The sequence below is a fragment of the Pholcus phalangioides genome, unplaced genomic scaffold (genome assembly GCF_987345545.1).
Source record: "Pholcus phalangioides strain wild (caught in Gottingen) unplaced genomic scaffold, Ppha-v1.0 ptg000013l_1, whole genome shotgun sequence".
Lineage (NCBI taxonomy): Eukaryota > Metazoa > Arthropoda > Arachnida > Araneae > Pholcidae > Pholcus > Pholcus phalangioides.
The window spans coordinates 10246764-10734212 of record NW_028301606.1 but is presented as its reverse complement, the minus strand read 5'-3'; the positions used below and the strand labels follow the sequence as shown (position 1 = coordinate 10734212).

Below are 487449 nucleotides of genomic sequence, written 5' to 3'. Positions count from 1 at the left end.
ATTGTCTGGAAATGGCTAAAGTCACTGAGGGATCTGTTTAACCCTTTTTTTACAGCCAGAGCCATCTTAACAGCATCATAGAGTGGGACGTAGGCTACATAACACAACTCCCGTCTAACATATTTGGCGAACATAAACCAAGATTTTTCACTGCCCCTTCACAGTAAATTTCTTTGAGCAAAAAAACAAGATAAAATTAATCTCTCATCGGCTTCCCCAAACTCAGTTTGTTGGTGTCATACCCCCCCCCCCCCCAGGACCATCTTAAAAACATCTTGCTGGGGCCTCGAGACCAAGTGGTTTTTCTGAGGCCCTTCCTGGCAAATATCATGCTCTACAAAGCTTTTGACAGCTGGTTGATGGGAAGATAAATCCAGGAAAGAAAACTGGCTTTTTGGGGAATCGAATTCACATCCTCTCACTTGTCGGGTAAGCTCACTACTACTACTATACCACACATGGACCTCGTCCATATTCCTCTGCAGAATTTCTAACAAATTTGTGCATGCTGGGATGTGCATGTCCGTGTTGTGAACCTAACGTGAAGCTTATTTCTGTGTAATGCTTGTTATAGTGCCGCCATGTACCACATATTTTTTTAACTATGAGTCAAGTGTAATATTTGAAGATTTTGAAGTGTGAAATTTGTAAAGCTTACAGGCAGCAAAAGCATAAATATACAGTGGCAGAGGATGCTCAAGCACTTTTTTGAGGCATGGGGCCGAGCAACCCCTGGCCTAAGCTTAGAATTTATTCTGAATCCAAAATATTCTCTTACATAAGGGGGAAACAAAAGTTTTAGACTTACAGGGTGCTCTGTTGAAAACTTTATGTACGAAATTTTAATTTCTAAATTTATCCTGTCGGGTTGCTCGGTTGAGGCTCGCAGCTGGGGGGGAGCAAGTAGGTCTGGTGCCTGGACGCTGGACCAGAAGTGGCACAGAATTCCCTTTTAACTGCTTGTTCTACATGATAATGGGTGTCAAAATGCCGGTTAATATCATGTAGTCAATCAGGATGGTATCAGAAGGCAGGGCCTTAACTAGAGGAGGCAGCAGTTTTAGGTATGTAGAAACAAACACCATTACAAAATTAATCAAATTTCAAAGTTGTGAGGGTGGCAAAAAATCCTAGCTACGGCCCTGTCAGGTGCTTGAGCACCTCAGAACTGATTCAGCAATCAAAATTCCTGATGTTAAAGCTTAAGACAAGCGCCCATGGACCTGAAACACTTTCAAAATGCCCCAGATCTATCATAATGAATCTCTAAAAAGAAATCTCTAGTAATTTTATCCTCCCCCTCATTGGAGTTACCATCTGGTGTAAAGGTACCAATAGTGCGCACAATGTGTAGTTTCATCCGGTGGTGCCTCCATTAGCCATAGTAGCCTGTGGCATGGACATCTCTAGATGACGACTGCCCCGGAGTGAGGTAACTTCGGAGTGTTAATTGCATACCTTCCTGGGAACTGTCATGGTGTTTTCCTATGGAGCAAAGCCGTAGTGTGCCTTTCTGGGGCAGGCTTTTCCTTGGAGCCCTTCGGAAAGGTTTCTATTAAGCAAAAAAAATTTAAATTTTTTGGAGTTTCCCCTTATTACGCTCGGGGCCTTGGGGCAGTGCCCCGGTTGCCCCAACCTAGTTACGGCCCTGCTAGGGAGGCTTGAAAAATTCTTTGAAATTTCTTAACACTACCATCTGAAATCATTCTCTCATACATTCCGGAAGGCGGATGGGCGGATATACAATGTATGAATTGAATTTTTGAATTTAGAGTTTGAATATTCAAATATTGAGATTACAGTCTTGGATATTATTTGTGGCAATTGGTTTTAAACAAGTAATAACATCGGAGTGCTCATATATGCCACATATGCCCCCCCCCCCCAGGTGCGAATCCAGAGTGATGTGTCGGAGGAGGTAAGTTTTGATAGTCATTACTGTCCCGTAAAATACAGGACATATTCATTCTACCATATTATCAGACTCGGTGTGTGGTGATCGTCCCCATCACCCCCCCCCCCCCCTCTTGGTTGGATATTAAGGGACGAAGAAGTCGGAAAAGCTTTCTTCCTAAAATGGGGTTACCACCATTTAACTTGTAAACAAGAATAAAAACCCAACTTGTTTGATTTAAAAACATTAAAAACGTCACACATTTATGCAGGGTACTCATCACAAAGGATCTATCTTCTTCATACTTATTTTAATTGAATTTTATGGTAAAATAAGTATAGTTTCACGCGTAAGGGTTAAACTGATAATAAAAGTGGTTAAATGAAAGTGATATTTTCGTATGATTACTTTCATATTTATAAAACTCATGTGAACTTCATTTAAAATTATCCCTTTCAGACCCAGTACTAAGAAACGGAAGGGGCAGGCAAACACCAGCTAAAGCACCAGGCTCTGCAACTTGGGCAGGCCCGTAACTATTCCGAAGCAACTTGGACTGTGACCCGAGCAGAATGGGAGGGGGCACTTGTAACTCCTTTTTCTGAGCATAACCATTTCAAGAAAAGTCTGTCCCTGAGAAAGCACGCTACGGACCTGGGGAAGGAGCAGGGTCATCTTAAGCCCCCTAGCCAAGTGGTTTTTCTGAGGCCCTGCCTAGTAAATTCTAGATAATTTTAACTAGATCTCATTTTCGTGAGGGCCCCTCTACTTTTGAGGATCCCGAGCAGCGCCCGGGTGAGTCCATGCGTTAAAACGGCACTGAGAAGGGGTTATTTTTCTCTCTAGATTTTTTTTTAACCTCAGGGACTTCGGCTTTAATCTCAACGATAACGTGCAATTCTCTTCCACCTAGTACCTTAGAAAGGTGTAAAACAATGCCGTGAAGCATATTTTAGGGACAACGATCCCAATGGAATAAAGCAATTTTTGCACCTCACTTTTTTTTAGTTTAAAAAACAGAATGGGGGGGGGGGGGGGTCCATGATTGTAGAATCTGGTTTACAAAGCTGTTTAAAAAAATAAATTGAACTTCCAACATATGTTCCTCATTAGTTTCTTGAAAGCACACACCTTACCAGAGATACTGTCTAGGAGCCTCATAGAAAGCTTTACCGTTACTCACCTGGTATCTGGAACAAGATCCACGAAACTCCGAAAAGATGTGTATGTACGGTTTGTTACAATTTTCAAGTCCACACACACACACACGCAGGGCCGTCTTAAGAGCATCGTGGGCCCCGGGCCAATTGGTTTTTCTGAGGCCCTACCTTGCAAATTCTAGAAAATTTCAATCGGATCTCATTTTTGTGAGGCCCCTCTTCTCCTGAGGCCCCCGGGCCGTGCCCGGGTGGGCCCATGCGTTAAGACGGCACTGCACACACGTTGCACTTAGTGGCGGTTCAAGACAAAATCTCTACCCGAGCGAGACCTTTTTATGTCCCTGACTTCCCCTAATTAAAAAAACTTTTGTTTCAATCTTTTCGTTTTGATGCGTTCAAAAGAACAGCGATATTTTATGTCATAACATATCATGTCAAATTTTTTTTCTGCCCTTTTACCTTGGATTTGGCGCTCCTCCTAGAGTGGGTAGAAATCATTTTCCCATTTTTCGCCCTTGTCATGTTTCGCCGCCCCTTCTCATTTAGCGCCCGGTGCAATTGCACTGCCCTAAGACCGCCCCTGTATATAATGAATCATACTTAAAGCGTTTTTCAAAAACTCGTCATAAAAAACGTTATAGATGGGGAAATGCTCTAAACGGGGAAATTTTAAGTGTTAGTAAAAGGTAGAATTACGAAAATATATATAAGTCGTACTCAGCAAGAACTTTGCAAGTGGGAACGTTAAACGGAATACATTTTATTTTTGTGAATCCCAGTACTCTCTTGATTCCTTTACTACTATTATATACATTAGTTGAGCAAAAACAACAATAAAAGATTTGAAAAATGATCAAAGTTATCGAATTGTAACATATCTTTGCGAAAGATGATGCAACGCTTTAAAAGTATGTCAGAAATGCATGTCTGTTCAATATGATTCGAGCCACGAAGAAGTGTAAACAGGTGGACCACGACAATTATTATTAGTCATTTATAAATTTTGTCAAATTAATTAAAACGACATTTCCATTCAATATATTTTGTTTGATTACGATCTCAACTATCAATGCGTTCCTGAAATAATTAAAAAATAAGCGTAATAAAATGAGTTCTTCCTGAACAATTTTTTCCCCTTCAAGATTTATGTTCGTAAGTCTAAAAATTTGCAAGTTGGGGAGCGACTGCATAAACTTTTTCTTAGAGGGGCCGCAAAAATTTTTCTTGCACCGGGCCACGAAATTCCTAAGCCCGGCCCTGCTGGCAGGCGTCCCTAAGGGCATCCCAACCTTTGTTAAAGACTTTGTAGCTAGTTGATATTTTTGAGTGCCTTTTCAGGAATTTGATGCAGTTCTTCATTAGATTATTCTCTAGAGCAGTGATTCCCGACGTTGGGAATCACTGCTCTAGAGTTTCAGATAAACATTTGCAAAGACAAAAAAGCCGCGGGTGACAAAAGTTTGTCACCACTGTCCTAGTTTCTGCTTTGCCCTGGTTGTCTTCCTCTCCCCCCCCCCCCCCATGTCAGAGTTATGACCATAGGCGGAGATAGACTTGGAAGTCTGGGGGGGGGGGACGATGATGATGTCAATTCATATATATGCATATACATTAGATCTATCGACTCCACCTTTGGCGGGGGGCATTGCCCCCCCCCCCCGTATCTCCGCCCATGGTTAGGACCTACAATGCAATACAATAATTATACAGGGATTTTGGCTAGTATGACCATTCCCTGTATGATATATATATGTGTTATGGTAAATGTGTAAATTATTTGTTATATATAATAACCATTTGTGCATACTTACCAATCATCTTGGTAAGTTTGATAAATTTATCACTTTTTACCTGCAAATATGCATAATACACAAGTATCGTTGATGAATTTCTTGAAAAAATTATTACCTTTACCAGAGATTAGGGGTCATTCAAGTATTGCGTCAGCATCGATGGGGGGTTTCCGATTTGTGGACTTTTGATGACGAGGGAGGTTTGGATGATGCTTACGTCATCAACCACCCTTTATGAAGTTTGTTCTTATATGAATAATATTCTTAATGGTCTTATTACACACATATAAAGGTATTTTCTTTCGCAATTTTAATTTTTTTTTAAAATATTTTTTACATTAAAAAAATTTTTTTTTTTTTGTCAGGGAGGCACACGAGCCTCCCCCCGCATGCGTTTCTGATCCCCAATAATGTGTTAGGAGGTAGGGGGTTGCAGTGCTGACGAAATTTTGCTGACAAGGGGGGAGGGGGTCAGAGTTTTGCTTACTTTTGCAGTGGGGGGGGGGGTAAAAAATTGGCTAAAAATTTGCTTATGTAATACTTGAACGGCTCCTTATGTATAATACCAATGATCCAAGCATCATTGGTAAATTTGATATATGCCAAAAACATTATCACTATTACAGGTGATTATGCATAATAACCAAGTGTCAGACCCCAATATAATGGTTACTAAATTTTACAATAGTCTCCCGATATGACGATAGAATACATGTATGAATTATCATGTGCAGTACACACCATATGGTATGATTTACCATGTTTCATGGGCGGAGATACGCAGCGTCAACTGATCTAATGTATATATGAATTGACATCATCTTGCCCCCCCCCCCAGCAATAATGACTGTGCCCCCCAGACTTCCAAGTCTATCTCCGCCTATGCCATGTTCACCAACGAACAGGCGTTTGGGTATTATACATAATCACCAGTAAAGGTGATTAATTTATATGGAAATTTATAAAACTTACCAGAATGCTGTGCAATTATACATAATAACCAGATTTATCACATTTATCATAATGTTATGATAAATGTGATATACATCATATACATGAAAGACCAGTCATTAATTTAAAAAACAGACGAAAACTAAAAATGTATGTCGTTTTATTGAGCAATTCAAAATATGACAGATTACGTATTTATTTATTTATTTATTTTTTGTCAAATCGATTTCATTTTGAAAATACTGTCATACCTGTCGAAGATTGTACTTTATCGAACATATTTACATTCTTATTTACAAGTTTGTGAAAACTGTGGAATGATTTTTATGCACAATATGACTGAAATATATATATGATATGTGGCACCAAATTAAAAACAAAAGTATTAGAAACATTTTCTAGCAAAACAAAAAAAAGGACCAAATACTTAATAACAGTAAACCCTTTTTTTAAAACCCAAAATGATCAGCTGGGTGTGGGGGGAGTTCAGTTAACAAATTGTTGCTCGTTCAAGCTACCAAGAGTAATCAATGGTTTAGTACTAGAGAGAGAGATTAAATAGACACTCCTATTGAAACATCTTAGTAAGGATCAGCATTATGCTATTGTTGCCGTATGAGTATATAATAGTCTTATAATAGTAACATGTATAGACACACTGTGTCACACAGGACTCAAAAGAGGTTCAAGATTTCTTAGTTTACAGCAGTGCTTCTTAACCTTTTTCAGCCCACTGCCCCCTTTTCGGACCAAAACTTCTTCTCGTGGATCTCTGCCCTCATCAAGGAGCAAGACCCTTTCTCTTTATTGAACAAAAATTTTATAAATATGGTGGATGTAGACTCTTGAGCTAGGCGTGGATTCAAAGGAAGGAGAATCCTACCTCCCAGGAGCTGAACTATATGGAAAAAATTAGTAAAGAGAGAGAGATTCCAGTGAAATACAGAAAGATTCAACGGGCCTACACAATCAATCGCCCCTCCCGAGACAACACCCTGTATTTGCACCCTCCTGAGCTAGAGCTCAGCAAGCTTTCTTGTGTGTGTGGGGGGGGGGGGGGGAATGGTTCTGTGTAGAGTTGTCGTCTCTACATCCACGGTCTTCAGCTGGAACTTCAGCATACTTAACTGGAAGTAATAGGTTACATTATAGGCATACTTCATGGGCTACCGAAAGGGTAGGACTAACAGAGCTCCACCCCAGGGAAGCAGAGGATTATTTTTTTTCGTACCATAAATTTACCATAGCAAAGCAAATGAAAGATCCTAGCCTAAGGGTCCTGTGGCAGTATGTTGGGGCATGCTTACTCCTGAAGATCCTAGTACTAGATTTCATCTCACGTAGGACTTCTATGACCATAAAGTCTCGGGTCATGAACAAATGGACCCATGCATTAAGATAGTTCAGATTCTATGGGCAGCAAAGATTCTGGAAGTAGTTAAATTTTTCCCCCCACCATATTTCACTTAAAAGCTCCATTTCTTCGCAGCAGAATTTTTCATCATGGATCTCTGTGGTCCCCTTAACGACTTGTCATGGCTCCCCTTTCACCTGCGGATCCTTAGAATACTCGAGAACTACAAGGAAATCATAAGCCTCTGGTTGAGAACCAATGGCGCACAGGATAGATTTTACACAAACATTTAAATGCATGAAAATACGACAGTATGAAAAAAATATTTTCTTTAAAAGCACTTTTTTTGGTAATTGCTTTAATGGAATATCTTTTTGTTTATTGGAAATTCCCTCGATGTCCCACTTCCCCTAATTTATTCCACGATTTTTTTCTAAAATTATTAATACTTGTTAAAGATGTGTTTGAATAAGGCACAAACTATGATGTGCTTTGGGTTCATTCGGATCAAAAAAGGGTTTACTGTATCATTTCAATAACATATACCTACAAATGGCAACGATGTTAATGTAAAAAAAAATTAAACAAAAAAAGAAGGCAAAAAAAAACCCTTACACAAGAAAAAAAGCATTTTTTTTTTTTTTTTTTTGACTAACATGATTTATGTCGCACAATTTAAACTATGAGTTATTGAATTGTATAAATTCTATCTTCCAAAAATAAAATTTTCACCATCATGAACGAACGAATAAAAATTTCAATCAAACAGCAAGCTTTGTCTTTATTGCATCATGTAGCACCTACTTTTTTTTTCTATAACGGAGGTAGGTGTTGGACAATGGTCAGTCTTGCAGGATCTTAGTCGAAGCAAGATGATTTCTCGATTTTTCTCGCACTTCAACAAGATTTATAGTCAGATCAAAATTTCACAGGCTTATCTAAATTGATGCAATTCAACATTTTTGCAATATACATAGGTGAGATAAAATAATATTTTGGCATCCTCAATATATATAAAAAATTTTCGACACATACATGAGATTCCAGCAAAAGGTGGGAATGGGGGGTGGGGAAATTACACAAATCCTTCAGGAATACAAAAATGCAAATTTCTTAAATAAAAAAACACAGTAGAACCTCATTTTAACCTAGAAATGACAGTCAGAGAATTAAAACTTTACTAAGCAAAAACTCAAAGTGTTTCATGTTTTCATCAGCGAGTGCACGTTAAAGAAAACCAAGATTTGATGAATTTAATGATGCTGTTTGGGTCGGACAGCAACTTGCTCATGGAACTTCTATATCTGATGGCAAACACTGTTCCCTTTAACCAGCCAGTTGTCTGCCCAATTAATTTCTCCTTGTGTTATCCGCAGTGCTCCTTTTTATGAAGATGCACATGCTTTTTTAACAAAGTTCTCGTTATCTGAGGTGATTCCTGACACATTACTCCACCTGCAGGTTAATTGAGGTTCTACTCTATTTGCTTTTCTAACAAAATACATGATCAGAAAAAGAAAAATTTTGGTCTAAGTTGGCAAAACTTTGAAAAATAATTGGTGTTTCACTCAAGAATAGATTATCTGCTTTTCTAGAAGTTGTTTTCACAAGAGCACATAGTAGAAGGAAAAGATGTTAATTTAATAGTAATGTAAATTATCTAAATACTATTTACGATTCCAGGTGGTTGAACGATGGATGAATGAATGGGCTAGTAATTACATTGAGTATATAAAGTCTAGTCTGGTTGAAGATTTCATTGAATCCATGCAGCAATTTAAAATTATTTGATTATTTTTAAATTATGTGGAATTGATCTTGGCGCCCATTAAAAATACCAGTTTTATATTTAGCTCCAAAAAAACGGCACATGAATGTGATCACCGGGCATTATATGACCTACAAATACACATTTTGCAACAAGGACAAAAACCTCATGAAGTATACAAATATATTCAATATAAAGATACAATGATGGGTAGCTTTTGGTTTGCTTGCATTTGATTGTACATCTTATATAGCAATTGAATGCTATTATTATTGTTTCTAACATGCATGTCCAGGGCATGCCATTTTAAAAGAAATCCTAACTGGGGGGGGGGGGGCAATTTGAAGAAAGGGCATCCAACAATGTGGCGGGATGTATAATCATTGATAGAAATACAATAGGTCATACACTAGACACGAGTGAAAATCTTTTCTTTTTTACTGGTGGGCCAAAAACCCCACCAGTTAACTTGCTGAAAAAAAGCTTGGTCCAGGGCCTATTTTACATGAGTTCGGGCCCTGGACAAATATGAGGTTTTTGGAAGCCCTTATACAAGAGTGCTCATTGAAGCGAAGGCATGGGAGGAAGAGGTGGGCCTGTGCCTGTAATACATAAGGCAGCCAATTTCTGGGCACTGGGCACAAGCTATGTTTGCCCATGGGAGAAACAGGCCCTGTGCATGTCTATTTTATAACATTCTCTATTTAAATATGGGTTCCTTAAGAGTATCTCTTGCCTAATTAAGATTTTGAACATAGTTTGGTAGAAGGACCTATATACTAGCTGTACACTTTGAAAGCAGATATTCTCAAAGTTGTTGCAAAAAATTAATTCTTTCGTTCTTTTTCTACACATTTCAACTATTATTTAAAGTTCTGAAAACTTGCACCAAAATTCTACTTTTGACATAATAATAATAAGTGCCTACTTTGCAAATGCTATAAGGGTGGATCTGGAATGAAAATGAAAAAGTTATTATAATTTGGTTTATTTTTGTATGAAGATGTGGCAAAACTTTGTGTAGAGATAGAGTACAATTCTGCTGTATGGATTTACCCAAGGTAATCGTGCGGAATCTCACATGATATGTGCTGGCGGTCTGCTGAGAGTATCATCCAACAGGCAATCGGTTGCTTCTTAATCTGCGTCATGTTTGCAAGTGAAGAAGAGCAAAGCAGTGTTATTCGTTTTTTAGTGGCATCGGCAAATGAAAGCATTGTATGGTGAATGTGCTTGTCACTGACTTGTGTGAAGGACTAGCGCAAGCATTTCCATTCACTTTCCTGTAGTGGAATTTATAATGATGGCATCAATGGAACCAAAACGCATTCCCACCTTCTGGCCAATGCCCCTTATTGTGTATCGTCTGTTTGGATTGATTATCGAATCGACTTCTTTCACCAAAGGGTCTGATATGGCAAGATGGCTTGTACCCGGTCACATATCATCATTCAGATTCCCATCTCTCACGGAAAAGCTTGTGTCAGTCCTGTACATGAGTCAATGACAGTGCATATTCCCCATATAATGCCTTCATTTGTTGATGCACTTCCCAAACTGATTCCTTCTGTTACTAAAAAACAAACAAAACCATGTTGCACTTTATCACAAACATTCCCCAGAAGTAGATGAAAAAACAACTGATTGTCTGTTGAATGATACTCTCAGCCGACCGCCAATACACATCATGTGATTCCGTGCAACTACCTAAGGCAAGTCTATTCTGCAGTAGGGGTTGCCCTTACGCTCTATCTCTATGCAAAGTTTTGCCACACCCATACCAAAATAAGCCAAACTAAATCAACTGTTCTTTTTCATTTGATCCACCCTTATATTTTGAGGTTTAGATTCAAGTCCAGTATGACAAGAACAAAAATAGAGTTTTCTTCAACTTATAGCACCATGAAAAATGTATAAATACTGTATTCACTCAAAGGTAATGCACCATTTTTTCCCCTCCAAAAGCAAACTATTTTATAGGTACAATTGTCGAATTGGTGACACTATTAAAGAACAATATACATTTTCACAACTGAGAAATGCATCTTAGATTCAAGTAAATACAACGTGTTTAAAGAGATAGACAAATTCATGTTATATTTTTCCCCATCTGTAAATGCTTATACATTTTGCAATAATAAAACATGTCAGACAGAAAGTAAAATGGCATCACAGTTTTTTTGATAAATTGGTACTCAACCCACAAGTGATTCAAGTTACGAATGAGAAACACAGTGGTACTCTACCCAGGGCTGTCTTAAGAGCATCATGGGTCCTCGGGCCAAGTGGTTTTTCTGAGTCCCTACCTGATAAATTCTAGAAAATTTCAACCGGATCTCTCTTTTTTGTGAGATCCCTCTTCTTTTGAGGCCCCCCAGACCATGCCTGGGTGAGTCCATGCGTTAAGGCGGCACAGACTTTACTCACAAGTCATTCAAGTTATGAATGAAAAATACAGTGGAACCTGTACAAATCAGAACATCAAGAGACTGAAATAATATCCCATTTTAGATAGGTAATAATATTCCATTTTATGAAGGTGCAAATCAAAGCAATAATCATCTATGAAAGTGTTTATCAAAGTGTGCGTCACAACTCGTAGGGGGCATTGCCACCTTTGTCACGGCTGACACAAAACTGAAAATATTTTGGTGTGTGAGCTTATTTATGCTTTGAAGTGCTTCTTTTATGAAAGCACAATATCTACTAAATTATATTGGAGTCGTAGATGAACCATGCATGGACAAGGGAGTTGCGAGTGTCAAAGGTTTTTGAGAACCACAGATCCATGGGACTATCTTTTGATACCATTCAAGAAAGGATTCTGTCTCTTACAGTGACCAGGGGTGGCTGAAGTGTGTCAGATCTGTGGGTGCTGGTCTTGAACTTTATGTATGAAACTTTGATTTCTGTCTGGGACTATGCTACAAAATACTATGTGTGCACCAGGCTCCAACACCACTGACAATGTCTGGTTTAGACTGGTTTCACTACCACTACTTAACTGCACATGCATTTTGTAAACATTCCTCTGCGGAATTTCTAACAAATCGATGCATGCTAGAATGTATTGTGTGTGTGTATAAGTATGCGCATGACCCCAACATATTCATGTTATCAGAGTTGTGCTTGTTTAGTGTTCTTGGTGGTGCTGCACTATGTCTTTCATATTTTGAAATGAAAATGACAAATGCCTGAAATTCCATGTTATGTAAGCATCACATTGAAAATCTACCTGCTTTCTGCAAACAGACTTTTTCATGGGAGATCAGCTCACATCCATGTCTTGAAGTTAGAAAGCTGCATGAATGAATGAACCCCAGAGCTCTACCACTGAAGACATTCTGCAGTTTTTTAACTGCAGAAAACTAATTTCAGCCAACCACCAGTGCTGTCTTAACGCATGGATCCACCTAGACATGGCTTGGGGTCTCAAGAGAAGATTTTTTTGAAAGAGCTTCTAAAAAATGAGAACTGGTTGAAATTCTTGCGAATTTGTCAGGTAAGGCCTCATAAAAATCACTTGGCCCAGGAGCCAATAATGCTCTTGAGACTGCCCTGCTGACCACCACAGTGCTGCCAACAGCAGGGTTCTAACATGGATCCTCATGGTGAGCGTCTAGCATCACTGTAGTCACTGAAAATGCCCCAAATTGTGAGAAAGTATTCACCTATCAAGCATGAAATGACAAAGCTCACAGCACTGTGCTATGGGAATTTATTTTCATATGCTCAGGGTATGAAAGAAACCAATAGGATTTTCATTTCAGATACGAAAATTTGATACTGGGTACCAAATTTTTTATGATATGCATAACTTTTAGAAAGGACTTCTCACAAGTCAAGTTACCATTGTATTTAAAATGACATTTAATGTTTATATTTTATTAAACATAGATATTAGTAGCCAAACACATAAATGCGAGTATCCCTGGCAATTTGCTAACTTAGTGAATGACAACTTCCCCAAAGGAATCAAGGGTAACATAAAATTGTAGAGGCATTTCGACACGGCAAAGTGACTGGAGATTTAAAAAATAAAAGTGTTTTTTATGCATGTTAAACCATAATTTGCAGTGAGCAAAAAATCATACACATATATACAATGTAAACACAGATAAAATCACATGCAAAAATAATAACAAAATGATCGAATGAGCAAAGAACTGAAACAAACATGGTAAACGAAAATTGCACAAAAAAATTTGATTTTATAAATGGGAAACAAAAAAAACATAAGACAACAAAAACGGATAAAAGGCAAAAAAAAAAAAAAAAAGGACGATAAATGTAACTTATAATGTTAAAATGTACATTGCACACTATCACAATTTTTTCTATGACACAATGCACAAAAAATAAAATGTGTAAAATGAAAGGGTTTTTTTACATGACTAATAAAATTTACACATTATATACGCACCACATAAATAATTCGTAGATAATACATATGATGATAATTTCAATTTAAGGGAAAAGTAGATTAACTAGGTTCAAAATGTGCAAACACATATGACAAGAACATAATTTGATCTTATGCATAAAAAAACCACAGTTATAATATAATATGCTGACAAAAAAAAAACATATACATGAGCGAGAATCAAGTCACCAGGTGGCTACATCGAACTGTTTTAACTTCAAACATTAAGCCTGCATAGATAATTGAGGTGGGATAACTACATGTAAAACTGATTCCAAAAATTCCCTGTTCAGCGCAAGTTGTGCTAGACTAAATGCAGCCATGGTGGTTGTGTAGATCAGGCATGATTCGCAAGATTTTTTATACTTTTTTATCAAATGTGACATACAAATTGGAAATAATCCATTTCCAATGAATGTTCCTCATTTGCCAGCACATAAAGATGGGTCCACATCATCTATCTCAAGCTCATCAAGGTACTTGTCTAGTTTTTCTTTGTTTGGTCTATCTTCACACCATGTTTTTTGATTGTAAGTTATGCACAACGCAACCTTTTTAGTCAGATATTGGATAAATATGAGAGTTTGTTACCACTTGTGGGCCATGAACTAGTGTACTTGTCATGTCATGTGTATTGATACTTTACAGACGTTTACAGGCTGCATAGAGCCCCCTCCCCCAATGTTTAAAGACTACTGCTACTTTACTAAACCATGCATGCACCTCTCTCCTCGTCTATATTTCACAGAGGAATATGGACGAGGTGCATTTCTGACGAATTGGTACATTTTGGAATGTGTGTGTACATGTTGTGAACCTAATATGAAGTTTGTTTCTGTGTAAATGCTTGTTACACTGCTGCCATCTATTTTTCAAACTATGAGTGGAGTGTAATGATTGAATATTTGTGCCATTGTAAGCCTGTTGCTCTTAGTGGCAGGACTTTTTAACAGGGAGGTGAGCTTGCATTTGCACCTTGAAGTTGGGAACTACAGAAAATCAAGCTACCACAAAACCCAGCCGAACACCATGGAACTGGTAGGGTTCAAACCTAAATCCCCTCACGACAAGGGCGTAGCGAAGGGGGGGGGGGGACTTGGGGGTTTGCCCCCCCCCAAAATGTGAGAAAATGACCGAAAAAGGGGAAAAAGATGGCCAAATCCATTGTTCTGCCACTTTGGTCCCCTTCCCCGAACGAGATTTCTGGGTACGCCCCTGCCTCACGATGTGAGTCACTGTAACCACTCGACCACCACAGTGGTGTGGCTTTTGTTTAGAGACTGGAGGTTGTGCACTCATGGCTTGAAATTTTTCTGGGAAGTTAATTTTTGAAATGGAAGTATATAGTATGAGCTATGTTGCCGCCTGGCAGTCGAGTGGTTAGGGAACTAGCTTCTCGCTGTGCAGGTCTGGGTTCGAATCCCGGTTCGGGCATGGATGTTTACTAACACTAACAAATTCCCTGGACGGATCATGCTGATCCCTTGGGAATACGTGAAGATCACAAAAATTTCTTCTTCAATATAGTATGAGCTTCTTAAAAATGCCTTTGATAGCTGAGGAACATACAGCTGAACACTCTGATTTCATACCACCATTTATTTTTATAAGAATTTTGGTATAATACAGAATTATATATGGTTGAACCCATTGTATCATTGTTTGATTTCCATCACTAGTCAACAAAAATTTCTAGTGATTTATTGGGAGAGGGTGCTATATTAGAGTTCAACTGTACATTGCTAAAGGAAAACCTCTGCAGGGAAAAAAACACAGATTGTGAATATCTCTGTGCTGAGTGTGATTTTCTCAAGTCAAAACATGTTAACTAGAAGTGGTCTCTTAAGAGACGACTCAAAAACTCATCTAAAAACATGTTTTGTTGTATGTTCTTATATGAATCTTTGCTCCAGTATCAATTTTTCCATCACCTCCCATAATGGGCTGCTTATCCATATGCACATGCAAGTATGAGATTCAAAAACTTAATTTGATGGAACCCTAGGTAACAAAATCATGGCCCCAACAAAGAGCGGTAAACAGGACTTTAGCCCTGGGGCCAGGGACAGTTGTCATAATTTTTTTGCTTTTTCACGCAATAAATTAACTACAGAAGGGGCCCCCGCTCCAGTATGTGGGAGGCCATGAACAAAATTTGGCAGAAAATTATGGGAAGCTGTTACCCAAATTGGCATTACTTGACTCATATAGAGTGATTTGCTGTGCATGAACATGAAGAGGATGGGATTATGAGGCAAACAAAACATATGAGGTGAGTTGGTAGATCATAAAGGCATCCATTTTTGTGCATCAAAGAGGTTTGGGTCAAGCCACACAACCCAAATAGACAACTCAGAGCCTTATCAGTTAACTCCTTCTAAATGCTTGACTTACAGATCCTCCTGAGTCTGAACCCGACAGTTGGACCAAAGAAAAATGTAGACGAGCATAAATGAAAGATACTGTTTTCCCGGCGAGCATTTGAGCACATTTGTTTTCCAACAAATTTCATATAAAGTTGTCCTTCCTAGTGTCATATGCTGCTCATTTGATCATTTTTGTCACACCACGGTCGTTTTATACACACAAGGGCTAATTAAACCAAGACCTACAATGAAATAAGCTGTCTGGTGAACTTTTGGTATGCACCCACACTGAAACTACCAAAAGACAAAAAAAAAAAATCTGCCATACTTTTGATTTCAACATGTAAATCTGAATTCGAAAAATTTGAGAAACATTTAGGAGCAGGGCCGTCATTTCAACTTTTTTCAGGGGGGGGGGGGACAAAGCACATATACTCAATGTATGTATGTATATATACAAATACAAATACAAATACAACGCCACAACAGGCAAATTGCCCAACGAGGTGGCTGACTTAAGAACATCATGGATCCCCGAGCCCCTACCTACTACTGCTACCCCACACATGAACCCCCCCCCCAACGAATCGGTACATGCGGGAATGTGTGTGTACGTGTAGTGCAACCTGACGTAAAGTTTGTTTCTGTGTAATGCTTGTTATGTGTAGTGCTGTCATCTGCCCCCAGTTTTACTAACTATGAGTGAAGTGTTATGGTTGAATGATTTACCGTTGTAGGACTGTTGCTCTCTGTGGCGAGACTTTTTAACGGGGAGATCGGCTCGCATTTGCGCCTTGAAGTTGGGAACCACAGAAAACCAACTTCAGCCGACCACCACTGTGGGGTTCGAACCCGGATCCTCGCATCACGAGTCCGGCACTATAACCACTCGACCACCACAGCGGCCCTGTATATATATATCATTTTTAGTGCATTTTTGAAAGCGGGGGGGGGGGGGCCCAATGGCCCTACCCTGCCCCTCCTAAATGACGGGCCTGTTTAGGAGTAATATTATAAATAATATTACACATAAATCATAGAGCAAAAAGTGAGCTAAGCCTGTTTTTGTTTTTTCAAGAAAAACGATCGTAACTAATTTTTTACTTTTCTGGGACTTTATGACACTCTTTCCCTGTTTGAAGATATACTGTCATGAAATCAGAAATTAGACTTCAATTCAACAATTTTGAAAAAAGCCCTGTATAAAAAAAAATTGGGCACCAATTTGCTATGATGACTTGCCGCCTGGGATTTGTTAAGCCCTTTTTATTTTTTAGACAAAAAGTTAAAAAGCAATCACAGCTATGTCATTACCTTACAAATCGAGAGTAACTCACAGGGTTGAGTTAAAATTTTCAACAGCTGATAACAGAATTTCAACTGAGATTGAATTGAAATTTTCAACTATTTTTCATTTTTGATAATGTGCGTAAATTTGATTATTAAATAAAAAAAAATTTAAATGGCTGATACTCACAAATAATTTCACAACACAAACGTTAGGATTATCAGCTAATGCTGAAATGCAATCAAGAATCACATGCTTTAAGCAATCAAAAACCAATTTCAAGAAAGAAAAAAAACAACAGCCAATTATCATTAATTACATGCATATCAGGGCTTGACAAATCTGAAAAAAAAATAAATCAGACAGCAATCAGATACCTTTGGAGCCAAGTCAGAGGCACCAACATGAAAAAAACATTGGGGGACGGGAGACTGAAAGTTGCTGGTCGTCCCATATACACAGTACTCAAGCGCGTAAGCAGCAGAAGGAAGGTGCATTGCATTTGCAGAAATTAATAGGGGCAGGGCTCAGCCAACCCCCTTACAAAATTTATTGGGGGAGGTACTCAAATGGTTCCAGCACCTATGAGCCAAGTATTTTTTCCCCTGTGAAAAACAAAGGAAACAGATTTTTTCTAGGATTTAGAGACCACACTTTTCATGTTTGTAAACACAGTGACATAAATTCCAAACACTTTATGCTGTACTTAGACTTCACTTTAATAATCACACACGTTTTATATATATATATATATATATATATATATATATATATATTTTATATATAATTAAAAAGGGTTCACTTCAATTTTTTCTTAGCTGCTATGGTGAGCAGATGCATGCATTTGGCGTACACACAAAAAGTGGGTTTTCTGGTTCCCACCCCCCAGAAAAGGATTATGGTGTTATTTTGCAGGAAAAAACATCAAAACCCCCTTCTTCAGAAGAAAAAAAATTTGAAACAACCCCCTCCCTCAAGAAAATTCTGCGTACGTCTATGAATGCATGTGATTTTTCGAGCCCTGATATATGCAAGCATTGAAATATGAAAAGCGTGCAAGTGGTTTGAAAGTTCACAAAAAAATGTCTTAAAAGCAAATGAGGTATAGTGTAAAAAAAATCTATAAGTAGGACACTGTTTATCCATACCATTCTAATCTGTTTAGTTTTCAGTCACAAGATTTTTGTCATGGGAAACATTGAAGATTCGCAACAGCATACGTTTGTGCATCAGATTTTGTTTAGAATCTGACAAGACATTAACAGAACCTCTGAAAATGCCATAAGAAGGCAATTTAAAACAACATACACAATGTTATGAGTGCTATCAGTGGTTCAAGTCACCTAAAGAAATGATGAAAAAACCAGGGTGGCCATCAATATCCATTGACAATGTTCATGTTGAGAAAGTGCGTTGCAGGGCTGGACAAATATCCAAAAATGTATATGCCAGAATCTGCATTTTATATGGCAGTGTCAGGTATGTGGTGCCAAAAAATACACACCCGTTCAAAATTTTTTACATGCATGTCAAACGATAGATTTGCATATAGCCTCAGGTAAATCGAAGGATGACTGTCCAAGAAATAATAGATGATGTCAGAATTTGGTGGCTTTTTTCCCTTTCATTCCGAGCACAATGAGTCTATTGCTATGAGGCAACTCATACTACTACTGAATTAGTTGTGCTGGAAGTGTGCACATGTACCTAACAGTCTGAGTGTGTATCTAATGCTGTGCAAGAATTTTTTCAGTGCTGCAACTTATTTTTCAAACTATAAGTGAAATGTAATAATTTAACATTTGTACCATTGTAGGCATGTTGCTCTTTGTGGTAAGACTTTTCAACAGGGAGATGGGCATGCATTTGCACCTCAAAGTTGGGAATCACAGAGAACCAATTTCAGTCACCACCAACCGAGCTGCCAGAGAGATTCAAACCAGAGTCCCTACGATGCAAATCTATCACCATGACCACACGACTGCACAGCGGCCGAGTCAGGTGGCTACAAAATCTGATGCGCACATCTATTGCTCTTTGAGAATCTTCACCTTCTTTCACAACAAATCTCCAGAGGACTAAAAACTTCACTTAAACGTCTGCTACCTGAACACTTAATAACACAGAATAATGCAATAAATACACTTTTACTTCTAAAGTAATGTTGCTCGAAGTGCTGGTAAACATAGACTCATTTGTAAGCTAGTTTAAAAGTTTGATTTTTTTTGACAAACCTTGTTATGATGCTAAAATAAATTTACATAAAGGTTTTTCATATCAGATCTATTTTCCATTTGTTGATTTTCGAGGAAAATTATAATTGATAAAGCTTTTTTTCAACTTGATGGTAAATCTTGGCACGTGAATAATATACCTGTTTTCTAACAATAGATCAGATCTATAACACGAAATTCGTGCTTGAGTGGTACAAAACTGATTATTAGAATTAAAAACTACATAAAATGAAAGTCACATCATGCGTATGTAACTCTAATGTATGCATTAAAAATGAAGCTGTGAACATATGAGACCAATGTGTCTGATGATGATTTGTGAATATTTATACATATGAATTCTTAAAAAAATGAAATTAAGTACATTCAGTCATACTTTCCCAGTCCGCATATCACGCTCTCTGTGCATTTTAGCTGCACGTGTTTTCACTCCATGGGACATCCTGGCACTTCAGTCTTGAGCTTTTTTATTGTGTTTTTGAGAGCTTGTCTCTTATTGCAGAACCAAACCCTTACAACTTCCCTGTCATAATTCAAATGTTCGGCTAAATCTGTCATTTCGAGTCCTGTAAATGGATTGAAAAACAAAAGCATTTTCACAAAAATTTTTCGAAAAAAAGAAATTGATTTTATGAGGTAATAAAAATGTCCATTCAAATATTTCGGAAATGAATTAATTATTGAGTATTTTAATATTACTCAAACCTGTGGGATGTGTGTTTTTCTCAAAAAACTGATTCAGGATGTCTAACGCAGCAGGTGTGAAAGAAGTCCGCCGTTTTCTTTTCTTCGTTGGCTCGCTTCCAATAAATTCTGTAAGTGTATGAGCACCATTTTTATACCTTTCTTCTGCCTCTTTCATCCACCTCTCTAAAACTGGTTTGATTTTCTGAGCACTCCTTGGCGTTATGTCCAGTTTCTCAAACCTGAAAAAAAGTTAATAAAAGACAATATTTCTATTGCTAGTTATGCACAATGACACTGATCTAATTCTATTAGTGAACCTATAGTCTAAAGTCAATTTCAAAGTGAGTACTTAGGCACTACAATAAACAGGGCCTGATCTCTGCAAGGCTAAGTAGAGCATTTCCCGCAAGCCCCAAAATTTAACAATGCATACATATTGACTCACCAAAGATCCTCCTTGACTTTAGTCACATGGAGAGACTAATTATTGCATAAATTCATTCAATTGACCTGTGTTTTACAGAATAGACCAATTTTTTTCTATATTATCTTGCTCTTGAGAGGTGCAATTCCCCCCCCCCCCTCCCTTTTTGGATCAGTGCTTGGCAGGGTTCCCTAAATTTTGCTTTGCCCAGGGCTCTGTCATGTCAGTCAGGCCTCTGACAAATAAACATGCACATCCATAAGGCCAAAAAATGATATTTTTCCAGTTATTGCAACCCAAAACAAGAAAATTTTGGCTACCATCAGATGGATTGTGCTAAGATAAACTCATGAAATCATTTTGAAAGCAAGAGACTGAGCCAATAGACAAAATTCTGAAGAGCACTCTGGTCACAGACAGAAATTTATTTGGAGGAGGGGGGGACAAAGTGATAGAGCATTAGATTTAACTATATTTTTCCTTAGAGAAACAAAGAAACCAGTTACTGGAAGGTACCATTTTGGGGAAGGTACAAGCGCCTCCCCCCCCCCCTGCCTGACCTTGGCTCTGGTCTTAAAAAGCTTATAATGGCAAAAAAATTCTTCAAAAATCAGGAGAAAAATTGGTCTCTGCAAATAATTTTGTTTTAGGAAATTCTAACAATACCCTACATTTGTACACCAATATTTAATTCAATTGTATGTGCTCACTGACATTGGTAAAATGCATCATGAATTCTTTGTAAAATAGCAACTCACAGTGAAACTTTGTTGAATGTATGTTGGCAACATACCTAATGTTATTAATATTACCCACATAAAATTTCTGCAAAGGGATAAATCAACAGAAAGATTTTCTTCCACACCTTCAAGACATTTGAATAGCACAGAGTGTCTTTCAACACGGAAACATAGCTCCGTGAGTGTGATTTTATTTTTTAGAAGAAACTATGCACTAATCACTACTCACCTACATATGGCACTTTGGCTGTATGAAGGGCCTTCAGTAGCACTTAAAGCCTGACCAACCTGAGTCTGTGTAAGTCCTAAGGAAAGCCGCCTTATTTTGAAGGCTTTGGCAAACTCTTTGATCTCTTCCAGATTGATGCCATCAACAACATTTGCTTCTGTGTTGCTGATTGTTCCTGTTGAACAAGAAATGCAATCAATATCAAACACTAAGATATAAATCATGAACTACAATAATCTCAATACTATTTCATTTGAATTAAAAGTTGAGTACAAACCATTGTCTGAATCATTATCTGACGGAGAAACAGAGGGCTGTGGATGAATAGTCTGTGTTAAAGCAGAAACAGTACCAGGTGAGATTGGAAGTTTGTTGACCAGAGTACAGTTCTTTAAAAGAAAAAGGGGTTAAATAATTAAATCATCTTTTAAATTTAAAAGCATATACTTTTAACTAGTTACTATAAATGTGAGCATTTTATAATATTTGTTCTTGAAAAACAATAGTATCAGACACAAAGGCATAAACACAATTTTATTGGGGAAAGGTAGGTTTTTTACTGCAAAATAACACTATAATCTCTGCTTAGAGGAGAGGGATATTGAACCCCCAAACATCCCCCACCCCCCAAATTCCAATGGTTAAGTCAACAACAACCAATCGTGACACAGCAGCACCCGATACTGTGATCTCTACCTGTTAGAAAACCCCAGTAGCACATTCAGCACGTTATATCATTAGAATATATATATATTTAGTCAGCTATTAAAATGTAATAGACTTATAGCTAATTCAGCAGCATGTTTATTAATATGACTTATACACTTCCTACTTCACCAACCACTAGTTTAGGAGACCTCGCTGTAAAACCCTTACCGATGCCAGCCTTTTACTCATAGAAACTCTCCTTCTATTATGCAAGAAAACAATAAAATATGAACTCACACACCTGGCCATTAGGTAATGATTTCTGTGGACTAGAAATCTGAGTTGCCACCATTGTGACAGGATTTATGGCGATATGAGTTGGTTGTGTGTTGATTTGTTGCTGAGTTTGCTGCTGGGATTGTGAATGATGATGTTGTAATTGCTGCTGCTGCAATGCTAATGCTTGAGTGATGGCGTTTAGAGATGAATTCTGTGAATAAAACAGGTTTGACAATAAATAAGGAGTTTTAAAATATGACATTACAGTTTCATTCAACATATTAAATTGGCAGAAAAACAAGTCAAGTAACGAAATTTTTTGAAAAGTAACTATGGAACAATATATACAGGATGTCTAAAAACTCTGCACTTAAAATTTAGTGGTAAGCAGAGAATGTTGACATGAACCATTTTCACGAGGGAAAACATGATTGAAAATGCCAAACGCAGGACACAGCAAGAACACATAATACAGGAATCAATAAAAAGTTTTATTATGTGAAACTTAACAGTATAACAACTGATAGATAATAAATGCCAGTCGCAGATAAAATAGATTATACAAATACAAATACAAATACAAATACAACGCCACAACAGGCAAACTGCCCAACGAGGTGGCTGACTTAAGAACATCATGGATCCCCGAGCCCCTACCTACTACTGCTACACCACACATGCACCCCCCCCCCGCGGAACCCCCCAACGAATCGGTAAATGCGGGAATGTGCGTGTACGTGTAGTGCAACCTGACGTATAGTTTGTTTCTGTGTAATGCTTGTTATGTGTAGTGCTGTCATCTGCCCCCAGTTTTACTAACTATGAGTGAAGTGTTATGGTTGAATGATTTACCGTTGTAGGACTGTTGCTCTCTGTGGCGAGACTTTTTAACGGGGAGATCAGCTCGCATTTGCGCCTTGAAGTTGGGAACCACAGAAAACCAACTTCAGCCGACCACCACTGTGGGGTTCGAACCCGGATCCCCGCATCACGAGTCCGGCACTATAACCACTCGACCACCACAGCGGCAATATATACAATATTACTATACGGCGGATTCATATACTATTTTGAGATACCATTACTGCAACCACAACTGCACATAAACTTGAGCGTAGACTTACTTTCCACAGCGCACGCAACACATTCACTCTTATGACTATGGCCCACACACACAAATAATGGGGCAAGGGGCAAGACTGTACACACAGGATCATATTGGAAGAGTGCAGATGTTGGGGACATATGATTGAAATGTTTAAAATTTCCAACAGAATGGATAAAATGGACCATTAGTTATTAATACATTGTCAATTAACTGCTTTGACAAGGGTACATCAGTATCAGTTGGTAAAGGATAATCTCGCAGGGAATTTTTCTCTGATAAGGTTGTGAATAATTGGAATAACTTACCTCCGGGCGTTGTGAATTGTAACATAATTAACAAGTCACATTTAAAAAAGAAATATAATAACATATTGGGATAAATCCAGAAGCTATCCATACTTAGATGAGACAACCATAATTTTTTATGGGCAGTATATTTATATGTTATCATAATTACTGGTTTTTTATTGCTCTAATTGGGAACAGGATAAGTCCAGTGGCAAAGTTCTGCCGTTCATTTATTCATTGCTCTTATTGTGCTGCAGTATTTTTGATATAATTTATATGTATCATATATAATATGATATAATTTATACATATATATTCAACATCCATATTTTTTACGGGCATCTTTTCAGTCATCTCATGGGGCCTTTGTATGTCTGTTATGGCCTTAATATTTGTGTTTGTATAAGTTTTTGAGTTTCCACGTAGGACCTCAAAAAAAATCCCTTGGTCCAGGGCCTGCGATGCTTTTAAGATGGCCTTGGCACCCCCTGCATATGCCTTAGGGGAAGGGGGTACACAGAGCTCGAACACAAGAATCCAGGATGAATCTGAGGAGAATCTGGGATGAATATGAATGCTAGGGAGAGGCCCTTGAAAAATCCTGGTGGTGTGCTCATCATACACTGAAATCACATTACGAAGAAATTATAATTCAAATGTATATATTACCAAAGACATCAAAACTTTTTCCCTACAAAAAAAAACAACTTAATAGAATTTTCAATTACTCACAGGTGGCCTTGACATGGAATTTGCTATTCCATTCATATGAGCCATTGGAGGAATTCCTGAGTTTTTATCATCATGCTGATGTTGCTGCTGCTGCTGCTGTTGTTGTTGTTGTTGCTGCTGTTGCTGAGAAATTTGCTGCAACTGAGCTGTAATTTGGGGATTAACCACAACGCCAGAAGCTTGATTAGCAGCCATCATAGGATGTGCTATTACCTGATAAAATGAGACATAAACATGTTGATGTGAAGGAAATATTCCATATAATTCACTATGCAAAATTCAGCATAATCAACGGTGTTAAATATATATACATAGTTAAAACAGGGATATCAAAACCTATGTGCTGCTGTCCCCATGAAACAATAATCATTTTAGTAGCATTAACAATACGAAACTATGCTAAAAGATAAGCAGTAAAGCCGACCACAATGGCCACATTTTCTTGAAACAACCCATTGGATTAGCATTAAGTTTAACCTCTGAACAATAATTTCCAAACAATCGCCATTTTTAGTAATTAAAATAAAAGAATAATCATGCATTTTCTTATAAAAGAAAAGTATCCCCCAAGATTTACGTTTAAGGAGTTTTTTTTTTTTTTTTGCTTTGAGCCTTTGAACATAAAAATAACTATGGGTTCTTTCCTAGAAATTGATTTCCAAAATGTGGTCAATAGACCCCAGGAGATCCTCAAGTTGATGCTAACAAGTGCCCTAGATGCTTTTCATAAAGAACAAAGCAGAAATTAAGAATAAAATTTAGCAAGTGGCAATGTCATAAGCCAAAAACTAAACTGGTTAGGTAAGCACTAATTGAAAATACAGCCCTAGATCAGTGAAGGGCAAACTTTTTAGATGCAGGCCAAAAAACAGGATATAATTTTGGCAGGGCAGGGCAGACATATTCAGATATTAATCCACAATTGGAATCTTTATGCTGAAAAATGAAGTGGCAGGATGTGTTGTATACTTTGAAGACTGCCAGGGTTTTATTGAAAATGACAGACAATGGTTTATCCTTCCCAACTGTGAAAAAATAAAATATTTTTTATAAAATATATGTATATAATAAAAAATAAGTTTATTTTGATAACGTTATGCATATTTGTTGCATATGTGTTACATTTTTAGCATATATAGAAGTTTTATTTAAAAAATAAATTTCCATTTAAATTCTCACAAAATTTTCCACACGCAAAAAAAAGTATTTCTATACTATTATTTAGTAATCTGTGGCGGGCCATAGTTTGCCAATCACATTTGTTAATAACAAAAAATAGCTGATTGCATCAGAGGATGAATCTGAAGAATACATGTCCCACATTACAAGGATTAGGGCACAGCTGTACACATTTTTCCTTCTGAAATTTTTGAATGAAGTTAACAAATAGAAAATCACAAATAAAGTTCTTCATGAAAAATTCACGTATCTTTAATACAAAATGTCTTGTGCAACAAAAACAAGCTTTTTGTAATTACTTATATAGCATGGGCTGTTATAGATATTATGTTAGACACATAATTCTACAAGGAACCAAAAAATTTAGTCCATGTTTCAAAAATACTGAACCCGTATCAGTAACCTCCCAATAACAGCAAAATTTGCTCGGTTCCATTTTAATTATTTTGATTTTCAAGACTCTTGAATCAAAATTTTTTTTAATTCTTCCAAAAACCCCCATAATTTTTTGCTCCTCAAGAAAATTTATCCCATTATTCACAATCACTGAATGAAAACATCACGATTTCTAGCAATAATAAATCTAATTCATGACCTATTAATTATTTTATAAAATAATTTTATAAAATAATTAATACTAAGTAATAAAAAATATAATAAAACCAAATTCGATTCTAAGCTTAAATTAAATCACTTTTTTTTTTCCTTTTGATGCTTATAATTTTTTTCCATCCAAAAATACATATATTTCCCCCAATCGCTATTTTTACTGGTACCTATGATATGAGACATTAATTTCAATTTTGAATTTATTTTACAATTTGTGTGAATACATATTATATGATATTAATGGCAACCAAAGGGAGATGATGTTCCTTACTCTGGTTGTTACAATAAATAGGTTTATAAAATGTGGTACAGTAATATTATTTTCAGATATATGGTGGAAAAAAGTACAATAGAGAAAGATAGTAGTTACAATAAAAATAGAATTTTAAAATAAACATTTTAAATTAGTTTCTATCCTCATCAATTTTATTGCCAAGTAAAAGCTTTAATATTTTTTGAAAATTTAAAAATAAATTTGGTTCTTATAACAAATGTGAAGTAAACCTTTAAAACTTTAATACAGTAATCTTTAACTTATGTGTGAGTGCAAGGGAACAACAAGAAAAAAGAGACACATAAGTAAGAGAGAGACTTATAGTGGATAACATTATTTAACTACATCTTTGATTGGGAGTGCAGAAAATCATCTTATAATTGAGAGAAATGTGTAAGTGAGAGATTACTGTATTTCAATACTGCTAATGTTCTAATAGGTATGCAGAGAATTTATCAACAGAAAATTTTTTAATTCCATTAAGAACTTTTGAAAGAATACCTGAGGACCTACTGCAACCAGTTGACCAGCTGGATTAGTAAATATTTGGGGCAAAGCTGCCATCTGTCCAGCCATATTTGCATAACCTGCAGCAGCGAGCATTGGATGAGGTTGTGGGTTTGCTGAAAAGTAAAAAATGTGAATTAAGCTTCTACATTGAGTTGGAACAGTTCTGAATGTGCAATTTTTTTTAACCTGTACCCAATTTTCTTAAACTGTTGTACGTTCATTTCAAATCATTGCATCCTACTTAATTACATTAAATTTTACACATAGGGACAGAAAAGACATAGCCTCACCTGGCACACTAGCAGGAGCAATACCGGGTACAGGAACAGGTTGAGAAAGAGCTTGAAGATTTGCTAGGGTTGTTGTGAAAATTTGACCATTGGAAGCCACTAGCTGAACAACCTGATTCCCAGCCAATTGGGAAACAGGTATGGTGATGACCTGCTGCGTAGCCACACCTGTGAGCAAGAAAATTTATCCCATCAATCAAAATCAAAGAATGAAAATATTTTGATTTGCTAGCAATAACAGATATACTTATTTACAAATAATTTTAATACTAAATAATAAAAATATAATAAAACAAATTTGATTCTAATTCTAAGCCTAAATTAAATCTTTTTTTTTTTTCTTTTTTCATGCTCATAAATTTTTTTCCCCTGCAAAAATACATATATTTTCCCCAATCACTATTTTTACTGGTACTTACAGTAAGAGACATTTCAAATTAATTTTTATCCCCATCAATTTTATTGCCAAGTAAAAGTCTTAATATTTTTATTTATTGACAGACACTATATTTTACAACAATCAAATACACACATTCATGGTATAAGCATAAGTTAAGCAAGCGTCTAAAACTATGTTTTAAATGCTGCACTTACAGGGTGGCCACCAGGGGCGTAGCCAGAAATTTCGTTCGGGGGGGGGGGGGGGTGACCACTTTCATTTCGGGGGGGGGGGACCAAAGTGACAGAACAATGGATTTGGCCATCTTTTTCCCTTTTTTCGGTCATTTTCTCACATTTCGGGGGGGGGGGGGGACCAGACCCCCAAGTCCCCCCCCCCCCTGGCTACGCCCTTGGTGGCCACATGGCTAATGTTTGAAACAAATCGAAAATTAAAAACAAATAAGAGTGATGAAAATATTTTAATGATGCATATAGAAATTGCATAGTTGGCAATTAATGATAAAGAGGGTCGAGAAGTGACTGCTTTCTTTAACAAGGACAGCAGTGAAGCAGTTCTGTAATTCATCCATTACGTGTGAACAGACCTCACTGTCAATCATGTCGACAGCAGTTGTAACGGCAGCTTTCAGTTCAGACTATTTCTTGTTGTGAAACTCCTCTTGCCATGCTTGTTGAAATGCCTTAGCATTTGCATAACATCCGGCCATTTCTAGCCCAATAAACACTCAAAAATCTGTTGAATATTTATTCATTTTTGCTTATGAAAATCACAACTGAAGAGCATTCTTAAAATCACTGCTTTTAATAACGAAACACACAACCATACATACACAAGCATACAATTGCCCTCTTGATAATACACATCAAGTTTGGTAGCACTTGCTCACACCTAGCGACATCTATTAGACTTTTTATTCAAACATTACCCACTGGGCTACTCTGTGTATTTAAATGTCAAAGAGTACTAAGTATTGCAGGGCTTGACAAATCATAAAAAAAAATTACGTTACCAGCAAAATTTATCAAAAGAACAGCATAGTCTTTTTCACGCAGAAATGATCCAGAATAACTTTTTTGATGTTTCCAGGACTTCATAACATCTCCCCTTCCATTTTGGTAGATACTTTGACATAAATTACAAAAATACATGGTGTTGTCTCTAAACTCTAATTTAGTAATCACATGAAAAATTTAAGATGTCAATACCAATTTTGTCATTGCCATAGTGACCCGTGCCTGGGATTTCCCAAGCCATGTGTGGTATTGTGTGTATTTCTTTCACGAGACATGGGTAATTAAAAACTTCTTGAATATAAATAACTTAAGGTATAAAAAAAATCCAAAAATATTGAAAACTGAAAAGTCTTTCTTTTCTTTGGACACCAAGCACAACTCAGGTCTATCACTATCTATGGGCGATTTACGACATAGTGAGTTGAGCCGGAGGTGTAACTGTGTGTGTACCTAACAGTCTGAGTGCATATGTAGTGTTTTGTTTGATTATTCAGTGCTGCCATCTATATTTCAGAAGGGAAGTGAGTGATGTGTTATGATTGAATTACATTTGTGCTGTTTGTAGGTCTGTTGCTCTCTGTGGTGAGACTTTTTAACAGGGAGATCGGCTCGCATTCGCACCTTGAAGTTGGGAACCACAGAAAACCAACTTCAGCTGACCACCACTATGGCGACGGTGGGGTTAGAACCCGGGTAAACTGAAAAGACTGAATGGTGCATTAAATCAATTACAGACACTAACCAGATGACGTAGGAATCAACAGTTGTGCACCTTGAATTCCTTGTATCGGCTGACCAGCTGCAAGAATAAACTGAGGTGTATTTGCTAGCTGTGCCTGAAAAAGATAAAAGTTACATTAAAAGAGCATATCAATTCATGAAAAAGATTTAAATATATATATATATATATATATATATATATATATATATATATATTTTGCAGACATTGATGAACTCCAAGTATGAAATTGTTTATATTAAAGCTAATGTGAAAAAAAAAAACCTAATTATTTCAGTTTCAAACGTTCTGTAGAGACAGAAATGAACTGACCACATCACATAAGAGGACACATATGAACCCAACTCGGTTGTGCACATAGTGTGTAAAATGCAAATGTCATCAATTTCTCAACTTCTTTTAAATTCTCAAATATTCCATTGAGAAGCTGTTCATTTCAACCTTTGGCGAGTCTCAGTATTTTTTTAATAGTTCTTTTTGGTGTTTTAAAAATGTACCTTCGAATCACGAGGTGCATCTGGAACAAATTAAACTACTTGTTATAGAAACCGATAATAAATCATGTTTCAGCTAACAAAGATTTATTTGGATTGCAAACTTGATTCCAAAATGAATTATTGTTGCTAGCCGAGGTATCACTGTAGACTAAAATCTAGTCTATTTTTCCAATTGTTGTTGTTGCTATCCTGTAAATCCTATTTATCCAATGGCTGTTCTTGGTTATATACTCAACTAAATTACTTCTTACTTAATGCTGGGACAGATCTTGAAATACTTGATGACTTAAAATTTAGTTAAATACTAAACTGTGTACTCAGGCCTTCAGACACACAAGCAAGTAGCCACTCAACTGCTAGATGGCAGCATGCTGCTAAAAAAAATGTGTAATTATCAAATCACCTGTTGGACAGTCTGTACAGCCTGTGGTTGTCCATTCATTGACACAGCAAGGCTTTGTGCAGCAGCAGCAGCTGCTGCGGCCTGCATCTGAGGATTTGGAATACAAGTAGCACCAGCAGGATTAGCTGCCTGTTGTTGAATAACCTGAGGTTGAGCTGCAAGTTGCTGAACAACATTGAGGCCAGGAATTCCATTCATCCCAGCAAGAGCAGTAACCTGAGGCAGACCAGCAAGACCCATCATACCAGCTAGTTGTGCGGGAGCCAACATATGGCCTGATGATGTCATGTGCGCAACACAGTTTGTGCTTGCTGGGGCATTGCTTAGCTTTGGCATCTGGATGGAATTTGATATTGTACCTGAAAAAAAAAAGTCCCCAATAATACACTAATATTGAAATTGGAATTTGAATATTTAAAAAAATCAGTTTGATAAGTAAATGTACATTTGATAAGCATATATTTCCTATTTCCTAGTCATTTTCAATGATCAAGCTAATATGCCTGATGACAAAAATTAAAATTATGTAACCCTCTCATGCGCACTGGCCTGATATGAGAACACACACACACACAGGTAATATATTATATTATCAAAAAAAAAAATAGCATACTGTCACAAACTCAGCAAGTGCTCAAAAGCTTCACTTAAATTACTGAAACATGCCAGAGCTTTGAATTTACTCATTTCCGAATCCATTAAGAGAAAGAGAAGACCTTAGAGTATGGTTTTCAGCGAATGGGTCAGATCAGGCCAGTAGCCAGAAATTTCGTTTGGGGGGGGGGGAGAAGGACCACTTTCATTTCTAGGGGGCACCAAAATGATAGAACAATAAATTTGGCCATCTTTTTCCGTTTATGGTAATTTGGCACGAAAGAATAAAATTAAACATACCTGAATTTCCAATAGATTTTGGGTCGACATCTTCACCAGTGGAAGCACTATTATTTACATTTTGTACAGCAACAACCATTTGTTCTGTAAGGTTCCCAGAAGGTTGCTGTGCAGAAACCATACCTGTTTGTACAGCATTGCCTTGGTTCAAGATAACATTATTGAATGGATTCATGGGAGAACAATGTACAAGCTGATTTTCCTAGGAATAGAATATAGGTAGAATAAATAAGAAATAGGACAAACTCTTCAGCACCACAAAAATTATCTGATTGACAGTTTTCTTATAAAAATTCAACAATTCAAGAAATATCTTTGAATATATGAAAGAAAAGACAACACAACTGGCAAATAATAAAAAAATATAAAAATTTTAAATAAATTTAAAACACATGGGTGCCAAAACATATGCTAGTGCTTCAAATCTTCAGTTTGCCATATTGCATAATATTTTCTATCTTCTCTAATCTCGGGCAAAAAGTTATTGATTCAATCACACATTTATATGAGAGAGTTAAAGTCAGAGTGGTGAAAGTCACATTTTCAACAATTCTGACTTTAGTCCAGAAATGTAATTTAAAAATGCTAAATTGTTGAAAGAAAAAATGAATTAAGTTTCAGCTTATTTAGTAGTTCACCACTAGATTGTGAAATCACAAAATCTTTACCTGGGAACCTATGATAGCAATCTCATAAAAGCTTCTTTTCTCAAAATGAGTGTTAACAAGACCTCTAAGAGTTGGACACAACTGATGATAATTGCTATGCAGGGTCATCTACAGTCCCTGCACTTTTTGGGCACAACAGGCTAAACCCACAATGCTCAGGCGAGCCCCACGCATTAAGGCAGTTCTGCTTGAAAAAGGCCTTTTCAAAAAATAGTCTATCAATCCACATAACACCATTAGTACATGAGTTTATGGCCTGTGTACTGTAGATCATGTGACATCTGCAGACAATATTGTACATCCATAGCTTCTTGCCTTTGTGGTAAGCACTGGTATGACAGAAAACATATTATTGTGGTCTTGCAAATTGTTGGCCGAATCAATGGGAGAATTATTTTCAAAAATAGCAGCATATATGTCTTAAAAACATGCATTTTTTCCTCAAACATGCCTAATTCTCTAGAGGCAGCTGGTGAGTCATGCATCTTCTCTAGAGAAACCAGTCTTACTGGTTTAAATTTTTTGTTACCGTTTTGATGGTCCTCAAGTAAAGGGGGGGGGGCATCGGCTTATACAGGAGTACATATGGTACTTATGCAAAGCTATGACTATATTAAAAAGTTATAGTACATATGTACTTATAGACTGGCATGTTTTGATACACACTAACTTTGTGGACAAGAAAATATCTTCATAAAATAATATTGCACATAAGGATTTACAATCATAAAGGACATCTAACTCACCTTGTATATCCTGTACTGCTGAGACAGGGCCTATCATTTAAAAAAATTAAACAGGAAGGGAAGAAAAAATAAATATTAAGAAAATGAAATCAAAATATTAAAATAAAAAAAGGTTTTGAACATAAAAGTTTGGTGGAAAAAAATATGAATTTGAACATATATTACAGAACATAAGTTGAAATATCTGAATTAATAAAAACTTGAACAAACAGGATAACATAAATTTAAAGGTTGTTGGAGGAGGTGATTCGAAATTTAACAGAAACTTATCATTTGAAATATAGTAATTGTGGAAAGAAAAAGAAACTCACCTGATGGTAATCATTGCAAGATGAGAAGACCTATTCAAAAAAACATGAATAATGATTTTAAAAAAATCAACTTAATCGAATGACAGAATCAATTCAGAATTAACAATATTCTACATAAAGCTCAGGCAGAGCTCTCATAGGTCTGAGACAGCCTTGCTTATTAATTAAAAAATTAAGATCTAATTAAAAAATAATTTTTTAAAATATAATGAAATCAATTACAATATTTTTTGATCTAATTCAGAGTATTTTTGAGCGAATGAGAACTTTTCTGAACATGCTGTTATTTAATTTTTATACTTTTGGTAAAGAACACAATGAAACAGTTTTGAAAAATTTGGAAAGTAAAGAAATTAGGGCCAGTATTCTTGAGAAAAAGTTACATGTGCCTATAAACAAATTTGGCTGGCACTTCTTTTTTTTCTTGATTTGTCAAGCCTTGAAATACAGTCGATCCTACTTATAATGTTCCCACTTAGAAAGTTTTCCAGCTCAGTACAACCTTTTTTTTTGGTCCCAACTCTAATTATCAATATTTCCTGTTTAAAAATTTTTCATGCTTACAACATTTTTTCATGACAGTTTATTAAAAAACATGTGAGATCCACTCTATACTAAGACTCAAGGTCTGTTCGCATACGTTAAGTGATTTAGTAGTTAAAGTTTAGTTAAGTTGGAAAGTTCTCAAAAAAGTGTCCACACGTAACGTGGATTTAGTAAACATTGACTAAATGATTATCATAAGAAGCCTACTGGCACATGCGCATAGGTCTACTTAACCGAAAAAAAATAGAATCTCGTCTTTATTTAGAAACAACTAAATTAATAAATCACTTACTAACTAAACAGCTTGTAAACACCTCTTATTGTCTGTATACATTTTAAAGTATTCAATAATTTAAAATTTAGTTAACTATTAAATCCTTTAAAGCATGTAAATGGGCGGAGCCCTTTAATTTCCACAATCATTTTGGTATTTTACATACCTGTTCAGCTTTTAATGCCCCATTTGGAAGAGCTGTGTTAGATCCATTGCATTCAATTTCCTCCATCTCAAGACCGTCATCACTATCTTCAGCTGCTGCCGTCTCCATAACTGAAAGTATATGAGTGCTTTTGTTTGTAAAATGCTAGCTTAAACTATATTCTTTCATGGCTTCCACCAAGATTCTCTAAAAATATATAAAATTATATATATATATATAAATTAGTACTTGAATAATACATCTCCTGCTTAATTCATCGAAATGTGTAAAAGAAATGGATATCTTCCTTTTCTATACATCTACAACACTTTATTTTTGCATCAACACAATATCTTTCCAAAGTATTTCTAATTTACTGCTCTTAAATTAATGAATTCATTTCAGTCAAAAAAAACCAACTACTACTAATACTAACCACAAATATGAAATTTACATACGTGAAAAAAGCATTCAAAATTATGATGACATGTTCAGAAACTGTTCATCGAAAAGCTAGATAAGTATAAAATTAACAATATTTTTTTACATATTTGAGCTTAAAATTATATGTTTTTATGTGTATTAATGTTGTACCCAGAATATACTTGCATCATCTTGTTTAAATTTCACTAAATCTGATGTCATTTTACATTGAACTGTTATACATCATGTCAGAAATTTTTTATATATAGGCCTATGTTCTTTTTTTTATAATTATACTGCGTACTTGGCGGCTCACAGTGGGGGCGAAATAATGTAATATAAATTCTCTTTGGCTTCCTGAAAGGACTTGGTGTCCTTTGGGGCCACATAGTGTATAGTCGTTATATGTGTATGGCTTTTTTCATTTGTGTTCCTTTTCATTTTTTATTGTCCACTATTTGTGTAATGTTGTATGTGTGTGTGTATTTGTTTAGAATAAAAAATAAATAAAAAGTATTCTTTTCCTCTTGGTATGCAAATATTGCTTGAATGAAGAAGATACTTGGTAAATAATAAAGAGAACTCAGAAATTCAGTAGAAAGAAAATTATGATAGGATCACCATGAAAATAAAGATGTAATTTCTTGGGATGAAGCCATGATAAGAGTTGCATTTAAATTTTGTTCATGCAATAAAAATTGAATCCAAAAGAAGAATATAAAATTATAAAGGAACAGTTAAAAATCTTGATTAATTGAATGTGTAGTAGCAACTAAAAACTTTTGAGTTATTTTGATTCAGTAGTTTGAAATTGAATTATCGCAAATCAAATGTATATACATTCAGATAAATGAACAAAGAGTTATATTTAAGAGATTAAAACAGAGCTATTTTTTGAGTTTATTAAAAAACATTCAAAAGAAAACAATATACTTTCATATGAAAAAAGCCCTAAAAAAATTACTACTTTTATAGCAGCATACTATTTAAAAATATATCTCTCATTTTTTTGCAATTCTTTTGATGATTGAATTCACTTGACCCAACAATCACAAAGAGAAAAAATTCTTATGTATAAAAAGTTATTATTAAAGAGTTTATTGTCATAATTTCATTTTTAAAACAATACTTTTACACACAGAGTAAAAAGATTATTTTCACAATTTTTCTATTTTAAAAAAAAATCTCTTTTTTTTGTGGTTCTTTCAAAATATGTTTGAATTCACTTGATTTATTGTTCATTGAGAGGAAACATTAAAATTGGCTAATGCATAAAAAAAAGAAAAGAATAAATTAATGGGAGAGGAAAGTAACCTAATAAGCTATTCAGAAATATATCTCTCATTTTTTGGTTATTTCAAAATATGTTTGAATACACGTGATTGCTATTGTTCATTGAGAGGAAACATTAAAATTAGATAATGCATAAAAGAATGGAAATTAACAGGATAATCAAAATATCTGACATGTTATTTATCTTATATTTCTTTAAAAGCATTTCATGTTGAGATACATATTTGCAGTGTATCTGCCCACAATTATCCTAACAGTTTAACAAAGCTACTAAAACAAAGTGGTGCATTTAATAGCTGAGAAAATAATATGATACTGATAATGTGGAAAATTTTATATGAGTCATGAAAGAAAAAAAAAATCTTAAATAAAGAGGATATTATTAAAGATATATTATTTTCACAATTTTCCATTTACAACACCAATACTTTCATACACACAAAGAGTAAAAGGATTATTTTTTCATACTATTTAAAAAGACATCTAATTTTTTGTGATTCTTTTACTTGATTGCTATTGAGAGAAAACACTAAAATTGGATAATGCATAGAAAAAAAGAAATTATGGGACAAATATACATGGCAAAAAATAATACAATCTTTGCAATTCTCATTGTTATTTCAACACAATCCAACCCTTTGTTCCCGAAAAAAAAATTTTTTTTTTAGTAATCCTACCTTACTATCCGGCTTTCAACCGCTTCTTTTTCCCACAACTATTATTCCTGGTAGCTTGACAATAACAACAAAATCCACAATTGATGATATTTGAAGGATGCATATTCCGGAGGCACGGATCCGCACGTGAACGAAGAGGAGAAAAATTATTAATTAGATTCCTAATAAAGACACTGGGATTTCCAACGGAAACAACACCTCCCGTTCAACAATCGCCATCACTTTTTCTCGATCCTCTATCCACGAAATTCATCACAGACCTCCCACGGGAAGACCTCCTTCACAAAGAAAACAGAGGAAAAAAATCCCACATCAACACAAAGGACCACCACAAAGATATCTCTCACAATCACACACGCATCGTGTTGTTGTCTAATAATAAAGACCAACAAAAAAAAAAAAACCACCCTTTTTTCTCTATAATATTTACATATGCAAATAAGATCTATGCCTTAATATTAAAAGGAATCAAACAATAAATTATGTAAATAAACGAAACACCCCGAAAAAAAAAAGAATATAATCCGGGATTCTAGAAGTTATAATAATATGTAATCCGTGCAATATTCATAGTAATGAAATGTAATTAGTCCCATGGCCGTGAATTGCTAATGGCTCCGAGAGCATCAACTGTTAAGAATGGGAAGAACCAATCAACCTATCAGATGGGGGAAAAAAAGAAATTTTCTCCTTCTCTTTGCTTGCGGATGTTTATTTGCAAGATATGCTTTTATGACACACATGCCTATAAATTATGCTAATAATTAAGTGATTCTTTTTTTTTTCCTTAATAAAAACATACGCGGATTTCTCTCTTCTTTTATTAATCTTCTCTAGATAACCAATAAAAAAAAATGTGATAAAAGTTATTGTTGTATACTCACTTGCAGGTATGCAACATGACATGTGATGATGAGTATTTTTATGCTTGGCTCGTGGTGTGGTGGACGCTTTTATTTTCTCTCTCTCTCTCAAAGCAGCAGTAGTAGAAAACGCTGCTGAGGGAGTCGCTGCTGGGGGTGTGCGTGTGTGCAATGTGCGCTGCTTTCTCTCTCTCTGTACATGCCCACAACATTATAAATTATGATAAATAATATTCACTATAGCACGGAAAATATCAGTGAAAAACCACGCTGATATTATAATCGTGATTTTGATACAATCCACTACTGGATTAAGAAATTACCAATTAATAACGAGATGTAAAAAATATTTTCTTAATTATAAATTATACCTTCCCCCCCTCTATAATCCGTGAATGTAGCATAGCGCGATTTTTCCCCCTCTCGTATCATAACTATAAATTTTATATATTTTACAGTATATAAAATGAGAAAATATCTTTGATTTTAATAAAACTATAAATGTTTCAATTCTATAGGATTTGTTTAATATTTTATTCTTTCCTTTTATATAATGAATATTAACCGCATCGCAACGTATCAATGATCGTGTTCTTCCGCTGTTGTGTGGATATAGTTACGGATATAATTCGATATGTATAATTAATTAATTTTTTTTTATCCGGATAATAATTCGAGATAATCACGAGTGATTATAAATTCGATGTGCGCGTTGGTTTTTGTGCTTGTACATGGAGTTAAACGAGCGGTCAATTTATTAATAAGTTTTAAGTATGGAGGCGGGTAGCTGTTGTAAACAAATAGCGAGGGGCGGTCGATTCGGCTTTTAATCTTGGGTGTTGCGAGTGTGTGTGTGTGTGTCGTGTGCTGTTGCGTGCATGTGTGTATGTTTATATCGCATACAATTATTATGATGATAAAGCTTTTATTTGTCGTCTGACCAACTGGAATAGTTTTCGGTGCAGCGCTGTTGACATTTTATAAAGTGCCATTTCTGTGACGTGACTTTGTGATCGGGTGTAGAGAGCTGTTCGGCTGCGTTTTAAATGGAAGCGATTCAGTCCGAGGTACGTACGTTACGGTAATTTTTAGTCTCTGTTGATGTTTATTTATTTATTGTTATTAGAGAAATAACTCGTGAATGCATTGAAAGTGTCTTGAACTGTTATCTATTATCACTTATGTTTAAACGTAACCGAAGACACAAAATACGAATATAAAATTACAAATTCATGGCCGCAACAGGCGATAAGGTAGCCGATATATGTATGAAAATCCCGTATTATGATACTCTTAATTGAGATATGGGTGGGGGGGGGGAAAGAATAACTATGCCCCCCCCCCACAAGGGTGGGGGCCTTTTTGTGTTTTATTCTATGAATTTACAGAAGGGCCCGCTAAAGACCTCAGCCTAGGGGCCCTGCTCCAGGGTGTGTATGGGGGGAGGGAAGCAAAGGCCATTTGAAACCCCCAATAAATTGTGTGATGGGGTTGTGCTCCCCCCCCCCCAAAAAAAAATCCATGACTCTACAAAGGAACGCAGCAGCATTCTGTTTACCGTGTAGGGGTTCTGTCTGGTGATTTTTAGCCCCTCTCAATGTTTTCTTTATGTTGAGTGCTCTGGTTGGGGCCATGGGGTTAACAGGGATCTATGCAGGCCGTCTTAAGAGCATCATGGCCCCCCCCTGGCCAAGTGATTTTTCTGACGCCCTACCAGGCAAATTCTTGAAAATTTCAACCACATTTATTTTTTGTGAGGCCCCTCTTCTCTTGAGGTCCCCTGGTCCCGTGTAGGACCATGCATTAAGACTGCACTGGTTCTATGCAGAGGGATGGATTTATGGTTTGCCACCCTTTTCCCATTTTCATCACATTTTCTTTACCACAAATTCTTTTGCTTTAAAAAGACATTTGGCAATAAATCTAGCATAAGCACCTATTGTCAGAAGTATATTTATAGTTTTGTCACCTGTGGGTTACGTGAATTTTGTCACCCTTCTCCATTCTAATCTAGTTTTCCTGACTACTCTTTTCTTGAATTCGCTACCCTGTGTTTTAAACCGCTTAACCTTCCCCTATTCCTGCAAGTACACCCGTGTCTCTAAAGTCACTCTTTTAGTCATTCACAAACTTGTATGATTTTTTAATCACTCACAAGCTTGCACATTGTTTTGGTCATTCACATGCTTCCACATTGTTTTAGTCATACACATACTTGCCCATGCTCTAAGTCACTCTGCTCACTCACGTGCTTGCAAACTCTCTAGGGCAGTGGTTCTCAACCTTTGGAAGCTTGCGGCTCAGTTGAGTTTTTTTTTCTAGTGGAAGGCCCGGTCAAAAGCACAACTAATGAGAAGTAAATGGGGAAAAATCAAACTTGTGGCCCGGTTTGACTGATACCATTGCCCAGTACTGGGGCGCGGCCCGGCGGTTGAGAAACACTGCTCTAGGTCACTCACTGACTTGCTGTCTGGGCAGCGAGGAAGATTTATTCAGGGTTCTCTCATTCTACTACTTTTCTTGGCCACTGATTCCTCAAATTTGCCACCCTCGGCTATATCCCGTCAGGTCCCAGTGTAAATATGCCTCTGCCCTTGGAGACAAATCGTTAGCGTTGGCCCCTAGTCCGTCCGTCCCTGTAATTCAATCATACACATCACTCACTTCACTTCTGAAATATAGATGGCAGCACTGGAAAATCAAAACATGGCACTACACATGCACTCAGACTGTTAGGTATACATGCAGTTGCACTTCCGGCACAGCTCACATTTGGAGAAATTTCAGAGAGTGAGCTTTGATAAAAAGACAATTCATTGATGTTATATTGCTATATACAGGAATGCATTGCCATGTGCAAAGCAGGGGGCAACAAGATAATAATGTTATTTTTCAGGAAAAACGACTCCCTTCAGAGGAAAAGAAATTTTGAAACTCCGAAAATTCTGCAATTGCCTGTGCAGGCTTGAATCCAAGATGATATGTTGTGAGGGGCAATTTTGTAGGTTCATAAGATTATGCGGAGTTTTATGGGATAGACAGATTTTTTTTTCCGTTATTATCTGGTTCTTGGGATTGCTCTTTCTTTTGATCTCCACCTGAATGAGGAAATAGCATCAGCAGATGGTGAAATATATATATATATAGACAGTGAAAATTAAAAATTCGCTTGATTGGCTCGTCATTTTCTAGTCTTTCAATTGCTATTTCTTTTTCCATTGACACAACTCTTTTTTCATTTGTTACAAGGACTTGTCACAGTGTTGCAACAGTCAGGACCACAACTAGATGCTTGGTCACCCAGGACAAGTGTGCATTTTGGCGCACCCTGTAATGTTGAAGGTAAGGTTTGAGAATGAAATTTGAGCCCCCTCTGGTCCAGCTCCTGGGACACAAAATCCTCCTGCTCCCCCTTAGTTGCGGCCCTGGCAATAAATAGTAAAAAGGTATGCAAACCAACATAGGTTTGGCTACTTACCTTATTGATAGAGGTTATACAGTATAATGTGGTTGAATTTTTGTAATTTAGCTTATGTTATCATTTTGAAAAAGAATATAAAATACTCACACTCATCTCATTGATTTTTGTTTAATTTGTCAAAATTTTTAGATTGAAGCAGAGAAAAAAGCAGAGACAGAAGAAATGGATGGGGAAGAAGATGAAGGTGGAGACGGCGATGATGAAGAATCTGGGTCAGAGACAGAAGAGGTATTGACATATTATTCTATGTTACCTTGATCTAACTGTTTTGTTATCGTGGTTCAGAAATAACGTCTGGTTGTGCTCATTTTGGATGGAATTGGTAACAGAAATAAGATGCTAATTGTAGCAGTCTGGTGTCATGAGCCTTTCTATTTATCTATCTATGCTCATTTACTATTGATTCAGAATGCCTTCAGTATTTTAAAAGAAAGCAAGCTGTGTGAAGTTAGTATGCAAACTAGGAAATGGATACCAAGTGGAGATAAAATCATGTGCCTCTGCAGAGAATTGAATCACTAACCTCTCACAGTCCAAGCAAGTGGTTGGTTCATCTCTGCTTCGCATCCGGTGTCTTTTTTCCACTTTGTATGAAACTGCTGAGAGTGACATTGTTTCTCTCTATGAAGTTAGTATTTCAACTTTGAGACACGAATGCTAGCCTGGCTCCCATTCGAAAAGTCTCTCCAGCACTAGAATCTTTATTGGAGTTTTATTCCGAAGAAAAATAGTGAAAAGTTTGAAACATTTATTATTTAAATGTTGAGAGTAAGCTTATGCAAGTACAATAAAAAAATTTTTTTTGTTTAATAAAATAAATTTTTATTTGTTTACAGATATTCGTAGGCACAAAAATGTATAAAATTGGTTTTTTTTTGTAGAGAGAATGTTTAGAAATGAGTATATGTTATCTTTTTTTTATTGATTTTATTATTTCACAACAGGAAATAGAACCCAAACTAAGATATGAAAGGATTAGAAATGACATCCCAACAATTTTGAGTTCTGATGCTGCTAGTTGTGTTGCTATCCATGACAAAGTAAGTCAGAAAATTTAATTATGAACTTCACGTATGCCAATACATGCAGGGATTATTTAGTATTTGTGTATAAAGGTCTGTTCACCCATGTTCTTAAACAATAAAACAGGTGCACAAAATTGCCTGTTGGTCTATCTGGTTGTTTCCATAATTTTATCTGGCACCCAAAGAGATTCTAAAAATACTTTATTATTCCAAAATATGATATGGGTCATTCTCACAAAATTGGCCTAAAGTTGCCCCCCCCCCCCCCAGAAAATGCTGGCAGTATACATTAAGCCCCAGTCCCACGATTCTTGGTACGCGACACTGGGCAAGATAATTGAAGTAAAATATAATAAAAAGTCTTTGTTGGACATAAACTGCAAAAACCACATCCGGCATAAAGGAAATCCCACACTTGTTCAGAACAAACACAGGGTGGGATACAGTTTTTGCGGTTTTATGTCCAACAAAGACTTTTTATTACCTTTTACTTTAATTACCTTACCCTGCGTTGCGTACCAAGAATCGTGGGACAGGTTTTTTAACTATATTTAGCATAGAACTTTTTTTTCATCACTTTCCATTTATATTCTTGTCTCTGACATGTCACAACTCTATAATTTTTTTATCAATAGATTTTTAGAATTTACTTAAACAAATTTCCATTTCTTAAAGAAATATTGTTCTTCTGACTCAGCCTCATCCCATTTTTCAAATTTTACAATGATAACTTTCTATCCTAAAACAAAAATATATTGTTATTTAAATAACATGTATTTTTAGGACCAGTGTACTTTCATATTTTTATAATTTGAAATATTTTTCATCAATTGTTTATAGCCCAGTGATAATTTTCCCCAGCTTTTTTTTTATGCATTTGTGACATTTAGGGTACTGGATGAAAACTACAACTAGTGTTGCAGGACTAAAACCAATCAAATTTAGTCTTAGGTTAAGAAGAATGTAGCCATTGAACTTTTTGTCAGATCATTTGGAACTGCAAAGTACAAATTAGATTTATTTGGAAGAAATGTGGCAATTTGTTTTTATTAAATATCCTCCTCCCTGCTACTTTTTTTGTGAGAACTATGTAATTGAAAATTATTTTCACTCTTACACATTTCAGTTCAGAGACCTATTATTTTTAAAAACACACGTTTTCAACATGCTTATTTTTTATGAGTTTCACAAACCATAAAAAAATGTCTTTCTCCTGGCATTAAGTAACTAGAAGGATAATTTGATTATACGTTAATAAGTTCTGCTGGGGATAAGAATTTTAAAAAATCCTAGCGAAAAATGCTCCAGCAAAACAAAAACAAATTAAACAAATCTTTAAGACCCATGAAATTGAGGAAAAAAGAGCCAGAAACCCAAATAAAAAAGTGAAAATGTGATTAACAAAGTAACTGTTCAGAGTATGAGTGCGTGCCGAAGTTGAAAATGAGTCACCAAAATGAGTGTGTGGAACATGTTGCAAGTGTCAATCAAATATCTAGTCAAGTGCTGAAACAGGTAAAATGCTGCATCGGATCTGCCTATTCCATAACACTGTTAAAATTAAATTGTTTTCACCATTGATTTTGGATAAACATTGCTGCTGGCTAAATTTCATTTTAAGTGGGGAATTCTTAGGGACTTTTCCTGCTGAAAAGTCCCTAAGAATTTTTTTTTTACTTTTTGGTGGACATTTACTTTTGATAATTTTTTTGTCCAATTTCTTGAGAATGAACCATAATGGACACAGGGTTAATGTGATATGTTGGCCTACAAAAATAACTATGCAGAAAACACCACTGCACATATCAGCAACAAGTATGATCATGATTTCATTAAATTTTTTTATTCATATTTGATTCTTGAAGTAATTTAGCTTCTATATGGCTCACAAGAGTGATCTTGGACAAAATATTGCCAGCAAGCAGGAAAGTTTGTGCACACTCATGGTTTAAAAGTTGTTTTTTCAATTAGTAGACATTTTTTTTTGTTTTATATTCTTGAAAAAAAAACTTGTTAGTTTAATTGTATTTTCCATAAAGAGCAAAAATATGTGGATTAAGTTTTTTTTGTTTCTGGGCTGTTGAGTTATATTTTGGGCTTCAATTTTGAAGTTTTTTTATCAGTTCGTAGCTCTGGGGACTCATCTTGGTGTGATTCATATTTTGGATCTTCAAGGAAACAAGATTCGTTCCAAGGAGCTTGTTCTGGTATGTTTACTGGTTAAATTATTTTGATATACATATGATATAGTCTATATATATAAAATTGACTTTTCGTCTGCATGAATGTTCTTATATATATATATATACCTATGGAATATATATAATCAGTCATTTTCCCACATTTTGTGTACTCTCTGGTTCCCCTTCTTTCACTGTGATTTTCACCCTTTAAGTGGTTTTTGAAATTTCAGTGATCCACGCATTATTACTCACATAGTGGTAATCACTAAACTCTTTGTAAAATGTCACCTTTTTTTCATGATATTTTTTTTTCCAATTGTGCACAGCCAATAAGTGTGTTCTTACCCAACACGAGAATAATAATAGTGAAAAAACAAGGAAGAGAAATACTCTTTTTCCATTATTTATACTGTAGACATATACAGTACTATATATGCATATACTATACTACCTTGAAGGAAAATAAAAAACAGTCTCTTTCTCTCCTTTGGTTATCAAACTTTGAATAAAGGTAGATTCTGCCCACTGTCAGTTGATCTGACACATTGGGAGACAGAAAACATGTTAGCAGGAAAAGAAAACTTACAACAGTATCTGGGCTCAGCATTGCTGAAATAAGAGGGTTTTAAGGAAGTGGGGAGACATCTCAGAATTGTAGAAACACAAGGCATCACGTTAGGTTAGGTAACTTGTCATTGCCACTGTAAGAGTTAAGGTGTATCATAACAGCAGAGATGAGAACTGAAACTAAAAGCTTGCATCTATGATTGCCATGTAAGGGCAGATCATCCAGACACCAAGCCCACACAAAGACTAGATTGTCATGTCACTTTCAATGATGTAGCTGTGTTATTTATTGGCCAAGGTGTGCCTATAGGAAATTTTCTTACATTATTACAAATATTTTGATTTCTTCATAAGCGAATGCTTGGAACTGAGTGTAAATCAGGGCTTGACAAATCCCAGGTGCTGAGTAGCCTTGATAAATATAAAATTAATGTTAATGCTTAATTTTATTTTATGTATGATGACTGAAGTCTGAGGACAGCATAAAATTATTAGATATTATGTTGACGTCTCTGTTGGTATCCTAATGCATGAGCACAGCCTGATTGGGGGGGGGGGGGGGGGGGTAAGTATTGCTGCCATACACACATAAGACACTACCCTTTCTAAAAACATTTAAAACCTAAGGTATGAAATACATCCACTTTTTCATTTCTACTTAGTTTTTCTGTCTTATAGTATAAGGGAAGTTTAAATTGTCCATAGATGGTGATAGACCTTAGTTATGCTCGATTTGAAAGAAATGAAAGTATTAGCCAAAAATTTGATACGTTTTAAATTTATGGAAGAAAATATATTTGTGCCATAGTGTTTTCTCGGTTCATCTTCTATTTTGTTATGGGAACTTCATTGAAGAGGAGATAAAAAAATTAGTTTATAGAGATTTAGAAAATAAAAAACAAATATATATACTCTGTATTTTAGTTTTTTCAGTTTCATTGGCAATAATTTTTTAACTTTGACTTTTTTTTTTCTGCAGCACATTACATCAGTAAATCAAATAAGCATTGATAACAGTGGAGAATACATTGTATCGTGTTCAAATGATGGAAAGGTAGAATATTCTGTTACATCAAAATCAGCGTTACTCATATATTTTCATATTTCATAATTGGTACACATGATTTTTTTTTTGTAACCATAAAATTAAAATCCTAATATTTTTTGTGCTTAATCTATTTGTTCAACAGGTGGTTGTTCACAGTATATACACAACAGATATGCATTCTGTAACAATTGATTCACCTGTTCGAGCAGTAGCTTTGGACCCTTACTTTGTCAAATCTGGATCTGGTAGAAAGTTCATTTTAGGTTGGGACAAGGTGAAAAATATTTAAAATATAATAAGACACATAGATATACAATCTCTCTTAGAATGTAATTCTGCTTTCTATCAAATATTTTAAGTTTCACTCAGCAGAGGCTGCACATTTAAAAAATCAATTTGATGTCATAGTTGTTTGTTCAGAATTATGAGTTGATCTTTCTGTAAAGAAAGATTAAAATTTCAGTATATCTTTCAGGTAGTACTATATGAAAAAGTATTTCTTGGACGGTATAAACCAACTGTCTTATATCAAGGAGAAGGACCTATTCGCAATATAAAATGGAAAGAACAATTCATTGTGTGGTCAAGTGATAAAGTAGGAATTCTTTTCAATAATGTATTTTGATTATTTTATCTATAATATTGTTATTAATATTAGTTATGACAAAATAATTAGGGCCACCATGTGTTGATATCCAATACAGAGCCTTGATTTTGATTTAAGGAGGCCCTTGCAAAGTAAGAATTTGGCAAACAGCACCACATAAAACATTCTTCTGAGGAACTTCTAACAAATTTTTGCATGTCTGAATGCAGGGCCGCAACTAGATGCTTGGTCATCTGGGGCAAGCGTGCATTTTGAGGCCTTCTTCTAATGTTGAAGGCGAGGTTTTAGAATGAAATTAGCACCCTCTCGGGTTTAGCACCCACGAGATCGGCCTGCTCTCCCCTAGTTTTTAGTCCTGCTTTTTCCTACTTTTTCTAATCTTTTGAGTGGGAGCCCTGGATAGAACTAGGAAGACTAGACTTAAGCATGTTATTCCCTATATATTAGCCACTTTCTTATATTTACCAAAATTTCTGCTCGAGTCACTTGGGTGTGCTTGTAACCATGTGTCTTCTCAGGCCCATCATTTCTGGGAGTCTTGCCCCCCCCCCTCGGCTTTAGAAAATACACTATAAATAGTATATATATATATACTTTGAGTACATGTTCTGTGTCTCCCTTCCCCCCCCCCCCCCAGAAAAAGTTGAAATGACAGCCGTCTCTTGTGTTTTGGTTCCAAATTGTGATCTTTTTGCCGGCAAGAATTTTGCTTTGATATGTACTTTAAGAAACTGCTTTGCTCCCATAGGTTAGTTAGTTTTTTTTTTTTTTTTGTGAAATGCAATAGACCTCTTATATCTGTATTTTGAAAGTTGAAAATGTGGTAGCAGAGATGTTACTATGTTGAGGTAACTCTAACCTCTGAGGTTGCAGAGGATCACATGGTGAGCTAATCTCTGCAAATTATATGCTATAAAAACATCTGAATTTATGGATACCCTAATATGATGCTGCTATATGCAATCTTTAGCTTTTTCCCCCCTAAAGCCCCATTTAAATTTGAATAAAAAATCCAGTTTCTTTTTGCAAAGGATTGTGGGAAAAGGGTATACATCACAAAAATTCTCGTAGAATAAGGCATAAATGTATTTTCCCCCCTTTCATCTGAAGGGGGAAAAGTAGTAAAGCAGGTGTCAGAATTTTACCAATTTTACTGCAATATTGCACATATAAATGGGGCTTAATAGTGTAGAATTTAAATAAATATTTTTTAAATAATTTTTATAATTTTTCGAAAATTTCTAGATAGTGTTTTTATAAACAAGTAGAAAAACAATTTTTTTTTAATGTAGTCAATGATCCCTTAAAGAGTTTTCTCATCCTAAACTTTCCCCGAGGGGGCCTTTGAAAAAGACCCCTTGGGTTGACTTTGTGAAAGTGGCCCTGCATCTAATTAGTTCTTGTATGCAAAAATTAGTGCATTGTAAATGATCAAATGCCAATTCGTGTATTTAATTCTAGAAAATGTTTCTCATCCATACAAATAAAAAAATATGATCTTCAATGAAAGGAATATATTTTATTTATAATATATTTGCTTTATTTATAGACTATCAGAGTGTATGATTTATCTGCAAATATTACAATCTCTGTCATTAAGAGGGATTGTGACCCTAAGTGAGTTACTGCTAAATTATTAGTAAAATATTTATTGTGTATTTGTTTATAAATATTGTTGTGCGAATAGTTTTTCAATTCATCATGGGTGGACAGACCTTTGGGGTTGCTGGTCATAATTTTTGCCTAGGATAACTATTGCAAAAGGTTGTAAAAGATCTAAATATGCACCCATGCACAAACATCACAAAGAACCAGTCCACTTGATAGTTATCAGATGTGGGCTGTGTTCAATAATATTCTATGCATATGCAGGCTGCACTAAAACATTAGCCCTTTAAGTGGCAATTAGAAATCACTGAACCCTTATTTCGAAAGACCATATTTTTTTTCATGAAGTAGGCTTTCTGCCGATTTTCAACAAGCATAATCTAAGGGGTGTAGGAAAAGGTTTTCCATTGAGTGAAATCATTTTCACAAAATATCTGGGCTTGTCAATGCTAAAATAAGATGCTTTTATGGAGGCGAGGCATCTCATCATTGCCGGTCAATGGGTTAACTGAAAAGAAATTACTTTAAATAGATACTTTTAGTGTCTGGGATTTCCATAATGATTTGAAGATTTGTGACATCATTAAAATTTTGAATTCATTGCTATTTCAATACAGTACAGTGATACCCCGACTTATGTCAGTAATTAATTCCAAGACTGATGTCAAAAAATATATAAATCAGGATAAACATTTCCAAAGGCCCAACCCTTCTTAAAAGAAGTATAGTCGATTTCAGGTTAACTTTGCAGTGCAGAGAAAGGTAGAGAGTGTATTCCTTCGCCGCAAAATATAGTTCCCATATATCGGAGGCTTACGATGATCATTTGTGCAGAATATTTCAATTTTTCAATGATTAAAAAAAATACTGAAAAAATATTGTTGTGAATCTATCTTTATATTCGTTTAAGAATTTTAAATTAGAGAAATATTAGTTACCATTATACGTAAAAAAAAAATTTTCTCAGTGAGATTGGCTAGAATCAGCCCCACGACCGCGCATTGATACATTGGTTGAAAGGCTTTTGCTGTCATAGCAGCATGTGATGTGGTTCCCTCGTAGCTTCCCCCTTCACTGCAAAGTTAACCTGAAACAAACTATAGGAAAGAAAATTTTCTGTTCTATTTGTTTCTTTTATGCAAATTTCTCTTGGGAAAAAATTTCTCTCTAACAACATGACATGAAAGTGTTCCAGCTTTGTTCAAAATGCATCTAATTGGAAAAAAAAATTGTTTTTAGGATGAGAGGGTCCCTTAATTATTGAAGACTTTATTCATTCTGAAATTATTTCTTTATTATGTTTTTATCTATGAAAGATAGATGACACTCAAACTCAGATGTTGCAATGGAAAAAAAGGGTGATACAAATGCAAAATCTAGGTTGGAACCCACAAACACTGACACACTAATGACTGGAGGCAGACACCCTACTCCTACACTATTATATGTACCCAGCTCATACAGTACAAGCAAACCTATCAGAGGATAGAGAAGTAATAAAAAAATATATAAAAAACTACTATATATATGTCGTTTTAAAAATTTCATCTTAAACAAGTATTTACGAGTAAAATCATCACAGAAGGATTAAGCAGACTACTATGTTCATCTATGGATGATGAGAGTGCTTTGAGGGTTAAATACAGCTGAATCCCTAAAGCTGAATAGGTTTTTTTCCAAGTCTTTTGAGGAATCTTGTATTAACAAGTGGAGAGGACGTTTCTACATATATAGAAATCACTGAACCCTTTTCAAAATGTCATACCTCTTTTAATTAAGTAGACTTTCTTCTGGTTTTCAGCAGATGCAAATTAAGGGGTGTGTGCAAGACCGTAGTGAGAGGGGAGGACTTGGGGATCTGGTCCCCCCCGAAATGTAAGAAAATGACTGAAAAAAGGGAAGAAGATGGCCAAATCCTTTATTATTCTTTCACTTTGTCTCCCCCTTCCCACCCGAACAAAATTTCTGGCTATGGGCCTGAATGTGTGTATACAGGGTGATTCAAAACTCAATATCAAACTTTTAAGAGAAGTAGGAAACACAAAAAACAAAACAGAATTACATAGGAATGTATGAATAGAAACCCGAACCTGATCAGCTGGAGGATAAACAAAGATGCAGAAATGACAAGCCAATAATGGGTAGAAAAGTTTTTTATTTAGATACTTATAAGAGGACTACATGTACACGTTTAATTTCACAACAAGTGCTCAAAGTTCATACTATCTACAGTTATGCATGCTTGACAGCACTGTTCACCAGCGCTGTTGTTAGAATGCCCTGTTTATTTAGCTTGGATTTCTTGGGGGGGGGGGGACCCTGAAAGCCATGGTCTACGAGATGCCCATTGACTGTGACACTGACCTCGTCACAAGAATCTCTGTCGCAATTTCAAACGTACATGAAATGCCAGGTATTTTTAAAAGGGTTTGACAATCAATGTGTCACCATTTTGAGGCGTGCATAACCATGGATGGTAAGAACTTTGAGCACTTGTTGTGAAACTTAACATGTACACATATGGTCCTCGTGTGAAGTATCACTAAATAAAGAGTTTTTCCACCCATTATTGGCTTTCCATTTCTGCATCTTCGTTTACCCTCCAGCTGATCAGGTTGGAGTTTCCAGTAATATATTCCTGTGTAATTCTGTTTTGTTTTTGTGCTTTCTACTTTCTCTAAAAGTTTGTATGTTGAGTTTTGAATCACCCTGTATATATTAAGGGGCAAAAAATGTTTGAGAAATCAACTTTACAAAATATCTGGTTTTGTAAATGTTAAATATGTTATTTTATGAGGTGAGATATCTCATTAGTGTCACTTAAAGGATTAAATTATCTCTTTTATTGATTCCTGTAATTTTTAGCATAATATCTATGTTTTTTATCTATGTTTAATATCTATGCTTTTTTTTTTTGGATGCCAACTTTTCTCTCTCTTGAAAAAAAGGAAATCCCCAATTTAATTTATGAGTTCCCCTGGCCCATCATTTATATACATACAAATATATATACATTGATGTCTGTGTCCTCTTTTCTCTCAGAAAAAGTTAAAATGACGGACCTGGGTTTCCGTCACTCTGAACTTGTTAAGACAGCTGAGCATTTTGGCGCACCTCGGACGATAGTTTCCAAGATACACTACTATACCCATTTCGTAGAGAGGTTATTGAAATATTCAAGCACCACAAAATAAATCAAAAAGAGGAGGAAATGAAGGTGCATCCCACTTAGGTCTGCTACTTCAGCAGTGCAGAGAGCCAAGATGTGCCCCCAACGTGAGCCAGTGAGGAAATGATCTAGACAGCTAATTGCTACTGGATGCCACACACATCCAATCAGTGCATGACACATCCACACAAGCCAGCTAGTGGGGTTCTTCTGCAGCCGATAAGCCTCAAAAGTGTATATGTAGGGAGAACAAGTGCCCATGACACTGGATGTACAAAGCCTTTCTCGTTTGCCACAGACACCCACATCTGTTTAACCTCAGAAGATGCCTGTCACAGATGTAGGCGAGTCAGAGCTCAATCAATTCAGACAGTAAATCATCAGGGATGATAGAAAATCTCACAAGTCACAGACTAGTAGTAGGATGGAGTCAATGGGATCAACCCCTCTAATTATCCCCAAATACAATGTTAGAGTATTCATAAAAACGCCTGGTCCTGCTGCTGTGTGCCTAGGCACAGACAGACGACTATTATTAATTCATTTTGGTTTAACTTTTAATGCCAATGGCCAAATGCTGTATATGAGGGTACACCCGAAGTAAAAATAAAACTCAAGACACGAGAAGAAGTGAATGAGAGGAGGAGAGAAATCCTGTTACAGGCCATAATTATACCACAATATACAAATACACTGCTGGCCACCCAAATTGCAACACCAAGAAAGACAAGAGATATCGCAACAATATTTATTTTGTAGATAACATGTTGACCAAGCATCAAATGATTAAATTTATAGACTTCTGTGAAGTGTGGTTCCTGCCAAAATCAGTAGCCAGAGTAGCCGCCATTGTTGGAGATCACCGCTGCCACACGCCTCGGCATTGATTCAAAGAGACTTTGGATGTGTTCTTGGGGTACAGCAGACCAAGCAGCTTCCACGCGTTGCCAAAGTTGATCTGGTGTGGCAGCTGGGGATGTAATCTGGGTCAATCGTTGAGCAACCATGGACCACATGTTTTCTATCGGCGAAAGATCCGGAGAGCGAGCTGGCCAGGGAAGCAATTCAATCTGGCGATTGACGAAGAACCTTTGGACAATGCGTGCCACGTGTGGTCGCGCATTATCCTGTTGAAATATGGCTGTGGGCAAGCCCTGAAGGTAAGGAAGTACAACTGGCTCCAACACCTCTGAGATGTAGTGCTGGCTTTTTAAAGTACCGGCAATGCGTACTAGAGGAGTGCGAGAGTGATATCCAATACCGCCCCATACCATAATACCCGGTGCAGGACCAGTGTGGCGGTGCATAACGCAGCTGTTCAGCATCCTCTCTCCACGGTGTCTCCAGACTCGAATCCGACCATCGTGGTGTTGCAGACAGAAGCGTGACTCGTCAGTAAAGACAATTTCATTCCATTGTGCCGTCCACATCCTTCTTTCATCGCACCATTGGCGGCGGAGACGTCTGTGGTTCTGCGTCAAGGGTAGACGAAGCAATGGACGTCTTGCGGACAGACCACTCTGCTATAAACGGCGTCGAATGGTACGCGCAGACACTGGATGATGCGGTACAGACTGAATGTTCTGTGGTATGGTTCGTGATGTGGCTGAGCGATCCGTCACTGCCATACGCACAATATGCCTATCATCACGTGAAGTGGTGCACTGAGGTGGATGCGATCGAACACGTCGGTCCGTCGTACCCTCCTGCATCCAACGATCACATATCCGCATTACAGTTGTTTGGTTTCGTCCAACACGACTACCGATTTCCCTGAAAGATAATCCACAATCTCGGTAGGCCACTATCCTTCCTCTGTCGAACTCGGATACTTGATCAAAAGATGATCGCTGTTTTCTACGAGGCATAATTGATCGTTTTTTTGAAAAAACCACAAGAAAAACACAATTGCCGTACTTCAAATCGTTGAAATCTCCAAGCCTTAAATAGCGCTTTGAAGTGGCGCCACAGGCGCGCGTGATGTGCGTCTGCGCTGAAATTCTAATCATTTGCATATCTCACCTCCGCTAATGCATGTTGTAAATTTCATATTATTTGCATGCTTCCTTCAGGGTGTTGCATTTACGGTGGCCAGCAGTGTAATTTTTTAGTGCAAATGATTTACTGAAACACTCCATCTCAAAATACCAAAAAAAGATAATTTACATATTCTTACATTACTGAAACATTATAATAAAATACTTTAGAATGGCAACAAAATAACAAGAAGGATGAACTTTCCAGCTTCACAAAATTAGTTAAATAAGCCTATTGCATGGTGAAGAAAACATCAACAAAAATCCAAATTTCCAAGGCAGAAGTCCGCGGCCCAAGAAAGAAATTAGTATGCCAGGGGTTCCTAGACTTTTCCACCTATGACACCTCTGACAAAAGTTGGATGCACACATTTTGAGAACCCCCCAGAATAAGCCAATATTGTTCCGACATTTCAATAGCATATACAAATAATGTAAAAAAAACACAACCATCAATGAGAACCAACCAAACATTGAGACCAAAAACCATGTTTCACTGGGGTCTCTATAATGATTTCAAAAAGGAAAAAGAAGGATAGAGGGAGAGCGATTATACAATTTAGACGGGACACCAGCAGCTTTACCTACAGTTCCATTCTCATCTAATGACTGGAAGACCCCACCCACCAGCCAGCATCGGATTTTGAATCCTGCAAACTGTGCTGCCGTGATGGCAAAAACTGAGGAGGGGCTGACTTTTTATAGGGTGCCAACTGAAGGGGGCTATTTTTCATCACCAAAATATTATTCACTCACATTTGAAAAATGTGAAGAACTGGTCCTGCCTCCAGTTGAGAGACTGAATGAACAAATTAGCCCTCTATATTCATGGATTACCTCCATGTGCATAATGGTTTTTCCCAATAGACAAATATTACAAGTAAGGTCTATGAACATTATGTATAAAACAGGTATAATTTTCATAATAGAATACTTTAATAGCATGAAATTACTTTTACGCGACCTCAAAATCATGGAAGTACTGGTTAATCTACAGGGTGGTGCAAAATGAACGTTATGGTTTTAATGCTTTATAGCTTATTTATTTTTGAATAAATTGTTAACATTATTTTGTCAAAATACAGCATATGAATGGAGAATATTGTTAACTTAAACGTGAAAAAGTATGTCTCGCAGGTGTCGCCTATTTTCCGCTTCACAAAGTCGTGCTCTTTCCAACACATTTCGCAAAATTTCAAGGATGGCACGGATTTCATTGCGAATATTTTTTTTCAGTTCAGGTATGGTCTGTGGCTTATTGACGTATCTCTATCTTTCAAATAGCCCCCAAAAAAAAGTCTGGAGCGGTCAAATTCGGCAAACGCGACGGCCAGTTGAAATCACTCCTATGCGAAATAATGTGTTTGCCGAAGATCTCCCGTAACAGAACCATTGTGTCCCTTGCAGTATGGGGCGATTTATTGTTGCCACTGAGGGTCCAGTCTGCACATTAAAATATTGACAATATACTGCGTCAGAATAACTGAGTTTCCATTTGAAAAATAAAATTCAATGATTTTTGTTCTATTGTGTACTGTTCCATTTCAAATTCCCCAAGCCGTCTTTACAAAATTCTGAAGCAAAAGAAAAAATGCAATATTAAATAAAAAAATTATTAAAGCATATAAGCCATAACGCTAATTTTGCACCACCCTGATGCAATTAAACTTGAATTTTACAGTTAAATCATACTAATAATATAAAATCTCATTCTTCAAAAAAGAAAAACTTTATATGTGAATTATTAATAAACTCTTGCTTCATTCTTATTTTTAATTCTAGACTCAGACCGGAACTGTACAGATGTAATTTCTTTTGGAAAGATGCTCGCACGCTTCTAGTAGGTTGGGCCAACACTGTGAAAGTCTGCAAAATAATGCATTACGAGTCCACCAAAACACTTCCTCCTGTATCCAGAGATCAGATTGCACCTCCTCGATATTATGTTTATGTTTGTAAGATTTCAATTATCTTGCTTTAACCATGCAGGGTTTTTTTTCCTTAAAGCACTAATACGCATGTGCTTGAAATTTAACCTTTCATTTTGAAATTATTAGTTTTCCCTCCCTCGGTACACTGAAAAAAGAACAGTTAAGATTTAAATGGTATCTTAATCATGATTTTTCTAAATAGAAAACAGTGTGAATCAAAGTTTTCAAGTAATGTAATTCAGGAGGGGACAAATCTATTGCCCAACGTAATACATTGGGCAATAGATATAATACATACCTGAGACGTAAACATTTTGACTGAGTACAGGGCCGGATCTTGAATCCTGCAAACTACGCAGTTGTAGGGAGCGCCAACTGAAGGGGGACAATTTATTCGGTTTTGTTTCAAAAGTGAATATTTTCAGAGAAAACATTACTATACAATATAGCAATAAGAATAACAAGGTCGAATCTGGTGATGTAACATTGGTCCATTTGGCGCCAAATGTGGTGAACTGAGCCAAGACAACACCATCTATAGCAGATATATAGCAACTATATCTGCTATAGATGATGTTGGCTGAAAGTGATAGAACATTGAATGGACACTCCCCTTTTCCCTCTAAAATAGACTCATCCATCAACCGGCAGACTGGCTCTAACGCCACAGCCATAATCCCTCCTCTGTAGGGTTTCTCTCCCAGAATCCTGCACTTAAAATGCACCCAAGTTTCGCGGAATCTTATATATATATATAGATACTGTGTGTGTGTGTGCTGTCATCTTTGAAAGAAGCAGGCATTCTCATGAACATATGCATTACTCATTATTGTATCCTTCTGGGGTATATTGTTACTACAGGATGTGTTACATTTCTATGGGGCATAGACAGGTTTTTTTTAAGGAAAGTATAGGAAAAAAAACGATGGATATCTGAAAGAATCAGAGAAAGAAAGATGGGTTGATCTGTTAAAAACTTGCTCTAAACACACTATTGACGAAAGAGTGGGGCGGAGAAACATCTGTATTCATATATAAATGAGAGATTCTTCTGTAGATTTCCGACAATGAAGAAGTAGAAATATATTTGAGGAAAGACAATCAAGCCTCACTATCCTGAGCAAATTTATGATGTTGTGTATGAAGACTCCCAAGATAAAAAAAATTGACACTTTTTGGCAAAAACTGGCAGAAAAATCTCTTTATAACATGGATGTTGGAGTAACAACAGAAACAAGAAGTTTCAACTTATGTTTCAGTTGTAATTATCAAAATAAAATTTTTGATACACCTTTCTTATTTGATATACACATTCACCCTATTAATTTCTATTAAACTCAGTGGATGACAGTCAAGAGACCTTTCTTGTTAGTGGTGTGTATTTAATAAAAATTGCTCACATATAATTATTAAAACGAACTTTTTTTGTTCTATATTCATCAATAGTTATGCTTTTGTCATTGGCCGTTAATATTACAAATACACAGGGGCATAGCCAGAAATTTCGTTTGGAGGAACCAAAGTGATAGAACAATAGATTTGCCATCTTTTTCCCTTTTTCCAGTCATTTTCTCACATTTCAGGGGGACCAGACCCCCCCCCCAAGTCCCCCCCTCCTCGCTACGCCCTTGCAAATACAAGGCCACAATAGGCAAAATGCCCAACGAGGTGGCTGAAAAAAAGCTGCTCATAATGTCTAGTTTTGCTGTGGGTGGGTTTGAACCCATGCACCGCTGAACTCTTCCAATTTCTGACATGACTTACTACCACAACAGCTCTTAGAACTACAAATTGCTATGGAGTTTGTATTCAAACCCATATAGTCAAATGGTACATGGTCCCATAGGTACTGTATTTGACATAATGCCTCTACCGATCACACTATCATAACAGCAAATTCTTGGGGGAACCTACAGATATTTAAGGAAATTGTAATTATGATTTTTTTTGCAGAATATTTGTCCATTAACAATTTCCTATATACTTTCATTGGGGGGGGGGGGCACAAAAATATTTTATTTCCTTACACTTAAATGTCAAGATCCGGCCTTGACTGAGCATGTATGTATTTTTTCAGTCACATCACAGATATTAGCATATAAAATATTGATTCGGGCATGTAAATTTTTGAAGATTTGTGCAGCCCTGATCTGATGATAAAGTTAGAGTAAGTGAAAAGTTTATCGATATGATGCCAGTTAAATATATTATCAATTCTTTTGGAAATTAATATTCATTAATAATTGTGGAAACGTATTATTTTTTAAATAGTATTTCGTTTTTTTTAGCATCCATATTCCCTACTGACTTTTGTATAAGTGGCATATCAGCTATGGGTGATATGATTGTTGCACTCACCGTTCTCAAAGACACTGAAGTATTTATATTTTTTGGGCATTTTTTTGTCCTATTAAAAAAATTCCATAGTTTATGAAGTCTATATGAATGTTTCATTGTTCATAGTGTTTTCAACTTGATCAAGAATAATGAAATATTAATCATAAAGCAAATCTATCTGTGTCTCACAAAATTTTGTTATAGTGATAAATATTTTATTGTTTTATACACCTATCTGTCTTTAAAAAAAATGATAATGAAAATCCTATGTTTAAATGAGAAAGACCTGTTGATTAAGGATACCAAACCAGCTTTCCCCCCCCCCCCAGCATATTGTGAATGACATGAATGTACTATAATATGAATATTAAAAAATTGAGATTATCTTCTCTATAAAATATAACTGCATAGGGCCCCTAATTATTCCAGCCTCAATTTATCAAGTTTTGGGTTATCCGAAATATTATTATATTCACAGGGCTCGGCACGGGTCACTTTTTCCCCTAAAAGTCACTTTTTTAGAAGCTGGTCACTTTTATTACCTATTTTCGGGCCCAGGTCACTTTTTCCACTTTTTTTAGCAAAAAAACCTCGGTCTCGCGCGCTTTTCGGGTGTCAGTGTTTTTCTTTTCTTCAAGGACGAACTTTACCGGTTCAAGGTCGCTAATTTTCTCCCTCCCTTCATTGAACTACGATCGTACAAGGAACCCATATATATATATATATATATATGAAGGCGTCTTTATCTTCCCGGGAGCATACCGTGTGACGTCAGCATAACTTGATTTCAAGGCGCTTGGAAAGAAAGCTCCTTATAGTTAAGAGTCGTCATTTTATGGAAAAGCCGATCGGAAAAAAATAGCGTATTTACAACAAAGAATTTTTTCCCCTCCTCTACTACCATTCTTTCTTATTTCCCCACTCGTTCTTTCATTTTCATCTTATTTTAAAATTGATCCTTTATTTTATTAGTTTTAAAAAGTTTGTCCTAAGGGCCGAATTCCTTTCTTGGAGCATCGAGCAAGTTACATTTGTTGTTTGTTCTATCGTTACTTTTATTAATTTTTTTTAACATTTGAAATGACGATTTAAAGGCTCATTTACATTGAGCGAGTTTATAAAGAGAGCCCGTGCAGAAACTAACTTACGCGCAGCGGGAGAATACCAAAGCGCGCATATTAAAGATGCATACTATTAATACGTATTAAGCGTATTATTAGTACGCTTTGGAGAATACTCTTGTAGCTGGCCAACGTTAAAGAAGCTCGCAAGTATTTTGAATTTACTTAGAATAAAAAAAAAAATCATCCGACTGAAAATCGCGATCTATCTAGAAATAAAATTCGTACTATTTTTCTAACTGGATTTAAATCTCAGCAAGAAACCGTAGCCCCAGATATGATCGAAAGGAGAACTGTTTATAAGATCACAGAATCCTGCAATTCAACGTTTATGGAAGGATGACGTCACTCTCTGCTACCATACGATGGTTTTTAACAACTGGCTGTTGCGAAGATATATTTTGGAAAGAGAGAAAATTCAACTGCCCCTGCTGGGAATCGAACCCACGTCCTTTCACTTTCCGGTTGAATTTTCTCTTTCCAAAATATATCTTCGCAACAGCCAGTTATTAAAAACCTTCGTGTGGTAGCGGAGAGTGACGTCATCCTTCCATAAGTCTCCATCTAGTGGCAGCGTCAGCAGTTGTGAGCTTGGCCTGAGTCTGGTCTGGCCGTCCATGTACGGTCCTTTTCAGTGTACACGAGCTCCAAGGAAAGATTGAGAGATTCGTTGCCTCTGTAGTCTAGTGCGTTCACCCGGAAAGTGAAAGGACGTGGGTTCGATTCCCCGGAGGGGCAGTTGAATTTTCTCTCTTTCCAAAATATATCTTCGCAACAGCCAGTTGTTAAAAACCTTCGGATTCAACGTTTATTTAACCAAATCAGATGAAAATTGGTCATCAGGCTGATGAAAACTCAGTTAACGTGCATGCGAGCCGTACATAGAGGTGGATTTAACGGTGGGCACAGCGACCGCGCCTTTGGCCCCTACTTTATACTTTTTTCCTAATTTAAGGGGCGTAATATTAATTTTTTTTTATGCCCGGGGCCGTCAACAACTGACCTTTATCCGCTTCTGGCCGTAACTTAATTTAGAGCATCTTCACGATGCTGATTGTTGACTTAATATCGACATATTGCGCTCCATTCTCGGTGTTGTGTAAAAAAAATCCCCTTTTCAGACCTCGGAAGTTATTACAACGTTTTTGTCTCGAGTCGCTGTTATGACCGCAATAGGAGAGGGCGGGGTCTGGTTCCACGGGTGTTGAACGAGGAAAGGTGCCGAGTTTACTCTTTTTTCCGTTATTAAAAATGGATACCGGCCCCGGGCGATAGTAAATTTTCGTTCGTACTTGCGGCCCGGGTTGCTACATACCGTGATCAAATCCAAAACTAGGGGGGGGGGGGCAATGCCTCGAATGGAATTTTTGATGGAATGGTATATTTAAGAAAAGGAAATAAATTCCTTTGCAAAATTATCGAATTTCACAGTCAAGGGGCAGTAAAATTACATTTCCCCTCCAGAAAAAATATCGTATTACGGCCATGGTAAATCGGGTGCCCCGGGTGGGGGCGAATTCACTGTTTTTGTTCTTTGAAAATTACGGGAGGAGTCCGAGCTAACGTGGCGACTTTTTTTCGCGCTAAAATAAGTAGCCCTGACAGCAGCATCCATAAACTCTATCAACCGCATTTATAAACCCCGTATGTCGTTGATTCGATTTTTGTGTTCATTTTATCCTAATTTTCCGTATTTCCCGATATATTTCTATCGATTTGTTTGTTTTCTCCCTCACCCAAGGGCAGTATTATTTTGGAGCCTCCTTCGCCTGTAAAAGAGTAGACCCACCCACCCTTCCCAGTCCAGCCATAGGTGCAGATAGACTTGAAGGTCTTAGAGATGCGGCAGATGACAATTGATATACATCATTAGGCTCTGCCATTGACGTTGGGGGGGGGGGGGATGGATTGCCCTCCCTCAACGTATAAGGGGCCGTTCAAGTATTACGTAAGGAAATTTTTAGCCATTTTTGACCCCCCCCCCCTTGTCAGCAAAATTTCGTCATCAGCTCTGCCCCTCTGAATCCTAACTCATATTTTCATAAAGGGTGGTTGATGACGTAAGCATTATCGAAACCCCCCTTGTCATCAAAAGTCAGCAAGTCAGAAACACCCCCCCCCCTCCATCGATGATGACGTAATACTTGAACGGCCCCTAACAATTAAAATAATTTAGTTAATTTAAATAATTTATTTAATTCAGTAGTTTAAGTAATATTTTAATTTAATAATTTAAAATAATATTGTTAAAAATGTAATTTTAGTTTTTTTTTTAAATCAATCATTATAGTAAATTTCTTAAAATTTGTTGGAAGATGTTATACAAACCTAATTATGTAAATCAATTTGTACTTAGTTAAAAAAAAGAGTTTGAGTACATTTTGTATACTGTCATTCATAGCATAACATAATGAAAAATCGACTAGGATGTAGATGGGACAAATTCTCTCATCAAATTTTGTGTTATTTCATTTTTTTTTCTTTCTTTGAATGTGAAAATTTTTTCCCGTTTTGAAGTTTTTCCTGCTTAAATTGATTTTAAGATGGGTTGTGGATAGCAATATGGGGCCATTCAAGTATTACATAAGCAAATTTTTAGTCATTTTCGACCCCCCCCCCCCCGTCAGCAAATCGGAAACCCCCTCCCCCCATCTATGTGATGACATAATACTTGAACGGCCCCTATGGGGGGGGGAAAGGCATTACTACTGTTACTTAGAAAGGATGTAATGTTACTCTCTCACACATAGTTGTTGATAAATTTGATAAGTTATTCAAAACTTTTCTGGTTAGCAGAATGCATTCGAGTTTGATTTATTTCACACTGCTATATGTAAAAAAAGCAATTTCGATGAGCTCCATTGAAATACAAAGTTTAGTGAAAACTGAATTCATTCAATTTGGTAATAATCAAAATTCATTGTCCATTTGGTCTCTTTCTAAAATTATTTTGGTCACTATTGGGTCACTTTTCAAACATTTTGGTCACTATTTGGTCACTTTTTTAAATATTTTGGTCACTATTTTCACTAGTTTTGAGGCCATGATCCGTGCTGAGCCCTGTATTCATAAATTCATTTTATAAATTATGGGCACCAGAACTCTGCTGCCAGACTTCTCCTGTTGCCAAGATCTTTTCCAGTCACGCTTATTAAATTATAGGCAGTAAAATAATGTGCTAAATGCTTAATATGAGATGAATGTCGCTCTCCACTTGTTAATACAAGATATACAGAAGACTGGATGTTGTGAAGATATTTATTATTAAATAATAAATATCTTCACAACATCCAGTCTTCTCTATATCTTGTATAAATGCTTAATGTTGTAACGAACTGGTTCACAGAATGCTGTAGCATGTAACTAGAACTATACGGATTGTGAAGGTAGAGACTTAGTAGTTTAGAAGATTTTTGTTGATACAAACCATAACGCACCACCCTGAAGCATTTAAGAGTGCTCAATGACAGAAGACACTGAAAGACTACTTTTCAAAGCACTGCATGAAATATTTGAAATGTTAATACAAATACACACAAGGCCACAATAGACTGGCTGAATTCATATGGATTGTTATCACATAACGTATCTGAATTTTTGTTTATTTGTTAGCTAACTGGAAATGTTGGATTGAGACCACAACTGAGAATTATAGAACCTTTGGAAAGTGATTTCAAGCCTGTTGCAAAGGACATTCTGACACTTTATGGATACGAGTCATATCGTTGCAATGATTACCATCTGGGTATTTTGTTTTTATTTTTCTGTTTATTATTTTATATTTTGGATCATTTCACCAATTTTTGTTTCCTTTTGTGTTCATATATTCTTGGGGATACCTTTTAATTATGAAATTATGATGAGTAAATCATGGCTCTCAAATCCTATAGCAGGGTTTCCTAGGCTAGGATATTTAGCAGGCCCTCTTTGCCCCCAACCTTCAGAGAGCAGGCAGACCTTCCACGCGATAACCAAACTCAAAAATTCAAGCATCCACCATTTCATTAGAAAATTTGGAAAGCAGATGGAATCACTAGTATAACACAGAACAAGCATAACTCTGACAACATAGATACATTAGGGCCATGCATATTACACACACATACAACTCATTCTTGCATTACCAATTCTCTAGAAATTCCCAGAGGAATGTTTACAAAGTGCATGCACAATTAAGTAGTAGCCCCACTCTTGTGTGTGTGTGGGGGGGGGGCACGACATAAATGTCTTAGGTTCATTTTTTTATGACGTATATTTTAAATATTTGTAGATAGCTTATCAGAAGAAGGGCTATATTTCATCTTGAGTCCAAAAGATTTTGTGGTTGCCCGTCCGAGAGATGAAGATGATCATGTTGCTTGGCTGATACAGCAAGAAAAATTCAAGGTAGTGTTCAGTTTTTTGTAACAAAAATTGAATAATTTTGTTTATACACAGTTTTGTTAAACACAGTTTTTCATAACAATGTTAAATTTCTTGAACTGCAAATCTCTTTTGAAAGCTAATTAATTGCTTAACATGTATCTTTAAAAATGTTTCCATTCATTATGTCAAATCAGAAAAATATTTTAAATCCCGTAATCAGTGGCGCATATCTAGAAAGTTTTTTTAAACAAATATTCATGTAATATACAGTTTTTTTTAAATGCATGCAGGAAATGAAATCACATATTAATAATAATTTGATGCAACCTAATTGCAGGAGGCTGTAGATGCTGTCTTGATTGCAAAAAAGTTGAAAAAGCATGATCTTGTTGTAAGTATTGGCGTGCTTAAATTTCTTGTTTTTTCAATGCACTGTTTTATTAGTAAAGAATTTGTTTATACGAACAGTCAAATGTTTATAGGTGTAAAATAGCGTTTCTCTCTGAGTAAGCAATATTGCCCTTCCCCCCCCCCCCCCAGAAAAGCTAAAACAAACCATAGAATGGCTTAACAATAAATCAACAGAAGTAGTCATCTCGGTCACAAAGTTACTTTGCCATGTGATTTCTTCTAAACAGCTCAACTCAAGTTACCAAAATTTGATAACTTTTCTCATCATCTTGAGATTTATGAAATTCTTAAAGATAAATATTCAGCGTATGATTTGTCAAACATTCTATCCTGAATGAAAGCCGCAGTTTTTTTTTGGCTGTAGTACGACCATAAGACATGCCAAAAACAATGATTCTGCATGCAATCAGAAATTTTGAATGAAAAGAGGTTCTATTCTTTCAGTTGCTGTTTTGTTCCCATCTGTTTGTTCAATTAGTGTTGAACCATTCAAAAGTGCGTCTTTGAAGGAGTTAATCATTAATTGAAATTTGTTCTTGAAGTGTTTTTACTGATCTAGATGTATTTATTACAATATTATATTTAGCATTATTTTAGCAAGAGATTTTTGAGATCTTTGTGGCATGTCACCAAACACTCCTATCTTCAGGTGTGAACAAATAAAGCCTGCCTTTTGAATACCCTATTCAGAAGAGTCTATTTCAGACAAAGCAGGAAATTAATCCCAGAAACTAATGTAACTACTATGTAATGTAATGTACTACTGAAGTTTTATACTTCTACCAAGATTAATATTCTCAAGCAAATTAATCATCTGTGCACATTTGGCATAAAAATTTCTTAAATAAGACATCTTTGTGTAAAATACTCTCTAATGATCAGGATTTCATTGCTATAAAGATATAAACGCGTACATTTCATTTAACATATGCAATCTCTTTGCAAATTTTTTAATGGTGTTATACTTTGAATCTCTTGTCAATAAACTGTTACTTAACCGTACATGCACCACATACTCATTCCTCTTTTGAATTTATTTTGTCAATAAACTGTAAAATAAAAGGGAAGCAATATGTCACAGGAGCACAAAAAATCATAATCTCACTTGTGTGCTGTGTGAAGCAACGATAAAATTGGTTTTTAATAATTTGGTATAAACAAAGAGAGACACATGATAGGGGGTATGATACGAGGAAGTAACCAAAAGTAAGAAATTGCCGTACGGTAAGCAAAGTATCCGTAGTACACTGTTCTCCTAAGTAAGCAGAAAAACACTTTTCCTGAGTCTATGCCAAGTGGTGTTGCTTGGTAAGATTGAGAGGTTGTGTTTGGCATCTGTGAATTTTTTTATAGAAGCTGTTTAGCCTGTTCCTTGTTTTTGGACATGGCAGACTTACAGGAACAGTGCGGGGCTGTGAAATTTTTTGTCCTGTTCAGAAAATAAACATCAGCAGAAACTGTTGGGATGTTAGAAACAGCTTACGGGGATGCTGCTATGGGTAAAGCTGAAGTGTATGGATACTTTTTTACAAGCTAAACTGCTAGGAAAATGGCACAAGTCCTTCACAAATCAGGATTTGTGAGAGACGGTTGACTGGTTTTTGCATCATGACAATGTTCTGTTTCACACATTCTTCAGTGTACTAATTGTTAGCAGACTATTCACTTGATTAGCTCAGTGTGACCTTTCCTTATTCCTATAAATGAAGGACTTGAAATGAAAGTGTCTTGCCAACATGAATGAGGTGTAAACAAAAATGATGATGGCGCTGTTCGTCATCATAACATATGAATTTCAAAATGTTTTCTGCAATAGAAGAAAAGACTCGACAAGTGTATTAGCTCTAATGGAGAATACTTTCAAGGTAATTGAAGAATTTAAAAAAAAAATTGAATAAACATACTTTAAAAAGAAATTCCAGTTAGTTTTGGGTACCCTCTCTTTACCTTCCCTCCTTTGCTACGGACCTGATATAGCCTGCATTTGCAGGTTTTTACCATTTCTTCCCTAAATTTTTTTCTCAGGCAGGTTAGGATAGGTGGGGGAAAACAAACCTAATGAAATAGCAATTAGACATATACCATTTCTTCTAATCCTGTTTCTGTGGTGAAATTACATGTTATGTGAGAAAAAATTTAATGAAATTTTTTGCTTAGTTTTAAAATTTAAAAAAAAAAAAAAGCAGCAAACATTGTGGTATCGTCCACAGAGCAACTTTTTTCTTAGATTGAATGTATGTTACACACAGGAAATTATGGTAATTTTTTTTCATGATATTCATTTTCTTACTGTTTATATCATGCTTAGCTATAGGTTTTTTAGTAACTTACATAGAAGCTAATATAATTATCAGTTTTTTTTTAAATCCATTAATTTTACTGTTGTCTTTCTCAGAGGACAATAGTAAAATTCTTAATGTTCATTAATCTTGTTCATAATTTTAATGTTCAAATTAATTCATCAGGTGGATGTATGGTTTAGCAGTAGTATACATATTAACTCTTACGATTTTTTGTGTAATTTACTTAGAATTTTTCACATATTATACTGTCTTATTTTCTAGACTGTAGGTCAACTCTATCTGAATCATCTGCTCAGGTCAAAAAAATACAATGAAGCTGCAGAATTATGCTCCGTCATTTATGGATCGAACAATAACTTGTGGGAGGAGGAAGTTTATAGATTCCAACAGCTTCATCAGCTGCGAGCTATTGCACCTTATTTACCGATAGAAGTTCCCTTGAGACAAACAGCATATGAGTTGGTATTGAACGAATTCTTGCAGACAGACCCAAAGGTGGATATTTCATTTCTTTGTCTTAATCATATAAATTTACACCATTTCAATATAACTTCTGGAAGAAGGTAATGCTTATGCTCACTGAAGATTGGGAGTGAATGGTGATACATAATATATGTCAAACTTCTTCTAAGTTTGTGAATTAGATTACAGAAATTACTGCTCTCATATAGAAACCTTATAATTCCTAATATGTCAAAAAATGACTCCCTATTTTAACTTTGGTTGGTCCCAGGAACACGGGTTGTTTAAGAACATAGGTGCCCTTATGGGTTGGTGGGGGGATAAAACTATGATGTTCGATTTCATAAATGAAATTTTTACACTTCCTTTCTAGAAATTTTAGGTCTTTGACACACTATCATTAGCATACGCAAAGGGGGGGTTCTAACCCCCAAGCCAAGATAATAATTTTATTTTGCAGTGAAAAACGTCACCCCCCCCCCCCCAAAAGAAAAAAATTTTGAAACACCCGCCTCGAGAAAATTCTGCATACATCTATGTACACTATAGGTTATTAATGCCTTCACTGTGTGTATCAGTATCTTCGGCGTTATGGAAAATATTTTGTGGAATATATATTTTTGCCTGATTTTTATGCTACAGTAGAGCAATTAGACACTATGCTGATTTTGTGTGTTTCTATTGTGTAGATGATTTATTAGTAATTATATTGGTTCTCTTAGAAGAAAAGAATAGATATTCATTTTGCTACTTTTTCTTCTCAATTTCTAGGGACTTCTAGAATTGATTCGTACTTGGCCAAAAGAATTATATGACATTTCAACCATTGTAACAACAATCAAGGCCTACATGAGTGAACAGCCATATCCAATTCAAGAATTGAATGAAAGTCTCTGTGAGCTTTACATCCATGATGAGAAATATGATAATGCTCTTGCATTATACATTGAGTAAGTTGAAGAATACATAATTTTTTCCTCCAATTTATTGCATAGATATACAGGGTGGATGAGAAATTCTGGATACATTTTAAAAATAATTAACAAATCAACTAATTGAGATGAAAAGGTGCAGTTTGAACCAAAATACTTATGATTGCTTAATGTTTTTTCCAATAAATTAGAAAAAAGTTCCAATTTCACTCACAGTTAGCGCTGTCGAATGAAAAACTTAACGTAACACTTATATATAAATGCAATACAAAAACATAATTTTATGTCTATGATAATTTGTGGGTTCTATAAAACTACCATATTTCAACATGAGAACCCTTTAACTCATGTAGATGCAGCCTGAGCTAAATATGGCCTTTTACAGTCGATTTATAGTGTGGAAAAATAATAAAAATTGTCTGGGGCTGGATCCTTGTCAGTCCCACCCTCACGACTTAACCCAACAATTCCTAATAAAAAAACTTTTTTGTTAGGAAAACACGTGCAGCCACAATGGATCACATGGCTTAAAAGCCATCCCTGTACAAGGTGGCAAGTGTGCATTTTTATTTCCTCACCTTTCCAAAACAGTCAATGGAGGCAAAAAAAAATTGTCTTCTCACTTGTCCGGTCCCTGGAGCACCAGAAACACCTTTGAAATAAATTTCTTAATAAAAATCAACCTCATTATGTAATACATCAAAAGGATAAGTGCTGTTTTGAGGATTAAGTTATCTTGGCATTATTAAGAACAATAAATTAATACTCGACCTAAGAGGAGAAAAATCAGCTTTAACCCTTTAAGCCCAAGCTCAAATGATCGTGTGGGTGAAATACTTAACAGGTATTCATGTTATTAAGAAGACACCAACGAATAAGGCAAATACACGAAAATAAAAAGTCCTAATGCATTTCAACACCGATGGGTGCCGTCTTTAGAGGAAAATTTAACCATTAATCACGCTGACCGAGTTTCCCACTTGGGTTGAATAACAAATCTTAACGCTCGGTTGCTCAGTGGACGAAGTACGTCTGTTCACTTCAAACGTCGTGGTCAGAATGAAGCTGTGAGCCTGCGTGAGATACTAATGCAACATCCTGATTGGATACTTGCGGAATAGTGCTATCCAATTGGTCTATTCGAATTTTCTTATAATTCACGCTCGAAATGAATTTAAGCCATGGTGTTGCGATCGGGGTGTCGATTTATTATCGTTAACTTGTGTATTTTTGAAGGCTCGAATATATGTGCCTTCGTAGAAATCTACTGCTTTTATGGGTCTCCTTGTCTGTCCTATATAACCAAGAGAACAATCACCACATGGAATGTAATAAATGCCCCATTGTTTATTCTGCGGTATAGCATCTTTACGGGGCATGAAACCCAAGGTTTTTAGTGGGCACATCTATGGTTGTTAGATTAAACTTTTTAAGAATTGGTTTGATCTTCAGTGAGAGTATTGGATCGTAGGGTATGACTACACTTTCTTTGAGTGGTCTCTCTGTAATATTTTCTAGCGTGGTTCCTCATGCCGGTTTCAAGAATTTTCTACTTATTTCGTCAACAATCTTGGTGTTGAACCCCCTGTCTATCGCAATTGCTCTGATGGTTTCATGTTCATTGTGTGTGTTCTAACATGTCTGTCTGTGTGTCTAATGTGTTCCGATCTGAACAGATATTAAATGCTCTCGCTACATAAGTGCGAAAAGCCGAAAGTTTCTGTTGCATGGGATGGCAAGATCTTAAATGAGGTGGTAATGAGACCGCGAAAGGCTTACGATAGACAGAGGTTTGGAACTGTGATTTCTGTTTCGTTACTAATACGTCCAAGAAAGAGTCCAAACCTCTGTCTATCGTGAGCCTTTTGCGGTCTCATTACCACCTCATTTCAGATCTCGCCATCCCATGCAACAGAAACTTTCGGCTTTTCGCACTTATGTAGTGAGAGCATTTAATATCTGTTCAGATCAGAACACATTAGACCATGGTAGCAGGCAAGCTCGAGCTGCCTCGGTTAAAATGTGTTGAGGGTTCATACACCCTGAATTTAGAGTTTTATTTATTTTTCAATCTCTTCTCCCTACACTAAGAGTTGATTGGTTGGCATATAAATCTCTGGTTTGACAAGCCTGGTTGATACTCAATGAGAAACATAGCACACATAAACCAAATAAGACTATTTGTCTAACTGATTGCAGACAATATATCGATAAAACATCAAACCACACCTCCATGACGAAAAAAGAAAAAAACATCATTCTTATAAAACCCTCATTCATGTTGCCCAGTAGTTTTAACTACTAACTAATGTTTACATGGCTAATGTTTAATAAATTAACTAATATTTTAATTTCATCCACCTCAATGAAGAATCAAATCACCTAAACTATGCTCTTAAACCAAACGAATATACATCTCATGAACAAAGAAAATCCCCCCTCCCAGATGATCAAACACAAGACTCAGAATCCCTCAAACAAGCTGAAGAGAATCAATCTCCTGTACTTAAAAAATCTTGCAGACTAAATAGAATGAATATAAAGAGATTAAGTTTTCCCGATCTTCAAATCCTGAGAAAAATAGGCATCTTTCTCTGACCAGCCGAGGATTCTGAGCCTCATTCTTGTTAAAGGTCTGTATACATTCACACTACCTTATGCTTTTATACAAGCAGTACCTCTGATCACCAATGCCATTATAAAATAAGATAACTTAAATTTTTCAGTGTTTTAACTTCTTCTTAAACTTTGAGACCCAAATGAGAGCCAGGCACCTATTTGACAGAATATATCCAGAGGTAATGATACATGCATTTTATTGTTTCTCATCACCAAGTGCAGAATAGTCTTTAAAAGAGTAATTGCCAGGGATGGTGTAAGCGAGGGTGCAAAGTGTGCCGTGTTCCCAGTTAGCAAGTTGTAAGGGCTTTTGTCTAGGTATATAAATTTAAAAAATTTTGGAATAATGAAAATTTGCAAGACACCATATGCTATCACTCATTTGAGGCATACCTTGGAAACGAAGATGTTGGGAAAAACTTGAGGGAACCATCAGGGACTGGGGCGTATTATCAGAAATAAGAATGGACTCTCTCCAGAACAAACTGCTTCGCTTGGCCTCCTAGTCATATCAAGATTTATGTATACACAAGAGCCAACGGGAATAACTTATAATAATTATTTACATAGTTGCCTAAACCAGAGCTTTCTATGTGCTCTCTTGTTGAACAGTCAACAACCTATCTCTCTGGCTCCGTAGCCTTTTCACCAGATTCAATTGTCATATATCACTTCATCTTACTTCTGACGTATCCACCCTTTTATGTTTATTTTTTGTAAAAATCACGCTAGTTCATAGTGTCAGTCAGCGGATAGTTTCAGGGCTTTCGTACTATGCGACCATCTTATTGCTCTGATGGAGATAGACGTTTGTCCTCTTGATGACTGTCCAGTTGGCTTTCTGGGCACAGTGCCGTCATCTTGTACCAGAAGGTGGGAGCTTCACAACTATCCTGAAACATCCACAGGCTTAGGACGTTAGTCTTGTTCAAGTGAAACAGATTTCTTCTCACAGATCCCCTTGACATCTTGATGCCGAAGGATCTTGGGAAGGGGGGGTGGGTATCTGCCCTGCTCTCGATTTCACTCTGCGTCTTCATGTCTGCTCCTACATTCAGCTGCTCTTGAGGTCGGCCACCGTAGCGATTTATGTAATTTTTTTTGTCTCTCAATTCTTGCCTTCTCCACCATACTTCACTTGGCCTCATAGTCATATCGCAATTCATGTATACACAAGAGCTGTGATGCAAATGGGTTAATAGTCTCTGCACCAGACGTGGCAATAAATTGTAAGTTCCAGTTTAATTAGCTCTCGTGTGCGGAAAACAACCGTAATGTGACAAAAATAATCAAATGATGATTCAAGAGATAAGTGATAGCACTTTAAGTACATCGCACCTCCAATAATTATTAAGTTTTTGGGAACATACAGATATTTCTGGCTTGCATTAATTTGTTGAATTTATCCAGAGAAATTTTTGTAATCTGTTTCCAACATGTAAACAGGGAAACCAGTTTTTGAGATTTATTGCTATTACTTTAAATACAGATCTTATAAATTTGTTGTCAAAAGCCTGTCCATGAAGGGGGTTAATTTTTCATGTAGTGTTCTAACTGTGCCTGTGTGTAAAAAAATATTAAATTTTTTTTTTTTGACTGTAGAATCAACAATAAAACAAAAGTATTTGAACTGATTGAGAAGCATGGGTTATTTACTGGTATCCAAAACTACTTGGAGAAGCTTATGGAATTAAATCCCGCCTATGCCACAAACTTGTTAGTGAAGAACATGGATCGAATTCCATTGGAGTTGGTGGTTGAGAAAATTAAAGACAAACCAAAGTTGTTGTTTCAGGTTAGTTGCAAATGTTTTTTAGCTACGACATCAAGAACTGACAAAAACAAAGAAGGTAGCTGTATTCAAAGATATTATTTTTATAATACAGTAATTGTTTCAATTTCAACAATAACATCAGAAGGCATGAAAAATTTATATCTTGTAATAATTAAATTAAACCTTTTAAAAGTAAAATTGCTATTTTATTCAACTTTCTTAAAAAGTTTTTTCCTTAAAAATTGATGTAATTAATCTTGCTACGTTACTGAAGTATTGTAATAAAAAGCTGTGTGCTCTGTGGGTGTTGTGATGAGCTCGCATCAGTAAGACCCATGATTAGTTCCAACAGGAGGCACTATGTGTCAGAGTGGCAAGATGTTCGTCTTCCACTATGAAGGTTATGTCAAGGTCCATGGGTTCAAATCTGGGCAAGAACATCTGAAAAAGTTCTTTACTTACTGGGCCTAGGCCAATCATGGATAGATAGCACTTTCATTTCCCATCTAACTTCACCTGTTGAAAATTGTTGTCTGGCGATGTATGACAAAAGTTGGTATACAGTAAAATAATAGGAGGCACTTCTGTGGTCAGCTGCAGTTAATATTCTGTGGTTTTCCAACTTTGTTATGTGAGCCAGCCACCAATTGAAAGAAGTCTCTACACAAAGAACTAACAGACCATCAATGCAATACTTACATAATACGAAAATTCAGGCATCTGCCACTTTCCACTTTTATGCAGAAGAAAGATGACGGCACCACTAGAACACAAAACAGGCATAACTCTGATGTTATAAATACAACAGGGCCACACACAGGCCTGTGCTCACACACACTCTCTCTCTCTCCTTCTCTCCATTAAAAATTCCATGGAGGAATGTTGATAAGGTGCATGTACTATGTTTAAGTGATAGTTAGTAACCAACTTGCATAGCACAGTTTTTATTATGGATTGAACCTATCAAAAAGAACATGTGCCATCGCATAGTGATAAAAGTATGCAAATAGAATGCTGTGGTCCTAGATGGTCACCCTCCCAAGTACTAACCTTACCCAATGCTGCTCAACTTTGGGGTTTAGGAGAGAACAGATGTTATGGCTGAATGAACACCAGAACTTTGCCACTGGACTTATCCCGTTGTCAAGATTTCTTCTAGGCCAGCTTCTTGGGAGAGTCTGGCACACTTTATTTTGTGTCAAAAAAAAAAGAAAAAAACATAAAAAAGTTTTACAACATATTTTCCCTGGACAATTGGGTACTGTCGCGATTAACAAATTTTGTGGTAATTACAGACGAGATAGGGTTGGGAGTTGGAGAAAAGTTTCTGGGTTTCGTTAAGATGGATGAATGTACGCATATTAGGATGGAGGTATATTTTAAAGCGATTGGGCCCCCCCCCATTCCATCTAATCTGTTATCTTACATTTGTCATATTATATGCACAGGATACAAAAAAAAAAAACGAAATGAGAATCTTATTGGGAAATATAAAATATCCATCGGAGCGAGTCATCTCACTTAACACCTTATTGGTGAGCAAATGGGTTTTATAACTTGTGGACTAGAAGCCAGGATGGCTACATCCCTTACTTGGATTGCTCTTAAAAAGCAAAAAGCTGACTTGTACAGAGTTTGCAGTTTTCATTTTTAAAACTGAAAAAGTTGAGTCTCCATGTAACAAAACTGCTTTGTTGCTCTTAAATGTTTCCTGTCAAAAAAAATTTTTTTAAAGAGATGATTCTCAATGTAGAGTTGATGAAAATGTGAGTGTTTTAGTAAAAATTTCATTACAGTGATCTCACTTACAAACTTTGTCACTTATACATTTCTCTCAGTTATAAGACAATTTTCTGCCCTCCTGATGCATAAGCAAGATGGTTTACGGAAAATTCACCGACAACAATTCACCTCCGGAAAATTCACTGCTAGGAAAATTCATCGCCATGAAATTCACCGTTAGGAAAATTCACCGCGAGGAAAATTCACCAACAAAAATTCGATGAGAGTCAGAAAGCGAGGGTGTGAGCGATTGAGTTACTGAGTCAGTGAGTGAGCTACTGAGTGAATGAGTGACCCAGTGGGTGAGGAAAGTTTTAATGACTTTATTAGAAGAATTGAGATGATACGGAAGAAATTACAAATTGATGTTGCACAAGAGAATATATTAACTATATATATTCAGAATCTTCTAACGAAATGTTAAAAGGAATAATAACAGAAAATTAAAAGATAATAAAGTAAGTGGATACACGATGAATTAACTCCATAAAATGTTTAAAATCATCTCCTGTTATCACTTTAATGTTATAAAAAACATTGTTGATGTAAGCAATGGATTATTTTTTCATGATGAACTAGCTGTTACCAGCGACTTCATTGGTGTGGATTCTGCAATCTCAAATTTACTCAGCAATGATCCCCCCTATACCACTTTAACACCTCATGATCCCTATGGGTGATGAACTTTCAGAAATCCCGTCTTATTAGTGCGTATCTACATATACACTCATTGCCATAAAAATTTGCGCACCCAGAAGAAGTCGTCAAAATGAAATGAAATTTTACACATGTAAGTACTACGTTGATATAAGTAAGTGATTAGAAAATCCAAGAAAAAAGATCATTTATTGCAGAAAAAAGTACAGATGAACAGAAGTTTTAGTACTCTGTTTGACCCCCTGTAGCGCGAATGCACGATGCGATACGAGCGGGCATTGAGGCATACAAGTTCCGTATGATGTCCTGAGACATCTCGTTCCACAGTTGCTGTAAATGCGCCTCTAGTTCGACCAACCTCGTAGGGTGTCCAACTTGCCGTCCCAAATGATCCCAGATATGCTCGATTGGTGACAAATCTGGGGATAGAGCAGGCCAGGGAAGGGTGGTAATGTGGCGGAGGCAGTCTTGTGACATCCTTGCTGTGTGTGGCCTAGCATTGTCTTGTTGAAAAATGGCTCCTGGGAGCCCTGCCATGAGTGGCAACACATGTGGCTGAAGGATGTTATGGACGTACCGCTGGGCTGCCATTGTGCCATGGATCAATATTAGGGGTGACTGTGTATCGTAAGCAATGGCACCCCCATACCATGACACCAGCTGTGGGAGCGGTGTGTCACTGTAAAGCGAAGGCAGGATTGAAGCGTTCACCACGGGGTCTCCACACACGAACACGATTGTCATCACTGCTCAAGTTGAATCTCGATTCGTCGCTGAAGACGACCTGGTTCCATTCCGTTGCAGTCCAATCCCGTCGTGCTCGACACCACTGCAAACGGAGGCGTTGGTGGGTGGGTGTCATTGGCAGCACACGTAATGGGCGCCGCGATACCAGATGTCCTTCAGCCAGGCGCCTTGCGATGGTTCGGGAAGACACAGGGGCCCGTAGTGAAGCTGCTGCCTGTGTCTCGATAGCGGCCAATGAGGCAGTTGGCTCTACGCGTGCGTTTCGGATGATGTGACGGTCTTCTCGATGACTGGTCTGTCGAGGGCGTCCTGAACCTGGTCGCCGTGTAAATGACGTCTCTTCTGTCCACTGGTCCCTCACAGTAAAATCAGAACGGCCTAGTTGACGAGCTAACCACCCAGCTTCCATCATTCCGATGATTCTTCCCCTATCGAACTCTGACAACTGCTCATATGGTCTTCGACGACGGCGGCGTAATGGCATGTCTACCTCAGCATTTCCTTTGCAAACGATTAAATACACTCCAGCAAGCTCTGCTTACTTGTTTTATACTCCAAGGAGAACGAAGTTCAACGCCCTCTAGTGGCATTATGCAATGCGCAATCACGCTGCATTTCTAATCATTTGCATATCTGCCCGACATGTACCTTCAGGCCAAATTTCGTTTCGATCCCACAATTATTTCTTGGTGCGCAAATTTTTATGGCAATGAGTGTATATACTGTATATAAAATAACATGTCCTGGCTGATTCATCATCGCCGAGCCAAAACCACTGAAGCTATAAATATCAAATTTTGTGAATAGTTTTGTTTCACGACGTGAACTGACTAAGAAAGGTTTTTCCATATTCGACTCCTAAGGGGGGGTTCAATAATGGTGGGGGTCATATGTTGGAATCACGATGAGCTGAAACCGTTGAAGCTATAAATATGCCATTAGGTCCATATTGTAATTATAACATAGAACAATCAGATTTTTAAATCATTTGTGACACTACTAGGTTAAAACGGACTAATTCACTCACTCACTCACTTGCTCAATCACTCACATACTAACTAGGTTACTCACTCACATACTTACTAGGTCACTCACACATACTCACTAGGTCACTCACTTAATCACTCACTCCACATACTCATTAGGTCACTCGCTCACTCCTCTCTCACTGACTCAGTAACTCAATCGCTCACTCCCATGCTAACTGACTCGCATCGAACTGTTTTTGGTGAATTATTAGTCTGTGAATTTTCCTAGTGGTGAATTGCATGGCAGTGAATTGTTGGTCGTGAATTTTCCTAGCGGTGAATTTTCCAGACACGAAGCATGATATCACTGTATTATGCACCAGTTCATTATATAGGGACTGCAATTATTGTTTTTCAGTATCTATCGAAAGTTACTGCAAAGGATCCAACGTTAACTACAGATTTTCATGGTCAGTTAGTGGAGCTGTATGCAGAGTTTGATCCAGATAAATTGCTATCATTTTTGAAGAGCTCAAACCATTATGTTTTGGAGCGTGCTTATGAAATATGTGAACAAAGAAATTTCATAAAGGAAAAAATATATCTATTAGGTGAGTGTCACATGGCGTATTATTAACATTCATATAGATGAGTATTGATTACTTTATGTGCTATATAACTTTTATGTTGGGTAGTTACTGAATGCCTAACATTACTACTAATACTCAATATTTTTTTTAATTCAGTACAGAGGATTATTAATGTAGTGTTAATTTGCTAAGGTATTTTTGTCATTAATTTTTTTTTATCAATTCCTTATTCTCTTTATGTCAGGAACCATGGGCTATCTCAAATTAGCTTTAGAACAAATAACTCATGTTCTTGGAAATATTGATCAAGCCATTGAATTCTGCAAAGAAAATAATGACCAAGAGTTGTGGGAAGATCTTATCAATTACTCATTGGACAAACCTGGTTAGTGAGTAGTCCATATTTTTTCTAATAAAAATAATAAAGTATGTAAGTTTAACAGCAAGCAGCTACAACCTTAGACTTCAGACCATTATCTTGTATTTTGAAATTTTGATTCAGATGGCAAGATCTTCATTCAAATTGCTTAAAATTAACCATGAGTTTGCAAAATGTAGTATATCAACATTATAATTATGAAGAGAGACTTCATTTTTTGAATGTGTTTACATTGGATGAACGCAGGTGTCGAGGAGATATGATCGAAGTGTGAATTTTCAATGGGATGGATAGGATGGACCATGAACTTGTAATATACCGCCAATCGACTGCTTTTACAAGGGGACACCAGTATCGATTGGTAAGGGACAATGCAAGGTTATGGTGTCGCAGGGAATTTTTCTCTAATAGGGTTGTCAATAAATGGAATAGCTTACCCCCGGAGGTTGTAAATTGCAACACAATTGACACGTTTAAAAGGAAATACGATAAACATGTTGGGGTAAATCGAGAAGCTATCCATACTTAGAATAACACAACCATAATATTCTTTATGGACATTGTATAATATTTTATCATGTGTATATATTGTTTATAATTTTTGTTAATTGCATTTTTAATTGGGTTGCTGTATTTTTAAAGTATATGACATCCATATTTTTATGGGCATCTTTTTCTCAGCCACCTCGTTGGGCATTTTGCCTGTTGTGGCATTGTATTTGTACCCATGATAATGTGAGTAAAAAGGAGTAATACAGTCAATATTCGTTATAACAGCCCTCCTTTGTTCTGCAGAAAACGAATATTATATTGGGAAGTCATTATATTGAACGTTTAAAAAGGAGAAACTCTACAGAAAATTGTATATATATTTTTTTAAATAAATGTGATCCTCACATATTCCCAAGAGATATATATCTGTCCAGGGAATTTGTTAGTGTTAGTACACATCCATGCCTAAACCGGGATTTGAACCCAGACCTGCACAGTCAGAGGCTAGCTCTCTGGCCACTTGACTGCCAGGCGACATATATATTGCAATACTGCATTGACGTAATAAAAAATTCTGTATTTTGTCATAAAGTTGAAATGGAAATGCATGTGGCTGAAAAATAATGAAATACATAATACAGTATAAATATTGTACTTACGGAAATAGTGCATGTGTGTAGCCAAAACCTACATTTATTTTTCATTACATTCAGCAAAATACAGTTATAAGTTCACTTGCCTGTATATTCTCTCATTGAGAAATTGGGCAATGAAATTTAGAATAAGATAAAAAAATCAATCATATGGGAAGCGGGAGAGAGCTATCATGTGAGAGAATAAAACAGAATGGAGTGCACATAGTTTCTAGTGATTGCACTAATCATCATTGGGGTTTTGATGTTAAAAACTGGTTTAAACTGTCAAAAACCTAAATGAATGCTTTTGAATAATATTTTTGAACACAATAGATATATAACATGATGAGAAACTTTCGTATATTTTCGTATATTGCATTTTATTTTTAAACATTAATTTATTACAAAAATTAAAACTAAATATTAATTCGAGTTTGCAATTTTAAATTTTTCGACATACAAAGAGTCTAGAATAGATAATATATAATTTTATGGTCCATTTTATCTAAACTACTGTGATTATACCTGTGTTCAATTTGTCAAGTGAAATAGAGCTGTTTATTCTAAATACATGCAATAGAGCATCAGGGTTAGGTTTTTGACCTCGAATATTAATTAGCTCAGTATTAAAACAGTGAAAAACTTATTGTCAATATTGTTGTCAAATAGCTTTTTTAACCTGATGGATAGGTTAAATAGCAAAACACTTACTTTTATGTAGGTTAACATGTTTTTTATAATTTCAATTGTGACTACTGAGAAAAATTACCTGTTTTGATATTTTAAATTTTCTGATCAGTCTAAAATTTCATTACAAATAATTTTTTTGTGAAGCGCATCTGTTAATACACCAAACTCATTTATTCTCACTTAAAAATTTCATGGCATAGGCCGTATAAATCCAAATTTTTAAAGAGTATTTTCAATCAGAGCTGAAGGAGAAGCATTGTTTTATGCGTTTAGATCAGGGTTGTTTGGCTTAAACCACGTTGGTTTCAACCAAATGGTTTTTTAAAAAACTCAGCCTGTTTTTTTCCACAAAATCACATAAAAATGGCCTAAATACAATTTTTCCCCTTTAAAAATATCATATTGGTTCATTATTAACCAAAATGTTTCATTATTAACCAAAATGTTTCATTCTTACGACATTTCCCATTCTTGGAGTACATTCCAATGGTATATATCTTTAAATGGTGTAAGATGATATAAGTGTGTGTATATAAGTATAAGTGTATTGTGTATATATTGTTTAAAATTTTTGTTAATTGCATTTTTAATTGGGTTGCTATATTTTTGAAATATATGACATCCATATTTTTATGGGCATCTTTTTCTCAGCCACCTCGTTGGGCATTTTGCCTGTTGTGGCGTTGGCCGCTGTGGTGGTCGAGTGGTTATAGTGACGGACTCGCATCGCGAGGATCAGGGTTCGAACCCCCACAGTGGTGGTCGGCTGAAGTTGGTTTTCTGTGGTTACCAACTTCGAGGCGTGAATGCGAGCCGATCTCCCCGTTAAAAAGTCTCGTCACAGAGAGCAACAGGCCTACAACGTAACAAATATTCAATCATTACACTTCACTCACAGTTTGAAGTACAGATGGCAGCACTGAAATACCAAGTACGACACTAGCTACCCACTCAGACTGTTAGGTGCACTCACTTTGTTCCAGACTCTGCCACGAAGCTGGGCTGGAAGAGATCTCGGCAACCAGATAAGTCCAGTGGCAGAGCCCCTGGCGTTCATTCATTCATTCATGTTGTGGTGTTGTATTTGTATAAGTGGTTTTTTCAAAAAAAAACTCATAAGGAAACATGAAATCATGTATACCTTATAGTATGAATTCATATAATTTTAACCCTCACTTGTCATTGACAAGCCTAGATATTTTGTATAGATGATTTCTCATTTGACCACTTTTCCCTATACTTTTTACTTTGGACCTGTTGAAAAATCGAAGAATGCTCACTTCATTAAAAAACATGGCATTTTACAGAAGATTTCATGATTTTTAGATTGCTGCAGAAATGGTTAAAATAAACAGAGTATTAATGTAAAACAGAGGCTTAAATCTTAAAAAAGTTATTTTAACTTATTTTATTAATAAATGATTACACAAATAGATTACACTTGCAACCCCTTGGTAAAGTAAATCATTATCATTTTATTATGGAGAATTATAATCAGATTTTTAATCAACTTCAATCAACCAGGCTGGATAGTATGGAGTCTGGTTAGTTGCGAGTCTACTGTATTTGCAATAAATATGAAAGAGAGGAATGGTTTTCTGATGAAATTTTTCTGCTCATTTAGGATTTATAACGGTAATGCTGCAAAATATTGGCACCCATGTTGATCCAATTATGTTCATCCAGAAAATTCCTAATTCTTTAGAAATTCCTGGATTAAGGGATTCACTTGTAAGAATTTTACAAGATTACAATTTACAGGTAAGTACCATAAATATTTTTGCATAAGCTAAACAATTTTGTTCGGAAATTCTTTCTGGTATTGTGGAGGTGGGGGAGTCTGCTTAGTCTGGGCAGTTTTGAAGATTAATCTGTGTGATATTCACAAATCAGAACTTTATTTAGCATAACTGAAAATAGGTGATAGATTTTGGAATAAACATCGAAGTGAGGGAGATATTAACTATGCCATTGTCAGTATATGAACATATGTTGCCAACTAAGAAAATTATCACATAGCTTACTACATGCCATCTATAGGGGATTATTATAAAACAATAATAAAGATACAAAGGGGGGGGGGAATAAAACCAAGGGTTATATCAACACCCTAATGGTTCTGTCTGGCTTATGAAAGCAGGGTCATATAACAGCATTGTGGGATCAATGTACTGAGGCATTACAATTGATGTGATTTAAATCTATTCTTTGACTCTCTTCTTAAATTTAATGAACATAGCAGGAATTTTAACAATAAGTTTTTTTGTGTGTTTCATGTAAATTTTGTAAATTCATGTTAATTTTGAACTTTCAAATCACATTATTCATTGGATCTCATCATAGCATTTATATGGATTATTAGATATCGGTTCGAGAAGGATGTGAGAAGATTGTTGTAGCTGATAGTTATAGCTTACAAGAAAAACTGAATCGATACCAGAGAAGAGGAATTCTGGTCAGAGGTAATATATTTTACTGTCAACACAATGTATAATTTTGAAAATATACAGACATCATAATGCACAGCCTATTTTTTAAATTTTAGCTATTGGATCATTTTATCATAATATGGCCTTTTTTTTTAACACGAGTAATAGACAAAAGGCCCTCAAGTTTATAGCCCATGTCAAATGGTTTTTATTTAACTTCTCTAATTGAGAGGTTGATGTGCTGAACAAGGAAAGTAGGTATTTCCTCCTGCAGTAGCCTCCTTATTTTTATCTAGTTTTGATGTCACCACCTCTCTTTAACATGTACATATCGTACCTCTGTCTAAAAAAAAAATCTTGCCACACAGCAAGCAATAGACCTTACAATATTCAAATTGTAATCAAAAGAATATTCATTTATTGCTATTTTAATCTTTAAAAGAAATATGGTAGCACCTTAACACATAGATGCATGAAATTTACATAAATGCAAAGTTAGGTTCCCCAATAGTTAATTTTGACACTGCCTTCCTTTTGCGGTAAAATGGTAGTAAATTGCGACCATGTGCTGTTAATAATTAAGTACTTATATGTCAGAAAATAACTGATGGCAACAAAACGGCTTTCACATCTGTGAACATTGGAATGTTCTTTTGTACAGAGGTTGGATGTCTTATTGACTTGAGCTCCCCTTAAATTGTTTATACTAAAATCGCAAGTTTACTGCAAAAATATGTTATTTTATTATATATTTTATATATATATTTTAGACATTTTTAAGAATGGAACAAACCATCCTATTCATGTGACCCCAGTTGCATCCTTTTTTAAATGATTAGGTCTTTGACTTTTAAAGGAAATATCGGCTTGCACTTGCACCTCGAATTTGGAAGACCATAAAAAAACCTCTAATTGACCATAACTGTGTTGTCACAGATTTCATGATGCAAGGCCCACTGGCCTTACAGCTGGCTTTGCTAAAATGCATTGATGGAGAAATATTTCTTGTCTTTTATCTCTCACCCGAATTTGAGTTGAATAACTGTTATTGTAACAAATTTCATTAATTTACTTATTTTCATTGTCAGTTTTTTTTCCATTTGGCCCTGTTTTTTTTTTTTGCAGGAGATCAAATCTGTCATGCATGCACAAACAGACTTATTGCCAATGGTAAATCATCTACTTGTTCAAATGTATTGAATAAATGTGATAGATTGTCATTTGTAGAAATACGTTAGAAAGCATATTTTTCCATAAAATGAAAAATTGGACTGTGCGTAACTTGGTTCATGAGTTTTGCAAGACATTTTTGGAAAAAAAATTAATAGAAATTTGGCATTTATGTGTTGTCTGTCAAGCATACATGAACAAAACTCTTTTTCTGACTATGGGCAGGGTCCTAAAACTATCTCCTTGAAGGATTGATTCTTCTGACAAAGTACACAATTTATGAGGTATTGGTAGGCCAGACTAGCCAAAGGGTTTAAGAGTATGGCTTCAATGAATTCATCTTACTTAAATAATATATATAGTGATAGTGGATAATATTGTGGCTTATAAATTTTTTGCTAACAATTTTTTTCAGTCTTTTGGCTAACAGACATTTTAGGTCACATGGATACAGACACTCACACAACACAGCCACATTGTGAGCTGAATGTTCACACAATCATCATCAGAGTTAAGTCTTTCAAGCAGATTAATTTATAACCCCCTCAGAATTACTTTACCATAAAGCTTTTGAACCATTTTGTGTAAAATGAGTGATTAAGCAAAGCAAAAAAACGCACTGCCAAGGATAAACGCCTATATCTGGATGTTTTCAGTGCACATGCTCTCTGGTGAAAAACTTTGTATCAAACTGAATAATATATCTGGATATTCTAGGAGATTATTTTTATAATTCTGCATAAGTATGAGACACAGAAACGAGTTAACCACGTCACATGAGGACACACCTACAAACAAATCGGTTTTATACATAGTGTAAAATAGAAATATCTTTATCTCATTTTACTTAAAATTATCCTTCTTTCAACCATAAAATTGTTTATTTTAGCCAGTTTTTTTTACAGCAGTGCTTAAATGTTTTATAAAGCTCATTTTCTAATTTGGGGGCTTACCTGGAACAAATTAAATAATTTTGCATAAAAACCTAGGAGCAAATTATCTTTGTAACTTAAGATATATCTAAGTGTTACGAATATATATATATATATAATATATATGTTGAGCATCACAATAGTTTTGACAGTTCAAACCGTGTCTGTCATCCACAAGTGGCAAACTTTTAGCAGAAAATTTTAATTTATTATTTAATTCTTTTAACATGATGTTTTGAAATATAATAATTCTTTTGCTGAAACTCGCCTATAAAATATACTAAATACTCATATCATAATTGAATGATTAATAAAGATAAATATTCTATGAAAATATATGTTGCCACATGTTTTGTTTTTTAATCATATATCATAGAAGTTGCATGTATGTTTTTCTTACCTCTAATGTGACATAGAAAAAAAACACGACTTCCTATGTTTTTCCAGATTCTAATTTTTTTGCATGAACATTTTATGCTTGATTCCTTGTTTTATTTTGTAATTTGTTTGTTTGTTTTTTTTATGTAGATGCGAGACAGATATTAGATATTTATGTATTCAATTGCAAACATGGTTTTCATAAAGAATGCATGAATGGCTTAGTAAGTATAATTAGCTTTGATCCGAGATCAAAAATATCAGTTGAGTACAGTTGATTTTATCACCAGGTTTTCACGAGGCAGTGGTCCCAGCCGATTCCTATCCAGATTTGAAGTTATTCTACTTTGTTTTTAACCCTTTGAGCAGCAGAAATCGTTAAACCACCTGCAAAATGTCATACTTTTTTTAATGAATAGACTAAGGGGTACAGACGTCCCTCACTTTAATTGGTTCCACAAAATAGTTGCGCAAGATGAAATCGTGTGAAGCGAGTTGAATTTAACATGGGAAAGATAGGGAGTTGGTTTTCTTCAGAAGGATTAAAAAAATTGAACCCTACAGCAGAAAAGGAACTTTTTTTAAAGAATGAGTTATTCAAACTTATGAATAAATCCCATAAATTTAGGCAATATGAATTAAATTAATACTTTTTCTGTCTTCATTACTTCTGAGTGTGGATGTTTTCTTTTCCTGAAAAGCCTGGAATGATAGGCTGATAACTTTTTTTTAATGAAACAGTCAAGATTTGGCTGACAAGCAACATTTTTTGTTTCCTTACAAAAACTTTAGTAGCAAAGCCAGAGGATTTCTCATATTTGTTGCAAATATGAAAATACTAGTTTCACTGGAACTGTTTTTTTTTTCAATTGAATTTCTCATAGCATTGTCAATGTGTTACCAATGAGATCTGGGGAATTTTACCTGTGAATTTCTCTCATATTTGTCTCAGCTACATCATCAAATTCAAAGTATTTCATTTTCAAAGGATTTAACTGTGTTATATATATATATATCTTCAATTTTTGCAAGCTCAAGATTAAAGTTAAACTGCAAGCCAAATTTTGCGGGTTGAAATTCCTAAAATCAACTTTTAATAATTGCGTTATAGTGAATGTGTGTGTGGATAAAAGCGTAAAAACAATCTGCTCAGTTGTGATAATGTGAAAATAAAATAAAGGGCAAAATCTTTGCTCATAATATGAATCATCGCTCATTAACAGTCAAAATTTGTTTAAAATGTTTGCTCATTAACTGAAGTTCCACTGTATATATGTTATAGTAAACATAATAAATCAGTACCTTTGTGTAATCACCATTCCTCTAAGTGAGTTTGATCAATTTTATTGCATTTATCATTTTTACTAACAATCGTGCGTAATTCTTAAATGAAATTGGTGAGGTTGATAAATATGAAAGGTAAGTCATATGGAAATATCACTTTAATTCAAGCATTTATCAGCTTTGCCTTTACATAATGCATGCATTTTTCCATAAAAATTAAATTGGAATAAGTGTAAAAAATATAGAAAAACTAGTTATAATACCCAGGTTTTTCTCCATATTTCTGGGTGTAGTGCTTAGAAATTCTGAGATCCCCGCATTATCAGTCAATCAGAGTCAAGCAACTGTGACGTCATAGAAACATCACAGCAGACTGCGAGACTACCGCAACTTTTAATCCATTTGCTGCCACCATATTTCCTGACGACATTTAATAATGGATATATTAAATTCAACTTCAGCTCGGCAACCACCATTGGTACAGTGGGATGTTCGTGGGACGCTTAAAACGAAGGTTATGAGTTCGAGTCCCTTCGAACCCGTCTAATTTTTTTTCCCTAACATCTTCGTTTGAGAAATTTAATTTCTTTTAACCATTACACAGGATAAATATGATTTATTATATTATAATTCACCACAAATTGTCAGATGCACGGTAATGGGTGGGGGGTTGGTCCCAAACAGCGAACTTGGGAGTGAATGGGGTGCCACCCCCGTACAATAAGTTATCGTTTATTGAATCACTAGACTTAGACTTATGGGTGGGTGGTTTCATAGAACCTAGCACTGTGACCAGAGGTCTATTGTACTGTGTTGAATCACTAAAAAAAGTTTACATTTTTTTCTAATTTAATCCAAAAGTGGTTTAGTTGCATCAAGTTGACAATAATAACGGCTCGCAAAGCTGGACCCTGCTATCATTTATTGATTCATACAGTGCCGACCCATTACTTTGTAATTGGTTCATAATGATAATAAATTCATTAGGAAACCAAACATAGAACTTGTGTTTTGGCAAGCCACTGTATTTATTGCATGTCAATATAATTATTATTATATAATATATATATCATTATTATTATGATCGTTATATTATAGTATTGTTAAATTATATCATTGTAATATTATCGTGTGAGCAAATGAGACGTAATGACAAAATAATAGCGAAATCGTTAATAGATGCTGGTGTTTGGCGATAAGTTGCCAAACAGGACAGAAGGAGGTACACTTTACAACGTCATAGCGTGATAATGTGGTAAGAGAATAAAAACTTTTTTCTAAGCATTAGTATTTCTGGGAGCATCAAAGCAGCGACAAACCATTGTAAAGAGTAAAACTTGTTTGGGAACCACAGTAAACATTTCAAAAGTCATTGTTGAAGCCCAAAAACCATTGTTGCCCAACCGTTTTTTGCCCATTTCATGCATTTACCCATCTCTGACAAATTTTAAAGTAACCCATTGTTCAAGTCGCATCCTGTTCAGTGTATATACAAAATTTGGGTAGTACTGCTATCTACCTTTCGTATTGGAAGTAGTAATGGCTAAAGATGCGTTAATTTTCATGTTATGTAAATAAATGAAATTACTACTTCATGTTGGTATTTGATTTTCTCTTGAATGCCCTTATAACAGTTTGGCAGAAGTGTGTTTCATTATTATTTATGGCAGTGGTTCTCAAAGTGTGCATTGTGGCTCCTAGGGGTTTTGCTGTAAGCTGCCTTATTAATGTGTGCCTATTCAATATCATAAAACAGTTTTTTTGTTAAACGATTCTGGGAAGCCACAGATACATGCTCACTAGGGTAAGGGCATGGCCCCCACATCCTGAAGCAGGGCCCCTCGACCAGACTTTCACGAGGTCCCTTTATGATGAATTTATAGCGTGAAAAACAAAAAAAAATGATTAAAATCACCCCAGGGCTGGAGCCTTGTCAGCCCACCCCTTGTGGGGGACATGGATAAGGGTGCAGTGGAAGACAAAAATTTGAGAACCATTGAGATTTATGGGAATCGGCTGGGACCAGCAATTTTTGGTATTATATTTAAATTTTTGTAATAACTGAGTTCAACAGTAAAAATTTTTTCTCATGTGATAGGAGTCATAGCAACTCCATTGTCACCACAGTGATCGGCTGAAGTTTGTTTTTGGTGGTTCCCAACTTCAAGGAGCAAATGTGAGCCCGATCTCCCCATAAGTCTCTCCACAGAGAGCGACAGACCTACACTCATCAATCATTACGCTTCACTCATAGTTAGAAAAATTGGCGGCAGATGACAGCAATACACATAACAAGCATTACACAGAAATGAACTTCACTCATGTTAGGTTCATAATGCATACACATTCCAGCATGTACCAATTCGTTAGAAGTTCCGTAGAGGAATACGGACGAGGAGTGTGTGTGTGTGTGGTTTAGTAGTGGTAGGAGCTATTGTGCATTTCAAACATGAAATATTGCAATCCCTAATTTTTAAGTATTGAAAATCAGTTATTTTGTGAAGTTTTGTCTAATTATTTTGAACTTTGATCATGCAAGTCTGAGTCATTCAGATTTTACAGTTGCTACAGTATTTTGATAATCTTTGCAGGATACCTGCAGCATTTGCAGTACAAAGAAACGAGGACCAGGCTCTACACAGATTCTTAAATGATGTGTTGGACCCAATTGCTAACTCTGTGATATTACATAATGTGCGTAAATAAAACTTGAATATTAAAAAAGTAAGAATGCTCTAATCCTTATATCAGAGCGGACGTAACTCTGTATATGCAAATAATATATATAAAAATAAAAATTACTTTATTCCTTGAATTGAAACTAGACTCATAAAACATACTGTTTGGCATTGCTGAGAGTTTCTTTATGAAAAGAGCCAATGTTGATGCAATTTTTCTGTAGTACTGGTATCAGGTCAGGGCCTGAATTATAGGGAGTGCTAGGGAACAACCACCGTGGGTGGCAAAATTTGTGGGGGTGGTCGCAAAAGTCCTCGTTACGGCCCTGATTATAGTACAGTAGAACGTTGCTTGTTAGAATTGTGGATAATGTTATTGGGGTTTTTTATCACTTTAGCAAATTATAGGAAGTTTATGTATAGTTATTAGAACTTCAGTCTGGTTTATATCATTTTTCCCATTCAACAACAAAGTCCAGATAACTATAAGCAAATTTTTCCTTTATGATATTGGTTCTTTTCCTATTTAAGGAAAATCACACTATTGGTGATTCTAATAAGCAGCATCTACTGTACATTAAAACACTGGCTTATATTGCAATAAAGTTTATTTTAAACCAACAGTAGTGTACATCAATAAGGGGGGAAAAGACACATGATGATGAACTATAACAGACTAAAATATCACAGGATACCAAACCATAGTTAAAAAATCTATAAAATATTAGACTATTTGGTATCACACAGTAAGGCAACGCCTCGAAGTACCCAATGTTCGGGAGGATGGTTAGAAGACTTTAACCACAAAGCAGTAATATATGTGAGATCTGTGCGCCTAGGTTTCTTATATACCGGACACATATACAGCTTCGGGTCTTTCGGAGCCTGCGTGTTTTCTGCAGAGATGTGAACAACAGGAAGAGCAGTGAACAGGATTTTGGGAGATGGTTCTATCAATGAGCAAGCTTTCTTATCCCAAGAAGCTCCATCCAGAAATAAACCATAAACATACACCCCTTCCTGAAAAGGAAAAAAATTCTATAGCACACACGAGTAAGAAAAAATTTGAAAATAATGCTGTATATGACTAACCACAGATTATTTTATGATGGTGACATCTGCTTATTGATTGATCTATTATACAGACTGTCCTGTGGATCGTTCGCACAGTGGGTATCTTTGCAACCATTCACTTTAGAAACATACAATTATAAAAAGTTTTGAAATTACTTGTCATTACTCAAAATGTTTTAAATATTCCAAAAGGGTCGTATACATAAAAAAAATACAAAAATAAACTTTTCATGTTGACCCCAATGCTGTCTTAAGGGATGGGTCAACCCAGGCATCACAAAAATGAGATTTGGTTGTGAATTTGTCCGGTAGGGCCTCAGAAAAATCACTTGGCCCTGGGAGGGGGGGGGGGGGGCTCATGATGCTCTTAAGAGGGCCCTGGTTGACCCTATTAATAGTGTATACTAAATTGTCCAATTAGTGAAATGTCTATGCCGCTCTGAAAAGTCGTTTACAAAAAATTCCATAATTTTAAATGCAATATTAACCACTTTATGATAAGACAAAATATTTCCTCCAAATGGCAGTGGAAAAAATTCAAACAAGTTCTGTGTTTTTTCTTACCTCTCTCTTCATCATCAGAAGCTTTATTGTAACCTTATGACTAAATTATTTTTTTTTACCCCTCTATTATTTCTATACTCCTATTAGTGATTTTTTTCCTCGCACATATCTTTCTACCATATACATGTTTAAGCAAAAGAGAATAAGCAGGGTGAGAGTGAAAACAGGGCTGTCGCAAGAGCATCCTGAGCCCCCAGGCAAGGTGATTTTTCTGAGACCATACCAGGCAAATTCTCAAAAATTTCAACCAGATCTCATTTTTGTGAGGCTATGCCATGCCTTAAGACAACACTGGGTGAAAACGTAAATTTACTGTGTACTCTCTTATCTATTATACTCTTTTTTCTCTCCTTCATTTATCTTTCTCCTTCTCCCTTTTCTGACATGCAGTTAGGTTAAATTAAGACAAGGTTACTAGATTTATCCCCAATTCGTGAAATAGAGATACCAAAAGCTTGTGAGCAAAGGGGTCAACAGAGATATTCAACTTGAAAGCTTTCAGCGTTTGTCACCAATGTTTGAAAGTGCAGCTCACAAACAGAAAAAATGAAAATTAAATTCAAAGCATGAACAATGTAATTTTATATCATTGTGACTAAAAAAAATAGAATAATTTCACACTATAATAATTTTGCTTATTATTTATCAGCCAAGTTGTTTCACAACAAAATTACTTTTAAAAAACACAAATGAAAAAAAAACGTCTTTTCATTTGCGTTTCTCAACTGATCAGTCATTTGAAGTGAAACTGCCAATGTTTCCTGTGTTAAGCTTCTATCTGCTGAGATTTGCAACAGATGTTTTTTTACAGAATTATTTCACTTTTTGGTCCAGAAAAAAGTGGAAACTTTTTCATAATTCAAAATATATTTTGTCCAAGAAAGAGAAGTATTTGGAACAGTGAAAGATTAAAATAATTTATCTTTTAAAATACATAATGTAAAATAGTCTAAATAAAATAATAATTGAAATTATTCTGTTTCAGTAGTGTCTATAAAAATGATGATTTTCAAGCCAATGAAAACTGCCCAAAACAGTGATATGTTGCCAAAACAAGTGAATGAATTCATTGAATTTTTCCCATCTTTCATACAAAGAACTTAATTCAAATTTTGGATGATTCAAACTTTTACCGAACTCCCCCTTAGTTTTCTATGTAATTTAATGTTAAAATTTCTCGTTTAATTTGAATTTTTTGAAGCTGGAGATGGAAAAAAAAAATCATGATTTTTGTATGCTCAAAAGCTTCCTCTTAAGCTTCTATGCTCAATAGCTCTTTAGGTCATTCTTTGACCTAGTTGCTCGCACTCTAGGTCACTCTTTTTTGTTATTCACTTTTACACTATTATGGTAGCTTACAAACGTTCTAGGTCACTCATTTGTTTACTCACTCTTTAGGAAGAAGCATATTTATGGTTTTACTCCCTGTAGACTATAAAAATTTTGCTACTGTTCTCCCATTCTACAGAATTTTTTGACCACTCATTCAAATTTACTAGTTGTTTAAGGGCTAAACTTTCCGGTAAATTTCTATATTCCAAGCACAAGTAAGGATTTAAAAACCTTTAATTTACCATTTTCGTTGTTTTTAGGGTCAAGGCAAAGTTTGGGATAAACTTAGAAATGTATACCATAATTCACAGGGGTGGGAACTCTGCGCCACACTGTGCCAAAATTAGCATCTTGTGCCATCCTGCTCCAATAGTGTATTTCTCTGTGCCAAATAGCAAATTTTTTGCTCCAGTAAACTGGAATTTCAGAAAGGACAGCAAAAAATTTTGGTTCCTGCTTGCCGCTAAATGATTCTTTCTGAAAAGAATGTGTTTTATTCCTCTGTACTTTTCAGCATCATCCCCTCCCATCTGTAGTCGTGATGACCTTGAAAAACTAAGTGTGTCTGTTGGAAAGTAGTTTGATTACTCTGTAAAATACAGTGTTGGGAAAAACTCGCAGGCTAACCATGTGTGCTTTTCGCACTTTGTAAGCACTACAGAGGTATTTTTCACATTTGAACAAAAATCTTCAATCAAAAAATATTTAATTTTTATTTACCCTTCGTAACTTTACACCTAAACTTTTTTTAAAACTGGGACAAGAATGTTGAACAGATAATCCATCTGGTCTTTCGTTGAAAGAGTTGCCTTTCATTGAGAAAAGTTTGTGAAATTAAAAGAAGGTAGCAGATATTTTTTCGAATCAATTTTGGAATTTTCCTGGCAAGTTTCTACGCTCGACTTTACCCCGAAAATCGGACTAGCATAACTGCGACCCCTTATTTAAACTAGCGGCCCCTCATCTGGTTGTCCATCATGAAACCCGATAATATCCATGATCGTGCAGTTGAAGATGGTTAGCAATGGTCTAGCAGCTTTGGAGTGCAAATGTGAGTCAGTTTCTGTTTTAAAAAAAAAACAAAAAATCCCCACTGCATACAGCAGAAATTACTATAGTTGATCGTCATTGCGTCAAATCCTAATGTTCCACGAAAAATATTTTCATTTCGTGAATAAAAGAGTACGTCTGCCGAATTACAAATGGTAATTAGTAACTCATATAACGATCATAGTAAGCCAAATAACGATTGTTAAATCACCAATGTTGCAAAATATTGAGTGTTAAATTGCCAAATAACGAGTGCTGAATCACCAAACATCGTCTTGAATCTTCTGAAATTCTCTCCCATTTTGCAACAATTCATTCAGAGTATAAAAAAATAGAAAATTTAAAATAGGCCAAAAATTTTCTATTTTTTTTAAATTTAAACTGCTCCTGTTCCAAACAGTAACTAGTGTCCTCAATAAGCATAAAGTGTAATTTAAATAAACTGGTGTGAAAATTTTTATGACAGCCGCTCTTTTAAACAAGGTGTCAAAAACCTGAAAGACCAAAAACAAGCTGATTAAGACATGTATGATAACAAAAGACTGTGCTCAGACCAGTCATTTGGGGGGGGGGGAGAAAGCGATCCCCCCCCCCCGCCCGCCCGCTTGGAAAAATACACTAGAAATGTATAAATGTATAAAAAATACACTATAAAGTATATATATGTATATACATTCATTGAGTTCATGATCTTTGCCCCCAGAAAAAGTTGAAATTTCGGTCCTGACAGCGCAGTTCTTTTATTTTGAAAAAAAGCGGGGTTAATGAAAATATTCTTGTAAGTCAATATTTCGCTGCTCCAATTTACAAATATCTGCTTAAAAACTGCTCAGAATCCTATATTTTCCTGCTTCAAAACTGCTCTGAAATGGACTTTGCCACTTCCCACCCCTGAATTCTTGTACATACATAAAGCCATTGTTCTTGCGCATGGTTTCCATAGCAATATTAATAACCTAATAGCTATAATACCTGGTTCTGCCCAGGTTTTCTCTATATACTGGAAGCATTGAAGAAGTGACAAACCAGTGAAAAGGAGTAAACATGTCCGAAATGCATTGTTTGGCCCCAATAACTAAAGTACATTTCAAAAGTCATAGTTGAGCCCCATAACCATTGTGGCCCAGCAGTTTTTTGCTTATTTTGGGCATATTTGCCCAGCTCTGACAAACTTTTAATGCAGTCTATCATTGAAGTTGGGTTCTATTCTGTATTTATATGCAAAATTTGGTGCAGATCAGCTTAAAATTGTAGATTTGCTTGTAGAGCATACACACAGAGACTTAAAGAATTTATATATATATACAGTCGAATCCTGTTATAACGAACTCCAAAAGATTGGAGAAATCACTTCGTTACAATGAAATTTTGTTATGAAGGAATTCCAGGTTTTTACATTGTTCCTATGTAAACTTACCCGAGGGATTAGAAAAGTGTGTGTTAAAATGAGATTTTTCCTATAATGGTATACGTTAAAATGGGATTCGACTGTGTATATATATATTTATTTATATTTATCAGAGTAATATGACAGAAAAACATTAAGATGTCTATTCAATGAGTGAAATTTCTGGCATAAAAGAATTTACAAGAATTTTGAAGCAAATTTGATACCTTTGGCGATTCCTTGACTGTGTCTCGAACATACTGAGTGACTTCATTTGTGAGAGTAACGGAATCCAGGGGCCACTTATGAGCACGGCTAACATCTTGTCGCATAGCAGTCAAGAAACCTGATGAAACAACAAAGCTGTCAGTCAACTTTGATATTTTTTTTCTATACACCTTTTGCAACTTTCAGATGAAGTTACATTGTACTAAAACCTCCAGCGTTATACTTATAGAATTGATAATAACAATACAGAAAAACACAAACTTGAGATAACAACATTGAGCAGATTTCACTTATTTTCTTTATCATAGTTCCCCCCCCCCCCATGCATTTTTGATTTTTTAATTCTTTTTTTTTGGGATAAATATGAACTGAAACCAACAAGATTGTGACTAACCCACCACAAAGTACAACTGAACCCTCAAAATCCACAGGATGTTTATACAAACAAAGTCACAGTTAGAGGTGTAAAATTCTCGATAATATTTTGGAGAATATTCTCTGGAAGGGCTAAAATAACAAATAACTTCATATTAAGGATTTAACTTGTGAAAGAATATCTAAAAAATGCTAATAAAATGCTTGCTACCTGATTTAGTAGTAACTTTTAAAAAACAATTAACAGTAAATTGCTTTACTTTATTTTTCTGCAACAACTGTGCAAAAAATAAAAGTTGAACATCTCTGTTCTCAGAGGACACAGAACTGTTCTGAATGGGCACCCTGATTATACACTGCTGGCCACCCAAATTGCAACACCAAGAAAGACAAGAGATATCGCAACAATATTTATTTTGTAGATAACATGTTGACCAAGCATCAAATGATTAAATTTATAGACTTCTGTGAAGTGTGGTTCCTGCTAAAATCAGTAGCCAGAGTAGCCGCCATTGTTGGAGATCACCACTGCCACACGCCTCGGCATTGATTCAAAGAGACTTTGGATGTGTTCTTGGGGTACAGCAGACCAAGAAGCTTCCACGCGTTGCCAAAGTTGATCTGGTGTGGCAGCTGGGGATGTAATCTGGGTCAATTGTTGAGCAACCATGGACCACATGTTTTCTATCGGCGAAAGATCCGGAGAGCGAGCTGGCCAGGGAAGCAATTCAATCTGGCGATTGACGAAGAACCTTTGGACAATGCGTGCCACGTGTGGTCGTGCATTATCCTGTTGAAATATGGCTGTGGGCAAGCCCTGAAGGTAAGGAAGGACAACTGGCTCCAACACCTCGGAGATGTAGCACTGGCTTTTTAAAGTACCGGGAATGCGTACTAGAGGAGTGCGAGAGTGATATCCAATACCGCCCCATACCATAATACCCGGTGCAGGACCAGTGTGGTGGTGCATAACGTAGCTTTTCAGCATCCTCTCTCCACGGTGTCTCTAGACTCGAATCCGACCATCGTGGTGTTGCAGACAGAAGCGTGACTCCTCAATAAAGACAATTTCATTCCATTGTGCCGTCCACATCCTTCTTTCATCGCACCATTGGCGGCGGAGACGTCTGTGGCTCTGCGTCAAGAGTAGACGAAGCAATGGACGTCTTGTGGACAGACCACTCTGCTGTAAACGGCGTCGAATGGTACGCGCAGACACTGTATAATGCGGTACAGACTGAATGTGCTGTGCTATGGTTCGTGATGTGGCTGAGCGATCCGTCACTGCCATACGCACAATACGCCTGTCATCACGTGAAGTGGTGCACTGAGGTGGATGCGATCGAACACGTCGGTCCGTCGTACCCTCCTGCATCCAACGATCACATATCCGCATTACAGTTGTTTGGTTTCGTCCAACACGACTACCGATTTCCCTGAAAGATAATCCACAATCTTGGTAGGCCACTATCCTTCCTCTGTCGAACTCGGATACTTGATCAAAAGATGATCGCTGTTTTCTACGAGGCATAATTGATCTTTTTTTGAAAAAACCACAAGAAAAACACAATTGCCGTACTTCAAATCGTCGAAATCTCCAAGCCTTAAATAGCGCTTTGAAGTGGCGCCACAGGCGCGCGTGATGTGCGTCTGCGCTGAAATTCTAATCATTTGCATATCTCACCTCCGCTAATGCATGTTGTAACTTTCATATTATTTACATGCTTCCTTCAGGGTGTTGCATTTACGGTGGCCAGCAGTGTAATTATTCACAATAGTATGAATAGAGATGTAAAATTCTTCGTAATAATCTTTTGGAAAATATTCTGATTGAGGAGGATATTTGAGAATAATCTTTTTTTTTGGAAAGGATGTAAGAATAATTATTTCCACATCTTAACAATTTAACTTTTGAATTAATATCTAAAAAATATGTTTTGGCATAAATTTAAAAATATTAACCTGATTTCATTAGTAAAAAAAACTATCTTGTACAGTCAGTTTTGCTTGTAGAAAAATTAAAACATTTAAGTTGAACGTCACCCTTTGCAAAGGAGACAGAACTGTTCTCAATGGGCACTCTGACGCAATTATTCACGATAGTAATTAATTTTTCCATTCTATAGATTAAGATATATTTTTGCCTCCTGTCATGCTATTCATGATTTGCTGTGAAATGTATTAGAATTGTGAAATGTATTAGAATCTGCCAAACTGGCAATCAGTATGGTTGTCAAAACATTCTTTTTAAATCGACAAAAGCTTGAAAAGCTTCCATTAACTTCACTCCTGAAAAATGAAGAGAAAACTATTCCATGTATGTAAAAAGACTATGTAAAGAGTATGCAAAAAGATACCATGTATGTAAAAAGACTTTTTTGGAAAACAAAACCTAAATTTTTCTATTGAACAACTTGCAAAGAAATATGAGTGATAAAAAATTTGAGTGCTCGTACATTGAAGAAAATAACTTCTGCATCTTCTTAAGAATGAAGGTGATTATATAAGAATAATGCCCTTTGCCAATCAACTTTGATTTTATTTTTCGCTTTTAAGGTATCCAACTATGTTGAAATTTCCTTTTGGAAGAAAATATGGATTTTCATTTTTTAATTTTTTATAAAAGCCCTATTTGTTGTGATTCCAAAACGGGCCTTTTTTTGTTTATATGATGCTTAGAATCAAAGTTACGTTCACTTTACTGTTGCATTTTTACATACAAGTAATACGAGTTAAAGAATAAAGTATTTAAACGTATTTTACGAAGAATGCTATTTTTGACATTTTACGTGACTTTGTGACATGATTTGTAAAAATTAATGCATTGCATCCGTACGAAATTTTAATGTGATATTTTGCTATATATTGTTGAGGTTATGAACCAAAATCTAATGTAGGATGAAATTTCAAAAAATTCACACGTACTTAAACCTATTTTGGTGTAACTTATGAACATATCATGCAATCCTTTAAATTTTGATTCATAACCTGCAACATTACTAGCTAAATGCACTGTGAAAATCACAAAGCATTTCATTAATAAACTTTTGTGAACGTGTTTTGAATATCACATGAATTTTGCCTAAAATTTGACATAAAAACGACTTTTTCATAGAAAATATAATAGATAGACCAAAATTTGTCACTGTTTTCACCATTTCGAGACACTTTCTATCAAAAAATGTATTTAAAGTTCACTCCAGAACCATTTTAAAGAAAAGTGACGAGAAAGGTAGTCAGATACCTTAATTTATTTGTCAAAATTTATCTAATTTTGAAAATTTTTCATAACCTTAAATGTTTTCAAAACCTTCTTAACGAAAACTTTTGGAACCTCTACTCATGACCAAGAGAATACTCTAAGGATGTTTTCAAACTAAAAGTTGCCATTATGAAGTCATTTTGCCAAAAATGGTATTGTTTCAAATGTTTCAGGCAATGAAAACTGAATTATACTTCATAATATAAACAAAATTAGTATTTTCTTTCATTATTTTTAAAGGAAGAAAAATATATTCTTCAATTTTTACATCCCAGAGAATACTCTTGTCTTACGTCTTCAGTCACAGTGAATATAAAACCAAATCTGTGAATGACCCAAGTCACCACTATGATAGCATGACTTTGACCTTTAGCTTTCTCCACAGTCTTCTGTCATTGCCATGTGGAGTCTGGTTAGAGTAGCAAGTGGTTTGTGAGTGGATATTCACAAAGAAATTATTAAAAGAATTGTTAATGAACTGGATCAAAATTTAAAAAAAAAAAATATATATATATATATATATATATATATATAAAAGCAAAAATTACCAGCAATGGCACCATAAGCATTCATCAACAGCCAAGAAATTCAAAACCTTAATTATCTGTAAAAAAAAACCCTTCTAAAACACAATTGCAGTTTTTTTTGGCAGGGCCATCTTCATAGCACCAGGGGCTCCTGAGCAATGTGATTCTATTGTTCCTTCTTCTAGCTAAAAGCATCTACCTACACACTCAAATATTTACTTTTGAAGAAAATGACAGTACCAAATCTAATTATCATGAGGCTCCCAGACTATGCCTATGGGTGCCCCCCCCCCCCCCACCTCAAGATGGCAATGGCATCCACAGTAATTTTCAGCATGGGTCTGAGCACCCACTAAATTGATTCAGAAATCAAAATTTCCTATGTAAAGATCAAGATGAGCACTCACAAGTTCCAAACACTTCTGATGTCCCTGTAAGATGGCCATGGTTTTTCAAGGGCATATATGTACTTAAGAGTATCGTGGGTCTCAGGATCATCACTGACGCCATCATGTGTCAATGACCGAGTCGATTAATCTAATGTACATGCAATTGTATGACATCATCAATGAATTGACATCATCATCATGCCCTCCGCTTCCATTATTGTGCTCCGCCCCAGTCTATCTCTGTGTATGGGGGAACATGATGGTTTCCCCAGGCAACTAGATTTTTCTGAGGCCTCTACCTGGTCAGAAACTACTACCAGCAATAAAAAATGAAGTTACAATGTGGTTCTTGTAGTGGGTGGCAGAGAGATTTCTATGACTCTAAAATACAGGAAACTAATGCCTAGACCTAACAAAATGTTAGAACAATGGCGGAAATTAGCTAGAAAGATGAAAATTTACAACCACTGATTTAGATACATCATGTGATCATTCACTTTTTTTCCTAGAAAATATTCAGAAATACTTACCCTGAGGATTGAAGAATCCTGTCATCCAGAAACAATCAGGCCTTCCTTTGAAGACCCATGTGGAGAACTGCTTATTCCTCTCAATAAGCTCAGAAAACCAAAAGCCGATAGAGCTTGAATCCCATGAAATCTTTGCCCATGTAGCAGGGATACGCCCATCATACAGACTGTCCAAGGCATCCCTTAAATTCTGTCATGGAAAAAGTTTTCATCATCATCATCATGAAATAACAAGGGAAAAAAATTGAATGTTAAATTTCTCATAACGTTAAATAAGAACTTTCATGGTCAGAGGCCTATTTATGTGGGGAGAAGAGACTAAGCGGGCTGCTGCTCAAGCAGGGCTAAATTTGGTCATTTAGCAGCCCGGTGCAAGAATATTTCTGCGTCTCTCTTCAATATTACGAGAGATATTGTGTTGCCGTTACGCCCAGAGATGAACTCATTTTTAATTAAAACATCCATTAAAATTCAATTTAGGAAGCCAGTAAAAGTCTAAAAATTTGGATCAATCAAAAAACCTTTCCGAGGAGGTTCCAGAAACCAGGGCCATCTTAACGCATGGACATACAGTATAATGTAGGTTGATAAGAAGCTTCACATTAATGAAACATATACAAAACAGAATAATGCCTAATACATTGAATAAGATTTTAAATCGATGTGACTGGCACTTCAAGTCTGATAGAATGACAGGCCCAGAGAATCTCTTTCCCACAAGACTCATGCTCATGGTGCTGTTAAAACCATGCCCCCATCCTCCAGTTTGGAAATGCTGACAGGGCTCTGGAAACCTCAGGTACAGGCAGGGCCGGGCTTAGGAATTTCGCGGCCCGGTGCAGAAAAATTTTTGCGGCCCCCCCCCTCCAAAGCATTTTTATGGAGCCGCTACCCAACTTTTTGAGTTACGAACATAAATCGCATAGGGGAAAGAGTTGTTTAAAAAAAATTAATTACACTTATTTTTTCATTGTTTCAGGAACGTGTTGATAGTTGAGATCTCAATCAATAGAGCCCAGAAGTTTAGGCACTAAAAAGGCATTTATAATTTTTGGAAGGAAAGAAATATAACTAAAAACTTAGGTATTAAGGGTCCAAAAACTAGCTTAAAAATTGGTTGTGCTCAATCCATCATTATATTATCCGATAATGATGGAATAATATAATAACTGCATTATATTATCCAAGTTAAATTGATTGCAGGCCCATAATACAGGGCCGTAACTGCCCCGGGTGGAAAAATTTTGGGGGGGGGGGCGGCAATTTTAGGTGGAACAAAGAAGTGACCAAAAAAGTATGCAAACATTTAAGCCACCAAAAGAGTAACTTAAGAGACAGAGGCTAATTTTATAGTGTCAGCGTTAAGTGGTCCCAGGAAAGCCGATTTGAGGAATGAGGTCAACAAAATTAGACCAGAATGGCTGAGTGAATGAACGCCAGGGGCTCTACCACCGGACTTATCCCATTGCTGAGATCTCTTCCAGCCCAGCTTTGTCGCAGAGTCTGGAACAAAGTGAGTGCACCTAACAGTCTGAGTGGGTAGCTAGTGTCGTGCTTGATATTTCAGTGCTGCCATCTATACTTCAATGTGTGAGTGAAGTGTAATGATTGAATTTGTTACGTTGTAGGCTTGGTGCTCTCTGCGGGGAGACTTTTTAACAGGGAGATCGGCTTGCATTCATGCCTTAAAGTTGGAAACCACAGAAAACCAACTTCAGCCGACCACTACTGTGGCGCTGGTGGGGTTCGAACCCGGATCATAGCGATGGGAGCAAGGAGAATGGCTGTAAAATTTGTGTAGCCCACAGCCAGCAAAACCATAAATCCGTCTTTGTTCATGTTCAACAACATTTAACTGGATATATTGCATTGAAACCAGTAGAAGATATCAAGATGAACTATTTTCTTTTTGTCAAAGTTTCCTTGTGATTATCATTTGTAATTAAAATAGGCCTATTCCATATTTATTAAAAAAACCACTTTTTCCAGCTCAAAAATGAGACTGTATTGGCAAAAAATTCTAAATTACAGTGAAATCTATCCATAGGTAGTCCCAGAATTCTAGCCAGAACCACCAAAATGAGAGCTTTCTGTGGCAAAATTTCACGATGAGATCGGTTTGCATTCATGCTTCAGTTAGAAACCACAGAAAACCAATCTCAGCCCACCACCATGACGCCATGGTGTTTGCGGAACCTGGATCCTCACTATGTGAATTTGTCATTTGAATCACACAGCGGCTACATGTAGTAGTTCTATAAGAGAAAAAGGGACACTATTTTTTTCTGTCTGTAATTGCCTGTGACTGGAAGGAAGAAACTTTCCCTGTTGTTCCTAGCGATGTGAGCAAGGTTACCATATTTTTACTGGCTTTTTAAATGGGGGTTATATGCATATCCCCTAAATAAGCATCTTGGGTTCTATTGCAAAACCTATTTGTTTTGACCTGTACTATCATTCCTCTCGCTTTAGTGGTAGAATCCTGGGAAAACATCTTGTGTATTTTTATTATATTTGTTTAGAAAATTAGTTTCTTAGCATGTATTCCTACAACTCTTCGAAAACTAAGACAATTGAATGAACAACGTATTTGAACTCAAAATTGCAAAAAAGAAACACGGCTATACACGTTTCAGAACTATAGGAAGTTCCTTCATCAATAGCAAAAACAAAACAACATAAGAAAATCAAAGAAAAATAACGAAGAATTACTCCTTATAGCAGGAGTTACTCGCTGTTGTAGACAAAAGAGTCAAATTCAAAATTTTGCCTACGACAGCGAGTAACTCCCGCTATAAGGAGTAATTCTTTGTTATTTTTATTTTATTTTCTTATGTTGTTTTGTTTTTGCTACTGATGAAGGAACTTCCTATAGTTCTGAAATGCTTATAGCCGTGGTTCTTTTTTGCAATTTTGAGTTCAAATACGTTGTTTATTTATAATTGTCTTATCTAACCCAAAAGGTAATTCATTTTATATTTCTCTTCGAGTTTTTTTTTTCAGTCAAAAAATTGTGGAAATAAAAATGTCTTGCAAATGGCACATAAAAAACATACACAAAAGCGGTATAAAAGTACCATAATTTCGGGTGAATGAGCAGCATCCAGAAAAAGAATAAGTGGAGGAAAAAGTTTTCATAGAGATGACGTAGCTTTTTTACACTCTGCAGCTTTATACAAAAGTCGCACATTATCTTCATTCAAGAGTTGATAAAAAAACACTAACATTTGAATAAAACTTGATTTTGCACATTTAACTTACCTGTTTAAATGCTAATTTAAATGATATAATATGGTCAACATTCTTTATAATAGCCCACATCATTCCACGGAAAACTGATATTATTCTGAGAGATCGTTATATTGAAAGTTTGAAAAAAATCAACTTCTTAACAGAATTCCATAATTGGGTGAAAAGTAAAAAAATTTATATTAATTTCTTGCAATAAAAATGCATCAGGTTAGAAAACGCAGTAAAGTCTCAATAATTCAAGCCTCAAAAGTTCAATGTTCTGGATAATCTGAGGTGCTGGAATTTTTGAGAATCTCTCTCTCTCTCTCTCTCTCTCTCTTCTAAAACCCCTCTTTTTCACGGCATCCTTCCAGAATTAGCCAGCATGCCATGAAATTCTAGTCACCCATTCTGAGAAATTCTGAAATATCTTTACTCTAAAAATCCTTCAAATTGGCTAAATGCCTATTTGTATTATCAAACCTTGATTTGCCCAGCATGTTGAGAATGGATCAGATCCGAAGCTAATGTCCCTGGAGTTCCACTGCAAGCCGGCAGAGGCCCAGTCATGAAGAAAACACATTGGGGGAGGGGACTGGAAGTTGCTGGTCATCCAGGGGGATATATATGGGACTCAAGCACGTACACAGGAGGGAAGGCACATTGCGTGGTTTTTTGCAGAAATTATTGGGGGGGGGGGGTGTTTAGCTCTCTTACAAAATTCATTGGGAGAGAGCAGTGCCATCTTAATGCATGGGTCCACCCGGGCACGGCCCGAGGGCCTCAAGAGAAAAGGGGCCACACAAAAATGAAATGTGGTTGAAATTGCAGAGAATTCATCACGTAAGGGCCTCAGAAAAATCATTTGGCCCGGGGCCCACGATGCTCTTAAGACTGCCCTGGGAGAGAGGGGGGGGGGGCTCAAAGTGCCTTAGCCCCTGTGTTCCAGTGACTGTGTATGCCAGATAATGTGGAAGGGGGAAATATGGCATAACGATCCCGAAGGATATGAGAGCCTCTATCAGACTACCTTATAAAGAGGTCATTGTCTTGACAACCCTAATTTAATAAACTAAGCTATTGAATTAAGAACAAAATAGGTCAGAGTAAATATGAATATCTATGTCTAAAGGCCCCTCTTCTGAAAGTCGATTGCTATTGTTTTTAAGATACAGTTTTCAGTAATGTATGGTAGCTCAAGTCCCTTTCATGTCAGATTAGTGAGACACACACTCTGCTGTAATAATAAAATAATAATAACTGCATGCACTTTTGAATTTTGCAACGTCAACGCCAAGCATAATTTTGGTAAAAAAAAACATGGAGATTCTCTATACCAGCGGTTCTCAACCAGTGCTCTGTGGAGCCCCAAGGGCTCCCTGTGCAACTCCCAGAGGCTCCGTGTCGATTCGAGGAAAATAAAATGAATCAGTAAATTTGATAGATAAATAAATAAGAGAGGCCTACAAGGTTCTGCCATAAAAATTATGTACGAAAAAGGGCTCCTCGAGTCAAACAGGGCTCCGCCATAGAAATTATATACTGAAAAGGGCTCCGCGAGTCAAAAAAGGTTGAGAACCGCTGCTCCACACACTTCTTTACAAAAAAAAAAGGGGGGGGGGGAGCAAAACTGAGTTCGGGCATTGTATTGGTTTGGTCTATGTAGGTCTTTATATTTTACATGGAAAATAACATTAGATGAATATGAACAATTTGGGACTTTTATCAGTTGTTATAATAGCATGAATAGTTACAATAATGCATGGTCCTTAAAACAAGCATAGACTGTATTACAGATCAAACATTGGACATTATGCAGGAGTAAAAAACCATAATGAAAGAAAATACATAAAAAAATATAAGAAAATCAATTGGAGGTCAGAACATTAGTCGGGTGGGGGGAACCGGTGCATCGGGTGCTGCATCAGGAAGGGTGCCAAGTTCTTTCTTTCAAACCAAGCACAACTTTGGTCGTATCACCATGGGCAATTTACTATTGAGTGAGCAGTGCTGTCTTAAGGTATGGGCCCACTAAGCCAGTAAATTTTCCAGGTAGGGCCTCAGAAAAATCACTTGGCCCGGGAGGCCATGACACACTTAAGACTGCCCTGATTGTGTGTACCTAACATTCTGAGTGCATATCTAATGTGTCTGATTTTTCAGTGCTGTTTGATTTTGATTGATTTTTCAAGTTGTGTGTGAAGTGTGATGATTTAATATTTGTACCATTGTGGGCCAGTTGCTCTCTGTGGCAAGACTTTATAATAGGGATATCAGCTAGTGCCTTGAAATTGGGAACCACGGTAAACCAACTTCAGCTGTGGGGATGGAACTCTGGTCCTGGTGATAAAAATCTGTCACAATGATCACTCAAGAAAATTTTTGCTTCCAGTTGCCGCCCTGTGAATAGGCTACAGCTTTGAATTAGCCACAAGAACTAAAAGTTGACTTCTAAAGCCGTGTAAGCCAATGCTTTTTCAAGGGATATTAGGGTGATTATAATGAAAGAACTGATCATTTTTGCTACATTAGATAACCTGAAAAATAAGGGTTTTTTTTTTCAGATCGCATAATAGAATAATCAAAAACATCAACTCACCTCATTCATGACTATAGTACCATCGATAGCCAGCTCCAAATCACTGAGAGTTAAACGAACATTCGTTATCACCTTCTGCATTCTATCAATTTCTTGCTTCAAAAAAATATTCATTGGCGATGCCAAGTCACCCATTGTCTTGAGTCTGTCTCTAACCTGAATTGTAAAAAAAAATGGTTGAACTGACTGTTAATATTGCAATACCCAAGGAATGTCATCACATTTTTATCAGAATGATACAGACATCAATTCAATTAAAGCGAACATTCTTTTAGAGCAAATGTAGGCAACCTGACTTGAATAACATGCTAATTGAGAACTTTTTTCTTAAGCCAGGTTTTCCTAGAAGTATAATTTCAGTGCTAGGTGCAGCGCTAAAGCACTGATTGGTTAAAAACCTGAAATTCAGGTTTTTTGACCAATCAGTGTTTTCATGCTGCGCACACCATAGAAAATCTGCTCCTAGGAAAACCCGGATTTAATCAAAGATTCACTCCCATGTATGATGCGTGTCTTTACACAATTTCATCTACCAAGAAAATTTCATCAGGTCAATCCAAAAATTACTTTATATTCTGTCTTTTATGAAACTGTTTGAGTATAATACCCTTTCAAGTGCAACTGCAAATATCTTTATGATTCTATAAATTTTTATTGTTAAGAGATTTTAAAATATAATTGTCAAAAAATTATCTTGTGTTTAGCAAAAATAGATGGTGAACGGAAAATTGACTACTGCTGAACACAGTCAAATATGCAGAACAGAATGGACCAAGCTCTATTGCTTCCATGATATAAGTTCATAGCCCAGGAATGTGTGATCGTGCATGAGGAAATTCTGACTTACATAAGAAAAAATATATATAACCGTGGTCCCTATCATGGGTATGGTAGCCCTGGTCAATAAGCTACTCACCTAAAGTACCAAAGGTGACTTGTTGGCCTGGGGACAGAGGCGTACGCAGGGAGGTGCTCAGGGGGGGATCAGTGTTCCCCCCCCCAAGCCAACCAACAATTAGAAAAAATTTAATATTTTGGTGAAAAAAATTGAAATATCAAAAGAAAATACCCTTTATAACCAATTTCTAATCATTTAAATGCTTTTTTTAAAGGGTGGTAACTCAAAACTTCTCAGGAAGTAAATTTTTGTGCTCCTCGACCCTTTGATACCCCTCTAAAGGATGACCCTGCATATGCCTTTGCGTGCTGGGTACATTTAGAATTTTAATTTGGCCCATAATACCTGAAAGGTTGATGCCCCTGCTCTAAACTGTTTTTGTACTCATTTAAAGACAATATTTATTTTGAGTATATTGATATTGCATCAACTTTTTTTTCTTATAGCAAAGCGATTTCTTACTTCATGAGGTACATAGTTCTTGGGAAGTTTTTCCTTCATGTCTTTAGCCATGCGATAAACGATCATTTCGCGAGTTTCACCTTCTCCGCCACCAGTATCTTTAGGCTGAATGTTGAGGATGGTCTCAAGAACAGACTTGCTTGTATTTGTTTGGTACCTAGAAAGTAAGATGAAAGGTAAAAAAAATGCTGGGGGTTGGGGGGGAGAGAAAGAAACTCATTGATATTAGAAGCTATCAACTTATGAATTTTTTTCATTAATCCATAAAATTAGTATACAGGGTGCATAGGGAAGCCCCTTCATCCTGGAATAATCCACAAGCTGTTGATCCTAGAAGCAGAAGCATACTTTCAATTAGAGAAAAAGTGTTGACCTGGCGTAGACCAAACAGCATGTAGACCTGAGATACATCATTAATATTGCACGGGGTTGTATTGATAATTGCAATGAAAAAATTAATTTTTTATTTCGTCACCATGTCCTTACTGCATAAACTAATGGACAAATTCATTCCATGCTTCATACGCTATTCCTTCCCTCATTTACAGCGATTTTCAAATTCAAATATTGCAACGAATATTACATTTAAAAACGTGTAATTTTTTTCTTGAGCTTAGGAGAGACATGGCAGCAATTTTTTAATTGGGTTTTTGAGCACAGGGTGTCCGTATAAAAATGTAGTTTTTTTATTATAACAACTACACAACCCTTTGTAGTATAAATGATGTATTTGAGGTCTACGTGTTATTTGGATATTTTTCCAATTGTACACATGTATGATCAACGGTTCGTTGTTATTCAAGAATGAAGGGACTTTCATATAGACCCTGTATACATGCTCACAGTAACGTACAAAGAGAAGTCCCTTGATTGATAAAACAATCGAATAGCAATTAGATTAATAAATTCATCTAACATGTACGTATTTAATTTTATATAAACCTATCACACAACAATTTTGATTAGTGAAATTGGTATAGCATACATACAAATTTCCAGATTTTAAAAATCTGTAGTTTATTACATAATGAAATAATTCGCACAGAAGAAAACATGTTATACAAATGAAAGGGAAAACTGGGGATTTTTTTACGATTGCATACAGGGTTAACATCCCAATTTTTTATTTTTTTTTAAATTTAATTTTTTCCCATATTTTCAATGAAGCTTACTTGAATTTTTTACTGTTCGCTGAAGTCAGGGATTAAAATTATTTTGCCAACTTATAAAAGAACAATATTCATATTTATAGTCATAATTTATCTCATATATATTTGTCATAAAGTTTTTTTCTTAGAATTCTCTCATTTTAATCCACCGTGATTTGTAGCAGCCGGTGCACTTCATTTCCTGCCATTGGTGATTTTAGCAATAACTGTCAATTTTGCTTTACTTTGCATCATATATTTGGTGACAATTGCCAATTTCCCATATTTGAAATCCCAATTTCACATATTTTTCTTGAGAGCATGGTCAGCCTGGGATTGCAACAATTGAAAGAGACTCTTCAGACATTTTTCCATTGGAGTGATGAACAATTTACAGATTTTTATACATTTTTCTATAAAGAGATACGAAATTCAGAGAATCTGGTTTCCGACGGGAAGATAAAAATTGAAAGGCTTCCAGGTAAATTGGAAGCATTGACACTTATGGTAAAAGATTGTTTACCAAGGATGGAAGTTTTCGGTAGTCACAAATACTATTACACTCTAAAAAAATGTGGTAGACACAACACAAAACATTACATGTTACATGTACTGAAAAAAATTACATTTTGCATTTCTCACTTTCAATTTATTGGCAGTACTTCAAACATATAAACAGACACAATGGACATGTCAGGATTATCAACAAAGTGCTCTCTGGTGTGTCCCACTAATCTTTAAACTTATCAAAAAGGGATGTTAACAAGGAGCATGTGCAGTCCACAAAAGATGCAAAAAATTAGCAGGTCTATGGCTATACAAAAAAAGAGAAAGAAAAATTTGATTAAGACATACATGCTAAACATCAGCTGATTGTTTTTTGAGAATGTATATGTCAATTTTCCATCAGTGGTAGTTCACTTTTGTGTGACACGAGTAATAATAATGAGTAGGGGGGGGGGATTACCCTACCAACTAAAAAGACATCTGAGTAAGAGATGGTATTTTTTTGGCCTGAATTATATTGAGAAATCAAATTTTTCTAGATGTCCTGCCGAAACTAATATTTGGAAAGAAAAGTGATTTGTTTCCTCTGGGAATTGAACCAGGGTCTCCTTGCATACCAGGCAAGTGCGCCAACCAATACACCAGAGACACACTTTTCAATTCCTTATAACATGCATTAGTAGCATGAAGCTCTGAGTGGAGACAGCAGCCTCCCTTAACTACAGCAATTTTCTCCCAGACAAAACACCAACTGGGAGAAAAACGCCAAACATTAAGGAATTGAAAAGTGTGTCTCTGGTGTATTGGTTAGCTCACTTGCCCGGTATGCAAGGGGGGCCAGGCCACTGGTTTGATTCCCAGAGAAGACAAATCACTTTTCTTTCCAAATATTAGTTTCAGCATAACATTCAGAAAATTCTACCTTTGAGTAATTTTCTGAACATAAAATAAAAGGAAGAAATTCTACAAAACCAATCTGCTCTCAAATAAGTATAGCAACCTGGAACACACCTTATATTGTCATCCTACTACATAGCTGCCAACTTTGCAGAGTGAGAATTAAAGAGGTTTTCATGCAGATTCAAATACCAAACAGAAAAAATATAAAAGGGATTTTTTAAAAACAATATAGGGAATTTTCATTAATAAAAGTGATCATGATAGGAACCCAGAGACACCCAGGCTCTGAATTAATAAAAGATAAATTATATAGAGATTTTTTTCCCCCCTGTATCAAAAATGTGACATTGTGCAAGCCACTGCAGATAAGTTCCAAGTCACCAATCACAGCCAAACAATAGATTAAATTACCTGTCATTAGTGCTCTTAAATCAAATTAAGCCAAAAAAAGAAAATCACTACAGAGCCCAAAACGGGATGTACAGACTTGACCAGACTTATGGTGAAAGCAGTAGCATTGTAAGTAATGGAGATATGCAAGATTTTGTACTGGCATAGGATAGTATACTCAATCAAATACACTCATGTCCATAAATTAAGGATAATTCAGAATCACACGAAACTCGAAATCTAAAGTAAAAATTTCACCTGTAGAATTATCACACACATCTGCAAGAATGATATGCAAATTTCAGGACGCCACCAGATGATGCCGATAGTACGTCACAATGACGAGAGTGTAAGAGGGGAGTATATAAGGAATGGTGGCAAAGAAGTAAAATTGTTCACAAGAGTTCTGTAAAGCGCTCAGTGCCATAAACGAATAGTTATGACACAGAGGACGCATGTTGATGATTTTTTATGTGGTAGAATTATCAGCCGCCTGGAATGTGGGCATACTCAGATGGAAGTATCCGAGGAACTTGGAATTGCCCAAAGTGTCATCTCTAGGCTTTGGCAACGATTCCAAGATAACGGAAATGTCAGTAGACGTTACAGTACAGGTCACCCCCGAGTTACAATGCCGAATGAAGACCGGTATTTGGCAGTAACTGCCAAAAGAAGCAGACGGAGCACAGCATCCGACCTGTCTCGTCAGCTATCTGCAGCCACGGGTCACACATATACTTATATAACCACAGTTTCAAGGCAAACCATGTACAGACGTTTGGGAGATATTGATCTATATGCTCGCAGGCCTGTCAGATGTGTTCTGCTCACGGCAACTCACTGTCGGCAGCGATTAGCCTGGAGTAGAGAACATGCAATGTGGACATCTTCACAGTGGGTTTGTGTGATGTTGTCCGACGAGTCCAGGTTTAGTCTGCAATCTGATTCATGTTGGACTTTCATATGGAGAACGCCAGGTACCCGTTACCACCAAGACAACATCATTGAACGACACCGTTACGGTGGTGCAGCATTGCTCGTTTGGGGTGGAATTATACTGGGTTCCAGAACAGATCTGCATGTTCAAACCGGAACCATGAAAGCCCAAATTTATCAGGACATCATTCTGGAACAACATGTACGTTTGTTTAGGGGTGCCATGGGTACAGAATTTTTGTTTATGGATGACAACGCCTGTCCTCACCGAGCAAACATCGTAAACGAATGCCTTGAATCTGAGGATATAACCCGTATGGAATGGCCAGCATTCTCACCTGACTTGAATCCAATAGAGCATGTGTGGGACATGCTTGGCCGACGAGTTGCAGCCCATCAACCACCTCCTACATGTGTACCGGAACTTCGGAGAGCATTGCTTGCTGAGTGGAGTGATTTTCCCCAAGATCAGATCGATAATTTGATACTCAGCATGCCTAGGCGTTGTACGGACTGTATTTCATCGCATGGGAGGCATACAATGTATTAACCATCATACCAACCATGTAATAGTAAGTTTTTGTAAAGGAGATCTTTTTTACAATTGCTCCAGGGAGCAAAAATCATAGTTTTTATGAATGGTATCATACATACACCATCGTTTTGGTTCTTTATCTTTTGTTTAATAAATGGGCTTTATGAATAAGTAACGTTTGTTTTGTTTCTGAACCTTTATTTGCCGGAGCTGGCATCATCCTTAATTTATGGACATGAGTGTAGATGTGGTAACACTTTGAAATAAATCAATGGATAAATAGCATATTTAATAATATTTAATAATTTAATAATATTTTATGATATTTTTACATTAGAAAGTTTTTACCATGTTAAAAGGTAGGAGACCCATTAAAATTTTTAACTGGTTAATAGAAAAATTTTGGTGAATCAATTGAATTTTAATTAAAAATGTTCAATTACTAATCATTTATAACAAATGTAGTATTTATAACTATATGATATTAATTAACAATTTAAAAATACAGGGTGTAACATAATTCCCTCCAGGGTTTGGAAAGGTCACATCACTTCCCAATCAACCTTCTCCAGCAGGATATGACATGCGAACTTTGAATAATCTCATCCTGAGTATCGGCAATGTGTCTCAGTTTCGGTTCATCAGGAGTAGAAACTGGTTGCTGTTCGAGGAAGGTGTTTATCAGGAATGAAATTATGACCTCCTTCTGATCAAAACAAAGCAATAATTTTCCCCACGTCTCTATGTATGTTGCCTCTGACACTGGTATGTGTTTGATCAGTGCCGTTGCATCACCCTTCAAGTAGCTGAATTTCTGGACGTTTGTCAAATGCTCATTTTTGTGAATTAAACTCGTAAAGGTCCTTAAAACTGTTCTAGTTTATATACGACCCCGCAAATGATTTTTGTATGTACAATTTTGTATGTTGCCTCTGACACTGGTATGTGTTTGATCAGTGCCGTTGCATCACCCTTCAAGTAGCTGAATTTCTGGACGTTTGTCAAATGCTTGTTTTTGTGAATTAAACTCGTAAAGGTCCTTAAAACTGTTCCAGTTTATATACGACCCCGCAAATGATAGAATGTTTATGCGAGGCAAATAAATGTCTCTTATCTCAGTAGAAGTACAAGACGGTGAACATGCCATAAACTGTGAAAGCACTCATTGCTGTTCCTGCAGCTGTAGCAAAATTCTTTCAGTACGGGTGTTCACATCAGAAAACTCAACCGTTGTTGTGGGCACCTCCGTCACAGCAGTAAGAGTTGTCTCAATTTCGATTTTGTTGAAAGATACTGTTCTTCCACCAGGCCCATTTTTGATAATTCCTCGTCCAGGCATCCATCAAGGTGAACAAATTCATCAAAGACATTCTCGAGCCTTTCCAATCTTGTCTTGATGTCCTCGTTGTCGAACTCGGTTGCACTTTCGACAAAATGTTGGATTCTTGCGATCGAGGTCTTAGCTTAACGAAGATGTCCTTAGTTGACATGATATTAGGGCTACTATATGCAGTGGGTCTCTGTTCGGGCGCCAAAAAATGTATGTGAACGACGAACGCTTTGTTATATACAAAGAATGCAAAAGTTATTTAAACATGAGCAAAGGAATGACTCGAGCCGATACAAAAAACATCTGCCTCAAAAGGCGGGAAAAGTAACATAGGTAATAATTGTGTAAGCGGTGTCATCTAGTGGCGATAGAGAAAAAGAACACAATATGAAATACCACAGCTACCTACACAAACAACGACCAGTGGACTTTCTCTGGATCATCTACTATTGGCTGGGCCAAGAAGGCAATCTGATGTGTTGCTATTGAGGTTCAGAATACACAAGATAGCCATTGCAGCTGATATAGAGCAAATGTTTAGGCAAATCAACATTCATCTGGAAGATGCAGATTTCCAGAGAATTCTGGGAAATAAAATTCTGGAGAAATAAACCTGGGGATCCGATATCAGAGTATATTGTACACTTTCAACTGTGACGTATGGTGCTACATGTAGTCCATTCCTTGCCACACGAGTACTGAAACAATTGACGATGAGCACTCATTGACCTTAGAACAAATTATTGATGCAAGTTGGGGATATCACTCTATACAATTTTATATTTAGCAATGTTATATCATATTTAAAGAATATAAATTGATACAGTAAATTATCATAAACACAATAACTGAGATGGATAAGGTACATACGTTATATCAGCATTTGGATGCAAGCCAAAGACTTCTGGAGAGTCTACACCAGGCATATTATCAATATATTCCATATACTGTTCGATTGTAGCATGCTTAGGTATTCCATATCCCTTGTAGAACATAAAACTATCTTGGAACATGTGCTCACCAAACCATACCTGTACAGTGATACATGCAAAAAATGAACAATGCATTGAAATAGCAGAGGCAAGTAAAATAAAAGCAGCTCACAAACATACCCTGGGTGAAAGTAGAGAATGCTTTGCTCAGGATTCAATTCCTGGTAAAGAACTGAACTTTAAATACAATGGAACCTCCAGGGCCATCTCACGAGAATAGTGGGGCCGCCAGGGAAAAATGTTCACTGGCTGAAATTAACAGACTGCCAATTTAAACATTTACCACTGAAAATCATAATTACAGATCTCATAATCGTAAGGCCCTCCTATACACCTGAGACACTGTTCAGACACCTATACACCCACCAGACATGGCCTGGGGCTTCAGGTATGTAGGATGCCTTAATGGCACTGAGAACCTCTCATAGCGGAGCTTTCTGTTAGCAGACACCTCCCATTAACAGACACTTTTTTTGAATTCCAACAATGAACTTTGCTACCTATTAATGGCACAGGGACAAACTTAGTCATATATTTAATAATCTTTAATATTTATGTGTATGTCACATCCTTCATGAGAAATGTGACAGTGATTATGTTCGCAGAGATTAACTTGCATTTTTGCTCTATAAATTCACCGAAAATCAATTCATGGGGCCCTCCAAAAGATTCAGAGAGAGAATTTGGGTTCGCCAAAGAATATTTCCGAGGAGATTCCAGAGTGCATGGCAGTCTTAATGCATAGGCATAGCCTTACTGGGTAGTTAAGGTGGATAAGGAGCCTCATGTTAACAAGAGAAACATATGCAAACATATATTTTGAATTGGGGCAGCTGGCACCTCAAGTCTGATAGGGAGACATGCCCAGAGAATCTCTTTTTCCAAGGGCTCATGGTGCTGTTAAGACCATAACCCCCTATGGGAAAAGCTGATAAGGCTGTTGGGACTTAGGTAATGATATTAATTTTTTTCCAATAATTAAAACTAAATTGTCTTGAAAATAAATGTAAAGAGTCTGATAAAAATCTCAATCTGGGGTCCTGTTAAAAATCAAGGCTCTATTCAAGGATGATGTGGGAGCCATGTATGCAGGGTGTTCTGTTTTTGGACCAGCAAACTTAGAGGATTGTTAGTAGACATCAAGAGGAACAAAAATAACAATGAAACATGGCATCACAAACCACTTTGAGATGGTGAAAATCGCAAAAAACCCATGCTGGTTTCGACATGACGCTGGAGCAACAAAATGTACAATAACTACAAAAACGATTTATTTGATTAATTATTACAAGAGTTGTTGGAAGTGGCAGCTGCTGACGTCATTGCAGTCTACAACAACATAAAAACGATTCCCTGATGCGCTCAAAGATGCCAGGTATGCCTTTGATGTCTGCCGCAGCAGCGACGATCCGCGCCATGAGATCCTCTGGTGTGTCCACAGGTGTCGTATAAACGAGTGATTTAAGGTGACCCCATAGGAAGAAGTCACATGGATTGAGATCCGGCAAACGTGGAGGCCAAGCAACAGGTCCCGTGCGTCCAATCCACCTCCTTGGGTATGTAACATCGAGGTGATTATGCACCTTGTGCAGGGGCACCCTCATGCATGAACCACATGGCTCGTTGCACTGTGGCCAGCACACTTTGCTACAGTTCTGGAAGGACGTGTTGCAGAAAAACAAGGTACGTTGCAGGCTAATTTAGGTCATCCACAGCTCATGATCCTACCCCAGCACATGCGTTTCATGATGCTGCTTACGTCAGATATGGTGAGCAAACCCACAAACACATTCAGTGATCAACTAAAATCCACCTTTCGTCTCCTCTGGACTCAGAGCCTGCATGTGTTTTTCATGATTTTCACCTCTCAACGTGGTTTGCAATACCATGTTCCACTGCAATTTTTGTTCCTCTTGGTGCCTACTAACAACCCTGAGGTTTGTCGGTCCATTAACAGAACACCCTGTATATAGATTCAATGTCATAGGCCTCTGTGTCTGTTAATAAATTATCATATTTTTCACCAATAGATTGACAGAACTTCCTGGTTTTGTTTAAACAGTTGAGTTGAGTGTAATACATAATTAATGTAATAAAATTCAGTTTTATGGCCTTTAACATTTTGTGGCTCAGTGTGATCACACCCTTTGCACCTGCTCAAGTGTGGCCTTGATCAATGGACACTCCTGGTTAGCGGAAAAAAACTTTTTGATCCTATAGGTGTCCGTTATCGAGAGGTTCCACTATGATCAGATATATCAGGCACTATGGTCCAGGAAAAAATAATTAAATTTACCCTGCTTGATTTTATAAAGTTTATAGACAGGTAAAAATGTAAGTTCATCTGTTTATGTCATGCATACTTTTGAAAAAGTGTTGAGAAGTCGCTTGTCATAATCATCAGTAACTCGTCCTCCATACTGTACTTCTCCAAGCATGTAGCGAACCGTATTCCAAGAGATGCCCTGGATGAATGAAGGAAATAATTTCTTAAAATTTCTAGTGCATGCTTGAAATTGGTTTATAGAATTATATGAAGTTTCGAAACTCTACATTAGTTTAGAACAGATTAATATGAAATTGTTAAGCACAACTATTTATATACGATTCACTTACGATTTTGGGATTCATGTCATCCAGGTGCTTTTGAATGAATTGGACACTCGCTCCCCAATCTGCAGAGTTGAACTCATAAGGAATATTCCATCCCAGTGGCCCATATTTTCGCCTTTCCTATTAATAAAACTTTTTTGTGACTAACCAAGATTAAGCTTAGGCCTATAATTTATTGAAACAAACAATTGATAGCCAAAAAATAATTTTATGCTAATAAAATCTTCTCCCAAAATCAAAATTTCATTGCATAGCTGCAAATTATGGAGATCGAGAATTAAAGAAAACTTCACGTGGATCCGAATACCATATAAAAACCATACACTGCAAATATAAAAGGAATTTTTGAGAAACAGCGATTTTTTTTAAATAAAAGTAAAATTGAAGGTATTTTTTCTTTGTCGTAAAAAAGACATCATGCCAGCAATTTCAAACTGTCGCAAAGTCACTAATTATCGCCTAACAGTGACTTAACCCTTTCCAGCACAATGTCCGTATAGTGAGAACACTTGTTTACATTGTTTTCCATGGGTTTTAGAAAACATCTGCTCTTCAAAGGGTTAAATATAACCTCTCATTACCACACTAAAGTCAAAGATCACCAATTAAAAAAAATCACCATTGGGCTCTAAAACAGCTCAGACGTGTCATCTCGCCGATTTGACTGTAGAGATCAAACTAATGCTGACAATAATGGCAAATTTTGTACTTTCCTCACCAAAATGAAACCTTTGAGACAGGGTTGGTAAAAAAACCAAAAAACAGGGTTTTTTTGGTTTAAACCGGTTTTTTGTTTCAAATAGTATTAACATTAAAAACAATGAAATTTCTGAAAAATCATTCAAACTTCTAATAATTAACTAAAATAAAATAGTTATTAATGTAATTAACACTATTCCCATACTAAATCAATAAATATTTCTTACATTTTAACAAAAACCAACTTTTGCAATTTAATTATTTTTTGCTTAACTCAATGGATTACTGTGTGTTTGAAAATTCTTTCAATGTTATTATCAATCATATAGTATATAAAGGTTTTTCTCCAGTTACTTTCAGTATACTTAATTAGGAAGCTATTTTGCAAAAAGTAATAAAAATTAGGTGAATATAATGTATTTAATGAAGCATAAATAATGCAGATTAATTAGCAATGATTTATGATATACAGGGTGATTATAACTAAGGTTCTGATTTCAAAACACTGTAAAAAAAGAACGATTGTCAAAATGACTTGAAAATTGACATGAATATTCCTGAAAAAATGCAATTTTATTTGGTAAAGGGGAAAAAATACTTAAAAATGTAAAATTAATGACATCATCCAACATGTGGGAAATTTGCTCGCAGAATGGAAACGATAGCCAGTCATGGCAAAATGATACCTTAATTATAGCATTCCACGATTTCATAATTCATGGAAACATCACAAAAAACGAAGTAATTGAACAAATAACTACAACTTACTTAAGAAATGTTAAATATGTTGTCCAACCTGAGGTTGAAAGCACAAAAATTGTTGTTCAACAACAGAATCGGAGTATGTGGATGTGCTTGCAATTCAGCTTTATTAAACCAAACGCGCCCCCATGTTAATATTCCTAAGGAACTTCTAACATATAGGGGATGTGCTGGAGATTGCAATTCACTATATTTTGCAATCTGACCACAGTTTATGACATTTTGAGGTAACCCCCACAGCCAGAAGTTAAAAGGGTTAAGGTGCATCCTGTCAAAATGGGTTTTCAACAGCTGCTTTGCTGGTATTGCAATGTGCATCTTGATAGAAGTTCTATCCACACACTGATGCTGTGGAAGTGCCAAAATGATGTGGTTGCACAAAATAGATTATACTGCTGGCCAAGTACAGCATCATCTACCTGCACATTTTGCACCACTTGCATTTTTTTTTTCCTTTTGCGAAAGAAACTTCCATTGCTTCAGGAATATTCATGCAAATTTTCAAGTCATTCTGACCAGTAGTTCTTATTGAATAGTTATGGAATCAAAACTTCAAATTATAATCACCCTGCATATAGCTGATTATTTTTCATAAATCTGTTATTATTCAGTAGAACCCTGATTAACTGGGCTTAACAGTGTGAAAGTATAAAAAAAACTACTATTGAATATTAAGACTGGGAGATATACAGTAGGAGATGTGCTACTTCTTATGGGGAAAAAAATGAAAATGTATGTGAGGTAATGTAACTACTAGTACACTGGTCTTTGTCCTTTAAGGACAGCTGATGTCTTTATTGGATTATAGGACCACCTGCCCCTAGCATGATGGTGTCACTACTGTTGCTGCTTCTTTGTGAAGGGAAAAAGAAACCATGTGAGATAATACACCACTACATTTAGATGTGTGATGCAATCCTTATTCATGAATTTGCTAAAGATAGAGCATCAGAATGTAGCCAAAGGGTAGAAAATGTTGTAAGAATGAGAAATTTTGGCTTTTGTATATAACTTTAAATAACTAAGATACTTCATATGAAAAATATACATATATTCTGGCCACTTTTATGAGACTTTTTGAAAAAAAACGCTTATAAAATCTTATGTCATTTAAAGATATACCATCAGAATGTACCCGAAGGATATAAAATGTGGTAAAAATGAAACATTTTGGCTAATAATGAACCAATATGATATTTTTCAAGGAAAAAAAAACTATATTTAGGCAACTTTTATTTGATTTTTTGAAAAAAACCAAACTGGTTTTTTTTAAAAAAAACCACTTGGTTAAAACCAAGGTTTAAACCAAACAACCCTGCTTTGAGATTTGCGCAATGTTTGCGATTCACTTGAAGCATGTAATGCTGTTTTTAAGAGAGAAAAAACGAGTCAACAAATTTCTTTCTGTAAATTTTTTTGGGAAAATTTTTCCCTCTAAAAGTAAAGCATTCACGGTTGAAGTTTGTCTCATGAATTTAGAATCACCCTGTATAATATGATACAAATAAAATGAATTATTCTGATGCATAAAACAAACAATAGCCAAATGTGCTTCATTAACGACTGATTTTAAGGAAAATCAGCCACGAAAAGTAAGCGTAAAATCTATGAAAAGCTACCCCCCTAAAATTCTGATCTATATTCATTTTTAAATAAATAAATAAAAATTATAAACATGCGAAAAATAGAGTTCTCAATATTATTTTGTTACTACCAAAAAACTTACCTGCACAACACTATGTAGGAAAGACACAGCATACAACATGGGCTGCCACTGAGGATAAGAAATAAGATCCAAGTACTGCTGCGTTACTCCCGAGTAAGTTCGCTTCAAACCTGCACGCATACCCTGTGGTGGCTCATTAGTGAACTTGATGCCTGACTGTAGTAATGAAATGGGAAAGTTTTCATGGGGTTCAGTTGTAATCCAACAGCGAAATGTTTCATGGATACTCTCAGTTGTTAGAAGTGCATCTAAAAGCTCGTCCATGAAATTCAAACCTAAGTGACAGTTTTGTAAGAGCATCCATCCTCCCTGAAATGAGAATTTGAACAAAAAAAATCATGAGTGTGTGGGTAAAAGAGTTAAAAAACATTGGATAAATTGAAACTGAATTTTTATTATTCCCTATCACGCCCGATTTATATACTCAGATATGCAGGGCCATCTTAAGAGCAACATGGGCCTCTAGGCCAAGTGATTTTTCCGAGGCCGTAACTGGAAAATTCTCAAAAAATTTTACTTTTTGTTTTTTGGAGGCCCCCTCTTTTCTTAAGGCCCGGATGAGCCCATGCGTTGAGACAGCAGATATATTACACAGACCAAGAGCTGGAGTTTAAAACTGATCCTTAAGATGTGCATCCATGTGTACGGAACCAAACAAATACATTAAACTATCCAGTAGTTGATTTTTTTTCTCTCCAGCTATTCAAAATTTATTATTTATAATTTAACAGATTATAAGTATCATTTTTGGTGCCTGAGCAAAGCTGTATATATACAACATACATTTGACAGAATTAACAACATTTGTTCGGAGGGGCCACAAATTTGACAAATGATTAGTTTAGAGAATTAGTAGAATGGGAGAAGGGTGGCAAAATTGTAGCCACAGTTGGCAAAACCCTAAATCTGCCTCTGCCTAGGTCAGTGAGTGAACAAAAGATTGGCCTATAGAGCAAGACATTACATCAGTAAATGAGCTAAACTGTGTGCAAGCACATGAGTGACCAAGACAATGTTCAAGGACGTGATATAACAAAACAGTGACCTAGAGAAAGAAAGAATAGGTTGGTGAATGACCTTGAGAGTGATGAACCCATGGGTGGAGATACGAGGGGGCATGAGGCATTGCCCCTGACTGATAGAATGCATATGTGTACATATAAATTGATATAATCATCATCATCATCATGCCCCCCCCCCCACCCCATCAGCAATCATCATCGTCTTTCAGAGGCTTTCAAGTCTATCTCTACCTATGGATTGACTCTCTAAGTGAGTAACCAAAAGAGTGACCTAGAGATTTTGTGAATATGGGAATAACCAAAAGAATGATCTGAGAGCAAGGATCAGGTTCGTCTCTATCTCAATGACCAAACCAAAAGAGTGACCTACAGCATGTGAATGACCTAGACAGCAAGGGACCTGGAGATTTTGTGAGCATTGGAGTAAGCAAAAGAGTGACCTAGAGAGCAAGGGAATCATGTCAGCGAGAAGCAGATTATTCCATGCTCACTAGGTCATTCTTTTGCTTACTCCAATGCTCACAAAATCGGAGTAAGCAAAAGAGTGACCTAGAGAGCAAGGGAATCATGTCAGTGAGAAGCAGATTATTCTATGCTTAGAGATGAGAATGGGCAAGCATTCTCCACTCTCAGGTTATTCAGCTTTCAGATGGGTTAAAATGATCAGAAGCATAGGCGTACGCTGAATTTTCTCAAGGGGGGGGGGGGGTTTCCAGATTATTTTCCTTCGGCGGGGGGGGGGGGGGGTTAAATTTTTTCCTGTAAAATAACACTATAATATTGGCATGGGGCCAATATGTCAATATTGGATCTGATCATATGCCAATGATCAGAAGCAATGAACTCTTTAAAAATTAGAATTTAATCAAAATAAATGCAAATGTATCTTTCAAAATTCATGAATCTGGAATATGAGTTAAGTAGTTCCCTCATTAATATATATTTTCACTGCATACTTATTTCATTTGCAGTGAAACCTCTCTTTTGCAGACACCGGTGGGACAAAAAAATTATCTGTAAACGACATGGGTGACCATTAATCAGGGGGATTGAAATGCATACTTTTGTTATACAAGGGGAAATTATTATTTGGCCATAAAATAGAGATGACCATAGCCCCCACAAGGGGTGGGCTGACAAGTCTCCAGCCCTGGGGCCCGTGAGGATTTTAATAATTTTTTTGTTTTTTCACACTATAAATTCATCATAAAGGGGGCCCTGCTTCAGGATGTGGGGGCCATGGAGATGACCATATGCTGTCCGTTTACAGGGGTTTTACTGCACTATATTGTGATGGATTATAAACAATCACAAGGATCATTAAGGGTACACAAGATTAATATAAGAGACTAAGAATTTTTTTTCACAATTGTAAAAGACATGTGGACAAATAAAAACATAATACAAAACTCACAGAAATAAAATATTTATGTTAAAGCAGATCATTAAATGTGATTAGTCACATAGGCAGATACCCGTCCACCATAGAAGGGCATGCCCCCGCCCCTCCTTAAATGAAAAATATTATTTGAATAGGTGGGGAGAGGGGTAGATCTTTGCCTCCACCCCTCTCCCTTTTCACTATACAACCTCCCTGTGATTTCTCTCTGTCATTCAAGGAGTCTGTACCAGCTTTTGCTTGGATGACATGAATGAAATCAATAGATACGATTGCTTTGTGAATAAAAGTGTCAGATTATGATGCACAATCAAAACAAGTCTATTAAGGAAATAGAAATGAACCTCTGCAATATTTCTATGCATCAACTTTCTTGCATGCACCTCTTGACCTTGTCCCATGGATATGGCACTGCAGCTAACATCTTTCTGCTTGGATAAAGACTCTATTTGTTGGGTAGGATCAGAACCCATTGTCAGTAAGCCAATGAAGGGACATCTAGGATTGCTCTCTTCATACATAGCATTCATATTCAATATAACAGGATCAGCATAGCGTTTGCCAACAGAAGAAGTTACATATTTGCGAGCTTGTGCCAAGGTGCGATCTGGACACCAACAACTAAAAAGGAATATATATATATATATTAATATTCCAAATAGAACAACAATAAAATGAATCAAATTTTTTTGCAATAAATTTTTAATTTACAAATTTCTTGCTTTGCAGTAAATATTTTAATCCGCGCAAACTGTGTATATACATCCATAAAGAAATTCTGACTGTTTTCTACATAGTTGAATTAATAACATGATTCAGCTGTTGAAACTTTCTTGACATTGTATGGCCACATGGTTATTATGATGGGGCTTTGCATAGTGGTGAACAGGGGCGTAGCCAGAAATTTCGTTCGGGGGGGGGGGGACCCACTTTCATTTCGGGGGGGGGGGGACCAAAGTGACAGAACAATGGATTTGGCCATCTTTTTCCCTTTTTTCGGTCATTTTCTCACATTTCGGGGGGGGGGACCAGACCCCCAAGTCCCCCCCCCCCTGGCTACGCCCTTGGTGGTGAACTATAATCCCAGTAACATAGTAACATCCCAGTAACACAGAGTTTGGGTAGCAAAAATTGGCTTCCACACCTCAGAGACACTAATATGAGCAAGCTTGTCTATGGAAGATAAACTTTGCTTAATAATACTCTGAAAATCACTAACGATTAAGGCAAATACAAGGAAGATACAAAACTCCTAATGCATTTCCACATGCTATGGGTGTAGTCTTCAGAGGATAAAAATATCATACTGACCGAAGAATTCCACTTCAATTGAAAGAAAAACATATGTCCGTCCAAGTCAAATGTCATGACCAGAATGCAGCTGAGCATCAGTGGGTGTCTTCTGTATTGCCCTGATTGGCTGCTTGCAAAATGGAGCTATCAGATTGGTCTATTCAAATTTTCTTGCAATTCCTGCTAGTAATGAATTTAAACCATGGCACTGTGATTGGTGATGTTGATTTAATGTTCTTTACTAATTTATTTTTGAAGGCCCCAAATATATGTGCCTTTGTAAAAGTCTAAATCAGTTGCTGTCTTTACTTTGTTGAAAACTTCTGCTTCCTGAAATTTAAATCTATGGCCTTCTTCCTAGCAGTAAGAGACAATGGTTGATTTTTCACATTCTTGATTTTTAAAACATTCGGTATGCTCCTTTAATCTAGTTTTTATGGGTCCTATTGTTAATTTTATTTTGTGGTATAGCATCTTTAGAAGGGTTTGAAACTTAAGTTTTTAGTACGCACATCTATAGTTGTTAGGTTGGTTTCTAGTTCATGGTCTTACGTGTTCCAATCCGAACAGATGTTAAATGTTCTTACTACATAAGTGAAATGCCAAGAGTTTTTGTTGTATGGGATGACAAGACCTAAAACAAAATGGCAGTGAGACCAAAGCCCTGTTCACATGTGGAAACATTGCGGTAGCATTGGGAGATCTAGCACCTGATTGATGACTTTTTCCTTCGTAAGGAAAAAAATGGAGAGCAGTTATTAGTGAAAATTGTTGAAGCGGGTTTTAAACCCGCTTTCTCTATTTCCCATGTGAACGGGGCTCAAGAAAGGCTTATGATAGAATAAGGTTTGGAAACTATTTCTGTTTAGTTACTAATACATCCAAGGAAGATAGTTCATTATTTGTTTTGGATTCAGCTGTGAACAGAACATGAAGGTCTATATCATTCATAATGAGTAGCAATTGTTATAAGTCATCTTTGGAACCATCTCAAAGGACAAAAGCATCATTCACATATCTCTGGTAAAATGAAAAGGGCACAATGTTCAATAACTTATCCTCAAAGTCATCCATATGTATATCACATAAAATCGAGGAGAGGGTAGAGCAATGGGTTGATTACCCATTGCTGTTTGGGTGTAAAACTTACTATCACACACACAAAACTGAAAGTTGTTTGCGAAACACGTGTATTATGGCATATATCCTCTACTTCAAGCTGTGAAAAATTGTGTGTTTTAAGTCATCTTTCTAGACATCTAATACTACCAGTTATGAGAATGTTAGTGAACACTGAGACTACATAAAAAGACACCATGTTAAGCTGTTTGGGTTCAACTGTAAGTATGGTTTGAGCAAAACTCGATGAATTTGTGATATTATTTGATTTAGTGAATGGAAAGAAAGAATCAGAACAAGGAACTTACAAAGGTTATATGAAACTGTACCTATACGCTAGAGAGTAAGCGAGGGAGGGATTATGTGGATTTGTGCACTTTGGCACTAGAGCATGGGAAATTGGGTTTGATGGAATTATAGTCCTTTTTTTTAAAAAGAGTTTCATATTTTTTTCAATTTCAATTTATTTTATTAAATAACAGTTACATTCGCAAAAATAACATTACCCAAGAGGCAAATGGCTGCCAATACTGAGGTTATGATCATGAAAAAAATTAAAAACTGATACAAACTTTTCATGGGAAAAATACATATATACATATACATAAATTCAAACACACAAATAATCATAAATACAAAATCAACTTAATTAGTAGTACAAGTATTCTGAAATTAAATAGCAAATATGTATAATGTGTTCATTATGTTGAAGTAAAAAAGAAAAGGGGGGGGGGGAAGAAATGTGTGTGCACATTTTACTTGTATTTGTTCCTTTAATGATTTTCGGGCTGACTTGTCTAGTTTGACCACAATGTCTGTGCAATCTTGTAATGTTTCAAAAGTACATTTATTCCAATGTTATGCATGCTCGAGGAATGAATTTAAATAGTTATTTAAATTGGTGAGCTTGATTGTTGCACCTTTAGTTTTGGTAATAGGAGGCAATTTGACTTTTTTGATGATTTATTGGTGGCAGCTGGCTTCATGTCTCATTTTAGTTTCAATGAAATATGGTTGCGCCCACGGGTATCAATGATTTGCAATATCAATAATTTGTAAATTTACAGGAAAAACCGCCATTTATCACATAACATTTTTGTAATACTTCTTACAACACAAATACAATGCCACAACAGGCAAAATGCCCAGTGAGGTGGCTGAGATCATAATCACGCTTTATATTTATTTGACCTCCAAAATAACAAAAATTTGCTCTCCCGAGTTCAAAAGCAAATTTTAAAACATAAAATACTTGTTTTCTGCCCTTTTTTAGTCATAGGGAAATAAGGCCGATAATAAAAGGAAAAAAAAGGTGTCACATAGTGTAATAGATACCAGCATACACAAAATAAAAATCACAGACATACATTCTTTAATGGAATTCATTAAAAAAAACTTGGGACATAATTGAACCCTTGTGATGCAATGGCAATAATTGGCATGCTGATAGAATGAGTTAGCAAAATTTAGAAAACTAAAAGAAAAGGTTGGCACTACCAAAAATCTTTAAACATAAGATCAATATATATGATCTTTCTCACCGTACTAATAAGAGCTTTTTGAATGGATTCAAATTATCATAACCATCTGGAATCACTTCATCTTCCGGAGCATCTTTCTCATACCATTTCTTCCACTGTTTATCATTTCTCTTGATCTGCATAAACAAATAACAGCTGTTAATTGAGCATGGTAAAAATATAATTTCAAAAAAGTATGATCTCAATAATGCATTATGATGGTCAATAACTAAAATCCATTTTTGAACATCTCTTTCAAGTGAACAATGTTAACTGATTTTATCAAGTCTGTAAATTTATTCTTTGATTAATTTTATCAATCCTATCATTCAATGATTACTCAGAAACTAAGTAAACCAAGTTGCTGAAATATTTATTGGCATTAAACAATATATATATATATAGAGATGTGAAGATATCGAAAATATTCTCCTGGATGTAAAAATGGGAGAATAATCGAGAATATTCATTTTTCTTTTAAATAATTTAAATTTTTTTATTAATTTTGTTTATATTGTGAAATATATATCAGATTTCATTGCCTGAAAAATTTACAACAAAACAATTTTTGGTGTAATCACCCCCCAATGGCAACTTTACTTCAAGAATATTCTCAGAATATTCTCTAGGTCATGATGAGAGGTTTTAAAAGTTTGGTTATAAAGATTCTAGAAACCTTTAGATTAAAACCTTAAAAAATTATTTTAAAATTAGATAAATTTTCAGAAATACGTTCACAACAAAAGAAATTAAATCAAAGGTGATTGATAAAGGAAGCTATTCTTATATAATCACCTTCATTCTAAGATGCATAACTGTTGTTTTCTTCAATGCACATACACTTGAATTCTGTATCATTCGCATTTCTTTAAAAGTTGTGCAATTCAGGTCTGTTGGTTTAATTTTCTTGCTTTCGAACTTTAATATTGTGGCCTACAAACTTCAATATACCCATCTTCTCGACGGGAAAAGCGATGGGAGAGAATATTCTTGAAAATGTTCTCTCAAAGGACTACTATTATAAATTACTAGAGAATATTCTTACCAAAAATAATAATTATTCTCAAGTTATTTATCGAGATTATTTATTATAATACATGTTATTACATATATTCTTGATAATACTCTTTGGAAAGATTTCGGTAACTGAAGAATATTCTCATCGAGGAGAATATTCTCTGGAAGGACTATTATTAATAATTTCAGAATAATTCTTATTATTTTCTATAAGAATATTCTCCACTAATTTATGAAAGTAGTCCTTCCAGAGAATATTCTCAAGGATATTATATGTAACTATAGTATAAATAACAGGAGCATATTCTCATCAAGAACTTATGAGAATATCCTGAAGTTATTTATAATAGTAGTCCCAGAGAATATTCTCGAATATTCTCCGAAAGATTATTCTCGAGAATTTTACATCTATATATAGGCTGTTGAATAGTCTTTACTTGTTAACTAGGAGAAGACCCTTTAATTGCCTCATTATGAGGACTTGAAGGAATCGACTAGGAGTAGAGGCTTAAAGCCGAATCCCCAACTTCTCGTGCTGCAGCCTGTAAGTAGTCATGTTTGACACATGGTGAACGGACGCGGATGGGCTTGTTCCAACCTGCACAGGCCAGCGTGGAGGATTGCGGCCAAAAATCCTCTAAAAAAAGGAAAAAAAAGAGAGAAATATGAACTCTGTCAATAAACTAAGGCCCTCAGTCCCTAGCAGTCTGAGTGTCCCTGGTTACAGCAGCAACCAGCAAGACATGAAGACAGAGGGTGCTAAAAATCCCTGGGTTGGACCAGGCTGCCATAAGATGACCTTGGCCACGTATAATGGACGATCTCTTTCTTCAGGAAATCGTTTGGAAGAACTGGAAAGAATAAATTGGGACATCTTAGGCATCTGTGAAATAAGAAGAAAAGAAGAGGAGAAAATCGAACTTGCCAGTGGACATGTATTTTACTACGGGGGAACAGATAATGGAAGAACCAGTGGAGTAGGATTTCTCATTCATAAAAAGTGGGAAAATCTCATTGTTGAGTTAGATAGTACATCTGATAGAGTTGCAAAGCTGGTTATGCAAATATCAAGCAGATACAAGATACAGATTATACAAATCTATGCACCAACAACAAGTTATTCTGAGGAAGTAGAAGACTTTTATGAAGAACTAGACGAGCTGCATAGTAAAGGAAACCATCATATCAAGACAGTAATGGGTGACTTAAATGCCAGAATTGCAGAGAGAAGAAATGGTGAAAGCTCAGTTGGAAGTCATGGTTACGGTGTACGAAATGACAGAGGAAACTGACTTGTCGAATTTGCAGAGAGCGAACAGTTATGCATCATGAATTCATTTTTTAAGAAGAAACCCCAAAGAATGTGGACCTGGAGAAGCCCAACTAGAACAACTAGTGAGATCGACTACATCCTATCTAATAAGAAGCATATGATCCAAGACTGCAGTTTTCTCAACAAATTCAATACAGGAAGTGATCATCGACTGGTTAAATGCAGAATAAGGCTTAACACTAGAATGGAAAGAGCGAAACTTATTAAAAATAGAAAAACTGTCATCGATATGGTAAAGCTTCAAGAACATTGGTATAAATTCCAGTTAGAGCTGAAAAACCGATTTGATTTGCTGTATAACACCACTGACGATGAACAAGATGTCACCATGACGAATAAAACTTTAATCACTACCCTAAAAGAAGTAGCAAAAGAAGTCGATGGAGAAAAAGAAATCAAACCGGTGAATAAAATAACAGAAGAAACAAAGAAACTTATGAAAGACCAGAGAGAATTTCGGATTGAGAAAAATGACCCTAAATCAAAAGTGGAATATGCAGAACTTTGCAAGACAGTACGAAAGCGGATTACAGAAGATGTCAGGAAGTTTAATTGCGATATTGTAAAAGAAAGCATTGGAAAATAATAGGAGCTTAAAATCAGCAAAACGAGAACTGTGTGTTGGGCGAAAGGAAATTTTTGCACTAAAAGGGAAAGATGGAACCATCACAAAAGATGGAAATGAAAACATTAATATTGTTGAGGAATTTTATAATACTCTACACAAACATGAAGAACAGGATTGGAATAAAGGAAAGGGAGCAGAAAGAAAAGAAAGTGAAGCCAAATTTGTAAAAGTAGCACCTGTGCTGAAAGAGGAAGTCTACAAGGCTATAAGATGTATGAAAAAAAGGAAATGCCCAGGTGAAGATGGGATTTCAATAGACATTATTGAAGAAGCAGGAGAAGAGTTTGCCAGTATGAAAGCTGCTTTGTTCACAAATTGTCTCACAAAATCGGATGTGCCTGAAGATTGGAATAATGCAATGATGGTTCTTCTTTACAAAAGGGGTGAAAAAGAGGATATCAAGAATTATCGACCAATCAATCTCTTATCAGTAATTTATAAAATCCTCACCAAAATGTTGACATGTAGGCTTGAATCCAAATTGGACGAAGACCAACCAAAAGAACAAGAAGGATTTTGAAGTGGATTTAGTACAAGGGATCACATCCAAGCAATCAGGGAACTCATAGAGAGACACAAGGAATACGAATTACCATTGTGTATGGCCTTCGATTGACTCTGTTTTCACATCTGCTGTTGCTAAAGCTCTAGATGTAATTAGGGTAGAGAAGACTTACATCAATATCATCAGGAAAATACATGACAAAGCAACTGCAACGATTCATTTGGATAAAAGAAAAGCAAAGATTAAGCTTGAGAAAAGAGTCAGGCAGAGTGCTACTATCTCACCAAAACTCTTTACCGCTGTTTTAGAAGTATTCAGAAAAATGGATTGGGGTGAGAAAGGAATTAAAATAAATGGAGAATTTCTCAACCATTTGTTTTGCAGACAACATTGTTGTTATCAGCAGTAATCCAGAGAACCAGAAGAAATGGCACAAGAACTGGCAAAGGCAAGTATTCAGGTGAGCTTGAAAATTAATCTGCAAAAGACTAAAGTTATGTTCAACCTCTCTGCACTGATCTTGCTCAACAACACAGAGATAGAAGAAGTAGAAAGTTATGTATACCTGGGACAAAAAATTACCATGGACAACGGAATCATTAATGAAATAAAAAGAAGGATCAGGATTGGATGGCAAAAACTAATTCGGAAGAGCCACATGCCATTATGCCTGAAAAGAAAAATGTTTAACCAGTGTGTGCTATCAGCAATGACTTATGGAGTTGAAACATGGACACTCACAAGCAAGATGATGCAAAGGCTACAGACAACACAAAGGAGCATGGAAAGATGCATGTTAGGCATCACAAGGAGAGACAGAAAACGAATCACTTGGATAAGAAACCACACAAAGGTATATGATATCATGGAAAGAATCAAACGTTTGAAATGGAAATGGGTTGGACATATTGCAAGAAGACCGCACAACAAATTGACCACAAGTATTCTAGAGTGGTACCCCAGTGGTGTTAAACGTCCAAGAAGGCATCCCCAAGTAAGATGGATTGACGAGATCAGGAAAGTGGCAGGAGTCAACTGGATGGCTAAAGCATCAGACAGAGCAGGATGGAAAAATTTAGAGGAGACATTCATCCAGCAGTGGATTGAAAATGGATGATGATTATGATGATGATATATATATTACATATATATATTTTAAGTTATTATATAAGTTTTGGAAAGTCTTCAGTCCACTAAAATTTACATTTTAATATAGAAACATTGAAATAACGATACATCATAATGAGATTTGTTCATTAAATTTATGCTGTTGTTAGCACCTCTTCTGAATTGGTATTGTTACCACATAAAATGGATTTGTGATTATTTATTTGAGGCAAAAATTCAAATTGATTAGTTGATAAATAAAATTTAGTTAATTGTTTCATCCTGTGAAATATTTTCCCCACACAGCACTGTCTTGTAATACACCCCAGGCATCTTCGATCCTCGTGTCCGATTTCGTGCTCACGAGCACTTGATAAATTAAACACTTTGTACAAATTTAATTCAAGGATTATAATCATCCTGATTCCATGCATTCGTATGTAAAACTTGCTGTAAAGGTGCTTTTCTTTTGATAATGGGTGCAGGCAGTGCTAGCAAATTGAGAAAGGATGAAGACCTCTGTACTACACAGAAAGTAGATTCACAGCAACTTCATTAACACTTTAGGGGGTGGGTTGATAGCACAATATACTAATGTTAAAACACCCTCAAAACAACAAAAACTGGTGAAAACTTTTAAAATATATTAAAGGTGATTTATTTTGAGTGAAGTATAAAAAAATGTTGTAGCAGTTACAAAATCTCCTAAAAAATATTCTTATATAGGGATTTATCATAGTAAAGGACATCATTGCATAGACAGGATTTTAACATTAGATAATAGGCAATTCCAAACAAGATACAAAAAAAATAGATTATAGAGGAGATTAATCATTATATACAGTATCAGTATATATAGTATTTCACTGTATCTTCATTAGCCAAGGTATGACTGTAAATGTTACTTTATGTCATTATGTCTCTAAAAGCGTATTTATATCTGATCTCAACCGTTACGACTTGGCAGAACATTTGAAATAACAAATACCCTTGTTAATATACCTTTACATTATAAATGCTCCATTGAACATGTAAAGAATCTTGTTTACAGCAATTCATTACCGTATCTAGCACCTACTCTACTGAACCCCCTTGTGATTTCTCGTGGGATCCAGTTGAGAAATATTGCTCTAAACAATAAAAGAAGTCCTCCTTTTTTCATTTAACCAAGGGAATGTACATACACACACAAAAAGAAGAAACTGGTAATCCAAAGTGAACATATAATGTTACATATACTGGATAATATGTCTTTTTCATAAAAAGGTAAAATATGAGGGAGGGGGGAAATGCCTGTGGGTGTTAATTAGCCAAATATTTAAATGTAAGATTTTTAAAAAAGAAAGACATTATGATAGAATGCAAGGCCATGCTGAGAGGGTGGGGGATTGACTAGGAGGCTAGAAATCCCCCGAAATGTTAGGAAATTACAGATATATATAGAATACCATACATGAGTTTATTGTTCCATCAATTCCCCCCTCCTCCAATAAATTTATTGCTACAGTCCTGATAGAATGGTATTTTAAATTCAAGAGGTGGATTTTGATTATTATTCACCATAGAAAAACAACAAGTATACATATTGCATGGATATGAGTAAAACCTAAGATGCAAACATCAAACAGAATTTCTAAGTTAAATACATTCGAATGTAAATAATCAGATTTAGAATTTAAGAAAAGAAAAAATAATTCATAAGAACAAAATCAAGCCTTTACAGTTGAACCTTGTTTATACATAGTTCGGTTATCTTTTCAACACACCTTCACAAGTATCTCACGGAAATGGTCGAGCTTGGAAAGTTCCACTAAATTCAGCCATGTCATATCTGTGACCCAACGACAAGATTTCGGTTCTACTTCATTAAGATTGAGAGCAGCACCTCCTGTTATCAAAGACAAAGTCATTAAAAGCACTGTAAAATTTTAATCATTAGAAACTAAGCAATAATATTGGTTGCATTCATTTAATTGTATTTATAAACATTTAAACTACAATGAGAAATTAAAATTTTCAACACTTGCATACATTATTGACAAGTGCAAAAAAAAACTGCTATTAGTTTTTTTTTTGCTAGCTTACATTGGCCTAACCTAGCGGTTCTCAACCGGTGCTCCTTGTGCACTCTCCAGGGGCTCCGCGGCCACTCAAAGAAAATTTAAAAAACTAAAATTAAAAAAAATAATTGGAAATATTTTTAAATAGTAAAAATAAATCAGTAACTTTGATAAATGATTCAAAAATTGGCCTACAGGGCTCTGCCATAGAATTTCTTTACTTGAAAGGGCTCCACGAGTCACAAAAGGTTGAGAACCGCTGGCCTAACCAAATAAAATAACATACTGCGTATTTTCCTTTTCAATCCCCCCAGTGCATGGGTGCAAAAGTTAATTAAAAAGACAAGTTGCCAAAAAATTAACAAGCTGACAAAAAAAACAATCATCTCTCACTAATACAACCCCATATCGCTTATATGCTTCTCTCACAGTTATAAGATTTTCTGCATTTCTGGTCAAAGATATAGCTATTCAAAGGTAAAAAAAAATAATGCAATGGATTCACTTATATGCATCTCTCAGTTATGTGTCTTTTTTTCTTGTTCCCTTGCACTGACACATAAGTGAGAGATCACTGTAATAATAATTAAATAAATGAATTATCTTGAAACACTTGAAAGACACATTATTTCTCTGAATGGAAAAATTGCAGAATCTGCATGAGAAAAAGGATGAAATGACTCCAATATTTTAAAACTTTCTATTTTAAGATGAAAGATCAAGTTAATGATATGAAAGGGTTTTTATGTTTTTCAGACTAAGGAGAAAGTTAAGAAACCAAACTCAGGAATGCGTGATATGCACAGAGGATACTTCTAATCTTACCTTTCAACAGTATTTCAAATTCTTGATGACTTATGTTCCCCTCGGACAAATCAATTTTCAGAGTAAGCAATAGTGTAAACAAGACCTTGTCAACTTCATAAAGGCCACGGCTGGTGTATTTGAACACTTCGAAAGATAAATACTCAATTATGTTTTTGATCCGAGTTGGGGGATTGGGAGATTTTTCAGATCTAAAAATAAATATACTCAGATATTTCAATTGGCACATGAGAGTGAAACAAGAACAAATAATTGTAAATTACACAAAAGATATATATTAAGCCAGATCTAGCATCTTCACATTCACTGAATTTTTTTTTTCTTCATCTATACTCTACATACAGTAAAAGTATGATATAAGTAAAACAGTTTTTATTGAGAATCTTGCTACACATTACAAGTTACAGTGAAACTTCCGATAATTGCCTCCTCAAAATAATGGTAACCTCTGGACAACGGTCACATTTCCACTGAACGGAGCATATTGGATTAACATTGAGGTTAACTTATAAACGAGGACATATGAACAATAGCACTTTTGATTCCTTGGACATGCAAACAAAAGAAAAATGATACATATCCTAATAAAAGTAGACAAGATGATTTTCTCTCTCAAGGAAAATTTCTTCTTTGAACCATAGAAAAATACGAATGTGCATGTTTTCTTTCCATACATTGTGATTTTCAAGAAATGGTATGAGGAACTTCTGAGGGCTCATGATGAATTTCTAAGGGGAAATATGAATCAGAAATTATATTGAAAATATAACAAGTGGTTATGGAATATAGCCCTTAGAGTCCTCGACTTCCTTGTTGTTTGACCAAGAGATCCTCGAGTAATTACTAATCATTCATATCTGAAGATTTCGACAACATGTTGTAAAAACAGAAACAGGGTCTACCCAGTTTTTTAGCAATTGGAAAAAATTTGCAGCTGCAAATCTCTCAAATGTACAGTAGATTATAATAGATGTGTTATAAAACTGCTTCTTTATTAATTATAGTATGGATTGTTGTAATTTTACATGCAATTCAGAAATTTTTTAAGGCATGTAACCTCACAACAATGGTAACAACCCAATAACGGCCACATTTTCATGGTTTCACTGGGGAACATGGTTTTCACTGTAGGGAAGTTTCACTATTTGCAATGCATCATCAATGCTTATACTGAAAATACTCATCACTTATAATGAAAAGTAAATTTTTACTACCTTTCTGTTAGTGTAAGGTTTTTAGTTAACTGCATAGGCGTAAACATGTATAAGGCCCATGGGTCCTAGCCCCAAAATTTGCCATTATCTCCATAGTAACCTGTGGAAATATTAGGTTTGAGGGCACCCTCTAATAATTCTGAGCTCTCCCAATATTTCCAATAACTTTACACATATGATAAGGAGTAATGTTAGTTAGCACAGTGGCTACTTGCATCAATACATTTATTTTACTTCAAAATCAATGATATGAATGTACAAAAAAGCACTTCAAAATGTATCAAACATATGAGACATTCACTAGATAATAGAAAAAAAAAAATTACACATAATGAGTAACATCACAATAAGGCTGGTTGTCCTCTGGAAGATACTAAGAGCAATAACAAGTCATGAGACTGCTAAGTAGTCTTGCACACGTACGCAACTTGTTATCGCTCATTTATTTATTTATGCAATATTGTTGGCCCAAGGCCTATATAAGAGGATGCTGTAGATTTCTACACATATACTTTGAAACATTTGACAAGAAATCAGAGATCGTGGGGGAGTTAACAATAGTAGAGAAGAGCTTGTTCCATTCAACTATGGTATTGAGAAAGAAACTGAATTTAAAACAATCTGTAGAAGCAAAAATAGATTTCAATTTTTTGGGGTGGTCAAGTCTATTGGAAACATAGAAAGGCTCAGTCAGAATACTGGACGTATCGAAATTTAAATGACCATGAATAATCTTGTAAAGCATGGCTAACCAGGAGATAAGTCGGTGAGTAGTGAGTGGGTGGAGATTAAGTTCAAGTTTAAGATTGGAAACAGACCTCAGCTGCATAAGAAAGAATGGGAGAAGTATAAGTTTGGTAGCAGAGAAGTCTGACGTCACGAGTAGAATGTTTGAGGTTGCAGTGAAGGAAAAAAAGTTGTTTGTTGAGACATTACTAGTAGACATAATCGGTATGATTATTCCAATAGAGATTATGACTTAATCAGCCGAGATTATGACTCCCAGATATTTAAATTGAGAAACTTTGGATATGATTACATTATTGATCGAGTATGAAAATTTGAGGGAGAAGGAAGGGGCATTCTCGTCTTTGCTGTGGTTGGGACCGGACGTGCTTTTATTGCGCTCCACTCACCGACCCATAGCAGCAGTTTTATCTGAAACCGTTGATGGGGGATTACCGAAGGATTATTCATCACGTCGGTGCTCCATTTTGTGTCTTTGTGTTTTTCTTTGTTCTCCTGAGTCTTACTTAGCATGTTTTTCATTTTTGGGTCATATTTTCTGCTGTGTTTCCTTTTTTTTTTTTCTAGCACATGTTGGATTTGAGAGATAAGTGGTTTTCTAATTGCTCTTAATTTTTTTCATTTTCGTTGTGTATTTAAGATCAACTTAAATTTTTTTTTTGCTCGCATTTCATTTACATTGTATTTTCACCAGGTTTGTGTTTTCTCCCGCTTCTTTGATATAAATTAGTGGGTTTTTTTGGACGTTAGTGTTAGAAAACAAGGTATACTTTTTCCCGGGTACTCTCAATAACTGTTTTTCTTCCACTTGTGCCTATTGTTGTAATGTTAGTGATTTGAGATAGTTAGCTAATTCTAATAAGTATAAATTGTACTTTGTACCCTAATACTTTTTTCAGAATGTGTTTTGTATCCTTTATATACATATATATTTTCTTCGTGATTTAATGTTGACCATTCTATTTTACTTAATTTTTTTTTGAGCTTGGGTAATAAGAAAGATTTTTTAGAAACTGTGATAGTTGTGGAGGGCATGGATCTTATAGCCATTACAGAATCTTGGTCAAACGATGGGGATGAATCTTTCTTACACATCTCACGATGCAATACTTTTTTAAGAAATAGATCTGATAGGAAAGGGGGTAGGTGTTGATATACGTGAAATCATGTTTGAAGGCTAGAGAGTGTAACGTGCAGAGAAGTGATATTGAAACTATATGGGTTGAGCTTGAGAACAAAAGATGTCATAAACGTTGGGGTTTGTTACAATCCACCGAATAGGGATCCAAACTACATCGCCAAATTTCATGATGAAATTTCCTACATGTGTAAGCGTAAGAGAGTTCTCATACTAGGGGATTTCAATTACCCAGGTATTTATTGGGAGAACCTTTCATCTAGAGATCAGTATGAAAGAGACTTTCTTAAGTTGGTGCTCGAAAATTTTTTGTATCAGCATGTTTCAGAAGCCACTAGGGTTACTGCTATTTTGGATTTAGTTATTACTAGTTCTGAGGATCTTGTTGAACATGTTTCGGTGGGGGAAGAGTTTTCTTCCAGTGATCATCGTATAGTCATCGTATGGCAGATAATATTGGCTCTGATCCAAAATCATTTTTTCGATAAGTCAATAGGCCTAATGGATGTAAGGGGACAGCTGGCCCCCTCTCGATAGGAGGGTCTAGGTTAAAGAGCAATGTAGATATGTGTAGTGGTTTCAATGACTTTTTCGCGTTGGTTTTTAATAGAGATAATGATATTCAATGTACTGGTATTGCATGGGGTAATAAAATCCTCAACGATATTCAAGTTGAAGATGTGGAGGTCCTAAATCTTCTAAAAAATGTATGTGCAAGCAAAGCACCAGGACCAGATGATATGTATTCCAGGGTCCACAGGGAATGTGCTATTGAATTGTTGGGGCCAGTTGCACATATATACAGGAGTAGTGTTGCCGAGGGTATCCTCCCAAGGGATTGGAAACTTGCTAATGTTGTTCCGATATTTAAGAAGGGTAGTAGAGAAGCTGTGTCCAATTATCGTCCAGTGAGTTTGACGAGCTCCCTCTCGAAAATTTTGGAAATTATTATCAAAAGGCAGTTGGATACACAAGAATAATGTATTGTCGGATAATCAGCATGGGTTCAGGAAAGGGAAGTCATGTGTAACTAACCTCCTTTGCTTCTATGATCACGTCACTAAGGTTTTGGGTAGGAGCAAAAATGTAGATGTTGTTTATCTTGATTTCCAGAAGGCATTTGATCGGGTCCAACATGGTAAACTCTTGAAGCGTTTACATGAGATTGGGATTGGGGGCAACTTGTTGAATTGGATAGAATCGTGGTTAAGAGATAGGCTGCAACGAGTTATGGTGAACAGGGAATGCTCTGGTTGGACAGACGTCACAAGTGGAGTTCCTCAAGGAAGTGTCCTTGGTCCCATACTTTTTCTCTTTTTATTGATTAACTCGATTAGGGTATCGATGGGATTACTAGCGAATTCGCAGATGACGTGAAGCTAATAGGGGTAATCAGGAATCAAAGCAATAGGGAGCCGCTCCAGAGAGACCAACCTAAACAGGATTGCAGCATGGGCAAATAAATGGAGCATGATGTTTAGCGTTGATAAGTGCATGGTCGCTCATTTTGGTTCGAACAACCCACGGTTCTCTTACGAGTTGAATGGTGTCACTATCCCGGATGCAACTAGGGTCACCGATTTGGGAATTCTCATTGACGAGCGGCTTAGGTTTTCTGAACATTGTTCAGCGGTGGTCAAAAAAGTGAATAGCATGCTTGGTCTCATTTTCAAAAAAGTCTCTTTGCGTTCTCCTAAAGTCATTCTTCCGCTTTTTCGAGGCCTAGTTCGTCCTGGACTGGAGTATCCTGTAAGGTTTTGGAGACCATACCTACTGAGGGACATAGACTTGGTTGAAGGTATGCAGAGAAGAGCTACGCGTGTCCTTATTGGCACACGGGGCTTGAGTTATGAAAAGAGACTTGATTTTTTGAATATGTTTACATTGGATGAACTCAGGTGTCGAGGAGATATGACCGAAGTGTTCAAAATTTTCAATGGGATGTATAGGATGGACCATGAACTTTTAGTACACTGCCAATCGACTGCTTTTACAAGGGGACAACAGTATTGATTGGTAAGGGACAATGCGAGGTTATGGTGTCGCAGGGAATTTTTCTCTAATAGTGTTGTCAATAAATGGAATAGCTTACCCCCGGAGGTTGTAAATTGTAACACAATTGACATGTTTAAAAAGAAATACAATAAACATGTTGGAGTAAATCGAGAAGCTATCCATACTTAGAATAAGACAACCATAATATTCTTTATGGGCATTGTATAATATTTTATCATGTGTGTATATTGTTTATAATTTTTGTGATTGTGTTTTTAATTGGGTTGCTGTATTTTTGAAATATATGACATCCTTATTTGCTATGGGCATCTTTTTCTTAGCCACCTCGTTGGGCATTTTGCCAGTTGTGGCATTGTATTTGTATAAGAGTTTTCATAACAGCTTCCAGTGGACAAGAAGCCTTATGTGTTCATTTTTTAAATAGAATCTGACAGCTCACCTTTCTAAGGATATGTCAAAAATTCCTAAAAACTGAACCAGGGATGTCTGGTACATGATGTTTACAAAGCTCATATCACAGATCAGGAAATATAGAATACTTCCTCGATGAGCCACTAAATGAAGAAATTATGATAACATCAATGAGAGAAAAATATCAATCGTAAGTTGAAATAATAAAGGAAAAATTGTTCATTTTTCACTTTTAAAGCTCTCATTAAATGATAATTTAGCTTAATAAATGAAAAATTAATAAAAACTTAATAAATGCATTAAATTAGCTAGCTATAGGAACAAAAATTACACAAAATAATCAAATTCAATGAACTCAGATGTATTCAGCTTCAACTTTAGATTGGGGTAAAAAAAAGTGTGAAGATGAAATGCTGGAATGAAAATTTATCATGATGTAAACCTTTCTATGTCTGTACCAATATTATCATTCTCTGCACACAAACTTTTTTCCCAAATTAACTACTTTTTTGTCAAACCATAAATACCAACATTTCAATAATAATCAACCAGTGAAATCAACCTATTATTGCCAAACTTGGAACATAAATAGTTGTAATTTTTACCATTCAAAACTGTTTTGAAGAAAATTTGAATCTTACATACGAGAGGTAAAAAATTAAGAAAGTCAAGTCATATAGATAGTATAATTGATTAAACACTGAAACCATTGTTGCATTCTATAGATTAATTACATAGATTAACTAATCTTTCAAGCATAAAACAGCAATAAGCTATTCAACACTATAGCGAAGAGCGAGTTAATTTATTTTTTGATTATTTCTCTTACCAGGTCTATACTCTTCTCTAGCCAGATTGATCATGATTTCTGTTGAGGCTGCTTCTTTCAACTGCTTTGCCACATCAGCAGCAGTCTCTTTTGTGACTTTTAACACATCAATCACAGACTCATCATCAACTAGAGATCCCTAAAATGTAAGTCACATAAGATTTCAAAACACAATCTATCACCTTGAAAATATTTTTTTTTGCATTTATTTTATTCAATAAACTATAAATATGAGAATGGTTTCTGAGCTATGAAAAATGGAAAGCTATAAGTTTTCATTACATAAATTATTAAACAGATAATTAAACAGATACGTACCTTTGTAGTAGCCAATTTATGGAGTAAATTATCTTCAAGCTCTTTAGTTTTTCTCTTATTGTTTGCAACATTTTCCATTAACTTGACCCTTTCTCCTTCCAGTTCCTAGAAAATATGTTATAGATAGGAAGATATTAATCTTTGCTTAGGAATGCTTGTTCCAGAGTATCTGAGTAACTAGGATTTATATGGGGGAGGGGGGGGGCGAGACAAACGTGAAATTTTCTCCCCTCCAACTATAAATTTGATTTTAAAACAGTGTACCAGTGCTTTTATTTCCACTTAAAATTAACTGCTCCCTCCCCAAATTTTACCACCTTGGGCAGTTCCCCCCTCTAGTTCCAGCCCTGGCTTGTTTCCTAAGCTTCAAAATATGAGAAATTCAAATCAAAATATGAGCAAAGAACTATGTTTAACCAAATATCACAAACTTTTGGCTACAATTTTTACTCTAAACTTATAAACAATCAGTATCTAAATTTTAAATCATTTCCCACAGTAATTAATACACACAAATACAAATACAAGGCCGCAACAGGCAAAATGCCCAAGCAGGTGGCTGAAAAAAAGGTGACCATAACAAAAATAGTGATGCCATATATTTCTAAAATACAGCAGCCCAATCATCACTCTGATATGAAACCATAATTTAGTGTCCATAATTTTCAGAGCCATATAATACATAGTTTGCTACTCTGAGAAAAATATATTATTTTATAATGATTGATATCAATGGTGAATAATCTTCATGTGAAAATCAATCAATAATTTTTTTTTTTTCAGTTTAGAACATAGTTTCCCAAACTTTTTGTTCTATAGCCCCTTCCACAGAATATTTTCTCTCTTATCGCCCACTAACTTAAGTCGATCTATAGGATCCCATGTTACACCTGTAGTTTCTATCGCCCTCTTCCTCTGAAATACTCCATCATCCCCCCCCCCCTCGAGGGAGACATTACCCACTTTGGGAAACACTGGATTAGAAAGAAAGGGGAAAGAAAGCTCAAATGTATTTCTTCTACCTCTCAGGACCGAGATAGCCCCTCCTCCACATTAAAAAAAATTAGATACAAAAATATAAAATTTTTACCAATTTATTTAGAAAATACTTTTTCGACCTATCAGAAAAAAAAATTGCAGATAAAACACAGCTGTCGTACTAAGAAATTCGAAGGATCCATCAATTCCATGAAGGAAAATATGGTGATCTCCTAACATAGTTTTAACTTTCCCTAGCAAGTAGCTGGGTTAGTCTTTCAATTTCTTAAACGGCTTTGTTAAGAAAATTTAAAAGGCAATTAGTTTGGTAAGGTAATTAGAATTTAGGTAATTTTTGTAAAAATAATTAGGGTTTGGTCAGATAAAAATAAATAAATAAATAAAAAAAAATATATATATATAACAAAAATATATATTAACAGGAAATTTGTAGATTGAAATAAAAAAATCTAATGATTCCAATTTTTGATGATGCTAGGCAAAAATGGCATAAATAGAGTAAAAATGGGGACATGAAAATCCCTCGTCATGACAACAGACACTTGAGCCATGAACTCAAAGCACCTGTGATGAATTATGTAAGCATTTGCAAATATTTCAAAACTGTCCTATAAAAAATTGTGCATAGATATAATCTGGAAACTAAATTATTAAATTCTTTTGAGCCTATGATTCAAGAGTTGCCGTATACCCCCAAAGTAGAATATGCCAAAAACTTCGACGAACAGCACAGAACAATCTGTCGAAAATTTTAAGAAAAGTAAAGGGCACCAAAATGCTGTATTGGGAATTTTTATTGCACAGCATTTTCAGCTGAAGGCTCATTGCAGAACAATACAAAAGATTCTGCTTTGGGGTCATATACTGTATATACATGTAGTGGTGTACAATGATTGTATTCAATTCTCAAATTGAAAATATTAGATTTATTTCATTATAGTAAATTAAGTCAGTATATAATAATGTTAAATTGTGAAGAAATTTAAACCTAAATTAAAAATATAATCAAATATTCACAATCTAAGCTTTTTATGAATTTTTGTTATTTTGCAAAAAATGTACCTGTTTTTCAGCAAGAATCACACGTCCCAACAACTGATCTTCCAAACCTTTCATGGTGACTGTGAAGTCAATGGTAGAGGTTCTAGCAGAAACCTGCCAAGAGTCAAAGACAATAAATTTACACAACATCACATTTTATATAACCATCGGTTAAACATTAAAAATTCCAGCTGAAAATGTGAGCAGCTTACCTCAGGCGAATACGTTGGGTTTGGCAATTTAGTAGTTATGTATAGCCTGAATGCTGGCATGAAATCTACATCTTTGTCACCAATTTTTACCTAAACAAATAATTGACATTTAAAAAAAATGGAATTTCAAATAAAAGAATCTATGCAAAGCATGTGTTTATGTAATTCCAAGATTTATAATGAAATATTGAGATTTTCAAACAACACTGGATAGCAATTAAATTATGCCTGACATGAAAATATACAATTCCAAGTGGTTAAAACCTGCTGTACAAGACTATTGCTATGGCAACGTTTTATTTGCTCATTTTCTAGATATACACTGTAAACAGCTAAAAAATTCTTTATGAGCATATGGAAAAAAAAGAGCACAGAACAATGCTAACCAGGGAGAATAGTCAACCTCTATGCTGGTTGACTACTCTTCGACAATAGTAAGAGATGCTCCTTATGTCCAGTACAAGTGCAATGCAAAATGAAGTAACCTGTCAGACGCCGAAAAATGCATAGAAACATTTGCACATTTTCATGTATTTTTTGTGAATATTAATGCTGTGCCTCTAAATTTTGATGAAGTTTCTATATATTTGTGTTATTTTTCTGTATGTTTATTTTGGTTTCTATATACTTATATTGTACTCCACACAATGTATTATACAGTAAAACCTTGATTAACTGTCACTCATTTAACCATCAGTTTCTGTTAGCTATCATCATCTAAAAAAATTTGTGATTATCAATGATAATAATCGATATAACGATAAATCCTTGTATAATGATATTTTTTCATATCTTGTTTAGAATTGTGTTTATACCATAAAAGTTTGATCAACCATCGCTCGTTTAACTGTCAGTTTCTGTTCCCCTTCGTCATCTAAAAAAAATGTGTGAGTATCAACAAACAGACATTTTTAAAACTCTCCACTGATTACTTTTACACCATTCTGTATAAAGCTGGAAGTGATTGTACTGTATGATGATGGAAGTGACTAATCGTCAGTGGCAGAGAAGTTGAGCTTGATCTGGCGAGCCACAAAACCCATCATTAACCAGTCGCTATTGTGTTACATATTGTTAAGTCGTGGCTCAGTCGTGACAGAGTAGCCTGTGTGTTCAAATGAATGTTTCGTTGTAGTTGAATGTAACAAAATGGATGGAGGCTTTGAAATTTCGAACAATGATGAAAGTGTTTCTAGTGTGACTACCATTGAAGAAATTGATGATGATGATGAAGGATCAGTTCTTGACCAAAAACGTACAACTAGCCACTTAGAAGAGGAAACAATATTATCAAAGTGCATCAACTGGTATATATATAAATGCAAGAAGAGGCAAATGCAACACAGATCCTACTTCTACATAAGATACAGAACAATGTCGAACAGAAAGCTCAAGCCTCAAAGACACAAAAGGAGATGACAGATTATTTTAAAGTACTGTAATGTAGGTTCATACTATTACAATACATTTCTGTACATTATTCTTATATTAAAGTTAATATTGATCCTTTTGCAAAATTAAATACAATATCTATGTATTATTTGTTTTAAAGGATTTTATTTTAATTTTCATCCCAAGCCCGTAGGGAAATCACGTTACTGTACATATGTATTAAGAGATTTCTGTTATCCATTGCAGCCCTGGTCCGGATGATGATGTTTAATCAAAGTTTTACTGCATTGTGTTATTATATGCATGTTAAATGTGTAATGTCAAAGAAAACCATAACCAATCCAGCCTTTTCCATGGTGAAATTCATGTTTAGCGCATCATATTACATATGAAATGACTATTTTTGTTTTGAATGTAGAAACTTTGTCAAAATTTGTCGCTCAGTACATTCTAAAGCATTATAAAAAAAACATTGGCGTATTTCTTGATAACACCATCAATGTTGAACTCGAAGAAATGCTGCCATTTACACAGGGCTCCATGGTGGACTAAAAAATTTATATCGGGGCTTAAAATTATCCGTGCGTGATTAATAGCTTGCGCAAAAGAAATGTGTTTTACTCCTAAAATATTTGATTGCCACCTAGATTTTTTTCTTGATTTGATAGATACCAGAGGTATATTTGGTGATTTTCGGTATAAGGCTTTGTACATTAACATCTTAAAGGGAACATTGATCTGACATCTAAAGATTATTCCTGAAAGGTATTTGTATCATGCCAAACTTGTACATCAAAGCAAAATTTCCCGTTTAAAATAATGGAGATCTTGTTAATTTTTTCTACATTCTCCTCCCTAAATGTTAATACTTGAAATCATTTGGCCTGAACAGTGTATTCTGATAAGAGTAACAGTATTTCTGTATACACGACAAGACCTAATATAGCAAACTATATAAAGCAAACATTACAGAACAACAATAATTATCTATTTTGTACAAAGCACCCATGCTTTAATGTGTCAAATGAGATTTTTCTCATACATTTCAAGCTCCAGGTCAATTGGATCGCTCATAAGTTGACACACTTGCAACTCGAGATATCACTATGTGTTCTTAAGAAAAGATATGTAATCATATAAAATAAGGTATTATCTGAGTTGACTTCTGGAACAAGTTAAAATCTTACATATCCAATTTGTCTGATTCTTACTTTTATTTTGGCAATACGAACACAATAATTCACATCAAAGCTATGGAAATTCCAGTGAAAGAGATTTTAATTCATCGCATGGAGGAATAAAGCAAATAATGCAGGAAATAAATAAATAAAAAATTTCCAATCTTGGTTATATGTATCATGACCCTGAGCTAGTAGTGAGTGTGATCACTAAGAAAGTCTTGAATATAAATGAGGAGAAAAAACATTTTTAAATCTCAACAATGTGCTCTTCAAGTTTGAATCTTTGTTACAATTACAGTATAATGACCACAAAGATAATCTCACAAAAAACGTCTCAAATTTATATCATTTCTGATGATCTAGTTCTCTTGAGTACTATAAGGAAATTTGTTATTTACCTCAATGAGGTATTAAGTGGTTTTACGAGTGCCAAAACATTTTTATCATAAACAGCTTAAAATAAACATTTCTTGCAACTATCCTGAAATGTACCCGGTATCGAATACAGAAGAATGCTCAGAGTCATAGTGAAATACCTTTAGTATGGTGCCAGACTTGACAAAGTTTTTATCCAAAACGTTATCTAAAACTGGGTCAAGCTCATTCCCTACATCTTCAATAAGCATAGGCAAGCCTTGGGAGAGACAGTCTTCAAAAGTTTGTCGAAAGTGCTTGTGGTTTAAAGATGTCACCTAAAAAAATTTAGCATATATATGCGATATAACGATCAATTATTTTTCAGACAACATGATTTGTTTGAAAGATTTGACAAAACAAAATAAAAAACATATATACATACACGTAGATTGTTATGACTTTCTTTTTTGATTAACCAACTTCTTCCTTGTCCTTGTGGATCAATGAGTAGAGGATACCTTTCAGACTTGGTAACTATTATACCATTTTGAAGAGAAAGTTCATCATTAGGAAGACCCTGCACACCCCATTCAGCAATCTAGAACAAAATATAAACGTGCATATATTTTTATGTATAACTTTTACATTTCATTCGGGAGAATAATTATTGAAATGTATGCTTCTTAATTTAAAAGATACAATGGCAGCACATATAAAGGTGGCTTTACACCGGTTGACCACTTGATCAACAGGAGGTTGAAATTCAGACAAGCACAAAGACTTCCAAAAATTCTAGATGTGATCGGTTTTTATTTTCACTAATGCTCATAACAGAAAAACTGGATTAGCATGAATGTTAAGAACTGAAAAAATGTTTTTTTTGTATTGTCTTGAATCCCTACACCAGTTATAAAAGTTGAAGCAATTATTGATGAAATCTCAAAAATGTCAGACCATTTTGATAATTATTGTTCAAAATTTATCAATAAAATAAAAACAATTAATTTTATGATATCTTTGCAATCAAATTTATTGGATGCTAAAAGTCAGACATCATAAACAATATCAGTAGATTCATCAAACTGCATTGCCTACATGTTTTGTTCTTTTAGGTGAAATATCACTCTTGGGTGAACATTTTTAGATAAATACTTATTATGTGTGTCAAAATTATCTAAGCATTATCCCCCATCATCTCAAAAAATAATTATATCAAAAATTTCCTTTTTATATTCTACTAAAAAAAAATTTTAATTCCAGAGAAGACTGGTATAAAATAATGGATTCTGTAAAACAAAAGTATGAGGCTTAATTTTCTTAGTTACAACTTCTAATACATAATTATCCCGTTTCTTGACCTTTATATCGCTGCAAACTGTGTTGGCTAATTTTTTTTCTTTTTTAAATACTACTGAGAGTAATGTTGCAGCGGCCAACTCATTATCATTAGTGTCATATACATTTTATTAGAAAACAGTCTTAATTTTGGTTCATACGTTTATGTTTTGGACTTCTTAAGAAAATAATTTAGTCGGTTTCCTTTAAAATGTTTTGCAGCACACCTACGATCCTCTCACAGCACACCAGTGGCTAAAAAATACATCTACGTAAAATAAGAAGTTAGATTTTACCGTTCACTGATTAAAAAGCCATTTCTTTGAAGGTAAAATTGTAGTAATGATAGACTGTGGTTGTGTGTATGTTTATTAAAGTCAAAAGAACTGCATAAATGGTGCGGATGTTTGAAATATAAAAACATGACTGCTGATAAATCTAACCACTTATGTTGACTAAATAGAAGAAAAGCAATATAGATATACCCCTAATTGTGGTAAGAACAACAGCTACACAGGTTTTGATCACTGATTATTTTTGTCAAATCATGGTTATTTTCTGCATACAAGGGTTAATTAGACCAGGACTACTTGCTCATTCCGAATGGCAGCATTCATCATTTTGTCTTTTTTATACTCAGAGAGAGGTTGGTGCACTAACCCCTCTGTGAAGGATCCCCTGCAGTAGCGATATTTTTTCTCTGGTCCTGTAGTCATTGGTATTGTTGTATGCAAGCATCAGGAAAGTTTCTTGCAAGGACAAATCGAGTATCTCTACAGGTTTTGGAACTATGTGAAGTCTCTTGACACTGAAGAAAGAACTTCCCACAACATTTTGAAATGTGTATAGCTCTTGTGCACATTACATTTATATATATGTATATAGGTTTGTTCTCTTTCCATTTACTCATTCATCCAAAAGGTGAACTTTTTCTGCTTATGTTGTGTTGTATCAACCAATCTCTCAAAAAATAGCAATAGTATAAAATGTTTAAAATAATTACAAGATGAAAAATTCAAGCAATTCACCATATGTGACAATGCCATATTCAACATGATGAATTGAGAATATCATTTAACAGATGCTAAAATGCATATCTATCAAATAATTTGGTATTTTTTTTTAACTAAAACTTTTTCCAGCAAAATGAAGAAAAATAGGCTAACCGTCGCTGCATCAATCAGAGAATTCACTAAGTTCAGCTCTCCGTCATATGGGATATTTCTTGTAATAAGTTGGTTTTTCCAATAATTGAGCAAGAGATTTCTGAACTCTTGATTAAAAGGACCAGCATAAGACAAGAATGCTCCTAAAAGTAATGCATCACCAACCAGCCTGAAAAATCACATCTCATTTCAGTACTGAGTATCTAACTTATAAAATTAAGCAGTCCATTCATCCACAAAAAATACATAATGAAACTTTGGTATCTTGAAGTGCTTCAAGAAATCAACATCCCTTCAGTTATTGAAAGTTTAAATTGCAGAATTTTGAATATAAATGTTCACAGACGTGCTAACTTTTGGAATCCAGAAATCCAGAGATTTTTCCGAGGGGGTACCTACCCCCCCCCTCCCAAAGCACTCAAAGACCTCGATCAAAAAAAATTCACAAAAATTTTTTTCCCATCAATTAAGAAAAAGTTCCATTCCTCCTTCCCCCTAGGCAGGTTCAGCATTGCCCCTGAGCAGAATATAATTTCATGTCAGTCTTTCCATGCAGAATAGAGAAATCACATCTACATACTGTTCATAAAACATAAGTGTTTCCTTTCATGGATGCTATCAGTGATTGATAATCTTGGATATATGAACTCTTAAAAGCTTTATATTTATCTTTATATAGCTTAAAGTTTTATATTTTCATAAAAACATAAGACATTTAATCAGAGGAAACAATTAAAAAACTTCAAAACACAAAGCTGCTGACAAAAAACTTGTGTTTACCGCATGGCTGTTAATGGAATACAATAACGATTATACAGGAATTTCTGGGCAACCAAGGGATTACCCCTGATAAATGATTGCCGATAAACACTACTTAAACAAAGTGACGTCTTTGCCAGTTGCTTAAATGCGGTCACCAAGACTTTTCCGGTTGCTCGATGAAAATGACCACAGCTGTCCTCTATGGGTGTTTTTCCTAACGACGGCGGCAGTCATTGACGTCATGACACCACAAAAGCTAGCGTAAAATCTAATTTTCTGCCAAAATCCGGAGAAATTTTAACAAATCCGGAGAGCAGGAGGAAGGATGAAAAATCCGGAGAGTTTGCAGGTCTGTGTTCATCAAAAAAATTTGTCAACTTTTCGATTTAAATTTTTGCAGAGATTCAGGAAAAGCCAGGAAGCATTATCAATGAACTATAGGACTTATAATCTAATTCCATTATTAAGGATGAAATGGAAGCTATACATGGAAGATCAGCATCAAAACCAGTAAAAATAAATTTCTTATGTCTAAAAACATAGCTACCAAATATGGAGAATTAGAATTTGGGAGCTTTTGGCAAGGTTCCAAATTCTGAATAAAAACAAATATAAAAGTGATTTTTGAAAAATAATATATGGATCACTCATTAATAAAAGTAAAATTGTAAATTTTCTATTTGAAAACTGACATCATGCACACCATCGCAGATCAGTGCAAAATCACCAATCATTGCCAACCAATAGGTTAAATCAGTTTCTCAAACCATTTTCAGCCCAAATGGCACCCTATGGACAATATTTTCTTCATGTGCGCCCCCGTCTTATCCGGTGTCCTTACCTCTCATACCATATGAAGACCCTTTCTACTAAGAGTTGAATTTAATCAAAACTAAATTTATCATGAACAAAATTTTTATAAATAAGATCAATCTTTGAAAACCTGGGCCAGGAACGGATCCAGAACGTGGATGATCACCTCTCCCAAGAGTTGAATTAAATGTGAAAAATGCATCTGTGTAAAATATAGGATAATCCAACAAACCTACAATCGACTCTCCATCATCGTGACACATCACCTTGAGTCTGTGCCTAACCTGGGCCAAAATTTGGTGAGCATCCTTCTTGTCGGGTTTTATGCATGGCCATCTCAACATCATGGGTCCCCGAGCAAAATTTGTTCCAGAGTACCCATGCTTGACTTGAAGTAACAGCCTACATACTTGCATTCAAAATCATAGCACTGGATCTCATCATGTAGGCCTCCATTTATATGAGGCCTTTGGCCACGCCCACATGGGCCTGTGAGTAAAGATCGCCTTGGTTCTACAGACAGCTCAGCTGAAGAAAAGTAGTAACATTTTCTCCCACAAACATTTCACTTGAAAGCTCTAATTCTTCACTGTTCTTTGTGACTCCCACTTCACCACTTGTCATGGCTCCCCCTTTCATTTGATTTTCATCAGTTGCCCACTTATAATATCCTAGAACCATGAGGGAGCCCATATGCAGGGGTGCAAGTGCCCCTCATTCATTTTGGAGCAGCAAACTTTCATTTTTGGAGCAGAAATTTCAAAAATGGAGCAGAACTAAAAACTAACTATATCTGCAATATAAGATTTAATTTTTCTGTGAAATGCCAAAAGTTTTGCCAAAAATGGTTGGAACAAACAATTCTAAATAAATTTCCTTCACAAATCAAAGTCCATTTAAATGTTTTCTGAAGTATCTTATCTCTGTCACTACTAAAACATGCATTACTGAAATGATGAATAAAAATTATTAGACTCTTTTCAAATTAAGCATCTAGGCAGCAATAATTTCTGCTGCTTGAACACCAAAATCTTATTCATCCTGATATACCAAAAAAAAAAGTGTGTGCAGAATATAATAAGGGTTTCCGTGAAAAAAAAAAAAAAGCTTCTCACAGAATTTAAAGAAATGATTAAATTTAAAAGCACAATGCAAAAAACGAGAAAAATATAAATAACTTATTTACTTAAACAATTTTTCAACATAATAGCACATCAATAGATTAAAAATGTTTTTTTTCCTGCTGTTTTCTCAGAGTGAAGCCCCTAATACAATATTTTCTATACGAATCACGAGTCACTTTCAGAAGTTCAGCATCTCAATGACAATTTTTTTAAAATTTTTCATGCCCTTGAATATAAGATTTTGTCTCTTATTCCATTAAAGTATTGGATGGACAGATTGTTCACTGTTCAAACAGACTTTCGTTAACACTGAACTTGTTAACTCTCTCACTGTCTACGTTACCATGCGCTAATGATAAAAAACCTTCACCAAAACTGGAAAAATTTTGAATTTTGGGCTGCTGCTTTCAAGCTTACAAAGTTTGAATATGTCTGCCCAATATCAAACTATCTATTCTCTGAATTGATTATTACTTCTTGTAATTCTTTGCATTATAGTGTAACCCATTCATCAAACATAATTGATAGTTCTGTTGGTGATGCAATGTTAAGCAACATCCCAGCAATACGTAAGGGAATAATGTACCATCCCAACAATGCACAAGAGGGCGCACAAAAAATAAGAAAGGGTGCAAACATTTCATTCTCTCCAACATGTTTTGGAAAGGTAGGACATTTATAAATAATAGGTATCTCACAGAAGTTATGTAAAATGAGCATGCTCCTATAGGACCTATATAGTACAAACTCCTTCCTTTGGCTATTGTTAAGAGCATGCCCCTACCCCTGCCAATGCAGGGGCGGACCGTGCGGCCATATTGGGCGCCAGTGTAGGTGGTGTACCAAATGAAGTTGAAAGGGTGAAAAAGCTTTGTCGACCAAAAAAAAAAAAAAAGGTGGTCAGTAGCACCAAAAATAGGTTCCACATGGATAGAGATATTTTCCTAGAGCCGTCCCGTTCACCAAACCTGGATTTTTGCGATGTGAAATCGTCAGGATCAGCAACCGCCGACGATAACCACACGACCGCATAGTGGCTGGATTTTAGTGGCATATTTTAGCTGGAATTTTTACAGATCCCGTTTTTTCCCAACAATGTCTGAAAAATTTCAGCAATTGAAACAAGTACACCAATCCCCTTTTCGCAAAAGCGTGTGTGCAATCTTGTGAAAAATAAAGCGAATTTACACCTTAGATATACTGTCTGAACGCAGGTTGGTAGCCACGAAATTACTGTTATTTTCAGTATATAACCTGCTGGACAAAAAATGTTCTCCGAAAATCGGAAAATTCAGCATATTCAGAGACTATACAGCAGGTTATACCAATAACAGTACAGGATTTTGTACTTCAAGGTAGTAGAACTACTTTCCAAGGTCACGAAATAACGCGATTGTGGTACACGGTGGGAAGTGAAAAAAAATTGAAGTTTTCCCCGGTATCTTTTTCCCTTTCCTCGGAATTAATGCGTCCTGTGAACCAAATTTTCACATGTTTCTATTTCCCAAATTCCGGGTATTTGACCACTACAGTGCATTAGCGGTACCTCCGTGAATCACAAACAAGAATTGGGGCAAATGCGCAGGGATTTGGCACCTTTGCGCACCATGAAGCAAGAGAACCATTTCGGTGCAATTGGCGCAGCTCTTGCACCCCTGCATATGGCCCCAGGTCGAGAACTACTGGGTTTAATTACCTTTAATCGTACTATCAGGGTTCATACAAAATTTCCTAAATAAAAATTAAGGAGTTTTTAAGGACTTTTTAAGGAGTTTCAAGCAGATTTTAAGGAGTCATGGCAAACTTCATAACTTTTACAGCAATAAAAAGGTTAATAAGTTTTATTAAGTTTTACAGCAAAAAAAAGGGCGGGGCATATATGCAAATTTATTTTTAATTTGCAAACAAATTTTCCCTCTTCTCAAAAATATGGATGTAGAAGTGGTTCAAAAATTACAAGTTTTGATTTGTTACCCAGCATCATAAGAATTCATAAAATAATCAATCCACATACATGCTTTCTGTTGTCACCAAAGTGTTCTAAAACCTTTTAAGTATTAGTCAAAAATATAACTCATAACAGCATCACATAAATTATAAAAATTTTAAAAGTGATATTCATTCCCCCTGCAATTATTCAACATAAAAACCACAGCTGACAAAGATTTTTCTTACAAAATTATTTATATTTGCAGCAACTCTTCAGGGTTCATACAAAATTTTCAAAATGAAAAGTAAGGAGTTTTCAAGGTGTCATGGGGCCACGCCCTCTCCGAAAAAAAAATTGCACCACAAGACAATAAAAGAAGCCCACATGTGAATTGATTTTCATTTAAATGTCTTTTTTCTTTAATTCCTATTTCAATGTTTCCAAGATTTCAACTTTCAGAATAGAGGGTATGATGGGTAGGAATTTCAGCTGCTGAAAAGGAAGAGATATGCCGTGACTATATGCATGAGTAACAAGCGACAAGAGAACACAAATTCGAACAGTAACAGAGCATGATGATCAGGATTAGGTATTGAGAAGTGTAGTAAGAAAGAAGAGAGAGTTGTGGTAGTATATAGTATTAAAATGATTTAAAGAAATCGGAAGTGATGTACTGAGTTTGCAATAAATTTTGTTTTTATCTTGCTTGAACTGTGGCCACTTCTGCCAGAGAGAGATACAAATACATCACCACAACAGGCAAAAGCCCAACGAGGTGGCTGAGAAAAAAGATGCCTATAAAAATACGGATGTCATATATTTCAAAAATACAGCAACCCAATTAAAAATGCAATTAATAAAAATTATAAACAATATATACACGTGATAAAATATTATATAATGCCCATAAAGAATGGGCAGATGTTAACCAAATAAGAGTTAAATCACTGTAAACTGTTCATGAAAATATGCTCATAAGCTACAAAATAACAAAATCAGATCCTTTCTATACATTGTTTTTTTTTTTCCAAAAAAGCCACAAAAAAGGAATTTTAAGAAAACTCGTCCAGTTTTTTCTTCTATAAGTCATGACAGCTTCACATGATCTGCATTTGTGAGAGTCAAAATTTTTTATTAAAAATTAAATATTGGGGAAAAGTTTATGAACATAGCTATACTGGGAGGAGGGGCAAAGCCTTCTTGCACCCTCGGCGGCAACACCCTTTTTCTTTTGATATCATATCTTGTTTATTTTGTCCCACTTCATCAGAGTGATATGAAAAGTGGCATTTGAAAGCACCAGCTTACTGAGGAATTTTACAATCTTAAAGCAACAAAAAAAACCAATGAGATTCATCAAGCACCCTTCCAAAATGGGTCAACTTCCCTCATGAGGGTCCCCAGCTTGGAGTCCCCACCCCATGAGTACCACAAAAAATTGTAATTCATATTCATTTTACCAACGACTAAAATCCAAGAGCCCCCAACCAAGGAGCGGGAAGTGAATATGCAGATTTTTTTATGGGCCTGATACATTGATTTATAGCAAACTTTTACTGCTAAAATTACAAAAGGATGAAGCTGGTTTTCTGTAGTTCCAAACTTCACTAACACATCACTAACTTCACTTCTTAAATATAGATGGCAGCACTGAAAAACCAAACACTACATATGCACTCAGACTGTCAGGCACACACATACACACACTTCCACCACAACTCCCTAGATAGTAAATTGCCCATAGATGGTAATAGACCTGAGTTGTGCTTGGTTTGAAAGAAAGAAAGCCCCCCCCCCCCCCCCCCGAGTGAGTGAAATACCTCACTCAACAATATGGGAATGTGCCGCGAGCCGCCGCTCAATTGAAGTAAGAATTTGGCATGAGCCACTTAATTCATCTGTAAGTGTACTGGCGACACTTGAGGCAGGCCACATTTAGGCCATGTGTTGAGCACATGTATGCTTTAAAATAAGGGGCTATTCAAGTATTACGTCAGCAAATTTTCAGCAATTTTTGACTCACCCCTCTTGTCAGAAAAAATCAGCAAAACTCTCACCCTCCCCCTGTCAGCGCTCTGCCCCCTTCCTCCTAATGCTTATTGGTGGAATCTGAATCTGGATTTATTTTTTTAATACACAAAATATTTTTTAAAAGAAACAAAAAATCGAAACAAAATATCTTTATGTGTTATTATAATCAATTTTTGTTAATTTCAATGCTATTTGAAGGCTAAGAACCCAAAATTGCTCAAGAAATTCATTGCGACCCTACCTCTCTAAGCCCTTGGTAACACTTCCCCCCGCTGTAAACATTTGGCCTGTGCGGACCAAATGTGGCCCTGGCGTTATGATGTGGCCTGTCCCTAAATCTATTTTTGTAACAATGAACCAAGTGACACATTTACAGATCGCTTAAGTGACTCATGGCACAATTCCAGACCATTTAAGAGATCTGTGGCATATTAAGCGATCCCTTGAGTGACATGTGACAAAGTTTTTTAGAGCATTGGTGTGCCATCAGTGCGGTTTTTACATCACTCAAGTTATCCGCGGCACATTCCCAGATTACTTAAGTGATCTGCGGCATAATCACGGATCACTTATATGACGCGCGGCATAGCTCCAGGGCATTTGGATCCGCTAAGTATTTGAAGATCACTACAGTGGCTCTGTAGGGGACTCAATAGGGAGAATGTTAGTTCAGGTGCCCACAAACTAGTGAAAAATTTTACTCATTTTTCGCGCAGCGAGTAAGACGCCATTAAGAATATTTCATATTTTTTATAAAGGGTGGTTGATGTCGTAAGAATCATCCAACACCCACCCCCCATCATCAAGTCAGCAAATCGAAAGTGGTCCAATAGTTACGGGAATACCTCTCTTGCAACTGAAATAGATAAGTCAGCAAATCGAAAATCCCCCATCCATGCTGACATAATACTTGAATGACCCCTAACAAAAAGATACCCGAAAGTTATTTTCTGAAGGTTATAAAAAGGTGGGTTCAGCTATAGTGTCTGATCGGCTCGTCTTCCCCCCCCCTCCCCCCGTAAAACCCCAGACGTGGCTCAGGCTGTCACTTTTAAAAGCCGGGTTTTAATAGCAGGTTTTCTATGTCGCGTGCAACGTGAATCAACCAGCGTGACACACCATCTATTCATCAATATGAAAAGCAGTATGACTGTTTTCTTACAGAGCGCAATACGGCTAATGACAGCGCTTTACGTTGAGCGTGATTGGCAGACTGCTTCTGGAGGAGTTAAGCGTCGTGTGCCGCGCGTTTCAGCAATCTTCTCTTCATTTTCATGTTGTGTCTCTTTCCTTTAAACCGGAGCATGCAGCCGATAGAGTAGATGATGCCAGGGTCATATACTACACTGGTGTAAGAAATTAAGAGAATTTGCAGACCTGGTCGATTATCTCTAGAACTGCTGTACCGATTTTAATGAAATTTGATATGTACATACATTGATACAATACAAAACAAATAACCATTACATAATTGTAATACACACACATGATCGTGCATAACACTCATTGGAGTCGGAAGGTATGAAACAGCGGTTGCAAAATAAACAAACAGATGGGTTAATAGGGGGTATGGTCCCCTCTTACAGATAAAGATAAGACGAAAGAAAATAAAGAAAAATTATAAATTGATTAGTTACATGCTTATCTGGCTTCGAAATCTTTTGCTATCTTCCGTCCATCTTTCCTTTTCTCCTTGCAGACCACTGATCAATGCCTCAGCAGCTAACATTTTTCGTTTACATGAGTCTGCATCATCTTTGAGAGCCTATAAAACAGATATTAATAAATAAGTTTACACAAAAAACTTTGTTTCTGACAAAAAATTCCTAAAAAATTTTAAAATCTCGACCACAGAAAATCTCAGTATTACTGGGAATATTTTTCAAGTGGAAGACCAAAATATAAAATTTTTTCTAGGCTCCTATATAAAACACCTAATCATCAATACATTTATTTAAAAAAGAACTTTAACAAAGAAGTTAGCACATCAAACTTCAGCTTGATCATTCATGATTAAAATTCCAGTTTGGACATGGATATAACCATTTAGAATCAACATTAAATATGTGTGTGTCCTGGTTTCTTTGAATAAAATAACATTGAGGTAACAAAGATATGAAAAGTTAGATCTTTCAGAGCCAGAATTGAAACAGTTTTTGAAAACTTTGAGATATTTCTCACCTAATGTATGTTGTACCAACTACTACTTCAATTCTAGTACATGCACCAAGTACACATTCCTCTGCAGAATTTATAACAAATCAGTATATGGCAGAACACGAGTGCACATGTGTGTGCGAGAGTATATTTTTGGTATGAACAATCCTCATTTCACTTATGAGTTGAATAGCATTACTATGTCAGATGCAAACAGGATCACTGATTTCAGAATTCTCATTGACGAATGGCTTCGTAGACTGGGAAAAAAAGTAAATTTTTTTTTCAGTATCAACCATTTGGTAGGAAATCTTAAAATTTTAAGAGCACTTGATTGTATACAGTTGAAGATCTTTATCGAAAGGTTGACCACGGCTGCAACTAAGGGAGGGAAGGGTTGGGGGCTCTGGTGCCCTGTGCACTAGACCAAGAAGGGCAATGAGTTTACTCTTTCTTCATTAAAAATTATGAGGAGGGGGCACCAAAATGGATACAGACCCCTTCTCAAGTAATAAAGTAAAATTTTTGTTTCTAGTTGCGGCCCTGAAGGTGACACAAAAAAGAGAAACTTAGTTGATTGCGAACAAGAACTCGTGTTAATGCTTAGTTTTTATATTGAGATTTCACTCAATTTCCATAAAGTTAACCTAAAGCCATCTCAACAGCATCATGGGCATGCCTTCTTGGACAAAAAAAGGTTTTTTGAGACCTCCCCTACTTAGCTATAAATACTTGCCTACCAATTTGTACATGCTTACTATCATAAGAATTTTAACCAGGCCTCCCCAGCACTTGAGTCTCCTGAATAGTGGCATCATTGGCCTCGAGCAAAATGATTTTTGTCAATGCCCCCCCCCCCCTAAAAATGTCTGCTTATCAATTTGAATATTGGATGGGGGGAACAGCAAAATCCCTTGAGTGCTTAGGACCTTCATATGGGTAAATCCAGCCATGGTTACAAAAACAATTTTTGGCTAAAACAGTGTACTAGCAACCATAGGTAAATCTCTGTGTCTCCTCACAATTTTTTTAAAGTCTTCCAAAGTGCAGAGTCTGTCAACCATCTTCGACAATGCACAGAAAATTATGAAAAGACATGTAAATTTTTTAAGAATCACGCTTCTTCGAGACAACTTTCAAAAAGACAGTGCAAAATGTATAAAATACAAGATCCGGCGTAAATAAGTCAAGGTGAACCGGATGGTTTAGCTGCACTGTCCATCATTTTTAAAGGGATTTGTTTACATTTTACTGTTCAATGCCAGTGTAATCGTTTTTGACAAAAGAAGCACAGTTTGCTGAGTATTGTAAATATTGTTTATGCCTCTTCATGCCTTAAAAATACGGAAGACAATTGAATGCTATTGGATAGCATCAGAATCACCAAACCTAGAATAGGCCTATCTATCCTTCTTCTGTTAGTTACTGTCAAGACTATGAAATAATAAATACAAAATTATTTTTTCCATCAAGACAGAAGTTAATGACTACTCTACTTGTTGAACCCTCCAACTAAGCAAATGAAAAGTTAATAAACCAAATAGTCCATGTACACCCCAAAATAACCTTAAAAATGATACAATTTCTGCTTTGGCAGAATCATTAACTGCAATCTACAACATTTGTAATATTTGGCAATATATCGATAATTCCCAGCTCAATTAAAATCAATTACACAAATTTCATTGATAGGGTTTGGTAGGAAAAGTAGGACATTTTACCAAAAAGTAGGAGTGCTGAATTTATTATTAATTTTTTTTTTGGTGATATATCCTTTTATACTGAGTTGCTATATTTAGGTGATTGTTTTTTTATGTATATTTTGTACGGTAACATTTTCAAAAACCTTAGGTAATAAAAAATAATATCTAACTTTTCCAACTTGTTTCTGCACCTCCTATTATTTAGTGCCCAGTGCAATTGCACAGGTCACACTTTCTCAAGACAGCTACTAGGCTCCCTCATAGCCATACAATATTCTCAGGGTATGTATGGGTATGTATGTCCTCAGGGTATGTATGTCACCCATGGTAGATGGGTGACAATTGAATTACAGAAGGTGGGGGGGGGGGTGAAGCCCTGCAATGTCATTAAGTGGGGTACTGAAACAGAAAAAAAAACACCTCAAATGTGAAGTATTAAAGTGAAATATAATAGAAATGTGAAAAAACTTTTAAAAAATCCAGTACAACTCTTTGTAAAGACTGGAATTAGGGTGGCTTTTTTGGTAGTTTAGTTAGTTCAGGGCAAAAGAAAAAAATATGGTTCAAAAGCCCTGTTCACATGTGCAAATATTGCAGTAACATTGGGAGTTCTAGCCCCACTTGATGACTTTTTTTCCTTCATTAGGAAAGAAATGAAGAGCAGTCATTGGGGAAAATTCTTGAAGTGGGTTTTAAACCCGCTTTTTCTATGTCCCATGTGAATGGGGCTAAAGGGTCCATAGGTAAAAAAATGTTGGTCTAAAATACCCATAAAAGTGTTGATAAAACTAAAAGAAGTTCAAACTGTATCAGTTTCTCCCTGAAATGAAAAGCGTTAATTATATACGTGTACGTCAAATAAAAGTGTGACATACTTTTTTATTGGCCATAGCTGCATCAAACTGTTTTTGGACAACATCCAACTCAGCTTGTTTTGCATCGAGCCTTGCTTGTGCTTCTGCAAGTTCTTGCAAAGCTGCCTGCTGCAATTTATTCTGTTTCTTCAGATTTGCCTAGAGAGGAATGGATGAACATGAATACATAAATATGATTCCGCACGCTTTGGTTTGATATAATAAAGAGTTTTCAATGTTTATAGAAATAGACATAATATATATATATAGGGCTACAGCTAGCCATTCCTGTGCCCTGTGCAAGAATTTGAATTTAGGCCCATTGTGGGCCTAATTCAAAGTGCACCTTGTGCGGGTACATCTGGTGCACCTGCCTAGTTACGACCATGTGTGTGCGTGTATATATATATATATAAATAAAATTTATTTTCTGCCTATGTGGGTGTGTTCTCTATACAAATCACAATTTGATGTATCATTACCAAATTTTGCATATATACCAAACGGGACCCGACTTGCTGCTTTAAAAGTTTGTCAGAGCTGGGCAAATGCAATGATGACGTCACTCTCCGCTACCATACAAAGGTTTTTAACAACAGGATGTTGCGAAGATATATTTTGGAAAGAGGAAAAATTCACAGCATTCACCCGGAAAGTGAAAGGACGTGGGTTCGATTCCCCGCAGGGGCAGAGAGAGAGAGAGAGTTGAATTCCCTTTCTTTCCAAAAATATGTCTTTGCATCAGCCAGCTGTTAAAAACCTTCGTATGAATACCTTTATATGCTAATATAATCAATTTCTGTTCATTTCAATGGTATTTGTAGGTTAAGAACTCAAAATTTCTTAAAAAGAAATTCATTGTGACCCACTCTCTAAGCCATATATGGTAAACCCTTGACCCAAGACCAAATGTGGTCCTGGGGGTTATCTGATGTGGCCAGCCCCCAAACCTAATTTTGTAAAAATGGACTAAGTGGCACATTTATAGATTGCTTGAGTGACTCGTGGCACAATTCCGAAGCATTTAAGCAGAGTGTGGCACATTTTCAGATCACTCAAGTAAGCCCTTGGCACATTCACAGATCACTTAAGTGACCCGCAACACAGTTCCAGAACACTTAAGCAATCTGTGGCACATTTAGAGATTGCTTGAGTGACATGTGGCATAGTTCCAGAGCGCTTAAGCGGCTCTGACACATTTCCAGATCACTTAGATCCACAAAATATTTAGAGATCACCAAAGTGGCTCTATAGGGGACTTATCAATAAGTGAATGTTAGTCCAGGTGCTCACAAACTAGCGAAAGTTTTTCTGGTTTTTGGCGCACCAAGCAAGACGTCATTAAGAATATTTTTATAAAGGGTGGTTGATGATGTAAACATCCTTCAAACCACCCCTCCTCCCTTGTCATCAAAAGTCAGCAAATCGGAAATCCCCCCCCCCCATCCCCATTGATGATGATGTAATACTTGAATGATTTCTTATGAGCTGATAAAACCTGACGAGTCATTTTTAAATATGTTTCTGCCCCAAATTTTAAAATATGGTCAGAATCACTTATAACACATGCATGGATAAGTGAAGGAGGATACCAGAGATGCCACTGTACTTTAATTTACCTGGGTCCCGGGTACTCAAAAAATCTGGGTCACTTTTAAGTGAAAGTGAATCCCTCTCAAAAAAACTTATCTTGAAAAAAGTATGGTCTCTTCCCCATAATTCACTGGTATCTCCATGAATTTTTTTCTAGCATGGCCCATGTCTTTCATCACATACTTATATCTCTTCGTTGAAACAGAATAGCGGGCCATGTTCTGGGTAGAAGGAGGTATCTCTGTGAATCAAATGATTCATTTCTAAAAACATGTCCTATCTAAAGGTTCATTTACTTTCATTATCTACTAGTAGGAAAAGCTTGCAAAGAAGCCAATTAATGAGAATTTAACATACAGAATGTAGCACATATAACAAATCTAAACCAAATATACAGTTGATCCCACTTATAACGTTCTTATTTAGAACATTTTTTCACTTAGTACAACTGATTTTCATGGTCCCAACTCTAAGTAATTCTTATTAAGATTTCCTGTTTGAAGAGTTTTCCTGCTTATGTTTTTTATGACAGTTTTTTGAGAAGTGTTATAAGCAGGATCCACTGTAATTGAAAGTTAGAGCACACATTTATATATTTACTAATAAATCAATCAATATCATTTCTTTAAAAAAATCTTAGCTCTTTCAATAATATCTTCTGATTTAAATTTAAAGAGCAAATGAGATTTTCTCTCTCCCTCAGTACACCACTATCTCAGACATTTATCTTCCGATTCTTTCTATTCATACGGGCAAGGAGATTTCCTGGTAAAATAATTTTATTTTCCCTCCCAGTGGTCCACCACTGTGATCTTTCAGCATTTAATAGCCACATATTTTCACACCTGAATATGGGAGCTACGTCAGATTTGTGTTGATGAAACTAAAGTGTGTTTGTGTGTGTGTGCCCAGCATTCAGCATGTTTTGTGTCCAGTAGGTGGTGCCACCTGTCTAGGGCTGCAACTACAGTAAAACCTCGATAAGTTGTCACCTCAAGCTATCAAAAAATTATGACGGCTTAAGCGGAGTTCCATCAGTGTTATAAAAATCGTATAAATTTAAAGTAATATGACATTTATTAAAGTATGAATCAAAATAACAATATCAATAAAATTTATAGATAGTGAAAGAAAAAATAATAGCAATTTTTTTTATCTTTTTAATCTCTTATTACTTACTGTGGTGAAATGTGCTGTACACTTTGATTTACAGGACATTTGGAAAAAGGTGACTACCACATAGCAGCTAGATGACAAAACTGTGAATATTCAAGGTAAAGTTTTTACAGATTCGTTTTATTTAACGTTCTCAGAAAATGTTTTACACTTTGAACAAGTGTTTCTAATCCTTCACGATTTTTCAAAAATGTGAAAGTACCGCAATTCCCGATATGTAACCGGAGGGGAGAAAATCCGTAGGGGAGTAAAAACTCCGAAATTCTCTGAAAATTCTGTACACGACCCCTCATTAAGGGAAACTAAATATCTTCAACAACCCCCGTGTATATCAATACAATACAGTATACAAAGTAGTAAAGGGCGAAATTCTGTCGGATGCGCTCCACATTTTCGTCTGACGTGTGGGGACAGCCAGAGGATTTCCCTTTACACAGACAATCCGCGTCTCGGAATTGTTTATACCATCGTCTAATGCTCTGAACGGTAGGAAGTACAATACCAGGGTATTGTCACATTAAAAGCATGATGAACAGTTGTTACTGACTCGCACTTCGTGAAGCTTAGAGCACAACAATTTGTAGCTGTTGTAGTTGCAGACAAGCTACCTGTCTGCAACTGCGTGAAACTTGAGATTTCCCTCTTTCTACCTGTACATTATTCAATCAAAACAGATTAAAAGCTGAATAGTTATGATTTTTTCAAATTGGATGATTCTTAATGAAACACCCTGTATATGAAATTAAGAAGTAGTAAAATTTACACATAGAGAAAGTGATACATTTAATTTTTTATAGAAGTAAAAGAAATTAGAATTCGACCTAACAATTGCATAATTAAAAAAAAATTTTAACATGTTTTAAAGACAAATATACATTTTCTTCCACTAGTTCACATGTTTTAGCCAAAAAAAAAGCAACCTATAATTCTGACCCCGAATTTTGTTGAGAGATATTTCACCAGTACTTGCTACAATTCCCTCGCAAACAATGGAAGAAATATGCCACAAATATCATTGGCTTTGGCAAACTTCACACACTACAGCAGAGACAAGTTCATATTCTTTAATAGATTGCAATCCCCCAATATGATTTCAAAAAGCAATATATATATATATATATCACACAGACACACACGCGCGCGCTCATATAATACAAATTAGAACTCTTATCCAGACTACCGATGGTTATCAACCTCTCCCCCTTCCTGCAAGGGCTTTATTTGCTTGTAGTGTCAGACCACAACGTTCTGAAGACATCTCTCTATTGCAGGGTCTAAGTGTGTAACCAGTAAAAGAAAATTTTAATTTGTCTTTGGAATGTGTTAAAAAACTTCTTTGAATTAAACCCAAGAAAAGGTCTTTTGTGAGTCATAGTTGCATAATTAACAAAAATTTTACTTTGAGAGGCAGAACTTCTTTGTTGACAGCATAAAACTCTTTCATTGCTTTGGTCCACAGCAAAAGACCTCCTGCACTTCCAGAAGACTTTTTTGCATCCTCTTTGTTATAATCTGCCATCTCAAAATAAGGATTCAAGAGTTCAATCGTTTCTGCGGTGATCGTGTCCTTTGGAAAGGACTTCAGCATGCTTAGAAATGAAGCGCTACTCATGACCTAAAACAAAGAATAAATCAACATGTAGTCAACTTTACAAAACTATTCAAAGAAATAGAACTGCAAACAGATTATTATTTAGCTATTATTATGAACATTAAAACAACTAACAGCCATATTAACTATCTAAACATCAAATATGAAAAAGAGGCTAGAGATAAAAAAAAGAAGAAAACAATTTTTTTTCGCCAAAGTGGGAACAAGGGAGGGGTGGCAGGGGGCGATTTCCAGCTGACAGAAAAGTTTAGGTAAAACAAAAAACACTTATAGAACTTAAATTTTTTATAGTGAACGGGGAGAAAGAATTACATTCCCTTGAAAAAAAATCTTAATTTTAGAAAAAAAAAGCCACAGTTTTCCTCCCTCATTATGTGAATCAACATAATCACAGTACAGAATAACAAGTTTGTTTAACCAAATATGTAGCTCAATCATAAATACAGTAATAGCATAACAACTATATAATGAATGAAGCAATACTGTGTTTAAAAAAAACAAACCTTTTAGTTAAAAACTTTCTTCTAATACACATGCTATCGGCAAAGTATTATAGATCCAGCATCAGCATTCAAAATCATTGGCGCTCCAAGACCAGTGAATAAACAATCTGACCACACAGAAAAAAAATTGTGATGGTCCTCAGGACCAGTAGTGAAAAACGACGAAAGTCAGTTTGACACCTAAAAATGTCTTTATTTTTGCTGAATATGATGAAAAACATGCATTTATGCAAAGGTATTTTGTTTTAGTTATATCGTAATCAATGCTACTGTTTGAATCTTAGAAAAAAAAAAAACTATTCAATATATTATACTTTCTAAGTAAATAGATTTTGCAAAATATTTTCTGAAAATGAAGTTTAAAAAGAATGGCTCTTCAGAGTCCCATACTTATTCATTAAAAAAGCCACAGAATCAACCGTGGTGGGTTTTATAAGGTTTGACTGCAGTTCTGATTGTTTTTAGTAGTTTTTTGCATTCCCTTGGTAGTATATCACTCTTCTAAATAACAATATATTTGGGAAGATAAATTATTATTAGGCCAGGATTAGACTATAAAACTTTGATAAAGGTTCATTTATTAAACTTGAGAAATGAAACCAACAAGCATATCGGTTAATTCGAGCGAATGTAGCCAATGGAGTTATTGGTCGTTTTTTTTAAATTTTTCTAAAAGAATCTTTTATTAAATGTTTATAGTGCAATCTCTGCCTTATTTAGAAAAGATTTTTTGTTTAGGTTCTTGTATTCACTGGTCCGTGGGACAAGTGACTTTTTTTCAATTCTAATGCTGCAGCATTTTATAGAACATGGGTTTGTAACAGGTGATCTGTGACAGTTTGTTTTTGGGTTCTCCATGATCAAATGCCATGGAACCTTTAAAAGAGATTTTTTTCCTGGAATTCCATGGTATTGGATTATTTGTTTCTACAGGACACAGTTGCTATTTTCAGAACCCCAAAAAAACCTGTCACAGAACACGTTAGAAGTATTCTTTTTTTTTTAAAGGATTTTTGTTCTGGGGTTCTTATAGAAGAAAACTTTCTTGTTACCGATACTTGCAAAGTTGTTTTTTATTTTAATTTTAATGGGATAATATTGTTAAAAAAAATCAGACCACTTGGATGACAATAACATTACATTTTTTCACATCAAATTTTTTAACTAGAAGCTCCAGAAGTTTATAAATGTCATTTTCCATGTCATCAGAAAATTATAAGTTGTAAAAAAAACTATTTTTAAAATTCATTCATACACTAGAAGTGAGGATTCTTGAATTGCAGAATTTATGGTACACCTAGGACCAGGGGGGTGGCTTAACCAAGGATGCAAGGGGTACGGTGCACTAAGCTGGCAGCTTAGGCTGTACTTAAGCATCAAATTTTTTTCAAATTTTCTATAGTAAAAACTGAAATGACATCACACTTTTCAACCATTACTTGACGATGGAGACATTGAGGAAATGGATAGGGCCACAGACCATAATACTTAGAAACAAAAATGTACTCTTTAACAACAGGCAAGTGTGCATGTTGGTGCCCCCTCTCCTTCCCGTGATTTTTCTGGAATGGTAAAATAAAGGCAAAGGAAAAATTCGGCTTCTTACTTGTCTCGCTCAAGAGCACCAGAAATAAATTTTTTAATATATTTCTTAAGGAAAGTCACCTTGTTATAAAGTGAGGCTGACAGAGCTCCAGCCCGAGGGCCCAAGATGATATTTCTCATTTTTTTTATTTTTTCACACTATAAATTAACTATAGTAGGGAGAGGGGTGTGAAAAATCTGGCCTGAGGCTGACCAAAAATCCCAGCCTAGGAGCCCTGCTCTAGAATATGGGGGCCCATGGCATGAACAGTTATCTGGCATAATTTAGAATGGTATAATGATCCTGAACCAAAATGCAGGACAGCTTTAGAGAAGTGGGATGTATGGTCACTTGACATTTTGTATGGTATTACTAAAAAACCAGTGTCACCTGGACAAAAGTCTTGTCAGCCCCCCAGCCAGGGTTATCCTTAGATGAACTCGCATAGCAGGGACCCAGGTTTGAGCCCCACTGTCACCACAGTGGTGGTCGGCTGAAGTTGGTTTTCTGTGGTTCCCAAGTTCAAGATGCAAATGTGAGCCGATCTCCCCTTGAAAAAGTCTCGCCACAGAAGGCAACAGGCCTACAAACAGTACAAATATTCAATCGTTACACTTCACTCACTTTTGAAGTATAGATGGCAGCACTGAAAAATCAGACACAAAACTAGATACGTGCATACACTTACACTTCCGGCATAACTCACTAGGCAGTAAATTGCCCATGGCGATAGACCCAAGTTGCGCTCAGTTTGAAAGGAAGGGTTATGTCCTTAGGTGGTGGCACATGAGCCTTTGCAACCAGGTGGCAGGTAAGCTTGAGCTGCCCTGCTCAGCACCATCTTATTACATGGGACTCACCTGGACAAGAGGACCTCATTTGCATAGGGGGTTTCTACAATAAGATCTGGCACAATGATTTATGACAATAAATATATAAATTAAGAGATGGTGCTTAAGCCCTCTTTCATTTTGCCCTGGGGCTATCATAATGTTTAGATGGCAGTAGGAACACACATTCTTAGAATAAATATTAGAGTTTTTCCATAGAACAGCCTCATTATCATCAAGGGTTCTGTGAGAAGTTTATATACGTTGGAAACCTGTTATAGAATGCCTAATAATTTTCCACGGAAGTATGAAATAAAAGCAGTATTGAGTAGACAACACAAAATTAACACACATACCTACTATAAAATTTACACAGATTAAAATTTGAATTTTTCAACCCCATTATAATTTACATTAACTATATTTATAATTATTTTAAGTAACTGGTATTTTATACCTTGCCTCATTTGCATAGATGTAATATAATTGTGGATTTTATACTTTGCTAGATACATGCTGCTCGTCCCCTTGAAAAAAGACGGTTAAACGTCTATCTAGGGTACTAGGCTAATTGTTTTTCTAGGCCCCTTTGGTGAATACTCCTCCATACCTTTGATAAAAATACTGTGGGAATCAAGGACCCCCTGAACAAAGTAATATCTTGTCATTAGAAAGTGTTTTAACAAGGAAGTATAATTCTTCATGATCAGAAGGGTCTCTCACTTAAAAAAACCTGGTAGTTAACCAAGTTATTATGTAAACTCTTCATGTTGCATAAATATGCTTTAATGTTTATATAGCTTGCATTAATATAAGTTCAGAATTCACCCATGGAAGTCAGTCTTCTGGAGATCTGAGATGACCTCCCTTAGAAACCTTAGATTTGACAATGATCAAACTGTAATTGTCAAATTTGACAATCTCCAAACTCAATTTGGAGACCTTGTGATCAACATTTTATAATAAAATTTATAATTGCTTTATTAGTCTTAATAAGTCATTTCTAGTACTTAAAAAGTCATTTCTAGTACTTAAAAAGTCATTTTATTCTAATATTTTTCTCCACTGATTTTCAGAGAATGTAGTAAAGGTTTTATACCTTCAAGCTCTCTTGCCAAGATGGCTTTGGACACGGCTTTTCTGGGTCTTGCGAAATAGTCTCCATATTATTTCTAAACAGAATAAGAACACAGTCCATGATTCTTGTAATCAGATGAGGTGGCTTCTTCAGGTTCTTTATTTCTGCTATATCTGCTGCTTTGATTGTCTGTGAAGTAGAAAGATGTTGCATGATGGGACTCAAAATTAAATTAGGAATCAGCAGTTATTATACATTATGGAAGATTAACATGTAGGAGAGAACATTTTCAAACATAAGTAACCATGTTTTCAAAGGGAAAAAAAGTTAAGTTTTCGTCAAATGTGTTTAAAATAACTATGTTCGGATGGATTCATATTAATTTAATATCCCATGATCATTATTTCAAACACTAAAGTAGTAATAAAAAAAATGAGCAAAATAAAAACAAATTTGGATAGAATACCAAGTACAAAAAAATATATATTTCGATCCACAAAGATCAAATTCAGATAAGGACATGGTTATTGGGTGTTTCAGTGAGTAATTTATTTATGATAAACTGAGAAAAGCAAGTGATTAACTTTTGCATTCAGAAAACAAAACTTATTTGTGTGACAAGTGAATAATAATTTTAAATGTGAAAATGCTTGCCTGTGCTTCACAAAATTGGTTAAACAAATTCCCACTGATAGAAGCAACAACTTGCACATGGTGATGGAAGTTTTAAAAGCTATGGAATTCCTTATGAAAAAGTTGCTCTGTGAAACATAACACCTACGAGTATAATATAGTTCTCTAGCTACAATAATACAGTCATTCTTAGACTCGTGGACTATGCTTGGTATGGAACCTGTTCCCTAGTTGAACTGTTCACAACTTCAAGTCATAGCAATTTGGCAAGAATTTATCACTTTAATGAGTCTTTCACTGATATTTTCAAATTCATTGTCTTTTGAAAAGCATCCAAAATCATTTATAGACTTTTATTAAGTACTTTCTTTCCAAATATTTTTATGAATAGTGAAGATATGTCAAAACTGTGATGAGAACGAGTGTCAAAAGTCCTCTTTTGCAAAATGTCACAATATATAGTCCACGAATGGCTTCAAAATTATTGAAAATGCATTCAAAAGATATATGAGGCAGCTTGTAAAAATTCTAAAAAGTCTGAAATGGCAAATGTTGATCAACAAAGAACTTATCAGGATCTCAAATTTGAGGAGGCTGGGCATTGCAAGGAGATTTTAGCGTTACTGGGAGCTTCAAATGAGCACATCTAGTGCCCCTTTTCTCGCGTATGTAAACAGGACACATGTCTAGGGCCCAAAAATTATTTGACATATTTACTTTGTCATCTTGTTTGATTCTTGAATAATGTTTGTGAAATTGTATGAACTGCGACAGACAGTAAAATAAGTAAATGATACAGCACAGTGGTACCTAAACTTTTTGAAGCGTAGCCCCCTTTGACCAAATAAATAATAATTTATTAGTGGCTCCTATATACAAGGACACTGTGATTTTTTGCTAGTAAATGTGCTGCCCCAAAAACATTTTTCAGAATGCTTGTTTCAGCTTTAATCAGGCGATATTGACTTTTAACAATATTCAATATATTTTTTTAAATGTCATATAAATATTTATTTTGTTGTTTGATGTACTTAGTATTCCTTATACAAGATGGAAATGTAGCGAGGTGTATGCTCCTCTGATTTTTGTATACAAGGTGATTAAAAAGGAATGGTCCAATTTCAAAATAGTTCTGTACTTGAAATTGACCACTAACAAAAATTTTTCATAAAATGTTGACATTTTCTATTTTATTCAAATATATTACTTATCATTCTGTATTTTTAATTTTTAAGGAATATACAATTTTGAAATCGGGTGATTCTCTCTGAGTCACCTTGTATAAGTATTAACTTCATATATTGATTATTGTAAGAGTAGCATTTGGTAAAATTACATTGTGTGATACATGATAATTAGCTGAGTAAAGATATTTTTTAGTTTTGACATATTTTTAAAATAAAAATGAATTTCTTATTTGGACGTTTTTATTTTGGAGAATCTCTCGCAAACCCCCTCCCCAGGTCGCAACCCATACTTTGGGAACCACTGCTATAGCAGAATGGAGATGCTAATAATTTTTTGAACACAACGTGCCTCTGTTGAGCTTCTCTTTATCTGACAAAGATAATTGGTTAGCTGAAAGGTGATTTCCCATAGGTTTCAATGGAAAATTGTTCAATTTATTCTAGGCACTGCTCAAAATTGAAAGGCAAATTTTCCATAAAATGCAACAAAAAATTTCATAATGGCAGCATGCATTTTACTTGAGAGCAACCCCCAGATACTTTCATGTCAAACAAATTTTCAATTACACAACTTTCATTTATACATCCTTTTGACACAGTCACATACAGATCATATAGAAGGTGCTCTGCAACACATGCATCACTAAAATGATAATAAATGAGTAATCACCTCAAGAGCTGTCTCAGCCTCTCGTAAAGCAGGCTCTGCAGCCTTGAGTTTATCTGCCGCAATATTCTGTTCCTTTGTTATTCCGTCAACAATAATCTGAGCTTTATCTTTTTGAGCTTGGACAGCATCAGATACAACTTTGGCAGCTGCCTGTTTTTCGGTCACTTCTGCAACCACCTATAAAATTTTTGATTCCTTTGAAATATTTTCATAAAAAATTGCCAACCTCTCAGAAAGTGTAATACAAATTTGCCAGGGATAAAAATGTATGTTCTATTGCACAACATTGGCTCTAACAAAAAAATGAAAATTAATCCTGAAATAAACAACGATACATACTATTTCAACCTCTGCAGTTGATTTCTCTAAATCCTTTTCTTTAATAGCCAATTCTTGCTTCAATTTATTCACACTGACAGTTGCTTCCTGAAGTTTTTGAAGGCCACTGTTTATTCGCTGTGAAAGCTGTTCTATCTCATCTTTTTTACTCTTGTAAATTGCTTTATAGCCATTGATGAAAGACAAATAAGACTTTGGTGTGACATATGTTTGGCGCCGGAATCTGAAACATTTTAGACCATTGATTGCCTCACAATTGTGCTGCGATTGAAAACTTTGCATATAAGATAAATGGTGTACAGACACCAAACGAGTTGTGTACATAATTTAAAATAAAAATATTGTTGGTTTCTTATCATCCTGTAAATTTGCCTTCATTCAATTACAGTCGAATCCTGTTTTAACGAATACTGTTATAACGAAAATCTCATTTTAACGAACACTTTCTAAATCCACCAAATAAGTTTACATAGAAACAATGCTAGGTAACCTGGAATTTCGTTTTAACAAAGTGATTCCTCCGGTCTCTTGCCGTTCGTTATAATGGGATTCGACTGTATGAAGATGTTCATTTCAACTTCGGACCAGTTTTCATTTTTTTTACAATGAGTCTTTAGTGTTTCATGAAACTTATTTTTCGATTTTGAGCCGCACTTCGAACAAATTAAACGATTCTCCATAGAGACCTATGGGAAATAGGTTGCATTTCAGCTAATGAAGATTTTGGTTAACGAATGTGATTCAAGAACAAATTATCTTCGTTAGTCAAAATATGACTGAAATTGAAAAACATGGGGGGAAAAAAAACTCTGGCTATAAGATGTAGTAAGATGTACTACCTAAAAGTAGTTTAAATGAAAATCAAGAATCAGAAAAGATTCGATGGCAGAGAGTGCGTCTGTTACGATACACAATGATGAAGAAAAAACACCTTGTTACTTCTTACAAGAAATACAGCAGCGGCTGAAGATTATGTTTGATAAGTATGCCAGATAATATAAGAAACAGTGTTTTTAAACGTAAGTGAAATATGTGACAATTCTTCAAAAAAATTACCAGGTTAGAATAAAACTGTTTATTCATAGATAAAGAACATTGAAAGGTGATGCTAAGGGGCTGTTCAAGTATTACGTCATCATCGATGGGGGGGGGGGGATTTTCCGATTTGCTGACTTATTATGACAAGGGGGAGGGGGGGGGGTTTGGATTTTGCTTACGTCATCAACCACCCTTTATGAAAATATTAAATATTTTTAACAGCATCTTACTCTGTGCGCCAGAAATGAGATAAACCTTTCTATAGTTTGTGGGCACTTGAAGTGACATCCTCCCCATTGATAAGTGCCCTACAGAGCCACTTTAGTGATCTCTAAATTTTTCGCAGATCCAAGTGATCTAGAAATGTGTCCGGGCTGCTTGAGTGATCTGGAACTGTGCCACGCATCAGTCAAGTGATCTATAATTATATGCCGTGGATCATTTAAATAATCTGAGAATTTGCCGCTGGTAACATGAGTGATGTAGAGAGCACTGGGGGCCACTTAAGTGCTCTAAAACTACGTCACGTGTCACTCAAGGGATCTCTAAATGTGTCACGGATCCCTTAAGTGTTCTGGTACTGTGTCCCGGGTCATTTAAGTGTTGATGTGATCATTGTTCACACATGAAAATGTGCCACTGGCCGCTTAAATGTTCTGGAATTGCACCACGGGACACTTAAGCGATCTGTAGATGTGGCGCTTAGTTCATTTTTTTTACAAAATTAGGTTTGAGGAGGGCAGGCCGCATCAGATAACCCCCCGGGGTCATATTTAGTCCGCGGGCAAAGGGTCTTTATGCGATTTATCATTGTATGGCCTATAGAGTGGGTCGCAATGAATTTATTAAAGATAAATTTTGCGCTCACATAGCCTTCAAATAACATTGAAATTAACAGAAATTAATTATAATAACATATAAAGGTATTTTCTTCCGAAATTTCAATTAAAAAAAAAATATTTTTTTTGCATTAAAAAAATAAAATTTTGATCATGGGAGGGCGCACGAGTCCCACTATGCCCCCTCCCTCTGTTATATCTCTGATCCCACCAATATAGGTTAGGATTCAGAGGGGCAGAGCTGATGACGAAATTTTGCTGACAGGGGGAGGGAGGGGGTCAGAGTTTTGCTGACTTTGTCTGACAAGGGGGGGGGGTCAAAAATAGCTAAAAATTTGCTTACATAATACTTGAACGGCCCCTAATATAAATTTTTATTCCATATGAAGTATTTGTGTCAAATCCGCTCTATATCTAGAGCAGGGGTGAGCCTTAAATTGATTTTCTTATTATTATTTTAATCATCATTTTCCACAGCAGAATTGATTATCAGACTATTTACATTCATTATTTCTAGTGACGATAGTAATTAGCTATGTTATCATCATACTGAATTTTCATACACATGCATTGCTCTCAAAGTTCGTTATGGGCATTTTTACCCCATTTCATACCAGGTTGGGCATTCCACACTGAAGCAGACTAACACTTTTTCAAACCAAAAATACTGATATTCTGTTCCAGAAGGTAACTCAAGTTATAAGAATACATGTATCGCAAATCTGGTTCCGTGCAATCTCATGGATATAGAGTAGCACCCAGTAATGGTGCATGTTCACATCCTTTCACATCTACAGGTAATATGCCTGGTTCACGTGAAGCTAGTACATTTTATCTCAGTACCATCATGGGTTTACCCATGATAATCAACACTATCCACACGATTGGCTTTTGGCACGCTTACCATCTCAATAATAAAACTCTTTTTGAATTCTGCCTGTGCAAGAATCAATTGTTTGAGTGTCTAATTGATCTGTGCGTCCCCCACCGGTCGCCAAATCAGGAGTAAGTAATGACAATAATTTCGGAAAAATGTAGAAAACTGTTTTGTCTGTAAAATTAAAACTATAAATGTAATTGAATGGACTAATTTGCAAAAGAAATAATAATTTTTGATGCACTACATCAAAAGGGAAAATTTTAATGAATAAATTGCTTGTGTTGTACACAAATCTACAAGTTTTCTGGGTGCAGCTAATACACCAGAGTGTTGATGCTGCAGCTAACCATTATGTTGGCCACCCCGATCCAGAGTATAGAGAAACCTTTGGTAGTGGTTACACAATTTTAAAAGAAAACCTTCATAAAACTCAGCACTTAAAAGAAATTTCTGTTGTTCTTCAATATCTTAAGAAATTCTATCACTCACCTGTAACCAAGTATATTTGATTATTATTGATCATTACTAATCGCCATCTTGTTCCAGAAAAAACAATTTTATGTAGAAATGACATTAAATAACAACAGTAATGTGAATATACAAACATACAAGACCTAATGTTTACCTCTGAAAATATTCTATGCATTGAACTGAAACAGCATCATGGATTACTCCCATTGATATCATTAGTTGTTCTTTCACAGTATCAGTGCATTCTATCTTAAAGGGGTGGATGAAATGTTTTGAGACATCGACCAAAGCATCAGTAGGCCATGGGGTCAACCAATCCATCGTACAACCCGATATGAGACCAGGAAATTTCAAGGATCTATTTCTGAATTTCTCACCAGCCTAAAGAAATTTATATATGTGTATATATTCATACAAGTACAGAAAATGAATATGAACCCAACTCATTCTTTGGAAAAAAAACTTGAAAGAATGAAAAATAATCGTAATGTGCACACCATAACAAATTATTAAATTATTCAATTATACCCATGGTTTCCTTTGTTTATAATGAATATCATTTTAATTTGACTATCAAAAACTGTGTCACTCTTGTCTTGCCCATTATAGTTTAAATAAGTGTTTCCCAAAATCTGCTCTGTATGCACTTCCCAGGGAGCTCCATGAAAATTTGAAAAAAAAAGAAAAAAGAAATTTTAAAGAACATGACATAAAATAAGAAAACGTCACATGCTGAAGGGAGATTAATAAATTTCTGTGCATACTGTGCAAAAGGCTTAGATATCTCCTAAGGGGACTAATTAGACTTATGGGACTCTACCAAGATTGTAACCAGAGAAGAGGAATCTGATCTTGTCCATCCAACCTCAACATGTGAGAAATGACTGATATATTATGTATTAAATACAGTAAATCCCTCTTTTGCAAGAAACGGCGGGTCAGAGAGGAAAATTTGGTAAAAGAGGAGTGACCACATCTGATAGGGGTTGTTATTCAAGAGTTTTGAAGTGAAAAAGAAAAGTGGCAGCATAGGGGGGGGGGGCATTAAGAAGGTTTTCACTCAGGGGTGGCTTAAGTGAGGATGCAAGGGGTGCAGCACACCCAGATGGCAGGTTGTGAGGGGCAGCAGCACAGACTTTAGTTGAGACCCCAAAATTAAACACCGTAAAAATTTACACGCCATCAAGCTTTTGAGTCATATCTCAACAACAGAAACGTTGAGAAAATAGACAGGGACTATAATACCAGAAACAAGAATGTAAGCTGCAAAATTTTTTGAAGATTGGTTGAAAAATTACGTTTTTTTTATACTGAACACATACATAGTGACAATCAATAATATGAAGGGTTATTCACAAAATGATGTACAGTATTTGAGAATACTATAATAAATTCATTTTTAAACATACACTTACCAGAACAGGTAAAAAAAAAAAAAGAAAAACTCAAATATTATCATTTTATAGCAAATGTTCTGTATGACTTTGAGTCACATGGATAATGTCCAGACGATAGTCTAGTTCCTAACAAACTAGTTTCAGCATGTCTGATGTTACTAAGTTCAGAGAATTACATATGCATGTTTTTAGGTCATCCAAGTTGCATGCTAGAGAGGTGTCATATACACATTGTCTTCAACAAAGTCCTACAAGATAAAGTCACATGGTGTGATGTCGTATGGCCTCGGAGGTCATACAGCATGTTAATGTTCACTTCAGTGTGGCCAATCCAACAACCAGGAATCAGACTGTTCAGGAATTCACAAACTTACAGCTTCCAGTGAAGAGGGGAGTATCATCCTGTTAAAAGACGAAATCATTCGAGTCCTCCTCTAACTGCGGAAACAGCCAGAACTCATATCAAGATATGTGTTGCCATTCACTGTTGGTTTCATGAAAAAGGCTCATAAAATTTCATCTCTGAAATTGAATAAAACAATTCACTTTAGCAGAATCTCATTCATGCTCCATGGTATAGCGTGGGTTTTCAGTCCCTCAGATACTATTAATATGGACGAAGTACATGTGTGGTTTAGTAGTAGTAGTCCCTCAGATACTGCAGCTGTGGTGGTCGAGCGGTCATAGTGACGGACTCGCATCGGGAGGATCCGGGTTCAAATCCTACCGTTGCCGCAGTGGTGGTCGGCTGATGTTGGTTTTTTGCAATTTCCAACTTTGAGGCCGAATGCGAGCCAAACTCCCCGTTAAAAAGTCTCGCTGCAGAGAACAACAGGTCTAGAATGGTATAATTATTCATTCATTACACTTCACTCACTATGAGTTGAGAAAAAACTCATAGTTTAAAAAACTGATTGCAGATGGCAGCACTACAAATTAATTCAAGTTAGGTTCAAAACACGTATATGCACATTTCAACATGCACCAATTCGTTAGAAGTTCTGCAGAGGAATGTGAACAAATTGGATGTGTGATTTAGTAGTAGTCCCCCAGATGCGCACATTGTGGTGGTTTACTTTTGCCCACTGATATGGAAAGTTGCTTTGTCACTGAATACAAGGCACGCTAAAAAAATCATTGTCATTTTCATATTTTTCATGTATTTTTCTGAGAAAATGCAATAACTTTTTCTTGTCTGTTGGAAATAAAGCTTGAATCATCTGCAACCTCAAAGGTTTCATTTGCAATTGTTTTCTCAATAAGGGCCACATGCTTGTTTGCGGAAGTCCCAGTTCACGACTTGCTTCGTTCATTGATTTCTTTGGGCTGCATATAAACCTCGCTCTCATCTTTTCAACAATGTCATTACTAACATGTGGCTTCCCTGTTCTTCTGCCTTTACAAAGATAGCCTGTTTTTTCAAATAGGTGATACCACTTATGAATGCTTTTGTTAATAGCAGGGATGATAAAAATCATGATTTTTTTTAAATATTGTTTCTCTAAAGTTTAAATAATAAATTTTAAATTCAGATATTGTGTCCAAATATGACTGAGCAATGTTAAATTCTAAAGATTAGGTGTATTAAAGTTTTCATAACAGGTATAGTTCTCATATTTTGACTTATAGACGATCACTGCAAAACCCCATGAACTCTCCTTTGAAAAAGAATCACATTGAATGTACAAAATCCCTTATGAAAAATTTGAAATGAAAAAATTTGCTATGAAAATGAAAAAAAGCTATGAAAAATTTCTCTCTGTTGTAGCATAATTGAAAAGTATGGGGGAGAGTATGGGGGAGAAATTAAAATTGTGTAAAATTGTACGTTTTTATTATAATTTTTGAAATTTATTTACTATTGAAAAGAAACATATCTTGTTTCCCAACTGCAACAATTATTCCTACATAACTATCTCCTTTAATTTTGTATTGGCTATGTACACGAAAAAAAAAAAAAAAAAAAAAACCAGTAGTAAATTTCATTCCAGGGACAAAAATCTTGTCTATACAGCTACTACACTGCACACCAACTCCGGTCATATATCGCCATATGGCAACTTCCAACCAGTGCCGTTGGGTAGGAAATGTAAGTTGTCTATACAGCTGGCACTCTCTTCAACGACTTCTATGGGAAAGAAAGTTCTTGGAAGAAACTTTAGAAGACTGAAGAGAAAAAGATTTTTGATCTGAGAAAAACAGAATTAATTCTTCACAACCTGACTTTTCACCCCCAAAAAACAAATATTATTATCTTATTTACTTGTATTACATCAACTGGTGCTTCTTGTGTTTGGCGAAAGAAGGAGTTTGCTGCGCAAAAGCAGCTGCCAAAGTTTAAAAAAATTATTATTTAAAATTCCTTGAAATATCAAAAGCATCTTATTTAAATCAGTGATTTTTTTAAAAAAATCATGTGATTTAAATCAAGCTACCCTGATCAATAGGATATTTGCCAAAACCTCTGCGAAACACATGCTGTACTAAAATTGCAGATTGTGTTTTTGCATACTCCAGGATGCAAAATGTCTTTTTTTGCTGAGATGCCATTTTTAGTTATAGCGATAGTAGCACCATACTACAGCTTAATGCTACTGACTATGGGAATTCAAAAATTCTTGTTTTCCTTCATTTTAAACCTGTTCTGGTAAGTGTGTGTTCAAAAATGAGTATATTATAGTATTTTAAAATAGTGTACATACAGTAAAATCCCCTCTTTTGTGGACACTGATGGGACGAAAAAATTTGACAATAAAAGAGGGATGATCGTTATATATATATAATCAAGGATTTTAAATATTTTTATTTAAGGATTTTAAATATTTTTTTATTTAAGGATTTTAAATATTTTTATTTAAGGATTTTAATATTTTTATTATACAAGGGAAATCATTATTCAGCAATAAAAGATGGATTTTATTGTGCATTAAATTAGAAAGAGATACAAACTACAATAATATTAATTTAAATTTTGAATTTTTTTCCTTCAGAAAAGTAAAATTTGTTGCTATGAAGGCAAAAATAAATTAATTTTAGTAATGATTTAGAGTGAATTAAAATCAATTTATAAATAAAAACAAATGAAACTAGCTTACTGGTGAAAAACACAACACGACATGAAGATTGTCTTTTGATCTGGTCAAAAAATAATCATAGAGATTTTCCTGAGTTGGGGGACGTTTTGGAAATTCTTTTTTCATAATAGGAGTAAGTCTCTCCATTATGTCTCTAAGATCATCTTTGCTGAATAAACTGGCTACCTGAAAAAGAAGAAATAAAATAGTTAAAATGCAGTGCAGAATGATTTTTGGATTTTTAGTGAACATATATAATGAAAAATCAAGCATGTTTTTCTGAAATTTATCCCTCTTCTTCTAACAATTAAAATGGATCCATATGGGTAATTCTCATGAAATTAGACAAAGAAAGTAAAAAAAAAATAGTAAAAATAAATGTCAACCAAAAAAATCCAAAAAACACTTGATAAATAATTTTTTATCTACTGATAAATAAAATATAGTCAGCAGTAAAGTTTGTTCCTAGTTCACAGTGAAAACATTTGATTTTAAGATTAACAATGTTAAGACATAGGCAAATCTAATGTGGCATTTTGATTATCTATAAGTACTAATTTGATATATCTTTATATAAGAATATATTTTTGTTTTAAGATAGAATATGTTATCATTTTAAAATTTGAAAAATGGGCTGGGGACAGCCTGAAGAAAGACATTTACTTAAGAAATGAAAATTTGTTTGAACAAATTTTAAAAATCCCTTCAAGACAAAATTATAGAGCGGTGACTTGTGAAGAACCGGAATATAAATAAGTGATAAAAACAAAAAGTTCTATGCTAAATATATTTAATGTAAACTGCTGGGGGGGGGGGGACACAATTTAGGCCAATTATGAGAGAATGACCCACTGTTAATGTTGTTACTGTTTTTTGTACATCAAAATATTTATACAATCAGCGTACCTTATTTGTGTTATTATAAACCTCATTGTTATAAATATAGCCTATGTGGATAACACTATGGCAGTCTTACAATAATGAAAAAACATGAACAGTCAATATATCATATGAAATACATTTCCTTAAGTAGGTAATTCCATTCACCTTAATAGGGTGCTTTAGCGATACAGTGAAACAACAAGACTGCAGCAAGAGGGAATGAGGGGGTCTGGTCTACACCCCAGAATGATAAAAAATGACTGATACATGGAGTAACGTGCGCAAGTCTACTGTTCTATCCAGGGTCACAACTAGGGGGCGCAGGCGGGTATGGTGCCCCGGGCACCGGACTAGAGGGGGCACAAATTTCACTCTTTAACCGCTCCTTCAACATTATGAGGGGGCGCCAAAATGTGTGCTCGTCCCGGCTGACCAAGCATCTAGTTACGGCCCTAGTTCTATAACTTTGGTACCCCTCCGAAATGAATTTCGGCTATGGCCCTGCAGTGAAGGAATTATAGTAGCAGCAGAAGTGGCTATGAATTAGCATGAAGAATACATTTCAGACCGGGAAGGAAAGAATACTTTTTGAAGGGAGAGAAGAAAGTCAAAATAGTAATTTGGAAATACTTGACCCCATTTGAAAAAAATAACTAAGTATATCTCGTATTTAAACTGATCAATTGGATCAATTGATATCGTATTTGGAGTTTACTGATGAATCCCTCACCGCCATTCAGATTCAGCAATAGACTGTAGATCTTGGTCTAATTAGCCATCACAAGCACAAAATTACAATAGTGGGACAAAAATAATAAATGATCAATATCATATTGAATCTAAAATTCCAATTCAATTCAAGAACGAACAATGATAAAAAAACTCATTCTTTATTCAAAAAATAGCAGCTCTGCAAATTGTGATTGCACAAAATTTATTTTTTCTTCCATAAAAAAGAAATAAAGAAGTAGAAAATTTAAAACTGAGTTGAGCTCATTTCAAATTTGAGCAACAATTACCAGTTTCGTCAACAACTTTCTCAAAGTAGTTTTTATTTTGGAAAAGGGAATCAATGATACAAGTCATTTGTAATAAAGGATCTGAGTCAAAAGAACTGACTAAATATTATGTAAAATGTACTGAAAAGTTTGATAAACCATTTTGAAGGCTTCAAATGCAGAGTGAATTTCAAGACATCAGTGAAAAGCTTATGAGTCTAAAGTTGAATTTAGAAGCAAAAATTATAACATTTACAAAATATATTTTGTATAACATTATAATATACATACATTATAGAAATTTACAAAAGTGAAAAAAAGATAACTCGAATGTCATGAACAAGTATTTAATGAAAATCCGTGTAGTTTACTAGTGATGAGTTTTTTTTAAAAGCCACTGAAATAATAAACTTGGTAATGTGACCCACATTATCAGTAAGAATATTTTTCTTTTCAAACATTTTTTCTAACCTTCTGTGCATTCCATTTTGAATTAGTTGAATTAGTGACATGAAAAAAACATTGGAGGAAGACTAAAAGTTGCTGGTCATCCTGCATGTATGGGACTAAAGCATGTATGCAGGAAAGGGAAGATTCTTTGCATTGTTTTTTCAGAAATTATTGGGGGCGGGTGGGGCTAAAATAGCCTCACCTCCTAGGTTTTAGTACTCATGTTCTGAATGGCACTGCAGTGTTTCTGATCCTTACCTATCTTTTGGTGCAATTATGACTCACAAACAACTCTTATAATGGATCCTGTTCATCACACAAAAATATATACTTCATGTTTAGAAAAATGCATGATGGCATAGGCGTAAACTTATTAAAAATGTTGGGGGGGGGGGGGTTGTCAGGCTCAAATATTGGAACCTCGTTTATATGATGCGTCGTATAAATGCGAAAACCGTATAACTGGAACTTTTTTCGAAAATTACTTCCCCCCCCCCCTTTTTTTACAGACGTTTCCAAAAAAATAAATTTTTAAAAAATCTGTCGTTTTGATCCAAAATCTTATGCTTGAGGAGAAATATTACACTATCATAACATTACTGTTGCTAAAGTCTCAAGCAATTTTACGGTATTCATTTCAAGATTTAACAGAAAAAAAGTGTTATTTAAACCTTTTGTAAAACATCCTATACTTTCCGTTTTGCTTTTGGTTTCTATATCTAAGCAAAAAGTAGATGATGTATTGAGTTCCGTTGTTGAAAGATTTTTCTCTTAAAGAAAGAACTAACAGTGTACATGTTTGCTATCAGCAGAGGGCCGGAACTAGAGAAGAGGGCAGAGGAGGCAACTGCCCGGGTGGCAAAATTTAGGGGGGGGCGGCAGTTTTAGGTGGGAAGAGAGAACACCGTTACAAAATTATCGAATAAGGGGGCGGCAAAATAATATTTGCCCCAGTCGACAAAAATCCTAGTAACGGCCCTGGCTATCAGCATACCATAGCCGTTCAATAATTAATTCAGTACCTGTCAAAATCCATTGAACCAGTCAATTATCTTAAATTTTATGGCTTTTTCAGTAAAAAATATGCATGAGAAACTACAGTCGATCCCGCTTAGTTTTTCCGCTTATAATTTATTTATAACGTTTTTTCATGATGTGTTTTTGAAAACCGGGAAACATTGTATTTCAACGACACGGTTTTACCGATTGAAAAATTATTTGATATTCGATAGAAATGGTATTTTCCAAAGACTTGAGAGTTCGAATCGAAGTGAAAACGTTGATTAATTGAAGTGTATACAGGCAGGGCCCTGGGTAAAGCAGGAATTAAGAGGCTCTTGCGGCAAGAGTCAAAGTTGTTAATTCGTCAGTGAATGTACGTTGTTTGAATTTTGGGGGGCTCAAAGTTATAAAGGCTTCATTTGCCCTTGCAGAAATTAGGCCCTGTATACAGGGATAATGTATAGCAACTGAAGTCAAACGTCATGCAAATGATTAAGGTCAGAAACGTAATAGGGAGACGTATAGGAAGGGTTCCATTATATTTTCCTAAATGCAGTAAAATCTCCACAAATGATGACCTGTACTCAAACACAAATATGCATCAATGGTCGCCTCTATTTGGTGTAAAATTTCTATGGCGGAGCCCGAAGTCTCCTCTTTTATTCATTTATCAAATTTACCAATTTATTTTATTTTCTTAGAGTGGCAGAGCCCTGGGAAGTGCACACGGAGCACCGGTTGAGAACCGCTGCTTCAGTGAAAAGTTTCCCAAACTTTTTGTGTGTGTTCCATAGCTCTTCTTTTTAAAAAAATTTCTTTTTCATCTCTCCCAACTCAAGCCCCACCCATAGGATCCTATACTAAACCCACAGCTTCTACCAACCCTCAGGACCCTCATTGCCCCCTTCCCCCAGGGAGGGGGCGATATTTTACACTTTGGAAAACACTGCTTTAGTGACCATTCTTGGTTATTATACAACTTGATTTAATGAAAGGTCACCCAGTGGGAGAAGGAAAATTTGAAAAAATGAAAAAAACCAGTGGAGAAGGAATCTTTTTATTTTTGATTTCTTTTGCACTATTTATAAATTTGTTGTGAATAGTGCTGTTTTTAGCATTTACATATTTTCAAGGGTGTAGCGAGGGGGGGGGGTACTTGAGGGGTCTGCCCCCCCCCGAAATGTGAGAAAATGACCGAAAAAAGAGGGATTAAGATGACCAGATCTATTATTCTATCACTGATCCCCCGAATGAAATTTCTGGCTACGCCCTCGCAATTTTAACCTCTTTTTAGCATTAATGTGTGTGGAAATGTAATTGAAAAATTTTCAGAATAAGTGCTATTTCAAGTTGTGCGGAAGATTAATTTTTTATAACTTTTCAAATTAATATTGCTCATAATACAATAAAAGTTCGTTATAACGAACTCAGGATCCCCTGGGTACCCCCCCCCAGATCTCATGAATCCCGAAATCCCTGGGCGGGGCTACGAAAACGAGTATATACAAAGAATGCAAGCAAATCCAAAAAATATATACAGTATATACATCTTTATTTATTCCAGGGTTGACCAAATCCCAGGCGCCAAGTCACCATGGTGACTGGAAAATCTGTATTGTTGCCTAAAATCTGTATTGTTGCCTAAAATCTGTATTGTTGCCTAAAATCTGTATTGTTGCCTAAAATCTGTATTGTTGCCTAAAATCTGTATTGTTGCCTAAAATCTGTATGTGATTGCTAAATCAGAATCTAGGGATCGCTCAAAATTTTCTGATTCCATAATTAACTGTCGATCAATATGGAAAGGAGCAGAGCCGCAACTAGAGAGCAGGCGGGTCTGGTGCTCGAGACGCTGAACCAGAATGGGAGTCGAATTCACCCTTTAACTGTTTCTTCTACTAAGGGGAGCCAAAACTCCGGCTTGCCCCAGGTAACAAAGTATCTAGTTGCGGCCCTGGGAAGAGGTCATTCCCAGAAAGGTCGAAAAAAGATTATTTAAGACACTTTTCTCATGAAAAAACCATGCTTGGCTCGTACAGAATTTGGCTGGCGATTACATTTTTTTCTGATTTGTCAAGCCCTGTATTTATTTATATTTTATGATACAGTGTATATATTTCCCTCACAATCAAATTACATTTCACTTATTTAGGATTTATTTTACTCATATATTGAGTTATATATCAGGTTTTAAATAAGAAAAAAAAATTTATGTGCATAAATTTCTTAATAAAAATTTGATTTAAATATTGTTACTGTCCCAAGTATGCAAGCCAAATGGAGTTTAAGTTTTTCTTAGATAAATTTTAAATATGTTTGAAAAACATAAAAAACATGCAGTAAGTTTTATTAATTTATTGATATGTCTAACAGGAAACACAAAATTCTTTTACTACGCTTTATTGATTATAAGTATTAGAAAGGCCTAAAAAATACTGTATCTAGATTGTTTTTGAAGATTCTGAATAAATTATCATTGAAGAAAATGCTTAAAATGCATGAATTTATCAAAAATGTGTAGCTATATTTAATATTGCTTACTTTTTCTGTCAGGAAATTGTGCGGAATCACTAGGAACTTTTCCGTTTTCTTGTAATACAACATATTCTACTAACAGAAGGTTATACTGTACATGCACAACCGAATGTGGTCCACACAAACCATAAAATACTGTGGAACTGCCTTTCTCAACATTTGTGGGGTTTTTTCAGGGAAAAACAAGGCGTTTACTTCAGGGGGGCTCCAAACAAAGCTATTCTTATTCTGCAGAACCACAAACCCTGTGTATAGCTGATTTTTTCACCACCGTAATTTCTTTATATTCCAATTAGGATCATCTATGGAACCGCTTCTGTTGGCGTCCCTGTTTCACTGATGACCATCCATTAAGCGCAAATAAAGAAACAGAAGAGAAAAAATAAAAAAAAGCTTTTAGCAAAGCCCTGACTGGCGCTGGCGGCGTCAAAAAGAATGTAGTTTTCATTTTCAGAGAGGAGTCCCCATATGGACAGATGCCTCCAGGTGACGCATTCCCCATGTAAGCGACACGCTATACACTCCCTGTCCTTCTAATTAGGAAATAGTGCTTGTATTCAGAAAACCTACATTGCAGCAGCCGAAACTGAACGCTATTGAAATGCTCTTTGTCAGCTGCAGAAGGTGCGGCCCCCTTTATCATGAAAAAAAAAAACAACTCAAATACATGGAATAAAAAAACATTTTCGAATGTTTGGAACAATTTCGGAAACTGATTTTTTTCTTTTCTCTTCCCGTCGTCTTTCTCCCAAAAATTTAGGCGCTGGGGCCGTGGTGCAGAGTTTTTCGGGGGGGGGGGGCCTCCCTCGAAAGGGTTATACTCAAAAAAGGAAGGGGGGGGATTCGTCCCCCCCTTCTCTTCTCATTTTGCAGAATAAGAAACTGTCAAAGATTTCAAGAAATGTGCAAAATAAGTGTTTTTTTTTTGGGGGGGGGGGGGCACCCATTTGGCTCAGGTTCCGGAAGCATTATCCCGATTGCCGTAGCCTGGTTACGAGCCTAAGACAATTACCATCATTTTTAGTTTTTCATGCTATGAATGCATTACCTGTGAAGAGTTTGGCTTCAGGGGCTCGCCAAAGATTCCAGGCTAGAATCCCTTCTCCAGTATGTGGGAGTCCATGGCCCTGCTTATGGCCCGCTGAGTGCCCCCCCCCCTGGTAAACACTGCACTAGATGCCACGGACGGGCTATAACTAGGAGTGAAGATCATTTTATTGTCGGGGGGGGGAAGCATCGAAATCACTCCTCGAGATCGACTGAGATGCTGCAAGATATTTAAAATTTCTGAGTGCTGCGAACGTAAACAGGGTATGTAAAACCCCCCCTCTTTGCGGTCATCGGCGGGACAAAAAGAAATTCGTCCGTAAAAAAGAAGTGACCGTGAGAGGAGGAACCTTATTAAAACCTTGAGAATAATTCTTCATTTTGAAATAAACACAATTTTGAATAACATAAGTAAGAAGTAGTACACACTTTTTAGAAATTCTCAATTTAATTTACAATGGAACATAGAAAAAATTACAGTAATTTCCGATAAATAACTCGCATCCTGAAAAATGGCCGGGAAAAAAAGTTTTTGTGGAAAAATCGCCACTTCTTTTTTTTTTTACACGTCACAGCTTCGTATAAAGGCCGAAATACACTGTACTGACGTGATTATTCCTAGTCTAGGTGTGGATAACGTATTCATGCGACTTTTTTTTTTTTGAGTGGGGGGGGGGGTCCTCGATCCCATTGGCCTAATACAAGTTTATGCCTATGACAGGTTCCAAGCACTTCGCTGTGAAAAATCGGGATCCTCGTGAAAGATCTCAGTCCAAAAGCTCAGTTCAATAGAGACAGGATCATTTTTGTCGGAGGGAAGAATATGTATGATCGAAACGGTATTTTTCTTCCCCCCCCCCCAGAATTAGCAGCCCATCAAGATTCCCGCCTGTGAAAACTGCCTTCATCCCTAGTTCCGGCCCTGGCCATGTCAGTGTTGGGGTACTGAAAACAGGGCTGCACTAGGGAGGGGGGGGGGGTTAAATGTCCAAAGTGCCGGACCGGGGGGGGGGGGGTCCACAAATTTCATCCTTTAACCTCCTTTCAACATTACTTGAAATATTTAAAATTTATAATGCTATGCTAACGTAAATAGTTTGGGAATCCCTGATTTTTAAGGAGGAAATTTCATATTCCTAGTATTAGAATGCAATGGTACCCGGCTCAGGGACTTTGAAATTTTCCATTCATTTCTTATTTTCTTTTTTTTAATGTTAATTTTATTTTACTATTATTTATTTGATTCCTCATCAAAGGCACCGGAATCTAGGAGTGGAGGTTATTTAGGCCCCCCCCCCAACCCCAATAAATTTTGTAAGGGGGCTGAGCCAACACCTACTAGAGAATTTTCAGTGGGTGTTGGCTGAGCCTCTCCCCAATAATTTTTAGAAAAACAATGCATGCAGTGCATCCTCTGTTTCCTGCGTATGCATTTCAGCCTCGTATATACGGGACGGCCAGCCAGGGCCATCTTAAGAGTATCATGGGCCCCCGGGCCAATTGATTTTTCTGAGACCCTACCAAACAAATTCTCGAAAATTTCAAGCAGATCTCATTTTTGTGAGACCCCTCTTCGCTTGAGGTCCCCGGGCCGTGCCCAGGTGGGCCCATGCCTTAAAACGGCACTGCGGCCAGCAACTTTCAGCGCTTTCTCCCCGCCCATTGTTAATTTCTTCATGCGGGCACCTCTGTTGTGAAGGCTCAAAAAATGTTTCAGGCCTTCGATCTTGTTAATAAGCTTAATAGTTATTCACTTTTCCACCTCCCACTTTTTTTCTTTTCTTCTGTTGTCTCATGTCCCCATCTCCAAGGTCACACTCAACAAAAGAAGAGATGCTGTTGAGCTTACTGACAGTACTAGCAAGAAAAAGGATTCCCCCCAAGTTATCTCCAGGAGGTGCCTTCAGGCAGCACTCTGGGAAGATGCAATTTAGGATGGATGGATACCGGGGTGATTGCGAGATAAGACTACTATTGTCACAGAACAAGTGCATTGAGATTCTAAAGAAAAATAAAAAAATGAAATTTCGAGCAGATGATTTCTACTATTTAGAGAAATTTTTTGTCAAAAAGTTTTTTCTGAACCAAGTGTGCGAAACATATGCACTCAAATTTTTTGGAGGCCGAGCTGGCTCTTCAAAAATGTTGGGGGGGGGGGGGCTCGGGCCCATGGGCCAGATACAAGTTTACGCCTATGCATGATGGTATCATTCACAGACTCAAATACTAATAATTTTGATAACATACCCAGAGGGGGGAAATAATAACTTTGTAGCATGCAGGCTATTTAAATTTTGCCACCCTAATCACATTAAAATTTCATGTTGTTGGTAACCAATTACAAATTTTGCACTTGCGACCCTGGGCCAACACCATCTATAAGCAAAAGGCTAAGCTTGTGCCGTCATTGAAGGTCATCTCACCTATAGCTATTGGATATACTACAAAAGGGATAAAGGTAAAGATGGCGCATGCATCGGCCTGCTATATCCAAAGGCTATAGGTGAGATGACCTTCTTCAGTCATGTCACGAGCTTCGAGTAAAAACCTTCTGCTATAGATGGTGGTGGATTAGCGTCCTTATAAATATGCAATTCAACATACCGGAATGTAAAGTTGTTGGCAGCTATAACCATGTGTCTATAGTTTTATTTTAAAAAAACTTACCTCACCAGAACCAAGAATAGTGTTCATATACTCCAGAAACGATTCTTCCTTGATTTCATTGTCAGTGAAAATGAATGTGACCCCTTTACCCTCTACTCCAGCTTTACGGTACAGAAGTCTCAAATCATCTTCCAAATTAGGAATGCCATATGTTCTGAAAAAATATATTTTTTAACAATATAGTTTTTTTAACAATAAAATAAAACACGGTGGTATTGTTCAACAGTTGTCACTCTTCACAGTTTGGATGAATGTAATAATTATGACTCTATGATAAATACTGATCACATTAGAATCAACCAATAATTGCGGAAATTAAAAAAAAAATCTGCAGCAAAAACTAACTGTTTTTTTAAATAGTTAAATAAAATTACTTATTGTTTTTTTTTTATTTCCCTTATTGTTGTTTTTAATGGGAAAGACAAAACTACATCAAAACTTACACTACAGTACCTTGACACAAGCAATGCACTGTAAGACCGGATTACACTATAAAAGTTTGATAATAGTGTAATCCCGGCCTAACAGCAATAACATGTTACAAGATACGATTCTATTTAGCTCACTGCAACAATTTTCAAGTCTCGATTATCAGCAACAAAGAGATGATATCTCTCTTTAAACACATATTTTTCATACAAATTGTAATTATATGTAGATGATTACTTTTAAGAAGAAATTCACCAAAATGTCCTTAAATTAAAATTTTATGAAAAGTTTTCTGTGCATTTAAATAATGAATTTTACTTTCAGAAATGTTTCCACACAAAATATGCTTAGTCAACCCTCACAATAATGACACATCAAAGAGTTTGAGAATACAGTTGACCCCCCGTAATCGCTGTTTTTTTTCTCTTCATTGAAATTTTTTTTTTGTCAACACTAGCAATCGACATTCACGTGTTTTGTTCACAAAATTTGAGTTGTACGTGTTTAGGATGGCTCATTTCTCTAATACTACTGATAATGTTTCAAAAAGACAAAAAAAGTGAAAACTTTACAAAAAAAATTGATATATTGCCTATGTATGAGTGTGGGGGAAAATAAATCAATTACTGTTATTGCCCACCATTATATGGAATATACGAATCTAAGGTGAGATATATCAAGAAATAGGAATCTGAAATTCAATCAGCCGAGGCTGTAGTGCAGCGAAAACTTTGCATTGCCTACGGGACCCATGTGTTTCTCATAGAGAAAATACTGTTTTTTGTGGGTCAAGACAGCCACAGAAAAGGTATTCCAATTGATTGTAATACACTGCTCAAAACAATTAGGGGAGCAAGCAAAAAAGTGAAGGAAACCGTGCGAGACAGCCACGTATTGGCATACAATGGATAGTACACGCATATCAATGCGCAATACAGAAAAAAGACGTAAAAAAATTTGGAATTAAGCTTTAATTCTTTGAAAATATGGAAAAAACATGAAAAGATGATTTAGGGCAACAATTTGGTTTACATGTAAACGATAAAAAAAAGTACTGTTTAGACATGATGCATGAGTTTTAATAGAGCGTGTGGTCTCCTCGAACAGCTAAGACTGCTGCACACCTGTTTGCCATGGATGCTATGAGGTTATCGATCAGACTTTGGGGAATACTGTTCCACTCCTCAAGAAGTGCAATCTGCAAGTCTCAGACAGTAACAGGTGGCCTTGGTCGCTCAGCAATGCGTCGTCCGAGCATGTCGATTGGATTCAGGTCAGGAGAGCACGCTGGCCATTCCATACGCTGTATTGTTTCAGCTTCAAGCATGTTCTCCACCAGACGAGCTCTATGTGGTCGGGCATTATCATCCTGGAAAACAAAGGAATCTCCAATGGCTCCAGCGTAAGAGATGACATGAGGTAGCAGTATCTCGTCTGCATACCTTCGGGCTGTCAAAGTGCCATTCTGAATGATATGAAGGTCCGTACGTCCGCCTACGCTGATTCCACCCCATACCGTCCAACCAGCTCGTCTGTATTGTGACCTTTCACGAACGAATGCGGGGTTATTTCGAGTGCCCCTGTCCCTCCATACCAGAACACGTCGGGTGTCACACTCCAGACTGAATCGGGACTCGTCTGTAAACAGCACTTGGCTCCAATCATGTTGCTCCCAATCTCGATGTTCAGCAGCCCATCTTCTTTGGGCCGCACGGTGGCGTGGGGTCAATGGAATGCAGACCATTGGCCTACGTGCATAGAGCCCTCCCTCATGAAGCCGATTACGTACTGTTTGGCTGGACACCCTTTGTCCTGTTGCCAAGAGCAACCGTTTTTGCAGCTACGTAGCATTCTATGTTCTGTTTCGACGGGCTGTTAACCGTACATACCGGTCATCAGTTGCTGTAGTGGCGCGTGCCAGACCTTGCCCTAGTCGACGTGTAACATTTCCTGTTTCTTGGAATCAATTCCACAGCCTTGCAACAACACTTCTGGCGACTCCAACAGCGTCCGCGACACTATGTTGTATTTGCCTGGATTCCAGTCTGCCTATAACACGCCATGCCATGGATTCCGGTAAATCACGTTGTTGAGACATCCTCAAGTCACTTTGTCTCAAAAAAAAAAATACTGCGCAATCGAATTTCACAGTTACGGCAGTAAAACAGACGTTTCTGCAACATCCCGATTTCTGCCCTTATCTCCTTTTTCTGGTTTTTGACGTCATGAACTTTGATTTGCATATGAAGTTTTCTTCTTCCGTTTCCTGCTAGGCTTTAAATTATGGATGATTCGTTTTATGTTACTTATCGGTATACATCTTTGCGTAATTTTGTTAAAACCATGAGCTCCCCTAATTGTTTTGAGCAGTGTATTATAAATTAAAAGACGAAAAAAATTTTACTCTTCTATAAAGGAAAGAGCTGGTGAAACTTCTATTTCATCAGAACTTTATGCAAGTAAAGGTTGATTTCATAAGTTTAAGAAATGATTTTGATTACGCAATGTACAAAATCACTTACAATCAAGCCTCTGCCGACCAGGAGGCAGCTAGAAAATTTCCAAGGAAATTATAAAATACATTGTCACATTAGCGAACCAGGTGAGGGGAGAAGGTTTCAATGATACGGATATAGAAGAAATTGAACAGCTAAAAATTAATAGCAATTCAGAGATATCAACCGAAGAGGAATTAATGGAGCTGAGTGACTGCTCCTGACAAAAGCTGTACCAGATGCAGAAGATCAAGAAGTAAAGACCAGTTCAACATATGCAACATATCGGAAGGTCTTCGTAAGTTTAAATCAGCAATAGATTATTTTCATGACATAAATCCTTCTATAGTATGTGCTTCACATGGAGAAAAACTAGTAGAGGAAGTCTTATATCAAAACATACTCCAACATACTTCATGATATGAAGAAGAAACGGCAAACAGAAATCACAGTGTTCTTTCAAGAAAACATCTTCACCCTCTTTTACATATCCTTTCTACCCCTTCGTCGCACTGCTCTTCTCCTGATGTTCAATAAACGAGATATACAAAAAAAAACCTATGGTTTCGGTTATTCGCGGATTTCCGTATTCGCGGTCACCTCCGGAACGTAACCCCCGCGAATATGGAGGGTCAACTGTAACTTAATAAGCAGGGTGGTTCCACAAAGAGGAAACTCCAACATCAAATTACATTTCAAAAAATTTTTATGGAGTTGAATTTTGGAATGCAATATTCTGAAAACAATACGCCTTAACAATTATTAATTTTGAATAATACACAACTATAAACACAGAAATGACAACTTTTACCTAACGACAAATAACTTTTTTTTGTAACATAGTATAATGATTAAAATGCAATGAACTAAGTTATTTTTAAGGAAACTGATATTTTCTGGATTTTATACTAAGGTGATCTTAGAAAGAAAAGTCATCTGGTTTCAGCCGGCACTCAAAATCAGGCCATTTTGCAAACTGGGCAAGCATGTTAGCATCTACACCACTGGAGACATATGACCCTGCTTTCCTTATATTTCATGTACTGTGGCATGAGGCACTGAAGTAGAGGCATTAATAGCCTTATTAGCTTCAGAAAATGGCCCCAGGTGGGACGGTAAAGATGGACGGCTTTTTCTCAGCTCAATATACCAAAGAAACCAATATTTTCTGGATTTTTATTTATTTGTTATTTGTAGTTATTTTTATTCAAATAAATTCTGCAAAAGATATTAATAAAATAATAAAATGCCAAGTTGTAGAAAAAGGATCGAAAACCTCTTATTTTAACATTGACAAGCCCAGGTATTATGTAAAGTTGATTTCTCAAAGAAACTTTTATCTATATACACCATAGTTTGCACCCATAGGCGTAAACTTCTATAGGGCCCATGGGCCCGAGCCCCCCCAACATTTTTGAAGACGCGGCTCAGCCCCCCCAAAAATTCGTATGAATATGGCTTATTCATTTTGCAATGATGAAAAATTTTTTTTTAACCAAAAGTTGTCCTAATTATGAATTAGTTAATGGAAACAATCTGCTCAAAATTTTAGTTCTTTTAAAAAATCTGGATGGTCTTTGGCTTTCTTGTTCCATGACAATACGTTTATCTCATTTCTTCCCTGCCGTTCAATCCCCAATTGCACCCTCCATCGGTTCCAATTTACTGCCAGAAGGCACGGCTGAGAGGAAGATTCTTTGAGGTGTTGAGGGGGCTCTTTCTTCTTTGCCTGTGGCAAAAACTGAGTGTCTCTTCTTTTGTTCACTGCGACCGGAGGACGGCCATGGCGCCGACATGAAAATAAGCCCAAAGATGCATGGTGGGGGGGGAGGTTGAAAATTGGGAAGCAATGATATTGAAACCGAAATAAATTACACTCTATAAATAATAGGTGCCAGAACCTAGAGGCTGAGGCCATTTGAGCACACCCCCCCCCCCCCCCGCAATAAATTTTGTAAGGGGACTGAGCCTCCCAGTAATTACTGCTGAAAAAAACCATTGTGCAATGCATTCTCCCTCTCCTTTGTACACGCTTGAGTCCCGTATATGCGGGAGGACCAATAACTTTTTGGCCCCCCCCCCCAATGTTTTTTTGAAAAATATTGGGGAAAAAAGCACATTCTAAATGCCCATTCATAACAGATCTTGAGGACCGATGCCGAAACATTTTTCAGCGGGGGGCTCAACCGCCTTACAAAATTTTTTGGGCTCAAATATCCTCCACTCCTAGGTTCCGGTGCCTTTGAGGGGAATCAAATAAATAATAGTAAAATAAAATTAACACACAAAAAAAAAAAGAAAATAAGAAATGAATGGAAAATTTCAAAGCCCCCTGAGCCGGGTACCATTGCATTCTAATACTAGGAATATGAAATTTCCTCCTTATAAATCAGGGATTCTCAAACTATCTACGTTAGCAGCACTCTTATATAGAAATTTTAAATACGGTATTTCAATAAATGTTGGAAGAGAGGTTAAAAGGTGAAATTTGCGTTCCCCCCCCCCTCCCCTCTGGTCCGGCACCCTAGACATTTGACCCCTCCCCCCAGCCCTGTTTCCAGTACTCCAACACTTAGGTAGCCAGGGCCGGAACTAGGGAAGAAGGCAATTTTCACAGGCGGAATTCTTGTGGGGAGTGCTAATTCTGGGGGGGGGGGGGGTGGAAGAACGAAAAATATCGTTTCGATCGTTTTTTTAGTGGGGAGAGGGTGAAAAAATTACATACTCTTCCCTCCCTCCACGACTAAAATGATCCTGTCTCCGTTGGACCGGGCTTTTGGACAGATCTTTCGCGAGGACCCCGATTTTTTACAGGGAAGTGCTTGGACCTGTCGTAAGCGTAACTTGTATTAAGTCGTATGTTAAGTGCATTAAGTCGTAACTTGTATTACCTGTCGTAACTTGTTTTAAGCCAATGGGATCGAGACTCCCCCCCCCTCTTATTAATTTCGGAGAGCTGGCTCAATCTCCCCCCCCCCCCCCCCAGAAAAATCGCATGGACACGTTTTCCACACCTAGACTCGGAATAATCACGTCACGTCAGTACAGTGAGTTTCGGCCTTTATACGAAGCTGTGACATGTTAAAAAAAAAGTGGCGATTTTTCCACAAACACTTTTTCCGGCCATTTTACAGGATGCGACCTCTATTTATCGGAAAATACTGTAATTTTTTCTATGTTCCATTGCAAATTAAATTGGGGAATTTTTCTAAAAAGGATGTAGTATTTCTTACTTATGTTATTCAAAAAATTGTGTTTATTTCAAAATGAAGAATTATTCTCAATGTTTTAATAGGGTTCCTCCTTTCCCGATCAATTATTTTTTACTGACGAATTTCTATTTGTCCAGCCGGTGACCACAAAGAGGGGGTTTTACATACCCTGTTTACGTTCGCAGCACTGTTAGAAATTTTAAATATCTTGCGGCATCACAGTCGATCTCAAGGAGGCATTTCGATGCTTTCCCCCCCCCCCCTTTCCCGACAATAAAATGATCTTCACTCCTAGTTACAGCCCGTCCGTGGCATCTAGTGGCGTGTTTCCCGGGGGGGGGGGGCACTCAGCGAGCTTTAAGCACGGCCATGGACTCCCACATACTGGAGAAGGGCTTCTAGCCTGGGATCTTTGGCGGACTTTTAATTCCATGTATTTTTTTTTTTTCATGATAAAGGGGCCGCACCTTCTGCAGCTGACAAAGAGCATTTCAATAGGGTTCAGTTTCGGCTGCTTCAATGCAGGTTTACTGAATACAATCACCATTTCCTAATTAGAAGGACGGGGAGTGTATAGCGTGTCGCTTATGTGGGGAATATGTCACCTGGAGGCATCCGTCCATATGGGGACCCCCCTTCTGATCCTGAAAACTACATTCTTCTTGACGCCGCCGGTCAAGGCTTTAAAAGCTTTTGTGCTTAATGGATGGCCATCCCTGAAGGACGCCGACATAGATGATCCTAATTGGAATATAAAGAAATTACGGTGGTGAAGAAAAATCTAGACGAGGTTTGTGATTCTGCAAAATAAGAATAGCTGTGTTTGGAGCCACTTGAAGTAAACTCCTTGTTTTTCCACTGAAACCCCCCCCCCCCACCCCCCACAAATGTTGAGATAGACAGTTCCACAGTAATTTATGGTTTGTGTGGACCACATTCGGTTGTGCACGTACAGTATAAACCTTCTGTTAGTAAAACATGTTGTATTACAAGAAAACGGAAAAGTTCCTCGTGATTCCGCACAGTTTCCTGACAGAAAAAGTAAGCAATATTAAATATAGTTACACATTTTTGATAAATTCCTGCATTTTAAGCATTTTCTTTAATGATAATTTATTCAGAATCTTCAAAAACAATCTAGATTTTGCAGCCCTCTAATACTTATAATCAATAAAGCGTAGTATAAAATAATTTTTTTTCTGTTAGACACATCAATAAATTAATAAAACTTACTATATGTCTTATTTTTTTCAATCATATTTAAAATTTATTTAAGAAAAATTTAAACTCCATTTGGCTTGCGTACTTGTAAAAGTGACAATATTTGAATCGAGTTTTTAATAAGAAATTTATGCAACTAAAAAAATTATTATTTTTCTAATTTAAAACCTGATATATGACTCAATATATGAGAGTAAAATAAATCTTAAATAAGTGACATGTAATTTGATTTTGGGGGAAATATACACTGTATCATAAAATATAAATAAATAAATACGGGGCTTGACAAAAATCATTAAAAAATTTAGGCACCAGCCAAATTTTGTAAGAGCCAAGCATGGTTTTTTCACGAGAAAAGTATCTTAAATAATCTTTTTTCAACCTTTCTGGGAATTGATGACCCCCTTCCCAGGGCCGCAACTAGATACTTTGTCATCTGGGGCAATTCGGAATTTTGGCGCCCCTTGCATGTAGAAGAAGCAGTTAAAGGGTGAATTCGACTCACATTCTGGTCCAGCGTCCGGAGCACCAGACCTACCTGCTTTCTCTAGTTGTGGCTCTGCTCCTTTCCATGTTGGAAGACAATTATGAAATCGGAAAATTTTGAGCCATCACTAGATTCTGATTTAGCAATCACATATACAAAATTTTAGGCGCGAATACAGATTTTCCAGTCACCATGGTAACCTGGCACTTGGGGTTTGTCCAACCCTGGAATAAATAAAGATGCATATACTGTTCTAAATATATTTTTTGTATATAGTCATTTTCATGACCCCGCCCAGGGGATTTCGGGATTCATGAGATCTGGGGGATCCTGGGAGGATATACTCAGATTTACGGCATGACTAGATCTGAATAAATTGCCTATGGCGATAGACCGTGATCAAACTAGAATGGGGCTCAAGGGCAAAGGCTACGCCCCCAACAATCAAATAAATTTTTGTTAATTAAATGCTTTTGGAAAATTGGCACCAACTCAAAAATTCTCTGGAAGAAATTCCGTGTACCCCCCCCCCCCCAATAGATTGGTTTTCTTGGGTAGCTCATGCTCAGGGGTATCCCATTCCAAGGGCGTAGCGAAGAGGAAGACTTGGGGGTCTGGTCCCCTCGTCCGAAATGTGAGAAAATGACCGAAAAAAGGGAAAAAGATGACCAAATCTATTGTTCTATCACTTTGGTCCCCCCTGCCGAACGAAATTTCTGGCTACGCCCTTGTCCCATTCACCTTGGTAACAATACATTAAATGATTGTTATACAGTCGAATATCCTGTTATAACGAAGTCCAAGAAACCGGAGAAAACACTTCGTTATAAAGAAATTTCAGATTGTTTGCATTGTTCCTATGTATACTTATTAGAGGGATTAGAAAACCATTCGTTAAAATGATATTTTCGCTGTAACGGTATTCGTTAAAACGGGATTCGCCTGTAATTAGAGCCCGAATTTTCCACTTAAAAAAAATGGCTAAATATGAACTAAAACTGAGAAAATATGTGCTAAAGAACAAATAACCAAGCAAAAAACGCAAATGCGTTTTTAAATGCATCTTTTCTATTTATCTCGGTGCATATTCATTTGCAAAAACATTCTCATGCAAATGATTTCTACATGTATTTTATTTAGGAATTTCTAGTTATTAGTACAAACAACATACATTCACTGACCAATTAACATCTTTGACTCTTGTCGCAAGAGCCTCCTAATTCCTGCTTTACCCAGGGCCCTGCCTGTATACACTTCAATTAATCGACGTTTTCACTTCGATTCGAACTCCCAAGTCTTTGGAAAACACCTTTTCTATCAATCGAATCACATAATTTTTCAACTGGTGAAAACGTGTCACTGAAATACAGTGTTTTACGGTTTTCAAAAACCCATCATGAAGAAACGTTGTAAGCGGAAAAACTAAGCGGGACCGACTGTAGTTTCTCATGCATATTTTTTACTGAAAAAGTAATAAAATTTAAGATGATTGACTGGTTCAATCAGGGCTGCAACTAGATGCTTGGTTACCCGGGGCAAGCGCGCATTTTGACGCCCCCCTTGTAATGTTGAAGGAGAGGTTTTAGAATGAAATTTGCACCCCATCCGGTCTAGCGCCCGGGGCACGAGACCCGCCTGCTCCTCCCTAGTTGTGGCCCTGTGTTCAATGGCTTTTGACAGGTACTGAAATAATTATTGAACGGGCTACGGTATGCTGATAGCCAGGGCTGTAACTGGGATTTTTGTCGCCCCCACATTCGATAATTTTGTAACGGTGTTCTCTGTCAAGTAAAGGACGTTTTACATAACGTTTAAATAACACTTTTTTTTCTGTTGAATCTTGAAATGAATACCGTAAAAGTGCTTGAGACTTTAGCAACAGTAATGTTATGATAGTATTATAAGTATATTTCTTCTCAAGCATAAGATTTTGAATCAAAACGACAGATTTTCACAAAATTTTTTTTCGGAAACGTCTGTAAAAAAAAGGTGGGGGGGGGGGGTAATTTTCGGAAAAAGTTCGTTTTGCAGTACTGCTTTCGCATTTATACGACGCGTCGTATAAACGAGGTTCTATTAGAGCCGGAGCCCCCCCAACATTTTCAATAAGTTTACGCCTATGTTTGCACCTGCTGAAAATTAGAAGAAATCATACTTCATTACAAAATATACGACATTTTGTAAGGGGTTCAGTGTGATTACCATTAAAAAATACCATCTCTTCATACACTTGTTGATATTCAGCACTTGCATTGAGCAAAACTAAAAACTACACGGAAGTACCTAGATAGCTGAATCTGGAAAATTTCATGGCCATATATAGATGCAGCCAATCTGGTAAGAGATTGCTTTCCAGAGCCTCCCACTCCTACTAGAAGACCACATCCTTGAGGTGTGCTAATGATGCGTGCGATCTGAGAAAAAAAGAGGGTTGAGTAGGATTTATTAAAAGATCAGCAAGAGAAAACAAGTAACAATATGAAAAATGAAAATAATATGAAAAAACCCGAAGTTGTTTTCCATATACAGTGCAAACCACTTAATGTGATCATAATGGAATTATGGGTTTTTGATAAAAATAATCACTTGATAACTATATCAAGAAAAACTCAGATGCAGATATGATAGCTGTACTGCCCATTTTAAACAGGACTGCTCTGTAATTTTAACACAAAACTGGTTGTGAAATAAGAATCATGCTGATGCATTCTACTGACTTATTTTTCTAACTCATTATGCTGTTTTTTTCATAGTTCTGTCACGGTGGGAAAAGTAGGACACTTTCCCCCCCTTTGACAAATAAGCCTGACATAATTTTAACCTAGAATAGTCATGTCAAATAAGTGAAATTTGCTAAATGTAAATATAATTGTGTTTGTCGCGTGGAAAATATTTGAGCTTCTGTCTTTATATTATTGTGGAAGGCTGAGATGAATCTCGTGGTTGTCTATTTTTTTTTCCTTGTGTTATCATTCCGTCTGATATTCATAAAATGCCCGAGATCTGAACCACAGATCGTTTGTGTAGAGTGGACACACACTCTTTATGCATCACACTGTATGTGTTTGTCGGAAAATCCTAAATATTAAATGCTTTGCTTTGACATCTCAATCATTTGAGCTCAACAACAAATTCCTTGAATTTTTCTGATTCTTCCTGTAAAATTTTGAGAAATTCCGAGTTAAATTGAACGAGAAAATGTGTGTTCTTTTGAATAATATATTCTTTCTTTTGTGAGAGAGACACACCTAATGATCCACTGATAATCAAAGATATTATCGCCATCTTGATGAGTCAGTTTTCTTGTTCCCGCACGAACGCTTCCCGTACATGTAAAAGGAAGATAAGATTCCTTTTCTTTTTTTCCCTTTCTCTCTCACTGTTGGTAATCTGTTGTATATTTTTTTTTATACTTGAAAAGCCGATTTTCGCTTTTTGCATATTCCAAGTCTGTTTTTTTTAAATAAGGGAAACAAACATTTTTGTTAATTCAGAGTTAAATAAATTTGAGACCGTGTGAGTATTTCAATTTTAAAAATTTATATATTTTTTTCTTTTTCTCTCCACTGTTTCCAATGCTTTGAAGAAGAAAAAAAAAAGGCTTGTGTCGTAAAATATTGTGATTGAGAGAAACTGTGAGATAATGTTATATGCATTGAAATTATTCTCTGTCATCAAGAAAGTGTTGAATTTGAATTTTTTTAAGAATTTCCTTTGTTTGGATTTAAATTTTTCGGCATGTCGCGAAACAAGAATATTTATATATGATGTCGCATATCGTTGGAAAGCTAATTTTTTTCCCCACACAATGATGTTAATGTTTTTTTATTTTGATGAATATTTGTGCATTTAATCCGGAAATCTTATACTGAAAATTATTGTTGTAATTATAAACTTTGCTGAAAGCCGTTCATTTTCTTAAATCGACCCCGTATTGAGAGATGTTTTTCTTTTGGTTTCATGTTTGTGTTCGCGCCTCGTATTACAATTGGGTAAAATTTTGGATGACGCAGTTTGCGCGACGAATTAGAGGGTGCGCTTTCTCAAGCCCCGCCCATCACTCAATTTACATATTATCACTGAAAAACTTTGGAGGCGTGCAGTTCATCGGGACCAGTTGCACGAGAAAGCGTGGTCCCGCCGTTGAAGAATCCCCCCCCCCCACGTAACTTGAAGAGTCCCTGAAACTCAAATCCCAAGTCAAGTCACTCAAACCCCTATGTAGTTCTGAACTGCCAAAAGTCGTAACATTTTATTTGAAGATGTAAGTTCAAGAAAAACAGCTATAAAAAACAACAGTATGAAGCATCGTCTCGTCATATCAGTTGCTCCAAACTGATCCAGGAAGGAAGGTTTACTGTCATGCCCGAAAGATGAAGCCCAGCAGCTGTCTCTTGCAGTCCAGTCTAAGGATGCTACTTCGTCCATGTCCACACTACCCCGAGTGGTAGTACAGATGGAGAACTTTGATGCTCCGACATCGTAAAGTATGTGCACGGACCGTCGCTTCAGCAGATACAGAGGACATTAATCGTTCAATTCGCCAAGCAGATTCGCCAGTCAAAGGATGACTCATGAGAAAATGAACTGTCCGTACTGAGTGTTCAAGTTAAAGGGAACTGTTCATCGAAATCCGGTTGTCAAGAATGAAGTGACCATAATATGGGAGATAGTGAGTAAATTTTCTCTTACAAATTCTGTTGAGTGGTCAGGAAAAGCCAAACTGCAGTAATATTTAGTTTCTTGTCTTTTGCAATCAAATAATTTTTCGATAAGTAAAATAAGGTTTTCAGCATCGTTGTTTTTTTTTTGGTATTTTGTTTTTGGAATTAAGAATTAAAGAACCTAATGTGCATTTAGACCTCTGTGTGTGTACATATTATTTTTTCTTTGTGACTTAATTGTTTCGGTTAAAATGCTCTAGTACATATTTATTCAGGAGAATTACTCACCGACACACAAAGGGTTATTGCGGACACGGTAACAACTCAAAAATGGTACCCCACTAATATGATCACCAGGCCAAAAGTTTTCTTTCTTGGAGTACTGTCAACATAAATAGTACTCAACTTAATTTTGCACCACAACAGTTCAAGATTATGTTTTCTAATTTAAAAAAAAAAGCCATTGTTAGGAATTAGAATTTTTACCTATACCCCATTTGTTTTTATGGTAGGAATTTAAAACTACCTATAGTTATATCTGATGAGTTAAGATATTAATCAGTCAATTAATTGATTGAAATTTTTTTAATAACCAGTTATTAATTTTAATCAATTTCCAGCCAGGCAAGTAGTCATTTGGGGGGGGGGGTCTTTTGACCCCCTTTATATATATATCAACAACAACAATTTTCAATCCACTGCTAGATGAAGGTCTCCTCTAAATTTTTCCATTCTGCTCTATCTGATGCTTTAGCCATCCAGTTGACTCCTGCCACTTTCCTGATCTTGTCAATCCATCTTACGTGGGGACGCCTTCTCCGATGTTTAACACCACAGGGGTACCAATCTAGAATACTTGTGGTTCATCTATTGTCCTGTCTTCTTGCAACACATGTCCAGCCCATTCCCATTTCAAACGTTTAATTCTTTCCATGATACCATATACCTTTGTGTGGTTCCTCATCCAAGTGATTCGTTTTCTGTCTCTCCTTGTGATGCCTAGCATACATCTTTCTATGCTCCTTTGTGTTGTCTGTAGCCTTTGTATCTTGTCTTTCTTGTGATTGTCCATATTTGTATGTATATATATATACATACACTGAGTACATGCTCATTGCCCTCCCCCAGAAAAAGTTGAAATGACAGCCCTGTTTCCAGCCCTATTCAAAACGAAACAAGCACATCCTGTCTGATTTCATGATAATATCCCAAATTAAAAAAAATACACAGCAAATATGAAAACCATTATTTCACAAAAAATGCAAATAGTAATACAATATTTAAAAAAAACCATACCTTCATCAAGTGTATCATAGCATCTTTGAAAAATACTAAATCCATTTGTAATCCACGAGAGTTTTCATTATATCGATTCATAAAGTATCTGAGGCGTTCTGCTAATTCATCGTATTTAGGAATCTACAATGAAAAAAAAATAATTATAAGTATTCATAGACCCCTTTCTTGTTGCATATCAAAATTCTTGCCTTAATGCCACAAGTATTCTATTAGAACACACAGAAATCTGATGCTGCATACCAATTTGGACTCAAGGGTTTAAGCTACAGTCGAATTTTGCAAAAAATGCGAAAGAAAATCGTAGAATGCGAAAGAAATAGTAGCCACTTTCGCAAAAATGCGTACAGGAGGTACGAAACGAGTAGACATCCAACCATCAATCATTACATTAGCATTGCAGCATTTTGCTAAAGCTTTCCTCCCCCCCATTTTCGCTTTTTTGCGAAAGGAATTTTTTATCCAGCTTAAACCCTGTTGGACTCCCTGAAGTTATTTAAACTTTTTTTTTACAAAATAACCATTTTCTAATCTTTTTATTAATATAATGAACAAAAATAAATTTATGATGAAAATTTTTTAAATAAATGCCATATATAAGGGGCTAGCAAGAAAATTTCTTACTCATATTTTTGGACCTGTAAAAAGTGCAAAACATACAAACTTACTTGCTCATACACAAGTGGCATTTCCAAAACAGCTTCTGCGTCATCATCTTCAGCTTCTGGAGGATCTCTCAAGAAATTCACGTAATATGGCTCCTTAGGCAACAGATCACCACAATCTGGACCTACTTCTTCTCGAACAACTTTCTCCATTCTTTCAAGAAACCAATTTTTATCTTCATCATTAGTAAACCTACATAATCACGTGCACCAAAACCATAGATTAACTATAACTACATCTTTTATAGTTGAATTGTTCAATTATCATTATTATTACAACAGATCATTATATGCATCATTACACAATATTACATATTGCGTTCAAGCAAAAGCCACTAAGTCCACAAAAATTGTTTGGACACTCTTTCTTTCTTTCAAACCAAACATGGCCCAGGCTCTATCAGCTTTAGTCAATTTAAGCTATTGCTCCTGTGCAGGGGTGGGACCATGTTGGCGAAAACTTTATTATACACAATAAAATGTACGTACATAGAATCACATACACACAAAACATTACTGCACAAAAAATGAAACAATTAAAAAACAATGAATCATTACAAAAACACTAAAACAACGCAAACACACAATGAATCATTACAAAAACACTAAAACAACGCAAACACACAAAAGCAACTACATAAACCATGCAAATAATGGTACCTGACAGTAGAGTGGTTAGGAGGCTAGCCACTCACTGCAGGTTTGGGTCCGCATCCTGGTTCGGGCATGTCTACTAACACTAACAAATTTTTCTGGATGGATCATGCTGATTCCCTGGGAATGCACAAGGATCACATTATTATTATTATTATTACAATGACAAAATGCAAAAATATAAAAACACTGAAGATATGTGAAAACACCGAAACGCCATAGATATGTGTGAACACAAACAATGAAGAAATGTGATGCGCTACTGCATATTATTATTATTATTATTACAATGACAAAATGCAAAAACATAAAAACACTGAAGATATGTGAAAACGCCGAAACGCCATAGATATGTGTGAACACAAACAATGAAGAAATGCGATGCACTACTGCATGCTACTGCATATTATTATTATTATTATTACAATGACAAAATGCAAAAACATAAAAACACTGAAGATATGTGAAAACACCGAAACGCCATAGATATGTGTGAACACAAACAATGAAGAAATGTGATGCACTACTGCAGTTGATTAGAATTTCCAATTAATTATTTCATGATATGAACAGTTATGAACCATGAACCAGTTATCTGAACATCAGTAAATCTACTATAGAGATAAGAAATCTTCAGAGTAGCTTTTAATATTTTTCATAAGGACTCGGAAGTTTAAATTGAGAACATTTCAAACTGGACTTAGTGATTTCTGCTTGAATGCTGATGATATATCTTTGATTGTACAATAAAAATGTTCTGCACTTTTTATTGCATATTCTCCCCCTTCCAATTTGCATGGCATGCTGGAAGAAAAAAATGGTATACTATGAACTGCGAGTTATAGATTCCGGGTAATGCAGTATATATCTGAAAGAATTGATTTAATTGGCTGGTTGGAACTTTGCACATTTTATAGTTCCTTAACTATGTTAACAAGTGCATTCAGATAGCTTGAGGTTCATCTTCGCTTTTGCAACATTGATCTTGATTTATCAAAAATGCCAGATACACAAATCATATGTCTGTACATTCTCATGACTATGTAGCTTTTAAAATCACAAGTTCTTGCAAAACTTATTATTAAATGAGAGAATGGAATCAACAATTAATAGTTTTTAACAAGGAAAAAAAAAACAAGCAAGCTTCAACAGTAAAAAAACTGATGTTGCACCAATTTTATGTCATTCCAGGTAATACGAGGAAACATGGTATTTATTTGGAAAAGAAAAAGTGTGAACGAAAATAATACCTATCAGAAATGACTCTAGTACATTCATGTTTCCACAAAGCCAGCAGATCCTGTTTTGAAGAGCATTCTTCTTTCTTGATCCTCAGCATGCCTTCCCATATCCGAGATAGATCTCTCAGATTAAATATGTAGTGAAACTTAGCAGGAGTGGGCAACATTTTAATCTATGAATCAGGTGAAAGTTTGAAGTAACTTTAGCAGTTATATTAAATAAAAGAAATGTCAAACTAAATAAGTTACACTGTGGGAAAAAACATTATAATTTCCAACAGTAAAGATGTGGCTAATATAGCTTTAAAGCAGTGATTCCCAATGTGGGGAGCAATTCGGTTTTTAAGGGGGCAACTAGAGCTTTTCCCATGAAGACTTAGAATTTTCCCCCTGAAAGAATTACGGGGGGGTGGGGGGGGGGAGGAATTTAGATATGCCTTGGTGGCGCATGGTAATTCAATTAAATTTTAAGAGATTCAATTAAATTTTAAGAGATTCAATTTAATTTTTATGAACATTGATATATATATATATATATATATATTTTAATTATAATCACGCTGTATATATATAGATTGACGTACGTGGAGGGGGGGGGGTTCTAATTCCCCCTCAAGCCGAGATTATAGTGTTATTTTGCCGAAAAAAAATTCAAACACCCCCCCCCCCCGAGAAAATTCCTTGTGCGCCTATGTATGTATATATATATATATATATATATATATATATATATATATACATAGGCGCACAAAGAATTTTCTCGGGGGGGGGGGGGGGTGTTTGAATTTTTTTCGGCAAAATTCCCCCCTCCACGTACGTCAATCTATATATATACAGCGTGATTATAATTAAAGTTCCCATACTCTAAGTAGTTCTTCTCAAAAACAGCTTATCGAAATACTGCCAAATTTTTAGGATATCCTAATGAGACCATGGCAGGATTCATACAAAATTTCCTAAATAAAAATTAAGGAGTTATTAAGGACTTTTTAAGGAGTTTCAAGCAGTTTTTAAGGAGTCATGGCAAACTTCATAACTTTTACAGCAATAAAAAGGTTAATAAGTTTTATTAAGTTTTACAGCAAAAAAAGGGGGGCGGGGCACATATGCAAATTTATTTTTCATTTGCCAAATTTTCCCTCATCTCAAAAATATAGACGTAGAAGTGGTTCAGAAATTACAACTTTTGATTTGTTACCCCGCATCATAAGAATTCATAAAATAATCAATCTACATAGATACTTTTCTGTTGTCACCAAAGTATTCTAAAACTTTGAAGCTTCGGTCAAAAATATAACTCATAACAACATCACATAAATTATAAAAATTCTGAAAGTGATATGCATTCCCCTTCCCCCAGGGGCGTCGAAAGTATTTTCGACCAGTGGGTGCTCACACAGGCGTTTGCCGGGGGGGGGGGGCACCCCTCCCCCTTGAAGGATATCAAAAATGGAAAATGTAAAAAAAAAATATTTTTTTTTTTGTACAAATTCTGTATGCCATGGGTGGCTTGAGCCTCGGGGCAAAAGCCTCACCATGCGAGATGACATCGGTTACGCACCACTGTGGTGTATAAGCCGCATCAGTGAAACGATCCTGAAAATTCTCAACTGTGTTCCTAGGTAGATAAAAATGCATAAAAAATTAGTTTTCTCCGAGAGTCATTAATGCACTATAGTTCGAGTGTTTTTACAGACATGAAACACATTCATTCTTTCTCTAAACGTTTCTGCAATTATATTTCTCTTTACTCCTGATTTATTACTTTTCCCTATAGCAGTAAGAGACATCCCTGTTTATATGCTGCTACAATATATATATATCTCATCATCTATTTACTCTTCGGCCCCAGTACTTGATAAATTAATTTTTTTATTTTCTGTGATAAGATACTTTACAAGATATACAGTTGACTGGATGTTGTGAAGATATTTATTATTTTAGCGCTTACATATATACGCTCTAGCGAAGGAAAATCTCTATCTCCTCTGTAGCTTAGTGGTCAGAGCACTCGTCCGGCAATCGAGGGACCCGGGTTCGACTCCTGGTAGAGGCAGAGATGAGTTTTTTCCTTCCTTAAAAAATTAACATCTAAAATAATAAATATCTTCACAACATCCAGTCAACTGTATATCTTGTATTAACAAGTGGAGAGCGACATTCATGTCATATAAGATACTTTAGTAATAATTTCTAATAATTCATTATTGGAATCTTATAAACAAGTCATGGTTTTTTCTTTATAATTATTTTTGCTACTACAATCCTTTGACGGAGGGGGAACAACAATTAAAATGAATTTTTTTTAGTATACGATATGCAGTGGCGGCTCAAATGAGATGTGACTCACGCAGACCCATGGAGCCACAGAAGAGGCACTACATCAGGGTTAAGGAAAAAAATAATTAGATAAAAGTTTGAAATTTTTTCCTAAGGGTGCAACGAAAAAGAGGTTTTTCACTTCATCAGATGCACCAACTTCAAGGACCGCAACTAGCTCTTGGGCACCGAATACATCATTAATTTATCATCATGAACATTTATACCACAGTAAAATATTTCATTTCGTACTTTGAATAGGACCATAACTCGGGCAGAGGGGGGGGGGGGCACCTGCCCTGTGTGGCAGTTTTAGGTGGGAGCAAAGAACATTATTACAAAATTATCGAATTTTAAAGTTGTGGGGGCGGCAAATATTCTAGTTACGGCCCTGCTTTGAATAGTGAAAAAAAAAATTTAAAAATTGAAATACATATTAGGGAATCGTAGGGAAAAATGAATTTCACGTGCAATATAGAATTTTTTGCATTTTGCATAACCTTTTCTCGTCAATCTTTATTGGATTCAGCTTACACACTGCTTATTTTTCAAATAATAGGATTAATAACACATATTAAAATACACAAACTCACCCCTGATGTATTTTCATCGAAGAAAAACTTTTTTTACACAATCAAGCACGACAGTTTCAACTGTAAATCTATCGATTCAAGTCCGGTAATTAAGAGAAATAACACTCTGCCATTAAGTTTCGAAACAAGATCCTATGAGAAACAGTTTCTGTACGAAAAATCTAAAAAGATATCATTGATAACAGTTTTGTTTATCAACGAATTACATGAATCTTACCACTATCTAGTGAATTCGCCTGTTGGAAAATCCAAATATGAAATTCTCCATCTTCACTGTTTACACCAATGTTTCTCGGCTACTACGGGCACCGCGCTGAGCCGTCGATATTGATGTGTGCCGGTTCGGTACTTTGAAGCGATTCTTTGTTACACTATTGTGGGGAGCTGCGAAAGGTGCAATGCCGCTATGTTGGCAATCATTCTGGCCAGCAGTGGCCATGCTAAACATAGGTAGTACTGTACTTTTACTCGCTATCTAACATTTAAAAAAAAAGAAGACAACAACTAAGGCAATTAGTACAATGCTGTTGCTGTAGGCACAACCATGCTAATAACATGGCCATTGGCCATTGGCAAAACCGGACAACCAAAATCTTCTCACAAGCTTCTACAGCTGGTTGTCGGCAAACTTCACTGATCGTTTAATAGCATTTTTAGCTTTGGGGAAAATAAAAGAACTTCGGAAAAAAAAGAATCGTCTTTTCTTCCTTGGGGTTACTTCCTCCCCCCTATACCTACATACACTCCCTTACCCCACATAAATATATCCGCTGCTACTTCCGCTTTCTGGCACCCAAGGGGATGTCGGTCAAACTGAAAAATCCCGTCTTTGCATATGCTCTTTGGAATTCCTTAAGTAATTGTAATAGCCAAGACCACTTTTTGATGTTATCAGGGTTTGAAACTGGAAGCTGTTTCTTCTCCCACGAAATGTAAGTTTCAGGAGGGAAAAAAAATCATGTTTCCCATTTGAGAAGAAAAGGATTTCTTTTAAGAAAATTGCGGCCCCCTAAATTTTGCGACCAGGTGCGACCGCACCTTTCACAACTGCCTAGGTCTGGTCTGCTTCAACAAAATGTGAAAGTGAAAAAACAAAGAGATTAGTATCCGTTTGAGAAAGGGGGCCTTCTGTCACACAGAACCCTTGTGATGGTCCTAGATGCATTCTCCTTTAAAGAATAATATTTCGTATATAATAAAAGAATAAAAATTGAATCGTTTCCTCATCCAAGATCACTGACCCTACTGAAATCCTTCGGAAGAACTGAAATAAAAAATGTTCGAGCCCACGTGATCATGCGCAGGACTACCTTTAAACTAGGGATCTAAAAATCATACCCCTAACTAATTAATGGGAGGGCTAACAGGGCTCCTACCAAGAATGAAAATTTGTTTTCGCACTTCCAACCAAATTTCCCCCCACGAACCACCAATTCTACCTTGGAAATACTGTATACAGCGACACCCTGTCTTGGCCGATCTCCTGGCACACCCCCTTTCAGGTAGGAACCGTGGCTGTACTTGCCACTGTTTGATTTCCAAACAAAAATATTGCTCCAAATGGAACCATGGCTCCAGAAGCGTGCGCAGGAAGGAACAAAGACTGGGCCTTCATGTGATCAGAAATAAATAACTGAAAAAATTGAAAATATTTAAGAAAATTTAATTAAAATATGATATTGGCATATAGAGAAAATACCCATACATGATATTTTAATGAAATTCTTTCATCTTAAAATGCTAATTTTTAAGGTTAGTATCACAAGTTTTTTCCTGAATCCTCTCTATGGCCTCCCTCATCCAGCTGCAGAGCCTCAGACTAAACATTTTATGTGCCCTTCTATAGTTAATTTTCAATGTGTAAAACAAGAAAATGATGATAGAAAATGAAAATAGTCCCGCGACCCCGAGCTGAAACCCTGTTAGCGAGCTGCCCCTGCCCAATATAGTCTTTTGATATATATTAATATACATTAATGTAATAAAGATTTTTTACATAAACAAATTTATATATCAGTGGTTCTAAAAGTGAACGTTGCGGTTCCTAGTGGGTGTCACTGTGACTTTGTAACATTGATGCGTGCCTGTTCCGTGCTCTAAATTGATTTCTTTCAGCACTTCTAAAAGGCGGAGGAGAAACGATGGCTAGGATCAGCGCCCCCACAAGGGTGGGGCTGACAGGGCTCCAGCCCTGGGCCCAGGATGATTCCCATAATATTTTTTTGTTTTTCACGCTATAAATTCATTATAAACAGGGCCCGTGAATGTCAGGTTGCTTCCCCCCCCCCCCCCCCCCGCAAAAAATATGTCTCTTTTATTTATTTATCAAATTTACTGATTTATTTTATTTTCTTCAAGTGACTGCGGAGCCCTTCCCGAAGTGCACATGGAGCCCCAAGGAATCCACGGAGCACTGACTGAGAACCGCTGGTCTAAGGAAATAAATGCACGCACAATTGCACCACTGTCAAGACCTTATAAGCAAATTAACCCATATTTGCCGGCATAGGCGTACGCTGAATTTTCTCGGAGGGGGGGGGGGTAAGTTTTTCTCCTGCCAAATAACACTATAATCTTGGCTCAACCCCCCCTCCCCCCTTGTGTACGCCAATTTCTGCCGGTATCAGTCATAAACAAGGAGACAAATTTTCCTTAAAGCATCTTTGTAGGCATTCATTTATTCGACTGAAATGTGTGTCTGCATCATTCCATCAATGCAGAATTTCATTATTTCATTTATTGTAAAATACTTTTACCCTGAGGTAAAGGAAGGACGCCTGCGTGCAGGGTCGCAACTAGATACTTTGTCACCTGGGGCAAGCCAGAATTTTGGCGCCCCTTGCATGTAGAGGAAACAGTTAAAAAATGAATTCGGCGCACCTCCTGGTTCAGAGCCGGGGCACCAGACCCGCCTGCTCCCCCCTAGTTGCATTACAAAAAAAGAGGAAGAATAGAGGTTAAACTGCATTACCAGCTCTATCAGCTTCACCCTCACCAATTTTAATTCTTAAATTTTTACGTCCATATGGAGTTAACTGAAATCATTATATTTTTGTGAATTTCCTAAAAATGTCTTAACTGCACCAGTTCTTGTTATAACATTTAAATCGCATTGAGACATGATTGTAACATGATAGGTTTTTTTTCAGAACATTTAAAGAATCTCTCTCTCTGATCACACCATTTTTAATTACATTTCAATTTAATTTTTGAAATATTAATGCTTTTGTGAAATTACTAAAGATACAGAAATTCAACAATGAATTCCAGAAATAAATATGTTGCACGTTATAAAACTGCAGTAAAATCTTGACACAATGATACTCTGTGGACCACGAAAAAATATTGTTGTAAAGGAATTATCTTTATATTGAGAGGCAGCCATCCCATCTAACACTAGAGTATAGAATACAGTAAAACTTTGATTTGTCACTGTCCGGACCAGGGCTGTGACGGATAACAGAAATCTATTAATACATATGTACAATAACGTGATTTCACTGCAGGCTTGGGACCAAAATGAAAATAAAATCCTTTAAAAGTGAATATATACATATATATATTATACTTAATTTCACAAAACGATCAATATAAACTTCAATAAAACAGTATAGTAATGTACAAAAATGCATTTTAATCCTATAAACACATGTTACAGTACTTAAAAATTATCCTTCATCTCATTTTGTGTCTTTGAGGCTCGAGCTTTCTCTGCAGTGACGTTTCATACCTTACGCAGAAGTAGGGCCTGTGTTGCACATTTGCCTCCTCTTGCATTTAAAACCAGTCTATGCGCTTTCATAACATTGTTTCTGCTTCTGAGTGACTAGTTATAGGTTTTTGGTTAAGTACTGATCCTTCACCACCATTACTTTCTTCTTCAATGGTGTTCATACTAGAAAACAACATCATTGTTCAAAATTTCAAAGCCTCCTTCCATTTTGACATATTCCAAAAAAATCTGTTACTTTTCCTGGCGTAATTTTTTCACTGTTTAGTTCTACATTGTTGCACAATTCAGTCAACACTAACAGCTCCTTCAGTTTCGTCCATAGGTTCAGGCAAGAGTTTATTCCACCCATTCTTTAGGTTAGACACTATAAGGTCAGGCCAAGTTGCAGTGGCATTGAAAATGGAGTACTCTATGTTATATCTCTTCCAAAATTCTTTGACAGTCATGGCATCATTAGATGAAAGCAAGCCCTGAGATAAAAGCTTTTCTGTAATGTCGCCTCATATTTTCAATTATGACCTGGTCCATAGGCTGGATAAGTGGAATTGTATTCACTGGGAGAAAGAGGCATGTTATTTTGTCATCATCACTTTTGAACTCACAAGACAGCAACTGCTTTTCTGCCACATGAGCTCTAACCTCGGGCATGAAAATGCTGTGGAACCATTCTGAAAAAATTGTTCCATCCAAGCACTTTTTTGGGCATAATAAATCACAAGTAATTTCTTCACATTTAAATTTTCGAATACTCACTCTTTTAGGCCCACATATAAGCGGCAAAATCAAAACACAGAAGAAAAATACAGAACAATAGCACTATCACAACACATTATGTAGAAAAAGTTAATCAGGGTAATATGAAATGAAACATTCATTCAAGCACACAGGCTACTCTGTCACAACTGAGACTAGTATGTAACACAATTAAAACTGGTTAGTGATGGGTTTGTGGAGCGTCAGATAAAGCTCAGCTCCTCTGCAACTGATGATTAGTCACTTCCGCCATCATACAGTACAGTCACCTCCAGCTTGATACAGAAGGGTGTAAAAGTAATTCTTGGACAATTTTAAAGATGCCTGTTTGTTTGTTGATACTCACACATTTTTTAGATGATGAAGGGGAACAGAAACGGACAGTTAAACGAGCGATGGTTAATCAAAGTTTTATGGTATAAGCAATTCTAAACAAGATTTGAAAAAATATTGTACAGGGATTTATTGTTATATTGATTATCATTGTAGTGAGGGTTTCATATTATTCAGTGTGCTGCATCATTTTGAATAATCGTCAGAATCCCACCAGTTTACATCATGATAATGATGTACATCAATTCATTCAAATCCCTTCAAGACAATAATATCTCATATCGAATGATGCCAGAGAATGATAAAAAGGAGAAAAAAAACAGTTTTCAGTGACCTTTTTATTTGGCTCTTGCACATGGACATAGTTTAATTTGTCTCTGCTGATAGGTGATATAACTATTATCCATATAAAAAATGTTATAATATTTCTTGACATTAACTAAAAGTAATTTATAATCATTTTTCATTGTGAAGTCGATGGAGCATCATCCACACATGCTGCTTCCCCCATAAGTACCTAATCATTTTGACTTAAATATAATTTAACAATAATTAAACAGGTTGGTCCCATTCGAAAAATATATGCTCCAATGAAGGAAAATCTCTCCTTTGTAGCTTAGTGATGAGAGCACTCATCCGGCAAATGAGGGACCCGGGTTCGACTCCCGGTAGAGGCAGAGATGAATTTTTTCCTTCCTTAAAAAAAATCTACATCTCAAATAATAAATATCTTCACAACATTCAGTTTTCTGCATATCTTGAATCAAACAGTCAATGAAAAAGTGCTTCGTTATTATAATTACTGAAGCATATGAATGTGCTTCTTATCAGTTGATACACTAATATAATGTTCTAAAATAGTCTGATTGGGTGTGAGATATAAAAGTCATAAAAGTATGCTCTAGTAAAACTGAAGACCAGAAATGGTAAACACAGTAAGTGCTACATCACAAATTTTACAGGAGAGTGAAAAACAAGTTTCAGGTGCCATAGACCAGTATTTCCTAAAGTGGGCATCATCGTCCTCTGTTGGGCGATGGAATGGTCCGGGGCGGGGGTGGCAACAGAAGCTGCATATTTAACATAGGATCCTATGGGTGCACTTGAATTGAGAGGGGCCGATGAGAGAGAAAAAAAAATTTCTGAAGAAAGGGGCCATGGAATAAAACGTTAGGGAACTTACGCCATAGACAAACATGTCAAGTGACATCTACTAACTTGTTTTTCAACTACTTAGAGCGAAAATTGGACACTCAAATCATTTCGCAGGTTGACAACCTCTGTATTTACTAAAATTTTGCAAAATTTGAAAAAAATTATGCAAAAAAAATGTGTTAAATTTTTTTTAAATATTTATTTCGTTTACCATTTCTGGTCTTCAATTCTAGGTAAGCAAAGTGAAGTAAGGAAATAAAAGTAAAATGTCATACTTTGACATCTTGCCACAAAATCCGAGTTGCTGGAACCAGACGTGGAAGAAAACTGACAATTTCTTCATTAAAACGAGATGAACAAAAATACCCCTCTCCAATTACACCTATTAAAAGAGAAAAAAAATTGAAGTCTACAACGAGTCAGATGGACTTCCTGATCAAGAACTTTTCACTAAACTGTAAAAACTATGAACTGAATAGTGTTCAAAAAATCATTTGAGGATTAAAAAAATCAATCCTTACCAAATATTTTATCAATAGATTTTGCTGCTGGAAGTGTGCAGTTAAAAATGGAGAACTGTCTTTTCAGCCTGCTCGGTATGTCATTCCTTCCACCTCCAGGTTGAATCATAGCTGCAACAAACTGTATGCCAGTTATGTCAGTGAATTCTCCAGGTTTTTCTAGACTGTAAAAGCCTTTTGCTTCCATAAGCTGTCTGACAATCTCATTTGTCACCTAAAATGTATAGTATACTTTCTATAAAATAAAGATAATTGCATTCAAAAGAAAAACTGAAATCTTAAAATTTAGTTCTATGACCAAAAAAAAGTTCAATAAAATCCATAGCAACTTTCACATATATGTATTTACACACATGGATCATTCCCAAAAAAGTGTATATTTCACATTTTTCAAATGAAAAAGTCAAAGTTGAATTTTCAAAATAAAATTGATTTCAAATTATAGCCAATGACCTGAAGTTTAATATTCATAAATATTTTTCACTTTTACTTCATAATGATGCTTTTTTGGGGTCTATGACTGAAAGTCACAGATTTTCTCCACTGTTACAAAAACAAAAATTGCTGTAAAAAAGATATTATTTATGCAGTTTTATCTCTTAAAATAATGAAATCAGTTTCTTATATATATGCTGAAAAAAAAAGAGACAATTATAAAAATTTTTCCCATTCTTTTCATCTGTCATTTTGATGGTTTTTCATGATTTTTTCAAAATAGCACATAGAAAAGTTTAATTTTGACATATATTTAGCTACTTAAAATCAAAACTTTTCACTTCTGACAGACAATGGGTTGGTAATTTATAATTTAACATCTCAGTTCGAAGTGTTCTTAAATTTTTTTTCCTGTGAACTGCAAAAATGCTTTCCATAACAGAATGGCTATCATTGTAACAGATTGCACAGAAATGTTGAAATGAGAGAAAGATATATCAAATATTCTAAATAGGCTATGCAAATACAATGTAATTTTCTCAAAAATTGTACAGGGTGAATCAAACCTGTTCTGCCAAACAAAAGAGGGCGATAGGCAAGCCCAAGTGGATCATGAAACAACCAACCAACATCCTGTCCTATATCAAACCATTTTCAAGTTATGGTATATAATCAATTATGTAAAAAAATGCATGAAGTTTGAAAAGACCCAGATTTGTGAAGCTTTTGAAAGACCTATACGCAAACTAACTACACATTTGGAAAGAGCCGTAAAAATGATATAAAGTGACACCGATTTCATTGAAATATCTGGTTTCCATGGCAAGCTACAGGCACTGGAAAAGTTCAAAATCGAATTGTAGCCAAAATTTTTAATTGCTAATTCCGCAAATACCCTTCTAGCTGCAATCGGTCAAATATATCAAAACTTGTACAATTCACCAGCTTTTGAAAGACCCTAGAATAAACCAAATTGGTCATCTAGTTCAGGATAAATTTATTCTTTTGTTTGCAATACATCACTGAAATTTGCGTTCATCAAAGTAATTTTAGTAGGTTTTAGTGACAATTCAATTTTTCACTTCAACAATCTGTTAGTGCTTACAGCTCTCCATTAAATGCGGATATCCTGTGGATAGAGGTAGTAACACTTTATATGATATTTTGTGTGAAATGAAATGGTCACCGAAATCTGTAACTACCAATTCTGAATTTTCATCAAATATCTACTTCAACAAATCCTGATTTCAGTGTTTTGCAAACAAAAGATTAAATTTATCCTGAACCAGAAAAATTGCATGGTTTATCGTAAGATCTTTTGGAAGCTGGTGAAATGGAAAAGTTTTTGGAATTTGACAGATTGTAGCTAAAAGGGTGTTTGCAGAACTGGCGATTAAAAATTTTGGCAACAATTTGATTTTGAACTTCATCAATCTTTAAGAGCTTGTAACGTGCCATTAAAACCATATATTTTGATGAAATTGGAGTCACCTTATAGCATTTTTTCTACTCTTTCTAAATGTGTGCTTAGTTTGCGTATAGGTCTTTCAGAAATTTAACAGGGTTTTTTTTTTTCAAACGTGCTTCTTTTTCCCCTATAATCGATTATCCACCATAACTTCAAAACGGTTTGAGATAAGGTGGAGTGTTTCATGATCCACTTAGGATGATCTATCACCCCCTTTTGTTTGGCAGAATATAGTTGGATTCAGCCTGTATATACAAAATGTGATAGGTGACCCAGAGACTCCTCCATAACCGTTGAAAAACTTCTGACCCATGAGGAAATTGAAAAGCCACACACTGGATTCCCTGGTAGTTTGAAATTTGGTCAAGTAAAATTGTTAAAATCATGTCAAAGTGGACACCTGATTGATGATTTTTCTTTTGTTTCAAAATTTTTTGTTGAAACTTAATAGTAATCTGATGTTGATATAAATCTCATGTTTATGCCTCTCATTAGCGATCCAGTAAGGGTTGGGGGGGGGGGATGTAGAGCCTGGAAGCAAAAATAATCTAGAAAAATAATGGTTCTGTCCCATAGAATACAGAATGTATTGTCATATAACTACCTTTATTCATACTGAAATGCCCCTTATGACCAGGATTGGCAAAAACCCAGCCTGCCTGAGATTTTTGTAAATATGCTGTTTGCAATGTTACGTATTAATGTATACAATAAGTAATAAAATGTATACAATAAGTAATATAATGTATACAATAAGTAATATAATGTATACAATAAGTAATATAATGTATACAATAAGTAATATAATGTATGCAATAAGTAATATAATGTATACAATAAGTAATATAATGTATATATTAATATTCTATTATAATGTATATATTAGGTAATAAATATTAAAATAGTTTATGTACATCTAACTAGATGGATACTTACTAATCAATATTCTAATATCATGCTAATAAAATTTAATATAAAATTAATGTTAGTGAGATTGAGCTACTTTTAAATTGTTAATGTTTTTAATTTCTTAAAAACGTTTGAGCTTTTCTGTACTTTGCATATGTAACGATAACATTCTCTTCTCCCATGCAAAAGACATTGTCATATTCAGACAGTAATTTATTTATAAATTTCCATAAAAAAAATGAAGGGTAAAAAGGAAGTTGTTTTGTAAAAAACTATAAGACTATATAAGTAGGATAACAAATGATTTTTAGTAAAAACCCAGCAAATTTTTGTAGGTAAGCCTGTACTGTCACTGCTTATAATGTTTTTCAAGAAACAGTCATGAAAAACATTGTAAGCAGAAAAATGCTATAAACAGGAAATCTTAATGCAAATTTGTTAGTGTTGGGATCATGAAAGTAAGTAGTACTAAATGGGAACATTATAAGCGGGATAGACTATATCAGAACAATATTTCTTTTCTCCCATGCAAAGAAATTGCATTCAGCTATGTGACACTTCATTTCTATTTTAAATAATAACTAAGGCTAAAAAAACCAAAAGTTGTTTTGCTAACAATAAATGTAAGTGGAATTTTGTATACTAACAAATGATTTTTAGCAAAAACCGGCAGGTTTTTATAGACCAACCCTGCTTATGACACATCTTCCTAGATCTGTGCCTTTTATTTAGCAATTCAGCGATCTGAATTGGTTAACATCATATTTAACTAAAAAAAATAACATGATGGAGAATGTGGTAAAGGGTTTAAAATTTAACTTAAAACTTCAAACCCTGTTAACTAAGAAAACTTTACTTTAAATCATAGTTTCCATTCTGTTGCATTGCTCGAGTTTTTGGAATATGTAACAGAGTGGACAAATTAGCCTAAATGATTATTTTCTCATTAAAAATTAAAATGATTGGTGAAAACTTTTATTATATTTTTAAACATATCTACATGTACTATCACTTGATGTTGATACAGATGGAAAAAACCTTAATTATTTATGACTAGCTATAATACCCACAGCCTGGGTTTTCTTCAATTACTGTGAGGATTGAAATGTGACAAACCATTATAAAGGAATAAACTATGATCAAATAAGGAAGAAATGCAACCAATTAATATAACCTGAAGGTTATTAATAACCAATAATATAGGTTACCAATTAATATAGGTGCAGGATGAAAAAGACCCTTAAGAGATGGAACTATGATAAGAATCATAAGATTGACCTGCAACACTGTCTCAAATTGCTACAAATTTCAATGTCAGGGTATCAGTAAGTGCCAGTGTGGGAACTGTACAATGGTTCCTCTTTAATATGGATTTTCACAGCCAAAGGCTCATTCAACCAGTTTTTCTGGCTTCTCAGTGTAATTTTCTAATGGTAACAATCTATAGTATTATCTATCAAAAAGTTTGAGTTTGATTATGGGTCACTAATTGGAAAAAAAACCAACCACAGTTCTCCACCCCGAGGTGGCAATAAAAATATAATTATTAATGACAAATTGTAACTAAACTGCTACACTGCATATACATAATACATTGCTTGAAACACTTTTGAAAATCGAATGCCAAAAAACTGTGTTTCAAAATTGAACTATATAAAAATTATAATATTGCACAAAATTTTGTAATTACTGTACACATATTTGTAATGAGAGATTGATATGTTCATATATATTTGAAGATTTCAACTCTGTCATTAAAAATGTGGGTAGCAAAAAGTTAATTCAATCTAAGGATTATAAAATTTTATACAAAATTTGATTCAAAATTAAAGTTTATAAAATAATATGAAAAGTAAAAGATGGAAAACTGACATAATACCAGAAGAAAATGAGAGAAAAAAAACCAAGAAACAATATTCTTATTGATGAGTAGTCAGATCATTTACCTGATCACCCCATTCATTTATTTCTGGCATATTCACATCATCTATGAATACAGTCATTGTTTTTCCACCAGGTGGACCAAACCTTGTACCTGATATTTTCTCTACACAACTTTCAATGGCTTGCTATATAAGCAATGGAAAAAGGAAAATTGAAACAAAAACAAAAAAAAAAAATCAAAATTTAAAATATTTTCTACACAAAAAATTATTTCTTTTTTGTGTTCAACTAAAAATTTTTTTATTATGGTCACCATGCTCAGCACTCGAGTATTTTCACATGTTAATGATCTTAAATCGAGTTACTCTGCAGACTAGTCAAACAATTATATTACATGAAACAGCCACATAGCTGATGTAAAGAAGATAAAATAGAAGGGACTTGCGCCATAAATAATGGTCTTTGGTAACCAAAAAAAAAATCATAATACAGTAAAACCTGTCTACAAGGATATTGTAAGGACCTAGAAAAAATATTATAGACATGTTATCGTTGTAGACAATTTGAGTATTTGCATTATTTACTATTAACACTAGAACCGCGGCACTTTCGGTATACCTAGAACTGCGGACTGGGTCAAATTGACCCACACCATGAAGAAACGGTATTTCATAGTGAAAACTGGAATTTCTTTACGATTCCTGAGTTTTCCCCTACATTCATTCAATGTTGTTTGTGTATTCATAACGGGAAACAATATTTGTTCATGAATATAAAATGGGCTTCCAAATTAGCTAAATAATGATGTAATTCATTAAAAGTAAGATTTAGTATACATTATTATCACTTTTCATTACAAAAACTTTTTCAGTAATCCCACAATGTGAGAAAGATGTAAAATAAGCACGTCAAATTAAGTATGAGAAAGTCTAACATGATTCTGTGAAATAAGTATTGACTTCTTATTGATAAGTGGAATTTATGATTGGAGCATTTTTTTTTTCATTATTCTTGCACATTCAGAGCATGTTGAAGTTGCACAGCCCATGCAAAGTTAACAGTTTTGTTTCCACATTTTGATGTTACCTGACTATCAGACATGTTTATTTATTTACTTTTTTTTGATGGCCCACGAACGTTTCCTCCTGCACAAGAGCAACGTGTATGATGAACGTAGCTCTTCAATAAGATTTTAGAGAAACTGCATTCGAAAAACAGTTCTGGCCTTCTGTACTGCTCTATACAAAATACAGAAATTTTTTTTATACTGAGATCTAGGATGTTGTAGAAAATGTGGACCAACCACCCCATTTTGCAACCTTCACCAAATATTTTCTGGCCATTTGATCGGCTACAACTGCGGCAAATTGTGTTGAATGGTAGTGTGAAATAATTTCTGGAATATTTTTGGGGCTTCCACTGCCGATATCAACGGTCAGATGAAGTGTGCTGAGTAATAAAACATTTTTATCTTTTTGACAATTTTTTTTTTTTATGTCTTGATAAATATGTTCCTAGATAAATTTTCATTATGAAATCATTGTATTCCAATAGCGATGTTTCATGCAACTGTAGTTTCGCTATGTCCATTGCGTTAGATAACTTGCGCTCTTTTTTGGTTTCGTCTCATTCTCCCTACTAAGCTCGTATTTTTGGATTTTAGCATTTGAGCTAGCTTCAGTGTAGTGAAAGGTGTCGGTTGAGGCATTTCTGCAATTTCTCTCAAATTTCTTGATTAGTTGCATCACTATGTGCTCTGAAAAAAGGTGATTTGTTGTACGCTGATCCTTTCCACGGTTTGTAAATTTGTTCGAAACGTATTTGGCGCAAGCCTGATTTTTTTTTTTTTTTATGATATCGCTTGCCTACAGAAATTTCCGCTACATGTTTTTTCTAGAGTTAAGCTTTTACTTTCCAAAAACCTCAGTCACAGTCCCGTCAGAATACCAGGTATTCAAATTTACAAAGGAAAAAATATTTAGCTCTACTTGCCGTTCCTTCATGGAAAAAAAGATAATCTCCTCGGACAATAAATTGGCCTTGACCTTGAAAGACCTTTATATTCTTCACTATCTTCATTTAGAAATACGTTTTAGAAAGGGTAACCACTTCCAAGAAAAGTATGCACCCTCCTTTTTCCTATGGAATAGTATATTGGGTCAAAATGACACAAGCCGCGGTTCTAGGTATAAGTGCTTATAGCTCTGAAACACGAAATGTGAAGAGAACGAAATTTTCGAAAATTAATATTCACATGATATCATGAAAAGTCATTTCTTTATCATTTGAGCTTAAATTTTTGAGATAAATGAAAATGAAGTTTGATTTGGGTCAAATTGACCCACTCCGCGGTTCTAGTGTTAAATAGGAATTCCTATTCAATAGTAATATTTAAGTAATTGAGTAATATTGTTAATAGTAACTGATATTTCTTTTTATAATATCCGTAAGTTGAAATCTTCTTTTTAAAAATGAAAATATTTGACAGACATTGTTACCATTATGGTGGAAGGATTTTGGGCTATGTGGCAGGCATCCGTAAACAAGTAAATAAACAAGTTTAACCCATACAAGTAACAAGCATCTTGAGGATGCAGTGTTCAAGTGATTTTGTTCAAAGTTGTTTATGTTACATTTCATCCAAGCTGAATAACCAAATTCCTTTTTGACAAACAAAGAATATGAAATAAAATTTTTATTGCACAAATCGAAAACGAAAATTTTACAAATTCACCATTTTTTTAAATAGGTATCATTATCTCTCTCTCTTCATTGTTTTCATATTCTGTAAGTATTTAGCTTGCAGAAAGTATTAGGCTCAAGCATGTACATTGTGTATTACAAGAAGCCAGTTTTAAAACAACTAGCAATACTTAATCATAAAATTATCTATAAGGTCTGACTAAACTTTTTTTTAGAAAAGTAGAATATTTATATTTCTGGAAATGTTTAAATACAAAATGCATTATTTCTCAGTATAAGCAACACACTGAGTAAAAACATGAATAAATGCATGCACTGTATTTTTGAGCTTAACTCATTGTTGAAGAGACGTTTCCAGTTTCTTAAGAAAAGAAGACAGTGGTCAAGAGCATAATTTACCCTCTAATTATATTCTTTTAAAAATTCAAATTCTTCTAATAACATTTTGTTTTCTAAGAACTCATTCTGAAAAATATGGTAATTATTTTAATAAAGACGTCTAAAAAAACCAAAAAGTTTGAATATTTTTACACAATAGATTTAAAAAATTGCATTAGAATTGGAATATTGGAATATGAAAAAAAATCCCACCTGAAAGTTCAAAGGGGTTGTAGCAGAAGAGAAGTTCAAATTTTTCCATGAATATACGTTGGCGTCACAGGAATTCAAGAACCCCTTGATCATGACAGTTTTAGCAGTTCCTTGTTCACCAATTAGCAAGACAGCCTAAAATGAACAAATGATTCCTAGTTACATCAACAACAATGCTACACAGTTCATACATGTATATACAATCGTATCTAGACAGGTCAACTGACTCTTCTTGATCATGCATAATGCTGATATCAGGAATATGAGGGAGCCACACACATATGCACATACACAACAATTTCTGACATGACTAATTTGACAGAAATTCCCCCAAAGGAACATTTACAAAGACATGTACAGTATTAAAATATTAATGTATTAGTGGTAGCAATAGGTAAACTCTTCCGTTTAATTCATTCCAGAATTCTTGAAAAATCCTAAGATAAATCAACAAATATCAAGCAAATTTATTTACAAAATGATAAAGATCGATGAGGGTCAACAATGCCCTTGAGCAAGTGAAATGTCTCTCACTAGACATTTATAAGAGTCAGACTGAAGGAGCATTCAGAATTACACAATAGCATAAATACGCTTTATTCCAACATTAGTACAATAGCTACGGAGAAACACAACCGACCGCCATGGCCGCCAGAACTCGAATCCCGAAGCAATCGAACGGCGCGCGCTTATTGAAGCTCGTGCTCTGCGCTGTTGCCAAGTCATACATATAAATATAACATATATATAACACCTTCCCTTCTAAAAGAAAGTCTGCACTACAATGCACGAGTTCAGTTACGCAACTCACTACACACCTAGTCTTTCAGGTGGTCGCCTGTGACGTTGTGATCGCCTCAGATGAGGAGGTGATGAATCAACAGCTTGAGGATTCCTTGCCTTCGTCGGTTCATTTCTGGTGGACTCGGTATTCTTCGTCTGATCGGGCCCCTCTGATTTATTGAGCCGCTGGGATACCTCGGAACCAGCTGAACGCGAAGGTGACACCGAACGCCGTTGACGCAATTGGTCCCGATGCCGAACCACATGACCCGAAGGAGTACTCACTTCCGACATGACCCTACGACCCCTTGAGGCGGAGACCGTTCCTGGCATCCACCTTGGGCCACTTGCGTAGTTTCTGCACCATACCTTATCCTCAGGTGCAAACTTGGATTTGAGATCGGGATCCGTCGCCACATGTTGACCCGGTTTAAACAGGTCCAACCTGCTTCTCATAACTCTGTTGAACATCGCCGTACCAGGAGCTTGACCTGTTGAGGAGACAGGTGTCCTTCGATAGTGAAACAGAAATCTGTCAAGCCTTTCTTGGAAGGAGCCGCCCTTAATTTTCCTCAAAGCCTCCTTCATGGAGCGCACCGCTCTTTCAGCCAACCCATTTGACTGCGGGTGATACGGCGCAGCTCGGACATGGATGACTCCGTTCCTACGAAGGAAATCCGAGAACTCCTGACTAGTGAACGATGTTGCGTTATCACTGACGATTGTCCTGGGCAATCCGAATCTCGCAAAGAGGGATCGTAATGCAGCGACCGTAGCAGCTGACGATGTCGAAGACACCGGAATTGCTTCCAACCACTTCGTGGCAGCATCCACTACTAACAAAACGATGTGGTTATCAAATGGGCCTGCATGGTCGATATGAATTCTGCTCCAAGGCTCCGTTGTGGAAGGCCATGGTGCCAAGTTTGATGGAGCAACGGAAGCTTCGACTTGACAATCGATGCACGAACGCACCAAGTCCTCAATGTCCTGATCAATATTCGGCCACCACACAGACTGTCTAGCCAAGGCTTTGAGAGCACCCATACCTTGGTGACCCCCATGAAGCTCCGACAGCACGTACTTCCTGTACTTTGGTGGCACATATATTCTATTCGCACGTATAATAATACCGTTTTCCACTGACAAATCAGTTCGGCAGAGCCAGAAAGGACGAATTTCAGCAGTTACACGCCTGGGCCAGCCTTGTGCTATGTATCTCTTCACTTTCAACAGAACAGGATCAGCATCTAACTCCTTTTGGAAATGAAATCTGGTCACCGTGCCATCATCCATAGATTCCAGCAATAATATTACATCAGCAGGCATTGGAGAATCAGTCACAGTTGTCGGCACAGGTAGCCTACTGAAAGCATCAGCATTAGCATGAGAAGATCCTTTGCGATACACAATGTTGTACGAGTACCCTGATAGTACAAGCGCCCATCGCTGAATGCGAGAAGCAGCCATTGGAGCCACTGGTTTAGTCTCAGAAAACAGGCTCACTAGGGGCTGATGATCGGTTACCAAAGTGAATGTTCTTCCAAGAAGATATTTCCGATACCGTGTAACCCCGAAGACCAACGACAAGGCTTCTCTTTCGATTTGGCTGTAGTTCCTTTCCGCTTTCGTCAGGGATCTAGACGCAAAAGCAATAGGACGATCGCCCACAGCTGAAGGATGAGACAACACAGCTCCTACTCCGTACGGACTAGCGTCACACTCGAGACGCACTTCCTTACTTTCATCGAAGTGGACCAGCAACGAAGACGTAGACAATCTTCTCTTTGCTTCTTGGAAGGACTTCCTCTCCTGCTCAGTCCATTTCCAACATGAATTCTTATTCAACAACTTATACAATGGTGCTAGCATAGAGGACATATTTGGAAGGAATTTTGCATAATACGTCAGCAAACCTATGAAAGACCTCAGTTCATCGGCATTCTTTGGCTCAGGAGCTTTCTCAATGGCTTCCAACTTCATTTGCACTGGATGCAGTCCTTCTGCATCGATTCTATGCCCCAGATATTCTACTGACGTCTGCATGAACGAGCACTTCGAGGGATGTAGCTTGATACCAGCTTCCTGCAAAGTACACAACACTTTGCTCAGATTCCTTAAATGATCCGAAACAGAGCTGCCTGTTATCAGCAAGTCGTCGAGGTAGCACAACGCATTTTCATGCCCTTGCAAGAGCTTGTCCATTTCTCTCTGAAAAATTGATGGAGCTGACGCTACCCCAAAAGGCAGTCTCGTGTACCTGAACAACCCTTTATGAGTGTTAATTACCAATAAGTCCCTGGAAGCTTCATCCAGTTCCAATTGACAGTACGCATCCGATAAGTCGATCTTTGAAAAAGTCACTCCCCCTGAAAGACGAGCGAACAAATCTTCGACTTTGGGTAACGGATACCTCTCGAGATCTGTAGCAACGTTGGCGGTGAGCTTGAAGTCACCACACAGTCGGATCCTACCGTTCGCCTTTAGGACTGGTACTACAGGTGTCGCCCATTCCGATGACGACACTCGTTCCAAAACTCCTAAATCCAAAAGTCTACTTATTTCTTCTTCTACATTTTTCTTATAAGCGTAAGGCACAGGGCGAGCTTTGAAGAATTTCGGTGAAGCACAGTCTTTTCTTTTCAGACGAACCTTCACTTTTTTCAACTTCCCGAGGCCCCCCCGAAAACAGTTCTTGATGTTCATCCAAGATGGCCTGCAAGTCCCGTGACGAAGATTTCACGTCAACCTGGATCGCGTTTGTAGAGATAGCCGGATCAATAGTGCACAATACCCCTAGTTCGCGGATCCAGTTTCGTCCCATCAAGATCACGGAACACTGATCCACCACAAGGATCGGAAGAATTTCCAATTTGGATTCGTACTTCACAGAAACATCCATCGCGCCCACTATCTTCAGACTATGCTTTGTAAATGATCTGAGCTTGATACGAGTCTCTTTCAAAGGTGGAAATCGACATCGGTGCTTCTTGAACATCGAATAAGGCATCACCGAAAAAGGTGCTCCCGTGTCCACCTGCATTACCATAGGTAGCCCTTCAATCACGACTTGCACGGTACAAGGTGGTGGGAAATCAGACATCGAGTTCAACGTCAACACATCGAACGCCGGAGACGAGTTATCCAGCTGGTCGACTTGATTCACTCTGTTCGCACAACGTCCTTGGCCTTTGACTCCAACACTCCATTTGTTCTTCACTGACTTGCATACTCTGGCTAAGTGTCCCGTCTTCCCGCATGAATGGCACGTACTCTTGGCAAACTTGCAAGTTAAGGACTTCTGTCCACTCGCACCACAAGCATAGCAGGAAAACGTAACCTTGGCTTGTGACGGGTGATGACCTCTGGAACTTTTCCGTTGCTGCTTCGCTTGCGTCTGCTCTACAAACAGCACTTCCGCTGGAGACGTGTTGTCACCACGCAGGTTAGAGGCGTTTTTCGAGGCCGCTTCCATCGACTTCGCGATCTCTGACGCCCGATCGAAAGACAGATCTCTTTCCGCCAACAGCCTTCTCTGAATAGCGTCATCATTTATCCCACATACGAGCCGATCTCGTAGCATTTCCGCTAAAGTACGCCCATAACTGCAAAACCTGGCGAGAGTTCGAAGTTCGGCTATGAAAGTTGGCACAGACTCTCCCGGCTTCCTACAGCGACAGTTAAATTTGAACCGCTCAACGATCTCCGACGGAGCCGGTTCAAAATGATTCCTGATAACGTCTATCAGTTCTGCTAGCGTTCGATCCGTGGGTAAGGCTGGGGACACCAGACTCCTTATCAAGCCATACGTCGGCGCACCCACCAGCGATAGGAATATCGCATGTCTGCGGACATCATCCGTAACTTCATTCGCAACAAAATATTGATCCAATCGCTCGGCATACTCCGAAAACGGTTCTTTCGCGCGGTCGAATTCGCCGATTATACCGAAACCTGCTATCCGGAGCGTATGAGGAAATCGCTTGAAGAAACTAAGCCTACCTCGCTAGCGCTTGCTTCTATCTTTTTCCTGTCCTGCCGAGACGATGATTTTCAACTCTTGCAGACTGATGTTAGATCCCGTACTCGTCGCCACTGAAATGTCTCTCACTAGACATTTATAAGAGTCAGATTGAAGGAGCATTCAGAATTACACAATAGCATAAATACGCTTTATTCCAACATTAGTACAATAGCTACGGAGAAACACAACCGACCGCCATGGCCGCCAGAACTCGAATCCCGAAGCAATCGAACGGCACGCGCTTATTGAAGCTCGCGCTCTGCGCTGTTGCCAAGTCATACATATAAATATAACATATATATAACAGGAAGCAACCTATTTTCTTGGAATTAAGACAAGATCAAAGAAGGAGGTGAGTACCAAAAGTTTTTCCCTTCATCACAACGCATACTGAAATGATCGAGCACAGATCATCACAATGTGACAAACAGCTAACACTCAAGCATGGTGCAAATAAATTCATAGCGCAAGCACTTCGAATTCATTTTTTCACATGCACATAATTTGTTAACATTATTATATTTTGGTCATTGAAGGCATGAAATGAATGAGCTAAAATGACTTGTCATTCAAATTTAAAAAAACTGGAACAAAATTAACATAATCAAGGTATAGCTGTAACATTTTCATGAAAAATCCAAATTTATATTATGAAGTTCTGCTCGATAAAGCAATGTTGAAAACTTATTACACATTAAAACCAAAAAAAAATTTTGATGATTCCACTGATTAATGGACAGAGCATTCTCACCATTAATGTTCACAAGAATGTGAAAACTATTTGAAATAAATGAATGAAAATATCAGAAATATTTAAATGAAAATTGAATGAAAAATTTTAGAAAAACCCAACAAAAGGAATTCCAATTAAACAGACCTTTTTCTGTTTGTGGATAAGTCTGATTAGGTGATCTGTTCTTACATTATCAACATTGGGCACGAGAATTGAAGAGAAAGCTGGGACACTGTCTGCAGAATACACATACTCTTGAACCTGTGTGGACCAGTGAATCCATTCACCTGCAAAAGCCAACAAATAATTAAATGAGTTTTTGTCAGTCAACAATTTTTAATATTTCACTTAGCCTTTGAAGGGGGAAAAACTTTCAAAACTTTGGACAGCTTATTTAGTATCACTACCATTATTTCCTTAAACATATTGACGGCCTAGTTCAAAACGACAACTCAATAAATTCCATTTTAGAGTTATACACATCATGAGAATGGTAGAAAATACCTCTACATATCTGCTCCAACAATAAACTTTCAACTTTGCTTATATGCTCCCTACTGCAATTAAATCTGAGTCAAGACTCCTATTGAGTCCCATACGAAGTCAATCTTTAAAATGCTGGTATCTCAAAACAGGGAATTTTGAGTTGTTGCTGTTTCAAAAATTTGCCAAATTATGAATCACACAAGATTGCCACCAAACATGGCAACTCTGCCACTAACAGTCATTAGACCCACACTGAGCTTACTCCACACACACGGTTGGGTTAGGGCTTGAATGAACTAGTTCCCTCTACTCTATACCTCCTTTAAAGAGGTCTCTCTCATTCAGAGATTATATTTAATGCCATTTTTGAAAGTTTTCAAATGCATTAAAGCTCCTCTTTACCCTCAAAACATTTTGAAAGACCAGTTTCAAACACTGAATTTTTTAAAGGTGAAGAGGCCATAACCATTAACATTTAAAAATTGGTTGTCTCTACAACATGCGGGTAATGCGGGTGAATACGAAAATTTTTTAAGTAACTCCTGAAATCACAATAGTTGAAGAGAAATTACTAACTCTATCAACTTTATTTAACCACTCACCTTCTGAACTGACAAGAAACTCGAAAATTGTCTCATTGGTAACAGAGTCAACTTTTGGCAAAGACAATTTGGGTTTAATTTTTCTTAATGCCATTTCCATTTTACTTCTATCTTCCAGCTCCAGAAGAGCACCGAATGACCACATAATAGCAAAAATAAAAAGTTTTTCCAAATGTGCAGGACTTAGTGGTGTAGAACCCCCAACTGGTATCACACCTTCAAGAATGTCTATTGCCTACAAGAAAGAAAAGCAAAATGTTAGAAAATCCTCACATCATGATGCTTTCTTATTTTATGCGTGTTCAAATGTAAAACATCTCAATCGAAAAGAATGAAATTAACCTTTTAACAGCCAATGTTCCCAATTGGGAACATCAGTTTTATTAATTAGAAAAAAATATTTTTCTATTATGATAGCACTTGATTTTTTTTTCTTGAATGCATGATTCCAAACTTAATTTACAAAAGAAAAATTTAATTCATTTCAGCACTTATGCCATAAATTTAATTTTTTTAAATCCCCTATTTTTACGGAAGAATAAAATTTTAATTTTTTTGTTTTGATTTTAATGTTGCTTCTATGGACATGGGCAAGTCCAGAAAACATACAAGAAAAATTTTTTTCATGAATTTTATGGTTGATATTTCTAAACTAAAGGATCAGAAGAGGAAATAATATAGAAAAATTTAGAAAATCAATTCAAATCTTAATTGGGCTGGTAAAAGGTGAATTATTGCTTTATTCAAATTTTTAAAATAATTTCTTTAAATCCAACCAGAAATTATATTTATTTGCATGTGATTGATGTTGACAAGAAAAAGCTTTACTTTCTTTCACATCATTGAATAAACTTGCATTTTGCCACATTAAAATAGGTATTCAAAGAACCTGATATCATTCATTTAAGTATCATCTATAGTTTCAAAGTAATTAAGTTTTCTGCAATCTAACTTTTTCATGATATTTGCAAATTAAGGGTGGTATTACAATTTCAAGAAGATAAGACATATGCTATGCCAAAAAGTATAAAATGTCTAGGGCTTTTCAACACTCTATGGGTGCTGTCTTTAGAGGATATACATGGCCACTATCCTACTAACTGGTGATCTCACTTGGGTTGATTACATAGCTTGTTACTCAGCAAAATGATACATATTATAAGAGAGCCATAAATTTTATTTATAATAGAGAGATTTTAAAGAGCCATAAAGTTTGATGAAAAAAGAGTTTTACATAAAGTCCCCGGCTTACTTAGAGAGTAATATTGATTTTTTTATTTGTTGTCATTGACTAATATGCTTTTAAAAACCTATTAATCAATGAAAACAAATCAATACCACCAATTGCATTGCCATAGCTTAGGTCTACTTCAAGCAAGAATTTTTTGAAAATTATAATAGACCAATCAAATAATTTAATTTTGAATGCAACTGATCAGAACTTTGCTTACATATATATAGGCACTAAGCTTCATTTTGACCAAAGTATCATTTTGACTTGTGCAGACCCGTTTTTTCCTGTTAGATAACCAGAGTTAGGATCAGTAACCAATCTGCACAAGATCTTCTGATCAGCATAATAGCAGTAATGTATACATCCTCTGAAGACTGCACCCATAGTGTCAAAACATGTTAGAAAATTTATATTCAAATCCAAACTTGCTACTGTGTTGATGACAGCGCAACTCAAATTTTCAAAATCTCTCTCTCTCATTAAGGCTCAAATAATACTTTTTAAGTTTATTGCATCTTATAAGTTGCACCTGCCTCCACATAGGAGGCAACTTATTAAATAAGATAATAAAGGCATTAAGATAATAAAGGGAAGGGGGGAGAAATAAAAGAGCGGGTGCATTGATATTAAAAGTATGGTACTGTATATTCTTGTTGCCCCAAAATAAGAACATACATATAAGAATAAACCACCAAAATAAGAATAAACGTGTGTGATTTTGAGGTTCCAAATCTTTTAGAACAAGCAAAAAAAAAACTTCATAGAATTTTTTTTTTTAATAAACAAATCACAAAAACACAGACATATATACAAATACAAACATACACATAGGTACAAACATAAAAACACACGAATACAAACACTTTGTGACCCCAACAGACTTAAAAGTCCTTCCAGCAGGTCTAAAGGGGGTTATAATCGCATATGTTTCAGACAACAGCTTTTATAAAGATTAGACATGTTATATTGTATTTTTATTTATATATTTACGAATACGGTATACGTTAAGATGTTAGATTTCTCATTTTGAGAGTCATAATCACGGTTATATAATTAAATTATGTATTATGAATATCAGTTAGTACATTATATGAACACCATACATATAAATGTATCTATCTATACTTATATGCACAATGACAACCATATACAGTCAAACCTCGTTAATGAGTCACTTTTGGGAGAGCAAAAATATGACTTGATAAGCGGAGTGACTCGTTAAATGGAGTAAGCCATAGCTGTGCCAATTCCTGCCTGAGGATAATTGGGACTTTCAAACAGTGATCCGGTAAGCGGAGTGACATGTTAACCGGTTGACGCACTAACAAGGTTTGACTGTACATCCATTCATCATTTTACAATTTCTTTCTCTTTTCGTACACAGTGCACAAAACTATTTCTATATCTGATTATAGCGTATTTGTTTTCATAATCATTATTTTTAACAAAGTCAAATACTGTATGATTTTTTTTTCTATTGCTAATTTGATTTTCAGTATAAAATAAGTTTAAAACTGTAGGGGCTATGTAGGAAAAGCTCTTTTTATATAGTGTTTTATTAGGCTTCTGTACCTGATATACTCTATTGTATCTACCTGTGGTTCTATTTCAATTTTTTGTTAAATATTTTTCATTCACTTGTGAAAATCTTATCATTCTATATATGTAGTTTTTTCTTAGAGATATAGTCAGGCCCGTCATTTGGGGGGGGGGCGGCCCGGCTTTTGAAAATACACTACAAATGGTGTATATATATATATATATATACATACTTTTAGTACATGCTCTTTGCCCCCCCCCCCTCCTGGAAAAAGTTGAAATGACGGCCCTGGATATAGTGTGGCACTGTATTTTCATACTATCTGTTATTATTTGAGATCTTATTCTATCATACATGCTATCTAATTTCCGGATATTGTCATAGTATACTCCACCCCAAACACAAATTGCATAATTAATCATTGAATAAATCCATGCATAAAATAAGTCTTTTAAAAAATTTTCATTGATTAAGTTTTTCATTTTATATATGATTATTGCATGCCTTCTGATTTTTTCAATTAAAATATCACAGTGCGAGTTCCATATAAGGTCATGTTGTATTGTTATACCCAGATAATTGTACTCGAAATTTTTCTATTTCTTGGCAATAGCAATCACTATTATCTTGGCAGTGACAATGATTATGTATTTTTAGGTGTATGCTTTCATTGATATTCATGTTTCTTGTTTTCATATAGATGTATTTTGCTCTTTGAATGTTAAGTTTTAGTTTGTTTTATTAGCCACATGTTAATATTTGTTAGGTCGTCATCTACTTTTCATTAAAACTAATGTATTTGTATCTTCTACATAAAGCACTGTGCCATCAGCAAAGGTTATCAACTTTGCAGTCAATTTCAGATTGCATAAATCATTTATATGTATCAAAAATAGTATTGGGCCCAGTACAGATCCTTGAGGTACTCCTTTCTTCACCTCTCGAAAGGAATTAATTTCTTTCTGAACCACAACTGCTTGTTATCTTTCGTTATAGTATGACTCAAACCATTTAAGCATATTTCCTCTGACTCCTATTGAGAATAGTTTACTTGTTAATATTGCCAGATCAACGAAGTCAAATGCTCTTTTTAAATCTAGGAACACAAATATGGAATACACATTATTATTATTGAAGCAATTGTTTAGATAGTTACTTAGATCTAATATTGCCATTTCTGTGTTTTTATTTTTTTGGAATCCATATTGATTGGGAGAGAAGTTTTGTCTATTTAGGAAATTTACAAGTTGTTTTTTAACACATTTTTCAATTATTTTTGAAAAAACTGGAAGTATACTTATTGGTCTGTAATTTACCAGATCATTTCTATCTCCTGCTTTATATATAGGATTCCATCCTATACTTCATCTACGCGAGATAGTATTTTAATTCATGATAAAAGATACCATTTAAAATAGAATAATCAATTAATTTTTTTAATGAATCATGTATCATGAATTTGAGTATCATGTTCAGCTTAAATCAATATTTAATCCTTTATTTTCTGAAACAGAATTTTAAGCATACAAAAAGATCAGCATAAACATTCCAATGCAAGCTATTCCAGCAACGAAAGTCGATTTTTCAGAACCTTTAAGTATTTTAGATTTCAAAACATTGCATAACATATAAGTCAACAAACCTGTTTAATGTAGTTGCATTCTAAGAGCTCCATCTTAGGAGTCAGATTCAAAAGCACTTCTTCACAAATGGTAGGGAAAACTCTCTCAAAATTTGACTTTAATATACTGGCTTCTCCTTGCGGACGCAAACTGAGCCACCCCTAAACAAAACAGACACAAAACTAAATTTAGTCAAAATATAATTTAGAATACATTAATACTGCTTTAGAAAATTAATAAATGATTCAGGAGTCATAACACATGATATTTATCAATACTCAATTAATACCTCAATCACTTCATAATTTAAAGATATAAGAGGACTTTAAAAAATTCCCATAAATAATTTGCTGAAATGTTTTTACATAAATATAAAACCTAAAGCCACAAAAGGCAAATAGCCTAATAAAGTGGTTGGAAAAAATAAGAGATAAATACATTGCCCATAAAAAATATATATGGTGGTCATTCATCAAAGTAGGTAAAGCATTTTAATTTTTCTCCCACCATGAAAAGCTCTATCATAGGAATTTCAACCCTTTAAGAGAAACTCTCTGTGACAAAACATCTTAGAATTTCATACCTAATATTTGCCAACAAAAGATTTTTCAAGGCATGTTTCAATACATGCAAGTTGAAGGAATTAGAAAAATTTTCAATGAATGAAACAATTAACTTCAGAGAATTTTAAGTCAACTTCAAGCATTTTGCGGCTTTGTACAAAAACAGCTAAAATGGAGGCCCTCTAAAATGGAGTTGCCCAATCCCCCAGTACCCATGAACACCCTGGTTCACATTGGAACCTGAGACTGAACATCAAACTACTATTTCACATGGTCATAAAAAATCATTCAACAATAAATTTAGACAATAGTGCCCCCCCCCCACAGGCACTTAGGGGCCGTTCAAGTATTATGTCATCATCGATGGGGGGGGGGGTCCGATTTTCATAGCCTTCAAATAACATTGAAATTAATTATAATAACATATAAATGTACTTTCTTCCAAAATTTAAATTCAAAAATATATTTTTTTTTTTGCATTCAAAAATTAATTTTTGATCGTGGGAGGGGGCACACCCCCCCCCCCTCCCGTGTATGTCTCTAATCCCACTAATATGCGTTAGGATTCAGAGAAGCAGAGCTAATGACGAAATTTTGTGGACAAGGTAGGAGGTCAAAAATGGCTTACGTAATACTTGAACGGCCCCTTACAGGTTGGAAGGCTGTCGAGACTAGAGGACTAATTATCTAACCTGGACCTCAACAAAATACTCTTTTAACCAGGTAAGCATGCATTATACCTACTTCAAGTAATTTTGAATAATTTTAAAAGAATTTAGCATCCACCCCCCCCCCTCTGATCCAGTGCCTGGATTACTAGAGCCACCTCCATCTTTAATTTGTGGGGGAAGGGAGGAGTTTTGTGAAAACACTAGGCTAGAGAGTTCAATGTCTGAATTTTAGAGGTCTTGGAAAGAATTTTAAGCTATTTGCTTTGTTAACATTAAGTCAAATGCTAAAGTTAATATGTAATCAAAGTATTTATATTCCGTTTTGCTGTCCCTAAAATTGAACAAGCTGATGGGGTTGCACTCTTTGCATCTGTCCAAGTCCGGCCAAGATCAACCTAAGTTTTATTTTTCAAAAACAAAATCCAAAAAAAAAAAAAGAATATTTTGATAAAATAGATTGAGGATTATTAAAATAAATAAAAACTTTATCAATATACAAATTCTAACAAATCATTCCACTGAACAATGAATATTTAAAAAATTCACCCAAATTATAAAAATTAAAGTAGAAAAACTACAACTTACATCTAATATAGGTTCCCAATTGAGACCTGAAGAACTCATGTACACCATTCCATTTCGAGATACCGTGGCTGGTGATGCATTATCAATATTATGCGGCTCAAACACAATTTTACACGAAGGAGCCATTGGAAGACGGTCACCATTGGCTAAAGTCAGCGTTTTGTTGTCATCAAGAACAGAGTTCAAATTCTCAATCCATATTGCATCCACAGGACCGTCCAGAACAAGCCATATATTCTCTGAAAGTGAATAGTTACTTTACACTTGTCAAAATCATTTACATTATTTTACACAATAAGTCTCTAAAATTTATATCATAAATTAAGTGATACAATAAAATTGCTAAAAATACCATAGAAATAACCAATAGATTGTGAGATAAAGAGCTGCTATTCGGAAGAAGTAATGCATACATAACTAAACAACTGCACATGAAATAGTACATACATAACTATATAATACCAATACATAATTGAATTCTCAACATCACCACTGCAGTAAACAATCTTCAAAAGAGTTAGAAGCAGAGTTTTATCTGAAGATCACATTGATTCCGTCTGTCTTCACTACAGATTGCTATCACAGTTATGGTAAGTCCATAATTGGCTTACCATGATGCTGGCCATGGGAAAAAAACTTACTAAACTCTGGTTGAAATTAAATAGTCAAATCTCTAAATTACAAACATAAGATAGCTAATATATGCTATCAGTATAAGAAAATAACTTCGAGGTGCGAATGCGAGCCGATCTCCCCGTTAAAAAGTCTCGCCACAGAGAGCAACGGTCCTGCAAACAGTACAAATATTCAGTCACTACACATCACTCACTTCACTTCTTAGATATAGATGGCAGCACTGAAAAATCATACACAACACTAGATACGCACTCAGACTGTCAGGTACACGCACTTACACTTCCGGCACAACTCACTAGGTAGTAAATTGCCTATGGTGATAGACCTGAGTTGTGCTTGGTTTGAAAAAAAAAAAGTATAAGAAAATAGAATGTTGTGGAGATTACTCAAGGCTGCAGAAATACATTTCAAGGATAAAATTATATTGAACATAATTTGGATTGTGATTCTCAACCAGTGTGTCATGTGATTTAGGGTACTGCCAAAATACCTAGAGTTTAGGCAGGGGTGCGGATATCTGAAAATCCTACAAATGTTGTAAAGTGTAGAAATTTTTGAGTTAGGTAGTTGCTGTAATGAATAGAAAATCTTTTAATCAAATTATAAATATAATATTCAAGCTATTTGTTTGACACAAAATGTTGTTGATGGCCTTTAACCTTTTATCAGGACCATAATATTCATGAAAAACTTGACACAACCACTTCAAACCACTATGTAATGTAATTTTAAAAAAAAACATTCAAAATTTAAATTGCACAAACTAATTTGGCAATATTTTAAAAAAGGACAAAACAACTAATGGAAATATTCATAAAAAATGAAAGAAATTTTAATAACATTTTGTTATTAAAATTTGTCTCAATGTCCTATTGCAATAATTTAATTCTTTTGATGAGGGAATTGGATTAGAACCTTTCATATTGAAACTAGTTCAGAATGGTTAGCGAAATGCATACATTCATGCTCAAGTTCAGTTTTGAGTAGACAAATGCATTGTGTCAAATTTTACAGCTTCAACAACACAGTTTTGATATGCAGCTTTAAAATATTACACGACTTCTCAATTAAACACATTTTGATCAAAAAGAACCAATGGCTAAAAAATGACAAAACATGCCTCATGCTTTGAAATTGAAACCGAGAAAAACCACATTTACTTTATTGTAACTAAAAATCATGCAATTTAAATTCAAGATTATGTAAATAATGGTCATCAATGTGGCATATATAATCTTTGATATATCTCAACTGTACAAAAATATAGAGTTTTATAAGGGGACGTCGCGTCGGAGGTGCGTCTCTTTTCCGTGAGGTGGCGGAATATCCCCAGACTCTTGATAATAGATGGGTGTCCAATGAAAGCATGAAACTACGGAACTTAACACAGAAGCCTTAATTTTTAAGCACACTCAAAACAGACAACCTTACAGAACAGAAGCCACATTCCAACTCATGTTCTCTTCCCTCGGAAGATAGATTTTCTCTTCACAACTTCTTTTAACAACATATAAACAAACAAAACGCATTATATGCTGTTAGGCCACACAGTGTTAGTAAAAATGTCCATACTGGAAAAATAGATTCGTTACAATCTCCCCCTCTGGCTCCGACGACGTCTCGGCGAGGAGCCAGTAAGAGCCATCTTTCCTTTGGGAGTAGTTCCTGACGGACACAGTGGGAAGCTCTGGGCAACTGCCGACACTCTTGTGTCAGGTCGAAGTTCGGACATTGAATCGCACCGGTTCTCAGGACGCCTACTAGGGTCCGGATGCACTTTTGAAGAACGCCACTCTCTCGCGGTTCAGGTAACCACGATTGTGGTCTCAGCATCTCGTAATGGAGTCAACTCCCTTTGGAATTGGCACTGCTTTACGGGATTCAAGATGAGTTCTTGTTTCCTCCCGTTTTGGAAATCTCTAGGTTCCTTAGTAGATTCAACGTTTTCAATGATCTTATCCAAAACATCATTCCTACGTTGGGACTCGTGGAGAGTCCGTGAACTCTTCTCCACTACAATGAAGTTCAACAGCTCACACTGCTTGGCTCCATTATCAAGTGAGTTGGATAGCTTATCAGTGTGGCTGCCTGGACAGTTACGGTCAATATGACCACGATTTTTACACTGGTAACACACTATCTGATCCCAACATCTTCGGGCAACGTGTCCACGTCGACCGCAGTTATAGCAAGCATGTCTTCCTCACAAGGTCGAGCGACAATTTGATACACGACAATTTTCGTAGCCTTCAGGGCCATCTCTACAGCGGTATACCCTGTCATCACCACTCATGTTGATCTGGTGTTCGAGGAAAGGTCTTCCTCCCCCTGACTTGGAGCATCTTTGGGATTCTTCTGAGAAGGAATAAAGTTCTCGCTGTTCGCTGAAAGGTATCGGGCTTCCCCCTGGATTGAAGCATCGCTTGAACTCCGGCGGGAATGAATCAAGTTCTCGTTGCTGAGAAGTAAGGTGGGTACCTTTATCTTCACGAAGTCGACACGAGGGTGACTCAGCAGGTAGTGCCAGGAGGGCACTGCTTTCAGATGGGCTTTCAGCGAATGGATGTCGCTTCTCAGGAGCTTCAGAGAAGTACCACTTTCCTTGCTAAACATCCCGGACGATACCAGCATCACTGAGAAAGTCGGTACCGAGAAGGGTTCAGTTTTCTCTGGCCTGTGGTAGCACCATCATCTCGGTGGGAATCACTTTACTTTGGACGTTAATGTACACAGTCGTAGTTAGGACTTCGGCTCTACAAGCATATCCATCGGCTATTCTCATAACGATAGTCTTGCGGGAAAAGGGCAAACCATGTTCTTGTAAGAGATGGTATAGTTTCTCCCCTGCCACCGAATATGTGGCACCCCTATCAGCACACACTGCTCCACGCTTATGGCAGATCATGACTTCGATAGCATTTCTTTGACGTCTCTCAGTTGAGAAACTGTAAAAGTCCAAGGCGTCGACACTAACTTCTGGGGTGTTCGTGGCAGGATTGCACGCTCGACATTGGGACTTGACGACACCAGGTTCTCCGCACCCGTAACATCTTAGGATATGACTGCTACTGGCATCTTTCGATTCCGTATTAGGATGGGATGATAAACTGTATAAGTCCAAAGCATTGACACTGAGTCCTGTTCTATCCGTTGGAGGATTACACGTTCGGCATCGGGACTTGGTAACACCAGGTTCCCCACAACCATAACATCTTAAGAGAGGATGACGTCCTGCCTCTTCCGATTCCGGATTTGCACGTTGATCAGAATGAAAGTCTCTTTGTCGCACTGGGGACCTAGGGGGTTCATGTTGGTTTGACTGCAACTTTTTCCTCTCATATTGGATCTCGCTCTTTTTGTTTCGAAGGTTATCATAAGCATCAAGCTTCTCCACGATCTCATCAGGGGTAGTCCACTCACTTCAAACATCCAGAAAATGTTCGTTTACTTCGGGTGGAATCCTCTTCTTCATCTGATCCGAAATAATCAGATCTTTCAGCTCGTCAAAGTTTCTAATGTTCAATTCGGACAGCCAGCCTTCAAAGTAACTTTGGATCTCAAAGTGATAGTCCTTCCAGGTACTTTTCTGTGAGTAGAGAAGAGCTGCCGGAACCTTTCCGCACTCAGCTTGAAACGGTGCAAGAGAACCTCCCGGATGTGGTCGTAATCATGGGCCTTATCTTCAGGTTCTCGAGCAATGAGTTTAGCGACTTCATTCGGCAAAACTCCCAGCAGATACGAACCCAGTTCACCTTCTCCACTTTCAAGAATTTTAGCTGTCTTTCAAACAACTTTAGGAATAGCGACATATCATCTTCACTCGGATTGAAATTCGGGATCAACCTCTGCACGTCGAACTTGGGCTGATCAATGAGAGCGACGGATGGCTCTTCTGCCGGTTGCGAGAGTCGTTGAAACTCAAGCTGCAACTGCATCTTTTCAAGTTCAAATGAACATTCTCGTTCCTTTTCTTCGGCGATCCTAGATCGTTCCTTTTCTTCGGTGATTCTAGATCGTTCTTTTTCTTCATCGATTCTAGTTCTTTTTCTTCGTCGATTCTAGTTCTTTTTCTTTGTCGATTCTAGTTCTTTTTCTTTGTCGATTCTAGTTCTTTTTCTTTGTCGATTCTAGTTCTTTTTCTTCGTCGATTCTAGTTCTTTTTCTTCGTCGATTCTAGTTCTTTTTCTTCATCGATTCTAGTTCTTTTTCTTCGTCAATTCTAGCTCTTTCCTCAGCTATTCTAGATCGTTCTTTTTCTTCGTCGATTCTAGCTCGTTCTTTTTCTTCGTCGATTCTAGCTCGTTCTTTTTCGTCGTCGATTCTAGCTCGTTCTTTTTCTTCGTCGATTCTAGATCGTTCTTCTTCTCCCTCTCTTTCTCCGATAATAGTAGCCAGCAGGGATTTCATGAATTCTTCCTCATAACCGGAGGACTTTGTTATTATATGCTTGAGATCTACTACACGCGAATCATTCGGAACTTCCTCTCCTAATTCTAGAGCGAGTAGGATCAAATCACGTTTCTTACCTTTGGCCAAGTATGCCATTTCAATTTTAGGCGCTATCAGGAACCTCACAGTTGAGATCGAATGTCCGTTTCGTACTGCCTTGAGTTCGAGCCACGATGTTGGGCGCCAGTTTTATAAGAGGACGATGCGTCTGAGGTGCGTCTCTTTTCCGTGAGGTGGCAGAATATCCCCAGACTCTTGATATTGGAGGGGTGTGCTTTAACAAAGAAGCCTTTATTTTTAAGCACACTCAAAACAGACAACCCTACAGAACGGAAGCCACATTCCAACTCATGTTCTCTTCTCTTGGAAGATAGATTTTCTCTTCATAACTTCTTTTAACAATGTATAAACAAACAAAACGCATTATATGCTGTAAGGCCACAGAGTGTTAGCAAAAATGTCCATACTGCAAAAATAGATTCGTTACAGTACTAATTTATTATTAAAAGTTAAAAGCTTCATAACAATCAACAAATGCACATAAATGAAAATAAATAATTGAATATTTGTGACAAATGATATGGATTCTCAGAGTTTAGCATTCAGAACTTCTAACATAGAATGGGCACTTTTTCCTTTTAATTTTTTTACCTTTTCGAGTAGAACTTTCTTTGGGCATAGTCTTCCTCCAAAGGGCAGAAAATATTCCATCGGTCCAATCATTTGTTGCTACATCAAGTCGTCCAAACATTTGAGAAGCAGTTATGGCTTTTGGATTCATCCTCCACTCTTTCCATGGTGCGTTTTCAACCTCTGTCATTGCTTTCATTAATACTCTGATGCAACAAGTTTTGCCTGCTCCACTTGGTCCAAGCACCATCATACCATGACGAACCAACTGAGTTTCATAAAGCTAGAAAAAAAACAAAAAACATTGGTTATGTGAGTTTTAATAAAATCCTCAATATATTTTTTACCCTTTTTAAGGGCAAAACATTATAAAAATGAGTTTTTTTTATTTATGAATTTTATGTAAATCCAACAAAAATAGCTCTCAAATTATTTCCAAATATTTTTTTTGCTGGATCGTTGATCTTGTATACCATCTGGCAAATACCTTTCAATATACCCATTGAAGAAATTTTACTCAGGAAAATATTTTCATTGCTTCAGGTATAGTTCCATTATAGTATAATTTATAATAAAATTCAACAAAATTTCCAATCGACTATTGCTGTTTCTCATAGTATATGACCATTACCAAAGTGAGCTGCTATCTCATTTGAAAGACTTCTCAACAGAGAGCAGGCAGACCTTCAACATGATACTTGCATGACCATACTTCACTTCAAAATATGGAAAATAGGTGACAGCCCCATTATAACCATAAAACAAGCATAATTCTGACAATATAAATATGTTAGGGCCACACATGTAACATACACACACACTTTCCTGAATGCACCAATTTGTCAGAAATTATGCATATGAATATGTACAAAGTGCATTTACGGTTAAGTAATAGTAGTATCACTAAAAGACACACTATTAGTTTATGTGCCATATTTTGGCTCTAAAAGGTTTTAGGCAATGAAAATGTATTAAAATTGCTAGACATACATTAAGAATTTTATTAAACTGTTTGGTAAGATGTTTTCTTCAAATTTTTTTACATTTGGTTTGTTGTGAAATTGAAAAAATATTTTATTGAAAAACCACACAAACTGAAAATTCTTGTATATCAGATTTACATTTTGGAAATTTGCATTATTTGTTTCTAGAGTTCCCCCTGAAATCACATCAATAGCCAATTCTTTTTTGAAACATTTTTTCTCATTTCTTCACTTTCTGCGGGGGTGTAACTCCAGCCCCCTTCCCACCAAAATGTGATAAAATGACTCACATAGACCCTATAAATAATAAACATCTACTTTATAGCTTTGGTTCCCTTTCAAAATACATGATCATTCTGACCCTGTAACACGACAGACCTGCCAGTTACTAATGGGAAGTCCAACGGATCACAAGCAGGGGTTCTGCACAGGATCGTCATTAAACCCAAAACATGAAAATATTATTGTGTAATTTTAAATTGTGATAAATGTTTTGGAATATAATTGTATAGGAAGAATGTGCAATGTTTTTACCTTCATGCTGTCTGTGGGCAGTGGACCACTTTTCGGTTAATAACTTCATGATAAATTTCAATGTGCAATAGGCCTATTGTTGCGAACCCTGGCCAGGTCTTCAATGTTTACTTTTTCTATGTTGCCAACTTGCATATGTCAAAAGTTGAAAATAGTGTTTTATTCAATATGATATGTAAATGAGTTTTACTATTCAGTATGCTAAGTTTTTACAGGCTATTGATTCTGCTATCTGATTGGATCTTGGAATGGAAAGTTTTCCCATTCCACCAGTTTCCCAAAGCCACCAGTATGCTGAGAAAGACTGAGATCTTAACACATAACAATAAAAAACATTTAACAAAGCGTTTCGCCCCCGAGTAGGCATACGTCACTATGTTCTGGTGAACTGACAATCTAATCAAGTTAGACACAGTGACGTACGACCACTGGGCTCTTATTCCTATCAGCCGTAGGATGAGCGAGATGGAGCACTAGCATTCTCTTCGGGACACAGACTCCTCACCTAAACCTGGTCTTGTGTTCCTCACATGGAGAAGGGAGATCTCGGCTGGGACAATGAAGCAGAGCTGATGCCAACACAGAACCTCCACCACATGGGATACTGAGCAGGTGCCAACTCAACCTCGATGACTTGGAATACAAGCCGGGACATCCATACAGTTGAAAGAGACGCTGATGCATAGATATAATGAACTCATCTAACAGATTGACAGTTTGGTGAGATCAAAACAATTTAACATGCAATATTTACTAAAGTTAAAAACACTAAAAAATATTGCATTTATGTTTATTCCCTTTTAACTGGTTAAAGTTCTAAAATATGTAAAAAACTCTAATGTTGCAATAAATCTTATTAGTGGAAAGAAAACTGTGTTTCATTGTTGTCATTCGCAAAAGGCTGATTCCATTTTGGGGAAAGATAAAAATAGAATCCGGGATGTAACGACAACTAAGCAAGTAAACAGTTCATTACCCCCCCCCCCCCCCCAAGAAAGAAATTTCTGGCTGCAGCTGGCATTCTATGCATACAGAGTGACTCTGCTATTGCAGTTTAGAATGATAGAAGTTCTAATTCCTCCGAGTTCTGTGATAAACTGTAAATGCTTTCAAATTGTCAAATTGGTGAGGCTAGAAGCTATCACATAAACCATACATGCATTACAAACATTCCTATGAGAAATTTCTAGCGAATTGGTACATCCAGTTCTGTGTGCTCCGGGTGAATGAGTGGCCCTTGTAGTACACTTGCGTGCAAAATTAAGAGAATTAGTATAAATGCACAGTTACAACAGAGAAAGAGATGTACTATACAAAAGTCATAGTACGCATGCATGATTGTCAGTAAAGCTCATCATTGCAGGAATGTCCAAAATCCACTTTGCGAGATCGAACTGAAAATGAGTTTAATATGGGGTATGTTCCCCTCTCACAGTCAGACACGTCTCACAGCGCGACGCCATACTGGACACGAGGCACTTGAAGAGTCCCTGTGGCAATTGGTCCCACTCCTGCAGCAACACAGTTTTCAGTTCCAGGATGGTTCTTGAAGGGGGATGGTGAGATGCAATTGCCCTCTCAACAGAATCCCAGACATGTTCTATAAGGTTTAGGTCAGAAGATATGGCTGGCCAATCCATCCACCGAATATCCTCACTTTCCAGATAATCATTGACCAGGTGAGCCCGATGTGGACGAGCGTTGTCATCCATGAACAGGAACAGAGGACCAACTGCACTCCTGAAAAGTCGAATATACCTCTTAGATCTCCTCTAAGACCTCCTAGCAGTCACGGACCCTCTGCCAAACAGATGGAGGGGTGTGCAGCAGTCCAACATGATGCCTGCCCAGACCATGACACCACCACCACCACCATAGTGGTCCATTTCCCTAATGTGGGAGGGATGTTATTGGGTACCAGGCTGTCTCCAAATGAGTGTACGTCAAGAATCAGTGTCCAGGCTAAATCTAGACTTATCTGTGAAAAGCACGGTGCTCCACTGAAGTCTGGTCCAAGGCTGATGTTGTCTGCACCATGCTAAAACACTCTCTTGTATGCTGCAGTTAGCAGGACGCAAACAGCGGATCTTCTGACATAAAACCCTCTCTCATCAAGCCTTTGGGCAACAGTAAACCGTGAGCATGAGCATGCAGCTCATGTGAGAGCTGTGATGCTGTAGCAGTCCTGTGGCGCCGAACTGAAAGTGCCAAATAAAGTTCCTCATTGGTCGTCGTGGCTTATCAACGACCCTGTCCAGGTCTTCTCGATATGAATCCAGTGTCCTGAAACTGTTTCCGTAAATTGCAGATGACGCTTAGCGTAACATCAAGCTCTGTAGCTACCTGCACTTGTGATTACCCTGCTTCAAATCTACAGACAATTCTCCAACTCATTCGATCATTCATACGTTTGTGGCTACTCATTTTACCCGATAGCTTATAAAATTTCCAAACTCTAGAAGAAACACAGCGAATGTCGCAGACGAGTATGAGCACACAAATCATGGAAAATGCCTCGAGCCCTTATCATTCCCTCCATGGTCACAGCTCCGCCCACATGCATGTGTACACTTAAGTATTCAACATTGAATATTTGCATACTCATCCGGTGGCATTATTAATTTGGTTCAGTACTTTTTGTGAAAATAGACACAAATTGCAAATTCTCTTAATTTTGCACAAGAGTGTAGTTATTCATATTCTAGTGGTGCTGTCATCTACCTTCTATATTTTAGGCAGATTCCTGAATTTTTCGTGTCATGTAAGTATTGTATTGGAAGTTACTTTGCTCTCTGCAGGTGATGGAAGCTGCAAATTGCCTATTTCCTCATCTTCATTCTGATTTAGTGTTCTGATGCTACTGAGATGTGTTTTGAACTCCTTATATTTCGGAATTAAATTTCTATATGTTTTTCCCCATTTTCTACCACCTTGAAAGTATCTGCTACGAATGTGCTTTTGGCAGCAAATACTTTGTCTTCAATGTATGCACACAAAAGCTTCATTTTTTTATCATAATTAATACAATACAGAGAAGCTTAACCATTCATAAATAAACAAAGGAATTCTTTTACATTTTAGAAAAGAAAAATTACAATATTTAATGAAAAACATATTACATTGTCAGTGTTCATGCAAAATATTGTATGCAAAAACTGTACTTTTCAGGAGAGAAAAAAACAGCAGTATTTGCTGACTGGTTTGAGTATACAGGACAGTTTGTAATAATGTCATAGCTGGTGTTCTATTGGTCAGAAACATATGACATTTTTACAGAACATGGAAACACATGTGAAGAAGCTTTGAGAATTTTGACATATGACATTTTGCATGAACACTGACGACATACTCGTGAGAAAATCTTAAAATTTGGTCATAATTTTGAAAATTTAAAACTAAATATGAACTTCATTTTTTGGATAGGAATGCACCAGTCCTCCTGGATCTGGGTGCATACTTCGAGCCATTTTGCAATTGAGCTCGAAATGTAGCGATTTGACTGATCAACTGTATATTATTTTGTTACTCTTAGATGTAAACAAAAAATATAAAAAAAAGTTCAGACTTTTGAAAATTGTGTGTTGTTTCAACAATGATTATTTTTTCAGCATGTATTGTGTGTTCATGCAAATCTAGCAAAGCAAGTAATGAAGTGAGAGCAAACACCAACTAAATCAGAGAGCAAAAAACCTACCTGTGAGTAATGATTTGATGAAAAATTTTATATACTCTTTTTCTGGTCTGATGTATTGTTTAAATGGAGCCTGCCTCTAAGTGCTCATGTACATGAGAGGGTCAAAGTTTGCTTACAACCAAATAAATATTGTAATATTTCTTTCCCTCTCAATTCTTACTATTGTCCTGAAAGAAAACCAGCAAGAAAGAATAAAAAAAAATGTGTATTTTTATTACCTGTATCAGTTTCAGATTCCATTGGGGATGATTGATCAAATTCGCTTCTTTAGCAAATTTAGCTATAGAATCTTGCAGTGTCTCATACTCTACACTTTCAATTGAAGTACCAGGAAATAAATCATTTATCAGACTCTTGAAGAGAGGTTCATCTTCATCCACCTGAATTTGAAACAATATAAACATTACCGAAAGTATTCAAAGAAGTAAAGAAGAATATTTCAAGGAGCAAAAAAAAAAGAAGTGAGAGAAAGAAAATTATTGTCTCAATATATTGAGACATTCAAACATGAACGTTTAACCCTCAACTACCCCCCCCCCCAAATTGAAAATCAACATCATGTCATTTTATAATCTCCGTGTGCGCTGTGGTGGTCGAGTGGTCATAGTGACGGACTCGCATCGCGGGGACCCGGGTGTTTATGATGTCAATCTTAATTATTGTTTCAAGAGAAGAATTAGCAAGTAAAAAAAGTTTTATAAGTAAGAAAATGGACCAATGACCCTTGGACTGAAGTTCTAATTGCTGCTTGGACTCGCAATAAATAAAGACATGCATTTGAGAAAAAGTGCTATCATCAGTAGGTGGTACATAAGCTGAAAAATAGTGATTTTTGATAAAACATTAAAGAACATTTTGATGAAACATTAAAGCCATCTACATTAACTTTCATATTTTGATTATCTTTAAGAAGGCAATTGATCACTTCCCTTACAAAGGTGAGATATCTCATACTAGAGTAGCTGAAAGAAATGCTTCAGAGAACTCCCCCTTTCTTCTCTGACCATCACAATATTTTGTTAACCCTATAAACAGAATTTGATGTTTTTCTTTTATCTCTGCTTTTTTTCTTTTCCTCCCTACTGTCTCCTGTAGTGTGAGAGATATGCAGATATAGCTTTTGAAAGAAAAATAGGCCAAAATATTTATTGACATTACAGATAAAGTGTCATTCGCTATCCATTTTCAGATAGAGAACTGTAACTATTTTTTATGGGAATTGTATTATATTTTATCATGTAAATATAGTCTTTAGTTTCTATGATTGCATTTTCAATTATGTTGCTGTATTTTAGAAACATATGACATCCATATTTGTTATGAGTATCTTTTTTCAGCCAACTCGTTGGCCATTTTACCCGTTGTGGTCTTGTATTCGTATTGAATGTAAACACAAATACAAACTCAAAGGCACGATTCATAACAGGCAAATAAATCTGAGTACGAATGTAGTTCTTAGTTATAACAAATATCAAACAATAAAAAAGTAACCAAAATAAGTTTTGACATGAATGAAACTCAGATTTTGGCATTTTTAATTCAGCTGAATAAGGCTGAATATCGAACATGCACATTGATTTGCATAATTACCAATTTTGAAACATTCATGGAACTCAGAACACTCATAACAATTGAAAGTTCAGATTCCTCAGGTCGTTTCCTCTTTTGCGCACCAAGAGTCCTCAGAACTGATAAGATATTCCTGAGACCGAAATCATAGTGCACCTATAATAATGACAGAAGAATAAAGGGAAATACTGGGAAACAAAACAATTTTATCAATACTGCATGAGTTTTTTTCACTTTGAAATGTTTGGAAGTAAAAGTTTTCTATGAATAAATATTGCAGGCGAGGGAGACAAAGTAATGATTCAAAACATTTTCTCAGAAACAAAAATAAAATATTACCCAAGCTAGTAAATGAAAAGCAAACATTCACCATTTTGTTATCTTAAAATTTATTTTAATGCCACAATGATAAAAAAAATGAAATTTTCTGATTTCTATTTGATATGGATACATTTTTGAACTGAAAGAATTATAGTATTATATGTTACTAATAACATCTAAGTATACAGCTATGTGGTAACAATCAGGAAACACAAATATCACACCCTGAATAATCAGAACAGAGTATTTTTTTTTAAATGAGAGAAAAAACTGAATTGAAAATATACCAAGTGTTGGAAAATAAACATTTGGAGGATTATAGAAAATTTGATAACTATTAATTTAGTATGAAATGACCAAATCATGCTAAAGTGAAATAATAAAAGTCAAACTGAAATAGCAAAAACATATCAACCTGTTTAGTGAGCTGCTCTTCGCACAACTTGTAAAGCACAAAAAACTTCCTTGCTAATGAATTATTATCTTGAAAACCACAGCTGGCAAGTTTCACACGAATAATGATCTGCATTTCCATTAATGAAAATATCAAACATTTTATATATGTAAAAAGTCATCTAAAAAATATGTCATGTCATAAAAAATATGTATCACCACATAATTGTAATTGATATACTATTCATTTATATATTCAATAACACCAAATAAATAGTGATATCCGAGTTCATTTCCATTATGAAAACAACAAGCTTTAGGAGCTATAGTAAGGCATAAATGGCTCAAGTCTTTTTATAAAATATGATGATTTTATGGATAAAACATGTATGTATGCATAACCTAGCATTTTTTTTGTACATACCAATTTTATATTATCCTGTTAATAAATATAAATAATTGTGTATGGTATCATTGGCATCATAAGTACTGACAAAATATAAGGGGAAAACATTTATTAAACAAAAATTATAAATTAATGCAATGTTTTTGTACTTGAGTTTTTAAAAAACTCTAAAAATCCAACTATTCACTGACAGTCTTCAACACAGAATTTTCCTCTGATCTTGTCACGAGTGCACTTTACACACACTCTCTCCCCCCCTCTCGCCTTCTCATAGAGAAATCATACATACATACATGGGATGCAACACGTGTGTTCTCCTTTCCCTCACCAGGTATTTCTAAGACGCACTTGAGCACCGAATAAGTACGTATTACATAACACAACTCTACAGACAGACATTGTGCCTCTGGGCCAATGAAAACCCCTTACAGAAATCAGGCGATTGCCTTTGACCAATAGCAGAGGTCTTCACCAACTTGGTTTGGGAATACACGAGGCTTTTGCCAGAGAGTATTGTTGGAGGTTGGACGACCAACATGTCGCGCTTGAAGAGTCATTTATTTATTCACTCTCCCCTCCTAACCCCGGGTTGAGATCCCTCAATGTAGGGGACGCAAGAAACCTTGCCCTGAGATGACGGTGAGTGATTCAAACTATATATATATATAATTATTGTGTGTTTAATTTGGTGGAGTGAGAGTGTCCATGTTGAATGTAAATTGTATCGAGTTTAGTGTAATTCACAGTGTCGAAGTAATTTTCAATGAATAAATAAGATTAAATTGTAGGTCTCTAATTGGAAAGGTTATTATTATTTTTGCAATATCCTGTTCATAATTTCCTAGTAATATATAATATGTCGTGCTACGAAACTAGTTCGTTTACATCTCCGGCCGTGTCGTAGACATGAGGTATTGCCCATGCAATATATAAAATATCGTGAGTTACATCACAACATATAGTTATTAGTGGTGCGACTTAATACATTCGACAACAATCTCACATATTTTGGAATACTTTTAGAGTTCATCAAATGCTCTGGAAATATTATTCTACAGGACATTGTTCATAGGTCTGATGACAGTGTTTTGTATGTCCAGAACAGAGCCAAATCTTGACTATTTTCATTTCCAGTCTAATATTTTGAAACAAAAATAGTCTGTAGGTGCCTAAGTCTGATGATCAAGAGGTATCACTGTCACTTGATGTGTGTGACACAGATTTTTCTTTTAATTATGTATAATGAGCTAGTATTGACAACCAGCGTCTCAGCAATCCATCTAGTGATTCAATGACTGCTTAATGAAATTACTAGGGCATTTATTCATTTTCATTTTTTTTGGTAATATATCTATCTGATGCCTGATGTTGGGTTATCCTCTAGCCCTCTTGGAAATGTTGATACTACAACTACTTAACCACATATGCACATCGTATACATTCCCCTATATCAGGGGTTCCCAAACTGTGCATCACAGCGCTCTGGTGTCCTCCAACCTTTTTCAGGGGTGGTGCTTCAAAGATACTTTTTGTTAAACTGTTTCTGGGGAAGCTGTGGATAAGCGTTGATTTGGGAAAGGGGAGCCGCAGGTGGAAAAAGTCTTTGAGAACCCCCTGCCTTATGGAATTTCTAATGAATTGGTACATGTCAGACCCAAAGCAGAATGTGCAAAAATCTGCAAAGTACATCACAGAACAATCAGTGCTACTGCAGAACAATTTGGATGAATTTTAAGAAAAGTATAGAAAACACTATTGTGGGGATTTTTACTACAGAACATTTCCACTCAACTGATTTCCACTTCTACCGCTTGTTGCAGACCAATGCAAAACATTCTGCTTTGGGGCATGCCAGAATGTGTATTCTGAGTGTATGTGTATTGGCCCTGTTGTTGTCAGAATTGTGCTTGTTTCACTCAAATAACACTAAAAAAAAACACCACAGTATGAGATATGCAATCCTTCTCAAAGGCTACCTTCATGCATATTTCTACTTTTTGTGCAAAATTTTGTTCTGAAATGAAATTTGATTGCCACTTTCTCTGCTCATATTAAAGAAAGTGACAAAGCAAAAAATTTTGAGGAATGAATGGCAATAACTAATCACAGAATGCCATATGATATAGTTTTTAGTCATAAACTTTCAGTACATGCAACCACTACCAGCAATAGAATCTGATAAGTTTTTATACAAATGGTGTAAACATTATAAGAAATGGTAATTTGTGTAAGATAGGTATACAGATTCAAGTCACTAGACAACATTTTCATGAATACAAATATAATTATATGTTTGAAAAATTTGAAATGCAGAAAGAAAACAAAATCCCTTCACCTGTCTGTCAGGAACCATCATAGCTACACTACGAAACATAACTTTTAGGTTTTCTGGAAGTTCCTGCCGTCCAGCATAGCCAGGATTCTAGAAAACACAAATACCAGAAAAATTTGGTCTTCTGCATGCTCCATATTTTTAAGGCTGGTATTACACTATAAAAATTTGATAGAATCCCTTTTATAAAACTCAAAAAAATCCAACCAATAAAGCTCATAGGTTACATTCGAGCAAAGGCAACCAATAATCTTATTGGTTGAATTTTTCAAGTTTTATAAAAGGAATTTTATTAAACTTTTATAGTGTAATACTGGCCTAATACACATTTCTCTAAGAAAAAATCTTAGTTTTTTAACCTGGTACTCAGTTTTACACAATCCCCCAGAAAAAATCATCATTTACCATTGTAATGAAAAGGCCAAATTCTGGATTCAATCCTAAAATGTCTCCATCACTAAAAATGAATTCAGTTTTTTTATCTTTCCGAGCTGACAACACAATATTGATCTGTTGGGCAGCAACTGACAACACTGGAAGCTCTATTCTGTTAAACTCATCGAAACAACCCCATGATCCAGACTGAGCAAGACCTATTCAAGGAATATGGATCTATGAATACATTTATGAAATACTCATATCAATTCTTGCACGTAAGTTTTTCTAACACTCTTGAATAATCTTAACCAGTCACCTAGCTAGTTAATTTCTAATTTTTTGAAAGTTTAAAGCTAATAAAATATATTTTACTGATTAAAATTTTTTATGGACACATCGAAACTGACTTCATCATGTTTTCAAATCATAAACAAAAAAATAATAATAATAATAAATAAAAATTGAAGTAATTGCTAATTTTAAGAATTTGAAATAATAATAATAATAACCGAAAATCGGCATGCCGTCCTATGCTATCATAGCCAGATGACTGGTTAATATTTAAAAAAAGAAATAATTACATCACAATATATTCATCACACAAAACCTAAACATAATTGAATCCTTGGAAGCATGCTGTCCTCACTGGCCTAGATAAAATTTTTATATCAGAAGACAAAAGAAAATGTTTTTCTTTTTTTGAAATAATCAATTGAAATTTTTTTTATCACTGAAGCCAAGGCCATCTTAAGAGCCTCATAGACCCATGAGCCAAGAGATTTTTCGAGATCCTACCAGGCAAATTTTCAACCAGTTCTAATTTTTGTGAGGCCTCTCTCATCTCGAGACCCCAGGGCCGTGTCTGGGTGAGTTCATGTATGTTAAGATGGCACTGACTGAAGCACCTACAATTTTTCTTACCCCCTACAATGCCTTTTTGAAACTTTGTAGGATTAAGAAATATCTAAAATTTTCGAAAAAAGACATGAGGAGAGACCTCTAACATTGATGAAAAGTCATAAATTTGCTAGGCCTCAGACTTCATTTGTGTTACATTTCCAAGATTTACCAAAAATGGAAAATTTTGTGTGGTGTTTTAGTGTTAAGGGGTGTAAAATAAGAAGATCTATATCTACGGTTATAAGTTATGTCATAATTGTAATTTCCAAGAAATTAATCCATGAAGACATTCCCTTAGTTTTATGCTCCAATTTGACGATTCAAATACAGACCCTTCATAATAAAGACAAAAAAAAAGAAAAGAAAACACAAAATATTTTGCAACTACAAAATTTTGTATTTTCTAGCCACATCGATTTGAGTTTTAAAACAGGCTCACAGGTGGAGGTAAACTTTAAAGTCTAGAGGAACACGATGATGATTGCTGGGGGAGGAGGGGGGCCATGATTATTATGATGTCAGTTCATAATATGCCCATATACATTAGATCAGTCAGCTCTGTCTTTGTGCTGAGGGGAGGGAGAGGTGCAATGCCCCCGTATTTCTGCCCATGAACAGGCTTGAAACAGGACATGAAGTTGAATGATGCTCATTTGGTATATACAGTAGACTCTCTGTGACTCCACACGTGGATAACTCGACATCTATTATTCCCTTGGTTGTCCCAATACTAATTTCAATGAAGGGGAAACTCTAACTCAACACATGTTTGGCTTAACTCTGCTCAAATCGACTACGACTTTTGTCCCTTTATTACAACTGGTTTTTCCAATTGCCCGTATTTTACCATTCTAAGAATTTTTTAACATTGTCCATCTGTACTTCAATAACCTTTTGTTTCTTTGTTCTATATGATGGGTCCCTTTTTTGTGCTATGGGTGGAAGGGGGGGGGGGTGTGCATGTGAAGATGAATGCTTGAAGCCTCTTGGCTGGCCTATCATTTTAGTGGTGTTTCCAGGACAGGTCTTTCATTCTTATCATGGTCAAAAGAAGTGTGGATGATCCGGAAAATGTGGTGTGATCTTATCTATTTTTTTATTTTTTTTTTATTTGGGTCCTTCAGAAACAACTCCCCGTGTTCCACCGAGTATGCCACGAGGCTTACAAACGTAAGTAACAACAACAAACATATACGGTTCAAGAAACTCAAAATTTGCAATACAGCGTAATACAAAAGAAAGGAAAAATCAGATCAGTATGTACAATAACAATATACGAATGCACTTCAAAGCGCAATATTGCACCAGTGAATGCCATATGGTATCAATGCAATGAAAAAAAAAAAAAAAAATTCAATACACACACATGAATAGAAAAATATACGACCACACATAAGTATATATATATATCCACACATACACATATATATACACACACCAATACATACATACAAAGATAGTGAGAAAAAAAAAAAATAAATAATAATAATAATAACAATAATAATAATAATAATTAGTACTTAAATGGAAATTTTGATTAATTATTCAAGAATCGAAAACAGCACTTGCAAGGAAAATGAGAATGTACACATTGTATATACAAAAAATAAAATAGAAACCAATTATTTTTTCGCAAAGATATTTTGTACATATATTTTTAGAATGCGAAGGACTTCCTTTGATTTGACCAAATCGGACAATGCAGGCGGCCAAGAAATAGACAGTTTCTTAAGTTCTTTTCTGAAATGAACCCTCTCCTTCGTTAGATTTTTGCACGACAGAAGAAGATGCATAGGATCTTCTTCATTGGTTCCACATATACACAGCGAACTACTGGCAAGTTTCATTCTCGCGAGATAACTTTGAAAATTCCCATGCCCAGTAATAAATTGGGTCAGATGGAAATTTGTGGAGAAATGGTAACACTTCCTTCTCGCCGGAATCGAAGGGAAGAATTTCTTTACCGGCCTGGCATTTTTGGAACTGACATACTCTGTGTTCCACTGATGGATTGATTTGTGTCGATACACATATTTATAGTGAGATTTTTTTTGGGACTTTCACATTTTCTATGACATTAAGAAGTGTAGCAGACCGTGCGAGATCATCTGCCCTCTCATTCCCAGTGATGCCACAGTGACTTCGAACATGTGTGAAATCGATTATATATTTTTTCTTTTTAAGATCATTTATAAGACATTGTGTCTCCACCACAAGTTTTTCTGTAGAATTTATATCTTGTAGACTTTGCAAAGAAGAGAGAGAATCTGAACATATCAGCGCGCTATTATTATCGTTTCCAACACAAAATGAAATCCACTTGGTGGCAAGATTCAAGCAGAGGAGCTCGGCTTGAAAAACAGAACAGTTATTTTCTAATCTGAATTGGCGAAACAGGAGCTCATTCTCTTGCTTATAAGCAACGTAAGCGAGACCCACTTTGCCATCAATTTTACTGCCATCAGTGTAACAGATGAGATCGTACTTAGGAAAAGACTCTTCATTGTAATTTACAAGTGCGATAGCAGCTCGTGTCGCTGGGTGCGGAAGAGATGAAAAAGGTACTATACCCGAAAGGGAATTGTCATCACAATTTCTTGAAAATATGTTCTTGGCCTCGTTATTGTAGAGGATAAGGATGTCAATAGGTGTTTGCCCAGAAATAGCAAATAGTGCCTCGTAGCTAACTGAACGATATCCTCTAACAATTCTCAAAAGAAATCTCCGCTGAACTTTCAGAATATTCTTACGATTTATTTTCTTTTTCAGGGAATCACCCCAAACTCTGGAAGCATATGTAAAAATAGGAACGATGGCCTGATTGTATATTAAACACAAGACATCAGATTTCAATCCAAATGTATTCTGAGATACTCTCAAAAGGCCATTCAAAACACTTTCACATTTCCTAGAGAGGTATGTGATGTGTTTTTTCCACTGGAATTTTTTGTTGACAATGATTCCTAGATATTTCATTTCTTCAACTGCCACGCCATCCAGAGTTACATTGACTCCACCTCCATCCGGACATTTTTTATGCACCATCATAACTTTACTTTTTTCAGGATTGAATTCCATCTTGTAAGATTTGGCCCAAGAAGTAACCAGATCGAGAATTACCTGAGACGTTCCGCAAGCATCAGTAAACTTCTTCCGTTGAACAATCAAAAGCAGATCATCAGCAAAAGCAATCTTTGAGCAGTATTCGTGACTTGAAAGAACACGCAGGAGGTCATTTATTATTAGGTTCCACAGAAGGGGTCCAGATACCGATCCCTGCGGACATCCTTTTTCCGGGTAAAAGACTCGAGAAGCATTGCCTAGAGAAATTTCTGCTGAACGATTTTTCAAGAAACTTTTGACCAGCAAGTAAATGTTCTTTGGAGTTCCACCTTTCCTAAGCAGGTGCAAGATCCCAGGCCACCAAGCGTTATCAAAAGCTCCCTTGAAGTCTAAGAAACATAAAATTGTATACATCTTTTTCATCTTTCCCTTCTTTACGACATCACACAAACGCGCAGCGGCGTCCTCCGTTGAGCGCTGAGGAGTGAATCCAAACTGGTCATCACTCAGTTGACCCGTCTTCGAGAAATGCCATCTCAGACGCACAGTGAATAATTTCTCCAGGCATTTGCCCAGGCAAGACAAAAGACTGATGCATCTGATATTATTGATTTCAGTTTTAGATGTTCTGTTTTTCGGTATAGGTACTACCCTTGCTCTTTTCCACGACAGAGGAAATACGCCGAGTTGTAAGCATTTGTTGAATAAGAGATGCAATAGCGTCGGGAAAGATTGGTGGAAATGCTTAATAATGTCATTGTCAATTCCATCAGGACCCGGAGACTTCCCCAGTTTCAATTTCTTAACAACACCGTTCACCTCATCAAGCGTAAAAGGCACATCATCAGCTGTTTCGAATGGAAGTGCAGCATCGGACCGGATGGCTCTGTGAGTATCATCATCATCATTTCTCTCGTCTGGAGGAAAAGACTTATCAATGATTGCGCTGATGGACTGTCCATACGTTGCCGTGAAGACTCCCGGAGAAATTTCAATACCAGATATTTCAACGGTCCTCGAAAAGTTGTTTTTGACTGATTTGTAAATTTTTCTCCAAACATTATGAGTGTCAATATCAGAAAGAAATCTCTTCCAGGAGGTTAGTTTTGCTTCCTTTAATTTGAGGTTATAAATATATCTGGTTTCAAGGTATTTTCTCTTGTAGATATCTTTAATAAGCAGAGATTTCTCTCTTTGGAATCTTCGTCTAATGGCATTAAGCTGCTTTCTCAGGCAAGAAATTTCAGCTGTCCACCAAGGAACAATGTGTTCTCTTATTCTCTTAAACGGGATAGAATCATTTGCTGCACTGATGATTAAGTCTTGTAGTCTCTCGACTAGAACCTCCAACAGTTCAGGATCAGAACATTCTTGTAGACTTCGAACGAAATCCTTTTCAAAATGTGAACAAAAGGTTTTGAAACGGCTCCACTTTGCTCTCCTGGTGTCAAAGAGTTTCGTCATCAAAGGAGGTAGCGGATTTCTTCTATTTGAGAGAAGTATTTTAAAAGCAATCATTCTGTGATCAGACATTGAATCAATATCTGGAATGTTCCAATTTATGATTTGTCTAAGAATTTCTTGACCGACAACAGTGACATCGATGTAACTGCTTCCTTGATTACCAACAAAAGTTGGGCCAAAGTCCTCATTTACAACAACAAGATGCCATGTGCAAAAGAAGTTTGTGAGTTTGAGTCCTCGAGAATCAGTATTAGAGCTATGCCACAGATCTGATTTACTGTTGGCATCCATCCCCCAAATAAGTCGAGAAACATTTATGTTCGAGAGAGTTGAAGAGAGTTTACCGAGATCCGAATCAATGTTTTTAGCTGGTTCAAAATAATAAGAAAGAAGAGAGAAATCTATGCCTTCAACTGAAATATGTACAGTAACCATGTTGAAGTCAGTGTTACGAACATCCAGAAAAGAAAATATTTTCTTAGATCGGATGACGATGGCTGCCTTCACCACATCCGCTGACCGATGAAAATGAACTGTGTAAGAGGGAAGAAACCCCGGAAGACTGCCTGCGAAAAAATGCGGCTCTTGAATAAGAGCTATATCAATGTCATCAGATTCCATGTTTAAAATAAGTTGCTGCGTAGCTCTCTTACATTTATGCAAATTAATTTGTACAACTCGCAGACAAGATCCTGAATTCAAATTATTATTCATAATGGATTCGAGAAAGGGTAAGATTTCTCATAAAATTGTCAGTCGGACAGCAGCTGTCATATGGTTTATGATTTACATCCACACACTTGGATGGATTTTTGGTTTTTGCGTTAAAACGAATGCAGTTGGCACAAACATTTTTATTTTTCTTATCACAATCAACACTTTTGTGTTGACCAGCACAGCTAAAACATGTAAGAACACCTCTACATTCACTAGATTTATGATTGTAACCCAAACACTTGAAGCATCTATTCATCACAACAAAGTCCTCAACAGTGCACATCGACCAATCAAATCTAAGACATTTTTGTAGTATGCATCGCTTTCGGACTGCCGCAGGAACATTGACAACAACATGTCTCGAGTCATTGAACTTTTTCCCCAACACAAATCTGAACCTCGATTCTTTGCTGTCACTGTCAGAGGAACATATTTCCGGATTTTGGTCAAACATTACTTGGACTAGCTCTTCATCACTGACAGAATTCGGCACATACTTGACCAAGATCGATGGTTGTCTGCCCCTCGGTATTTCTGAGACCAAGTTGGAACATCTTTTCGTCAAGGCCTCGCGGAGCTTATTTCTGTCATTTTCGGAAACACATTTAATCACAACTTTATCATTTTGAATTTTTCTCAGTCCTTGGATTCCAATCCCCATCTCTCTCGGATTTATTTGGTCTTTGATAAGTTTTTTGACCTCGTCCGAAGAGCATTTCTGGCCCTCAATTGAACTGACAAATAAATCGCATGTTTGTGACGATCGTTGGTCTTGTTTTTCTAAAGGCGCGATAGATGGCGGCACAGTGCACACCTGAGCGTAGGTACGACTCTCAACGGCCTTGAGAAGGGACTCTTCACAAGCCTTGCGAAAATTAGCAGACTTTAATCGCTCAAAATTAATGGTAATCAAGCTTTTCAACTCACTTAAAGCATTCCTTCCATCTTCCCTTGTTTGATTATTCATATTACACTTCGATAACAATGCGTTTTCAATCGTCTGAAACAACTGTTTACAAGAGGCATGAAAACTGGCGTCTTCATCGTTAGCCGCCATATTGCCCAGACCCTATCTTATCTATTGTAAGTTCTGATATTGTCTGTTGCAGAGAGTGCTTTTGGCGGAACTCAGTTTTACGATTTCTTGGAAAAGGAGTAAAAGAAAAATAGCCAAAACCTGGTTATATAGATGCTGAATATGCCATTTGGTTATCATTGTGAGTATCAACGGCTGTGAATGCAATGGCTCCACGCGAACTTCATACTTTAAAATCAAAAACTGAAATTTTCAAAAAACTAGAATCAGGAAAACTCAGAGTAAACTCGCTGAAGAATATGGAGTTGAATGGAACCCATTTTAACATTTGCTGAAAATTAGGGAAATTTTTTTTTTTTTTTTTTCAGCATTTGAACCTTATGAACCAAACAGCAAACGCATAAGAAATCAGAATTCAGTGATGTAGAGGAAGCAACTCTTTTGGGGTTTAAATCCCACGATCTCACTCAATCCCATTATCAGGACCAATAATTCAAGGAAAGCAAAAGATTTCGCAAAAAAATCTCAATCGAAGAAATTAGGAATTATCCTAAGTATGAAAAATTTTTACAGAAAATTACAGACAAAAATTTGTGGATGTTAGAATGGACGCAAAAATTTCTGTTTTAGATGCAATTGAAATGATTGATTCTGCATGGGACTCAGGCACGAGTGCCACAATTCGGAACTGCTTCCGTCATGTTGGTTTTTGTTCTGAGTCTTTGGAGAACGATTATTTCTCCAAAGAAAATTAATTAATTAAAATAAAAATATTATTTCTCCTGAAGATTCCTCCCAGATTAAGTGTGAAGAAAGCATAAATAGCACTATGGGTGATTATATCGACGATGAATTTGTGAGTATTGACTCTGATCTTCTAACTTCAGGACTTTTAGCAGAATTCAATATTCTAAAATCAATCACCCAAAGCAAGTGCTTCATGTTTCGAAAAATAGAATCAGTAAGTTCAGATGAAGAAGTATCTGTGCACCATCTCTCCATGATGCACTAAAAACTCTAGATGTGATACGTCACTTCCTACACAGTCAGGAAAAAGCTGTCTTAGTTATCTAAAATGAAATATTATTTTGTTCACTGGTACACAGCCCCCCGATCACATGAAAACAAAAATTCTAATTCCAAAATTAGATGGATGCTAAAGGATTTAAAATCAACTGATATTCATACTTCAAAATTAGACATTCTAGACACCTGAATGATCAATATTAATAGAACTATATCAAGAGCAATATTATTTTTTTGTCAAAAATCCAAAGTAACCCAAGAAGTAAGTTTATAAATTTCAGACACGAAAAAATTGACGATACTCAAATATCGGAAAATAATTGTCTATTATTGTACCTCTATCAAAAATGTGTGAATTATGAACTCAATTTTTGGCACAAGTTCATTTAGAAAATTCTGCCTGGATTAAAAAAAATAAAATGCAGTATAATTCATGAAAGCATAAAGGGTTAGGATGGCATGCAAATTTCCGAAAAATATTGATCCATCAAACGGATACTAAAGGATTGAGGTGCCACTCAGTATAATGCGCAATATAGGCAACTCGAGACATTGTTTTGCCACATAAGCTGCACCAGTAAAAAAACTCTCAGCAGTGTTCAACTCTTTCTCACCGCTCGGCGTGGGGGAATTTTCGGCTACTGGTTCTGCGGAGTGATGTCGTTCAACAGTTCATCAATTTCTAATGCTGACCAGTTTGCAAAATAGGCAGGAAAACGTCAATATTAAGTGATTCGTTAAAAAATCATATTCTTAGAAGCAGAAACGTATAATCGTATTAATTTGCTAAAATCATACTAAATATGACAAAATCGTAATGATTGGCAGGTATGCACAACATTTGGTTTTCCAATCCCATCCCTGCTTTCATATTTCCTATTACAAAAGGGAGGGTTTCTCTCTTTTCTCCCTCTTTATACTCGGGGAAGCTTCCTCTTATTTTTCTAGGCTATTCATCACCATGGGGAATGCCTATTTTCAGAAAGATCATTCCTTCAGAGAAAAAAAATAAGGACTTTTTCAGGAGTGGCTGCAAAAAGTAAGGAGTTATAAGGGCCCTTCCAGAGGAAAATGAAAAGTTATGATTTTTTAAGGAGTTTTTAAGGATGTACAAACCCTGTTCTAGAATATTGTCTTCTTCGAAAAGTCCTGAAGTTACCAAATCAGAGTCAATGTTCGCAAATTCATTCTCAATAGAACCATCTGTAGCTCTATTTATGCTTTCTCTACACATAATCTGAGAGGAATCCTCGGAGGAATTATCGGTTTCCAAAGACTCAGAACTAAAACCAACATGACGGATACCCCTGTTCAGAATCATGGCACCCGTGACTGACTTCCATGCAGAATCAATCATTTCAATGGCATCTAAAACAGAAATTTCTGCTTCCATTCCAACATCCAAAAATTCGCAATTTTTTTTTGGTTTGCAATGTTCTGCAAAAAGTTTTCATACTCAGGATAATTCCTTAATTCATTGGTTGTGAAAGTGCTGTTAAATTAGGTGGTAAAAAGCATAATTTGATTGCTGAAAGGTCCGTTATTTTTGAATGGATAGTGCAATTATCCAAAATAAATATAACTTCCAAAAATAAATAAAATAAATAGATAAATAATAATTTAAAAAAAAAATAAACAAAACGTCCATCATCTCTCACTTGAAAATTTTCTATCTAGCTTCCTCAACCATTGCTCGAAAATCTCTGATGCCATCCATGTCTTTTTGTTGAAATCATAGTTCACAGTAGAGATGTAAAATTCTCGCGAATAATCTTTCGGGAGGAATAATCGCTCTGGTAGGACTACTATTATAAATAACTTGAGAATATTCTTATAAGTTCTTGATGATAATACTCTCCTGTTATTTATAATATAGTTACATATAATATCCTTGAGAATATTCTATGGAAGGACTATGGAGAGAGTATTATCAAGAATATATGTAATAACATGTATTATAATAAATAATCTCAATAAATAACTTGAGAATAATTATTATTTTTGATAAGAATATTCTCTCTTAAATTATAATAGTAGTCCTTTGAGAGAATATTCTCTTTCCCCGTCTGTCTTCCCGTCAAGAAGATAAGTATAGTCCTCCTACCACGAGATGAGATTTGGCTACGGCACGTCATGTCACGTCAAACGATTATATTTTATCCTAGAAGGACATGCCAATCATGAAAGCTCAGTCACTGATGAACTTTTCTCAATGTGCAATCGTTTTACCAAAAAAAAAATTGAATAAAATCATCCGACGTGACGTGACATGACGCAGCGAAAATTCATCTCGTGGTCGGCGGACTATATATTGAAGTTTGTAGACCACAATATTAAAGTTTGAAAGCAAGAAAATTAAACCAACAGGGCTGAATTTCACAACTTTTTAAAGAAACGTGAGTGATACAGAATTTAAGTGTATGTGCACTGAAGAAAACAACAGTTCTGTATCTTAGAATGAAGGTGATTATATAAGAATAGCTTCCTTTATCAATCAACTTTGATCTAATTTCTTTTGTTTTGAACTTATTTCTGAAAATTTAATCTAATTTTAAAATATTTTAAGGTCTTAATCTAAAGGTTTCTAAAATGTTTATAACCAAACTTTTAAAACCTCTCATCATTACCTGGAGAATATTCTGAGAATATTCTCGAACTAAAAGTTGTCATTGGGGGTAATTACACCGAAAATTGTTTTGTTGTAAATGTTTCAGACAATGAAAACTGATTTATATTTCACAATATAAACAAAATTAGTAAAAAATGTAAATTATTTAAAAGAAAAATGAATATTCTCGATTATTCTACAATTTTTACATCCAGGAGAATATTCTTATCTAACATCTCTAATCCACAGGAAGAGTTGCATCATTTTTAAAGCACTGCAGGTTTTTTGATTTCCCGATAACTAACGGTTTCAATTTTACAGAACCATCTGAGTTTGCTGCAAAAGAACTGTCAAACGATTTTTGTATTTTTTACCTGCTTCACACTTTTCTCTTTTGAAGGCAATAGTTTGGTTAGGCAAAAGGCATAAAAATAAATCAATCTCACCACAATTAAACACATCTGCATCTTTATAACCTTCCATCATTGGTTTGAGAATATCATTTTCCTAATGTTCAACAGTTTCTTGAGATGCAGATATACTCTCTCCACAAACTTTCCTAAAAACAATGCCATAGCGCTCTTTGAATCGGATCAATCATCCACTGCTTGCAGTGAAATCACCTTAAGACTTTTTGTGAAATCCTTTGCTTTGTCTAGAATTATTGGTCCTAATAATGGAATTGAGTGAGATCGAGCAGATTTGAACCACAAAAGAGTTGCTTCTGCTGTATTGGTGAAGCCTGATTTTCTTACTTTTGCGTTTTCTACTTGGTTCATAAGAAGATTCAAATGCTGAAAAAATTCTTTATTTATTTTTAGCAAATGTTAAAATAGTATTGAGTGCCACTCCATACTCTTTGGTGAGTTCACTCTGAGATTTACCCGATTCTAGCTTTTTTTCAAAATTTCAATTTTTGATTCTAAGTTAGAGTATGACGTTTGCGTGGAGCCACTGCATTCATGGCTGCCGATACTCATGATGAAAACTAAAAACTAAATGACATATTCAGCATCTAACCAGGCTTTAGCACTTTTTTACCCCCTTTCCAAGAAATTATAAAACAAGCAACATAAAAAACCAATCAACCAAACAAACACACACACACTAACTAACTAACAAAATTCCCAATAGATACAATTTTCATTCCTATTTGATGTTGACAATACTCACTTTTTTGACAGTGAAAATAATTTTGAATGAAAGACCTTCACTGAAAATGCCACCAAAATGATAAGCTGGCCATCAGAGGTTTCAAACATTCATTCTTCATATATACAGTCCCCAACGAATAAAAGGGGCACATCATAGAGGACTAAACAATAGATTGTTGAAATACCCACAATGTCGAAAAATTCTTAGATCATGTAACCTATGGGTAATTGTAAAAACCAGTTGTGGTGAAGGAAGAAAAATTGTAGTTGACTAAAGTGGAGTTAAGCCAAACATGCACAGTTAGAGTTTTCCTTACATTGAAAGGAAATTAGTATTGTGCTAATCAAGGGAATGATAGATGTCAAGTTATCTGGATAGTTGAGTTATCCAAGTGTTGAGTTATTGAGATTCCACTGCACTGTAGTAAACATATAGACAAAGAAATATTTTATATATACAAATAGTGTTCACAAACTTTTTAAAAAAATTAGAGGGGCTGGTAGTACCTATTAAGATGAACCATATTTACAACAAAACTTATGATAGCAATCAGAGGCAGATTTGACTGTCGGCGCAGCGGGTTCCCAACTTCTGAAGGGGCCTCAAAAACCCCAACTTTAGTTTTTCTAAGGGGTATTTTCTTCTGCACACACCCTCAACTGATGTTAATCTGCTTCTGGTCACAACCCACTCAGAAAAGTGAAACCTAGAAACACGTCCAACAAGCACAAGTATTTCCGACACTATTTTTGCCCTGCCACAGAGAGGGACATGTGGTTTTTGTATTTTCTCAGAGGATTGCAGTTATTAGTCCTATTATAAATATTGTTTGATTTGATGGTTGTCTACTATCACCCCTCAAATTTTTTTCTTATCATTTCACAAACATCCTGTACATAAAGAACTAACCCATCTAACAGCCTACACTGACTTAAGCTATAGGTTTTTAATCATTAAGGTGACATTGTGAGTAGTCTATCAGGTATGTATATGCAGAGGAAAAACAGCATACCTGAAACGGTTATATTATTTCTATGGAACAGAATTTTAAAGGGAAAAACTCAAACATTTTATTTTTAAACTACCTACAATAGTTATTTTTAGCAGATGCATGCCAACAGAATGAATGTCATGGACAAAGCTTTAATTATATTATAATTTCTATCAGCTGGTAAAATAATTAAAATAGGGTTCTGCTATTTTTTATTATTCTTAAAAAAAATCAACATGTTCTGTTGTAAGCTTCCCCCCGATTTATTATCTAACTGCATCTTTCCAAAGATTGATGCCTGGCAGTCAAGTGGTTAGCATATGCTAGTCTTTGGTTGTGCAGGCCTGTATTTGAATCCTGATTTGGGTGTAGATGCCTACAAACATTAAAGAATTCTCTGGATAGGTTGCACAGGTGTCTTGGGAAAATGTAAATAACTCATTATTAAGTTATTAACTGCTTTTTTGTGCACAATAAGCAAAAAAAAAGAAAAAAGAATTGAAATGTACAATTTTTTGGTGAAACAAGGTGGCACTAACCTTTGTAGATTCTACCTAAGCCTCTGAAGTCCATCTGATCAGAACAATTGAATACAACAACATATTTTCCAAGAGCTTTGCCCATATCTTTCGTTGTTTCTGTTTTGCCTGTTCCAGCAGGTCCTGCAGGAGCTCCTCCCATACTCATGCCTAATGCTTGAGCAAGTGTAATATAACATCTAAGAAATAAAAAAATTATACTGAATTTAATTGATGTTTTTTAAATAAAGGACTGTTATTACGTTAATAAAACTAATGAAAACTAATTTTTTTTGTTCAAATCCTCATATGCACTGATTTAGTTCATAGATTTCAAGACAATTTAATACATATTCATAGAACATCATGGAATTTAAATTTGTACTTGTTTTATGATGTAGTACAAAAACAATCTAATTCAAAATTGATTCCAACAGCAAAGTCTTGAACATACAGGTTGGGTGAAAAATCCTGAACACATTTTAAAACCTAATAAAAAAAACTGACATAAAATGGTGCGGTTTGCACTAAAACACTTGCGATGGCCCCTAGAATGTTTTTTTAAATAAATTTAAAAAAGTTCAAATTTTCACTTGCAATTGGCATTATATCATGAAAAACTTGATGTTTTTACATAAAATACAATGCAAACAATGCATAACTAATAATTTATGACTTTCACCTATTCAGATGTAAACTGAGCTATAAAAGATGCTCATAATGAAATGTGGTACTTTTATGTATCAATGAACGTGAAAAACAACATTTACACACTGTATGTGTTGAATTTTATGTGTTATGTGGAGTATTTCGCGATACAGCATCATTTTGAATGTGAAAACGTGAACTTTTTTATTTATCAAAAAAAACTCCAGGCCATGATAAGTATTTTAGTGCAAAGTACACCTTTTTTATGTCAGGCGATTTTTTATTAATTTTCAAAAAAATAAGTCCAAGTCTGGGACTTTTTGCCAATCCTGCATTATTACAACTATCCACATGATGAGGTGCTGTGCATGGAGAACATTGTACAGTTGCTGCTCAATTTTAAATAATGGTTCTCTGGTTGCATGCATTACGTGACCAGATTCACCTTGTGGATCTTTAGCAAGATATCAAAGTGTTTCCATAAAGATGGACTTATCATGGTTCCTTTATTTTGAAACTTGAATTATTTCGACAATTCCCTAAAACAGGCAACAATGTCAAAAACTATAACATCATCAATAGATAAAACTATAAAATAAATAGATATATCATAATCATAAATTGATAAATTGTGACAAACATTCAGGTCCCATACAATATGCCAGGGATGGCCAACCTTTTTTCAAGCTGTCTCACAATTAAGACTATTTTCAACGTGCATGTCACTCTCAGAATTTTAACTGCAGACAACACATTTCATTTCCCAGTATGATTCACTGCCTTGTTTTTATCAAAATGTCACTTTTTTTTAAACAAAAAAAATGTTTTTATTTGTGAATCTTAAATCCCATAATTACAATGCAGGCTATGTATATATATATCAATGGAATTTCATTTTACTTACATCAGTTGCCCCCCCCCCTCCCATTTCTAATAAACTTTGTGAGAGGGCTGAACTCCTGAAAATTTATCGACTTACATGAATGCAAGCGCAGACTTTAATTCCATACATATGGAACATTCAGCAACAATGGCCTTCAACCTCCAAAATATTATCTTTATTGTTAGCATCTCTGGAGGCCTGCCATATTAAATATAGGTTTGGTCAGAGGCAGCTCTAATGCGCCCAGAAGGTGTGCCACTCTAAAAGAAGAGTCAAATCTGGGGATGATGAAAAAAATAATAATTGGAAATTTTTTTTAATGTTTTCTCTTTAAGTTCAAACTATGAATGCACTGGAAATACATGAGTGAAAATTTTGTCTCAGGCTGCTCCGGGTTTGGTAGCCTTCAAGACATTTCTCATTTATAAGAAATAGATTGTTAAAAAATGTCAGAGAATATCAACAATCAGAGAACTTTTTCAAGAAAAAAGCCCTTGTGTGCCAGCCGTGGGTTGGCCATCCCTGCAGTATGCTATTTCTCTGAAAATTTTCACCATTTACAGATTTCTGATTTTATGAACTAATTGTTCAAGTTGTGATTTGAGTTGGAAAAAAATAAGTGTTGACTGTAAATATAACTCAATCTATGCTGTATTTTATTTATATATAGAGCATTTCCAACATTTGTTTATCAAAATTTGAGAAATGTTACCTTTTTTGGTCAACATTATGAAACATATGGTATAAAAAACTATTCTATAAATTCACAGAATTAAAATATGGGGAAAAACCATTTCTACCTATCTGTCAGAGGAGTGATTACTAATCGATCTGTACATCCAAGATATTCATTCTGGTAAATAAAATCAACATCTGTTATTTTCACAATGCATTCATTGTCTTCAATGTTGTAGTAAAACCGAGCTTGCTTAAGCCATTCAAAGTCTGTAGGTGTTCTAATCTTCATTCTAACCTACATGTAAAACAAAAAACTTAATTTTCTTGCTGTGTTTACCAAAACTTATTCAGTTATAATTAAAGCTCATACACATTACCAACCCTGTTAGGAGTTGTTTCAGATTCAAATTGTTCAAACAAAAATACAGGGTGGTCCAGAAGTTTGGACTTGTTATTAAAAAAAAGCTTCTAAAGATAGAGAGAAATGGCTCAAAGAATTTAAAAGAGAAGATACAAATTTTATTTTATACTTACTAAAAAATTTCTACACGTGCACACTTTTAGTGACACAGAGGATGTGTGGATTTTAGTCACACACAAGTCTATATACCATTTTCTTGTCATGTTATTTGTAACATGGATGTTACAAAGAATGGAAGTAAAAAAATTTTTTTTGACTTATTGATTTATTATTCAATTAAATTTAATGGTTTTTTATTTCTGTTGGGCTGTTGCCACTATGCTTTTTAAATGAATTTGTGGATTTTTTTTTTCACACCTGGAATAGCATTAAATCCTAGGTGCTCCTAGGTTCTGGATGTTTTGGAAAAAATATACATAAAAAACTGTTGCTTAAAAGATAGAGACAAACAGCTAAAAGCATTTTAAAAAGAGGGTTTCAAAGTTGTTTTTATTTCTATCCATTTCATTTCCATTCTGTGTAACACGCATGCTATAGATAACATGGCAAGAAAAGCAATATAGGATGGTCAACCTCTCTGTCACTAAAGGTGTGCATATTTGCACATCTATAAATTTTATAGTAAGTCAAAAAAAAAAACCACTTTGAAACCTTCTCTTTTAAATTCTTTAAGCCATTCATCTTCATTTTTAACAGTTTTTTTAAATTTTTTTTTCAAAACATAAAGTATAAGATAAATAATAATAATAATAAGATGAAGGTAAGTTGAACCTCTTAAAAATTTTGAAATGGTCCAAAAAAATATTTCTAAGCAAGAACAGTTAAAAGAATGGCAATGTGTAAGAGTTATTTGTCTCACTGATTACTCTGTCCTTTATGTTACTAAAATTTCAAGTGCTACACTCACTACATTTACAAATTCAACGACAGATTTTCATCATCCCACCTTTAAGAAAGAAACTTTGCTATGCATGGAATGATTTTGCGGCGGGGTGGCAAGACTCCATATTCTCCAAAGGTTGTTTTATGTGCTTGAGGATTGCATCAAATGCAGGAGATAAAAACCAAGGCAATGAAACTTAATTATTTATTAATAGCAATTAACTAACATAATTTGTTAACGATTAACAAAGTTAAAAACATTTAAAGTTGTAGTTATAAAAACGTGCTAGCAACATCCAACCAGCAGAAGGTTAGGTATAGAAAAGTCCCTAAAGAATTGTGACGATCTTCACTTTATAGTCAAAGACAGAGGTATAGCATGCGCTGCTACAATTTAAAGCTATAGACAAGGTGAAGATTAGACAGTTGGTTCACAAGCAGCAGAATCCGTTATGAAATAAAGAATATACAAAGATGTAAATCATACATAATGAAATTTCAGTAATATAGTAAAGAATGGAAACAAAGTTAAAAAATTTATCTTTTCTATGCTTTAAACTGAATTTCTGCAGGGTATTTTTTTCATTTTTGTCTAGTTCAAAGAAAGAACAAAAGAAACTTGACTAGACAAATAAAAGCAATAGTATCATTAAATTATATTTTAGAAAATAAAACAATCAGTTCATAGATTTAATTCATAAAATATATCCAGAGTGAAAACCCATTCACATACCAGGTCATCGAAAATATCCTTTTGATGCACATGAATAGTAATAAGGGTTTCATATTTCACTCGCTCGAAAAATGTAAGATCTTCAGTTGTTTTATCAATTAGTTTTCTAAGTATTTTATCAAATTTGAAAGCAGTTTGAGCCATGATCTTCTTACGGGAGCGAGCAAAAGTGAGAGCATCTTCACCATCTCTTGTCCAAATTATTTGGATACCAAGGAGAGACACCTATAAAAAACATTACAATGCACCTGAATCCATTCATGATTACACATATTCATTAGGTCACATGAAGCAAATGTAATTAGGTGGGAGAAAGGAAGATTTCATCAGAAGATAACACACTACTACATGAAAAAAAAAAAAAAAAACCGTTTTCTCACTATTTTTGATTTTTTATGCCAAATCACTTATTCAATATAAAGCAATATTAGAAGTGAGAAAGTTATTATAGTAGTTTGAAAATTAGATTAAATTTTTAGTTTCAGCAATACATGCAAAACAGTTAAAATAAAGTACAGAACCTCATTATAACGGACAGTTAAAAAAATTGTAATAATAATGATGGGTGATTATTTTTATTTCAAGAGATAAAATAAGCATTAGACATTTCCAAGCAAGCAATTAAACGTCGATAGTTATGTTATTTTGCGTAACCATGGATGTGCTTCATGACTCATACTGTTCGCAGTCAGAAAAATTAAGATTACCGCAGTGTGTACGTACACATCTTTTTCAATTCAACCTATGTTAAAGGCTGTTTTATTTGATATATAATAAACACTTTTTATAGCAAACTACTGCACTTTTTTCATTGATGTACACCTTTTTGCACCACACCACTGTAAGAATTATTTGTTATAAATTGGACTTTCATTAAAATGGAAAACCTTTAGCCCCCTCATTAAGCTGCTATAATGAGGTTCTACTGTAGTAAACTTATCACTCTATAAATCAGCCAGTAAGAATTTCAAAATTGGAATTGTAAAAATCCAAAACATTCATCCTATGGGGAGGGGGGAACCATTCTATATAAATAACACTAAATACGATGAAACTATACGTATATCTATGTAATTATTTTTAGGACGTAAGGTACCATAATTTTGATTTCATCAAAAAATAAAAATAAAAACTAAATTACGACAATAACATTAATATCTAATTCTAATAGTTTCATAAATTCTAAATATTCCACAAAATGTATTCTTCCAATGAGCTGTCTAAATAAGATTTAAAAAAAAAAACAACTACACTTTATTTATCAAATTATCCAAGAAAATTCACATGAATTTGTATCACCTGAGCAATATATTTTTGGATGAAGCTGATTAGGTCGAACTCTTCAGCATTCACATCAATATATGCTTGTCTGATGACAACATTGAGTGATGATTGCTGAACTCTAAGCAGCTCACCTAGCCAATTTTCTACATTGCCTTCAGCCATAACATGTTCAGTGAGCTGTAAAAATAAACAATTTTTATTGGAAAGCTAAATGAATAAACTTAATTTCTAAACATATTGATGCTCACACATGTCCAAAATTTAAAGAATAACTAAATTCTAAAAGGTTTAAGCTATGTGTTCCAAAGAAATAACACATATAGCAACTCAAATAATATTGTAGACATCCAGTAATTTCAATTCACATGAAATTTGCTGACTTTTGTTTATAGAAGTCATGTAATAGCCCTGAAATATGAGGGTTGTTCAGAAATTAAAGATACATTGCTATAGGCAGAAAGGTAATGTTTCATTTGTACATTGGTACTGCCTATTTTGAACATGATTCCTTGGCTTTTCTTTTGTGATTTTTTGTCATTGTTATGCTGAGTCTGGTTGAAATAGCAAATGTTTACAATTGCAGGATTCCAAATTCAGTCATTTGGGTATTGAGCTCTGCCATATACTTTTCCTCAAATGTAAACTTCCAACAAATATTCTCAAACAACCTGTTTCTGTTTATAAGAACTGAATTAGAAAAAAATGAATGGAATGGAGCTGTAAATTCTCTGGAAAGGTAGGACTGATTTTTATAAATCCAAGCAACAATCATCATGAATGAATGAACGCCAGAACTTTGCCACTGGACTTATCCTGTTGCCGAGATCTCTTCCAGCCCAGCTTCGTGGCAGGGTCTGGAACACTTTATTTAGTGTCAAAAAAAAAAAAAAACATACAAACTTTTTTACAACATATTTTCCCCGGACAATTGGGTACTGTCGCGATTAACAAATTTTGTGGTGATTACAGACGAGATGGGATTAGGAGTTGGAGAAGTTTCGGGGTTTAGTTAAGATGAATGTACACATATTAGGATGGAGGTATGTTTTAAAAGCAATTGGGCTCCCCCCCCCCCCATGCCATCTCATCTGTTATCTTACACTTGCCATATTATATACACAGGATACAAAAAGAAAAAGAAATGAGAATCTTATTGTGAAATAATATATATATATATATATATATATATATATTCATCGGAGTGAGTCATCTCGCTTAACACCTTATTGGTGAGCAACAATCATCAGCAATGGTGCAGCACTCATTACCCAAAATCCAAGAAATTCTAAATTTGATTTAAACAAAAAGGGGGGGGGGAAATGTTTTGGGATGCAATTTCTGTTTTTTAGAACAGAAAAGGCATTTTTATGAATGATTTCATACAGGGGTGGTAAGGGATGAATCTATTTTTTGAGAAATTTTTGGAGCAGTTAAATATTGCCTTTGTGGTGATTGAGTGGTCATAGTGATGGGCTCGTGAGGACCCAAGTTCAAACTCCACTATAGTGGTGGTACACTAAAGTTGTGGTTCCAAAATTTGAGGCGTGAATGCAAGCGAATGTCTCTGTCAAAAAGTCTCATCACAGAGAGCAACAGGCCTATAATGGTACAACTATTCAATCATTACACTCATTCAATCATTCACTCACCGTGAGTCACGGTGAGAAAAATCGATGGCAGATGACAGCACTACACATAAAAAGAATTGCAAAGAAACAAACTTCACATTAGGATCATAACACATTCATGCACAGCTTACAGCATAGGCCCGTGTCTCCTTCTACCACCTGCTTACATCATTGAGAGAAAGCAGCGGGCCGCTATGATCTGGTTAGGAGTAGTAGTTAAATATATGATTTGGAACTAGAAAATATAGGTTTTGGAGCAGAGATGTATAAATTAGAGCAACAAAATTAATTAAAAAGTATAAAAAAAAAATCAATGAATACATGCAACAAAATATTTAGGACTGAAAACTATAAAAAAACAAAGAAAATCCAAAACAAATTCTTATCCTACCGAGCCTAGGGCGACCACCGATAGACGGCACCTTCATTTCCCCCCCAAACTCCACTGGTTGAAAATTGCTGTATGGCTATATATGACCAGAGTTGGTGTATGGTATAGTACTTTAAAGTACAGTGATATCTCGGCTAACCAACGCTGAGGCTTAAGAATTTATCGGCTAACAAAGTTTTTTTTCATGATTTTCTGCCTGGGCTAACAAACATTTTTGTAAATATGGGTGGAGAATAATGGTTTTATGGGGAAAGTCTATGATTTCAGAACACACATTCTTTTAGTGCAAAACTCTCGGCATCAAATTGAACAATCCAAACATTATAAAATCTTATCTTTTCAACCTGTATGTGTCATACACAGAAATGAGCTAGTCAAAACACAAATGAATGGGGGATACCTGCAAACTCAACTACGTTTTGCCAACACTAGCTTTAGTAGAAATAAAGTCCTGCAACTTCCCTTACATACTGGTACATCCCGTTTTTAACTCTTGTAACGTCCCTTACATACATTTTTGGTGTTGGTGTTTTCAAGGATACACTTGTAAAAATTACATTTTGTAAAAGTACTTTTACAAAATGTTCCCTAATAAATGCATAAAACAAATTATCACGTTCTTTGATGGCAAAATAAATAAATGTTCATTATCATGTATTACTCAACATATTTGAGCTGGAATTTTTCATTTTTATTGTAAGGGTATAGTGCCGACGAAACTTTCTAGTACCAGGTAAATTAACTCGTTGAGTACTAAAATATTATTTCATTTTTTCATAATGTAGTAGAGAAAGGGTTTAAAGTAAATGTGAGGGTGTGATAGAAAAGCAGCCTGACAAATACGTTCACTTATGACTCTTAATCTAGAAAAATAATATATGCCACAGACAACATAAGGTGTTTTTGCTTGTTAAAACATAATGAACAAAAACACTGAACCATACTTACAGGAATCTCATCACCTTCTTTAGATATTACATGTGTGATTTCATTGTAGTTATCTTTGTCAAATCTAACATTGTACACATTCTCGAAAACTCCAGGTAGGTGACGCTAAAAAACATAATAGCAAAAACTGCTTTAAGAATGAAATTTTTTCCACACCTTATTTTAATTTTTAGTTTAAAAACTTTTCAATCAACTTGATAGCTACGTACACAATTTTGAAAACAGTGCTCATTGAACTCCACTTGGGAAAGTAGATGGTATAATAAATTTTTCCATAAATCCCTATCATTTGATGACCTCCATATAGGAGAAAAAAATAATGACCCTGTATGTAGAGTGACCTATTAACTACTTAATTGTGAAATATGTTTTGAAAAATTCATAAAAAAATGGAAATCTATTTTCCCTGTTCAGTTCTGCGCCTTATATAAATGAAAAAACTCAATCTGCCTTTAAGGTGAAAAGAAAAAAAAACTTTTCTTGTCACAAAAAATTATGTAATCACAAATATTGTATTCTCAAGTTGCCCAAACCAATTGGAGTGACACAGCTAAGTGATTAAGCAAAGTGATCACTTTGATGGGGGCTGCAGTGGAGGAAGTTATCGAAACACAGCAAGACCATGCTGATATCTGACTAGATTTATTACATAATTAACATTAAATTAAATAATAATAACAAGTATATGATGAGTTACATGGTGTACATCACAGCAGTAATCACATTCGACTCGCGACAATTCTTAATATTCTTCAAGGTGGTTATGGCACTAGCTGCACACACTCATTGATATGCAGATTAGTCGGGAGTGTTGCCAGATCACAACACCCCCTTCCCCCTATGTGACAAAGTCCTTTAATCACTTCGGACGGACGATTGTCCTTTTGGGTCTCTCGCTTGACACACTCATTATAGGAGAGTCTGGAACCACTGGATCAGGAACTGTCTTGACAATTTCTGCAGGTGTGACAGGTTCAGGAATATCATCTTGGGGAATAGCTGATTTTTCTTCAAGCACTGTTGATTTTTTAGCTGAATTTCCATTTGAAGGTTCCATGGCAGATGCACGTTGCAACATCTGGTCTATATGCTGCCTGACCAGATTGTCATTCTCTGTAACTGCACGGTACGACACAGGACCTGTTGGTTCAGACACAGTTGCAGGAACCCACTTTGGAACCTGTCCGTAATTTTGCATGAACACTGGTTCATTGGCAACAAAAGTTCTGGAAAAACGATTTCTGTTTTTCTTAGATGCATCAATTTCCTTTTTTTCTTTCCTCTCAGAAGTCAGGTCTAGATGTAGGTTATCCAAGGCAGTCTTTAGTCGTCTTTCCATGAGCAAATCGACAGGACTTGCACCAATGGATGTTATCGGAGTCGCATGCTGTTGAAGCAAGAAACTTGCCAATCTTTTAATTCATGTTCCACTCATGATGTGTCGAAGGGAATCTTTGACAGTCTGCACAGTTTGTTCAGCTTGACCATTATTGGAAGGCTTTCTGGGAGAAATCAGCACTCATTGTATGGCATTTCGTAGAAAAAAAAAAGGTTAAACTCTGAAGAAACAAGCTGGCCTCCATTGTCAGAGACAATGACATCTGGGCTAATGTGAGTCGCAAAGATCTCTAGAAGAACATCAATGGTTGCACAAGCCAATGTGGAATGCATATGACGCACTTCCACCCATTTCGAGAATGCATCAACAATGATGAAGAACTGCTGTCCTTGGAATGGACCTGCAAAGTCCACGTGCAAACGAGACCACGGTTTGCTTAGAATCTCCCATGGATGTACAGGAGCTCTGAGAGGGGAAAGATGAGTCTGTTGACAGATACTTCAACGTTTTACGATGCGATCTATGTTGTCAGATTCCTTGCCACCATACATAGGAATGAGCTAGAGCTTTCATTCTCCCTATTCCTGGGTGGCTGAGGTGCAAGGCGTGCAACACACAGGATCTCCCGAAGACTGGTATGACCACATGATTGCCTCACAAAAGACAATTTCTATGGACAGACAATTCATTCTTTTGTAAAAAAAAATGAAAATTGTCTGAAATTGCAAATCTGGTTTTTCATTTGGTCAACCCAGGACCTAGTTGAGTACTCTTGATAGTACTGGATCATGTAAAGTCATTTTAGAAATTTCTTTAGCATGTAAAGGAGAGTCTTCTAATTCCTTAGTGAAAAAGACTTATAAAGAAGGAATACTAAGATTTCCAATTTCTCTGGGTAATCTACTAAGGGAATCTGCATTTGGGATATTTTCCCCAGCCTTTGAATAATTCATATGCATTCAATAAAATACACCTCAATAAAATATACCTCAGCATACGAGGTGATATAATATCTGTGGTAGGTTTATTTTTTGTGGAAATCCCTAAGAGAGGTTGATGATCTATAATTATGGAAAATTTACGTCCATTTAAAAAATGGTGAAATTTTTTAACTCCAAAAATAATTCCCAACGCTTCGTTATCAATCTGGGCATAATTTCTTTCTGTAGGTGAGAGTGTTCTAGAAGCGAAGGCACTAGGAGCTTCATGACCATCAGGAAAAACGTGATTCAATACAGCCCCAACACCATATGAAGATGCATCACATACCAAGGTGACAGGCAATTTCTCATCAAAAGGAACGAGCACATCCTCTGATGTCAGAAGTTTTTAAGGATTCAAAAGAGTCATTATGAATTTTACGTCATTCAAATTTGGTACCCTTATCCAATAACCAATGCATGACCTCTGCTCTGGTTGCTTTATCTTTTAAAAACTATTGTGGAAGTTTATAAGTCCTAACAAGGCTTGAAGCTGTGCTTCATTTTTGGTTACTGGACACCTATGAATAGCTTCAACCTTAGATTTCGATGGATGGATACCATTCCCATCAATGAAATGACCAAGAAATTCAACCTCTCTTACACCGAAATGACGTGTTTTTATTAGCCCTCAATCCAAATGACCTCAACTGATCGAAAACCTGCTCTAGTCTTTCAGCTAATTGCTTCTCAGAGCATGCCCAGACTAGTACATTATCGAAATAATGGACGACTACCTCTAAATTTGAAAACAAATTCTCAATCAAATTTTGAAATATGCTCGGGGCTACATTGATTCCAAATTGAGGATGCTTCACCTTGAATGCACCCTTATGCATAATGATCATTTTTTGTGCTCCTCATCCATGGGAAGATGCAAATAAGCCTGGGCTAAGTCGATCTTCGCATAATAACCACCCCCTTTCAGATTTGAAAGCAGCTGATTTACAGCAGGAATTGGATAAGGATGAGCGTTCATGGCTTTATTTAAGGTGGCTTGTAGTCCCTGCACAATTGTATGTCACTCGATTTAATTATGCGCACAACAGGAGTCAACCACTTGGGATTCGAAAAATTTCCTTAATAACCCAATCTTTCAAGAGCTTAATTAGAGCATTTTTAATTTTGGGTCACACTGCTAAAGGCACATTACGAGGTTTAAAGAGAATGGGTGGAAAATTCGAATAGAGAGGCAAAGAAACTAGAGGGTCCGTGTAGGTGCCTAGATCTTCTTCAAGAACATCTTTGCACTTAAAAAGTACTTGATCAATTAATCCCCCTTTTATCTCATTTATGCCAGTGAAAATCCCAAAATATTAGTGCACTGAAATCTTGAAACCAGCAATTCAAGTTTCACCCAGCAAAAATTATACTTGACTTCAACCTCACATTTTTTCGATAAAGAAAATCCTTTTTTTTTTTAAATCTCTCAAACTACTGGTTGTTTTACAATGCATAGTTTCTCTGGATTTCGGATAAAGGTTCTTGAAAGTAAAATTTGAAATAATGGAGCAATAACTACCTGAATCAACCTCTATTTGTAATTTTTTATCCTTAACATTAATGAATATATTTTGCTTAAAAGGAGAATTAGTTCGGAATTTACAATCCGATCAATTATGACTATCGCCGTAACCGAAACAAACCAGTTTTTTTCCCGACTTTTGTTTTGAACCCCCAGTTCTACTCCGAGATAAATTTTTCTGAATTTTTTTTTTTTTTTGGGCGATTTTGTCTGACATAATCGACACAACCTGTAGTCTCGGATGAATTCTGAAAGTGGATATGACTAGACTGAAAATCTGCTGTTTTGGCCGCAACAGCAATGGAAACGGCACTTTCTAAAGTCAATTTAGACTTGGCGAAGAGTTTCTTTTGAACATTGCTGTCCTTCATGTAGTCATGCTACAGACAAATTGGTCCCTCAAACGTTTGGACAACGTATCTCCAAAATTGCACTCCTCAGCGAGTTCAGTAACACATAGGCATTAACACTTTCGTGTTTACTCTGAACTTGTTTATGAAATTTGAAATGTCGAAAAATTTCAATGATTTTGGGCAAAACTAATTTTGGAGAAAACTTAAAATTTCATCAAAAGGGATATCCTAGACCTCTCTCAGAGAAACCGAGGTCCGAATTACACCCAATGTCTTAATGCCGCAAATAACCAACAAAGTGGCACACTTCCTCGGATCGTCTATGTAATTTGTCTCACGAAAAAATTTTATTTGCTTCGCATAAAGTCCAACAGAATTTGGATCGGAAATATCAAATTCCTGAATCGATCCAACACTACCCATTTCAAGGAAAATAGGAAGAAGAATTCAAAAATTCACTAAAATTCTAAAAAATTTTTTTTTGGTATAAATACGATTCGGAAAAAATAGTAAAACTAAAAATAGTGTATAATATAATTACCTAAATATTTCAAAAAAATAATAGGGACTCATCTTATATGCATACCAGCGTCCAAAACAACCCAGGGAAGCACAGCGAAAATGCATCAAAATCAGTTCGGCAACACAAAAACTTTGACGATCGGAACATTGCAAACTAAATCACGAATTCCATTCACTTGAACAACGTGGATCAACAAACCATATTTAGATGACCTTGGGAAGTCATTGCCGATCGCGAGCAGTAGCACGAACTTCAGAGAAAATCGGCATTTTCAACCAATAATGTAAACGAGGGTTTATCTGTATAGAATTTCCGATGATCCGATCCCATTTACGTCGCCACAAATGTAATGGGGGAAATTATCAAAACACAGCAAGACCATGCTGATATCTGACTAGATTTATTACATGATTAAAATTAGATTAAATAATGATAACAAGTATGTGATGAGTTACATAGTGTAGTAGCAGTAGTAGTGATCACATTTGACTCGTGACAATATATATGCTTCAAGGAGGGCATGGCACTAGTCGCGCACACTCGTTGATATGCAGATTATTCGGGAGTGTTGCTAGATCACAACAGGCCCCCCGTCTATTAAAGTATTAAGGAGCAGTAAACAAAATTTTCCATTATTCAAATAAGTTCAGTCTTGAAAATTAATTTAATTAATATTTTTATAATCTTAATTTACCTTAACAAACATAAATTGTGGCATTTCATAAAAGCCCAGATGGGGTCAGAAAAATATTAGAGGAAAAAAGGTTTAAGAGTATCATTCTTTAGAAAAAAAAAAATTAATTTTATGGAATGAAATAATAGAAACTTTGTCAGCAGTCCTATCTTAGGACAGGTAACAGAAGTGATTTCAATATTTGAACACGTGGCACCAGAGAAAAAGAGTAATTAGAATAACCCCTTATAAATTGATAAATTATACTGAGCTGCATCATACATTACATACATTATACAGGGTGTATAGATAACAGGGCCAATGACATCATACTGGCGATCCATTAATCCTAGAGGCATACTTCCAATCAGAAAAAGTATCCAAATAACGTGTAGTACTCAGATGTGTTGTTCATGTTTCAAGGGGTTGTATAGTTATTGAAATAAAAAAAAATTAATTTTTTATACAGTCTGTGTGCCCAAAAATCAAATTAGAAAGTCGTTACCCTGTCTCTTCTGACTCTAACTAAAAAATTCTGTGTCTTTAGAGATGTTTTAAGTGAGAGGAGGAAAGTTATTTTGTGCAATGATACTGCTTGTTCACAAATAACAGATCTTTAGGCAATCAATACATGCTTTTACCACCTAATTCGGAATTTATTCTCAATATGAAAACTTTTAATAGAAAATTGAAGACCTGAATATTTTAAAAATTCATATAGACGATGGAATTTTTGAATTTTTCAACCATGTACACTGAGGTATTAAAATTCGAAAAACTGAGGAAAATTTGGGAAAAAACGGAGGAAAATGAGGGTAAAATGAGGTTTTCCTGCATTTAATGCTGTTTTTCCCCAACTTGCATCTGTTTATCTGTTTCTGGGATTGAAATATCTCAGCCAATATTGCACTTAGAAATATGAAACACATTTTTTGTTGACATCAGGAAAGACAGGTACAGGACATCAGGAAAGACATCAGTAAGAACAGCTTCCTAATTGGGTTTTCGGGCAAATCGGGACTGTATAAAAAAGTTGGTTTTTTTATTTTAATAACTAAATACAATCCCTTGTAATATGAATGGCATATCTGAGTACTACTAGACACTATTTGGATACTTTTTCTAATTGAAAGTATGCCTTTAGGATCAACGGTTTACCAGCAAGTTGCCATATGCCCTGTTACCTATGTGTGTGCGCGCGCACGCACGCACACACACACACACACACATCATACATTACATACCTGAATTGTATGTGAATCACTGGCTTGGCCCAGAATTTCCAATAATGCAGGATCAGAAATGAAGAAGAATCTGGGGAAAATTCTTCGTTTACTTTCGAGATATCTAAAATATAAAAGAAAACAAATCCTCCCTAAAAATTATACTCTTTCCTCTCTTGTGTATAACATTCTTAATATGAAGAGGGGGGGGGGGAACCCAAAACTAACTTCAAAGGTTCTTCTGTGAGTGAGCCCATTGTATACAACTGAAACTCGATAAATTGACGATCCCCCCCAGTAACTTGACATTCATTATTCCAATGGTTGGCACAATACTAGATTCAACAAGGAAAAACCTTTCTAACTTGACACATTATGACCACATCCTCCTTAAGTTGACTATGAATGATTTATACTGCATTATCACAACTCATTCACCTCCACCTCCACATTTTTTGGTAGTGTTCCCATTATTCCTCTGTTTGGAACCTGAAAACTCAACTTGTGGACTATGAAAACCACAGACAAATGTGAATGATGACTGAATTTTTTGAATGAGAGATGGCAGAGAAAGATAGATAGAAATGTTTAAGTGAGAGAACAAAAGTTATTTTGTATAATAGCACTGCTTATTCACAAATAACATCTTCCGGCAATCAATACATGCTTTTTCCACCTAATTCGGAATTTATTCTAAATACGAAAACTTTTCATAGAAAATTACAGATCTAAATATTTTATGAATTTTAAGAAATTAAGATGGAATTTTTGAATTTTTCAACCATACACAGGTAGGTACATACATAAACAATTTTTAAAAATGGTTAAAGGCAAAATGAGATAAAACCCCACACTAACTTGTCATCCGCTTGAGTCTGCATGTTTTTTGATCCCATTGGGATGTTAATTCATCAAGGTTCCACTTTAGCGCATGCTTCTGCTTAATGCCATTTGCCAAGAATTTTCTGCATAATTCCGACTACTAGGTACGTTGAGTAAAGTCATGATGCTATGTAATATATATACAGTCATAGCCCGATTTAATAAACATTGATTCAAAGAATTCCTCGATTTAGCTATTTTTTTCTGAAATTCTAGTGAAAATAGTGGTCCCAATCCCTATTTAATGAATAAGAAACCTTGATATAATAAGTATATTTTCAACTATCCAACATTTTTTTCTTATTTCTCGTCACTCAAACCCACAATCCCAAATTTCACTTCCCAGGAATTGACCTTCAGCCCTTCTTTAGATATAAACAAAAAGGGGGAATAGGAATCCCTTTCTTTTTGAGTGAAGGAGATAATGAAGTCATTCAGAACATATGTGAGAAGGTTTCGGAAATCAGTATCACCAATATCATAAATTTTGTACTGTCCGCATGTTTGGATATTAAGTACAAAATAAATAAATTATATTTCAAATTAGTGCTCTGTCTTGACAAGTATCCCAAAGTATAACAATTCATCTGAAGAGGAAAATGCTTTTAGTACTGAAAAAAATGACAATTTTCACAGAATTTAATAAAAATGTGGGGACGTATCATATTTATTCTTATGTTTATGTACTTTTTTCCCTTAATTGTTGTCAGTAAAAAGTTGTAACAGCAACTCCCAAAGTAAGAAGCTTCTACAATTTGCTGTTTCAAGTGTGCTTATGCCCCTGATCAATTTTACGCCAATTTAAAAATTTCCTTGATGTAATGAATAAAATTGTTGATTTCGTCTGATTGGTTAAACCAGGGTTCAGCTGTATGTGTATATATATATATTTTTTTTCAACAACATCTCTCTCACTTGTTCAGCAATTTATGCGATGGCTGAAATATTGGAACAACCAAGGCTGTGAAATTCTTTTCAGAAGAAAACAACAAGAAAAGTAATGCTTGAAACAGCTTACAAGGAAGCTGCTCTAGGAAAACACAAGTTTATTAGTGGTTGTTTAGCTTTGGGAATGGTGAATTTCATTTTGCATACAGACCTCACTCTAATACAAATACACCACCACAACAGGCAAAATGCCTAATGAGGTGGCTGAGAAGCCACCCCAACGAGGCTGCTAAATAACCCTTGATCTCTCAAAAGGAGGAAAACATCTCAAGAGTTTGTGAACTGATCTTGGAAGACCCTCCAAAAATAATTCATAAGCTTGTTAATTGGTCTGGTATGCCCTGGAGTTCTTGTCAATGAATTTACAAATGAAAAGAGTTGCACACAGCAAGTGTTCTTTTGATTCATGACTGCTTTTGATCAGTCATGAGCATGTGAACAAATTTTACTGTAACGTTTTCATTTTCAATCTCTTTCTCAAAACCCATTGGCAGGAACTCTCAGGACACATTGACAAATCAAGTTCTTCCACACTCTTCCAAGATCAGTTATGAATTTTCTTAATCCCCTACTCCAGCCATCACAGAGAGAGAGAGAGAAACTGATAAATTGATGAACAAGTGAGAAGTGTCCAACAAAAAAATTATGTAGCACCATGACTCCACTTGACTCAATGGTTAGCAGACTGATGCATAAGGTTCTCTGCAAGAGACATCTAGTGGTGGAAGCATGTATAACAACAAGCCCGCCCACCAGAGAAAGATCCTGGTTATTTTTGGGTGCTCTATATACATGTAAAAATATCATAAAGAAATTTGTAAAAGTAACAAACACTGAAAAATAATAATGAAGAAAAATATATTTTTAAACTGCAACTATATTCAAATCTCACAAAGGTTTCAGTGAAACTTTGTTAGCTCTTGACAAATGTGCAATTCAAGAAAGATTGCTTTATATTATAACATTTTGCTATAGTAAGTAGCCCATAGATGCTTGTTGAAAAAAAAACAAAAAAACATTCAAAGCACTTTATTTGATTGCAGCCTTCAAAGAGGTGTTAAATCGTTTGAGTGACACACAACAGGTACCAAAATCACTGAAGTGGTGCACATTCTCTAAAAGGTTGAACATCATATTCTGATGTTAAACTCCTCTTGATATAACTATATCTTTTACTACGATAAATCCCTCTATAACAATATTTTTTAGGATACATTCTGAGAAACCCCTAAAATAATATTTTTTACATTTTACTCAAAATCATCTCAAATATATTTTTGAATTCCTGACCAGTGTTTGTTTTTCAGAGGGTGTTTAGCAACATCAGCATTTGTTACTATCTATCCTCTGAAAGTTTTAACGATGTTGTTGTAAAGGGATTTTCTGCATGTGACACAAAAGTCATGTGCGAGAAACTGCTTTACAGGGCGAAACAGTCAACTCAATTTTGTCCATCACCCAATCAATTACAATTTTTTGCTGCTAATAAACTGGCTTTCAAATGCATTTTCCTAAAGTCATTCTTCCGCTTTTCTGAGGCTTAGTTAGTCCTGGACTGAAGTATGCGGTGAGGTTATGGAGACCATACCTACAGAGGGACATAGACTTGGTTGAAGGGGTGCAGAGAAGAGTTACGTGTGTCTCTATTGGGACACAGGGCTCGAGTTATGAAGAGAGACTTCATTTTTTGAATATGTTTACATTGAATGAACGCAGGTGTGGGGGAGATATGATCGAAGTGTTCAAGATTTTCAACAAGATGGATAGGATGGACCATAAATTATTAGTACACCGTCAATCAACTGCTTTTACAAAGGGATACCAGTATCGATTGGTAAGGGACAATGCGAGGTTATGGTGTCACAGGGAATTTTTTCTCTAATAGGGTTTTTGATAAATGGAATAGCTTATCCCCGGAAATTCTAACACAATTTAACACGTTTAAAAAGAAATACGATAAACATGTTGGGGTAAATTGAGAAGCTATCCATATGTAGAATAAGATAACCATAAGTATTCTTTATGGGCATTGTATAATATTTTAGCATGTATATATATTTTTTGGTTTAATTACATTTTTAATTCGGTTGCTGTATTTTTGATGATATTTGATGATGATATTCATATCTCTTAAGGTTATCTTTCTCTTAGCCACCTCATTGAGCATTTCGCCTGTTGTGGCATTGTATTTGTATTTTATTGTTCTCCTAACAATGCTAATTCAGATGAAATGCCATCAACAGCATAAATTTGATGGCACCTTATGACAATGCTATCTCTCACTATAAAAGTAATCCCTCTACAATGATATTTTGTCTTTGTCTGCAGAACAACATTATATTTAGGTTTCACTGTAGTTATATTTTAAAATATATAATATCAATTCAAATTGAAAACTCAAAACTTTTTTATGAGGATCAAAGTTACGTTGAGTGATTTTGTTACTTCTTATTTATATAGATCCTGTCATTATAATGCTTATATGTAACATGGAAATGAGAGAGAGAGATATTCATCTATCTCATAACTCAATGAATCAAATAAAGTGATAAATCTGATGCATGAAATATTTAAAATAGAATCTAAATTTATCTATTAATCTAGATAAATTTATTCTCTATTTAAAATAGAGAAAAAAGAAATACTTTTTTTTTTTCTCTAATTACCCAACTAAGGATTTTTGACATGCTTCCAGTTCTTGGAAGAGGTAAGTAAGCTCATCCAGTAGAGGTTCATCGCAACATTTTATAACATTCTGGTTCTTGTTTGCTTTGGCCATTATCTGCACCCAGGTAGAATCAATGACTGCGAAACGATCAGCTTCCTAAAAAATTATTTTCACTTTTGTTTCACAATCACACTAAAAATATATATTCAGAAAAAAAGAAAGCAACGAGATCAATAAACACAGATCGGTTTTTAATTATTTGTAATTATCAAAAGTTTATAGAAGAGTTGATCAACTTCGCCCAAGAATATTAAGAAGACACCAACGAATAAGTTTTCCTCTGAAGATGGCACCCATTGATGTTGAAATGCATTTTTATTTTTTACGACTTTTTATTTTCATGTATTTGCCTTATGTGTTGGTGCCTTAATATCAAAAGTTTATCATAAAAAAATAATTTTATGGATTTTCATTGAAAAAATATCAAGAAAGTAAATTGTTTTCTTTGCATCTAATTGAAAATTTTTCAAAACTATTACATCTCAAATTATTTCCAGATATTCTTCCAAATAATCCTCAAGTCATCATATCATGCAAACATATGACGCATGCATGATTAGCTAATTCATTCCAGTAGCCTTGATATAAACAAGCTAACTATCTACGGTATAACTGTAGATAAAAGTAAACTATACATACATAACTTCTCTAAAGGGGGAAAAAAGGTTCATAATTGTAAAACAACTCTCTGAAATTTACTGAAAGAAAATAATAATCACATATAAAACATTTGAAGGTATACTGTAAGAAGTCATAAGGGAATTATTTTTTCAAAATGACAGAAAGCCAAAAATATCTTATATTAGTTGCTAAAACTGATATCAAATATAAAACTATTAACAACTGCAGTACTCGTAATTTCACAGCTGTGAAATTATATTGTTATAGCCTTATAAAATGTAAAAGAAAGAAGTATGACTGGAAAAATTTAACTATGACATACATTTCCATTCAAAAAAAAAAAAAAAACACTAAAAGACACTCTATAACTCATTAAACATAACTAGAGAACGATTAAATAAAAGAAAAAAAAAATGATTCAACCAATAATTTCACACACCTCTGGGAGTTGTTTTGCAATGTCACCCCCAACAAACACAGCCTCTAAATATACCCACAGACTTTGAACTTGCAGCCATTTCTCAATGACTTGTTGAGCAGTGCTGAGATGGTCTGTCCACAATGATATAACATCTTTCATTGCGTGACTGTACCTGTATAAGAGCATTGAATGAAAAATAATATATGATTAAGAGAATTTTTATGTATATTTTAGAATTTTAAAATAACATTCTTTCCTGTTTTTCATATAAAATTTAAAAAATAGAATAACAGCTCAAGTCCATTCTTAACAGCTTGTAAACATTTATTTATAATACCATAGAACCTGTCTAATCTCCTTCTGTGAACTTGATATTTCCTTAAACTGGAATAAAAAATCCCATTCATCTTAGGGTACATTTATAGTACACAATCTCTTAGTTTAGTTTTCAATCAAAATCTATTAGCTTGATATTGAAATAGCATTTATCTGCTGTAGCACAAAGTACTTTATAAATTTAATTCACAATTCATGTAGGCCTAATTTATTTCACCCTGGTTTCAGTCTTCCTTGATAATCCAGATTTTCGGTAAACCAGCAAACCAGCTGACTCTTCAGCTCCAGTTAGGTGAATAAGAGGTGTTCAGGAGTAGAGTAATGTAGGCATCCCCATTTGCAACATCTTTAGGAATAAGATTCAAATTATTAAAAACCTAACAGCATCCCTATGATCTTGGGGCACTTTCATGGCATCTAAAGTGTGATATACACCACTAGTTCATATAATGTAACACACCTATTCATATATAATGTAACACACCTATTCATATAATGTAACACACCTATTAGTTCATATAATGTTATGTTATCTTTTAAATATCTGTAGCACCCTTATATGATTTCATGGCACTAAAATGTGTTTCAATCACAACGTTTTGTCAATTTAAACCAGTCAACCAATCAATTTTCAAGCCCGAGTCAAAACCTAGCCTACTCATTCAGGATTCAGACAAAAAGTTTATCATGTCTAGCTAGATTTATAGATTTTTTTAAACAATTTGTTGCAAGTCACTCGGCTTTGTAAACATCAAACTGTGCTTTATAAGCAAGCTACGGGTTTGGAAGAGAAAGAAGTGATCAGTCTGTGTGGAAGAATACGTCTAAACCTAAAAATCAATGCTTGTATGGAGACCTATATGTTATGACATTAGTGAATCGAAGAAATTAGGTCAATTAAAAAATCCGCCAATGGACAAAGAAATGTGATGATACCACGAGATGATAGACAAATCATGCCTGCAACAGTGTTGGATCCTACAGCATTTTCTTGAGGATAACCGCAATACTCAAGGTCTGGTTTAGCCTCTTTAACACTGTTAGATGGTGTCTGCTGGGTTAAGTCAAATAACAATATGCAGAAGATTTCCTTGTGCCTGAAAAACCTATGTCTCAAGCTACAATTGGCCCAACATAAATTCTAGCATAGCGATAGGAAATATGCTATATTTTTTAATAAATCTCCTATCAATTTAGATATAAATAATTTATACAAATCATACAATATTGTGATGATTGCCATGTTTCCAAATGCATTTTCATATGATGAAATTGTAAAAATTATTGTCAAATAATAAGCATGATGATTGGGGGGGGGGGGATCACTTCGGTATCATTTGGCAATCTTGGATAAGAATTTGCAGCGTCATAGCATGCCTTGTAGGAGCCCTGGGGCAAACTTTTTCTTGGGGGCCCTTGGAAAGGATTTATATGTAAAATAAATGTACATTATTTGTGGGAGCTCCAGCCTAGTTACATGCCAATCAATTTGACTTACTCTCTCAACAATGATAACCACAACAAGAAAGTCTTCGATGCCAAAATCCTTGTCCTTTAGCGCACTCCTTGTGCTATATTTCAACAAGACAGTGTGTAGTAACATCATTCCATCAATCAAACTGCAGATCATCTTATTTTGATTGTATATATGGTGTATGTCTTTCATTAGATGCAACTCTTATTGGCAGGCCTGTCATTTGGGAGGGGGGTGTCAGCTTTTACAAAAAATTAAAACATACAATAGAAATGAACAAACAAGGTGAAATATATATATACACACACTAGAAATCCATTAATCTGAAAACCTGCTTAATCCGAACAGTTCTTTAAAAAAAAAGGGGGGGGGGAGGAAAGTCAAAGAATATATATATCAACACAAAGGCATATAAATTCTGCATTGTAAAACATTAAATTTTACATCTGGATAATTATCACACCTCCAAATGATGTATTATATATTTGGCTTGAAACTAAATCTTCTGTTTCATTTTAAGAAGCGATATATATCTACCGGATGATGCACTGTTCTGTCACTGTCTCAGAAACATGATGGCTGCTGGGGTTGCATTGCCTGCTGTTCTATGTATGGAAGGGCAGTTTCAAACCCTACCACAGCTTCTGAATGAGTCTTTGGTGGTTGAGCATCATGATCTAACACAGTGATTCTTAAACTTTTGCCATCCGTTTCTCCCTTGCTATGACCACATTTATCTGTGATGTCCCAGAATTGTCTAAAAATAGAAGCATTCTAACACACTGAATAGACAACCATCAATGTTCACAGCTCACTGCGACATGCTTGAGAAAAGTGGGCGACGTCTCTAGGAAAAACGACCCACACTTTCATATATAGCCAGTGGAAACTCCTGAGACAATTTCTGCATTCGCAAAAAATTTTATGGCTGTTGGAACCTAACAGCGGCATTACACTGTAAATATTTAATGAGATCTTTTACAAAACTTGAAAGAAAACCAATAAGCCTCTTGCTTACATTCAAATGTAATTTATTGGTTACATTCGCTCAAATGTAACTGCTTATTGGTTGGATTTTTAAATTTTATAAAAGAACTTTTATAATGCAATCCCAGCCTTATCAACGTTTCTGCCATGTTTTCCCACGCTTCTGCAGGTCATTAAATGACATTTTGACATTTTCAACAATTTTTTCCCCCTTTTTTTAGAGAAGGGAAAGGGACTTACTCTTATTGAAGTAACATTTTTTTTGTACACCTGTTTGATGCTCTTTAATGCCCCTTGATTCATTGGCTGAAGCAAAGACGTAACATTGGAGAATAAAAAAAAAATTCCCTGCAATTGTATAAACTAACTCATATATATTTCACCAGTAGAAATACTTTTAAAAAAATTCAAAGACAAATCCGAAAAGGTGACAGTTCAGATTAGTGAGATTCTCTAGTGTATATATATCTATCTATACATATAAAAAAAAACATGTCCTGACTGACTGACTGTTTCATTGACTCATCATTGTTGAGCCAAAACCAATATGAAGCTATATTTATGAAATTTGGTCAGTAGTTTTATTCCATGACGTAAAGGCTCACTAAGAAGGGGTATTTTGAAATTTGACCCATAAGGGGGTTCAAATGTTACATAGAGAAATCATGCCAAGTCAAAACCGCTGAAATTTGGTGAGTAGTTTTATTTCATGATGTAGACCAGTGATTCCCAACGTGGGCATTAATGACCCCTTGGGGGTGATGGAATGTTCCGGGGAGAGGTGGTAGAAGCTCTACAGGTATAACATAAGATCCTATAGGTTAGATTGCGTTGCGGGGGGGGGGGGCGATTGGAGAAAAAGGTTGAAAAAGTATAATGTAGACTAACTAAGAAGGAATTTTTTAAAATTCGACCCCTGGGGAGGGGTCTCAAAGGTTACATAGAGAAATCCTGCCGAGTTGAAACCACTGAATTATAAAATTTTTGGTGAGTAATTTCATTTCATGACGTGAAGACTCACTAAGAAGGGATTTTTTATAATTCGATCTCTGAGGGGTGGGAGTTATAAGGCAGTTCAAAGGTTATATGAGGGCAAGCATGCCTGAGCTAAAACCACTGAGGTTATAAATATGAGATTTTTTTGGTTAGTATTATATTTTGTGATGTAGATACCAAAGAAAGGATTTCTGCAAATTCAGCCTTCAAGGGGAGCCGCTGTGGTGGTTGCGTGGTCATAGTGACAGACTCACATCGCGGGGACCCGAGTTCGAGCCCCACCATCACTACGGTGGTGGTCGGCTGAAGTTGGTTTTCTGTGGTTTCCAACTTTGAGGTGCAAATGCGAGAGCTGATCTTCCCATTAAAAAGTCTCGCCACAGAGAGCAACAGGCCTACAAACAGTACAAGTATTCAGTCATTACACTTCACTCACTCAATTTCTGAAATATAGATGGCAGCACTGAAAAATTAAACACAACACTAGATATGCACTCACACTGTTAGGTACACACAAGCTTACACTTCCGGCACAACTCACTAGGTAGTAAATTGCCCATGGCGATAGACCTGAGTTGTGCTTGATTTGAAAAAAAACCTTCAGAGGGAGTCATGAGGCCTTAAAAAGTTAAATGGAGAGATAATCATCGACGAGTAATTTTCAGATTACCAAACTCAGACGTGAGCAAAGCTGCGGGAAACAGCTGGTTGAGTATTCGTTCTTTGCCCCTCCCCCAGAAAAAATTCAAATGACAGGCCTGCCTATTAGTGCAAAAATATTTATCATGATTAGCAAACTTACAAAAAAATTTAATATTTATATTAATAAGTCATTTAGTTTGAAATAAAGTGTGGAATCTGAGCAATTTTTTGACAGTAGATGAGTATGGTACAGTAGTAATTTCAACACATTCCTGTGCAATACAAAAGCAACTGATTACCTGTTACTCATGAGAGAGCTAAGTAACACTTGTCCATCTTCAATTTTAACAATTGTGTCTGCAGACTCATTTCCTTTCAACAAAAGTTCACCTCTGTCTTTGAAAGGAGCAAAAAATAAGTTTTCTACACCCCAGTCTGAGATAAGCTGGTTCAATTTGGCTTCAATTTCTTTTTCTTTTTCAGCTGCAATACATATATCCTAAAGAAAAGAATCGGTTTTTAGAATACTATTTTAGATACACAGATTCTAGACCACCTGGTTCTTAAGATTAAACTGTGGCAAATTACACAGAAAAAATCATGAAAATTCTAATGTGTTTTGACACTAACAATGGGTGCCACCTTAAGAAGAAACCACTATCAGTCTGAACAAAGGTTCTGATTGGCTGCTTGCAAAATGGAGCTGTTTGATTCGTCTTTTTAAATTTTCTTAGAATTGCCACCCATAATGACTGGGAGTCAATTGAATATCAATCTTTGATGAATATATTTCTTAAAGCCTGAATATATGTGTTTCCAAAGAAGTCCAAATCGGCCATGGAGTTAGACTTAGGCACTGGTGGTTCCATGGAGCCTAGCACTGCAACAAACTCTATTATGTTATCTCCCCCCAAAAAAACATCCTCAGAGACATGAAGCTGACGCAACGATCTAATGGAAGATTGAAGATCCCAGGGTACAATCGAACGATGACTGTCTTTGAAAGGAGCAAAAAATAAGTTTTCTACACCCCAGTCTGAGATAAGCTGGTTCAATTTGGCTTCAATTTCTTTTTCTTTTTCAGCTGCAATACATATATCCTAAAGAAAAGAATCGGTTTTTAAAATACTATTTTAGATACACAGATTCTAGACCACCTGGTTCTTAAGATTAAACTGTGGCAAATTACACAGAAAAAATCATGAAAATTCTAATGTGTTTTGACACTAACAATGGGTGCCACCTTAAGAAGAAACCACTATCAGTCTGAACAAAGGTTCTGATTGGCTGCTTGCAAAATGGAGCTGTTTGATTCGTCTTTTTAAATTTTCTTAGAATTGCCACCCATAATGACTGGGAGTCAATTGAATATCAATCTTTGATGAATATATTTCTTAAAGCCTGAATATATGTGTTTCCAAAGAAGTCCAAATCGGCCATGGAGTTAGACTTAGGCACTGGTGGTTCCATGGAGCCTAGCACTGCAACAAACTCTATTATGTTATCTCCCCCCAAAAAAACATCCTCAGAGACATGAAGCTGACGCAACGATCTAATGGAAGATTGAAGATCCCAGGGTACAATCGAACGATGACCCGATGATCCAAGAGGTCAAACCTATCTGCAGAGTACATTTCAAACTCACAAAGAAAGTGAGCAGCTGTTTCTTCCTTATGATAAACAACGTCTACAGGTTGAATCACTACTAACTCCTACGATATTAAAATGCCTTTTAAAAGTATGTGACCACCAAGGTAGTGCAGTAAAATTTTAATCTAAGGCACTCCTGTCAGCAGTGAGAGGTGACAGTTTATGTTTCTTGCATTCTTGATACTTAATCTTGTTTTATGCATCTTCTCATCTGTCCTAGAACCCAGAGAGCAATCATAACATGGAATGTAATAAATGACCTGTTGTTTATTCTGAGGTATAGGATTTTTTGTGTGGGCTTAAAATCAACGTTTTCAGCAGATACACCTATGGCTGTTAGATAAAACTTTTTGAGAATTTGTTAGATTTTCAGCAAGATTACCGGATTGAAGGGAAGAACTACACTTTTTTAGTGACCCTTTGAAGTAGTTATTCATGTAATTTTCCCGAATTTTTTACTCATTTTCTCCCAGATCTAGATGTGAAGCTTGTCTTTACAAATTGCTCTGATGATATCATGTTCTTGGCACAGTGGAATCTCAATAACTTGACCCCCTCTATTATTCCCTTGGTTGGCCCAATATTAATTTCAATGAAGGAGGAACTCTCACTCGACACATTTGGCTCAACTCCACTTAAGTCGACTACGATTTTTGTCCCTTTACCATGACTGGTTTTTAAAATTGCCCGTGTGTTACCATTTTAAGAATTTTTTGACGTTGTCCGTGGGTACTGTGATAATCATTTGTTTCTTTGTTCTATATGATGGGTCCCTTTTATGCGCTGTGGGTGGGGGGGGGGGGCGTGCATATGAAGAATGAATGTTTGAAGAATCTTGGCCGGCCTATCATTTTGGTGGCATTTCCAGGACAGGTCTTTCATTCTTTTGATGGTCAAAAGAAGTGTGGAGTGATAAAAATCCTATCTATCGTGAGTTTTGATATTGTCTGTTGCAGAGAATGTTTTTGGTGGAACTCAGTTTTACGGTTTCTTGGAGGAGTAAAAGAAAAAGAGCTAAAGCCTGGTTAGATGCTGAATATGTCATTTGGTTGTCATTGTAAGTATCGACGGCCATGAATGCAATGGCTCTACGCAAACTTCATAATTTAACTTCAAAATAAAAAGTTGAACTTTTCAAAAAACTAGAATAGGGAAAAACTCAGAGTGAACTCACCAAAGAATATGGAATTGCATGGAACATTATTTCAACATTTGCTAAAAATGAGGGAAATTTGTTTTCAGCATTTGAATCTTCTTATGAACCAAGCAGAAAACGCATAAGAAATCAGAATTCAGCAATGTAGAGGAAGCAACTCTTTTGCGGTTCAAATCCCACAATCTCACTCAGTCCCATTACCAGGACCAATAATTCAAGAGAAAACAAAAGATTTCGCAAAAAGTCTCATTCGAGGAAATTAGGAACTATCCTAAGTATGAAAACTTTTTACAAAATTTTTTTGAATTTCAGGATGTTAGAATGGATGCAAAAAATTCTGTTTTAGATGCAGTTGAAATGATTGATTCTGCATGGAACTTAAGCACGAGTGCCACGATTCACAACTGCTTCCATCATGTTTGCTTTTGTTCGGAGTTTTTTTTCTATGTAAAAATATGCAAATACCAATATATGTTCATGTTTTTCAATAATTTTTTTTTCTTGCACCGGATATGACTTTTATGACTAACATACTTTATGACATGAATGTCGCTCTCCACTTGTTAATACAAGATATACAGAAGACTGGATGTTGTGAAGATTTTTTTTTTCCTTCCTTAAAAAATTAACATCTCAAATAATAAATATCTTCACAACATCCAGTCTTCTGTATATCTTGTATTAACAAGTGGAGAGCGATATTCATGTCATATATATAGCCCTCTGGTGGCTCGTCGTCCATGAGCTATTAGCTGATCGGTTTCACCGTCCATTGCACGGTTCCGTTCGGCATATATACGCTCTAGCGAAGGAAAATCTCTATCTCCTCTGTAGCTTAGTGGTCAGAGCACTCGTCCGGCAATCGAGGGACCCGGGTTCGACTCCCGGTAGAGGCAGAGATGAGTTTTTTCCTTCCTTAAAAAATTAACATCTCAAATAATAAATATCTTCACAACATCCAGTCTTCCGTATATCTTGTATTAACATACTTTAATTTTGCATTTTTTCAAAAATTATGGGTCGTACAGGTACAGTTATTTGGGCATATTTTATGTATTCCAAGTGAGGAATTTGGCTGTGCAAGTTTGGGCGGTCTTGATGGGACACCCTGTATTTATACTCTGAAGACTGTACCCATTGTTTGTGTCAAAATGAGTTAGGGCTTTCATGATTTTTTTATACTTGACTTGTTTTGTTGGTTTCCTTCTGTGATTATATCAGACAAAGCATTATTTACTCTTTCATATGCAACTAATTTATTTAACTTTACAAAGTATGAATTGAATATAGTACAGACGTGCCAACTTTTAGAATCTCCAGAGATTCTCCCAAGGGGAATACCCCTCTTCCCCGGCACTCATAGACTCAATCAAAAAAGAAAAATTCAATTTTTTTGGAATTTTTTTTTTTTAATCAATTAAGAAAAAATTCCACCCTCTTTCCCAAATGCAGGTTCTGCATTGCCCCTGAGCAGAATATAATTCCAATCAGTCTTTCCATGCAGGATAGAAAAATCACATCTATATACTGTTCATAAAACATAAGTATTTCCTTCTGTGGATGCTATCAGTGATTGAAAATCTTGGGTATATGAACTCTTAAAAGCTTTATAAAGCTTAAAGTTTCATATTTTCTTTCTGAAGACAGACTTCTTGAATCAGAGAAAACAATTAAAAAACTTCAAAATACAAAAGCTGCTAACGAAAAAACTTGTGTTTACCGCACGGCTATTAATGGAATACAATAACGATTATACAGGGATTTCTGTAACCAAGGGCTTTCCCCTGATAAATGATTGCCGATAAATGCTATGTAAACAAACGTCTTTGTCAATTGCTTAAAGGTGGTCACCAGACTTTTTTTTTGGATGCTCGATGGAAATGACCAGTTTGTGTTTCCAAACAATGAGTGTTTTGCCTAATGATGACGGCAGTCATTGACATCACGACAATGTGAAAGCTCATGTGAAAGCTAATTTTTGCCAAAATCCTGAGAAATTTTAACAAATCCTGAGAGCAAGAGGAAGGATGAAAAATCTGGAGTCTCCTGCCTAAATATGGAGAGTTGGCAGGTCTGATAGTGTAAAAAGATGAATGAATAACTAAGTGAAAAAAACACAATTTTTAACTGTTTTTCCAAAAACAAATGCTTTTTTTCTTTAATTAATAAATAAATATATATTTTATATTGGCAGTAAGCAGTACTCATACATTTTTTTCTATGTTAAAATTTGGATGTTACTGTAAGAAAACCTTCATGGCAAGACCAGAGTTTGAAGGAGCCCCAAGCAAAACAAGCATTTGAGGGACCCAGAAACTAAGGGTAAAAGATGTTGTTCAGAGAACAAATGTTTGAATTTGAAGGCTTCAGCTCTAAATTATAGATTCCTGGGCAAATTCAAGTACAGAAATCAGACTCAGCTTCATGGTGGATGCTAGCAACTTTTTTTTCCAGAAAAAAAAGCTTATGTGGTGAGAAAGATTTACCTCAACATCATCTTTAAATTGAAGTAGAGGCGCTTCCATCACTGTTCCTAGTGTCCATTTCGACTGGTCTTCATCAAATTTATGATTACAAACTTTTTCTATTCGGTTCCAATGACCCATTGTCATTGCTTTGTTACTTAAACTAACTAGTAGTGGGCAGGTTTCTTTGAAGTCTTCTATCGTAACTTTGAGTTTTTCAAATGCGTCCCAATCTTTGACTCCTTTAGGCAGACGCATGCATCTAGTTTGATATTAAAACAAAACAAAGACAATATCAAATTTCATAAATGAATTTTTTTTCCTTAATACAAGCATTTAATGACACATTCTAAAGCCAATATTTTATATCCATGTTTAGTAGTGCACTATGAAGTCAATTCATGGATAAACTAATAGAACTGCTCACAACCTCAGACTGATGATCACTGTCAACTTACTTCAAATTTCAACCATTACTTCAAATGAAAGTTAATTTATATTGGGAAATTCAGTTATTTCATTTTCAGTATTTCGTACAAGAACTTTTTACTTTTTGTGAGCTACTAGAAGTTTATTCATATTTTTACTAGCTACAATGAATTAGAAAATTCTTTTATGAAATGGGGCCATTCAAGTATTACGTAAGCAGATTTTCAGCCATTTTTGACCCCTCCCCCCTTGTCAGCAAAACACTGACACCCCCCCCCCAGCAAAATTTCGTCAGCAGCTTAGAATATTTCATATCTTCAAAAAGGGGTGGTTGATGACGTAAGCAACCTTCAAACCCCCCTCCCCCCTTGTCATCAAAAGCCAGCAAATCCGAACCCCCCCCCCCCCCGATGCTGACGTAATACTTGAATGACCCCAATACTGAAAATGATATAACTTGGATTTCCAATAAACATCACATGAACATCATGCGAGGGCTGTAACTAAGATTTTTTGTCAGGAAGGGAAAACTTGATTTTACCTTCCCTATATAAACTCAATAATTATTTTATGGAGGTTGTTTGTTTATTTATTTTTGAGTAGATATAAAATCCAGTCAACACGAAATACCTTTGGTTTTGATTTTGACTCAGAGGTTCCATTATAAATCATAGAAGAAGAAAAATAAAAATTTCTTTAGGATGAAAGCTGGCATAATTTTTACAAAGAAACTTATAAAATAGATTAATTTCATAAATAGTTATAAAATACAAACTTGTTTTGAAGATCAGTCATCTCATCTGTCATAACATTAACGTCTACTTTGACCCAAGGAAGCACTTTGTATCCATTAATTTTGTTTCTCACAATATTGAACAGCCCATACAGCTTTCGAAGTAAACCCATCTCTTTTTTGGTTTGCTCAAGAGATTCATATTCTGATATGGGCAATGCAAACAGTTCTTCTCCTTGTCGGTACGATGTGAATCGTTGAACCAGATCATCAAATCTACCCTACAAAGTATTTCACATTGTTGAAAACAACTGGTTTGGCAAATATCATCAATTAATACGGATGATATCCACAAATTTTTATCTAATGATTTGGTGTTAACTGAATTGATTTTAGTCTTAGTTTTCCATAATTTTGACTTAATATTGCCTTTTATGTTTCAGAACATCTGTAAAATATTAGATAAAACCTTGTAGATATTAATGATTGGCATAAAATATATTTTGTAGCTAAAATTATATTATTGTAGTCATAAGGCTGTTATTCCCAGTGTATTGCAGCAAATCTAAGGCGACACCAAAGTGCTCTAAAATCAAGCAAGGGTGTAGCAGCACATTAAAGGGTGTCATAATTCTCAAGGTGTAGCATTAACACAAAAAAAATTGGGTATCCCTACAGTGGAAGATGATTGGGAAGCAACAAAACCTTAGATAACTTTGACTAGAATTTATTACAGTAAAACCCATCTTTTGTAGACACTGACACGGCGAAAAAATTGTTTGTAAAAGAAGAGCGACAGCATCTGAGAGTGTTGTTATTGAAAAGTTAAAAAAAAAAAACCAATTATTTTTTATCCATATAAAAGGGTTGACAGTTAAGAAGGGTTTCACTGTACATGATTATGGTTAAGACGAATAAATCAACAAAGGTAAAACCCACTAAACAAGTAGCAGCGGTGATCACATTAGAGAACTCAATGATAAATACTTGAAGTAAGTATGCACTAGCCTCGCACTGTCTGTCTAAAAACATTTCAGATAAATATTAAACATGTTTCAACCTGCACTGAATTTCTGTTTTATCTTAGTTACATTATGTAGTTTCTTACAAAATTTTGAAAACTTAATTTAGCCTTGACAATAGTCATTGCCAAAATTATTGAATCTTTCTTGACAGACTTCTCAAGTGATAAGAAGTTTGAGGAATGTGGTTTCCCAAGCCTTCATTGATTGCAGATTGATTCTTATTGAAAAAAACTCTATCGCTCTAACAGATACAATTAATATCTAGTTTAATAACACGGTCAACACCCTTTTTTACAAACTCCTACAGATGTGAACAATATTTCATAAATAAGAAACACGTTTAAAGGTTTACAGTGAAACCTTGCTACAATGATACTCTGCGGAACAAGATAAAAAATTGCTGTAGAGAGATTATCGTTATATCCAGAGGCAGCATTTTAACATTAGAGTATAGACATTTTCAAGCAAGACATGAAAAATATCCCTGCAGAGAAATTTATTAGTACATTGATTATCGCTATAGTGAAGTTTCACTGTACATTGTTTGAAAACAGAAAATGAGTTCGTAAAATCGTAAAAACTTGCACTTCGTAAATTGGGGATTCATAAAATGGAGCGTTAACTGTACTATTGGTTTTAATAATACAATCTTATCCAATTGTAATTTATGTAAACAAGATTTTAACATACTGAAAATTGATCAACACGACTACTGGCTTCGATTGGAGATATGCCTTCAACCATAGGTCCTTTCTGAAAAAACAAAACAAATATGCTTAGTTTATTTTTTGGTATAATAATCACAGCCAAAAGTTTCATTTAAAATTCAGGGATAGGATTGCTGTTGACTCTTTTCAGATGAAAGTAATAAAATAAATAAAATGAAAGTAAATTTAGTGATTTGGAGCAGTATGCAGAATCATTACCTTTGTGAAAAATGAAAATTTTTTTGAACCGAGATAATCAAATTATTAAATTTTAAACATTTTAACCAGTTATAGGGTTCAGGTATCAAAAATCAGTTTTATATGTTTGATAAAACTTACATCCACTTGTAGGAACGTAAAAATTAGTCATAATTCGAGCTGGGCTTAAAAAGAAAAAGTTTACAAATCAAACAAATAAGCATACATTAAAAAAACCTCATGACATTTTGTTGACTGTTTCTGTTGACTCATGAATCTGTTTTCCTCCAATTTCTCAAGACCACTACACATTTTTTCTTTCGGTGTATTCAGATGAACTTGCCCACTTTTGATGTCTGCAAAGTTTTTTCTCTTTATCTCCAATTCTATCATTTTGTCTGCAGTGTTCAGCATAGTTTTTCATAATAACTGAATTTCCAACTCCCTTTCTTCTGCTTTTAGTCTTTGATTCTCATCTGGTCATGGAACTTTCTTACCAAAAGTTGAAGTCTGAAGTCTGTCTTGGTACTTTTGATATGAGCTCTGAACAGCTTTCAGAAGATTGGCATCAACATCAATATCTCTAGCATTTTGAGAATGCTGTACATAAGATTTTATTTGCCTAATGCCATTGATACTTTCAATCAAAAGATTTGATCTATGTTGTAGGAAATGTTTGTTTACGGCAAATCCCCTCTCGCAGTCTGCATTTCCATGTGGGCAAAACATAATAAGGCTTTGACAAGCACAGGTAAATTTTTTAACTTTGCACTTCCATCCAAGTTTTCAGATCAAATATAAATCACCAATACTTATCTAACTTTTGATAACTCACCTGTATATCTTCACACTGTAGAGAAATCCATTCATCCAAGAGAACAGGGGTATCTGAAGGACAAACAACTTGCGGTAGCTTTGAAACAACATACTTAATACATGATAATGAACAGTTTTCCAGTCGGATAACAGGATGCAAACATTTCATTTTTTCCAGCATGGTGTTCTCAAAAGGTAAAACTTGTGCTTGACGATATGGCACCAGTGCAAATGATCTAGCACCTTATAGAAATTTTTTCTTGAAAACATTCCCCCAGCTCAGCAAGATTGGACTATATTTCAGCACCAACAACCACATTTTTCATCCAGTTCTCACTGCTTTCTATAGCTAAATTCTAGAGCTCAGCAATTCTAACATTCTGAATATGTTCAGGAAACGCGCCATAATTTTTCTAACAAAAGCTCCTAGTTCATCAAACAAAATGTGTATGAGGGGCTCCTCTTTTTGAAATAATGTCAGAAAGCCATTGAAAAGTTCTGATGCTTCTTTCAGAAACAAAGTTTCACCAAAACACTTTTATCTGAAAGGACTTCCTAAATTTGATGCAGTCGAGATGAGTCTGATCTGGACTCCTTATTTCTGAATCAATGCTGAATTATAGCTTTTATTAATTCTGGAATTTTCTTTCATTAATTCTGGAATTTTCCTTTATTAATTCTGGAATTTTCCTTTATTAATTCTGGAATTTTCCTTTATTAATTCTGGAATTTTCCTTTATTAATTCTGGAATTTTCCTTTATTAATTCTGGAATTTTCCTTTATTAATTCTGGAATTCTCTTTCAATAATTCTGGAATTCTCTTTCAATAATTCTGGAATTCTCTTTCAATAATTCCGGAATTCTCTTTCAATAATTCTGGAATTCTCTTTCAATAATTCTGGAATTCTCTTTCAATAATTCTGGAATTCTCTTTCAATAATTCTGGAATTCTCTTTCAATAATTCTGGAATTCTCTTTCAATAATTCTGGAATTCTCTTTCAATAATTCTGGAATTCTCTTTCAATAATTCTGGAATTCTCTTTCAATAATTCTGGAATTATTTCCTTTATTAATTATTTCTTTCACTAATGCTGAAATTATTTTATTAATGCTGGAATTATTATCTTTCATTAACTAAAGACAAGTCTTAAGAATTATATTTAATCAATGCTGAAATTATTGCTTTCATTAATTCTGGAATTATCTTTCATTAATTCTGGAATTATCTTTCATTAATTCTGGAATTATCTTTCATTAATTCTGGAATTATCTTTCATTAATTCTGGAATTATCTTTCATTAATTCTGGAATTATCTTTCATTAATTCTGGAATTATCTTTCATTAATTCTGGAATTATCTTTCATTAATTCTGGAATTATCTTTCATTAATGCTGTAATTATCGCTTTCATTTATTTTGGAACTGAAATTATCTATTGCAATAAAACTAGAATTTTTCTTTCATTAATTCTGGAATTCTTTCTTTCATCAATGCTGAATTATCTCTTTCATTAATTCTGGAATTCTTTCTTTCATTAATTCTGGAATTCTTTCTTTCATCAATGCTGAATTATCTCTTTCATTAATTTTGGAATTATCATTCATTTATTTTGGAACTAAAATGATCTATTTCGTTAATTCTAGAATTTTTCTTGCATTAATTCCAGAATTGTCTTTTGTTAATGCTAAAATTGTCTTTTGTTAATGCTAAAATTGTCTTTTGTTAATGCTAAAATTGTCTTTTGTTAATGCTAAAATTGTCTTTTGTTAATGCTAAAATTGTCTTTTGTTAATGCTAAAATTGTCTTTTGTTAATGCTAAAATTAGCACTTTCATTAATTTTAGGAATTTTATGAATGCTGGAATTATATTCCATTAATTTTGAAATTATTTCTTTCATTTATTGTTTTAAGCTCTTATTTATGCCATAAGAAAATAATGGGGGGATTGTGCATGTTTTCACCAAGTCACATGATTGGTTAAAAATCCGAACTTTTTTTAGCTTGTAATTCGGGTTTCTAATCAATCGGAGATGACGCAGGTTTTCGGAATCTGAAATACGAATACACTATGTTCACACACAAATACAGGAAACCTTGGCAGAACCGGTATCTTGAATTGTACAAAAAAAACCGGAACATACACAAAGATTTTCTATAAATTAGAGTAGCAATGCTGAGGTTGACGTCACAGCATGACTCAAATGACGTCATTGAAAGCGAAAGTTGAAGAGGGAAATTTCAGAGAGCCCTGATTGGCACAGAAGCACCAAATTTTCACGGAAGATCAACGTTATGGGGCAGTATGTAGCAGGAAATTGCTAATGGCGCAATTAGCACAGCAATCCCATCCCTGATAATTTTATGTAGAACAGAACCAACTGTAAAAAAAAACCATATGTTCGAGAAATTTTTTTCACTGGTCAGTGATTTTCATTTGCCTAATTTCTTGCGTAAAACCATGGCTTATCTAAGGGGAAAAAATCCTGTTATCTAAGAAAAAATAGTTCTTAGATAACAGTTGTTTTCCAAACACTGCAACAACACAACTGCATTTTTTTCCCCTCCTGAGACCGGACAAAACATTTCAATCTAAAAATGTTTTTTACTTTATTTTTTTATTGATCTTTTGTAACCAGTAGGTTTGGGAGGAATGATATATGTTTTCCTGATATTCCAAACATTTACCCTTATGACTTTCTGATTAAGGAGGCCTACATGTGTGCCATCGATTTATGCAGTAAACAAAATATGTGTGTTTGTTTTAAAATTATAGTCAAAATCTTCCAGAACATTAAAGAAAAAAAAAAAAAAGACTTTCAACATAGATAAAATACTATTAACATTTAACTGCCCACCAATGAGAATAAAGGATGTGTTTGCGGCAAAAGAAGTTGGGGAAAAAACCTAATTTTGCTGTTGTTCTTGGATGTGCAGCAGGTGAGTTGAATTTAAAGCTCATGATAATATTGAAGAGTGAAAAAAAAAACACTGCCCAGAGAAAACTTTCTGAAAGGCGTAGTTATACAATGTAACTAAAAAGTTAGATAAATTTGATGAAATAACTGAAGAACCAGACCACTTTGGTCCCCATTAGCAGATACAGGCTCTTTGTTGAACAGGAGGAATCACAGGAAGTGTGTATAGTGTAAAGGGGGGGGGGGAGGTAAATAGTTTACTTCTCCACTTTGGTGCTAAAGTGTTTAAGTCATATTTTTTTTATGACAAGTAATATTTTGGGAATTTTCAAGCTATTAGTTATATGTTAAGCATTTTTTTTTGAGTGATTGGTCATATTTTAGGAATTTTCAAGTAATCTGCCATATCTTTTGGTCATTTTTATCACTGAAAATTTTAATTTGCATGCATTTTCAGGATGTAGAAAGAACCACTTATAATGAATTCTTGTCTTTTTTTCCTGAAAAAAACTTGCATTCCCAGTGGCCAGTTTTTTATTCTTGGAGGATACTTTTGCGATGATTCTGAATGTCACTTTAGCACTTGTGAAAGATGTTTCATTCAGACACTCAAAATCTTTGCGTTCAATGCATTTTCACTATGCCTAAACACGAGGAATTTGTCAGGAGGGACAGAATTAGTTTTGCCACTGCTCCCTGTCTCTGTAAAATTCCAAAGCTCAAACAAGGTTTTTTGCATTATGTTTTGAAGTACAAAGATTTATTTTTTTCTAATTTTCCCCCCTAAAATTGCCACTCTCTCAAATTTGGTAGTTGCCCTCCCATCCCTTTCTTCAATTATGGCACTACCACAAGTTATGTGTTAAGAGCAGGTTACAGAATTTTTTCCAGGGAAGAATAGTTTTAGCATCGATGGTAGCCACTGTGCACTCATGTGGGCATCATGAGGGATTCGCATCATGAAGACCTGGGTTCATTCCCATGGGTGATGCAGTGGTTGACTGAAGTTGGTTTTCTGTCATTCTCCAGATTCAGGCAATATTCCTCATTGAAAAGTCTCAGAACAGATTCTTCCACCACGGCTGCAACCAAAAACAAAAATTGACTATCACCAAGGGCAAGTAGGCACCTAGTTTGGCATCCCTCCTCACAATTTTTAACATCAAAAAGCAAACTTGATGCTCTTCCTGATCCAGTGCTCGGGCCACCACACATCCCTTGCGGCTCTGACTACAAGTATACAAATATTTCAGCATCACACTTCAAAACACAGATGGCTGCACTAACTTCAAGCATTATACTAGATATGCACATAGAAGGTACATCAAGTATGAGTTAGGTACATAGAATACACACACTTCCAGCTCAACTCAAATAGGAAAGCAGATTAAAAAGGTAGTAACTTGCCCAATGACTGTAGACTGGAGTTGTGCAAAAAAAGTGTGTACAAGAAGGAGGAGAGATGGTACTACTGTATTTTATTTTGTTAAATATGTTAAAAGTTCCAGCACAAAACCAATTTAATAAATACAAATACAACGCCACAACAGGCAAATTGCCCAACGAGGTGGCTGACTTAAGAACATCATCATGGATCCCCGAGCCCCTACCTACTACTGCTACACCACGCATGCACCCCCCCCCCCGCGGAACCCCACAACGAATCGGTACATGCGGGAATGTGCGTGTACGTGTAGTGCAACGCAACCTGACGTAAAGTTTGTTTCTGTGTAATGCTTGTTATGTGTAGTGCTGTCATCTGCCCCCAGTTTTACTAACTATGAGTGAAGTGTTATGGTTGAATGATTTACCATTGTAGGACTGTTGCTCTCTGTGGCGAGACTTTTTAACGGGGAGATCGGCTCGCATTTGCGCCTTGAAGTTGGGAACCACAGAAAACCAACTTCAGCCGACCACCACTGTGGGGTTCGAACCCGGATCCTCGCATCACGAGTCCGGCACTATAACCACTCGACCACCACAGCGGCAATGTACAACAACATTACATTGTATTATTCTTTGACTTTCTGTATTGCAAGGTGCTGTTTGTGATTTTTTTTTTTCACTCTACTGTAATTGGCCATGTGCCTGTTGTGTGAGTTTATCAATAAATAAATGTAAATTAATAATTCATAAAAAACTTGTCTAACTTTCACCATTTTTTTATTGTTGCCATTATGCAAGCATATGTGAATGTGTTGGTTTGTTTAGGTATATCTTGCTTTTTCTAGTCATAATATACATACTTACTTCTTCGTAATCTCTATCAAAATCTGCAAGATCTTTTTTAAATATATCAATATAACTTGTCAAATCCTGAAGATATTTATCCTGATTTTCTGCAAGTTCAGCAGTAACTTCTCTCTGAATAAAAAAAAATATTTCAGATTTCAGGCAAAGCTAACAAAAATTTGAAAAAAAGTGTTAGATATCTGACAAAAACCAATATTCTTTTCAAACTGTGATTATTCAAAAATTAATTAAAATTCAAATTTTAAGTTTAACTTGGTATTTGTGATGTAAATAAAGAAATAACTAGAATACTTCACTAGTATCCATAAGACAAAATCGCTGAGGTTAACCCCCCCCCCCCAACCCCAGTTCATGAAAGGTACATGGGGTTGTATCTATGCTATCAAAATGAAAAATTTTGCTTCAAATTTACTCAATTTGCTAATAAAAAATATCAAAACAAAAAAGTTTGACTGAAATTATTTGCAGTAATTACAAGCATATAGCTGCTTAATAAGCATAAATTTAAATTTTTTAGCCAGAATATTTATTCAGTTAATATTGCTTGTACTACAGAAAGTTTTAGAATGGTTTATATGGACTTTTCTTAAGACCCTGTATATGTGCTGTTCAATTACGTAAATTCAAAAGACTTGTCTACACCATCTGAACTTTTCTTTGAGTGATTTTTTGATCTTCCAATTAATGTGCACAATAATATCAGAACATAGTTTATTACAAGACAAGTAATATATACCAGACAAAACTTGTGATAATCCGATCCGCGCCCGTACAGTCTAGACATGTTACAGCATCCGCTTCCCCTGTTATAGCACCAACCCCGCTTAGCGCCCCAAATTTTAGGAAAACAAATCTTCCATATAGAGATTATAATGTAAAAAAACCTGTTTTAACCTCAACTCATTATAACGCCAACTCTTAAGATGTCCACAAAGTCTATGAGTCATTTTCCAAGAATTTCCATAACATTTCTTCTCCCATCATTATGCTTTTTTTTCTCCAAAGGAGTTGAGGGTTTATTGTTTTCATTACACTGTTATTATTGGTGAACAAAACAACAGTTTAGAGAAAAAGACTTATAAAATAAAGAATGATGTGTAGTTTGGGTCGAGAAAGCACATTTCTCATATGAATACCTGAACATGAATACTTGAAGGGGACCTTCATAGCTAAACAACCAACCTATCCAAAGAAACAAATTTATTGATAAGGGAAAGTGTACACTGAGCATACTGCACCAGATTGTTCAAGGTTCAATGCAAAGATACGTCTTTTAATAGTGAATGTTTTTACTTGCTAGTGATTACATTTCAAATGGTATGGGTAGTCATTAGCAGGGCCGCAACTAGATGTTTTGTCAGCAGGGGCAAGCACACATTTTGTAGTGATCTTGTAGTTTTGAAGGCAAAGGTTTAAAGGATGAAATTTGCCCCCCCCCCATTCGGCGCCCAGAGCATCAGACCTGCCTGCTCCCCCCTAGGTGCAGCCCTGATCATTAAGAAATCCTCTCCCTCAATTTGCTGTATTCAATCATGTTAAAAATAATTCTTGCAATATCTGAAAAAGAAAATTTTTATTAAAAAACCAATACGGACTAAAAGCAACGTCACCATTATTTCCATTTGTTTATTTTGGTTCTGTACTTATAAAATGTGTTGCTAAATTTATGCAGAATTACAATAATTTCAGTGGTATGTTTCCATCAAATTTTATATGAAAAAATATTGAAGTAACTTTACAGTGAAGGTATCATATTTTCCGGATATTATGCAGAGGTGAGGTCGGAAAGAAACCCAGGCCCTCTTGCAAACCAGGCAAGTATTTGCAAGAGGGTCTGGGTTCGTGTCTTGGCGGAGACCAGATGACTTTTCTTTCTGAGTTCACCATAATATCCACCATATAATATCCAGAAAATACCTGTTTCCCTGATATCTTGGGTTGAGAAAAAGCCTATCCATCTCTTTCCAACTTAACAGTTTTATCAATTTTCTTAACTTAAAATTGAATGCATATAAAATAACCTATTTTATTCATGGAGTAACACTAATAATAAATTGGGATACAGTAGTCTGTAATGAACGTGTGAATTTATGAAATAGTGCTTCTCTGAAACACTATTCCGACCATGATTCGATATAATGTCAAACTTGTTATAGTGCAAAATTTCTTTGGAACAGATGGTGCATTTAATCGGGGGTTGACTGTCATAAAAGAGACTTGGAGCTATGCTTTTAAAATGTGTTAAGACAAAAGACCATGGTGATGTGGTCACAATAAATCTGTGGGTTGGTGAAAAAAGAAGAAACAATTTGTACTTTCTTTTGCACACAGTCAAGCATATTTACTTATTACCACCTCCTCCCCCAAAGAATCAAAGTGCGTGTTTTGTAGATGAACCTAAAAGTGTTTACAAAACATAAGTCTCTAGAGCTATAAAAATAATGCAATTCAGTTGAAGTCATATATAACAATATCCTCTACAATAATAATTGCTTATATAGCGATATTACTCTCTGGTCCAATGCATTTTCCTTAGTCTTACTACATTCTATTTATAATGATATGTTTCTGAGTGCCTTGAGTGTATTTAAAAAAATAGTAGCCTCTCGAGTATCATTATATAGGAATTTCACTGCACAATGGAGTCTCCATAGTCTGAGGTGAATGGGACCAAGACCACAGCATATTTCTGAAAACTTGGATTATTTTGATAGTGATAGAAAACGGTTTTTTAAGTGGGCTGTGTTGGGGGATCTATTTTGCCAACACACATAGATGATGGTTAAGTGAGGCTGACATGGACTCCATGCCCTATGGGGCATAGATATTAATTTTTTTGTACTATAAATTTATTATGCAGAGACCTGAGGATCCACCAGAGAGGCCACACTCTAGGATCAAGATTTCCTTTTAGCTAAAATTACTCATATTCACGAGAAAAATTGGACAAAATGCAACAAAACTCATGCTCTGTAGAAAAACAGGTTTAGAAAAGGAATTTTGAAAAATTCCAGAACCTTCAAATTATCCGGAACCTTGAAGTTCTGTGACTCCACTGTATAAGCCTACATATTTATTTATTTACACGCAAGGCTGGGTGAGGGGAGGGTATGCCCCCCCCCCACAAAATGGCTAATGTATATGGAATAACATGGTTAAATAGACTGTTCTACCAAATTGGTCATTGAAATTAATTTATGTCTACAGCTCTATTTACACGGTTATCATAACTTCTTCAAATTTGACAGTACTTATGAGCATTTATTTTCTCCCAATTAGGCATATTTCACACACACAGTAATATACAGGGTGCATAAGTAGCAGGGTATATGACATTTTACTGGTGAACAGTTAATCATAGAGGCATACTTCTGATTAGAAAAAGTATCCAAACAAAGTGTAGTGCTCAGATATGTCATTCATGTTTCAAGGGGTTATACAGTTATTAAAATAAAAAATAACTTTTCATACAGTCCCAGTGTACCCAAAAACCCAACTGGAAAGTTGTTGCCCTGACTCTTCTGATGCCAAAAATTCGACGTGCATTATTCGTAGAGATAATCAAATTAAAGAAATGGAGGAAAGTTGGGAAAAAAACCAGCATTAAATATGGGTAAATCGTTTTATCCGCATATAATACTATTTTATACCTCATACATACTTTTACCTTGTATATAAAAGATAAATAAAATCACAAAATTTAATCTAAAATTCACAAACCGATTTTAGTTCCAAGTCCTCAAACTTTTTACGAAGTGTTGATGATAATAAGAGCTCATTGGGATCAACAGGGAAATCAAATTTTTGGAGCAAGGTGTAAGCTTCCTGAAAGTAGATTTATGATATAACTTAAACTTAAGTATAGAAAACAATGTAATGAAATCAAATGAAAATAAAAGTTGAATAGATTAAAATAAGATGGAATCAACAGCTTAAAGTAGGCAAGGGTTATGGGCACAGATAGGAACTTGTAATCAGCAAATGGGTTCAAGGCCCCCCCCCCCATTAATTCTAATAATTTCCACACCTATGGATATGGGGTACAGGGATCATGGAACAATAGCTATAGACGTTATTTTTGCTAGTTATTAAACAGTAAAATTTATTACAATAGGATCGTGGTTGAATTGTTTGAACCAAAAAGGTATAATTCACTGCTATAACCAAGTAAATAAAGATACAGATTATGATACAGCAAGACCTCAAATTTGATCAAAGAATTTTTCTTTGATCAGAGAACTATCATTTCTCCCTGTGCACAGTTAACCTTTCGTGCGCCAGAACTTGTCCAGCTGTATTATTTTCCGTGGTCATCTAAGTGAATTTATGAATGTGCTGAAAACATCAAGTTATGTGGCAGGTACAAGGTTCAAATGGAAACACAGTGCTTTTATGTGTATGTGAGGAAGTTGAAGTTTTGAAAAAGCTAGAATGCGGAACACCAGTACATATATTGTGTGGAAAACATGAAATCAAAAAATTGATTGCTTAAAGTCTTCAGAAACAAAAATATACATATTTTTCAGTTTTGTTTTTGGATCTGAGCAATAACTACAAAAATTGTTTAAAAAATAAGGTTTTTTTTCTATGAATAACTAGTAACAGTATGTAAATTAGAAATTACAATTTTTTAAATTAAACTATCTGTTACTAAAGATATGCATATATATTGCTTTATTAATTTTTTTCAAAGGAAATTAAAAAATCAAAGTGTTCAAAGAAGTATATTACTGCTTTAAATATGAAAGCTTGGGAAATAAAAAAATTTGATACAAAATCTGTAAGATTCCCTAATCCAGAATCATCCATGTTCAGAGAAATCCGGATTTGAGAGTTTTTACTGTATATGTAATAAATAGGACCTAATGAATATACTGCTATCAGAAGATCGCAAAATGATCAGAAAAAGAGAAACAAATAACTTCTGTTCATTTCTTGTTGCTTTTCTGCTATTAAAATTTCTTTTTATAAAATTATATTGATGAAAAATTTAAATTATTTTCTTTTAAAAAAAGATGAACACCTCTTAACAACATTAAATGCAATTAGTATGAGTTTCTCAGAATTAAAAATATTTTGTTTGAAGAATAAAAAAACAAATATATCTAACCTCTATAGGCTCCAGGGCAAAATCAAACTCTATTTGATTCTCCCGAATGTTTTCACAACAGTTCATGGCATTTTGCACATCCTGCAGTACTTTTATTGGCTGACTCAACTTCCTTGTGTTTTCCTCAACAAAATCAGATATCTTTGCCATTTCTTTACGAAACTTCTGAGTTATGGCTGATCCATAAAGCTGTAACCAGTCATCAGCTCCAGATAGCATCTGTTCCTTCACATCACCTGACAGAAAAACAAGAAGAGTAACACATTTTTCAATCAATTTTCAATAACTAAGAAATCACTTGAATGTCTGAATTGTCCTATCATCTACTGAACTATCAAATTCATCTCACTGTACACAAAACTTGAATCTCTCATGCTTTTCTGTGAAGTTAATTCAAAAGATTATTGGTTTAATATAGAATACAAGAAAACCTGAATTTCAACTGCACTATGTGGTTTTTATTTTTTGCAATATATATAGTTAGTTTATTGTAGTATTTATTCATTACTTTTGGGGGGAGGGAAATGATAAAAGTAATCAGGTCTTTCCTGTTCTTTTATAAAATCTCTTGAAATCACATTGTTTCATAATGAAAAAAAAATTCTCAACTTTAGCATGTAGAATAGAACAGAATTCAGGTTTCATTCAAACGATTGCTATACATATGTATATATTTTTTTTTCATTCATTCTTTTCATTCAAATGACAGTAACACTAAAAAAAAATGGCTTTATTTTATTAAACATCTTAAATTATATAGTGACTTTGGTTCATCACATATTCAAATGCCATAACAATATCTTGTTATAACATGTCTTAAATAAGATTAAACATTGTTATTTTTATAAAAAAATGCAAACATGAATTTGAATGCTCACTTTACCAGCCATTTAATAATGATTATCAATATTTATAATATCAATATTTCAATTACATAAATATGCTATGTCGTTGTTTTATCTAATAGCTAAAATAGGTGATATGAAAATATGTAACTGCTCACTTGTGTGCATTTCAACTGGCCCAACTATATAAGAAAATGGCATTTCTCCAATGGCTTCTTTAAGTTTGACATAAAATTCTAGTTTGTCTTGCAACTCAGCAATAAGAGGGTTGCTATCAATAAATTTCTGGGGGAAAAAAATTTAAAACAAAATGTATTAAAAAATTCACCATGAGCTTGTTGATGAATCATATATAAAATCTCAAGGGAAAAAATAATCATGCATGTTAAGTATATTAAAAGTTTATGACAAGAGCTAATAAATCAGGTAAAAATTCTATACATTATTTCTCATTATAAATGATAAATAACAATTTTTCAGCGTTTCTTAATTGAAAAGATACCTGTGGTCTATATCAAAGGCTACTGCATAAACAAATATGCTATCAATTTTACTGAATGTGAGACAAAAATTAGAGTTATACCTGCACTTGAATTTCTTTCTCAGAAGCCCATAGATGCTGATATGGTTCGAAAAATTTGATGACTTTAGCTACTTCAGGTTGCATGCTGTTTGCAGATGAACTAAGAGCTATGCCTAATTTTACAATTTCAGAGCGATCAGTGACTCGTTTGCTAAATGTAACTCGTGTTTCTCCAGGCTGCAAAATCTTTTCTGGTTTTTTTTCTGCAAATGGCAGGTAAGAAAAATTGCTAAAATAGAAGATTCATCAAGCAACACAATCAAGCTAAAAAACCATAGAAATACAAAATTTTGATATTTGTAGTTAGTTAAACATTCCACTTATGTTTAACTAACTTACTCCCTTATTATCTGATAATTTTTTACACAGATGTCATATCATGTACACAAGGGCTAATTAAACATGGACTTCCAGTTTTAAGTCTGAACAGTTACTGAAACAATTCTGGTCTTGATTTAGATTCAAATCCTCTCCATTAAACCACAGTATGGTTCAGGGTTTAAGCTACGGTTGCATTTTTTGCAAAATGCGAAAGATCGTCTTAGAATGCAAAAGAAGTAGTAGTCACTTTTACAAAAATGCGTACAGGAGGTACGAAATGAGTAGACATCCAACCATCAATCATTAGCATTGTAGCATTTTGCTTAAGTTTTCCCCCATATTCGCTTTTTTGCGAAAGGAATTTTTTATCTAGCTTAAACCCTGGTATGGTTCACATAATGTTTGGCTGCTGCGGAGCATCACATCTAAATGGATGTTGCATTTCAATGGAGATTGGCAACCAGGAAGCCCGATTTAATTGAATAAAAAATTTTCATATTTAAACACAAAATATTTTTGAGTTCCACAAAAGTTCTCAGAGCAAAGCCCTCTTCTTTGGAAAATTAATTATGCTAATTTTTCTCCGATATCTTGATGTTTTCCTTGAATTTTCATTTATTTGCTCGTTACAACTCTTTGTTTAAAGTGTTCTTTGCAAAATAAGTTGCTGTTTAAAAAAACTTTACACAAAAAATATTCAGCTATGCAGTTTTTTTTCAATATTTAAAATCTAGAAGAGATAAAAGTGTTATTAAACAATACTATAGGTCTATGAAAAGACCAAAATAATTATAAAGTTAAAGGGCAAAAAAAAAATGGTCAAGTTTGGAGATAATTTTCAAAGATCTGGGCTATTCTCCCCAAATACGTCATTCTATAACATATCTAAGGTGGGTTTAGATTGTACCAGGATTTAAACTAGATAAAATATTCCTTTATCAAAAAAGCGCAAATAGGAAAAAAAGCTTTAGGAAAATTCAGACATGCGAACATTGGCTTAAAGCATGTCAGTAGTGATGAATATTCTGCTTTGCCATGGGGAGGACATCTAGGACAACATAATTATAGTGCAATAAAAAATAAACACTCAGAATTTTTTTTAAACTTTTAATTGAAAGTTTATTAAATACAGCACCTCATTGGCACTGGAACCTAAAAGGATCAGGCCACATGACCTCCACCTCCTGAAACAACTTTCCAAGGCTACTGAGATCCTTAATAATGCATGAATATTCACTGCAATCCCAACCTGCATACGCCCTTGTGGGCCATATATACAGACGTTGTGCAATCCTACACCCCATCCGTTGTCTTCATATCAGAGCTCTTACGGCACCAACGATACAACATTCTTTCCGACACAAGTTCTGTGAGCTCTACCATGCACTATGTACCATGCACATGCACCTGTACGCATTATTTGCAAAAGTGGCTACTACTTCTTTTGCATTCTGAAATTTTCTTTCGCGCTTTGCAAAAAAATGTGACCGTAGCTTAAACCCTGGGTTGTACAGTTAAGTTCAATTTCACAAACATCCAACTTCTATGAACTCAACACATTTATATAAACTAATCCTCTGATCCCAAACAATATGCCATCTATATGACATGATATTGCTCTCCACTTGCTAATGCAAGATATAAAGAAAACTGGATGTTATGTAAAGATGCTGATTTTTTTGTATGTCTTACTGTCTTTCTGTATAGCTTGCATAAAGAATTGGGGAGCGACATCATGTCATATATATATAATACAGTCGATCCCACATAACGTTTTTCAAGAAACTGCCACTAAAACCGTTATAAGCAGGAAAATGTTTTAAGCTGGAAATATCTATAAGAATTATATGACATAGTTTTTACACTGGTCATAGGTTTTTTATGTTGTTTTTAATTCATTAACAAACATAACAGTGCATATAGAGATTTAATAAGAAGCAATTACTCGTTAGTCCATTAAATATTTACATGTATTATAATACAGGATATACAGTAGTTTGCAGGGAAAAAACAAGAAATATAGAAAAATCTTTACATTTCGATTGATGTATAGTGTATCTTTGAACCTGGGTTTTCTTTATCAAAGTCCTTCATAGATGATTTTTTTCCCCTCTTGCTAAAGTTAAACTATAACAACCACAAGTTTTCATAAAATCTGAATAACATCACAAATAACATCATCAAAATATCAGAAAGTTTCCAGTCCTTTAATTGCTCCTGCAAATGTTACAACTGGTGTTGACTGTGGTTATCATCTACAAATTCAAGAGTTTTTATTTTTTTTATTAAACTTAGAGCTTTTCTTTTTAACTTGCTCTGAGACACTGACTGAAACTATGCTCTCTGCAACGCCGGCCCGTCTTTGTAGATTTTCCTTATCTGAAAAAAAGCCACTTTTAAATGCTACTTCATGCTGGCATCTGAAAATGTGTCCAGTTCTTCATACTCTGTGCCCATGTCACTCTTTTATGGCTTGATTTTATATTTATAGATTCAGAATTGGATGAGAGAGACAGCCGTTTATTCCTTTGTTATATGCAGTCGTCTGTAACACCACTATGATAAGGTAAATTTGAATAAAACCCCACATGAAAAAAATTAACCTTTTCTGAGAACTTTTTACAGTTTGTATCTGTTGGTCTCCCTAGTCAGAGACATAACTCCAATCAACCTTGTGTATTTGAACAGTGGTAAGAGCAGTTATCCTTGCAAATCCTTGCACACTGTTGTTGGACAAAGTGATAAAATAAGGGAAATTTTTTTTCCAAATTATTGTTGTCTAATCCTTGAAAAAAAAAGAAAAAAAGAAACATACTTTTCAATCAATTCTATATGCGGAAAAATACTTTCAGTAGCTTCCAAATAGCCATAAAAGAAAAGCCCCACCTCTCATTTTCCCACAAAGGTGCTAGTTTGTGTGCTAGAGGGAAACTAGCATACAAATAATCACCATTTTCTCATTTACACACAAAAATGTGAAAAAGTACATTGATTTCAAGGGAGGAAAAAGACATGTAGATTTTCTGAACGCCATAAGCGGGAATAGCAAAAAATTTTAACGTTGTGTCTGGGAACAACATAATCAATATAGGAAAATGTAATATTATATATATATATAGGCCTACAGTCTTGTCTACCTCTTGTTCTTGAAAACTCTATATCTCGAAAAATAAAATAATCCTTGCACATTTGCAGAGCTAAATCAACAAATTTCACCTCTCTGTTTCAAAGATATTTTCGAAATTCTCTATCTCAACGGCCAAGCCCAATGATAGATAGCAAAAAGAAACATGGAAATTCCTTTTCTTTTGGGTAACATCAGGCTTTTCTTCGGAAGTGAAAGAAACTGATAAGAAATGGTTATTCGTACAGCTCATTGTGTTTGATGGATCTTGTCAATCATAGACGGATACTATGATTAATGGGGGTGAATGCCATGTGGATGGCTTTTTCAGCATGGTAAAAAAGTCAGCCAACAGACAATTTTAAATTGCTTCAAGAAAGTTGCAGATTTGGAATCAGTCATCTCGGTGATGATGATTAGATCTGGTGGTTCACCTGAAATTCAGTGATTCTCAGAACAATGCTGAAGATAAAATTTCAGAACATTAAGGCATTACTAAAACACTTGAAGATAGAAATTTAATTTTCCGATTTTATAGAAATAAACAGTGTTTACGACAAACTTTTAGCACCTTGACTGATACCAAAATTATTGCTGAATATATGGACTCGGGTGACAATCAATACAGCAAAAAACTGTGCCATTTTCTGGAGCAAATGGAGATGATAGGCTCGAAATATTTGCAGTTCTTGCTAGAATAGATGAATTTGTGAAGGCTAAAAGTTTAAAGAGCAAAACATATACAACAATCCAAGCTTACGCATTATTTGAAATAAATTATGTAAATAAAATTTGAATTGTACAAAAAAGAAAAAAAATTTGAACATATATCAGTGTATTTGCATAGTGTGATTGAACATTGATTGTGTAACTTGACCAATAACTTCATTAGTATATAGTAATATATAGTACGGTATTTTTCAGTTTTTATCAATCAAGTTTTTTGCCTTGTTTTTCCTTTTGCACTCAAAACTATTTCTTGAAAGCTCTATCTCAAAATTTTTTTCAGTCACGTCAATTTTGAAATAGAGAAGTTTGACTGAATATCAATATATATATATCAACATATATCAATATAGGAAGTCAAATTCACAAAAAATAGTTGACTAAGCAGGAAAATGTTCTAAGCAGGAACGTTATAAGTGGGATTGACTGTATATATAGCCATCTGATGGCTTTTGCCATCTACGAGCTATTAGCTGGTCATGTCAGACTGTCCACTGCACAGTCCCATTCAGCATATATACGTTCCAAGGAAGAAATTTTCCATCTCCTCTGTAGCTTAATGATTAGAGCAGTCATCAGGCATACAAAGGGCCTGGGTTTGAGTCCCAGTAGAGGCAGAGATGAATTTTTTGTTCCAAAAATATCAACATCTTCACACTGCACTACATCCAGTTTTCTGTAAATCTTGCAGAATATACCATCTCTTTCATCATCTTTCCCATTCATAAAAATTTGATTTTAAGAACTACCAAATCAATTTTAATATAAATTGATAGAATTTCTCAATAGAATTAATTATTCAAGTCTGTGCAAGTTTGCAAAATAAGCAGCAACTGTATAACTTTTCTTTTTAAAGACAAATGGGTAAGTGCAACACATTATAATCAGGATCGATAGGTTTTTGACACCTGGACGTTTTTGACAGTTTAAACCACAAGTTAAACAATCACATCAAAAACCCCAAATAATGATTTCAATAAAAAAAATTCCTATTGAAAACAAATATGTTAATTGCATGTAATGTCTAAAATGGGATTACACCTGTAATTATATAATCAGTTTATTATACTATAGTTTTAACATGATATTCAAATAATTTTTCACTCTAAAATTATTTTAAGCAATATAATTATCATTATAACCATCTACGGTAATCTTTTTCCAACAAATAAGTACCTGAAAAATGCATACTACAAATACACAATGTTGAATTTTTGTAATTGCTAAATAATCCATAAAACTCTAGGTACTTGAAACAATTTTCTGGGCATAGCATTAACACATATCTTTCAACAAAATATAAAACTGAAGAACTGACTGCAAATTGTTTTGAATCTACACTAGACAACACAAAAAATTAACAAATGCCCACTTGTCAATTGGATATGAAACGGAAGAAATCCCTGACCCTCCCTTCCTATTTCTTATACTTAGTGCAACAGTAACAATGTCTAATCCTATGATTTAGTGGAAGAGAATTGTTTTCCAATTAATGCTACACCTCACCGTGTGAAACTAGCAATGCTTTGGCTAATGAGTCCTTCCAGCTAACCTTCAATCAAAAGAGTATTTTCAAACTTTGTATTTGTACTAAATCTTGTGAGTAAAATTAGTTATATATTGCTCTCACTGGAAACTAAGCTGTCACTTAGTTTTTCTATAAAATAGAATCTTGTGTACTGAAGACTGTACAATTTAGAGTATGAAAATTAATATTTTGGGCTCAGGGGCCATTCAAATATTACGTCAGCATAGAAAAGGAAGGGGTTTCGGATTTGTTAACTTTTGATGACAAAAGTAAACAATTTGAGGGGGATTGGGGGGGGGGTGACTGATGCTTGCGCCATCAACCATTCTTTATAAAAAAAATATTAAATATTCTTAATGGCATCTTCACCAGGAATGTGAAAAACGAGAAAAAACTTTTCCTAGTTTATGATCTTACTTGAACTAGAATTCAAGTAAATTCAAGCAGAATTCAGTGCATTACATGCATTGTCCTGGGGTGATTTGCCGGACTATCATACATAAGCCAACACATGCTCTTCGACTTTTCAAACGGGAGGGAGAATTGTCTACTTTCACCCTGCTGCCCTATGTACCCCCCTGCCTGGGGGTTATAGAATACTCCTCCTTCCCGTATGTCTCTGATCCCAGTATGTATTGGGGGGGGGGCAGAGCTGACGGGGGGTACAAATCTGTTGACTTAATATTTGAATGGCCTGCTCAATAATTGTAACAAATTAATAGTCTGAACAATAAAACATTGTATTTGGCATAAAAAGTGTGTATTATTTCCCAACGTATCTAATATAACAAAAAATTTTATTTGAATACATTGATTTTAAGTCTTTCATGTTTTTTGACAGTTTGCATCAGTTTTTGAGTTTAAACCTGTATTTGATGCTTGCCATGTCAAAAACTCAATCCTGATTGTAATTAACAAAAGTTTAGCACAAAATATCTATACAGATGTACTGAGAGAGAGAAATTGTACCTATATTTTCCTCTCTTCCTTTGACCACAACATCTATAGATTTTGAGAAAGTAGCCACTGCATCATCCAAGACTTTTTGAATGTCTTCCATTGGCGGATCCATGATCTATGTAGAATTATATGAAAATATATGTATTAATATGAACAAATTTATATATATTGTAAGAATAATAATAGTGATTAGCTCTAAGTCATGAAAATATCATGACTTAACATTCATGACTTAGAGCTAATCACTATAAATTCATTTTTTAAATATTTCAGCGCATTTATTCTGTCATCAATCTTTTTCAAATTAATAATATTTAACTATACAAAAAAAAATTTTTAATATTTCAGGCATTTATTCTGTCATCAACCTTTTTCAAATTAATAATATTTGATTATGCAAAAGTTACATAGGCCCACTCAAATTAAAGCATTATTCAAGGTTAATAAAAAAAATGCATAATTAAAAAAATGGAGAGAACAATGACAACATATAATATCAACGAACCAAGTTTTGAAAAACTTTATACAAAAAATTAATTTTAAATGAAGGAGCATTCAATATATTGTATATGAGGGTATATAATATATATTGTATAACGTATATATGATGGATATAATTGTGTATGAGATGCATGTACTGTACATGCACATTATATACATTTTTCTGTGAAATTTCTAATGAATCGGTGCATGTCAGAATGTGTATTCTGAGGGTATTTCTGGCCCTTGTGCATTTATATTGTCAGGATTATGAGTGTATCAAGTTCTACTGATGCTGCCAATCTTTGTTTATTACTAAAACAACCAATGCACCTCATAAATATTCCTCTAGAAAATTTATACAAATTGGTTCATGCCATAGGAGTGACTAATTGTTTCTATAGGATTTATAATTATTTGAGAAAGATTATTTTTGAAGTGCAAGCTTATGAGTTAGAATGAAAGGAAAATGAATAGATTTATTGTGTTTGCAATAATGCCAGAGTATTCATATTTCAAATTTGGAAAACTCGTTTTAGCCACCATCACTGTGGAGATCAAGCCCAATACCCACATGACCACACATTGGCTCAGTGAGGTTTAATGTCAAATACATTCAAAACTATTCTGTGCTATTCAGAAGAAATGAATACTTCAATTAGGAATTATCTTCTTTCATGACAAGTGTGCATGCACAGCTGTTTAAAAAGTACTGGGAATTAGAAAATTCAGATCCATAATTTTCATACATTCACCTTATAGTCTTGATTCAGTAACTAATGAGTCTTTTTGCACCTTAAGAAATGGCTTTTGTCTTAGCAATTCAAGAAAAGTGAGGACTTAAAAACGGAAATATTAAACTGCAGAAGAATTTTATGCAGAGGGTTTATAAAAAAAAACCCTGTTCCAGTAGTATAAGCTTTTTGGCTGTGCAGCAAAATGGTGAGGGTATGTATGCACTTGGAACCAGTAACAAATCTTTACTTCACCTATTTGTTTTTTGCCTAATTGTTGGAATTTGCTGAGCAATTTTAATTTAGATTAATATATAAAAATAAAAGCTAGTTATTTTGTTATACACTCACAATTTTATTATGAAATACAGAAAGCAGAGTCGAAAAAAGAGGTTTGGCTTCAAGCTCTTCATCTTCTGTCTTTTTCATAGCAATATCTATTTTTCTGAAGAGAAGAAAAAAACATATTTTAAACAAATAGTAACATTGTTAATAACAAATACTTGTTGATTAGAACTGTGTCAATTCATCTTTGGTCATCAATAAGTTTAGGAGTCAATCATAAAACACCTGAAATCTGATCAACACTTTTCATGATCCAAAGTTATTTAATAATATAATATTTATCAAAATAAAATCAAAACTATTCTAAAAAAAAATATTTTTTTTTCCATTCATCATCACAAAAAAAAACAAACAAAAAAACAGGTAATACATATCCAAGGAGCCAACAATGATCGATCTTACTGGATGTTAATGAAAAGTAACGATTGAATATTTAATATTAGAATAAAAAGTGTATGAAAGAAATAGATTAATAAATTATAAAAAATTTTGTGGCAAATGGTGGTGGTATACGAAATGGAACAAACATAAGGACAGGGTCAAATATAACCAGTTATTCATGCCAGCTCTATAACATTTTGGATGCTAAGGAATTTTTCTGATAAAAACCGGAAAAATCAAATTTAACTCGATACTCAAAGAGAACTTACCATCTCTAGCATAACTCCACGTGTACCAAAAACAAGTATTCTTTTATATTCCTAAAATGTTTCTCACACAGGATTTAAGCATTTTCTGCAAAATGCTGTCACATTTTTTGCAAAATGCGAAAGAAAATCTCAGAATGCAAAAGAAGTAGTAGCCACTTTCGCAAAAAATGCGGACAGGAGGTACGAAACGGGTAGACATCCATTTCCATCAATCATTAGCATTTTCAGAGGTGCCAACTGCTACAGATTGTTTCTACGGACGGCCACAATACATTACGAAGCTACAACACAACACGGGAGACACTCGCAATACTATGGTAATTGGTTTTTAAAAAATTGGGTCTGAGTTTTTTGCTGTGTATTTTATTTATTTTCAATATTTTTTTAAAACTGCATCGACCTTTACTAGAGCACAGAATTTGTATATGCACATGAGAGCGTTCGAAAGACAACAAACTCGGAGCTGATCTGTTTTGTCTGTGCGCGGGAGGTCTAAACCCGCCACTCTACTTGATGCCTAAATACACAAAAACCCGTTTTCCGTCAAAACCTTCCATGCCGTGGTCTAAAAACAGGTTTTTGAGGGGTTCAAAGTGGTGGAGTGGACAGGCTTTTCACGTCGGAGCCAGACCCAGCTTCATTTGCATAGTGCATGGTTTAGCTTGTGGAACTTGTGTACGAAAGAATGTTTAATCGTAGGTGCCGTAAGAGCTCTGATATGAAGGAAACAGGGATGGGGTCTAGGATTGCAAGACTGGGGTATATATGGCCCAAAAGGGCATGTGCAGGTTGGGATTGCATTGAATATCCATGAATTATTAAAAGACACTGCAACCTTGGGAAGTTGCTTCAGAAGGTGGAGTCATGTGACCTGATCCTTCTAGGTTCCAGTGCCAATGAGGTACTGTATTAATGAACTTTCAATTAAAATTAAAATAAATTAAATTTTTTAATTTTCATGTGTATTTTTTATTGCACTATGATTATGTTGTCCTAAAGGGGTATCCCGCCCCCACCATGCTAAAGCGGAACATTCACCATTACTGGCAGGCTTTAACCAAATGTTGGCATTGTCTGCATTTTGCTAAAGCTTTTTTTCCCCATTTTCGCTTTTTTCCTACAGGAATTTTTTTATCTAGCTCAAACCCTGTTCTCACCGCTATTCCTTCTCACAGTGTTAACATTTAAAACAGAGCAAAAAATAATAAATTGATGAACTGCTCAAAGACTGTATTTTATATACAAGGTGATACTTAGTTTAACTTGCATAGCTGCCAACTTCTGAAAATAAAAATCAAGGATATTTTCACACGGACCCGTATTTTATACTAAAACCACTCCCTAATAGATACAAAAGGAATTTTTCCAAATAAAATAGGAATTTTCCACACATAAAGTTAAAGCATGGGGAATAAAATCCCTACTCAAAAATTGAGGTCAAATACAATAGGGATTTTACACACATGGAAGTCAAACCCTTGAGAATAAATCCCTACGCAAAAAACAAGTGAAATTGGAGGCCAAAAACTTCAATGGTGATGTAAAAAAAATATTGTGTTCAATCAGAAACGATGTGAACAAACATTCTGCGTGAATGACCAGAAAACCATAGGAAGATGAAGAAAAAAAGCATCGATTTTTAAAGAAAACTGACTTTTTGTGACACTTGCTTGATATTTTTTTGATTTCATATGGGTGATGATGTCAGTCTTTCCACCATGACTGATGTTTATGTCCTTAACACAACTTATACAAATACAAATACAACGCCACAACAGGCAAATTGCCCAACGAGGTGGCTGACTTAAGAACATCATGGATCCCCGAGCCCCTACCTTACACTGCTACACCAGACATGCACCCCCCCCCGCGGAACCCCACAACGAATCGGTACATGCGGGAATGTGCGTGTACGTGTAGTGCAACGCAACCTGACGTAAAGTTTGTTTCTGTGTAATGCTTGTTATGTGTAGTGCTGTCATCTGCCCCCAGTTTTACTAACTATGAGTGAAGTGTTATGGTTGAATGATTTACCGTTGTAGGACTGTTGCTCTCTGTGGCGAGACTTTTTAACGGGGAGATCGGCTCGCATTTGCGCCTTGAAGTTGGGAACCACAGAAAACCAACTTCAGCCGACCACCACTGTGGGGTTCGAACCCGGATCCTCGCATCACGAGTCCGGCACTATAACCACTCGACCACCACAAAAAGAAAAAGTCAGCCTTTTTCTGGAACGTTTGATGAAAGGAAATTCGGAATAAATATCTTTAACATTGATTGAAAACTTTTTTGCTTATCAATATTCATGTTTTGTTATCGCACGTACGTAACTTCAACAAAAGAGGAAGTTTTGACCACATGCACATCATTATAATCTTCAATTATTATCCAGGACTGTTGGCTGCTAAGCTATTTCCCTGCACGATAAGACAAACAACTTTTCTTGTTACCATTATAAAAAAGGAATTTCCCCCTATTCCCCCATTTACGGCGTATTAAGTCATTTCAAAAGGGGGGGGGGAACAGAGGCAAAAGACTTTTTGCCCTATAAGAAATTCCTTAAAGATTGTTTCAGACGCAGGGATTCTTTTTAAGTGAAGTAGGGAATTTTTAGGGACAATTAGGGATCTTTAGCAATTTTCGTAAAAATTCGGGAGATTTAACAACTTTTCAGGAGGTCAAGAGGTGAAGCTAAAATTCGGGAGACTTGGCAGCTATGACCTTGCCACATTTTACAGGCAAACCCTTGATACTAGAGGAATAATTTGGATTAGAAAAATTATCCAAATAATGTGTATATAGAACTCAGATATGTCATTTATGGGTTGTAATATGGCATTGTAATGGGTTGTATAGTTATTAAAATAAAAAACATACTTTTTATACTGACACCCAGTGTTGAAAAACCCAATTAGAAAGTTGATGCCCTGGATCTCCTGAGGCCAACAACGAAAATTCCACGTTTCTAGTGCAATAATTTACAGAGATACTTTAATTCAAAAATTGGAAAAAAATCAAAAACTAATTGACTCTAAGCTTCTTTCCCTTATTTATAGAGATGGGACAAATATTTGGCTACTATTTGGCATTCAGCCATTTTGCAGAATAATGCTTAGGTTTTTGGTCGAATATCTGTGTAAATCTAAGTACATCAAACTAAGAAATTTAATTTTTTGGATGTTATGCCTAAACTAATATTTGGAAAGAAAAGTGATTTGTCTCCTCCGGGAATCGAACCTGGGTTTCTTTGCATACCGAGCAACTGCAAGGGGACCCGGGTTCGATTCCCAAGGGAGACAAATCACTTTTCTTTCCAAATATTAGTTTAGGCATGATAGAGCATTATTTTATAATGCATGGATATACAGATAAATAATAGATATACAGAAAAATAATTTCATAAAATAAGTTTTCAATGCAGTGCAATACTTTACTAATTCATTGCTAAATTGACTAATTGACTGATAAATTTACACTTGACTGATAAATTTGCACTTGACTGCATATTTTCACTGATAGATGGTAGCATATTTTTCAAAATCTGCACCCCTCCCCCCCCCCCCCCAGAATTTCCGACACGAGCTGGTATTAGGACAATATCGTCTACAACAGTGGTCCTTAATCTTTATTCCTATCTTTCACCCTCAGTGCAAGACAACTTTACCTTCCCACACTCCATTGGATACCATCAGTTTCCATTCATTATTTTGTTTCTGTAATAAATTACATTAATTATCTGTATTTAATTGAATTTTATAAGCACTTTTATTTATTATTTAATTAGTTAATATTTAATTTTTCAAAATTGAGGGGGAAAGTTTTAATGAATTGTTTTTTATTAATTGTTAATTCCAGCCGGTACAACAAAAAAGGTGTCCTGTAACTTCTGACTCAGCTTTTATCTTATCAAGCATTCATCGTAGAGAAATGGTTCCACTTTTAAAAATTCTGAAAATATGTTAAAAGTCAGTCGCCCTACACCAGTTTTGAGAATGAAAATACAGTGTGTCATAAAATAAAAAAAATTTAAATTAAATTTTCATATGGACACCAAAAAATCCATGTTTCTTAGTTCTTAGTGATATATTTGAATTTGCTGATATATTTGAATTCAAAATCAGAGAAAAGTTGAAAAAGAACAGCATAAATCACATAAAATGCTCCTTTCCCTCATTCATGCAGCTCTTTCCTAGTTTTTCTCCAATATTTGAATTCAAATGTCTCAGCGAATATTGCACATAGAAAAGTGTTTTTTTTCTTCTTTTTTTGCCTCAGAAGAGACCGGGTAACAACTTTCTAATTGAGTTTTTAAAACAGGACGTCCACATACTGTATTTTCACTCTGAAAACTAGTACAGGGTGATCTTTGAACACATTTTGAGAATTTTTCAAATCGATATATTCTTAATATATACATTCCTCTACAATGAATGGTTGATGAGATAAAGGCCAAGTTAAGACTTACAGGACCCCATGTCGTGGTGTTTGTTTGACACTTGATGAAATTTTCTGTCATTTTCCAGTTCATTAAATACAGTATGCTAATAACAGGAGAAAAAAAATTTAACAAACTGCAAAATATTTTGGATATTAATGGTGTTTTTTCTGAATCAAAATGGAAAACAAGTATAAACACTGATCGAAAAAGAAAGTTTTGCAATGCGAATTTTATACATGTTTACAAGCAAAAGTTAAAAAATATGATTTCAAAATATCTGTATAATTTAAGGTTTTCAAGAATAAAAAAATTCAATTTTTATCATCATTTCAAATTTCCTAAATATTGCATGTTGACTGAATAACCGGTCAACATGCAATTTTTTTTCCTATCTTGAACCACCAAAAATGCTCTCCCGCACCCCAGGTTAAGAACCACTGATATCTACACAAAGAACACAAAATGAAGTAACAGACTGAGCACAATTTACATGAAAGTTAGCAATTGAGAGTCCTTACAAATAGATATACCTTTTATACAAAAATTGCCACGTTTTTAAGACAAATAAATTTAATTGGTCGAATGGTCGACGCGTTTCGGCTCTTCAATGGAGAGCCGTCATCAGGACTTCGTGGTGAGAATTCACACGAATGAGTCGTAGAAGAGTGATGTTTACGTCTGGTCGTCTGAAGAGTTCGCCTTTGTATTTGCTGCGTCCGAGTGGTCTTTGGATGCGAATTGGGGAGCCATCTGTTGTAAAGTGTTGAAAGTTTTTTCACGACTGAGGTTAATAAAGCCTGTCCAAGCTGACGAAATAGGTGGTGTGTTTCTTCCATCGTTAACGAGGAAATTCTGGCATGTTCTGATGAAGTATCCTTCGAGAAAATTCAATTCAGAATTGTGTGTTGCTTTTTTAAAAACAAACGCTTTATCAAAATCAAAATAATGTGAATGTTGCCAACAGTGTTGGGCAATAGCCGAATTGTCCGTCCGTCCCTTCTCAACATGCTTTCGGTGTTCGAGAACTCGAATATTTAGATTTCTTCTAGTTTGGCCAATATATCCATTTTCACAATTCTTGCATGGGATGAAGTAGATACCAGATTCTTTGGAGGGTGAGATAGGATCTTTCAGATGGGAAAAGGTGAGTATATTTGTTGGCTGGAATATTGTATGGAAGTCAAATTTCTTGAAGATAGAAGAGATCATGAAACTTGAAGAAACGAATGGAAGAACAACGGTATTAGAAAACTGTTTTGAGTCAGCTGGGAGCAGGTTCGTGGTGCATGTCTGGGTCATTTTTCTGAGGACCTTGTTGATGATAAAAGGTGAAAAACCCCGATTAGAAGCGATGTCACGAAGGATATTGAGTTCATTCTGGAGGGAGGCTGAATCACTACAAAGTTTTAGTGCTCGATGAACAAAAGAAGAAAATGCCGAAAGTTTCTGATTGGGAGGATGAAAGGATTTTGCATGAGGTGGCATGGAGATAGCGAATGGCTTACGGTACACAGATGTATGAAATTCAGTGTCTGTCTTTTTAATGAGCACGTCGAGAAAAGGCAGCATATTATTTTTTTCCATTTCATAGGTGAATTCAATATGTGGGTCAATAGAATTCATAAAATTGAATAACTCAGTGACATTAACATCAGTCTCATCAACTAAAATGAATGTGTCATCAACATACCTGATCCAAAGTTTGAAGTGGTGGGTTTCCAAAAGTTTTGTTTCGAAAAAATCCATATATATGTCACAGAGGATAGGCGAGAGTGGGTTGCCCATGGCAAGACCTTCTGTTTGGCGGTAAAACTTTCCAAACACTGAAAAATAATTGTGCGATACACAAAGTTGAGTGAGTTGACATATTTCATCGATTTCAATCTAGGAGAAGTGGAATTCTTGCAGACGTGTTTTCAGGAAAGAAATTGCACCGCTGATGGGAATGTTAGTAAATGTGAATGTCATTCGTGTGAATTCTGACCACGAAGTCCTGATGACGACTCTCCATTGAAGAGCCGAAACGCGTCGACCATTCGACCAATTGAATTTATTTGTCTTAAAAACGTGGCAATTTTTGTATAAATTAAAACCAGGCAAAGTTTCTCATTTTTTGTGATAAGATATACCTTTGTTTATAATACAACCAACCCATACATGAAAAAAACAAATACACAAACCTGACACAGATGGAAAACTTTTTCATCTGTAAAAAGTTTCTTAATAAAGTCAAACCTACTTGATTCAAAATCTAATTGAAGAATTATTTTGTCATCCAAATTTTTTGTTATTATAATGCAATTCCTAATTATAAAAAAAAATTCACTTTTACATGACTGAATGAATAGGCCACACATTTCATGTAAAAGGACATTCTGTGTCAAGCTTTCATATCAATGAGGTTCAACTGCACCAATAAACATTACAAAGCTTGGTCTTAAAATATAAGAAAATTGCATGAAAAAAGTTTTACCCTCTAAAGAAAAACTGTCTTTGAAGCAGTTCCAGTGAGAACTTCACACATTTTCCAATCGCAGCAGCTAATGCAACCTCAAAATGCTCCATGAGATCTTCGCCTTCTTTTTCAAAAGGTTTTTTTTCAAGAGATTGTGAATCATCAACCGCTGAAGAAATTTCTTGTTGAATCACTACACATGGCAAATGAATTAAAAAATAGATGAAAAAGGCCATGAATAAATTGTAGGGTTAGATCAAGCATGCGAAACAAAACATCTTTACATGGAAAATGTGGTCTCAAATGCCACTGCAGGGTGTCTCTCCGTATACGCAGACCTAACTGCTCAAAAAAGCACCACTTTAAGGGTGCTATAGATACAAGAGGGAAACAAAAGTACAGTACAGCATCGATTATCTGAATATCAATCAACCAAAACATTGGTTAACTGAAAGCATTCTAGTCGGCCAATTCACTGCTTTGAAACTACTATGAAGTGGTTAGAACAACAAGAAGAGTGAAGAGTGAGAAGCTGTCAAATTGTTGTCCTTAAAACATTTGCTAGATGACTCATGACTCTTTTTGTGAACCTTTTTCCTAAATTGTAATGACCATTTTGAACTTGTAAAACTAGACTAGTCAGTTATTTGTAAGACATGTGATACAAAATGTATATAATTTTGTGTTTAATATCACTGTTTCATTGTTTCATATTGTTCCTATGACATTGGTACAATTTTTTTCAGTGAATGATTGGTTATCCGAAAAATCATAATTATCCAAACACTCCCATTCCACCATTGTTTCGGAAAATCGACGCTCTACTGTAATACAGTTTCAAAATCTGGAGGATCTTGTCATAATCTACAGAACCATTCATCACATGCAAGTCTGATTATGATATCAATGACTTCACTCAGTGCTATGCAACAAAGCCATGATAAAGCTTTGTTTTAACCAGTGAATTTTTTTTCCCTCGAAAACTACTCTGTTGATTTAAAGAAATAAAAAAAACAGTCAAATGTTATGAAATGAAATGATGATATAATTGTATACGCAGTGAAACTTCTATATACCAATACCCTTTGTAATGATAACCCCTATACAGTGATACCTCAGGTAATGAACTCCTGACTTGCAAATTTTTCGGCTAACAAAGATTTTTTTCCCCAATATTTCTACCTCAGCTCATGAATATAGATTCTGCTAACAAACATTAGTTAGCATTTGCTCACATAACACAGCCACCTTTTGAGTTAATTTTTGCACAATCATCATCAAAATTACAATTTTTAGAGACAGATTAATTTATGTCTGAATTATAATCAGTTCCCATAAATGACTTTTTCTTTTTGAGAAAATTATTAAGCCATTTCAGGTTGAGTAAATGATTAAGCAAAGGAAAAAATGAGAGTCTAGACATGAATGTTTTACACATGTTCTTTTGGTAGGAGACTCTTAGTTTTTCAAACTGAATGGTCTGGACATTCTAGGCAGGGTATGCCAATCACTTGACTTTTTAAAATAAGTCCTTAATTTAAATCACAAAATTAAATTTTGTTTTTCTTTTACATAACTTTAATGATATTGAAGTAAAAGTAACCTGGTATGGTAGGCATGTTATTGATATATGATAAAGTTCGTGATTAAAAGAAATACAGATCTTCGCGGGTAAATATAGACTTAAACCTCAATCCCTAGATACAGCAGAAAGAAAGATGTTTTATTATTTTCTAGATTTTGTGCATAGAAACAATTGCAGAAAAGTATAAGGAGTTGAACTTAGCACTTAAACTGCACTAAGTATTTTCAATGCATTTGTGGCACTAGAGTTCCCCTGATTTGGAAGCTTTACAGGAAAAAGTCAGGGTGCTAGAGGGCCTGGTTATAACGGAGCCTCTGGTCGTCGAGCCACTTGTTGATGAAGAAGCAATCTCCACGAACAACGACAGTTTAGAGGGCGAATGGGTGGTCGTGGATGAGGTAGAGGGGGATAGTGATAGGGGTTTAATCATCGGCGATTCTATGGTAAGGGAACTTGGGAACCGAGTGTGTAGGGATTTTCGGGGGTTTCGAGCGCTGTTGTCTTCCTGGGGGAAAGATTGGCAACGTTCGAGACGTTTTTCATCGGCGAAAGTTGCCCTTGCGGGTGATTCTGTGTGTGGGAACAAATCAAGTAGGAGCGAATATTAGTGAGTCTCTGTCAGAGTACCGGGATTTACTATTATCCGCTAGGGAGGGGGGTTCAGATGTGGCAGTGATTCCAGTGCTGCCAAGGGGTAGTAGGGGGTATAGGAGTAGGATCCACCAATTCAATATAGGCCTGAAGGACATTTGCTCCTCACTTGGGGTCACGTTCTTGGAGCTTCCCGCATTTACCAATAGGTGGCTTCGTTCCGATTAGATCCATCTAAATAAGGGGGGGGGGGGTCTGGGAGGTTTACAATAGTCTTAGGTCAGGTTTTTTACTCCCAGACCACGTAGTCAGGAATGCGGGCTAGTTTATGAAAATCACAACAGTACTGACAGAGAATTACCCACCTCTGACTTGGATGGCTTCTTGATTGACACTAAATCACCGGACAAATTAAAATGTGTGCTAATAAATGCCAGGAGCTTGGGTAATAAGAAAGATTTTTTAGAAACTATGATAGTTGTGGAGGGCCTGCATCTTATAGCCATTACAGAATCTTAGGCAAATGATGGGGATGAATCTTTCTTACACATCTCACGATACGATACTTTTTTGAGAAATAGATCTGATAGGAAAGGGGGTGGAGTGTTGATATACGTGAAATCATGTTTGAAGGCTAGAGAGTGTAACGTGAAGAGAAGTGATATTGAAACTATATGGGTTGAGCTTGAAAACAAAAGACATCATAAACTTATTGTTGGGGTTTGTTACAATCCACTGAATAGGGATTCAAACTACATCTCCAAATTTCATGATGAAATTTCCTACATGTGTAAGCATAAGAGGATTCTCATACTAGGGGATTCAAATTACCCAAATATTAATTGGGAGAACCTTTCATCTACAGATCAGTATGAAAGAGACTTTCTTAAGTTGGTGCTCAAAAATTTTTTGTATCAGCATGTATCAGAAGCCAATAGGGGTACTGCTATTTTGGATTTAGTTCTTACTAGTTCTAAGGATCTTGTTGAACATGTTTCAGTGGGGGAAGAGTTTTCTTCCAGTGATCATCGTATAGTCAGATTTCACTGTAACTTTTCTTCGGGTAAGGTTGATAACAAAAGACTGGTTCCTTGTTTTCGAAGAACTAACTTTGGTGTTTTGAGAGGAAGGTTAGCGGAAGTTTTCAAAGACCAGTTGGAATCAGTAGGGGTGGTAAGTCAATGGGAAGAATTTAGTTCGAAGTTGTCCTCTGTTTTGCATGACGTCATATCCTTCGTTCGAAAAAAGCGTGTTTGTACATCGCACCCTCTATGGTTCACGGATAGCATGCGTAACCTTTATCTTGAAAAGAAAAGAGCATTCGGAGAGTATAAAAGTGGACGAGGTGACCTATCATTGTTTACTGATAAAAGAAGAGTGTTGAAGAAAGCGATAAGGGATAGTAAAAAGGAAGTTGAATCTAGGTTGGCAGATAACATTGACTCTGACCCAAAATCATTTTTTCGATATGTCAATAATGGATGTAAGGGGACAGTTGGCCCACTCTCGATAGGAGGCTCTAGGTTAGAGAGCAATGTTGGCATGTGTAGTGCTTTCAATGACTTTTTGGCATCGGTTTTTAATGGAGATAATGATATTCGATACACGGGGTGTTGCATGGAGTAATAAAATCCTCAACGATATTCAAGTAGAAGACGTGGAGGTCCTAAATCTTCTAAGAAATGTATGTGCAAGCAAAGAACCAGGACAAGATATCTATCCCAGGGTCCTCAGGGAATGTGCTAATGAATTGTTGGGGCCAGTCGCACAGATATACAGGAGTAGTGTTGCTGAGGGTATCGTCCTAAGGGATTGGAAACTTGCTAATGTTGTTCCGATATTTAAGAAGGGTAATAGAGAAGCTGTGTCCAATTATCGTCCACTGAGTTTGACGAGCTCCCGCTCGAAAATTTTGGAAATTATCATCAAAAGGCAGTTTGTGGAGTGGATAGACAAGAATAATGTATTGTCGGATAATCAGCATGGGTTCAGGAAGAGAAGTCATGTGTAACTACCCTCCTTTGCTTCTATGATCACGTGACGAAGGCTTTGGGTAAGGGCAAAAATGTAGATGTTGTTTACCTTGATTTCCAGAAGGCATTCGATTGTGTCCAACATGGTAAACTCTTGAAGCATTTACACGAGATTGGAATTGGGGCAACTTGCTGAATTGGATAGAATCGTGGTTGAGCTAGGTCGCAACGAGTTATGGTGAAGGGGGAATTCTCTGGTTGGACAGGCATCAGAAGTGGAGTTCCTCAAGGAAGTGTCCTTGGCCCCATACTTTTTTCACTTTTTATCGATAAACTAGATCAGGGTATTGATGGGATTACTAGCAAATTCGCAGATGATGTGAAGCTAATGGGGGTAATCGGGAATCAAAACGATAGGGAATTGCTCCAGACCAACTTAAACGGGATTGCAGCATGGGCAAATGAATGGAGCATGACGTTTAACGTTGATAAGTGCATAGTCGCTCATTTTGGTTCGAACAACCCACGGTTTCTCTTACGAGTTAAATGGTGTCACTATCCCGGATGCAACTAGGGTCACTGATTTGGGAATTCTCATTGATGAGCGGCTTAGGTTTTCTGAACATTGTTCAGCAGTGGTCAAAAAAGCGAATAGAATGCTTGGTCTCATTTTCAAGAGGTCTCTTCGCGTTTTCCTAAAGTCATTCTTCTGCTTTTTTGAGGCTTAGTTCGTCCTGGACTGGAGTATGCTGCAAGGTTTTGGAGACCATACCTACAGAGGGACATAGACTTGGTTGAAGGGGTGCAGAGAAGAGCTACGCATGTCCTTATTGGCACACGGGACTTGAGTTATGAAGAGAGACTTTATTTTTTGAATATGTTTACATTGGATGAACGCAGGTGTCGAGGAGATATGATCGAAGTGTTCAAAATTTTCAATGGGATGGATAGGATGGACCATGAACTTGTAGTACACCGCCAATCGACTGCTTTTACAAGGGGACACCAGTATCGATTGGCGAGGGACAATGCAAGGTTATGGTGTCGCAGGGAATTTTTCTCCAATAGGGTTGTTAATAAATGGAATAGCTTACCCCCGGAGGTAGTAAATTGTAACACAATTGACACGTTTAAAAAGAAATACGATAAACATGTTGGGGTAAATCGAGAAGCTATCCATACTTAGAATAAGACAACCATAAGTATTCTTTATGAGCATTGTATAATATTTTATCATGTGTATATATTGTTTACAATTTTTGTTAATTGCATTCTTAATTGGGTTGCTATATTTTTGAAATATATGACATCCATATTTTTCTATGGGCATCTTTTTCTCAGCCACCTCGTTGGGCATTTTGTCTGTTGTGGCGTTGTATTTGTATTAAAAAACAGAGGAAATTATTTTTACGTAAAGTCTTGAATTTTATGCGCTAATTACTGATTCAAAATAATAATACATATTGTGCCAACACAAGACTATAGCGAGAGAGAAAGACTTAGGGGTCTGGTCTCCCTCCGGACAAAATTTCTGGCTACGGGCATGTACCAACATAAATACAGGTAAGCTTTAGACTTCTTTACTTTTTATATTAAAATTTCAAGTTCCTTCGTTTTTCTACCAAAACTCATTAGATCTGTAAAAGAATAAAAATGTGTGTTTGTGTATAATCAATTAATTAAACAAACACCATCATGCAAGTTGGAAACACATCATAATAAATGTATCCATCAATTGCACAAGAAACAAACTTGTCAATAGAATGTTTATTTAGTTGATATACTGAATGGTCCTTTGGTTGTGCATTGAGTGAATCGAGAAACCTGCACCATAAAAATGAATTAAGAGTTTTTAAAAAACTAATAATTAATTACATTAATCTTTTACTACAATAAGAAAGTACTTCTCGGTCCCCTGTATACAGTCTTGTCACACCAAGGCCTCTATAATATTTGTGTTTATTTGTATATTTTGTTTAGTACTTGATATTATGAAAGTATTTGCCATCATGAAAAAATTTGTTGCATACTCTAGATCAGTGATTCCCAACTTGGGCATTAGAGCCCTCTGGGGGACAATGGAATGTTCCAGGAGGCGGTAAAAGCTACGGATATAACACAGGATCCTATGGGTTAGATTGCATTGGGGGCGATGGGACAAAAAAGATTGGGAAACTATGCTCTAGATCAGTGGTTCCTAACGTGCACGCTGAGAAGTCTGAGGGGGGCATTTTTTGTTCAAGTCATATTGAGGGGGGCATTTTTTGTTCAAGTCATATTGAGGGGGGGCGTTTCATGTTCAAGTCATATTAGCCTGGTTTGCATGTTCAATATTGTGGTATCACTGAGCGTTCAGGCACTGGCTTGATGACTGTTTTCCCTAGTAGAGAAAGAAGAGTAAAGAAAGAGGAGGAAAAATACTGTATTTACATATCCTCTTGGGGATTTTCGCGGTGCATACTATTTCTCATAATCCTTTGCGATTTTTCGCTATTGCGGAATAAGGAAACAGAGTTGCCAGTTTTCCCTGTTCAGCAAAAAATTTTTGGCTTTGGTGGATGGCGGTTTCCCCTTATTTTTTCATTTCCCATGGAAACAAGGCTATTGAGTTGGCGTTGAAGGTACCGCCCTTTTAAGCATGTGCAGAAAATTCAAGGTCATATAGACCTTAAATTTCCAGGTAATATTTCCCGGGTGGTACAATAGTGCAGTGGACAGAGGTTAAAGATTATTATAAATACCAACCAATGTATTTCGGAATTTCTTCATATCAAGGGTAAATTGTTACCACCAAAAGTAAGAATGTTTATTACTTTTATTGTTTTGATTTTAATAACCCTGGTAAAATCATAAAGGCATTTCATTGTAATAAACACAATATGTTCCGGTGATATTAATCTCCTACCGTGGATTCATTTCAATCCTGAAAAAAAGTCGTACCAAATTTAGTGGCCGTGCATTGTATGATTCACCGACAACATTTGGTCGCAAAAAATCGTAGTGATCGGTTTCATCGCTCGCTACAATATGCAATTAAAGCAGTTAACAAGATCAGAAGCAATGCTCTCCATGACAGGATATTTAAAAATCTTTGTGATGAAAATGATGAAGACATGAAGACTTCAATCGTTTATTATTACATACAGAAGTTCGTTGGTTGTCAAAAGGTACCTGTCTGAAACGATTTTATGAACTATTTGAATCAGCCACAAAGTTTTTTGGAAACAAGGATGATTCATTAAGAGGGAATTTATTGAAATTTAAGAGTAATATTGCGCCTTTTTGGCCGATTTATATAATAAATTTAATGAAATGAATGTACAACTTCAAGGTAATGATTTGAATTTTATCAAAGCAAAAGGAATTATTTCAGCGTTCGTGTCAAAACTTGCTTTTTACAAACAAAACTTTGGTAGACGACAATTTTATCAGTTTCCAATGCTTTCTTCAATTGAAACAACTGATGACGACATTTTTGTTTATTGCCAGCATTTGGAAGCACTGACAGAAGATTTTACGAATAGATTTCAGGATGTAGTCAACATGACTATTCCAGAATGGGTCCTAGAACCTTCCTCAAATAACAGAATTATCGCTGCAGGAAGAGTTGATAGAATTTTCAACAAATGAAGAGTTGAAATTAAAATTAAGAAAAGGGTATCAGGAATTTTGGCTATAAAGTCAAATTCAAACATTATATCCGGTTTTATGGGCTGCAGCAAAAAAGTTTTTTATTGTATTCCCATCATCATATTCAGCCGAGAGAGGATTTAGCATAGTCACCAGTCTATTAACAAAGAAAAGAAACAGATTGTCAATAGTGGAACGCGGATATTTAAGATTATTGATGACAAAAATGGCACCAAACATCGAGAAATTAGTTTCATCGCATCAAGCTCAGATATCTCACTAATGGTATTATATTCATTTTTTCCAAATAACATATATATTTTCAATCAAATACTGTGAGAAAAATACATATTATTACCTTCTCATAAATTAATAAATTAATTTAAAAATTTGTCCTTCTTTTCAATATATACTATGTACAATATAGTTTACCTGGAGGGGGGGTGCTATGGAGTCGTGCACTAAAAAAGGGGCGCTGGTTCCAAAAAGGTTGGGAACCTATGCTCTAGATCATAGTTTCCCAACCTTTTAGGTCCTATCGCCCCCTTCTTCAGAAATGTTAATGCAATCTAGCCCATAGAATCATATATTACACCCGTAGCTTCTACCACCCCCTAGAACATTCCATCATTCCATCTGGAAATCATTGCTCTAGATGGATCAAGGAATCCAATGTGTGTGTATACATATTGGTTTTTTTTCTTCTCCTTTATTTTTGAATTAATTATTATTAAATTATTTTGTGTGATACTGAGTAGTCAACAGGCATTCACTTTATTAGGGAGGAGCCCTCATGAATAAAAGCACTTCTCTCTACAAGAAAAATGTTAATCCATGAAGTTAATTTTAGCTTAACAACCTTTCATGTTACTTAAACACAGATTTTTGTTCATATTCCTTGATTGCACAGTTTATTTGTTAGTTTATTCATTAATGTTGAATTAAATTTGAGAGATTAAGTGAAAAAAAAATAAGTGATATGAAAATATACATTCTTAATGATTAACACGATTTTTTCCCAATTAATAACCAGTCAGTTAATTAAAATTTAAAAAATCCAATTTAAAACAAAAATCTGATTTAAATTTTAAAAAATCAGATTTTTGATTTTTTGTGATTTTTTTTGATTTCATACCCTGGTTCTAGGAGATTACCTCTTTCATCTCCCTGTATAAGACATGGAGAAATAAGCTGATCTTATTTCATCTCTAAAATATAACCAGTCTTTCAAGGAATCTTGTACAAGTGGAAAAGGCATTTTTACACATATATATATGAAGGCATTTCCACTAAATAATTATATTATATATATACATATAGAAAGAGATCAGACAATCCCAAGTTTTAAAAACTTTCGGTATTTTCGTTAACATGGAAGTAATAAGTACTGCATAACACGATGACAAAAATTGCTTTACAATACCGCTTTTTTTGTTTTCCATCAGATTTTCAGTCACCACACCAAAAAGATTAGCATGATCTATATGAAACTGTGCACTCTGAGCAACCTCTAACAAATATGTTGTTAGCTCTTTCACAATATTATCAAATGCATGGCACTTGTGTATGAGTATCTTCTCATGCGATTCACACATAACCTAAAAGAAAAAATTAAATAATAAAAATAAAGCAAATGGGAAAAAAATAAATATTTTTTAAACAGTATCTCTTTCTCTCTCTGTTAACAGAATCAGAACAAAAAATGGCTCTGCATACTGCCAGTTGATATATTGCAGAAATCGAAAATATATTTTCAGAAAAGTGCTTTACAAAATCTCTAGGCTTGTCATTGCTAAAATGAGAGGCTTTTAAAGAAGCATGATATCTCTGCATTGCTGAAACACAAGGCATCAGGTTAGGCAAGATACCTCATAAATGTTGTGGAGAATGTGTTAAAAGAAATAAACTTTACTTACTACACTTATTGTAAAAAAAAAAAGTAACATTTTTATGTTATAGATATCTTTAATAAATAATTCACTCACTTCCATATCAATATTAAAATCATCACAGGTCCATGGTTTCTCGGGAAGTTTGAAAAGCCTAATATCAGATATTTGATCAAGCATTGTGTCTAATCTATTCAATTTTGTATCTTTTACCTGAAAAATTTCAAAATACCATCATGCTCAGAATTTTAAGAAAAAATGTCAATATAAAAATGAAGGCACTGTGGTTTAGTGAATGTGTGTATATATATGGCTACAATAGTATAACTGGAACATTAAAAAGGATGAATGGTTTTTACATTATGAAAATTATTTTCATTAGTAAAAACATAATTTAATCCAAAGTATACTATCTTGATAAAAAAGTGTTGCCTCTTCTAATATCCCAGTTCAGAGGAATAGCGAATTTGGGAAATGAGTGGTTTGTTAGAAACGTAGCACAACTTTGGGTCTATCGCCATGGGAATGTTAGTACTGAGTTGAGTGAGTGTATCTCGGAAGAGTGCATGTGCATTTAATGGTCTGAGTATGTATTTAGCATTGTGAGTGTGGATGTTTAGTGTTGCCATCTATATTTAAAAAATTGTAGATGAAGTATAATAATTGAATATCTGTATTTTTTTTAGGCCTGTTGCTCAAATGGTGAGACTTTTTAATGGGAGATCGTTTCACATTCAAGCTTCTAAATTGGGAACCATAGAAAATAAACTTCAGTGTGATCACCGTGATCCCTCTGGGAATTGAACCAGTGTCCTTGCGATGTGAGAGTCTATAGCAATGCCCACATGACCCTCCAGTGGCAGGGAATGAGCAATTCGGAAAATTAGACTAGAATGGAAAGGTGGCAAAACAATCTGTGTACGTCATTAAGGAATCAATCACTATACACATATTGATGTCATGAATGCTAAAATTACAGAATGTTCCTGATGGAACTTGTAATGGATACCATACTATTTATGAGATCTTCAAACACTGTTATTTAAAAAAAATAACTGCTAAAAACACAATTCACTGTAGACTGATATCGCTGCAAATACAGATTGAATAAAGCTACATTTTTTTCACTATTTCGCAACGAGCCCTCAGCTGACTGATAGTTCTGCAACAGTAATGAGTAATGATTGTTCTGCGACATACGTCAAAGTTTTTGGTATATTCTGCTTTGAGGAACATTGAACTGCTCTCTAAAGTGTTATTATCCTGACCTTAAATAGTTTGTGATCTGCTACCAGATTATTATTTTTTCATGCAATGCAAAGTAAAAGCATTGCTGATTAGATGACCTGATACTTTCACATAAATTCTGAACAATATTTTTTCAAAACATTCTCTCTTTTATCTTTGATAACATTTTTTCTTTTATTTCTAATTAAGGATTGCAGAATAAAATATTATAAGAAAAATTAATAAGCATATACGATACCCTGTCAACAACTTCATCAAATTCTTTGAGAATGCTCTTGATATTCTTCTTATATTTATCCATCAATAAACTTGTCCATGTCAACCATATACAGCCTGCTCTCACTCTAATATGGAGCTTAGAGGGTGAACAATTAAAATCAGTACGAAATTGTTAAGAATCAATGAAGTTCACTTTTCTGACATATTTTATAGGCAACGCTCTCAGGGAAAACAGAAAATTTAGAGAAGATTTAGAGCCAACCCTGATTATAGTGACAAATTTTTAGTGGACAAATCTGCCACACATGGGATTTACAGTGGGTTCAATTATGATTCCATATGATGCGAAACTTTTTAGAATTCTATAGAGTGCAGAGATGCCATCCACGCCAAATGCCCGGAATTTCGGAAAAGAACGCATAATAATTTGGTTGACGCATCATCTGGAACACGTTCTTTCCTAGTTCCAAGAAGAAAGAAATAGAGAAAAACCTATCCAACTTTTTCTTTTTCTTTTCACAGTCCATCACGATTGTGCGACCTTCAGAAAGTGGTTTTACTACCTTGTATACTATACTGTATTATATACACATGGGTTGTTGAAGATATTCAGTTGCTTCCCTTAATATGGGACCGGGTAGAGAATTTTCAAATTTCAGAGTTTCTATGCCCATGCAGATTTTCTCCCCTCTGATTACATACCGGAAATTACAGAACTTTTGTGACTAATCTGCCAACATTCAAAGACAGTGTCTATAGGGCATAAATTCGCCTTGTTCCTACAAGATTGCAAATGTAAATTTTTTTTTAAAAATCGTAAAGGATTTGGAATAGTTCAAAAGTTTGGACAGTTCAAAGAGTAAAACATTTTCTAGATCGTTCAGGAAAAAAAAAACCAATCTGTAAAAACTCTACCTTGAATATCCAAGTTTTGTCATCTAGCTGCTATGTGGTAATCACCGTTTCACATGACGAAAATCACTGGTGTCTTTGCAGAATCAGCTTTTGGAGGGGCACAAGGGTTTCTTTCACAGAAATTGCGGGTCACTAATGCTCAAAAATAATTTTGAATTAACATAGTATAAAAGACTGTATTTTCTCCAATATTATAATTTTCTACAAAATTATTTTTAATTTTTCATCTTGGGGGGGGGGGGGGGACTCGGGCACCCAGATTTTGCCTTGGGTGAAAATCCAGGTTTGAAACCCACGATTGTGCAGTGGTAATCAGCTAAAAATATGATTTTCTAAGGTTTTCCAATTTTGAGTTGGCTGTTCCTTTAAAAAACGCTCTGGTTGTCATGAAAATAATCAGACCTACAACACAAATATGCATACATTAAATTTCAAATCCACACATCAATTTAGAGAATAGATGAAGGGCCAAAACTAGGGTGGGGGGGGAGCAGATCCAGTGCCCCCCGGCTCTGCACTAGAGGGGGTACCAAATTCACCCTTTATAACTGCTTCTTCTACATAACACAGGGTGCCAAAATGTATGCTTAGCCCATTTGAGAAAGTATCTAGTTGCGGCCCTAGATAGATGGCACCACCTACTGAACACAAAACACGATAAATGCTGGGCACACACACAAACACACTTAAGTTTCACCAACACAAATCTTACATAGCTCCAATATTCAGGTGAGAAAATATGTGGCAGTTAAATGGTGACAGATAGAGTGGTGAATCAGAGGGAGGAAAATAAAATCATTCTACCAGGAAATCGCTTTGCAAGGATTTATATGAATAGGGAATCAGAAGAGAAGTGTCAGAGAGAGAGAATCTCATTTGCTTTAAATTTAAATCAGAAGATATTATTGAAAGAGCTAAGATATTTTTAAAGAAATGGGAAAATAAATCAGAAGGGAAAATAAATCAATCTATTAGTAAATATATAAATGTGTGCTATAACTTTTAATTACAGTGGATCCTGCTTATAACGTTTTTAAAAAAACTGTTATAAGAAATGTTGTAAGCAAGAAAAAACTAAACAGAAAATCTTAATGATAATTATTTAGAGTTGGGACGACAAAAATAAGTCAGACTAAGTGGAAAAACATTCTAAATGGGAATGCTATAAGCGGGATCGACTGTATATTTGTGATAGATTTATTACACGTGCTAAATTCCACATGTTCAGTTCTCAGTGTTAATGGGCTTTGCTTTTCCTACTAGTAGACAAGTAAATTAACTTTTGGATAGAACATGTTTTTAGAAATGAATTATTTATTTGATTCACAGAGATACCTCCTACCCAGAACATGGCCTGCCTCAATCTCAAAGAAGAGAGATATGAGCAGGTGATGAAAAACCTGGGGCATACTGGAAAAAATTCATAGCTATACCAGTGAATCATGGGGGATCATGCTTTTTTTAAATTTTTTTCGAGGGGGGGACCCAACTTTCACTCAAAAGGGACCCAGATTTTTTTAATACCCGGTGTCCCGCAACCCAGGTAAATTAGAGTACAGCAGCATCTCTGAGAGTGGATGGTGTCTTGGGGATTTAAGGTGTCAATTAGATCAAAAGTTTAAGGGAAGGAAGTTTAAGAAAAATAAAGGGCCAACAAAATTTATCTTATTTAAAATTCCTAAATTCAATTTTAAAAATTAAAATTAAATTTAATTGAAGTGTATCTAGTTATGTCAAACCTAGAAGTTTCACTTCTATCGTGCAAGGTTCTCACGTTGATTTTTATTTCACAGATTTGGTAAAAAAAGGAGAAAACTAGAAAGTGAAACATAAAAAGTGAAAAAACTTTTTATGCTAAAATTTCAAATCCAGCAGTATTTATGTTGGCACAACATGTATTTTATTATTTTAAATCAGTAATTAGGGCATACAATTCAAGGCTTTATACAAAAACAAAATTTGTTTTTTCATCAGGGGAACCCTGATGCCCCCATTGTAATTCATTGCAAATGCTTAGTGCAGTTATATCTGAGTTTAGCTCCCTATATTTTTGCACTGTATCTAGGGATTAGGTTCACATCTATATTTACTAGATCTCTTTTCTATATTTCTTTTAATCAAGAACTTTTATCACTTTTGAATAACATGTATACAGGGTTACTAGTTTACTTCTACTTCCATATTATTGAAAATAATACAAAGGAAAAATAGAATTTAAATGTTGTGAGATTTAAATCAATGATATAAAAAAAATCAAGCGATTTAAAACTTTAAATCAAGATTTTAATCACAATTGGCATACCCTGGAATATGAGTATAGTAAAAATAATAGAAAAGGCCAGGGTATTTCTCTTCCTGCGTATTCTTCTTTATTATTACCTGAGTTGGGGCAGGAGAAATACTGAGCTTCAAGCTGAAGAAAAAAATTCTTCTTGAAAAAAGGTGTGGCATTTTGCAGAGGGTTTAGTAATTTTCACTGTGCCAGTTATAATTAAGATCAAGAAATTTTAAAAACTACTCGTATTTAAAGAGTCAACATAATATCCCATCAAAGTTTTCTTCACAGTGCACTGCAGTACATGACAAAAATGTACTTGCAAATGCTATAAGAAAATAATTTCACACTTGTACATGAAACTGTAAAAACATAATTTGGATACCGGCAAATGAAATATATGCTACCTTTTTTAGAAGTGGTGCTAATAAAGGCTCAAATCCAGGTGGTGCACTTTTCTTTGCCTTCTTATATTCATTCAAAAGAAACTGAAATGTACAGAAAGAAAATTATAGTAAATATGAAGAATTTATTTTAAGAAAAATATTTCTCAAAAGTAAATACTCACAAAAATATATTTAATAAAAAAAAATATTGCTTAAAATTTTAAGTAAAAACAAATCACACTCTTGAGAAAAAAGTCTATTTACAGTTAAAGTAATATTTAATAGAACATTTCCCATAGAAACTATAGCAAAATTTTATGAATTCAAAGTTTCAGATAATTTTTTTCGTAGTTGCTTTGAATTTGCATTCAGCAAGTTGGAACAAATAAGGCAGTGAATCTCAAGCTTTTAACATCAGTGAATCTATTGTCCTTAGAAATAATTAATTTATTGCTCCTTTACATTACCCCTATGACTCCATGCCCTTATTGTCATGTTAGGGTAAATGTGATAAATATGGTTATTATGCATAACCTCTTCAACCCTGGGCCAAAACTGGCTAATAACATTTTTTTCCTGATTGTGAAAGAAAAAAAAATTAATTAATTAGGGTCAATATCTTTACTAGGACACCATTTGAATTAGGTACCCTTACACATACCTCAAGTCATAACTTGAAAAAAAATATCATTAAAAACCATTAAAAAACAGTTGGAGTGAAGAGGGTAATTCTAATTATTATGCATAATAACTGACTAAAATAGTCAATAATGATATAACTGCTAAAAATTGAGTTATCATGTACTTTACAATCACTGATTTATCACATTCACCATAACAGTCATGCACCCACAACACTTTCATAACAGTAAGAGTTGTTCAGTTATTTTCATTAATCTTATCTTCTTACTAATAGCTATGTCACACAACATTGAAAATTAACATCCTTTGTTCAGAGTGATGCTTTTGACATAGTTTGGCAGCAACTTAGAGAACTGTGATGTACTATTTTTAAACCACTGCAGCACTAAATTGTAAAATTTAATGCTAAAAAATATTACTAAATGAAGATTTACATGAAAATATATTCAGTTGCAAAAGTTAAATTTTTTTTGAATACAATTACTGAGGAACAATGTGTTTGAGAACAAGTGTATAGAGATTCTTTCAGGAACGATTTTAGCCAATCATGTGGTTACGATAGCATATGCCATCTCATCAATTTTTAATCTAATTATTCCAATTTTTAAAACTAACTAGTAATTATTTAAATTGTAATTTTTTTTTTGATGACTTTGAAAAACAGTTAATAACATCAGGAAGTCAGTTTAAATGTATTCATAAAAAATTTAATCAGGAAAATTCATTTCATTAGCTTCAAACTTTTAAAAAAGGGAAAAAAGTAGAAATCGATTGGACAGCTGACGCTTAACTGAAAAATTAAGTAGAGCTTGATCAAATGTGAAAATTTAACAGCACAACTTAGAAAGTATGCAAAAAATTCAAGTACAAAAGTACCTTCACTTGAGTTCTGTTTTGCAACAGTTTTTCTCTGATATACTGAAGAAATTGACCAGCAGGAGGAATTTTTTTCTTCATTGAACAAAAACATTGTGTCTCTCTCAACATCTGGTACAAAAAAGGTGTAAAATTCACTTCATATTCCTCTGTTTCAGGATCTTTGTAAAGAATTTTCTTTCTCACATCAACTGCAAATAAAACAATGTAATGCTGTTGATTAAACCATAAATAATTACAAAACAAAACTATTCACTGAAGTTAGCCAAGCTAATTATGGCTGAGTCCTTTGAACTCGCACACAACAGATGTTTCAACTAAAAACTGTTTTCTTGCTGTAATTTGAAAGTTCTGTTGAAGTTTGTAGTATTAAAGCTTTCATAAATTCAGACTTCATTTCAAGCAACATCTTCACATCAGCAAAGCATGAACCAACACTTGATGCAAACCATACTACACTGGTGAAATAAATTAAGAGAATTTCCATATTTTATCGAATTTCATGAAAAGAAGTGAACTGAATGTAAAACCACTGCTTCTAGACAAAAATGCAAATCTTGTACGTCAAATACGTAAGCTTACACGCGTGTGTAGGCGGAGCCAGTAGAGAAACAGGCTTTATAAGAGCACGTAAGTTAACACGCATTTCGTTTGCTAGCACACCTCGGCGAATTTCTTGGTGTTATTTTGCAGCAATCTCGGTTAATTTCAAATTGTAACAGTAAAAATGAGTAACCACCAACGTTTAGATGATAGAATGAGGTGGCGAATTGTGGGGAGGCTAGAAGCAGGCCAATCTCAAGTCCAGATTTGTAGAGTTCAACTTAACGTCCAATATCGTGTGTAACTTATGGAAACAGTTCCAGGATACCGGATCCATCAAGAGAAAGCCTGGGCAAGGTCATCCAAGAGCCACGATGGCCAGAGAAGATTGCCATTTGTTGATTATAGCGAGGCGTAACAGGAGTGCTACAGCTTCTCAGCTCTCTCGTGACTTGTATGCAGCCACAGGAACCCATGTATCAAGGGTGACTGTTTCCAAAAGACTTCATGAGAGATGAGAGGGTTGTTTGCAAGAAAACCTGCTGTTTGCGTCCCGCTCACTTCTATGGACAGGAGAATCCATTTATCATGGTGCAGAGAGCATGGAGATTGGAGTATGGATCAATGGGCGACCGTTCTCTTCACTGATGAGTCCCGGTTCAGCCTAAGCACCGATTCTCGCCGTACGTTCATATGGAGAGAACCAGGGACCCGCTACCTACCCTCCAATGTCCGCGAAATCAACCATTATGGAGGAGGAGGTTTAATGGTCTGGTCAGGCATCATGTTGGATGGCCGCACACCTCTCCATGTCTTTGAAAGAGGCACTGTGACTGATGTGAGGTATAGGGATGAGGTCATGGAGCCCTATGTTCGCCTTTTCAGGGGTGCAGTTGGCCCTGAGTTCATTTTAATGGACGATAACGCGAGGCCACATAGAGCTCTTCTGCTCGACGATTTTCTAGAGAGTGAGGATATTCGTCGGATAGATTGGCCAGCCGGATCTTCAGACCTTAACCCTATAGAGCATGTGGGGAGGGCAATTGCAACTCGCAACCCCCCTCCGGGAACCATCCAGGGAATGAAAACAGCGTTGCTGAACGAGTGGGACCAATTGCCACAGGAAATGATAAACTGCCTTATTTAAAGTATGAAATCACGCTGCGAGACCTGTATATCTGTAAGAGGGGACCATATCCCCTATTAACCCAGTTTTTTGTTTATTCTGCAACCGCTGTTTCATACCTTCCGACTCCAATGAGTGTTACGCACGATTATGCGTGTGTATTACAATTATTGAATGGTTATTTGTTTTGTATTGTATCAATGTATGTGCATATGAAATTTCATTAAAATCGGTACAGTAGTTCTAGAGATAATCGACGAAGTCTGCAAATTCTCTTAATTTCTTACACCAGTGTAGCTCATTGACATAATTTTTCGCAAACTCACTAAGGAGTATAATTTTGAAGATATGTTGTCTGAATGCTTGAGAAACCAATTTTTCAGTGACATGAAGGATAGCAATGTTCAAAAGACACTCCTGGCTGAATCTAAATTGAATTTGCCATTTCCATTGCAGGTGCGGCCAAAACCATGACTTTTCAGTCGAGGCTGTCCCAAAGAAAAATTGTGGGACACTTTTCCCGCCATTGACGTAAGTGTATTCAAAACTGTATTATAATCCAGACTAGACATTTTGCCCATATTTGTATGTGTTATCTGTATATTTATATTTATTTATTTATATATATAGGCAAGACAAAATCAAAAACATACAAGACCGAAAGACAAAAAGAAAACTACAAAACAAACACTAGTGGGTCCCTAAGAGCTGCATAGTGTATGTTTTGTTTTTTGTTCTGTTGTCTTTATTTTATTTTGTATATTTGTGTCCATGTATTTATGTGTGCTGTTTTGAATTAATATATATAATAAAAAAAAAAGTTGTCACAAGGAATATAATCCTTCCATGGGTCATAAACAGTAACATGAATGGGACAATCTTCTCGGCAACCTTGAGAAGAAAAAAAAAAGTATGCAAAAACAACAATAGTCAATAATATTACACAATAATATTCTATATCAAAATTAACTTCTTTTTTTTTTAGAATATTACTTAAATGTTTAAATTCTACCCCTCTCTCTCAAATTACAGTGATTAGTTAATTATCAAATAAAATGAACTGTTCCAATATTTGTTATTTCAAATACGCAATTTATTATAGCTCTTTTAAACATATTAAATCAAAGCTGTTGTTTATTAATACCATTAAACTCATTGCATAACCTTGGAGCAAGAACGCATAAAGATTTTTTATAAATTGTTTTTCTTGGTAATGTTATATGATATAGATTTTCTATTCGCATAGTACTTCTTTGTGTAATTGCTCTGTTGGGATACCAGTCAGAATTTTTATACATGAACAGCAATACTTTATATAAATAAAGTTGACGTACATTAAAATGAATTAGTGATACATCGCATTATGAGAGAGAAATTATTGTTAATGTGTAGAATATCTCGTCGAAAAAAATCATATAAACGGCTTAAAGATAGAATAGAAATTTTGTATGTTCCTCCCCAGATAGTTAATCCATATAATATAAGTGGGAATACCTATGCATAGAACGCTTCTCTTAAACTGTTATATGAAATAATAGATTTTAGTTTAAACATCAAACTCATAATTGCTCTTAGTTTATTGACAATTAAAGTAGTTAAAAAATCTGTACCATGGATAACTTCATTTTTTTTTAAATCTTCATATGATTGTTGTAGACTAGAAAGAATCTAGTGATTATCCAAACATATTTTTTTTATATGTGTAACATTTCTGAAGTGAAATTGTAACATTTCATTGTAAATTGTTGCTTGAGTATAGGACATACACTCTTTGCGCGTCACACTGTATGTGTTGGTTGGGAAATCCGGAATATTAAATGATTCAGATGTCTGAGCAATTTCTCGAGCTCAACAACAGATTCCTTGGGTTTTTCTGATTCTTCCTGTAAAATTTTGGGTAATTCCGAATTAATTCGAGTGAGAAAATGTGAGTTCTGAAAATATATTCTTTCTTTTGTGTGGGAGAGAAAAGCCAGGAGAATCAAAGAGGAGGAAGAAGGCGATCACCATATCTGATAGGTCTTTTGTTCATTCATGCATGAAACGCTTCAGTGCAAGAAAAAATGGAGTTCCCCCCCCCCCTCTCGTTGTTCATTATCCATAAATTATTATTTTTTTTTTTTTAAACCAATTTTCGTCTTCAGGATATTCTGAGTAAATATTGTGATTCAAAAATTTAGTATGTTAATCTAGAGTTAGATAACTTTCAAGACCTGCGAGTCTTTCAATTATAAATTTAATTTTTTTTCTTGTTTCGTTTCCTCTCTACTATTTCCAATGCTTAAGAGAAATTTGTTGCTGTTAAAATATTGTGAGGGTGAGAAATATCAAAATAATGTCATACGGTTCAAATTGGTCTCATTGCCATCGAAGAAGTAATAATTTTTGAATTTTTTTTTTTATATTTTCCTTTATCTAGGTTCAAATTTTTTGGCACGTCATGAAACACACACAAGAATAATTACATATGATATCAGGTACCGTTGGAAAGCTTGTTTTATTTCTTGAGTTGAGATGTCAATTTCAAAGATGTACAATGTGGAATTTGTGATTTTAATCAAAAGCTTTGAAATTTTAATTTTTTTGTACAACTTCATGCCTGTTTACTTGTTCCGAACACCTGATGTGGAAGGAGTTTTCAGGGGAGAATTTTTTTTTTGTGATGACGTATTTTGCGCTTGTAATAGCCAAATCCATCTCCATACGCCCCCCCCCCCCTTTAAATAGGGCAGGAGCATGTTTCCGAGGAGATTTTGTCGTTTTCACCTGCCAACAGGTCACAAACCTTTCTTGAGTTGCCGGTAGGAGCAATGCAAAGTCGCGCTCACAAAAATTTGAGGCAGAATGTCTCTTACGTAACCTCCCCCGATATGAAAATATAAATAAATATTTTTCCTAGAGTCCAGATAGTTTTCATCTCTGTCGTCTGTCATTCTTTCCAGTTAATGTTGTCTTCCAAATGGCATAGGTAGCAGTGTGTTCTCTAGCACCAGAACCCGGTCAGTACCTTCAATCTCCAAGTTGACTGATAGTTTTTCCTTCCACTGTGTCTCCAGTGTCGCCCTGCCCTTCTCTGTCATCCTGAGTCCATCTTCAGACTTTTCTCATCGAACGTCCACCTGTTCCTGAGGTCTGAGAAAATGGTCATCTTGTGGTTACCCAAACTCTGTCAACAAACTTTCACATGGTATGTTGGCAAAATTAATAGTTTTAACAACACGGCACTATAAGGCACTTTTTGCTGAATCCCAGGATGGCATATAGGTGATAATAATGATAAAAACCATCAACTTTGTATGATCATGTTTGTTATTTTATTAATTTATTCTTTTGGCATTTCCAAAGCAAATGTTTGAGCAATAAAAAAATAATCATTTTGATCCATGACCATAAAAATTTTAATCCTATATTGTATAATATTGAGACCAGGTTTGGCAAATCAAAGAAATGCAGTAGACAGGAACACATTCACAAAGACTTTATAGGTAAGTACATTTTGCAAGGGCTTTGAGAAAGCATCAATAAAGTAATAAATCTACCTAAATAGCTAAGTAATATCTTGAAGATTTTCACTTACATTTAACCGCATTTTCTGCTGTTTTGAAGTATTCCCTATGATATTTTACTTCATATTTCACAAGCATCTTAGCAATGGCATTATAGGCACTAATTATTTCCTTGGAAAATTCATGAGGTATAAGATGAATTTGGCCCTGAAAGTATAATAGATTTTTGTGAATGAACATTTAGAAATATATAAGAATGTGTATAATATTGACTTACATTTTGTTTTGAATTTTTTTTTAAAATCCTATATCCTTTATAAATATATTCTTATTTAGTTCTTAGCTATATTTACAAGTATTTTTTAAAGAACGCAAATATCAATTTCAGATTTAGAACACAAATAAAAAGACAATTAATTCAGTCCTTGCAACCTACTGTACTCTCTTCTGTTATTCTTTTCCTCCTATATATTTGTAGACAAGTGACAATCGATCTTAATCAAAAATATTTACTATCACAATAATGCAAAATCTATCATACAGTCAGATCTGCTGATACAAAAAGTAAAATAAATCAGCAAAAGTATTTGTTATACTCCAACCAGGATGCATTTAGTCAAAATTAAATACAGTGAAACCTGTCTATAACAATACTGTAGGGACCTAGAAAAAATACTGTTACAGACAGGCTATTGTACACAGTTTGGGTATTTATGCTATTTTTTACTGAATAGGAATTCTGTTGGGACCAAAAAAGTGTTGTTATAGGCAGGTTTATCATTATCAGGGGTGTCGGAAGGTATGAAGTTCATTTTGGAGCAATTTTTAGAGCAGCAAAAATTAAGTTTTAGAGCAAGAATGTATAAATTGGAGCAGAAAAATTAATGTTAGAAAACAAAAAACAATGAATTAAAGCCACAATATTTGGGAAATTTACAACAAAACAAAAATAAAAATAAAAAACAAATTTATTAAAAAAAAAGCTGCCATATTTTTAACAGACAAACTTTTCACACCAGTCTATTTAAGGTTGAGCCCGAGTGGCGAAGTGGTAAGATGCTCATCTTCCACTATGAAGGTTAACATCAAGGTCTATGGGTTAGAATCCGGGCATAGAATGTCAGAAGCAAGTTCTTTACCTACTGAGCCTGCGGCGACCACAGATGGATGGAGCCTTCATTTCCCACTGAACTCCACTGCTTGGAAACTGCTGTATGGTGATATATGATCGGAATTGGTGTGCAGTAAATAGTCTATTTAAGATGAATCACAGTTTTTGCTAGCTGAGGACATTATTTAGAACAGCAGCAGTTTGAATAGGCTGAAAATTTTGTATAATAAGTTTTCAATTTTTTTTCTCCTTAAATTAGTAATTTATTCAATAGAAAAATCTTAATTTTTAATGTTTTTATACTTTTATGTACAGTAGTAGTTGGTAGCACCAATCTTCTAACCCAAATCGTGATGCGTGGATATGTAAATGGGTGTATATTTGTGTTGCAGGTTTGCTGATCACCATGGCAACATATTTTTTTTTCAAAGGAATAGCAGACTTGAGATTTAAAAACCACAGAAAGTCCTACTTAGCCAACAACCACTGCTGCTGAGGTGGTCGAGTGGTCATAGTGAGGATCCGAGTTCAAACCCCACTGCCGCGCAGTGGTGGTCGGCTGAAGTTAGTTTTCTGCAGTTCCCAACTTTGAGGCGCTAATGCGAGCAGATCTCCCCGTTAAAAAGTCTCGCCGCATAGAGCAACAGGCCCACAATGGAATAATTATTCATTCATTACACTTCAATTACTAAGAGTTGAGAAAAACTCATAGTTTAAAAAAATTGATTGCAGATGGCAAAGCACTACACATAACAAAAGTATTACACAGAAACAAACTTTCGAAGGTTCACTATACGTACACACACATTCCAACATGTACCAATTCGTTAGAAGTTCGACAAATCAATAGCTTTCTACCACTAGGGCTTGGCAAGCTAAAGCCCAGCTCTATAACAGTAGGGTAAAACTAAACTGTCTCATGATGGTCTATAACAGTAGGGTAAAACTAAACTGTCTCATGACGGTCTAAAGCATAGTTTCCCAACCTTTTTTGTCCCATCACCCCCTTCTCCAGAAATTTTTTCTTCCATCGCCCCCAATGCAATCTAACCTACAGGATCCTATGTTATACCCGTAGCTTCTACCATCCCCCTGGAACATTGCATCACCCCCGGGGGCGTTAATGCCCACGTTGGGAATCACTGGTCTAAAGTAAGGATAAATAAAAATGAAATATTTTTGGATTGAAAATATTCGTTTATAAATGGAGAAAATATCTTTGTGGTACTGGTAAAGCGTAAAAAGCACACACATGGTTAGCCCACAATATATTTTTTTTCCAATACAGTACCATACATTGCAGTAGTCAAATTATTTTCCAACAGAGAACTCTACTTTTCAAGGGCACAACCATGGAGAATGGAAGGAGGGGAAGTGGTGCTGAAGTACCAGTGGAGGAATAAAACATTTCTATATCGGAAAGAATAGTTTCACGGCACGCAGGAAGAACGTTTTAGCATCCTTTTTCGAAGTTCTGAGCTCACTAAGACAAAATTGCCTATTTGGCACAATAAAAAAAGAAAATACACTATTTGAGTAAGATTTTAATTTTGGTGTAGTGTTCCCACCCCTGCATTTTAGACAGTATTGTTATACTCAGGTTTCACTGTATATTCTGCATGCATGATAGTAATTTTAATAATAGTGCATAACATTTCGCACTTAGATATTCTAAGTGCGATGTTCAAGTTATATATCATACACAATAACTGCAACATACTGAATGCTCGAATCAATGAACCAGTACCAAATATTTCGGTCTGCATGCAACCCATCAAAATTTTCAGCGTGGTCCAACCTCTCAGGGTAAAAGGCTTATATCCCACATGGGACAGAGCCTGGGCCACGACTGGTCTTACAGTACCAAATATTTAGGTTGTCAGATGATTGAGGAAAAAAACTGATGCATCTACTCTGTAGCAAGGTAACCAGTAAAATTTTATTTGAGAAAGAAAAGTATGAAGCAAAAATATATATATATATATTTTACAATAGCGGTGAAAACTAAGTTCAAGAACCTTGACCAGTTTTAAAAAGTTAAAACTGAGAAACTAAGCTAAATTATATCTTCTAAGAGCAAACAAGAGGAGTGTTATCGATTGTAGTAATGCACTGTAGCAAGGTATTTGCTGATAAAAATATTTGTGGTTAACATTAGAAAGAACTCAATGAAATAATAACAATGATGTTCAATTGAAAACTTTGTTACATCTGTACTTCTCCAAATCAGTTATTTGTTATAAGCGGTCAAAATAGCAATATATAGTAAAGAATAACATTATTTCCCATACTCATGATCTGTTTAAAAAATTAATCATCACCTTCAACTGCAGCATTGGTTCTTCTATCTTCTTATAAAGAGTTTGTGCCCATAACACTTTACCAGCAAGTGGAGGCATCATCTTTCCAACAGATGGGTTAAGCCTTCCGTCATTATATGTCTGAAGATAAGCATATGTTGATAGTTTATTTCAATATAAATTAATAAACTTTTACAGTTAGAAATGATGTAAAAAAAAGAATTTATGTTAATATCATCTCTGGCAATGTATGTGACTAGTTTTTACAATTAAATGCTAGAGTACAAGGCTTTTAATGAGTATAATCTGGATTTTTTATTTTAATCACATATATTAGCTGTTATGGTAACATAATTGCATATAGATAAACCAAAAATGTTTTGGAATAAGTGCATATTCTTAGAATTTCGTTGAAGTTTCTCATTTTTCCTAAGGGAAAAAAATATTACTTATATAGTCAAACCCTTTCACAATAAAGTTGAGGAACCAACTTTATTATAAAAAGTATTTTATTATATTAGCTAGTTTACTATATCCGAAATGATGGGGGAGGGTGGAGAAATCATAGCATAAATAACAAAGTAAAACATATTTTGTAAAATCAACTAAAAACTTGATTAGTAAATAGAAAAATAGAAATGTGTCAGCTTTTTCTTGAAAGAGCTAGTCAATTTCAGTATACATGATAAAAAATATTAATGATCATTAAAATATAAATGCTAAATTCAGGCATATCTTTTATACATGTTTTACTGCTTTTCACTGTAAAGAACTAGGCTGCAGTGAGAAAAAATTATTAAGCGCTCTTAAAAATTACAATTTTTTCAAAAGCTTGAAACAAAACATTAAAAATTTTCATTGATATTATGTGATTCGGAATGCATTAAAAACTGTGAGACCTCACAGAATAATGCTACTTTTGTAACGATGAAAAATAAAACCAAAAGAAAAACCAAGTTCTTATGATACACCAGCAACCAATTTTTCTCCCATAGCTAAGCAATAAAATAGTCATAAACTAGTTTTGTTAATCAATTTGAAATACTAACGCATTAAATAGAAGAACAAACTTATTCTTACCGATATAATGAAATCAATTTCTTCCCGAAAACGAAGAAATATATTGCGGTATTGGCGATCTGTGTCCAGGCCTGGTATGCCAAGTTTTTCAAACCTTTAGAGTGAAAGAAAGTAATCTAAAATCATTCATTCTCGAACTGATTTTTTTAATTACTCAATTGAATGCACAATGGTCATCCCCTAAACACATTAGGCCTAATATTTATTCATCTTATTTTTAATAACCCCTTTTTATCCTGCACATGTTGACAGAGGTGTATGCAGAGAAGAAGCATAAGGGGGCTCAGGCCACTTTCCAGTGGACAAAATTTGAATGATTTAATAAAAAATCAAAACAAAATATCAACCATATAAACTATCTTAACCAATGGCTGATAATTGAAATTTTTTGGAGGTTGGGGGGGCTCAAATTTAAAAAGAAGAAATCCCCGGAACCCCCCCCCCCCCCCCCAAGGTCGATCCTGTCCAGTGTAATATAACATACAGCTTTATTTTAGTTTCGAAACAAACAATTTGAAAAGAAATTTAACATTAAAAACAAAAGTCACATTTGCTAAGCACCCAAGTCCACTGGATTTTATCCCCACTAAGTGTTATATCATTGCTCTGAAGAAGAATTATAAATGTCAAATAATTTTTGAATACCATTCATTTTAATCTCATGCTTTCTTCTTAACTTTAAAAATTTAACCCCTTTTTTTAAATTTCTCGTAGTGGTGAAGTGGACATCAGGGCCACAACTAGGGGTGGGGTGGCTGTCTGCTTCCCGTAGGTGCTGAATCAGGAAGGGAGTTTACTGCTGTTACTGAGTTTACCGAGTTCACTGCTTTCCCGTTAAAAATTACGGGAGTGGGGTGCTAAAATGAATAACTGGTCCTGGGTGACAGAGTAAATTTTTGTTTCTAGTTGCAGCCCTGCTAGGCATTCACTTCAAAATCGTAAAAATTATGTCTATATTTGCATCATTTTTATCCTATATATATACTGGTACATTGCAGCCCATTTCCACCATTTAGAGGTGAACAGAAAAGTGTGTCGATTCAAATGCTGAAAACACTTTTGTGCTTTTAGTAAACTGGGATAAATTTATTATTCATTAATATTTCTATAAATTTATTATTCATTAATATTTCTATAAATTCAATTTTCATTTTAATAAATGCTGATGGTCTTGAACCATTGTTTTGTTTTATCAATTATAACTTTTTAGTCATAAAGCAACAAAAAACAACTAATGATGTTTTAACACTAGAAGGACCACCATTTTGTTCTACCTAGAAGGACTGATACATCTTGATAATAAAATCTTGATTTTAGTAAGGTTTTTTATGTGTAAATGCAGGTATGAGTGCAGGTAAGCAACAGAATATAAAAACTCTGATTTTTTTAGACAAATTTTGTTAATTAAATTTTATTTTTAACCTCTTCGCTTCAGAAGCAAACATGCCTCTGTGTACCTTTTTCAAATAGTTTTGATGGCTGTAAATTATTATTTTTTTAAAGTTAAGACTTTAGGTATGTGTAAGGGTATCTAATTAGGTTGATTAACTAGTTTAAATAATTAAATAATTAAATTATTTTTTTAAAGGCCATTTTGACATACTATGAAAACAAACCAATCGACAAAAAGAAATTTAATGGTCAGTCAATAACTGATTAACTGAGGAAAAGTCATGGTTTGGCTTCATTACATTGGAAACACATTTTCCCAATACAGATTTTTTATGCATTGAAAATTTATTTAATTAATATTAAATTAATTTAATAAATATTATTTATTATTATATAAGTTATTGCATTACGAGACCCAACATGTATTTTTCCTGGTAGAGTACAGCTTGTTGTTTTTGTTCGAAGAAAAATTGATTTCCTGAAGAAATAAGGGTCTCTAAGCTTTTCATCTAATTTTTTCAACAAGAAGGAAATTAACTTTCCCAGTTTTATTTTTTATTTTTACAAATCGACCAAGCATTTGTTGAGGCTATGTTGAATGCTGTGGAAATGCACATTGGCAACGGAATTTATGCGAACAGAATTCTTTTGAGCCATCTGATTAACAGTGTACTTTGTTTAACACTTTTAACAGTTTCAGAAATTTTCTCATTTTGAAAATTTATGTTTGAGTATTTCAATGCATTGAACATAGTATATAAATCATATATTACTGTTCCGCCTCTAGAGGCATACAGCACTCTAAACAAAGTAGAAGAATATTTTCCCTTTTCACCCAGAAGCAAAGACATCAAATGCATTTTGAATAGGTGGTGGGGGGGGGGGGGGGAACAGTATCACAAATTTCCCATGAAATTAAATTTCGATCTTTTATTATTATACCTACCAAGGTAGTATTGCTCCGCTTTAGTATTTTAGCAAGTATTGATGAAGAAAAACAATCATCACGTGCTCAAATTTCTCTAATAGCTTTTAGATAAGATTCAAAGATTTGCATCACAAAATTTTTGGCCACATTAGTATTTTTATTTTGTTATCAGTTGATCATTATGGATGCTTTCAATTAGTCAAAGTGAGCATATCTATATGAGTAGAAATGTCATGCCATGATTCGATGAAATATACGCTGTGCAAGGCTATGAAAGTACCTACAACGTTACCAGTCAATTTGACAGGTGATGGTCTTTTTAGGTATAACTAAAAATATTGAAGGCAATTTTTTTTTTTAAATTTATGGTAGCTGGGCAGTGTAATACTTAAGCATTTTTAGAAAAAGTTATGAAACTTCAACATTTTAAGCGATCCAGTTCATTATGAATATCGAGAGAGATCAAAAATAGTCAAAATGGCCGGCATGGTCCTTATAGTATTAATGTACACATCTTTTGTAAGTCAAAATGGCAAAATCTTTGTTTTTATCAAATTCCATGATTTTAGATAACAGGACAAATTTAGATAAGTGAATAAACTAATTAAAATTAATCAACTTTTATGATGAACTGGGTTGAATAGTCAATGAACATGTTTTCATTGCACATTAAAACAGCTTTGTGTAGGGCTGGTTTAATGTGCAATGAAAACATGATTGGGAGAAGGACAAATGGTGAAAGAGAGAGCATGACTATGGCTTACTATTTTTTAAGCACATCACTACTCCCCAAGTGACCCCCCCTTAAAAAGGTTTGACTGCACTAGAGATGTAAAATTCTTGAGATAATATCCATATTCAAGGATATCAAGATTTAAGTGAGTTTGAACGTGGTGTTATAGTCGGCGCACGAGAGATGGGACATAGCATCTCCAAGGTAGCGATGAAATTTGGATTTTCACGTACGACCATTTCACGAGTGTACAGTGAATATCGAGAATCCGGTAAAAAATTAAATCTACGACATCGCTGCGGCCGGAAAAAGATTATGCAAGAACGGGACCAACGACGACTGACGAGAATCATTAAACGTGACAGACGTGCAACCCTTCCGCAAATTGCTGCAGATTTCAATGCTGGGCCATCAACAAGTGTCAGCACGCGAACCATTCAACGAAACATCATCACTATGGGCTTTCGGAGCCGAAGGCCCACTCGTGTACCCTTGGTGACTGCACGACACAAAGCTTTACGCCTCGCCTGGGCCCGACAACACAGACATTGGACTGTTGAGGACTGGAAACACGTTGCCTGGTCTGACGAGTCTCGGTTCCAATTGCTTCGAGCTGATGGACGTGTACGGGTATGGAGACAGGCTCATGAATCCATAGACTCTACATGTCAACAGGGGACTGTTCAAGCTGGTGGGGGCTCTGTGATGGTATGGGGGGTGTGCAGTTGGCGTGATATGGGACCCCTGATATGTCTAGATACGACTCTGACAGGTGACAGGTACGTAAGCATCCTGTCTGATCACCTGCACCCATTCATGTCCATTGTGCATTCCGACGGACTTGGACAATTTCAGCAGTACAATGCGACACCCCAGACGTCCAGAATTGCTACAAACTGGCTCCAGGAACACTCTTCTGACTTTAGACACTTCCACTGGCCACCAAAATCCCCAGACATGAACATTATTGAACATATCTGGGATGCCTTGCAACATGCTGTTCAGAAGAGATCTCCACCTCCTCTTACTTCTACGGATTTATGGACAGCCCTGCAGGATTCATGGTGTCAATTACCTCCAGCACTACTTCAGACATTAGTCGAGTCCATGCCACGTCGTGTTGCGGCACTTCTGCGTGCTCGCGGGGGCCCTACACGATATTGGGCAGGTGTACCAGTTTTTTTGGCTCTTCAGTGTATATATATAATATCATTGAAAATATTTTCTGGAAGGACTACTTTTACAAATTACTGGGGAATATTCTTATTGAAAATAATAAGAATTATATTCTCTAGTTATTTTTATAATAGTCCTTCCTCGTTGATGAGAATATTCTTCAGTTATTTATAATAGTAGTGTTTCCAGAGATTATTTTCAAGAATATTTGCAATAACATGCATTATAATAAATAATCTCTATAAATAACTTCAGAATAATTTTTATTATTTTACGATAAGAATATTCTCTGGTAATTTATAATAGTAGTCCTTCGAGAGAATATTCTCAAGAATGTCTCCCATCTTTCTTCCCATCAAGAAGACAGGGAATATAGAGGGTTGTAGCCCACAATATTAAAGTTTAAAAGCAAGAAAATAAAACCAACATGGCTGAATTGCACTACTTGCAAAGAAATATGAGTGATACAGAATTTAAGTGTATGCACATTAAAGAAAACAACAGTTCTGTATCTTCTTAGAATGAAGGTGATTGTATAAGAATAGCTTCCTTTGAGTTTTATGCTTTGCTTTGCACAAATTTCTAAAGAATTATCTAATTTTCAATAACTTTTTAAGGTTTTAATCTTAGGGTTTCTAAAATCTATTTCAGCTTGATTGAGAATATTCTCGAACTACAAGTTGTCATGGAGGGTGATTATACAAAAAATTGTTTTGTTGTAAATGTTTCAGACAATGAAAAAGCTGATTTATATTTCATAATATAAACAAAATTAGTAAAAAAATTTAAATTATTTAAAAGAAAAATGAATATTCTCGATTATTCTCCAATATTTACATCCAGAAGAATATTCTCAGAATATTTAGTCTTGATAACTTATTTCTCAGAGAATATTCTCACCTCACACATCTCTAGAATGCACATAAAAATATTTAAAATCAGAAAAAAACTGATTTTTATGTAATCATGACTAACAATAATAAATGTTCCATAACTATGTTCCTAGATTTGAAAAGAGCATTCGATTTTGTGGATTTTAACAAATAAACTATTTGAAATAGGAGTGAAAGGAAACACACTTGAATGGTTTAAATCATACTATTGCAACAGGAAACAAGCAGTTGTTATTCAAAAAGAAGTTAGTACTTTTCAAGAAGTGAAAAAGGGGGTACCTCAGGGTTCTGTTTTGGGTCCGATATTGTTTTTGACATATATATATATATACAGATGTTCAGGCTGATAAAAAATCTGAACCCAAAAATACTTTACTTTCTCAGTAGACGCAAGCCATTCAGAGTATGGGGAACTTTCTCAAATTGTTTATTCAGAAATTCTTGAAGATTATCCTGTTAATTGAAAATAAATTGAAATTAATATATTTTAATACAACAATTATTCATCGGTGGTGTTAATAGGGGAATAAAGATTACAGTGTCAAATTGATGCATATTTGCCAATGAAATGAATAAATACACTTCAATGTTTTTACCATTGAAGACACAAGACAAAGTCTAACATCTTAGTTGTGTACAATTTTAGATACATACTTTCAATTCTCCAATATGCCTTTTGAATTCCACATAGTCGGCATCAAAATCCTGTTTTCTGTGATCAAGCAGGTCATATGATTTACTCTTGATAGAGTTGACAATAGAGGTCAACTTCGAAGCAAAAATCTCTGTCCCTTCTATATAACAGCGATACAGAATAGACAGATTTTCAATTGTTTCCAAGAGTTCACATATCTGTAACACAAATAAAATACTATGGAAATTTCATTTGAGACTAGTCTTGGGAAATATTTTCAATAAATATCTGCCATTTAGAGATACAGGAGATGGCTGGAAAAAAAAAACAACAGATTCCGAGTAGAATTTTTATCAGTGACGAGAAATTTTGGAATAGTGGTTTTTCCACAAATACCCTGCTTGTGGAGTTCCCTTTTAATATTTTAGTGCTGATCTGGTTTAAAATATTAAACTTTTTAACCAGCAGTCATCTCATTTTTGTTCATAATTTTATGCAATGTTTGTTTGTTTCTACTATTCAACACAGGTTTTCATCCACACTGGGGTTTCTTGGATATTGTATTTCCAGCCCTACTGTATGTGACTGTGATCATGGATACTGCGTGCCTCAGAAAGAATAAAACATTTATGCTACTTTGGCTGCAGAATCAACCACAATACAGACTCTAAATATCTGCCCTTGTTTGAATTCTGTTAACTATAATATTTATTCACTCCCAACTGGTCAGAATGCTGTCTCAACAATGTTGTGACCGCCATTTTCTCCAAAAATATTTCAACTTTTGGACAGATTTTATTCTCATTCTTATCAAGGAGAAAGACTTTTTTTTCATTTTCATTACTTCGCCATCATCTCTTTCTTACCACATTTCCCTGTACCGTATATACTCGCATATAAGCCAAACCCCCTCACTTCAAGACCACCAAAACTGCAATGAATTGAAAAGCTGTGTATATGCCGACCCCCTCAAAATCAGCACAATTTGGGGGGAAAGAGAATTATTTTTACATTTTCATGCAATAAAAGTTACAATGATAAATGATTCGAACTTTCTAATCCTAATCTATTTCTTGATTCCTCCAAGCCCAACATGGATAGTGAAGTCATCATACGGTGTGGCATCTTTGTTTTCATTTTCAACCTCCAGGTATCAAAGCCAACAATGTTTCTAATTTCTTTGCTTTGGCTTTAACATCCTCAGGTTTGAACATAGCTAAAAATATCACTCTACTGATTTGTAATGCATCTATAGCAACAAATATTACTGTACTGATTTAGTGATGCCATTTGAAATAGTCCAATGATGTTGCAGATCTTCAAGCAAGCCATGTAGCTATATGATGTGGTAAAGTGAGGAGGGGGGGGGGGAGTCGATATTTTCGGCTCAAAAACTGGCCCATGTATAAGACCCCCCCCCCCCCCATTTCCCCACTCAAATGAAGGAACAAATTTTTCAACAAAATAACTCTGCTTATACATGGGTATATACGGTACATAACAAAAATTGTTGTACCATGACTTGGTTTACACTGAATGGCACCCCAGACATTGAAACATAGACGTAAATATCCTTCAAAATTCCCATTGTTCAATTAAGCAATCAAATTAGACCTTTTTGTAACAGAAATAGCTCAGTTACATTAATACTCACTTTTTTGCAGTCATTTTGCATATTAGGTTGTCTTTTAGGGTGCTCAAAATTCTTGAGCGGGGACCCCTTCAAATATCAAAAATGCAGCTTTAAGGGCCATTTTTTGGCTTGATTTAAGGCTGCAAAGGGGCCCGATGATGATCAGCCTTTGTTAAATCTATTTATTTGTGTGTGCTTTAAAACAATGTTTTTCAGGGTTCTACAACAAGCCTTTGCTGACTGGAAATGTTCTGCAGTGAAAACCACAAATAGTGTTTTCTACATTTTTCTTAAAATTCGTCCAGATTGTTCTGCAGTAACAGTGATTATTCTACGACATATATAGAAGATTTCAGCATGCTTTGCTTTGGAGGGACAAACCAATCTTTTTCACTGCCAAACATGTTTCTTTTATGAATAGATTTAATTTAAATATGGCCCAAATCGCAATTAAATGTTCAATTTGATTAATTTTAATTATGTTTGTTTAAAGGTTAATTTCTATGGCTGATTAATTATTTGATGAAAATGTCTGAAGTTTAAATAATTACATTAAAAATTTAATATGCGACACAAACATATTATTCCAGAGTTTTTCAATGTGTATGAGTAATACTTCTCATTTATTTTATTTTAATTAATTTAATATGTTTGCTATCCGACAATTGTATCATGAGGTGAGCACAATTCCCACCTTAAAATATTGATTCCAAAAATTCCACTTCAAATATATTAGTCATAAAAAACAAGAAACTCCTAAATTCTTGCTCCCACTTGGAATTCCAAAAGGCAGTCAAGTTGCAATCATTTGCTTACATGGCACTTTAAATTCCCTCGCCATAACATATTTGTTTTACACATTTCTCCAGAGTCAGAGAGCAAAATACATTTATAGTCAATGGAAATGGCGTCAATATCAAGACATTCTCACATTCATATCTGAAACATCATGATATTTAGTTCTTAATTTTTGGACCTATTATCAGGGCTGGACAAATCAAAAAATTTAGGCACTAGAAAAAATTTAGCCACCCAAAAAATTTTTACCCAGAAAAAAAAAGTCCAAAATAATGTTTATTTTGACTTTTTCAAGGTACAATGACCCTCTTCATGTTGGCAGATATGCTGCTATAAATTCCAAATATTTTGTGCTTTCTCGGCAATTAAGCGAAGAAAATTTTAGGCGCCAATACCAATTTTTTGGTCACCACTTGCTGCAGGGGCATTGATAATGCAGTTATAGTTGGGAGCATTAAGGCCCTTCAGAATGATTTGCTTTTTCGTGACAAATAATGAGAGTTTAATTTTTAAAGCACTGAAGACACTTAGTGTCATGTTCATTAGAGTTGAGGGAGTGAGTCCCTAATCATGATGTGACCAAAAGGAGCTTTTGGTTTAAATGACAAAGAAAAAATAGCGAGTGAACCAAAATGTTTATTCGTTAAATGTTTTTGATTTCTTTGAAGGGGGGGTGTTGTGTATTTTAGTTACTGACGCTCAAATTGCAGTTTTGATTTATTATAAGTTTGATAGTAAAAGTTAATTGTTTCTTAATACATTTATCTGTCATTTATTGTGTAATGTTATTGAATATATTATTTAATTAAAACATATTTTCTTGGCCATATGTTTGTGTCCCGAAGGCGTGAAAACAACAAATAAGTTAGCACTGTCTCACTTCTTCAATACCCCAAATATATGGAAAAACTCAGGGCAGTCTTGAGCATTTCTGCTAGCTGATCATAATCTCAGATGATAATTGATGCATGCCAGAAAGTGTCACGTTTCTGTATGTGCTGTTCCTGGAAGGGAAGGAAGATGAGAATGAAGGAAGGAAGATTTATGAGAATCTGAGGTGTGCATGTTATGTGTTATATAAGTGGTGCTACTGCCACTTCTAGACTTTATTTACCATTTTTTTTACCATTTATGTTTTACTATTATTATTTACTATTATTATTATTGCCATCTTTTTTACCATTTATGTTTTACTATTATTATTTACTATTATTATTATTGCCATCTTTTTTACCATTTATGTGTAACTTTTTGTTTTTCTTATGAAAAGATGAAAAACATCTGAAATAACAAAAATTTAGAAGATTACCATTTTCAGCCTTTCACAGAAAGATGCAAATGTGTTCAGAACATACATTTGAGAGAACTCAAATGATCGTCCAAAGCCCATGTCCAATGGTGTAGCTTTAGCTTCCTCAAAAGCTTTTTGGTATTCCTCAAACACTTGTATACAGTCTTTCATTCTCATCATTGAAATCTTTGGATCCATAGCCCAAATTTGAGATTGATGGTTATCAGTGATATATATTTTGCATACCTTGACAACTTGCTTTGTTACCTAATAACGTTCAAGCAAAATTAATTCAAAATTAAATAATTTCAATCATGTGAAGTTATTCACAGAACAATAAAACTAACACAATACTTTTAATTTCTCTTTTTTTTTACCATTTTTCATTATACTTATGATAATACCCTTCCAGAATCGTCAAAGAAACCAGGAATGGCAATTACAGAAGAGCAAAATTTAATGCTAAAAATTTAACTGGGAATCTAATAAACTCAAAAGACAGTTTTGAATATTGTATATTCACTAAATGAAATCTTGCTGAACTTTTTCAAAAAACCTTTTTTGTTTTTGAAAACTTCCATAATTTTTTTTTTTTTTTTTTTTTTTTGCAGCTCACTGATGTTTATTGCTGAGCATTAAACATCAGTGAAGATGAAAAACAATTTATCAAAAATTTTTTTTTTATTGTTTCAAAATTCATAAAATTTTTTTTTATTGTTTCCCCATATAGAACATATAGAAAGTAATTACTGTAATACTTTACATGAGATTACATTACCTCTTTTTTTTTTTAAGAGATTAAAAATTAAACAGCAATTGAAATGGTAATGGAAACCTAGCTTTAAAAAATGTGAAAAAAAAATTTTAATTATAAAATTTTTTTTTATATTAACCCATTAAAGACTAATTTTTTGAAAGAAAAGAAACACTAAGTGGGAACCACTCCCACCAACGGCAAAGAAAAAATGTAAATTCAGAATGGCAGATTTTTTTTCCAACTGGTGTTAATGGGTTAAAAAAAGTACACAAAAATGTGTCTTTCATTTTATATACCCAACTTCTACAGTTCACATCATAAAAAAAAAATATATCTCAAGTTAGAATATTTCAAAGTTAGAATATTACTTCAACTTCCATCGAGAGGTAAGTGAGATTTTAACTTTGGTTGCTACCAAGCACTTATGCCATTTTTGAATGAAACTGAACCTCTCAGTGCAACAGGATAATTGTCTAATACAGCGGTTCTCAATTTTTTTTGACTCACAGAGCCCTTTTCAGTCCATAGTTTCTATGGTGGAGCCCTGTTTGGGTCGAGGAGCCTTTTTTGTGAATAATTTTTAATGGCGGCACCCCATAGGCCTTTTTTTTATTTATTCATCAAATTTACAGATGTATTTTATTTTCCTCGAGTAGCCGCAGAGTCCCTGGGAAGTGCACATGGAGCCCCAAGGGCTCCACAGAGTGCCAGTTGAGAACCGCTGGTTTAATCCCATGTCTTTTAGTACAGGAGAATTCCAAAAAGGCAGCAGTTTTTCAATCAATGCTGCATCTCAACTAGCAATGATTTTGGTAATGAGTCCTGCCAGCTCAGCTTCAATCGAGAGAGTATTTTCAAACTTTTCATTTGTGCAAAGGAATCTTATGGGTATGAATGAGTAAATCTAGCATATGCAGTAATTTAATTTTACTGAATAGAATCTGTGTAGAACAAAAAGAATTAGAACATTAAAACTGATATTTTGCAATTAATAATTAAAATAAACTGATATTTTAAAAGATAAAACACTGTACTTGACATAAAAATACATCCATTACAGCAAAGAAATTATTTAAATACATTGATCAATATGTCTTTGATTGTTTCGACAGTTTAAACTAGTTTTTGACACTTGTTAAAGCAAAAACCCAACCCTAGTATGAAGTTGTAGTGGTTTTTTTTTTACCACTTACTTTTCCAAAAAAAGATGTCATATGTTCAGATGTATGGTAATACCAGGAAATTGAATGCACCAACTGTACACTTTTGATTAATCTTGGTAGAACTTTTCTAACTTTTTCCTATTTAAAATACAGACAACAAAACTGACAGTGACAAAAGCAATAATATATTGTAAAAATCATGGACATTAAACAGAACAAATGTGCAATTGTACTCAAATCAAATTAATACATCTCTCCCATTCAAAATATAGTGTAACTTAGGTTTATATTATAACCATGTTACTATATGGTATTATGGTATGGTTACTATGGTATTATAACCATGCAATTTGCTCCATGAACGTACTCAATATCAAAGAATCAAATCAAACTTCCCCCATAGGAGACATAATGTAAACTCAGATGATTCGTTCCATAATTGTTCATACACATAAATATACAAGTTAACATTGTGACTGTTAAAAATGGCATTTCATCAATAATTACTCGCTGTTATCCACTGGCTCACCATAATCCTTTTCCTTTTGTGTGACTTTAAAAGAGATCCTATCTAATGACACTTGCTTTTGCCTCTTTTTGATGGTTTTGAGAAAATAGGAAATTGAGCTGTCATTGGACAAATTCATTGCTCGCACTGCTACAGCCTTATTTGGGAGGTTCTTTTCCACAACCCACATTTTATACGCATCTCCCACATTTTAGATATTTTTCTAATCTCATTTGAAATGACAGGATCTTGTCTAAAGAGGATGAGATACTATTCATAAGATCTTGGTGTTGCACACAATAGAAATCCATCAGTTCGTCCTTGGTCAATCCTAGCCATGTCCATTCACTAGTTCTTAAATGCCATCCTCATTTAACTCTTGTCCCATGGTCTTCCCCAAGATCACAATCTCTTTGACAACTGGTGGCTATTATTCACGAGCTAAACCCCTCAAATGCACATTCAATAATGCGGCCAAGTTTTCTTCAAGCAGAATTGAGGATTCTCTTGGTGACATCCATTCCAGGCTTTATCGAAGATCTTGAGGCAGTTCACAATATAGAAATTGTTTTCTAAAACTTTAAAAGGGTTTTTCATTTGGCATGCTGACCGGAGATTGCGTGGGAGAAGATTATTCCTAATCCCACAGTATGTGCGTTGACAAAAGCAAAGAGACGTCAGTTCCGTTGTGATCACATGAAACCAAGTGAAAAAAACAAAATAAATTTTGCTTGTAATGCAAATCATCGTTCATTAATAAACTCAAAATCCATTCAAAATCTTTGCTTATGAAACGAATCACTCGTTAATCAAAATTCCATTGTAGCTCAAAAGTTATGTTTGCTTTTATCTACAGTTTCATCACAAAAAAGAAATCAACATTCCTATGATATCACATAAAAAATTTTCTTTTTAAACCTTTCTAACAAAATAAGGAACTCTTTACCAGATCATGTGTATACAAGAAGTAGCATGTCTTCTCCAAATGATTCAAATATTTCATGTTATCACAAGCTTCATACAGTTTTCGTAAGAGCTGCTTATTCAATTCTGACCATCTCTGTGAAAACAAATACATTTGTAAGTATATATGCAACACATATTTTGTATGCATACAAACAAAAACTGTTTTCTTTAACCTCTTTACGATCAGGGACGTAATCTTTTGTCCAAATGCCAGAGGCATGAATGCCTTCAAGTTGACTATTTCTTCAACCTCATTTTTTCCTCAATGCAAAACTTATCGCAACCCTACAGAACAAAGTTATATGCGTGTGTTCTCCCCAGGGTTAGTAAAAAAACCAAAAAACCGGGTTTTTTTGGTTTAAACCAGGTTTTTTTGGTTTAAACCGGTTTTTGTTTTAAATAGTATTAACATTAAAAACATTTTAATTTCTGAAAAATCATTCAAACTTCTAATAATTAACTAAAATAAAATGGTTATTAATGTAATTAACACTATTCCCATACTAATTAATCAATAAATATTTCTTACATTTTAACAAAAACCAACTTTTGCAATTTAATTATTTTTCGCTTAACTCAATGGATTACTGTGTGTTTGAAAATTCTTTTAGTGTCATTATTAATCATATAGTATATAAAGGTTTTTCTCCAGTTACTTTCAGTATGCTTAATTAGGAAGCTATTTTGAAAAAAGTAATAAAAATTAAGTGAATATAATGTATTTAATGAAGCATAAATAATGCAGATTAATTAGCAATGATTTATGATATACAGGGTGATTATAACTAAGGTTCTGATTTCAAAACACTGTAAAAAAAGAACGATTGTCAAAATGACTTGGAAAATTGACATGAATATTCCTGAAAAAATTCAATTTTATTTGGTAAAGGGGAAAAAATACTTAAAAATTTAAAATTAATGACATCATCCAACATGTGGGAAATTTGCTCGCAGAATGGAAACGATAGCCAGTCATGGCAAAATGATACCTTAATTATAGCATTCCACGATTTCATAATTCATGGAAACATCACAAAAAACAAAGTAATTGAACAAATAACTACAACTTACTTAAGAAATGTTAAATATGTTGTCCAACCTGAGGTTGACAACAACAGAATTGTTGTTCAACAACAGAATCGGGGTATGCCATGGTCATGATGTGGAGGTGCTTCCAATTCAGCTTTATTAAACCAAACGCGCCCCCATGTTAATATTCCTGAGGAACTTCTAACATATAGGGGATGTGCTGGAGATTGCAATTCACCAAATTGTGCAAACTGACCACTGTTTATGACATTTTGAGGTGCCCCTCACAGCCAGAAGTTAAAAGGGTTAAGGGGTGCATCCTGTCAAAATGGGTTTTTAGCAGCTGCTTTGCTGGTATTGTAATGTGCATCTTGATAGAAGTTCTATCCACACACTGATGCTGTGGAAGTGCTGAAATGATGTGGTTGCACAAAATAGATTATACTGCTGGCCAAGTACAGCATCATCTACTTGCACATTTTGCACTTGGGAAAGAAAATGAAAATGTATGTGAGGTAATGTAACTACTAGTACACTGGTCTTTGTCCTTTAAGGACAGCTGATGTCTTTATTGGATTATAGGACCACCTGCCCCTAGCATGATGGTGTCACTACTGTTGCTGCTTCTTTGTGAAGGGAAAAAGAAACCCTGTGAGATAATACACCACTACATTTAGATGTGTGATGCAATCCTTATTCATGAATTTGCTAAAGATAGAGCATCAGAATGTAGCCAAAGGGTAGAAAATGTTGTAAGAATGAGAAATTTTGGCTTTTGTATATAACTTTAAATAACTAAGATACTTCATATGAAAAATATATATATATTCTGGCCACTTTTATGAGACTTTTTGAAAAAAACTGCTTATAAAATCTTATGTCATTTAAAGATATACCATCAGAATGTACCCCAAGGATATAAAATGTGGTAAAAATGAAACATTTTGGCTAATAATGAACCAATATGATATTTTTCAAGGAAAAAAATTATATTTAGGCAACTTTTATTTGATTTTTTTAAAAAAACCACTTGGTTAAAACCAAACAACCCTGGTTCTCCTTAGCTTTTTCCTCCCCCTTGCTCGTTTTCCATGGCATTCCCCCCCCCCCCTCCAATTTACACATCTTTGTAGAGATGCATGAACAAGTGAGCAGCACTCTTTTGCCATTCCAAAAGCTTTTTTTTAATCTTTCTATACTCCTGCATTTAGTGATTACCCTCCACACACACATATATATAATGTGTCTTTATCAGAACTAATCCTTCTATTATATACTATACATGAAAGTAAGAAAAAGAACAAGTAAAAACCTACAAAACAAGTTTGTAGGTGAGGGCAAAAAAACAAGAGGCACTGTACTAATATTTCCTCATATAATTATCCACTCTTCCTCTGTTCCTCCCAACCCTTGTTTTTTTCTTTTCCTTTCTTTTTTAAAATGTGAACCAAGCTACCACATTTATAACCTGTACGTCAAATACAGATAATTCAAATTCATTGCTAGCTTCTTGTACGGGAAGTGGTTAATGTAAATTTCAATTTATTTCAATGTGGTTGGAAAAAACCAACTTTTAAACCTCAATATAAATTTGCCAATGCAAACAAATAATGCAGATATGATAAAAAAAATTATTTAAAGAAAAAACAAACTGCAATACAGCTTTCTGACCTTCATCTCTCTTGATTTTGCAACATTCAATATGTTCACCACAGTGGTAAACATGGGGAGCTTAACACATTCTGCTAAGGAACTGAAGCGACAAAGCACAGTGCGCCAGTGCTGTACTTCCACTAAAGGACCAGTATCATCTGGCTCTCTCCTAACCTGGTCACTTTCAGCAATTATCTATGAGAAATGCAAAAATAATTTAAAAAATTACACAGCATTACCTTTTTTAAATAGCATCAGTAATAGCACATAGATAACTTTCTCAAATTTGAGAAGGACCTTGATCATTTTATAAGCACAAAGAGCATATATTTTATGATATAGAATGGTGTCTTCTATTCCTCTTACACTTAAAGTTGGTGTACAAACTACTCAAAGATTGTGTGGCAACCACATCCAGTAGAAGTAATACCACTGGTCAGAAAAGACCCTGACAGGGATAGAGCTAGCTTAAAACATAAGTTATGGGGCATCATTTGGGAATGGTTTTCGACCTGGAATACCATTCTTTGTCAAGCTTACAATTGATAGTTTGTTTCACAGGCTTTAAAGCAGTGGTTATCAAAGTGTGAGATGTTGCTCCTAATGGCGTCGCCAACCTTTGTCAGGGGCATTGCAGTGAGCTGTTCTTATTAATACATGCCTATTCAATAACCTGAAGCTGTTCTTTGTTAGACTATTCTGAGGAGCCACGGATACATATCCACTGGGGCAAGGGAACCGGGGAAGATAAAAGTTTGAGAAACACTACAAATACCATTTCCATGGAAAAACATCTAAATAATCATTAAGTAATAGTATCACGGTTTTCATAACATAGGCTTCTTATTTCAGACAAATCTTGAAATATGTATGCAAATTTTTTTTTCTAACTAAAACTCTTGCAGAAATACAATAGTAATTCACAGTATACTTTATAATTTTATACCTGAATAAAATTAAATAGGGAGGTGGGACAGATTAAAAATATATTTGAAAACAGTCAAGGATAATGGAAGAAAGATCAAGGTTAAAGAGTTTGACAATAATTGTTGAGACAGCTTTAGATAAATGAAGGGTTTGGCAGAATAATAGTCTATGTGGTTTTTTTAAGCTTTAGAGGAGACACAATAAGTCATCCCTGAATCAGGGAAACACCTTTCTTGCCTGGATTGCAGCTGTGTAAAGTGGCATAGCAACAGCATCTGTTGGTTTCTGCAGAAACTTACTTAAGGAATGTGTAATGGAAGCTATATAGAACATTATTCAGTCAAAAACAAGATTTCACAGACAATGTACCATAGACTGTTATTTGGTTGAACCCTTCAAATTGACATAAGGAAGAAAAACAAAATCAAATAAGAGGGAGAAAAAACACAAGAAAGTAGTAGCCCAGAAATTAGTGCAAAAAAATAATAATAGAACTCAGAAGAAAGAAATTAAAACAGTGCATCTAAAATGTAGAAAAAAAACCGTCTATGGATCTGGAATTTATTGAGAACAAACCTCTCCCACTTTCCTGATCCAGCTCCTCATGATTTCTTCAACAAGTGCAACCTTTTCAGATGATTTAACAAACTTCTTAATATCATCTTGCGTCTTGATCGTACCAGTTAAATCTATGTCTTTACATGGCTCCAATTTCACAATTGTTTTGCTATTGCTGTCAAAAGCTGTGAAATAAAACGTTTATAAATGCAAGGCCTAGAAACAAGCATAAATCAAAACAGATTTTCAGTACTACTACTATTTAACTGTACATGCACCTCATACATATTCCTCTGCAAATTTTCTAACGAATTGGTACATGACGGAATATGTGTTCTGAGAGTATGCGTGGCTCTGACATATATATGTTGTCAGAATTCTGTTTTTTTCCCCCCCATGTTCTGCTGGTGCTGCTATTTGTCTTCCCACATTTGGAAGTAAAGATGTTAAATGTCTGAATTTTCATGCTATGCAAGTATCTTGTTATAAGTTTGTCTGCTGATATATGGGGAGACTTGTCAAATGGGACTGGGTCGCATTTTCACCTCAAAGTTGGAAAAAGGGAAAGCGGCAGAAAATAAACTTCAGCCAACCACCAATGTGCCAGCAACAGGGTTAGAACTTGGATCATCACGATGAGACACGAACGCACAGCAGCTAGTCTTCTGTACTGCATTTGAGTAGAATTAATGGATTTTGTTTGTTTATTCATATATTTATATACCAATGCAGAGAAAACTCAAAAACTATCTGTAAATTTTTTTTTCAATTTATCCACACAAATGTATGAAATGATTAGTCATAGTCTATCATTTCATATGATTAGTCATAGCCTATTGTTTCATACATTTGAAAAGATAAATTGAAAAAAAAATTGTACAGGTAATTTTTGATTTTCTTTTGTGTATTTGTATATGAATACATTAGTCTTGCTATGACTAATCTGCAAAGAATATGCCATACATTGTTCCCAAAACACTTTTGTTCACCTCCCCCCAATATTGCCCACTTTGGGACACAATGCACTATACTGTCAATGTAACTTTAATAGTAGTATTCCATTTATTAACAACCCTATCAGAGAAAAACTCCCTGCAGCTCACCGTAACCTGGAATTGTCATTTACCAATCGATACTAGTGTCCCCTTGTAAAAAGCTGTCGATTGACAGTGTAGCAATAATTTGTGGTCCATCCTATCCGTCCCATTAAAAATTTTGAGAACTTCGATCATGTCTCCCAGACACATGCATTCATCCAATGCAAACATATTCAAAAAGTCACAGAAGTCTCTCTTCATAACTCAAGCCCTGTGTGCCAATAAGAACATGTGTAGCTCTTCTCTGCAACCCTTCAATGAGGTCTATGTCCCTCTACAGGTATGGTCTCCAAAAACTTACAGCATACTCCAGTCCAGGACGAACTGAGCCTTGGGAAAGGACTTTAAAATAGCGCGAAGAGACATTTTTTAAAATAAAGCCTAAAGTCAAGCATTCTATTCGCTTTTTTAACCACTGCTGAACAATGTTCAGAAAACCTGAGCCGCTACCTGCAATTCCTTGTAAAAAAAAAAGAAAATATTTTTTGAAGAACAATTGTGTTAGCAACTAAATTGTGATTAAATCAATTAAATAAACAAACACAATGTTTTGATTTGTTAAATATATAAATATACAAATATATAAATACCACTAAGTATGTTGGGCTAAGAGTGTTGCACCTGCCATCTATTGCTTATCAAACTTAAGCTTTGTGGAAGCCCCTATGTGATCATCGTGCTGGAATCTCACCCTGGAAATCCCTGTTCGAACAAATGGTTAGTACCACTCAAATGTGTAATTATAAAACTTTTATTGATTATTGATTTTCAGTTCATTTGAAGCAAAAATGATGGGGATCATTCCGCAACAAGAGGCAAAATTCATCCTTCTTAAAAAGAAACATCCGATGTGACTACATTCAGAAAGAGTACAGATGAAGGATATAAACTGTAAATTAAAGAATTATTTTGTAAAAAAGGTTTTTTAATATTTTATTCAAGCAAATAACACAGAAATTTAAAAATATTGGAATACTATTGAAATAATATGGAAAAAACTATAAATAATAAATTCTATAATATAGAACACAAATGTAGTTGAAGTGATTTTCACAAACCTTCCACATAATTAAGAAAATGTTCGAATGCTACAAGACAGTTTTGTTTCTTGATTGTCATACCAGCCTTCTGCAGGTTCCAATCATTACCAGCGTTAATAGCAGGAAGAAATATTTGCTTTGTGACAGGAATAATTGCTTTACTTATAGCCTGTGGTTGATCAAAAGGTATATGAAGAGTCCCAAAACGGAGATCCTGAAGAATAAATGACTTTTTATATGATGTTAACGCAATGGAATAAAGTAGGAAAACACAATTGAGAAATGATAACACTGATTCTCTCAACAAGACAGGTGAACGCGATTTGTCTTTTCTTATATTATTTTATGTAATATTGGATATCGATTTGGCTCTACAATCAGAGGTTAATTTGATAATTTTTTCGTACTACAGTCATTTCCTGCAAACGATGGCTAATTAGGATGGCTAATAGACTCTCTCTCTGGGACCTACAATTCATTGCGAATTCTGAATGGCAGCCTTTTTTTTGTATACTCACCGAGAAGTTGGTGCGATAACCCCTCAGAGTGTGACTCCCTGAAGTAGCAATCTTTTTTGGTGGTCATGCCACCATTTCTGTTGCACCCCCATGTCAAGAAAGTTTCTATCAAGGCCAAAGGTAAATTGGAATATAGCTCAGTTAATTATAAGTGGGGGGGAACTTGAAAAATGAGAAGAATAAAGACAATTTTATTTTGATATTAAAGTCACTACTGCTAATGAATATATAAACAGCCAACTGTCGGAACTACATTTTTTCTAGTCGAGATCTTTCACGTACACTAAATTTTTTGAGTGAAAACCCCCTGAAAATTTCTTTACCTAATGAATGTCAGTCACCTAATGTAGTCACTGTAACATAGTTACCAAATGAATTTACTTAATGAATGACAGCTATACACAGTGCGGTGCATGCTAACAGCATGGACTGTGAATTACTGGTGATTCATTGATCCTAGAGGCATACTTAAAATTAGAAAAAGTATTCAAATACTGTGCAGTACTCAGATATGTCATTCATACTGCACGGAGCTGTGTAGTTATTAAAGTAAAAAATTAACTTTTTACATGGAAACTCTGCTCAAAAACTTATTTAGAATGTTAATTACCAATTAGTTGAACTTTCTACAAACACAAAACAAAAAAAAACATTTCTAAATGCAATATTTGCTGAGATATTTGAATGCAAAAATCCATGGAGTTGGGAGAAAATAACATAAAATATAGTTTTTTTCTGCATTTATGATTTTTTTGCCAACTTTTCTTTGTTTTCTTCAAAATATCTCAGTGAATATTTCAAATACAATTTTTTTTTTTTTTGGCCTCATCTCAGGGGAGACAGGGCAACAACTTTCTAACTGGGTTTTTGAAGACAGGGTATCCATATAAGAAGTAATATTTTTTTTATTTTGATAACTATTCTACCCCTTGCAATATGAATGACGTTATCCGAGTTCTACATGTTATTTCAATGTTTTTTTCTAATTGGAAGTGTGCCTCTAGGTTAACCTAGTAATTTGTGGTGCGTGCTATTAGCTATGCACCATGTATATTTGTAAATTAAGTATCCATATCTAAACAATAAATCAATTATTTGAAAAAAAAAGTACAATTTCCAGTCTTACAAGCATTTAAATATAAGATTAACTTTCTTTTCTAATAAAGCTCTTTGATTTGATTTTCATTGGCTTAAATGAATACCATCAAAAAACCTACAGTACATGCACTTATACACTAACATATGCAAAGAGGGTGGGGGGGGGGTATTTTTTTTGCAGTGAAAAAAAAACATTTAGAAGGGGGAAAAAAAAGATGAACTTACGTGAAATTGTCCCTTATCAATGCCATAACTGGAGAAATAAATAATGCTGCCAAGCATTGGAAAGTTTTGCCCATCAGTGAGAACAATATTGGAACCAAGTTTTCCTTCTGGCAGAACTGAAAATTTAAACTCTACTTTAGGAACATGAGTACCAACACTTACTTTTAGAAAGTGAATGAAATGAAGACAAAAGAAACCCTTGACTCTACTGGCTTTTGATTTAGCCCTTCAAGTGGAACAGCAGAAATCACTAACCTTCTTCAAAATGTCATATCTTTTCTAATAAAGTAGCCTTTCTTCCAATTTTCAGCAAGTGCAAGCAAAGGAAAAAGTGTTCAATTGAGAAAAAAATCAACTTCACAAAGCACCTGGGCTTGTCAATACTAAAGTAAGGGCATTTAAGGAGGCGAGATATCTTGTCAATGGTGCTTAAAGGGTTAACAAACAAAATTTTGCAAATATTTATTTTCATTTCCTTCATTTATTTTATTTATCATAACTTTTTCTTAGTGAATATTCAAATGAAGTCCTAAATCACCATGTTGTTATATTTTAGAAACATAAAAGCTTCAACATTGCTGCCATCCAGACAGTAATTTAGAGGGAATCATTGCTGAGTCCTAATCGCTGAAGCTATAAATATGAAATTTGGTCAGTATTATATTTTATAATATAGACACTTACTAAGACAGGGTGTCTGAAAATTTAACCACAGAGGGTGTCAGAGGGAATTCAAATGCTATATGGGGGAAATCCTAGCCGAGCAATTTTCAGATCACCAAATCCATGTGAGCAAAGTCGCAGATAACAGCTAGTCAATCATAAAGAGGACAGAAAATGATGTGTTGGTAAAAGTAATGTTAACACTTCATAGCTAATTTTTATGGTGATCCAGGTTACCAAATTATAAATTGGGGAGAAACAGGAAGAAGGCTATTCTATTAAAGAAGGAAATGCATAATCTCGTCTTGTGTACCTCCTTTATTCAAATTAAAGGAGAATGAAACCAATTTCACATGAATAAAATATCTCTGTAGAGTTGTAAAAGAGTTGAAATAAGGGGTCTTCTTGGAACCTCTTCAGACCTGGAATTGCTAATCAAATATTTTATGCAAATTGATAAATAACAATGTTATGAAACAACAAAGGGTTGGAAGGATAAAGCAAATAAAGATTTATTTCTCCAAAAACAGCCTAGTCCACTGTACTCTTCAGTTATCAAATTAATTGTGAAAATGTTACTAATTTGAATTTATCAAATTTGATAAATTCTAAAATTATTACAATTTATCAAATTTGATAAATTCTAAAATTATTACAATTTATCAAATTATTTAAATTACAGAAGTATGAAAGTTGCTCAAATGAAAAAGTGATAAGAGTTGCTGATGGTAAGATGCATGTACAAGTTAAATGGAACAATTTTGGGCCTGAAAACAGATTCCAATATTTTGCAAATTGGGGCCTTCTGAAAGAAGGCCTTGGGCTATGAAAGTTACCAATCCATCAAAGTGCTATTCACATCTGCCTCCAAGGCTAACCTAAATCTTTTCAGATGGCTTTCTTTTTTTTTCTTTTTTTTTTGGGGGGGGGGGGGGGAAGTTGATGTTGGCTCCATGTTCAAAGAATTCAGTTAGCAAGTAATAGTGTTTCTTTGACATTGAAGAAAACGACCAGGTGGAAGTTATTACTATGAACTGGATGATTAGCTCACTGCTTGTACTGTTTCTTATCATGTACTTGACTCTCAAAATGAGTAATGGCATGCTGGTTGTTATATATTATTATATTTGACTTCTGCAAAAAATGTGCAGCATATTTTTTCTGCAACGTTGTCCCCTTTTCATTTGATTACATAGTTCAAATATTTTATGCATCTTACCAAGTTTGAAAGTTGCCTCTTTGTTATAAAAAAATATGAGGAACTGAGGTGGTCTTCCATTTGCAAAATTCGTCAGCATTGTTGTAGCCTGTAAAGTGTATTCAAATGAAAATTGTTTTAAAATTCTATATCTACAACCTAAAAGACTTTTTAATGACTAATTTTAATTTGAAAAAAAGTCATTTTGATCTTAACTTTCAGAAAATATTAACCCTTATAGCGGCAATCCCAAAATATCTTGTCAAACTTGATCTGTTTTATTTCAGTCATCCCAAAATATCTTGGGTTCTTAACGAGCTTTTATTTCCAGTGTGGCAGTTATATAATGTGGATCAGGGAAATTTAAAAACCACTTAAAGGGTTAAAAAAAATTTCCAAAATATGTGAGAAAAAAGGCAATGAAAGTTTCAATTGAAGCATGTAGAAGAAATATATTTTTGCACTGTTTAAAATTCTTGTTAAATGGTTGATTATAACTTTTGCAGCTGACATTAAATGAAAAAAATTTTATTTAAAGAAAAGCCGTTATGGGTTCAAATTGGTTTCCACAAGCAGTTCATATCTTCACACAATATTTAAGAATATCATTCTACAGAATATCATTCTCAGAACCCTTGTCTCTAAAATCATCTTCTACTATAAGAAAACATGTTGTCTAAAGATAGTAACTGTCGATGTTGAAGAAATTATTGAAAAGGAATCCTAACTCATGAATGCATTTCAACTCAAAAAAACATGCTTTCATTTTTTTATAAATACTTTTGAAACAATATGTTTATTTTGAAGCAGAGTAGAACTTGGTTAATTTGAATTTTGGATAATTCAAACTTTCATAAACTCCCCTTGAATTTTCTACCTAATTTAATATTAAAAATTCTTGTTTCATTCAAATTTTTGTCAAATATTTTGGATAATTTGAAGTTGGGGAAAAAATTTTGATTTTAGTATGAGCAAATGTGGACAGTTGGGGAAAATCCAAACAAACAAACAGACGTTGATTCTCCAGACTAATTTGTTCTATCTTCATTGTCCAGGGCTATTGGCTGCTGACCAATTTGTTAAATGGTAAATCTTTAAAAATAAAAGTTTAAAAATTCTGATGTATTTTAATTTAGGCTCAGTGTGGGTGCTGTTTTTTTTTTTTTTTTTTTTCCAACCTTAACTTTAGCTCTAACAGTCATGCTAACATTCTGTCCGCTGAGCAATGTGTAAGAAATTGTCAGGATTGGCCAGACAATTCCTTAACCCAAAAGATAACCCTAGGTTTTATGACAGCCTGTAATGAAAATTAACACTTCCCTTGAAAACAGTACCCTTTGCATATCAAAATGTCAGAATTTAATTTGATTTTCACGTTGAATTTATTGTTTAGCAACTCAGTTTGTAAAAAATTACCAGTTTTGATGATCGAAACTGGCAAAACCCCCATGATCTAAATTTGTAAAAAGATTGTGTGCTGAATTAATCTGCCAGAAGATTTTGAATGACTAACAAGCAATTTTGGAAACGATATCCATACAGAAAGAATTCAAAATGCCAATTGCTACTTTTTCTTTTGATAATTTAATGCCCATTTCAACATCGTTCGGCCAGAATGCATTAAAATTGTATACCACTTTATATGATTTGTGTTGTTCACAATCTCTGAAAAAAGATTTCTTCAAAACAGTTTCTTTTGACAAATTATAATGAAAATAGATTTCCTAAATACCATACAAATGATTACCAAAATTTGAGAAACAGTTTCATAACTAATGAATTAATTTCAACTTTTTCTGTAAATCAGGCTTTCAGCATGGTTGAGAAATTTTACAGTGATGCTGATTCCAGAACAGTGGTAGCAGCTAAAATCAATTATCAATCCTATGGGAATATATTTAGTTATTTCATAGATGTAGTTCAAAGTTTTTGTATTTGAACTGGGCAACATCTAAATTCATTTATTTCATTTTTATGGACAGTTCTTTTGAGAGTTCTGAAAGTTCAAGTTTTTTGCCAGAAAAAAGTCACTATTTTTCTGGTGGTTTTACTTACAATAATACTTTTTCCCTAAAATAAAAGAGCAAACTTAAATCTGTATAATATTAATGTATAATGTATTAATAAAATATGTCTGAAGAAGATATTAAAATATTCAATTTGTAACTCTTGTCCATAATTATGTTGTAAGAGGAATATAAACATGACATAAAATGTAGTAATACAAGTCACTAAAACTTCCTTTTGCAAGATGGATAGGACACCTTTGAGGCCTGCATTTGATTCATTGGTTGGAGATTGTTTGCATCCTATTCTAAACCCTAGTATAATTTTCAAAAAAAACAAGTAACTTATGAAGTTCACTATGTCTATTATGCACTATTTATGTCGGCTTATATATGAACGGTGGGACTTCCAATAAAACAAGATACATGTGGGTAATATTGTCAAGCTCAGCTTCAGTGCTTTTAATGAAGCCTGTTTGAGAAACTCTAGAAAAAATTAAAACTTATGATAAACAATAGAATGAAATATTGCAAAAAAGAAAGCAAAATAATCTAGTGTCTTGAGACAAAAGAAAGACTTCATAACAAAAACTTTCGGTATACGAAATAGTTGACATTCATGTCCAGCAAGTAATTAACACAGTCATAAGGCTAACTTATTGAAAATGATCAATTTATTCCAGAGAAGACTTGAGGAAAAAAAATTATATGCATAAATATAATTTGCAACAACTTATTAAAAGATAACAATGAAACTTTTAAATCACACTTTGGTATAATATGGCAAACTGGAATCAAACAATGCCACCCAAATAAAATAGTCTCGTATTCAAGCAGAATACAAGCAGCACTTTTCAATCCTATATAAGATAAGAAAAAATTCAGAAAATTGTCGCTATTACCAACATACCAGGCACTTTATATCTATAATATTGCAGCTACACTACTTACAAGGAAAGGGTCCTCAAAAATTATAAAAAAAATTAAGTACATTCATCTCCCCCACCCACCGGAAACACACACACAAAAATTATTTGCACAATGTAATTATTAAAACTGCAAAAAATTATTAAAAATGAAAACAGTCGGATACTCATCACCTCTCCTTTTTGGTTATATCCATCCTATCATTTCCTTTCTTTCCTCTAGCTTCTTTGTTCTAGAAACTAGTATTTTTCTTTTTTGCTCTCGATTTCTTTGTGCTGTACCTGATCATGTGTTATTTGAATGAGGTCACTCTAACACTCTAAGGTTGCAGGATTTTTTAATTCATTCTTGGCATCTATAGGCGTTCAAAATATTAATATTTGCTTCTTTTTTTTTAGTGACCCATAATTCTACCTTTTTGCATATTTAAATAAGTAGAATCAGTGGTATTTTTTCTCAAACTTTTAGAAGACGTCACCTTGGGACCCTTTCCTTGTTAGTTATAAAATCAAGCACTGTATGGCAATAATGAAATAGCTGAAATAAAAAGTTACCTTCGGACAACAAAGCACATAGTTCTCAATTATGTCACTACTCATGCTACATTGCAATGACAATAATTTGAAAACTCTCTTATGAATGTCTTGAATACATGACTTGTCCAAATTACGGAACACCTAGAAAGTATACATTTTGCATATCAATAACTAGTATGTTTCTTATTCAGGCCAATCAATATAGTTTACGGGGAGAAAAAGACAGTACACTAATAAATGGTGTACTAATAATTTACTAATAAATGGTCCGGGAGGGGTCTCAAACTGTGTGCCTTTGTCAGAGGTGCTGTGAATTGTATCCCTGACAAAGGTTTTTGAAGCGATTCTTTGTTAAACTGCTTTGGGCAGCCATGGATACTTATCCATAAGTGTAGATTAGAGAAAAGGGATGTCGTCGGTGCCCAAAAAAGGGTTAAAAAAGTGGGTGTCAAAAAAGTTTGAAAATCCTTGTACTAGTCTGTTATCAGGATAGCCATTAACACACTTTTTGAAGTGGTGAGATTTGGAACGATTTCGATAGCAAGTTGGTGGTAATGGCTATTTATGGTTATGCTGTGATTCAAGGAGCAGCCTTTCTTTTACCATCAAAACACTACTCTCACATATAGATTGACTGGCTTTTCGTTGCCGGCGTGTGCTTGGCAGAATAACCATCTAGTAACTGAAAAAAAAACTAAAATATTCTCTCTAAAGGAGTGAGTACATATCATTTTAAACTTCTGCCAGAATCGTCATATTAAAATGTGAAATGTTGCCAGACTCATCTGCCCATATCTTTTAAATAAGTTTTGAATTTAAAGAAATATCAATCATTGTATTATGCTTTCAGATCTCATCAGCCCAACAATTATTGTATGCTCTCCTTTACCTATGGAGCAGAAACAAGTACAATTTATTTTTCTTCAATAATGAACCACCATTGCCCTTTTGTTCATTACAACTTGAAGCAAGCTGGTTATGAGAACAATGATACTTCAGCTAACGGGATACCTCAGCTAACGGGCACCTCAGCTTAAGAATTTTCAGGCTAACAACGATTTTTTGCCACAGTTTTGACTGGCAAATATTTTAGTTGATGTGGATGCATGCGATAGCATAAAAAAGCCACATAACGAGCTAAATTTTTGTGACAATCAAAATTAATCTAATGAGCAACTGTCACTTAGATTAATTTAATTCCACATCAAAATTGTTTACCAGATACATCTATATTTCTCTTTCAGAAAGATTTTGAGCCATTCCTTGTAAAATGAATGATTAAACTAAGAGAAAATGCACATAAAAGAAAGAAAGAAAGAAAGAAAATGATTTCAGTGTATACGCTTAATACTAAACTGAACAGTCAGGGCATTCTAGGAACTCAACTTCCATCTGCATATGTATGTGAGAGAGAAGTGAGCTGACAATATCCTCTAGCGCACACCATCTTCACATACTTTTTTTTCACTATGGCTCATGAACCCGCATGCATAGTGTGAAATAAATAAGAAGGTATCTTCCTTTAAATTGTCTTTCATCCGACTACAAAGCTGTTTATCACACTACCTTCAATAGGTATTTTTCTTTTCTACGGTGCTTCTCAGTGTTTTATGAAAGTTGCTTTGAAATTCCGGGAAGTTCTTAGAAGGAATTAAATTACTTTCCATAGAAAGTTAGAAACCTATGAAAAATCACATTTCCAATAACTAACAAGATTACAGAACAAATTATCTTCATCAGCTGAGGTATCACTTTAATTCAATTTGACAAGTGAGAAGAAAATTGGGACTTAGGTTTTAATTTTATAATATTTTTAACAAAGAAATTTATAGCATCAAAAATACCAGACAACTCTCCTGTGTTGACAAGATTTGACAAATCGATCAAAGCACTCAATGACTAATATTGAATTGTAGATGGGAAATTTTTACAAATTATCAAAATGGCAAATTAATGATTTAATCTGGTGATCCTACTAAAACTCCGTATTGACGATACAGATCCATGACTTTAATTTAACAAAAATTATTTTTATTATGCTCAATCTCCATTATCTCCATTATTGAGAGTAAAGGCGACAGCAATGAGAAGATATAAATGTCATTTTTAAAAACATGAACATTTTATTTACACACACACGGACAAGTTATACATGGCATCCATACTCTACGACGAAATACAATCAACTGACTGAAATGTTTGAAAACTCTCTGGCGATCCGTTGCTAGGTTACCATCCATCACAAGGCGAAAAACACTACAACAGGAAAACGTGACATTGTGACGTCACAGAGCATCGTTTATAATCGGTCACTGCAAGAGGATCTTGTGAATCCAGATTGACGATTTCAGACTTACCCTTTAAGTTGATAATTTTATCTTTTTTGTTGCCACATTGCTTTTGCTATTTAACAAAGTTTCTGGGTACACCCATCCTTCAGGAATACTTTGAAATCACTCTCTGAGATGTGAAGTGGGATGTGTCCAGTCCGTCAATGTTCAATGTGTTGACAAGATATCTTGCCAATTATGACCTTGGTCCGATTTGTTATCACTCTTGGGAAAGACGCATTCTGTCACAAAATTGACAAGCTATCTTGCCAAACCTGACGTGGCGTATTTTGGCAGCACAACAAGATACCACACACCACTAAGAAGTCTCATATTTAAGCAATGACCAGCATAGATATATCACGGTCCACTTTATGGAGGAAAAACAGTGTCATTTTCTACAGAAAGATTAGTAATTTCTGCTGTGACACTCATGCATGAGGAAGGGCAAAATCAGAGCGAGAATGAATGCAATCGTGTAAGCTTGAGTGAAATAAATTGGTATCAGAAAAATGTGTTAATGCTACAGCAGGGACACAACACTAGGAACATAAATTTACTTGGTCAACTGGCTCAAGCATGCATATCTTTTCTATGTCTCCCTTTTGAAAAGTCAAAGGAAAGTTCAATTCAGTGCTCTCATGGTTACCAAACCCATATGCAACTGCTTTAATGTTTCTGTTCATAATAAGAACCCCCCCTTTCTCACAAGTGATTTAATACAATTCAATTCCCTGCATATCAAGAGATAAATCATAAAGGGAAAAAAATTCAACTTACTTTTTTCCTCACGTCTGAAATTGGTGGTTGTTTTCCTTCCACTCCCATATATGACAAGACTGTACTACGTTTCCTCATGGTGGATCTTCTACTACCACCGATGGTACTCCCATGGGAAACTTTCTTTTTATCCATTTCTAAGTCAATTCAATTCCTGCAACTATGAGATACACACAGAATTGTACAACTGTTTTTCAAAATGAAATAATTTGATAATTTTGTGCCGCCCCTAAGATTTCAATTCAGTTGTAGGACATGAAAAAAAAAATTAGGTGTTAATGTCAATTTTTTAGTCGCCATGATGACCTGACGCCTGGGATTTGTCCAGCCCTGGTAACCAGTGACATAACTCATGGGGAAATTTCTCATATTCGTGGATCCAAAGCAAAATATGCCAAACACTGTGCAGTGCCTCACAGAAAAATCTAGAAGAATTAAAAAAAAGTGTAGAAAATGCTATTATGGGAATTTTTATTTCACAACATTTGCAGTCAGCTGAGGGCTCGTTGCAAAACATTTTGCTTTGAGGATTTGTGGGGGAATCTCCCAGAATCAGTCCACAGGAAAATTTCTTCGCATTTATAGGAAATTCTAAGGGTTCATCGAACAAAATAATAATTTGATTTTTTTTATAAACTTAGTGCAGCGCTTTTATTAATATTAAATACTTGATTTTGTATTTTTACCAATAGATGACAGCACATCCACGTTTTTGGATGTATAAGAAAAATTCCAAACCATTTAAATTTGAAAATATATTTGCCTTCCACAATACTTATAATTACAATCGAATAATTATTATTTTGGACTCCCTTTCTTTTATATAGCCTAGGTGCCCCACTGTCGAATGTGGGGTCATGCTTCTACTATTATCCAACAGATTGATTTTTAGATTGTATCAATAATTTTCATGTCTCTGACATTTTGCAAACATTCATATCTGAGATATTCTACAAACTTGAGGGTTGTGTCCTCTGACCAATTCACCAATAATTCCAAGATTTCAAGCTAACGGGGGGACATAATGGAGTGTAAAAAGGAGTTCACACTCAAGATCAAAATAAGCAACCATGAGCAGAGACACTGAAATGAAGAATACATTGAACGGGACTGAAAGCTGCTAGTTGTCACGTTTATATGGTACTCAAGCCCTTAAGCAAAAAAGGTAATTGTGCATTCATTAATTATTAAGGGTGGCTCAAATAGCCTGTTTCCCCCCCCCCCACCTTGTCCCAGGTTCCTGCGTCCACAAGAGAGAGCAAAAAAACCTCTCCAAGAAGGGCCATGCCCAATTGTCTGCATATATTTTATAAAGCAGTGTTTCTCAACCTTTTAGTGTCCATGGTTAAACCAGTCTGCTTTAAACCATATTTTTTCTCTTTCCCCCCCCCCCCATCTTATCCAAGGCCCACACTCATGCAAGAGTGAGAACTTTTTACTTATTGAATTGAATCTAGTCTGCGCTAAACTAAATGGGTCAATTTTGATCCGTACACCCTTACTGATTTTTATGTAATAGAGAACTAACAAATTTTGAGATTTTTCTCAACATACATTTGTAATCAATATATTTTTATAATGCTGCAAAATTAATCTATTCAAATACATACACTAAACACTAAATATCTTCACTAAACTTACGACGGGCCAAAGTTTTATAAATAAGATTGATATTGATCTCTATAACCCTCCGCCAGAAACAGATCCAAGAAGGCGGGAGAATAATCCCTCCCAACAACCAAATTATATGGGGGAAATAGATCTAAGTCAAATACGGGACAATCCAACAAATATACACAATTAATTGCCCCGACACACCGCTACGGATTCACACCTACCCTGAGCTAGAATTAAACAATCTTTTTTCTTGTGAGGGGTTCTATACATGGGTCCCAAAGCAAAGTGATGTTCTGGAACTAATACTAATCTAGAAGTAACAGTGTAACAGCTTACGTGTTTACACTAGAAAATCACAGTACCAGATCTCAGTTGTTCAGATAAGAGCTGAAGTTGGTTTTCTGCGGTTTTCCAGCTTCGAGGCACGAAAATGTGTGTGCGTGAGCCGGTCTTCCATTTAAAGTCTCTCCATAAAGAGCAGACAGACCTACAACACGATACTGACATAACATGAAAATTCAAGCATTTCCATCTTTACTTCAGAAAATGGAAGACATGACAGCATGAATGTGAAACACGCAACTCTGCAACATAGATACGTTATCTCTCCCCAGCATGTGCAAATTCGCAAGAAATTCCGAAGAGGAATGTGTGTATGCATAAAGAGGAATGCATGTAGTTTTTTTAAGTAGTAGTAGTACCAGATCTCATCATGTGGAACGAGTCCTTATCAACACGAGGACTCTATGCCATTGCCATATGGGCAAAGATGAACCTGGTTTTATAAACAGCTCTGCCTGATTCTTAAAGTGGTCACATTTTTTTTCCTACTGTATTTCACTTCAAAGCTTTATTTCTTCTCAGTTCTCCGTGGCTCCCGCTCAGAATTCCCCCACCCAGAACCACAAAGGAGGCTAATATGGCCCAAAGTAAAAAACCACTGTTTAAAAGTACTTGACACATGCAAACACATTTGAGGAACAAGAAATTTGGGGTCAGCAAGTAGTCAGAACATTGGCGAAAACCTCGCACATGGGATCGCTCCATGAATTACCTTGGGATGGGCTCAGTCTGCCCCCCCCCCAAAAAAAAGTAATTTTGAGTCATGACCCACACATCCAGGAGCAGGACCCCCCCAGGCTGTAATCATTCACGTAATCACAAGTAAATTTGTGTCAAAAAAACAAAAAAAAATTATGGTAATTGTCCCGAGCCGTTAGCTCTACTCTTGTGGGGGCCATGTTTGGGGCGGTCACAAGGCCGTCTTAAGAGCATCACAGGCCCCCGGGCCAAGTAGTGTTTCTAAGCCCTACCAGGTAAATTCTAGAAAATTTCAGCCAAATCTCATTTTAGTGAGGCCCCTTTTCTCTTGAGGTGCCCGGGTGGGCCCATGCGTTGAGACGGCACTGGGTGGTCAAGTATCCGGCGCCCCCTTATGTTTTGAAATTAAGTACTCATTTCACGACATTTCTATCATATAACTATGACTGTTATTACAGAAGCAATCGGTATACAATACATAACAAAATTTGAATACATGCATATACATTTCGTACAATCAAATTTGAATACTCATCACTCATTTTATTTACCGCAATAAAATCGCACTGAGAATAAATTTCACATCATAATAATTTAAATGCATCTGAACATTAAGTGAAAACATGAGACATAAAATATTGTAAATATATAATTTACGAAAGATTTATTTACACAAATTAAATGTTTTCCATTGCAAAGCGCAGCCTAAACTCATTTTTTGAATTCGAAATTAGAGCTTTTGTCTCGTGCGCTGTGCAGGGTTGCCAGATCCTTATAACATTTCTAGCCGAAATAATCTTCAAAAGTAGCCGAAAATTAGCCCCGCAAGGTTAAAAATATTTCAACTGTTGCTGCCATCTAGAAAACAACACACGAGTTACAGTTCGGCGGAAATCTAGCACAGTGGTTCTCAACCTGGGGCCATATGGCCCCCTTGCGGTCCTGGGATATTCTAGAGGTGATCCACGACAGGTGGTGAAGGGAGCCATAGAGAGCTGGAAAGAGAAAAAATCTATGCCCATTTAGCGAATATCAATGGATATACAGCCATGTTGATTGCTTTTAAAACTCAATTGAGTTCCAAACATGGAGAAGATGCGTCGAAAGCCGGTGCTTCGTAGCACTGTCCACGGTAACGGTAACGGAAGAGAAAAAAGCTTTAAAAGTGAAATATGGTTGAAAAATATTACTATGAAAGCGAAAATCTCGTTTTGACGAAACTTTTCTATTTCCCCCAGATAAGTTTACATAGGAACAATGTAAAAACATGGAATTCCTTTATAACGAAATTTCGTTATAAGGAAATGATTTATCCGGTCTCTTGGAGTTCGTTATAATCGACTGTACTTTCAGAATTCACCAGATTCATCCATAGAACCACTGGCATCTTAACCCTTGGGTCTATGTGGGCATGACCCGGGTCTTCATGTCTACAATGGAGGAAGGGGGACTGCACTATATGGGATCTGGTACTATGATTTTGACATGAAAATCATAGTACCAGATCTAATATCAGCTAAGTATGGAGGGCCGCCAAAGCAACGGTTGATGTGGTGGGAGGGTCGATTTATCGTGAATGTTCGTTGGATCGTCTCGTATTTTATATAGACCCTTTTTTACCATATAATTTGACTCCTGGGAGAGATGATAATCCATCATTTGAATCCGTGCCTAGCTAGGATTCTGGAGATTGACCTGATTTATTAAAATTTCATTCATAATAAAAAAATAGAAAGCATCTCACTCTTGGATGAGGATAGAGGGGGGGGGCTGGATAGGACAGGGGGCCACGAGAAAAAAATGTGATCCATAGGGGGCCACGAGCTGAAAAAGATTAAGAAGCACTGATCTAGCACAGTGGTTTTCAACCTGGGGCCACATGACTCCCTTGGGGTCCTGGGACCATGACTTATTTTGACCAATTCTTTTCACAATTCATCACACATACAAACACACACCTATATCTATCTACAAACATTAACACCTTTTCTCTTCATAATAGGCCTTCTTGGACAGTCTTTATGCCTGCTGGACTCAAGGAATCGGCTAAAAATTTAATTCCAGCCTGGTCTGGTCCAGGGATACTACGGGGGGGGGGGGCATGGACGAAAATCGGAGCCCCAACAAGTGTTTGTGGGGCACCACAGAGAACTGTGAATAAATAAAACGCTTTCAATGGAAACAGGGACGTCCTTTTATATGGGCGACTCGATGTCAGTGAATCAGATCTACTATAGCTGGTGTTGTTCTGGTGCGAAAATAATTTTGTTGCTCCTTAACCCCTTAGAGGAGAAATATATTGCTTACATTTCTTCTCAATGCATAACCCCAATTTTATATATTTTGTAGTGGGAGGGGAATCGGGCACCCATCGTATTCATTATCACAACATAATGCATTATTTTAGAATATTCGCGAATGCTGAAAAACATCTATTCACCACTGAAGATTCACAATTAATGTGACAAACAATTTCAGAATTGATGAAAATTTATAAAAAAAATGCAGAAATAATGAGAGCGTAATAATTCCAGAAATATGTATGTGATTGAAATTCAGAATTAATAAGAGACAAATAATTCCCGAATTGATTGAAATTCATGATTGAAATTCAGAATTAATAAGAAAAATAATTCCAGAATTGATTGAAAAAAATCCCAGAATTGATTGAAAAAAATCCCAGAATTAATAAGAAAAATAATCCCAGAATTGATTGAAAAAAATCCCAGAATTGATAAAAATTCAGAATTAATGAGAGACGAAACCCCAGAACTGATAGTAATTCAGAATTAATGATAAAAATAAATTCAGAATTGATTAAAATTCAGAATTGATTAAAATTCAGAATTGATTAAAATTCAGAATTGATTAAAATTCAGAATTGATTAAAATTCAGAATTGATTAAAATTCAGAATTGATTAAAATTCAGAATTGATTAAAATTCAGAATTGATTAAAATTCAGAATTGATTAAAATTCAGAATTGATTAAAATGATATTCCAGAATTGATAAAAATGATATTCCAGAATTGATAAAAATGATATTCCAGAATTGATGAAAATTGCAAAATCAAATCAGTTGAAGCTCAGATATTTTGTTTTTTTACGAAAAAAATGTTGTGATAAGCGTATATTTTTCAGTTATATTACTATAAGTGCTCATCCCCTACCCCCGAACCTTGAAGTCCGGTGCGACCGCACCTGTTGCGCACGTCTGAAGCCGGCCGGCTCTGACGTGAAATAGAGTGAAGTGATAAATGTGACCACTTTCAGAATCTAGTAGAGCTATCCGTAGAACCAGGGAAATCTTACTCATGGGCCCCATGTAGACATGGCCCGGGCTTCATATCCATAGTATCCTTAGATGGCTTAATCTACATGATGAGATATGGTAGTATGATTTTCGAATGTAAGTGCAAAATATGTAAGCTGTTACTTCCAGCTAAGCATGGGAGCCCAGGACCAATCTTCGTGGCACCCAGTGCAAAATCCAGCAGTCAGCAGCCCCCCCCCCCTCCCCATCAAGGGGGAGATCCGGGGATCCAGGGTGATGTGTCGGAGGGGGCAATTCATTTCCAGTCACTACTGCCTCGTAAAATACGGGACAAATTCATTCTCCTACATTATCGGGCTCTTAGGGGGGGGGGAGAGACGGTCTTCCTCATCACCCTCCTTTGATTCTCCGCCTGCCCCACCCTTCCTTCCAAGATGGCTTTAAAGGGACGAAGTTGGTATCTTGAAACGAAAAATAGAGGTTTCCTTCATACGCCTTTTTTGTGGCCGTCACCTCACAAAAGCTTCCTAGATAGAGACTGAGGCTCCTAGGTAGTATCTAGTAGGCTTCCACCTTACGCACCTGCTTTATTCTGAGCCTGGGTATCTAAAACGTAGGTCTATGAAAATTCGAAAAGGTTTTCAGTTGTGTGTATGTGAGGTTTGTTAGAATTTTTCAGTCAACACACATACGTTGCACTCAGGGGCGACTAAGAGACAAAATCTCTACCAGTGCAAGACCCATTTTTGGTGCCCTTAATTGTTGACTGCAATTAAAAAAATTCTGCTTTAATCGTTTCGCAGTTTCAAAGGAACAGCGAGATTTTATGTCATAATATTTTTTCGCCTTTTCATCTCAGATTTGACGTTCCTTCTAAGTGTTTCTAGGCTACCAAAGTGCATGGAAAGCAGGGGAAAAACTGGGGCGAAAATGGGGCTATGGAAAGAGATTTCGTTCATTTTTTTTATTTTTTCACAGAACAACAAAGGAACATGAAAGCTGCCCAATATTTCCTTGAGGGGTTAGTGAAAAAGAGTTCAAGTGTGTATGTTTTATTGTGACCGAAATCGGTATTTTATATGTATACATCTCTCGGTCATTTTATATGTATATACCGTATATTGAACGGTAATTCCAAAAAAAGTATTTCCTTACAAATGCACATCTAACTTTTCAACTTGTTTCGGTGCCTCCTATTATTTGGCACCCTGTGCAATTGCACAGGTCGCACTGCCCCACTGTTGGTGGACCCAGAACATCACTTCGCCAGAAGACCCATTATGTTGAGACGGCCATGCATAAATCAACACCACACTAAAGATATTCTAGTGTGGTATTGATAAAATCCCATACAAAAAGGAAGCTTGCTGACTTCTAACCCGGGATAAGAATGGACCTAGGGAAGCATTTTTGGACTTTTCTTATCTTGCATCACACTTGAACTTACAGTTAAACTTCCGCGTAAACTTGAATTGGGATTTAAAAGAAGTACAGTTTTGATGATTTAAGTACTAACCAAAACAAAGCAATTTATTGCTATTGTAATAAATAGAGCTCGGAAGTTCAGGCAAAATGCCATAAATGCATTTTTTTGCCTATTCCCGGACTTTTTTGGTAAAACATACCTTTTTAAAAATTTTCGTGCCATAAATGTGCCTTTTTTAACATAGCTTTAAGTTTATTAATAAATTTCAGAGGCCATAATCTATAAAACGTGGATATTTTGAGCATTCAGAACTTCAAAAGAATTGCTCTTTTTAATTTTATCAAACTCTCTGTTTATTATTTATCATCAGAAAGCTCCCCCCCCCCCTCGTTCGATCTCGAATTTAAGATTGGTGTTGCCATGCATTAACTTTGCTTTAACCGGATGGTATTAGAAGTTAATGATTTTGTTTTAGAGAAACGCAGCCCGTGTTACAGAAGCAGAGGAAAATAAGAAATTTTTGGTTTCCCTACGGGCTTCACATAATATGTCTGACAAAAACGTTTAAGAACCACTGGATTAGAGGAAGAATTTAGAGTCCCGTTTGGTGCAGCACCCAGGACATCAGATCCCCCTGCACCCCGCTCTCCTCTACCCTCTTTGCACGGGGAGGGATTTTTTTTAATTCCAAGCCTTTGAAGGTTCAGTGTCTGAATATTATGGGTTCCCAGCGGGCAGAATTTTAATAAACTATTACAATACACACTCTCGCTAACCCGGCACATATTAGACCAGGGTGTGCCAGATCACCGAAATCGCCGGATTAGTGGAAGTTAATTGAGAAAGCCCAGTTAACGGATATAAACTTCTGCGTATAGACATGAGAAGTGACATGTTTTCCTCTTCCAAGCTCGAAGAAAGCCCGCCTAAAATATAGCCCGCCGAGTTATAGTCTACTGCAGCGTTTTCAAACGACGGTTATGGTCTTATTTACAAAGTTCTCGAGGAACCCTTAATGGTTATGGGACTATTCCGTACGTGGGCGGAAATACGGGGGGGGGGGCGTGGGAGGCATTGCCCCCCCCCCCAGCGTGAAAGGTGGAGTCGACTGTGATCTAAAGTATATGTGTATATATGAATTGACATCATCATCGTGTCCTCCCCCCCAGAAATAACGACCGTTCCCCCCCCCCAGACTTCCAAGTCTATCTCAGCCTATGGTTCCGTGGAACCTTGTGAATGTTTGGCGAAACCCAAACGAATTTTGAACATTTCTTTAGTATATTGGGTGTCCCGTAAATTTTACGTAGTTTATGTGATTTAAGAATCCTCGATCCCGCTTCTCAAAAATCAATCATTTTCACGTAATATACGGTAATTTTCCGTAAATTACTGGTCATATGGTTACTCGTATGATATTCGGATAAAACGGAAAATGAAATTTATAGCGTCTTACTAAAATTGTTCAAACGACACTTTCTCGTCAAAATTCAAAGTATATCATCGGTCATAAGAATTTTTTTTTTATTTACAAAGCTCTCCGGGTCCCGTCATTTTTTAGGGTTTCGTGACGTTTTATCCGTGGAATCCCCAAAAGAACTCTCATACCGCGGAACCCCGGAACACCAGTTGGTAATCTATGGTCTACTTTACTTAGTTAAAAAGTTGAAGTCAAAATGTAATCAAAGCACATTTATCCCGTTTTGCGGCCCCGTGCGGACACACCCTTTGCACCTGCTCAAGTCTGGCTCTGACCACCCCCCCCCCTTTCTTGTCATGCCACTGTAGAACTCCTAAATCCGGAGGTGACCATCCCATTTCATACCAATCTATTGTACACAAAATGGGTGAAAAAAATCTTCAACCAGCTCTGATTGTATGTTGATTGTCTGATTGTTGTTCTCCCTCAACAACAGGGGGGATCATTTGCTGATAAGAAATGCAGCTTATGGACCGACATAGGTTCAGCCACTGGCAAAAAAAAAATCTGATTCTGATAAGAAATTACCCCTGTAGAGTTTACAGCAGTGATTCCGAACGTGGGTGTTAACGACCCGGGGGGGGGGGGGGGTGGGATGGAATGTTCCAGGGGAGTGGTAGAAGCTACGGGTATAACATAGGATCCTATGGGTTAGATTGCGTTGGGGGGCGATGGGAGAAAAAATTTCTGAAGGGACGGAAAAAAAGGTTGGGAAACTATGATTAACAGGAAAGGTTGAGAGAACGAACTGGCACAAACATACGCAGAATTGAAATTGGCGTTGGCTGCTACAGCTTCAAGCGGGATATTGCACTTGACATTGAGCTAAATTTCTGAAAATGGATATTTTTTGGGTGAGGTTTTTTGATTTTCACTGCATGTGTAAGGATATTTGAATATTTTGTATTGCAAATTACTGCAATATTATTTTATTGTTTAAAAAGTGAAAATCAATTTTGTTTGTTTGTTTTCCCTCGTAACTTATTTTAATCAGAGAACGTGGATTCGATGAAAAAATAGAAACTGTATAACAGCGGTTCTCAGTCTTTTTTTGATTCGCGAAGCCCTTTCTGGTATATAGTTTCTGTGGCGGAGCTCCGTAGCCATATTTTTTATTTATTCATCTAAGTTACTGATTTATTTTAATCGTTCAAAAATATTTATAATTATTTTTTTAGAATTTACTGTTTTTTTTCTTGAGTGGCCGCGGAGCCCCTGGAGCATTTTTCAATTTCAAATACTGCGTCTGTGTCTTAGAGGAGAAATAAAGTTATTTCTCCTCGATGGTCTGTGTTCAAGTTTTTGTTCTACCTGTACTAAAATTATTTTAAAAATATTTTAATATAAACTGCTGGCAGGCATTATACATGCTAATATTTTTCACTAAAATGTGTTTTTCTCAAAACTAAGTTTTTTGTTAGACAAGGAACCTTTTTTTCGGGCAACCACTGATTCAAATGTCTTGAAACTTTGTGTGTCTATCACAACAATATGGTGTTACATACTTTTTTCGGTTTACATACTTTTAACATGAGGATTTTTTATTAAAATTATTTCAAAAATTTTATGGCACAAAATATGGGTAAATTTTGGTGATTTTTGAAATAGTTGCGTAGGGGCCGTTCAAGTATTACGTAAGCAAATTTTTAGCCATTTTTGACCCCCCCCCCCGTCAGCAAAATTTCGTCATCAGCTCTGCCCCTCTGAATCCTAACGCATATTGGTGGGTGGGATCAGAGACGTACACGCCCCCCCCCCCCAACGATCAAAAATTTTTTTAATGCAAAAAAATATTTTTTAATTGAAATTTCGGAAGAAAATACCTTTATATGTTATTATAATCAATTTTAGTCAATTTCAATGTTATCTGAAGGAGCTGAAAATCAATGAGCTGAAAATTTATCTTTAATAAATTCATTGTGAGGAATTTGTGACCCACCTTTTAAGCCATATAATGATAAATCGCAGGATAAATAGGGGGAATGTTACTTTAAGTGAACATAAACTATCGAAAGGTTTTTCTCGTTTTTGGGGCACCGAGTAAGATGCTATTAAGAATATTTCATATTTCATAAAGGGTGATTGATAACGTGAACATTATCCAAACCCCCTTCCCCCCTTGTCATTAAAAGTCATCAAATCGGAACCCCCCCACCCCCCCATCCACGCTGACGTAATACTTGAATGGCCCCATATTGTTGGAGTTAAAATTCGATAAAAAAATAACCAACAATAAAGCCCAAAGGCCCCTTTCACACGGAGCGGATGCGGATTCGTGTGAAAGGGGCCTTAGGTTTTGACTCATGCGGACAACGTCCGGACCCGCATGAACATTTCCTAGGTGCGGAGATATTTCGGCTCGTCTGAAAGGCTCAGTATATTCCAATTGTTAAAACTTCTTCCGGACCCGCATCCGCTCCGTGTGAAAGGCCTCTTTCACACTGAGAGGATGCGGGTGCGGGTCCGGAAATTTTAACAATTGGAAGTTTTAACCCTTGAAAGGGTATGCGGACCCGCATACACTTTCACACGAGCACTAAAGATGCGGACGAATCGCCCGCATCTTTAGTTTGAAATTCGTGCATAAAAACTATTTTTTCGCAATTTTTGTAATTATTTTTTTCCTTCACCCCTTCTGCCCATAGGCAGTCTAGGTGGCATTCTAGCATTCTTTGGTGGTTTAATCTAGAGCCACATAGAATATGGGAATAAAGATGTCTTCTTCTGTCTTAGGCCGGGATTACACTATAAAAGTTTTCTAAAAGTCCTTTTATAAAACTTGAAAAATTTAACCAATAATCTTACCAGTTGCATTTGCTCGAATGTAACCTATGATCTTTATTGGTTGGATTTTTTAAGTTGTATAAAAGAGATTTTATCAAACTTTTATAGCCTAATACCGGCCTCAGGCCGGGATTACACTATAAAGGTTTGATAAAGGTAATTTTATAAAACTTGAAAAATGCCACCAATAAGATTATCCACCGATGCGCCTATTGGTTGAATTTTCAACTTTTATAAAAGATATTTTATAAAACATTATAGTGTGATCCCGGCCTTAAGCCCAGATTGCACTATAATAATTTTATAATAATTCTGTTAAAAATGCAACCAATAAGCATTTGAGCAAATGCCACCGATAAATTAATTGGTTGCTTTTTTCGAGTTTTTTAAAATAACTTTCATAAACTTTTTAGAGTGGAGTCCCATCCTTAGATTAGTTACTTCTGATATATAAAATTTCACGGTTTTTTTTTAGTTAATAGACTCAATATCGAGTAAAATATACTTGTAGGTATCGGGGGGGGGGGGGGTACACCAAAACTATTCAATTGCTTAGGGCCTGCAATCGTCTTAATCCGGCCCTGAGTGAACGCCGTACGTGGATAACGTTGTTTATTAAAAATATTTTTTTTAAGTTTAAAAAATTAAAAAATTTAAAAAGAAAAAAATTAAATTTTTTAAATTAAATTTTTTAAATTAAATTTTTTAAATTAAATTTTTTAAATTAAATTTACAAGTTATTAAAGTATGTAGTCAATTAAATATTCGTAATGAACGGAACGGCTTATGATTTTGGTCCCTTCAGCGGCCGTTGTTGACAGGTTTTATTGTATAAAATTGTAAAGTATGGACAAAAGGCAGTTAAAGTTGCTATATCTCAATCTCAGAAGGAAACAAATGGATAGACGTACGTGGGTACATAATATTTGATGAACAGGAACCCTCATATGGTGTTTTTAAGGGTATTTATGGCAAAATAATTAAAAAAATTCCGTTAAAAAGTAGCCAAAGATGCGGACGAATTCGCTCCGCATCCGCATCGTGTGAATAGCTCTGAATAAACCTATTGTCAAAACTTCTAGGTGCGGATATGGAGCCCGCACTTAGGTTTTGACACATGCGGACGACGTCCGGACCCGCATGAACATTTCCTAGGTGCGGAAATATTTCGACTCGTCTGAAAGGCTCAGTATATTCCAATTGTTAAAACTTCTTCCGGACCCGCATCCGCTCCGTGTGAAAGGCCTGCTCGTGTTAAAGTATATAACACCATAGTGTTGAGACACACAAAATTTCAAGACATTTGACTGACTGGTGTTCGAAAAAATGTTCCTAATATTGCTCCTAAATGAGCCTTAACAAAAAACTTAATTTTGAGAAAAACGCATTTCAGTGAAAAACATTAGCATGTGTAATGCCTGCCAGCAGTTTATATGGAAATATTTTAAAAATATTTTTAGTACAGATAGAACAAAAACTTGAACACGGTTAGACGCAGAAAACTTTATAGCATTTGAAAATTTATTTTTTTGGAACATTTGCGTGGACCGACCATAGGCGGAAATAGACTTGGAAGTCTGGGGGGGGGGGGCACGATGATGATCTAAATTGATATATAGGCTACATGTAAACATTAGATCAGTCTAGAACCCCTTAATACGCTGAAGTATATGAAGTCGTCTTAGATCAGTCGACTCCACCTTTGACGTATCTCGCCCATGGCACCGACCCACTTGAGTTTTCCGCGGCATAATTACGGATCACTTGAATGATACGTGACGCAGTTGCAGAGCACTTAAGCGGCTCGGGACATTTCGGACATTCAATCACTAAAGAGGCCCTATAGAGCACTTATCAATAGGAAGAATGTTGTTTGAGGTTCCCACAAACTATCGGAAGGCTTTTCTAGTTTTTGTCGCACCGAGCAAGACGCCATTAAGAATATTTCATATTTTTATAACGGGTAGTTGATGACGTAAGCATCATCTAACTCCCCCCCCCCCTTGTAATCAAAAGTCAGCAAATCGGAAACTCCCCCACACCCCCATCGATGACGACGTAATACTTGAATGATCCCTTATATGATTTTTACTTACATAAATCCACACAATATGACAAAATTTTGTTAAAAGTCAATGAACGAAAAAAAAAAAAAATCAATGTTTTAATGAAAAAAATAAACGGAAATAGAGTAAAAAATTTTTTTTTCTCATCCCTCGTTCATTCCATTCTGACACCCCACGTAGATGCTTGGAAGCTCCTCTCATCGATCATAAAATAACTGAACCGTAAAAATCTAATGTTTGTGAGAAACGTTGTCCTAGAAATTATTATTTTGGTTGGAAAGAAAAGGGATGAGATGTTTCTAACATAGGAAATGGATGAAATTACAAGACAGAAGAAGATAGAAACCGGCCAAAAATTGGTGAGAAGATGACCGTCTCGCAAATTATAATTTTTTAATTTGTCTTATTGCTTGGATTATAATAACTTGCTTTATATTATTTTCGAGCCGTGAATACAAGTAGGTAGATTCATTATTAATCATTTAAGCATTTGATTATTAATAGACTGTTACGCCGTAAATGATCGCGTTTTTAATTTTTACTCTTAAGCGCGTTTATGGAACCTTAAACCTGTTTAATTTACTTGACTCGTATCCCCTACACTTCTAAGAAGGGGAAAAAAATCAACCCCCACACCCCCTTGCTAAACAAACCCATGTTGAATTTGCAGCTTTTTATTACCGTCCTCGCTGCTTGGTTTTATCAGCTCCCCCCCCCCCCTAAGGAGCGATATCACCTTTAGGGATTGCCACATTAAACTGACAAACTTCACCATATGTTTGAGAGGTATGACATCCAATTAGCTATATTCTTCCTGGATGATTAGACAGGTACCAAATTACTGTATTTATCATGATAATTTGATATCTGTTGTTCACTGAGTATTCGCCTGGAAGTTTTGTTTGAAAATTTGACGTTAGATTCAACTTGGGTTTTTTACAAATATAACCTCAATAGAGCTGGAGGGTGGACTGGTTCTGTCCTGCAATTTTGGTTCTACCAGTCCCATGAGAAAACACAGCTGCCAATTCTCTGATTTCTACTCCATTTCCTGGACTCCCGAAAAATAGGAAAAACTCTAAAATTTCGACAGTGATTGTAAAAATTCTGTACTTTCGGTGGACAAAGAATTTAGTCGGAAAAAAATACTTGTTTTAATTTTTTATCCCCGGAATGATGTCGCAGGATTAATGTAAATTGTCGCCATTGTGTTAAATCATAAAAATATATATCATTTCAGGAGGGTGAAGCCAAAATTCACCAAACAGCCATTGTCAATTCAGCCTTTCTATATCTGAACTAGGTGAGATGAAGTGTATATCATATGACTATCTGTCCCGTTAAGTCTGTATGTCTCTTATCAGACCCAATCGCAATATTTTTGTTGGAGTGATTTGGTGTGAGAGTGGCAATGAAAGGTAATTTTACCTACTGGGTAATTAGACAAAGACTTCATTATTATATTTATAATTTTATTATGCCTTATGTATTATAGAAGCAGGCAATTTAACCTACTGGTTGACAACTTGGAGCTAACTGGCGAGGGCTTCGCAGGAATCATGTTTTTGCAAAGGGAAAAAAATCCCTATAATTTTATTTTTATTTATGGAAAATCCCTTCAATGTATTTTAAAATTTCCTTTTATATTTATTTTTGTATGCAATTTGTATCAGCACAAAATTCTCTCTAATTTTCATTTGCCAAAGTTGGCAGATATGGTAGAGTAGAAAAATACGTGGAATTGTTTTAACTGGTTGTAAAATAATGTTAGACTAAAAGATATAGTATTTTTCCAATGGAGTGGATTAGTTATTCGTTTTTATGTTAGAGAAAAAAATTTTCATACATAAAATGCCGAAATTCCAGCATACTTTTGGTACTTCTCCAATGGTTGCTGTTTGTTTTGTTAATGGGAGTTCTATATCTCATTTCTATAGCTTGAACGGTCCAGAAAGAAAAAAAAGAAGAAAAGTTCATCAGAGAAATCGGAGACAGTATCTTCAGATTCGCTTTCGCTGACAACATCAGTTTCTCCATTAACTGTCTGCAGTACCAATGTAAGTTAAATCTTTGAGTACAGAATTTCATCTGAAGCATTCTCATAAGAATGACGTTCTCAAAATTATTCATCAAAAGTTTTTTTTAATTAACTGTCAACCTTTATCATAAAAAAATAGCCTCTTTTCAACTGCATGTCAAGTGTCTGATTTTCATTTATGATTTTAAAAACTTTTAAATTCCAAAATTTCTTGTACAGTTCTTGGGAAAATTAGAGTTTTTGTCAAGAAAAAAAGCAGGGTATGAAAAAAAAAAATCATGATTTAAAAAAAAAAATAATTAAAAAATTGAAGTTTTTGATTTAAATTAACTGACTGTTTATCAATTAAAAGAAATCTTGTTGGTTATTAAGAATATATTTTCATATCACCTACTTATTTTTTTTACCTAATCTTTCAAATTTAATTCAGCATTAATGAATAAAATACAAACAAGCTACAAGCAAGAAATAAGAACTCCAAAATTCTGTGTTTATGTAACTTGAAAGGTTGTTGAGTCCGAATTAACTTCATATTTTTGCGGTGACGAAATGAAAAAAGAATGGTTTCAGCAATGGGTTTTCACTGTCTACATCTTATATGCATTTCATGAATATAAATGTTATTTTTTAAAAGATTTGTAGTTTAAGTTCCAGTAAAACGTCAAATAATGAAAGTTTTACATCTAATAAATGTAATATTTTATCATTAAAATGTATAGGAACTAAATGTTATCAAAGCCATCATCGTGTAATGTGGAAGTCATATAACTGAGATGTGCATATACACAAGGTTCTACTGTATTTCACTTAGAGATGCAAAGTTTTCGAGAATAATCTTCATTAGAATACTCTCTGGAAGGACTATTATTATAAATAACTTAAGAATATTCTTATAAATTCTTAATGAGAATATTCTCCTGTTATTTATAATAGAGTTATATATAATATCCTTAAAAATATTCTTTGGAAGAACTACTTTTATAAATTACTGGGGATATATTCTTATTAAATCCAAAGAGTGCATGAATACTAATACTTAGGGGTAACAATACAGGATGACTTGAAATAGAACATTCACTGTGATAAAATGACAAAAAAAAAATTGATTTTACACAGCTCTTTTATACAAGTTCAAGTATTTGATAGGAGAAAATTTTTTGAAAGATGTCATTTACGCATAGTAAATGATATTCCGTAATTATAACTTACGGTTTATGTGCTTGGGGTGGAGAATAACATTGTAATGTTATGAAACTAAGTAACACATATAACAAGGTAAGAAATATGCTAACACAAGCCTATACTGAAAACAATAGAAAAATTAACTGTCACACACTAGACATTAGAAAATTATATATTTACCAAATGATAAACTTTGCAACGAAAAATAAAAATTGGCTTCAGAGAAAAACATAGAACAGCAACTAGACTCACATGAGTATGAAGTGCCGAAAACAAAAAAACATCTCTTTCAAAATATTTTTATATTACTGCGCTTAAATTAATGAATTCGTTTCAGTCAAAAAAAACCAACTACCAATAATGCTAACCATAAATATGAAATTTACATATATACAAAAAGCATCCAAAATTATATGTTCTGAAACTGTTCATAGGAAAACTAGATAAATATAAAATTAACAATATTTTTTTTTACATATTACTGCTTAAAATTATATATTATTAGGTCTATTAATATTGTACCCGGAAGATATACAAATTATCTTGTTTAAATTTCACTAAATCTGACGTCATTTTACATTGAATTGTTATACATCGTGTCTTGAATTTTTCATATATGTTATTTTTCAATAATTATACGGTGTACTTGGCGGCTCACAGTGGCGGTGAAACAATGTAATATAAATTTTGGCTTCCTGGAAGGACTTGATGTCCCTTGAGGGCCACATAGTGTATATTTGTTATATGTGTATGTCTTTTTCTTTTGTATTCCTTTTCATTTGTGATTGTCTAGTATTTGTGCATGTGTGTGTGTATTTGTTTACAATAAAAAAAAAGTTATTCTCAAGTTATTAATAATAGTTCTACCAGAGAATATTCTTGAATATTTTCCTCTGATAATATTCTTCAGTTATAGAAGTCCTTCCAAAGAGTATTCTGAAGAATATTTGTAATAACATGTACTATAATAAATCTTTGAAAATAACTTGAGAATAATTCTTGTTATTTTCGATAAAAATATTCTCTAGTAATTTATAATTGTAGTCCTTCGAGAGAATATTCTCTGTCCCCATCTTTCTTCCCGTCAAGAAGATGGAAATATTGAAGTTTGTAGCCCACAATATTAAAGTTTGAAAGCAAGAAAATTAAACCAACATGGCTAAATTGCTCAACTTTTAAAGAAATATGAGTGATACAGAATTCAAGTGTATGTACATTGAAGGAAACAACAGTTCTGTATCTTCATAGAATGAAGGTGATTATGCAAGAATAGCTTTATCAATAAAATTGGTTAAATTTTTTGTTTTGAATCTATTTCTGAAAATTTATTTAACTTTGAAATAATTTTTTAGGTTTCTAAAATTTTCATAACCAAACTTTTAAAACTTCTCGTTATGACCCTCTTTAATATTCTGAGAGTATTCTCAAGCTAAAAGTTGTCATTGGGAAGGGGGGGGGGTGATTATGCTAAAAATTGCTTTGTTTTAAATGTTTCAGGCAATGAAAACTGATTAATATAAACAAAATTAGTAAAAAAAATTTTATTTTTTATAAGAAAAATGAATATTCTCAATTATTCTCCAATTTTTACATCCAGGAGAATATTCTCGTTCTCCGAGTATATTCTATATATATTTTCTACGTTCTCACTTCACATCTAATTTCACTGATCCATGATTTCTCTCAAATTTTTTTTGAAAAAAAAATTAACATGCATTATGTAAAAAATCCATACTATTAAATATTGCACTATGCTATTTTCATGTGTATTATCAGCTATATCATCTTATAGAATATATCAACAGCTAATACGTATTCTTTTTGAAATGTTTTCAGGATCAGGACATATTCGACCAGCAAATTACTGAAGATGAGGAATCTGGTTGCTTTCATCAAACTTCAGAGAATGAAGAGCTAATGTGCTCCAAGAAGGTTTTTATTTTTTCTAAATTTTAATAGTCTTATTAATGAAAATTTATTTGATTGAATTCTTGTTTCTTTATGGCATCTGTTTTAAAAATGCTAATGAAGAACTTGGTCATTAGCATTTATTATTTATATATATTATTATTTTTATATATTATAATTGATTTCATATTTGCTCATTCAAAAACTTATGGGTTTTAAAATAGTCTAATTAGAGGGTGTTTTCTTTTATTTGTATGTTTAGTAAGAGTTTATTATAGTGAGAACTCACAATCACACATTGGAAAAATTGCCATTATAACAAGATGTTATAAAGGAACACAAATAGGTAATAAGTTATGAAACATTACCACACTTTATCTGTATCAAAAATCACATCTTTTCAATATTAGCCATTGAACCAGATATGAATAGTGAAATTCATTTTTGGCTGATTGCTGCTGGTTCTCTTTAAATACTTTTGCATAGAATTTTGTACTCTCAAAACAATTAAAATTCTCAGTTATCTTCTCACTACTTAATTCCATCATAAAAGCCACCATTAAATCCATTCCATGGCTTTATGGACTTTTGGTTAATCTGGAGTTGGAGAGTGTTTAGCATGGTTATTGTGCACTCTTGGATTTCTGCCAGTTTTTCTACTAGTCCAGCCATTTGGCAATGACTTTAAACGTAAATGGGCCATTCAAATAGCCCCTAACTAGGAAAGGTGGCCATTTGTGCCACTGTAAACATGCATGATGTTGACAACATAAATGCGTTAGAGCCACACATATACACTCAGTAAACATGTTCTGGCATATATCAGTTTGTTAGAAATTTCCTGGAAGAATGTTTATGAGATGCACTATGGCTAAGTAGTTGTAGTCAGTAGAAGTGACAAAACTCTAAATTGAATGAAGTCAAAACAACCATAAACTGTCTTATTATCATGTAAAGGAAAGCCTTTGAATATGAAGAGGGGTAAAAAAATAAATAAATCTACAAATTACTGTTTTATCACAAGTTTTAAAAATAGATAAGATACATTAATCATGGTATTTAAGAACTACATTTTGGAAATTATGTAGAAAATGCTTTAAAAATATTTAATGATATTCATTAAATATATCAAACTCATTTGGGAAATGTTGATTGTTGATAAATATAGTTGAATTAATCCAACTTACCAAGATTGATTGGCATAAGTTAGTTTATCTCTTAAAGCAAGAAATATATATCTATTGAACGTATGATATGATTTAATGGATTTTTTTTTTTAATTTTAAGGAGGAAGATAGATTTCAAGAGGCAACTGAACAACATGTAGATGTATCTATGGATGACATTGGGGCTTTCCTAGCTCAATTAAGCATGGTATAGTTGTTAAGAGTTTCATAGTTCACTTGGTACCTTGTATATGATCACTTTTAAAAAATTAAATGAATATGTTTTGTCAGATTTTGATACATTCATTCAGTCTTAAGAGCAACAAATTTGTGGCCCCCTTTTCCCCTCTAGATACCTATAACACGTTTAAAAAAATCATGCAATTTGATTGCATTTAATATCAAATAACAAAGTATTAGAATTTTTTAATAAAAACCAGAAAATAAAAATAAACTTCATAATTTTTTTATTTTGCTAGAAAATAATGTTTAATGCACATGGTGGTTGAGCAATTTTTATTTGTCAAGAAGTATCAATAACCATTCTGAAGTGAAATTTCAAATGTGATTTGTATTTTTGTGAATTAAATAATTATTTAAATTTTTTTTTTTTTTCAGGGAGAGAATGACTCCGATTTCAATTCTACAAATTATAATTCTAATGCTTTTCCAGATATAGAAAATGGTATTTTGCTATCTTATGCTGAAAAAGTAAGTTCCACTTAGTATATTTTCCTTGAATCAATTTTCAAATGCAAGTACGGTATAACTTAGATTATTCGACCAAATTGAGATGAGCCTACATTGGTGTATCAAAACACCCAGATGATCTAATATGCATCTATCTGTAGGCCAAGTATCATATTAATTCATTTCTGTAATTTCACTTGCATAGCAGCTTGTGCCACTGTATTTCTAGTAAGAAATAAAATACTTGGTGAAGTAATATATTTCATGTACTGTTTTATAGTCCGCATTTGTGGATTTGAACCATTTCTTCTTTTCCAATTTTTCGCTGGGAAGTGAGGGTAAATGGATGAAATCTAATTAAATTTTAGTGATATATATATATATATATATATATATATATATATATACACACACCATTTCTTTCAACTTGTTTTGGGAGAAAGGTTACAGAGTATGAGCAAAAATTATAGACGTAATTTTGAATTCCAATTTGTTTTGCTTAGTTTTAAAATAAAGAAAATCATTGTGTATCGGCAGTATCTTTAGATCATCTGCAGAGTATTAAAATCAACCTTTTACTTGGATAGATGTAGAAAATTACAGTATAATGGAGTATACATTCAACAGATACATAGACAATTTTATTAGCCTTTTCTTTATAGCTGTACTTTGAAGTTATTCTAACAAGGTTATTTGTCAATAGTCTTGATATTCTTGCTGCTAATAACAAGCAATTCCTCAAAAGCATTATCCCCAAAAAAGTATACGTGTTACTTATTTGTGCTTGTGTAGTTTTTTCACTTTCATTTACATCATTAAAAGAAATTCTTATTTTTGTGATAAATTTCTCACTACTGTGCAAATAAATTATTACTGAGGAAACTGACATCTGGTTAATAGAGTTCCAGATGAATGAAGGTTGGATAAACTAGGTTCTATATTGCATAACTATGCTTCAAAGATATGTGTATTTTATGGTATATTTTAGCCAAATAAATTAAAAAAAAAATTATATCCAGCTTGAGAAGGTGAATTTGATATCTTTCAGAATGATTAATACACTGAATGATGTTATTGTGTATGATACAAGAGTCTTTCGTTACAAGGTTTTACATACTGCTTTATTTATATACAGTCAAACCTCGTTAGTGCGTCACCCGGTTAATACGTCACTCCGCTTACCGGGTCGCTTTTTAGAAGTCCCAATTGTCCCGAGGCAGGAACTAGCACAGCTATGGCTTACTCTGTTTAACGAGTCACTCCGCTTACTAAATCATATTTTTGCTCTCCCGAGAGTGACTCATTAACGAGGTTTGACTGTATTTTTTTCCATATAAATTACTCTATTATGCTTTAAATTTAAAAATAATGGAAAAATAAAGCTCAATTTTTTTATTGATACAATTGGATGTATGATTATATTTTCAATAATTTTCTTTTGTTATCATCCGATTGACAGATTGAAGAGTTACAGAAATCAAAAGCTTACATGCAAAATGTGATAAATAAATTGTGTGCTAAACTAGAATCGGCGTACAACATGCCTATTGTGAAAGGAAATGAGGAAGAGATGGCATCACTGGTATCTGATGTAGAAGATATCAAACAAAAAATTCAAAAAGTAAAAAAGACTAAATTTCATAAATTATTTTATACTAATGTTATGTATATTCTTACTCAACTGTACACCCCATCATTTAACTCAACATTACTTTGATCTGGTGGATAAAGGTTAATTATGGATGCTTGTAAATTTTTTAATTTTATTTTTTTAATTGTGATAGAGAGCTAAACATCTTATTATCAATAGAGAATACAATGTAAATCATTCAGGCTGCAGTAGGGGGTGTTGTGTGTGTGTGTGGGGGGGGGGGGCTAACTTGCTCAGGACAATTTTTATTATTTTTTCATGCTATAAATTCACCATAGAAGGACCCATGAAAAATTCAGTCGGGGAGGAACAAACATCTCAGTCTAGAGGCTATGTTGAATGAAGAGGGCAGTGGGGGTCACAAGTTTGAGAAATAGTAATGACTGCAACAAAAATCATGACTGGCAAAGTCATTCGTTTGATTCAGAACTTCTTTATTATACAATAAAATGTCTTTATAACGATACTCAAGGGGCCAGAGAAACGTTTTGTTATCATTACAAAAAAGAGTATTAACACTATGAAAAGTGCATGGAGACTAGAGTGTGATATTGTTTTATAGGATTTTTACTGTAAATGCAAAACTTGGCTCTGATAGGTCAAACAATTCCTGAGGAACTTGTAAGTTTCAGAAAAACATGATACTTTAGTTAATCTATGTAGGTCTGCTGTACGAGGAGTAAATAAATAATCCTGGATTTTAATCATGATTTTCAAAAACTAAATATCTGTGATGCAAAATATTGACTTGGTTTAGTGCAGTGAAATCTGCATGGAACAGAACTTCGAGACTTAAATAATATTTGGATTTAAACCGAGTTTTATTTCATAGGCCTAATAGTGCTCATCAAAACACTAATCATGAGACAGGCTATCTTTTGGTTCCTTTCAAGACATGTTTACTGATCATTTTGACATGCGTTTACTTTTCATACGGTGTTCATCTGAAACAGGTTTTACTGTAATGGATTGTATTCTGTAACATACAGTGTGGCACAACTCTTTTTATTATTTGTTTTATGACATTAATTATGATTATTCAGTAAAAACAATAGTTTTTGCTCCTTTGTTTCATGTTTGTTCCCTGTTTGTCACTGTTTTTGTGTGAACTTTATTACTCCTTCAGGTGAAAGGTAGAGTTTTCTATAACAAAGATGAAAAGGGTCTGAACAGAAGTACACAGACTTCCACATCTTGTCCATCAGAGTCCATGAGCATATGCTCGAAATGCCAAAGTGATGAAAAATGTGCCTTCCATGCTTTCCTTCAAATATTTGAAAGTGGAAGCAATGAATTGTGTGATACCTCAGAATCATGGGAAGTTAAACTTCAGAATTTCTTCTCTCACTGTGCAAAGACTGAAAGTCTACCTGATGCAGAAAAGACATTTTTTCTTCATTTGCACACGTTAATCGAAGAAAGGAATAAACTAAGGCTGAGACTAGAGCAAGGGTACCTCCATGAAGATGATGGTGTAACCCAATCATCCCACAATTATAGTAGAACTGAACCTTGTGACATAAACTGTAATATTCATCATGGCTCATTTAATAGCATTTTCAAGAGGCTGGTATGCATGAATTCTATCGCCAAATTGCTTGAAACATTTTTGTCAGCTCCTGAGCAGTTAAAAATGCTTTCATCTAAAATTGATATATCTAGTCATGAACAGTCAATGTCATTCATTACAACAGAAGTTTCTGCTCCAGAGCCAGCTGACTTGAGTGTATCTTATTTTCCGCAATATCCTGTTAAAAATCAATCTAAGTCTGTATTAAGTGGTAATGGCACCACATCCTCTATGGAGAATAAACAAACAGTATTGCAGCAAGATGGCAGTTCTTACGATTCCATTGAACTAGAAAGAGGTGGAGATAATGTATGCAGGAGCTTATTCTCTCTGAAGGAATTTTTGCAAGAGGAAGCCAGAATTTGTTGTTCCTGGTTAGAAGAGAGTTTTCATAAAGGAAATATTGAAGAAATGAAAGTAGTGGATAGGTCAGTAAAGCACACATCACTCACTGACACCATTGAATTGGACAATGCTCCTCCAATACATTTAGAAGATTTTAAAAGTGCTAGCGATTTGAAAGTCATGTACAAAATCTACATGAAGGAGAAGACTAGTTTGGAAACAAGTCTTCAGAGGCTCTCGAAGTTGGTAAGCATAGATTCATGTGGTTTTTCTATGCATGCATGTACTGTTTTGTTGGTGATACTTTTTGAATACTTGTGTGGTGTTCAGTTGATGAAATATTGTATCCCTCTCCCTTTCATTCAAGCTCTTTTTCTTAAATTTCAAATGAAAAAAAAGTAAAATTATAGAGAAATAGCTTTTTGGCAGTTACAATTGTAAAAATTAGATACAATTTTTTTTTGTTATTTTGATCAATGACGGTATTTTCTAGAAAAAAGAACATTGTAAAAAATGTTAATTTTTATAAAATAGAGGAACGCAAGACAAATTGGTAAGGAAAATTTTATTGCAGAAAGGTGAATAAACATTGACATTAAACTTATGCATTTTTTATACTGCTATGTTTTTTTTCCTTACTTTGTCAGATAGATCGATGAAAGATTTTGTTGAAAAAAATAGTTTCATATTTTCCCTGCATAATCTGCTAAAAAAAACATTGGAATGTTTTAATATGGATTACATGCCATCGTATCTGCACCTTTTTCCCCCCTTCGAGGTTAAAATTTAAATAAATATTTGAAAAATTAGTTTGTGCACAATAATTCTTGATGTTCAACCATAATTATAGATGTGAGTAGAGGAGTATTTTTTTTCTATAAAAATGTGATGAACCATACCTTCCTTTCTTTAACACTAGAATTGCAGAACTGTCAATCTAACCATTTTTTGTACTTTTATCACCCCCCCCCCCCCAAAAAAAAAAATCCAAGCCATTGCATTGATCATGGAAAATTACCTTTACCTAACATTAGCAACTGGTCATTTTTACAACACTTGGAAATTTTGTTGCTTTACTAGATTTTGAAACACTGTTTATGCATTTTTTAGAAAATAAAGTTATTCTTTATTCTTTTTTAAAATAGGGTATAGAATCATTTATGTTTGGTTACATTTGAGATGTAAACAAACATTCAGGGTGTTTTTTTCAATGCATTCTACCATATTTTTTAAAATCTATGTTTTGTCTTACAAGTAGTTGGTCGAAAATAAGACACAAATATGCCAGAATGTTCTCGGTAGTAAAGTCAAGGAGGGTAATCTCATTTTATTCTTGACCATGCATTTTGTGACTACAGGTTGATGTGTTCAAGGCTCGACTAAGTGGGGGGGGGGGGGAAAAGTTGTATAGCTTAGATTCTGTATTTTATCTGACAGAGCCATTATTTTACATATTATTTAGGCTCTACTGGGTAGCGAACTATACCTCCCCATCACCTGTCTCCGGATCCGTGCCAGGTATTCAGTGATACAAAATTGTTTCATTTAGCTTCAAACTTAAAATCTCTTGACTGCCCTAGCTGGAATTAGGGCGGAGTGAAGGAGACATAGGTGGCAGAGCTTTAAAAAAACAAGTCACTTGGCAAGGATTTGTGTGAAGCATGCCCTCAGTAATTCATGAACATGCAAAGCAATGCACGTACCCCCCCCCCCCAGGTGCTTTATCAAATTATTTATATTGGTGAAGTCTGGCATTCCTAGTAACCCTTCAGTGCTTTGTCTTATCAAAACCTCTGAGTAAGAGGGGGTGTCTGTTGTCGTGCAGCAACTTACATTCCAAAATTATGAAATCAATGAATAACAAATACACACTATGGATTTACAAAATATAAAAATAATATTTCTTCACAGGTTGGAGGCCCCCCCCCCCCCATTCCTCAATAATATTAATGTTTCAAGACACGCAACCCTAGTTCTTATGGCACACAAATAAATCCGCATTTACAGCTGTATCATTATTTTTACAATAGTAATCATTTTGACTGCTTGGCAATTCTTGGAGGAATGGAAATTCTTCTAATTCTATTGTTAATACTTTCATTATTGGATGAATAAAATTTTCACACATGGCTTATATGCATATGCAGACCATATGATGATGATTTTTCTCAATCATATAGCAAAATTTGAATCTGTTGATTGCACACAGGATCATAAAATTTTGTGTTATTGTTGAGGTTTTCCAATTTCATTATTTCAATCCTGAATAAGTTTTTGTCTGTTATTTTCTTACTACTATACATATATATATTGCAGTTTTTTCTTTAATTTTTTTATTGAAGGAGAATCGGGGACTACAAAATTTGGTTACTTCCCAGTGTGTTTCTGAAAGCTTCAACATATCAAAAGAAGAAATACCATCATGTGCAAGTCTTGCATCACTTGATGATACTCATAACAGAACGCTATGTGAAGAAAATATTTTTGATTATGATCCAATTGATGGATATAGTGATGACAAAAGTATTGGACCAAAGGACCAGACTAATACTTCCTATAAACTGAGTACAGAAATTGGGAAAAATCGTTGTATTCATTGCAATGATGAAAAATATATTGAAGAACTTGAGTTATCTCACAAGGATGAAATTCAGAATATAAAAGCCACAATCACGAATCAATTTAGTGATACCGTTTCTAATCTGCAAAAGAAAATTGTTGAACTAGAAGTCCAGATCTCAGGATTTGAGCTCTATAAGATGAATGTAGAAAAAGAAAAGCAGAAAGAAAGTAATTTGTTGAAAGAGAAAGAAGAACTGCAGAATAAAATAATAGTGTTAGAAAGAGAGTTTCAAACATCCAAAGACTTTTATGCTGAACAACATTCCAAATTTGAAAAAGAGTTTTTTGATATGGAACAAGAATTCAATTCGAAGTTCAAACTTGTAGAGGAAAAATTTTTGAAGGAAAAGAAATTAATCACTGAAGACTTTGAAAACTCCCAAAGTAATCTAGCGAAACTTCTTCGACAAGAACTAGAAATCAGTCGTGATAAAGAAAAACAGCTGGTGCTAAAAGTTTCAACGCTTGAAAATGATTTAAAGTGTGCCTTAGAAAAGGCTAAGATAGAAGAGGAAAAATATGTTCAAATGTTTGATGAAAAAATTTTGGTGGAGCGTCAACTCCAAAACAAACTTGGAGATTTGGTACAAGAATACGAACAGAAATTGATGAACATGCAGAAATCATTAGAAGAGAGCAGTGAAGCAGTTTTAGTGGCAAAAGACGGCGAAATAACTGAGCTGAAGAAATCAATCAGTAGAGAAGTGGATATGGTTAAAGATCAAATGCAGAAAGTATGTGATAATGAAAAAAAAGAGCTGAAACAATGCTGCGATGAAACGGTGAGACTGATGGAAATGCAACATTCCACAGAGAAGGATTCATTACAAAAGAAGATTCAAAGTCTTTTGGAGGAAAAATGCCTGTTAATGGATCAAAACAAAAACTTTTTGGAAAAAGTTATTAAGAAAAATCAGCGTATTTTAAAAGATCTGTACAGCCATATTCATTCGAAAATTGCTGAAGAGGTAGAGAAATTGGAAGAAAATCAGTCAGTGGATACAAGTTTTGACAGCACAGGTGTTTTTGAAACTTTCAGTTGCATTGGCAAGAAAATTCAGGAAAGTGTGGATGCTTTCTTTGAACAGAAATATGCAGCCATGACACTGATGAATGACGAAGACTTAGACTCCAGGTATGAAAGTATATTAATATAATACAATGAGTAGTAATTTTCAGTTGTTTAATGAAATTATAGGCTAGGCTGAACCAAAGTCTTCCAAACTTATTTGTCTCACCATCCCTTTTTTCTCAGAAATTTTTGACATGAATACATCTTTCAAATACCGTTAATCATAGTATTCTTCTAACCAAACTAGAATATGCAGGAATTCGGGGTTTGCCACTTAAATTTTTCAAAACATATCTTACTAACAGAGTTCAAAGTGTGAAAGTAAATTCCGTTTTGAGTTCTAATAGACAAATTACATCTGGTGTACCTCAAGGATCAGTACTTGGACCTATTTTATTCCTAATATATATAAATGATCTGTGTAACTTTAATTTGAAAGGAAAAATCACTGCTTTTGCTGATGATTTAGCTCTTTGTTACTCTGAAAGCTCTTCAATTAACTTGAGGAATAACATGCAAAATGATCTTAACTCAATAAATATCTGGTTTAGAAATAATAATTTAAAATTAAATACAGATAAAACTAAATATATATTATTTGGTTCTGGTACTTTCGATGATTTTGGTGTCCTAAAATATCATAGTGTGACAGATGGCTGTATCTCGGATTGTATGTGCACAGTTGTAAATAGAGTAGACACCTTTAAGTATTTAGGGATTTTTTTAGATTCAAAAAACTATCCTGGAAAACACATATTAATTATTTGAGTGTAGAATTAAATTGGAACATTAGGAAATTTTATTTTATCAGGAATAAATGTTTCCAATCCATTTTAAAACTTCTTTATTTTGCGTTAGTAGAATCTAGATTGAGTTACGGCATTACATGTTGGGGTGGGACATACTTCAGCAATCTTTCTTCACTTTTTGTCACACAGAAGTCCTTCATCTGTATCATTCTGAGTAAAAATTGACTCACGCATACATTTCCACTTTTCAATCAATTAAAGCTACTCCCTCTGCAACATCTGTACATTTATAAAAGTTTAAAAATGTTTTATAAAAGAAGTGGCTATCTCAATCTGAAATTACATAAGTCTGGAATGCAATTTAGAAGTCATATTATACAGGTACCAAGGCCAAATAAAACTCGTTTCCAAATTTTTTCCCTTTATTTAGCTCCCAAAATATTTAATTTACTTCCTCAGTTAATAAAAGAACAATCTTCGTGTACATCTTTTTTTATCATGATCTTCTTTTATCTTGCATATGCTGTTAAATGCCAAAATTTTTTGTTTATGAATTCCATTCCTGTTGCCACTTATTTCTTGGTGCTATATGCATGTGTGTTTTTTTTTCTTTTTTTCTCTCGTTATTATTTATGCCGACAGATATGTATCAGATATTGTTTGGTGGGCTCACAAGCTTGCTTAGCCCCTAAATGTTTTGTAACTGTGTTTAAAAATCTTAAATAAAGGAAATTTGAATTTGAATAAAAAAAAAAAATCATCTGATGATACTGGGTGCATTCACAAAATGTTCTTAAATGAAATACGTTAAAGGCTGATATCTTAGGAAGTATTCAGAGTATATCAGTTTTTGATATCTTTGGGTAGATCTCGTTAACACAAATCCAATGATACCACTCTGGTTTCAATACCTCTTCTGGTCTGAGCAATGGACTTGCAGCCTTCTTTTGTAATAAAAGTGTTTTATGCTATTTTTGTGATGCAGATAGTAGCCAATGGTGTAGTCTGATAGGCATTTTTGAGACAAATCCGATGATACCACTCTGGTTGTAACTTCTCTTTTGTCTAGGCACCAGATTCGTGGCCCGCGTCATAATGAAATTGTTTTACGATACACCTTGAGAAATTTGCGCAAATAGATGACATTGGTGTGGTCTGATAGACATTTCTGAGACAATCCAATGATACCAATTTCATTATGTTGGTACCCACCATGGGACCCAAGACACAAAAACATGTCTTCACACCAAAACCTGCTGTCGTTTCTATGGCACAGCCTACAATTTCTTTTTCCCCATTGTTCTTTTTGATGAGCCATCCCATAAAATCCTGTGTTACATCTGCAGTTTATGCTGTCTTGTATAATATCTATAATTTTTATGATTAATTATCTATTAAAATTATTTCAGAGAGGAGAAGTTCAGTTTGTATTCCAGTATTTTTGATTTCAGGTCTCTCCCAGATATTGCTATCTCTGCTGCTGATATTAGAGAAGTACAAAATGTTGAGGAAATAATTAAAAATTTAACACAGAAATATGAGGTGAGTGTAATTGTAATATTATAATTTAATAAATGAAGTAATCATATATACTGAACCAAAGTGGAACTTTGGTTTAGGAGCATAATTTGTTCCATGAACGTGTTCGTAATCCAAAACACTTGTATATTTAACATACAGCAAATAACAGAAAATCAAATGATTCTTTCCATGACTGACTCTCTCTCACACCAGCCATTGAATATTTTTTAAGGAAAAGTGAGGTTGATTTATTTAAAATTATTTATTGAGGATCAACTTAATGGTTTGATGTCATAACAGCCAGAGGGACGCTACTCAAATAAGATCTGTAGTCAAGAATGAAAGCAAGTGTATATATTTCAATCTGGAACTGGTATATTCAGGGTGGTAACTATCGACCGCACAATAGTTACAAATGTGATTTCTTTTGTGAAAAACTAATATAGAAAATGTTTTCTATGTTTGGATTGGATGAATAGTTTTTTGTGGGGGGGGGGGGGGTTGAACTTATGTCTAAACTGTTACACTTAAAAAGCTTCAATGAAGGATTTAAAAATGGTAGTTTGACAGAGGTGTGACTGGTGGAAACAGTAAAATAATGATTCAATCAGAAACTTTTAATCAAACCTGTTATGTTATAAATTGACATATTCAAAATAATTTTTGGTCTCAGATTTTTCTATTGATTACACTACTCAACACCAATTTTTTTCTCAAAGATATTCCAGTGATTTTAGGGTGCTTTTGTAGCACTGATGCTGTTCAGTAGGAATACCAAAACTTTTAAAATAAACAAAATATTAATGTAGACCTAATTCTTACACAAATTATTGAAATTTATTTTACTGTTCATTGATAAATGATTATGTAAATTCATAACACTTGGAATGCCTGGGCAAAGTAAATTATGCCTCATTTTATCTCAGGGAATTATTATTTAACTAGGCTGGATAGTGTGAAGTCTGGATAGTCGAGAGTACTGTATACACATGATTGTGAGAGATACTTGTTTTCGAGCTATGGTTTATAATGGACCATCAAAAAAAAAAAGTCTTAATATAAAGTCTGAAAACCCCAAATTTTTTAATTTTCTGAAAAGTTTACATACAAACTAAGCACATTAAAAAAAAACAGAAAAAATCCTATAAAATGACACCATTTTCATCAGCATATCTGGATTAAATGGCTAGCTAAAAGCGCTGAAAGATTGGCGAAGTGCAAAATCACATTGTTGCCAAAATTTATACTCACCCTTCTAGTTACAAGCAGTCAAATTTACAAATACAAATTTATAAAATACTTGTCCATTGCACCAGCTTTCAAAAGAGCATATAATAAATCATATCAGTGTTCTAGTTCAGGAGGAATTTAGCTTTTGTTTGCAATATATCACTGAAATTGCATTGGTTAAAGTAGATATTCAAAGAAAATTTGGAATTGGCGATTATAAATTTTGGTTAGAATTTGATTTTGCAGAAAAATCCTATAAGGTAACAAACAGCACCTCAATCAGGATATTTGAATTTAATGATAAGCTACAAGTTGTTAGAGATTGACAATATGCAAAATTGAATTGGTGCCAAAATCTGCCAAAATGTCTACATAGACTAATACTGATTGCAGTGATGCATGTAAATCTTTCAGAAACTTCACAAATTCGAGTTTTTAAGAATTTGAGCATTTTCTTCCATAATCTATTATTTATTTATGCAATATTGTTGACCTTTCAAAGGCCTATACAATAGAACGCTGTGGATTTACGCATAGATGTTTCGTAGCATTTGACAAGAAATCTGAGATCATGGAGTTAATAGAGGAAGGGAAGCTTGTTCTATTCAACTATGGTATTAGGAAAGAAACTGTATTTAAAACAGTCTGTAGAAGCAAAAATAGGTTTTAATTTGTTGGGGTGGTCAAGTCTATTGGAAACATAGGAAGGCTTAAAGATGTAAAATTCTCGAGAACAATCTTTCGGAGAATATTCTCTGGAAGGACTACTATTATAAAAAATTTGAGAATATTCTTATGAGTTCTTGATGAGAATATTCTCCTGTTATTTACAGGGTTCATAGGGTGCTTAAAAACTCCTTGAAGAGTAATTAATTTTCATTTCCTTTTTAAGGCCCCTTAAAAATCCTTCCAGCTGTTTCTAAAAAAAAGTCTACTTCCCCCGCTCTCGATTTTGTCCATTGCGTCAAATCCCGATGTTTCGTGGAAAAAAAAAATTCATTTCATGAATAAGAGCTAGTCCGCCGAATTATGAGAGTATTATGTAAATTTCGCCAAATAACGAGTGCTAAATCGCCAAACATCGTGTTGACTGTCCTGAAATTTTCTTTCATTTTGCAACAATTTCTAGCAACAATTTTTCAAACAAGAAGGAAAATTCAAAAACTTAATTTTAAAGAATTTGTGTATGTGTTGATCCACTTTGAGCGAGAGATGAATAGAGTTGCTGCAAATATCATTTTGTAAGAAAAATCTTTGTCAGCTGTGGATTTTTATTTTGAATAATTGGGGGAAGGGGAATGAATATCACTTTTATAATTTATGTGATGCTGTTATGAGTTATATTTTTGACCGAAACTGCAGAGTTTTAGAATACTTTGGTGACAACAGAAAAGTATGTATGCAGATTGATTATTTTATGAATTCTTATGATGCTGGGTAACAAATCAAAAGTTGTAATTTCTGAACCACTTCTACGTCTATATTTTTGAGAATAGAGAAAATTTGGCAAATAAAAAAAAAATTCATATGTGCCCCGCCCCCTTTTTTTTGCTGTGAAACTTAATAAAACTTATTAACCTTTTTATTGCTGTAAAAGTTATGAAGTTTGCCATGACTCCTTAAAAACTGCTTGAAACTCCTTAAAAAGTCCTTAAAAACTCTAAAACCTCTCATCATGACCAAGAGAATATTCTTGAACTAAAAGTTGCCATTGGGTTGTGATTTTGTGAAAATTTATTGTTTTTAATGTTGCCGGCAATGAAAACTGATTTATATTCCATAATATAAACAAAATTAGTAAAAAATAAATATTCTCGATTATTCTTCAAGTTTTACATGCAGGGGAATATTCCCAGAATATTCTGTTCTCCGTAGAATATTCTCACCTTACATTTCTAGGAAGGCTTAGTCAGAATATCATATGTATCGAAATTTAGATGGTCATGAGTAATCTTATAAAGCATGGGTAAGCGGGAGATAAGTCGGTGAGTAGCGAGTGGATGGAGATTGAGTTTAAGTTCAATATCGGAAACAGAATTGAAAGAGGAACAGCAGTTGTGAAAATATTATTCACCAACTCAAAAACAGTTACAGATGGGACAAGGTTGCTATGGTGTTTTATGGTCCACTTGGGCTCATCTATTACCCCCTTTTATTTGGCAGATTCAGTCAAGTTCACCTTGTATAATATATATAATGTAAAATTTTGTTATACAGTGAAACCTCCATATAGTGATACTCTACAGACCAAGAAAACTATTTTTGTAAAAGAATTATTGTTATATTAAAATGCAGCAGTTTAACACTACAGTATAGATATTTCTAAATAAAGATTTTCAAAAAATATTGTGGAAGAATTTATCATTGTAGCTGATTGTATCCTGATTTGTTTATTAGTAGAATGGCGATTGAAGAGTAGAAAATAAATACAATATTTATTGTTTTGGAGTAGGTTATCGCTTGCTACATAGTCCACTCAAGAATTTTTTTTAATAGCCTAATGTCCTAAATAGGGTGTCTTTCTGATGTTAATCATGAGGGTCCGAGTTGCTGGCTGGGTCTACTCATGTGGTTAAATGTTTTAGTTCTAAGCAATAGACAATTGTGGAAGAATATATTTGTAATTTCATTTTTTAATGTAGTTTTTGAATGCATTGAGTCTGTTCTGGAAAGTTAGGCATATACATTTAACTGACTTTGTTTTTTAGGTGTATAGGAAATGTGTTTCAAATTCATGGAATGCATTGACTTTATTATATTATCACATTATCTAAATTAATAAATAAAACTTCTCTTGAAAAAGGCTGAAATCAAGGACTTGAAAGAGAAGCATGAGAAAGAAATAGAGATCTGTCGGGTGAATTTGGAAGACAGCTCTGTGGCAGAACATTTTCGACAATTTCTCAAAAGTGAATTGGAAGATGTTAATGAAAAGTTCATGCAAGAAATCAGAATACACAAAGAACAAAATGAACTGCTTGAAGTCAAACTTCAAACTGTAACTGAAAATTTATCTGCGGTAAGTTTTCATTCTGGCTGAAATTATGAACCATTTAGTTACTAGTTATACAGTGTGCATAGGTAACAGAGGGTATAGTATTTTACTGGCGAACCAATGGTCCTAGAGTCATTTTTCCATGCATCTTGACTTTATACTTAAGTTTTTAGTTTTTTTTTCCAAATTGTTAGAAATAAACTGTAACTGCAACCCCCAAAGTAAGTGGCTTTTATAATTTGCAGTTTCGAGTGTGTTTATGCTTCTGATCAATTTGATCCTGATTTAACAAATAAAATTGTTGCTTTCTTCTGATTCATTAAATCAGGGTTCGGCTGTAATACCAAAATGATCTGAATTTTTATAAAAAAAATTAGTCTCGGAAATGTTTTGTATACTTTTTAGAAATGACATATATATATATATTTTGTTGGCTAGTTATTTTATTTTATAACTCTCTTGAGAATCCCCCGCTTCAATCATTTAACAAGATTTTTGCCTAAGCTGGACTTAAAAAACCCTGTTATTTACATGATGTATGCAATCTTTTATTACTACACTGTGTGTATAGTAAATTTAAAATATAGTAAAAAAGTCCATGTTTACTCTATAAAATATCATAGCTTAGTTCTTAATTGCAATTTATTAACCAAATATCTGAATAGATTATTTAAATGTATGCATTTACAATTATGTGAGCATTATGTAATATTTCTCTGTGAAGCACTAATAGATTTGATATATAGTACCTAAGTATAGTCCGACCTTCTTAACATTAAGTCGGAAACACATGCACATGTGCTCACACACACGAAAATATCTCATGCTGACTGACAAAACAATGATTTGATTATTCCAACAAGAAAAGTATTTAATTCATATGGAGTGAAACTTTGTATCAAGTGAGTTTGTCTTGAAGAGGTTTGACTGTATTAAATTTTTCATTGGTTTCAATCTCCATCGCTCAACAAGATTTTCTATACATTTGTTGATCTTTAATCTTTGGTTAGGCCCGTGAAGAGAGGCTGTACCGTTTGTATCAACTGTATGTATATTATATTCAATGCACACATTTTGGTATTCTCCAAAGTGGACTAGTTGCTTTCAATTTTGGTCTGCTCATGTGGTCAAAACTCAAAATATTCAACTTACCTATTTTCTCTGTTGTTTGAGTAATCATTTGTAAATTTAGTTATGTCAAAACTCCTGAAGGAAGAAGTTTTATGTAGCTGTGCAATTGTATTTTCTTTGAACATGTGTGACTGTTTTGTTTATATTTGGGAAAACTAATTTCAAGTTTTCATTCTCTGAAATTTGTATTATTCAAATGCTTCATATTGTTTTGATTCCTTGAAAAACTGAATTTCACTTTTTTTCTCCTAAAATATATATTTTTTCCCTCAAACAGTTGGAGGAATGTAATTTAAAATTAAGAGCTGAGCTTGAGGCACCAAAATATAGTGATGGAAAAGAAAATGCAGCTATTCAGAGTCCAGCGAGGTATTCTTTTTTTGCCATGTAGCCAATGGTTTTTTTATTTGTTATTTATTTAATACACATTGAGTTTATTTTGCATGATGTATATTTAAGTGCATGAACCACATGGTATCACTGGCATGAATTCTAATGTATTCGCATGCAAATCAAATTTTGTTTTGTGTGTCAAATCAAATGCATTTTCAGATCATATCTGATGTATTTAGTAGAATGAATTTTTGAGAAAATTTTTTAATGTACAGTTATATAGTTGTAGTTTTACCTTATTCCTTTTCTTTAAGAGACAGTGTCTTGCTTCACCTTTGAACATGTATTAGGGAATAACAAAAGCAAACACATGTCCCATATTTTTTAAAATTTGAACCTCTTCATCTTTGAAAAAAAAAAAAAATTGGTATTTTTCCCACGTAAGTGCACCCCACGTTTCATCAATACAAATTTAAATTATAGTTCTGACATGTTTTTGGTCACAAACTATCATACAATTGATCTAAGATTTTGCATAAACATTAAAACAAAATAGCCCAGCTTTTCAATTTGCTGAATCAACTACCTCTATTTGGTATTACAGAAATTTTAATAAAAACTCGTAACAGTTAAAGTGTTTTTTTCTGAACTGATCTTACTGTAGAACAACAATGAACAATTTCTTCAGAAGGATTTGATATTTTTTTCAACATGAACAATAGACAATTTTTTGTGTGTTTTCTTTTGATTAGGAAGCTTTGAAATTTTGCAGCTTGGCTGTGAATTCTTTGCTTCATTATATTTTGCATGATTTTTGGCTGTTATGTGTTGTGATTTATAGCTTATATGCATATTTATATGACTGTACTTTTGTTTCTGAACAATATTTAGAAATATATATGTTATTTCCTGTAATATGAAACAATAACATTGCTTTGAATCATCAATTAATCGTGTATTAGTCAGTCTGATATTTTTTAAATATCACTATCAGTGGTAAAATTGAAATAGTAAGTGACGTGCAAAAAAAAATTACTGTAAAAGTTTTGAGCAGCAATAAAATTTGAATTTCTGAAGTATAATGTAAATAGATTCGCCCATTTTTAGTTCTTTCAGTGATTGGGATATCACCCCCCCCCCTCGCCATTACTATGAAACCAGTTCTTGATCTTTCATTCTTCAAGTACCTTCCAAAAAATGCATAGAAGGCATGCAAACCCCTAGACATACAATACAGAACCCCCTAAATATACCCTAGAATATAGTATTGTAGCTAATATTTTGTATTTCGTATAGCTTTACTGATTTTTTTTTTTGCACCCCTGAATGGTATATACTCTTGGGGAGTGACAAGTTAGAAACCACCGCTATCTAACAAGAGAACATCTTTTATCGAGAAGTTAAAATTTCAGTTCATAAAATAACAGTTTCATTTTTCTAGATAAATTTGGCGGTTAGTCTTATTCAAACTGATATTTTAGAGCGAATAATTTTTTTTCCAAAACTAAGTTCAATAAATCTTTTTGTTTTGAGCATTCACTTTGTTTTTGCTTTTAGGGCTTCCTCAGTAAAAGGCCCACCATCTACTGAGATTCATTCTTGGCAGGTGTAAGTTTTATGATTTTTATTTAAAAAAAATGGGTGGTGAAATAGGTCATAATTATGAAGGAGAAAATTTTTAAATAAATTATTTTAATAGTTATGTAATATCCATTTTAACATAGTTTTTTTATAAACATTATATTTAAGCTATTTACTGTGTTGTCTTGCATGTCTGTGTTCCTACCTTGTTACCACACATATATGCATGTTTTGCCATACTTCTTGTCTTTTTTTCACGCGTGCTTTTACTTTGCAAAATTTTTGTCTCATAAAGGTTTTGGCAATTGAAGCAATAGTATGCTTTATATAATATTTAAAATAATTCTTGTTTTTTTGGCAGAATGTGAGGAATGCATGTTTTTTTCTTCTTGTGTGATCTTTTTTTATGTCTGAGAATAAAACTAAATTTTAGCTTTGTATTACCCTTTGAATTTGCTATCTAGCATATCATTCCGAAATTTGCATGAGTAAAATAAGCAATACATGTGTTTAATGCATAATCTTTATCAATTTTTTACTCGGAAATTCTATGAAATTTATATATTGTATATAGTACTTATAAACGCAAATAAAAGTTATCTTTTGTGTGAAAAACAACTGCAGTAATCTCTACCTGGAAAAATGTAACAGAAGCAGGGAAAAAAAATTTAGAACAGAAGAATTTGAGTTTTTCAAATTGAAATATATAAATTTCCATAATTATTCACTTTTAGTAAAAAAAAAGGATTTCTATCTAGTACGAAATAGAATTTCATTACTGAATCATATATTTTGTCTTACAGTCATGCTGCGCAAACAAACTCTCGTCTTCTACATGTATTATGTGATTTTGTAAAGACATTTGTAGATATAGAACGTGAAATTAACAACCGACTAATGGAATATGGTCTCGTAGGCAATCATTCTGAGGCATCAACGCTACATGATGATGATACTGGTATTTCATTCTTAGAATCATTCAATATGAATTTATATAATTTATTTTCCAATAGAAATTCATGGTTTCCTTAATGTGATTAATTATTAATTTTAATCAGATATTAACTTCAATTACAAAGGTGTTCATTATTTAATGCAGAGTTGCATATTTCAATTCAAATGAGATATACTATATTATATACAATTGCATCTGTTATGCAAATCGCTATGAAGGTGATTAGTCATTAATTGTTGAAATTAATTTCACTTTTTGTTTGCTTGCTGTTGTCCTTAAAGAAACTTATTTTGTTACCTTGTGAGAAAAATTATATTTGCAATTGATTTGTCAACTTCTGTAAATTAAAAGAAGAAAGCACATAGTTTAGTATGGCTTAAAAGCCATATAGTTAAGTTAATAGGTTTTACTCACTGTGCCATTTCATGGGTATTTCTGGTATGTGTATATGTTACAGTTGAAGTGTATATTTCAGTTTGTTATTTCATAGAATAACTGAATTATATACTTTTTAATGGTAACACACATAAAAAACTGATGTAGGAACTGGACATCAAGTACCTATTGTAACTCTAGTTTTTTGTATGAGACGAAGAGATGTCTTAGTATGAAAGCAATGCTCAAAGAAAAGCATTTGCATTCCTCAAAAAAATTCCCTGTACGTTTACACTGATTTTGAAAAAAAAAAAAAAAAAAAACCTCAAAGGCTACACAATTAACAAATGAATATTAGTGCATAAATGCCTAACTCTTGATAATTAATCCTGAAAAAATACACTATTATAGCAATATCACTTTATCTGTGCATTGAAAAAAAGGACATTGCATAAAATTACTTCAAGCTATGTTTAGCACTATTCACAAAATTTTATTTTTCATTCATATACACAGCTCAAAGCATTGGTTCTAGAGAAGATTGCAACAATTTGTCTGGTGGTGACGCACAGAATTTAGAATTAACTGAGGATGGCCCAGATCTAACCCCAAGAACCTGGGATTTCTTTGTTTCCATGGGCACTTATGATGCTGATATTGAAGGAGAAGATGTTCTTATAGGTATCTTATTCATCACATCAAATCTTCATTTTTATCATATGTACAAAATCCAAGCCATCCAGATCTATATGTACATAGAGTCCAACCAGTCAATATGATGCCATATGATTTCAATTGAATTCGAAAGGTTGGGCTCTATTTTCTTTGATTATAAATGTATTTTCAGGATGAACAAAAGCCTGTGACAGTATTTAATCCACTGTGGTTCCCAACTTCGAGGTGCAAATGCAAGCTGATTTCCCCGTTACAAAATCTCACCCCAGAGAGCAACAGGCCTACAATGATGCAATTATTCAATCATTATCTTCATTCATAGTTAGAAACAATAATTTCAGGTGGAAGCACTACACACAACAAGCATTGCACAGAAACAACTTCATGTCAGGTTCACTACATATACACGCACATTTCAACATGTACCAATTCGTTAGAAATTCTGCAGAGGAATATGGATGAGGTGCATGTGTGGTTCAGTAGTAGTAGTATTTAATTGAATTATCTGGATCAATTTCCTCTTATAGGTCTGAGATCCCCATCCAGTTAATTTGATAAATCATGAAAAAAGGCTATTTCTTAGTAGAAAAACAAATTCTGCTTTAGTATGTAAGGTAATTTAATGACTGAAAACATTTTTTTTGTATTTACATACTGTATTAAAATGTTCATTGCTTGAATATATCGGTCAGTTGTTTCACTGTCTTTATTCATTTTCATGCAGCCAAGTCTTGCATCCTCTTCGCAGTGAGTTGCTTTAGGCAGTTGTACTCAGGCTGCTTCTCCATTCATTTTAGGGCTGTGTCAAAGCACTCAAACATGTTACTAACTGACAGTACCGCATCTGGTTGGCTAGCAATGTCATTGTTATCTTCCTGGTCATCAATTAGTGAGTTGTTCCTTCACACTTTGAATAAGTTCATCATCACTGAGAATTTGGAATTCAGGGTCAGAAGAATCACACACCAGCTCTTTTCACGGCATTCGGAATATGCAGGAATATTCACTCTGTTTCTTATGTCCTCAACTTACACTTTGTCTTTTTTCGTCTTTCTTTCTATAGTATTGACATAAATATAATTCATCTCCACCAATGGAGAGGAATTTACAGGTGCTTATTTTGTATAAAAAAATGTCAAGTCACAGAGATTTTCAAGTATTCTACCAAATTTAACATTTTTAATAAAAATATTTTACTGAAGTTATTTGAAACCGCTTTATCACACACACACACACACACACACACACACAACACATGGTCATGATAAAAATATACTTTGTTTTTATCCTGATTTCCATCTGGTAAGCAATGAAATTAAATAAAGCCATTCATTTTAAGAACTAATTGTTTTTTCTTCTTAATTTGTTCTTGTAGAGAAAATTTGAAGCATTTTAATGAAGTGACTTTAAAAATAATTTTATTAACTATTAATCTATTTAAAAAAATTCATATGTGTAATTCTATCTAAGACATTAAGTACTTTTTAGGTGCTAGCAGACGGTTACGTGCAGCTGTGGATCAGGTACTGAATCTTTTGGCAATTGCATTAGACAAACAGAAGGATCCTGACTTCAAACTTTTGCTCAAGCGCAATGAAGAACTTTCTCATGAACTTCAAGAAGAAAGTAAAGACAAAGATAATTTACACATGGACTTGGTGAATGCAGAGAGTAAGCCAAACCTTGAATAGAAAAATGACATGTTGAGACTGATAGCATATTTGATGGCAATTTCATAGGTGCCAATGCTTCCGTTTTTCAGCCTTATTAAAATCTTCCAGTCAGAAATCTAATTCTTCCGATTTTTCGTATCTTTATAGAAAAATCCCCAAAAAAGGTTCTTCCAGTTTTTTGCTATCTTAGACTGACCCTGTTTTCTCAGGAAAAATATGGGGAATCAGGATTTCAAATAAGGAAAAATATGGGGAATCAGGATTTCAAATAAGGAAAATCTGTAATTGTCACCAAATATGATGGCTTAAGCAAAGTGGGTAATTATTGCTAAAAACATTAGGACAGAAACATGCATCCTGGAAAAACGGAATTTATATATGGTCACCCTTTTCTATTTCAAAAAAGTCCCCAGTTTTTCCCTTTTATTTGTTTGACATGTTTTCTTTGATGGGAATGTCATCACAGGATAAACTGTAGATTTTTCAAATCTGTGAATTGGCACGTATGTACTTTTTAACTTGTAGTACCTTGAAACAATAAATGAACATTAGTATAAAATTTTTATATCAAGGGTCTAATGCACAGGTGTATAAAACACATATATTTATTACCCTTTGTGCTTTAGACCCTCATGCATTTTTTTCGCTCTCCATCATATTTTTTTTTTTCGCAAAAGGAGGTCAGTTAGATAGCCAGGTACCATGCTTTAAAACAGTGGATCTCAACCGCGTTCAATGGAGCCCCTGTGGTTGCTCGAGGAAAATAAACAAAAACAGTAAATTTGAAAAGAAATAATAATTATGAATATTATTAAATAATAAAAATAAATCTAATTTTGATGTATAAATAAAAAGTAGGCCTATGGAGCTCCGCCATAGGAATTATATACCAGAAAGGGCTTCGCAAGTCAAAGAAAGGTTGAGAACCCCTGGTTTAGAACTGAAATAATTCAGATGAGTGATGTTTTGGGCATGAAGGAGAGCTCAAAGAGCTCTTCGAAAAAAATATCCTGATAATGCCAACTGCTAGTGTTGGAGAAATGTTGAGGATAAACTCAAAACCAATGACAGATTCCAATCCTGAAAAGCTACCTTTCATCTGACGATGGTGGTGAGAATCTTATCAGCTACATTGAAATATTTATTCTTTTGATGTTAAAATATCAAAATTCTGCTGGATTTAGTGTTTTTGATATTTCTTTTTAAATCCAAGTTTATTTATAACTTTCATATTTTCAACTCAGCCTTTCAAGTGTATATAAAGACTTATACAAGTGTATACAAGACTTATGTCTTGTATAAATGTACCTTTTTTTTTTTAAATTTGATTTTTTGACCATCACAAATATGTTTTAATATTTTACATTATTTTTAGGCATGTTGCGTAAATTTGAGGTTGACAAGAAGAAACTTGAAGAAGAAGTGTATAACTTGAAAGAAGAGAAAGATTTGTTGCTATTGGAATCAACTGGACTAAAATCAAAATTGATGCGGTTGGAGGATGAGAAAGATGTAACACATGAAGAAAACAAGCAGCTGAGAGAACATTGCAATTTGCTCGCCAGTAGACTAGGAGACCCTGAAAAGAGTTAGTATTTTTTAATTTTCTCTCTGAAAAGCATTTAAGCGTTTAATAAAATGTACACTGAAATAAAATAAAATGCTGGAGTTTTCTGTATATAGGGGATAAAGAAAGTAGTTTATACAAGCTCTGATTACAAAGTAATTTTTGCCTTTATTTCAAGGTCTTTGATTTATTTATTTCAAAATAAATGAAACTTCAAAGTAAGTAACAGGGTTGTAACTTCCACTGGTCATTTATCCATGTAAATGTGATATTTCCACCAGTTCACTTTGGATGCAAAATAAAATTCAGAGTTATTGGTGCAGAAACAGAAAATCATTCAAATTGGGAAGACTACTCCAATTTTTAAGGGGGGGGGGGAATTTTATGCAAAATCTAACCAAATCTCAAAAAATATATATATATTTGGTGCACGTCATGGAGTCTGGGGTATTAATTACCCTTCAACTCTACTCATAATCTGCTCTATATAATTCAGAAACATTCCTGAACTGCCACAGAATTTTATGTGTGGGGACTGGGGTTAAAATTGTTTCTCCCTATTACAAATGTTAAGAAAAAAGACTGTGATGACACGCAATGATTCTTAAAGGATGCGCTGGTATGTCATCCTGGCACCCTAACATATTTTTGTTACAAAATCATATTGGACATGTTGATAGGCAGGGATTTTCAATCAGTGCTATCATTTCACTTTTAAAGTATTTAAAATTCCTAAAAGTACCACAAGCATGCAAAGTTTGGTGAATCTTCTATGTAGATCAATGGTGTGGATATGTATATATTTGGTTGCAAATAATCTCTATTTATCTCTTTTGTGTGTTTTTTTTACAACTAAACAGCCCTTACTTTTAGAACATGATTCTCATGTTATTTATGTTAATTATTATTTATCTTAACCATTCATCATTTCATTTATGTAGCAGAGATGCCACCAGACTTTAATTTGAAAAATCTGGGTCCTTTTTGAGTGAAAGTGGGTCCCTATGAAAAAAAAATTATGCCCCACCCCATAATTCACTGCTATCTCTATGAATTTTCTTCCAACATGCCCCAGGTCTTTGATCACCTGCTTATATTGCTTCGTTGAGACTGAGCGGTGAGTCATGTTCTGGGTAAGAGAAGGTATCTGTGAATCAAGTAATTTTTTCATTTCTAAAAACATGTTCTATCCAAAGGTTCATTTACTTTCATTGTCTACTAGTAGGAAAAACTTGCAAAGTAGCTCATTAGCACTGAGAATTTAACCTATGGAATTCTGCACATGTAATAAATCTAAAACAAATATACAGTTGATTTTGTTTCTAACGTTTCTCCTGTTTAGTATGTTTTTCCACTTAGTAAAACTTATTTTCGTGGTCCTAACAATAAGTAATTCTCATTGAGATTTCCTTTTTAAATTGTTTCCCTATTTACAATGTTTTTTATGACGGTTTTTGAAAAATGTTATAAGCAGGATCCACTTTAATAACCAGTTGAAGGCACACATTTATAAATTTACGAATAATCAATCTATAAATTCCCTTCTGATTGATTTTACATTTCGTTAAAAAAAACCGCACTTTCAATATCTTCTGATCAAATTTAAAGGAAATCAGATTCTCTCTCTCCTCTCTCAGACACTTATCTTCTCATTCCCTATTCACACTTTGGTTTTCCTGATAAAATGATTTTATTTACCTTCCCTGATGGTCCACCATTCTGATCTGTTGCCATTTAACTGCCACATATTTTCACACCTGAATATGGGAGCTACATCAGATTTGTGTTGGAGAAACTTAACAGTGTGCTTACGTGTGTGTGCCCAGCATTTGGCGTGTTTTGTGTTCAGTAGGTGGTGCCAACTATCTAGCACCACAACTAGCTACTTTCTCAAACGGGGCAAGTACACATTTTGGCACACCCATGTAATGTAGAAGCAGTTATAAAGGGTGAATTTGGTGCCTCCCCCCCGCTAGTCCAGAGCCCATGACACTAGGCCCGGGCTGTCCCTCCCCCTTAGAAGTTCAATGTATGCATATTTGTGTTGTAGGTCTGTGGGATCGCCGTGGCAACCAGAAGTTTTTTTCAAAGGAATAGCCAACTCAAAATTTTAAATCTTTAGAAAATCACATATTTAGCCGATTACTATTGCGCAATCGCAAGTTCCAAACACGAATTTTCACCAAAAGCAAAATTTGGGGGAGGTTATAAGGGGCCTCTTCCCCCCCCCCTCTCGAGATTAAAAATTAAAAATATTTTTGTAGAGAATTAAAATATTGAGATAATATAATTTCTTTTATACTATCTGTGAAGAATTAGATCCTTGTGCCCCTCCAAAAGCTGATTCTGCTTACACATCCATGATTTTGGCAATGCGAAACGGTGACTACCGCATCTAGGAGCTAGATGACAAAACTGTGGATCTTCAAGGCCGAGTTTTTAAAGATTTGGTTTTTTCCTACGATATCTGGAAGGTTTTACAATTTGAATGGGCGTTCCAATCCTTTAAGATTTAAAAAAAACAACGCGCATTCGCAATATTGTAGGAACAAGTTGAATTTACGGCGTGTAGATGCGGCCGATAGCCGCGAAAGTACTGTAATTTCCTGTATATAACCGGAAGGGAGAAAATTTGCAGGGTAATAAAAAATCTGAAATTTGAAACTTCTGTACACGGCCCCTCATTCAGGGAAGCAAAGCGATCATGATACACGGTAAAAATAAGAAAAAAAAAGGAAAAAGTTGGGGAGGTTTTTCTTTCTACTTTTTTCTTCTTAGAACTAGGAAAGAATGTGTCCCGGAGGACGCGTGAACAAAATTTTTACGCATCCTTTTCCAAAATTCCGGGTATTTGACACGTTATAACGCATCAGTGGCATCTCTGATGTAGTATTATTTACATGGTCATAATATTACATAATTCATTGTCTTGGTCAGATTATTTACGGTTCTATGCATAATTGTGATGATGAAGTCATATCATACTTGAATTATTAATGATTGAAATTGCATAAAATCTCTAGAAGGGGCACGATTGCTCATTATTGGAGAGTATTGAAAACTGTATTAAAAATCCATATATTTGAAAAATTGTCCATTTTTATTTGTCATACTGTATATTTATAAGTTAACAATTATCAGTCAGCTGGGGTTTCACAAGGATGAAAATTTATTTCAAATGGCAAAATGATAGAGGTTCCACTGCTTATAGTGTATGAACTAATGGGCTGTCATGAAGTGAATTTGAACACACTTACACAATAGTTAACATCTTAAAGTATCAAATATTAGACTACACTGCTTTTTATGAATTTATAGAAAAAGAAAATTAGAGTATCAAATAGAAGTGGAAGAAAAATGATTTAATTCGCTTAGTGCTGTGACAGCTTTCTTTTAAAAATTTAAAATAATGACTTGAAGGATAAATAAGTTTTTACCATATGGTGAAGGATTGGTTTTCTTTTTTATTTTGCATGGTTTAATTTTAGAAACAGATTCTAACAGTTTTTTTCTTTCTTTTTAACATTTTTCTAACTCGGTGATTAAAACTTTGTATGTGGGTTTTAAGTTGTATGATTTAAATTATCATTTGGTACAACGTCAGTTTTGTTTTTCTTTTATGTTCTATTGTTGACATTGACATATCTACTCCAGCTGGCTTGCATGTTGGGCCATCTTGTAATGAAAACATGTCGCATGAAACGCAAGGTTCGTTCTTTCCCTTATTTTTATGTAGTTTTGCAGACTAACTGGAAAGGTCGGGCTAGTAACCATCAAATTAACTTTTCCATCAACTAATAACTAATACTTTAGGAGAGGTTCTGTAAGGTAAACGGTCAGCAGCGTTACTTCTAGTACATTAAAGTTTTATATTTTATTATTATAATACTTGTTACAAAGGGGTTTACAACTAACATGTTAGGAAGCATGAAGAAAAATTATTAATGTTCTGAAAGAGGTAAGTTATTCTGATTCACAATTTCAAATTTACATTTACAACTTGTTTATATTTCGCAAAAAAGTATTCATGGAACATAAATATGTAAGCATAAAATTTTAATAGTTTCACGGAATTTTCATAGTGTTTTATTTATTCTTGCAATGGGATTTAAAAAATTTAATGTTAAAGTTTTTTTGTGCTTTTTGAAATTAAAATTAAAGAGACTAAATCATCAGAGCGTGTTATATTTACAAGATAATTCTTAAGAAAGCTAATGTTGAGTTTTGAAAATGTTGAAGTACTTGTTTCTTTTCCAAGAAACTTTACCCGCTCCCTACGGAATTGCGCACCACAGTGCAAAAACCCCTGGTGTATTAGAAGGATATAAGAGAGACATTTTTTCTCAGCGGATAGATTTAGGTGATGGATCAATTACTCCAAAAACCACCAAATCTCATATAGTAGAAAATCTCTAATTCAAAAATAAAAAGAGTTAAACTCATTTCGGAAAAGAAAATTTAGAATATGAGTAAATACCTCTCTGTAGAGTAATAAAATGGCCAAAATAAAGGCCTTCAATGCTAACAGGTTTACACATTTTAGAAATTTCTGTATTTAATGCAATTCTATTTTTAAAAAAAACATTTTTTAGACAATTTACAAGCAAGATTAGTCAACTTTTAATTGTATGTCATAGTAATACACAATATCCAAGTAGAGCTTTGTGTTTTGAGAATAGAATCAACTGCTGAGATCCTGCTGTATTGTTATGTGTATATGTTTTGATTTTAAAAGCCAACAATTTTTTTATCACTACTGATATTTTTTAAACATGGGTTTACATGGACATTTAATGTCTTTTCTATTATATTGTAGAGCTTCTACAAGAGAATACAGCACTATCTTCTGAAAAAGTGATAATTCAAAAACGTTTAAATAGAGAACGGCAGTGTCTGCAGTCACGAGTGCAGCAGTTAGAGCTGTCACTTGAAGAAGTCACCGCAGAGAAAGATGATATCATAGAAAAGATGCACAATGAGAAAGAAGAATTAAAAGCCCAGATTGATTCAATGGAAAAGCAATTGATGTCAAATAAGAAGTTCATTGATGTAAGTCCCTTTATGCTAATAATTGTGAATGCCTTTTACACACAGGGGATTGTGTAATACTATTAATTTACTTTGTTTTTCCAAAAGAGTAGGTTGTGCAAAAAAATCATTGAAAATATGTGAAAAAGGATGTAGTCGTGTACTCTAGCTTCATAAATTCTTTTCTTAATCAACAAGCATTTGATTTCATCTGCATTAATGAAGTTTTTTCCTGGAAAGAAAACATTGGACAGTGACCAGACCAAATGTCTGATGGGGAGGGGGGGAAATCTAGTCTGGAAGATGAGTAGGTTTGAGCAAAAGTTTCCTAATAAGCATGAAATTTTTTTTATGGATTCTGAAACAAGATGGTTGAGCTTTATACCAGTGGAAAATTGCTCCATGTTGATGAAAAAATCAGAGGAAACATTACTTCTTAATCATTTTTGTGTTTAAATACGTTGCAACTTCAAAAATTTACTTCTTATATTTCATTGAATCATTATTATATGTTATAAGTCTCTTGTCAGACTATTGCCAGCTATTCGTTTTGTAAGGACCTCTGTGGCTTTTTGAGGAGCTTTATGTCCTTAATTTTATAAGGGCTCCATACCTCTGAATGGAACTCCAGACTCAGGCGAAGGTACATGCAGAAAGCATATGACAATGAATATGCATCATATTTGTGGTGTGCTGTACATAACATGTGTGAAATTCTGTTAGTTTTGCAAACTATTCCACTATAATGTTGCAATCAAGATCTGGCTCATTACAATACTTAAATCCACATATGCATCTACTTGCTGCAATGTTTCATTACCTAGTTGATAATATTGAGGATTGGTGCTTCTACCCAAATGCATTGATCCGCTTTTAATGCTGAAATAGGGAGTTTATAATGACAACTCCACTGGAAAAGTTTTTGCTCAAATTTCAGTCTAGGTTGATAGGTTTGACCAGTAATATTGATTATCAAATAAATAGATATTTGCTGGATGTTATGCCGAGGTGAACTCGGAAAGAAAAGTCATCTGGTCTCTGTCAGGACGATTATGCTTAACCAGTCAACTGTCCAATTAATTTCTCAGAGCGCTACCCACAGTGCCCAATTTTTTTGAAGATGCGCGCTCTTTTTCCCTTTTTTTTTCCTTTTCTTGGAAATATGAAGTATTAAAATATTTTTTTATAGCATGTTTTTTTATAGCTCGAATGTGTCGAGACGTAATATGACACCCCAAAAGTGCGGAAGGGGGTCATAATGTCCTGTGACTAAAAGAAATGCTGTTGATGGATTTATGTGGTAGTTGAAGCTTTGCTAAAAGATATATGAATAATAAAACAGATGCATCTTAGCAAGGGAATCGAAAATCGAAAAAAAAAAAAAGCGATGGGATGTAGCTTTGCAAAACATGACAAAGATAATAGTAATAATAATCTCAGACCTTTAAATATAATTGTCAACTCCATCTAGTGATGAGATAATAAAGTAGAAAGATGGCTGTACAGAGATGGCAGCACATGTATGACAAATTATTTTGTCATATCTATATTAAAAAGACCGAAAAAAGTCTGCGCGTCGGCAAATGCCATCGTAGGCAACACCATTACGTATGGCAGCAAGTAACCACTTGACTGGTTAAAGATAGTGGTATATATGAAGAGAGCTAATATTACAAGATTGCTACTAATTTATACATTTTATCCTTATAACACGTATTTGAATTTAATTTTTATGGCAAAATATGTGTAATGCACCCATAATGTACAGCAGAAACTGATAAGAGTGATTGAATTTAAGTGACATTTCCCACATAATTTCTTCTATATTTATCAGATTTACCAATTTCATTCAGGAATTACGCATAATCACTGGTAATAGTGATTAATGTAGGAAAATTGACCAAACTTAGAGATGATCAGTGATTATGCATAATAACCAGCAATTATGGGTAACAATTTATCATGCTTAACGTGACATTTATATACCAAACTCAATAGTATTTAAACAATGTCCATTTAGGATTTCATTAGGTGTACTTTTAAGCATAACCTTGGTATTTAAATATCAATATTTCTTTGCTCTTAAAACAATGGGCTTTGCATAAAACTTTTTAATGCAGAACTAAAAAAAATTATACTTCAGTTTTTGTTCTTATTCTCTGATTATAATTTAGAATTTATTTGAAGGATAAAAAATGTTTGTACAAAACAGTCATGATCATGACAGTAGATGACCAAATTCTTGCTAAAGAATATTAGTTTAAAAAAAACCACTCAGATACATGCATTTAAAACCCTAGATACTTTGATTTTTCTTCGCTTCAATTTTTTTCTCTCTCAAAGGAACAAGTTGTTGAAAGAGAACAGGAAAGGGAAGAATATTTGAAAGAACTGAGAAAGATATCTGAAATTTTACGAGAGAAAGAAAGAATACAAAACGTGGAAGCTCAGTTTGTAAAAGAAGTAAATATAGGTTTTTTTCTCTTTAATTAGATTTTTGAAGTACGCATGAGAATGTGATAAATTATATATGAATTGAGGTAAAATCAGGTAATCCTGTGAATACAGGATGTCCAATATGAAAATATAATAGTAATAGAGAAGTGAAATGAAAGAAAGGTCACAGAAGTGAAGAAACTACTACAAAATGTCTCAAATTTCTATAGTCTGTTTTTTCAATATTAATTAGCAAGCACACAAAAACTTAATTAACATGTGTTCTAGCCATAAGGCAGTACAAGGCAGCCATAAGACAATTATATTCAGTCTCTTCATAATGACATGAAAGAAGGGTATTGATCTATCTTTTTGCATCTGAAGCTCTTTTTTATGATTTGAGTGATGCAAATTACAATTTCATTGAACTCTAACAACAAAAACTTCCTCATCATGACAAAAGGATAAAACTTATTTGAAAATGGAGACATTTGTATGTGTGCTGAAACATTTTGTGATGTTTTCCAAATGAAATATAGGTCAAAATTCTTCTTTAAATTATTCTTTCTTTGACAAGAGATTAAAAAACTGTCAAAATGAGAATGGGAAAAATGTGTTTCAAAATTTGGAAATTATGTAGATAAGTAAGATGTTATTTTTGTATCTTTTTATTTCTTCAAAAAATTGTAAAAATTATAAAGAAAATTCCAGTTTGTATTTTATTCGTCTTTGTACATCAAATTACTTTACTGTATATTTTTATACAGGCACTCAATTTTAATTTTTTTTCTCAATTAAAGGTTAACATTTGTCTTGTTCTTTTCAGACAGAGAATCTTGAATACCAGTTGAAGAGTAAAATAGAAGAGCACAAAGCAGCAATGAGCAGGAAGGATGAATTGGAGGAAGAACTGAGGCAAGCTCTTGACAAGATACATGATTTGCGAGAAATTATAGTTGAACTTGAAAAAGCACTTGAATTGAAATCAAGAACAGAGACAGAGCTTAAACAGGTAAGAATCAGGGCCGTAACTAGGCTGGGGCAACCGGGGCACTGCCCCTGGGCTCCGAGCCGAATGGAGATCCCCACAAAAGTTTACATTTGTTTTACATAATAACCTTTTTAAGAGGGGCCTCAAGGAAGAAGTCTGTTTTGGGACCCTTGAGAAGGCCCATTACGGCCCCGGTAAGAATACATTATGAAATGAGAGAGAGAAAGAATAAATAAACCATTTTTACCATTCTCCTTTATAATTGAGTTGATGCTTGTAAAGGGAGTTAATGAAATGAGTAAACATAGCATATTTATCTTTATCCATATTTGCTTCCTGTATTATGTGTGGTCGTTAAATTTTAAATTGATTCAAATTTAATTGTGAATTTTTTTCTTTCTCACAGAAATTAGGTACTTTGTCCAGATCTTTGTCAGTTCATGAACAGAGTAATGCAGACCTGAAAAGCCAACTTGAAGACTGTAGCTTTAAAGAGGTCATTGATGACTCTGTTGAGAAACTCAGAGATCTGCGAGAGCAGCTTCTGTCAAAAACTCAAGAGCTTGAACAATTGCAGCAGAGTGAGAACCTGTTGCAAGAACTTCGTGGGCAGGTTAGTAATTTTATATGTGATTATAATGGGTGTTTTGATCATGATTGTAATGTGATAATTTTAATAGGATGATTTTAAGGATTCATGTTATTATTCTGGGTAAGAATGTTGTCATTTAATTTGCGTTGAGTGTTATTTGAAAATAATGTACATATGTGTGTGTATATACGTACACACACATGCACAAAAGGAAATTATTGGAAGAAAAAAATACAAGGTAGAATTTATGCAAGAGTGAAATGGAACCTATGCAGTGGGTCATCATTGGGGGAACTCCATGCATGGTTTGAAAAGAGTAGGTATTTCTGAAAGGTGGGTATGTATGATTGCACTAAAAATGCCAACCCTTGATCCCGGTGTTTGCCTTCTCAAAAAACATGTTGGACGAAAAAATGGAATGAAAAATGAGAAAAATATATTGAAGAGAAATACATCATTTGAAAATATATAAACCTTCAGGTTACAACCAAAATGAGGCATGAGAAAAATATGTACAAAATCTACAGAAACTACAGGGAATTTTTACAAAAATTACAGAAAATAAATTCAAAATTCAAAATGTAGTGAAAAAATAGTAAAAAACACAGAATGTATCTTAAGAAAGGGGATGCATTTGTATTGTATTGAATGTAGTGGAGACATCATTGAAAATTTATTTTTTTTTATTACATTTTTTCTTCCAACATGTTTTTTGAGATGGCAGGCATCGAGGAACAAGGGTTGGAATTTTTAGTGCAATTAGGCATTGCACCCTTCAGAAACGCCTACTATTTTCAAACCATACGCTTAGGGTTCTCCCTGATGATTATCCACTGCATAGGTTCTATTTCATTCTAGCATAAATTCTATCTTGTATTTTTTTCTTCAAATAATTTTCTTTATATATATATATATATTTATATTTATTTATTTATTTATTTTTTTGAATGAACAAGAGAGAAGCACCAGCACTTTTGTCATTTAAAAAGCTATTTCTATCTTCATATCTAAATTTTTCGCACCACAATTTTTATTCCTACTATATATATTGTGAATAAAATCATAAAAAATTAATTACAAATATACACAAATACAAGGCCACAGCAAGCAAAATGCCTAACGAGTGTCTGAGAAAAAGATGCCTGTAACAAATATGGATGTCATATATTTCTAAAATACAGCAACCCAATTAAAAATGCAATTATAAAAACTAAAACTTATATATACAATGAAAAAATATACAGTTCCCAAAAAATATATTTATGGTTCTTATTCTAAGTGTGGAAAATGTATATTAATTGACACTAAATATATTCAATTGACATTGTGTTAAAATGGTTTGAAACAATTAGTTGGTGGTAGCTCTGGTTGTTCACTCAAGTTTTTAAAGGAAAAAATATCTTATAAATGTAGTTCATAATTTATTTACCTTTCACAGATACATTTCTTGGAAGCAAAAGTAGACCAGAAAGTTAAGCAGTTGGAGGTAATGGATTTAGTCTCACTTGCAAGTCCGATTATGAGTGATGATGCATCCCATGGTGAGTCACATGATGGATTCGGTGGTCTAGTCTACAATGATGGGTGGGAGATGTCACCTCGCTCTGTCCATTGGATTGAGATAAGACGATTGGAAGAAAAAATATTGCGTTTGATTCATATAGAAGAAGAATTAGTCAAGAAAAATAAAGAACTAACTTCTCTTACAAAAAATCTGAAAGTGACGGAAGATGTAAGGTTTCCTTTATTATCAACTTCTTAATATTTTGAGTCGGCCTCATTTTGATGCTGACTCATTTTGATGCTGACTGTTTTTGTACTATATGATCTTTGAAATATCAATAAGTACAACTTTCTAATAAAGCTTAACAAAGTGACACTATTGGTATTCAGCATTAAATATGTGGATGTTTTTATTTAGACATGCTTAATACAGAAGAAGCTGTGTAGGTGTATTTAAGATTACAGTAGGACCCTTATTATCTGAACCTAGACTAACTAGAGTTTCTTGTTATCAGAGGTACTTTTACAAATTTATTTAAAAAATTAGGTACAATGAAATTACTTTTGAAATGCCTAGTCGTGTAACAAACTGGTTCAGAAAGGGCTCATTCGTGTAAACTGCCGATTTCAACAGTCGGTGCTGATTGTTAAACTGATCGAACAAACTGCTTGATCACTTGCATCTCCGTTCAACATTGTTCAGTTCTTTTGTTCTGTTTTGAGCCCACTATTGCTATGCATCACAGTGCGACACATAGGGAAACTGGCTGTTGTGCACACAGCATAATATTGATCCATAGTGTATTGTGTGCATTTGCTTCGATATCTGATCAGAAGTGCATTTCCAACTTGCGTGGGCGTACCTGTGGAGCTTGCTTTGGAATGTTTCGTCATAGGTACTCCGATACAATAAAAACATGGGGGGAAGGGGGAATTTAGGGTTGCCAGGCATCCGTGTATACGACCCAAGGATGCATGCTGGGATGGATTGCATTGGATATTTATGATCTACTGAGGGCTTAATGATCTCTCAAAGTTGGTTGAAGGCATGTGTGGGGAAACAAAGAGGGGGAGGGCAATAGGGATGACCCACCCCAATTTAAAAAAAATTATTGCCATAGGCAGAAGGGGGGGGGACATTTGTCTTCTCCCCCCCCCCCCCCCCATTTGAGAAACAACCTGTAGCTGTGTATGATTTTGTGGGGCAGCGGCTTATGTGGCTTGATTTCTTAGGGTCCAGTTCCTATGGGGTGTTGTACTTAAATCTTTAAATTTAAAAGTTTCAAAAAATTAAAAAAAAATTGAGTTCGTTTTGCCCACTTTATTGTGGCTGGAGGGGTTATCCCCCATCATGGTGAAGCTCAACATTCAGCACTACTGAGAGGCTTCGTGCCAATGTTGGCATGTCTGTATGTGTGTATATTCATCAAGCTCTGCGAAAAGTTTTGAAGGATTAAAATAATTGATTTCTTATCAAATGTTTTTATCTTGTTAATTCACTCGCGTTACCCCTTTCATTAAGAAAGGGAGGGAAATTACCTATTTTATTAATCCCCTCCCTAGATGTCGCGACTGATATAAGAAAACAGTCCAGCAGCATGGTTAACTTTGTCAAATGAGAAAAGGTTGCAGAAAAGTCACCAAAAGCCACTGAATTTTGCTTTTGGTATTTGGTACACACCCTGTTAGAGTACTTTATGTTATTTTGTACTACACTTTAATTTAAGACATATTTATGAAATTGTAAGTCTATGTGTTACAGAGAGAGTGGGCTTTATTGTGTATATTAAATGTATGAAATATCTAATATTGGAACTTCACCTTTTTATTTGTGTAGGAATGGATGCAAGAAAAAGACACTTTACAACAGAAAGTGACAGACCAATTGTTACAAATATCAGCCCTGAAGGCTGATATTGATGAGCACAGACACAGAGCTCTTCCAGACATACACATCCAAGCTATGTTTGATGAACTTGAGAGGTTAAGATCTGAAATCGAAATACAAAATGAAAACAAAAAACATTCTACAGAAGAGGTAACATGAGAATTCCTAAGTCATGATGGTATAACTAAATTGTTGAATAATTTCAATTGATAAAATAATATTGTAGAATATTTTGTAAACATCTTCATTAGAAAATATTCATGAAAGAGGATGGTCTCTACAAGTGTAATGAAACATTAAAAAATGGGGATTAAAGTCCTTGTTTGTTTTATTAATTGTTTGTACTTTTGAAAACAAAATTATGAAGATTTCATATTTTCCAGTGTATATATTTTTCTTTTTAGATGTCATATCTGAAAGATGAACTTGACAAGTTGAAAAGAGAGACTGATGAGAAAAATAATCTCATAAATGCTCTTCAGAGAGATTTGAATACAATAGAAGAGAGAAAAATATCCTCTTCCAGTGAAAAAAAAACAGTGAGCTATTGGATTAGCAATTATTCTTGCAAATTTGCATGTCTTAATTTTTTTCCCTTGCATAATTTAATATTTCAAGTGTAGGTTTTTGTAGGCTTGCTACAGTTTACTATTCAAAATCATCCAGTATAAATTTCAGACTAGTTAATTGAAAAAAAAACCCATTTCTAATGTTTGAAAATATATAATTTTTAAGAAAATATTTTGTTCTTTAGGGTAATATAAATAATTCTGATAAAAACATCAAAAGAAACTGGTCGATCTGTCTAAAGTCACTTATTGACCAGAACAATATAGGAATTAGCCACTGACTAAAAAAATCCACACCATGCAAGATGAAATTGCAAAAACTTCAAATGGATAAAACTCCAAAAGTTCTAAACCTGCAAAGGTACATGTCATGAATTTAATGTGTGAAAATCTCTCTCAAATTAGAAAGATCTTTGTAGATAAATGGTCCCTTTTAGAATAACATAAATTTATAGTGAATTATTTAATATATCATTGAGTATATTTTACATGTGAAACTAATAGTGTTAAACAATTTATATTTACAATTATATGAGTTTGCATTTGTGAATTTTATATTAGAATCTTGTTTAGGGTTGCAGTATTTTAGTTATATTTGGCATCCATATATTTTATGGGCATCTCTTTTCAGCCATCTCGCTGGGCTTTATGCCTGTTGTGGCCTTTGTATTTGTATTACAGTGCACTCCAAGGACAGACAAAAAAGTTTCTTTGTAATTAGAAATTCTATTCTAGCAATTAAATTACTCAATACATCACATAATTAAATTTGATAATGTGAAATTTTCTCACTTCAGAGAAATTAACTTTTTTATATTTAAATACTGAGAAAAAAGTTGAATGTTAATATTTGGATTTGGTAATAAACCAGTCTAATTACCTCCACCCTTCAACCCACATGGGGAAAGGGCTAATATCCCCGATGGGACAGAGAGCCCAGGCCTTGGCTGGGCTGACAGTCTAATTACCCCCCCCCCCCAAGCACAAAAATAAAATGCTTTATTATATTTATTATATGCAATTACAATTGACTGTAGGCAATCAGTAATTGATGTAGCTGAAGTTTTTTCTTAGCTCTCATGGCCAAGTGGTAACTTCAAGCATGCATTTTCACAACTGACATAAACTTTTTCGATAAATGACAATAAACAATACACATTTTAGTTAGTCTTTGTCCATTTTTTATGCATTAGTTTTCCCATTTTCTTTGGTATTATCTCTGATTGTACATCTTCAAGATAAAAAAAAAATTGTCATCCAAAGAAATGCAAATTTCAACAGTAATATTGTCAAGTACTGGATGTTATTTTTTTTTTAACTATATCCTCATTCATCTTCTATTTTTCTTGCTAAAATTTTGGCAGATTATTCAGCAATTTACCATAGTTTTATGCTTATTTTCAATTGTCTGGGAAAACTTAAAACAACATCATTTTGTTTTTATTTTCATTGTGATGAAATCGTGACAAAATATTGGCCAATCATTACAAGACTTTTTTAATGCATTCACTTTAAGATAATTAAAAAGGTATGAGTTTTTTCGGTGTAAGAATCTTTCCATCATATTGGTATCTGTTGTACAAAGATTCTACTGTACATCTGTCATGAAAATAATCTTCAAATATATATTTATTAATCTATTTTTGAATACATTTTATAAACAAAAAGTGTTCCAAGACAGTTTTTGCTTCACATTGTTTCTAATTATCAATTTCTCAATTTACAGGATTTTTTGATTGAAATACAAAAGAAAATGGACACTTTACTGAAAGAAAAAGATGAACTGATCAAAAAACTTCAAAAAGCAGAGTCTTGCTTAACAGAAAAAGATGCTGTTCTTTTAACTTTTGAAAAAGATATGGAAAAAGCAAGATTACAAATAGAGAAGTTGAGTGGAGAGGTTAATCAGCTATCTGGCAAACAGGTGATGTGATTATTCAGAATATTATCAAAATTATTATACATAAAAAAATTCAATTTTAAAAAAAATATACATTATAATCCATATTTATAGAGAAATCAAATCATTCTACATAGTCTTGAAGTTGTTGACGAGTCCTCAATCATCTGCAAGAAATCTTAAATTTATGATTTCTTTGCATAGTTTTTGAACAAATAGAAATAATTATCTCTATTCAAGCTCTTTAATTAAACTTATTTTTTCTTCATTCATAGTTGTTCCTCATTCCCATCTCAATATTTGTGATGAACGTAATGATAACTGGATTAAATTCGGTTTAGAAAATTATTCATTATAAAAACTGAAGTTTTAATTCAAGTGTTAATATCTAGATCATTATTTCATGAGGCTTCTGTAATCTTAGGCTGGTGAGGATTCCTTATCGAAAATTCAAGAACTGTTGAATGATAAAGAAAATCTGGCTTCACAACTCCGGGAACAACAATATAAGTTTGAGAGAGCAGAAAGTGAACAGTCATTGCTGATTGCTCGTATAAAAGATCTTGAACAGGCTCTTGGTCAAGCTGAGGATAAAGTGGCTGAACAGGTATGAAACTATCTTTGCGTAGAGCTTATAACGTACAAAGGTTTCTTTCTAATTATTTTAAGATTTCTAAAACCTTATGTGTTTTGAATTTTAGTTAATTACAGCATGTTTTTTGAATACAAAAGTGTATGGCATGTATTTTGAAATACATGATAACCATATACTTTTGTCATAAAGTATTTCTTCATGTCTTTTCTTTACTTATGGCTTTCAGAAAAGGTTAATTTATAATAAATAATATTTTTTTGAATATTCATTATATATCAGGGCTGGACAATTTGGAAAAAAATCTAGGTGCAAAAAAAATTTTTTACCTGAAAAAAGGTTCAAAATTATGCTTATTTTGAATTTTTCAGGGCATAGTGACCCTCCTTTAGGTTGTCAGATATATTGCTATAAATTCCAAACATTTTGTACTGCTCTCAGCCTGCAATTTAGCAACTACACAAAGAAAATTTTAGGTGCCAATATCAATTTTTTAATCCCTATGGCGACCTGGCGTTTGTCCAACCTTGCCATATATATCACTAATATATTTCAGATATTAAAAATTCTTTTTTTTGCTTTGCAATTCAATTTTTTATTTATTATCTTGTTTTTAAAATTCTGTACCGCTTCAAAAAAAAATTTATAAATCAGTGTTCTATCAATATTTAGTGTGTATTTAAAATAAAATTTTCCAAAAAATAATACATAAATGAGTACTAATTATAAATGAATGAATATATGGGAGGAGCTAGTTTTTTCCATAAAAATTGAAGACATAGTGCTAGCTATTATGTTTGTGTATGTTGTCTCTAGCACAGTTTTAAATTATCTCTATTGTCATTATCTCATTTATAATTTAAATTCCTCGGATTTGTAACTCTATTTTGGGTTTTGACTTCGTCCTAGTGGTAATTTAAAATAGTTATCTGATATTAAAAACACATCTCATCTGGACCATTGGAGAAAAGAAGAATTGAATACACTTCACTCTTCTTGTTGATGGCCAAATCTTTCATTTTCTGCAGGATGTTTGTGCACAATGTGAGAATATATATCATCAAAATAAGCCACAACTAGATTCAGAAGACACAAGTATAAAAATTGAAACATTGAAGTGTGAGAATCATGATCTCAAATTAAGGTTGATTCAGAAAGATTGTGAACTGTCTAACTGTAAAGAAGAGATCATCCATAGAACTAGACAAGTAAAAGATCTGAAGGAGAAATGCCAGCAGATTGAGGAGGACTCACAAAATGCTAAGGTACAAGTGATAACTTTGATGGAAGAGGTGCAAAGCCAATCCAGCTATCAGGTACAGGTGGCGGGCAAAGAAAAAGTTGCGCATGTTGCATGTTGGTGGTGAAACACCTCAGCTGCTTCAAGCACCATTGCACTCTTGTGTGTTTCTTTCTGTTGACTTTATTTTGCAAGCTTTTGCATGATGTATAACACAGCTGTGAATGAACGCCTTAATAACCTCACTGCTAAAGTGTAATTAATATTAGAAGGAAAAAAAAATGTATATATGCAACCTTATTATGATACGAAGGCAGTGTAAGTTCCTCGGTTATTTTTCACGGATAATACAAAATATAAAAATAGCTATAAAATGTGGTTATTTTATAGCTATGAAAGCTGACTTTTACTTTTTAAATAAATTTTTATTAAGTTTATATTTGGTCCATTTTCTAATGATGCAGTGGATATTTTTATTAAATAGTGAATTTTGCAAATAATGCTGTGGGAAATATTTATGAAGGGTCTAAAGCACAAGGGGTATAAGCGCAATGTTAGGGATATGTTTTATACACTTTATGCTCTAAACCCTTGATATATAGTATAACTCCCTTTTAACAGCTCTCCTATAACTGGAACAATAACGTGAAAAATTTTCCTTTCTTATAAAAGTTTATTATATACACAGTTGAACCCAGATTTATAATGAATCGAAAGAAATAGACAGTTTTATTTATTAAATCAGGATCAAATTGTTCTGGAGCAGAAACACACTCTAAACAGCAAATTTTAATAAAAACTACTTACGTTGGAGGTGGCTGTCACAATTTATTTCTGACAACAATTGAAAAAAAACAAAAAAAACCTTGGGAATAACATCAGAATGCATAAAAAAATTGCTTGATAGAAGTTTGATATGTCCAACATTTTTATCTAATTCTATTGAAAATGTAATTTTTTTGCTAATCGAAAAAGGTTTCTCTTCAGATAAACAACCTCAAACAGTTATTCTTTCAGAATTACCATTCCTTACTTTCCAAGACAGCATAAACTTGAAGTAACTGTTTTTTTGGAAATCTAAATGTGGACAGCACTATGTAGTATTGGTGTACACCGATTGGCTTCTGAAACCTTCCCATATGCATTCAGAATGGCTTTATTGCCTCCTTATTTCTAAAAAGAACAGATTCAAATACAAATACAACGCCACAACAGACAAAATGCCCAACGAGATGGCGGAGAAAAAGATGCCTATATAATAAATATGGATGCCATATATTTCAAAAATACAGCAACCCAATTAAAAATGTAATTACAAACAATATGTATACACTAGCTAAAATACCCGGCGTTGCCCGGGTTTTCTTCAATGAGGCTTTTTTGGATCACGTGATATCTCCCTCTCTTTTTCTTGAGGGACATACAAACCGTGTCCAAGTTAACAAATATGACAACTTCCTGCGCGATTCATGAAATGAACAAATCTAGATTTAAAGAAACATAGAAATGAATAGTTTTCTTATTTAAGGGGCGCGCTATGTATTTCGATCCCCCCCCCCTCCTCCTCCTGAACTTCAAGTTATCCATCTGCCTGTTTCAGCTTTCAAAAATGCTTAATTAAACTGTGGAATTTCTTTAATGTACTTCTTACAGGCCCATAATTAATTTTAAAATATCTCAAACTATATGAATTTAGGCAGTTAAATATTAAAAGACAATACGGAGACATTAATTTCCATTCTTGAGAAGATGTAAATAAAAAGTTGAAATCAATGTTATTGCATGAATATCCAACTCAAAAGTAGGTCCGGTCAATAACTACTTCATATTTAATCTCCTGGGCTTCGTATATCTCTAAGCGAACTGAATATTTCAAAAATCGAGAATTCTATTCAATTTTTAAAATTATTGATGGGGTGGAAAACCCCACCAAATTTCCGCATTTCTACAGTAAAATCGGCAATTTTTACACTGATTTCTATGGGAATCATCCTTTTCCTGACTCTCAAAATGATGGTGATGATGATTATGACGTCTATTCAAAAAGCCTCATTACTGAGAGTATATTGAAAATGTGGCAAACCATTATAAAGGCATAAACTATCATACATATACTAACAGGATTAAAGAAGTGACAAACCGTTGTAAAGGCATATACACGTCTGAAACGCATTGCTAGGGAACCACTGTAACCAAAGTAAACGTTCGGAAAGTGATTGTTGAGGCCCAAAAACCATTGTTGCCGGACAGTTTTTTGCCCATTTGGGGCATTTGCCCTGGTCTGACGAAATTTTAAAGTAGCCTATCGTTCAAGTCGGGTCCCATTTGGTATATATGTAAAATTTGGCGACGATCGATCTAAAATTGTAGATTTGTATAGAGAACATACACACACACAGACACACACAGAAAATCAATTTTATATATATAGATGATGAAATATTATATAATGCCCATAAAGAATACTTATGGTTGTCTTATTCTAAGTATGGATAACTTCTTGATTTACTCCAATATGTTTATTGTATTTCTTTTTAAACATGTCAATTGTTTTACAATTTACTACCTTTGGGGTAAACTATTCCATTTATTAACAAACCTATTAGAGAAAAATTCCCCCTGTTACACCATAACCTTGCATTGTCCCTTACCAATCAATACTGGTGTCCCTTTGTAAAAGCAGTTCCTGTTCCTTCTTTTTTTGTTTGTTTCTGAAGAAGGGCTGAAGGTCAATTCTTGTGAAGTCAAATCTTTTGATTGTAGTTTTGGGTGACAAGAAATAAAAAAAAAAATTTTGGGTAGTTCAAAAAATATTTATTATATCAAGGTTTTTTAGTTTTTGAATAGACTTTGACCTCTATTTTTGCCAGAATTTCAGAAAAATTCATTAAATCGAGGAATTTGTTGAATCAGAGTTTGTTAAATTGGGGCTCGACCGTATTTATAATTTTTGAAATATAATTACTTCAAACCTGTTGATTCTTTTGTGTTTACTCTGTTTTAAAAAAATCTACAAAATATCAAGATGAGTCAATTTCAATTAAAAAAAATTTATTTCAATGTAAAAAATTTAATTATTCCGAAACACATTATTTGATCACATACTCAAGACACATGATAAACTTTCATAACCTCCCCTTGTCAGGATTGAGTAAATGTTGAAAGAATTGGGCATTGTGGGATGCAAGAAATATGCACATAAAAAATAAAAACAAGTCTTTTAAAACACACTTTGTGGAGGGGAATATGCATCAGCAAGACAGTTAGCTGGGACAATATCGTTTGGAAATGCTACTGGAAAAAGTAAAGAATAATTTTTGGAAGCAATATGATCCCAGTGCTTACTATTTATTTATCTTTTCCAAAACAAACTAAGAAGGCTAAACTGGTGTTAAAAATATATTTTGCAGAAGAACAAATAATCATGAATTAATTACTCTCCATCTTGATGTTTAACACTAGAACCGCGGCACTTTCGGTATACCTAGAACCGCGGACTGGGTCAAATTGACGCAAACTGTGAAAAAACGGTTTTCCTTGGTGTAAACAAATTTATTTTCGGTTCCTGGGGTTTTCCCTACTCTCATTCAACGTTGTTTATGAGAAATAGGCTTCAAAATTAGCTAAAAAAATGATGATGTAATTCAGTAAAACTAAGATTTTGTATACAATACACCGTTCAATACAAAAACTTTTTTTCGGTATTTCCATAATATGACAAAAAAAGATGTAAAACGAGCGTGTCAAATTAAGTATGAGAAAGTCTATAATATGATCCTATCAAAATAAATATGGTTTAACCATTTATGAGCAGTTTGGAGCAAATTATTTCTGTGATTTATGTATTTTACCGTATGTTGAAGCTGCACAACCAGGGCAAAAAATTAACAGATTTGTTTCTACATTTTGATGTCGGGCGCAGTAGCCCAGTCGATAAGGTGCTTGCCTAAAGTACCAAAGGATGTTTAGAGGTGTCGCGAGTTTGATACCCTGTTCATCCTTGTCAGAAAACTTTACCTGGCACAGGGCGTACAACAAAAAATGGCGACTTGACCTCAGCAAAAAATTGCTACCGCAGGGAGTCCCCCATTGAGGGCCAACCTCTCGATGAGTATAAAAAACAAGCATGCCGTTCGGAATCGGCAATAAATTGTAGGTCCTGGTCTAATTAGCCCTCGTGTGCAGAAAATGACAGTGGTGCGACAAAAATGATCAAATGATCAAACATTTTGATGTCACCTAATACCTAAAACAGACGCGTTTCTTTGTTTTTTCTTTCTTTTGATGGTTAACGAAATTACGCGATCAAGAGCTCACGAACGTGTCTTCTTGCGTAAGGGTGACATGTATGATGAACGTATCTCTTCAATAACATTTTAGAGGAACTGCTTTCAAAAAATAGTTTTGCCATTATGTACCATTCTATACAAAATCCAGGAACTTATCATAGTGAGAACCAGGATGTTGTAGAAAATGTGGACAGAGGCCACCTCCATGAGGCTACCTTCAGTGATTATTTTTTTGGTCATTTTATCGGTACATCAACGGCTAATTTTGTTGAATTTTAGTATGAAATAGTTTTCGAGGATGCTTTTTGGGGCTGCTACTGTCGATATCCACTGCCATATGAAGCGTGCTAACTGATGCAAAGTTTTTTTTCTATTTTTCCTTTATAAATTTTCATTATGACATCATTGTATTCCAGTAGCGATGTTTCATGCAACTGTAGTTTCACCATCTTTATTGTGTCCGGTACTTCTCTATGATTTCGTCTCACCGTCCTTACTAAGCTCGTATTTTTTGGCTTTTTGCATTTCAGCTAGCTTCAGTGTAGTGAAAAAAGTTGCCAGTAGTAAGATTTCTGTCCTTGTTCTCAAATGGCTTGATCAGTTGGATGGCTACTTGCTCTGAAAGAGAGAGACTCATTGGACGCTCATCCTTATCTAGATTTAGAAATCAATTCAAAATGTATTTGGTGTCCACCTCAACTGCAAGCCAGAATTCTATTCCCTTTCTTTGACATCTTTTGCGTACAGAAATTAAATTTCAGCTACACGTTTTTTCTAGAGTTGAGTTTCCAAAACCTTTCTTGAGTTCCCTCTTAATATCAGGTATTCATCAAGTTAAAAAAAAAAAAAAAATTTAGCTCTACTTGCCGTTCCTTCATTGAAAAAAAAAGATAATCTCCTCAGACAATAAATTGGTCTTGACCTTGAAAGACCTTTATTCTTCACTATATTCTTTAGAAATGCATTTTAGAAAGGAATAACTACTTCCAAGAAAATTCTACATCCCCTTCTTTTCCCATAGAATAATGCGATGGGTCAAAATGACCCAAACCGCGGTTCTAGGTATAAGTGCTTATATCTCTGGAATACGAAATGTGAAGAGAATAAAATTTTCTTGAATTAATACTAATATGACATCATGAAAAGTCACGAAATTTTTTTACCATCAGCGCTTAAGTTTTTGAGGTAAATGAAAACGAAGTTTGATTTGGGTCAAATTGACCCACTTCGCGGTTCTAGTGTTAAGCATCTTGATGAAAGAAAATCGTTTAGAATGCTTTCTGTCATTACATCAATATAAGGCCCATTTACACGAGTAGACAAAACCACGTCCATGGGGCATGTGCATTGTGCCTACTTTACCATAAAAATAGAGCAGTGCCTATTCCACTTTTTACTTAACCACTAAAATCATTTAATCACTTATCAACTGAACCTGTGTAAATAGCCCTTAATGTCTGCATAAAAAATTGAAAGTGCTTGATGACTTGAAATTTGGTTAACTACTAAATTATTACTAATTCATGTATATTATATACTTACCTGTGTGAAATTAACTGCTTTGTGAGATGACTTCACTGCTATTGGCTACTGTGTATAAAAATTGCTTTTTGTTCTGTGCTTTTGTTTGTTCCAAAATTATTCATTAACTAACTAATGACCATTAACACAATGATAGAATGTGTAAGAGCTATATACAATTATGTAAACAATCAATTACAGTGAAACCTGTATACCACAGAAGGTCAAGAGACTGAAATTATTTTTCCGTTCGAAGAGACTTGAAGTTATTTACCGAGAGACAGGTTTCCATTTTATAGAGGTGCACATAAAAATGCAGTGATTTATTTTTATTGTTTACGAAACTCAAGTTTTGAGAACATCACCCTAACTTCTATAAACCAAGGAATTCTAAACAGAGACATGCATATTACTGTATTTTGAATTCTTCATGTTTTCTGTTCCAAATAACTGCACATTTGAAATTTCATATTTAATGCACTAAAAGTTAAACTTCAATATAAAACATTGTCCTGAATAGCAATAGAATAAACACTTACTTTTATCAAAAATTAAATTTTTTAATACAGTGAAACCTTGATATATATTGATATGCACCAAGAACACATATCGTTGTAGAGGGATTATCATTATATTGAGAAGAAAAATTATCCTTACAGGTGATCAAATTTATGCTGTCGTCATCATTTAATACCATCAGAAAATGTGCTTTTATGTATTTATTCACAGTAAAAAAGGGTAATTTATTAATTTATAAAAATTCACTAAGATGCATTGTTCCTGTAAAGCAGTTTACTGCATTGCACTTTCATGTCCTACACAGAAAATAGCAATTCCAATAACTTACTTTAGTTTTCAGTGATTTTTAGTGCAAGATGTTGATGTTATCAAATGCCTTCAGAAGAAGTAAAACAAGTGACAAAGTTAATATTACATTCAAAACGATTTTGAGCAAAATATAAGAAAATATCGTTATAGAGAGATTTATCGTAGTAAAGAATATCGTTATATCAATCATTGTTGTTGCAAGGTTTCACTGTATTTACAATAAAAATTGAGAAATTGTATATCCAGGGCTCCCACTCATCCTACTTTTCCTACTTTTTGGTAAAATGCCCTACTTTCTAGTTTTTGTCCTATTTTTCCTACCAAAACCTATCAACAAAATTTGTATAACTGATTTTAATTGAGGAAGGAATCATCGATATAATGCCAAATAATGCAAATATAGTGGAAAGTTATTTTGGTGGGGTGTATGTGGATCATTTGGTGGTTTATTAATTTTTCATTTGCTTAGTTTGAGGGTTCAACAAGTAGAGTAATGATTAAAAACGTCTGCCTGGTTGAAAAAAAAATTAATTTTGTATTTACTACTTCATGGTCTTGGACAGTAGCTAACATTCATGAATCAAAATTATGGTGCACTTTTTGTGTATAGGTGAAACAACAGTTTGCATAACAGCAGTTGGAGCATAGGTCTATTCTAATTTTTGTGACACTGATGATACTCAATAACATTCATGCCCTAAAGACAATTGTCTTCTGTATTTTTTAGGGCATGCAGAGGCATAAACAATATTTACAATGAGATATAGATGGCTTTTTTCTCAGCCAGAGATATCAAGGAAACAGTTATTTTCCGGATATTATGCTGAGGTGAGCTCGGAAAGAAAAGTCATCATGTCTCCGACGGGACTCGAACCCAGGCCCTCTTGCATACCGGGCAAGCATGCTACCATCTACACCACTGGAGACACATGAATCTGTCTCCAGTGGTGTAGATGGTAGCATGCTTGCCCGGTATGCAAGAGGGCCTGGGTTCGATTAGTTCAGTTATTTTCCGGATATTATGCTGAGGTGAGCTCGGAAAGAAAAGTCATCACGTCTCCGCCGGGATGCTTGCCCGGTATGCAAGAGGGCCTGGGTTCGAGTCCCGGCGGAGACGTGATGACTTTTCTTTCCGAGCTCACCTCAGCATAATATCCGGAAAATAACTGTTTCCTTAATATTTACAATGCTCAGCAGAAAGCTAGAAATTAAAGTGCTTCATTTATGAAAAATGATTACACTGGCATTGCTTGTCAAAATTTAAACAAATCGTTTTAAAAAAGGGATGGACAGTGCACTAAAACCATCTGGTCCACCTTGACTTATTTATATCAGATTTTGTGTAGTTAATTTACACATTTTGCACAGTGCTTTTGGAAGTGGTTTAGAAAGAGCGTCATTCTTAAAAAACTTACATGTATTCATAATTTGCTGTGTGCATTGTTGAAGAGAGTTGTGTGTGACAGACTGGACTGGGAAGACTCCAAAAAAAGTGTGTAATTTATATTGTGAGGAGAGACAGAAAAGAAGTGGTTGCTAATATACCCTATTTTGAGTTGGAGCCCTGGCATACCCTTTTTGAAAATAGTGACAAGACCATATAACATTCGTGAAACAAAGATTCTACACCTCTGTAACATTTAAATTTTGTTTTTTTTACACCTCTACAAACTTTTGTTTGAATTCAATACACATTTCTTGTTGCTTGTGGCCATCTCTACACAATGAAAATATCAGAAGCAGCCAAAACACAGCTTCTCTAAATTGTGAACAATGATTCAGTCTCCCTCGCATATTGCTTTTCTAAAATGATCAAAATTTTCCCAAGAAATAAGAGTTTTCTAACAAAAGTCACCATTTCCATTGTAAATGAAATGCTAACAAGCTTTTACTAAATTTTTAGTAGTAAATCCGCTTTCTCTCAAGCCCAACCCCCACAGAACCAGTTCGGATAGATAATAAGCATTTATTGTTTTTCCAAGAAGTGAAAGAGTTCGCCTAACAAAAAGGGGATCTGAATGACTTGACTTTCCTTCCATTCAAACAACAAAAACTTGACCAAAAATTCTTTCCGTTTTAGCAGGTTTGTATCTAAAAATAGACTAAATATGCCTTCCGTTTCCACATTAGACAGTTTCTGTCTTAAAGAGGTTTCTTATTATTGAAAAGCATATTAATTATTATGGCATTAAGCCAGAGCACTCGTCAGGCAATCGAGGGACCTGGGTTCGACTCCCGGTAGAGGCAGAGAGTTTTTTCCTTCCTTAAAAAAATAACATCTCAAATAATAAATATCTTCACAACATCCAGTCTTCTGTATATCTTGTATATTAATTATTCACAAGACTATATTTGTTCCATTTAAGACAGGTTTCACTGTATATGCTTTGTACATAGTCGAGTCACATTGATGTGACCACTGGATTGTATTCATAAAAATAATTTTGATTTGGAAGTGACACAACATGTTGGAAAGTTATTATATTTATCCATTGCCCCACAAAGCGGGGGGGGGGGGGATTGACAGGGATTCATCCCAGGGACGATTCTTATTCTTTTCATGCTATAAATTTATTGTACAAGGGTCTGTGAAAAATCTGGAATGGGGTCTGCCAAAATTCTCGGCATAGGAGCCCTGATTCGGGATATATTGGGGTATAAACGTAGTTGTACTTTGATAAAAGTGACGTTTTTAACTTATAACAGTAACAATACACTTTCAAAATACTTGTATCTTGGCTTATATTTCACCTGCCTCATTATGCTATATGCATATGACATCAGAAATAGAAAGTGGTCATAACAATCTGGCTCAACTGTGTTTCATAATTCTTCTGTTATCTTGTTTTTTTTAAATTCCTTCACAATTGTTTTCAGACAAAATTGGAAAGCGATTTCAATACCATCCAAGAAATGCTGCAAAGGAAAGAAACAGAGCTTTGCTCTTTGCAAGAAGAGACAGAGAATCAGGTAAATAATGCCTGTCAATACAGCTATTTGGAATTTTGAAAGAAAATTTCATTGTGGTAACTTTGATGAAGTGTAAAATAATGTAGTTTAATGGTTTATGGTGTGATAACGAAGAAAAAAATGGAAATGATTAGGTTACATATTTATAGTTCTGTGTAGGCTATGTACAAGAGAGGTTGCAAAAGTAAATTTTTGTTTTGGTTTTTCCATGGGTTCTTTATCACAAACAGAAAGATAAAAAATCAGAACATAATCCAGTTTTGACTGTTTTTTGTCATAATCTCCTGACTATCATACATTTGTTGTATTATGTAATCAGAGTGAAAACATTTCCTTTTAAATCTTTGTGCCCTGCAACCTGATAAATTTGATATTTTTTCGGGAAGTTGTTCTGAATGTGAGAAGGGTATCTTAATTGAAAATAGTGATACAGTAGCCTATCATTACATCACATCTTGTTATAATACTACACTGCTCAAAACAATTAGGGGAGCACATGGTTTTAACAAAATTACGCAAAAATGTATACCGATAAGTAACATAAAATGAATCATCCATAATTTAAAGCCTAGCAGGAAACGGAAGAAGAAAACTTCATATGCAAATCAAAGTTCATGACGTCAAAAACCAGAAAAAGGAGATAAGGGCAGAAATCGGGATGTTGCAGAAACGTCTGTTTTACTGCCGTAACTGTGAAATTCGATTGCACAGTATTGTTTTTTGAGACAAGGTGACTTGAGGATGTCTCAACAACGTGATTTACCGGAATCCATGGCATGGCGTGTTATAGGCAGACTGGAATCTGGGCATACACAGCGTAGTGTCGCGGATGCTGTTGGAGTCGCCAGAAGTGTTGTTGCAAGGATGTGGAATCGATTCCAAGAAACAGGAAATATTAAACGTCGACCAGGGCAAGGTCGGCCATGCGCCACTACAGCAACTGATGACCTGTATGTACGGTTAACAGCCCGTCGAAACAGAACAGAGAATGCTACGCAGCTGTAAAGACGGTTGCTCTTGGCAACAGGACGAAGGGTGTCCAGCCAAACAGTACGTAATCGGCTTCATGAGGGAGGGCTCTATGCACGTAGGCCAATGGTCTGCATTCCGTTGACCCCACGCCACCGTGCGGCCCGAAGAAGATGGGCTGCTGAACATCGAGATTGGGAGCAACATGATTGGAGCCAAGTGCTGTTTACAGACGAATCCCGATTCAGTCTGGAGTGTGACACCCGACGTGTTCTGGTATGGACAGGGGCACTCGAAATAACCCCGCATTCGTTCGTGAAAGGTCACAATACAGACGAGCTGGTTGGATGGTATGGGGTAGAATCAGCATAGGCGGACGTACGGACCTGCATATCATTCGGAATGGCACTTTAACGGCCCGAAGGTATACAGGCGAGATACTGCGACCTCATGTCATCCCTTACGCTGGAGCCATTGGAGATTCCTTTGTTTTCCAGGATGATAATGCCCGACCGCATAGAGCTCGTCTGGTGGAGAACATGCTTGAAGCTGAAACAATACAGCGTATGGAATGGCCAGCGTGCTCTCCTGACCTGAATCCAATCGACATGCTCGGACGACGCATTGCTGCGCGACCAAGGCCGCCTGTTACTGTCCGAGACTTGCAGATTGCACTTCTTGAGGAGTGGAACAGTATTCCCCAAAGTCTGATCGATAACCTCATCGCATCCATGGCAAACAGGTGTGCAGCAGTCTTAGCTGTTCGAGGAGACCACACACCCTATTAAAACTCATGCATCATGTCTAAACAGTACTTTTTTTTATCGTTTACATGTAACCAAATTGTTGCCCCAAATCATCTTTCATGTGTTTTCCATATTTTCAAAGAATTAAAGCTTAATTCCAAATTGTTTTACGTCTCTTTTCTGTATTGCGCATTGATACGCGTGTACTATCGCCATTGTATGCCAATACGTGGCTGTCTCGCACTGTTTTCTTCACTTTTTTGCTTGCTCCCCTAATTGTTTTGAGCAGTGTAGTTCAGATATTTCATGCTTTCACTGAAACTGTTGTTAAAAATTTAATTAACACTAGAATTTAGGTAAAGTTATTGGTTATATCGTAACTTTTCTTTGTCTTTGTTGTATGATGTGATGGAAGAAAATTTTCTTTTCAAACACTAATTTTTTTTTTTCTAACTCTTTTTCATCAATTGAAAAGTGCACACTTCTCTGGTGCAATTAATCATTATACGATTTTATGTACTATAGTTTGGACTTGTATGGTAACCATTATATAACTTCTTTTTTTTTCAATTAATCAGCTGAGGCTTGAAGCAGAAATAGATTCCTTGCACAAGACCCTGGAGCAAAAGAATATGGTTGAAAAGCAGCTTCATAAACGAATTAAAGAATTGGAAAAAGAAATTGATAATGAGAAATTGGCCCATGCAGCTAGTATTATGGAATGGGAGCAAAAAATGGAGGATCTCTCCAAGGTCCTGGCTGACTTAAAGCAACAAATAATGGTCCTGAAGTCTGATTTATTTCTGTCTGATGACTGTGAAGATGTTGATCTGGAGGAAGTTGAAGACAGAATAACTGTAAGTTGTATTCCAATTTAATTTAATTGAAATTAGGAGAAATTCTGTTGAGGTTATTTTTATTCAAAAAATCTTTGTAAGAATTTTTTTTTTAAATTTGAAAATAGTTTCAAAAACGCTTAAAATACTTGTTTACAGGGTTCCCATCCACCTTGAAAGTCAGGGAAAATAAAAAAAATGGTCAGGAAAAGTCAAAGGAAAATGTTAAATATTTGGTAAAAGTCAAGCAAATATACAAATACAGTCTATGCTTGTAATAACGACCCCCCAATTGTCCCGCCAAAAAGGTCATTATATGACTATATCGAAAGGAAAAATTATAGGTTATTCGCTATATGAAAACATTTGGGACCTGCCCTGCCGATTGTTGTAATGCAATAGTGATTATGATGATCATCAATTGTATTTAATGAAAGTGAGGTTTTGATACAAACTCAAAAAACAAAAATTTGGAAGTTCAAGTTTTTGAATTGTATTTTTTTCGTTCAGAGTTTTGGTTAGTGAAAGTCAGAGAAATGATTGAGCAGATTTTGCTGGAAACCATAAATTAAGAAATTTATATGAATTAGTGATTTCCTTTTTCTTTCCATATTTTAAAATTATTCACATTTTAGCTGCACAATACAAATTTGTAAAAAATTATGATAATTGCTTCAATAATGCAAGCATTTTCAATTGCCAAAATTTATTTTGATAAAATAAATTTTATCAGCAATAAGTGTATCACCTGCAATTCTTATTAGTTGAATTGAAAGAATAACATTTTCATTCCAATTTCAACCTAAATATCCTAATTTTGTATGAAAGTTAATTGAACAATAGATCTAAATTATTAATAATCTTATTCTGAGACATACAAACTAATGTGACTGCCCTTGTATCATGCATTCATGCAAAATAGATGTATTGAATATTTCATTTCATTTTCCATATTTATTTTTCTAGAAAGCTGCTGAAGTGCTTAAAGATTGTAGAATTGACAATAAATTATTCCGCCAAATAGTGTATCGTATCTTGAAGGAAACTGTGGACTTACGAGTCAGTCACATGCAGAAAAGCCATGATGCTCACATACAGAATGTTCACAAAAGTTGGCAGGAAAAACTTGAAGAAGAAAGAAATAGTTTAAACTCAACTTATAAAGAGGGTTTTGAGAAAGAGATCATTAGCATGAAAACAAAGCACAAAGAGGAAGTAAATAATATTAAAGCAAAGATAGGAAATCTAAAGAAAAGGTATGAAGAAAAATTAACTAAACTCGGTGAAAACAAGGATAAGTTTTGGCAAGCTAAGCTGGATCAAACAGAATCTCTTTTAAAACAGGTAGAAAGTAACAGGCAGAAAGAAAATGAATGTGAAAAATCACCAGAGACTTCAGATAACTTAGTCAAAATGAATGCATCTAAAGAAGAGTGGTATCAAAAAGAAATATCTAATTTGAAAAGTGAACTTGAAAACCTTGCGAAAGACAAACAAAATGAGTCTGAAAAAATGTGCCAAACTCTGAAAGAAAAAGAACAGGGTCTGTTGCTTTCTCACGAAAAAGAAAAGGCTATTTTATTGACTGAATGTGAAAGGAAAATTTCAGAAATTGTAGATAAGTTGAATAAGGAACATGGCAAACATAAGACAGAGATGGAATTACTGCACCAAAGCAAAATGAAAGATTTGCAGCAGGAGTATTTCTCACTTCAACAAGAATTTTCTATTGTGAGAATGGGACAAGAGCAACAGATTGAAGATATTCATCAGATCTTCGATGAAGTCTGGTCGAAAAAATACGAACATTTCTGTGCAAGATTTCAAGAGGAAGTCAATAGAATAAAAGAATCAGAAGATGATAAAAGCTGGGAAGAAATCCTTAACCACTTTTTTGAAATTTTCATGAATCATTTAGAAGGAAGGAAAAATTTATGCAAAGTTTATATTTCCAGTCTTAGGAGTCATGAAGTATCTGAATACAGAAACGAATTACAAAAGCTGCAATTAGAATTAGAAGAGAGGATAGAAAATGAAAAACAGTTACTCTTACAGGAGAATGGTTTGAGAGAAGACTTAATGGAGCAGTATAAAGCTGATGTAGAGAAATTTGAATTGGAAAGTAAGAAGAAGGAGGAAGAATTTCAGAAGAAATGGGCAGAAGAGAAAAAGAAACTTCTCATGGAGAATAAGGAAGAGATAAACTCTCTTAAAGGAGCATATCAGGTTTTGATCCAAGAAAAAGAAATGATGCTAAATGAGCTGGCGGATGAAATCATAAAACTGAAAGAAACATATCATCATAATGCTGACTCTGAAAAGAAGGGTAATTATATTTATGTAATGTTTATAGCTGTGTGATGCATGATGAATACATACTAAATTTTATTTTCATTAACATTTTACTATCAAGTTATGTACACTCATGTCCATAAATTAAGGATAATGCCAGCTCCGGCAAATAAAGGTTCAGAAACAGAACAAACGTTACTTATTCATAAGGCCCATTTATTAAACAAAAGATAAAGAACAAAAACGATGGTATATGTATGATACCATTCATAAAAACTACGATTTTTGCTCCCTGGAGCAATTGTAAAAAAGATCTCCTTTACAAAAACTTACTATTACATGGTTGGTATGATGGTTAATACATTGTATGTCTCCCATGCGATGAAATACAGTCCGTACAACGCCTAGGCATGCTGAGTATCAAATTATCGATCTGATCGTGGGGAAAATCACTCCACTCAGCAAGCAATGCTCTCCGAAGTTCCGGTACACATGTAGGAGGTGGTTGACGGGCTGCTACTCGTCGGCCAAGTATGTCCCATGCATGCTCTATTGGATTCAAGTCAGGTGAGAATGCTGGCCATTCCATACGGGTTATATCCTCAGATTCAAGGCATTCGTTTACGATGTTTGCTCGGTGAGGATGGGCGTTGTCATCCATAAACACAAATTCTGCACCCGTGGCACCCCTAAACAAACGTACATGTTGTTCCAGAATGATGTCCCGATAAATTTGGGCTTTCGTGGTTCCGGTTTGAACATGCAGATCTGTTCTGGAACCCAGTATAATTCCACCCCGAACGAGCAATGCTGCACCACCGTAATGGTGTCGTTAGTGATGTTGTCTTGGTGGTAACGAGTACCTGGCGTTCTCCATATGAAAGTCCGACGTGAATCAGACTGCACGCTAAACCTGGACTCGTCAGAAAACATCACACAAGCCCACTGTGACGATGTCCACATTGCATGTTCTCTACTCCAGGCTAATCGCTGCCGACAGTGAGTTGCCGTGAGCGGAACACATCTGACAGGCCTGCAAGTATATAGATCAATATCTCCCAAATGCCTGTACACGGTTTGCCTTGAAACTGTGGTACCCGTGGCTGCAGATAGCTGACGAGACAGGTCGGATGCTGTGCTCCATCTGCTTCTTTTGGCAGTTACTGCCAAATACCGGTCTTCATTCGGCGTTGTAACACGGGGGAGACCTGTACTGTAACATCTACTGACATTTCCGTTATCTTGGAATCGTTGCCAAAGCCTAGAGATGACACTTTGGGCAATTCCAAGTTCCTCGGATACTTCCATCTGAGTACGCCCACATTCCAGGCGGACGATAATTCTACCACATAAAAAATCATCCACATGCGTCCTCTGTGTCATAACTATTCGCTTATGGCACTGAGCACCTTACAGAACTCTTGTGAACAATTTCATTGCCACCATTCCTTATATACCCCCCTCTTACACTCTCGTCATTGTGATGTACTATCGGCATCATCTGGTGGCTTCCTGAAATTTGCATATCATTCTTGCAGATGTGTGTGATAATTCTACAGGTGAAATTTTTACTTTAGATTTCGATTTCCGTGTGATTCTGAATTATCCTTAATTTATGGACATGTGTCTAGAAGCATTATAATTTTGATTTAATTGAAAATAATCTCTACATATAGAGAAGACAGAAACAGGACACTAAACATTTTTTTAGAAAATACTGATAGGAAAAAAAGAAAAAAAAGTAAATATTCACATTATTTCTTGTTACTTTTGGCAATCATTCACATTGTTATAGAGACAAAAAATTTGCAGACTTAAAAATTTGTAATTACCTTACTTAATACAGTTCATTTTAATATCCTTTTGATTGATTAGAGACATTATGACCTACCACCTTTCTCACATTCCACAGACAGTAACAAAACGCATTGGCAATACTCGCACAATGTTTGCTTACTGATGTCCTAAACTGGTATTTTTCCTTCAGGGATGACTTTGTCTTTTATAACTGAATTTATAACTGTGATGTAAATTTGAGCCAATTTTCTTGCATCAAGTGACTCATTACAGCCACAGCAATCTTACAGGATTGAAAAAAGAAAACCATGTAGAGCATTTATTAATTTCATATTACAGTCACTTTTGAGTTTATAAAATAGATGGTAGCCGATCTTGATCTATTTTATGGTGTCTGTAATAGCTTGCCTAGTCTTGATAAGAAGCTGAGACAGTGCTGATAAAACTTTAAATCTGATAATGTGCCCCTCAAGTCATACGTTAAGACTGCACTGTAGTACACTGTAAATTGCTAAGTTAAGTGGCATATCAATTTTCGTTTTTTAAGTGAAACTCAACTTTTAGCCATGGTTAAAGCGTGTACAGCCCATGAAAAGCTTTATCACTAAAAGTGAAACACTTTTCTCTATCCATCTATGGCAGGTTTTTTCAACAATAAATTCCAGAAAGCAGTTGTGATGTAATCGTAGAGACTCAAGCTAACGGTCTTAACATTTTACGAGCAGTCTAATTAAGATTTGACTTGATTTTCTTAGTTTTTCTGTTATTTCCCCTTCTGATCCTTTAGTTTAGAGATATAAACCATAAAATTCATGAAAAAAAATTCCTGTTTTATGGACTTGCTCATGTCTATAGAAACAACATTAAAATTGAAAAAAAAAAAGGTGATTTTAAAAATTTAATTTATGGCATAATTGCTAAAATGAGTGAAATTTTTGTTTAGTGAATTAAGTTTAGAATCTCATACCTTCAGGGAAAAAAATCAAGTTCTTTTATGTAAGAAAAATACTAATGAAACAAATGTTCCCAAATTGAGAGCATTGAATGTTAAAAGGTTAAGTATGTCCCCCCCCCCCCCCCACCACCACCACCTCCAAAGGGGAACGATTATATGATATTCCTCACCTTAAGAAATATTGATACATCTCATCATTTTTATGAAACCTTACACCTAATTTGCCCCTGCAACCCTTTTGAGTGCAGGCATTGAAATACACTTCTGTGCAATGTGTACTCCCCCTTCATATATACAGTGACCTATGAATTTTTTGGCTTATGAAAGTTTTTCATGATATCTAACAAACATTTTAATTGGCATGTATGCACATTCTTACACAGCACAGCTGTGAGCTGAATTTTCACACAATCATAATCAGAATCACTGTCTTCAAAGCCTGATTAATTTATATCTGCTTCAGAATCACTCCATGTATGTTTCCGTTTCAAAAGCATTTTGTATAAAATGAATGCAAATGAAGTATTAATCAAATTGAAAAATGCATTAAAAATAATTGTTTAGACTTCAATATTTTCATTGCACATTTTCATTTGATTCAAGACTCTAAGCATCAAACTGAAGGCTTTCAGTATTCTAGGAGATCTTTTCTATCTTTTCTATTTGCATGTATGAGACACAGAAATGAGTCAACCGCATCATCATATAAGAGGACACTTATGAACCTGACTGGGTTGTGAACATGGTGTAAAATAAGATCTTCAGTTTTTCATTCTTTTGTAAATTCTCAGTCATCCAATCGTGAAGCTGTTTATTTTAGTCTTTGGCCAGTTGTCTTTTTTTACAGTGCAATTCATGCTGTATCTGGAACGAATTGAAAAATTTTCTCTAGGAATCGATTAAAAATCATTTTTTGGCTAAAAAATGTTAAAAGTGATCCCTGTACATTTTCATTGCAAAGTTCATACAGGGCGTCAGGCAGTGGTGTCAGGATTTACTATGTATATTCTCAAAGGGAAATCCTAATCAGTGGCGTATACAAGATCGACCTTTGAAGGGGGCACCAAAAGCCTAGGGGGTGGGATGGGGGCACAATGAATTTCTTAGAGAAATTTTGAATTATAAATATAGCTTCAAATAGCATTGAAATTAACTATAACAACACACAAATGTATTTTCTTTTGATATTTTAATTTTTTTTTTAAATATTTTTTGAATCAAAAATGTTTGATCGCCTTGGGGGAAGAACATGAGTTCCTTATACCCCGTGTACGCCTCTGAACCTAATATGTGGGGGAGCAGAGCTGACAGAATTTTTCTGATAGCTGAAAATCTGCTGATATAATACTTGAATGGCCTTCCCCTAGCATAACTGAGCCTAATTGTTCAATATGTAGCATTTTGTGATTTTTTACATCATTATCAATACAATTTTGATTCTTGTCAGTGGATATTGTACAAGTTGGATAAACTGTCATATTATAAAATAAAGGATAATTTTTCATGTCCAGGAAAAAAATGCTCATCATTTACTGTCTGATTCACTTTCAAAAATTCTGTTGTTATTATTTTGAAATTTCTGATCTATTTATTTATGCAGCATCTGACTCAAGATTGGCTGAAAGCTACAATAAGTCTGTGTCGGATATTAATTCAACTGATGATAACTGTAGTTCCTGCCAAGCAGATTTGTCACCTCATAATGTCAATAAGCTTATAGGAAAGGTACAGAAAGAGAGTGCTGAGGTAATTAAAAAATTTCTTACTAAGTGATTCTAAACAACCATAGATTTAGTAAATCCACATTCGTAACCCTTTAAGCGAGCGGCACAGCAGAAACCTCTGGTAAAATGCCATTTTTTTCATGAATTAGGCTTTCTTCTGATTTTCAGCAGGTGCAAAGTCAGGAGTAAAGCAAAGTGCCCATTGGAAATCAACTTTACAAAATATCTGGGCTTGTCAATATTAAAATAAGAGGCATTTAAGGAGAGGAGATATTTCATCAATTCCGCTTAAAGGGTTAAAAATATTTTCAGAACATTATCTAAAGCTATAAGTAAATCTCTTCAGGTTTGATACGTTAACTGAGGGTGGGTAGTTTTTCAATGCATGTTAGCCGGCCATTTTGAAAATTAACTAATTGCAGACTTGTATGTCATATAGCTTTATGTCAGGGTTGGGTTTTTGATGTGACAAGCATCAAAAACTGGTTAAACTTAAATGAATGCTTTTTGATAATGTTTTAAACACAATAGGTATATAACATGATGAAAAACTTAATTTTTTGTATATTACAATGCTTTATTTTTAAACACTAATTTATTAAAATAATTAAAACAAAATATTAATTACAATTTGCAATTTTGAATTTTTCAACATAAGAGTCTAGAACATATGAAATAGTTTTGTGGTTCATTTTATCTAAGGTACTGATTACCCTTGTTCAATTTGCTAAGCAGAATAGAGCTGCTTATTCAAAATATGTATGATAGGGCATCACAGAGTTAGGTTTTAGACTTCAGAAACTATAAATCAGTATTAAAACAGTAAAAACTTATTGTCAATTTTGTCAAATAGTTTTTAACCTGATATGCTAAATAAAAAAACACTTACTTTTATGTAGATTAAAGGGTTTTATATTTGAAATTATAATTACTAAGAATCTATTTTGATATTTTAAATTTTCTGATCTGCCCAAAATTTTATTCCATGTAAGAATTCTCACAAAATCTGTTAATACACTAATTAAATTCATTTATTTTCATCTAAAAATTTCTTAGAGCTCGGGGTGTATAAATTCACAGAGTTTTAAAGAGAGTTTTCAACCAAAGCAGAGCCGACAGGACTTGATACCCAAAGCATTTGTTTTGCACATTTAAAATCAAATACAGCTTCAATTGGAAAACCATTGCATTATAAATGCTAGTAAATATACCATATCATAGTGCAGAAGTAAGAATAACTAAGTTTGACTAAGGATAAGTTACAAGAGTTTCTTAAGCTTCATGTACAAGCTAGCATTGCCAAATTAAATGACATTTTAGTTCTACAATTTAGTATTTTGATCGCTAGATATATTTCAATATTATGCACAATAAGAGTATCACTTTAAGTATCTCAGTGATTATCTAGATAATTTAATAATAATAGAAATCAACATTACATATATGATGTAATTACATATGTGTTGTAAAAAGAGTACAACAGATGGTTTATATCAGTGCACACATATATAAGCAGTTGAAGAAATTTTGGAAGGTCAAGAATCATCTTGAATCAGAGAATGTCAAATCATTCCATAGTTTTCTTTCCAGTGTTTATGCTATGCTTTATTCAAATTGTATATTTTATAAAAAAAACCATGTATATTTTGTCTAAAATAATTCTGTAGATAGTAGAAAATTATTTTAGAATCATTAAATATTTATTCTTTGTGTAACATAGTCACTTTAAACATTACATGCAATTAACATGTGCGTTTCCAATGCGAATTTTTATATTGAAAAGCAATATTTGAGGTTTTTGATGGAGGGTTTTGATGTGAGAGTTTAAACCGTCAAAAACCTGCCAACCCTGCTTTATATTAATTGTCATTTATATAAAGCTATAATGACATACAATTAGTGTAGCTTGTAGCCTGCAAGTTTTATTGAAATTAATAATGTGGCTCTCACTATGTGAAAGAGTGAAGGTCCTGTTATTCCGTGATAGAAATCACCAAAGTTATTTTCACTTTAGTCTGCCTCTTTTGTGCCATATAATTGCAATGCACAGTTTACATTGATTTAGTGGTAAACAGTGTAAATTGAATGGACTGTTTACATGTCTCAGGGAAATTATTAGAACTTTAATTGTGATTCTCAAGTTAAGGAGCAATTTATATATTTGAACTTCACAATGCAAAGTATCTATTATCTTTTCATCATGCTTTGAAATTTTAATTAAAAAAACAAACACACAAAAACAAATTTCTAGATTAGAATTTCCACTATATATTTTTTTCTTGCAGATTGCTGCGATTTCACAAAAACAATTGTCGAAGCTCATACGAGAAAGAAAGGCTGTTTTTGACACTTTTGATAGGGTTATTCAGGTATTTATAAAAAGCCTTGCTACAATGACAATTTTCAAAGTTTGACTCAAGCCTTAGTTTCTTGAATCACAAACTACAAATTCTTTGTATTTTGTTCGTTTTTGAATTATTTTCTGCTTGATTTTAACTAATAATTTGAGTATTCTTATTAGTAATGCTTATGTGATAAATTTTTTCCCCCTCTCTCAGATTCAGGATGGAGAAAGTTTGGAGTCATTGGCAAGGAAAATTGTGAAAGAATTAGAATCTGTGAGAAAAGAAATAGAGACTCTTTTGTATCAAAAGGGTAGCAATGCACTGGAAATATCTAGACTACAGAAGATGCTGGATATTCAAAGTAAATTTTGCATTATATATACTTCTCATTTATGTTTGTAGTTATATAAATCTGTGTAATAAAACACTGATTGCAGTCGATCCCGCTTATAACGTTTTTCCCCCTTGGTACGATTAATTTTTGTGGATTTAACTTTTTACCTATATTGATAATGCTGATTTTTCCCAGGTACAACGTTTAAATTTTTTCTTATTCCTGCTTTTTATTCCCAACGTTTGAAAATTCACATCAAGCTTTTTCCTCTCTTGAAATCAGCATACTTTTAACCTTTTTTTTATGTAAAAAAAATGAAAATGGTGATTGTGTGCTAGCAATTAACCATTGCGTGAAAATGAGAGGTGGGACATTTTTTATATGGCTATTGAGAATAATTATATTTTTCTATATATAGAATTGACTGAAAAGTATTTTTTTTTCATTCATTAGACAATAATTTCAATATTTTTTTCTTGTTCTCTCACTGTCCAACAATAGTGTGAATAGTGTATAGAGCTTATCACTGTTCAGATACACAAGGTTGAACGAAGCTATGTCTATGAATAAATAGACTAACAAATAAGAACTACAAAAGTCCTCAAAAGAGGCTACATTTTTTCCCTTTGCAGTCTTATTCAAATTTTCCATGTTAGATTGATTCCAAAAATAAGTTTTCTCATAGTGGTGTTATAGATGATTGCATATAACAAAGGAATAAAAATGGCAGTCTGTCTTACCCATTTCTGAATCTGTTGATGCAAAATCAAGCCACAAAAGAGTAATATGGACACAAAACATGAACAACTTCATATTTTCAGACACCAGTATCAAGCAGCATTTAAAATCGGCTTCTTTAGATAAGAAAAATCGGATATCCCAATTTTACTTGGAATTTAATTCTTCACAGAACAGTCAATACGATTCTTTCATGACCTTTGAAATTTCGGAAAATGAAGCAGTGAGAGCATTAGATTTTGCCAAGCACAGTTCAAGTCAAAATGTCTTGGAGTAACTTTAGTAAGAGGAAAAAAAACAATCATCTATGATGGGTTTTTTGATAAAGAAAACTCATTTTCAAAGATGCATTGTACATCAATCAAAATGTAAAGATTATTTTTTTCCTGCAAACTATAATTGCACATCATACACCTAAATGTTTAATGGAATAAGAAATAATTGCTTCTTATTAAATCTCTGTATGTACCGTAATGTTTATATATATATATATATATATATTTTTTTTTTTTTAATTTCAAAAATAAGATTCTCGTTTCTTTTTCTTTTTGTATCCTTTGTATATAATATGGCAAGTGTAAGATAACAGATGAGATGGCATGGGGGGGGGGGGGCAATTGCTTTTAAAACATACCTCCATCGTAATATGTGTACATTCATCCGTCTTAACTAAACCCCGAAACTTTTCTCCAACTCCCAATCCCATCTCGTCTTTAATCACCCAAAATTTGTAAATCGCGACAGTACCCAATTGTCCGGGGAAAATATGTTGTAAAAATTTTGTATGTTTTTTTTTGACACAAAATAGTGTCCCAGACTCTGCCATGAAGCTGGGCTGGAAGAGATCTCTGCAACGGGATAAGTCCAGTGGCAAAGTTCTGGCGTTCATTCATTCGTAATGTTTATTAATAAATTAAAAACAACATAAAAAAGCTTTGGTCAGTGTAAAACTGTCTTATAATTATTATAGACATTTCCAGCTTAAATTTTTTTTCTCGCTTATAACGTTTTTAGTTACAGTTTCTTTAAAAACATTATAAGCGGGATAACGTTTTTAAAGAAACCATAATTAACATTATAAGGGTGATCTCGACTGTATATGAATCATAATTAAAATTATTTTTTTACCGGTGAAGTGAAATTTCAGTTCAATTTGGGTGTTAATTTTTCAATCTATTTTGTAGTTTATTCACTTTATTAAAATGTTTCATTTAGATGGTTTTAAAATGCCATCATTTTTTAGTGCTTCATGAAAGTTTTCCATAATTTTTCAAAAACGTGAAATTTTCCTGCATCACAAAAGGGGAAATTTTCTTTTCTGTTATTAAGATAATTTTATTCCTCCCAAAATAATGAAAATATAGTAGACTCTCTGTAATCTGGCACATATCAGACCCAGGTATGCCAGATTGCCGAAATTGCCATAATACCAGAAGTTAGTGGAAAAAAGCATATTAAAATAATATAAACTACTCTTATGCTCAAAGAAAAAAAAGGCAGATTACTGGATGGGCTGGATAAGCTCACAGTTTATGGAGAGTACTGTATTATGTTTCATCAGACAAGCATTATAAGGTTGAAAATAAAAACTAATCAAACTATTTTATTAAAATTATTATTTTTGAAGTGATTCAGTGATTCAAGTTCACTGATGAACTGAATTTATTATGGAGCAAACAAATTCTTACTGCAGTTGTTATTTATTTATATTTCATCAATCCACTTCTAGATGTAGGTCTCCTCTAAATTTTTTTCAAATTTCTCTGTTTGATGTTTTTGTCACCCATTGAACTGAGCCATCTTAGGTATCTCATCACTCTGATTATTTCGGAGTAGGGGACTTTTCTTGGACGTTTAATATTTCATTGGAACTAATTCAGAATATATGGTCAATCTGTCTTCTCGCACTTGGTTCATCCATAATAAGGTAATTGAAGGGTCTCCTAGTTAATAAAAAAATAGAGACTATGTACACAATAGCTGTATTTATATATATTATTTTATTTACTATGTATTTATATGAATTTTTTGTCATTGATTTTTCATCATGTTTTCCCCCAATTAGCTGCAGAATTCAGTGTAAAACTAGATCAACATAAAAAGAATCATGCTGAACTGGAGGCAATGTCTATATCTCAGAGAAAAGAAATTAAACGTTTGTGCCAGCTTTTGAAAGCTTCCCAAAACAGGTATTATTAACAGGCCCCTCTATGTATGCTCTATGATCATTCCATTTTATATTTTTCTAAAATGCAAGCAAAAAGATTATCATATGAGCATATGTTATGCATATGAAAATACCTCATAATTTGTTGACAACCAATGATTTTCATAAACTTTTCTTAGCATATATTGCATCAAAGCATTGAAAAAAGTTGCATTTTAATGAATTTTTGCTGATATCTTGTGTAATGGTTGTCAATTATCAGAAAATTTGTTGCAACATGATTCGATTCCATAAAGAGTCTAATTTATAAAGATGAAAATACAGTGTATGCTGCTTTATGTGATCACATTGGGACTCAGGGTTTCTGATGATAACCAAATCATAACTGTATCAGAAAAAAGACCCATTTGCAAGTATGGTGACCATACATCTGGTGTGGTTGAATGGGAAGCATGGTAAATGGGGTTTTCTCAAACAAGACAACTGTTGTTTTTTTTAAATAATGGATTGTAAAAAATTTTAAATTGATCCTTTTTTTTAAACCAATTCTAAGACAACGTTTTTTCCCTTTGAGCTAAAATCCAACATTTCTGTTATTCAGCCATTGTGAGTCCTTAGAATGGAACTTAATGTGAATCACAAAATATGATACTTTTTTAATGTACAATACATTTCATAGATCCCTTGAGAAAGTCTCTTTGAAAAAGATATTCAAATCTAGTCAATTTAAGGAAATGATTTTTTACGTCATACATAATAGGAAGGTCATTGTATATAAAAGCAGCTCCATACGTACATAGATCACAGCAATACAGTAAAACCTCTATAAGTCGTCACCTCAAGTTATCGAAAAATTATGACGGCTTAAGCGGGGTGCCGTCAGTTTCAATGTGCAATGTTGTGAAAATCGTATAATTAAAGTAATATGAAATTTATTAAAGTATGAATCAAAATAACAATATTAATAAAATTTATAGATCACGAGAGAGTAAATAATAGCAATTTTTTACCTTTTTATCTCTCATTACTTAAATTATTGTGGTAAAATGTACTGTATACACTTTGATTTATACTAGTAATTTTTAATTTAGATTAACAGAGCAACTATTAGTCTAAAGCTATAAGTAACTTTTCTTCATAATAGAACTCTCTATTGCGCATTAATTTTACATAGACATCAAATTTAATTTTAGTATTTTAATTCTTCATCAGTAGTTCATGATACAACTACAAAGTAATGTCGAACACTTCTGACTTGGTGGAGGTGCCCTGGGCAGGGAAAAGTAAACAGAAGACCAACTTGGGAAAGAATGTCTAATTTTTTTCAACAAAGATATTTTGTTTAAATTTCAAGCCCTAAATTAGTAGAGCCCATGCTTTCTATGATTATTTATTATCCGTGCCCGTTGCAGTTTGACTTGATTAATTTGATTCGATTTACATAATTTTTGATTTCCTTGCATTGTGTGTAATCTTTGACGTATCAATGAATTTTGGTTTTGCCGGAGATGCCCTGGGGAGCCAAAGTGCTTACGTTGCTTGTTGCGACAGAGCCTGGGTGTCTCACGGTTTCTCCAGTAGAGCCCATGCAGAAATGAGATCTAACTTGAACAGTCCCCAACTTTCCAAAAACCTTAGTTGGCAAATGAACTTCCTCAGCGTAACTTTCGTTACTTAAACTGTTCCGTTTGGGTATATGGGATTTTATGGTGACTTTTAAGCATATGGTAATGCTGTTAACAAGCTCTTTTTTTTTAGTGGGAGCCATAAAAATAGTCTGTTCCACTTTCTCAAATTTTTTCATAGTGACGAGTTAACCAAAATTAGCAACAAGTAAACGAGGGTTTAATAACATTGTTGTCTATGAGAGGTGGAAGGGCCTGAAGAAAAATGACAACTTAACCAGAGTGACGACTTATTAGGGTGACGACTTAACGAGGTTTTACTGTATTACGCGCTGATTACGGCATAAGTCCGGAAATGTTTGTCGACGAGGAAGGAAGGGGCCGAACATTGTCTAATCCAGGGTTCGCGCTGCCGATCGCCATTGTGCCAAATCTCGACAAAATATTTAATTTGGCTTATAAATGAAAGATCAAATTTGCCAAATCACGAGTGTCTATTTAGCATTTTGATGGTCAAATCAGCCATTTGACACTGTTGTTTTGGAATTCACATTTTATGATGCATCAATTTGGTTGAGGTTCTCTCATTTTGCTACAACTTTTTCCATTTGATTAGCCAAATTACTAGAATTGATAAAAAGTTAGGGGGAACCCTGGTCTACTCTCCAGCATATTCTTGAAGCCTAATATCAATAACTTGGGGGGGGAGGATAAGTTTGGTTAAACTTTAGTTTCAAAGTGCTCAGAAAATTTTTCGACAGAAAAAATGTTTTGCTAACATTATCTGAAGTCATGATAACTTTAAACAATTTTTTTCCATGTTATGATATTGGTCTGTTCCATTCCTTGCAAAAGGAGTAACAATACCTGGATGATAACAGTATCTGTGATTCTAATAAGTGGCTGCCACTGTTTATTTTATTCATCAGTTATTCACAGAAAAAAAAGCTGATCTCAGTAACAATATTCAATCAATGATGCCAATTCATTAACTTTCTAACATCAGCTTGCTCTACCCACCCCCTTCCTCTGCAAGCAACAGTACGAAGATCAAAAGTAGTTTTGAAATCAGTAACTAAACTAAATAACTGATATTCTAAAAGATGACAAAGATCCAAGTGAAGAAATTCCAGGATTTGACAAACGTGTTCAGCATATCAAATTGCTTCAAGCTGACAGCCTTAATTCTTAATCTATTCCTATATTTTCTTACATCTAGCATACAGGTGTATGAAATGAACAAAAATATTTTTATAGCATCAATACAACACATTTGTTATAAATGGTCAGCATTTGAAAAATTTCAATCAAAATTTGATTACTCAGTGAAAATGTTTATACGAATAAATACAAATACAAAGATAGGTTTAGATTAACCAGTTAAAAAATGTAATCGATTCCCAGCCCTAATTTCCATTAAAAATCTTGAAAACCCTGTTCTATTTATTGTTTTTAAATTATCTGTATTAAATTGTATGCATGAGATAAATTTTTACATTTATGCAGTTTATTTAAGTTTAACATTTTTTTCCCCTTTATTACAGTTCACTCTATCTTCAAAGAACTAGTCCGGTGGGTGACGCTGCTGTAAGTATCAAAATTTTAAATTGTGAGAACTTTTAATATTTTTACATCTTCCTTATACTTGGAATACTTTCAAACGAGTTGATAAATAATTGCCAACTATAGGCATCATCAAGCAATCAACTTTTCAACAACAAGGTTAGCATGACTTACAGCTAATTAAGAATAATTGTAATAGTGCCATACCTTCACTTTGTTGGTGGAACAAATGTATGTACACCAGGCTTGATAAAATCTGGGTGCTATGGAAACTGAACTCTCAGCCACCTCGTTTGCATTTTGCTTGTTGTGGCATTCTATTTGTATTGTATTGTATTGAAAAATTGGCATTGGCATCTAAAACTTGTGTGCGTGCTTAATTAGATCGGAATCTGAGGGCAACAAAAAATTTTCAGAAATTATGTCAGTCACTAACACAGAAAAATATCGCTAAGGCTGAGAAGAAGAATAAAAAACAACCCAATATTTTTTTTCCCCTGAAGAGACTTGAGAAATTTGGCTGTCACCTAAATAATTTTTTATGGTGCACGTATGCACTAGGACTTCAATTCAGGTATAGAGAGAAATGATATCACTCTCCGCTGTTCATACAAAGTACGAAAGCCTGGATAAACAAGCAGAGATCGAGATGTAGTTCGGAAAGAAAATTCACATTCACATTGGAATGTGAATTTTCTTTCCGAACTACATCTCAATCTCCGCTTGGTTATCCAGGCTTACTTCAATTCAGGTGTTCCTGTCTTAAGACAAAATAGAGGAAGCGGGAAAGGTCGAGAGTTCACCTTAATTCATCATCACCAATGTGCAGGTGTTTTGCAGATTTGTGTGTGTGTGGGGGGGGGGGGGTGGTTGGATTATTTGCGGGAGTGACGATGTGTTGACAGTTTAATTCACTTTTTGTCATTATGATTGGATGAACTGGTGGTTGGAGAATTGGTATGATGTATTAGCTTATTGATAAAACCGTTTCTGATTCAAGATTTAACCAAACTCTACTTTGGCAAACTGCTGTTTGTCCACTGTTTTTTTCATGTTAACAAAATGAAAAATAATGTGCTTGACAAGTGAATGAAAAAATATATTTTTGGAGAGAAATTAATGTGTAAACTCTCTTATAAAGACAGAAATTACTAAAAAGTAGGGGATTCTAAAAATAACATTGAGTTTTTAAATCAAAAATCACCAAAATTGGTTCGGTGGCAAGTGGTTCCGGCAGCATTTCACCATCTTGAAAATATTTCAGAGAAGCAAGATTCACGCAAAATTCTATCCTATATTAATTTCATGGAAACCTATACTTGCCAAAATTTTGTGATGAAGCAAGCAAAAATAATTGATTTTTTTTTTGGAAATCATCAATAAAAGTGAATGACTAACTCATTTTTTATTTCCCACATTTTTTTTTTCATAGTCTCCCTTATTTATGAACTAATTATCAAGTCCATACAGGTTCATGAAAACGAGTGTTGACTGTATATGCAGGGGTGCAAGAGCTGCGCCAAACTGCTCGGAAACGGTTCTCTTGCTACATCGTGTGCCAAATCCCTGCGCATTTGCGATAGTTCTTGTTTGTGGTTCGTGGAGGTACCGCTAATGCACTGTAATGCGAATACCCGGAATTTAGGAAAAAGAAACATGTGAAAATTTTGTTCACAGGACGTGTTCATTCCGAGGAAAGGAAAAAGATACGGGAAAAACTTCACTTCTCACCATGTACCACAATCGCATTATTTCGTGACCTTGGAAGTAGTTCTACTACCTTGAAGTACAAAATCCTGTACTGTTATTGGTATAACCTGCGCGCAATCAAAGTCCCTGAATGAATATGCCAAATTTTCCGATTTTCAGATAGCGTTTTTTGTCCAGCTGGTTATATACTGAAAAATAACTAATTTCCCAGCTACCAACCTGTGTTCAAAGACAGCATATCTACAGTGTAAATTCGCTTTATTTTTCACAAGATTGTACATGCGCCTTTTCGAAAAGGGGACTGGTTTACTCGTTTAAATCACCGAAATTTTTCGGAGATCGTTGGGAAAAAACGGGATCTGTAAAAACTCCAGCTAAAATATCCATAGTTTTGTCATCCAGACACTATGCAGTCGTGTGGTTATCGTCGGCGGTTGCCGATCGTGACGATTTCACATCGTGAAAATCCGGATTTGGCGAATGGGGCTGCTCTAGGAAAAGATCTCTACCCATGCAGAACCTATTTTTGGCGCTACTGACCACGTTTTTTTTGGTCGACAAAGCTTTTTCACCCTTTCAACTGCATTTGGTACACCACCTAGAGCAGCGCCCAATATGGCCGCCCGGTCCGCCCCTGCTTTGGGGGGGGGGGCATGCTCTTAAGAATAGTCAAAGGAAGGAGTTAGTACTATATAGGCCTTATAAGAGCATACTCATTTTACATAACTTCTGTGAGATACCTATTATATATAAATGTCCTACCTTTCCAAAACATGTTGGAGAGAATGAAATATTTGCACCCTCTCTTATTTTTTGTGCTCCCTCTTGTGCATTGTTGGGATGGTACATTACTCCCCCCACGTATTGCTGGAATGTTGCTTAACATTGTATCACCAACAGAACTATCAATTATGTGTGATGAATGGATTGCACTACAATGCAAAGAATTACAAGAAGTAATAATCAGTTCAGAGAATAGATAGTTTGATATTGGGCAGACATATTCAAACTGTAAGCTTGAAAGCAGCAGCTCAAAATTCATAATTTTTCCAGTTTTGGTGAAGGTATTTTATCTTTAGCACATAGTAACGTAGACAGTGAGAGAGTTAACAAGTTCAGTGTTAACAAAAGTCTGTTTGAACAGTGAAAAATCTGTCCATCCAATACTTTAATGGAATAAAAGACACAAAATCTTATCAAGGAAACAGTTATTTTCCGGATATTATGCTGAGGTGAGCTCGGAAAGAAAAGTCATCACGTCTCCGCCGGGACTCGAACCCAGGCCCTCTTGCATACCGGGCAAGCATGCTACCATCTACACCACTGGAGACACATGAATCTGCCTTCCAAATTTCACGCACTGTGTCGTGAGGCGCTGAAGTAGAGGCATTAGTAGCCTCTCTTAACTTCAGGAAATGGCCCCCGGGTGGGACGGTTTAGAGAGATATAGATGGCTTTTTTCTCAGCCAGACATATCAAGGAAACAGTTATTTTCCGGATATTATGCTGAGGTGAGCTCGGAAAGAAAAGTCATCACGTCTCCGCCGGGACTCGAACCCAGGCCCTCTTGCATACCGGGCAAGCATGCTACCATCTACACCACTGGAGACACATGAATCTGCCTTCCAAATTTCACGCACTGTGTTGTGAGGCGCTGAAGTAGAGGCATTAGTAGCCTCTCTTAACTTCAGGAAATGGCCCCCGGGTGGGACGGTTTAGAGAGATATAGATGGCTTTTTTCTCAGCCAGACATATCAAGGAAACAGTTATTTTCCGGATATTATGCTGAGGTGAGCTCGGAAAGAAAAGTCATCACGTCTCCGCCGGGATGCTTGCCCGGTATGCAAGAGGGCCTGGGTTCGAGTCCCGGCGGAGACGTGATGACTTTTCTTTCCGAGCTCACCTCAGCATAATATCCGGAAAATAACTGTTTCCTTGATATGTCTGGCTGAGAAAAAAGCCATCTATATCTCACAAAATCTTATGTTCAAGGGTATGAAAAATTAAAAAGAAAATTGAGATGCTGAACTTCTGAAAGCGACTCGTGATTCATATAGAAAATATTGTATCAGGGGCTTCACTCGGAGAAAACAGCAGGAAAAAAAACATTTTTAATCTATTAATGTGCTATTATGTTGAGAAATTGTTTAAGTAAATAAGGTATTTATATTTTTCTCGTTTTTTGCATTGTGCTTTTAAATTTAATCATTTCTTTAAATTCTGTGAGAAGCTTTTTTTTTTCACGGAAACCTTTATTATATTCTGCACACACTTTTTTTTGCTATATCAGGATGAATAAGATTTTGGTGTTCAAGCAGCAGAAGTTCTTGCTGCCTAGATTTTCAGTATACATGGGGCTTTTCAGTCATTCGTCATTTCAGTAATGCATGTTTTAGTAGTGACAGATAAGATACTGCAGAAAAAATTTAAATGGACTTTGATTTGTGAAGGAAATTTGTTTAGAATTTGTTCCAACCATTTTTGGCAAAACTTTTGGCATTTCACAGAAAAATTAAATGTTATATTGCAGTAGTAGTTTATAGTTAGTTTTTTTAGTTCTGCTCCATTTTTGAAATTTCTTCTCCAAAAATGAAATATTGCTGCTCCAAAATGAATGAGGGGCACTTGCACCCCTGTATATGCTAAATCACTGTATTTCTTGCTATACATTTTGCTTTTATTTTTTTAGGAACTAGGTCAAGGTGATCAACCTCCTTCAATTGAAAAACCAAGGAGTAATCTACCTTCAGGGTAACTTTGATTACATCTCATATATGTTTGTAATTTTCGTCAATGTATTTAGGTTGTTGCTTATTGGAAATGTCTGGTTTTAGAATGAAGTAATGTTTGGGACTTGTAGTTATAAATAATTCTCAGATATAGTCAGAGCAAGGAATCATTTTAGCTCCAGCTTTTAGTATGAGGTGTAATTCAAACCTTCAAAAAGATACATAAACACAGATATTCAGGCATTTGTCACTTCCAATACAGAAGCCAGATGGCAGCACTTCTCGAACACGAAACATGCCTAACTCTGACATCATGTAGTCAGGGGTGCACATTTGACAAAAGCCTTATAGTACCAGACCTGGTGCGAGATGTAGGCAGCATGTGGGTACTTTTTCCTTCAGGGATCCAGTGCTCAATAGTTTTGTGCTTTCTTTGTTATTTCATTCTTTGTTAATGTAGGAAGTTTGATAATTGAGTTTCCCATAAGCTTACTGAAGGAAACATTGTGTTACTGGATGTTCACACTTTCCTGCTATCTTGAAACAGGAAGACATGACTCTTCTTTACACAGTGATCTCCAGTCCACTTGCCAACCAACAGCCATTTTCTTAAAACTTTTTACCATTGATTGAAAGGAGAAAGGTTCAGTGATGAAACAGCTGTTTGAAGTGTCTTTCAGGAATTTCTTCAGTCCAGAATGCTGATCTTTTATAGAACTAGTATAAAAAGCATTAGTGTTTTGATTAGAATTATTTATACTAATATCAAATGTTGCCTATTTGATTAATAAAACTCAGTTTCTATAAATTTACTCTTTGAGTTTTCACTACCAGATCTAGCATTTCATCTGCAACAATCTAACTAGTATAATAATTATATTTATACAAATCAGGGGTTCTTTACCAGGGGTCCATGGACTCATTAGCGGTCCTCATTAGGGAGATTTCAGGGTGTCTATGAGCTTGAATGAGAAAATGATTAACTTATTTATTTGACATTGCTTTATACTAAATAATATTTTGTAAATAGGTCCTTGGCCTACTTTACTGGCATGGGGGTACGTATACTTCATCTTATTGGCACAAAGGGGATCTATGAAGCACAAAATGCTAAGAAACCCCCTTATCTGAATAATAATTACAGTTCTTTTTCATTGATTTTGTATATACATTGATCGCTTACTTATACACCTTCTCACTTATATGATGATTTTCTGCACTCAGTGAAAGATATAGGTAAATATGCTCGTCAGTTATATACATTTCTCTTACTTATGCATCTTTTTTTTTCTTGTTTTCTTGCACCAATGCATAAGTGAGAGATCATTCTACCAATTGATTCCATAATTTTGATTATTTTCATTAGAACTTCATTTTTTTAATCTTGTAAGAAAAAAAGACGTGATTATAATTTTTTTTAATGTTAATTAAGTTTCATTTGTGAATGTGGCATGTCTATACCATGTCATGAAAATAAGCTACATAAATTCCTTCTGCAAAATGGAATATAAATCAGTTTTTTTCCTGGTATAGGAATGTCTTGCTCTTGATTCAAAGTTTAAGTGATTTGTGTCTCATATCAAATATTGAATCACAATATCAAATTCAGTCACAATATCAAATATTCATAGCTATTATTTTTTTTACCATTTATTAATTCAAAGAAAATCTTTTCATTTTCCTTCAAAACATCTAATAAATATCTAAAGCATTGTCTGAAAGCCAAGGGATTCATGCTACAGTTGTATCTTATCATGCCCAAGGTTATATTTCATTTTCAGCATAATAACTAAATATCTGTTAAATAATTGTTTTAAAAACTTAGTTTAGTTTTAGTAGAGATGTGAGGTGAGAATATTCTCCTGGATGTAAAAATTGGAGAATAATTGAGAATCATTTTTCTTTTAAATAATTTAAATTTTTTTAATAATTTTGTTTATATTGTGAAATATAAATCAGTTTTCATTACTTAAAACATTTACAACAAAAAAATTTTTGGTATAATCTCCCCCAATTACAACTTTTAGTTTGAGAATATTCCCAGGTCACATGATGAGAGGTTTTAAAAGTTTGGTTATAAAGATTTTAGAAACCTTTAGACTGAAACCTTAAAAAATTATTTTAAAATGAGTTACATTTTTAAAAATAAGTTCACAACACACAAAAAAAATTAAATCGAAGTTGATTGATAAAGGAAGCAATTATTATACAATCACCTTCATTCTAAGAAGATACAGAACTGTTGTTTTTTCAATGCACATACACTCAAATTCTGCATCACTCACATTTCTTTTAAAAATTGTGCGATTCAGCCCCATGTTGGTTTAATTTTCTTGCTTTCAAACTTTAATATTGTGGTCTACAAACTTCAATATACCCATCTTCTTGACGGGAAGAGAGACAGGGACATTCTCTGGAGAATATTCTCAAGAATATTCTCCTACTCCTACAAAGGACTACTATTATAAATTACTAGAGAATATTCTTATCAAAAATAATAATTATTATAAAAAAATAATTATTATTCTCAAGTTATTTATCAAGATTATTTATTATAATACATGTTATTACATATATTCTTGATAATACTCTCTGGAAAGATTTTGGTAACTGAAGAATATTTTCATCAAGGAGAATATTCGAGAATATTCTCTGGAAGGATTATTAATAACTTCAGAATAATTCTTATCATTTTCTACAAGAATATTCCCCAGTAATTTATGAAAGTCTTTCCAGAGAATATTATCAAGGATATTATATGTAACTATATTATAAATAAGAGGAGAATATTCTCATCAAGAACTTATAAGAATATTCTGAAGTTATTTATAATAGTAGTCCTAGCAGAGAATATTCTCCTCGATGAGAATATTCTCCGAAAGATTATTCTCGAGAATTTTGCATCTCTAAGTTTTAGAGCCTTTATTAATTTCTCAAATATTTGACATATTTTAATTACGTTTATTGGATTTTTGACAGAGCCAACACTATCTCTGCCTCTTCACCTTACCTACCAATGCTTTCGCTTGCTGGTGACATGAATGTGAGTATATGTTTGAAATGCATGCAAATATGTTTTGTTTATTTACTTAATTTTAGCTTTATTTAATTCAAGTTATTTATTTTCATGAAATTTTTCTGATTTTCCTTTGAGAAATTCACTGTGTTTCAGATGCTTTTTAAAATAATTCAAATTAAAAATACAAATAGAAGGCCACAACAAGTAAAATGCCCAATGAGGTGTCTGAGAAAAAAATGCCCTTAACAAATATGGATGTCATATATTACTAAAATACAGCAACCCAATTAAAAATGCAATCAAAAAAATTATAAACAATGTATATATACATGATGAAATATTATACAATGCCTATAAATTACCTAGCTTTTTTGTAACACCCTATAGTTATGCCTCTTAATTTTATTTTGTCTGATTCAAACTGTGTGCCTAAAAGAAACAAAGTAAATCCACACTTATTAATTTTCACAATCATAAAAATAATTAGAAATAGTCTTTCTAAAGGTTATAAAAAAAAGGTTAAATAAAATACGGAAAAAGGTATCAAACTGTATATGAAGTTTGAAAATTTAATTCAATATTTTGATCTATAAAATTTTCACTTATTTAAATTTGGATATTTACATTGTTGTTGCTACAGTGGATTCCACTTATTATGTTTTAACATTTTGTATGATTAATTTTGGTGGTCCCAACTGTAACAAATACTTGAGATTTCCTGTTTAACCTTTTCATGGGCTATTTTTTTTCTTTCAAATTTCTCTCGTTTTTGTGATTTATTATTGTTTTGATAATACCAATAGAGGAAATAATTTTTATATTATTGGACTTTTATAATGCCAAACCCAAACTATTGTGGTGTGATTTGCACTTCCTAAAGGAGAATTTAAGCAGTAAAGAAGTGTTACAGCCTTAGAAAGGGGTAAAGCATTTTCCCCTGCTTAAAGTGTTTTTCATAATGGTTTTTAGAGAAACATAGTGGTGGATCCACCATATATTGTTTTTGCCTTGATCACACACTTATATTCAAGCTATGAGTAATGTTTGCAAATATGAAACAAGTGTTTTTTTTTAAATTTATGTTTAGATTGATTTTCTAAAATGTTTCATGAGCATGAAAGCATGATTAATATGTAGTATGTATATGATGTATAGCTTATATATATTGGTATCAATTTTAAAGACACCTCAGGAAAAGCTCATCAATGCAGTTGCAACAGATGATACAAAAGACAGTGAAATGAAAAGAACTATTTCACTAGATTCGGCATCTATTGGTTCATTAATTGCTGAGATCACTCTACGGCATCCACATTTGCAACAACCTTCGGGAATTCCTGATTGGTTGCAGTGGAAATCTTCTTCTCCTTACGATACAAATGTATGTATATTTGTTAATTTCCATTTTTTTGTTTGCATATTATTAATTTTCATTAAGTCACAAAAAAATTACAAATTGCAAATTACATTTCTTCAAATAGTCAAAAAGAGTAGATAAAAAAAGAGTAATTGAGTGAGTCAAAAAGATTGATTTTTAAAAAATTATGTTCACTAAAGAATGTGTAAAGAGCAGATGCAAATAAATACAAATACCAAGTCCACAACAAGCAAATTGCCAAGCAAGGTGGCTGAAAAAAGATGCCCATAAAAAATATGTATGCCAAATATAACTAAAATACAGCGACCCAATATAAGAGCATTTATCATGAAAAAATAATAATTAATCCTTAATGCTTGAAAGGCTCCGCTGATGAGACATGTATTAATGCTATAGAAATCGGAAGGCTTACCATCTCGAGCATTAAAGGTGAATAATATCTAATACACTGCCATAAAAGAAATTATGGTTGTCTTATCTAAGACTGGGCAGCTTCTTGATTCCTTCCATTATAAGCATCGTATTTCTTCTTAAATGAGTCAATTGAATTCACAACCCCTGGAGGTAAGCTATTCTATTTATTCACAACCCTATTAGAGAAAAATTCCCTAATAATGTCATGGTGTGGATTTTTTTTCATTCCTGTTACATGTTTGTGTAAAGTAAATTTTCATCTGTATTTTTTGTCATTCTTGTTTTTGTGTAGGTTCCTTTGCCTGCAGATGAAAGTTCTATGAGTGTGCATGTTAATAGCTTATCTAATGTAAAGGCCAAAACAGTAAAATCGTTAGTTAAAGTAACATCTTGTAGTCCAACTGAGAGTAAAAGTAATCCTGATAGTAATGCATGGAAGGTAATGTGTTAAATGTTGCAGTTTCTTTCTATTTTATTTCTTGATTGGAAGTATTTGTGTCATGCACTGTGTAGTATAAATGTCATTGTATTTATGGTGACAGGTTAATGTGAAACTTTTGTCTAAATCTGGGATTCCCAATGTGGGGGCTCATGTTCCACAAAGGGGAAATTTGATTTTGAAGGGGGAAATTTTAGAATGAGTTTTTCTATTAAGACTTGTGTGTGGAACTTTTCAGAACTCCCACCATTTTTTATATCAGTTCAAATTTATATTTTTAAACGATTTCTTGACAAATTCTTTCTTTCTTAGTGTTTTCTTTGGAATGAGTTTGACCAAGGATTTTTTTAAAAAATGTTTTGTGTCCCATGGACAATTTGTGCCAGTAAGATGAAGTCTGTAGACCCTTTGTGCCAATAAAATGAAGGCAAATGAAAGCTACAGACTCTTTTACGAAATAATTTTCTGTATGTAGCAATAATTATAATGAAGGGAATTAATTGTTTTCTCCTCCAAGCTGAGACCCCCCTGAAATCTCTTCAAGGACTCCTGGTTAAAAATTACTGCTTTTTTATTTAATAAATTACCTTTTTGACTCCCTCTATGTCATAGTTCCCCAACCTTTTTGTCCCCTAGCCCCCTTCTTCTGAAATTTTTTTCTCCCATCGCCCCCAACGTAATCTAACCCATAGGATCTTATGTTATATCCGTAGCTTCTACTCCCTGGAACATTCCATTGCCCCCTGAGGGCATTAACACCTACATTGAAAATCACTGTTCTATGTCAACAGGTTTACTTTTTGAATAATAAGAATCACAAGTAATGGGAAAAAGCTTCCAAGTGGTAAAATTTAAGAATTCAAAGCCCCTGATTGGCAAAGGATGAAAAGCAAAAAAAAAGTTTCTTTAAATGTAAAAACCATTATTATGGAACTATGAAGTTTCTTGGAGGTTGTGGGGGGAAGAACTCTCCTGACAAAAGTTCTAGTTACGGCTCTGATGGGAGGGCGGAGGAAGACATCAGGATTTCAGAGAGACTTTGATGGGGGTTATGATTAAAAAAGGTTTGGAAAAACTGCTATAAGTGTAATTATTAGTCAAAATAATTTTGGGTTTTACTTTTATTGTAATTTTAGTATTGTTTTTATTATTTTAATGTTTTTCTTCCTGTGTTATTCAAGGTAATTTTCTTATACTATTTAATTCATTAATTTTCAGAACTACATCTGAAAACAGTTTTTCTTTTAAATTTCTCCTCAAGAAGCTTATATGAATATGGTATGAAAACATAAGAAGCATTTGAAAAATAAGAAATGTAAGAGGGAAAAATATAAAACACTACAACCTATACATCATAGGATGAAATCACTTGTATTTCTGTTCTTGAATCATCTTAACTGTTTAGAGTATTGGGCTTTCTGTTAGTTCAGCAGCAATCTAATTAGTTTGCAAAAGTAATCTGCGATTTTGAAAATTCTCAAAATATTTTCTTTGAATAGAATAATAAATAGAAATAATATGTGATTTCAATATTGAAAGCACATATTACTTCTTATTGTATGCCTACACCCTAATTTTGAGATATTAGTCAACACTCCCTGCAGGTCTGGCCTTTTTCTGTGAGATTAGTAAAGATAATCCTTTAAACTGAGCGCAACTCTGGTCGATCACCATGTTAAGAAGTGTGAGTGTAGCACCCGAGTGGTGTCGTGGTGAGGTGCTCGTCTACTACTGGGTGAAGGTTGCCGTCATGGTCCCAGGTTCAAATTCTGAGAAGAATGTAGATAAGATATTTTCCTAATGAGCTTGAGACAACCACTGATAGATGGTGCATTCGTTTCCAACCCAGTTCATTAATGGCGGTAAATTGCAGTATAGCGATATGGCCAGAGTTGGTGTTTGGTGAAGTATGAATGTGTGCATGTGTATCTAGTGTTTGTGTGAATTTTTAGTGCTGCCATCTATTTTTCAAACTATGAGAGTTAAGGTTAATGATTGAATATTTGTACCCTTAGTTAAGATAGTCTCGCACAGATTGGAACAGCTGAAAAGTCTTGTCTTTTTTTATTATTGAGACTTCCCTTTTTTTTAATCTTTTGAAATAGATATAGAACAGGAAGATGTGGAACAGTAATTAGTAACTCACTGATCTCACAGTTTAATTGCTGGAACATTTTTTTCTTTGAAAATCATTAGAATATAGATCCATGGAAGCATAAATTGTAATGATATTTGCATCGTGAAAGATTGGTTTTAATCAAGGATAGACAAACTCTAATGTTATGCTTTGGTAGATTTGTCTAGTTTGGTGATGATATCTAGTTTGCGACAAGTTTGTTGGTTTTAATATCCCTGTATATGTACAAGGATATCAAAATTAAATCTCCCCAACTCAAAGGATTGTGAAAGGCAATTCCACTGGTCCAAACAGCACCAAAATGACAAAACTTCAGATCAAAACATCACCGGTTGTGGGACTGCTTGATTTAGGGAAAACCACATCAAATAGCCTCCATGAAAATTTTATTGCTGACCCCCTAGTATAGAATAACATTTAAAAAAGATGAAAGTGAATTTGTTGCTGCGAAGCCATATTCCGATTTGGTGAGAAAGGAAGATTTTAAAAAGCTATCATTAAAATCGGAATATTTAATCAGAAACAAACATTTGTGTACTTCAATTGCATTCTTCATAGACGATTTAATTTTATTGCAAAATTTTGCTGTAAAAAACCTTTTGCAGTTTGTTTTGTTGTATGTTTCTTGATTATTCATATGCAACAAATTATTCAGTGTGTATGTGCACGCTCTACCAACTTATCTCAGTATCAGTATCATTTATTCATTGGAACAGTGAAAGAAAAGTATTTTGTGTGTTTGGCTTTGTGATAAAAGAAATTTCTGCACTTTGTGATATAAATCTCTCTCTTAACCACTTATCAGTTTTGCCTGTGCAGGAGTCTGGTAACATCTTTTGCAACTAATGTAACTACGGTGGGATTTCCCTATATTCAATGCAGGTTTTTTGAATTTTTATTTCTAATCATCAATCATTTACTCTAGTTTAACTTATTTTTTAGTTCAAAGATGGTGTTACCAAACACTATAGAACACTTTCCCTGGTTTTTTATTTAATTTTTTTTTTACTGATGTTTGTGACTTTAAGGGGGGGGGGGGGAAAGCAATCATCTCTTGGTTTGCTTTTAAATTTTAATTTATTGATCTGAGAAGTGGTTAAAGGGATTCTTTTGTCTCTTATGCAGTGCATCACTGATGTGCAAAATTCTTTTACAGATACAGCATTTGTATTGGAAATACCGTAGGAGTCAAAGTTATAGAAATGATCTGATTTATCAGAAAAGATATTTTTTGCAATTACTGAGTGGATATCAAGCAACAGAAGAGTTTGTGATTGCGACTTGTGCCAGAATGGGAATAGCTCTGTGTGGAAATCTAAACACTTCGCGGGCAAGCAGCAGTGCTGATGGAAACTATAAACAACATCTACATTTTAGATCTGTAGCTTTTGCTATCATAGCCACGCATAGGATGAAATATTTTGTGTCAAATTGGCGGAAAGCAGCTCACGTATCGCCATCATCCCGCCTCATTGAGAAAGAACTGAAATCTCTCAACAAAGTTACTCATAACAAGTCTCCTAGATCAGGTTATTAGAATTAGTCTCATGTGTATACAATATATATATATTGAGCTAAATTAATTGTAATACATGGTTTATGCATGAAAATTAATTAAGCTCAATTTATAATTCATGCTTACACTTGCATTTGTTTGTACACATACTTATATCTTATTTTCATAGTCTTGTCTCATTCGGTGCAAATTTAATAGGAGGTTCTCTGCTTTATATTGGCATGTGTGATAGGTTTTTCGGTGTTAAAACACAAGTTTTCTCACTTAAATAGCTCTAGAACAAGCAAGGTTTCAATGAAGTCAAGCTGTGACAGTCTATTGATATTATTCATCTGGCAATGCATTGACCATTTGAATTGTATAGGGATTTAAAGACAAATTCTAATATACATGTCTAGTATGAAACTGGACATGTATATTAAAATACATTTAACATATATTTAGACATGTATGTCAAATTTGAAATTTTTTTAATGTTAATGTCCATTTTCCTTCGTTGGGATCTATAATATCCATTTAAAATAACAGTATACTCTAGGAAATAGGGGGGAAAAAAAAACAACTGGTGCAGCCTTTAGTGATGACATGCTTGATGGATACATTTCAGTGTTAAAATTTTTTCACAATATTAGGATTAACTGTTGCAATAAACAAAATGTCCATAATAACTATAGCCAGATCCTGGATTTTTTAAAGGAAACCACCTGTAGAATATGTAAACTCCAATGCAAATGACCCAAAACAAAAGATTAAAACACCACAAGGCTGATGTAGCCTCTTCTTCAGTGTAACACTGGTCTGATATAGTGCAGACTATTTGCTAGAGTGAAAGCATGTGGTCGGATAGAAGATGAATGCATGTGGTCGGATAGAAGATGAATGCATGATGGTGATGATGATGGCAGAGGAACACCGTGATTATGATTGATATGGTTACGATGATGAGTGACATGGAGGGGCAAATTTAAGAATTGAACCCCAATATTGGAGAAATGTGGAGTGCTGAAGAAATCACTAAGCAAAGAAAGATAATTTTTATGAATATGAAGCACTTCAAAGAAATCAAGGGGAAGAAGTCAACAGGTGTAGAGCATTTTTGAATGATTTTAGCAGAAATAAAGTTAAATGTTGATTTGACAAGAAATTTCTTGGTAAGAAATTTTGAGTTATTAGCCTTCAGATAGCATTGAAATTAACATTGACACATTATAAAGGTATTCCCTTTCAATATTTTAATTTTTTCCACAAAAATACTTTTCTGCATCAAAAGCAAATTTTGAGTGGTGGGAAGGGCACACCCCTATGCCTGTTCATGTGTATGTCTATGATAACTATATGTGGTACGTGGTAGGAAGGGGACAGAGTGAGCTTATATATATACTTTTGCTGACAGGAGGAAGGGGGGGAAAATTGCTAAAATTCTGCTGATATTTTTTCCTTGGATGGCTCCTTATAGATTTTTGATTTTTTAAAGTATAATCCCTTTAAAATATGGTTTATACAGATACAGTGCATATAATTTTGTTTTTCCTGAGATAAATTCTGTGATTTTTTTTCCCCTCACTGTTCATGCTTTTAATTCATAATCTATAGTGAATCTTATTTGGTTTTTCTCATAGGATATCTCAGAGACAGCTATCACAGTGATCGCTCTTCTACTTCTTCAGAATCTGAACAAATTTTAGGAGCAAGAATAAATCCAATTTCAAGTGGTAATGATGTTCTGGTCATGAGGTAAGCAAAACATGCCATGAATTTGCACTTTATGTTTGGAATCTATTCATTGCTCAAAGGTAAATGGCTTTTGGGAAAAAAAAGGGTTTTATTAAGGTCTATTCACACATATATAGTCATGGCTTGCCGTCACTCATGGGCGGAGATACCGAAGAAAGGACAACGCCTCCCCCCATATTGTCAAAGCCCACTGATCTAATTGATCTAATGTTTATGCATATATATGAACTGAGTTCATGTCTCCCCCCCCCCCCCATCAGCAATCATCATTGTGCCCCCTCCCCCAGACTCAAGTCTATCTAAACCTATGTTGCACTCCAAGAGATCCACCTCAGCTGAGTTAAAAAAAAACTCTTTCCTTTACTAGCCTATTCATTTACATTTGTGGGGCTCAATTCAGAATCCAATCCCAATATGTCCTGGGTGACGAGACGAATCGTTCAGAATGGAAACAGAGGCCGTAGCTGCTGTATATGAATAGACTTATACAAATACAACGCCACAACAGGCAAAATGCCCAATGAGGTGGCTGAGAAGTTATTGTTGTGAATACAGAATTTTAATTGAAATTTTAAGCTGTAAGAAAACCATGTTTCAGATGGAATTAAATCCATTGTAGAAATCTTTAGTGGTATTGAAGTGGTCTCTTCTGCTGTCCAGATTGATTGGTTGATTGATGACCACTCGCACCCAGAGATGTTATGCAAGACAACTTCCTCTGTTCACCTTCTAGGAGGCTGAATTGTGTCGGAGTGCATCTTCTATTTATTCAACCAACAAAATAATTATATACATTCTATGGAAACAATCTGTCGGAAAACATGGAGTACGACACAATCTGGATTAACATAACAGAAACAATATAATTATAACAATATATAATTAAAACATTAGTATAAATTAGTGTGTGTTTAATCTCTTATTTTCTTTGGTATTTTGTTTCCTCTTATGTTAAACCTGATTGTATCATGGCCAATGTTTTCTAATGGATTGTTTCCATAGAATGTATATAATTATTAAATTTTTATGTGTATAAAAATTTATGTAATTAAATATTTAATTCTGCTGTCCATAGATGATTGCGGTCAAAACCGGAGGTCTGCTAGAATTTATAGCAGCTGAGGGTGTAGAATGCATAGGGTTTTTGTGTATAGCTGTGAAGCAATTGTAGGACACATAGGCTTGGATCGATTTTCTAAAGCCAGGTGTGGTTGATGCAGAGAGATCATCTTTTCTGTTTTAATTATATTACTACATTCAATTCTGAGGCTTATTTTATTATGGAAGAATGAATACAGATAGAACCTGTTTATTTTGTATTTCCTTTGAAGTAACTACCCTGTGCACCAGGGTTTCCCCCCCCCTGACTTTTTATCAATTGTAGCAATTTCGCTAATCAGATGGAAAAAGTTGTAGCCAAATGATGAAGGACTTGAGCCAAATTGATGCATCATAAAATGTGGATTCTAAAAATACTGTCAAATGGCTGATTCGACCATCAAGAGGCCGAATGGGCACTTGCGATTTGGCAAATTTGATCCTTTATTCATTCACCAAATGAAATATTTTGTCATGATTTGGTGCACTGGCAATTGGCAGCACAAACCCTGCTGTGAACAATGGCAAAAATGCATATATATATATATATATATGCCAGAAAATTTTTGGCTTCGGTCTTCAGTTATCTCTTGACAAAAAAGATCATTTCATTGCCACAGAAGATAATTATCCAGGGTGTGGATCAGGGCTTGACAAATCCTAGGTGGCCATGGTGACTAAAAAAATTTGTATTGGTGCCTAAAATTTTCTATATGTGGTTAGTAGATTGGAGTGAGGACAACCCAAAATTTTTGGAGTTCATATTTTCTTGAACAGACCTGCCAATTCATTTCATTCACTTCTCAGAAGAAAAAAAATTGTACCCTATGCCTAAAAAAGTTTGTCACGGCCCGTTTTCCAATATACAGGGGGTAGGGGGAACCCCATTCTAAAATTTATTAGGAGGAAATCTTATAATTATAATCAGAAAAAATAATTTCTGCATGAGAAAACATATGGTTTACTTTTTAAAAAAGCGCACATACATTCTTAGGAAGACAAACAGATCAGTAAAAATTTGTTGTCTTGTCTATGCTTAGACATTTTTGCACTGTTGTTTTATCTAAAATGAAATATGATTTCATTCACTGGGACACACAGTCCCCTGATCACGTGAAAACAAACAAAAATAAAAATTCATTAGATGGATGCTAAAGTGTTAAAAATTATCCGATATTCATAACTTAAAATTTATCATCATAGCCACCTGAATGATTGATATTAATATCTTGTATAACTTTATATAATAGAATAATATCACAATGGAATCAAGTGCATTAGTTTTTGTCAAAAATTTCCAAAAATTCTAAAAATTTGACCCTGAATAACTAAACGATAAAAAATAATTCTATATTTCAGACATGGTGAAATTTCAACGATACTCAAATATTGAGAAAATAATGGTTTATTATTGTAAATCCATCAAAAATGCAGGAATTATGAACTCAATTTTCGGCACAAGCTCATTTAAAAAACAATCGGCTGGAATTGAAAAAATAAAATGCTATATAATTTTTCGCACAAGTTCATTTATAAAATTCGGCCTGAATTAAAATGATATATAATTCATGAGACCATAAAGGACTAGGATGGCATGCACATTTTGAGAAAATATCGATCCATCAAATGGATGCTAAAGGATTGGTGCATCACTCAGTATACTATCTAATACAGAGGCAGCTTGAGACATTGTTTTGGCCCATAAGCCGCATCAGTGAACCTGCTGCATAAACTCTTAGCTGTGTTCTACACCGGACAGGAATTTTTTGGCTAGGTTCTGCAGAATGATCCCGACCAACGGACCATCGATGATTCTAACACCAACCAATTTGAGGGACACACTGGAAATGTCAGTGTTACCAATTTGGTAAAAAATCATATTTTTAGAAGCAAAAGCATATAATCGTATGAACTTGCTAAAATCGTACTAAATATGATAAAATCGTAACATTTGGCAGGTATGCTTGAATGTGGAAAAGGGTGGCTGCCTCATGGAAAAATTAAAAGAAGCATTTTTTGGACCTCTTTTTTCTCGAAAAAAAAAGAATGTTTGGCTCCTATTAACACTATTTCAGGCTTCTAGCTTTTGTGATGTGTGTAGATGGAAAAATTGATTTAATACTGCCTGGACCTTGGCTCAAAAGCCAGCAAACTTCTCTTAATGACAATAGCAGTGGAAAAGCCTGCATTCTTTCACAAAATTTTGCACTTTTCCTATTTACATTTATTATTTGGATTTTTCAGTGCATTCGCGGAGAACACGGAAACGCAAGAGCAAGATCTCATTCATCATCCATCATACTATGCCCAACGACTCAAAGAGCTTCACGAGCAGCTGGGACTCAGCGATCTAGATAAGATCTAGTTTGAATAGAATTCATTGCAGTTATATATACTGCATTCCTTCCTCAACATGAAAATTATAAGTTATGAGTTGAAAACAAATTAATATCAGAAAAGATATTTTTAGAGATTGTAAATAGCCTGGATGATACTTCAAATTATTTATATCTGATTGCCAAAGAAAGAGAAGAAAAAATAACCCAATTTATTGGGATATTGTTTTTTTTATTGTACATTATTAAATCAAGTTTTTGTTTTTAACGTATATCACTGGCCGTATTTTGTGTGATAGTTTTTGCATTTGTCTTTTAATTTGAGGTTACCGAATGTTTGTTTCTTTATATTTCACACCAGAAATTCAACATTTCTTGGTGTTTATAATGTAAATTATATAATCTATTAATTGATTTTTATTAAATTTTGTGACCAAACATTTCAATGTTTTTTTTATTTCAAGAATTGCAGTATTGGAATTCTTTTCCTTCGTGGACTTTATTCAGATTTCATCACATTTTTACTTTCATTTCTTAGTGATTTAGTTGTAGTACTAACATTATTTTTGTTAGTAACTTCCTAAACAGCATTTATATGAAATGTAGAAGCAGAAAATTGATATATTTAAAAATATCCAAATGTGAAGTATAATTTTGTTTTTATTGGTAGCATTTCTGCTACTTTTTTAAAAGAAATCCTCAACATCCTTTGCTTTTATTGGCATCATTTTGTGTTCTAATTACTTTAGATTTGTATTGATTTTGGTGTTTAAATCAGGAGTGTCTATCATTTTTTTGTTTCTGGACCACATTGGAAGAAAAAAAAAAATACTGTTTTAGCTCAATTTTTTTTTGAATTGGAAATAGTTCATATTTGTCTTGTGCTGGACAAAGTATTCCACAACGCTTATAGACATAAGTCTAACAATGATTCAAAGAAATAAATTGAAAGTTTCTATAATAGGAACAGAATTTGAAAAAAAGTTAAAATAAAAAATAATTAAAATTAGTAATTGAGAAAAATATTTTCTTATGTGTACAATGCAACATACGTCAATTTAAAAGCTCTATATGCTACCAATAAATACCATAATATATCAATGCAAATAAAAATTGAAAATTTGAAATGAATGAAATTTGAATTGAAGGAAATGAAATTTGAATTGAAAATTGAAAATTTTCTACATAATATTTCACAGTATCTACATGTGAAATAAAAGATTTAAAAAAAAAAAGTCCATAAACTAATAAATTTAGCTGCAGGGGGAGGGAAAAAACGCTTTTGGGCTACTTTTTGAAATACAAATAAGAGCTAGAAAGACTTTTTCTTTCTAAGTAGGAAAAGAAACAAGACAAAGTAACTGGAAATATCTAAATGGGAAAATATTTATATAAGTTTGCAAGAGTTATTGTTGAGCCATAATGTGGGACGAGGGTTGGACACCCCTGGTTTAAATCCAAAGTGAAACAATGTGGAAAAAGAGTTCAAATGACAAATTTGTTATTGAAATAAATTTGGGATTTTGTGTTTTCTGAATTTTTTCAAGTAAATTATTTTTTTTTACAGTTTGTACTTATTGCTTCTTTTTAACTATCATTGGCTGTATTTTTATTATTTTCTTTTAATTTTTTGCATTTAATGGCAGATGTTTGGTGAAATATTTTCTAAAAAAATACATTATCACCATTTCTAGTCATAACTTGAACGTGCAATTATATGCATTGAAAAATATGATATTCATGTTTACCAGCACATATCATGAAATGTTGAGGTTGTAGATAAAATATTAATGCCTTTTTTGTCTTTTTCTCTATATTTTTGTGCAGAACGACATTATCATGGGAATTTTTTTTTTCTAACTGCTGAATTTCCGATTTATAATTGTTATGCATTGGTGGGTCAAGATATTAATGTAAATATGATGTGCATGGTTGATTTTTCATTTTTAGAAGCCTTTATATGTGCCTTAGATTTTTTTTCTTCATATTTTAAATGATAAAGAATCACAAATGGAATGTGTTGTTTTTTTCAGCATTTTTTTTAAAAGCATTTCTCAAGTGTTTTTAATTTTTCTTGAAATGGTTTCAAAAGATTGTTGGTGTCTCTTAAAATTAGTGAATATTTTTGATAATTTTCCTTGAAGTATTAGTAAATGTGATGGAAATAAGCTGGTTCTAATTTTTTCCAGTTAATAATTTATTCCATTTTTTTAATTATTTCATCGACTTGATTATTTTTGGGACCATTCACATACATATACATATTATGGATGTACAACTTAAGAAATGACTGGTAAATGCCTTGAGCTTGCTCTGTGCGATGCCTTGTTGTAGTTTGTGAGTTGTCTCATAAACTTTCCTTGTAAAATTGTGGTTGAAGTTATTGAAAAGTTTTTCTGTGTGAAATATATTAATATAAGTTTTTAATAAATTATCTAAATTGAAAAAAATTTGTTTTCTTTTTCCGCTTTGTATAATGATCTAAATGCATATTTTGCACACATATCCAGGGGATTTCGATTGAAATTAATTCATATAGATACAATCGGCACTCATTATAATGGCCCCCTTCATTCTATAGAAAACAGACATTATATATGCCACCATGTGAGAAAATAAATGCAATCACAAGCGCACACACACACACACACACACACACAAAGTTTCCAGTGATGGAACTAGTTAACATTATATTGGGAGGGCGTTATATCGAGTGCTTAAAAAACATTACCTTTAGCTTCTTCAGAAAATTGTGCATTGTATTGACATTCTAAAAAAATTCTTGCATTTGGTTATAATGTCTCGATGAAAATTTATCTGGCTGGAA

The 487449-nt window shown here is 34.8% G+C and overlaps 4 protein-coding genes across 9 annotated transcripts; 2 read left to right on the top strand and 2 right to left on the bottom strand.

Moving 5' to 3' along the window:
- Positions 1-19556: 19556 nt before the first annotated feature.
- Positions 19557-37216, bottom strand: LOC149078587 (uncharacterized). Its single transcript, XM_089240704.1, has 15 exons — positions 37144-37216; positions 33888-33997; positions 32902-32931; positions 32591-32620; positions 31177-31378; positions 30283-30641; positions 29386-29479; positions 27228-27395; positions 26929-27050; positions 24366-24578; positions 22261-22449; positions 21589-21700; positions 21312-21486; positions 19937-20157; positions 19557-19797 (listed from the first exon to the last, which is right to left on the bottom strand). The coding sequence occupies exons 1-15, from the start codon at positions 37163-37165 to the stop codon at positions 19658-19660; spliced, it is 2187 nt and encodes a 728-aa protein (XP_089096830.1). The 5' UTR covers positions 37166-37216; the 3' UTR covers positions 19557-19657.
- Positions 37217-37706: 490 nt separating this feature from the next.
- lt (vacuolar protein sorting-associated protein light) lies at positions 37707-87049 on the top strand. The gene is made up of 23 exons (XM_089240703.1): positions 37707-38189; positions 40733-40831; positions 41548-41643; positions 43752-43835; positions 45358-45432; positions 45569-45700; positions 45902-46021; positions 47583-47650; positions 54629-54801; positions 57066-57154; positions 61848-61980; positions 62506-62621; positions 62938-62991; positions 65576-65809; positions 66548-66726; positions 70930-71122; positions 75674-75866; positions 76090-76230; positions 79666-79802; positions 80404-80503; positions 81596-81640; positions 83101-83174; positions 86826-87049. Exons 1-23 carry the CDS (start codon positions 38169-38171, stop codon positions 86886-86888), a joined length of 2619 nt encoding a protein of 872 aa, XP_089096829.1. The 5' UTR covers positions 37707-38168; the 3' UTR covers positions 86889-87049.
- A 455-nt stretch (positions 87050-87504) lies between these two features.
- LOC149078585 (dynein axonemal heavy chain 8-like) lies at positions 87505-382369 on the bottom strand. Its single transcript, XM_089241134.1, has 87 exons — positions 382288-382369; positions 378958-379117; positions 375866-375988; positions 372400-372487; positions 370518-370633; positions 368695-368890; positions 366558-366724; positions 365073-365249; positions 360929-361036; positions 358997-359245; positions 355277-355474; positions 354999-355075; positions 349501-349594; positions 348442-348561; positions 345081-345216; positions 339835-340025; positions 338338-338418; positions 333370-333486; positions 332808-332982; positions 323624-323798; positions 316069-316162; positions 314513-314618; positions 307845-308047; positions 307420-307546; positions 306417-306652; positions 305027-305131; positions 301304-301417; positions 295105-295167; positions 293432-293670; positions 292249-292489; positions 287256-287455; positions 282540-282693; positions 281418-281575; positions 276943-277045; positions 270306-270410; positions 267354-267515; positions 266055-266279; positions 264141-264313; positions 261831-262009; positions 248359-248546; positions 247957-248043; positions 245238-245345; positions 244523-244657; positions 243151-243312; positions 237743-238004; positions 232007-232245; positions 230208-230348; positions 225792-226026; positions 224848-224990; positions 219164-219298; positions 215932-216054; positions 211174-211387; positions 210928-211034; positions 201776-201939; positions 199875-200064; positions 199207-199329; positions 195530-195660; positions 185403-185556; positions 175843-176007; positions 171505-171731; positions 168123-168345; positions 167784-167960; positions 165315-165482; positions 161085-161300; positions 156938-157075; positions 153840-153967; positions 145543-145711; positions 143484-143639; positions 143221-143376; positions 140112-140201; positions 139921-140013; positions 137860-137964; positions 137542-137680; positions 136741-136855; positions 131187-131377; positions 130068-130189; positions 123733-123848; positions 120124-120400; positions 117359-117667; positions 114175-114291; positions 113922-114023; positions 111437-111597; positions 104821-104977; positions 103461-103616; positions 97631-97820; positions 92547-92665; positions 87505-87932 (listed from the first exon to the last, which is right to left on the bottom strand). The coding sequence occupies exons 2-87, from the start codon at positions 379090-379092 to the stop codon at positions 87642-87644; spliced, it is 13524 nt and encodes a 4507-aa protein (XP_089097260.1). The 5' UTR covers positions 379093-379117; positions 382288-382369; the 3' UTR covers positions 87505-87641.
- Positions 382370-392797: 10428 nt separating this feature from the next.
- On the top strand, positions 392798-487081 carry LOC149078584 (uncharacterized). Of its 6 annotated transcripts, none has more exons than XM_089240698.1 (42): positions 392798-393004; positions 394583-394702; positions 397702-397797; positions 399061-399147; positions 399558-399650; positions 401089-401250; positions 402407-403441; positions 405538-406952; positions 409090-409180; positions 413193-413408; positions 414793-414884; positions 416406-416456; positions 417233-417387; positions 418276-418440; positions 419923-420105; positions 421483-421695; positions 425329-425382; positions 426491-426723; positions 429046-429165; positions 429965-430150; positions 430536-430742; positions 432160-432453; positions 434062-434262; positions 434517-434651; positions 436408-436605; positions 437006-437188; positions 438202-438438; positions 447929-448021; positions 450315-450593; positions 451539-452898; positions 457217-457362; positions 459626-459709; positions 459899-460046; positions 462823-462946; positions 466094-466136; positions 470512-470573; positions 473531-473594; positions 474754-474951; positions 475655-475801; positions 479095-479467; positions 481074-481188; positions 484531-487080. In XM_089240698.1, the coding sequence occupies exons 1-42, from the start codon at positions 392957-392959 to the stop codon at positions 484649-484651; spliced, it is 9627 nt and encodes a 3208-aa protein (XP_089096824.1). In that variant the 5' UTR covers positions 392798-392956; the 3' UTR covers positions 484652-487080. The 6 variants fall into 6 exon arrangements, with proteins under 6 accessions (XP_089096824.1, XP_089096822.1, XP_089096827.1 ...); XM_089240696.1 differs by having other exon boundaries at positions 438202-438489; XM_089240701.1 differs by lacking the exon at positions 479095-479467 and having other exon boundaries at positions 438202-438489; positions 484531-487081.
- The last annotated feature ends 368 nt before the right edge of the window (positions 487082-487449 follow it).

Coding starts and splice junctions, on each gene's coding strand:
- LOC149078587 (XM_089240704.1), bottom strand. CDS start 37,165: ATGTCATGTTGCATACCTGCAA. Junction 21,701..22,260: donor AATCATTACCTAATGGCCAG/GTGTGTGAGTTC, acceptor TTTCTTTTAAAG/AACTGTACTCTGGTCAACAA. Junction 19,798..19,936: donor GAAAAACACACATCCCACAG/GTTTGAGTAATA, acceptor ATCCATTTACAG/GACTCGAAATGACAGATTTA.
- lt (XM_089240703.1), top strand. CDS start 38,169: ATGGAAGCGATTCAGTCCGAG. Junction 54,802..57,065: donor TCGATATTATGTTTATGTTT/GTAAGATTTCAA, acceptor CGTTTTTTTTAG/CATCCATATTCCCTACTGAC. Junction 76,231..79,665: donor TTACTCATTGGACAAACCTG/GTTAGTGAGTAG, acceptor CTGCTCATTTAG/GATTTATAACGGTAATGCTG.
- LOC149078585 (XM_089241134.1), bottom strand. CDS start 379,092: ATGGATAAAAAGAAAGTTTCCCATGGGAGTACCATCGGTGGTAGTAGA. Junction 277,046..281,417: donor TGTCAAAAATCCTTAGTTGG/GTAATTAGAGAA, acceptor TTTATATTTTAG/ATATCTCGAAAGTAAACGAA. Junction 199,330..199,874: donor TGCCACTTGTGTATGAGCAA/GTAAGTTTGTAT, acceptor TTTTCATTGTAG/ATTCCTAAATACGATGAATT.
- LOC149078584 (XM_089240696.1), top strand. CDS start 392,957: ATGGATGAAATTACAAGACAGAAGAAGATAGAAACCGGCCAAAAATTG. Junction 393,005..394,582: donor TAGAAACCGGCCAAAAATTG/GTGAGAAGATGA, acceptor TCATTTCTATAG/CTTGAACGGTCCAGAAAGAA. Junction 425,383..426,490: donor CATGTCGCATGAAACGCAAG/GTTCGTTCTTTC, acceptor ATTATATTGTAG/AGCTTCTACAAGAGAATACA.